This window comes from Lissotriton vulgaris, chromosome 2_1 (genome assembly GCF_964263255.1).
Source record: "Lissotriton vulgaris chromosome 2_1, aLisVul1.2, whole genome shotgun sequence".
Taxonomy (NCBI): domain Eukaryota; kingdom Metazoa; phylum Chordata; class Amphibia; order Caudata; family Salamandridae; genus Lissotriton; species Lissotriton vulgaris.
In genome coordinates this window covers 919,779,903-920,356,618 of record NC_141687.1, presented here as the reverse complement: position 1 = coordinate 920,356,618, position 576,716 = coordinate 919,779,903, and the positions used below count along the sequence as shown (strand labels likewise).

General features: G+C 46.5%; 2 protein-coding genes across 2 annotated transcripts; one reads left to right on the top strand and one right to left on the bottom strand.

The window, feature by feature from the left end:
* Nucleotides 1-69,139: 69,139 nt before the first annotated feature.
* GNL2 (G protein nucleolar 2) lies at nucleotides 69,140-279,703 on the top strand. The gene is made up of 16 exons (XM_086956449.1): nucleotides 69,140-69,373; nucleotides 100,119-100,203; nucleotides 107,161-107,255; nucleotides 108,379-108,518; nucleotides 141,319-141,503; nucleotides 146,613-146,679; nucleotides 147,378-147,536; nucleotides 150,810-150,923; nucleotides 173,154-173,282; nucleotides 196,218-196,322; nucleotides 197,869-198,027; nucleotides 202,115-202,240; nucleotides 215,301-215,776; nucleotides 255,546-255,625; nucleotides 278,565-278,653; nucleotides 279,515-279,703. The coding sequence occupies exons 1-16, from the start codon at nucleotides 69,310-69,312 to the stop codon at nucleotides 279,656-279,658; spliced, it is 2,217 nt and encodes a 738-aa protein (XP_086812575.1). The 5' UTR covers nucleotides 69,140-69,309; the 3' UTR covers nucleotides 279,659-279,703.
* Nucleotides 279,704-333,472: 53,769 nt separating this feature from the next.
* DNALI1 (dynein axonemal light intermediate chain 1) lies at nucleotides 333,473-566,220 on the bottom strand. The gene is made up of 6 exons (XM_086958738.1): nucleotides 566,049-566,220; nucleotides 509,748-509,881; nucleotides 426,227-426,396; nucleotides 423,867-424,045; nucleotides 355,819-355,983; nucleotides 333,473-333,714 (listed from the first exon to the last, which is right to left on the bottom strand). Exons 1-6 carry the CDS (start codon nucleotides 566,127-566,129, stop codon nucleotides 333,679-333,681), a joined length of 765 nt encoding a protein of 254 aa, XP_086814864.1. The 5' UTR covers nucleotides 566,130-566,220; the 3' UTR covers nucleotides 333,473-333,678.
* Nucleotides 566,221-576,716: the final 10,496 nt, after the last annotated feature.

Below are 576,716 nucleotides of genomic sequence, written 5' to 3'. Positions count from 1 at the left end.
TTAATTGCATAAGTATTGCAAACTATTAGTTCACTTACCTGCACCAGGCCTGGCTTGGTTCTAGAAATAAAAATATATATATTTATATATAAACAAATTGGTCTGAGTTCAGTCTTTGAGCGTGTGACAACCTGTCTCGCCTGAGTTTGTACAATAAATGCTTAACACTGCTTTTGCACTTGGCCCTTTTTGCAGGGTCATCCCTGAACTTTTTGCCTTTCTCCTATACTTTTTCTGACCTGCTGTTGGCTATTTTATGACTTTGGGCACTTTAACACTGCTGACCAGTGGTAAAGTGCATATGCTCTTCCTATTGTAAATTGATGTATGGATTAGTGATATCATGATTGGCTGACTTGGTTTGCGTGTTAGATTCTAGTACAGTGCACCAGGAGTGCCCAGGGCTGGTAATCCAAATGCTGCTGGTGGGCTTGCAGCACTGGTTGTGCCACCCACAAAAGCAGCCTGTAAAAGTGTGTCTCAGGTCTGCCATTGCAGAACCTGTGAGCAGTCTAGTGCTGCCATGCTGACTGGGCAAGTGCACCTATTGCCAGTCCCTAAACCTTCCCTTTTCTTCATATTAGACATATGGTAGGCCCAGGGGCAGTGTGCATTGTAAGTATAAGGTAGGACAAGCCCTGATGTTTGTGGCATGTCCTAATAGTGAATTACAGCCATTTTCGTTTTTCACTATTGCAAAGCTACCTATTCCCCTTAGGCCAGAATGGGCAGTCAGATTATTACATTTTATAATCCTAATTGACTCAGGGAACTAGGTAGAAATTTGAGTTTAGTAAGCCTGAACTCAAAATGATAAAATACATCTTTTAGTGAAGTTGGTTTTAACTTTCTGTGTTTGAAAATACCACTTTTAGAAAGTAGGTATTTTCTTGTCTAACTATCCAAGCCTGTCTCTGCTAGGTTGTGTATTACTTGTCTGGATTTTGAGTGACAGGGCTTGGGGATTCCAGGAGACAGGGTGAGTCAGCACAGGGGTTAATAGAGAGATCTGCATCTAGATGGGAGTGAGGAGTAGCACCTGGGACCTGAATAGTGTTGTGCCTTCCCTCCACAATGCTGTCTCCACCTCCTGTGGTACGTCTGATGTCTCTGCCCTGCACTGTGAAAGGAGAGGAGTCATGTCAACAGAGTGCTCCAGGGCTGTGCCTTCCCTCCACAATGCTGGCTCCACCTCCTGTGGTGTGTGTGATGTCTCTGCCCTGCACTGTGAAAGGAAAGAAGGAGTCATGTAAACAGAGTGCTCCAGGACTGACCAGAACTGGTTTGGACTAGGCAAAGGCCCCTCTGCCCTCAGAGGACAAAGGATTTTGGGGTATAAGTATTGGGACCCTGATCTAAGAATTTAGAACACTTTTGGACAAACAAGAAGAAACCTTTGCTGAGGAGTGGAACCAGAGAGAATGAGGAGAGACTATCCCTAAGATGAAGTGCTGCTTGGGGGATTGGCCTGCAGTGGTTGCCTGGCTGCCAAAGGAAGGAGAAAGGAACTTTGTGTACTTTATTTCAACTTGTGAAGGATCTCTAAGGGCTTAGAACAGAGCTTGCCTCCTGCTAAAATCTCAGGGACAACAGACTTCACCCACCAGCTCCTCAAGAGTTCCCTGGAAGTGCCTGCAGTTGTGCTGGAGTTTGTGGGGACTTACCTGTCACAAGGAGCTGGAAGAGCGACTCAAGAACAAGAAGCGTGTCGCCGAACTGCCGCTGCCGCTTCACAACATGAAGCGCCTTGCATCGCCTAAGAAGAGGATCGCCGTCGCAGCAGACGCCGCCGGATCACCAGGGAGCGGTTCGTAAGAGAAGAGGATCGACATCCCATCAGACACCGCCGCACCTCCGAGAAGCCTGTCGCAGGGCCTGCCACGGCTCATCGCTGGAGAAGAGGATCGGCGTCGCAGCAGACGCCGCCACATATCCGGGAAGAGTGTTGCAGGGCCTGTCGTGGCTCGCTTCGTTGTGGAAACAACTTGCATCACCAGGGAAGAGGATCAACATCGCAGCAGATGCCGCAGCATCACTGGGAAGCGTGTCGCAGGGCCTGTCGTGGCTCGCATCTTGTAAAGCATCTTGCATCGCCGGAGAAGAGGATCAACGTCGCAGCAGACGCCGCCGCATCACCAGGAAGCGTGTTGCATCATTGAGAAAGCACCATCTTTATTTCTTTGCACCAGATCTTCGACGCATCACCGTCCTTGCATGTCCGGGACTACCGCATCACCTTTCCTGCAACACTTTCATTGCCCTGTGTGTCGCATCTTAAGGTACATTGACTCAAAGTGTCGCATTTTAAGATCTAAAGAGAACTAAGCTAATTCTACCATTTTAAGTACAGTATTGTGGATTTTTGTCGTTTTTGGTCTTGTGATAAGTCTATATAAAGAATACTTACTTTTTATATAAAACCTGTGTGGTGTCCATCTGTAGTGTTTTCACTTGATTACTGTATGTGTTCACAAATGCTTTACACACTGCCTCTGAGCTAAGCCTGTCTGCTCATGCCAACCTACCAAGGGGGTGAGCAGGGGTTATTTTAGGACTGTACTCCCTTACCCTGACTACCTGTGCCAACTCGAGACCCCCAAATCTTACAACTACCCTCTGATAACGCCTTACTGCTCGCCCACACTACTACAAATGGAGAGTAAGGTGCTATCTATGTTTACCTCTGCCTACCTTTGAGGTTCCACTGGACTCTGTGCACACTATATCTCATTTTGGTACAGTATATACAGACAATAGCAAAAAGGAGTCAAGAGGGATATGGAACGGTATAGGGGATCGCCCTCCACTCTAACCAGTAAATCAACAACAAGATCCCTATACCTGGGGCGCTAATAACTTAGCAAAGACATGAGTACACATCACTCGAGTTGCATTCATCTTTTACATATCGAGCTAAACCCCTGCTATCTATCGCAGTGTGGTATTGCTCCTCTAATGTCTAGTTGTCCCCACTCATTCTATGGTTCCGAAAAAATTAAATACTGTGGTCTCAATTCAAAAAGTGTCCAGCGTGATGTCCTATAGATGTCTGCCGTATAGACTAACAGTGCATCTATCCACACTTCACCACATGTGTACACTCCTTAATAGGAAAAAATGTGTGGTGGAGAGGAAGGCACCTCACGGGCGAACACCCTCGGGGATGTTGGCAGATGTTACCAACTCAATGCCCTTTTCTCATCATCGGTTGCCTTCCAATCCGAACAGAAAACAGAAAAAATTACAACACACAAACTGAAATGCGTGTAAAGGTGCAACATAAAGAGTCCAACAACATTAACTCATAACAGACAGAGTGACATAAAATCAACAGCCACACCCACTCAATTACTTTATTCTTCGTATCAGTGTGAGCTTGAGAATTAAAAATGAGGTTGGTAGCTTAATATCGCCTACCAGTACCTGATGCCGACATGTTTCACTGCCCCTAATTTCGGCAGATTCATCAGGGTATAGAACACTCGGTCAATGCACCAATCTGTTGAACATCCGTTTTGGACACTATTGAATTGAGACACAAATAAAAACCAGAGACGTGCCATATAGTCAAAATAGGTTCATAGGTTTCCACATCAGTGTAATGGTGTGTAGGCATATATTTATTTATACAATTCTCATAATAATTACCCATAGTCAGCATGTGTAACTCATACCGGCTGACCGAATCACGCTTTGACTCGATTAAAAACGATTGAAGTAGCAATCTATAGAGGGTACAAAAGGAGGAAGGAGGATGAGCACTGACATATTCCAAGCTCAAAACATTATCAAGCATGCCAAGCCTTGTATAGCACATTGATGACCTGCCACCACCTATAAATAGACAAGTAGGGGCGCGCTCCAACACCCGTAATGCCAGGTTTCCCAGTATCAGTAACCGGGGCGTCCGATACCCAATCCATTCTGTGCGTCAATGTTTCAATATTCTTCAAGTGGCCCCCAGCTAAGTCTCAGCGCGTTGTTAAAAAAGACTGCTCGTTGTTAATTTTAGCTAGATGCAGCTGTCTGCTCGCCCCCACTCTTCACCGTACGGTTTGGAAACCGGGACCGTATCTCATCCCAGGAACACCGCGCACCCGCCGGCGTTTGTTTTTAAGCAACCCGGCAGGGTCCGGTCACCTGATAACCCGCGCATGCGCATACGCCGGCGCTCCGGTAGGAAACGCGGGCGCCATCTTAGAGCGGCACAAGCCTGATGCTTAAGTTCAATTGCCCTGATATTAGCGACTTCATCAGAAGGCTGAAAACCGCTTGGACACTGTCCCAGTGCGAACTATTTATACATGTATGCAAAGAGTATTATTAAGTTTTGTACATCTTTTATTATTTTTCAATTTTTTGTTTGCCAAAGGTGATATGGGGCAAAGCCATAGAGTCAATGCAAGTATCATAATGCATTATATGTGTATCCTAACCCGTAGATAAAACTATTCGGATGGGAGGTATGGATGCCAAGCGGGGCAAAGTCTAGATGGTGTTCCATTGTCTCTCCGTCTCCGACCTCATAGTCAAATCTGATCAGATACCATTAAAGTACATCCATGACAGAGCACACTCGGCATATTTCTAGGGCAACATCAACGCCCTCACGGGTGGCAAATGATCAGCAAGGAGCACCTAGCAAACAAATGGGGATCAATAACAGGTAACCCACCCTAAAGAGGTTATTTCACTCGGTTCCACTCCAGGATTTCATTAAGGCCTACAATGTCGCTGCGTTCACTGTGTATCCATCTGGCTTCTTTACTGAGCAGCACTGTTTCTATGTTCTGTGGATTTCCTTTTATTACTTCCAACACAGTCCATGTGAAGTCATGCTTTTCTTTGTGACAGTGTTGTACCAACCTTGTGGTCAGTTTGCCCGCCTTAATAGTACTGAGGTGTTCTTGGATGCGTACCTGGATTTTCCTTGTGGTCAAGCCAAAGTATTGGAGACCACAGCAGCATAGCAGTCTATATACCACATGAGTGGTGTTGCAGTTACTAAAGTGGTTGAAAAACCATACTCTCCCTGTACTTAAGGTCACACTGTTGCTTTTTTTGGTAAGGGGGCAAACCGAACATGTCCCACAGGGATAATGTCCCTTGGGCAAAGTGGACAGATCTCTTTTGTTTGGTACTGGGGTGCGAGTATGGACTAGTTTGTCTTTAAGGTTAGTTGCTCTCTTAAAGGCAAACCTTGGTGGAGGCATATGGAAATCTTTAGTAGAAAGTAAGTCCCAGTGTTTCCTGATAGATTGCCTAATTTTTGACGCCATGGGGTCAAATGTCATAACCACCGGGAGGCAGTCTCTTTTTTCTTGCATTGTGTGTTCCAGGAGGGCACACCTGGGTGTATTCAGTGCACGTTTTCTGGCATTCTTCACAACTTTACTGGGATAACTGCGCTGCACGAGTTTCTTAGACAGATCCTGTGATTGCTCCAAGAAACTGCTTGTACTGGAGCAGTTCCTTCTGTACCTCAAGAACTGGCCCACCGGGAGGTTGTCACGGAGGGCTCTGGGGTGATACGAATTGTACAAGAGGAGTGAATTCCTATCAGTAGGCTTTTGGTGTACCTTGGTGTTCAGGCCACCCTCCTGTCCTGTCTCAATGTCAAGGTCCAAATAGACCGCATTGGTGCGGCTGTAGGTCCATGTGAATTTCAAGCTCTCATCTTGCAAATTGAGCCAACTCAGGAATTCTCCTAGGGATTCTTCCGTGCCCGCCCAAATGCAGAGCACATCGTCTATATATCGCTTCCAGAGGCAAATGTGCCGCTGGAAGGGGTTGGTATCAGAATAGACGATGTGCTCTTCGAATCTACCCACATAAATGCATGCCAGACTGGGGGCCATTGTGGCCCCCATGGATGTACCAGAGGTTTGTAGGTAGATCTGGTCCTTGTATGCAAAATAATTCCTTGTGAGCGCGAGCTCGACGCATTCCATGACGAATGATTGGGGCGCATCATATGGCCACTCGAGGTCCCCCAGTGCGCGTGCTGCTGCCACCAGCGTTGCGTCCTGGGGGATACTCGTGTACAAAGATTCAATATCGATAGTGACAAGGAACTGGGTACTTGAGTCATAAGGGGTATTCTCCAGAATATTCAACACGTCGGTGGTGTCCTTAACAAAGGATCGTTGGTTGATCACCGACTCCCGAAGGAAATAGTCCGCAAATTGTGATAGCGGCTCCAACACAGATTGAATCCCCGACACGATAGGCCTACCGGGCGGGGGACGGGTCGGCTTGTGAATCTTTGGTAAGATGTAGAAGGCTGGAGTCCTGGGGGTGTTGTTCACCAGGAACTCAGCTTCTTTTACCGAGATCCATTTGTTGGTTTTGGCTTTATTGACCATTTCTTTTATGGTATCAAGCAATTGATCTACTGGGTCTTTACTAAGGGGTTTATAATTGGTGCGGACACTTAACAGGCGGAGCACCTCTGTCTCGTAGTCCTGGGTATTAAGTACCACCACCGCACCCCCTTTATCAGCTGACTTAATTGTCAACGCGAGATTTTTTTCTAGACCTCTTATTGCATCCCAGTCCACCTTGGTCATATTAGAATGTCGAGAATGTTCCTGGGATTTCTCAAAATTCTCAATGTCCCTAAGGACTCTTTCCTCGAAGACAGATACTTCGGGTCCCACAGCTGATCCTGCCGGACAGAAAGTGGACGGTCTTTTCAGATTGGTACCTCGAAACGAGGTGATGTCTTGTTCGTTCTCCTTGTGTGCGAAGAATTTCTTGAGCTTGATCTTTCTCAATGTCTCATGAAATTCCACGCGACATTTAAACGAATCAGGTTTAGGGGTGGGCTCTCATCTTGCAAATTGAGCCAACTCAGGAATTCTCCTAGGGATTCTTCCGTGCCCGCCCAAATGCAGAGCACATCGTCTATATATCGCTTCCAGAGGCAAATGTGCCGCTGGAAGGGGTTGGTATCAGAATAGACGATGTGCTCTTCGAATCTACCCAAGAAGAGCACATCGTCTATTCTGATACCAACCCCTTCCAGCGGCACATTTGCCTCTGGAAGCGATATATAGACGATGTGCTCTGCATTTGGGCGGGCACGAAAGAATCCCTAGGAGAATTCCTGAGTTGGCTCAATTTGCAAGATGAGAGCTTGAAATTCACATGGACCTACAGCCGCACCAATGCGGTCTATTTGGACCTTGACATTGAGACAGGACAGGAGGGTGGCCTGAACACCAAGGTACACCAAAAGCCTACTGATAGGAATTCACTCCTCTTGTACAATTCGTATCACCCCAGAGCCCTCCGTGACAACCTCCCGGTGGGCCAGTTCTTGAGGTACAGAAGGAACTGCTCCAGTACGAGCAGTTTCTTGGAGCAATCACAGGATCTGTCTAAGAAACTCGTGCAGCGCAGTTATCCCAGTAAAGTTGTGAAGAATGCCAGAAAACGTGCACTGAATACACCCAGGTGTGCCCTCCTGGAACACACAATGCAAGAAAAAAGAGACTGCCTCCCGGTGGTTATGACATTTGACCCCATGGCGTCAAAAATTAGGCAATCTATCAGGAAACACTGGGACTTACTTTCTACTAAAGATTTCCATATGCCTCCACCAAGGTTTGCCTTTAAGAGAGCAACTAACCTTAAAGACAAACTAGTCCATACTTGCACCCCAGTACCAAACAAAAGAGATCTGTCCACTTTGCCCAAGGGACATTATCCCTGTGGGACATGTTCGGTTTGCCCCCTTACCAAAAAAAGCAACAGTGTGACCTTAAGTACAGGGAGAGTATGGTTTTTCAACCACTTTAGTAACTGCAACACCACTCATGTGGTATATAGACTGCTATGCTGCTGTGGTCTCCAATACTTTGGCTTGACCACAAGGAAAATCAAGGTACGCATCCAAGAACACCTCAGTACTATTAAGGCGGGCAAACTGACCACAAGGTTGGTACAACACTGTCACAAAGAAAAGCATGACTTCACATGGACTGTGTTGGAAGTAATAAAAGGAAATCCACAGAACATAGAAACAGTGCTGCTCAGTAAAGAAGCCAGATGGATACACAGTGAACGCAGCGACATTGTAGGCCTTAATGAAATCCTGGAGTGGAACCGAGTGAAATAACCTCTTTAGGGTGGGTTACCTGTTATTGATCCCCATTTGTTTGCTAGGTGCTCCTTGCTGATCATTTGCCACCCGTGAGGGCGTTGATGTTGGCCTAGAAATATGCCGAGTGTGCTCTGTCATGGATGTACTTTAATGGTATCTGATCAGATTTGACTATGAGGTCGGAGACGGAGAGACAATGGAACACCATCTAGACTTTGCCCCACTTGGCATCCATACCTCCCATCCGAATAGTTTTATCTACGGGTTAGGATACACATATAATGCATTATGATACTTGCATTGACTCTATGGCTTTGCCCCATATCACCTTTGGCAAACAAAAAATTGAAAAATAATAAAAGATGTACAAAACTTAATAATACTCTTTGCGTACATGTATAAATAGTTCGCACTGGGACAGTGTCCAAGCGGTTTTCAGCCTTCGGATGAAGTCGCTAATATCAGGGCAATTGAACTTAAGCATCAGGCTTGTGCCGCTCTAAGATGGCGCCCGCGTTTCCTACCGGAGCGCCGGCGTATGCGCATGCGCGGGTTATCAGGTGACCGGACCCTGCCGGGTTGCTTAAAAACAAACGCCGGCGGGTGCGCGGTGTTCCTGGGATGAGATACGGTCCCGGTTTCCAAACCGTACGGAAAGGAGTGGGGGCGAGCAGACAGCTGCATCTAGCTAAAATTAACAACGAGCAGTCTTTTTTAACAACGCGCTGAGACTTAGCTGGGGGCCACTTGAAGAATATTGAAACATTGACGCACAGAATGGATTGGGTATCGGACGCCCCGGTTACTGATACTGGGAAACCTGGCATTACGGGTGTTGGAGCGCGCCCCTACTTGTCTATTTATAGGTGGTGGCAGGTCATCAATGTGCTATACAAGGCTAGGCATGCTTGATAATGTTTTGAGCTTGGAATATGTCAGTGCTCATCCTCCTTCCTCCTTTTGTACCCTCTATAGATTGCTACTTCAATCGTTTTTAATCGAGTCAAAGCGTGATTCGGTCAGCCGGTATGAGTTACACATGCTGACTAGGGGTAATTATTATGAGAATTGTATAAATAAATATATGCCTACACACCATTACACTGATGTGGAAACCTATGAACCTATTTTGACTATATGGCACGTCTCTGGTTTTTATTTGTGTCTCAATTCAATAGTGTCCAAAACGGATGTTCAACAGATTGGTGCATTGACCGAGTGTTCTATACCCTGATGAATCTGCCGAAATTTACGGGGCAGTGAAACATGTCGGTATCAGGTACTGGTAGGCGATATTAAGCTACCAACCTCATTTTTAATTCTTCAGCTCACACTGATACGAAGAATAAAGTAATTGAGTGGGTGTGGCTGTTGATTTTATGTCACTCTGTCTGTTATGAGTTAATGTTGTTGGACTCTTTATGTTGCACCTTTACACGCATTTCAGTTTGTGTGTTGTAATTTTTTCTGTTTTCTGTTCGGATTGGAAGGCAACCGATGATGAGAAAGGGGCATTGAGTTGGTAACATCTGCCAACATCCCCGAGGGTGTTCGCCCGTGAGGTGCCTTCCTCTCCACCACACATTTTTTCCTATTAAGGAGTGTACACATGTGGTGAAGTGTGGATAGATGCACTGTTAGTCTATACGGCAGACATCTATAGGACATCACGCTGGACACTTTTTGAATTGAGACCGCAGTATTTAATTTTTTCGGAACCATAGAATGAGTGGGGACAACTAGACATTAGAGGAGCAATACCACACTGCGATAGATAGCAGGGGTTTAGCTCGATATGTAAAAGATGAATGCAACTCGAGTGATGTGTACTCATGTTTTTGCTAAGTTATTAGTGCCCCAGGTATAGGGATCTTATAGTATATACAGAGCCAGCTTCCTACAATGGGATATAGGCACCCATGCATCAAGCCATTTAGTGTGCGCAAAATTTGCGATTTGCTAAAAAAGGCCCTTTGCCAACGCATAATAGGCCTTAGCAATGCATCATCCCAATTCTGAGACTATAGAAGAAATTCACAGACATAAAAATTCGAAAATTTGCTAATTCTGAAATTGCGTTTCTTTAATTGCAACTCGCAATTTGAGATTCGCTGAGCAATGCATGTGAACTCACAAATTGCGAATTTTGGAAAATTCGCAAATTTGCAAACGCTAATTACCGAATTTTACAGGCAGGTGGTAGACAGGGGAATACACTTGAAAGAGATGGAAAACATTTGCAAAGTAGGCTACGAGCAGCAGTACAGAGAAGAAGGATAGAGGGGCGCATTTTTAGAGTATGTATTACATCTCCGCTACGACCACAACACAGATCCCCGACCCCAACCACCTAAAATGCATCCTTCTCAACACCCGCTCGGTCCACAGGCACGCCATTGACCTTTGGAACCTACTAGACACCATCTCTCCAGACGTCGCCTTCCTAACGGAAACATGGATGAACGCTTCCTCCGCCCCTGACATCGCCATCGCTATCCCTGATGACTATAAGATCACACGCAAGGACCGCACCGACCATACAGGAGGTGGAATCGCTATCGTCCATAAGAAATCAATCCGCATCTCAACCAGCTCTGACGCCAACCTCGCCAACTCCGAACATCTTCACTTCCAGATCCACATCGACCCCAAGACCACACTCAGAGGCACCCTCCTCTACAGACCACCAGGACCACGCGCAAAATTCAGTGAAGACATCACGGACTTCATCACCCCACACGCGCTCCCCTCCAAAGACTACATCCTTCTGGGAGACCTCAACTTCCACCTTGAAAAGATCAACGACCGCAACACCGCCACCCTCTTGGACAACCTCGCCAACCTCGGACTTAAACAACTGGTCACTTCCCCCACCCACATCGCAGGTCACACTCTCGACCCCATCTTCACCTCCAGCAACCATATCTCCTTCAGCCACACTACGGATCTCCTCTGGACTGACCACAGCTGCGTTCACTTCACCTACAACAAGCCGAAACCCATCATCCACCTCCAACCAACTCTACAAAGAAACTGGAACAAAATCACCACGGAGCAGATCTCCACATCGCTCCTTCAAACCTCCCCAGCCCTCTCTTCTAACGCCAACGAAGCCGCCTCCAACCTCACCCTTTGGTTATCCAAAACCGCCGACACCTTAGCACCACTGAAAAAACGTCAACACAAACTTGGCATCAAGAAGGCCTCATGGTTCAACGATGACCTCAAGAAGTCCAAGAAACTGTGCCGCTCCCTTGAAAAGGACTGGAAAAAAGACCCATCCACCAGCAACAAGGACGCCTTCAAAAGCGCCATCCGTACTCACCACCAACTGATCCGAAAAGCCAAGAAAACAGCATTCAAGGATCGACTTGACAACAACGCCCACAACAGCAAGGAACTTTTCAACATCGTCAAGGAATTTTCCAACCCCTCGGCCAACTCCAACGACATCACCCCCTCTCAAACCCTCTGCGATTCCCTAGCCTCTTTTTTCCACAACAAGATTGCAGACATCCACAACAGCTTTGACAACCAACCCGGAAGCCAACCCACCCTACCATCAGCTGACCATCTTCCCCCCGTTAACACCCTTAACGCCTGGAACCTAATCTCCACTGAGGACACCATCCGCCTGATGAATTCCATCCACTCTGGATCCCCCACAGACCCATGCCCTCACCACATCTTCAACAAAGCAGACTCCGTCATAGCTCCGCACCTCCGAGACGTCATCAACTGCTCCTTCAACTCCGCTACCTTCCCAGAAGACTGGAAACACGCTGAACTCACCGCCCTTCTGAAAAAACCAACAGCAGACCCCACCGAACTCAAAAACTACCGCCCCATCTCGCTCCTTCCATTCCCGGCCAAAGTCATCGAGAAAGCTGTTAACAACCAGCTCGCCGCCTTCCTCGAAGCCAACAAATCACTCGACCCCTCACAATCTGGCTTCTGAGCCAAACACAGCACTGAGACCGCCCTCATCGCAGCAACAGACGACATTCGAACTCTACTGGACAATGGAGACACAGTCGCCCTCATCCTCCTCGACCTCTCTGCAGCCTTCGACACAGTCTGCCACAAAACCCTTTTACAACGCCTCAGAAACATCGGAATCCAAGAAAAGGCACTGGAATGGATCACCTCGTTCCTCACCGGAAGAACCCAGAGAGTCCGCCTCCCACCATTCAAGTCCGAGGCCTCTGAAATCATCTGCGGCGTACCACAAGGATCCTCACTCAGTCCCACCCTCTTCAACATATACATGAGCCCCCTCGCGGCCATCGCCCGCCAACACAACCTCAACATCATCTCTTACGCGGATGACACTCAACTGATCCTATCTCTCACCAAGGACCCCAGCACCGCCAAAACTAACCTACACGAAGGAATGAAAGAAGTCGCCGAATGGATGAAACAAAGCCGTCTGAAACTGAACTCAGACAAAACAGAAGTCCTCATCTTAGGTAAATCCCCCTCTGCATGGGACGACTCCTGGTGGCCGGAAGCCCTTGGAAAAGCACCCATCCCGACAGACCACGCACGGAACCTGGGCGTCATCCTGGATTCTTCACTCTCAATGAACAGACAAGTCAGCGCCGTATCCTCCTCCTGCTTTAACATTCTTCGCATGCTCAGAAAAACATTTCGCTGGATCCCCTCCGAAACAAGGAAAACAGTCACCCACGCTCTAGTCACGAGCCGACTGGACTACGGAAACACCCTCTACGCAGGTACCACCGCTAAACTCCAGAAGAAACTACAACGAATCCAAAACGCCTCAGCCAGGCTCATATTAGACATCCCACGCAACGAACACATCTCTGGTCACCTTAAAGACCTCCACTGGCTACCCGTCAATAAGAGAATCACTTTCCGACTGCTTACCCACGCACACAAATCACTCTACGACATCGGACCAGATTGCCTCAACTCTCGACTGTCCTTCTACACCCCCCCCCCCCCCACCAACTTCGCTCTTCCAGCCAAGCCTACGCCACTGTACCTCGCATCAACAAGACCACCATGGGAGGCAGATCCTTCTCATACCTGGCTGCCAAAACATGGAACTCACTCCCCGCTTACCTTCGCCTCACCCAGAATCACCTAGCGTTCAGAAAGCAGCTTAAAACGTGGATATTTGACAAATAATCCTCCTCCCCTTCCTAAGCGCCTTGAAACCCTCTGGGTATGTAGTGCGCTATATAAATGTTATGACTTGACTTGACTTGACATTGTTGGAGCAGACAGTGGAAGAGATCTATGACAAGTATAGGTTAAATGCAGACATGATCTGTGATCTGATTGCTGCATTGTATCCCCTACTGCAGCGTCAGACTCGTAGGACACATGCCATACCCATTCATGTGCAGGTGCTATGTTCCCTGCACCTACTAGGGTCAGGTAGCTTTCAGGGTGTAGTAGTTGTAGCTGGAGGGGAGTCACTATGTTCCCTATCGCGCTTTTTCAATTACTTCATTAACGCCATGTTGACCAGAATACACCACCACATTAGCGTCCCCTCAACCTCACAAGAATTGCATCAGACTAAACTAGACTTCTATCAGGTAGCCCGGTTTCCCCATGTAATAGGTTGCATTTATGGAACGCATGTAACCATTTTTCCACCATCAGTTAATGAGTACATTTATAGGAACGGAAAATCTTACCATTCACGGAATATCCAAATAGTCTGCAATTCAAAAAACATCATTACTGACATAGTGGCACAATTCCCTGGCAGCACAAATGACTCCTACATATTCCGTCACAGTGGCATACATACTAGTCTACTTGGGGGTGAATTTGGAGAAGGATGTCTGCTTGGTAAACGTATGTTACAATGTCTTTCATACTATGGCCAAATGGAAATGCCTATCAGTCACTAAACCTTTGCTTACTACCCTGTAGGTGATAGTGCATATGCCATGTGCTCCTACATCCTGACCCCATACCTCAACCCAAGTACCCCAAGTGAGCAGTGTTACAATGTAGTGCACATTGCCACAAGAAACGTAATAGAGCACACATTTGACCTACTGACAAGTAGGTTCCTCATTCTCCACAAGAATGGCGGGAGTTGCAGTACTGACCAGAGACCTATTGTAGAATTGTGGCCCCTTGTGCCATGTTGCACAACCTCGCTACTAGGAGAGTCATACCCCTAGAACTGTCTGACAGCGAGCCTGAGGATGACAACCTGCCAGGGCAACCACTACAAGCAGCAGCTGGGGCATGCTTGGCAGAAGGGAGAAGGAGACGTGCAGAAATTACACAGCATTATTTTTAAGATGGGTAATGATGAGAAAAGACACTACAGGGTTCAACTATTTAAAAATGTGGTAGTGTTAATTCACACATACCAGGTGCTAACTAGCACAGTGAGTGTAAACAAGCTAAATTACAAGACATTATCATTGGTCTTAAATGTCAGTCACAACTTTTGCCATGATTATGGTTACATCACCATATTGGAGTTAGCCTTCCAACATCACCCTATTTTTTGCGGCCACGCACTCCCAGACACCTTTCTGTGGCCTCATTCACGTCCCTCGTGGAGCCTTCTGTAGCAGGGGTACTCCTTGTAGTGCACCTCCTGTATGTAGTCACTGGCACCAAGAGACTATTGAGGCTGGAAGCCTCCTCACTCTCCACTCTTACCAATACATTACTGCCCCAGAAGTAGCAGTCTGAAATTGCTCAACTACATTTGTGACCTGGATGAGCCCCCTGGCCACATCCCCACTGCAATGGCTCATTTCAACCTGCATGGCCACAGAACGACAGGACAGCAGAGCTGTGTTGGTGCTCAGCCAGGTTATGGCTCTGGTGTAGCCATTTATGTGCCCTATGAATTGGTGATGCCTTCTTTGTTGGGACACCTGGTCCTCCTGCATCATCTTGCATAGCTCCTGTATGTCTTCATTTGACGGTCTATGTCCTTCCCTCACTGCTGTAGTCAGCTCCTTCAAACAGTCCCTCATGTCTGCCATGTTGTTTGACATTGTGCAAAGTTATGCCTGCATTAATTGGATTTTATTTGCTTGCAGGTGCAGCAACCTCAGCATTTGGCTCTCCAGCCTACCCCAGACATTTGGACTGTCATCCTCTGGTGTTCCCATCCGTGGTCTTGACCTGTGCCTCTGGGTTTGGACATCACTACACCGAACCTTTGACTGGGGTCTTGACGTGAGTGTACATCCAGGCTGGGATGTCTGGAGATCATGTTGGCTCTCCTCCACAACCGTGGCAGGTAGTGGTGGGACTCTGGACCTACGTCTTGTGGGTGCAGGGTTTGTGGTTTGTGGGGCCACATATGTCTCAACATCTGAGTCTCCTGGGAGTCTCCACATTCACTTTCCTTAGACTCCTGTGCAGCTGTATCTGTGATGTTAAACGTGTAACACATAGTGCAATTTGGTGTTCCATTGAATTACTTTCTGACACACTGTGTCTATATGTTTCACTTTCTTGTTGTACTTGTAAGCGACAATGTTGTTTTCCTCCCTACTTGCCTTCCCTTTAGGATTAGCAGCCTGTATCTCCCATAATGCACTTGGGTGTAGCAAGTAAAACGTGGACTGGAGTATGAATCTGAACAATACACCTGATCTGACTTGAGGTTTTTTCCTTAAGATTCAGCTTTAAATGGACATTTGCATGGTTCTTACCTTGTAAAGTACTGACCGGTGCAGAGGTGTCAAACCCCGTCACTCCAACTACAGCTTCAGGCTGAAGTGTGGACTCCACTAGGTCCGACAGGGGTGTATTCCCAGTCTGTGTTGCAGGTCCAGCTCCAGTCTTCTTTGCCTACACAAGCCTAGCAGCAACCCTCACCTTAGCACTGCTGCACAGGTCATTCCAGCATTTGCGCAGGTCTTCTATTGTGCGGTGGGTGACCTCCACTGGGTTCACTTTGGACTGTATTCTGAGCCAAATTTTGCACTTCTCTGGCTCAGGGACCTGGAGTGGCAGCTTTCCAAACACCTTGTCATGGCTCATCACAACCTCCTCTATGAGGATTTCAATCTCTTTTTCACTGAATTTCAGCTTCCTCTTGTGATTTTCAGCCTTCTTCCCAGTTGCTCCTGAAGCCATGCTGTTGCCCCTGAACAGGTTTCCCAAATCCAAAATGGTCCCTTCAGCTGTGCTCCTGCAGTCTGCCACCTCCTCTGACTCTCTCAGTGCACTGGAATCAGCATGGGGTGCATCACTTCCTAGTTGTGATGTCATCAAGCTGCACCAGAAACAAATTCGCAATTTGCAACCTGCAAATAGCGAGTTTGCAAATAGCGAGGTTGCATATATCAAGGTCACAAATAGCGGAACAGTAATAAGCAATTGCGATTTTTACCGATTCGCTACTATTTAGCGATTTTCTTGATGCATTGGTTTTTGTGATTCCTTATTTGTGAATTCTTATTTTTCGCAAATAAGGAATCGCAATTGCAATTTTTGATGCATGTGCCCAATTGTGGCTTAGGGATGTAAGTCCTGCAATGGGGTTACTTACCTATACATTATACAGTGTATGGGGGCATGGCACATAGAGCTGCTTGCTATCAATTAATCAATTTCGAATTGTAAGCGCGCTACTCACCCGTGAGGGTCTCAAGGCGCTGGGGAGGGGGGTCCGTAGATCTCTCTAGCCGAAGAGCCAGGTTTTGAGGTTCTTCCTGAAGGTGTTCAGTGAGGGGGCTCGTCTGATGTCTGCCGGTAGCTCGTTCCAGGTCTTGGCTGCAATGTGGGGGAAGGATCTGCCGCCTGCTCTGGCTCAGTTTGCATGATCTTGGTGAGGGGAACTGCTTGCTTTAATCTGGAGCTTTCAGTGTGGGTGCTGAGTACATTGCTTCCTTCAGGGTGGCAAAAGCCTTTTGGCACCTCACTGTTCAGTTACCCTTTTGGGGCATTTTCTTGGAGGTCAATTCTGTGAGGGGGCCACAATGGACCCATATTCCCTTACAAACCTCTGTAATACCCAGTGAAGCCAAGTAATGCCCTGACTTGAGTCTGGGTGGTTGGAGCTACCTAGTCCAGAATATTCTGGATCTTGGGTTGTAGGGGTTGAAAGTGGCAACCACTTATAAAATCACCCAAGTATACAACTGTGCCCTACCCTATCTGGCACTTCCTTGCCTTGACAGTGAGGCCTGCAGTCTGCCATTTGTCTGCATATGGTATGGGGTAGTGAACTTATAAGCCACACCACATATGTTTTATGTATGCAGACATTACGTTTATACCTCTGTCACCTACTACCTCCTTTGGGAACCCAACTCCAGGAAAATACCCAGGAGGGCCTTTGTCACTGCAGGAGCAGTGGTAGTCATCAGGGGAATTGCCTCAGGATACCTAGTGGCATGATCCACTACCACTAGTATAAACTGGTTTCCTGATGCTGCTTGAGGGTCAAGGGGGCCAATAATGTCAATCCCAGCCCTCTCAAAGGGTACCACAACCACTGGAAGTGGCATTAAGGGCCCTGTCGGTGTCTACATTCCTGCCAATGGCTTGACATGTGGTACAGAAATCAGGAAGCTCCTACACCTTCTGGGACATTCCTGGCCAGTAGAAGTGGTTCACCAACCGACTTCAAATTGTGGTCTGGCCAAGATGCCCAGCTAGGGGAATGTCATGGGCCAATGTTAGCAGAAACTCTCTAAACTGCTGAGGCACTACTAATCACCTGGTGGGACCAGGTTTGGCGTTTTTGGCCTCAATGTAAAGGAGTATCTTATCCCAATAGGTCTTGTAGGAAATACTGATACTTCCTGTTTCTTCATCAGCAGCTTGCTGTCTCAGGCTGTGCGGTGTAAGGCCCAAGCTCCTGTGGCTCAGGTCCCTCTGGGGCTGACAAGTCTCTTTCTGAGGAGAGGGTACTTGATCTGGTGTCTGAATAGAAGTTACTTTCCCAGACTTCAAAGTCGTAGATCCCACCACTGCCACCATTGTAAGGCGCTGGCTTTCTATATAGTGCACTAAAATGAAGTAGACTCTGAAGCGAGTCCAGGGAGACCCAGATTGGTAAACAGAGGCAAAGGTAGATAATACTAACGGTCTATTTGTGGTAGTGTGGGTGAGCAGTTAGGCTTATCAGAAGGTAGTGTTAAGCATTTGTTGTACTTGCAGAGGCAATAAATGAGACGCACACTGAAGAGTAAATCCGAGGCCAGTTTATAAAAATAACACTGATTTTTAGGTAATTTGACAATCCAAGAACTTCGTTCTCGAGTAAATACTTTTTAAGTTATGAATTTTTCAAGTTTGCAAAATTAATTACTTTTGTGCACAGTTACACGCCATTGAAGTCAATGGGGGAAAAGGGAAAATGGATACAAAATCACAGAGTGGGATTTCAAGGTTCAGCTTCGGAATTTAAGTAGGTAGCAAGGCCAAGCTCAATGTTCCAACAGTGAATTCTTGGGAGCGTCCCGGAATCGGCCGGGAGCAGGATGCTGAGGTTGTTGGTAGTGGGTACGCTACGAAGAAGGTGGCCACTTGAAAACACACTACACAAATGGACTTAAAGGTAAGTCCGGAGGGTCCCACTCGAGGAAGCAAGTTACAAGGGCCTCAGGACCACAGGAGCACACCTAGATTGTCATCACTAAGGCCGGTGGGCCTGGGGCAGATGAGATAGGTGAGCCGGGTAAATAGTCAAGATGTCCTCCCGGTCCAGGGCAGGCAGACTGAAGAGATGTTTTTGGATAAGCTGGACAACTCACAAAGTGGATCTCTGGGGTCTCGATGTCCCTGGATGGGTGCTTGCTTCCTGGGCAGTTGGAGTGCTGAATGGACTCTTCGTCTTGATGTATGCTGTATGGGGTCTGGTGCGATGTGTATTGGTGGGGCACAGCTCGGGTAGATCCTGTTAACTCCAAACTTGGTGGGGAGACAGATCTGATTCTCTGAAGATGATGTACCACTTTTTGTGCTAGTGCTGCGTCTGACTCACCAGGGAGTACCAAGTTGACAAACGGGACTTTGCCGGTTCGGTGCCTGCAGACTGAAGGCGAGCAGTACCTCCACTCCAAGGGAGTTCTTTGGCGATTTTTAGAAGGCTGGCAGAATTCCTGGGTTCTTGGAAGCCTCACAGTTGCAGGATGAGACCACACACCATGATTGTCGAGTCCTTAAGGCAGCAGGCAGAGTTTGCCACCAATTTTCTGCAGCAGGGCTTTCGCCCTCGAGTCAGCAGCTATTCTTTGTCCTTTTCTTCTGTGTATCAGTCGAATCTGAGCTCAGGATCCGGGAAAGCCTCCTAAATAATACATTTAGAGACATTAAAGGGGGGGCAGGCATTAGCCAATGAGCTACCTACCTTTAGGGTGTCTACACCTACTAAGTGACCACTTCCTATGGGAAGGGGCACTACACTGACCCTAATTATCTCATTCCCTCACAAACCAAGATGGAGGGAAATAAAAAGTGGGCTCCACATCACCTGCCCCACCTTAGGGGTGGTCCTGGCTGAATGGGGATTGACCTACTGTCTGTCCTCCCCCAAATGTGGAGAAGGTAGTGGCGGCTCCCACATTGGGGTGTGGGGGCATCGCCTCACTGCTTTTTCGCAGTGAGAGAAGGCAGAAACATAAACGGTCAAAAATACCATTTATGTTTCTGCCTTCTCACATTGCGAGAACGCAGAAGTGCCTCTGTGCCTGGTTGGGGGCAGGCGGGTGGACAGTCCTGCTCTGCCCTCGAGCAGGACCGCCCACTCTCCCGTTTTCTCTATGCAGAGAAATTATCCCAGCTGGGGCTCTCTCCTGCTGTGCCTACAATCACAACAATTGGCTTGCGTAGGGAAGGGAAGCTGCCTGCTGGCTGCTTCCAGTTCCTGCAGCAGGAACATGCGGACCCAACTGCCGCTGCACCAGTACAGCATGACCAGCCAGGAGCGGAGGCGTTGCGGTACCACGCACTCAGTTACGTTTTACTGTCTTTAACTGTTTTATTCCCCACCCGCGACCCCCCCCTCCTTCGAGCATGCAGGCCGCCGCTGCATTCCTGGTTCCCTAGGATTAGTGGGATTAGGCAGGTTAGATTTCCCTTGCTTCTCGTCTGTGCAATGCCTCCTCCTGAAATCTGAATTAACTCCTGAGCCTGTCTGTCCTCAGAGATCCGAGAAGCAGACGAGTGGCACCTGCGTTTCCCTCTCTCTATCCCTTCCGCAATTCCCCCCAATAATCTTCGACTGTTGTGTGTGTGGACTCTGACTAGTTTTAACCAGTGTGTGTGTTTGAGGGTCAACAGAGAGTGGGCGGAGGGGGCGTGGCTTGGACACCGAAGGGAATGGCGGCATGAGCTCGGAGCTCCGCGCCCGATCCCAACAATTATCGTGACAACAGTGCGGCAACACCCGTGACAACCCTACTTTACACACTGAAAGGAGGGGGAAACAAAGCGGCACCCCTGTGACCGCCGGCAGAGTCGACCTAGAGAACTGTGGCCGACAAAGAAAGCCGAGAAGACAGCGCACGGAGACGCCCAAAATGGCGGCCGCCAACAATACCGGAGACTGCTGAATGGTGAACTCGTCGATGCGAGTCCTCGCTCAGAGCTCTACGAATTAAGGAGCGTATCGAGCCACCGAGATACGCTGAATAAGCATACGGTGAGCCCCGGGACCACGGGTTGAGTAGATAGCAGCCTGCTGGGACATGACGCGCAGAGACGCCCTGCTCAAGATGGCGGCGTGACCGGCGGCGATGTCCCGGGGGCCGCCGCCCTGTTGAAACCTCCGCTTACCGAAGAGGCACCAAACCGTGCAAGATGAGCCCTACCTTGGCGGGCTGAGATCGGCAGAGCTCCGTCTGCAACAGGAATATCGGCGAGCAGGGGGGAGTCCACCCCCAGCACAGTGGAGACGGATGGCTGCACTCCTGCCTATCGCGGAGCGCGCGATGGGTGCTGCCTAAGCGCTTGAGGGACATGCTGGCCGACCGCCGCTGCTGCATGCCACGGGGACGCTTGTGACGGCCCACTCGCCCTAGACAATCGGAGAATTCCCTCGGAGAAGAAAACAGAGGCGGGAGACTCGATGGGGCTGATGTGGAGTGGGTCCCGGTAAGGACGACGGCTCAGCTGTGACTCTTGCGGCTGCTTTATCTGACATAGGGTGCTCTGTTGGAGGAGACGGGAGTAGCAAGTGCGGAAGTCTGCCTGCAGTGGGGCCGCTGGCTAAACCTGTGAACTGGATGGTGGAATCTAAAAAAAGATTGGCCCTAACGGACTTAATCCCCGCACCACAACGCGGCCTGTGAGTGGCCTAGAGAAGATGTTGGGCACATCGGAAGAGCAAAGTGGTTAGCAGACATAAGGCAGGCGAGCGGGGAAATCGGTGGAACTGCTCCACAGATAAAGCCTGGGAGTAGCGAGGCCCTGCCTTGCACAAGACGGATATCAAACTCCAAGATCCCTCGCCAGCTTCAGCGAACATAGGATGAACCCCTCAGGTTCTGCGATTGAGAACGGGGAGCTGGGGCAAGAAGAGAAGGAAGCCTGGAGAAACGCCTTATGCCCGAAACGGCGCGAGGACGTGTTAAGTAGAGCGCAGACTGCGAGTTGTCGCCGTGGGGGCCCGCCTGTGGACGGATCCTAGGCTATCATCATCCATAGCCAAGCCAGGGGAGAGTGGCGGGCCTGACGAGAATAGCCACGCCCCACGGCCTAGGGAGGACCGCAACAGCGTTCCGAGAGCTGGAAAGTTCGATTCAAACCTCCAGTAAGAAGAGTGAGCTGGAACCATGGTTAAAAACAAGGGGAAGACGGAGGGGGCGGCGATTTCGGAGTCACCTGATGGAGCTACCGCGGGGCCGTCAGACCTACAACAGTTACAGGATCGCATACTGGAGGCTATTGCGGCGACAAGGGACACTCTGCAACAGGATATTGCACAAGTGGCATCAGGTTTGGGTCTCCTGAGGGCCGACCATGACAAACTTAAAGACAGGGTCAAGGATGCAGAGGACGCCTTACGAGACTTGACCCCAGCCCACAAAACAATGGAGGGAAAGCTGGCAGACGCCTTAGACCGAATCCAAACACTGGAAAGGAGGGCCGAGGATGCGGAAAATAGAAGTGGACGCAGCAACATACGCATAGTGGGTATTCCGGAAAAGTCAGAAGGGGACAATATGATCGAGTTCCTGGACAACTGGCTCAGAACGGTGGAGGCGCCAGAAGGCCTAACACCGTTCTTCACGTTAGAACGCGCCCATCGTGTCCCGACCGGGATGCCCAGACCTGGACGGCCCACAAGACCAATCATAGCCAAACTGCTACACTACAAGGACAGGGACTTGCTGCATCAACAAGCTTGTGTGACGGGGACGTATCAGATAGCGAACAGCAAAGTGACACTATTCCCCGATTTCACCGTTGAGACGCAGCGGATGCAAGCCTCCTTCTTGACCATCAAGCGAGAACTCCGAACGGAGGGTATTCCATACTCTCTGCTCTTCCCAGCTAAGCTCCGGGTGGTACTGGATGATAAGACGCACTTCTTCCTCACATCGGCGGATGCCTGGGAGTGGTGGGAGACATATAAGGCGGGCACAGACGGTGCCAGACTCCGAGAGGAGAAGGAGCGCGCGCCAACACAGGTGCGGAAATCTCAAAGACTACGGAAACTTCGACAAGGTTCTCGGAAACCATCTGCATCCCAGACGGAGGTGGAGAGAAAGGCTGCACTGAAAGCAGCAGAGTCCCTTTCGAGGTCTGAGGCCTCCCCCTCAAAGCATGGCACGGAATCGGAAGACACAGCTACAGGCTCAGAGTCAGACCACTCAGACCTGCACGGCGCAAAAGGCCCACTGGTAACACCGCAAATGTCGGAGGAGATCCTGAACATTTGACGCGGGGGGAAAAGATAGTGGACATTGTTGTTGATGGACGGAGGTACAAACTGAAAGGTAAAACGAATGGAGATCATGGACCGGGATGTCAGGCCGCTGCTAATCACGGGGGATCATGTGGAGGGTGCGGGGGGAGGGGGAGCTTGCGCGGCTGCCTTCTGGCCTAGGCCACACTCCACTTGCCCTTAAGGCACACACGCTTGCGGCCGTAGTTTAGAGGGGAAATTGAAAGTGTTGATTGAGTTTGGATGGTAACTAATAGCTTGATATTGGGGCCTGTTCTGGGGAGGGCGGGAGGGGGAACTGTTGGGGTTGCCGGTTTGAGCATTTGTTTGGGGGGTACCACCACTTACGATGAAGCAGGATTATGTTTGATGATGCAACAGTTACTATGGGACAATGGCTAATACAAATCTTCTGCGATGTATAACCTGGAATGTGCGAGAGCTACACACAATGACTAGACGACACAAAGTACACGCCTATCTGGTCCGTAGGGGGATACATATAGCGCTACTGCAAGAAACACACCTCACAAAACCGGAGGGTATAGCTCTACAAAGAAGATGGAGAGGTCAGATCTTTAACACTACCTACTCAGCATTTGCTAAGGGCGCTTTAATTTGGATACGGGCGGGCACCCCTTTTCCGGCAACAAGGCACATTATAGACCCTGAGGACAGATACGTGGCAGTGGAGGGCAGGCTTCTGAGCAGGGACATAGTACTTTGTAGTATATACGCACCAAACACTGATCAACTGTCCTTCTTGACAAGATTATCTGGAACACCTGCACACTACTTAGCGGGCCCTGTCTTGGTTGGGGGGGACTTCAATTCGGTAGAAGACACGACTCTAGATAGATCGCACCCGCCGCTAAGGGACTCCCCTGTACACCGCCTCACGAAGGGGAGATTAGAATGGCAAGGGGGATGGGACTTAACAAATGTCTGGCGTGCACAGCACCCGAATGAGCGGGACTAGTCATATTTCTCTAGTCTCCATGACCTCCACGTCCGGATCGATGCGATACTGTGCCCTCCGGCCCTGATGCCGACTGTAGTGCGGTCCGAATACCTAACCAAGACGATCTCGGATCATAACCCCATGATGGTCAGCCTGAACTGGACCACTGAGATCTCACGCGTCCCGACTTGGAAGCTGCGACCCGAAACTCTAGACGACCTGCTGTTTCACGCAGCATTGGAAGAGGGGATCACCCAATACTTTGCCTTAAACGCGGTATCCACCGCTACTAGTGCGACGGAATGGGATGCCTTCAAGGTGGTGATAAGGGGTCAATGCATCGGGAAACATGTCAGTATACGGAAGTTATTGCTGGAGGACTTGAGTAGGTCAGACTCTAAGCTGCGAGAGGCAGAGAGGGCGCGACCAGGTCACCCCGAGCTTCAGAATGAAGTCCACCTGGCTAGGGAGGCTGTAGCGGTGGAGGTAGAGCGCCTCCGCAGCTTTGATTATAGAGCTTACGTGCTGAGAACCAATGTTGAGGGAGACAAAGCTGGGACATTGCTAGCATGGTTAGCTAAACCCACTAAGCGCAGTTCCCCGATACTGGCCATTGAAGAGGAAGGGGGTCATATACATTATACCCAGACGGGGATACTAGATAGCTTTCAGAAATACTATGAGGTCCTTTACAGGAGTGCACTTGTGGGGCAGGTAAGCGACATTGACGCTTTCTTGGGGGACCTGCAACTGCCTCAACTGGAGCAAGAGCAGGCGGACGAATTGGGTAGGGACATCGAAATAGGGGAGATCAGGGGAGCGATTAAACAAATGGCCCATAACAAAACGCCGGGGTTAGACGGGCTACCTGTTGAGTTTTATAGTAAGTACCTGGACCTGTTGGCACAGCGACTCCAGGTGATATATAATGAAGCCAGAGAAGCGGGTTGTCTGCCCCAATCTATGCGTGAAGCGCTAGTGATCCCTTTGCTAAAATCTGGGAGGGAAAGCAGTAGCCCGACCTCTTATAGACCACTCTCCATGCTGACCAGGGACTATAAAATATTGAGTGCCATACTAGCAGCTAGGCTCCTACAACACATTCCTGACCTGGTCCACAAAGACCAGTCGGGGTTTATCCTGGCGCGTAATACAACAATAAATATTAGGAGGCGCATGAGACTGTTGGAAAACACCTACACAGAAGATCAGTCGCCCCTAGTCCTATCGATAGACATTGAAAGAGCGTTCGATAGTTTAGAATGTGAGTACTTATACAGGACCATGGAACACTTCGGTCTAGGAGAAGGCTACATTAGATGGCCACGAGTCTTGTATACAGCAGTGGTGGCACGAGTGAAGGTAGGATCTCTAATTTCGCGGGTTGTCTGCCCCAATCTATGCGTGAAGTGCTAGTGATCCCTTTGCTAAAATCTGGGAGGGAAAGCAGTAGCCCGACCTCTTATAGACCATTCTCCATGCTGACCACGGACTATAAAATATTGAGTGCCATACTAGCAGCTAGGCTCCTACAACACATGCCTGACCTGGTCCACAAAGACCAGTCGGGGTTTATCCCGGCGCGTAATACAACAATAAATATTAGGAGGCTCATGAGACTATTGGAGAACACCTACACAGAAGATCAGTCGCCCCTAGTCCTATCGATAGACATTGAAAGAGCGTTCGATAGTTTAGAATGGGAGTACTTATACAGGACCATGGAACACTTCGGTCTAGGAGAAGGCTACATTAGATGGACACGAGTCTTGTATACAGCAGCGGTGGCACGAGTGAAGGTAGGATCTCTCATTTCGCATCAATATCCAGTGGAGAGAGGCACCCGGCAAGGATGCTCCCTTTCGCCCTGGCGATTGAGCCCCTAGCAGTTGAGGCCCGAACGGGGAAACACTTTAGGGGTATTGGCAGCAGAGCGGGTCAACAGTTTATCTCCTTATATGCTGATGACCTACTGTTATTTCTAGAGGATGGAGCAAAAGCATTAGAAGGGGCCGAGGGTCTGTTCGAGCGATTGGGAGAACTTTCGGGATTAAAAGTCAATTGGGCTAAGTCATGCTTGTTTCCTCTGAGACAAGGAGTAGCACGGCCTGCCCATTGTCCCTTGCTCAAGTGGGAACCCGACTGCCTGAAATACTTAGGGGTATACATCTATCATGCTGCGGCAGACATGCTCGACGGTAATGTGGGCCGGTGTGTTAGAGCGCTGAAAGGAAGTATGACCTTCTGGGCCACGCTCCCGCTTTCGGTACCTGGCCGCATATCCTTACTGAAGATGATCGCATTACCGCGTCTATTATACTATTCTCGCACCCTCCCTATCTGGATACCCGGTTCCTTTTTTCGCCAGCTGAAGTCGCAACTGACCTCGTTCCTGTGGGGTTCGGGCAGATGTAGAATAGCCTTAGCAACGCCCATCCACCCGAAAGACGAGGGTGGTCTGGCGGTCCCGGACTTCGAATTATATTATCTTGCAGCACAACTACAGATCTTCACGCAAGAGGTGGCAAGGGTGTACCGAGGCCCGGAGCATGAGAGGGATGGGGGCACTAGCTTATATCACTTTACAGCGGCAGATTTGTCTTCGAGATCTGGCACTCGAAGAACGAACGTTTAGGCTCTGCTGGAACCGGTCCCAACGACGTGCGAGAGTTCGACACCCGTATGCGCCGGAGATACCCCTAGGGATGATAACTGCACTACCACATGGCGGCGACTGGTCGCAGTTGCAGGTCTGGGATGACGCGGGAATACAGGTACTCGGTGACCTCTACGAGGACGGGGTGCTTCTCCAATATCAGGAACTGCAAGACCGGTTCGACCTACCCCAGGGAGGATACCTACTGCATGCTGCGGTAACTGGGGCCATGCAGGCGCATTGGAAAGGGGGACTGACAGAGCCGACCACGACCATGGCCTGCCAGTACACCATGATGTCGGCCGGTACATACAAGGCTGTAACGTGCCTGTATTCGAGAATGCTTCGGGAAATTTGCCGCCCGTAGAGGCGCTGAAAACCAAATGGGAAACGGACCTCGGCAAGGAAATCCCTGACACGACTTGGGCCGGATTAGTGCGAAGGGCGCTGAATAGTACGAGAAACGCGCGATTTCAATTAATCCACTTTTACGTACTCCACAGAGTGTATATGACCCCCGGCAAAATTAAGAAATACTTCGGGGTTGCCGAGGCAGCGTGCCCACACTGCACTTCGGAAGGAGCGGAGTTAGAACACATGCTGAGGTCCCGCCCTGCCCTCCGCGACTAATTGAGGTCGATTGGTGACACACTGACCGAAGTAACGGACCGAACGTTACAGTTTGATATGGCGGTATGCATATTGCACTGGTTCCCACATACACCCAAAAACAAGACCACAAGCAAGTTCATAGCTATTGGCCTGGTGATAGCTAAGAGGGAAATCACAAGACAATGGAAGGCGAGAGTGGGTCCTACACACAGGCCATGGCACACTGAATTCCTGCGATGGGCCACATGCGAAAGCACACATAGATACCAAGTGGCTCGCCAGAGAACTGACGTCAGAGCACTGGACACGGCAGCGGCATGGGAGACACTAGTACAAGCCCTAAGGGATAGCATACTGACGGAAGACGACGGGGCACTAGATCTGAGTGTGGACAACTCCCAAGACACACCGGGTACATCACACATCTAGGAAACCAAGGACTTCTGATTGCACCCATTGATTAGAGCATAGCGCAATTATATGAGTGGGTGGTGGACCCTGGGGAGGGAGGGAGGGGGGAGCGGGTGGGTTAGCTTAAAGTTCTTAAAGGGTTAAAACTGGGAAATAAGCGAAAAGCAGACATGCACCTTCTTAAGTTGTGAGAGAAACTAAACAACAAGCTCAGCTATATGTCATTTTATTTCTTACCGCCGCCCATCCTCCGGGATGTGGGCCTAAAGGCTGTGTACAGAACTATATGGAGAACAGCGTGCTAAAAGGCGGAATGAGCTACATATGTTGTAATATGTTCTACACTGTATGCCTGCAATAAAAATTTCTTTACAAAAAAAAAACAGAGAGTGGGCGGAAGGTCTGGGATTCTCGAGGGCATTGACAGAGTGCCAACAGACTCTCAGCCCCCCGACCCATTGCAACACACTAAAACAGAATATAGATGGGGAGTTGGTAAAGAGCCCTGTCCCATAGAGAAAGCGATAACTCCTGAGTTTTGATAGGGACAACGTCATTGGTGTGAGATAACATGAACTGCCCTGTTATCATCCACTTTCGCTTGCTGCCCCTTTCTGTCTCCCTTTACCGTCACTCACTCCAGCTTGGAAATGCCCGCTGCGTTTTGCAACTTCTGTTCACTGTCTCTTGGCGTCATGCTCATCACTGTCATCCCACTACATCTTGCCAACAAGCGCCTGTCCCTCATCACCTTCTGCACTCTGCTGCACTTCCCTCTCTGTTTTCCACCCCTCACTTTTACTGTCTTCTTCATGTTTTGCTAGCCAGGCTGTCTCATTCTTAACACCACACTGCACCCCAATGTACTTAAACTGCCCGTTTGTTTCATTCCACTTGTCCCATCTGTTGCCCTCACTGCCCTCCACTTCAGTCACTGATAACCACTGCTTTACATTCCATTCACTGGGAGCATTGCCACAAAGCACTACTCGTTATTGTCCTAATCTGCCCAGTGCCGTCATCCGTGGCTTCTTGATCCGCTCTGTCATGTCTTGTACCTCGCTCTCAACCTGGTGTCTGGTAGATCAAAAGATGATTATTTACTAATTTGTGTGGTAGAGAAAAATGTAATACAGTATAAAGGTAGAGAGAGGTGAAGTAAAGAAAGGTGAGACAGAAGATTGGGGAAAAGTAGAGCATAGGCAGTGGAAGACAGCAGGAGGTAAGAGTAAGCTGCAGCGAGGTAGAAAAGGTGTGCAATGTAAAGAAGGTGAGCAATGTAGGGAGACTAAGATGATAAAACAAGTGATACGTGATGTTTAAAAAGGGAGTAGACAGCGTTGTTGACAGAGAAAGGGGGTTGGCATCCTTCACAAGCTGGAACTGCCTGAGTCACATTTCAAAGGCAGCATCGCCTTTGAAGGTTCCTGTCTCGGATGGTCATCCTATCCTGGGGAAGGTGTAAAGCACCTCTGCCCAGAGCAGGCTTTGTTCATGTACTCTGAGAATGCTGGCCCTCACCCCATGAGATCAGAAACATGTCAGGTGGTGGCCAGCTGGTTAAAACTAGTCAGAGTCGACCCCAGTGCTTGGTAGGTTTTCAGGGGACCCTCTAAAGAGTCTCTTGTGTGCATTTATTAACAAATCCAAGACTGGCATCAGAGACGATTTATTAAGACAAGATGTTTGGAACAAAGCATCCTAGGGTACAGTGAAGCCATCATGATGCACATGGTATCCAGCCCATGTGCTCTCTATGGCTTCCCTGGGAACTTACAATATCCAAGAATTTACTTTATTTTTTGAGTTTTATACAAAGTGAACTCGACCCGAAGATATCAGGTATCGGAGCGCTTTACATCAGCACCAGTTTAGTTGCAGATGGACAAATTCATTTTTGTTAGGCGCAGGGAGATTAAGTGATTTGCCCAGAATCATAGGATGTTGAGCGTCCCTGCTGAGACTCAAACCCGGTTCCCCAGCTTCGAGGGCAACTGCTCCAGCTGTAAGGCTACATCCTCTCTCTTGATATTGTAGGGTCATATCAGCTCATGCAGATATGTCCACACAGGGGAAATAGTGCACCCTGCCTAGGGCTCTGAGGCCTGCAGTAGTGTTGACTTATCTTTACCTCATGCAGTGTATGGGGGCATGAGATCCAGGACTGTGCACCATGTCGACTCTTCAGTTTTCTCCCCACCAAGAAATACAACCTGCAGTGGTAGTTTGCATGGTCTTGCTGAGAGGTCTTTGGGGTGGCACAATTTGTGCTGCAGCCCCAGTTGATGTTCTTCAGTATCAATGGCCTAGGTACCAGGGGAACTATTTACTAGGTAATTTCAGAGGTTTCTGAAGGTGTGCCAATCATAGTACAGTTTTGATAAAGAGATCTGGCACTGAGAACCTATTTGGCAGGGACCCAGTGCCCACAAATCACATCAGGCATCAGGCAAAAAGTGGTGGACTAACCATGTCAAAAGAGGCACTTTCCCACATTATAGAGGTAGAGTATTTACACTTTTGGGGGTATCTTTTAGTATTTCCAAACGTACTAAGACCAATTCCCGCTGTGTTAGCTATCTCATAGCATTCCCGCTAATCAGAAATTGTCTGTGCTGAATTTCCTTAAGGCTTATGAAAACTGTACCCATGAAGTTCACACAGACCAATCAGGACAATTGCTTATCTCTCTTCAAAAACCTTTTCAGCCAGTCACAGCTGCAACTCTAGCACTTTGGGCCAAATGGTTGTTGGCTGAAGCGGGAATTGATGTGTCCCACTTTAGGGCGCATTTGGTGCATGGAACCATGTCCTCTAAAACCTTCTCTAAGGGATCTGGGCTGGAGGATATCATGGAAGCTTCAGGCTGGTCTTCTGATTCCAATTTATAAATGTTTAATCTCAAATCTATTGTGGATGTGTTGTCGATGGCAGTGGCGGCTGCTGGCTGGGGAAATCGGTGAAGCAGCGCGGGTGTGGAGGAGAATAAGAAAAATAAAATTGTACCTGCATCCTGACATCCACCGCCTCATCGCCTCTTCAGAAGATGGTCACACAGACTCCCAGAGTCCGCTGCGCCAATCCAGTTGCTACTCTCATGCTGGTATTACCCAGCATGAGAAAAGCATAGAGATTGGGCAGAACAGACTAATTCAAAATTCCAGCAGGGACTGGGAGCCTGTACTCCTGGGCCCTGAGGATATCTCCAAGCAATAGCCTGGCGATAGCCCAGTGCGTATGTCAGTTTGGCCGTCCTAAGACGGCAGTTAAACCAACATGCGCACTGGCAGTGCCCTGAGCCCACCACTCCTCATGCTCCTGATGGTCCCTCAAGACTTGGCAGGGGTTTTGGAGTAAAATTAGATGATAATAAAGCAGTTTTATTAACTGCTTTATTATCCTTTTATTTTATAGGCGTCTGCTGGCTCCAGCAGTAGGGCGACGCTCCTCTGCCATAACAAAGGAGCCACCCCTGGTTGATGGTAGTGGCACAGCTTTAAACTAGCATAATCTGAAGCCTCAGGTCCTGACATAGAATAAAAAACATTCTGGCTAGCACATCAAGAATTTGCAATTCTATTAAGGACATTGAGGTGAGCATTTTCCCACAATAGAGGTTTGATTATGTATAACGAATTATTAATTGTTGATGGTGTATTTGATGATTATCAATCTGATTCTGTTCTACTTTGTCCCACCCTATGATTTGTTTGTCTATGACTAAGATGAGATGTTACGATTACATTTTTTCTTCCTGACAAGTATGGATAACAAGCAGGCACAGACAACATCTGGGTTCTGGATATTGCAGAGGAAAGACTGGAGCTGAGGTCTAAGTGTCTGGAAGCTGAGTTCAGGCTTGTCAGTTGGTCGATGGTTGGTGTTGGATCCTGTCCCACGTTGGAGACAGGTCGTTCATGCATGGTTGAAACTGTTGTGGCTTCACAAAGAAAGAGAAAGGACTGAGGTCACATGATGTCTTATATGGTCGGATGAATCTTTATTGGTGGAGCAATGTGGATGATGGTCAAGAGATTCACAGGAAATGCAGTTATACTATTTTGTTTAATGTTGATTGGCTGCTCTGTTTAAGGAATAAAGAGATTTTGACGCGCTAGCTAGTCAAGTCAAGTCAAGGCAAGCTTTATTCGATTAATTAAAATCATAAAAGCAATTCCATCACATATATACAAAGACAATTCAAGTATTAAAACAATTCATGTGTTAAAAAACAGTTATTACATTTAAAAAGAACATTTAAAGAGAACAATTTCACATATTTACATAGGATAGAGCATTTCATCTTTGGAACTAATGGATAGCAATTATTAACACATATCAAGGAACATTTAGCATCAGTTCTTTAGACTTAATACGCGTAGCAGCAACCAAGAAACTTGCAACCTCGAATATTACTCTGATGCTGCTCAAGAGCTGTAGGTAACGGAGTGCGGGCCGAACTTGAGTAAACCCTGCTTCTCTCAAAATAGGTAACAAAAACTGTTTCCTACATTCTTCATAATGGCCACAGAACATAATAAAGTGCATCAGTGTCTGTTCGGAGAAATTGTCACAGCTGCAGGGGATAGATGGATCTGATTTTCCCCAAACTGGGTAGTTCCCCAAGGAATACTGGATGATATTAAGTCTAAATCTCACAAGGAGGTTACGATGGAAGGGTCGGGTCACAATATTCAGATAGGGTTCTAATTTAGGGGTAGTCTGTAATATGTCATTAGCTCTGACTCCCGGTTTTTGGACTTCTACTTCCTCCCGTTCCATCTCCACACGTCCCAAAAAATTATTCTTAATCCATAGGACGTCACCCTTCTTGATGGTACTCGGGGAAAAGTATAGTTCTGGCCTCCCCAGTTTACAAAGAGTGTTTTTAATATAAACCAACCAGGGGATTTTATTTACTTTGTCCAGTGCCATACAGTCTTTAAGGATAGAATGGTTTAGACTAATTTCAGGATTCAGCCAGATCTTAGCCCAGCAGGTCAGAGGTGCCAGCTGTAACTGATCACTGATGAAACTAAGACCCAGCTCTGTGTGCACTGAAAGTACTGGGGTTGATTGGGGGACCACTAACAGGGATCTAAGGAATTTATTTTCCGCCACCGGGAGTTTGCCTTGTGGTAAATAACTCCATAGGGAAGCACCATACTTTGCTATTGAAAGGCTTCTTGACTTGTAAACTGTCAACAGGGCTTCTACTGGGCGCAATCCCAATCGTTTTGCAAAGCTCAGTAAAGCAGAAGTTGATCTGGTGACAGCTAAGCCTTTGGCATTTAGTTGTGGCCTCCAAGTACCCTTTCGTCAAATATGACGCCCAAGTAAGTAAGAACCGGGATCCTGGAGATCTCTTCGCCGTTGCATAGAAACTTTCTTATCTTTACAGTTTTTGGGCGTTTCCCTGCAACCATAACGTGCGATTTTTTATTTATCTGTAGATCCAAGGAGGACATAAATACCCCAAAATCGTCCAAGAGTCTCTGCAGCCCTACCCCGGTGCGGGCCAGCAGTACTGCGTCATCCGCGTAGAGGAGTACTGGCACCACATACTCCCCCATGCGTGGGACATCAGGTGTGGACCCCTTCAAGGTAGATTCAAGGGAATTTATATATAAGGTGAATAGGAGGGGTGCCAAAATGCACCCCTGCCTTACGCCTCGTTTCGATCTAAAAAAGCTAGTAGTTTCCTCCCTCGCTATTGGTTCTAATAGAGGCACGCAGATCTTGATGCAGTGCCGCTAAATAGTTTACCGACTTTTTTTATTCTACCTAATAGAAAGTGCTCTTACAAAGTCCTTTTTATTTTCCACTTTGGACACGTTCTGCTACATTGCTTTTGTGAAGCATGGGCTTGCTTTTGTGAGAATATTGAATATTGTATATTATTCTCATACAAGGCAATAGAACCGCTTCAGGCAGGAGACTCACGATTTTGAAGCCAAAATGGCCTTATTTTGCTTGTCTCCCACCTGAAATTGTCTCTTCTTCAGTAGAAGTCAATGGGGAACTAAATTCTCCAAATATTTTTTTCATCTCCCACTAAGCTATTCTAAAATATTGGTATGTATGTATTCGATTCATTTCTAATATGTTTAGATCCATTGTTATGTAATTTCACTGAAGTCACAGTCAATTTACCTTGTCATTAAATGCTTCTGTGACATCACTTCCTCAGCCCTGCAAAGCGACATGCATCGCAGGTTAGGCTAACGCATTTTAATGCCTATTCCTACATCACTGCACTGGCATTAAAAGTCACCCAATATTGCCCTTAATTGGTCAAGATGCTGCAGTACTTGTGTCCATGCAGCTTTAGCGCCCCACACCGGATAGCTCTTCTGTATGTTGTGCTGATAGCCAGAACGGGAGCCAGGCCCAGGATCAAAGAAGGGACTGTGGTTGTCATGGATACACAGTCATTTCTGCCTGGGCCTATCCCTCAGAAAGCATGCTGACCCTCTTTTCTGGAGTTCAGACTGCCTAGCGCGTTGTTTTTTAAAGCAAAATGAAGTGATGGGTACATGGATGCAAAACAGGGAGCAGTAGGGTTGCTTGAAGAGATGTTTATTGTATCATCAAGTAAAGAGACCTCATCCTTCAGCATACAAATTCAACTGCCCAGCAGTTCAAATAGTAGCATTGTAAGGTAAGGATATTCCAATAAGGAACACTGTGAGAGAAGCAAGTCCATAGCAACAAGGGAGACAGGGAAGAATGACATAAGCAAGGTAAGAACACTACATCACCTCCCTTTTTTCATCAACAAGGAAAACTAAACAAAATGTAATAACAGACAGAGGGAAGTACTAGTAAAAACTAAACATAATCTTGAAGTCTAAGAGGAGGCTTTTTTAACCTGCACGATCTCCTTTCCTCAGACCGAGAAGGGGAGAACTATCTACTTTCCTTGGAATGAGAAGGAGAGGCAGGAAGACTAGAAGAATTCATATCAATACATTTTGAAGGACATTCTGCAATTGTGTTGAGGTTCCACACTCTATAGTCTTGAGTTCTGACAGCATTTCCCAATAGTTTAATCACTTTGATTGGTTGACCAAATTTAGACTTACCAAATCTTCTTTTAGGGAGCTTTACCCTGTCCCAATCACCAACCTGAAAAAATAGTTTCTTTTACCGCTTTTCTAGCATCAAAAAATATTTTCCTTTTCACCATTTTCTCCAACTCACGATCTTTCCATCCCACTGTTTGATCAACAACACCACCTACTTTCAACATTCTTGAGGTCACCCAAAGAGGATTAACTTGCGTGCTGGGTACCCTTCCTTTAAACAAAATGAAAGGTGCGACACCTATAGAGGAATGAGGCGTGAACCTGTATTCACATACCTTTTTCTTAACGGCCTCTTCCCAGTTGCAACTGGACACTAGGGCTAGTTGCATAGCCTCTTTGAGAACTCTTACAAACCTCTCAATCACACCATTGCATTCTGAGTGATACAAAGATACACGCTTGGGTGTGATACCTCTTTCATTTAAGAATTCTTCAACCATATCAGAAGTAAATTGTACCCCATTGTCTGTCAAAATAGAATTAGGTAAACCCTCATTTGCAAAAAGATTGTCAAGAAAATTGAACATAGAAGAAGAATCTATAAAATTGACAATTTTTATGGCAGACCACCTAGAAAACATGTCAACACAAACCAAAACATATCTATCTAGAGATCTGACCTTAACTGGACCCAGGATATCTAGGGCAATATCTCCCCAAGGACCAGTGGATTGCATCCTTAAAATCATTGGTTGTATTCTGCATTTAAGACCTTTTTCACTATTAGAACAAAGAGAACAAGATAGCACTATTCTTTCAATCTGTGTGTCCATCGCTGGCCACCAATAGGCTCTAAAATGAAACATGTTGAAATAGATCTGCAAAAGTGTTATTGTAATGTTAGCACAGCTGTGCAGATCAGCGAGTGAGTAGAAAATGTGAAGAATGCTGATCTGCAGGCGAACGAGTATTATGGGGCAAAGCTGTGCAGATCAGCATCCATAGAACGAAAAGAGTGAAACAGTACCTTGTCAGCAAAAGGTCCAACCAAGAAAATCATGAAGAAGGCTTCCTCACAGGGATCGGGGCAAAACAACCTGATCCAAAATGTCCGAAGCGTCAAATAACGTAGCGACGCTAGCATCCCATCCTCGCCGCCAAAATTAAGTGATTGGTACATGGATGCAAAACAGGGAGCAGTAGGGTTGCTTGAAGAAATGTTTATTGTATCATCAAGTGAAGAAACCTCATCCTTCAGCATACAAATTCAACTGCCCAGTAGTTCAAATAGTAATATTCTAAGGTAAGGATATTCCAATAAGGAACACTGTGAGAGAAGCATTTTCATAGCAACAAGGGAGAACAGGGAAGAATGACATAAGCAAGGTAAGAACACTACACATGGTCATTTCCTTCCTGTAGTGCCCGGGAAAAGGTGCTCCACACGCTGTTTCAATACTGGCACCACCCGACCTGCTGGATGACCCAACCATCAGTGCCACACAAAACGGACCCGTCCTGCGATTCCCCAAGCCTCACGGACCAACCCTCTACCTGGTTAAATAAACTCTCTAAGGGGTCGGCGAGTGCTATAAAACAAAGCTGTTTATGTAATCTGTATTTGTTTTAAAGCTCTCTTTTCTAACTAGGCAAGGTTTTTACTATTTAAACGGCTGAAGAATAAATGTGTAAAGATTACAATTATATTTTTTAACTGGTTAAATAGCAAAAACCTTGTATAGTGAAAGGTTAAAAAAAGCACCTTTTTCCCTGTGCAAAGTTTGCGGTCTTTAAACTGCTGAAAATAAACGTGCAATTGTTGCACATCTAGTTTTCACAGGAACCCAAGCCGAGGTGTAGCCAGAGATTTCTAGTGCATATCTGCGCCTGGTTAACATCATTATTTGTCTGTCTGATACTCATGTCTTCGCTCTTGGGTGATGCCCCTTGAATGCCTAATTTATAAATCCATTAGTCTCCATGAGATGTGCAAAATGTGCATTCCGGTTAACAAAGGTTCACAGCCACTAGTTGTTTTCAGATGGCAGTGATAGTAACTGTTAAAGAAAGCGGCCCACCTAAAAAGGTAGGAAGAGAATCTTCAATATGAAGATGTGTGCAGTTCTTAACTTTGAGGGCCTAGCCCTCATCTGTGCTCCACGTCTGCAGTCACTTTGACCAGTGATCTGCATTTCACATCCACAGTACCTCTTTGTTCAAGTCTTCCATTGATGTGAGGAAATATAAATGTTCCCTAACGTGTACCCCACCGTCTCCATGTACGAGTTTAAAGTGCATGTAACTTCCCTCCTGTGCCAGCTATGAAGACGCAAATACATTTGCGTCCAACGTTAACATGTCCTCTTTCAGACCCGCCATGAACGGGTTGAATATTCAGTTCCTAAGTATGCTATGCCAACGTCTTTTTGTGGTGTACTTTACACGTTTTTCAGCTCTGGCGAAGTAGGCCCCGAATTCTGCCATCGAGCCTTTTTCTGCCTTCTGACTCTGAACGCCTCAGCCTGGGCTGCCTCTGTATCCGTGACCTCTGCCTTACTCCCTGCGCGGCCCACGGCGCTTAGCTCAGCCTGCTGCCTGCCAAGACCGAATTCAACCTTCGCATTATCTGTTCCGCTCCTCGAAAATACATTCCTACCTACTAGTTTAAGTAAACATCCCCCCAGCTGCAGAGCAAAGGGCCCGGCCTCACTGTCTCCGTACAAGTAATTCATAGCCATGTTACCATGGTAGGCCCATGCCCCCCTCGCATCTCATGCAGACACTTAGACGCTTATACACGCACGCACAGTCAGTATAGAATAGCTTCTGCCCCAGAGACCTTTCCCTTCTATATAATATGGTTCCTAAACATCACGTATCAGATATGATAGTGGTACGAGTTGATCTGACATGCCAGACTTCTGTCTCTTTCCGCTGGTGTAAATGTCAAGTCCCCTGCACCCTCCAGCTACACGTCAGTCACACGTCATACAGCTGCGCGCGCATCCAGGCCTCAGATTTCTGCTGACATTGCAATATTCTGCTTTGTACCCACCCACTTATGACACTTACATATGACGTTTCTAGCACACGCCTCTATGATCACGCCTAGTTCACGCCTTCTAATTACGTATCACTACCACGTGTGTGCTCTTATCTTGTTTCTCTCAGCTGTTACGCCTACTGTATTGGTTTCTATAATATGATTTAAGTATATAAGCTATGTATTGTCAATAAAATATTGCTCTATCCCTTCCTGCACCCCAGTGGTGGCAGGAACCCGATATCCGATCTGGTCCGATCTGGTACCATGACCATTCCTTTTTAAGGAATAAAACCCCTAAGAACTCTAACACCACGGACTCTGCCTCTTTCTTTCCGATTGAGTTATTTTTGTTTAAGTACTTACCTGCATAGAAATTAAGACGGTAAATCAAATATTTACCACAGATGGGAGAGGATTGGGGTGCTATACCACTCATCATAACTTTCATTGTGGCAGGATTCGTGGCTCATTCGATCAAGTCTATTCTTTTGCACTTTCCTCTCTAAGGCAGAATATTTTCTCTCATTGGGTGTTGAACTACCCTTTGCAGGGGCGGACTGGACTATATCTCAATCAGGCAGTTCCTGATGGGCTTGTACGACGTGTCAGTGAGTCGGATGGTTTTTTGGGCTTTTTGTTGATGTGTTTTATGGTCTGCTGGGACGTTTTTCATTGTTGAATCTTCTCTGACATCCTGTTTCAGTTTGGGTACATTCGGGTTCCTCATGGAGAACCTAGACAGACTCCCGCTTGTGGCCTTCCATTTCTGGTGCTTTGCAGCAGTATTAAGATCTTCTTAGAGTTTCTTGTTGCTCAAATGGGTGTAATTTCTTATGTTTATGTGTTTGCCCTGTCTTTATTGCTTGATTTTTGTTCGTGAGAAAGCTTCAGTGATAGTCGTTAAAAGTCACTCGTAATTACAGTGAAAATTATGAAAATGAAACCCTGTCAAGCGTCACACATATCACTAACGTATTTTAAGTCACTGAACCACATTACCGCAAGTAAAAATGTTGTAACCTATGGTATCTTCCCCCTTTATTCCCCACTCCTGCTCCTGCCTTTTTGGTATCTTCCTCCCTTTGTCCCAACATTCTATCTCTGCTTTCCTGGTTCCTGGTGAGTGCTCTGAGGGACTGGGATTTGAGTTGGACTGTATGGTGATGTACCAATAAAGTGTTGAATCCTTACCTGTTTTTGGAGTTTGTTACAAAAAAGATTGTCACACAAATCAGCTTACCTCTATTCATTGTAAAGTCCTCTGTTTTTAGCGATGCTGAAGTGACACAGGGGAGGCAGGTGTGAAGAAAGTGACCCAATTAGGGTCACCCAGGTCACTCGCGACCACCTCCCAGCTTTACTCACAAATGAAGAGTCGTTCAGACAATAGAGAATACAAACCAAACATATTTATTGAAAGTACACTTGAGTGGTGTCTGGTATGACCAGCCTCCTTATATTGCTGCAGAGGGACTGACTTCTACCAACAGGACAATGCATAATGTACATTTTCAGGATCACTAAAGGCACGCCCACACTGGAAATTTCCAGTTGGTAGCTAGTGAACAATGAAGGTACAGAAGGATGAGTAACAATCCCAGGACCGGGTATTTTATCTCAGAGCCAAGGTTACTCGGCCTGCACCCGCCGCTGTAAAGGTGGGAGTAGGCCAATGAGGTAATTGAAATTTTTATGGTCAGGTATGTCCCCTAACGAGTACCCCATCGTCTCCATGTACGAGATTAAGGTGCATGTAACTTCCCTCCGCAACCGAATTTGAAGACGCAAATACATTTGCGTCCAACGTTAACATGTCCTCTATCAGATCCACCATGAATGGATCGATAATTCAGTTCCTAAGTATGCCGTGCCACCGTCTTTACATGGTGCACTTTCACGTTTTCCTGGCTCTGCAGAGCTAGGCCCCGATTCCTGCCCTCGAACCACTTTTTGTCTCTGTCTCCGAAAGCTGCAGCGTGAAGATGCATCCCTGACCTCTGCCTTACTTCCTGCCAAGCGAAGCGGTGCCTGGCTCGACCTGGCCTGCCTGCCAAACAGTATTTTGCCTTCAAGTTATCAGTGTAGCCGGCTCAGCCTCCTCGAAAACACATTCCTGTCTAGTGAAATAGGTAAACAGCTCCCCGGCTGCAGAGCAAAGGGCCAAGCCTCCCTGTCTCCCTCATGTAATTCATAGCTCCCGTTACCATGGTAGGCCCATGGCCCCGCGCATTGCACTTAGACACATATGCATCCCGTATAGAATAGCCTCTGCCCGAGAGACCTTTTACTTCAGATTACGCCTACCCCAAATACCAAGATATCAGACATGTTATAGGAACAGGTCGGTCTGACATGCCAGACTTCTGTCTCTTCTACTAGTGCTAAAAGTCAGACCCTTAGCTTTCTCCAGATACACGTCAATCACACGTCATACCAGCTGCGCGCGCACCCAAGTTACAGTTTTCAGCTGACTCTGCAGAATTCTCTATGTATCCACCCACTTATGACACTTTTCTGTGACGTTTCCAGCACACACCTTCGTGCACGCCTTTGTACACGCCTTTTTGCTACGCACATTCACATGTCACGCCTACTGTATTCACTGCTATTGCATCGTTATACTATATATGTCATGTACTGGTAATAAATCGTTGACATCTTTTTGCCATCATTGCATATACCCCCGAACCCTTGTATTGATGGAATTGATTTCCATGACTCGAGTCATTCTGAATTAAAGCCCTTAAGACTCAGACACCCCGGACTCTGCCTCTCATTTGATTGAGCTATTCTTTTACTTGTCATTATACGGAAAAATAGTATACGGTAAATTATATTTACCACATAATTTGGCGCCCGAACAGGGACCCCTCCCCCACCCCACGCGCCGGCGATGCGTCGCAGGCCTTGCCCCCTGCCACAGCCGTGACGGACATCTATGCGCATCTGCAGGATTTCCTGTATCTCCCTCAGGCCTACGGAGGTGACGGAGACTGCGATCGACATCCAGACGAGGCGGTGAGGAGTGCGGAGGATCCTGACCAGAGCCCAGCCGAGAGAACAGTGTCCGAGGTGTCCAGAGGCCCACCTGTAGTGTCGAGGCGCATGCGTAGTGCGCGGCAGCAGTGACGTCGTAGTGGTCCAGTCCAGTCGAGTTTCCGAGACCTTCCGTTCCGTGCTTCCCGGTGAGTACCGTTGCTGGGGACGCATCAAGACGGGTGCATTAATTTGTATCCGGTCAAGACGGGTTTGGGTACACAGATCCGGTCTGCACTGTTTTAGCAGTGTATCTGTGCTGTTTAGCAGTACATCTAGTTATTCTAGTATTCAACAATTCAGTTTTGTTTTTGTTATAGAACTTATGGGTAGTCAATATCTGTTCGAAATGTTTCAATGTGTTTAATGTCATGGTATGAGTGATTGTTTGCATAAATTACTGTGTTCATTGTGTTTGCGTCCAATTTAGTGGTAGCAATGCCTTTGTTCTCGAAGTTACGACAGATAGGAACTAGGAAAGGGATACTTGAAGAAGCAGTTCCCATCCCACCTAGGGACACTCCTGGACATTTTATGTACCACAAACATGGCTTAGATGCCATACTGTACTTAGACTTATGGGTAGATTATACTAAAGACCTGGCAGAGAATCAGAGATGGCCCGTTACAGGGACATGGGATGCCGAGTGCATCATGAGAGTAGAAGAAGCGTTATGGAAAAAGAAAGCCAGACAATCACAGAAGGACGCCATTGAATTGTGGCGCAAAGAATCACATAGACGGACACAGAAAGCCCTCAGAAAAGCAGAGAAGAGTAGAGAAGATTCAGAAAAAGCTAAAGAAAAAGACCTCCTAGAAGAAGGACAACGAGTCAAAATCGAACAACATGAAAGACAAAGTAATGCTCTTATAACAGGACTGTATCCAGTTCTGGCCGAGGGCCGAGGGCCCAAAGCAACTCCGGCAATACCGAATGATCTGCCCCCTCCACTGGTTCTGACCAAAGCACGTCATAAACAGACCGCAGCAGATAGTTTCCTTTCTTCCTATTTAGATGGTGAAGCTCCCGCATACGCCAATGTACCCCGCCAATTGCCACTGCTGGTTCCTGCTGATCAATCCACTACCTCTCCGCGTCATCAACTTCCCACACCTGTTGTCACTTCCCCTACTGGTCCCCTTACTCTTGGTCCTAATAATCCTTTTGGTACAGATGCGACTCGGAGTCAGTCGTCCCCGATAAACATACCTCATCCACAGCCACTGACATCAAGTCACGCTCATGGTTCTGCCTCAGGAGGTGCTTCAGGAAGTTCCTTTCATACCCCGCCCCCCTTACACCGAGTGACAATGAGAGAAATAGCCATGTCGCGTACACCTAAAGCAAGCCCAGCCGAAAAGCTTAAAGAGTACCTGACAGATTGCAGATACGATCCAGTACCTGGCAAGACAAAACCCATGATGTTAGCATCACTACGTCTACGCCGTGTTACAGACTATCTACTATTGTTACCAGACATGCCAGAGCATCTAGACAACATATATCATTTCGTTAGAACAGGGGAAGGGCCAAAATGTGTTCGCGAAGCTATGGCACACGAGAAAGTTGAGACAAAGGGTATGATAATGCGGTTTCTGATTAATAGTCTGATAAGGGTAATGGACAAGCCCGGCTTTTCGCAGGAAGAGATGGAGGGTTTGTCGAGGTGGAGTCAGAATATTGCCGAATGTAAGCATGATAAAGAGAAATGTATAGTGGCCATGACTAGAAAGATCCGTAAGGAAATCGTGGCAATACATGCCAGACGAGAGTCTGACAAGCCTCTCGAGTCAGACGATAAAGACTCCTCAGAGGAGGAAGAACCAGAAGATTCAGCAGCGATCCAAGTGCCTCCAGGCACGATAGCTTACGTAGGTAGGGCGAAACTCCCTAAACAGTATTCTCTTGATAGGCCCTTTGACATACCCATCCGTCATCTTTCCCCGATTTCGGAGAAATGTTCTCTTGAACATGTTTTCCAAGTTACTGATAGAATCCTGAAAGAAAGAGTAGGTTATCATTAACTCACTACCTTGCGTGATCAGGAACTAGCCCGGTCCGCAGTTCAATGGGCTGGGGATGACAGTATATATAAAGATGATTTAGTAGTACAAACGTTTTTAAGTCTAACCCCAGAAGAACAGAGACTAGCTGGTATATACATGACCCAACATCTTATCATACAGTACGAAAACCAACAATGTGATCCAGGCCCATTGTATAATCTATTACAAGACTTACTCCTGCATAGAAGGAGAGGCCTAGGTACTGACTTGATTAATGTAATTCTCGAACAACGCCATAAATACAGAACGTTCTTGACCCCACGTTTTGTGCCTGTTCCACCTCCAGTAAACAATCCTTTTCACCTAGACAGACAAAACCCTTTACGAGAAGTACACCCCATCCGGAAAACAGATAATACATTCGAACGCGTGTATGTATATACGCCCATAACTAAAATGGAATTATTGGAGATGAAGAAAATAGTGCCTAGTCATGATAAAGATCCAGCAGGTTTTCACCGTGAAATAAAGGACATGCTACTCATGGGAGATTACACATATCCCGACATTATGAAAATATTGAAAGTATTATTGCCTGCCGGTATTTACGAGAAACTCAAAGAAAAAGAATGGGAGGTGGGAGACAAAAAGATTAATTGGACTGAATTAGAAAACGAAGAAACTGGTCGAACCCCAGGTTTAGGTCTTGGGGAGAAAACTAAAGCGTTACCAGGATTATTAGTACAGATTTTGCCAAGATTGTTGACAACTAAAAAGGAGGACTGGGATGCAATCTCAGCCTGTAAACAGAAACACGATGAAGACACTAGTGACTTTTATTCCAGATTCGAGAAATGTTTTATCATTAACAGTGGCCTGAAAACAAGTAGCGAGTCATACCCACACCTATTTGTAACCAAATTGGTTGAGAATTCATTGCCCCAGGTTAAGAACCGTGTATTGAAAGTCGAGAGCACATGGCAAGCAAATACGCCATCCCAAATGTTACAAATGTTACAGTACCACCAGAACAGAATTAGGGAGGAACATGATCACGAACAAAGACGAATGAAAGACACGAAAATGAAAATGCTAGTTGCTCAGTCAGTTCCAGCTGATGGTCAGAAAAAGGGTACGACACAGTCCAATAATTCAGCAGCTCCTGTTAAAGGGACATGCAACTATTGTAAACAGCCAGGCCACTATGTAAACGAGTGTACGGTTCTGAAACACAATATCGCCACAGGTAAAACTAAAGAGAGACCACGTCCGCCCAGACAGGACCAGGTCCAACACCAGGTCCAACAAAATGTTCCACAAAATGTACAACCTATGCATGTTCCACAACAGACCGTAGTGGTACCACAGCCCCAACCCATTGCCGCAACACAGCATGTCACACAACAGATGTACCAGTATGCACAATCCGATTACCCCGATTATCAGCAATATACATGAAACAGCCTAGAGAGGGAGGTTGGCTTGCCTCTTATTGAAATTCCTGTAGATCAAGAGGGTCCTTATGTACATAGTCAGGTATTAGGGAAGGATAGAAAGTTTTTGATTGACACAGGGGCAAGCAGAAATACCATCAGTCATGACGAGGTCCCAGGGGCACCCCTCTCAGGCTCACAGAATGTTTCCCTTGGATTTTCGGGAAAGCCCATTGTTAACGAAGTATCGAAACCTGTTCCCCTTGCAGTTGGTCCTTTATCCCGTACTACTGATTTATTGCTTACGAAATCATGTCCAGAAAACTTGCTTGGTATAAAAACTCTGAAAGCTCTAGGAGCTGTAATTTGTTGTTCTCCGGAAGGAGTAAGGCTGTTTCTTCGTGATTTCAAGGGCCATTATGTGTTGAGAGATTTTGATCCCAGGTTACAGAATGTTCCTGCACATTTATGGGCACAAGGCCCCACTGATGTAGGTTGTATGCACATTACACCATACCGTGTCACACTCAAGCCAGGAGTAGTACTGCCCCGAATCCGACAATACAAGTTACCACCTGATGCTGTAGTGGCTTTACTGAAAATCATTGACGAGCTCATTGCACAAGGAGTGGTTGTAGAAACCGACTCCAATGTTTGTAATTCCCCTATCATTCCAATTCTTAAACGCACCGATCCGAATGCACCTCCAGTTTATCGATTAGTGATCGATTTACGAGAATTAAATAAATGCATTATACCACAGTATCCAGTGGTCCCAGACATTTCGTCACTATTGACAGCTATTGATTCTGAAGCAACGTTCTTTACTGTAATCGATCTCAAGAACGCCTTCTTTAGTGTCCCCATTGATCCGGAAAGCCAGTATCTTTTCGGATTCTGTTTAAATGGCCGAAGCTTCAAATTTGCACGCGCCCCTCAAGGATTCACAGAAAGCCCCAGCATCTACAGCCAAGCATTGAAACGACAACTTGACAATATTCACATGCCTCCTAATACTGCCCTGCTTCAATACGTTGATGATCTATTGATCACCGCCCGAAGTGAACCAGAATGTGAACAAGCAACACTGACAGTTTTGTTTTTCCTGGCGGACAAGGGACACAAGGTGTCTCCTTCGAAGCTACAATTCTGTGCCCAGCAAGTGGTGTACCTTGGGCACTTGCTATCCAAGGAAGGAAGACAGTTGACACCAGATCGTATACAGTTAATAGCACATCTTACACAACCCAAGACACAGAAAGAAGTACGAGCCTTTATTGGACTCACTTCCTATTGCAGACAATGGATTCCCCAATATGCATTTCTAGCTAAACCACTTATACAGTTGACAACACAAGAGGCAGCGTCTTCGGCTGTCCTCCCATGGACTCAGGAACATACACATGCTTTTGACGAATTAAAGAAAGCCTTATGTCAAGCACCTGTTTTAGCGACACCATGTTACAGCAAACCTTTTACACTTTTTGTCACAGAACGTGATGGCACAGCATTGTCGGTTCTCACTCAGGTTCAAGCAGACAAATACAGACCGTGTGCTTACTTTTCAAGCACATTAGATCCAGTAGCCCAGGCCTTGCCTGCGTGCTTAAAATCAGTTGCAGCAACAGCTCTAGCAATCAGACAAAGTGATTCCATTGTATTGGGACATCAATTGACAGTGCAGGTTCCACACTCTGTGGAAGTCCTCCTAAACAGAACACAGACCCAGCACTTGACTATAGCACGACTGACAGGTTATGAATTGACATTATTCCAACCACACATAGAAATCAGACGTTGCAATACACTGAATCCTGCTACACTTTTACCATCGAGCAGTACAGATCCTACTCCACATGACTGCGTGGAGGTCATTGATACTATCACGAAGCCCAGACAAGACTTGACAGATGTGGCCTTACCCGATCCAGACCTGACACTTTATGTGGATGGTTCATGTATGAGAACAAGTACAGGAGAACTAGTGGCCGCATATGCAGTGACCACTGAAACTGAAGTCTTAGAAACACACCGCATTGACACCCTGTCAGCTCAAGCAGCAGAGCTCATTGCTCTGACCCAAGCCTGTATACGAGCCAAGAACCGTAAAGTAAACATATACACAGATTCACGTTATGCATTTGGAGTCGTACACGACTTCGGTGTCCTCTGGCAAGAAAGAGGTTTTCTGACCTCTCATGGAGCCAAAATCCAGCATGGTCCCCTCATTCAAGCTCTATTAGAAGCAATACATTTGCCTACAGCCATAGCCATCATGAAGTGCAAGGCACATACAAAGGTCACAGACACAATTTCCCAGGGTAACGACTTTGCAGATCGAACAGCGAAACATACAGCACAGACCCATACTCATACGACTGATATGACAAAGACTGACGTATCGTCACTGACACATTGCATGACAGTCAGGGACCCCACACAAGATGTCATCGACATACAGACACATGCTACTCCAGACGAAATCAAGAAATGGGCTGAACAAGGAGGGGTCCAGACTGAACAGGGATGGATGACGAAGGGAAAGACCACATGGTTTCTCCCCGACTCTATGGTCCAAGTAATTATCAACACTGCACACAGTCCAGCACATTTAGGTGAAAAAGCCATGTTAGACAGTTTACAGAACCTCTGGTTTAACAAACATTTACGAGCAGCAGCAAAACAGAAAGTGCGTACCTGCATGATCTGTTGTCAGTTCAATCCAGGCAAAGGTATTCCCGTGGAACGAGGTGGATTTCATCCTCCCGACCATCCTTTTGAAGTCCTCCAGATGGATTATATCCAGATGGACAGATGCAGAGGTTTTAAATATGTCCTTGTAGTTGTATGTGCCCTGTCCCGATGGACAGAAGCATATCCCGTCCCAGATTACACTGCTCCGACCACTGCCAAGCAGTTGGTTCGTGAATTCTTCCCGCGGTACGGTTTGCCCCGAGTCGTGTACTCGGACAATGCCATTCTCGTCCGAACTCATGAAGCAGGTCTCCTTTCTTTTGGGATATCAGTGGAAATTCCACTGTGTCCGACATCCCGAGGCAGCAGGTCTCGTGGAGCGTCATAATCAGACTCTGAAGACACGTCTTGCTAAAGTGTGTAAAGAGAAGGGCGTAGATTGGTTAGTAGCTTTACCTGTTGCTCTTTTTTATATGCGAATTGTAGCCCATTCTAGGACAGGGCTATCCCCGTATGAGGTGGTCTTCGGTAGACCTCCTAATATGTGGGGGACGCCTCTGCCGCGCAAAATCACTGATGTTGACAGTAATATGCTGACAGATTACCTTGCTTCCTTGATGTCTGCACTACAATCATGTCGTTCACAGGTTGCGGCAGCCTTCCCAGACAACACCGAGGTGAAACCACATGAACTGGTCCCGAGGGACGTTGTTGTAGTCCGGAATTTCGACAGGTCAAGCCCTCTGGAGCCCCGCTGGAAGGAGCCGAAGATCGTTTTGTTAACAACCAGGACTGCAGTTAAATTGGAGGGGAGGAAGGGCTGGGTCCACTCCAGCCACGTGAAACGCTTTCATGGACTTCCGCCAAAGACTGATTCCAAGCCCTGCCACATTCCAGAGACTGATACTAAACTCCCCCTGGTAGAGAAAACTCCTCAGCAGGAGTTCCGCATGAAGTTGAGGTCTAGTAAGTCAGACAGTTTAATTGTTTAAGTCCCCTCCTGGGTGAAGCGGTTAGGCAGTTTCTGACAATGTACAAGTTAGACCCAAATAGAGAGAGAGATAGACAGGAGATCCTGAAAAGAAATCATTATTGTAAAAATCTCTGTAGTCGGTGCATCTGCACCCTGATTATTATGTTTTTTCTGAGTCTTACGTTAACTTGCATCAGTTGGATGTTATATATGTATTTTCCGATTGTACATTCTTCTAATGACACTGCAGAGCACACGTTTAGTGAACTACCCCCACACGAATTGTCTTATCGACTTGCGCTGCGCAACAATACATTCATTCGTATGTTACACCATTCACACCAAATCAACAATGCTACTAACTGTTGGATATGCGGCCGACTCCCTCCCTATCAGAATTACAAGGGAGCTCTGCACCTCTTTCCTTACCCGTTTACACATAATGGTTCCTGTGGTGCATGGTTTAGTTTAATATCCTCTTTAGACACTGAATCAAGGGTTTCCCAAGGCAAATGGATATGGGGGAACCTGAACACAGTTATGAACAAAGCATGTTTCCCAGATGAAGAAGGTCTTCCCCAAATGACAGGGACCGATCTAGAAAATGAAGTGTATGGATTAGGCAACTTTACACTCAACCTCATGATTCTAAATGTTCAGTCAGAAACTAGTCCAGACTTGCCATCTATATCAGTTTTACCAGCAAAAGGTGTATTATGCGTCAGAAAGAATGGTTCAGTACATCTAGGCCATAGTGACTGTACTACTGTTGAAGGACTGGGCTATTTAAGACCCAGCGGTGCCAGGGAACAACACCTGAAACCTTCGTGGGTAACCTGCTCCGGCGTACAAATGACAGAGACACGGGACACTTCCTTCGGCGTCAAAGATTCGAGCTTTATTTACTGCAGGGAACACAGAAATCACGGCAAGTACAACGCGTGCTACTTGTGGAGACTGCTTCAAATTGATTCTGTGGATCGCTCCTTTTATACATAATTCACCCATAGGTTTACATGGTACACAAAGGTTTATGGCTTGGTTCACATAGTTATCCCCCAGAGGGGTCGCTTTGGTCTCTTTGATACATTCAAGGTCCAAAACATAAGTGCGGAAACATTTGGCGGTTCCCAACTGTAAAAACCCATCTTCCCACCATTAGTGCATTCCAATCAGCAGTAAAACAGATCGAAGAAGGAACAAGGACAGGTGCGGAGGAAGATGGAGACAGTGGGGATTTGGAAAGGGTGTAAAAGGGGAGGTATCGAGAAACACGAGCTCCTGGCATCAAAGGGACGTGCCTAATGAGATGCACGGCTGAGACAATAAACCGGCACGGCAAGCTGAGCCTCGAGCGGGGCCGTTTGCCTTACAGTATCATCCCCATCGTCATAAAGACATTTTCAAAAGACATGTGTCTTCTGTACATATCTTGGAAATCCCAGGGTCGCGAAACGGACAGCGTCCGTTCGCTGGCTACTTGAGGGCAAGAGACAAAATGGATGCCATATCTAAGATGGAACCCGTGGGTACAGATAGAATAACCCACGTAACAGACGAACGGTTTAGGTTAGCACAGCGAAACTGCATACACCCACTAAACTCGTCATTTGCGGTTCATAGATACCAGACTCGACCATATTCGTGCGAGTCAAAAAAACATCACTTACAGTTGTCACGGAACCTCAGACGCTCCTTTTGCCCTCATGTAGGCAAGCACTAGTCGGAATCATATTCAATATTCATCAGGCCATCTAGATGTTGCTGTAACATAGCTCTGTCCAATCGAGCTTCTTTGGTAACAGGCGGCTGTCTTATACACGTCGTAGCACAGAGGCCACATAAGGCAGGACCACACTGCACGCAAAGGCAGCACGTGAACAGGAACGCCACAACAACTCCGATAATCATCAGAATCTTCCAACCCCAAGTCGACATCAGGCCCCAAAACCACCCAAGTAGCGTCCAACCCCCTACGTCCACGTGTATGGACGCAGAGATTTTATGCAACTTTGAGATGGCTTGATAAACAGTCGGAACGTTATCAGGAATGAAAATACAGCAGCTCGAATGGATCACCTTGCATACCCCACCTCGATCTGCTAAGATCACGTCTAAAACCATACGGTTTTGTAACGTCATAAGTCTATCCGCCTGAAGTTCTGTGGTGATATTACCAAGGGCACTGGCAGTAATATTAGCTGTCGATTCCACCACTCGAGTCAACTGTCTCAGGTTCCTACTATTAATCATAGGCCCCCAAAACGGGAGGAAACCCTTGAAAAAGTCTCCTGCCTCTTGACCGGCAGTGTCCTCTTCGCTAATTACGCCCCTCACAACTCTAGTCTTGTGATAGTCTGCATCTACAGTGAACGTCGGAGGCAACAAATTTGCGATAAAACATGAGCCCACAAAGTCGAAGGGCAACCATGCATACGCACGATCATGGCAGATAAAGTATGTACCCTTGGCAGCCAGAAACACAGGGGACGAGACCATCGGCAAAATGTAATTTTCAGTGCAAGCACTCTCTCCAAGTCGGGCTTTCGATCTTCGGCCACGACCTATTAGACAAAAATTACCAATGTGGGGTACGACCCATATCGGGGGCGAGCTTTTAAGCTGTTTTTCACTAGTGAACACACTATACTCACCTCTACTCAGGACCCTATAGGCTTGTACCTCTTCTTCGGGAATAAGCGATGGTTCATAGATATCTCTATCTAGATCCTCTATCGCTATAGACAAAGGCTTTTGATACGAGCCAGGGCCAGAGTAGGGGGATCGTGGCTCTCGATTGGGGTGGGAACCTAGTGCGCTTCGAAACATTGTTTGAAATGCTCGAGCGGAACCCTGGGAACTGTACGGCAAAACCAAATATGGAATTCCCTTATCTGTGGTATGTGGCATCAACCCACACACCCAACAATTAGTAGTGTTAACCACTAACTGGTGCTGGTGAAGGAGCTGAATAAAGGAGTTATTGCGAAATTCTGCACGTCTAGCCTGCTCGTGTTCGGGTAAGATATGGAAGGAATGAGGAGATGCAGTAGAGGTGAATTTAGAGTCAGAAGTAGGAATAGGTGTAGGTATGGCAGAAGGTAAGAAGTACGACATCATATAGTACACCCCACCCGCTAGTAATGAAGAAACAATCAAAAGCAATACAAATATCTGAAACATAAAGCATTTCGTACGACTAAGTTGCTGTAGCTCGAATCTTTGTGCCTGTGCTCTTTCCACATCCATCAGCTTTGAAAACGCCATCCCCTATGACCGTCCGCAACGTTTCTTGACGCACTTCGTTCTGTGTAGCAGTAGTCAATTCCTAGGAGTTCCCAGGAACCGACGGTCTTTAACCTAACGTCAAGACCTACTAACCAGAAAGAAGTACGCGCGCGGCCCTACGGCCTTTATTCGCAATTATGTATATGCAAAAATGTTTTTCAGCTGTGGAAGCAAAAATATGAGGAACAAAACTCAATGTATATATACAAGAATAATTACAATGATACGAGTGTTCAAACTGATCATGGAAAACGGGATAATGCAGTTGTCAAGGGACAGAACAGGATCTTTTATTAGTCTTTAGTGCTGGATCGCAAAAAGTATCGAGTTTTCCCAGGACGTGTCTGTTCGTCAAACAAAGGATCCGTTGAAGAGACAGCGTTCTGTTGATCAGTTGAATGTTCTGGTCTTGAGTCTTTTGATGACAAATGTTCAACAGTGTCTTTCTGCTGCACTGAGGATTCTCCGACAGGTTGTGCGTCGCTGAAAGGTATAAACGCCGGCAATCCTTCGGTTTCAGTTGATGCAATGCCTCTCCTCACCCACGAGTCTGCCGGCAACGGAATAGGGACTTTCTTCGTATGGGTGGCGTGCACCCAGTTTTTCCGACCCTCTAGACGAACAGCAGTTCTCGTGGCAAGGAGGACCTGGTAGGGTCCGGTGAACCTGGGCTCCAAGTTCTTCTTCCGAGAAAAGTTTCTGGTAACCACCCAGTCTCCAGGCTGGAGCTGGTGGCCTGGACCCTCCGTCTGTGTCGGCAATGCTTCGTAAACCTGTTGGTGAATTAACCTCAGTTTAGCAGTCAGATCATGAAGATAATCGATCAACATTGGGTACTCAAGATCACAGAACACACCCGGTCTAGGGACCCCCCAAACATTTGCAGGACGACCGAACACTATTTCATAGGGACTGAGCCCTACTCGGGAGTGTACGGTTGCCCTTGTTGACAGTAAGGCTAAGGGTAAAGCGTCAGGCCACGAAAGACCAGTCGTAGCCTGAATCTTCGCTAGTTTTAGTTTAAGGGTGCCGTTATACCCTTCAACCAAACCAGCTGACTGGGGATGATTGGCGCTGTGGAATTTTTGATTAATTCCAAGGTCTTTGCACACACTCTTCATCACACTCCCCACAAACTCACTTCCGTTATCAGACCACACAACCCGAGGCATTCCGTACCGAGGAAAATATTCCTTCAGTAGGATTTTTGCCGTTGACAAAGCAGTGTTGTCCTTGAGAGGATAGGCTTCAATCCATCGGGAGAACGCACAAACCACAACTAAAACGTATTTCAGGTTATTGCATCGCTCCATATGGATGAAGTCTAATTGAATCACCTCAAAGGGACACGAAGGGGGAGCAAAACTACCAGGAGGAGTTGGGGTTCCCTTACCAGGATTGTACAACATACATACCATACAGTTCTTAACCAAGCGTTCAGCACATTTCGTGATACCATCATTCTTCCACACAGGAGACAACAATTTGCAGATACCTTTCACGCTAATATGTGCTAACCCATGTGCCATTGTCACAACAGCCAGCACATACGCGTCCGGCAACATCCATCTTTTCTGTTCCGACAAATCAATCCAAAAACCATTCGCATCCAACTTTCCCGTACTTTCTTTCCACTTCGTCTTTTCAGTTTCGGTGGCTTCATTCTGAATTGCTTTCACACTCTCGATAGTGTCTTCACACATACTCGACTCTGTAGGCCACCTAACCGAACTCGTCACATACATTCGAGTGCTAAGGTTCCGGGCAGTCTCCTTAGCAGTCTCATCCGCAAACGCATTACCACGACCAACATCATCCGTCACCTTACGATGTGCACTACATTTAATAATCGCTACCTGCTTAGGTAACGCAAGTGCATCCAAGAGATCATTCACAAGCTGGCCATGCTGAATCTTCGTACCATGCGATGTCAGAAAACCTCTCTCTCTCCACAACCGTCCAAAGCTATGCGCAACACCAAATGCATACTGACTGTCAGTATACACATTCACACGTTTATCTTTCGCTAACATACACGCTCTAGTTAAGGCAATCAGCTCTGCAGCCTGGGAAGAATTCTGATTCAATCTCGCAGCTTCCACAACAGTCCTCAAAGTTACAACAGCATATGCAGTGGTCACATCACCATTCGGCAATTTAAAACACGAGCCATCTACATACAATGTTCCATCTGGATCTTCTGAAGGAGTGTTTTTAAGGTCCACTCGACCTTTTGTTTCCTCTTCTGTTCGCAAATAGCAGTCATGGGCTGCTATTTCATCTGACTCTGTACTAATGGGTAACAAAGTTGCCGGATTCAGAACATTGCAACGTTTTATCTGAATATGACTTGCCAGCAGCGTCAACTCGTATCCGGACAACCTCGCACTTGTCAAGTGCTGAGTTTTCGTACGATTTAAAAGAGTGTCAACTGCGTGCGGAACCATCACCGTAAGCATATTATCCATGACCAATCCTGCTTATTGTCGGATGGACACCGCAGCTGCCGCTGTTGCTCTCAAACAACTCGGCAATGCTCTAGCTACCGGGTCCAAGGTCGAGGAAAAATATGCACATGGACGTTGCTTACCACCAAAAGGTTGCGTTAAGACACTCAAAGCACAACCTTCCCTCTCGTGAACATATAGTGTAAACGGCTTACTGTAATCAGGAGTACCTAACACAGGGGCCGAACACAATGAGTCACGCAATTCAGAAAAACTTTTCTGACATTCTTCCGTCCATGGTAAAGGAGTTGAAACATCCTTGCACGTAAGAGCCACCAATGGTTTCGCTAGCAATGAAAAATTTGGAATCCATTGCCTGCAGTACGACGTGATACCTAGAAAGGCACGCACATCTCTTTGTGTTGTTGGCACAGCCATTCGTGCAATTGCTGCAATTCTCTCTGGGGTCAACCGCCTTCCCTCCTTTGACAATAAGTGACCTAGATAGGTTACTTCTTGACAACAATATTGGAGTTTAGAAGGTGACACCTTGTGATGTAGGTCACAGAGATGTTGCAGCAACGACACCGTAGCAATTTTGCAAATGTCCTGAGAATCCGCAGCTACCAATAAGTCATCAACATATTGGATTAAGGCCGCACCAGCCGGCAATGTAAACGCATCCAGTTGACCCTTCAAGGCTTGACTGTAAATCGATGGACTTTCACAGTAGCCCTGAGGAGCATGTTTAAACCGGAAGCTGCGCCCACCAAGAGAGAAACCGAAAAGGTCTCTGCTCTCTTCTGCGATCGGGATGCTGAAGAACGCATTCTTCAAATCAATTACTGAAAACCAAGATGCAGAAGCTGGAATCAGAGTCAGTAGTGCCGTGATGTCAGGCACAACGGGGAACTGAGGAATCACAATTTTATTTACCTCCCGTAAATCGATAACAAAACGATAAACAGGTGGTTTTGAAGGATCAGTACGTTTTAAAATAGGCAGCACAGGGCTGTTGCACACGTTTCCCCGAGTCTCTTCAATAACGTCTTTGTCGATCAAATCATAGATGATCGCTAACAGTGCTCGTTCACCATCAAGAGATATACGATACTGGGGAATACGTGGCAATCGCACATTAGATTTCAACTGAACGACATAAGGGGAGATGTCAAGCAGGCCCACATCATTGGGACCTGTTGCCCATAGAGATGCAGGAAGAGAACTCAATTCCGGTGGAAGCTTATCGAGAGACAAGTACATGGGAGAGACAACCCTCTCTCCTAACGTAAGCTTTACACCCGCAGGAGAACAATACAGAGTTGCGTACAAACGTTTTAGCAAATCCAGGCCCAAGAGATTTTCACCACAACCAGTAGTCAAAATCAACGGAGCTTGCAGCTCACGAGGCCCAATTGTAAGAGGCAAAGGGCGCGAGACTGGATTGCTAACGGGGGCGCCAGAGAATCCAACGGAAACATTTGTTAAGCCAGACAAAGGTGCGCCAGGGAGTTTCGAATGCATAATAGAACTTTTCGCTGCACCAGTGTCCAACAGAAAAGGCTCAACGACGCCCGATGTAGCAACTGCGACGTAAGGCCCTCTCTGATCAACCGGAACTGATACCACTCCCTCTCCTTGTCTATGGCTGTCCTAGTAATTACTGTCGTCAGTTCCCTGATCGACGTAATAATCGTCTACGTTGTACTGCGCAGATCGTCCTTGCGATGATCCACGTTGATCGAAACAATTATTAGAATTTGATGGGTTATCTGATCGATCGTTTTGAGCACCACGACCTCTACCACGTGATGCCTGCTGGGAACCACCACGACCTCCTCTAGATGAGTTACCGCTATTACGATCGTTTAGAACAGGACAATTGAATTTGATATGACCCTCCTGTCTACAATAGGCACATTGATTGTACCCTAACGAAGATCTTTGGGAAGAGGAGTCATTTCGAGATTGTGATCGGTTCGATTGCGACTGCGATCTATTCTGTTGCGAAGCATTCTGATTCGATCGTGGAGGATACGCTTGCTGTAACAACACCTTTGTTTTAAGTTCTTTCGTCTTTTTATCAGCACGGTCGTTCTCTTCTTTCTCTCTGTTCTCATAATATTGTGCTGTGGCCAATATCTGAGCCGAAGTAGAAACGGCCCACGCACTTTCCGAATTCTTCAATTTATTGCTCAAATCGGGCAATAAATTTGTAACAAATTTATCCACGAACAACCGTTGACCACCCTCAGTACCCATATCCTGACCACTATGGTCGATGAATGCCTCCTCAAATCTCGTAAAGAAGTCGGAGACACTCTCGTCCTTCTTCTGTCTACAGGCTGACAATTTGTCCCAATTCACCCTCATAGCTGGCATAAGAGTTTTCATTAGCGTGATTATTCTTTGAGGAAGAGCAGCAATCAACTGCTCGGGTTTAGCACCACCAGTTTGTCGACCATCCGCCGCTATAATAGCAGCCCAATCACCACCTAATTAATTCGGATGATTTTCCTGCCGAATCTTAGCCCATACCGGTTGCGGTACAACATTGCCAAACAGCATGTCAATATCGGCAAGATTCATTACCGTAGCATCTACGAGCTGCGATAATTCCTTGTAATACCCTGTAGGATTTTTGCGAGGGTCAGGCAAAGATTGCTTCACCTGTAAAACTTCCGAGCGTTTCCATGGGAGATGTATCCATACTCTCTGAAAGAACGGCAAGATCGGAGGAGCGGCATTAGGATTACCTGGCATCCACACTGGTGGAACTTCACGCATAGGAAATTGGCCAGACTCATCTGACTGTCTTTCAACATCCTCAACAAACAGGGCTTGAGGTATAGGAGTGGGACGGAAAGATAGCAACCGCTCAACAGCACGTCGAACGTTGGTATCCACTATCAGTCCGTTCGAGAACTGAAGTTGTAGATCAGACAAAGCGGTCAACACCTCGTCAGGTGCATCGGCCGATATCTGATCGCGCAAAACTTTACACATTTCTTCGAAAACAAATCTTTGTGTTGGTATATTGAATTGACAGAACGTGTCAAGTACAATACGTGGAGGATTTCAAAGAGGATGCGTCATCCAACCCATCGCCATGTTATATAGCGAAGCGCGTTCCCTACCACCGGGAAGCTGACTACGTCTCTGAGGACCATCTGAACCAGCGGACCCAAGAACAGGTCCGAGAGAATGAAAGAAGCTAGCCGCAAGAGGAGAAGCACGACTACGAGTAGAGGGAGAAGTATAGGACACAGGACTAACAAGCGAAGGAGTAGAGACAGAGGCAACAGCAGGAGTTAACAGAGCAGGAGCAGTAGCGGGAGCAGGAGTATGTGGAAGCGGAGGAGCAGTAGGGATAGCAACAGGCAAAGGAGCAGGAACAGCCGGAAGAACGGGTGCAGGTTGAGGAACAGGCGGAGGAAGAATAGGTGGAAGTACAGGTACAGGGGGAACCACAGGAGCTGCGGCACCCTGTACATACGGAGGTGGCGACTTCATAAGATAGGACATTAAAGGATCCTCAACTATTTCTTCCTTCTTTTCCGACTCCGTAGGCAAAGCAGGATAGCATTTATCTATAGTCATACGCTGTAGCCTATCAAACACTTCCTTTTCCTTAACCTCCTTATCACGCTGAAATTGCTCTGCTTTCTTTACAATGGCAGCAACACCATCTCTCTGATTTCGTTTAGTCTGTCTGATTTCTTTCTGTCGGTCTTCTTTACGCCACAACCGAAAGGCATCAAACATGGCCGGCCTTGACTTTTTCGCAAATAATTTAGCCTCTAGATTATCTAAGATTGGAGTCTCGAAGCTACCATGAGGTGGCCAACTAAGGACACCATCCTTCTTAGTATACCGAATCCAATAATCATTAAAAGTAATCGGGCCTAGCCCGTGCTTACTGTAGAGCTCATAAGTGGGAGTTCCAACCGGAGGTATCGGACACGAGTCCTCCAGTCGGGAATCCGTACCACAACGTCTGAAACAACTAAACAAAGTACAGCGAACAGGCATCTTGCACACTAGCCGTGTTTCACAAACTTCAAGGGTTATGGGATTTACCAAGTCCCAGCAAAGAGCAAAAACCCTCGGTTTTTGGCGTCTGCAGTCGTCAAATATCACAACAAAGTACCAAGGACCACAAATGCAATGGAACCATGCAACAACTAAGTAACCACAACCAAGAACTCTGGGAGCGACCCACAAATACTTAACTCAAAGATCGATGGCGTCACCAGGAAGGCCCGTCAATCGTCTCGCTATACCAAGGTCTACGCCAGGCGCCAAAACAGGTCTACAGTCAGGGCAGCAGTCCGTCGCAGCCGTCAGGAGGCGGGAATCTTCGCGGGAAAAGTCTTCGGGCCACTTATTTCGACAACAGGATCGATGAAGCGGAGTGCACCTTCCCTCGGAGATTTCACACGAAGTTCCTCACGATCGTCGGGCTTGGACCGGTACCACTGATGCAGCCCCACGTTGGGCGCCAACTGAAGGACTGGGCTATTTAAGACCCAGCGGTGCCAGGGAACAACACCTGAAACCTTCGTGGGTAACCTGCTCCGGCGTACAAATGACAGAGACACGGGACACTTCCTTCGGCGTCAAAGATTCGAGCTTTATTTACTGCAGGGAACACAGAAATCACGGCAAGTACAACGCGTGCTACTTGTGGAGACTGCTTCAAATTGATTCTGTGGATCGCTCCTTTTATACATAATTCACCCATAGGTTTACATGGTACACAAAGGTTTATGGCTTGGTTCCCATAGTTATCCCCCAGAGGGGTCGCTTTGGTCTCTTTGATACATTCAAGGTCCGAAACATAAGTGCGGAAACATTTGGCGGTTCCCAACTGTAAAAACCCATCTTCCCACCATTAGTGCATTCCAATCAGCAGTAAAACAGATCGAAGAAGGAACAAGGACAGGTGCGGAGGAAGATGGAGACAGTGGGGATTTGGAAAGGGTGTAAAAGGGGAGGTATCGAGAAACACGAGCTCCTGGCATCAAAGGGACGTGCCTAATGAGATGCACGGCTGAGACAATAAACCGGCACGGCAAGCTGAGCCTCGAGCGGGGCCGTTTGCCTTACAGTATCATCCCCCTCGTCATAAAGACATTTTCAAAAGACATGTGTCTTCTGTACATATCTTGGAAATCCCAGGGTCGCGAAACGGACAACGTCCGTTCGCTGGCTACTTGAGGGCAAGAGACAAAATGGATGCCATATCTAAGATGGAACCCGTGGGTACAGATAGAATAACCCACGTAACAGACGAACGGTTTAGGTTAGCACAGCGAAACTGCATACACCCACTAAACTCGTCATTTGCGGTTCATAGATACCAGACTCGACCATATTCGTGCGAGTCAAAAAAACATCACTTACAGTTGTCACGGAACCTCACTGTGGTCGAATTTAGTGATGAAGGCAAGTCTACATTCAAAGCTACCCGACATTCCTATTTCATTTGTGGCCATACAGCTTATGTACGTTTACCTCTAGACTGGGATGGTACTTGTTTCATTGTATTCCTATTGCCACCAGTTTTTCTAGCCCCATCTGACTATCACAGGAATTCCCGCCTCAATCTTGTTAGGCACAAGAGGGATCTTCCATTAGTTGATCAGACTGAAACCGCATGGGAACAATATACAGATTTCAATAAAGGATTCTTTCCCTATCTAGGCACTGTCTCCAATAGTAAACTGATACGCAAATTAACCAGAATTCTCGAAGCAGTAGTGAATGAGACTACTTCAGCTTTGGGCAACTTAACAGAGGAGCAGTCTGCTATGAGACTTGTTGTTCTTCAGAACCGACTTGTCCTTGACGTCATCCTGGCCGATAGGGGCGGAGCTTGTAGAGTCATCGGATCCAGTTGTTGCGTGTTTATTCCTAATAACGCGCCATCAGTCTATAAGGCCATCACCAGACTTCACGAAATTGCCCATCAGATACACCAGAATCCAGGCTCCTGGACATGGTCCGGTTGGCTCTGGAGTGTAATAACAGCCTGGGGATGGAAGCTATTGTCATTCCTAGGGATTATATTGGCCATAGTATTCAGTTGTTGTCTATGTCTCCAATGTGGGCCAGCGATTTGCGGCTTGTGCGCCACAGCTTGTATTCCCCGCTCAAGTTCACGTTCCCACTCCCGATTAAAGAAAGAAGAACAGATGATGTTATATGAACAGATAGATGGTCTCATGAAAATAGATATATCCTAATGGGTCCGTAGGGGACAAGGAGGGAATGAGGTAATTGAAATTTTTATGGTCAGGTATGTCCCCTAACGAGTACCCCATCGTCTCCATGTACGAGATTAAGGTGCATGTAACTTCCCTCCGCAACCGAATTTGAAGACGCAAATACATTTGCGTCCAACGTTAACATGTCCTCTATCAGATCCACCATGAATGGATCGATAATTCAGTTCCTAAGTATGCCGTGCCACCGTCTTTACATGGTGCACTTTCACGTTTTCCTGGCTCTGCAGAGCTAGGCCCCGATTCCTGCCCTCGAACCACTTTTTGTCTCTGTCTCCGAAAGCTGCAGCGTGAAGATGCATCCCTGACCTCTGCCTTACTTCCTGCCAAGCGAAGCGGTGCCTGGCTCGACCTGGCCTGCCTGCCAAACAGTATTTTGCCTTCAAGTTATCAGTGTAGCCGGCTCAGCCTCCTCGAAAACACATTCCTGTCTAGTGAAATAGGTAAACAGCTCCCCGGCTGCAGAGCAAAGGGCCAAGCCTCCCTGTCTCCCTCATGTAATTCATAGCTCCCGTTACCATGGTAGGCCCATGGCCCCGCGCATTGCACTTAGACACATATGCATCCCGTATAGAATAGCCTCTGCCCGAGAGACCTTTTACTTCAGATTACGCCTACCCCAAATACCAGATATCAGACATGTTATAGGAACAGGTCGGTCTGACATGCCAGACTTCTGTCTCTTCTACTAGTGCTAAAAGTCAGACCCTTAGCTTTCTCCAGATACACGTCAATCACACGTCATACCAGCTGCGCGCGCACCCAAGTTACAGTTTTCAGCTGACTCTGCAGAATTCTCTATGTATCCACCCACTTATGACACTTTTCTGTGACGTTTCCAGCACACACCTTCGTGCACGCCTTTGTACGCGCCTTTTTGCTACGCACATTCACATGTCACGCCTACTGTATTCACTGCTATTGCATCGTTATACTATATATGTCATGTACTGTTAATAAATCGTTGACATCTTTTTGCCATCATTGCATATACCCCCGAACCCTTGTATTGATGGAATTGATTTCCATGACTCGAGTCATTCTGAATTAAAGCCCTTAAGACTCAGACACCCCGGACTCTGCCTCTTATTTGATTGAGCTATTCTTTTACTTGTCATTATACGGAAAAATAGTATACGGTAAATTATATTTACCACACCTATATAGCGAGAAAGGTATGCGATGACAAAAACAGTCTATTCATTAGCACAGCAAAGCTCAACATTGGAGGAAGACAGGAAAAAAGAATATTGTAGCTGGTTTCTGTTGAAGCAGACAAAGTGAGACTAAACTAAAATTAGTTTCGATCATGGCTCAAAATGGCGGCTCACCTTAAAATGTTGCCGCAAATGCTAACTTTACAGAGAGCAATGCATAGAAGAATGAATGCATGCTATTTACATTTCAACAGACCCTCCTTTTAGCATAAGTTAACAATTTTAAGGTGAGGGAATATAGAATGCAGCATAAACTTCAAAGTTCAGAGCATTCCATGTACTCAGTATCAAAGGAAAAGGAGTCTTCAAATATACCCTTGTCTATCTGCATGAAGCTATCTAACTCTTTCTCTGTCATAATCACAACATTAGTATCATGTATGGGCGCCTTCTGCTTTGGGGTGAGGAGTATGATACAATAAGAGAAACAGGCTGGGAGACATTTGATATAGAGGCAACAAGTGAGGAAAATACCAGCGACTATCACTAGGAAAGCAAGGATCTTCCAACCCAAGGATGCAAATATTCCCCAGACCCACCCAGAGAGTATCCACGTACCATTCTCTTGGTGTATGTCAGATAAAAAAGCCTATGAAACTTCTGTACGGCAGCATATACATTGGTGGCGTGCCAATGATGCAACAGGCCCCTTCCGATCAGCAAGGATGACTTCTAACACCATCCTGTTTTGTAAAGCAACAAGCATCATAGCCTGGAACCCAGCTGTGATATTCAACTTAATCCCTGCTGTCGTATTACTGACCCACTCTACAACTCTTGTGAGCAGACGAACGTTAAGGCTTTTGGACATAGGTCCCCGAAAGGGTACGATACCTTTTATGGTGTCTGTGAACTGTTGCAAAGTGGTGTCTGTCTGATCTATGTCCTCTGCATTAAAACCAAGATACCCCTAACACAAATGTCAATGCAATAGCAACTATGGTTGCGAAAACTATTTTACTTTTTGTGGCCCACCCTGCTCTGGGTGCGGAGGTGAAAATGGCTGTCCTTCCTCAGTAATGGGCCGAACAAATGGATACACTGTGGAACCAAAGGAAAAAGGTTCCCAGTGTCCGTTAGAGCCTCACTGGTAGACTCGTATTGTTCATCAAAGTTGGCGCTTTTGAGCTTCGACGGTGGAGCTGTTCGATAGCTCTTGAAGAAATCCCACGTCGTCCAGGACACTGCACCTCCCTCCGGGGCAGCACGTTCAATCGATCCTGTCCAATGCCCGAATAATGCACCAATTTCACCTCTCCCTAATCTACTGTTGGCACCATAGGCAAGGTACACCCTGACTGGCGGAATCCATCCTTACTAATCTGACTTCTCCTTTGGTGCACTGTTCCCTCGTCGAAGGCGCAAATTGTACCTAGCTACTCCAGGCACAGAGGGGTCAGTAAAGAAAGGTTCAGACTCAGAGGGGCCAATAGAAGGGGGGGTCTGGAATTGCCTTACTCTCCGGGGTCACTGTTGCATTTAGCACCTCATTGTTCTCAGCTTCTGCTTGGGTCCACGTGACCATGGCATCGGAAAAGGGAACAAATCGGGGACTCGCTTGCTCTCCAATTCCCTGATTCCCCCGCGGACCCTCTGATCTTAGGGTAAAGGAAAAGCTTCTCTGCTGCAATGCTGGCAGTGTATCCAGTTCTTTCGGCCGGCGACCCTGATAGAAGTGCGATTGGCAATGAGCTTCTGGACCGGCTCCTTCCACCTCTGCTCCAGACTCGTCTTTCTCTGAAAATTTCAGACTAATATGAAGTCCCCAGGCTGGATGTCATGGCCTGGCCCCTCGGGTATTGGTGGGAGGCAGTCCTGCATCTGTTGGTAAAGAGAAGGCAGACTTTTAGTTAACTCATACAAATAGTCCACCAACAGAGGATATTCCATTTCTGAGAATCAATGAGGTCGCAGAATGCCCCAAATATTTGCCGAGCACCAAAACACAACCTCGTAGGGTGACAGTCCTGTTCTAGAACGGTTTGTCATTCTTGTGGACAAAAGGGCTAATGGTAAAGCATCTGGCCACTGCAACCCTGTGCTCTCCTGAATCTTTGCTAGTTTCAGTTTGACAGTTCCGTTGTACTTTTCAACCAATCCCGCAGACTGGGGGTGAATCGCAGCATGAAACTTTTGTCTGATATGCAGTCCCTCACAGATTAACTGGATAACTTTTGCGTTGAAATGACTTCCATTAACACTCCAAATCAAAGGGGCAAGCCGAAACGTGGAAAGAACTTCTTCAGGAGTGCTTTTGCAGTCACTATGGCTGTGTTCTCTTTGGTGGGGTAAGCCTAAACCCATTTACTGAATGCACAGACAACCAGTAACACATACTTCAAATTGTTGACTGTCCATTTCTAAATAATCGAGCCGGAGGACCTCAACAGGGAAGGTGGAAGGTGCAGAATGTCCTGGTGGGGTAGGGGTACCATTTCCTGAATTGTGCATCATACACACCATACAATATTTAACAAAATGAGCAGTTGTCTCCGGGATGTCATCATTTTGCCACATAGAGTCTAACAGCCTGCAAATACCTTTAGCACAAATATGAGCTGGCCCGTACGCCATGGTGACTGTGGGGAGGAAATATGCATCTGGTAACATCCACCTCTGTTTCCCTCACTTATCAGTCCAACACTCATCCTCATCTAAACGTGCTGTGCTTTCCTGCCATATTGTTAATTCCTCACTAGTTGCCTCACTCTGTATCTCCTTGACATTTTCCAAACATGGTGACCTCAGGCACCCACTTAGCGGGACCTGCTACAAACATCCTTTTCATCTTCATTAGGGCTGTCTCCTTAGCTGTCTGGTCTGCAAAGGCGTCCCCCTTACCTACATCATCAGTAATTTTCCTGTGTGAGCTACATTTTATTATCGCTAACCTCTTGGGGAGTGTCAAAGCCGACAAGAGCCTATGTATGAGGGGGCCTTGCTGGATCCTCATCCCATGGGAAGTGAGAAGCCCTCTTTCTGCCCAGAGCCATGCAAAATTATGTGTGACTCCGAAGTCATACTGACTGTCAGTAAATATATTGTCAGCCAGTCCCTCACTCAACTCACAGGCTCAAATAAGGGCAACTAGCTCTTCAGCTTGGGAAGACTGATAGGGAACTCGTGACGTCTCAACTACCGTGTACAGTATTGTGATTGAGTATGCAGCTGCTGTAGTGCCATTTGGTAACTTGAAACAAGAGCCATTGACATATAGTTCCCCTTGGGGGTCAAATGAGGGAACATAAGTCAGGTCTACCCGTTCTTTTGTCTCTTCCTCTGTCCGGAAGATACAATCATGTATATCAATTTCCTCTCTGTCGGAAGAGAGGGGTAGCAACGTGGCTGGGTTCAGAGTGGCACATCTTTTGATCATGACATGTGGGGTGAAAAGAGTTAACTCATAATCGGTCAGACGTGCACTGGTGTGGTGCGTCTTGGTTTACTTCAAAAGGGTATCCACAGCATGGGGCACCATGACTGTGAGGTCAGTATCAAGTGCGAACCCAGCTGATTGTCTTATAGAGACGGCCACAGCAGCGACCGCTGTTAGACAGCTTGGCAGGGCTCTTGCGATAGGGTGAAGAAGCGCTGAAAAATAAGTACACGGCTGTTGCTTACCTCTAAAAGCCTGTGTTAAAACAGAAAGCGCACAACCACACGACTTGTGTACGTACAGCACGAACAGCTTTGCGTAGTCAGGCGTACCAAGCGCAGGTGAAGAGCAAAGCGCAACTTTTAATTTCTCAAAAGACTGCTGACATTCAGGCGTCCAATGCAAGGGTTCATGCACATCTTTAGTGGTTAAGGCTAGCAAAGGCTTAGTTGGTAACGAATAGTCAGGGATCCAGTGTCAACAATAGGAAGTAATGCCAATAAAAGCACGCACATCCTGTTGAGTTTCAGAGATAGGGATTTTAACAATGGTAATGATGCGCTCAGGAGTCAAGCTCCTACCCTCCTGCGACAGTAGGGTGACCAACTGGCATGGGTGCAAATTCAGGACGGTGAGTGTAAAAATTCAGGTCAAAGATTCAGGACAGGAGGTCAAAATTCAGGACAAAACTTCTGGACAAAAGGTAAGCTTTACAGACCCATCAGAGGAGGTTGCGCAATAGTATGTAAGTAAGTAAATAGACAACCATTAAGGCACTAGTTGAATTAAATTTATATTAGGTTGATACAATTGTGTACTTCACGGTTTTTCAGTATGCATGCAGCTTTGATCAACTGTGCAGGTCTTTTTGTGGTATTTCCTATGATAATAATCTATAAATATGGTTACAGCACTGGGTTGTCCAGTCTGATATTTTGTTTACAATTCATGGTCCTGAGCAGGCATGTTTGGTGAGAGAAATGGTTGGGAAGATCTGCTTGGATAGACATTGTGAGATGCAGTAGCAGCTCCTGGAGGGAGTGGTGCAGGGCGGTGGGGTGGGGTGGGTCAGGGGAGGGGCAGGGTGGTGGGTAGTAAACTACGGCATAGGCCGCACAGAGAAAAGTAACTAAATAAATAAATAAATAAAACAAATGACATTGCGTGCGCTGAAATTCTGCCCGTCAATGGCCACTGCAACTTGGGATTGTCCCTCGTATATTTGTGCCATAATGTACTAAACATAATAGGGCCAAGGCCATGTTTTACATACATATCAAAATTTGGGGTGCCTTCCGGAGGTGTTGGCTGACTTTCTTCCAATTGAGTATCAGCAGAACAACAACGACATCCCAAACAAAACAATTTGCGAAGGCACGCCATTTTTTCAAAAGAAAACAAGTTCACTATCTATGCCGAGCAGATATTTGCAAATATCATTACCCAAAATTGGTTCTCAGACCTCATCAAATACAAGTCAAAGTGGTACCATGTTCATAAAGAACTCAAACAAATTCAAGTGCTTGTCCAAAGGCGGTCCTCGGACCGTGCCGGATACAAATTAAAATGGCGCCATAGCCACAAAGAACCAAAACAAACTCACCTGGTGCACACAGGTCAAATGAATTTACTCTACACTGCCGACTCTTCGGACCAAACGGTCAGCTCCAAGGGTTTCGCTATTATGGATGACAACTGGACGAGGCAATACCTGGTCAGACCGACGTGGCAGCTGTGAGTACAAGACTCTCTTGTGCAGGGATCCCTGGTCCACCCATCCGACCCGACGTGGCCCCGACATCCTCACCTAGGATGGGCCACCCGATGGAGTTCCTGTTCGGGTGCCAACTGAAGGAAGTGACCCAATTAGGGTCACCTGGGTCACTCGCGACCACCTCACAGCCTTCTTCACACATTAGGAGTTGGTCAGACAGTAGAGAATACAAACCAAAGATATTTATTGAAAGTACACTCGAGTGGAGCCCGGTCTGACCAGCCTCCTTAGATTGCTGCATAGGGACTGACTTCTACCACAGGACAATGCATAATGTACATTTTCAGGATCACTAAAGGCATGCCAAGACTGGAAATTTCCAGTTGGTAGCTAGTGAACAATGAAGGTAAATAAGGATGAGTTACAATCTCAGGACCGCGTACATGTTAACTCAGAGCCAAGATTACTCGGCCTGCACACGCCGCTGTAAGGGTGGGAGTAGGCCTATCTAGCGAGAAAGGTATGCGATGACAAAAACAGTCTATTAATTAGCACAGCAAAGGTCAACGTTGGAGGAATACAGGAAAAAAGAATATTGCAACTGCTTTCTGTTGAGGCAGACAAAGTGAGACAAAAATTAGTTTCGATCATGGCTCAAAATGGCGGCTCACCTTAAAATGGTGCTGTGAATACTAACTTTACACAGAGCAATGCACTATCAGATTGAATGCATAACATTTACATTTCAACCGGTGGCACACAGTAGCCAATGGATGTTCTAATATACTTTGAAGGGATCGACTGGTTCACCCTGATTGGACAGTGTTATGTAGCGCAGTCTGACTTGCCTACCTACCCGAAACAATAATTGGTCAGCATTAGTAGTATGCTTGTGGATGCAGTCATAAGGCCTGCTGCCCACTACCGCGAGATTTACAGCTTTGAGGCAGCAAGTGTGGTGTTAGTGCTCATTCACTACTGTATTCTCATGGCAGCGCGCTTTATGGCCTTGCACCGCTCTCACTGCTGAGGCTGTGTGCTTGTGCCAATGTGCTCCCTCAATTTGCGCAGCACGTTGTTGTACAATTACTAACACTGCTTCATCAAAGTTACTATTTCGTATAATCTCTCTCCATGCAGTACTAATAACGTTGTGAATGCCGTAGTTCCAGTTGTTTGGCTCGGCCAATCTCCGAAATGCAGATAAGACTGTTATATCCATTCATGCTTAAGTTTGCCTTCACTGTAGCTGGATGGCAGGTGCTTGTTGTCAAACTGAAGTGAAATACATGGCACTTCTTAAGTATTTGTAAGTTTTGTTTCAGTCCAACTACATTGGTTCAGCAGTCACCTCATTTGTTGAGCTATCGTGACTAATTGGCTCAGGTCGGTGCAGGCAGGATCAGATTTTTTATATCAAATTGCTACCTCCCAGCAAGAATTGCTGCTGCCGGAACTAAATGAAAGGGCAATAAGTGTCATCCCTGGCCTACTCAACACGTGCTGCCGTGCCTTGCTTGTGGGAGTCGCGGGGGCTGGGTCGAGTGTCTAAAGATGCAGGGCATGGCATTGAAAACAGCGAAACACACAAGATGATGGACGGAATGTTGCACAATGGCGTGCCCCACACCATGTCCTCTTCACGGTCAGCTGCAGATTAGGTGTGAAGCGCTGTCTCCATTGGTAAGTCAAAAAGAATTACTACAAGTATCTGTAACATGTGACTCCTACATCTAGTAATCCTCATTGTGTTATGTAACATTTCCTAGCTTGATTTGTATAAGTTTGATTCATTGTCTCTGTGTGTTATGTCTGTGATGTAAAGCGTTCTAACACCCTGTACTGGTGACAAGCGTTATACAAGTGAAATGCTTGCGACAGAGGGACTAGGAAGAGATGACAGGCACTGTTGAGCAGTGGTTGTGAGGGAAGCCGTGGAGAAGATGATCATGGGGTGCCAAAAAAGATTGTTGCACAATCTGCTGGTCCTTAGAAAATCAAAAAAGTAAACTCTGTTACTGTGCTGTTTGAGATTGATAGCTTAGTTCAGTTGGGATGGTGTTTTATTTGATCTTAACTGTATATATGTATGGACTAATACTACATTGCTTATTTTATAATAAAGTGAGAATCTGTGGCACTTTTTTTTTTTAACTGCATGTGTGCTTTCGTATGTGGACAATAACGTAATAAATTACTAATTCTGAAAGACGTGTTTATTGCTTAATATCACAGATACACAAGTGTTTTACTGTAAAATAACCTTACAAGGCACCTTCAATTTTAGGTGCTTTGCAGTAGCTTCAAGATCTGCTTAGTTTCTCGTTGCTCATATGGGTGTAATATCTGATATTTATCCGTTTCAATGGACTTCATTGCTTGATCACGAGAAAGTGTCACTCAAAGTCATTGAAATGTGCCTCATAAATTACACTGAAGTTAGGAAAATGTGACATATTAGCAATCTAAACATTGGCAGCTATGAAACGTCACACATAAGCAGTCTGAAACCTTGGTAACTATGTCTTCCTTTATGTGTACTTGTATCCTATTTAGTTATGTGTCCTAAGAATTTTCTAAACTCGAGAGGTCTACACTACAGAAACGCACTCCCAGTCGGAAGAGCTAAAAGAACGGCGTTTAAGTACAATGAAACGAAAGCGTGAAAACAACAAGAAACCCATGAAATAGTCGAGGGACTTTATGATGTCGTTTCGGGGAGGTGCGCTTTGTCTGCTTGTACCTCGATTTTCAGCAACGCACTAAGTACCAGTAAATCATCATTAGTGTTCTCCTTCAGAATCACAGAGTGCGCGCTTCACTTCACACGTGCACTAACTACTATACTACTATGTCCGAGGTGAGCGAGAAGTGGACTAAACACATTATAGTATTGCCTACAACTAATATGGCAGCTAGTGAGTTATTCATACGTAACACTTCCGTTCTAGTGTTTTAAAGTGTTGGTGTCGGACCTGTAGTCACGTGTCTCGTGACGCTCTTTTAGCCTGGCACGCGGAGGACGGAGTTCTAATACACCAGAGCTCGCGCTGTTTTGGGGACTGCCAGCTTTGTGGTGCCCCAGACTCGTAACATCGAAACGTCCCGGCGCGTCCCCCATTCTCCTAAACTCGTCTGCCATACAGCTGCAGGATGGTGAAGCCAAGGTTCAAAGGGAGGAGTACTATCAATACCTCCACGTCCAGCAGCAACCCGGGTAAGCAAGTAGCCATGAAAATAGGACTTTGTGTATCTAAGACTGAGAGAGAGGAAGGACTTATCAAAACAAGTAGTGCACAGCTTGTAGACATAAAAGACAGAATGTACAGATGGTGTTAAAAAACACAAGAACCACAGACACCCCGTAGATAGGGCATACATTTTTATTGCATTCAATGGATTTTAGACTAGAGGTATCGAAGGAAATAACCTACAGATAGGACAAGTATTAATTTATATTTTAAAGTCTGTGAATCGCAAGTTCACAAATGTCTGTCTTTTAGCGCTTTAACCATGAAGGAAATCGTACCTAGACATATGGGACCAAATAAACATTCTCTTAATGTATCGGTAGGCTGCCACCTTATCATTCATACGATTAAATGTGTATGGTCAAAATACGTAGTTGCCTATTGCTCCCATATGCCATACGCTGCCTCCAAAACTCTCCCAATTCACCCCATAGCTAGCCACCATCCCCGAAAAGAAGCCTCTTACTCTATCGCCTTACTCCCAATATTAATGCATGAGTGTGCACTTACTAATAAGCCCACATATAGTGGATGTATTATGTCCAGCACCCCAGTGTCTCTCTGGGCTACGTACCCACTTCATAACTACGTCTTGTAAAATAAAATACATATACGTTATATATGACTATCTCAGTGAGTAGACATGAATGAGTGTACCGCCACTGTAACTCACCTGCTGACACAGCCTAATTTGTACAAAAAGTGACCATTGCAGCCTATAATAGCCCGAAAAGGCTATATATATATATATATATATATATATATATATATATATATATATATATATATATATATATATATATATATATATATATATATATATATAATCAATCTCTGAATGAAGCCATAGACTTCGATGGTAGGTTCAAACCACACATAGTATATACTAACTTGCCAACCCCTCTATCTGAATACTCTGCCCAGTGTGCCCAACATTTGCAATCAGAGCTACTTCCTGGCAAACGTTTTCAATTTATGAATACTCTTCCCAAAATACTTATTTTGGATAACCTCTGTAGCTCACTAGAGGCACTATGGGGAACCTTTTGCATTACATACCTCTTTTGCACAGTGTCACTTTTGTCCGGTGGACAATGCCATCATGTCCTCTCATTGTGTTTGCACTTAGTAAAAACCGTATTTGATCTACTTTTTGTTCTGCAAAAGGAAACAAAATATAAACTGTTTTGGAAAAACACCACCATATAGAAAGCTAAAGATGTTGGTTGTGATGGTGCACATCAGCACAAACCTTTCCGTCGTACCAATCTCTTCTAGAGTGACCTAATTTCCACTAGTTGTTCATTAAAGAATTATTCATAATTCTGTTTTATAAATCAACACTTTTTAAAAAATCAGCATTAATCTTTATAGATATTAAGATATTGGAATTATATTTTAAATTAATATAAAGCCAAATCCTCTGTGAAATCCAACATTTAATTTGCAGAATTTTTAGTTTAGATTTTTTTTTCTTTAAAAGTTACGGACGTTTGAATCAATACAATAATTTGACCTGACTTTCAAGCTAGATCCAGGCTCTCCCTTAATAGGATTTACAATTTCGTAGATACAGAAAAGCTATAGAAAGGCCAAACATAAATTAACTTTGTCTGGAAAAGGGAAGAACGTTGAAAACATAAATAGTAGGAATAAAGGCAATATTTTAAATAAAAACTGAATTTTATGTGGTTTCCGTGAAAGGTCATTCCCCCACAGCAATTTTTATGTTCCTTTGAAAAAGTAATTACATTAATTAGGCAATTGTTCAACAGGGGTGTGGGATTTAATAAAATACCTCCTTGTCCATGGGGGCAGGTTGCTTCATAAATCAACTTGTCCTGTAACAAAATCCACTTGTCCTTTTGGTGCCATGTAGTGCGGCTACAAATTGTGGCAGCAATCTCGTTACATTAGAGTTCCGATATAGCTTTTCTGATTATGACAGGGCTAATACCCTAGTAGTGTTTGAATACTTGCTATTCCCCTATGTTGCAGCGATTCCGCAGATCTACATAATGGGGCTAAAGGTAGTGGTAAGCAGTAGTTCCAGGGTTATAATGCCCTTTTAAGAGACTGTGCAAACCTATTAACTTGCATGTTTTAAGGGTTTTCAACAACTCTTCTCTAATTTTTCCCATACGGAGAAATGTTAGAAATGTACTACTAACAATGGCAGACGTAAACCTTCTTTCACAGTTGGGGGAAAAAGGTGGTTTTCGCATGAGCAAATGTTGGTGCACTTTTGAGACTTTCTTTAATATTTAGACCCCTAATTCGCTCTGGCATTGACAATGACCTTTTGCGTTTATTAAAATTCTGTCTCTCTGTATTGGCTGGCTTTGCTGTGAGTGACAGCATTCTGCTCTTTCACAAGGAGCATTTTGGCACTCAAAGTAGTTTTGTTCAGTGCCAGTAACTACTGTGGCAGTGTGTGCTTTTTGAGACCAGAGACAATTTGTTGCTTTTACCAATGTTTGTTATAATGGTGACGGCCCAGCAGCTCCCACACCAATAAGGTTTTTAAAAAAACATGCCAAAACAAGTCACACGTTGACAAAACTAAAAAGATGACCACTAATTTTAGACCTACTGGCTTTACCAATGCTTGTTTATTTGTGTTTCTCATAATCCTATTGAAACTGGTTACACTGATTTTCCATTATGAATATCTTTGAAAAATACTAGCATGCATCAACACATGTTACTATTTGATGCTGCAAAGAAATGGTACCTAAAATGTTACAGTAGTTTAGCAATTTATTTTTTTCTTGCTTTAATTTTTTTATGAACATTTTATTTTAAAAGCAAAGAATCATCAATGTTACTTTCAAGCTTCTGCAAATATATGCATCAAATCGAAGAGCATGCTTATCATGCTAAACTTTGAAAACGTGTGTACACATTTTTATACTGGAACCATTGTCAGTAGTGCAGAGCTTACAACATTTACTTAGAGCCCTCAATCTAATAATGAAGGCTTTCATTAATGAACCATATGAACAGCATTAACATGGGGACAAAAATATTACCCTAACTGCAGACAGTGCCCTTCCCTGATCCATAATGTGGTACTGCAAACTGGCAGCCAAATGGTTTGTGCTGCATGGGGTTGGGCCTACTTGTCCCAAGGACAAAATACACAGGAAAACTTGTTGCCCTGGACCCCAAACGATATGTCCTGGGCATCGGGCTATATGAATTCCACATCCCTGGTTCAGAAGAATTTTTGTGACCTGTAATTGTGTTCTGTACTGTTGTTAAAAGTTTCCCATGGTCTGCTGTCTGACCTCTTGGACTATTCTTTCTACAGTATAATTTAATTTACACATTCTGTTCCCGAAGTTTCATATCTGAACATGGAGTCTGTCTGATTTCTACATGTTTGTATTATTGTAACTTAATTTGATGTAGACATCTTTCTGCAACAGCATGCTTCAAAATAAGTCTTTTACTATCTTTCCATCTGCATGCTGTTTAAATTGGTCTGTGTATCCCAGCACTTCTTGCAGGAGATAAGGGGGTACAGGATAGCATCACCAAGGTTTCTCGAGGGACAAACTTGTTTATAACAAGACCGGTCTTAACAGCCTGCTCAACTTGTGGCATGGCAAGCAAGCCAATATGAGTTAATATCTCTGTTGCAGTCTTCTCTCTATTGTATTCCACATATTTTGTTTAGTAGTCATTCCATATCATCTTTGGCCCTGTGTTTCATATACTTTTAAAGGCAAACCAGAAAGTTATAGCTTACTTAGATGCCTCCTCTCAGACATCAGGCAACATCATGTCCTGTTGCATATTTTAAAAAAAATGGAGACATTATTTTCAACATGTATATCACAGCAGTTTTTGCCTAACCTCGCTTCCTTACAACTGATTGAGGCATGGATGACCCAACGCTTCAACAAAGTTAGTGGATGTTAAACAAAGTTCTACTTTCAAGGCCATAACCACACAGCCAAGGATTTATACTAAACAACTGTCCGTATGTATGCAGTGAATATCACTCTAGAAATCCAAGCAAGAAACCTGGGCATCCTGTTCGGTGACACCCTCCCCTTCAATCTCACCAGACTGACAACATAGTAAATAGTTGCTGTGTTAGGTAAATTTCCGAAAAAGCACTGTCACGCAATTTAGTCCAAAACACAAGCAAAGAAAAGTGTATTTGGAGCACCAATGGTTGCTGGACTACTAAAATCCATTGTTAATCTGTTAAGCAAAATCCAGTTGTATACTTTATATTTTATTATTGGTCAAATGTTTCAAGTAGAGGATAAAAAAATAGGTTTACTCTTTTTTTTTTTCTCTAATACCGTGGGACATTTTTATTTCAAAAAGTGGGCAAACTAGGAATTCACTGGTATGTGTCGCTAATACATTTTTAAAATACAAATATTTTAAAGCAAATTTCTTAACAAAGATGCAGGTTCAATTGCAGAGAGATGTGAGAAAGAGTGATCTCATATAAAATAAGGCTAAAAACATGAACTTATTTGGGAATAGTTTTACATAATCCTTTAATTATTGGATGGAGAACTTGGAAACGAGGGCAGAAGATTCAGCAGAGAGGTTTACTCAGGCCTCGAAAAAATCATGAAAATGTTGCTAGACCTGCAGATCTAGTGACATAAATAATCTACTCGACCTATTTATAATGCTCTTCACCCATGAACTGGTTTCAAATGATGTGATCATGGGCAGATAATTTAATTAATTGATCTGCCATTTTCTTCATTATGACTAGGGCACCCGGTTTTACTTTTAAACAGATTTTTACATATAAATACAGACGGAAAACAAGTTTTCCTTTATCTGAATTTATATATAAAAACGGGAAAATACTATAATACATCAATAGAATTACACCCCCAACCATCTGGTGTTTTCCCCCTCCTTAGAGGGTTAAGAGGTGTCGGCCCGGGCTGAGTCAACCGGGCACACACACAGCCGAGTACTTCACAGGTCTTTGACAGACCGTTTCCTTGTTAATGAGGCTTTGTTGTGCTTTGAACCCTTAGCCCCTGCCTCGTCACTCTGCTGATTGCACCAGCACCTGTCTTTTCCTCGCAGACTGAGGTTTACTTCTGGAAACTAAGGACAAACATCAAACTTAAAGAAAAAACGGCACCCGAAATCGTGTCAACGAGAGTATAAAAAAAGTGTGTAAACATTTATATTTAGAATCCTTTGAAAACATTACATGTTATTCGCCACCTTTTTTCCCTTGCCGACAACGTTGTTGGTGCAACACATCACGAGATGCACTCCAGGTGGGATGGGATTTCATCCAGTAGGTCGTGCACACAACTATTGCTGTCCATGAAGCGCTACATAAATACCATTCTAATACAGTATCTATGTCCCTTTGAAAGAGCTTTCGGTGAAATGAAAACCAGCAGCTCTGGCGAGTGGTATATAGGGACGGGTACTGTAAGGGTCGGACCAAATTGCAAGGCTCTGAGACAAATGGCTTGTGATAGCACTTTTAAGCATATTTGTGACATTCTGCAAATTGCTAAGTTTTCAGATGAATGTACAGTGTTGACCAATAACAACTGAGCGCATGTTTGCTTTTAAAACATTTTTAAAAATATATTTTTATTAGGTATTTCCCCCCCCCCCCCCCCCCCCAAACCCCCCTGGCTGCATGACACTTTAATAGCAAAAAGAACACCATTATTGTTTTACGTATACAAATTCAGTACTTATATTGATAAGAATCAATGAACACAGGAAGAAGAAACAAGCACTGGCGTTGCCAATAGGTCTCGCAGTAGGAAAGTTTGAGCTATTACAATTGCAAAAAACAATGCCTTTTATTTTTGTTTTCATTTTAAAAACATAAAGGCCTTTGTCATTTACAAAACCAATAGCTCCAACTTTCCTACTGTGAGACCTATTGGCAACGCCAGTGCTTGTTTTACCTTTTACTGTTTACTTTTTATTGTACTTTCCTTTGTGGATATTTTTCATGGGAAGTCTCAAGAACTCATACCCTGTCCTTCCCTATAATACTGTTCTCCACCTATTCTATCATAGTCATCACACTTCGCCTACATTATTTTAAGATGGCCACAATCTCTGCACAGCAGCCCCGACATACTTATACCAACGAGAGTGGTAGGTGCCTGCTGCATGAACTGGCAGCTCAAGCACCCCAACCTCCCTTTGGCTCATACAATTCTACAGACTAAAATTATGTTTTCCACAGTGCTGCATGCTCCCAATATGCTGGCAGGCTTAGTTTCTAGAGGTCAATAATTATGAAGTTGTGCATGAGTGCAACGCCACTCCTGATTTTGTGTGTGTGTGTTTTTAAATGGGGTGGTGTGTGTTGTGTGTGCAAATGGGGTTGTGTGTTTTGTGTGTGTGTGTGTAAATGGATTGGTGTGTTTTGTGTGTAAATGGGGTGGTGTGTGTGTTGTGTGTGTGTGTGTGTAAATGGGGTGGTGTGTGTTGTGTTTGTAAATGGGGTGTTGTGTGTGTGTGTGTGTGTAAATGGGGTGGTGTGTGTTCTGTGTAAAAGGGGTGGTGTGTGTTGTGTGTGTAAATGGGGTGGTGTGTGATGTGCGTGCATGTGTGTGTCAGTCAATGGGGAAGCCTAAATTTACCAGTATCTTAGTTGGAAGAATGGGGAGGCGACCTGTAAACCATAGTGCAATTGTCAAACTATTCGGCTTGTTTTTATAGTGCAGCTATATGTCATGTGGAGAGCATGTGTATGGCGCAGTCTGCCATTAGAAAGGTACTGTAGCACTTTCTTATTATGGGGCGCTTGCCGTCTATTGGCACAGTAATTTGTGTGGGCATGTAATGTGTGTGAATCACTTGCTGGGTTTGCTGCAGAGGAGAAGGCTTGAGGTTGGCTTGCCCAGCCCCTTCTTCTTCCCCTTTTTAAGTCATGCAAATTGAATACACTTTCCTCCCATAAAGAAGTCCACAAGCGGACGATCGGGAGGAGAGGGCCTAGAAGACCAGCAGAATTCTGTGAAGCGCTATATTTCAGTTAGGCGGGAATACAAAGAAAGTGATGTTGTTAATCTTGCTCTTCATGATCATTACGTATCCAAGGATGTTAGTGTACTTTAATTACCCCCTGTTACGGGATAAAATGCTAACATGTTAAGAGCTGTGTGCACTGTCCTTTAGTAAATGAATTTATGCTTGTTGGCGTCCTCCTCTTCAAATTATTTATGCACCTTGATGGATAATAAACGAGGGGGACATGAATAGATCAAACTTTCAAAAGCGATTCCCCTCACTCTGCATGTGAGTGGCCTAATCTCTGTCATCCGAGGTCTATGTAAATCAATGCTGTAAAAACGACACTCAGGAATGTCAACTCGTGCCCTAGCCACCGCCTCACCTCTGTTTGGAAACCGGTGTATTTTACAGCGCATCACAAAACAGAAAATGACTGGTATTTTTCGTTTAAATATGCAGTGCTTCTGCATCTTTGTAGTGCACAGTTTATTTGCCTGCAGTGGTCACTATTCTAAAAAAAAAAAGGGTTTCGTTTATTGAGGTTACAGCAACCGAGCGGTGAAATGTAGCATTTTGGAAAACATTTTCACTCAAAACATTTTTTTTTTTTCAACAAATACGAAAGGAAAATCTCCCTGGCAACATTTGCACGCGGAAAGATGCTAATAATTATAAAGAATTGTGGAGGCAGCTGGGAAAATAATAAGCACATAAATTGCGTTTTAGATGGCGAGCCCTCGCTCCACATGCTCGGTTGGTGCCCAGACAGTGGATGTCAGGAATGTCTGGCTGCCGAGCCTGCCTACGGGCGAGAGTGCTAGTTTCATTCAAGACTGAGGGAAGGCAAGGCAGAGAAGGGGAGGGGGGAGGAGAAATGCGACACGGCGGGCATGGGAGGGGGCCGAGCGGCAATGAGGGTGTGAAGCAGCAGGGGCCTGGGGGGAAGCTGGCTGGGGAGGAGGAGGAGAAATGAACAGATGTCCGTGAGGTGGGGGAGGAGTGCCTGATGCCGGATGGGGGCGGGAGAGCCTGGGAATGCGAGAGGCTGGGCTTGCATGCGATGTGCGTGCTTGTTTGTTCACGTGATTCACGTGAACTTCAAGAAAACCGCGGATGAAAGCCCTTGGTTTGACTTGTATTTTGCCGACATGAATTATCGCTCCGCTCAATGCGCTTGCGCGCATTGATAAGTCTCAAGACCTAAAAAACAAACCGATAAAGAAGAAAAAAAATGACAGAGATGAAGTTATCAATAAGGCAGAGAGTGGGAGAATTTCAGGAAAACAATTACGTGAGGTTATCCCAGGGAGGAGATTACAAGTATAAAAAAGCAGAAACAACAAATGGGGAAAAAAGCCCCCATCTAAAACAGCTAATAATAAATCGAGCCCTTAAAACAAAAGGAAAGGATTAACCATGCCTTCTTGCCCTCATTCTATCCTTTCTTCCAGATTTCCACAGGTTCCCATATTTCTAAACCTAGCTTCCTCCCTCTTTTTCCTTTCCTTGCATATATCTCCCTCTCCAAGTTGTATATAGAGAGTAGCCTTGCCAGCCATTGATGAAAAGTGGGTAATGCCGGGTCTTTCCAAGCTGATGTCACACAGTCTCAACACCGCCATAGCTACAAACAAACATGTATTGGCTACACCCTGCCCATCCACTCCCAAGACCAGCCTGGCAGGTGCCAGCTCTGCGGTAACACCCATAGCGTTCTCCAAAAACTTTTCTATTTCTTTGTGTAATGGTAGCAATGTTGGACAGGTAGCAAACATGTGCACCATCCGGCTTCCGAGCTATTACAGCGCAGACATGTAATTCCGGAGGTGCCACCCCATTGCGCAATTTTTGCTGGCGTATAGTAGAGTGAGAAGATGGGTTTTGTAGTGTTGCGCCTGCAGGGCTGCACAGCATAGCGTATTCCTGCCTAATTCCAATGATAGCTGGAAATTTTCCTGCCCTGCCCCCAACCTCTCTATCCATTTGTCTCCTTGTGTCCCTAAATCATCCTCTCTACTTTCTATTCGTTCAAAATAAATTCTTTTAATCGTGCAACCCCCCTGTTTATCCACATACTCCATAACCGCATTTTCGCTGAACCCAGCTTGGCCCCCCGTTTTCATAGCAAAAAAGCTCCTCACTTGTAGGTATTTATAAAAACTTCTTGTATCCACCCGTAGTGCTGTTGTATTTCCGCGAATTGGTACATCCCGTGTTCCCCCATCAGGTCCTTAATGCTCACAATGCCCTTCTGACCCCACTCTCTAAATACTGAATCGGCAAATATCTCTGGCGGTAGCATTTTGTTGGCTAATAATCGTGTGTATGCATTGTATCTTCCTAATCCGTACTTCTTTTTAAATGCAGCCCATATCTTATATGCTGCTAACAGGGTTTTAAATTTCGTCCTTTTGTAGTAGCTTAACTCGTGTACTTTAAAAAAACATTTTTTATATTTTCCGCCCCCATCAGTAGTGCATATACCGAGTTGCCCACATCTACTTGCTCTGGTGCTCCCCCGATTAATTCCACCATGTATTGAAAAACTGCCGCCCAGTGATACATTTTAAAGTCTGGAACTGCCCATCCGCCCTTCTCTTTAGGGAGTGCCATATATCTTTTTGCCTGCCTTGTTTTCCCATGCGCCCATAGGAACCTGTTTACCATCTGCTCCAAAGTGACATACCATTTTTGATCGAATGTTAGTGGGAATGCCCGAAAGATGTATAGCAATTTTGGCAACAGCATCATTTTAACTACATTTGCTCGCCCTACTAATGTAAAATGTAGGTTATGCCATCTGTCTAGATCCCCTTTGGCCTTTTTAATTATTGGTCCAATGTTTCTTTCCACCACGCTATCTAGATTCGCTGTTATTTCAATCCCCAAATATATGCCCTAGTCTACCACTTGACTATCTATGCACTGCACCTTGTTGTTTATTATAATCTGTGTTTTTGCTTTATTCAAAGAGTATCCGGCTATTCTGTTAAACAACGCAGCTTCTCCCTCTATTTCCCTTATTGCTTCCATAGGATCTGATGAGATAACCGCAACATTGTCGGCATATGCCAACACTTTGTCTTCACCCCCCATAGACTTTACTGGTGCAATTCTCCTATTCCCTATTAACCTACGCAGCAGCAGGTCCAGATATACGGCAAAGAGCAGCAGGGAGCATGGGCACCCCTGCCTGGTGCCCAGCTTTATTTCTAGCATGTTCGTGTATTCCCCATTAATCCTCACGGTTAATGGGGAATGCGTGCGGTTGGAGCTTGGTAAAGCACCTGAACGGCCCGTATAAAATTATTCCCTATGCCAGCCCAACACAAAGATGACCACAGATAGTCCCAGGAGACTCGGTCAACCGCTTTCTCCGCGTCTAGAAGCATAATCGTCATTGGGTCCCCTGCAGCTTCTGTGGCATCAAAAAGTGTAATTACTCTCCGTGTGTGTTCCGTCGTCCCCCCTCCCTGGAATAAAACTATGCTGCGCCTGGGTCACTATAGCATCTATCACCCTTGAAAGTCTAGTGGCCAGAACCTTAGAGTAAACTTTTGCATCTGCATTTAAGAGTGTAATTGGCCTATAAGAACCTGCCTCTGTAGGTGCCTTGCCTTTTTTAAGATTAATTACAATTTCTGCCCCTGCCCACAACTTTGATATTGACTTACCCTCCTGTGCCTGCTGAACTGTTTCCAACATGTGCTTTAAAATTCCTGTCTGAAAGGTTCCACTGGCAGCTGGTACGGTCCTTTCAGCTTTCCCTGCTGTTAGGCTTGCCAGCGCATGCCTCACCTCTTCTTCCCGTATTGGTGAGTCCAGGTCATCCCTGTCTTCCTGAGTAAGATATGGAGCTACTATATTTGCCAAGTATTCATGTGTTAAATCCTCATCCGTTTCCTGATCCTCATTATAAAGCCTGGTATAGTACTGCCTGAACACTTCTCTAATTACAGACACTTCAGTGATCAAACTCCCATTGCTATCTATAATCTCCTTAATCTCCCCCCTTGCCTCATTCTGCCTAGTCCTGACCGCCAGGGTATGTCCCACTCTCTCACTGTACTCATGGCAGTGCTCCTTTCTTGCCACACAAATCTCTGCTGCCTTCGCTGCTATACTTTCCCCTGCTTCTGCTTTTGCTCTAGCTAATTCTATTCAGGGTCTGCTCTACGGGGGCCCCTGCCTGAATTAGCGCCACCAGTCTGCCTCCACTTCTGCAACCTTCTGGTATAACCTGGTCACCTTGGCCTTCTTTTTTTTTTTTTTTTTTTTGTCTTGTTAGGCTATAACTGAGAGTTTCTCTGCGTACCCCCGCCTTAAAGGCGTCCCAGGTAAAGCCTGTGGTGGTACTATGCCAATTCGTCTCCCAGTAATTTTCTATCCACTTTTCCAGGTGCTCAATGTAATGCTTGTCTTTTAATAATCTTCGTTCGAATGTCCATTTTCGTGAAGGCCCGGCTCTTACTATATTCTCTAGTATGAGTATCAGCGGGTTGTGATCCAACACAATAAGGGGGTGCCCTTTCCATCTTTGCTTTCCCTATCAACCTATTAGATATCATAAAGTAGTCTAGCCTTGAGAAAACTCTGTGAGGTGCAGAATAGTACGTGGGGCCATCATCCAGTGGTTTGATTGTATTCCAAACATCTACAAATGAGTTATTTCTTGCCATCTCAATAATTGCCCTGCATACCCTTTTCTTCCATCCCTGTTATTTCCCTGCCCCCCCCCCCCGAATCCTACCCCTCCTATACCATTGATGTTAAAATCGCCCCCCCAAAATTACTGTCGGGGCCCATGCCGGTAATTCAGTATCTAAAAACGAAAAGATCTCTGGGACATCCTCTGTTGATCCATAGATCGATCCTAACGTGATCCAGTCCCCATTTACTTAGTATTCCACTAACACCCACCTGCCCCATACATCCTCTATTTTCTTCCTGACTGTGACTTGTTATTTGTAGCCAGTATTGCCACTCCTCTTGTCTTTGCACCTTGTTTGGAGCATGCTAGGACCTGAAAACCTAACTGATCCAAAAGATACCCCTTGCTGCCTTCTATATGTGTTTCCTGTATGCACATAAAGTCCGCTCATGATGCTCTGCGATAGGCTGCCACACGCTGTCTTTTCACGCGATCGTTCAACCCGCATACATTAATAGTAAGTATTCTAGTGCTCATCTTTATTTCCCTTTTTTTATCCCTCTGCGTCTTGCCCAACCATTTACTACTTACATCCTCTCTTCTTCCTTGTGCCCCTAGTTCACCACTTAGCATCCTCCTGATAAGCTTCTCACCTGTGTCATGTTTAAACCCTAACTGAGCGCATGTTTGCATTGTCAATTTAAATAAATGTGGAAAAATACTAGCTGTAGCGTCATCTTTTGCTTGTGGCAAAAATAAATGTGGATAAATACAGATAAAACGCCCAAAAAATAAATATGGATTAATACAGATGGAAATGGCAAAAAATAAATACCATAAAACCGGGAGCCCTAATTTTGACATAAAGAGAGCACCTACAAATGTGCAAGTTCAGTATGTCTGCTGTACAAAAACCCCTCTTTTGTTTGATTTAATAGACTAAACTTAATTTCCATCCATCCATATCCATATCCATACTAATATAATAAAGAGAGACCCCAAACCTTTGAGGCGGGTAATCTCAGGAACCACAGCACCAATCACAACACCCAATACAGCGTTGGAAAGGGCAGTTGCAGCAGAAGGACATAGGCTATGCAGACGCCCACCATATACATTTAAAAGGTAAAAGAACCGTGCCAGCAAAGTAGTCCCTTATGGGCGTGTCTGCGTGTGCTGGGGGCGTGCAAACGCTGGGGGGCATGTGGTATGTTCTGCCCTTCATGCCATGTCTCATATTGTGTGCGCTAATCCCACCCTGCTCCCTTTAAATACCCCTGCACCCCATAATCTTAATCCACCCTTACTCCTTAAAATACCCCAACACCCTTAAATACTAACCCATCTTAACCCTATAAATATACTCTGTATCCCTAAACCCAAACCTATCCCTAAACCCTAAAAATACCCCTGTACCCCAAAACACAAACCTACCCCTGAACCCTAAAATACCCCTATACCCCAAAACCTAAACCTATCCCTGAACCCTAAAAATACCCCTGTACCCCCAAACATACACCTGAACCCTAAAAATACCTCTATCCCCCAAAACCCATACCTATCCCTAAACCCTAAAAATACCCCTATACATCAAAACCCAAACCTAGCCCTGAACCCCAAAAATACCCCTGTACCCCACAACCCATACCTATCCCTAAACCCTAAAACTACCCCTGTACCCCATAACCCAATACTATATCTGAACACTTAAAATACCCAAACACCCCAAAACATATACCTCAGTACCCCAAAACATATACCCCTATACCCATACTTACCTTATCCAAACATTAAAAAAATACATGCTTTTACCATTCATGCAAGAGAGTTGCAGAATAATGGGTGTTTACCCTCCCCGGTAAGTACATTTGTGGCACGGGGGCCCACATCTCCAGCAACATACTCCATATTTTTTCACCACCCATTTGAAATGCACAAGTCTCTCTCATTGATGGCCAGCACTGACATACACTTTTAGACACACCTGCCACCACAAGTTCTAGAATTGCGAACTTTAGAGCTGGGGAGCTACGTTCGAATCTCGGCATCAGCTCAACATCCTGTGATTCCAGGCAAATCGCTTTGTCTCCCCGTGCCTACCACAAATGAATGTGTTCTTCTGTAATGTAAATTGTGCTCATGCCATGTTGTCGAGTTCACGCTATATAATATTGCAAGGAAAAATAAAGTAGGGAAAGTCGAGTTCACACACTACTGAACGTGCACTCTTAAGTGCATCAGCAGTACACTGTGAATCGGAGCGTTTCACAGGCCTGTCACAGATAAGAAATGCTATCAGAAACGAAATCCTACAAAACAATATACTACTGGCCGGCTGCAATTCATACCCGTACAACGTCAGGACGGGCTGCTAGTATATAATACAAATCTAGCCCCATATAGAATACACATGACCCCTGACTTGCCTCTTAGTTCATTAACAGCCTTTTTATCAGGGCGGGGGCAGGAATGTTTCTCAAATCATATTTGAGAATTATCACTTTTAATACATACATAATGAAAGCAAAAAGTGGTAGCACACTGTCATTTGCAATCAGCAGATTTTACATTGAAATGGCAACAAACATTCCAACTGATATGCAGATTTACTGATAAAACTATGGCATTATGGAGGCTGCGCAGAGATAAGTTCCTGGTACTGGGGGATCTTAACTTACATCTGAATAACCTCACGGACAACGCTGCCAGGGACTTCTGCCAGGTGCTGGGAGCCCTCCAGCTGAATCAGATAGTAAGTGGTCCCACTCACCAGCTGGGTCACTTGCTAGACCCCATATTTGTCAACTGGGGGGAAGTAGAAGCCATGACTCCCATCCCTATCCCATGGTCGGATCACCATCTGGTACCATTCTCCATATACATTCCAGGGGCAAGATCGCCGAAGCCAGCACCACTGTACCACCCTAGGCGGAGATGGTCCACCTTCTCCCAGGCGGAATTTTGTGCGGCGTTAACCAGAGGAGGGAGCCCTGGGGGGGGATGATGCGGATTCTGCTAACTCCAACCTTTGTAAACGCATCACCGAGGCGCTCGATTGCAAGGCCCCACTCTCCCGCGCTAAATCGGGTGGCCGCACTCAAAAAACAGCCCCGTGGTATAGTGATGAGCTTCGAGTTGCGAAAGCAGCACTGAAGCGAGCTGAAAGGCCGTGGCGAGGGGATTTTTCCTCGGATACTAGGGAGATTTACCTAACTGAGAGGCAAACCTATCATGGGCTAATTAGGAAGTCCAAAGCAGCATACTATATCACCAGGATCAATGAAGCTGAGAATTCCACGAAGGAGCTGTTTTTACTCTTTAAGACTCTCTCAGGCGGGAAACCAGCCATTGCCCCAGATGATTGTTCGGTGGAATCCTGTGATAGTATCGCAGACTTTTTTGCAGAGAAAGTAGCTAAAATTTACTCGGCATTTCCTAGTCACCCCATCGCAGGGACGGAGTTTGTGGAAAGCCCGAGGGAATGGGGGGATAGACATACACTGACCAACTTGGTCACCCCATCCCCGGAAGCACTCCTAAAGATCTGTAGATCCATCAAGTCAGGCTCCCCACGGGACCCCACCACACCGAAACGGCTAGTTGACAGCTTGCCAGTGCTGGAACCGTACATAAGATATCTGCTGGACGTGTCATTTAGGACTAAGATCGTGCCCAGAGATTGGAAACAGGCGGTGGTTCTACCTCTTAGGAAGAAACCTAACATCAGCTTTGAGAAGATGGAGAACCTCCGACCTATCTCCCTTCTGCCATACCTGGCCAAAGTGGCGGAAAAGACGGTAAACATACAACTGATGGATTTCGTGGAAAAGGCTGCCCTCTTGCACGATACCCAGTTTGGTTTCTGTCCCCGCCACTCAACTGAATCAGCGCTTCTGATGGCTGTGGAGACCCTACGTCAGGGGGTGGATGAGGGGCAGACCATGGCCCTCATCCTATTGGACCTGAGTGCAGCATTCAACACTGTGCGGCACTCGAATGGATCCAGTCCTTCCCAACAGGGAGAGGTTTTCAGGTCCGCCAGGGAGCATACTATTCTAGGGAAATCGATTTTGGGCAGGGCGTGCCCCAGGGCTCATCCCAGAGCCCCACCCTATGTAATCTTTGTCTCCCCGGTGGCACCGATCGTTGAGAGCCATGGCCTGCGCATGGTGCCCTACGCTGACGACACGCAGTTGGTTATCTCCCTCTCACGCGCACCCGATCTAGCGGTGGACAGATTCAGAGCTTGCATGCTAGAACTAGCAACCTGGATGGCCACCAACTGCCTTAAATTAAATGGCAGTAAGACCGAGGTGCTCGTGGTGGGGGGGGGAACCCATCTGTCTGGTCGTCGGCGTGGTGGCCTTCATGCTTGGGCGAGGTTCTAACACCATGTCAGGAAGCCAGGAACCTTGGGGTTTGGCTTGACGCAGACCTATCCTTTGGACCTCAGAAAGACCGCGTGGTGGGTGTTTGCTTCAGCGTCCTAAAGTCTGCGGAAGGTTTTAGATCTCCTTCCTATGTCAGCCCTTAGGACGCTGGTGCATGCCCCCGTCACATCGCGCCTAGACTACGGTAATCTGCTGTATCTGGGAGCGACCAGTAAGTCAATAAACTGCCTCAAGGTGTTGCAAAATGCGGCAGCCTGCCTGATTCTTAAATTTCCCAAAAGATCTGCTTCTAAAGCAGCTCTTCAGACCCTTCACTGGCTCCGAGTAAGTAGTAGGGTCGAGTTTAAGGCCCTTTGCACTTGCCATCGAATCCGTACGGGAAAGGCACCAGTGCCACTTCAAAGTCTGGTTACCAGATACCCGCCCATGCGCGCCCTGCGCTCTTCCTGTGGAGGACTATTAAAGGTCCCCAGGATAAGAAAGACACGCATGGGAGGCAGATCCTTCCGCTACCTGGCGGCGAAAAGTTGGAACGCCCTACCTATGGACCTGCGCCTGGAGCCATCTGAACTTGGCTTCAGAAAGAAGTTAAAAACTCACCTCTACACACGGTAATTCCGAGCAGACCATGTAGACCAGCCGGTAGATTCCATCTGTCTTAGCGCGGGGACACGCTATTTGAGCGTAACCAGGCGCTTTACAAAACTCCCTTAGTAATAATAATATATAGTGTACAAACAATAGTATTTGGAAATAAAGTTTCTTCGAATATGTGTCACTTGCACATCACCAAGTAAAGTGTTCTGGTTTGTTTTTCTCCTATTTAACGCTGTTTGCGTCACACTTGTTAATTACAAAAAAAAAGTGCTTTTGTAATTTACAGGCTATTTTTAAATGTTATGTGTTACAGAAAAATAACTGACATCTTCAGACAGCTCACTTGACAAGAACCAACAACTCTAGTAAGAGAGAGAAAGATCAACCTCATTTTATCGAGCAGCACTTAGTTAAAAGACAAACTGACATTTTACCTCTTTCCTTGAACAGACAGCAAATGTGTCAAGATAAAAACAAGATTTAATGGCATCTTTATTAACGAAATTTCCAAATGGCACCCAGTTTTGACTACCTCCTTGCAGTCTTATTGCACACATAAGAATCCGTTAGCACAAAAGCTTCTCAAGGTATACTTGAAAGCCAATAATGGTGTCACTGTGCAAGCAGTAACAAGGAGCCAGTCGTGGTATTGCTCAAACCCAACAATGCCTACTCGTTTGCATATTGTGGAAGGTAATTGTTAAATCTGGATACAAATGTTTTTAGGCAGGGGCACAATACAAGAAGTTTGAAACAAAATGTCAGAGTTGTATGGGGAAGAGGATTGGCACTAGAGTAGCCTCATGCATTTTATTGGATGAGAATACTTTATCAAGAAACATGAACATCGGCAAGAATAAAGTCAAAATGGGTAGAATTATGTTAGAGAACTGGAAACCAAATAGAGGTACTGGACACAGACATGGCCTATCACTTGTGCTATTTGAATTGCAATGATCTGGTCTGTAGGGAATAAAGTTTGTACAGCATAAATCTATACTTTCTTTACACACTGATTTATCTATATGAGCAGCTTGCAGAACTTTATCCTACTGCTAATGAAAGCAGTTGAAAGATTTGGAATGGAGCAAGTGATAAAGGTAACTTGGGATAAATCCTTTATATTTTTGATGGTAGATCGAAAAACAAGCGAATGTTATTTATTGCGAATGCTGATTAAGTGAAATAATAGGTACCTAGGAAACACATTTACCACAATAAATGTGTTTAAAACCGCATTCTTCGTTGACTAGTCTGTTGCGTCATTCACATTTTTCTTCCGTCCACTATAGCAAAGGGCAGTAGATCAGTCTACTTCAGCCATTGGTTAACTTTGATGTCAGTGACGGCATTCTACTTTTTCAAAAGGAGCACATCCGCACACAATGTACTTTCCTGTAGTGCTAGGGCCTGATATGACAAAGTGTGCTGTTCGAGACCTAAACTATTATCTTAGGTCTTTGTTATATTGGTGAGGGCGTCTGGGCAACGTCCCCAACAATAAAGTTTGTTAAAAACCATGTCAAAACAAAACACACATTGACAAAGCCAAAAGGCTAGCAACCTATGCCAAACCTATTGGCTTTGACAATGCTTTTTCATTTTCATGTATCTCATTATCTTGCCAAAATTAGTTTTACACTGATTCACCATTATTAATATATTTTGGGAAGCACTTGCATGCAGCAAACATGTTTTAGTAAATGATGCTTCAGAAAGAGCACATTAGTTTAGCAAAAGATTTTTCTTTCAAGTTACATATTTGTATGTAGATATTTTTATTTGAAAGCAGTCCTCAATCGTGCTTCCAAGCTTTCCTTTAGGAGGAATATATTCCTAAGTCGATTCTGAAATGGGCACCAAAATAGATCTGATCCTTTAAGGTGTAAGGTGACATTTTGAGCAGACCATGCATGGATTGACAATATATCATTATTTTAGATCCCTTTATCACTGCCTCTTTTGAGGGTGCTGCCAGCAGCTACTCCTCGAGATATGGAAAAACTACCAGGCCTTGAAGATCTAGAACAGGCACCACTATTTTTGTGAAAAAGCCTGTGGCAGATCTGATTCCAGATGGCAAGAACTGGTTTTGCTAATGTTTGCCTAAGATGCCAAATGTCAGAAACATCTGATTAGAGGGTGCATCAGAATATGAAAATATGTGTACATCAGATCCAGAGTAGGTAGTCATCGGGTATCATGGGAACAATCTTCTGCAAGGTCTCCATCTTTAAGTGGATTGTTTTTATTCACTTTTTTGAGATTCTTAGGTTTCTTACCAATCTGATTTCTCCGATCGCCTCTGCAACAAGGAATATCCTTGAATAAGTTCCCTCATTCTGGTGATTCTTGGGGACCCAAATTATAGCTTCTTTCATGATTTCATACCTTTCATCTTGACATGATCTTGAGGGATTTGAGTAAGATTGGTCCTAGTTGCAGCTGGAGCAGTCAAGAATTCAACCCAGTAGCCTTCTTTTATGCATGCTAGTACTCGGGAGTCTAAAGAAGATTTTTACCATTCCTGAAGAAAATGTTGTATCCTCTCCCTCAACCAGCAACAGTAGGCCAGTTTCGGCATAGTCTGAAACACTGGAAGTCCTTAGGAGTGACTTATTCTTTTTAACCAAATGATTCTTGAAACTCTTTCCTTTTTGCTTCCAGGAAAAGGAATTGGCTTGTCTTCTCAAGAGTTGTCTGAATGATGATTTTGGCATATTTTGACTGGTTGAACAAGTAGTGTGGATCTCTGAAAATGGAAGAATGGTTGTTTCTTCTCTTTAACAATTTTATGACGTTCTTCTTCTAATTCGGCACCAAGGAGCTTGGTACCTTCAAACAGGAGGCATAAGGCAACGTTCTTTTGTGCAGAGTTAGTATGCTAATCGCTGAGAAAAATGTCTAATTTGGCCGCTATAATTGCTCCCTCACATAGTGCGGCCACTCTAATAACATTAAGATCAATCAATCAAATTTGTAGAGCGCCCTACTCACCCGAACGGGTCTCGAGGTGCTGGGAGAGGGGGATGACTTGTGCAGAGGCGTTCTGTATGCGCTGGAGTCTTTTCTGGAGTTTGGCTGTGGTACCAGCGTAGAGGGTGTTCCCCTAGTCCAGTCGGCTGGTGACGAGGGCCTGGGTGACCGTCTTCCTGGTGTCGGTGGGGATCCACCGGAAGATCTTTCGGAGCATACGCAGGGTGTTGAAACAGGATGACGAGACGGCGTTGACTTGCTTGGTCATCGTGAGGGAGGAGTCCAGGATGAAGCCCAGGTTGCGTGCATGGTCCGTTGGCTTGGGGGCGGTGCCCGGGGCAAGGGGCCACCAGGAGTCGTCCCAGGCAGAGGGGGAAGGTCCCAGGATGAGGACTTCCTTCTTGTCTGAGTTCAGTTTCAGGCGGCTGAGCTTCATCCATTCCAAGAGTCTGTAGAAGTTTTGTACATTCTATAGGTTTGAATAGCTTTGAAAAGTTCTGCAAACTCAGAAATCAAGATCTGGCTAGTATACATTCCATTGAGTCCTAACTACAAAACGAGATTGGATCCAGCATAAGCATTCTTTAGAGCATAGTCTAACCACTTTTTCATAGGTCTTCCAACATGTTTTTTCTGCAATAGAGGCTATCCCAATCAAGCTTGCCACCAGGGAATCAATAGTTATTGATTTCTTGAACTTTGTTATCCATCTCCTCAGATGAATATAATTTTGACATGAAGCTAGAAACCACAGTCTCGTCTGGATGCTTTCATTCTTGAAGACTAACTAAAACATGTTGATGAAGAGGGGAAACAAAGGAGCACTACCCTTCAGCAACTGGAGCAAAACTGGTTCAGCGTATGTGAAAGGGTTTTCTTTCAATAGAATAGGTTAAAAAACCCACGCACAAAGCAGGACATACGTTGGATGGATTTTTCACCAACAACCCTGAAATCTCCATCACCGAGGTCATTCCTTTAATCTGGACAGATCATTCTGCAATATGCTTCTCTATTCCCACTAAACCCACTTCCCCTCTCTTGACTCTTCCCCCTCCTACTAATTTCAGAGACTGGAAAAACTTAAATCTCGAACGTCTCACTCAGATGATACAGGACAGCCCATTACCTAATGAGCATGATCCCATAGCAGCCTCAGATACTTATATGGAGAATCTGATCGAAGCCTGCAACAAATTAGCACCGTCCAAAACTTCCCATCGGAGTAGAAAACTCCCTTCAGCCCCTTGGTTCTCTGAGCCGCTTAGACTTTAGCGCCAGCACTGCAGAAACCTAGAACGGCAGTGGCGCTGTAACTTTAATACTCCTGACAAGATTATTTACAAAAGCGCTCTCTCTAACTATAAAAACTCATAAAAACAGAGAAAACCACGTACTACACAAATCAAATTAATCAGGCTAAAAACTCCTCAGGGAAATTATTTCAAGTAGTAACATACCTGTCTAACCCAATTGCTCCCCAGTCAGAAGGATCTCAAGCCCTCTCTGATGCATTGGCCAATTTTTTCGAGGACAAGGTCAGAGCCATTTTTAACACGTTCACACCCGACGTAGCGCTCACTCCCTCTCACTCAATCGCCGATGGTGGCCCCATATTCGCAGCTTTCGAACCTACCACCTGTGAATTCATCCAACCCCTGATCGCTCGGACCAAATCTGGTTCACCTCTAGATCCTTGCCCTCCAAGCATCCTCAACCTCATCCCGGAAGTTATTGCCCCTCCTCTAACCACCATCTGCAATGCAATGTTTGCATCTGGTGTTTACCCCCCGATATGGAAAAAAGCAATAATCAAACCGCTACTGAAAAAACCCAGCCTAGACCCTCTCCTTCCTGCTTGTTACAGGCCCATTGCCTGCCTCCCATTCCCCGCAATGATCTTTGAAAAGATCATGAATACCCAGCTGTCAAACTACATTCACCAGAACAATCTACTGGATGACACCCAATTTGGGTTTCGACAGGGCCACGGAACAGAGACGGCACTGCTAAAAGCAGCAGATGAGATTAGGTCCACGATGGATAACGGAGGAGCCGCAGTCCTGATACTCCTGGGTCTATCTGCGGCCTTCGACACGGTCGACCATGCCATCTTGATCGACCGTGTCGAGGCCATAGGAATTACAGACAAAGCAAAAAACCTCCTGGCCTCATTTCTGTCAAACCGTCCGCAAACTGTGAAACTAGGCAATTTCACATCCCAGACTTTCTCCCTGCCATGTGGAGTACCGCAGGGATCCTCGCTAAGTCTGACACTATTCAACATCTATGTGTCGGACCTGGCGAGGGTCATAAAATCCTGCGGAATCTCCCTCACTACCTATGCTGACGACACCCAACTGGTGCTGTCGATATACAACGATGGAATCTCGGTGGCAGCCAATTTCCAAACGGGAATGAAGGCAATAAGCTCCTGGATGTCATCCAACTGTCTTAAACTCAATTCTGATAAGACAGAAGTGATGACATTCGGGAGGCTACAACCCACCTGGTCCCCACAATGGTGGCACCACCAGATGGGACAACCCCCAGAACCTGTGACGAAGGTACTCAACCTGGGTGTTATCTTTGATAACAAGCTGTCATTCCAGCAACATGCCAATGCGGTGGTTTCCTCTTCCTTCCACATACTAAAAAGGATAAAAAAATTAATTCCATACCTTCCTCCACATGCAGGCAAAACACTGGTCAGTACATTAGTATTCTCCAAAACTGACTACTGCAACGCATTGCTACTCAACGCACAACAAAAGGTCCTCACTAAACTGCAAACAGTGCAGAATGCAGCAGCCAGGACACTGCTATCCATCCCTAAATTTGTATCGGTCTCCCCCTACATCCGACAGCTACATTGGCTACCGGTGAGGAGCCGTATCAAATTCAAAGCTTTATGCAAAGCATATAAGGCTATTCACGATCACGGACCTCTATTCCTAAGAAAAGCCTTTCGACCGCTTGAGCACACAAGAGCCCTACGTTCATCCTCAGCGCATTTACTCATGGTCCCCCGTACAAGAAGGGCCAACTGGGGTGACAAACGCTTCTCCGTGGCCACAGCCAAACTGTGGAACACACTTCCTCTATACATCAAGTGTGCTCCGACCCTTCTCAACTTTAGAAAAAAACTAAAGACATGGCTGTTCCCTGCCTAAACCTCCCTTCCTCCTGAGAGTTCTGCAACTACAGCGCCGAGACACCCTAGGGTATTTGCGCGCTCTAAAAATCGCCAAATAAATTAACCCGTATCCTTATTTAAATTTCAGGCAGAATTTCTGGATTGAATTTTACTGAGGTCAAAGTTTCTCATAAAACTATTCGAACTTTGTTCTCGAAGTCTTCATCCATCTGCTCCATAGTATGTCTCTTGGACATTTTCTAGGAGGGACTAATGCACATGTGCAGAGATCGCCACAGTTCTCTCACTCAAGCACTAAATTAACCAAGAAAAACCAGTATTTCTTACCTCTCATGGGCTTACCAAAAGATACATTTTGCAGGAAGAAAAGAGGTTCCTTCAGACCAACAGTTAAAGAAACATACTCACCTTGCCTGCTATAAGGTGGCAGCCCGAGTTAGCAGACCACCTCTCCAGAGCATTCTGGGATATCAACAGCTTCCATCAGTCTCCAATACACGCTGTGCTGCATAATTTCCCTGTGCCAAGCACCATCAAATTCTTATACTGCAAGGCCATTAGAGATGCAAGCCCGGCAGGGACTTCCTCGTAGTCTCTGTCATGAGACGGGGGAAAAAAATCAGTAGTTGTGGATCGCCAAGCCTTTTATTGATGTCCATATGGGTGAGCAAGTTCTGTGATTAGTCATTCCTGATTTTTATTTTCTTTAATAGGTTTTTGCCCCCGTCATGAGGTTAGAGCCACTTCAATGGTATGGGCTGGGACGAGCATGAAGGAAGCATGAGAAATATATATTGAGCGTCTGGTAGTCTAATGGGTGGCCGAAATGGTTCTAACCAAGTTTTAGCTCCAGCAGTGCCAAGTATGTTTTCATAAAGTGACGTTCCCTCTAAAATTAGAAAAAATCTGATTTCGCCATTAAACTAGAGTTTAAGCGATAATTGAAAAGTAAATTTGACTATATTTCTAGTATTTTTCCAGGAAAAGCTATAAATCAAGGATTTTAATTATACCAAGGCGTTTTCTCTGCAAATTTAACATAAACCTACACAGGGAAACAGCACTTCAACATGTAGTCACCGTGCAGGCACACTATTTCAATGTTGTAGTGTGCAACTTTTTGAAATATTTTAAAGGCATGCCCTGTAGTATTACAAGCCATACTTCGTAGGTGACTTTTGAATATATCAAAATCAGTTTTCTTGCATAGCAAGGCACCTTTCTTTGCATGCGTCACTGAAATGCTTTAAAAATGTAGCCCAGCTAGAGCACAGTAGAGCTTCTGGCAGCTATGTATTTTTTTGCATGTATTTCAAGTAAATGCAAGTTGCAGACCACTTGTGACATTTAACTCTAATGATGTCCCACACGCAATTTGGCACTGAATATCTGTGTCAAGATTCACAGAATTCAATATCACAATGCATTAAAGTCTACCAACATGGTACTGCTCCTATCGCTCGTTGACTTTATGCTTGCTATTCAGCTATGATCGTGCTGTAGAAATACACTATACATAGAGTCCAAATAGCAAAAATACTGTCCAAATAAAATTGAAAAATCAGGCATGTCCATGGAGAAAAGGTAGATATCTTACAAGCACACACTTTGAAAATATATATTTACAACTACAGCCCCCAATGACCTGGGAAACGATTTGCAGATGTGCTAAGGATACAGATGTAAAAGTGTAAAAAAATAGTGGCTACACAGATGTTGGGGGAGGGTGGAAGGACAAAGTAGAAATTTTCCACGTTTGAGGTGATTGCCAATTGATGTTGACATCTCTGAAAGTAAATATTTGAACATGCAAGGATCATGAAAGCTACAATGTAATGATGGGCAATGTGTGTTCCTGAAAGAGCTTCCACACTCTGCCAACATTGAACCAAAGAGTGCTTTTGTGCCCAAAGAGAAGATTTGCTACTGCCTTTTCCAGCTAAAGTCTTTCAGAAAGTTTCAGGGCCACCTAGAACTCTTGTCAACTTCTATACCGCTCTCAAACATACTTTAGCACAAACCAAAGTACAGAAACTGGCCTCATTGCGGCCACTCCTGACATCAGGAGCATCTTCAACCGAGGAGAAACTGCTGCGCTCATCCTCCTCGACCTCTCTGCAGCTTTCGATATGGTCTCCCACAAGACACTCATCAGAAAGCTTCAGCTCTTGGGTATATGCGGACCTGCCCTCTCAGGTGAATATCCTCTTTCCTCTTGGACAGAACTCAACGAGTTAGACTTCCCTCTGCCCCCCACATCTCCGAACCCAAGAAACTCATCTGCGGAGTCCCACAAAGATCGCCTCTCTGCCCAGCACTGTTCAAGGTTTGCAGGATGTCCCTTGCATGTATCATTAGAGCCCACAGCATCAACATAATATTCTACACCAATGACACACTCCTCATCCTCTCCGTTACCGATTCAGTCAGACCCGCCAAATCAATCTTTGTCAACTGCATGGGAAACATCGCTGCTTGGATGAAAAACAACAGCCTTTACCTCAACACATGCAAAACCGAAGACCTGATCTTCGGCAACAACCACTCCACCTGGGATTCCTCTTGGTGGCCCTTGGAACTTGGCCCCCTACCCTTACGGACCATGCCAAGAACTTCGGGATCATCCTTGACAGCAACCTCTCTGTGAGTAGAAAGATCAGTTGTCATCTCCACATCATGCTTCCACATACTGTGACTGCTACACAAGATTTTCAAGTGGAACCCACTGAGCACCAGACAAACGGTCAAACAGGCTCTTATCACAAGTAAACTTGATTATGGAAAGGTCTCTACCTCAAAATCCTAGCCCGTGTCCTATATCGACTCCAAGCCACGCAGAATGCCATCGCCAGACTCACCTTGAACATGCAGTGAAATAACCACATCTCTACACACCTCAACAATCTCCACTGGCTGCCAGTACAGGAAAGATGTAAGTTCAAGCTACTCACCCACACCTACAAAGATCTCCACAACACCGGCCTAGCTTACCTCCGCCACGGCCTCCATTTCTACCAACCCACCAGATGCCTTTTGATCTGTGTCCCAGGTAAAAGCACGCATCCCTTTCATCAAGAAGACCAGAAGCAGAGGACGCTTCTACTCATACTTTGCAGCCAAGACCTGGAACGACCTCCTGAAACCCCTCAGAACCTCCCCCTTATAGGAAAGTGCTCCTTTGTGCATGGTTGCCCCCCACCTTTTGCCTGTTGTTGATGCTCTTTGACTAAGTGTGCCCTGGGTTCCTGCCAACCAGGTACCCAGGGCCTATGTTCTTTCCCTAAAACCATACTGTTGCAAATGCAATTGGCAACTCTCTGGCCACATGTAGTTCCCTTGTAAAAGGTATTGTGAGTACCCAGGGCACTGTGACCAGGGAAGGCCTCTTAGGACTGCCGCACATATTGTTCCACCCTTAGAGGCTCTGTACCTTAACACACGCACTGCCCTTTCAGGCTGTGTGTTTTCGTTTAGAGCAAAGTGAAGAGTCGACGTGCCATGCCTACAATCCACTGCCTATGGGATAGGTAAGCTACCCCTCTAGATGGGTGCACTATACCATTGGTGAGGGTACAGGTGCATGAGCCCTGTACCCCTACAGTGTCTAAGTCCATTCTTAGACATTGCAAGTGCAGTAAAGCCATAAAGAGTATATGGTCTGGGACTTTGTAATTACAAACTCCACAGCACCATAATGGCTTTACTGAAATCTGGAAAGTTTGATATCATACTTCTCAGCACATTAAACACACACTAATGCCAGTGTGGGATTTAATGCCAAATGCACTCGGAGGGCATCTTAGAGATGCTCCTTGAAAAAGTGTCCTGGCTGCTTGCTAGCTGCCACCACCAGGCATGTTTCTGGACCCCTGGGTCGAGAGCCTACCGCTCTCTGGGTCCTGAAACAAAGCCTATCCTGGGTCGAGGGACAAAGCAGCAACTGTACCCCACTGGTTCTGACCCCCAATTTGGGCAGGAGAATCAGCGGAAAAATCAAGATTGGAGGAGGGTTGTGCCCTCTTTTGCCAACCCCACCCCTCAGGTGGGGGAGGTGAGGTTAAGCACAACTCTCAGTCCCCGCCATCTTGAAGATGGGGCGACCCAGCCACCAGAGTGAGCCTTTTGCCACCCTCTCACTGGTGAGTGGCACAATAGGGGATGTACCCACCCCAAGGAAGGGACCCATTGGTCCCAACTTGTACACACCTGAACCGCCCCTAAATTAAGTATTTAGGGGCAACCCTAATCCTTCCCTCCTTAGACAAGAAAAAGAAGGACGGAAGAGCCGTGCTGAAGGAAGAAGAGGAGGACACCAACTGATTTGGCCCAAGCCCTACCTGGTTGTCCCGACCTTGACCTGTCCCAGCGGAATCCCGGTGTGTCCAGCAGCCCCCACACCTGCCCTGCCTTCCCCAACAAGATTTTGTCTCCTGTGAGCACTGGATGTGCTCACCAAGAGTTTGGCTCCGGCCAAATCCGCCAGTATGCATCACTCTGCACCCTATGCCCATGGCCCGAGTTTGAGTCGCCCAACACCACGAGGAGGTCTCCCTTGTGATCCAGACCTGGGATTCAGACCTGGAATCTGGTGACTCTCGACTTCGCCTGCAGCCCCATTCTGGAGTATCCCCAACCACGAGCAGAACCGGTAAGGGAAACCGACGCCAAAAGACACCCCTGCACCAGATGCCCCACTGCCTTGGGAGGTCCAAACAATGGTGTCCCAGCATCCCACAACATCACAATTTACCTCTCCAACTGGTGGTCGTCTCCAGTAGATCTTCGTCCCAGAGCCTGCAGTGTTTGTTGAAACCGGAGAAACCTCATTGAAAACAGGGCACCCAACTCCAAAACAGAAGCCTGCGGCCCCTGTGCCGCTGTGGGTGCAATTTGTGTGAAATCGTGATCCTCCCCCTTTGCCCTGAGCTTAACTCCAGGAGCTTGGCTCCCTCAACCTTGCGCCCTGCTCGTGAGCAGCCACCAACCGGAGATCCCCGATCCCACCATTGGATAACATTGGGCCTCAGCACCCTGCACCCAGCCGCACTGGTGCCACTGACGGTGCTCTTGGGGTGCATCCTTGACCCTGGGGGAACCTTGGTTCTAACCCCAGAAACCCAACTCCTAAAACCAAGTATTTACCTGTAAGCTGATAACTTAATTTCCTCCCCTAGGATTGCATTGAGTGTGGAGTTGGAAATTCTATGAAAATTCATACAAGTGTGTTTTGATGATAAATTGCATTACTTACCTTTATCCAGGATATGTCCCAGTGTGGTATCTAGGTATACCACACTGAGTAAGAAAAGTAATCTGAAAAGTAACTTAAAAAGTAATTTCAATAGTAACTGAAGAGTAATTTCAACTGTTTATGAAAAAGCGACTTACCTGTAACCCAACTGATTGAATTCAACTGCATTCAATTGTATTCAACTGCAATATTCTTTCAAAGTACTATTACTCTTACCTGCACCAGGCCTGGCTTGGTTCTAGAAATAAAATACAACTAAATAATATTTTTATTTAAAACAAATTGGTCAGAGTTCAGTCTTTGAGTTTGTGAATCCATTAATTGCCTGAGTGTATGCAATGAATGCCTAACACTCTCCACTAATAAAGCCTTACTGCTTGCCCACACTACCACAAATAGAGTAAGGTATTATCTACTTTTACTTCTGCCTACCTTTGGGGATCCTCTGGATTCTGTGCACACTATACTTTACTTTGGTATAGTATATACAGAGCCAGCTTCCTAAACTGAACATCGTAGCACCCTCCTGACAAAAGTAGTTTTATTGATGGCATCCTTGAGGGTAACACTGATTACACCCACGGAACACTTCTCAGATCCATCCTATTGGAAGTAAACCTAACACACAGTAAGGGTTCTGCCCTGATGCTGATGTTCATAAAAGACCACATATAACTCTAAGAAAATAGTCCTCATCACCTCTAATTTGAAAAGATCCAGTAAATAATTTGAAACATTTGGAGGATGTGAGAAAACCACACACCTATATACTCACATTCTTATTGTCCACCCAAACCCGTGCATTCTGCTATCAACCCGCAACCAAGCAATAATTCATCCAGCTATGCAACCTCACCTAACCACCCTCTAATACAGTGATATTCAAAGTACGGCCATTTTCGAACAAGCAGCCAATAAAATGAGCGTAGAAGAAGAGAGGAAGCAGCCCCAACTGGCTGGTTACAGATGAGCGGTACAAAAGGGGGTGGTGATGGACGGCATATAGCCGTTGTCTGACCTAGGGTGGTGTGGAGTGCAAAAAAACTACGGATTTAGGCCCAGATCTTTGTACTGGGGTGAATGTAGGACATTGTTCTGCATTCTGTCCATCAACTGTGTTTTTTACAATTTTCACCCCGAGTGGGCTGGATATGCTCAGACGTGAGTCCCAGGCACTCCACATCACTGGAGTCAAGCTATCCAGGCTGAAGAAGGCTGATAGCAAGAAACCGGTCCTTGGATGCTTGATTCCGGTCTAGGAAAGACATGGCTTGGTATTTCGGGCTGGACTGTTCCCATGAAGCACAGGGTCAAGGCTGATTTGCATATAGCCATTGTCTGACCTAGGGTGGTGTGGAGTGCAAATAAACGATGGATTTAGGCCCAGATCTTTGTACTGGGGTGAATGTAAGACATTGTTCTGCATTCTGTCCATCAACTGTGTTTTTTGCAATGGTTACAGATGAGGCAGGCCGCTGTTTTCTGAACAACCTGCAACTTTCAGAGCAATGTTTCATTAGCCAAAGCCAATTAGGCATTGCCGTAATCCATGCAGCTAATAACAAGGACCTGCACCTATGTTTTCCTCGCAGAGAGCTGGAAAAAAGGAAAGACTCATCATATCAAAAAAGGTGCCTGTAATAGCCAGAACCTGTTCTTTCATAGTAAGAGATTGATCTAGGCGGACTCCCAAGTTAATAACTAACTACCTGTTTAGGATTCAGAGCCATGCCTAGTTCAGGAGGCCACCAATTAGGGGCCCAAATCTATTGGGCCTTACCAAACAACATATTCTCAGTGGTGTCAGTGTTCAACTTCAAGCAGTTCTCCGACATCCAGGCTGCAATAGTTGTAATTGTCTTGTTCTAGCCTTACTGATTTCAGGACTTAAAATGAGTACAGTCTGAAGGTCTGCTGAACCCCCTTTAGTTTCTCACAAAAAGCTGTAAGAACCCTCATCTTATGTCAACCAGTAAGAGTGTATCCTCCAAAATTACAAGGATTCTTTGAACTAGGTAAATTACGATCAGAATTAAAGTATACCCAAAATCTTCAAGATTTTCACACTAAATTGTTTTATTTTTTCTGCTTGTTTGTAAAAATAAAGACACCTTTTATTTAGCATGAATATTTTAGTCGAAACAAAGGTGGAGTTTTTGATATTAAAGTATTGTTACAAACTATGCTTTGTTTATGATGAAAAGAATGAATTGAAAATTCCCAGCACATGTTTCACCCTTTTTTGGGCATTCATGCCAAGGGCCTTTCTAAGGCTGTTCTTCTAGCTTGTTTGAAGGAAAACTTCAATGTTTGTAAATGAGGAATTTTGGTCACTCGTTGGTATTAATACTACAATTAGGAATCCAGTTTCAAATTAGACTGCCCTGTGGTCCACGATGCCAAAGCTGCTTTGCTTGACATTTGAATTAAAAGGAGCTGTTGTTGGCCCAACCTTTTACATGAGTGGAACCTTTCCTCCTCAGTTCAAATCGAAGACTAATAAGGGCATTAACCAGCGGGCCCGAGCGTGTCAGGCCTTTAAACAGACCTTATCAAGAACCCTATCTTATGCCTTCTTGGTATTCCCACTGTTGACCGTGAGAGAAATGTTTAGGTTGTAGTCAAAATGTGCACTGTTAAGGTTTTCAAGCTGAATAATCTTTATTTAGAATTTTGTGTTTTTTGTATATTTATACAGATCGCCTCAAAGGTGAAGGAGGTTCCAACATGAGGGATCGTGGTACCATCAAGCGGCTTAATATGTACCGTCAAAAGGAGCGACGGTAAGTGTAGGACCTGATGTTTGTAATGAGATGCTTAATTTTTCAACTCCTCTCCATCCTGTCCCTTGTCACTGTTTTGTTTTAAAAGGCATTTTGCTATGTTTCTCATGGCATATTTACCCTATTAAGATAGGTTGTGGCTGAGGTCTGGGGACTGTCAGCTTGACTTGTTATTTATATATTTTGGCTTTATTTTTTTGGCAACTTGTACAACACCTTGTGGCTTAAAAAAATTCTTGGGACCCATTACCTGGTCATCTAGTGTTTTATTTTGTGTTGTAGTTGCAATTATATTATGATTTATACTCCTGATAATTCACTAAAGAGCACTTGAATACGTAGCTGCATAAAAGCCTGTTTGCAGGAGAAAAGCGTGAGAATAGCTCATGTGACTGTGGATGCCTGTCATCTTGGAATGGTCTAGGTTATGTTTAAACCATATTAATTGTGGAACAGAGAAAAACTACCTAGCTTTGGGGTCAGTCTTCCATCAGCTCTAGTATACACTCTCTGTAATACACTCCGACACAGCAATTAATGTGAAAGGGCAATATTTAGCCTACAGTGATGTATGTTCTGAAGAATAATCAAAGAGTAGCAAAGTTGGTATATGTTCTGAAGGATAATCAAAGGGCAGCAATGAGCATCCCATCAGAATGGACATTATTCAACGAAATTCTGATATCTGACACTGTAACGTTGACAAATCCTCGATCTAGTGGTGGTCTCCACAACTCCCTGTACAGTTTGATGTTGGAGACCTGTCTGTGTGTACCATGCTCGACCCTTCCATCGCATTAAAGTTCATCAACAAGAAGTCCAGGTACCACTGTTTATTCATTTGCATCACATAATTGTCAACAGTAAGGGGTCCAATTCCGGGCCTGTTCTACGTTGCAGCATTTGGAGATGGTAAATATTGTACTAATCTAATGATCTCTGTGAAGGAGCTTTGGATGAACTGTGATTGTTCCTTTCAATCTAGAAAGGACACAAAAGTTTATGCATTTGGCCATTGTGTTCCAGCACTCTCGTTTACATTACAATTCGAACTCAGAAAAGCCTGTGTGTTTTTGAAGTTTTGTTTTCACTTTAGCTCACATTAGCTGATAAGTATGGCTTAAAAACATGTCAGCTTGTACCTGTATCACTCCTCTCTCCTCTCTGATAGTTCTGTATGATGGCCAGAACTTCCAGTTTTGATTGACTAAACTCGGTCTGTTCATTTTTAAACCTTTTCAGTTTGTAAGGGCAGTCATATTCACAATCCTAAATTCAGATTTCCCTTTCACATTCTGTTGCAAGAAGGGGAAAAAGGAATATTTTTAGTTCCTTGAGACATTTAGTGGTTAAAATCATGATGGTTAGCATTCAGGTCTTCCGAATCTTGTTATGGGTTTCACCATAATGCAGTTGCTGGCGATTTGACTCGGGGTGGGGGTGGGATTGGAGGGTCCCGCAGTGGGGGGGGGGGTTAATTTAAAAAAAAAAGAAACCTTACCTTTGCCTGCCTGGTCTGGTACCGCGTCACGCCCCTCAGAGTCCTAGGAAGCAGGAAACCTCGCTCTCTTCCCCATAGCCAATCCCAACGCTACAATGGCACGATTGTGATTGGCTGGGACACCGACCACACAGGCGTTTATGGGGAGGTCGTTTACGCCTTTTAGGCTGCATGCAGCCTACATGAAGAAAATGGAGAGTGCATATAATTGGTTTGGTCGGCCCTGGGGCTGACCAAACAGTCAGCACCCACAACAGTGGGCAAGCCACTCCTGCCCTGCAGCTGGAGCACCCACCCCCAACCAAACCCTTCTGCTTTATCAGACTGCAAGAAAGCAGTGGGGCGATGCTCCTCCGCCCACATGGAGGAGCATAATGTCAGTGCCCTCAGTGACAAAGGGCATGAAACCAGCAAGAAATCATGGCACAAGAGATAATTGAGCGCTGCCCACGTTTTTTCAAATATGACTGTCTTTTAGGCCAGATGTCAACATCTCGAGTGCTGGCATAGACCTTATACAATTAGACTATTCTGTTATGTTATTTGGAAGGAGAACTGTCCTCTAATTAACTGCCATCGTTTGTGTAGCAGCCAATTACCTGTGACTAAAGGCCGGTCATTATTTGCTACCTTTTGCATAATTACAGTTGCAGGTATTGTAAATGTTCCCTTAGAGAAATAAATCTCTCAGCCTATGGTAGTCCTTCTCCCTACAATTCATAAAGTGGTCTCCCATCAGAGCCAGTGTAAAGGTTGATAGGCATTTGATTATCTTGGTGTTCTTAGACAGGGTATCCCTTGCCTTCAGAAGGGTGTTTAGTCATGTCAATACAAGCCACAGCAGGTCTACTGTTTCTTGCCAACCATATTCGATCTCTGAGTGGTAATCCCATAACAACATTCTCAATAGGTACTCAATGCTTTTCGGTTTCACTTGCACAAGTCAGAAGAGTGTGGACATCCTTAATTTTGCAACAAAGCTCAAGGTTCCTGAATTGTCTACTAAGCACTCTGCACATTGGACATGGCCGATTTCAGCTTCAACTGAAGCAATTCCTTTCTGACTGTTCCTTAGACCTGACACGGGTATCTACCTTGACTTTTGTTTCAAGACTGGGACGTTCAGTACATTATAATATGAACACTGGTTTAAAATGCATAGACTGCAACACAGGGCGGCTTCCAATATAAGTGCATATATAAAATGCAATCCTTGCCATAGGAAAGATAAAGACAACGCAGTCGATACAGGTGAAGCATGTGTTGGTTGAGTTACATTAATGCTTCGAATTATTGTACAGAAGACACGCTTTAACGAATGAAGTGAGAACAATATAAAGGAAATAATATTTTATTTGAGCCGTCTTACTAATGTTACTGTCAATATAGAGAAACAAACGCACATTATTTCAGCATCTGTAAATAATTTTGATATCACACACTCCTATATATTTTGTACATTTGGATTATAAATAAATAATATGGGAATAGAAGGCCTTAACATTCAGTGAGCGCGTAGAGTACGACACAATAAGAGTTTAACAAAAAAGACAATATGTGTAGAGCTGGGTTTGTCTGGACCCAGTGCATTGGACTTTTCAGTTTTGTGTTTAAAAGTCTACTCTCAGTTGATGTACTTAATGTTAATTTTTAAAGTTGGTTAGGTCCATACTACAATTAATTTCTACTACCTGCATCGCTTTTCTATAAAGCCTAGATTTCTTACCTCCTGGTACAAAAGAATCACATGCTGCTTGCAGCGATTGTATATCTTATCTTTTAAAAACCTGATTAGAGTATGGAAGAGATTAAAAGAATGCTGAATTATAATCATTTGAAGTATATCAACTCTGCCTCGTCAGCATATGAATAGAGGGATTCAGAGTTTTAAGTCCTGCTTAATGTCTGCCAGTAGGGGAGGATAATTAGCTTCATACAGTTCTTATACCTTGGAGGTTATGTAGATCCATAAGTTTTTAGCTTTATTTTTTGTTCCATCAAAATGGTGCTATCTAGGGCAATTCATCTCTTATTGTGTGATTATTTCAGTGCCCATGAATAACTAGATTCCGCTTAGCCCCACTATGTCCCCATAGCCCAATATTCAACATGAGTATTAAATTGCCTGCATATAAATGGATTTTGTGTTGTAATATTTCAAATTTAATCCCTTCCACTCCTGCAATATTTTAGGATAATTAATTTAATTAAGTGGTTCCGCTGTCTGGTTTAGGTAATAAAATGGAGCCTGACCTCTTGAGGGCATGGTGTAGCTAGCCAATATATATATTTTTTCTTATTTGAGTCCAGACCAAATCTGCTGAGTACATAGCATGCGAAAAGCCTGATGCCCATAGTATGACCATGGGAAATTTCCATCTATTTGACTTTCCCAGCAATCGGGGAACCGGACAAATGTTGTTGAATCTTTGACTATTTTGTGCACCTTGAACGGTCTGGTACAATCTCGAAAGGCATCTAGTTTTCAATCTGCGTTGCTAGGATCTATTGTATACAATGTGGGGCTTGATGCCCACTCATTGCTTACCATTCGTTCACTTCATTGTCACACTGATTTTCTGCCTTATTATTGGTCCGCGCATGCTGGCTACTTTTCTCTTCTTTGGGTTGAAGCAAGGAGGAAGTACTGACTGTTTCAGATTAATTTCTGTCCTTCCACTGATCGTGCTGTGATTGAGATACTATTTTTAGGTTGCAGCCTACCAGACAGCGCAGCTGTCTGGTTTGCTAAACACATCTTGGGGACTTTCAGAAAGTTAACCTAGGAATGCAGTCTGCCCGATTACTATTGGCTTTGTGCTAAGTCACATTTTTTGGCTTTCTGTTTGCTGGTTTTATTTGCTTTAGGTTTTCCAGGTCCAAATCATCCCTCCCGTTGCCTCAACTGTACTTACTGTATTCTTCCACAAACTCTTTTTCTGAAAAACTGGCCTTCTTTTGTCACATATGCTATGCATTCAAAGACAGAGGTCAAATGTCAAGCTGTAACTTCCAGGTAGCTTGGTGTTTATTTTTCTTTCTCTGACTTCAAAGTGGGAGGATTTATGTAACAATCATGCTGGCTTTGGAGAAGTGCCTGAGGAAGGCTTTACAATGTTGTTTTTTTATTTTTTTTTAGCATGCATCAACATTTTAATGTCTGTTAATGAACTGTCGGACAATGAGATCAAAACACTAGGTTAAGACCTCTCCACACATTGTTTGTGCACAGTATAAGTTTTATCAGTAAAACTGTATGTGAGTGAAAATGTAATGGTCATTTCACACCACTTTACGCCACTCGATACCACTCCAATCTCCTCTACTCCACTTTTCGACACTCTACTCAACGCCACTCTCCTTTACCCCACTAACCTTTAGCCATGCTGAACAGTAGCCATTCTGGTGTACAGCATTGCTGAAACCTTTTGACAATGTCAATAGCTCTTGCGTAGGTGAGACCTATTGGCTTTTCCAATGCTTGATGTTCTTTTCTTTTGCTTCTTCCCATCCCATATCCTATGTCTTTATTGCTACTTACCCCTCTCATCCCCCGTTGTCTGTGTGGCTTTTTCCCCTCCTAGTTCCACCTCCTTTTGTCTTTGTTGCTTCATCCCCTCCACCCACACCCCCCCTTTGACTATAATGCTTCTTCCCTCCTCGCCTGTGTTGCTTCTTCCCCCTCTCACCCGTGTTGCTTCTTCCCCCTCTCACCCCATCTTGTCCGTGTTTCCTCTTCCCCTCTCACACTCCTCATTCCATTGCCTGTTACCTACCCCACACTAAGAAAAAAAGCAATATGAATCAACCAGCGCTGGCTGCTGCATCACAGTGCCTATTTGTTTTTAATATAACATGTATTTAGCCTTGCTACACAAACAACGGACCTCTACACCAGTGTCTAAAATATATTGGTAAAGCCAATAGCTATTGCATAGGCAAGATCTGTTGGCTTTGCCAGTGCTTGCTTCATCGCCTGTCTTTTGTGAGTGCCCACATCCTGTGTTGCACTGCCTTGGAGGCAATACTTTTCCCCCTCATCACCGCTTAGTTTGAAAGCGCCCACAAGTTGCTCCATATATTCTTCACCATCGCCATTCATGTTAAAATATTCCTGTGTTTATCTTTTCTAAGGGTAAGCTGATGATACCGCATCAAATCCCCACTTGCCGCTCTTTTAGATATGAAGCACATACTCCTTTGAACAATTTAAAACCGCCCCTCTATTTAAAATGCCCAACGCCCCAGGAACAAAACAGATCAATACAAATGTAACCAAGATAATGTGATCTCCAGTCTAGGACAGGGAGTAGAAACACCCTAAATGTAATAGGAATATCACACCCACAGTTGTTTGCTCCCCACATGGCTCATCAGTATAGCACACCAAATAATATGGAGCTTCAGAAACACAAAGTAAAGTAGTTCTGCATTATGACATACATAGACGTCTTCATCTGTCTGTAGCCTCATATACTCCAGGTGCCATTTGTCTTGGTTGAGTTCTTGGCATTTCTTTTCTGATCTCCTCTGGATGAGCACCATCGAACCCTGTGGTCTGTGTAAGTCACCCTTTTAATTTTTATCTTACATTGTCCAACATTATCTGTTAGCCCTAGAATAACCAGGCCCTCCTCTGGGAGGCTTATGACGTGAGAGTTTGAGTGTTGCTGGGCTATAAAGCAAAGGAGTATCCCCACGGGTATTTAATTTGCCTGTCAAAGTTATTTTGTGCCCAAAATTTAATCAGATTAAGTGAGTTTCTGGAACAGGTGTTTTTTGCAGTTCTTGACGGTGAAACTCCTGGCCTACTTAAAGTTTATCTTTCATGCTAGAGGACAAACGTTTGCAACTATGTCCTTGGGCCACACTCCCTGTACTACACTGAGAGTCCCACTCTGTGTGCGCAGATTATACCAATGTCTTGGTATCTGGCTAGGTGCAGAAGATGGCTAAAATGGTTCACGTTCTCTAGTATTTATAACTCTGATGTTGTCCCTCCTAGAACGATCCTCCTTATCATTCTTGTGTCTTTTCCCAGTTTTGTGGAAGCGGAGAAGCCTGTTTGACAGACCCTACCATTGGACCTTCCAGTAGCTGCATTTTCATCTTTGTATCTTGCTTTAATTAGACTAGGCGATGTGGTACAAATGACACGTGAGAAAGGAAGTCCAGGGCAGCACTAGATTGCTATGAATGAGGTCGGTCCAGGTCTTTATTTCAACATACACATTCACAGTGCAGTGCCTTGTCTTTTCCTATCATGAATCGAACAGCCAGACACTGTAATGAAACCTATAAAATAATGGTGCTGGAGTTATGAATACATTTTTTGAATTTTTAAAGCTTTTTCGATCTCTTATTTCTAAAGAAATACTTTTCTGTGATGCTAGAAGTGACTCTGTGAGCCATAATGTTTTTAGCTTATGACTAATTCAAATATTATTCACATTCAGAAATAATCGTGGGAAAGTGATCAGGCCTCTGCAGTATCAATCAACTGTTGCTCCTGGCACCGTGGCCAGAGTGGAGCCAAATATTAAATGGTTTGGTAAGTTGTGTTCTTTCCTTTCTTTATTATGGTCTGTTACGTAACTTGATATTTGCTCACTGATAATCATGTAGAATTTAATAAATAGTGATCAACAGATTGCACTATTAGCTTTAAGGAATTTATGGGTTGTGCGCCACTGGTATAAGTTTGGTCTTTGATGCACTCTTAATTTTTGTGTTGAAAATTGCTACCTCTTTAGAGAGAGTCCCTAAGAATTTAGCATTGAACTTCTAATACATACATACACAAGTTGAACCAAAATCTGTGGTACAGTCGATACCCTGCATGGAAAGGAAACTAAACAAAACAGATTCCGGAAGAAAGGGGGGAGTGGAAGTAGTGACTAACAATAAATACATGGGTGCCGAAAGAAAACGAGCAGTGTTAACTCAAGTCCAGCATATACCATTGAGTGTTACTATGTAAGAGAGATGACTATTTCTCTTTAAAAATAATCACAATTCTGTGACAAAGCAGCATAGAGAGCAGGTGGCCAGTTGAGTTGCAGTCTCGAGAGCTGCATGCATTTGAGTAAAGCTTGCGGTACTATTGTAGAAATATTTCTCAGGGCTCACTTATTTATTGCTTTGGCTTCACCAGAAGGCCATGTCATGGAAATCATCAGTAGTGGGGCCACCAAGATAATACAATTTCTGCACCTGAAGACATGAAGGAACGGGCTCAAAGGATCAAAAAGTATTGCATGAAAAATTGAGAGGCAAGATATTATAGGCTTTGAAAGGCTGCTGGTATGTTTGTACACTAAAGAGCAGGAGCTATTGGGGTTTAGTTCCAGACACTGGGTTCGCATCTTTAGAGCAACAAAAGAGAACATTTGTTCCCATGCAGCAAGGCTGATGTGGAAATGACTAACGTGTTTTCAGGTCCGTGCGAGTGAACCTCTTATCAGTTATTGAATATTGTGCATCCGTACAGAATTGTTGCATGCATCAGTTCTTCAAGGTATTGTTGAGGTAGTCCTTATAATAATTTGCTTAATTTTTCAAATGGGAAAGAGGATGTTCCGATTGTGGTCAATGTGGACCAAGCGGTATGCAAGTGCTAATTGTTTCTGTGGAATATTCAATCATTATTGATATAACTATCGCTTGTTGAACAGGCAATACTCGTGTCATCAGGCAGTCCTCCCTACAAAAATTCCAAGATGAGATGGATGTAGTAATGAAAGACCCATATCGAGTTGTTATGAAGCAAACCAAGTTGCCAATGTCTCTCCTTCATGACCGAATTAAACCACACGTAAGTAGTTGTGTGCTGTTCATGTCTAAACACCACATTGCACAGACACCATTTGTTGAAGTTCTATGCAGCTATTTCAAATAATGCATGCCTAGTGTAAGAGTGCCCTGTTTTCCATAGTTCCCCCACATTTTTTTTTGTTTAAATTTTTTTTATTGGGTTTTAATATTTCACAAACATGTTTACATTTTTTTATTGGGTTTTAATATTTCACATACAGTTTGGCACATTTCTGATACAGAGTACAAGGGTGCATTTGTGAACAACTGTAGGTTTTCAAATTTGTACGTACGTAATCAGCATTTGCCGTCCTTACATTTCAGTCACCGTGTCAGTATGCTTTCAGTAACATGACTGGGTTAGCATTCCCTTGGTTATGGAGTCGTGTTTGCCTGCACATGTTTATAGGTACAGTGCAATACTTCGTGGAGTGGGTGCGTTCCTTTTTAACTAACACCGACTACGGAACTACCGGCTTATAACGTTAAATGCTAAGTTTGTAAGTAAACTGGGATCATTATTAGGGTTCGGCGGGGATAGGTGCCGGTCGGTCATCCATGTGGATGTTCATATAGTGACCACAGTGCATAGTTGCGTTCGTGTGGGGGGTCATATCGGGTATCTTTAGATTATAGTGTGGTCCTCCCGATTGGGACTACTGCATTATTCCCTCCTCTGTGTGCCTGTTTTGTCTCATTGTGTTCGTCTAATGATTCAGCCAGGGACAGATGTGGTGCCCAGGCCTATGTTCTATCCCTAAAACTGCATTAAAAACAAATCCCAATTGACACTCTCTGGTCACAGGTCAGCCCCTAGTAAATGGTACCACAGGTACCCGGAACACTGTGATCAGAGAAGGTCTCTAAGGGCTGCAGTACTTATTGTTCCACCCTTAGAGGCCCTGTACCTTTACATACACTGCCTTTGCAGGCTGCGTGTTTTGGTGTAGAACAAAGTAAAGAGTCGACATGGCACACATCCCTGTATGCCATCCCTACAACCCACTGCCCTGGCTTAGTGCACCCAGCTAGGGGATGGCTGATCTATACCATTGGTGAGAGTACAGGTGCATTAGCCTTGTACCCCTACAGTGTTTAAACCAATTCTTAGACATTGTAAGAGCAGTAATGCCTTTAACAGTATATGGTGCTAGGAGTTTGTCATTACGAACTCCATAGTACCATAATGGCTTAGCTGAAAAGTTTGCTATCAAACTTCTCAGCACAATAAAACCACACTGATGCCAGTGTGGGATTTAATGAAAAATGCACACAGAGGGCATCTTAGGAATGCCACCTGTGAAATTACCTAATACTAGTGTCTGGGCTGTGTGGCTGTTCCCCAGCTGCAAGTAACATCTTTATCAACCTAAAATGAGGGAGACCATGTCGCACAGAAACCTTAGCAACTGAATGAGGCTGTCCAAGGAGTACAGAAAACTGGGGCTTTATATATGCTTAGGGTTACATAGTCAGCATAAGATCAAGGGGCAGTCCTGGCACATGTATGCATGCAAAATGACTATTATGGGCATACAAGATCTGCTTGCTCAACAAAGTGGGAGGAGCTAACTGTTACTAATTCTGGTGAAGCTATCCTGACATTTACAGACCAGGAACAGTTGCAAGGACAGCTGCAAGCTCAATTGAGCATGCGCGAAGGTGGAAGATGCTAAATATAGTTTGTTTCTAGGCAGATTACAAGAGCAGTCAACGCTGAGGGAGGACCGAGCACGTGGCAGCACATGGCAAACGAGATGGCTGCCAGAAATACAAAATGGCTTTCAGCTCATGCTAACAAATCCCTGCAATATTTAACAGATGGTCCTTTTAGCATGAGCTAAAGACATTCCTATGATCCAATAGGAACATAGAAAATATTTGCACATTAATTTTCATAATTTTATCAATTTCCTAATTCATTGCTAGGTGGGCATTTTCCATTCTAAACATTTCATTCATTAAGCAGGTATATGTGAAGTATAAGCAGGAATACAAAGGGAACGGAGCATCGGGTCATCATTAACCTACAGATAGCAGGAGAAAGTAACAACCACTATTACAAACAGAATTATCATCTTTCTAGTCCTAAGCAAAAGCAAATCCTAAAATCATCTACTAAACATTTTCAGGGCTCCCTTGCATTTCAGTGACTATTCATTTCAGTTTCAGAGTAGCTAACAGGACATCTCTAATAAAAACATTTTCAAATTGACTGTTGCATTTTCTTTTTATGAGGGCTAGAACATCAATTTAATACATTCAAGGAAAGGGCAAAGTCAAATTTTTCAATTGCTCAGAATTTTTTTTCCGTGCAGAATACATAGAACTAATGCAAATATTAAAGCTACTAAACAGATTATTACAAAAACAATCCTGGCTCCAAGGGACCAGGAGGACCACACAGGGCCATAGGAATTAGGATGAAGAGCTGCAAAGTGCTACTCCTCCTTAAAAATGGGACATCCAAAGGGGTATATTATTGACAAAAATGAAGTCCTTGGGGAAATTGAAGCAGCTGTACAACCAAGCCTGAGGGGAGTCTTCTCCCTGTGTCCGTTTGAGCCTCACAGGCAGGCTCTTGTTGTTTCCACAGTGGAGCTGCACAACTAGCAACTCTAGAATCACAGCCCAGTTTCAAGGAAAAAAGTCTCTTCTTTCAGGATAGGGCAGTCACCCACCAGGGCAAATGCTCTTAGCGATCCTGTCCAGTGTCTCAAGCAGTGCACCTTTTTTCTTCGCTTCAATCTAACAGGCACCAGAGACACAGCACCTGTACCCTAAACTCAAGTCCTTCCCTAACTCCTATATTGCTCTGCTGGAACACTGCTTATTCGTTGGGGCCACACATTGCATCCAGTGTACCCAGGAGCAAACTTGCATTCACTTTGGGACCCAGGATTCAGAGGCCTGATGCTAGGATCTCTGAAGCAACCCTTGTTTCAAAAGGGGTCACCTCAAGCAAAGCCTCCTCTCCGTTCTGGTCAGTCTGTGACTCTCAGCTGGGCATCAACTGGTTTGTGACCCCGTCTTTTGCCCAAGACAGTGGCAGGGGTACACAATCACAGGGCTTCCGCCTCCACTGAGGTCCTAGTTGCCAGCAATGCCTGTGCTGGTTACCTTCACTTTGGCTTCAAGCTGGACTGGTGCTGACTCTGACTCTCCAGGCTGAATCTGATGTCCGTGCCCCTCTGGCAATGGTTATAAGGCAGCAAATATCTATTGGTGGACAGAACAAAAGGTCTTTAGACAACATGTATACTAATTAATTTTGTTAATGCTAACCATGTTTAAAACAGTATTACTGAATAGCCAATTAAACGTCTCATTGCTATTTCACAGACAGCTTAGACAGGCTAAAAGAAAATTGAGAAAAAGAGAGCGTAACACACATATTACCTATCCTTAATTTGTAGAGGAGCTAGCCTCCTTCCCCCATTTTGACAGTAGGAAACTTGAAACAGGGTTTCACTTCTGTCGACACTATCAACCCCTATTTGTAGCAACTGGGCATAAACAAACTCTGAGGGGGTAAATAGTACGTTGAAGCTAAAAACATGAATACCCAACCTCAAATCCCTTTAGTAAGTATACTAGTTGTAATATAAGGGCAAATGAAGTCAAACTAAATCCCATTAGCTCAGCCCTAGTAAGCGCCAAACTAAAAGTATTAGTGCGGTATATATGGCCAAGCGTATCTGTTAATCAAAGTTCACATATACCATTATATCGTTTTCTATCATATGAGTACATAAAGTGCTTGCTTTTGCCAAAAAAGTAAAACTTCTCCTTTTCTCCCCTGTCATCTTTCAAAATGTTTGAGAGGTCACAATGTCAAAGCAGACCTTCTCTGGGAGCCCTGCCAGGCTTCTAAATATAGCACTGACATTTAACTCTTCCCAGCTGTTCTATTCTGTGTGCGAATGCGGCCCCATTCCCCTGTTCGTCATTTTAGAGTTAAGAAAATAATTTCTGCTCATTTTTGATACATATTTTCAATTATAAGCATTGTGCAGTATACTTGTCTAACAATATAGAAATCAGCTGTTTGTATTATACCTAAATGTATGCATTTACTGAAGTCTAAGGCACTTTAAAAGCTGCTCTGAATGCAGAATTTGTTTTTAAATTAGTGAATTTTGCCCAATTTCGACTTTGATATTTGGGGCACTTAAAAATGAATATCCTAGAATTTTTTTGCATAAGTCATCCTCAGAATGTTCTCTACATAGCCCAGGATTGAGAAATTAAAAATAATCATATACACCCTTATAAAAATGAGTTTTTTACGCCTGCGCGGAGTTATATTCCATATGCAAATTACCTCATTATGTGGTACAACACAACTTACATTTTAATGCTAGGATGTCACAGTATGAGTATTAAGCTTTATAAATATTAAAAAACGAAATTAAAAGCACTTATTTTTTAATAATTTTGTCATAATTTTTTTTTGTTTTGTAATAAAACCAATCATTTTGATAATTCCACATAGGAAAAGAAAGCTTCAATCCTTGCCTATCATATTTAGACACATTCATTTATAAGCCTAAGCACAGAAGCCTAACGTGAAACATGAAACATTTTGCGTCACTTTTTAAAAGGACAATTATTTAACAGCAGAACCAAGAATATCCTTATGTAAAAAGGCCTTAAGAAAGGAAATCCTTACTTTAAATGTTTTCCTGTTATCCAAAATAATGAACCTGATTTTTGTAACTTTTTAAAACAGCAGTCTGAAATGCAGGATTTTACCCAGTGTTTAACTGACAAAATCCTGGCTGAGTAAACATTCCTGTCTCTCCGTGGCCTACCATCAAAACAACTGCTGCAAAGCAGCAGTTAAAACACAGCTGTTGTAAAGCTTTATTAGTGTTGTAATGGAAGCACGGTGATTGTCTATTTAAAACTGAAGCATTTTTAAATGCATGTTCTATAATATGTGTTTTAGTTCAACAACATCCAATTTTACTCAGATGATGTGTTTGCCTGTTTATATCTAACACAATGGGCCCGATGTAGGTAAATGGCATTTACTGATTCGTAAATACCGAATTTTACCGATTCGGTATTTACAAATCGGTAAATGCTATGTAGGTATTTTTACCGAATTATTTATTTATTTATTTATTTATTTATTTATTTATTTATATTTTTTTACTGAATCTGTAACATTCGGTAATTACCGAATCAGTATTTACCGATTCAGTAATTGCCATTGATTCCTTTGGACCTTGAGGCCCATAGGAACCAATGTCAATTACCGAATCTTCGGTAAAATTACCAAATTTACAAGGGGGACAGGGTGTCACTTTGACACCCTGTTGCACCCCTGATTCAGGCTTGTGTGCCATGTGACACACATACATGCCCTCAGGGCACAGGTGTACATGCACAGATGTGCATGTACACAGGAATTCGTTATTTACCATGCAATAGTATTACATGGTAAATAACGAATTCTTAGGGGCCTGTGGCACTGTTTGCAGTGCCACCTACGTCTGGATTTACAGAATCAGTAAATTTACTGATTCTGTATTTTACCGAATCGGTAAATTTACCGATTCTGTAAAATAAAGGCCGAAATAGGCCGTTACCGACCGGTATTCGGTCTCCTACATCTGGCCTAATGTATCTAAGGAAAATGTTGTAACATTTTATAATTATTTATTTATTGCAAAAACACGCAATTTCTTTTTTTTTTTTTTAAGGCCTATTTTATTTCTATTCAATCTGAATTCTAATTTTATCTTTTAAGCATTGGCAGTTTGTACATGTGCATAGTTGCTTACGCTTATCAATCTAATATTAACATGTAGTTATTTAGCATATCATATGGTTCATTTCTGGATTTTTATTTAATTTTTATTTAATATTAATTAAATTACATTTTGCATAACAGACTGATGACAGCAAGAAAACACAAACAAACACATTGAGCTCATTCCAGACATATATAGAAGGGGTAAACACTCAGGACACATAATACAGCGCGCTTAAGAGCCATTATTTCACAAATAGCGCAATCACTATTTACTTGCAGAAGTATCACTAATGTGAAACCACGAACCACATAGACATTTAAACACATGATTAACCCACAGATCAACACTTGGGACAGAAACAAAGAACTGCCCACAGACTGTACTTAAACCAAACCATTTGTAAATACTAGTTGTAAGTCCTATTTACAAGAAGCGCTTCTCAATAGTATTCCAAAAGACTGCGAAAAAAACAGCCCAACAAACTGTTTTATTTCCAAGAAGCCAAAATACACTCCATTCACTAGCTTTGTCTGGCAGAACACCAGAAAATCGCTCTGCATTTCTCTATTTATAAATTTGCGTAGAAAAGGATCCTTATTTGTATTATTGTCATATTTTAATTCCCTGGGGATACTGAATCGCCAAGGAAGAAATATGTTTTTATACCTAAACCCATTTAGGTATTCCCTCAGGGAAGCCGGCTAATTTAATTCTCATCTCACTATGGTCCCTCCAAAAAGCAACACATTCTCCGATGTGTGCTTGAAACAGGCATGCCAAAAATAGTGCAGAATATGCAGTATTATAATCAAAGTAGCGCTTAAGGTACTCTTTGTACGTTGCGCCGTTCAAACAAATTGAAACAGAGAAAAATCTCCTCATTACCTGCCAACATAAATTGCAATATACATATTACATACATACAAATACAAATATTGGCCAATCGTACTAATCCAAAGCCACAGTAAGCGTTACTAAACTACCTTACCAATCAAAGGCATCAAAAACCAACAGCAAGCGCCGCAGAACGACCTTTACCAAACAAATGGTTGTCCAAATTCTAACTGCCAAGTTCTGAATGACCTAACGGTCGTTTTTTAGAATACTCACGCCAAAAAGGATCTCAGTCAGGAGTGACATCATGTGGAGGATCAAAATCAGTAAGATCCGAAATATGCTGGGCTGCAGAGACAGAGAATCCCCAGAATCTCTGTGCACAGAGTACCTCCTTAGTAGAGTCCTGTCCTCCACATTAGATTTCTATCTCCTGATAAGATCACTCCCTTAGATAGCCACTTCTCTGATGAGGTCCACGTTGGAGCGCCATTTGTAGAACATAGAAACCTTCTCAGGGGTCTCACTGATACTTGGTCCTTTTAAACCAACAAAGAAGAAATTGGCACAGAAGCTGAAATATAAAAGAAACATTAATTTATTAACCTAAAATGAGGGAGACTACATCTTTATGAACCTAAAATGAGGGAGACTACGTCACACAGAAACCTTAGCCACTGAATGAGGCAGTCCAAGGAGTACAGAAAACTGGGGCCTTATATATGGAAGATGCTAAATATAGTTTGTTTCTAGGCAGATTACAAGAGTAGTCAACACTGAGGGAGGACTGAGCACATGGCAAAGAAGATGGCTGCCAGAAATACAAAATGGCTTTCAGCTCATGCTAACAAATCCCTGCAATATTGAACACCTGGGTCAAGAGCATGTTGCTCTCTGGGGTCTGAAACAATGCACATGCTGGAAAGAGGTGCCGAGCCTCCTCCCCGGGATGGGCAGGGTCCACAAAGGCAAAGCTTAATGATTGCCGTCTTTGTGATCTTCCCCAGACCTTTTGCCTCTTCCAGCAACTGGTCCCCACCTGTTCCGACTCCCAATTTGGGCCAGTGAACCAGCGGGAAAACCAAGGGAGGTGTGCCCAACTTTGCCAATCCCACCTCTCAGGTGGGGGAGGCGAGGTGAAGCACAACTCTCGGTCTCACCATCTTGTAGATGGAGGGACCCAGCCAACCAGAGTGAGGCATATGCCTCCCTCCCACAGGAGGATGGCATAATGGGGGGTGTACCCACCCCAAGAAAGGAACCCATTGGTTACAACCTTTACTTGCCTGTAATGCCCCTACATCTAGTATTTTAGGGACACACCTGAACCGTGCTTCCCCAGACAAATCACAACCAAGAAGAAAAGAAGAACGACTGAACAGCCGTGCCGAAGCTAAGAGGAGGACGCCCACTGACTTGACCCCAGCCCTACCCGCCTGTCCCCACCTTGTACCTGCAGAATCGAAACTCCGGTGTGACCTGCAACCTCAAGAACCCTGAGCACCTGCCCTGCCTGCAACGAAAAGACTTTGTGTCCCGTGAACACTGGATTTGTTTACCCACAGACTCCAGCTCCAGCAAAAACTACGAGCCTGCACCCGTCACCCACGGCCCGAGTTCAAGTGGCCACGAGGAGGTCTCCCCAGCAATTCTGATCCGAGATCTTGTGATCTCTGACCTACCTCCGCATTTCCCAGCGAAGCCTGCAGCCTCTTTCTGGAGACTTCCCCCCAGGCCGAAGCTGGTAAGAGAAACCCAACGCCTAAAGACAACCCTGCACCCGAAGCCCCACAGCCTTGGGTGGCCCAACCGATGTTGTCCCAGCATCCCCAACTTACCTCTCCAACTGTTGGTCCCAACCAGAAAATTTTCGGCCCGAGCCTGCAGTCTTTGTTGAAACTGGAAAATCCCCATTGCAATCAACATACCAGCACCCAGCCGCCCCCTGCGCCACTGCGGGTGCACTTTCTGTGCTAAACAGGATCCCCCTTTGCCTTGAGCCTAACAACAGGAGCTTTGCTCTCACAACCCAGTGGCCTGCTCCTTAGCAGCCACCAACTAGAGGCCTCTTATCCCCCATTGGATAACATTGGGCCACAGCACTCAACACCCGGCCGCCCTAGTGCAGCTGAGTGTGTAACAAGAGAGCATCTTTGACCCTGGGGGAACCCTTGTTCTAACCCTAGAAACTCAACCCAAAGACAGAGTACTTGCACGGTATACAATAACTTAATTTCTCTCCATAGGAATCCATTGACTGTTTATCTCTGAAAAATGTTCTAAGTGTGTGTGTATGTATGGAAGCCTGAAAAATAACAATTGGGCAAAACTGATTTTACTTACCTTTTTCTCTAGGAAATTTCCCAGTGTGATGTCTACAAAAAACAACAGTTGATGGACATAATGCAGAACAATGTCATACATTTACCCCAGTACAGAGACCTGGGCCTAAATCCATTGGTTTTTGCTCACCATGCCATTCCAGTTTGAACCATCCATATGCAAATCAGTCTTGACCCTGTGCCTCATGGGATATAGTCCAGCCCGAACTGCCAAGCCAGGTCACCCTTCTTCAGCCAGGGAGGACCTGTCCTGGCAGTTGAATGTATGACATTGTTCTGCATTCTGTCCATCAATAGTTCTTTTTGCATTAGTCATCCCGAGTGGGACGGCTTCAGCATCCTTTCGCCCTCTTCTGAGTTTCTTGCTTCCCCCCTTCCTCCCCCTCCCCCACTTGCATTAAAGCAACAAACAAAAATGCTTTTGCATATTTTATTTTCTGTCTAGTTACAGCTCAAATTCTGCACCGTTGCTATGAACTATTGGTAAAGCCAAAAGGTCACAAAGGTGCAAGGCATTGGCTTTGCCAATGTTTATGTCTGGTCCATAATGCCCCACCCCCTTTTTAGGTCTCACCTAGGCAACGTTTGCGCTTTCTCTTCGAGACATGCTGTATTCAGATATGGAGATGAAGCTCCGCCCATATTTTTAATTGGCTCCTGTTAGTGTTCATTCTAATGGTTGCTTTTGATTAGTGAATAGGCTTATTAGTGCTTCCTTAGTACCGACTTTTGTGCTTTTGTAACCTTCCATGAGGACTGGTCCTTTTACTTGTGTTGTTCCTTAATATGTTTCATTTACAGTCTTTTGAGCATTATTTTCTTAAATGAGTTTCTCCTACCTGCTGTTGCAGGCACACCTTTCGCTTCCCAGCTAAGAAACTCTGCATTTGTTTCCTACTCTTCATCAGAGGCGCCTGTTTTGTTTTGTGCACTTTACTCCTGCCCCCACCCTGCTTGTTTTTCAATAATTAAAATTGTGAACATGCTGTATCAGCGCTGTGCCCGTTGCACGAGCGCTGCGCTGGTTTAGCTTATTTTTTTTTTTTATTTCCCAGCTCCTCCTTTCCACTCTCTCTACTCTCCCTCCCAATCAGTCAGTAGGCTCCAGCCTGGCCTGCCTCACAGCAGGGCAGAGGAGCCAGGCGAATGGAGATAGAGGGTTATGCTACAGCCCACCTCTGAGCAGGGGGCATTGCTGTTGGTACCTGCTCCTCGCAGCACAACCATCCCTCTCTGTGGGTATGTGCTCTTGCTATCAGCGTGGCACCTGTTTTACAAGCGCCGCACTGGTTTTGCTTTCATTGTTCTGTTTTTTTCCCCCGCCTACCCACCCCACACTCTCTGCTCTCATGCAATCAGTCGCGGGGATCCAGCCTCACAGCAGAGCCTGGGAAACAGAGATGGAGGACTGAGCTGTAGTTAATCTAGAGTTGCCAATGTTTGCTTAGTACACTGTTGTGGCAAAACTCATCCAGTTGTAGTGTTTTATTTTTGCTTGTATGGTGCTTTGCTTAATTCGAGCAGCATTACTACTTATACCAACTCATTTATTATGTTCTACTGTTTTATTACTTTTTATTTTACAAATTAGATTTTCTTTCACCAACTATTGAGTTGTATGATTCTCCTGTAGGTAGGTTGCGCGGCGTGATATTTGCATTTTCTTTACCACTAGTTAGCGTTCTTCGAATGTGGATGTTCTGAGATTGCTGTGAAATGCAACAAAACTATCCTGGAATGGTTATACTCTGCATTTAAATGCTCGCTTACTCGCAAACTAATTTGTATTCAGAATGTATACTCGTGCAACGGCCTGGCAGGATACTAACCTTTTCCAGTTAATATGTTCTGCCTGTAGATGTTTCCATCCTGGAAATGAGAGCCGAGTGGAGCAGAAAAGCTTTTGCATACTGAATATTGGTGCCAGGTTTCACAATTTGGACTCTGCGGTACTGATCAGCTCTACTAGTGTTTCTACGTCAATTGCTACTACCACCAAATTTTTGTCTTCACTAAAGCATTTCCTCCCTTTTAGACTTTTACGTAATCCATGTTTCTTCCAAAGCCTTTTGGCTGAAGTGCGATAGGAATCAGCATATTACTGACAAAATATCAGTCACTGTATGAGGTGTTTTGGCCTCAATGCCAGTGCCCTGCCTTGTGGTGTCTGTTGAAGCCTGTTAGCCAAACAGTGAGAGAATGGGCATAGATGCACTTCATTCCCCCTTCTGGTTTGAAGGCACTGGAAGTTGGTATGAACCTCTCTAATTACATTTCTCTCCAGAGCCTGTGACCTTTTGTTATGTCTCACCCAACGGACAGGTCAAGATGTCTTTTTGCAAAAAGATCGATTTTCAGCTTAGAGTGGGCTAAGCAACTGCCCATTGCTTGCCATTGGTTTTATTTATTGTCACTCTCCTTTACTTGTTTCTTATTCATAAGCTTATGTGGGCTTTATTTTTTCTTCTTGTGTTTTGTCACTTCTCTGGAGCATAGTCACATTACTTGTTACCTTCCAATGCTAACTTTTCAGGCACTACCTTTTTTTCCTTTTGGTTAAGTACTCCACAAACATACACATGGTTTCCAGCTCTCTCCCTCTTGTACTTGTCTTCTCGCCTCCACCATGCTCTGTGCTGCTATCTCTTACATGTGTGCTCCTCCCAAGCCCCATCCATGGAGTGTTTGCCCTTGTGTACCTGTCCCCCATTTTACTTTCTCAGCCGTGTGCTTCCCCCACCATAGGCTCCACATTGTTGTCTGGCTCACCAGCTTGCTTTTCTCCCCCCACATTACTATCCTCTCTCTGTGTTGTTTGATTCCTCCCACCTGCGCCCTCCATGTTGCCTCTCTCCACCTGCTTTAAAAAAAAAACTTTAGCATTTTTTTTATTTTTATTTACAGATATAACTCAAATTAGTAAACAAGCATTTGCAATGCAAAAGATCTCACATTTGCGATAGTTTGAGCTATTGGCATTGTAAATGACTATGCCTTTTATTTGTGTGTTTTGAAAACCTGCAAGCGGTGCGTAAACATGCACTTTGTACTTGCTTACGAGAAGCAAGGCTGGTAGTAAAGAGGTGTTGTTGACTTAAGTAAAGCTCAACCTTCCCATTAAAATGTAGATTTCTTATGTGTTTGTGAATTAAATAAAATATTTCATTGTTTTATTTATTTTGATGAATGCTTTTATTTTGTATTTTTAATTTATTGTTTTGCAGTTCAAATTATCGAAAAAGCTTAGGTCAAGGTCCATGGATTCCAGTGATGAATTCATAGGGGGTCCCAGTAATGATTACTTCTGGGTCCATACAAGTCAAAAGGTTAAAAACCATGGCAAAACCCTCTGTAGTGATTTGGCCACCAAAAAGGCTGGCGAAGCGCTATCACCCTCCTATGTGCACTATGTCGCAGAGCATGGGCTGACAACAATCTGATTTTAACAGTCCCTGTGCAAGTGAAATCTCTGCTCTCTGTCACACGAGCAGAGTTGTTCATCACCAGATGGAAAAACCTGCTGCAAGTAGCAGGTGTTGGTAGTGAAGACTCTGCAATGCTTGAAGCCATTTCTGTGCAATCGAATCTGTTCTGCAAATTAAATGGTTTTAAATAATTACATGTTTTCAGTTAGTCTCTCTTACACCATTTTATGAACTCTTGCGTAAAACATGTCTTGCACAACAAAATAGCATGTAAAAATATTAAACTTAATAGTTAAATGGGATGAAATATATTGTCCCACTGAAATCATAAAGTGTTTTGACACATATTGTCTACTTTTAAAATGTGGAATTTTAGGCTGCCTCTCTTCTGAGCTACCTATTTCATAAGAGATTGATGGAGTAGAGTTTGTTTCTTGACCTGACTTCTTGAGAGAACATTGGGCATGTCCATCTGTTGGTGCACTATCAGCTTTCATGTGAGTTCAAAACTTCCAGGTCTTGTTAGGAATCTAACGCACGCCACCTTCTAACTCCACGTACAGGTTTCACATCTGCTATTTCATATGGTATTTTTTCAACTGAAGGTTTTTTTGTGGGTTGTCAGCCAGATGTTTTTCATGAAAAGGATATTTCTTCCATGTGTGTTCAATAGGAATGTTACCTAAATTGGGGAAAAAGTTATCAGGATATGAAAGGCATTTACACAATATACTGATGCCCTAGGCATGCAGAGGAAACTACAGCCAGGAAAAGCACACAGATAACAAACACATCCTCTAACTATAGCACCGTAGCTCTTCATCAAACTCCTCGAATTTGGCACAGTTCAGCATTTCGTTTAGGAAAGTGTTAGAAATGGGGGTCTCTAGTTGGCAATGGCTGGCCACTGTCCAAGTAGGGACCCTTCTTCCTAAGTCAGAGTAAGGGGGCTACACCCTTTGATAACCCCTGTTCAACCCTGTGGTAACGTAGCACGAGCAGCTAGGCTTATCTCCGAGGCAGTGTGTAAAGCATTTATGATCATACACAGTAACACAGTGAAGGACACTACAAAGGGACACCACACAAGTAGTTATAAAAAAATAAGTATCTTTAGATATAAAAGAAACACAAGACCAATAACGGTAAAAAGCCACAATACTGAAAAAGGGGGGTACTCTTGAGAAGCTGGAAAAAGAGTTCAAAGTGGTCAAATAGGGGTTCAGTTCAAAGCAGGGGCCTCTGCGACCCTTTTACTTACAAAGTACCTGGATTTCGTAGCGAAACAAGCAAAATGTCGCAAATGAGCTGTAGCGATGATTTTCCCCACCCTAGGCCGGCGATGTGTTGAATCCTTGCCGCAAGGGAGGATGATGCGCCGGTCTACGAGTGCGATGCGAGGAAAATGGCTGACGCGCGGTGCCCGCTCTGCGATGTCATGATGAGATGATCTCTATGCGATGATCCGGGGTTAGCGAGCCACCGAAAAGCCCGCAAACATGTGATGCGATGATCTCTGGGGTTAGCGAGCACTTTGTGGTCTGCAAGCATGCGATGTGGTGATCTTTGGTTTGCGGCAGCAGCGCAATGATTTTTCTTATGCTTTTCAGCTGCGGCGGCTTGCAAACGGGCATTACTGACGATTTCAGCACTCTCTTCTCTGTAGTAGAACTAGAAGCCCTGTAACTCACAAGGGCCTCACCTGCAGATAGAAATCCTCGCTGGGAGGAATCGGGAGGCTTGTGGGGGAGTCAGATGTGCCTCTGACTCCAGCAGGAGGCTAGCTCTCTTCTAGCCCTTGGGTGATTGCTTAGCAAAATAAAATTCTCTCAACCGTTCTTTTCCCTCTCCTTCCAAATCCGAGGGGAACTACTGTAGGCCAATCCAAGAAATAGCACACAGGCACAAGGACAGTCCTCTCCTGCATATTTCTTCAGTGAAACGGACAGAGTTCCTTCTTGACATCCAGGGGCAATACAAAAATCAGGGGTTTGGGCACAGTTATTATACCCCAAAAGTCTTTGTTCTCAAAAGTCTCTAGTCACTGAACTCAGCCAGAACCAGCTCTGCTCAGGCCTGGAGCACTTTGTTTACCAGGCTGCATCCTTCCTTTCAGAAAGAGGGGGTCTGCCATCAGACGCACAGTAGGAGTTGGAGCCAGCATTCACCTTGCCAGGCACAACCCTATTCAGGTCAAGGAGCTACCCCTCCCCAGTACTCCATGCAGATCTCTCTATTCAACCCAGGTCTGACTCAGCCTGCCTTGCCCCTCTAAACCCAGACAGCCAATACACTTGCCAGCAGAGCACACCGGGAGCTTAGGCAAGAAAATACCTACTTTCCAAAAGTGGTATTTTATTTTTAAACACAGAATATTAAAACCAACTTTGCTAAAATATGTATTTTATTATTCTGAGCTCAGGCATACTAAACTCTAATTTCTACCATGTTCCCTGGGACAGTTAGGACTATAAGATGTAATAGCCAAATTGCTCAGTCTAACCTATGGAGAACAGGTAGCCTTACAGCAGTGAAAAACAAAATGGAGGGTAATTCACTACTGGACATGCTACACATATCAAGCCATGTCCTGCCTTACACATACAGTGCACTACCATAGGGGTGACTGACATGATGCTACGGGAAGGGGCTGGGAAGTGTGGGCACTTCACAGCCAAGATAGCAGTTCTGGACTGCATACAGACACTGCAGTGGCAGGTCTGAGGTACCGTTTACAAGCTGCTTCTGTGGGTGGCGCAAACCAGCGCTGCAGGCCCACCAGCAGCATTTGGGTTACCAGCCCTGGGCACACATAGGCCACACTACTAGGGACTAACAGGTAACCCAAATAAGCCAATCAGGGATATACCAATTCACAGTTACATTTACACAGGGAGCATTCGCGCTGTGGCACTGAATGGCAGTGACACAGCGCCCAGAGCATCTAATACCAGCAAACACAGAGGAGGCAACAGCGAAATATGGAAGGGAGACCCACGCCAATGGTGCTTGGTCTAACACTTGTGTACCCCCCCCTCCCCCCCCCCACCCCCCCAGCTGAAATGTGGGGAGAACTACCCATCTCCTTAGGGGTTCTCTTCACTAAGACGGAAAAATCTGGACAGACCATCAGCATTGGCGTGTTCTGTACCAGGGTGGTGTTCCACTGTGAAATCCATACCCTGTAGGGAAATGGACCACCTCAACAACTTGGGATTCTCACCCCTCATCTGCATCAGCCATCTGAGGGGCCTGTGGTCTGTCCAGGGCCGGACTGAGAACCAACACCGGCCCTGGCAAAGTGCTCGGCCGGCCCCCTGGGGGTGCGACCGAGCCCTTTGGCGGGGCCGTTTTTCGGCCGATTTTGTTATTGGGCCACTTTTGCAGCTATGCTGCAAAAACGGCCCTGTAACAAAAACGGCCCCCAGGGCCCAAAACCGGCCTTCACCCTTGCGGCGCATCGGGGGATTGCCCGGTGCCCACAATGGCCAGTCCGGGTTTGGGTCTGTCCGAACCCTGAAGTTAGTCCCAAACATTTATGATCTCAGCTTCTTCAGTGCCCAGACCACAGCGAATGCCTCGCGCGCAATTGCACTCCACCTCTGTTCCCTACTGATGAAGGCTACAGGTTGGTCTAGTCCATCCTCATTGATCTGTGACAGAACAGCCCCCACCCCATGCTCTGAAGCGTCTGTCTGGACAAGAAATTCCTTAGCAAAATCGGGCGCCTGGAGGACTATGCTGTACACATGGCAGTCATGAGGGCGTCAAAAGCTTTCTGACAAGTGTCAGTCCAATTCATAATTTTTGGCTGCTTCTTGGAAGTCAGCTCAGTCAAGGGGGCAACAAAGTTGCCATACCCCTTGAAAACCCTTCTGTAATAATCTGTGAGACCGAGGAAGGCTCTCACCTGGGTCTGGGTCATGGGGGGCTCCCATGCCAGGATGGTTTCAATCTTGGGCTGTAGGGGTGCCACCTTGCCACTCCCAACCTGGTGTCCCAAATACACCACAGAAACCTGTCCAATCTAGCACTTACTGGCCTTGATTGTGAGGCCTGCTCTGCACAGCGCCATCAACACTTTCCAGAGGTGGAGCAAGTGTTCCTCCCAGGAGGAACTAAACTCTGCAATGTCAACCAGGTAGACAGCAATGAAATCTTCCAGCCCAGCCAACAACTGGCTGATCAAACTTGCTGAGGTACAGGGCAGCCCCCAACCGATCTATGAGCTCATCAGCTAGGGGGATGGGGTGCGCATCGGTCTTCGTGACCGAATTGAGACCTCAGTAGTCCACACAGAATCTGAATCCCGGGGTGGCACCAGGCGCTGCAGCTTTTGGTACCAAGACCACAGGGCTGGACCATGGGAGGCTAAAAGACATTTTGGAGACCTCCTCCTTAATGTAGGCCCTGACCCGGTCAGTCACTCGGTAAGCCTTGTGCTCGACAGGAGGACTGTCCCCGGTGTCCACATCATGGACGCACCACTCAAACACCAGGCACTAGGGAAAACAAATCAGAAAATTCCCCCAACAGCTGGTGACAATCTCTCTGCTGCTCAGGGGTCAGTGTGGTGGAGAGGACCACACCCTCCACAGACCCATCCTTCTCTTCGGCACACATCAGGTCAGGAAGAGGCTCACTTTCCTCTTCCATTCCAGCATCTGTGGCAAGAAGCATGCCCACTTCAGACCTCGTATAGTGGGGCTTCAGGCGGTTCACATGCAGGACCCTCAAGGGGTTCCTGGGAGACTGAGAGTCCACCAAGTGGGTAACTGGACTTTTGCGTTCCACCACTTCCAAGGGACCGGTCCAATTATCTTGGAGCGCACCAGGCTCCACTGTGGCCAGTACCCAAACCTTCTATCAAGGTTGAAACTTGACCAGAGTCGTGTTCTGGTCGTGCCAGCGTTTCATTTCCTCCTGGCTGGCTTCCAGATTTGCATCAGCAATTTTTCTGAAATGCTAATTCTGGTTCCTGAAAGCCTAGATGTAGTTGAATACATCTTGGAGAGGTTTCCTGGGAGATTGCTCCCAGCCTTCTTTGATCAGACTCAGAGGCCCTCTTACCGAATGGCCCTAGAACAGTTCAAAGGGACTGAACTCTAAGGACTGATGTGGCACCTCGCAGTAGGCAAACAACATGCATGGCAAGAGGACGTCCCACTTACGCTTTAGGAGCTCTTCTAGGCCCATAATCATGCCCTCTAAGGTCCGGTTGAACCTTTCAACCAGACCATTACTTTGGGGGTGGTAAGGAGTGGTGAACTTATAAGTTACCCCACACTCCTTCCACAGGGACGTCATGTACTGGGAGATGAAATTGGTCCCTCTGTCAGACACCACCTCTCTGGGGAACTCCAGACGGGAAAAAATCCCCATCAGTGCCCGTCCCACCACGGGGGCCGTCACCGTCCTGAGTGGGATGGCTTCAGGGTACCGGATGGCATGGTCTACCAGGACCAGGATAAACCTGTTGCCCATGGCTGTCCTGGGATCCAGAGGCCCCACAATGTCAATGTCCACTCGCTCGGATGGGGTACTAACAAATGGAAAGGGTTGGAGTCGGGCCTTGATCTCCCCCCCCCCCCCCCCCCCCCCCCACTCTTCCCACTTGCCAGGCAAGTCTCACATGTCCTGCAATGAGTGTTTGAACTCTTGCGCATCTGGGGCCAATAAAAGTGGGTGATCAGCCTTTCAAATGTCTTGGTCTGCCCCAGATGTCCTGCCAATGGAATGTCATGAGCCAACCCCAGTAGGAAGGCTCTGCAGCATGCGGGAACCTCCAGCACGCGGGCTGACCCCAGCTCAGCAGCCTTAGGCTCACTATACAGGAGACCGTTCTCCCAATAAATCAGATGTGAGCCAGACTGATCACCTGCTACCTGGGCTGCAGCCTGTTGCCGCATACCCTCAAGAGAAGGGCAAACTCTTTGCTGCTCACAAAACTCCTCCCTGGTGGGTCCTCCTTCCTGCTGCCAATGGGTCAGCTCAGGCAGGTCCCCCAGGTTGGCACTCTGCTCCCCGGTAGGTTCCAGGGCATCCCCCTCGGGGTCTGCTCCCTCCTGGGAACCAAGGGGGCCGGCTTCCTGTGCCCCCCGCCCCTTCTCTCTAAGGCAGGGATCTGGGCCATACTCTCAGGTCCCAGATCCTTCTCAACACCCTCCTTGGCGGAGCTCTCCTCTCCACCGTAACCCATGGGGAGTTCTCTAAATCATGGCCCAACAGACCGTCTACAGGCATGGCGGGCCTCACAGCTACCTAAAGAGTTCCTAAGACTCCCCTCCCCCCCCCCCCCCCCCCCCCCCCCCACACACACACACACTCAAAGGGAAACTCAGCCAACTCACATTGGCTCTGAGTTGTCTGCTGACACTACAGGATAGAATGCATGAGGGACAACCTGCTCTTTGGACACCAACCGGGAGCTGACAGCAGTTACACTGGCTCCTGTGTCCCTTAGAGCCTCCACTCTATGGCCATTAATGGTCACCCACTGCCTGCACTTCTTAGTGTTTTCAGGCTGTGCAGGTTTTGCAGCGTGAATCTTTCTGGATTCACTATGCTGTGCATTATTCCGCGGTCTAGTGGTTGGGTCCGGAATCGTAGTCTTTTCTTTCTTTCTTTCTTTTTTCGTAGCACAGGTGGGCGCAGACGTCCCACCTTTTGGTGTACTTCCTGTGACGTCGGCACGCTTCCTACGGAAGCTCCCACCTTTTGGGCGCCATCTTCAGATTCTTTTTTCCGCCGTTCGGTTTGGATTGTCACCGAGAGGCTACAGAGTTTTTGGAGAAAAGAATAAAAAGGCAAAATTTTCACAGAAAAGATTGGAGGAGATACCAAGGAATAAGATCACCAAGCCGGGACGACGAAGAAGGAGGAGAACTTCGAGATCTTCGACGTCCAACAGAGAATGCACACACAGGGGGCCCCCTGAGCGCAGGAATGGACAAAACACCCTTTAAATTCTGCCATAACTGCCACCACAAATACGTGCAGAAGGACCAGCACCCGGTCTGCAACCTCTGCTTACCGGTCGACCACGAGAGCAAGGATTGCAACGCCTGCTCCGCCTTCACCCCGAAGACGCTCAGTGTTAGAGAGAGACAGAGGAGAGCCAACTACACCATGCAAGGCAAGGGCCAACCTCCGTCGCTTCGGGACCTAGGTCTCTCCAGCGACGGAGAGGACAACCTTGCCGAGGGACCAGATGACTACACGGTCATAGAGACCGATAAGAAGGCATCTTAAGAGGTAGGAGAGACTTCGACCCCAAAACCCTCGACAGACTCTCGAAAACCCGATCAGGACTCTCGAAAAACAGAGTCTAAGTCCTCGAATGGAGCACTGGCGCCGAAAACCTCGACGGCCGCAGCTGCATCCAAGGACAGACAGCCCAACGGATCCTTAGAAAAGGACTCCCAGGTGGCGAAGCCCGGCGAAAAGCCACGGTCATCTAAGCCCCGACGACTAAGTCGAAGAGATCGGCCAAAACGCTCGATGCTGAGCATGCCGCCGAGATGGAGAGGTAAAAGAGAAGGCTCGAGGTGGAAATGGAGAACATCCTGCAAAGAAAGAGTTCGACGAGAAAATGGAAAATTTCATGATTCCGTCGAAACCGCCGACGACTATCTATAAATAAAAGAAGAAAAGGAGTTCGACGCCGAAGGGCTGCCGAAAACTCCTGAGCCCCAGGAACACCTTGAGGAAGAGAGCCTATACTATGAGGCAGAAGGCGATGATGACCAGCGAATGACTTTCGGCTCAGCATCCTCGATGACACATTACCTGGAATGGCAGGACATCGACTCCGAAAATCCGGAAGAGCCCGTGGAGACTTTTCCTTCGAGGCCTTCGCCGCCAGATGACATTGGGACCTATAACATGGTCATCAAGAACGCAGCAGCGGCCTATGGAGTCAAATTGGAGGAGAAAAAACCAAAGGCATGTTTCTTTTTAGAGACCCTGCTCCCCACTCAAACAAAGAGTCAGTTCCTCCCCATGCTTCAGAGTGTCATAGACCAAGGGAAGGAGGCGTTCAAATATCCAGCAACCTGCAGATCTGTCACACCCAGGACCGAGAAAAAATACAAACACTCCACTCAGGATCCTACCTACATCCAGGCATCCGTCACGGCGGACTCCATTATTGCGGCAACAGCCAGAAAGAGGGCAAACGTCCCAACAACGTCAGGCCCACCACCAGACAAAGAAAGTAGGAGAATGGACCTGACTGGGAGAAAAATAGAGAGAAGTACAGCAGTACACTGGCGCATGGCGAACTCCAACGCCCTACTGAACAAACACCAGTAACCAACATTGGGACGAGATGGGGCAACTGCTCAAGCACCCTTTTTTTTTTTTTTTTTTTTTTTAGATTTTATAAAGCGCGTAGTCACCCGTAAGTACCCCAGCACTAAGATCCATACATCTGAGGGTCAATGGGGCCAAGGGGGGGAATACCAGCAAAGGGCATCACACCTGGTGGAAGAGGGGAACAATATAGCAAATGCTTGCCTGAAAACGGCCTTGGATGGGGCTTACACATCCATCAGACTTATTGTGATAGGAATCACAGAAAGAAGGCAAGACTGGCTTAGGATCTCTGGCTTCAAGCCGGAAGTGCAGAACCACATTCTAAGCACTCCCTTCAATGGAGAGACCGTGTTCGGGGCACCGGTGGATGAGAAACTCACCCAGCTCAAGAAAGAAAATGAAACTGCAAGGTCCATGGGTGCATTACAATTCGGAAGGATGAGAAGGGGTACCCCGACAGAGACCATACGGAAGGGGAGGATACCAGCCGGGAACGTCACACCAGACATTCCAGCAGGCGCACCAGGGCCACAACCAATCCCAACGGGGGCAGCAAAAGCAAACCTGGTAGTACCAGCCTTGGGGCCAGTCCTTTCACAGGAGGGCAAATGGACGAGGACAGACAAGAAGAGGGGGCCAACAACCCACCTGAAAGTGACTTTGTCACGCCAAGCGTGCCCACCCGCACGACCCCTCCGAGGGCGGAGCACAACATGGACAAGAGGGAGTTACATGGACCAAACATCGACTAACATGTAACACCAGTAGGAGGCAGGCTAAGACACTCCTTCCAGGAGTGGAAGAAACCTACAGACAAATTGGTACTCAACATCATACAGTTCGGATACTGCGTAAAACTGGAAAAGAAACCACCAAACAGAAAAGCGAAAAGGAAGGCGCATTCAGGAAAAGAACTAGCGCTACTCCTAGAGGAATCACAAGAACTCCTCCGAAAGGAGGCCATCGAACCAGTTCCATTCAGAGAAAGGAACAAGGGAGTGTACTCAAACTATTTCCTAGTTCCAAAAGTGGACGAAACGCTAAGACCCATTCTGGATCTAAGGTTCCTAAACAAATACATAAAGACACAAAAGTTCAAAATGACATCCCTCCAAGAGGTCATTCCTCAGATAAGGGACGGGGACTTCATGTCCACCATAGACCTCAAAGAAGCCTACCTGCACATTCCCATGAACAGGCAGCACAAACATCCACTAAGATTTACCACCAACAAAGAACACTACTAGTTCACAGCCCTAGCCTTCGAACTAAAGTCCGCACCAAGGGTGTTCACCAAATGTCTCGCAGCCGTGGCAGCGTACCTGCGCAGGGAAGGGATTCATGTATACCCTTACCTCGACGACTGGCTAATAAAAGCAAGTTCACACAGGACATGCAAGGAACACGCACAGAGACACTGACAGACCTGGGATTCTCCATACACTGGGGAAAATCCTCCATGGAACCAGAGCAAGTGAAGATCTTCCTGGGGGCACAGATCAACACCATACAGCGCAAGGTGTTCCCCAGCGACAAGTTAACACTGGCCCTGCTGAAGGAGACCCGCCGCTGCCAGAAGGGGCGAGCTCTGACTGAGAGGACAGCGAGCAAGATCATGGGGATGATGGCGTCTTGCATACACCTGGTCCCCAATATACGGCTCCACATGAGACCATTCCAGGAATGGCTGCAATAGCAATGGTCACAGGCTACAGGAAGTTGGGAAGATCTAATGGTTGAAACGCACGCAGTGCAGGAGGAGATTACATGGTGGAACAGGGAGAACATAACAAGGGGGAAGCCCTTATCACCACCAACCACAACGGTGACCATCACCAAATATGCATCCCAGAAGAGATGGGGAGCACACATGAACAAACTCAAAGTGAGGGGTCTGTGGACTCCAGCAGATGCATTCAGACACATCAACTACCTGGAATTGAAGACAGTGTTCCTCGCCCTGAAGGCATTCCAGAAACAACTGTACAACCAAAGAGTGTTGATACAAACAGACAACACAACAACGATGTTCTACATCAACAAACTGGGAGGAACACAATCAGTCGCACTGTCCTACCTAGCGCAGGAAATATGGAGATGGGCCATCCTAGTCAAAATAGACCTGCTAGCCATACACCTACCAGGAAAGGACAATGTGGAAGCAGACTGACTTAGCAGACAGATTTCAACTTCCCTTGAGTGGGAGCTCAATGCACAAGAAACGCAAAGGCTATTCAGGAGGTGGGGAACACAGACAATAGACCTATTTGCAACACACCAGAATGCAAAATGTCGACACTTCGTATCCAGGCAACCAGAGGAGCGATCCCAGGGGAATGCCCTATGGATAAGCTGGTCGAAGACATTTGCCTACGCTTTTCTCCTGATACCGCTGATACACAGAGTACTCAACAAGTGCAGAACCAGCAACATGACACTGATCCTGGTGGCACCCCAGTAGGCCAGGCAGACCTGGTACTCACAGATTATGGAAATGGCACAGGGTGCACCCTACAAGTTCGGGAAAAGGAAAGACTTACTCTCCATGCAAAACGGAGAAGTACTACACTCCGAGCCAGAGAGCCTCAGCCTAGCGTCATGGCTCCTGAAGACATAGTTTGCACACCTAAGGTTACCTGAGAGCACCCTGAGGGTGCTACGGGATGCAAGGGGACCTAGCACACGAAGGTGCTATGTGGCAAAATGGAAGAGGTTCACACAATGGTGCAGCAAGAAGAAGCTACACAAGAAGATGACAAGGGAATCAGCGATTCTAAGATATCTCAGGCACCTGCTGAAAGCAACACTAAGTTCATCCTCGCTAAGAGTACACCTAGCAGCGATAGTAGCCTACACAAGAGGAGAGACAGGAAGGAGCTTCTTTACATCACAGATAGTAAAGAGATTCCTGGAAGGGGAAAAAAGGATCGCACCACCTAAGAGGATGCCGCCACCGGCATGGAACCTTAATTTAGCCCTAACAGAGCTCATGAAAGCGCCCTATGAACCCATCCATAAGGCCTCCCTACAAATGCTGACAATGAAGACAACCGTTCTGGTGGCAATCTCCTCACTGCGCAGGGTAAGCGAACTACAAGCGTTAACACTACAAGAACCCTACATTCAAATACACAATGATATGGTGGTAATGAGAACTGACCCACACTTTATGCCAGAGGTAGTGTCAAGGTTCCACATGAACCAAACAGTACAAATACCAAACTTCTTTCAGAAACCGTCCATAAGCGCAGAGAGGGCACTGTACACCCTGGACGCTAGAAGAGCGGTAATGCACAACATAGAAAGAATTAAAGAGCACAGGAAAACAAAGCAGTTCTTTGTGTCCTTCGGAAGCAGTTTCCAGGGTAGACCAGTAACAAAGGGAACCATCGCACGATGGATCGCACAAACTATACAGTTCTGCCACAAACAGGCAGGCCAAGAACTAGCAGAAGGGGCACGAGCCCATTCTTACCGGAAGAAAGGAGCAACAATAGCCTTCCTGGCTAACACACCCATTCAAGACATATGCCTGGCGGCAACATGGGCTTCAGTGCACACGTTCACTAAGCACTACTGTGTGGATTTACAAATGAACAAGGAAGCACAAGTAGGACAGAAGGTGCTTCAACATATATTCAACAACCAACGCTCCTCTTCCACCCAGCCGCCACAAACATAACAAACTGCTACAAAGTCTATGCACAGCATAGTGAATCCAGAAAGATTCAGGCTGCAAAACGAATAGTTTCTTACCGTCGGTGTAGTTTTGCAGCTTGAAGATCTTTCTGGATTCACTAGCGAACCCACCCACCTCCGCCAGAAAGATGAAGCAGGAGAACAAGGTGGTAATACAAGGTCAATATAGAAAGAGACACCTTAAAATGACAAAGCGGAAAAATCACTTACTGGAGGAAGAAATAGAAAACATTGCCATCTCAAAGTCTCCTAATGAAACAAGAGTCAATTCTACGGAGTCTCACCCCTCTGGAGGACCTATCTCTTCCTCCCCCAAGGCTACACTAGCAAGCTGGCGGGGTGGTGCACGGGTTTGTGCAGGGTGGGCCCTCAGGGGACACTGGGGATCAAAATACCGGTGGCCCACTTAGCCACACTAATAGCAAGTAAGGGGCCCCCTCTGAACAGGCATTGACCTCTGCTCTTGGGGAGGCTGGGACACCACTGCTTGGTTCCCTTGGGAATTTTTTTGGGACCTGTTGGACCCGGCCCTTTAGGCAGGTTCACCCCGAGACTTTTTGCTTTTTTCTAGCCTGTTTCTAGAACCTGGTGGTGGTGATTTTAGGCCTCTGCACACTTTTTCACTGTGGTACAGTGTAAAGTGCTTGAGCTCTCTGTGTATGTGTGGTGAGTGACCTGCCCTCCCATAGGAATGAATGGAGAATATGTATGCACATGGTAGTTCCTGATGTGTGGGGAGTGCAGGGTCGAGTTTGATATGTACGAACTCATGAGATTGAATGCTGGGAAATGATATATGCGGCATGACTGTGTCTAGTGTAGAAGTGCCACTTTTAGAGGTTGGCATATTTGTGTAATTTGTGTCTGGCGTGTGATTGGCTGGTGAGCCTGGTCCAAGAGTACCTGGGCCTGCTTGTGGATTGACTGTCTGGTTTGAGGGTGGCAGGGGCTCGGGAGCCCCAGGAGGTTGTCTGAGTCAGCCCATGGATGAAAGGCAGCATCTGCTGCCAGGGAAGTGGGAGGAGATGGCACCTGGGAGTGACTAGGGCTGTGCCTGCCTGACCACAATGCTGGCTCCACCTCCCGCTGGGCGACTGTCACCTCTGTCCCTGACACTGAAGAGAGTTCCCTAAAACCAGTTCTAGCTGGTTCTCACACTGCCTGCACAAAGACTTTTCTCTGTATAAGAAGGGGCTGTGTCCCCTTCCAATTTGCTCTTGTTTCTAACTTGAATCTTGCCAGGGGCGTGCTGCTGCTTGGGCCCAGGGGAATCCCTGGGCCCTGCCCAGCCCCTGGATGCCTGAAGGACTTCTGGGCGACCCCTCTGCCTTGCTTGGGCTGATAGGGGGACTTTGCTTTGCCCTGCCCAGCCCCTGGACCCCTGAAAGGACTTTGTTGCTGGACTTTCTGCTCCCCTAAGCACCTGGAAGTGCTTTTTCTTGGCTATAGCGCTTGGGAGCGCTTGATGTGTCTTTCCTAGCGCTTGGGAGCGCTTTTTGCTTTATGGGAGCGTTTCTCCGCCCCGTATTTTGCGTGAGGAGTTGCAGGTGCCACCCTGTTTTATGCCCGATATCGCTATATTTTTATTTATGGGTGACACCCCATTTATTTTATTGCCTAACAGGTGCTCACCTCGTTTCTACTCCTATTTGTGATACCGAGGGTGCCCACCCCTCATTTTAGCCCTTGTTGTCACCGCCACGGCCCTCTTGCGCCGCCATCAGGAAGTCAGGCATCGTAGGGCCTGACGCGGGGCGGGACTTCCGGTTTTCGGAGGAAGTCCCCGCCACCGCGCACTGATTGGCCGGTACCCCGGCCCAAAGGAGGAAGATGAATGGCGGCGCCGGTGTGAGCAGGGCTCCCATGTTCTGGGGAGAGCCCTGCTGGTGCCATGGACGGTGTTGCCGGTCTCCCGTGATTCAGAGGGAGACCGGAGAAGAGGAGAGCCCCGCGATTGCTGCCGGATAGAGAAGTCCCCGAAGCCTGGTAAGTGAGGGCTGTGCAGGGGGCAGGGCAGCATCCTATTCAGAGCCGCCCCCGCCTGCTAGGGGGCGCTCCATAGTCGGGGGCAGGTTGTGTGATTGAGCGGCCCCACTTGATAGCGGGCCGCTCCGACGAAAGATGGCATTGGTGAGGAGCCCTGAGAGGCACTTGGGGTCATAGATTACTTTGAGTCCCCCGAGAGGGACTCCAACGAAGGGGGCATTCTTTCTACAGAGCCCCCAAGGTTCAGAGGGCGCAGTTTGTATTTCGAGCCCGAGAGGCTCCACCGGTGTAGGGGCATATTGTTTTAAGGAGCTGAGTTGGCTCCCCCCGCCCCCCTTATTTTTGAGAGGAGTCAAGGTGCTCCAAGGCCACAGTGACTTTAGCGTCCCCACGAGGGACTTGGGGGACATCTTTGTGTTACAGAGCCCTGTGTGGCTACAGCCTGCGCAGATGTGACTTGGAGGGGACCTGTTAATTTACAGAGCCAGAGGGCTCCAACAGTGGGCACAGTTTTGTTTCCTAAGGGCTAGTGAGAGCCCTGTCGCAGTTTTGTTCTCCAGCTGCCCAGCAATTAGTGGGCAGCTGCACCGTTTAGGCGCAATTGGAGAGAGAGTCTCTGTGTGGGACAGAGGTGGCACAGTGGTGCCAAGCCTGCTACAGCTGCGCAGCACTTAGTGCCAGCTGCAACGTTTAGGCCCTTGTGATTGTTTCCAGGTGCCCAGCAAGTAGTGGGCACCTGCACCGTTTAGGTTTTGCGCCAGCGGCGCACCCTTGACTGGCGCTACCTGGCAGCGCACCCTGACATTCTGAACACAGGGCGTCTTAGCCCCAACAAGGCCAGTTGGCCTAGGGACTGCCACAGGTGGTGGCTTATGTAAGTTTTGCGCAATTGTATGGTTATTGCACCTCTGAATGTGTTTTCTTGCATCATGTGTTATTCCTGCACCTCTGAATGTTTTTGGGCATCATGTGATTTTTGTGCTATTGTATTGTTCTGGCACCTCTGAATGTTTTTAGGCATCATGTGTCTTCCTTTTCCCTGCGCTGCACCTCTGAATGTTTTAGGCATCATGTGTCTTCTTGCGCTGCACCTCTGAATGTATTTTATTGCATCATGTGCTTTGTTCTGAACACCGCTGAATGTGTAGGTTTATGCATCATGTGTTTCCCTTGTCTTACACCTCTGAATGTTTTTAGGCATCATGTGTTTTTCCTTTACCACTCCTCTGAATGTGTTTCATGCATCATGGGTAATGTGTTCTTGTTTATACCCCTAAATGTATTTTATTCTTAGGTGGTTGTTCTTTTAGTACAGGTGGTCCTAGTGAGGTCCTGGTTCCTGTTACCAGTGGTTACTGGTTGTGTGCCATAGTTGTTAATTTGTACTACTATGATTTTTATTGTTTATTATTCTTTATTCTAGAAGTGCTATTTCTGATTCTGACAGTGGCCCACGTGGCCCTGTCTCCTGTAAATAATCCCTTGTGAATATTGCCCGTGCCAGTTGACACCATGTATTTTGTGTGATACTATCTGATGTGTTTTTACAATACAAAAGTTATTTTATAATAACCTTGTGTGGAGTTCCTTTTGTGGTGTGCCTAGTATGATGTTGCTGTTGTGTGCTGGCGCAAATGCTTTACACATTGCCTCCGAGTTTAGCCTTACTGCTCGTGCCAAGCTACCAGGGGGTGAGCAGGGGTTATCTTGGCGTGTGACTCCCTTGCCCTGACTAGAATGGTGGTTTCTGCCTAGCTTTGGCGTCCGCCTTAGCCAACCAGAAATAGCCAGTTCTAATAGGACCCTCTTGGAAACTCCCTTGGTTTACCCCTGTTCGACCCCCCTCACTTCTCTGCTGGGGACCCTGCCCACCTTTGGCGAAGTCTCCCAGCGGACCCTTGCGAACCCGGGTGCTCACCCAGCGGTCCGCCTCCTCAGCAAGCTTTCTAGGGATAGTTAGCTTGCAATCAATCAGTTGCTGGCGTAGCTCAGGAAAACAGTTACTAGATAAATGCTCCCATGCAATCAAATCATACAGTTGCTCAAAGTTTCTACTTTGCTACCTTTTACCCAGCGCTCCATTGCTCTGCAAAAAAAGGACACATATTCAACCCACGTGGTACCTTCTAACAGGTCCTAAACCTCTACCTATACATCTCAGGGGTCAAACCATAGCGGGTCATCAAAGCTTCCTTCATGTGGGAATAAACCATTCTACTTTCCTGGGGCAGGTCCAACAAGGTATCCCTCCCCTCACTAACAAAGCGCCCCCACAACCCCGCTCCCCAGTCCGTCTCAGGGACCCGGTGGGACACCATGGCTAAGTCGTATGCTGCAAACCGCTGTCCAATATCTTCACTTTTGTGGAAATCCTTAACTTCTTTGGGTATATACACTCTACTCTCAGTATGCACTACAGGTATGCTGCCACCAGAGGGGGAGATCGCTACACTCTTTGCCTTAATCTCCAACTCCATCAATACTCTCTCATGTTCAAATTTCATCTTCATTATCTCAACCTCTAACTTCTTGTTCTCTAGGTTCCTCTGACCCTTCATCTTGAGCTTAGCCATCTCCATATTATGCCGCCTCTCTCTCTCCCTGTCCTCCATCTCTTCTGGAGACAGACCCCTTGAGTACACACTAGTGCCCAGGCTGGAAAGCGCTTTGCTACCTACCCAATCTACAACTTCCACCTGCTGCTGTCCTGTATTCTCTCCCTCCTCCCCAGGCTGTCCCACATTCTTAGGGGCATCCCTGGCTTCTAGCCAGGCCTTCAGTGCTTTGTAAAACGCCTCCCTCTTAGTGAGGCCTGTGATAGGGACTGTGAATCTTTTTCAAAAATACTTGAGCTGCTTGGCATAGTAGGTATCTAATCTCTCTTCTTCCCAGGAGAGATCCTCCGATGCATTGGATACGGGCTTGCCCATTGTAGAAATAACTAGCGATATTAATCGGAAATATAATCAAAAAACCTCAAAAATGTATGTGGTCGCGCTATGGTCTGCACTCACTAGTAGTGTACACTATAATTACTGTATGCGATCACAAATGCAAGCCCAGATCCTCACCGCTGACCACCAATGTTAGAAATGGGGTTCTCTAGTTGCCAATGGCTGGCCACTGTCCAAGTAGGTACCCTTCTTCCTAAGTCTGAGTAAGGAGGCTACACCCTTTGATAACCCCTGCTCAACCCTTTGGTAACGTAGCACGAGCAGCTAGGCTTATCTCCGAGGCAGTGTTTAAAGCATTTATGATCATACACAGTAACACAGTGCAGGACACTACAAAAGGACACCACGCAGGTAGTTATAAAAAAAATAAGTATCTTTATACATAGACGTAACACAAGACCAATAACGGTAAAAAGCCACAATACTGAAAAAAAGGGGTTCTCTTAAAAAGCTGGAAAAAGAGTTCAAAGTGGTCAAATAGGGTTTCAGTTCAAAGCAGGGGCCTCTGCGACCCTTTTGCTTACAAAGTACCTGTATTTCGTATTAAAACAAGCAAAATGTCGTAAACGAGCGGTAGCGATGATTTTCCCCACGCTAGGCCGGCGATGCTTTGAATCCTTGCCGCAAGGGAGGATGATGCGCCGGTCTGCGGGTGCGTGCGGGACACAGCGACCGACTTCTTCACGCTAGGCCAGCGATGCGTTGAATCCTTGCCGCAAGGGAGGATGATGCACTGATCCTGTTGCGTGTGCGATCTTGTTGCGATGAAAGAAAATGGCGCCCGCGAGGGAAACAACGATCCGGGTGCGGTTCAACGAAAATGGCGGACGCGCGGCGCCAGCTCTGTGATGTCGTGATGCGATTATCTCAATGCGATGATCCAGGGTTAGCGAGCCTCTGAAAATCCCGCAAACGTGTGATGCGATGATCTCTGGGGTTAGCGAGCACTTTGTGGCCCACAAGCGTGCGATGCGATGATCTTTGATTTGCGAGCGCGCAGCAGTGCAATGATTTTTCTTACTCTCTTCAGCTGCGGCGGCTCGCAAACGGACGTTAGCCACTATTTCAGCACTCTCTTCTCTGTAGTAGAACTAAATCCAGTATTTGTAAAGCGCACAACTACCCGGAGGCATCCCGGCGCTGGGGGCTGTTGGGAAGATTAAGCTAGCTATTGCCCAGAGTCACATCGTGCTGGGCAGACCCCTGCTGCCGGAGCCGGAGATTGAACCGTGAGCCCCAGCATCCGGTGTCAGTCGCCCTGGCCGCGGCGCCACACCTCTTCCCTATAGGCCCTGGAACTCCCAGGGGCCTCACCTGCAGATAGAAATCCTCGCTGGGAGGAGTCAGGAGGCTGGTGGGGAGTCAATGTGCCTGTGACTCCAGCAGGAGGCTAGCTCTCGTCTAGCCCTTGGGTGATTGCTTAGCAAAATAATTCTCTCATCAGTCCTTTTCCCTCTTCTTCCAAGTCCAAGGGGAACTACTGCAGGCCAATCCAAGAAATAGCACACAAGCACAAGGACAGTCCTCTACTGCAGATTCCTTCAGTGAAACGGACAGAGGTTCTTCTTGACATCCAGGAGCAATACAAAAATCGGGGGTTTGGGCACAGATATTTATACCCCAAAAGTCTTTGTTCTCAAAAGTCCCTAGTCACTGTACCCAGCCAGAACCAGTTCTGCTCAGGCCTGGAGCACTTTGTTTATCAGGCTGCATCCTTCCTTTCAGAAAGAGGGGGTCTGCCATCAGACGCACAGTAGGAGGTGGAGCCAGCATTCACCTTGCCAGGCACAGCCCTATTCAGGTCAAGGAGTTACCCCTCCCCAGTACTCAACGCAGACCTCTCTATTCAAACCAGGTCTGACTCAGCCTGCCTTGCCCCTCCAAACCCAGACAGCCAATACACATAACAGCAGAGCACACTGGAAGGCTTAGGCAATAAAATAACTACTTTCTAAAAGTGATATTTTCAAACACCGAATATTAAAACCAACTTTGCTAAAAGATGTATTTTATTATTTTGAGCTCAGTAATACTAAACTCGAATTTCTACCATGTTCCCTGGGACAGTTAGAACTATAAGATGGAGTAGCCAGACTTCCTATTCTAGCCTATGGAGAACAGGTAGCATTACAGCAGTGATAAATAAAATGGAGGGTAATTCGCTTCCAGGACACGTTACACATATCAAGCCATGTCCTGCCTTACACATACAATGCACCTACCATAGGGGTAACTGACATTATGCTAATGGAAGGTTCAGGGGCTGGGAAGAGTGGGCACTTCACAGGCAAGATGGCAGTTCTGGACTGCATACAGACACTGCAGTGGCAGGTCTGAGGTACCATTTACAAGCTGCTTCTGTGGGTGGCGCAAACCTCCGCTGCAGGCCCACCGGCAGCATTTGGGTTACCAGTCCTGGGGACACATAGGCCACACTACTAGGGACTAACAAGTAACCCAAATAAACCAATCAGTGATATACCAATTCACAGTTACATTTACACAGGGAGCATTCGCGCTGTGGCACTAAATGGCAGTGGCACAGTGCCCAGAGCATCTAATACCAGCAAAAGCAGAGGAGACAACAGCGAAATATGGAAGGGAGACCCACGCCAATGGTGCCAGGTTTAACCGAAAGTGTTTGCAAAGATGAAATAACTTTTTCTGTCATATTTTTCTTTTTAGAATGTATCTGTGTCCCCTCCGGATGCTGGCAAAAAGAAGGCCACTACGTTTTTCATGTTTTTTCTTTTTTTGTAAATCCCTGCTGTCCTTTTGTATTTTTTGGTTGGTTGTGTCCCCAGACAGGATAAGTTTTTTTTCTTATGTTCTTTAAAATTAAATTGTATACTTGTCAACTAGTTAGGCAGTGTTGCTGGCACTGTTGTCTGATGAGGAACAAACCAACACACATGGACTCTTTGCTCCTGTTAAGCAGGTTGTGTTCATGCTTCTGTTTGGGACAACATAGCATGTTATCAGTTTAAAGAAACATGTGTAATAAACAGCCAAGTGTACATTTATTAAAACCTGTAAAAAAATAAAGCTAACATACATGACTTGCCAGCGTTTTTCACCACAGAAATAATGGGTCAAACGTTCATCAAACTTTAAGTGTTGTTCTATGGAGGAGTTTGAACATTTTTGTATGCACTACTGTTGTGTACTAAACTAGAAGGAAAAGCCACAGAGATGTCCATTGGTCAGAACGAGAAGGAAATGCTTGAAAAAAAATTAGATTGGCATCTGCCCCATACAGCAACACCTGAAGCACAAATCTACTGCAATCGTCATGTTTTTCAGCTGGAAGAGATGATAATCATGCCCCTGAACTTTGTTTTTCTACTTTCTATTCTAATTTGGTGTACAATCATTTCCAACTTTCCTAAGTTGGGGATAAAATAATTTTTTTCTTTCTGAACTAAAATGAAATTCAGCCATTAACTTTATATTCACTCCGCCTCCTTTGGTTATTTTTAGAACTCTAAAGTGCACATACTGGACACCGAAACATTTGAAACAACGTTCGGCCCAAAAGCTCAAAGAAAGCGCCCCAGCCTCTCTGTGTGTGATGTTCAAGAGCTTCTAAAGACAGCCGAAACGTCAGCGGATAACTACAGTCAAGAAAAAGATCGCGATCTAATTGTAGAAGATGATGGTGTCAGGTAAAAAGATGGGTTTCTCCAGCATGACCTGATATTTTTCCAGTTTTTAACCCCTTAGACCAATTCCTATGTAGAGTGAAAAATGGCTATGGAGGATACCTAAGTATTTCTGAAATGGGCACACGATATAAAGTTTAGGGGGAGTGGTTATTTGTTCATCTTTGAATTTGTGGGTACCCATACTGGCATATGATTTAGAACGTATTTTTCAAAATGTCTTCTTTCTTACACACTGGCGTACATTTGGACGGCACAAACTCAGCAAAATCCAATTGGTTATAACAAATGTTCTGCTATTCTATGCTCCCACATGACTGCTGATATAAAGTTCATTGCTTGTGTGGGCAGACCTACTATCAGTAATGGATAACTGCCCAAAATGCAACATGCACGCAGCACTTTTTTTGACTCAAAACTGATCCTTTTTGTGCAAAGTGGGTAGCTGTGAATTTTTGGCACTAGCTTAGCCCGTACCTAGGGAATCCTAGCAAACTTGCAATTTTTTTCAAAAAGAGACACCTGGGGAAATCCAGAGTAGGGTGGCTTGTATGGCTCTCACCGGGTTTCGTTTTTACCCAGAATCCCATGCTAACCTCAACCTTCGGAAAAAACACTTTTTCTTCACATTTCTGTGATGGAGATTTCTGGAATCTGCAGGGAGCGACAAACGTCCTTCCACCAAGCATTTCCCCAAGTCTTTCAATAAAAATGGTACCCCACTTGTGAGGGTAGGCCTACAGCCCAGCATAGGAAACGGCCCAAAACGCAATGGATACATTACATTTTTCCACTCAAAACGGACACTTTTTTTTACAAAGTGGGTATCTGTGGATTTTGGGCACTAGCTCAGCCAGCACTTAGGGAAAACTAGCGAGCTTGCACATCTTTGAAAACTCAACACTTTGGGTAATCCAAGGTGGAGTGACTTGCGTGTCTCTCGGCAACTTCACCAAGAATCCCTTGCAAATGTCCAACTTTGGTAGAAAATACATTTTCCTCACGTTTCTGTGACAGACAATTCTGGAATCCGCAGGGAGCTACATATTTCTTATCACTCATCCCCTGACTAGAACGGTACCCCATTTGTGTGGGTGAGCCACGAGACCACAACACAAAAAGGTCCTAAAGCGCTACATTGAGAAATAAGCAGTCAGAAAGCTGCAGTATTTGGGGCTGTGCTGTCGTGCCACCCATGCATACCTACGTACTACTGATATTTTTGAAAACTAGACAACCAGGGGATTCCAGGGTGGTGAGACTTTCATGGATCCCATGAGGTGTTCTTAACCCAAAATGCCATGCAAGCCTCAAAGCCTGAAATCACATTTTTCTTACATTTCTTTGATGGAAAATGAATCCGCAGGAATCCACAATAATTCTGCCACAAAGTATTACCCTACTTGTACCAATAAAAACACATTAAGCCAAGGTCAATGGGAACCCTTACGAGGGGGACGCCTTTGATCCGTTCCGGACGTGGGCTTTAGTCCCAGCCACACAAATTGTGCAGTGTTTTTATTGGCAAGTTGGGGTAGACTTTACAAGGTGGCAGCCTACCCATAACACGTTTAGTCATTCGTCATTACAAGTCGGACGATATTGGGAGTTAGCCACATTCTCCTGGCCCATATGTGAAAAAAACACCCTAAGGAATCAAATATCCTCTTCTTTTCCATTGGGATGTGATTTCTTAGTCTGCAGGGGAGCAGAAAGACTGTTGAGGCTTTAGAGGTGAGGGTAGGGTGGTTGTTAGGATGGCCCGAGCCACCCCGTTATTTTATTAAAATAAAATATATAGTGTTGCCATACAGTGGGCTTTCTGGCCACCAGGGGCAAATTGGGGCACACCTCCTGTCTGCCTTGGGTGGGGCAAAAATACTGGTTTGTTCCTTTTTTTGGGATGAGTGTTGCCAATTCCAGAGTGCAACACCCATATTACTTTCTTTTGCCACAAAGGCAAAATCCTTGGTGTCAGGTGGACTCACCCCTCTTCCACCCCCCCCAACCCCCCCCCCAAAGCGGATATTTGTGGCAATCTCCCAGAGTGGGACAACAAACCCCCTACTTGGGACAGAAAGAGACTATAGCCAGACTGCCCAGATATCACTAAATGTTGAACATTCATTTTAAAAAAAAATGCAAAATAGATTTACACCAAATCCCTAAAAGCACACTTTCTGCCAAATTTGATGTAATTCTGTTCAGCTGTTTTTTCTTAGACACTGTCTAAAATTCCTGTAGGAAATTGCATGGAGAAACACATTTTCGGATCTTCCTTTTCCTCTGCCCCTGTAAATCCCAAAACTTTCCGGGAAGTTGCTGAGGTGGATGAAATGTTTTCTAGAATGTTATATGAAGATTGGTCAAACAGCACCAAGTTAATAGTGAGAACAAAAACGCTCTATTGTGGAAAGTCTCACCTAACACTAATTACAAAGTGGCGACGCCACTGAGCGTGTGTGTGTATAACATTTTAACTGTATCATGTTTAGAATTTGGTTGCGTAGGCATCCTAATTTGGTCTGCTGGCCAGCTGTGTTAAATAAGACTGCCTTTTTGTTTGCAGTTCTTACAGTATTGGCAGTGATTACAACGTGTTTGACTACCAGACAGTGGGTTGAATATAAGCAAGGTATTCTACAGGCAAAAACTTCATACTTTTCCCAAAATAATTGTAGACTCGGCCTCTACGGCATAAGACATCTTCTCTATTGTGGAAGAACTGTCGCACCCAGACAGGGTGACCATTAAACCCCTCCCCCTCTCAGGCTCTCTGTGATTTCCTTAACTCCTTTTTTGTTGACAAAATAGTAAAAATTAAAAATAGTATTTCCTGCCGTACTCCCTCAGCCTTATCTATTACGATCACTACCCCTGTCTCCTCCAACCCCCACTCAGTTAAACAGATACCCCCGATCTCTGAGGAGGAATTCTCGGCCCTGTTAAAAAAGGTGGCCCCTTGCTCTCCCACTGATTGCTGCCCCCCTCATGTCCTGCGAGAGGCTTTCACTGCCTGTCCTACGCCCCCTCTGACACTTCTTAATGACTCACTTAAAATGGGCTCCATCACCATTGTCACCATTTTTTTGAGCTCCTTCATCGAACGCACCCAATTTCTCTTAACTTAATCGGTCATACCCTCAGTGATGGAGGATCTGCGGAGTGGGGCGGACCTTAAGATCAGCCAGATCCTGGTGCTCCTGGATTTTTGGCCGCATTTGACACGGTCGACCATGATATCCTGGTCAGCCGTGCCAGTGATGCCGGCATCCAGGGGCTGGCCCTTGAGTGGATTCGCTCTTTCTTAAGCGACCGTCGCCCAGCTGTCCGTCTCTCCCACTCTTCTGCTGATAAAGTTAGGTTGACGTGTGGCGTCCCTCAGGGCTCTTCCCTTTCTCCCCTCCTTTTTAACCTGTACCTCACCCCCCTTATTTGTTTCTTACGAGGCTGTAATGTCACTGCATTTAATTACGCAGATGATATCCAGCTGGTCTTTGACATTGACTCCTCGGTCCAATCTATCCACAATTTTCAATCCACCCTGGGTTTTATTAGCGATTGGATGGGGGTAAACCATTTGAAGCTCAACCCTGACAAGACCGAGTTGGCCTTGATCGGGTGTGTCTCCAACCCTTGGAGCTCCAACTTTTGGCCCCCATGCCTGGGCCCTTCTCCCCGCCCTGTTGACTCTGCTAAAAGCCTCGGAGTCACTATCTGCAAAGACCTCTCGATGAAGCCCCATATTAATGCCGTGGTCTCCTCCAGTTTCTTCCATCTACGTAAGGTCCGGAAGATCTATCGCTTCCTGACTACAGAGGCCCTCACCTTGGCACTCCTGGCTCTCGTAATCTCCAGGATAGATTATGCCAATTCCCTCTATGTTGGTATCCCTGCCTACCAGTTGAACCGTCTGCAGCTGGTACAGAACCAGGCTGCAAGACTGATCTTCCATCAGCCCAGGCACCACCATGTCCGTCCCCTTCTTAAAACCCTTCACTGGCTCCCGGTAGCCAAGCGCTGTGAATTTAAACTAGGCTGTATCATTTTCAAAGCCCTGGCCGGCCTTGGCCCAGCCTTCATCTCCTCTCTTCTCCATCACTACTCCCCATCGCGCAACCACCGGTCCACCCATCTCGCCTTGCTCACAATTCCCATTTTTAAGCGCAAGTATGGAGGTCTTCGATTTTCGTTCCTTGATCCCTCCTTCTGGAATGTGCTCCCTCTAGAGTTCAGACTTACTACTTCTTTCGCCCATTTCCGATCTCTTCTGAAAACCTATTTGTTCCATAAAGCACATGATTAGGTATTCTCTTCCCCCTTCTCCTCTCTTCTCTCCTGTTGCCTGCACTTCTCTCTGTTCGTCTCATTCTGCCACTAGCGCCATGAAACCGTTGGGTGTAAGTGCGCTCTACAAGAACTTTTAACATAACATAACAAGTCCATACCATGAAAACAGAGAATCTGAGAGCAAAGCGTACTTACTTCCGAATTAGCTTCCTCATTTTCATGCCTAATGAGACCAAGCATTGTTATGAAACCATTATGCATCAGATTCATTTTTTTTGTGGGCTGTTTCAAGAGGTCACTTACTGACTAAGCCTTATCCGTCTAATATATTTTTGTGGTACGATATGCACACTGGAAAGCATTGCAGGTAAAGATGCATGACTGTGTAGAGCTTTAAATTGCGTTGCTCAGAGTACCGGCCCGTGTTATAGCACACAGCTTGCTTTAAAGCTATCTAAATTACAAGGTAATTGTATCACAAATTTGTGGAAATTCAGAATATTGGTATGCTAAATTGTGTGATAAATACCATGTTTTGTGCACTCGAATACTTTGGTTAGGTCAATATTTAATAATTGTCCCACTTTGGAGAGATCTGGAGGATGTAGTGAATGGGGATCTAAAACTCTGTACATCCTTAGATTGGCTGTGCCAGGCTTCCTTTTGAAGGAAAACCTAGTGTTCCATAGGATGAATGCCACGCTGCTTTGTATTCTAGTTGGGGGTTCGGAAAAACATACTTTTGTCGTAAGAGGACCCCTGTAAGCTGAATGTTTTGTATTATTAGTTTCATGTTCAACACAAATTATCTTTCTTTTACAGAGATGAAGTACGAGAGGAGATATTTAAAAAGGGGCAGTCGAAAAGAATCTGGGGGGAGCTGTACAAGGTATTGCACGCACATTGGATCTTCAATTTTATGAGGAAACGGGGCCAAAATCGAGGCATCTTTCTTACTCTGGGTTTGTCGGTTTTGCAAAGAATCCAAAGTGTAATAGTGACAATGCCTTTGTAAATTCCATTGTGCTGGCATTACTTATGATAAGATCGTGTTATGTTACTCGTTTTATGTATACACTATGTAATAAACTGTCTCAGAATACAACACTTACTTCTATACCCTGAGAACAGAGGGGCTGGTTAGAAGAGAAACCGGGGTTTACTGTGAGATATACGCACAGACTGTTTATGAAAAAAGGTTTTAACTAAATAGGGGCTCAGAGTAGTCGGGATTTTCTTGTCCTCACTGTAAAACAGATTTCAAGCTTTTTGAATAGAATGATTTTGTTCTGAAAGTATTTTGCAAGAATTTCATTGTAGCATGTGTTAGATATATTTGATAATTTTATGGCACAATAGTTTACAACATCATTACGTTTTCATAATCATATTTTACTATAAATAAAAACAGTGCTTTGAACATGATTTCACATAGTCTGTAATTGATGCAGAAAATGTATCCTGGTATTTCGAAACATTTTGTTATTGTGCCACCAGAAATTACACTGGCCATCAAGAATTCATCTTTTGATAGTCTTTAGAACCTGCACATTGACCTTCCCTGAATATTACCTTTTTTGCCAACAGGTCATTGATTCATCCGATGTAATAATCCAGGTTCTGGATGCCAGAGACCCACAAGGCACACGTTCTCCACACATTGAGGCCTACCTCAAAAAAGAGAAGTCATGGAAACATCTCATTTTCGTACTAAACAAATGTGATCTAATCCCAGCATGGGCCACTGTAAGTGCTCATCTGCTCTCTTGATTGCCTTTATTTGTTGGTTTTTTTTCTCTTCGATAAGTCCATGACTTTAGTTATTTTTCGATATTACACGCTATAAACGTCTATATATAGGGAGAAGACAAGAGAAATTGATAAAAATAAAAAAAACAGGGTTGAATATGGTGCTTAAGACAAAGAAGGACTAATAGCCTGTAGCCTGTAATCTGTCATCCTTATCTGCTAACAGTCTCAATGTAACTGTAAACGGTCTATGGGAAGAACAAGGGTATAATTACCCTAGAACATAGACAACAAGCATATGTTGGAAAGTTGTCCTGATTGAAGAAGTGTTTCCTCATATGGTAACCCTGAATTTCTGTTGACTTTTGCTTTGTAATCATTTAAACATTATATTGTACCTTTCATTGAAATTGTTGTAAAACGCTTTAGTTAGAAACATTATAAAAAATACCAATACATATGTAAAGAAGACTTCCAAGTAAGGCATTACAAAAGTGTAGCCAATTGACATTGTATACCTTAAACCACTTCTTAATTACTACAGCATGCACTTGCAATCAAACGTCGCAGCCTTACCCTTGTGATGTGGTGTGCTCCTTGCAGCCATTCAAGGCCCCATAGCTATGGAACTGCTTGCCAGTTTTTGCTTCTTCTACTCACTCATCAAGTTTAGAGGTGCTTATAATGAAGTTATCTGCGTATATGAATCTGATTTGCTGAATCTAGAGTGGCGTTTCATCCCCTGAACATTTAGTTCTCGATCTGTGATTCTGCAATCTATGTCTCCTCCAGACGTTGTGGTGGAGGCATCCTCCCTGTCCTGCATGGGGCGCACAGCACAGCCGTTGTCAGAACCCACAGCCATCAACATTCGTCTGTTTTGCATTTTGTTGAATGTCAGCCCTTGCAATAAAAAAAAGTTAACTTGTATTGTTCTAGCATTAAGGGAAGTAATGGACAAAACATGTATAGAATTTGAGAATCCACAGCCTGTTTAAGGGTTTCACTTCAAAACGAGTTTTCACTTTAAAGCAGGAATTTGATTTTCACGTATTTAAACTGTTGCAGTTTTGCATTTTATTGAATTACACGTTGCTTATTAAAAGACACCATTTCATGCTGTTCAGTAACCAGGACACATATAAGAATTGTAAGTAAACCAAACAAGATTTTTTGTTTTTCTAGCTTTGATGTCTGCCTTTCCTCTTTTTATTTATTTTCTGGGATTTCTGTAGTGCTAACATGCTGCTCTTCTGCGTCAGTAAGCATTGTATGCGTATGTAAAGTTAATATAGACCATAATCGTTTAAATTAGTTGCAACAAAAGAGTGAGACTGAATTGGCGATATCTTTGCAGAACAACCAGATCTTCACCCTTTAAAGAAACTGTGATAAATTGGTTTTATAACACCACAACAAATAAAGTTTAATGTAGTGGGTTTCACGTTTTGGTTCTTAGCACTGGAATTGAACATGCACTGAAACCTTATATTGAATGTCAACATAATTGTTACTAATCACTAAATTCGTGTGGGCTGGTATGCTTTCCTGTCTACGCCAAGATTAGGAGGGGCTTGTCCAATAATTAATCTGTTGCCTTAAAATCCTGTTGGTGAGCCACTAGAGAAACTTGATGACCGGCCTGTTGGTAATGTTGAATGTGGAGCCATATTATCATTGTTCTTGTCGAAGAAGGTCAAGTTTTGAGTCTGATGGTTAAGTCACATGTAGATTCCGTTCTTGCTTTATGGTCTTTCGTTGATAAAGGAGCAGGAAAGTCCATTTTTGCGAGCCAGACAAAATTCATGCCTTTGCTGGCAAATTGGTTTGTTTTAGAGAATCCTTTAGTCTGTGAGGATGCAGTTCTAGAGTAGGCATTGGCCTGGTTCTTAGTGCTTAAGCCTTGCTTTGGCTGGACCAGTTGACCGCTGTCTGGAGTACTATCTGGGGTGACATCTGGTGCAGAGAGGTGTAATGAACTGTTCTGGAGGTTTTTCAGGTTATTGGTTAGGCCAATGATTGAGCAAACAGCTATCCCTTGCCACATACTCTGAGACTATCCTAGTGATTTCTCTGGTCAGTATTTACGCAGAGAGTGTGAAATCTCTTCTGATTGGCAGTGATGGAGAGCATAGGTTTAGGGTATCTCTTGCTTTGTGATATGATGGTTGGACGGTTGTCTGTCTCTTGGGGGATAGCTCTTATTTAAGGCAGTATGGCAGCAGAGTCCCTGCGTTAGTGCAAGGTCTTAACTGGCTAGTCGAGGTGTGGCACTGATTTGATAGCATGAGGATGGTTAGGAGAGGGTGGGGGAAAAGTAGATGCAGGTTAGTCCATCTGTAGAGATACTTTCGGATTAAAAACCACAATAGAGTCATGAATTTGATAGAAAAAAACCCTTGCGGAGTATGCTCGGTCCTAGTGTGAAATTGACACTACTGTTGTGGGCCTACAATAAGGGTGCATAGGTGAAATCTCTATCTGGTTATGGTTCATCACAGGTGTTAAGAATTTGGCTTGGCTGTAGTCGTTCTAATGCAGCCCAGGGAACCCACAGACCACCTCTAGTGGATTCAACTAGAATCGCAGAGGGAACACTCACTATGATAAACCAGACCCCTTAGTAGGGGGCCTTTGGCAGATGGTTGTAACATGGTCAGACCTGGAGCGGAGATGGAGCAATCCAGGATTAATATCTGACCACACTATTGAGTTGGATGACATCAGTCAGGTGTGATGTTACAAAAATACCCTTTACTTTCTCTCTAGCAATCTCCTTGGTACTCTTTCTCTGACCCTATCTCTAAGGATGTCTCTTTCCCTTCCTCACACTGTCCGTCCCTGTTTTGCTATGTTATTTTCTCACTGCCTCATTCTTTCTTGTTGTTTATCTCTCTGGCTCTCCTTTTTACACTCCTACACACACGCCTACCTTTTAAATGACAAAAATATTTCTATTACATACTAAATATAGAATGACAATTTTTGCCCATGACACTGATCTCGTTGAATTCTGAATCATGGAATCTTTCCTTTTCATTTTGAGTTTTGCTTATGTCAAGTAGGAACACTGATTCTTAAATCCTCTGCTTGTAAAATGTTCTCTTTGATTCAACCTTTAAAAAGCTCCGACTACTTTGTAAAATGTCACTAGGTGGTATGCATTTCAAGGTGCACTGTATGCATACCTTTCGCTTTTTAAGCTGGAGTTGTTCACATTCAGCAAACGATTTTAAGTATATTTATGATTCCCACTTTTTTTTTTTCTAGAAACGTTGGGTGGCAGTCCTCTCCCAGGAGTACCCGACACTTGCTTTTCATGCAAGTCTCACAAATCCATTTGGCAAAGGAGCGTTCATTCAACTGCTGCGGCAATTTGGCAAGGTAGGTAGCAGAGCACAACATTCCTCCTCCTCTTTTTTTTATCTATGGATGATGCACTTTTGATTGCTACTTCGGTCATTCATCATAATTTGGGTACAAAAGTGATTTGCAAAATTAGGTTGAAATTGATCTTTGCCAAAGAACAAGTTTCATTCTGCAGATGTGGTTATCTCGTAGAGATAGAAATGTTTCTAGATGTTACTTGTTGCCAAACTGATACTCCTCAGTACGTTAATTGCACAATTGTATCAAAGATTTGTTGCCAATTGATCATGTATTGGTCCTTGATTGTTAAAGAGGCTGCTGTCGCTGTGGAACTTTGTGATTATGTTGGGCGACCACAAGTGGGGGAGGGGGTTGGGGAAGCATGCTGTTGACCCCTATTAAAATGATATGAGCTGAACCTGGTCCTTTGAAATTAGGAATGTAGAAATAGGGATGAAGGCCAGCTGTCACTTGCAAGCCACTGTCCCTGTATTAGCAGTCAACCAAAGGAGGTCGCAAATGCTGACCGGCCTAATTACTCCTCAAGCAGGCCATTTTGTGGCTCTCTGCGTATGGACAGTTTACAATACGACCTTTTGTAAATAGTTTGCATCCCAAAGTTGCATCAATTTTTGCAAATTGGTCGGTGTGAATGTCTAGAATTGCCATTGCCGCTCCCACAGCCACGTGGCCTGCTAGCCAGCAGCCCCCAACTGAGGAGGCCCCCCATTGGATAATATTGGGCCTCACTACCTCTGCACCCGGCTGTCCCTGTGCCGCTGAGGGTGAACCGACTGTACCTACCTGACCCTGAGGGACCCCCAATCTATGCCCTGAACCTTAACTTCACCAGCCGAGTACCCACCTGGAAACCGATAACTCACTTACCTGCCACTGGATAACATTGACTGGTTTGACTCTAAAAATCTTCGAAGTGCCTACCTTTGAAAACTTAAAATATTCCTATAAAATCAGCCGAGTAACGAATTTGGAAGTACTCACCTGTGATCAGGAGATAAGCCAGTACTGTACCTTGTAGCCCAGTATTGAACTACAAAAGTAATCCGGACCGGGTTTACCCTTAACCTGTATTTTCTCCATAGGAATCCATTGTCTGCTTTTCTATGACATTTCTTCTGTCTACTTTTGAAAACTTGAAATATTCTTTAAAAATCATACGAAATACTGAAACGTAATTACCTACCTGTTTTAAGTTGAGACCCCAGTGCTGGACCTAGGAGCCCAGTACTGGATTGCAAAAGTAACGAAATCGTACTGTTCCTGCAACCTGAATTTTCTCCCATTGAATAACACTGCAAGATTTCTGCTGAAAAGTTTCTAAGTGTGAACTTTTAAAATCGCTTTATATTCCTGAAAAATCACTGCAATAACTAAAACGTTTTTACTGAATTGTTTTCAGCTTAGACCCCAGGACTGAATCTAGGATCCAGTCCTGGAACTAGCAAAGTAATCTACAAAGTAATCAACTGTGTTTATATGGACAAACCCAATGAGCTCAATGCTAAAATGTGTGTAGAATTGTGTTGCCTACTGCAACCCCTGTACCTATTGTGTTTACAAAGTTTATTGCCTTTCTGCAAAGTACTCATCTGAGACCTCTCATATTGAGAGCAGTATATTTTGATACCTGTTGGTTATAAAAATAAAACCACTATATCTTTGATATAAAAACAATTGGCCTGGAGTTCAGTCTTTGAGTGTGTGAAACCTTTTTGCTGACCGAGTGTGTACAACAAATGCTTTACACTGTCCTCTGGTACTGCCTTACTGCTCGACCAAGCTACCACTTTAGAGAGTAAGTTCACACTTGGCTTTAACCTCTGTTATACCTCTGGGGTGTGTGGACTCTATACACACTGTACCTTAATCTGGTCCAGTATATACAGAGCCACTTTCTCATATTGGTGGATCAGCGGTGGTATCCAAACTTGCATTTGTTGGACTACTTGGTTACCATCTGATCACACGACAGAACTCATAAATTACCTTTAGAGTTCTGAAATTGTTTTTTTTCCAAAATACTAAAAGTCTGGTAGGGCCTTGCTTAAATCCTATTAGAATTTTTGGAAATTAAAAGTCACTATAGTTAGGGTAGAGAATTAGAACTGTCAGGCTAGAAGGTCTCAACAGAACCCAGCTATTAGTGGAGATAACATGGACCTGGTTGAGGAGCTCGACCTCACACCTTACTTACATTTGAATTTCAAGGAATCGAGGTCCCTATGCAAACTTAAAAATATAGTCATGGGCCTGCATCCAACCAAACAAGGGCTCCAGGAGCTCCTGGCTGAGTATGCAAAAGGCCACCCCTCTGAACAGGGTAACACCAGGTCAGAGGAAGAAGAGGAGGAGGAGGGGGATAACACCAACCCCCCATCTCTAGGGAGGTAAGGATCTCTGTACCCTTATCTCCAAGAGTCCGCTTCTGGGAGCCTAGGAACCACACAGGTGGACTAGGCCCCAGAGAACACATTGGGGAGAGCCCCAAAGAAGAAGACAACTTCTTTTTTGCAAAGTTGGCTAAGAGATTAGACCTAGAGTCCAGACTCCTGGCTCTGGAGAAAGTAAGGATAGAGATGGGCTTAGCCCCCATCTCTGGTGGCAGCAATACCAATAATAAGGATAAAGAGCAATCTTATGATCCTAAAATCCCCAAAGGGATTGTCCCTAATTTTAAGGAAGGGGGTGATATCACCAAGTGGTTCACAGCCTTTGAGAGGGCTTGTGATATCAGAAGACTAACAAAACCTCTCTGAGGGCACTCCTGTGGGAGCTGTTCTCGGGTAACTGCAGAGACAGGATTCTGACCCTCTCTGGGCCATATGCAGTGTCCTGTGACCTCATGAAGAAAACTCTGAGTGATTTGGACTCACTACTGAGGAGTTCAGAATTAGGTTGAGGCGGCTCACAAAACCCAGACCCAATCCTGGATAGATTTTGTAGACTACTCAGTAAAGACACTGGATGGTTGGTTAACTGGACACAATGTGCATGATTTTACTGGACTTTATAATTTGTTTATGAAGGAACACATTTTGAGTAATCGCACAAATGAAAAGTTGAATCAGCATTTGGTAGACCTATGTCTAATTTCTCCCCAAGAATTGGGAAAGAAGGCAGACCATTGGGTCAAGACTAGGGTGACCAGGACAGCCACTGGGGGTGACCAAAAGAAGGTGGTTACAAAACCTCCCCAGAGGAAAGGTGGTGAAAATCCCCAAGATAAAAAGTCTGAGTCTTCCATAGGACCCCAAAAACCTGTACAGGTGGGTGGGTACCAAACTACTCCCTATGTGCCTCAGCCCTAGAGGGGAAGGAACTTTGATCCTAACAAGGCCTATTGTAACAACTGTAAAAAGTTGGGACATTTAACTGTAGACAAAAACTGCCCCTACAATAAAGCCCCTAAGGCACCCAATACAGCTACTCCAGGGACAGTGAATCTACAGATGGGATCAGAGAAGTGCCCAGAGCAAATCTGGGAATACACTCCAGCTAGTCTAGTCTCCTTGGGGAAAGTGGAGCTTGCCACTGAAGCTGGCTGGTCACCCATCTGTAAAAAGTATTTGCAATACCCCTCCATTAATGGAACTAGAGTAGAAGCCCTGAGGGATACAGGTGCCAGTATCACTATGATGAAGGTAATGCTGGTTTCCCCAGAGCAATACTTGATTAGGAAAACTTACCCAGTCACCTATGCTGACAACATTACCACCCAACGCCCTATGGCTATGGTGACATTTGGTTGGGGGAGGTTACTGGCCTGAAACTGGTAGTGGTCTCTCCACAGATGCCAGCTGACTGTCTGCTCGGAAATGACCTGGAAACCTCAGCCTGGGCTGAGGTTGAGCGAGTAACCCAGGCAGCCATGCTGGGTATCCCTAGACTGGTGTGTGTGCAAACCAGAGCACAGAGCAAAAAGAAGGGTGAACAAGTAGGTTTGGAGCCTGAAAGCATGGCCCAACCAACCAAGAGAAAAAGCAAGACTGGGGGACCAGCTTCTACACAGCAAACCTCTCAGGGCCCCTCTCCTCAGGGAGAGGACTTGGAAACCCTAGAGGGAACTGAGCCTGTGGAGCTTGAACCTTAGCAGGTTGGACTCCTGGGCCCAGGGGGACCCACTAGGGAAGAGCTGTGCTAGGGTCAGTGAGATTGCCCCACTCTTGAAAGCCTGAGGCACCAAGCTGTTTCAGAAGCCCAGGGAGATGTTATTGCTACCCACAGAGCTTATTGGGAAGAGGGATTACTGTATGCTGAGGCAAGAAAACCCACTCCTGGAGCTACCAGGAGGGTGGTAGTGCCACAGAAGTACAGGGAGTTCCTCCTAACTTTAGCTCATGACATCCCCCTAGCTGGACATCTGGGGCAGAACAAAACTTGGGAAAGGCTAGTTAGCTACTTCTACTGGCCCCAGATGAACCAAAAGGTGAAGGAGTTTGTGAGCTCCTGTGTTACCTGTCAGGCCAGTGGCAAGACGGGTGACAAACCAACGCTCCCCCTGATACCACTGCCAGTGGTGGGGGTACCCTTTGAGAGGGTAGGTGTGGACATTGTGGGTCCACTTGAACCTCCCACAGCCTCGGGAACAAATTCATTCTGTTAGTAGTGGATCATGCTACTAGGTACCCTGAAGCAATTCCCCTTAGGGTTACTACATCTCCTGCAGTAGCCAAGGCCCTCCTGGGTGTCTACACTTAGGTAGGGTTTCCTAAGGAGGTGGTTTCAGACAGAGGTTCCAACTTTATGTCTGCTTACCTGAAACACATGTGGAAGGAGTGTGGTGTGCAGTACAAGTTTACTACCCCATACCACCCACAAACCAATGGTCTTGTTGAACGATTCAACAAGACATTGAAAGGTATGATCATGTGACTCCCTGAAAAACTCAAAAGGAGGTGGGATGCCCTTTTGCAATGGGGGTTTCACCCTTTGAGCTTCTATTTTGGTCATCCTGTAAGGGGACCACTTTGTCTTATGAAAGAAGGATGGGAGAGGCCTCTCCAAGAACCCAAACAAGACATTTGGACTATGTGCTAGGTTAAGGGCCAGAATGGCTGAGTACATGGATAAGGCATCCAAGAATCTTGAGGCCAGCCAGGTGCTGCAGAAGCACTGGTATGACCAAAAAGCTGCCATGGTTGAATTTCAACCTGGACAACAGGTGTGGATTTTGGAGCCAGTGGCGCCAAGGGCTCTCCAAGACAGATGGAGTGGCCCTTCCCCTATCCTGGAGAAAAAGAGTGAGGTCACTTACTTAGTGGACGTAGGCACCAGCAGGACATCCAAAAGGGTTATCCATGTGAACCGCCTTAAACTCTACCATGACAGGGCTGACCTCGCCATGCTGATGGTGACTGATGAGGAACAGGAAGCAGAGAGTGAACCTCTCCCTGATCTTCTCTCTTCCAGCCCAAAAGATGAGTCAGTGGATGGAGTGGTCTTTTCAGACACCGTCTCTCCCCAACAGCAGATTAACTGCAAGCAAGTCTTGCAACAGTTTGCTAGTCTCTTTTCCTTGACCCCTGGTCTGACCAGCTGGTGTACCCATGATGTGGACACTGGTGACAGTAACCCTGTCAAAAACAAAATCTATCGACAATCAGACCAAGTCAAGGAAAGCATCAAAGCTGAAGTCAGCAAGATGCTGGAGCTAGGGGTGATTGAACCCTCTGAGAGCCCCTGGGCTAGCCCAGTGGTTCTGGTCCCAGTCCCCAAGCCTCATCAGCAGGGTGGAAAGAGAGAGATGAGGTTCTGTGTGGACTATAGAGGACTCAACTCTGTCACCAAGACAGATGCTCACCCCGTTCCAAGAGCAGATGAGTTGATAGACAAGCTAGGGGCAGCCAAATTCCTCAGTACCTTTGACTTAACTGCAGGGTACTGGCAGATTGGCATGGCCCCAGGAGCCAAAGAGAAAACAGCACTCTCCACCCCTGATGGGCACTATCAGTTTACTGTAATGTCCTTTGGGTTAAAGAATGCCCCTGCCACCTTCCAGGGGTTAGTGAACCAAGTCCTGACTGGATTGGAGTCCTTTAGTGCAGCTTATCTGGATGATATTGCGGTCTTTAGTTCCACCTGGTAGGATCACCTGATCCACCTTGGGAAGGTTCTACAAGCCCTGCAATCTGCAGGACTGACTATCAAGGCATCCAAATGCCAGATAGGGCAGGGCACTGTGGTGTACTTGGGCCACCTTGTTGGTGGAGGCCAGGTCCAACCCTTACAGCCCAAGATCCAGAGTATCATGGACTGGGCAGCTCCAACAACCCAGACCCAAGTCAGGGCATTCCCTGGCTTGACTGGATACTACAGGAGGTTTGTGAAGGGTTATGGGTCCATTTTGACTTCCCTCACAGAACTCGCATCCAATAAAATGCCCAAGAAAGTAAACTGGACTGTTAGCTGCCAAAAGGCTTTTGACACCCTGAAAGAAGCAATGTGCTCAGCACCCATTCTAAAAGCACCAGACTACTCCAAGCAGTTCATAGTGCAGACTTATGCCTCAGAGCTGGGTATAGGAGCAGTCCTCCCCCAGATCAATGAGGAAGGCCAAGACCAACCTATTGCTTTTAGAAGCAGGAGACTACTCCCCAGAGAGCAGGGTTGGAGTGCCATTGAGAGGGAGGCCTTTGCTGTGGTTTGGTCCCTGAAGAAGTCGAGGCCCTACTTGTTTGGAACTCACTTCCTGGTTCAAACTGACCACAGACCTCTCAGATGGCTAATGCAAATGAAAGGGGAACATCCTAAACTATTGAGTTGGTCCATCTCCCTACAGGGTATGGACTTTGAAGTGGAACACCGGCCAGGGACTGTGAAGACTCCCGTTTGGGGGAGGGGGGGCGGGGGGGGGGGGGGGGGGTGAGAAAGTGCCATCTTTCTTGCATTGGTATGCCCCCACTTTTTTCTGAACTGCTGATGTGCTTTGACTGAGTGTGCCCTGGGCTCCTGCCAACCAAGTGCCCAGGACGTGTTCCTTCCCTAAAACTGTGTTGAAACTAAAACCCAATTGGCATCTCTGGCCACCTGTCACCCCCTAGTAAATGGTACCCAGGGCATGGTGGCCAGAGAAGACCCCTGAGGGCTGCAGCACTTAATGTGCCACCTTCAGGGGCCCTGTACCCTGACGCCCACACACAGCCTTTGCAGGCTGAGTGTCTAAGTGCAGAACTAAACAAAGAGTCAACATGGCACACATCCTTGTGTGCCATGCCCACAGAACCCTCTGCCCTGGCATACTTCAGTCACCCTTCTAACTGGGTGCCCTATGACAGAGGTTTTGGCACAGGTGCATGAGACCTGTGTCCCTACAGTACCCAGGGCCATTCCTGGGCACTGTGAGTGTCTAAGCGCAAAACTTAACAAAGTCGACATGGCACATATCCCTGTGTTATTCAAATCTCTTGTGCACTCGAAATGTAAGCACTAATGCTACAAGAACCTTACCTCCAAATACGCAATGACAGGGTGGTGATGAGAATGGACCCACACTTTATGCCAAAGGTGGTGTCAAGGTTTCACATGAACCAGACAATACAAATACCAAGCTTCTTTCAGAAACCATCCACAAGTGCAGAGAGGGCACTGCACACTCTGGGCGCTTGAAGGGCAGCAATGCATTAAATGGAAAGAACTAAAGAGCACAGGAAAACAAGGCAGTTCTTTGTGTCCTTCGCAAGCAGTTTCCTGGGTAGACCAGTAACTAAGGCCACCATCGCACGGTGGATCGCACAACTGATATAATTCTGCCACAAACCAGCAGGTCAAGAACTAACAGAGGGGCACTAGCCCACTCTACCAGAAAAAAAGGAGCAACAATAGCCTTCCTGGCTAACACACCCATTCAGGACATATGCCTGGCGGCAACATGGTCTTCAGTGCACACGTTCACTAAGCACTACTGCATGGATATTCAAATGAACAAGGAAGCACAAGTAGGACAGAAAGTGCTTTAAAATATATTCAACAACCAACGCTCCTCTTCCACCCAGCCGCCACAAACATAACAAACCGCTACATAGTCTATGCACAGCATAGTGAATCCAGAAAGATTCACGTTGCAAAACGAATAGTTTCTTACCGGTCGGTGTCGTTTTGCAGCTTGATGATCTTTCTGGATTCACTAGCGAACTGACCAACCTCCGCCAGAAAGATGAGGCAGGAGAGGAAGGTGGAAATACAAGGAATAAAAGACAAACAGCCACTTCAAGAGACAAAGTGAAAATTCATTTACTTTAAGGAAACATTGTCAAGGATTCACGAACAAAACACAAAAACAAGAAAAAAAGAATCCGAAGATGGCGCCTTAAGGTGGGAGCTTCCGCAGGAAGCGTGCCGACATCAAAGGAAGTACACCAGAAGGTGGGACGTCGACGCCCACCTGGGCTACGAAAAAAAGAAAAGACTACGATTCCGGACCCAACCACTAGACCGCGGAATAATGCACAGCATAGTGAATCCAGAAAGATCTTCAAGCTGATGACGGCTGATAGCCAGAAACCGGTCCTTGGATGCTTGTTTCCGGTCCAGAGAAGACATGGCTGGGCAGTTCGGGCTGGACTGTTCCCATGAGGCACAGGGTCAGACTGATTTGCATATAGCCATGTCTGAACTGGGGTGGCAGAGTGGGCTAAAGAACGATGATGGATTAAACCCAGATCTTTTGACTGGGTGCGAGTGTTTGATTGATTCAGATGCTCCGTTCATCACCACCCCCTTTTGTACAGCAAACAGATCATGGCATTTCTAATGGTACCTATGTCTCCATCCTCCTCACTTCAGTGGCTGGCTTTTCTCTCTCTGTTCACAGGAATACAGGCAGTACACTTCCACTGTATGGGAGAACAGTCCTTATCCTCTATCATGGATTATGCCTGGTCATGGGCATGGCAAAGTGAATCCCACTGGCCTCACTCTTACATACAACCACTACCCATGTGTTACTCTGACTACCGAGGTATATGCATTTGACACACTCAGAATGCAAGTGCAGGATTCTGGGTATACACATAATAGTGCAACTTTACTCAGAGGAGGCCAGTAATCCTGACTCTCAATGTCACACATAACATTCTGGTCACACTATTTATCTGTCACCTTGTGTTTATGCATTCTACCGAGAACGGGGACAGTAGTCTTCTGCTTATAATAAGGGCATGCTTGGCGTTCCCCTCCATGTCTCAGGGCAGGTCCAGGACCTTTCAGTGTTCTTTATACAAGTATACTGTGGAGAAACTGACGGTCCACTACCCCGATCATAGCGATTCTCCGATCCTGGACTTCGCTTTCATTTGCCGCTTCCACTACAAGCACTGGTACCTGCTCCCCTCTGGGGCCTCCTCGTATTTGGGGCAGTTCTAATGACTCTCGGGTACAGCCCTATGAGTATCATTAATTTATTTGTGCACCTTCGTGTAATTTGATCTACTTGCAGTGTTTTATTACTAGAGCACCTGCTCTTTAACAATGCTCTTTGCACTCCTCGTCACTTCCCTTTGGAGTATAATGTTCCTATTGCGGCAAACAGGGACCTGTTTCCTGACTATTCTTCGCAGTTAAACATTCCCCAGGTCCTCCTCAGTCCTGATGAGACCCCTTCATTCAGAATCGAAACACCACCGACGTCTCTACAGACAGACTGTTGTTAAAAATAAACACTACTGGAATTTTTTCTCGTGTTAGTGTATTTTCTTGAATTATACTTTTGATATAGCGCTGTCTGTTAAAACCAATGTACCTATAGCACGCCTACTCTGTCATGATTTTACTTCTGGTCATGGTTTTTTTCACTTGGGGTATTGCTCACTTGTTACGAATTTTCACAACTCTGCTAATTTAATTGCATTTTTCTGTTCAAAATAAATTCAGTTTGGCAGTATTGTTAATATCTTAATTCTGGTTTTCATTGTATTTCTTCACAGATTAAATCCTAACAGTTATTTTACTGTGTCGTGTATATTTATTTTCATAGGAGTTCCATTTGAAGACTTGTTTAAATGTGCTTGTATAGCCCGGTACAGGCCTCTTGCACCTACTTAGATTAGCGTGGTGCTAGACCCAATTAAGTGTGGAAACAGATATTCAAACTGTTAGGCATTCAGAGTAAAGGAAGACACCCATATACAATGCAGGGCACATTTCCATTACCACATATGTTCAGCTTTCTTTCCATATTTGTTTATTATAACATTCAATTATCTTAACTTATCAACATAAAATGTGTACTAAACCTATAAATCACAAAGTAAAAGTGATCTTATATGGGTTAATGTGAGCAGGTCACAAGCAACAACAATGCCATCCTACGTATGGGTCCTGTTTTGGGTGCAGACACCGGTGCTACTACTGCAGTGTTTCGTTAATGGATTGCCAAAATAGAACTCTTCTAGATTTTGTCTTTTCTCAAAGGTGAGTGTAATGAGGTTTAAAATAGGAAGCTAGCAACACATTAATTACTCAAAATTAGAGTATAGAAAATGTTTGCCTCAGATCTAGTTCAAGTACACAGTAAAGAAACCTCAAAATACACTTGCTTATTCTACATATTTCAGTTGAACCATTCTTTTTGATGGTGCAGCCCTGGAATTTAAACGGTCTATATCCGAGACAAAATCTTCTTGTGCTTCACTCCTTATAAAGTTTGGTTGTGACTTCCAGTATAGGCAAGAGACATGAGGTATGCATGAAAGATGTCTTTATTTTCATTTGGGCTACATTGTTTTCATACACTCAAAAACGGAAGATAAGAATGATGGTGTTCATTGATCAGCAGAATAATTTGTTAGTATTTGGCCCAACCGTGCCATTGAATGCCATCTATTTGATCTTTACGAAGAGGGAGATTAATAGCCCTGCTGCTTGATTAAACCTGCTTTCCTGACAATCTCTGCAGCTCAAAGGTTTTGCCTCATGTCCTGTTCGTGCCCTGTTGCTCTTCTCTTTGCAGGACAATTTGTTCTGACTACCAACAAGGTGGGTGCCTTTTCAGTTTCTAGGCATCATGCTTTCAGCATTACAGTCTTCATTCTGCTACTTTTCTGTGAGTTAAATTCGCAAAGCACCGTTCCCCAACAAGCACAGTTTAATAGTACCTTGGGGTCTTATTTAGAGTTTGGCAGATGCAATACTCTGTCACAAATGTGACGGATGCAAGGTCTGCCATATTACAACTGCATTATAGCCTACTGCATTTGTAATAATAGAAACAGGATATTTGTCACTTTTTGATGGAGTATCCTAACCTCAACTCTAAATAAAGCACTTGGATGCCTCAAAGTCTTTATAAAATGTGTGTGCTGTGGGTGAGGGCTGCCTGAATATCTGTCATTTATCTGGCTGTTGGAATGAACAGCCTCTGAGTGGCTTGTCTTTGTATGTTTCTGAGCCTTTTTACATTTTTTGACAGTGTGAGGTAGCCGAGCAGGGTTCGGATACCAAAAGGGCATTTTGTGGGGGTCAGTACCATCATCTCTCCCTTTCCTGTGTTTCATATGGGTATGGTTGCATTCTATCCGAGCTCGGTGGCGACGGGTAGGTCTCCAGACAGGAACGCAGGCTGATGGAGCTACATCCCAAGGCTCTCCCCTGACGTTTACTTACCGCCGAGTACTCATGTAGTACATAATCCCTGACCCTTAGGCATAGGACATTACTACAGAGGTAATTAAAAACCTATATTGCTTGCATTTCACACATGACACCAGCATGTTGCTGAATGACTGCATATTCCATAATTTCTACACTTTTAAGGTCCTGATGAATCGCGGATAATTACTTAGGCGAGAAACATGTTGACCAGTTTTCTATCCATCTTCATCTAGTACCATCATACCTAACTAGGTGGCACCCAGTGAGTTGGATTCACGTTTTTAACCGTAGCGGGAGACCCTCAGAATAAAGTAGTACTTTTTGGTACTCCCTACTACATTTTATTCACACTACAGACTATCGACTCCATTTTCCCACATACCCGCACTTCACCATGAGGCAGTTGGATTAAAAGATCTCCGATAAAGAGCCCCTCTTTGAGGTGAGCCCGTCGGGGATTGCACCGCCTCCCCGACGAGGAGCAACGCCAATGATGAAGCATGACACCCATTCGGGTGTGTGAGGCAAATACATCCAACAAAAGGGATGCCCTAGGGTGCCACATGTACACCCCCGGTCACGCCAAACACACAACTCTTTTTCAGGAACGGTTTAGCTACCCACTTTGTTTACATTGTCTATTTGGGGGCACTGGCTGATACTGGACCTTCCACTTGGCTAAGTGGTAAAGAATGCCCCGCTGATCGATTGATCACCCTCCCCTCTTTTGATAACTGCATTCTGATTTAGTCATGAGTATAGGCCTATTATCTTGTACAACCCCCCCCCCCCCACCCCCCCTACCCCCCCCTGGATAGATTGCATGCTAACTCCTTGCTCACCTTGCTTGGAAGCACCTACAAACAATATTTTCAGGCTAGGAATTTCATTTTTTGCTTCATGGGTCTTTTGGGCATTTTTAAGGGTTGTGGCAGGTGTAGAGGTTACATTGCTGAGCATATTCTTTAAGATGTCTGGTTTTGTAAAATACTATCCCAAATACATCCAAAGAGACCAGAGTTAAAAAAAATAGTCCATCTCATAGGATAACAATTGCTGCATAACTCTGTTGCCCAACTCTGTTGCCCATTATGCCGGCTGGCAAGTAAGGGAGAAACAAAGGACCTCCTCTTATGTTTGTCTTGAGCAGGTTTCTGTTCGGGGGCCCATCTGTGACTCCGGCCCTTAATTTCTGTTTTCGCAGTTCGCCTCCAGGTGTTCTGTGGCCTGTCTTTCTTCTGTTTTTTTCCGTTTGCCTTATTGGGTGCAGTGGTTAGCTGTTTAGGTCTCGCCTGAGCCAATGCGCTTGCGAATTGCTCCGGCGAGATTATAGTAAGGGGAAAAGAACAGTCTACCAAAACGGCGGATTAGACACAGTTCATGTGATCTATGCGCGTGCACAAACCAGCCACGTCACACACCACCATTTGTCTGTGCCTCGCATCAGACTTCAAAGGCTGCCGCCCCACCCCCAATCAGACTTCAAAGGAATGCGCTCCCGCTCCCCCGTCCCCCGCCACTGCAATGCCGAGAGCTTGTTTTGCTTGTGTGCTTGTGTCTTCCTTCCTTGGCCCTGGGTGCTTTCCGTGTTCTCCCATTCAGTGCCTTCTCGATCCAGTACTTGATTGCTGTCCAAGACCCAGCACTCAATGCCTCTATCATTATACACTCTCCCTGTGTTTTCCTGTTTCCACTTGCTTTTTCCCGGCTCCATCATTCTGTGCTTTGATAAACTGAACGCGCTTTGTAGCACTCAACCCTGCGTGTTCTTGGCTTCAGTCTCTGTGCTGCTGCACCACGTCACTCAGGGGCACCGCCACGTCACTCAGGGGCACCGCCAAGTCACTCAGGGGCACCACCACGTCACTCAGGGGCACCGCCACATCACTCAGGGAGCCCCCCCCATGACTCCCGAACACCACCACATGACTCCGGGGCACCACTCAAGGGAACCACCACATCACTCGGGGGCACCACCACATCACATCACTCGGCGACACCACCACATCACTCGGGGACACCACCACATCACTCGGGGATACCACCAAATCACTCTGGGATACCACCAAATCACTCGGAGACACCACCACATCCCTCGGGTACACCACCACATCCCTCGGGGACACCACCATATCACTCGGGGACACCACCACATCCCTCGGGTACACCACCACATCACTCGGGGACACCACCACATCACACGGGGACACCACCACATCACTCGGGGACACCACCACATCACTGAGGAGCACCACCACATCACTGAGGGGCACCACCACATCACTGAGGGGCACCACCACATCACTGAGGAGCACCACCACATCACTGAGGGGCGCCACCACATCACTGAGGGGCGCCACCACATCACTGAGGGGCGCCACCGCATCACTGAGGGGCGCCACCGCATCACTGAGGGGCGCCACCGCATCACTGAGGGGCGCCACCGCATCACTGAGGGGCGCCACCGCATCACTGAGGGGCGCCACCGCATCACTGAGGGGCGCCACCGCATCACTCTGGGACACCACCGCATCACTCTGGGGCACCACCGCATCACTCTGGGGCACCACCGCATCACTCTGGGGCACCACCACGTCACTCATGGGCACCATTCAGGGGCACCACCACGTCACTCATGGGCACCACCACTTCACTCATGGGCACCACCACGTCACTCATGGGCACCACCACGTCACTCATGGGCACCACCACGTCACTCATGGGCACCACCACGTCACTTGGGGACACCACCACGTCACTCGGGGACACCACCACGTCACTTGGGGACACCACCACGTCACTCAGGGGCACCACAACAGCACAGTGGAGAAGTGTGGCTCAATGGTTAGAGCGGCAGACCCTGATGCAGAGGGCTAGCTCGGACCAGGGTTCAATTCCCCGCCTCGGCGGGTCTTGAGCTCAGAATTCCACGGACTCGATAATTCTCGCCTCGCTGCCTATTCCAATCATGGAGTCCCACTCTGCGACTCTGGGCAATAGCTTGCTTAATCTCCACAACGGCCCCCACAACGCTAAGGATGCCTGGCCCCCACCTTGGGGGTGCCCCGGAGTGGACGCCTCACAGGGAAAGCCAGGATGGGTTCCACAGCGGTATTCGTACAAGCGCCTTGAGACCCTTGCGGGTGAGTAGTGCGCTATACAAGTATCAATTTACAATTTACTCTGGGACACCACCTCATCACTCTGGGACACCACCACATCACTCAGCCCAACCACATCATTACTCAGCACCACAACAGCACTGTCCTTGCTTGCTACCAATAAGCATTGCCATAGCCAATAGGACTTGCATTAGGAAAGTGTAAGCTATTGGCTTTGTGAATAACAATGCTATTTATTTATGTTTTCAAAGCCAACACATATTTAAAAAAATTGTCATTTACAATACCAATAGCTCACACTTTCCTAATGCGAGACCTATTGCATTGCAAATGCTTGTTTTGTGATGGAGTTGTCTTCTTTCTGATGGTGTGTCCTATCTATCTCCATCGTCTTCTCATAATGGTGGTGTCCATGCTTGCTTGCTCGCATCCGTTGAGTATTTACTAGTTGGAGATGGTTTGCAGCCAGAAAATTTGCAACATTCTTTTCAGGTTACTGGTTTAGAAGATTACAGTTTGGTGATGCTGCTTTTTGTCATCTGCCTGCATTCTGATCCATGCAAGAATGTGGACAGAATGAAGCTATGGTAAAGGCTCAGCTTGGTGTTAGTGCCCTCCACTCATTGTTCAGCACCCTGAAGCTGTTCCTCGCCTTTTCATTTTGCTCTTGATGTCAGTACCTTTCTCTCCATCCTGTCTGATAGTATGGCCTGAGTAGGTGAACTCTTCAGTGATACCTATATCCTCTCCATCCACATTGATTGGTGAACGTTTTAGGATGTTGAGTGTTCTGACTTCTGATTTCTTCATTTTGATCTTCAGGCCCACTTGCTGTGCATCAGATTTTGAAGAGCGAGGTCTTTTCCTGCATATGCTGATGTGTGTGAGCGCACAAGGGTAGGTCATCCGCATAGTCATGGTCCAAAGAACAAGGCTTTATGTTAAGAATGATGTCTCTGGCTTGGTCTTCTGTTGTGCGTCCCATTACCCAGTTGTTAACTAGGTTGAAGAGCAACACTGACAACAGGTTTCTCTGTCTTGCACTGCTCTTGCTTTAGCATCTATACTCCCTATTTCCCACCTTGCAAATAAAATTATTGTATAAACTATTGATAAGGAGAGTCATCTGCTGTGGTATGCCATAGGCTCTCAATATATGCCAAATGCTAAGGATACTGTCAAAGGCTTTATCAAAATCAATGAAATTGAGGCATTGTTGTCTCTGCCACTCTGAGCACCGATCTATCATATTGTGTAGAGTAAGAATTTGATCTACACAACCTCTACCCTTGCGGACCCCAGCCTGTTTTGTACTGCTAGCCCAGGGAATCAGAAATGCGCTGTCAAATGATTTTTTTGCCTGGATTATACTCTGAATTGACAGACTGGTGATTTCATGCCGGTTGTTACAGTTGGTTAATACTCCCATCTTTGGAATCTTGACAATGATGCCTTCGTTTCAGTTGCCTGATACCTTCTTTCCCTCCGAAAATGATGTGCACTGTGGTTGGAGAATCTTCACTGATGTTTCAATCAGTCTTCAATATTTCTGCATTCAGATTGACTTGGCCAGAAGCTTTTCCTTTTCCTTTCTTGAGAGATCACATGGCATTGATAATTTCCTCACTCTGTGGTGAGGCAGTGTTCACACCCAAGTCTGTCTCTGCTTCTTGGATGCTCGACTTGCTTGCTGGTACTGGTCTGTTCAAGACTTCTTTAAAGTGAATGGCCCAGCATGCTTCCTGCTCTTTCTCTGTGAGTAGTCTGCCCTCTTAATCCATGATGGGGGTGTTGTTTATTGCACGAAATTTACAGCAGACTATCCTAATGGTATTGAAGGCCTTACCCTGTTTTCCTCTTCTGGCTCCTTCCTTTGCTTGGCTTGCAAGTATGCCCGCTTGTCTGCTCTTATCATTCTTGTGTGCTCTATTTTCCTCTATGTACTGTTGCTGTTATTTCTCCTGTAGCCTCTTAGATTTCACCTTCATAAGGTTCTTTTCTTGATGCCCTTCTGTCTTCAATATCTTGCCTTTTGTCTTTTGTTACCCTGTCTATCTTCTTCATTGTCTATGTTCCCAAGCAGGTTTCACTGCTCTTCACATATATTAAAAAGACCTGTTCCCATTTCTTTTTGATTGCATCTGCAGCTGGCTCATGTGGATCTTCTTTCCCTGCCAGGAGTTGGAATCTGTTTTTGATTTATACCACGAATGCCTTCCAGATCTATGGGTCTGGTAATTTTGCCACATCGAAGTGCTGCCATCCTGATGTTTTGCCCTCCTTTTTTTCTGAGCTTCACCTTCACAAGAACATTCACTAGATGGTGATCACTGCCAATTTCCTCTTCCCCTCCTCACTCCGACATCTTGCAATGAGGATCTGTAGGTGCCACTTATCATTAGGTGGTCAATCTGATTTATGTCTCTGCCACTGGGTGAGCACCAAGTTAGTTTATGGAAATCATGGTGAGGGAAGAGATGCCCTCTAATGACAAGATCATTTATAGCTACCGGACACTAGTGGTATACAGGAATAACCCTAACAGTTCTTGCCAGTAACCTCAGACTATGCTAGGTACCTAGTTGGTATTTATAAATTATCTGTATGGTGCTGACCGATGCACCAGCATATACATAATTTACCAACAGAATGTGCTCTTTAGGAACCAAGAAAGAGACCTCCACCTTTCCCTTTTAAAAGCTTCTTCGTTCCTGTTTATGGCCGTTAGGGGTTTACTTAATTGCATTCTATCAGATATTTCTTAAAGGTTAGTAGTTAAACATATATGATATGATTTATCTTTCTAATCACTGAAGGATGTTCAATATTACACATTGAAGAAGGTTCATGCTGTATTTCCCTTCCCTTAGATTGCTCCCCTGGATGTATATTGTTATATTTGTTCTGCAGAATTAAAAAAAAAAGCTTGCCTCTTCATGTACCTCTTAAAATTGTCTGTTTTACCTGTTTTAGGCAATTCTTTTTCTGAAATTTTATTTACTTTTTACCGAAACAGCATTGCTGAATTCTGCATATTTGTTCATTGCTTTGAGCGTTTAACTTGGTGTGTGATAAAATGTAGATTAAAGTGAGTCTTTTGGCAAGTACTGTTGGCTGTTCTGTGCTGCAGCCTCTAGATGGCAGCTGTCGACATCAAACCGCTTCGGGGGACATGGAGCAGCAGCGACTCCTACTGACTGCTAAATGTTCTAACATTGGCTGCTCACCAAAGGAATTATGTAATGTGCTCCTCCAGCCTTAGAAGTACCTTTTGAGTACACATCTTCTTGTGGTAACGGAGAAATAGTTGTGCAGAGTTCACAGTGGTGAGATCAGCAGCGGCTGCTGCCAATAAAGACCTGTGGGGGTAAATCATTTTAAAAAAGGACTTCCCTTCCACTCCCGGCTGCAGCTTTATGCACCTTCACAGCTTCTTGGTTTCTGCACAAGCTCCCCACCAAATCCAGATGCTGCTCTCATACTATACCAACCATGACTGAAGCGCCGAGATTGGCTTTAGCGGGCTGGTTTGACACTCGCTCAGGCACAGAGAACCTATGCCTTTTCTCCACCCTGCAATGCAACACAGTTGAGTTGGAGAAATAGAAGTGCTCATGTCAGTTTGGCCGTCCTAAGATAGCCGCCAAACTGGCATGCTCACTAACAGTGCCAACCACTCCTCCTTCCTTTGCGAACCATTGAGGATGGCCCACCCTAACCTCGGCGGACTCGGCTCACACTGAAAACTAAAATGATAATAACATTGTTTTATTATCATTTTATTTTTCATAAGCTATCTCTGACCAGTGGAGTGACACTCCGCTGCCATTAAGTAGGAGCTGCTGATGGGCGGCATGCTAACCAATGTTGAGGCGAGGATTCCCAATTTTTTTTAAAGTATACAATTTTTTCATTAAATCTGTCTCCTGCCTAAAATTGCATCTGATTGAATAGAAGTCAATAGGGAAATTACATTCCTCTGATTTTATTTAAATTTTTCTTTAACAAATCTCTCATGTTACAACTTTTGTTGATCGGTTTTGTTTAACCTAGAGATTTTGGTTTCTGAAAGTAGCCAAAATCTCTAGATAAAGTCACTAGATAAAAGGCTTTGGATAGTTAGCCAATAATAATAGCATTATTGCCAAAAATGGGTGTGCATTGTGCTATGCATGTCTATCCTATCTCGGTTCTAACACCAGTCTTGCACATATAAACTTGGAATTCCCGAAATTAGTCTCAGGATGCTTCTTACTGCTCCAGAGAAGACCTGATCTGGCAGTTCGGCTGCACTGTTCCCACGGGGAGCAGGGTCCAGACTGATTTGCTTATGGCGGGATTAAACTGAAATGGCATGGGGAGCACAAAAACGATGGATTTAGGCCCATATCTCTGCACTGGGAGGAATGTTTGACATTGTTCAGAATTCTTTCCATCAATTGTGGTTTTTGCATAGTACCTTCATATAGGTGGGATATTTTCTGGCTTGTTCAGCATTCAGTCCATTAATTGTTCTTTTTGAATTGTATCTTCATATAGGTGGGATGTTATCTGGTTTGTGAAGAAAGCACATATGAATACTTCTCTTCCTTTTTTCTTGTACCAAGATTAGTCAGTCCGCAAACCTTTCTTACTCCTTTAATACCCTTTTCATTAGGGCCTCCTTTATCCATGTAGATATTGTGTGTTCCTGAGTATTGAATATGCCATTTGCTAGAACAGAATTCTGATGATTTCTTCTCTGGTTATTTTCATAAGTGAGGGGATATGGTGTGGTAGCCTCGTATATTCGTCCATTTCACTGTTTTGGCTGTCAATTGATATGTACTGCGGAGTGAATGCTATTTTATTTGTTGCTACTTCCGCTCACGAGCTCCTTGTTTGCTAGCTGGGTGGGATGGAGCTATAGGTATGTGCCCATAATGCCCCTGTTAGCTTATTCTCTTGTGCTACAGCTTGCACACTTGTTTCTGCAATATGTCCCTTACGGCACTCTTTTCATGATAAAGAACATCCGTGCCCTGGTTCCTTGGGACAGTCTGAAGCAGTGTCTCTGGAACTTGATTGCACGCTGTCCCGGACTACTTATTGAGCTTGTGCGAGAGTCTGGCCAATTGAGTTTAACGATGTGGCTGATTTTTTGGGGTCTACTGATTCCTGTTCCTTAGTTAAGATAATATTTGTAGAAAATATGGGCTAAATATTGTTGTTTGGATTGACTTCATCCTTCCGTGGTGGTGAGCTGCTGTGATGTGATGAAACATGAGGCGACTGTCCCCAGCTCCTTCTTAATTGGGCATCTTTTTGCAGCATTTACTGTTTCTTTAGACTTTTTTTAGCCCGCCTGTGATGTATCCTAACATTCTAACATTCTCCTTGGAAGTTCTTGTTACCAAGGGAGATAGAACTTGGGGAATCGGGGCAGTTGGAGGGTGGGACTTGAGGCAGATGCTGTGTACTCTTCCTGTCACCCATACCTCAATAAAGGACTCTCTCATTACCTGCGTCCTTGTAGTGGTTTGATGCCCAGGCTCTCTACCTCGGCTCCATTTCATGTGGGCTATTCAACCTCTTTCCGACATACGATGCATACCAATTAGGTAAATCGATCTTACCAAAAGTATGTAGTCGATGCCTTTAAAAGTTGTTAATCTTCTTTCTTAAGCCTTATTTTTATCTAGGTGGGTTAAATTAAACTCAACTGCCAAATTAAAAAATATAGATCAAAATATTTGCTCGATCCCATCCTCGTCGCCATATTTATGTTGTATTTAGTGATATAAGACAACATTAAAAGGCAGGAGTTATGTTAAGTTGATTTATTAAGAATAAATCAGGAAGAATAAAACCCACAAGAAAAGGCTATGAAGAGCGATGCTGTCGTGTCCAGGTAACGGAACAGAATGACACAACAGCAAAACTCAATCATAGAACACAGAACATTGTACATGTCATTAAAGAACACAATACATGTCATTGAGGAATAAATTAAAGGTACAGATACAACACAATGTACTTTACTGAGTGCTTTTCAAACAAAAAAGTCAGTAATTCTGATATAGCAACTATGCAACCATTTAAAATTTTTGATTGTTTTCAGACTCTTCTCAAAGTATTTAATCTGGATACACAAGTGAAGATCGTATAATGTAATTGTTTTCCTGAGGTTAGGCTCCATGACATTGTGCAGATAACTAGATTTTCATTGTTTACATTGAGTCTTCACCTAGACCTCTGGCTACAGAGAGTCATCTGATGAGCCTCCTTATGGAACATTCCTCACTTGAATTGCCACATCAGCCACGGTTACATAAAAAGGTCCTTCACAGAGGTGATTGCATCTAAAAAGACTTGTTAATTCAACATTGTGTTGTGGGCGCCATGAGCTACTTTGTTGGAGTACCACGATATTCCTACAGAACCATCCTTTATTCCAAAGGATCTATAAAGAATTCAGCTCAACTATGACCTCATCCTCTCAGTCTTGTTCCTAAGGCTTCAGTCCAGCAGAACTAACAGACTGCCTACAGGCTTGATGTTAGGACTTGAGATGTTCTCCATGTCTATTACTTAAGCCCTTATTTTGTCATTTACGGGTATAGCCCAGGAAAACAAGCATACCTTAATCAGTGAGTGTCCAGGCCATGGTGTTGTGCTTCTCCTAAGATGAGGTCCAGCATTGCTTGAAGTTCAGGAGCTGGCAGCTGACAACATCATCTGGTCTTACTTCGCTCAACACAGGGTCTCATAGGATTTCCCAAAGACAAGCGGATGAGGAATTGCAGGGATTCCTGCTTAGCCGCCTCAGAATTTCAAACCTCTTCCAAAGGCTTTTTGTGCATGCTTATTAGGAATCCGTGAGTTTCTATAATACTTCCTGGAGCCTTATGCCACGTAGTGGTAAGCCATAATGATGCCTCTGGTCTCCACTGGTTCTTGAAGACCTTTCTCAATAACCATGTGAAAACTGTCTTATTACCTGCTACTACCATCATGTCGAAATATGCATGTTCACAGGGTATTTATGGAAAGTGCTAAGTCCATAATATGGACTGAGATGAGATGCCTATACTGACTTTTCTTTTTAATAAACCACCTTTAAACAAACTAAGTGTATCAGAATTAATATCAAGGTAACCTGTTTCATGGTTATACATGTTGTCCTAATTTCTGTTAGTAGCTGTCTTGTATTTAAGTGAAACGGGTATATATGCCATTCCACTTTCATTGTTGTATAGATTTATGCGGGTGAAGGTGTAAACCATAAATGTGCTGTCCACCAAACGTTTTTGTTTAACCTTAAAAGGGAAACTGCAACCCAAATGATTTCTGTATGCTGCTAATAGGTAATCTAATGTGCACCTCATAAATATGTTTTACAGTATTTATAGTGGGATTTTGAGCAGTGTTGGCTTTTTCCTTTGCCGCATTGTAAAGTAGTAATTCTTTTCAAATACATGCTTGCCTCTCAGCCTGCGTTTCTAAATGCATCCATGCGTGTTTTCCCCCTAAACAGTTGCACACAGACAAAAAGCAGATCAGCGTGGGATTCATCGGCTATCCGAATGTTGGCAAAAGCTCTGTGATCAACACTTTGCGATCTAAGAAAGTCTGCAATGTGGCTCCCCTTGCCGGTGAAACCAAGGTAGGGCAGGCATGGAGTAATGTGTTCAAAGGAAACTATAGCTCTGATTGTGTGTGTTTTTTTTTTTATTATTTTGTTAGAGCAATGCATATATTTCCCATAGGATTGCATTAATAGCAAAAGTTATTGTGTTTTAGATACTAGAATCTGCTTTGTGACTCATTTAAATTAATAACAGTTTAGCTTATGCTAACCTACTGGCCACAAACGGTTGTATTACAGGAAAAGATAACATCACTGAATCCCTGTGGCAGTGGCTTTGTCATGCTTGTTTTTCCATCTTCTTCGATCATGGTTAATTCCTGTATGCTTTAATTTAGAATTCAATAAAATAACACGTTTTCTGATAGTTACAGCCTAAGTATTTGCACTTCCTTCTTTGAGGTTCTGTCGATGTTTCAGACTAGTTCTTTAGAGTGGAAGATTTGGGGTGAGACAACCAGCATATATTTCATTCTTGTGGCATATCAACTAGTGTCTACAGTGCTGAGTTGCACTCAAGCAGATGGAGGTAACTAAATTGAAGTACATGGACATGTTCATGTCGCGAAATACATGACATAATTGGTAGGTCCAGTTGAAGAAACGTATTCTTTGTAGTTGTGGATACAACAAACTTAAGATAATCAGCGTAACGACAGAGCTCATCAAGTCCGATAACTGAAGACTAGGTTGCTGGTCAGTACCACATTCCAGACACTCATAATCTAATGACCACAACAGTAACATCTCAAAGAATTAGACTAACACCACATGCATATGAAAGGCCAACTAGCATACAATTCTAACTCCGAAACAACAGTGTCACTGTTACAAATTATTCCATCCCCAAATAACCATATTTCTTTTTTTCCATCTGTTGGACTTGGCCCTTTTTGTAGGTCATCCCTGAGCTTTTTGCCTTCCTCCTGTATTTTTCCTGACCTGTTGTTGGCTGTTTTATGACTCTGGGCACTTTACCACTGCTGATCAGTGCTAAAGTGCATATGTTCTTCCTATTGTAAATTGATGTATGGATTAGTGACTCCGTGATTGGCTGATTTGGTTTACTTGTCAGACTCTAGTACAGTGCACAGAGTGTGCCCAGGGCTTGTAAACCAAATGCTGCTAGTGGGCTTTCAGCACTGGTTGTACCACCCGCAGAAGCAGCCTGTAAAAGTGTGCCTAAGGCTTGCCATTGCAGAGCCTGTGTGCAGTCTGGTATAGCCATGTTGACTGGGCACGTGCACCCACTTGCCATCCCTAAGCCTTCCCTTTTCTTCATATCAGACATGCCTATGGTAGGCCCAAGGGAAGGGTGCATTGTAAATATAAGGTAGGACATGCCCTGGTGTGCGTGGCATATCCTAATAGTGAATTATAGCCATTTTCGTTTTTCACTATTGCATGGCTACCTGTTCTCTATAGGCCAGAACGGGCAGTTAGATTATTACATTTTATAATCCTAACTGAATCAGGGAATATGGTAGAAATTCGAGTTTAGTATGCTTGAACTCAGAATAATAAAATACATCTTTTAGTGAAGTTGGCTTTAATGTTCTGTGTTTGAAAATACCACTTTTAGAAAGTAGATATTTTCTTGTCTAACTATCCAAGCCTGCCTCTGCTAGGTTGTGTATTCCTTGTCTGGAGTTTTAGTGACAGGGCTGGGGGATTCCAGGAGACAGAATGAGTCAGCCTAGTGGTGAATAGAGAGATCTGCATCTAGATGGGTGGGAGGAGTTGCACCTGGGACCTGAATAGGGCTGTGCCTTCCCTCCACAATGCTGGCTCCACCTCCTGTGGTGCGGCTGATGTCTCTGCCCTACACTATGAAAGGAGAGAAGGAATCATGTCAACAACGTGCTCCAGGGCTGTGATTTCCCTCCACAATGCTGGCTCCACCTCCTGTGGGGTGTGTGATGTTTCTGCCCTGCACTGTGAAAGTAAAGGAGTCATGTAAACCGAGTGCTCCAGAACTGGTTTGGACTAGGCAAAGGCCCCTCTGCCTTCAAATGAAAAAGGATTTAAGAAATTAAATCACTTTGGGACAAGAAGAAACCTTTGCTGAGGAGAGGAACGTAAAGAAACTGAGAGACTATCCCTAAGCTGAAGTGCTGCTTGGGGGATTGGACTGCAGTGGTTGCCTGACTGCCAAAGGAAGGAGAAAGGAACTTTGTGTACTTTATTTCAACTTGTAAGGATCTCCAAGGGTTTGGAACAGAGCTTGTCTCCTGCTGAAGTCTCAGGGACAACATACTTCAACCACCAGCTCCCCTTCTTTGGAAGTGCCTGCTGCTGTTTTAGGCCTTCTGAGGGATTGCGTGTCACAAGGAGCTGGAAGCGCGACTCCAGAGGAAGAAGCGTGTTGCAGTCGCTGCCGTTGCATCTCTGAACAAGGGTGTCGCCGCTGTAGCTGACTCATTGCACTGCATTGAGAGAAGCGTCTCGCACCGAAGAAGAAGCGTGTCGCCGTCGCAGGCGCTGCCATCACATCTCTGAACAAGGATGACGCTGCTGAGGCTGACTCATTGCTCCGCATCCAGAGAAGTGTCTTGCACCGTAGAAAAAGCATGTAGCCGTTGCATTTCTGAGCAAGGATGTCGCGACTGTAGCTAACACATTGCACCGCATCAAGGAAAGCACTTTGCATCCACGTAAAAGCGTGCCGCCGCCGTCGGAGCCGCTGTCGTCGCATCTCTGAACAAGGGTATCGCCGCTGCAGTTGTCTCATCGAGTGGAAGTGTCTTGCATCAAGGGAGAAGAGTGTCGCTGCCAAAGCCGCTGTCGTCTCATTTCTGAACAAGCATGTTGCCGCTGCAGCTGACTCATCGAGCCAAGACTTCTCACAACATCGGAGAAGCGTGCCGCATCTGGAAGATCTTCACATCTTTATTTCTTTGCACCGGAACTTTCCCGCATTTCCATCGCTACAACACTTTTGTTGTGGAAGCGTCATGCATCGTAAGGTACATCGACTTAAAGTGTCGCATTTTAAGCTAAAACTACCTTTCTAAATACAGTATTGTGGATTTTTGTCGTTTGTGGTCTTGTGTAAAGTCTATATAAAGAATATTTATTTTTGATATAAAACCCGTGTGGTGTCCATCACTTATTACTGTATATGATCACAAATGCTTTTCACACTGCCTCTGAGATAAGTCTGTCTGCTCGTGCCTAGCTACCAAGGGGGTGAGCAGGGGTTATTTTAGGAGTGTATCCCTTTACCCTGACTAGAAGCAAGGGTCCCTATTTGTCACAAGTACTTACCTGTGCCAACTAGAGACCCCCAAATCTAACACCATCCTTCTCCCACTCATCTGAAACGAAAGAACCCTTCCAAGCAACTGGGGATGGCCAAATACGTAAGAGACTTGCTTCCATTGATGCAGTTCCACAGGGGTCATGAGCTTTAAATATATGGAGTCAAAAAGACAGAAGGATTGCAACCTCTTCTGGATTTTTTAGATCTGCATGGTAGGTTGAAATAGAGGGGTCTGTGGTCCTCTAGGCTTCTGTCTGGTTTACTGCTGTGTTGTTGGAAATATACCACAGGCCTCCCATGCACTATGGGAGACTCCAAAAAGTTGAGAGGATGGGTTTGTTGTGGTAAGAGGCAATAATCCTACTTTGGGGTGATAGCTCAGGGTTTCACTTTAGCCTTTCCTTGCTGTTCAAAGCCTTTCATGACATCAAGGAGAAAAATGTTACTTCAATGCCCGTTGATTAAGGTCATATGTGTGCAACAGTTGCACACACTTTACATATGTGCCGTCAAGATAACTGCAGATGTTTGATACTATTCCCATAGCTCAGTCTTAGTTTAGCGTGGAGGGAGTTCCTCTATAAAGAGTTGTGATTCTAGTATTCAGTCAGACTTGGGGGTATAAATATTGGGGCCCTGATCCCAAGAAATTAAATCACTTTGGGACAAGAAGAAACCTTTGCTGAGGAGAGGAACATAAAGAAACACCTTGTTATTTCATTGTAAGGCCTTTTTACTAATATCTTAGTCCACAATTGTAAGAAACTGGCTCTATACATACCACACCAAAATGAGGTATAGTGTGTATAGAGTACAAGTGTCCCCAGAGGTAAGCAGAGGTTAAAGTTAGATAGAACCTTACTCTCTAATAGTGGTAGCTTGGTCGAGAATTAATGATTCAGAAAATTGGGTGGTGATGAACAGAGTGTCTGAATTAAGCAGACCACTCTTACCCAAGCATTAAGGCAGTCTCAGAGGACAGTGTTAAGCATGTGATGTACACACTCAGTCAGCAAATGAATTCACACACTCGAGCTGAACTCTAGGCCAATTGTTTTTGTATAAAAAATAAGCTGTTGTTTGTTTTGAGAACCAAGCAGGCCTGGTACAGGTAAGCATTAAATACTTTTCGCAAATAGGTCGTATTGAGTAGCTGGGCATAGGTTACTACAGGCCCCTCCACAGAAACAGACCATGAGGTGTATTATTGCCACTAAATAAATACGTGTTCAAAATCAACCAACCTATGTAACTCCGTTAATCCAGCATGCCCCAAGCAGTAGATGTTTGGGATGGCCCCAATGATGAAGCATGTCACCTTGGGGGAACCCTGGGTCAGTGAGGCGACTCAAGAAAAGAGAGGTTTTTCTTTCTACTAGCAGATGCGGTTCACATCAAATTGGTGAACCCCTCGTTTCCATTGGCTAGGTTCTTGCAATCCGTCATCTACGGATCTTTTTGGTGTGCTCAATCCTCCTTGTCCCTCTGTTTTTGATTGATACAACAAAACAGAAGTACTCATCATGGGCCCAAACCTCGACACATGGAATGACACCTGGTGGCACCCCGTCCTCGGAAGCCCGCCCACCCCCACGGACCATGCACGTAACCTGGGAATCATCCTGACTCAAAATGGACCTCCAGATCAACTCTGTCTCGTCCTCCTGCTTCCACACCCTCCGCCTCCTACGTAAGACCTTCAAATGAATCCCCCTCGAACACAGAAAGACCGGGGACTCACGCCCTGGTGGCCAGCAGACTCTACTACGGCAAAGCACTCTATGTCGCAATAAACAAAAACCTCACCCGCAAACTACAGAACATCCAGAACACCGCCGCAAGACTGGTTCTCGACCTGCCAAGACACTGCCACAATCTCCCAGCACCTGTGCACACTCCACTGGCTCCCCATCGAAGCTAGAGTCAACTTCAAGATGCTTAACCACGCCCACAAGGCCGTCTGACACCGGACCAGCATACCTGAACAACAGACTCAAATTCCACGCACCCCAGAGGACCCTACGATCTGCCTGGCTCTCCTACGCTGCAGTCCCCCGCACCAGAAAGACCAGATCGGGAGGCCGCTCCGGTTGAGGCATGTAGGCTGCTGAATTCATATCTGTGCATAGATCGCCGCCTAGTGTTGGGTCCGGATGATCGCACATTGTTGTCCTGGAAGAGTCATCGAAGTATCACGAGATAGGTGGCTCCTCCCCTGGACTACAGTGCGCATGGGCATCGACTCCATCCTCAGATTGTTTTTTTCCGCCATTGGGTTCGGATGTATATTGGTCCACTCTAGTCGGGATCGATATAAAACTTTCTTACGGCCAAAAGGCCTTTAGGTTTTCGTCGGTATAGTCTTGCGTTCGGTGCCCGATTCTTCCAGCTCTGTTCTGCGCCGGATTTCCAGAAGAGCCACGTGCTTTTCGACGCTGAAGGCCCAGTCGAAGCCAGAGGCCTTATCGACGAACCATCATGGAACGGAGTCCGTTCAAGAGATGTCCCGTGTGCAACTCAAAGTATCCACACATCGACGTCCACCCGGTGTGCAACAAGTGTCTGTCGCCGGATCATGATGAAGCCAGCTGCATGGCTTGTTCCCGTTTTCGATCCAAGAAGACTCTTCTGCATCGTCCCGCTGCGCGCCAGGAGGCCCAGCAGACTGCACCTGCGCCTGTGGAGATATTAGATGCCGGGGATGGTGACGGAGCTGACCGGGAGGGGAGGTTCGTGAGAACCTGTCTAATCCCGCGTCGGAGTTCGACTCCAACTACGACGCGGATGCTGAAATGCTCGACGCGGAAGAAGTCGTCGACAAGGTAGGGGACGACGACGGGGCCTTTGGGGCCATGGAAGATAGCTCGAGCGAGGAGCTAACTCAAGCAGACTTTGGGGCCGAAACGCTTCAGAAGGCTCAGGTCGAGGGATCGCCAGTAGGCCTTACCTAAGATCTTCCAATAAGTTCTACGGCCCCGCTTTCGTGCTCGGCTTCGGACATTGCTATGGAGCCGCACCCTGCAAAATCAAAACTGAAAGTGAAAACACCGGTCTCGACGCAAGTGAAAGCACTGATGCCTTCATCGAAATCGAAAGTGCGCATTGCTTTGGTCGGCTCAAAGTCCTCGGACCTGTCGGCACCGACGATGCAGAAGGGAGTTATCGACCCGAAGAAACAGCTCAGGGGCGTCGAGACGAAGTCCAGCACGCCGAAGACAAAGGTCAAGGCGGTCGAGCCGAACAAATCGTCGCCGAGGGCGGTCGACACCGGCAAGGGGCTCAGTGATCCGAAGGTTCTCGAGACTCCGTGTCGACAAGACAAGGCCAAGAGCGGACCGACCCACGAGTCCACGTCTAGTGGTGCCTCGAAGGATTCCGTCGAGTCGGCGCAGCCATCCGCCGCGTTCTCCAAGCAAGTGGCGGACTCCCTGAAGCGCATCAAGGACAGGGCCTCGAGTGTCGGGCCTAGAGATCCTCCACCTTCGAAGCCTGTCGATAAACCTCAGAAGGCGTCGACGCCCATTCACTTCACGCTACCGCCGAAAGTGGCGCCAAAGGCTTTCACCACTAAAATGGCCACCAACGTGCCCGAGAAGGTGTCCTCCGTGCCGAAGTCGACAACAGTGTTCCCGGTCTTAAAGCATCGACAATCCTCGTTGGAAGAGCAACAGGAACAATTTATCGATGCCGAAACAGGCAGACTTTCCCTTTATAAGCGGGAAATCGCCCCGGAACAGCCAATGAGTCCTACAAAATTCCACTGAATACGAAAAAGGATTCTACTTCGACACCTGTTCTTGTGGAACCTGTTTCTCCACGTGGCCATGATGTCTCGCCCACTTATTCAGATGTGGACACTGGGAAAGGTGATGATGAATACAGCTATCCTGTGTACACTAAGCCAGATGATACCAATGAACCCTGGGCAGCTGCTGCTGACCCAGGTGATCCTCACGCTACCCCAGACACTCAGATGTATGCTGTAAAAACGTCGCCTACCGAGGATTCGGCAGCGTTTAATGCCCTCATTGAATGGGCAGAAAAGAATCATGACGTCCAGCTCCATGCTGACCCCATTGAAGTGGACTTTCTTTTTGACACCTTTTCCGTCTCAGAGAGGACTGTCAAGACTCTGCCTATGTTGAAGGGTGTCTTGAAGCATGCTGGGGAAATCTTTAAGGAGGCTACAAGAGCAAGGGTGATAAACCCCAGAATTGAAAAGAAGTATAAACCGGCGCCTGGTGACCCTACTTACATCAAGGGACAGTTGCCGTTGGACTCTCTTGTTGTTTCTAATGCCCGGAAGAGGGCTAATTCACAAACAACGGGTGATTCTCCTCCCCCAGATAAGGAATCTAAGGTGTTTAAGGCATCAGGTAAAAGGGTGGCAGCTCAAGCGTCCAATATCTGGCGCATTCAAACACAGGCACTTCTGGTCAGGTATGACAGGGCACATTACGACACACTTGAAACCCTGTTGCAGCACCTGCCAGATGAATACAAAAAGGCAGCTGAGATGCTCATCCAAGAGGGGAAGCTCATATCAAATGCTTCTATTAAATGTGCACTGGACGCGGTAGACATGGCGGCCAGGGCTATTAACACTAGTGTAATGCTGAGACGACATGCCTGGCTCAGAATCTCAGGGTTCAAGCCAGAGATACAGACCACCATTATCAATCAGACAGTAAACCCTGATCATCTATTTGGCCCAGAGGTGGACACCACATTGGACAAAATCAAAAAGGACACTGAAACTGCTAAGTCCATGGGGGCTCTACAGTCCCAGTGGTTCCGGGGTGGTTCTTTTCGTCGCTCAAGCACTAGAGGTGTTTCCAGAGGCCAGCTCTCCCAAACCACACAGTACTATAAAGGCGGCACGCAGACCACATACACCAAACAGAGTCGAGGTGGATGTTGTGGAAACGGCGCCAAAGGCAGAGGTCGTGGAAACAACAACTCCAGATCCTCCGCCACTAACAAACAGTGACGCCTTGTCACTGCCCCCCGACCATGCAACACCTGTCGGGGGGAGACTTCAACAGTTCCTGCCAGTCTGGAAGTCCATCACCACAGACAGGTGGGTCACACAGCTTATACAGTACGGTTATTGTCTGGAGTTACTATCCACTCCACCCAACATACCCCCAAGACACCGTCCTATGTCCGCCGAGCATTTGCACTTATTGCAGCAGGAGGTCCTCGTCATGCTGCAAAAAGGGGCAATAGAGCTCGTGCCTGTGGAAGAAAGAGGCACAGGAGTTTACTCACTGTACTTCTTGATACCAAAAAAGGACTGGTCCCTCAGACCCATACTGGACCTCAGACCCCTCAATCAGTACATTCTCTCGGAGCTTTTTCACATGCTGACCCTGCAGCAAGTCCTACCGTTGCTCAGTCAGGGGGATTTTCTCGCAACTTTAGATCTGAAGGATGCATATTTTCACATACCACTGCATCCGTCACACAAAAAATACCTCCGGTTCACCATCCAAAACCAACATTACCAGTTCAAGGTTCTACCTTTCGGGGTCACCACGGCACCCAGGGTGTTTACAAAGTGCCTGGCGACGGTGGCGGCACACCTAAGGAGACAAAACATTCACGTCTACCCTTATCTGGACGACTGGCTCATCCAGGCAAAGTCAGCCCAGCAGTGTGCTGCCCACATGTCCCACACCATTCACCTTCTTCACGATCTGGGATTCTCACTGAATTACCCAAAGTCCCACCTGCAACCCGCCCACATACAGCAGTATCTGGGTGCGACGATAAACACTCTGGCAGCCACAGCACAGCCAAATTCAGTGAGGGTCAGCAGCATTCAGTCGCTGATACAAAAATTCAGACCTCAATACTCGCTTCCAGCGCGAGTGTTCATGCAGTTGATAGGCATGATGGCCTCCTGCATCTCCTTAGTCCCGCACGCGAGACTACATATGCGTCCGCTTCAGGTGTGCTTAGCACGTCAGTGGACTCAGGCTCACGGACAGTTGAAAGACCTAGTGTTGGTGACCGGTCGTGCATACAACTCTCTGCATTGGTGGAATCCACAAAACCTTTGCAAGGGACAACCGTTCCAGGACCCTGTGCCACAGATCATTCTGACGACGGACGCTTCTCTCCAGGGTTGGGGAGCTCATGTACTCCAGTACACTGTGCAGGGGCTATGGACACCACAGCAAAGGAAGATGCACATCAATGTTCTAGATCTGATGGCTATCTTCATGGCAATGAAAGCTTTCAAGGTACATCTGTGCAACAAGGTCGTGTTGATCCGGACTGACAACATGACGGCCATGTACAACATTCAGAAACAGGGAGGAACACACTCTCCACAGTTGTCTCATCTGGCTCAGAGCATGTGAAAGTGGGCCATTCAAAGGAACATCTTCCTCATGGCGGAACACCTCCCAGGCAAGGACAATCAGATGGCGGACCTGCTCAGCAGGTACAGCCACCAGATGCACGAGTGGGAGATACATCCATCAGTACTCCACCCGTACTTCCTAAGGTGGGGTCATCCAGAGATAGACCTGTTCGCCACAAAGGAAAACGTCAAATGCCCAAACTTTGCCGCCAGGTTCTCACACCCACAGTCGCAGGGCAATGCGATCTGGATGAACTGGTCAGGCAAATTTGCGTACACTTTTCCCCCAGCACCTCTAATACCGCTGGTGGCACGCAAGCTGAAGCAGCACTCGATGACTCTCATCCTGGTTGCTCCAACGTGGGCTCACCAACCATGGTACACCACGTTTCTGGAACTGTCCGTGGTACCGCATCAAAGGCTGCGCCTCACACCCAGGCTTTTGACGCAGAGCCATGGCGACATTCAGCATCCAGATCCGCAACAGCTCAACCTGGCGATCTGGCTCCTGAGGTCCTAGAGTTTGGCTACCTCAACTTACCTCCTGACTGTATGGACATAATCCGGGAGGCAAGAAAGCCCACCACCAGAGCATGCTATGCGGCGAAATGGAAGCGGTTTGTCATTTATTGTGCAGATCACAACATTAACCCGCTGGATGCATCCATTCAATACATCATTCGTTATCTCTTACATCTGTACAAATGCAATCTGGCCTATGCTTCCATTCATATACATCTATCCGCAATGGCTGCTTATCACAACAGCTCCACAAGTCTTCCCAAATGTCTAGCTACAGTGGCGGCACATCTCAGAAGGCAACACATCCATGTGTACCCATATCTGGACGATTGGCTAATACACGCGCCATCAGCCCAGCAGTGTACCAACCACATGTCAAAAACCATCCATCTCCTGCACAGTTTAGGCTTCTCGCCTAACTACCCAAAATCACATCTGCAACCCTCCCATGTACAACAATACCTGGGAGCAACTAAAGATACACTGGCAGCATAAGCATATCCCAACGCAGCACGGATCAACTGCATGCAAGCATTGATCCAAAAATTCAGGCCCCAACACTTAGTACCAGCTCAAGTCTTTATGCAACTAATAGGCATGATGGCCTCATGCATATTCATAGTCCCTCATGCCAGACTACACATGCGTCCGCTCCAAGAGTGCCTAGCAAGGCAGTGGAATCAGGCTCAAGGGCAATTACACGACCTAGTGTTGGTGACCAGTCGGGCATACAACTCTCTGCATTGGTGGAATCCACGAAACCTTTGCAAAGAACGACTGTTCCAAGAGCCTGTCCCACAATTAGTGTTGACCGCGGACGCATCCCTACTAGGATGGGGATCCTACACACTACACAGTACAGGGACTCTGGAATGTAAAACAAAAGAAGATGCACATCAACCTTCTAGAGCTGATGGCTATCTTTCTAGCTCTAAAAGCGTTCAAGACACACTTATGCACCCATCACACAGCTCCACCGACACACCCATCACACAGCTCCACCGATGCACCCACCACACAACTCCACCGACACAGCTCCACCGATGCACCCACCACACAGCTCCACCGAGGCACCCACCATACAGCTCCACCAAGGCACCCACCACACAGCTCCACCGATGCACCCACCACACAGCTCCACCGATGCACCCACCACACAGCTCCACCGATGCACCCAGCTCCACGGAGGCACCCAGCACACAGCTCCACGGAGGCACCCAGCTCCACGGAGGCACACAGCTCCACAGATGCACCCACCACACAGCTCCACAGATGCACCCACCACACATCTCCACAGATGCACCCACCACACAGCTCCACAGATGCACCCACCACACAGCTCCACCGATGCACCCACCACACAGCTCCACCGAGGCACCCACCATACAGCTCCACCGATGCACCCACCACACAGCTCCACCGAGGCACCCACCATACAGCTCTACCTACACAGCTCCACCGATGCACCCACCACACAGCTCCACAGAGGCACCCGCCACACAGCTCCACAGAGGCACCCACCACACAGCTCCACCGATGCACCCACCACACCGCTCCACCGATGCACCCACCACACCGCTCCACCGCTGCACCCACCACACAGCTCCACCGCTGCACCCACCACACAGCTCCACCGCTGCACCCACCACACAGCTCCACCTACACAGCTCCACCGATGCACCCACCACACAGCTCCACAGAGGCACACACCACACAGCTCCACCGAGGCACCCACCACACAGCTCCACCAATGCAGCCACCACACAGCTCCACCGATGCAGCCACCACACAGCTCCACCGACACAGCTCCACCGATGCACCCACCACACAGCTCCACCGATGCACCCACCACACAGCTCCACCGATGCACCCTCCACACAGCTCCACCGATGCACCCACCACACAGCTCCACCTACACAGCTCCACAGAGGCCCCCACCACACAGCTCCACAGGGGCCCCCACCACACAGCTCCACAGTGGCACCCACCACACAGCTCCACCAATGCACCCACCACACAGCTCCACCAATGCACCCACCACACAGCTCCACCAATGCACCCACCACACAGCTCCACCGAGGCACCCACCATACAGCTCCACAGATGCACACAGCTCCACGGAGGCACCCACCACACAGCTCCACAGATGCTCCCACCACACAGCTCCACAGATGCACCCCCACACAGCTCCGCAGATGCACCCCCACACAGCTCCACAGATGCACCCACCACACAGCTCCGCCGATGCACCCACCACACAGCTCCGCCGATGCACCCACCACACAGCTCCGCCGATGCACCCACCACACAGCCCCGCCTATGCACCCACCACACAGCCCCGCCGATGCACCCACCACACAGCTCCGCCGAGGCACCCAGCACACAGCTCCACCGAGGCACCCAGCACACAGCTCCACCGAGGCACCCAGCACACAGCTCCACCGAGGCACACAGCTCCACCGAGGCACCCAGCACACAGCTCCACCGAGGCATCCAGCACACAGCTCCACCGAGGCACCCAGCACACAGCTCCACCGAGGCACCCACCACACAGCTCCACCGAGGCACCCACCACACAGCTCCACAGATGCACCCACCACACAGCTCCACAGATGCACCCACCACACAGCTCCACAGATGCACCCACCACACAGCTCCACAGATGCCCCCACCACACAGCTCCGCCGATGCACCCACCACACAGCTCCGCCGAAGCACCCACCACACAGCTCCGCCGATGCACCCACCACACAGCTCTGCCGATGCACCCACCACACAGCTCTGCCGATGCACCCACCACACAGCTCTGCCGATGCACCCACCACACAGCTCTGCCGATGCACCCACCACACAGCTCTGCCGATGCACCCACCACACAGCTCTGCTGATGCACCCACCACACAGCTCTGCTGATGCACCCACCACACAGCTCCACAGATGCACCCACCACACAGCTCCGCAGATGCACCCACCACACAGCTCCGCAGATGCACCCACCACACAGCTCCACAGATGCACCCACCACACAGCTCCACAGATGCACCCACCACACAGCTCCACAGATGCACCCACCACGCAGCTCCACCGATGCACCCACCACACAGCTCCACAGATGCACCCACCACACAGCTCCACAGATGCACCCACCACACAGCTCCACAGATGCACCCACCACACAGCTCCACAGATGCACCCACCACGCAGCTCCACCGATGCACCCACCACACCGCTCCACCGATGCACCCACCACACCACTCCACCGCTGCACCCACCACACCACTCCACCGCTGCACCCACCACACAGCTCCACCGCTGCACCCACCACACAGCTCCACCGCTGCACCCACCACACAGCTCCACCTACACAGCTCCACCAATGCACCCACCACACAGCTCCACAGATGCACCCACCACACAGCTCCACAGATGCACCCACCACACAGCTCCACAGATGCACCCACCACACAGCTCCACAGATGCACCCACCACACAGCTCCACAGATGCCCCCACCACACAGCTCCGCCAATGCACCCACCACACAGCTCCGCCGAAGCACCCACCACACAGCTCCGCCGATGCACCCACCACACAGCTCTGCCGATGCACCCACCACACAGCTCTGCCGATGCACCCACCACACAGCTCTGCCGATGCACCCACCACACAGCTCTGCCGATGCACCCACCACACAGCTCTGCCGATGCACCCACCACACAGCTCTGCCGATGCACCCACCACACAGCTCTGCCGATGCACCCACCACACAGCTCTGCTGATGCACCCACCACACAGCTCTGCTGATGCACCCACCACACAGCTCCACAGATGCACCCACCACACAGCTCCACAGATGCACCCACCACACAGCTCCACAGATGCACCCACCACACAGCTCCACAGATGCACCCACCACACAGCTCCACAGATGCACCCACCACACAGCTCTGCCGATGCACCCACCACACAGCTCTGCCGATGCACCCACCACACAGCTCTGCTGATGCACCCACCACACAGCTCTGCTGATGCACCCACCACACAGCTCCACAGATGCACCCACCACACAGCTCCACAGATGCACCCACCACACAGCTCCACAGATGCACCCACCACACAGCTCCACAGATGCACCCACCACACAGCTCCACAGATGCACCCACCACACAGCTCCACAGATGCACCCACCACGCAGCTCCACCGATGCACCCACCACACAGCTCCACAGATGCACCCACCACACAGCTCCACAGATGCACCCACCACACAGCTCCACAGATGCACCCACCACACAGCTCCACAGATGCACCCACCACGCAGCTCCACCGATGCACCCACCACACCGCTCCACCGATGCACCCACCACACCACTCCACCGCTGCACCCACCACACCACTCCACCGCTGCACCCACCACACAGCTCCACCGCTGCACCCACCACACAGCTCCACCGCTGCACCCACCACACAGCTCCACCTACACAGCTCCACCAATGCACCCACCACACAGCTCCACAGAGGCACCCACCACACAGCTCCACAGAGGCACCCACCACACAGCTCCACCGATGCAGCCACCACACAGCTCCACCGATGCAGCCACCACACAGCTCCACCGACACAGCTCCACCGACACAGCTCCACCGATGCACCCACCACACAGCTCCACCGATGCACCCACCACACAGCTCCACCGATGCACCCACCACACAGCTCCACCGAGGCACCCACCATACAGCTCCACCGATGCACCCACCACACAGCTCCACCGAGGCACCCACCATACAGCTCCACCTACACAGCTCCACCGATGCACCCACCACACAGCTCCACAGAGGCACCCACCACACAGCTCCACTGATGCAGCCACCACACAGCTCCACTGATGCAGCCACCACACAGCTCCACCGATGCAGCCACCACACAGCTCCACCGACACAGCTCCACACAGCTCTACCGACACAGCTCCACTGATGCACCCAACACCCAGCTCCACCGATGCACCCACCACACAGCTCCACCGATGCACCAACCACACAGCTCCACGAGGCACCCACCATACAGCTCCAGCAAGGCACCCACCACACAGTTCCACAGACGCACCCAACGCCCAGCTCCACGGAGGCACCCACCACACAGCTCCACAGATGCACCCACCACATAGCTCCACAGATGCACCCAGCACACAGCTCCACAGATGGATTGGTGTCACTACAACGCATGCTTTTACATCGCATGCCTTTACAACGCGGTTTTTACCACGCAGTCCATTACAACGCATAATGCTTTTAGGCGCTGGATAGTGAATTATTTAATTTACTATTCCAACTCCAGTCCCCGTGGATAGCAGGGAAGGTGTTGGATAGTAAATTAAATATATTCCCTATCCTAGAGCGCCCCCCAGCGCAATGCGTTGTAATGGTATGCGTTGTAATGGTTGCGATGTAATGGTAGTGCGTTGTAAAAAATGCGTTGTAAGTGATGTTCCCCCCCACAGATGCACCAACCACACAGCTCCACAGATGCACCCACCACATAGCTCCACCGATGCACCCACCACACAGCTCCACCGATGCACCCACCACACAGCTCCACCGATGCACCCACCACACAGCTCCACCGATGCACCCACCACACAGCTCCACCGATGCACCCTCCACACAGCTCCACCGATGCACCCACCACACAGCTCCACCTACACAGCTCCACAGAGGCCCCCACCACACAGCTCCACAGAGGCCCCCACCACACAGCTCCACAGAGGCACCCACCACACAGCTCCACCAATGCACCCACCACACAGCTCCACCAATGCACCCACCACACAGCTCCACCAATGCACCCACCACACAGCTCCACCGAGGCACCCACCATACAGCTCCACAGATGCACACAGCTCCACGGAGGCACCCACCACACAGCTCCACAGATGCTCCCACCACACAGCTCCACAGATGCACCCCCACACAGCTCCACAGATGCACCCACCACACAGCTCCACAGATGCACCCACCACACAGCTCCACAGATGCACCCACCACACAGCTCCACAGATGCACCCACCACGCAGCTCCACCGATGCACCCACCACACAGCTCCACAGATGCACCCACCACACAGCTCCACAGATGCACCCACCACACAGCTCCACAGATGCACCCACCACACAGCTCCACAGATGCACCCACCACGCAGCTCCACCGATGCACCCACCACACCGCTCCACCGATGCACCCACCACACCACTCCACCGCTGCACCCACCACACCACTCCACCGCTGCACCCACCACACAGCTCCACCGCTGCACCCACCACACAGCTCCACCGCTGCACCCACCACACAGCTCCACCTACACAGCTCCACCAATGCACCCACCACACAGCTCCACAGAGGCACCCACCACACAGCTCCACAGAGGCACCCACCACACAGCTCCACCGATGCAGCCACCACACAGCTCCACCGATGCAGCCACCACACAGCTCCACCGACACAGCTCCACCGACACAGCTCCACCGATGCACCCACCACACAGCTCCACCGATGCACCCACCACACAGCTCCACCGATGCACCCACCACACAGCTCCACCGAGGCACCCACCATACAGCTCCACCGATGCACCCACCACACAGCTCCACCGAGGCACCCACCATACAGCTCCACCTACACAGCTCCACCGATGCACCCACCACACAGCTCCACAGAGGCACCCACCACACAGCTCCACTGATGCAGCCACCACACAGCTCCACTGATGCAGCCACCACACAGCTCCACCGATGCAGCCACCACACAGCTCCACCGACACAGCTCCACACAGCTCTACCGACACAGCTCCACTGATGCACCCAACACCCAGCTCCACCGATGCACCCACCACACAGCTCCACCGATGCACCAACCACACAGCTCCACGAGGCACCCACCATACAGCTCCAGCAAGGCACCCACCACACAGTTCCACAGACGCACCCAACGCCCAGCTCCACGGAGGCACCCACCACACAGCTCCACAGATGCACCCACCACATAGCTCCACAGATGCACCCAGCACACAGCTCCACAGATGGATTGGTGTCACTACAACGCATGCTTTTACATCGCATGCCTTTACAACGCGGTTTTTACCACGCAGTCCATTACAACGCATAATGCTTTTAGGCGCTGGATAGTGAATTATTTAATTTACTATTCCAACTCCAGTCCCCGTGGATAGCAGGGAAGGTGTTGGATAGTAAATTAAATATATTCCCTATCCTAGAGCGCCCCCCAGCGCAATGCGTTGTAATGGTATGCGTTGTAATGGTTGCGATGTAATGGTAGTGCGTTGTAAAAAATGCGTTGTAAGTGATGTTCCCCCCCACAGATGCACCAACCACACAGCTCCACAGATGCACCCACCACATAGCTCCACCGATGCACCCACCACACAGCTCCACCGATGCACCCACCACACAGCTCCACCGATGCACCCACCACACAGCTCCACCGATGCACCCACCACACAGCTCCACCGATGCACCCTCCACACAGCTCCACCGATGCACCCACCACACAGCTCCACCTACACAGCTCCACAGAGGCCCCCACCACACAGCTCCACAGAGGCCCCCACCACACAGCTCCACAGAGGCACCCACCACACAGCTCCACCAATGCACCCACCACACAGCTCCACCAATGCACCCACCACACAGCTCCACCAATGCACCCACCACACAGCTCCACCGAGGCACCCACCATACAGCTCCACAGATGCACACAGCTCCACGGAGGCACCCACCACACAGCTCCACAGATGCTCCCACCACACAGCTCCACAGATGCACCCCCACACAGCTCCGCAGATGCACCCCCACACAGCTCCACAGATGCACCCACCACACAGCTCCGCCGATGCACCCACCACACAGCTCCGCCGATGCACCCACCACACAGCTCCACCGAGGCACCCAGCACACAGCTCCACCGAGGCACCCAGCACACAGCTCCACCGAGGCACCCAGCACACAGCTCCACCGAGGCACCCAGCACACAGCTCCACCGAGGCACCCAGCACACAGCTCCACCGAGGCACCCAGCACACAGCTCCACCGAGGCACCCAGCACACAGCTCCACCGAGGCACCCAGCACACAGCTCCACAGATGCACCCACCACACAGCTCCACAGATGCACCCACCACGCAGCTCCACAGATGCCCCCACCACACAGCTCCGCCGATGCCCCCACCACACAGCTCCGCCGAAGCACCCACCACACAGCTCCGCCGATGCACCCACCACACAGCTCTGCCGATGCACCCACCACACAGCTCTGCCAATGCACCCACCACACAGCTCTGCCGATGCACCCACCACACAGCTCTGCCGATGCACCCACCACACAGCTCTGCCGATGCACCCACCACACAGCTCTGCCGATGCACCCACCACACAGCTCTGCCGATGCACCCACCACACAGCTCTGCCGATGCACCCACCACACAGCTCTGCCGATGCACCCACCACACAGCTCTGCCGATGCACCCACCACACAGCTCTGCCGATGCACCCCCCACACAGCTCTGCCGATGCACCCACCACACAGCTCTGCCGATGCACCCACCACACAGCTCTGCTGATGCACCCACCACACAGCTCTGCTGATGCACCCACCACACAGCTCTGCTGATGCACCCACCACACAGCTCTGCTGATGCACCCACCACACAGCTCTGCTGATGCACCCACCACACAGCTCTGCTGATGCACCCACCACACAGCTCTGCCGAGGCACCCACCACACAGCTCTGCCGAGGCACCCACCACACAGCTCTGCTGATGCACCCACCACACAGCTCCACAGATGCACCCACCACACAGCTCCGCAGATGCACCCACCACACAGCTCCACAGATGCACCCACCACACAGCTCCACAGATGCACCCACCACACAGCTCCACAGAGGCACCCACCACACAGCTCCACAGAGGCACCCACCACACAGCTCCACCAATGCAGCCACCACACAGCTCCACCGATGCAGCCACCACACAGCTCCACCGAGGCACCCACCATACAGCTCCACCGATGCACCCACCACACAGCTCCACCGAGGCACCCACCATACAGCTCCACCTACACAGCTCCACCGATGCACCCACCACACAGCTCCACAGAGGCACCCACCACACAGCTCCACTGATGCAGCCACCACACAGCTCCACTGATGCAGCCACCACACAGCTCCACCGATGCAGCCACCACACAGCTCCACCGACACAGCTCCACACAGCTCTACCGACACAGCTCCACTGATGCACCCAACACCCAGCTCCACCGATGCACCCACCACACAGCTCCACCGATGCACCAACCACACAGCTCCACGAGGCACCCACCATACAGCTCCAGCAAGGCACCCACCACACAGTTCCACAGACGCACCCAACGCCCAGCTCCACGGAGGCACCCACCACACAGCTCCACAGATGCACCCACCACATAGCTCCACAGATGCACCCAGCACACAGCTCCACAGATGGATTGGTGTCACTACAACGCATGCTTTTACATCGCATGCCTTTACAACGCGGTTTTTACCACGCAGTCCATTACAACGCATAATGCTTTTAGGCGCTGGATAGTGAATTATTTAATTTACTATTCCAACTCCAGTCCCCGTGGATAGCAGGGAAGGTGTTGGATAGTAAATTAAATATATTCCCTATCCTAGAGCGCCCCCCAGCGCAATGCGTTGTAATGGTATGCGTTGTAATGGTTGCGATGTAATGGTAGTGCGTTGTAAAAAATGCGTTGTAAGTGATGTTCCCCCCCACAGATGCACCAACCACACAGCTCCACAGATGCACCCACCACATAGCTCCACCGATGCACCCACCACACAGCTCCACCGATGCACCCACCACACAGCTCCACCGATGCACCCACCACACAGCTCCACCGATGCACCCACCACACAGCTCCACCGATGCACCCTCCACACAGCTCCACCGATGCACCCACCACACAGCTCCACCTACACAGCTCCACAGAGGCCCCCACCACACAGCTCCACAGAGGCCCCCACCACACAGCTCCACAGAGGCACCCACCACACAGCTCCACCAATGCACCCACCACACAGCTCCACCAATGCACCCACCACACAGCTCCACCAATGCACCCACCACACAGCTCCACCGAGGCACCCACCATACAGCTCCACAGATGCACACAGCTCCACGGAGGCACCCACCACACAGCTCCACAGATGCTCCCACCACACAGCTCCACAGATGCACCCCCACACAGCTCCGCAGATGCACCCCCACACAGCTCCACAGATGCACCCACCACACAGCTCCGCCGATGCACCCACCACACAGCTCCGCCGATGCACCCACCACACAGCTCCACCGAGGCACCCAGCACACAGCTCCACCGAGGCACCCAGCACACAGCTCCACCGAGGCACCCAGCACACAGCTCCACCGAGGCACCCAGCACACAGCTCCACCGAGGCACCCAGCACACAGCTCCACCGAGGCACCCAGCACACAGCTCCACCGAGGCACCCAGCACACAGCTCCACAGATGCACCCACCACACAGCTCCACAGATGCACCCACCACGCAGCTCCACAGATGCCCCCACCACACAGCTCCGCCGATGCCCCCACCACACAGCTCCGCCGAAGCACCCACCACACAGCTCCGCCGATGCACCCACCACACAGCTCTGCCGATGCACCCACCACACAGCTCTGCCGATGCACCCACCACACAGCTCTGCCGATGCACCCACCACACAGCTCTGCCGATGCACCCACCACACAGCTCTGCCGATGCACCCACCACACAGCTCTGCCGATGCACCCACCACACAGCTCTGCCGATGCACCCACCACACAGCTCTGCCGATGCACCCACCACACAGCTCTGCCGATGCACCCACCACACAGCTCTGCCGATGCACCCACCACACAGCTCTGCCGATGCACCCACCACACAGCTCTGCCGATGCACCCACCACACAGCTCTGCTGATGCACCCACCACACAGCTCTGCTGATGCACCCACCACACAGCTCTGCTGATGCACCCACCACACAGCTCTGCTGATGCACCCACCACACAGCTCTGCTGATGCACCCACCACACAGCTCTGCTGATGCACCCACCACACAGCTCTGCTGATGCACCCACCACACAGCTCTGCCGAGGCACCCACCACACAGCTCTGCCGAGGCACCCACCACACAGCTCTGCCGAGGCACCCACCACACAGCTCCGCCGAGGCACCCACCACACAGCTCCACCGATGCTCCAACTAAGCTCCACCAATGTACCCACCAAACAGCTCCACCAATGCACCCACTAAGCTCCACCAATGCACACACCACGCAGCGCAACCACAGCCTCACTCAGCACCACCACAGCCTCACTCAGCACCACCACAGCCTCACTCAGCACCACCACAGCCTCACTCAGCACCACCACAGCGTCACTCAGCACCACCACAGCGTCACTCAGCACCACCACAGCCTCACTCAGCACCACCACAGCCTCACTCAGCACCACCACAGCCTCACTCAGCGCAACCACAGCCTCACTCAGCGCAACCACAGCCTCACTCAGCGCAACCACAGCCTCACTCAGCGCAACCACAGCCTCACTCAGCGCAACCACAGCCTCACTCAGCGCAACCACAGCCTCACTCAGCGCAACCACAGCCTCACTCAGCGCAACCACAGCCTCACTCAGCGCAACCACAGCCTCACTCAGCGCAACCACAGCCTCACTCAGCGCAACCACAGCCTCACTCAGCGCAACCACAGCCTTACTCAGCGCAACCACAGCTTTACTCAGCGCAACCACAGCCTCACTCAGCGTAACCACAGCCTCACTCAGCGCAACCACAGCCTCACTCAGCGCAACCACAGCCTCACTCAGCGCAACCACAGCCTCACTCAGCGCAACCACAGCCTCACTCAGCGCAACCACAGCCTCACTCAGCGCAACCACAGCATCACTCAGAGAAACCACAGCATCACTGGTTCAAATATGTTCTTTCAATGTTTCAAGCTGTTTTCAAGCTTTCACGCTTTATTACAAATCACAAAAAGATGTTAATATTTCACTTCTGTTCTTGGATTTTCGTCACAATAAAAAACACTGAACATATTCTTCAGAAAAGTTATTTACAAAAGTTTAAGCTATTGCCATTACAAATTAAATACATTATTTAAGTATTAATTATTTAAAAAAATTAAAAGCCATTGTTATTTGTAATATCAATACATCTAAGTCACGTAAATACAAAACATGTTGCATTACAAATGCTAAAGGTGTCACATTTGTGCAAGTTATAACTATTGGCATTGTAAATGACAAAGCTATTAATTTAGCTATTTAAAAAAAACTCATAAATAAAAGAAAATCATTTATAAGACCAATAGCTCAAACTTTCCTAATGCGAGCCCTATTGCATTTCCAATGCTTGTTCAAACTAATCTCATAATACAAGCGTTTTTTTATTGCCATAATTTTGAGGTAAATTATCATGTGTAGTTGGTGATTATTAGTCAGCATGAAGCCTGTCTTGCACACATAAATTCTGTGAGTTTTCATGAAAGTTTTGTTTGTCTGTTGCTCAGGTTGTTTAAGCTTCTGGTAAAGGTGTGAGCTCCAACTTTGGGTTCTGTGGTAATTCAGCTTGATGGCACTTTTATTAGCAGTGAAATGCTCTGACAGTTCAAGAACTAAGTTTAGTCATGCTATTTCTTCTTTAAACCTTTGTACATTGTTTTACGCAGGTCTGGCAGTATATCACACTGATGCGCCGGATATTTCTCATAGATTGTCCTGGTGTTGTGTATCCATCTGGAGACAGTGAGACTGACATCGTATTGAAAGGCGTTGTGAGTATTTTGTGCTTCTGCAAATTCAACTTTGTTTTTATTTTAATCCTCTAAGCCATCATACCTTTCATTCAATGCTAGCATGCACCCGTTTCTGCAGGTGTCACATCATGGAATGATTAAATTATTCTAGAAGCAAAGTGGATGCATGTGACCTGTAATTGCCCACATTTATTAAGGGCTAATGTACCCTTTAAATTAAGAGTAAACCTCTGTGAAATTAATAATATAACATGTATTTGTAAAGCGCACATTCACCCAAGGTTATCTTGGGGCTGGATAACAGATGTTTGTTACCCCACTTAATGGTACTCATATTATCGATATCAGAAGGATAAAAAGCCGAGTGGACCCGCTGGGATTTGAACCTGTGACCATGAGGTCGAGCACAGGCCACTACAGTGGACGCATTAGTCCACTAATCCACCAGATTCAGCTTTACTTTGTTAGGACATTCACATACAACAAGCTTAAGTCTGCACATCCAACTGTTTATTGTTAAGACCATTTCAGTTGTTGTTGTGTAATGTTCGACTATAAGTCTTAATGCTTATTATCTCCGCGTGGGGTGAGGCGTTTTATGGTTCTATGTGGGTTATTTTTTCCTGCCTTTACTCTTTACTTTTTGTTTGTACTCCAAACTTTTGGGTGTGCAGCATTGAGGTTATGATGATGATCTGACGTTTTACCCATTTGAACATCTCTGTCAGCACTTACTTCTCACTACCACCATTCTGAGTTGGAATAGCCCTCCCTTGCATAATCCCTTCTTATTTTGTCCAAGGCCTCACATCTCCTCATCTGTGTTTCATCAGTCTTTCGTAATCACTTTTTGAGTTTGAACCTTCTCAGTGCCCCTGCTGTTATTTACTGGCCTGCATCCACTCTCTTCCCAGATGCCTAACTCATAAAGCCTGTCAGCTGCTGGGTGGAGGTCATGTGCAGGTCCTCCTAATTTAATATGAAGTACCCTTCTAGCTAATCTCCGCTGCGCTTCCATGCAATATAGCCCTGCAGCTGAGCCACAGTAGAATACTGGGCAGTGCTTTAGGTTGGAATCAGCCCGCAATGGTGTCTCAGCATTGAATTTACTTATGGCATGTACTGAATCGTGGCCTTACCTGTTACCACATTTGAGATGTAAGATAATCCATACATTTAGTTAATTTCCTTCAGGTGATGCTGGTGTAACCATTGTTTGCCTTAACCTATTTCACACATTCATTAACATGTGTTGACAAATAACTGGTGTGGTTATAAAAACTGAATTAATACCCATATACATTTCACTGCAATACCTTGCATATTCTGTTTTCTACTGTAAACTTTTGTTTAGTTCACAAAGGGAAGAATGTGGCTATATTTTCAAGCAGGCCCCTTAATCAGTCATGTGAAGTAACTCATGGATTTTCTTTGCCTTGTTATAAAATAATACACTAAAGCATACTTTATTCTTTTGTGGCGGAACTGGGCTTGTATAATGTTTCTGATTTCATATGAAGACCCATTTAAGCATTTTCTTGTGTTGTTTTTAATATGTATTCAGGTTCAAGTTGAAAAGATCAAATGCCCAGAGGACCATATCAGTGCTGTACTTGAGAGAGCCAAAACCGAATATATCAGCAAAACATACCGTATTGACTCCTGGCAGAGCCCAGAGGACTTCCTTGAGAAGCTTGCCATGCGGATGGGGAAACTGCTAAAGGTTTGTTTCATTTACAGATAAGAGTGTAGTGATCTAGCGCTCAGCCCACTTTTGTTCAAGTGCATGCTTTCCAAACTTAGTGAGACTCTATCAAGTACATTCGTCAGTGCTTCCCTTGTTGGGATCAGCCTATTTTGGAGAAATCAATATAGTGTGGAGCTAAACAATAATCAATGTGCAAACTATTTTATTTACCTTTTAGTCATGTGATACTGTAGGAAACTGCCCCTTTTTGCATGGTTGTCCCCTCACTTTTTGCCTGATGCCAACTTGACGGAGTGTGTGCTGGGATCCTTCTAACCAGGCCCCAGCACCTGTGTTTTTTCCCAAGACTGTACCTTAACCACAGTTGGCACACATATGGGCCACCTTTAAGTCCCTTGAAAAAGGTACCCCTGGTACCAAGGGCCTTGTGACCAGAGAGGGCCCTTGAGGGCTGCAGCATGTATTATGCCACCTTAGGAGTCCCTCGCCTGAACAACCACACCATGCCAGAGCAGACTGCGTGTTTTGGTGCAGACCAAACTGAAGAGTCTACATGGCACACATCCCTGTGTGCCATGCCCTCAAACACTGCCTGTGTCATAGGTAAGTCACCACTATAGCAAGCCTTACAGCCCTAAAGGCAGGGTGCACACTACCACAGGTGATGGCATAGCTCCCTGAGCTATATGCCCCTATAGTGCCTGTGCCATTCACAGGCATTGTAAGTGCAGTGGAGCCATTTTGAGTACCTGGGCTGGAAGTTTGTCAACCCGAACTCCACAACTCCCTGGTTTTACTGAAGCCTTGGAAGTTTGGTATCAAACATCCCAGCACATTAAACCCATACTGATGCCAGTTTTGGAATTAATGAGAAATGCACATGGAGGGCATCTCAAAGATGCCCCTACAAAAAGACCAACTCTAGTGTGGTTCTGACTGGCTTCCAGCCATCTGCCACATCCAGACAGGTTTCCAAACCACTTGGGAGAGAGCCCGCTGCTCTCTGGGCATGGAAACAAAGCACTTCCTGGTCCCCGAAGAGGGAGTTTCAAGGGCATGCCACCTTGGTTAGCTATCCCCAGCCTTTTGCTGCTATCAGCAACTGGCTCCCACTGGTTCTGACCCCTATTTTGGGTGTGTGAGAACCGGTAGGAAAACCTAGCTAGGAATGGAGATGTGCCCACATTTGTCAACCCCACCCTGAGGTGGGGAAGGCGAGGTGAATCCCACATCTCAGTACCTCCAGATGGAGGAACCACTCCAATCACGAAGAGGCTTATACCCCCTCCCACTGGAGGCGTGGCATAATAGGGGTTGTAGACCCCCCAGGAAAGGGGCCCATTAGTCCCAACCTGCACAACTCTGTAATGCCCTTAAGTTTAGTATTTAGGGGTGCCTCTGAACCTTGCCTCTTCAGATTCGATGTTGACAGAAGACGACGGACCGAAGAGCCATGCAGCAGAAGAGTAGGACGATGACGACTGCTTTTGTCCCCGCCTTACCGGCCTGTCTCCTGCTCTGAAACCTCTGCAGGCTAAAACCGGTGTGTCCTGCAGCCAGCAGCCTCCAAGAACACCTCCCTTCTTAAAGAACTCTGATCTCCCTTGGACACCGAATTTGTTCAACACCACCCAAGCCAGTACTCCAGAATCCAGTTGGAACTGCGACGCCTCTCCACTCTGCACCTGAAGCCCATGGCCTGAGTTCGAGTGGCCCAGCATCGCAGTGAGGTTCCCCTCTGCAATCCTGACCTGTGTTCCAGCATTGAACGACATCCACTGACCTTCTCCTCGATAACTGCAGCCTCATCCTGACGGGACTCCCCCCCCCCCCCTGCCCCCCCCCCAACTGCCAACTGCGACTGGAACAGGTGAGAGGAACCCGATAAAAACAGACACCTCTACATCCGCAGGTACTTAGGTGCCTGACCGATTGTGTCCTTGTGTCCAGCAACTCTTAAGCTTCATCCTCCAGTCATTGGTTCCCTTTGTCAGTCTTCTGGCTCCAGCCTGCAGTCCTTTTCCGTGACCAAAATCCTCCATAGGAAAGCATTGGGCTCCCGACACCACCTGAGCTCCCTGCACCCGCCGACCTTGTGCTGCTGGTGGTGTGGACTTGGTGCTAAACTAGGACATGCTTTACCCTGACCTTAACCCTAGGAGCTTGGCTCCCAAGACCAAGTAGCCTGCCCGTGCCCGTGAGCAGCCCCCAACCAAGGTGCCCCCAAGTCCCTTTGGCTATCATTGGTACCCTGCATTCTGCACCCAGCCGCTCTAGTGCTGCTGGTGGTGCCCCTTGAGTGACAACCTGAACTTTGGGGAACCTTGGTTCTACCCTCCAACCCCAAAACAGGTGCAAACCTAACACTTCGTTTTGTTGAACTGTCTTGTACTTCAACAAAAAGCAACTTGGTGCCTTCACCACAGTTAACCTGTTTACCAATGTCCTGTGCTGCTTAAACAGGGTTAGGAGTGTGTTTCATGCCAAACTAGGAAAGTAATCTCGAAGTAATTCAAACATACTCTAAATGTAATGTTCGAGGCATGTGAGCTGCAGATAGTACACTGTGCATTAGATTGCCACCTGGTGTTGGGCTCGGATGATTGCAGGTTGTTGTCTTCTTGGAAGAAGTCTTTGTTAGTCCCGATAGGTGACTCCTCCCTTGGACAGTATTGCGCGTGGGCATCGGCTCCATCCTCAGATTGTTTTTTTCCGCCACTGTGTTCGGATGAAAGTTTCTCCGCTCCGGCCACAAACCGTTTTTTTGCAACTTCGACGCGCAGAACTTCATAAAACAAATACGACCTGCCTTCGACATCGACGGCGGCACCTTTCGACGCCAAAGTTTCCATTCCGGTCATCCAAGTGAGCCTTTGGGCCTATCGACGCAGTGCAGCCTACACCATATGGAAAGGACTCCGTTCCGCAAATGCCCGAAATGTCAAGCAAAGTTCCCACATAGCGACCACCACGAGGTTTGTAACCTCTGTCTGTCGCCCGACCACAACAAGTCGACCTGCACAGCCCGTGCTTCCTTCCGCTTGAAGAAAACCATCCGAGACCGGAGGGCCCGTCGACACGAGATGAGGAGATCAGCTACAGCACCAGGAGACATTTTCGACGACTAAGTTCCACTCGTTCCAGAGGAAGACTCACCGGATCTCCTGATCGTCTCCGAGGCAGATGACTCTGACGACTCCCTTCCATCGGGTCAGCTCGTGAGTACTACTGCCCCTGCCAGACATACGCCCAAATAGACGGCAAAGTTTTAACGGGATAGACCCTTAAAACCGACCGACCTGGGTCATATCAATGGTACGTCAAAGAAATGGTTGATGTGGTTATATGTATTATAATATGAACAGTAGGCCACAAAGTAATTTGAATTAATTTCATCAGAAACACATATTTAATTTTTCAGTCACGTATTCAATACATATTCTTACATTTCATGTGGTATCTACATATTCTTATTGTGTACAATATAATACAGTGCTCTTAGTGCAGGAAAGAAGGGAGTGGTTGGGTATGGGAAGAACAGGGTAAAGGTGATGTGACATAGGCACACTTCAAGTTATATACAGTGGAACCTTTACAGCCTATTGTAGGTCTATAGTTCACTTAGTAGCACATTACACATAGGGTCAAATGTACTGCACTGAGAGCACTGTATTATATTGTACACAATAAGAATATGTAGATACCACATGAAATGTAAGAACATGTATTGAATACGTGACTGAAAAATTAGATGTTTAAGGCCTCTAACATTGTATCTACAAAGTGATATTTGTCGTTGCACTCTCATGTTAATCCTTTGCCAGCCAAGGAGAGAAGATCCCGATGAGTGTGGCCCTGCTTTTGGAGCGCTACTACCAGGACTGATTAAAAGATCTGCTTTCCTGATTTGCCTGGTGGTTAATGCATTTTGTTGATCTCCTGTTCTCCTTAAGTCATCCTGTATGTCTGCCTATTCTGAAGAGTGTCAAATATTCTTCTGCTTGTCACGCAGGGGGCATGAGACCATCTCCATTCTATTTGGATGGAGAGCACGCCTCACATCTTGCTTGGCAATGCCCCTAATATTCTTTTGTTTTTTCAGGGTGGAGAACCAGACCTACCTACTGTCTCCAAGATGGTACTCAATGATTGGCAGAGGGGCCGGATACCTTTCTTCGTAAAACCCCCAAATGCAGAGACCGTTCCACAGACACAAGTACATCCAGAGGTAGAGTACATTTAATTTCTCTATTTATTTTCTACTATATCATATTACGTGATAATGAGACTGTTGTGTGAGCTTATCAGATCGTATTTTCTATGAAATTCATTTCTTTCATTTAATGCAACCTTAAAGCCACTAAAGTCTCCAACAACTTATCATTTTTTTTTATGGTAAAAAGTAAATGAGGGAAAGCAGTCTTTGAAGTTGCCTGCCTTTACATCAGACTAAACCATTTTAAAACTGAATAAGTCTTTCATATTGAATACAATAATATGTTACACACAATGAAACAAATGATCTCTTTTTACACTGTTCTAAAAGCTCTCTTTGGCTGCCTACCAAATATACTTTCATTGCACACTAAAGTTTTGTCTACAATCTGTGAGTAGATTAGTACAAAACAAATTAAGGTGGAAAGAGTTTGCATTACTGAATGTGGACATAGATAGCAGTATTGGGAGCGAGTGACAATTTATTTTTAGAAAGGTGTGCTTCTAGGTTTTTTACAGATATGGTACTAGTTGATTATTAGATAATAATTCTTGTTTGAATCGCTTTAAAATTATTAGCATTATTGCATATTAAACATGAAATAAACTTTGAGAACCACCATGCTTTTACCTTATGTCTCAAATTGAGCATTTCCGTCCCCAGAAGGGTACTGCCTACCTATTTTCAATGGACCATTTTGTTTGTTTTGGTTTCATTTTGTGAAGCTAGCACCATATCACATCACTTCTGACAAGCAGGAGGCCTTGACCCTAGCTAAACTATTCCTAGCCCCATACACACCTGGGCTGTCATCTGCTCAGAAATTGCTACTTTTTCTTGCAGATTCCTCACCTCTGAATGTCTGGAGCACCAGACTGGATCAGGAAACCTCTTACATAGATCTCCTGTGCTGATAGAGGGTGCTGGCTATGTGACACTGAAAGTGGAGTCCTGGTGACATCACTGAAGCCATATTAGACCCATCGTGGCAGCCTAACTCCAGCTTTGTTTTTTGCCATCTTTTGACGCTGGGCCAGAACTTTTCCCCTCTGTTTCGGAGGGCATTTTTCTGCTCTCTTACCCATTTGCCAAACTGTGCTTTAGAGATGCACTCCCACCAAAGAAAACTTAGATTTAAACCCTGCCAGAGTTGCAAAGTTCAAGTGTCCATCACAGTCCCATATGCTGACTATATGCAGTGTCTTGTCACAGGACAATAAGTAATGTCTGGAACCAATTGCCAACAGGTGGCCCTGCAGACAATAAAGATAAAAGGAGGCCAAAACATATATGGTCTGGTCTAGGGATGACCACCATAGTAGGCACCAGTCCAGATCGAGAACCAGATCCTGGTATGTCTCCCGCTGCTTCTCCTCTTCATCCAGATCCTCCAGGTACAACAGGTACAAATATTGGCAGGGTAAATAGGTCTCATCTTTGAGACCTATTGGCTTGGCCCGTGGTTTTTAGCCATGCTCCACAGCATCCCTGAAAAAAGGTGTTTTTTTCAATTGTGGGGGAGAAACCTAGAGTGTGCCGGTGGGAGGAAGCATCACTAAGGACACGGATGAGATGAGGCCGCACAAAGGATGTATTGGGGAATCATCACAAAGGCTGCTGGTGAGGGCACTGTCGGGGGAACAATATGGAGTGCGTGGGTTGGGGAACAACACAGAGGATGTGGCTGATGGAAAGCATCATGACGTCGGGGAACGAAAACAATGTAGTGGTGTGAGCTGAAGCAACGTGGAGCGGGTGATTGAGATGCACACAGGTGAGCAGGCAAGGTAGGGGAGAAGTACATGAAAGCGAGTGCAACACGGAAGGGGCAGGAGAGAAGCAGACAGGTTACTGAACAACATGGAGTTCAGCCTAGGAGAGAGAAGTACATGAGGGGGAAATAGCTGGAGAACACAGGCACTCTGATAGAGTGAATAGCCAAAAAGAAAAAGCTGTGCTTCATAAGCAAGCAGTGGAAGGACACAAGTAATGGGTCGATGCTCCAGGTAAGGGACAAACACAAGAAGGGGAAGCAAAGCGCTCACAATGTGACAAATAAAAGCATGTAAAATAGTGACATTAAAGACAACCAATGGTAAGCTGTGGATGGGCTCGAAGCCCACTGTAAACTGTCATTAGGTCTTTTCATTAACAAACAGCTTGCACTGTCTGGTAGGTGAGACCTTAAAAAGCACAAGAAGAAGCTCATAAGATGTGTTTCTTCCATGATATTTTCAAGATCCAATTGAAGGCCCCATCCACACGCTTCTTATCCTCCTCAGAACCAGAACTTGTGAAGATTGAGCAACAAGGTGTTCCGCCAGCATTATCAAGACTGGTTCTGACAAATACTTTCAGTGGTGCTGAGTCTCCCACACAAATTGGGGTGAGAACCGGTGGGGGACAGTTCCTGGGAGCAGCAAATGGCTGGGGCAGCTTACAAAGGCGGCAAGCCTTTGAAACTTTCCCTTCATGGACCCTGCCCATCTTGGGGAAGGAGGCTTGGCACCTCAACCCAGGATGTGCTTTGTTTCAGGACCCTGAGAGCGGCAGGCCCCGACTCAGGGGTCCAGGAACATGTCTGGTGGTGGCAGCTGGTGAGAAGCAACTCACCCAGGACACTAGAGTTAGGGCGTTTTTCAGGGGACATCTCTGAATGCATTTTTTATTAAATCCCACACTGGCATCAGTGTGGGTTTAATTTACTGAGAAGTTTGATATTAAACATCTCAGATTTCAGTAAAGCCATTATGGTGCTGTGGAGTGCGTAATGAAAACTCCCAGACCATATACTATTTATGGCTTTACTACACTTACAATGTCTAAGAATGGACTTAGACACTGTAGGGGTACAGGGCGCTAGCCCCTGTACCCTCACCACCGGTATAGTGCACCCTACTAGAGGGGTGGATTACTTATGCCAGGGCAGTGGTTTATTTTGAAAGTTTTATAGAGCGCGAACAAGATCCTGGTGGATATCAGAGAGCTATACAATCAGTAAATGTTACTTATACAGTAAATAAGAGCAAATCCAAACCTATGTACAAAGCATATTGTAAAAACAGCATAGTAAGATGCAACATCAAGTCTGTCTTGTGGTTGGGAGCGCGTGTGCATCTCGTCACGGGGTTTCAATAGACCATACTCATGTGAATTTGGCCATGATGATTGATTTTACTTCCTTTTTAAAAGAGATAGTGGACGGGTTAAGTCTGGTGTCTGGGGGTAAGGCATTCCAAATTCTGGGTCCATCCCAGAGAAGGTTCTGTTATAAGTTTTTTCCTATTGTATTTTTGTGGTTTCAGTAGAAATTTTTGTGCATTTCTTGAAGATCTGATCCTACCCGAGGTCGTCAGTTTCTGTGCCAAGTAGCTGGGTGTCTTGTGATGCATGAGCTACGTTTAGACCCAGTTATGAGTCATGCTGCTGCGTTGATTTAAGCTCTTAGTGGTACAGTTGATGCTTTGGGTAGGCCGCAGAGAGAGACACATCCGTATTCCACTCTGGGTATAACCAGAGCCTGTACTGCTTGCTTGAAGTCATTGTGTGGTAGGAAGGGTTTCAGTTTCCTCAGTGTATTTATCTGGAAGTTTGCTCCCTTTGTAGCACTGCTGATATGTTTTTGCATGTTGAGGTTACTGTCTTAAAGTTATTCCTAGTGACTTCGCTGAGTCCACGATGGTAGGTTGAACGTTGAACGCCGTAATATGTTTGATCCATTCTTGCATTTTGTGGATTTGGGCCGGTGGAGCTATTATAAGGAATTCAGTCTTTAGGGCTTTCAGTTTGAGATGATTTTCTGCCAGCCAAGTTTGGGTATTCCTAAGCGATGTATTAAGTAGTTTGACGTCCTCTAGGGTGTGGATCTTGAGGTATAGTTGTATGTCGTCTGCATACATGTGATATTGCACGTTAGAGGTTTGAAAAATTTTGGTGAGTGGTTCCAAGAAGAGATTAAACAATGTTGGGGATAGTGCAGACCCTTGCGGGACTCCCAAAGATACTAGGACAGGCTTGGACAGAGTGTTATTGACTTTGAATTGTTATGTCCGGTTTTGGAGAAATTAAGTAAGCCAACTTAGCACTGCCCCAGATATACCCATTCTGTGTTTCGGGAGGTCTAACAGGTTTTCAAGCTTGACCGTATCAAAGGCCGAGGAGAGGTCTAGTAGGATGAGTAAACCGGATCCATTTTGATCAAGTATTTGCAGCGCATCGTCAATTATGAATGTCATGGCTGATTCCGTGCTATGGCCCGCACGGAAACGTGATTGGTGTTTGTTAAGGAAATCAAAGTGATCAATAGGCTTCGTCAGCTGTAGATGCACACATTTTTCCAGAAGCTTGGCTAAGATAGGAATATTGGAGATAGAGCGAGCGATAGTTGTTTAGGTCCGTGGGGTCTGTTGTGGGCTTCTTTAGAATGGGTGATACCTGGCCTACTTTGAGGGTATCTGGGATGCAACCTTGTTGAAGTGAACTGTTTATGATCTTGGACCAGAGAGGTAGAAGCAGTGGAGGAAGGTCTTTGACTGCTTTTGCCGGAAGCGGGGCAGAGAAGTGGATGGCGGGGTTCAGTGCACTGAGTATTTTGCCTATGGCATCTTCGGAGTAGAAGGTAAATGATGACCAGTCTGCATCGTTTTTTAGGTTGGGCTTTGATGTGAGTTGGCATGGCGCAGTTAGGAGTGCTGGAGGGGTTTGTGTATGCGGTCTCGCGTATAAGGTTAGATCATTTAAGAGGTCGTTCTTGATGGTATCTGTCTTCAAGGTGAAGAAGGTGGAGAATTCTTCAGTTTGGCTGCAGGCATTCTATATCTTGTGGACGTTGAGGTGCCTCCTTAGATTGGGTTTTGATCAGTTCAAAGAGTTTTTGGGGACTATTTCTTGCCTGGTCAAGTTGGTGGCTGAAAAAGTCGGCTTTGGTGCGCTTAATCTTTCGGTAATAAGCGTTTCTCTTTGTCCTGAGAATCTTGAGGTGGTTGGCAAATGGTATTGATCTCCAGGCACGTTCCAAAGTTCTGAACGAACGCCTGTCCTCGTTGAGTATGCCCTTGTACCAAGGTTTAGAATCTTTTATAGAGACTGTTTTTAGTTGAAGAGGTGCTACCTCATTTATTATCGATGTCATGGTCGAGAGGTAGTGGTTGGTGAGATCATGTACTTTGGAAGATCCTGCGGGGGGCAACAGTAGGTTGTAACAGGAGGAAGGCAAGGTGTTGGGGTTGAGTTTTTTCAGGTCTCTTTTCCACACTTTTGGTCTTGTGGATTGAGCTGAGTTCAGCTTCACCGTTTCCTTAATGGTGAAGGTGATGATGTGATGGTCTGACCAATCGCAGGGTTGGATCGACTCTAGCTGAATGGAGTCTGTTTTAGAGATTATTAAGTCCAAGATCGAATCTTAGTCGTGTGTTGGGATGTTGCAGAATTGCGTTAGGTCTAGGTCAACTAGGAAATTCTTGAGACTGTTAACTGTTGTATCGTTAAGATCATCCCAATGGAGATTGAAGTCTCCGAGTAATATTTGGGTATTTTGTCGCCCCATGTTTGAAGATACCATGGTGGGTGATAGATGATGTGCAGAGAACAGACAGGTTTTGCCCTTGCTATTGATGTCAAGGCGCATGTATTCGCATGACAGGAATGTTGGGGAAATGGCTCTGTTTACTGAGATATTACAACGATGTATGCAGGCGATACCTCCCTCTGTCTAGTCTGCTGATGTTGTAATTGGGTGGTACTAAAATGTCAATGATTGGTGTGGAGGATTCCTTTAGCCAGATGTCAGTTAGCATTATCAGGTTCGAGGCATGTGGGCTGCTAAATTCACATCTAGTGCATAGATCGCCGCCTAGTGTTGGGTCCGGATGATTGCACCTTGTTGTCCTGGAAGAGTCTTCGAAGTATCACGAGATAGGTGGCTCCTCCCCTGGACTACAGTGCGCATGGGCATCGACTCCATCCCCAGATTGTTTTTTTCCGCCATTGGGTTCGGATGTGATTTCGACGTCTCCTGTTCGGAATCGATAAAACAACTTTATTAAGGCCAAAAGGCTTTACTCACTCGTCGGTATTGTTCGCGTTCGGTCTCGTGTTCATTCCTACTCTTCGAGTGGGATTTCGTGTGAGTCGGTGACTCCTCGATCATCGAGGCCCTGTCGACGCAGCAAGACCCTGGCGTTGATAAGATGGAACGGAGTCCGTTCAAGTACTGCCCCGTGTGTGGTTCTAAGTACCCACACATCGACGTGCACCCAGTGTGCAACAAGTGCCTGTCGCCGGACCATGACGAGGCCAACTGTATGGCCTGTTCGAGATTCCGGTCGAAGAAGACCATCAAGCTTCGGCGCGTGGCGCGCCTTGAGGCCCAGCGATCGGCTCCGGCGCCAGCGGACATCTTCGGCGACCCCGCGGCAGATGAGCAGGAGCTTCGCCTGCAGATTTCGCCGGCATCAGCGGAGGTCGAGACCGACTACGGAGAAGCGGTCGAGGACCACGACCTCGAGGAAGACATCGAGGAGGTAGGGGACGACGGAGAACCTTTTGGGGCCATGGAAGATAGCTCGGAGGATGAGCTATGCCCTGTCCCAACTTTTAAAACGGCTCAGGTCACGGGATCGCCATAAGGCCTTACCCACGACCATACGCCTCGATCCTCCGCCCCGCCTATCGGCCCGGCTATGGACACCTCTGCGGAGCCGCATTACCAAAAACGAAACCGAAAGTGAAACCTTCGGGTTCGAGCAAAACCAAGATGGACGCCACTCCATCGACACCGAAGACGTCTGCTACGTTATCGACGCCGTCATCCTCGAAGGCGTCTGCTACGTCATCGACGCCATCTTCTTCGGATACCTCAAGGCCAAAAAAGACTGATGCGGCTAAGGTACCAAAAGTGGTTGAGCAGCCAAGCTCAAAGAAGGCCTCGATGCCGCCTAAAGTCAAGCCCACAGCGTCGGCCGACAAACCGGTCGGCGAGGCCAAGAGGGGCGCCGTGCCGAAGCCAGGTGTCCCGGCACCAAAAGGAAAGTCGGTCGATCAGAAGACATCGACAGCGACGCATGGAGCCGTAGGCGGTGGCGAGAGCTCGGCCGACGGCGCATCGATAGCTCCAACCGCAAAAAAGGTGTCATCCACGCTCCAGTCTTCCCCAGGGGGTGGATCAAAGTCGACAATTGGATTGACGAAGCAGTCCGCTTCTTTTACGAAGCAGGTACAAGACTCCCTCAAACGGATTCGGGACAAAGAATCCACGTCGGGCCCGAAGACGCCCTCGGAGACTACTCCGGTTGTACCGAAGAAGCAAGCCTCGATGCCGCTTCACTTTACCTTGCCACCAAAGGTGGTGCCAAAGGCTTTTGCGCCTCGATCGGTGCCCAAGGACTCGGTCGAAGGGAGGCATACTCAACCAAGTGGCGGTTCTGATCGTCAGCCCTTGTTGGATGACGAGTCGGAACACTTTATCGATGCTGACACTGGGAAACTGACCCTCAAGAAGAGAAAGATTACTTCACAGCCTCTGGAGCCGTTTGTAATCCCTCTAAAGAAGAAGAAGCCACTCCCGGGGTCCCCTCAACTGGTGGAGCCTATTTACCAACCAACCAGAAGTCCAACACCATCACCCACTTGTTCAGATGGTGGCGAGGACGACCAGGAGGAACAGTATACCTTCCCTGAGAACACTGACCCTGATGAACAACAGGACTCATGGTTGCCCTCAGGGGATCAGGGGGACCACCAGCCTATATCTGACCCGCAAGCCTATGGGCCTAAAACTTCTCCAACAGAAGATTCAACAGCATTCAATGCCTTAATCGAAAGGGCAGCTGTGAACCACAATGTAGAGATGCATGCTGACCCGGTAGAGGTGGACTTTCTATTCGACACTTTCTCTACTGCCGAAAAGACTGTAAAAACACTTCCTATGCTTAAAGGAATGATGAAACATGCCACTGACATTTTCAAAGACACTACTAGGGCGTGAGTGGTGAACCCTAGAATTGAGAAAAAGTACAGACCGGCACCTGGGGACCCAACTTTCATTCGGGGCCAGTTGCCTCTGGACTCTTTGGTGGTCTCTAATGCACGCAAAAGGGCGAACTCTCAGTCAACGGGTGAAGCTCCTCCCCTGGACAAAGAGTCTAAAGTGCTGGAGGCGTCGGGGAAAAGGGTGGCAGCGCAGGCAGCCAACATATGGCGCATCTCGAACACACAAGCTCTGTTGGCCAGATACGACAAGGCACACTACGATACATTAGAGCAGCTTCTACAACACCTCCCTGATGAGTTTAAAGGGGGTGCGGAGATGCTCATCCAAGAGGGCAAGCTCATCTCCAACGCTGCTATTAAGTGCGCGCTGGACGTTGCGGATACGGCAGCAAGAGCCATCAACACTAGTGTGATGTTGAGACGCCAAGCATGGCTCCGCATCTCCGGGTTTAAGCCAGAGATACAAACGACTATTCTCAATCAGCCTGTTAATCCAGACAGACTATTTGGCCCAGAGGTGGACACCACACTTGAAAAGATTAAGAAAGACACTGAGACTGCGAAATCAATGGGTGCACTTCAGTCTCAGCAGTTTAGGGGAAGCACTTTTCGTCGCTCAGGCAATCGAGGTGTTACCAGAGGACACGTGGCACAGCAGGCGCAATTTACTAAGGGTGGTGCGCAATCCTCATACACTAAACAGAGTAGGGGTGGTTACAGAGGAAACAACACCAAGGGCAGAGGCAGAGGCAACAACAATTCCTGCTCCTCTGCCGCCAACAAACAGTGACTCCCTGTCACTGCCCCCCGACCATCTAACACCTGTCGGGGGGGAGACTCCAACGGTTCCTGCCTGTCTGGAAATCCATCACCACGGACAGGTGGGTAAGGAAACTTATCCAGTTCGGTTATTGTCTGGAGCTAACGTCCACTCCACCCACCATTCCCCCAAGGCACCGTCCTATGTCAGCAGAGCACTTGCACTTATTGCAGCAGGAAGTTCTTGCGATGCTGCAAAAAGGCGCCATAGAGCTCGTGCCAGTAGAAGAACAGGGCACAGGTGTTTATTCCCTGTACTTCTTAATACCAAAAAAGGACGGCTCACTCAGACCCATCTTGGACCTACGCCCGCTCAACATGTATATTCTTTCAGAACACTTCCACATGTTGACGTTGCAGCAAGTCCTTCCACTGTTGAAAGAGGGAGACTTCCTCGCAACCTTGGATCATAAAGACGCTTACTTTCACATACCACTCCATCCATCCCACAGAAAGTACCTCAGGTTCACCATTCAAAACAGGCATTACCAGTTCAAGGTACTACCTTTTGGAGTGACCACTGCCCCCAGAGTGTTCACGAAGTGTCTGGCGACCGTGGCGGTGCACCTCAGGAGACAGAACATACATGTCTACCCCTACCTAGACGACTGGCTGGTTCAGGCCAAGTCAGCTCGGCAGTGCACCGCGGACATGTCCAGCACTATTCACACTCTTCACAGTCTGGGGTTTTCGCTCAACTATCCGAAGTCGCACCTTCAACCTGCCCATGTGAGGCAGTACTTGGGCGCAACAATCAATACTCTAACTGCTACAGCTCAGCCAAATCCAGCGAGGATCACCAGTATCCAGTCGCTCATTCAAAAGTTCAGGCCGCAACACTCACTCCCAGCGAGAGTGTTTATGCAGTTGATAGGCATGATGGCCTCCTGCATCTTCATAGTCCCGCACGCAAGGTTACATATGCGTCCTCTCCAGGAGTGCTTGGCACACCAGTGGACTCAGGCTCAAGGACAGTTGAAAGACCTAGTGTTGGTAACCGGTCGGGCATACAACTCTCTGCATTGGTGGACTCCACACAACCTTTGTAAGGGCCGACCGTTCCAAGAGCCTGTGCCACAGATTATCCTGACGACGGACGCGTCTCTCCAGGGATGGGGAGCGCATGTACTCCATTACACAGTGCAGGGACTATGGTCGACACAACAGAAGAGGATGCACATCAACTACTTGGAGCTGATGGCGATCTTCATGGCACTGAAGTCATTCAAAGTACATCTGTGCAACAAGGTCGTGTTGATCCGGACGGACAACATGACGGCAATGTACTATATCCAGAAGCAAGGAGGAACACACTCTCCACAGCTGTCTCATCTGGCTCAGAGCATGTGGAAGTGGGCCATTCAGAGGAACATCTTCCTCATGGCGGAACACCTCCCAGGCAAGGACAATCAGATGGCCGATCTGCTCAGCAGGTACAGCCACCAACTGCACGAGTGGGAGATACATCCATCAGTACTCCACCCGTACTTCCAGCAGTGGGGTCATCCAGAGATAGACCTGTTTGCCACAAGGGAGAACGCAAAATGCCCAAGCTTCGCCGCCAGGTTCCCACACCCTCAATCGCAGGGCAATGCGATATGGATGAACTGGTCAGGCAAATTTGCGTACGCTTTTCCCCCAGCACCTCTCATACCGCTGGTGGCAAGGAAGCTGCTGCAACACTCGATGACACTCATCTTGGTTGCTCCAACGTGGGCACGCCAACCATGGTACACCGCATTCCTGGAGCTCTCTGTGGTACTGCATCAAAGACTACGCCTTACACCCAGGCTCTTGACGCAGAACCATGGCAACATTCAGCACCCGGATCCGCAACAGCTCAACCTGGCGATCTGGCTCCTGAAGTCCTAGAGTTTGGCTACCTTGATTTGCCCCCGGAATGCATGGACATTATCCGGGAGGCAAGAAGGCCCACTACCAGAGCTTGCTATGCAGCTAAATGGAAGAGGTTTGTCATTTACTGTACAAAACATCATATCAACCCGCTAGATGCATCCATTCCTAATATCATCTGCTATTTGTTACATCTTTACAAATGTAATCTGGCTTATGCTTCCATTCGGATATACTTATCCGCCATAGCGGCTTATCTCCAGAACAGGCGGCACCTCTCTGTTTTTAGGGTGCCTGCCATTAAAGCTTTCCTTGAAGGGCTGAAACGAGTCATCCCCCCCAGGACCCCACCAGCTCCTGTGTGGAACCTCAATGTGGTCCTCACCAGATTAATGGGACCACCGTTTGAGCCCCTACATTCCCGTGAGATTCAATTCCTCACGTGGAAAGTAGCCTTTCTCATTGCCATCACGTCTCTACGGCGCGTCAGTGAGCTACAGGCGCTCACAGTACAAGAGCCATTCATTCAGATTCATCCTAATAGGGTGGTGCTGCGCACTAACCCTAAGTTTCTCCCTAAAGTGGTGTCACGGTTTCATGTTAATCAGACCATTGAACTGCCCACATTCTTTCAGAACCCCGAAACAGTGGCAGAGAGAATGCTTCACACGCTTGATGTCAAACGAGCGTTAATGTACTACATTGACAGGACCAAACACTTTAGGAAAACACAACAATTGTTTGTTGCCTTTTCAGCCCAGCACAAAGGCAACCCCATTTCCAAAGCTGGAATAGCCAGGTGGATCGTTAAGTGTATCCAGATTTGCTACCATAAGGCTAAGCGCACCTTAACGGTCCCCCCCAGGGCCCACTCAACACGCAAGTTGGGGGCCTCCATGGCTTTCCTGGGTAATATTCCTTTGGAGGATATTTGTAGAGCAGCCACATGGATTACACCACACACGTTTACTAAACATTATTGCGTGGATGTGCATTCTAAACAGCAGGCAGCTGTAGGACAGGCTGTTCTTAAATCTCTTTTTCAAACTTCTGCAGCCGGCACGGGCGGCCGCCGTTAATGGAGGAACTGCTATGTATTCTATACACTAGATGTGAATTTAGCAGCCCACATGCCTCGAACTGAATATGCTACTTACCAGTATGCATCTGTTCTTGGCATGTAGGGCTGCTAACATTCACATCGCCCGCCCTCCTCCCCGGCACCCGTAGCGGCTGCAGACCATTCTTGCATTCATTCATTAGCATGGACATCATTTACGCTATTTCACTCCATCTCTAACACAATGGCTAAAAACAATCTGGGGATGGAGTCGATGCCCATGCGCGCTGTAGTCCAGGGGAGGAGCCATCTATCTCGTGATACTTCGAAGACTCTTCCAGGACAACAAGGTGCAATCATCCGGACCCAACACTAGGCGGCGATCTATGCACTAGATGTGAATGTTAGCAGCCCTACATGCCAAGAACAGATGCATACTGGTAAGTAGCATATTCAATCTGGTTCATGTGTGAGGATGAGTTTAGCTATGTCCGCTGCATGTCTAGCGGCCGATTGGGCGTATACATTTGCGTTTGGGCGTGCTGATGGTTGAGGAGGGTTCCTGAGTGATAGGGATTCTACTAAGGTTGTTGTTTGTGACGCCTCTAGTGTTTGGTTTAATAGTCCTATGAGGGTTGGTGGGGATAGTAGGAATCAATGATGATGCAGGAGTGGGTGGCTTCATGGGAGCGGGGTCATATGAGCTCACTAGGGAGAGTAAATCGCTCTGAGAGCGGATTGGTGCTTCTAATTGGCCGGGATGAGTTATTGTAGGAGGGGACTGAGGACCAGCTGGCACCATAGAGATTCGTGTTAGTTGTTAGTCTTGCGTGCATTTGCTCTAGGAAGCCTTCACTGCAACATGACCATGAAGAACAGAAGAGACATGTTTAATGCCCCACTTTCTGCTCGGGGTTGGTGATCAATCATGCGTGACCTGATTAGTGAAAAGTAGTTCGTTTGTTACTGTCCTTCAGTGCAGCAGCATAACTAAAGCCATAAAAGTCTAGTAGATAATTAACAAGGACTCAATTCTGAGTTGGAAGTAAATCCTGATAAGCTAGTAACAATAGTTAACCACTTGATTTGGGATCACACCTCCCTTCTAGATATTTCGCTAGTGTGAACCTAGTAACATCTGCAGATGGAGAACAGGTTGAAAATGGAGGATTTATTTTGAAATCTTGTGCACTAATACCAATTCCTATTGTACATCCCCATTTCTGCAAGGACCACTCAGGGTACAGCTTGAAATATCACAGTGGAACCTGTTCAGAATTATTACTCTACTCAGAATGGATCCCTAAATAATGAATCAGTCTGACATTGTCGTTTTCTTCTCTTTTACAGCCTTCAAAACCTGCACCCCCTATAAAGGTTGCTCAAGAAACCATTACCGGTAGCACAAAAGAGCAAAAGATGGAGCCTGTCAACATAGCTCCAGAAACAGTGGGGCCAGAAGAGGCCCAAGCAAACACAGAAATAAAACAGATCTTGACCCATGTCAGACAGAATTTTGGAAAAATACATGTGGCACCTGAATTCACTGGTGAAGACCTTGTACCCGTAGAAGCGCCTGATCTATCAGACCTGTCAGACATTGGTTCAGATGAGGAGGAGGAAGAGGCAGAAAAAGATGACGAGGTGGAAGCGAGCCAGAAAAATGAATCTGAAAAGAGCCAGGATGCAGAAAGCACGGATGCCAAACAAATGCCTCCGGCAAAAGCCCAAAACCCCAAAGCTGTCATTAGGGCTCTGGATGACAAGATTGCGAAATACAAAAAGTTCCTTGACAAGGCCAAAGCAAAACGGTTTTCTGCCATAAGGTATTGTAATGTTTGTGACAAAAAAAATCAGTTAACTTTCTTTTGTTTATTATATAGGGCAATTGCTTGAACTAACAGAATATAAATCTAAAGTTCATTTTGACTCTGCCTATCCGGGTGGGAACCGAGCAGACTATGTTGGCCTGATGGTTATTATGTGCTATCAAGTTCTGTATATGTGTGGGTGGTATGTCAGTCTGTTCATCCTGATAAAGATGAAGTCTGTTTAAAACTATAAATTGTGGTGTACACACAAGTGCGCACACACACATATGTGGGCGTTTCTTCCTTGGGACCTGCATAGTTCCCAAGAAGCCATAGCAACTGTATTTAATTTTTCTTTCGTGCAATCGAATATTTACCTCATTTACATAGCCATTCTCTAAATAGGAGTTGCAGCTCCACTTAAGCATGTTTTAATGAAACCGCTAGAAGATAACCCAGAATTGAACCTACTACCCTGGCTAATTTCATGCCTCCTCTTTTCTTTTAATGGGGCACTTAGTCAATGGCAAACTTTTCCAACATTTTGTGGGATAAAAACCAAATAGGCTTTGCTCCCTGGCATGAAGTTTGAAACTGCCTGTAGGAAGCTTGCTCTGTATATGGTATAGCCAGTAGGTAGTTATACTGTGCACAGAGTCCAGGGGTTCCCCAAAAGTGTACATGACTCAATGTAAAACCAGTGCTCTTTTAGTGGTAGTGTGGGCGAGCAGCCTTAGGCCTAACACAGAGGAGTGCAAGCCATTTATTTGCACAACATTAACCAATAATGGACACAAGACTCACAAGTAGATCCACACAAATGTTAGAAAAATATACTATGTATGTTATTATAAGACCAAGATTGTCGCATTAAGGTAAGAATGTTTTTAAATAAATATGCTTTTCAATTTGAAAAATCAAAGCTTCGAAACTTTCCAGAACTGTTCAAGGTTATCCTATGGGGAAATCAGTATCATGGTTAAAATTGTAAGTAATACAATTAGTCTTTGGGACCAAAGGTCACCAAGGGTCAGGTGAGTATCAAAACTGCAGCACAGGGGCGGCTGGGTGCAGAGGGTAAAGTTGCAGTTAGGCCCAATGGTTTTCAATGGAGACTGGCTTTGCCAGGAGCCACAATGCTTGCAGATGGGTAAATCGGTTGCAGGGGGCCAAGCTTTAGGGGTTAGGACTAGCATGGGGGGACACAAAGCCGCACCAAACATACACCACCAGAGTCACAGTGGCAGCTGGGTGCAAAAAACAGAATCAGGGGTGTCTTCTTTTGGGAGACGGGCTGCAGGCGTGGCATCGTAGGTTGCAGGAGGGAGACCAATCACAGCAAAGGTAAGTTGAGATGTAGTGGGACGTAGGGGCACCGTTGGTTCAGCTCACCCAGACCCAGGAGCTTTGAGTGGTGCCTTTCAACGTCAGAGTCTTTTACCGGAGTCGGTCGTGGTCAGGGGCGAACCTCTGGATTCACATAGCAGGCGAGGTCAGCCAATGTTAGACACAAGGTCAGGGTTGCTGGAGAGACTTCTCTGCTCAGGTGAGCCACTCAGACCGTGGTCGTGGGGTGCAGTGAGCAGGAGATGCGGATCTGCCTTGATCTAGGGTCCTTGGAGTTAGTTTCTTCTTGGACAGGTCTGCTGTCCACGGGAGGAGTCTTTTTCGAAGGCAGCAGCCCCCAGGGGTTTCCGAGCTCGCTGGCAGCAAGAAGGATCTCAGTTGTGCAGAAGCTGGAGACAGGCCACTAGGGCTGTAGAAAATGCAGAAGTTGTCTTCAGTCTTCTCTTCAGGGATGTCTTCATTCTTAGGTCATCGCAAATCTAGTTTCTAGGTCTGGGGGAGCCTCCTAAATACTAAATTTAGGGGGCAGGTATTTTATGGGAGTAGTAGGTAGGGCTAATGGGCACCTTACCTGGGGTTACTACACCCACTACTATATGACCCTCCTGTGGGCATAGCCTTAGCCCTGATCGGAGGAGTCCCCTCATCTTCAGAGGGACTAAAAAGTGCGCTTAACCTTGCCTCCTCCACCTGATGGTGAGCACACCTTCTAGTTTTATAAGCTTTCCCACCCAAAGTGGCAGTGTAAAGCAGGGGCTGCCTCCTGCTGCTATCATCAGAGGCTGGGGGTCAAATGACAAAGGTGGCAGGCCTTTGAAGCTTCCCCTTTGAGCACTGGCCCATCCTGGTGGGACGAGGTGCGACGCATCTGCCCAGGATGTGCAATGTGCATTGCGTCTGGTCCCAGAGAGCAGAGACACTCCACCAGGGGTCCAGAAACATGTTTGTGTGTGGCAGGCTGCCTAAAGCCAGTCAGTGCCCACACCATGGTTTGCAGGTTTTCAGGGGGCACCCCTGAGGTGCCTTCTGGGTACATTATTCAATAAACCCCACACTGTGTGGGTTTATTGAAAGAAGTAGTTTGGTACCAAACACTCCTGGGTTCAGTGAAGCCATCATGGAGCTGTGGCACTCAAGTTTGCCGAGGTCCCAGTCTATGTACTCTCTATGACTTCCCTGGCACTTACAATATTAAGGAACAGATCCTGATTCTGTCTGGGCATATCGGCCCATCCAGCTATGCCCACATCTGGGATATAGTGCACCCTGCCTTAGGGCTGGTAATGCCTGCTAGAGGGGTGACTTCCCTATATCATAGGCGGTTCTACCTGGCATGGCACACAGGCAGTGTGCCATGTCAACTTGGTCCTTTTTGTTCACCCTAGAGGGACATGCCAGCTGCAGGGGCAGTGGCATGGTCCTAGTGAAGGGTTCCCCAGGGGCCCTCTGCAGCCTTCAGGCCCAAGGTACCACTTACGAGGGACTTACAGAGAGCAGAAGTACCAACTGTAGAGATGTTTTTTATGTAAAGAATACTGGTGCAGGGAACCTGGACAGCAGGCACCCAGTACTCTACCATCAAAGTTGCATCAAAAGCCAGGCAAAAAGGAAGGAGGGGGAAATGTAACAGAACCCCATGTTCGAGGCATATGAGCTGCAGAATTCACACTTAGATTGCCATCTGGTGTTGGGCTCGAATGCGTGCACCTTGTTGTTGTTTTGGAAGAAGTATTTTGTAGTCTTGAGATAGGTGACTCCTCCCTTGGACGCTTGGGCATCGACTCCATCCTTAGATTGTTTTTTTCCGCCATCGGGTTCAGATATAACTTCAACGCTCCGGTTCGGTACCATATTATCCAAACCTTTTCAACGCGCAAACCATCGTAAACCCGACAGTCTTGTTTTCGTTCGCATGCTCTAAAACTCGCTTCTCAAATACTCTATTCCAGTCGTCAACCGGGCCGCTGGGCCTATCGACGCTGTTCGGGCCTACGGGTAATGGAAAGGACTCCATTTAAAAAATGCCCCCAGTGTGGAGCTAAATTCCCACACAGCGACCTTCACAAGGTCTGTATCCTCAGTCTCTCGCCTGAGCAAGAGGAGAAAAATTGCCAGGCCTGCGCCTCCTTACGATCCAAAAAGACTGTCCTTGATCGCCGGGCCCGACAACACATTATGGCGCAACAAGCTGTTCCGGTGCCGGAAGACATCTTCGACCAAGGCCTGATGCCCTGGAGGAGGATTCAGAGGATCTGGAAATAGTTTCCGAGGCAGATGACTCCAACTCAGACTACCACATCACTTCCGGTCAACGAGTGAGTACAACTGCCCCTGCCCGCACCGTACCCCAGAAGAAGAAGGCTCCGGTCAAGACTTCGCCTGCAGGCCCCAGTCACGACCGAAACAAAGCTTCAGAAACCCCGTCCCTGGGCCTGCTCCGAAGACAAAGGAACGGCCTTCCGGCAGCTCAGGACCGAGCAAGCCACATAGCAGTGCCCCGCAGACACGGTCTGCACCGAAGACGGGAGCTCATCCTACTCCCACAGTCCCCAAAAAGACCTCATCACCGAACACCTCGGCACCGAAGGAACAAAGGGTCTCGGATCCGAAACCAAAGTATTCGGAACCGAAAAAGATTTCCGACTCCACGTCCAAGCCAAAGGATCCAAAAACCACTTTGAACGCTCCAGAGCAGAAATCTATACCACGCTCGGAGCCCAAACAATTGGCGTCAAGAGACTACCAAAGAGGAAGAACTTTTTCGACCGGATCCCAAAATAGGACACGTGGTCAATGTTCAACACAAGAAAAGGGAATTGGACAACCCACACACTCCTGAGGTACCTGTAAAGAAAAAAGGCTGTGCCACTTCACCTTTAAGACCCTCTTCTCCTGTTCTCCCTACTAAGCCTTTCTCTCTTCCACATTCTCCCATACTTCCACAATACTCATCACCACCACAAGATGATGATGATTTAGAGGGTGGGGGAGGAATCAATGACCCTTTCCATGACCCTGATAATGACACAAATATACCACAGGACACATGGGACGATTATGATGACCCATTCCTAGTTGACACCTTTGACACCGTAACAAAAGACTGTACAAACTTTACCAAATGTTAAAGGCGTCATTAAACACACCCCAGACATTTAAAGACCATGTAAGGGCTATAATTCTCAACCCTAGAATTGACAAAAAATATAAACCCGCTCCCTATGATCCCACCTACATCAAGGGTCAACTCCCTTTAGATTTTCTAGTGGTGACCAATGCTAGAAAACGTGCCAACTCTCAGACCATAGGGGATGCTCCACCTCTGGACAAAGAGTCCAAATTATTAGATGCTTTGGGCAAATAAGTTGCGGCCCAAGCAGCCAATCATTGGAGGATAGCAAATGCGAAGCGTTACTTGCCAGGTACGATAGGGCTCATTACGACCAACTAGAAACCCTATTGCCGCATTTACCTGATCAATAAATAAAAGACCAAGGCCAATGATTTAATTCAGGAGGGCATATTAATAACTAATGCATCAATCAAGTGTGCCGTCTATGCAGCAGACATGCATCTAGATCCATTAACACTAGTGTGTTACTAAGAAGACATGCCTGGTTGCGCATTTCTGGCTTTAAACAAGAGGTACAGACAACCATCCTCAATCAGCCGTTCAATCAAGAACAACTTTTTGGCCCGGCTGTGGATACAACTTTAGAAAAAATAAAAAAGGACATGGAGACTGCTAAATCCATGGGAGCATTACAGTCTCCATCCGCAGAGGGTCCTTTCAACGTTCCTTCTATAGAGGTGCGTCTAAAAACATCAGTGCAGACACTGCTTCTTCCTCCTACAAAAACCCCACACACACATCCCCCAACAAAGGATATTTTAGAGGTGGATACAGAGGAAATAACAACAAAGAAAGAGGCTGAGGTAACAACAACACTCGCGCCTCTCCCACTAAATTAAGAGTGACTTCCTTCCAAACCATTCCAATCCGGTCGGAGGGAGACTCTCACAGTTCCTACCTCTCTGGAATTACATCACTACAGATAAGTGGGTAAGACAAATTATCTAGTATGGTTACTGCCTGGAACTTACTGCAACTCCACCCAACATACCACCCAAGCAGCTTCCAATGTCAATCAATCAATCAAGAGTATTTGTAAAGCGCGCTACTCACCCGCTAGGGTCTCAAGGCGCTGGGGGGGGTGGGCGGGGGTGGGCGCTGCTACTGCTCGAAAAGCCAGGTCTTGAGTTGCTTCCTGAAGGAGGGATGTCCTGGGTGAGTCGTAGGTGGGTGGGGAGGGTGTCCAGGTCTTGGCTGCCAGGTAGGTGAAGGATCTTCCTCCGGTGGTGGTTCTGCGGATCCGTGGGGCGAGGGCGAGGCTGGCGGAGCGGACCTGGCGTGTAGAACCTGAGGAGGTTGTTGAGGTATTGGGGGCCCAAGTCGCAGAGAGCCTTGTGTGCGTGGGTGAGGAGTCTGAACGTGATCCTTTTGCTGACGGGGAACCAGTGCAGGTCCCTCAGGTGGGCGGAGATGTGGCTGTGTCGGGGGATGTCCAAGACAAGTCGTGCTGAGGCGTTCTGGATGCGCTGGAGTCTTTTCTGTAGTTTGGCGGTGGTCCCAGCGTAGAGGGCGTTCCTGTAGTCCAGACGGCTGGTGACGAGGGCCTGTGTGACAGTTTTCCTGGTTCCAGTGGGTATCCAGCGGAAGCTCTTACGGAGCATGCGGAGTGTGTTGAAGCAGGAGGTGGTAACGGCGTTAACTTGCCTGGCCACCGTGAGGGAGGAGTCGAGGATGAAGCCCAGGTTGCGTGCGTGGTCCATGGGCTTGGGTGGGGGGGCCCAGAGCAGGGAGCCACCAGGAGTCGTCCCATGCGGAGATGGATGGGCCGAGGATGAGGACTTCCGTCTTGTCTGAGTTCAGTTTCAGACGGCTGAGCTTCATCCAGTCTGCGATGTCTTTTATTCCGTCCTGGAAGCTGGCTCTGGCGGAGGTGGGGTCGTTGGTGAGAGAGAGGATCAGTTGGGTATCGTCGGCGTAGGAGATGTTGTTGAGGTTGTGCTTGCGTGCGAGGAGGCTCATGTAGTCGTTGAAGAGGGTGGGGCTGAGCGAGGAGCCTTGATGTCCACGGAACATCTAACACTTCTCAAACAGGACGTTCTCTCACGGATTCAAAAGCATGCAATAGAATCAGTCCCCATACAACATCAAGGAATAGGAGTTTACTCCCTGTACTTCCTAATCCTCAAAAAAGACGGAACCCTAAGGCCAATACTGGACCTTCAAGACCTCTCAATCTCTGCATACAGTCAGATCATTTTCATATGATCACTCTTCAACAGGTCCTTCCACTACTTCAACAAGGCGACTTCCTTGCCACACTATATCTCAAGGACGCCTACTTCCATATTCCCATACACCCTGCTCACAGGAAATACCTAAGGTTCACCGTTGACTGCCAACACTATCAGTTCAAAGTCCTTCCGTTCGGAGTGACCACAGCACCCAGAGTGTTCACCAAGTGCCTTGCAGTAGTAGCAGCAGCACACTTGAGAAGACAACAAGTCCATGTATTTCCATTCCTCGACGACTGGCTGATAAAAGCCATTTTGTACAACCAGTGTGTTCACCACACTTACCAAACCATCCAGCTGCTACACAACTTGGGGTTCACAGTAAACTACACCAAGTCACACCTTGAACCCTCCTATATATCAGTATATAGGAGCCACAATAGCCATTTCCGAAGCTCTAGCATACCCCAATCCAGTCAGGATAGCCACTATGCAAACCCTCATCGCCAAGTTTCAGCCCCAACAGTCTCCCAGCAAGAGTGTTGATGCAGCTCATAGGAATGTTGTTCTCTTGCATTTCCATTGTACCTCATGCAAGACTTCAGACGCGCCCTTTCCAAGAATGCTTATCACGTCAGTGGAACCGGGCTCAAGGGTCAGCTTACAGATCTGGTGTTGGTAGACACAAAACCTTTCCAGAGGGCGGCCATTCTTAGAGCCAGTTCCTCAGATGGTGCTAACAGCAGACGCATCACTCACCGGCTGGGGAGGCCATCTCCTAAACCACACAATTCAGGGCAGGTGGACCACTCAACAAAAACTGATCTACATCAATTACCTAGAATTACTGGCAATTTTTCTAGTGCTAAAATCTTTCTAGGCACACCTCCTCAACAACACTGTCCTAGTCCGCACGGGCAATATGACAGCAATGTATTACATACAGAAACAAGGAGGAACACATTCTTTGCAGCTGTCTCACCTAGCGCAAAGTATATGGAGATGGGCCATTCCACAAAACCTATATCTGCTAGCAGAACATCTTCTAGGGGTGAACAATCAGATAGCGGATCTGTTAAGTCGACAGACTCAACAAATACACGAATGAGAACTTCATCCACAGGTTCTTAAAACTTTCTTCCAGATGTGGGGCCAACCAGACATAGATCTGTTCACCGCAAATGCAAAATGCCCAATCTTCACCGCCAGGTTGCCACACCCGCTGTCCAAGGGCAATGCGATATGGATGAACTGGTCCAGCCAGATTTGTGTAAGCTTTTCCGCCACTCCCACTCATTCCACTAGTAGTACGCAAGCTCAAAACAACAGTCTCTCGAAATAATTCTATTTGCTCCCACATGGGCATGCAACCATGGTTCACAACACTACTCGAACTCTCAGTAGTTCCACACCAAAAATTACATCTCTCTTCAAAGCTGCTAACACAGAACCATTGAGAGATAAGGCACCCAGATCCAGCACAACTGAATCTAGCGATCTGGCTCCTGAAATCCTAGAGTTCGGTTAACTCAACCTCCCACCGGACTGTATGAACATTATTAAGAAGCCAGCCGCCCCAATACTAGAGCTTGCTATGCAGCGAAATGGAAAAGATTTGTCATTTACTGCAATAACACAATTAACCCATTAAATGCTTTAATTTTGAACATTATTTGCTACATCTACAAAGATGCAATCTGGCTTACTCATAAATAAGATTAAATCTAGCTGCCCTTGCCGCCTACCTACAAAACAGACAACATTTGTCATTGTTATCTGCTATCAAAGCCTTTATGGAAGGCCTTAAAAGGATAATTCCACCTAGGTTGCCACCCTCGCCAGTGTGGAACCTAAACATACTCATGGGCCCCCCATTTGAGCCTTTACACAAATGCGAACTACAGTTCCTTACATGGAAAGTAGCTTTCCTTGTTGCAGTCACTTCTCTCTGGAGAGTAAGTGAGATCCAGGCTTTAACCATACAAGAACCATTCTTACAAATGCATCGTAACAAGGTGGTCCTTAGGACAAATCCAACATTTCTTCCCAAAGTAATCTCTGCTTTCCACCTTAATCAATCAGTAGAGTTGCCAGTATTTTTCAAAAACCCTGATTCTGTAGCAGAAAGAGCTCTTCACATGCTTGATGTCAAAAGAGCAGTACTTTATTACATAGACAGGACTAAAGCCTTTAGAAAAACAACTGTTTGTAGCTTCCTCTCCACATCATAAAGGCAATCCTATTTCCAAAGCTGGAATTGCCCGGCTGATAGTAAAATGTATTCAAATATGCTATCAAAAACCAAAACGTACGTTAACAATTACCACTAGAGCGCATTCAACACGTAAACTAGAGGCTTCCATGGCATTCTTAGGGATTATTCCCCTAGAAGACATTTGTAAGGCAGCAACATGGTCTACTACACACACCTTCACCAAACACTATTGTGTAGATGTGCAGGCAAAGCAACAAGCTTCTGTAGGCCAGGCTGTTTTTTTAAAACGCTTTTTCAAACCACTGCAACAGATACAGGCGGTCACCGCTAGGAGAGACACTGCTGTACAGACTATGCACAAAGTGGGAATTCTGCAGCTCATTTGCCTTGAATGGAAAATGCTACTTACCAGTAGGCATCTGTCGTTGGACTGTAGAGCTGCAGAGATTTACACGCCCACCCATCCTCCCCGGAACCTGTATCTGTTCCAGTGTTATGTTAATTAGATACATTCTCATGGACATCTTTCTGTTTCTTACAAACTACATAATTTCCCTTCACGGTGAAAAACAATCGAAGGATGGAGTTGATGCCTATGCGCACTATCGTCCAAGGAAGGAGTCACCTATCTTGTGACTACAAAAGACTTCTTCCAAGACAACAACAAGATGCAAGCATCCAAGCCCAAACACCCGATGGCGATCTATGCACAAAGTGAATCTCTGCAGCTCTACATGCCAAGAAAAGATGCATACTGGTAAGTAGCATTTTCGTTTCTCACATAAGCTGCCCCCTCTTCCCCCTACCCACCCTTAACCCCCTCCCTTACCCAGCCAACAGGCCAGGATGCCCAGCCACCATCAGGAAAAGCCTACCTAGTGTCAGGTAAGGATAATTAGGGAAAATGGCTGGGTTCTTGCAGGGCCAACTCCTCCTTGCATCCTTCTGCCCAGGGGTCAGTTCCTTTGGTGAGCTGGCCTACCTCAACAGTTTCATGACCTAACTTCCAATGCTCCTTTCCTAACACTTTAGTGTTTTCACCCAATCTTTTTTTAGTTTGGGACCAGAGGTGTCCTCCTCTGCAAATTCTATCTTAGCCAGGGCAACACCCAGCTTACCTAAAGAGGATACACACAGCTTGAGTAACCCCACCATGATCAACCGGGTCAGGGGGCCTAACTTGCTATTTAGACACATTCCAGATGTGTTGCACCAGTCAAGGGTAGCCTGTATCTCCCGTTGCACACATTTAACTGCTCTTTACACCCATCATGCTTGTTTTGTCCCAACACTTTACATTAAATAATCTTACTCCTGGTTCCATTTGTCCTTCAATCCACTTATTGAATGATGAAAAGTTTTTAGTTATCGTGTGTGGACCCATGTGACCTAGCACATTTTTAGGAGAACCTTTCATCAAAAGGCTATTTTTAGCACATAGTGGTCCTTGGTACGAAGAACTGGCACCGGCCAATCTAAAAGGAACAGAGTAATGCAGCAAGACATTGTATGATATATGGTCAGATTGAAAGCTGAATCTCATTAAAAAGCCTATAAAGTATAGAGGGTTTCTGACATGCTAGATCACCACTGAGTCAACTTAATTATCAAATTATGACTTTACATGAGGACTTCCCAGGGTGTGTTGAGGGGGCGGCAGACAGGCAGTTTGTTCGTGGCACGATCTTATCGTTCGAGACTAACTTTTCTCAGGCGCTCCAATTGTGCACTTACAGGGTGTGGCTAGGTGTCCTGTGGGGGAGGGGGGGGGGGAGGGGGGGGGGATCGGTCCACACGGGTGAAACGGTTGGCCAGGCAGGGAGTCCCGAATTTAGTGGCAGATGGCCGTGTCCTGGGGTTTTTGACCGTAGGGGTCGGGTTGAGCAGTGAAGCGTGGGGTCCTTTTTGCTATGGGGAGGTAGCCTTGGTGCTAGATTGTTAGTTTGTTTTGAGTGGACAATGTGGATCCTCGGTCAGCCCGTACAGGCGCTACACCATATTGGTGCCTATTGATGCCTCTGCCCCTCCATTATGTGGCATCACGGGTGCGACTGCATGCCTGCAGATGCGGGGTTGGAGCAGCGGCAATGAGTCGTGTGTACATTACTGCGACAAAGTTTACATACCCACTCCGTTTCGAGGAGGCTGTCGGTAGGAAGCGTTACTTGCCACAATTTGGGTTGTGCCCGAGTGGCATAAGTAACGTAGTGGACGATTTTGGTCCGGCAACGTAGGGTAACGGCTTCCTGTGTGGGGGGGCCACGAGCGGGGATCGCGTCACTGTATGCCGGTTGTATGCGTTTGCATACACGCACGTACCTCGATCAAAGGCTGGCTCACGATTCTGGGCCGGAGGCTCTGCAGTGGTTGTGATAGGATGCCCCCGCCCGTGGCCGTTTTGGAACGTTTACGACCCTGTGGTGGGGGTGAATTCAGTTGTGGCAGGCCGATCCCACCAGTTCGGGTACCCCTATTAGGTGGAGTGGGGGTCCAGGACGTGGTGTCCGCCACTAGATGCCTGTTGTTCTTTCCATGTGTTTGAGCCCTGCATATTGCCGCTCTGTTTTTTATATTGTACCGTTCTGTGGGCGAAGTATATACACACCAGGGAAGACAGCCCGGCCTGGTCCTGCATGGTGGGGGTCATTGTCTGGCGAATGGGGGTATTGGTGGCTGTGTGCGGACATAGGCTCGGGCAGCATGTTTCGCAATGTATGGCGCACGTGGTGTTTGGCGTCGGGGTGCGGCCATTTTCTTTGACAACACATTCTCTTAGTCCGGCGCATGTGTGTTGGCGTGCGAACGCTTACTTCCAAATGTGTTCGACATACCTGCAACGAGGTAGCCTCGCGTAGCCGCCTCTTGCCGCTAATGGTATGTGGGCCACTTTATGGGGGGCCGCCATCATCAAATTTTCATTGTCGTCTTGGGAGAAGTGTGGGAGGGAAGCCGGATGGGGCGGGAGAGCCTGGGAATGCGAGCAAGGGGAGGAGTGCAGAGGGTGCAGAGGCTGTCTTGGGAGAAGTGTGGGAGGGAAGCCGGATGGGGGCGGGAGAGCCTGGGAATGCGAGTGAGGGGAGGAGTGCAGAGGGTGAAGAGGCTGGGCTTGCATGCGACCCGTCGGGCAGGGGAGGGGGCAGAGCGGCGATGAGATGCAGAAATGTGGGAGGGAAGCCGGATAGGGGCGGGAGAGCCTGGGAATGGGAGCGAGGGGATGAGTGCAGAGGGTGCAGAGGCTGGGCTTGCATGCGATGCGCGTGCTTGTTTGTTCACGTGAACTTCAAGAAAACCGCGGCTGAAAGCCCTTGGTTTGACGAGGATTTTGCCGACATGAATTCTCGCTCCGCTCAATGCGCTTGCGCGCATTGATAGGTCGCGAGACCTAAAAACCACAGTTCATGGACAGAATGCAGAACAATGTCATACATTCACCTCAGTACAGAGATCTGGGCCCAAATCCATCATTTTTTTGCACTCCACACCACCCCAGTTCAGACATGGCCATATGCAAATCAGTCTGACCCCACCATGATCAACAGGGTCAGGGGGCCTAACTTGCTATTTAGCATGGAGTCAGACCACCGTGCCAAGGACTGTGCAGCCATAAAGGGCAACACCAAGCAGAGCCCACTGACCGCTGTAAGTATAGGGGTTAATATACAGGCTTCTCTGGGTTCAGGTTGTCTGTCTGCCATTTTAGAGTGAGGGTGGGGGGGGGTCACCACTTCTGGTAGTGAGCACCCTATTGCAACAGAGCTCCATTATCTCACACCGCCTTGCTTAAATTGCAAAAGTGATTATCACCGGGCCGGGAGGAGCATCAGCCCTCATTGTTAATTTGTTGGTTGCTTTTGATGCTCTAGACTGCAGTGTTGTACTGAAGCAGCGCCCAGGCTTTCTGTATATTCCATTCTTGCCTTTTCGTATGCAACAAAACGAATTTAATGAAGTTGCATTGTATTTTGCTTTCTTAATATCTTCCATGTTTGTGACCTCTGCTGAGAAACTTGATGCAAAAACCACAGTTAATGGACAGAATGCAGAACAATGCCATACATTCACCCCAGTACAGAGATCTGGGCCCAAATCCATCGTTTTTTTGCACTCCACACCACCCCAATTCAGACATGGCCATATGCAAATCAGTCTGACCCTGTGCCTCATGGGAACAGTCCAGCCCTAACTGCCAAGCCATGCCTTCCCTAGACCGGAAACAAGCTTCCAAGGAACGGTTTCTGGCATTCCAGCCGTCTTCAGCCTGGCTTGCTTGAATCCAGTGGTGTGGAGTGCATGGGACTCACGTCTGACAAACCCATCCCACTCTGGGTGACAAATGCAAAAACCACAGTTGATGGACAGAATGCAGAACAATGTCATACATTCACGCCAGTACAGAGATCTGGGCCCAAATCCATGGGGTTTTTTGCACTCCACACCACCCCAGTTCAGATATGACAATATGCAAATCAGTCTGACCCTGTGCCTCATGGGAACAGTCCAGCCCGAACTGCCAAGCCATGCCTTCCCTGGACCGGAAACAAGCTTCCGAGGACCGGTTTCTGGCATTCCAGTGGTGTGGAGTGCATGGGACTCACGTCTGAGCATACCCAACCCACTCGGGGTGACAAATGCAAAAACCACAGTTGATGGACAGAATGCAGAACAATGTCATACATTCACCCCAGTACAGAGATCTGGGCCTAAATCCATGTTTTTTTTTTGCACTACACACCACCCCAGTTCAGACATGGCCATATGCAAATCAGTCTGACCCTTTGCCTCATGGGAACAGTCCAGCCCGAACTGCCAAGCCATGCCTTCCCTGGACCGGAAACAAGCTTCTGAGGACCGGTTTCTGGCATTCCAGCCGTCTTCAGCCCGGCTTGCTTGAATCCAGTGGTGTGGAGTGCATGGGCCTCACGTCTGAGCATAACCATCCGACTCGGGGTGACAAATGCAACAAGCACTGGCGTTGCCAGTAGGTCTCGCAGTAGGAAAGTTGGAGCTATTGGTTTTGTAAATGACAATGCCAATAACTATATATAAATATAAAATGTCATTTACCAAACAAATAGCTCCAACTTTCCTACTGCGAGACCTATTGGCAACGGCAGTGCTTGTTTCTTTTGCAAGCAGATGCTATATAGAGCAGCTTACTGTGTTAGTGTGAAGCCGACAGGTGGTGTATGCATAATTATCCACGACCTAACACACCGTACTTGCATTTTTTTATGCATATTAGCATAAACTTGTACTAAGCAAATATGAGTCTGCAATCCTTTCTATCAACAAAGATGTGGCTTCGACCTTCCTCTCGCATTCATGTAACAGTAATGCTGTACTCCTCCATCAGCGAATCACATTGAAGAACAGATGAGCAGAAACTCATGTGTATTCAAAGATAGCGGCATTTACTGAACTCCAGATATTGCCGCCAAGCAATGTGGTACCTGACTTACAGCATAATAGGCACAAGTGACACAAACCACCTTGCCAGTAAACGACATCCAATTACAGTCCATTCCACCTGTGAGAAAGTAAATATATGGAAAGCAAAGAAAGCATGATATATGCAAAGCTGGCTAAGACATTTTCCAAATATTGTCTGCAGCCCAAATTATGCTTCTGGCCTTATTAAAAAACGGCAGCAAAGCACCAACCTCGACGAACAGGCAAAAATGACAACCAGTTCAAACGTGGTGCTTCACAGACCATGGTTTGTTAATTCCAAATGGAAAAGATGAACTGCTGCTCATTAGTGAACATGTCTCCGGTCTGTAAAGCATGCAAGTAATGGAGTCCTCTCTACTTGCAAACTCCAACTTTTTTGAAATTCAATTCCGTTTAGTGTGCAATAAGGATATGGTCTATCTATCCAGTCTGTAGCCACCAGCAAGTGATGTGTTGCACCAGTCAAGGGTAGCCTGTATCTCCCGTTGCACACATTTAACTGCTCTTTACACCCATCATGCTTGTTTTGTCCCAACACTTTACATTAAATAATCTTACTCCTGGTTCCATTTGTCCTTCAATCCACTTATTGAATGATGAAAAGTTTTTAGTTATCGTGTGTGGACCCATGTGACCTAGCACATTTTTAGGAGAACCTTTCATCAAAAGGCTATTTTTAGCACATAGTGGTCCTTGGTACGAAGAACTGGCACCGGCCAATCTAAAAGGAACAGAGTAATGCAGCAAGACATTGTATGATATATGGTCAGATTGAAAGCTGAATCTCATTAAAAAGCCTATAAAGTATAGAGGGTTTCTGACATGCTAGATCACCACTGAGTCAACTTAATTATCAAATTATGACTTTACATGAGGACTTCCCAGGGTGTGTTGAGGGGGCGGCAGACAGGCAGTTTGTTCGTGGCACGATCTTATCGTTCGAGACTAACTTTTCTCAGGCTCTCCAATTGTGCACTTACAGGGTGTGGCTAGGTGTCCTGTGGGGGAGGGGGGGGGAGGGGGGGGATCGGTCCACACGGGTGAAACGGTTGGCCAGGCAGGGAGTCCCGAATTTAGTGGCAGATGGCCGTGTCCTGGGGTTTTTGACCGTAGGGGTCGGGTTGAGCAGTGAAGCGTGGGGTCCTTTTTGCTATGGGGAGGTAGCCTTGGTGCTAGATTGTTAGTTTGTTTTGAGTGGACAATGTGGATCCTCGGTCAGCCCGTACAGGCGCTACACCATATTGGTGCCTATTGATGCCTCTGCCCCTCCATTATGTGGCATCACGGGTGCGACTGCATGCCTGCAGATGCGGGGTTGGAGCAGCGGCAATGAGTCGTGTGTACATTACTGCGACAAAGTTTACATACCCACTCCGTTTCGAGGAGGCTGTCGGTAGGAAGCGTTACTTGCCACAATTTGGGTTGTGCCCGAGTGGCATAAGTAACGTAGTGGACGATTTTGGTCCGGCAACGTAGGGTAACGGCTTCCTGTGTGGGGGGGCCACGAGCGGGGATCGCGTCACTGTATGCCGGTTGTATGCGTTTGCATACACGCACGTACCTCGATCAAAGGCTGGCTCACGATTCTGGGCCGGAGGCTCTGCAGTGGTTGTGATAGGATGCCTCCCCCCCCCCGCCCGTGGCCGTTTTGGAACGTTTACGACCCTGTGGTGGGGGTGAATTCAGTTGTGGCAGGCCGATCCCACCAGTTCGGGTACCCCTATTAGGTGGAGTGGGGGTCCAGGACGTGGTGTCCGCCACTAGATGCCTGTTGTTCTTTCCATGTGTTTGAGCCCTGCATATTGCCGCTCTGTTTTTTATATTGTACCGTTCTGTGGGCGAAGTATATACACACCAGGGAAGACAGCCCGGCCTGGTCCTGCATGGTGGGGGTCATTGTCTGGCGAATGGGGGTATTGGTGGCTGTGTGCGGACATAGGCTCGGGCAGCATGTTTCGCAATGTATGGCGCACGTGGTGTTTGGCGTCGGGGTGCGGCCATTTTCTTTGACAACACATTCTCTTAGTCCGGCGCATGTGTGTTGGCGTGCGAACGCTTACTTCCAAATGTGTTCGACATACCTGCAACGAGGTAGCCTCGCGTAGCCGCCTCTTGCCGCTAATGGTATGTGGGCCACTTTATGGGGGGCCGCCATCATCAAATTTTCATTGTCGTCTTGGGAGAAGTGTGGGAGGGAAGCCGGATGGGGCGGGAGAGCCTGGGAATGCGAGCAAGGGGAGGAGTGCAGAGGGTGCAGAGGCTGTCTTGGGAGAAGTGTGGGAGGGAAGCCGGATGGGGGCGGGAGAGCCTGGGAATGCGAGTGAGGGGAGGAGTGCAGAGGGTGAAGAGGCTGGGCTTGCATGCGACCCGTCGGGCAGGGGAGGGGGCAGAGCGGCGATGAGATGCAGAAATGTGGGAGGGAAGCCGGATGGGGGCGGGAGAGCCTGGGAATGGGAGCGAGGGGATGAGTGCAGAGGGTGCAGAGGCTGGGCTTGCATGCGATGCGCGTGCTTGTTTGTTCACGTGAACTTCAAGAAAACCGCGGCTGAAAGCCCTTGGTTTGACGAGGATTTTGCCGACATGAATTCTCGCTCCGCTCAATGCGCTTGCGCGCATTGATAGGTCGCGAGACCTAAAAACCACAGTTCATGGACAGAATGCAGAACAATGTCATACATTCACCTCAGTACAGAGATCTGGGCCCAAATCCATCATTTTTTTGCACTCCACACCACCCCAGTTCAGACATGGCCATATGCAAATCAGTCTGACCCTGTGCCTCATGGGAACAGTCCAGCCCGAACTGCCAAGCCATGCCTTCCCTGGACCGGAAACAAGCTTCCGAGGACCGGTTTCTGGCATTCCAGCCATCTTCAGCCCGGCTTGCTTGAATCCAGTGGTGTGGAGTGCATGGGACTCTTGTCTGAGCATACCCATCCCACTCAGGGTGACAAATGCAAAAACCACAGTTGATGGACAGAATGCAGAACAATGTCATACATTCACCCCAGTACAGAGATCTGGGCCCAAATCCATCGTTTTTTTGCACTCCACACCACCCCAGTTCAGACATGACCATATGCAAATCAGTCTGACCCTGTGCCTCATGGGAACAGTCCAGCCCGAACTGCCAAGCCATGCCTTCCCTGGACCGGAAACAAGCTTCCGAGGACCGGTTTCTGGCATTCCAGCCGTCTTCAGCCCGGCTTGCTTGAACCCAGTGGTGTGGAGTGCATGGGACTCACGTCTGAGCATACCCATCCCACTCGGGGAGTGACAAATGCAAAAACCACAGTTGATGGACAGAATGCTGAACAATGTCACTTGATGCTGCATGAGAATGGAGCATCTGAAGGGGAACTCCGCAAAGCTCCTGGGCAGTTTCCAGCTGTCTTTAGAATGGCAGCGAAAGAATGCAAACTAATTAATTTGCCATGAACATGTACCTCATGCTGCTTTGTAAGATCCTGTTTGACTATTTCTGTATGCATTTGAAAGGTTCAATTGTAGACATGTTATATAATATGAATAAATGAAAAAGGCTGAGAAGACCAACGAGTCGGGAGCTATTTAAGAAAAATTGTCTGTCCACAAATTGAGGAACCCGAGGCTTTCCCTACCTGTAGGGATCAATATACTCTTACAAAACACTAACATTTGAACGTAACATCGGGTACTTGTGAGTATTATACTAAACGGTAAATAAAAGGGCTTTTGCAATAAGGGTGTAGTGGTCCATCCATTCTGTATAAGAAGAGGGTACTTGCAAGACCAGCAAATCATTTTGGTCGAAGAAGATGCATGATTAATGAGCTTAACCCCTCATGATGTCCCGCCACAGTGCTGAAGATACACCAGATCTCTAAGGACCCAAAGACCTTCAAGAGGAGGCACAGGTCCAAGTGTTGGCCGCTGATGACGTCACCTTCTCCCCAGAGAACAGCTCCTGTTCTGAAATGGAGATGCAGAATTTCACTCCAGGTCAACCCATTAGTACTGCCTGTGCCCGCTTTTCCTCCACCCGACCCCAGTAGACACCACAAAGGGTTGCCTACCTGCCCCAGACCAGCCAAAGACTATTGTTGGACCACCACTGCCTTCAGGCCATGGTCTGCACCGACCGGCTGATCGGACATGTCCATCTTGGCGCCGAAAAAACAGCACAGGCCACATGCTCCTGAACCGACTCTTCATCCATCAAGAGTCAAGCCGACCTTTGGAGCTGAAACCTTCAGCGTCAAAACTCTGCATCAAAAATTCCAGTTTTGGATCCGAAACCCTACCCATCAAAAATGAAGCATCGAAGGCTTCAATATCGGAGCCTAAACCATTCACCTTGTGCAGACAGGTCCGAGCCTGTTGAACCTCTGTAATGAACATGACAGCACTTTCAGTACAAAGTGCCCCCTTTCAGGGTTACAACAACTCCAAGGGTTTTAACCAAATTTCTCCCAGTATTAACTGCATACCTGTCCAGGCAAAACATACACGTTTTCCCATATTTACATGAATGGCTCATAAAAAGTGCAGCTCATCAAAAGTACTTCCAATACACTCAGGCAACCACAAACCTACTCTATCAACTAGGACTTGACATCAATGCAGTAAAATCCCACATCCAATCCCTTCAACTGCAACCCTGCCTGGAAACCATCCTCGTCTCATAGCAATATCGCAAATTAAACAGATAAGTAGACTCCCAGGGGTGGGGGTGGCTTACCCCAGTACCGCCAGGATTCAATCCTTCCAGGTGCTCATTCCCCATTTCCAGCCTTATCAGATGGTAACCATGAGCACAGTCCTGTGTCTATGATGGCTTCATGCGTAGAAATAGTACCTCATGTCAGACTCAACATGCGTCTGCTGCAAGCGTGGTTAGCGTACCAATGGATTCAAGTGGAGGGTCAATGGGAAGATCTAGTATTGGCCAGCCATCGAGCTTGCTGCTGCCTGCAGTGGTGGAACATCAACAATCTCCTAAAAGGACGGCCTTTCCTAGACCCAGTTCTGCAGAGATTCAGAACAGACACCTCCCTCACAGTTTGGGGAGAGCATTTACAAGATTTTAATTTCAAAGGACACTTAACACTCAAACACATCTCCATGTCAATCATTGGCAAGGTAGTGCTGATCAAAAGAGACCTCATGACTGCATTTATTATCCACAAAAGTGGTGGGGGAAGGGGTACCAGGTCTCCTCAGCCCTCTTATCTAGCCCTGACCATTTGGAGGTTGGCTCTCCGATATTACATTCACCTGTTAATGGAGTGCCTCCAAGGAGTTGACAACGATTTTGCAGATCTCTTCAGCAGGAGGCATCAACGCAAGTCTATGAGTGGGATGCGCAAACCTCACCTCCAGGTTCCCACAGTCAAGGGGCAATGCACTATAGATGAGTTGGTCCTGGATAGCTACTTATGCTTTCCCCCCTCCCTTACTGCTTCCGGTTGTGGTTCTCAAACTTCGGCAGACATCTCTTACCCTTATCTTAATGCCACCCACATGGGTGCACCAACCATGGTTCACTGCACTCATTTAACTCTCAGTAGTTCCTCATGAGGTACTACCGTACAGGCAGGACCTTCTCACTCAGAGCCATGGAGAAATCATAAACCCAGACCCCAGGTCCCTCAACCTTGCGATCTGGCTCCTGAAGTCCTAGAATTTGGTTATTTAAATCTACCACAACCTTGTATGGACCTTCTCAAAGAAGCATGCAGGCCCACTACTCATGCCTGTTATGCTGCGAAGTGGAAAATATTAATTCACTAGTTTCATTCCAAACACATTGGTCCTATAGGAACCATGGTTCAAGACATATTCTATTACTTATTAAATTCAGTTTAGCTTTTACAGCTATAAGGGTGCACCTAGCTTCAGTTCCCAATTCAGGATTCCAATCATTAAAGCCTTCTTGAAAGTTCTTAAAGGAGTTAATCCTCCTAGGTTGCCACCAGCTCCCACTTGGAGTCTCAATATTGTATAAACAAGATTAACGGGCCCTCCATTCGAGCCCTCCCACTCCTGCCCCATTCGGTTTCTATCCTAGAAGATAACATTCCTAGTTGCTATCACTTCACGTAGACGTGTCTGTGAGCTTCAGGCATTAACTTTAGAAGAACCCTTCTTCCAACTACATAGAGAGACCTACATTTCTTACAAAGGTGGTGTCTCAATTCCATCTTAAGCGAATTCCCAGTATTTTTCCCCAACCTGACTCAGTTACGGAAAGGGCTCTACACACCTTTTATGTAAAATGAGCCCTCAAGTATTATATTAATAGAATCAAATCATTTATGAAAGCACAACAAGTCTATGTTGCCTTTTCAAAACCAAACAAAGGAAGGGCCATTTCAAAATCCGGCATTGCACATTGGATTCTCGAATGTATACAAGCATGCCATGCTAAAGCTAAAAGAACTTTACCTGTCCCTCCTAGAGCGCACTCTAATTGTAAAAAAGTTGCTTCAAAGGATTTCCTAGGTAATATACCATCCCTGACCTATGTAGAGCAGCTACATGGTCTACACCACATACATTTGTGCTGGCTCCTCAACAAGCCAATGTAGGCCAAGCAGTTCTGTGTACATTGTTTCAAACAACTGCAACCCCCACGGGTTAGCCACTGTTTATGGAGAAGGACTGATTTACAGCCTGTGCTAAGTGTGTATATCTACAACAACACATACCTCAAACAAATTTTTTTATTTACCAAGTAATCATCTGTTTGTGGCATGTAGTGCTGTAGATTCACATGTGCCCACCCTACTCCCAGTACACCTGTGTTTGTTGCAGTTACTTTCATCAAATATCACAAATCCTTTTGGATGGGCATCTCAATAGACTACGCTATACTTCACATTCCATCCTCACCGTCTTGCGGGAAAATAATCTAACATTGGAGTCGATGACCATGCGCATTACCAGCAAGAGGAGGATTCGCTCTCCCTCGCGATTCAAAAGACTTTCTTCAAAGAACAGCAACTTGCACACATCCCAGCCCAACACTAGATGGCATGATTGGGAATCTACAACACTTCATATCTGAAAGAAACAGGTTAGTGTTAGATTCCTTACCTTAGAATATCCCCAGGCGTCAGATTGGATCCGGAAAGTTTTCGTCAGCAGTACCCCTGTGCGTCGGTAGGCGTAGTCTGCGGCTCCGCGTCCGTCGTCTGGGTCGTGATCGCCGGGATGATGTCGTCGGAGTACTTAGACGCCGCCCTCGCGCGCTGACGTCAGTTCTTCTCTTTTCTGAGTCAGCAAGCGCAGATCTGGGAAGAGCAGCACTTCTAGTCATTTTTTGACTAACTTTTTTTATCTGTTTTGGATCTCTTTTTGAGTCGACTTCGACTCCTGGTGCCGTTGGGATGCCTGGCATTTCAAGCCGTGTGACGCCTGTCACCGCCAGATGTCGGTGACCGACCCCCACCGTCGGTGTCTCTACTGCCTTGGGGCCGACCTCGACGACAAGTCGTGCCCCGACTGCGGGCCTTGACCCCGAAAGCTAGGCGGGAGCGGTCCCGTAAGCTTCTTGAGATCCGACATTCAGCTCTGTGCCGCTCCAGGTCCCGGTCGAGGAGGAAGTCGAGGGACCAGTCGCGGAGCCTCAGTCGTCGACGTTCGTCGAGCCATCACCGCTCGTCAGGCTCCAAGTCCTCCGGTAAGTGGAGGCACTCTAAAGAGAAGTCGAAGAGGCGACATCGATCTTCCGACTCCCCTTGCCGCTGGCGCGACGCGGCTGAGGGTCCGGCGTCACCGCAGGCATCGCATCCGGCCCCATACCCTCCGGTCCCTGGGATGCAAGCGACGCCGGAGGAGATTTGTGATTTCCTCGTGGCCATGAGGACTCTCTTCCCTCTGTCGAGGCCTGTTGGAGCACCTTGGGGCCCCGCGGACCCGACTAGGGGCCCTGGCGGGCCGGGGGCTCCGGCGCCATCGTCGACTTCAGTCCCGACGCCGCAGGGCCTCGAGGGATTTAGGCCTGGATCCTGGTCGACGCCAGTTGACCTCACGACTCCTCCGCTGGCACCAACCCCGATGGTGTCGCTCCTGGCGCCGTCTTCAGACGACGCCGTCACCAGTTTTCAGTCCGGGTCTGGCGTCGGTGGGTGAGGCCTTCACCTACGACTCTGCTCCCTTATTCCTGCCTGTTTATCAGGACACAGATGAGGGGGAGGACTGGGAGGACCCTCTGGCGCAACAGTGCCAGTTGAGCCAGGACTGGGCAGATGAGCTGGGGGAAGCCTGTGGTCTGGATACATCGCCTGACACTGGATTCATCTCTCCTCCCTCTGTGGCTACGGAGGAGGGTGCTACCTATGGTGTGGTGTTGCGCAGGGTGGCCAAGGCCTTGGCTCTTGAGCTCCCTGTCGCGGCCGTGAGGACTGACCTCCTCACTGAGGTGCTTCAGCCGCAAGTAAGCTCTTCGGAGCCTCTGCTGCCATTTAATGAGGCCCTCACGGACGTTCTGGTGGGCACTTGGTCTAAGCCCTCCAGAGTGTCCCCTGTGGATCAGAACGTGGCCCGACGCCACCGCCCGGCAACCCCGGCTTTGTCTGTGCACCCCACTCCTGAGAGCCTGGTGATCCAGGCCTCTACGTCCCAGACCGCATTCCTGACCGCTCCCCCGGATTGGGAATCCAAAAGGTTTGACCAGCCCTGGCTGAGGTCTGCCAATTTTTCAAGGGATGTCGAGGCCACGCTCCTGGACATGCCCTTCGATGGCCGTCGCCTTTTTGGTGACAAAGCAGACCGTGCACTTAAGCGTTTCAAGAAGTCCTTGGGCCTGTCGGGCCAGCTCCAGCAGACTTCTGATTTTCGCCCCTTTCGTGGTCAATGAAGGGGCGCCCCCACACGTCCAGCCACAGGCCGCAGAACCAACCTCAACGCGGTCGCGGACGTTGCAACCGCCGTGTCGGTGCTGCGGGACAACGGCAAGGTCAGTCCACATCCACTCCTGCAGCATCTGCCTCAAAGCCTTCCTAGTCTGACCTTTCAGGCCCATTCAACGCCAGTCGGGGGCAGGTCCGCCATCACCTCCTCCACTGGCGTACCATCACGTTGGACAGGTGGGTGCTGCAAATCGTTCGAAGGGGCTACTCCCTCCCCTTCAAGGCGACCCCCTCCAGTCATGCCACCACAGTACCACCGCGTGTCGGGGGGGATCACTTGCAACTTCTGCCAGAGGAGGTTACGTCCCTCTTGGCCAAGGGGGACATTGAGCGCATTCCTGGGCCGGTAGTAGGACGTGGTTGCTTCTTCCTCTACTTTCTGGTACCCAAGAAGGGGCAAAAGAGGCCTACGCCCTATCTTGGACCTCCAGAGCATCAACGGCTTCCTCCGGAAGGAGAAGTTCAAGATGCTAACTTTGGCTCAGGTCCTGGCTGTCCTAGACCCTGGAGGTTGGACTTGCAGGACGCATATTTCCACATCCCCGTCATGCCCCCCACCAGCGCTACCAGCGGTTCACGGTAGGCCACAAGCACTTTTAGTTTACCATGCTGCCCGTCGGCCTCACCAGTGCCTCGCGGGTGTTCACAAAAGTGATGGCGGTGGTCGCAGCTCATCTGCGCAGATCGGGGGTTTCAGTCTTCCCCTATCTCGACGACTGGTTGTTGAAGGCGGGCTCGCCCCAGACAGTCGTCTTCCACCTCCAGTCTATGGGCGACCTCCTGCACTTGCTGGGGTTCTCCATCAAATGTCAGAAGTCACACCTGTGCTACTCTCAAAAGCTCCTTTTCATCGGAGCGGTTCTGGACTCGGCGCAGTTTCGGGGTTATCCTCCCAAACAGCGGGTTCGGGATGTTCAGGCTCTGGTTCCGATCTTTCAGCCTGCATCCCGAGTTTCATTCAGGTTGACGCTGCGGCTCCTGAGGCTGATGGCCTCCTGCATTCTACTGGTGCATCACGCCAGGTGGCAGATGCGGGCTCTGCAGTGGGACCTGAAGTTTCAGTGAGCACTGCATCAGGGCAACCTGTCCGACTTCGTCTTGATCTCGGAGGGCACTGCGAGTCAGTTGCAGTGGTGGCTCACGAACTGCGTTTGGGTCACCGGCAGATCCCTATCCCTACCCCAATCGGAGCACGTAGTAGTGACGGATGCGGCCCTCCTGGGATGGGGGGCCACATGGGAGAGGCGGAGATCAGAGGTCTCTGGTCTCCGGCGGAGTCCCGGCTCCACATCAACCTTCTGGAGCTGCGAGCGATCCGACTTGCACTGAAGGCATTCCTTCACTCTGTACCGGGAAGTGTAGTGCAGGTGTTCACGGACAACACCACCGCCATGTGGTACTGCAACAAACAGGGCGAGGTGGGGTCGTGGACCCTTTGTCAGGAGGCTCTGCACCTCTGGACATGGCTGGAAAACCAGGGCATCACCCTGGTGGTTCAACACCTGGCAGGTTCCCTGAACGCCAGGGCGGACAAACTCAGCCGCAGGTGCATGATGGATCACGAATGGCGTCTGAACTCTGAAGTGGCGAAACGTCTCTTTCAGCAGTGGGGAAAGCCTTGGTTAGATCTATTCGCCATCGAAGAGAACGCGTTGGAATTTCCAAGGCGGCACTCGCTCGGAGACGCCTTTTGTCGCGAGTGGCGCTGCAGTCTGTTTTACGCCTTTCCGCCTATACCACTTCTTCCCAGAGTGCTGAAGAAGATCAGGCGAGACCGGGCCCAAGTCATCCTTGTGGCTCCAGACTGGGCACGAAGATACAGGTATCCCGAGCTACTCAGCATGTCAGTCGATCCTCCAATTCGTCTGCCTCTTCAGGAGGACCTTCTGTCACAGCAGCAGGGGACGGTCCTCCACCCAAACCTGTCCAGTCTCCACCTACATGCGTGGAGCTTGAGCGGGGACAGTTGAGTCCATTTGACTTGCCTCCTGAAGTCACTGATGTGATTCTAGCAGCCAAGGATCCCTCCACAAAATCGGTATACGCCTGCAGGTGGAACAAATTTGTGGCATAGTGCACAGCAAAGTCTGTGGATCCACTTTCTGCCCCCCTTTCAGAGGTTCTCCTCTTCCCTCTTTCTCTTTCCCAGCAGGGCACTGCTCTGGGCACTATTAAAGGCTATCTTTCAGCCATTTCATCCTTCTTAAGGCTTCCTGATCAGCCTTCTCCTTTCAAGTCCCCTGTTGTAAATAGATTCTTGAAAGGCATAACACACATGTGTTCGAGACATATGAGCTGCAGATCGTACACTTTTGCAATAGATCGCCACCTGGTGTTGGACTCGGATGATTGCAGGTTGTTGTCTTCTTGGAAGAAGTCTTTGTAGTCACGAGATAGGTGACTCCTCCCTTGGACAATACTGCGCATGGTCATCAACTCCACCCTCAGATTGTTTTTTTCCACCACTGGGTTCGGATGAACGTTTTCCGCTCCAGCTAGAAAAGACTTTTTTCAGCAACTTCGAAGCGTGAAACTTTATACAAACATTTTCGACATCGAATAGACTTTTCGACATCACCAGATACATTTCGGTGCGTCGACGCAGGCCGTTGGGCCTATCTGAGCCGTACGGCCTACGCCTCATGGACAGAACTCCATTCAAGAGATGCCCGGTATGTCGAGCAAAATTCCCTCATAGCGACCATCACGAGGTCTGCAACCTCTGTCTATCGCCGGAACACGGCGAGTCGACCTGCACAGCTTGTGCATCCTTCTGATTGAAGAAGACCATTCGGGATCGGAGGGCACGTCGACATGAGATGAGGAGATCAGCACCGGAGGCCATCTTCAAGGAGGAGATCGCCGAAAAGGACGTCTCCGAGGACGTGGCTCCACTCGTCGCCGAGGAAGACTCCCCTGATCTCCAGATCATATCGGGGGCAGAGGACTCAGACGACTTAATTCCATCTCGGCAACCCGTGAGTACTCTTGCCCCTGCACAACGGTCTCCAGTCCAAAAATCTCCAACCTCGGTACCAAAGACTCCAAGGCCTGATACAGAGACACCTAAACCCTCTAACAAGCCTACCAAGCCGAAACCACCTTCGCCACTGAAAAATTTGCCACAGGACTCTATAACGCCTCCTACAGCAAAAACAAAACCACCACTATCGGCACCGAAAAAAAACGACGCCAAAGAAGATTGTAGAGGAGGAAGAACTGTTTAGACCAGATCCTAAACAAAGAAAAGTCCATATCAATCCAAAAACTAGACATGTGGAAGCAATTCCTTACAAGAAGAGACCAGCAGACACACCACTTCTACCTGTGGTTCCTGCCAAAAAGGATTGTGCAACTTCTCCAATGCACCCTTCCTCTCCTTCACCTTCTTCCTCTCCTATCCCTCCTTACATTGAACCTTCAGTTTCTCCTGTTCAATCTCCTGCATCATCACACCACACTGATGAAGAGTATGATCTAGGTGGGGGAATGACGTACCAGAGCCACATGCATACCCTTTAGATGAAGATGTCAATCAAGAATATCCTAAAGATGACGATATATATGGTTTCCCACCACACAATGTGCCCGACATTCCTGATCCTCAGTACTACCAAACAAAACCTTCCCCTCCAGAAGATAGTATTTGGTTTAATCATCTATTAAATAGAGCTGCCCTTTACCACAGGGTCTCAATGCACTCTGATGCCATTGATGAGGATTTTTTACTGGATACATTTGAGCAGTCTCAAAGGTCTACGCAAATACTACCCATGATCAAAGGAATCATTAATCATGCTCCAGAAATATTTAAAGACCCGGTACGATGTAGGGTATTAAATCCAAGAATACAAAAGAAGTATAGACTAGCACCATCTGATCCAGTCTATATTAAGGGACATCTGCCACTAGACTCTTCAGTAGTGTCTAATGCACAGAAAAGAGCCAATTCCCAGACTTCTGGTGACACGCCCCCGCCTGACAAAGAATCTAAAGTTATTGATGCGTCAGGGAAACGGATTGCTGCGCAGGCAACAAACATATGGCGCATAGCAAATACACAAGCCCTACTCTCACGTTATGACAGGGGTCACTACAACCAAATAGGGAAACTAATGGAGCACCTCTCAGATCAATACAAAGATCAGGCAGCAGAGCTCATACAAGAAGGCAAATTAATATCCAATGCCTCAATTAAATGTGCTCTAGATGTAGCTGACACAGCATCCAGAGCAGTCAATACTAGTGTTATACTCAGACGAAATGCGTGGTTACGCATTTCAGGTTTTAAAACAGAGGTACAGACTACCATCTTGAACCAGCCCTTCAATCAAAACCAATTGTTCGGGCCGGAAATAGACAACACACTAGAAAAGATTAAAAAAGACAGACACAGCTAAGTCTGTGGGTGCATTACAATCCACACAGACTAGAAGTTCTTTTCGCCGCTCCTTTTATAGAGGAGGCTCTAATCAAACCGGCGCAGATACAACATCATCTTTTAAAACGTACACACAGACCTCCTCTAACAAAGGCTACTTTAGAGAAGGATACAGAGGCAATAATAACAAGGGAAGGGGTAGAGGTAATAACAACAACCGCTCCTCTTCCACTCCCAAACAGTGACTTCCCTCTGCGTCCCCTACAGTATTCCACTCCTGTGGGGGGCAGATTATCACAGTTCCTACCTGTCTGGAATTCCATCACAACAGACAGATTATCCAACATGGCTACTGCCTAAAACTCACAGCAATTCCCCCCCGCCCCCCAAACATACCACCCAGGCAGCGTCCAATGTCCACAGAACATATGACTCTGCTTCAACAGGAAGTTCTAGCACTTCTACAAAAGGTTGCTATTCAAGTAGTTCCTTTAGAGGAACGGGGTTCAGGAGTTTACTCCCTGTACTTCCTAATTCCCAAGAAGGACGGGACACTAAGACCAATTCTCGACCTCAGGCCCCTCAATCATTACATACAAACAGATCATTTTCACATGATCACTCTACAACAAGTACTCCCACTACTACAACAGGGAGATTTTCTTTCAACACTAGACCTAAAGGACACCTACTTTCATGTTCCTATACATCCTACTCACAGGAAGTATCTAAGGTTTGTCATATAAGGACAGCACTATCAGTTCAAAGTCCTTCCATTCGGGGTCACAACAGCACCGCGAGTGTTCACAAAGTGCTTAGCAGTAGTAGCAGCACATCTCAGAAGTCAACAGATAAATGTCTTCCCTTACCTCGACGATTGGCTCTTAAAAGCAAAATCGTTCAACCAGTGTGTCCAACACACAAAACAAACAATTCAGACATTGCACGACTTAGGGTTTACAATAAACTACAACAAGTCGCACCTAGAGCCTTCGCACGTTCATCAGTATCTAGGAGCTACCATAGACACATCTACAGCTCTAGCGTATCCCAGTCCAGCCAGGATACAAAGCATTCAGACCTTAGTCTCCATTTTTCAACACCAGCAGTCTCTCCAAGCCAGAGTGTTCATGAGACTGATAGGCATGATGGCTTCTTGCATCTTCATAGTTCCACATGCAAGACTGCAAATGCGCCCATTACAAGAATGTCTAGCACAGCAGTGGAATTAGGCTCAAGGTCAGCTCACAGACCTGGTGTTGGTAGACAGCTGTACATATCGCTCTCTGCAATGGTGGAACCCCAAAAACTTGAAAAAGGGACGGCCGTTCCTAGAACCTGTTCCACAGATAGTGCTCACGACAGACTCATCCCTCACAAGATGGGGAGCCCATCTCTTACACTATACCACACAAGGCCAATGGAACAACCAACAAAAACCGTTCCATATCAACCATCTAGAGCTGCTAGCAATTTTCCTAGCACTCAAAACGTTTCAAGCACAAGTACAAAACAAAGCTGTCTTAATCCGGACGGACAAAATGACAGCCATGTATTACATACAAATACAGGGGGCGGGGGGGACACACTCTCTGCAACTGTCCCAGCTTGCACAGAACATTTGGAGATGGGCCATTCTTTAAAAAAATACACCTGACTGTAGAACACCTTCCAGGAATTCACAATCAGATAGCAGATCTGTTGAGTGGACAGTCACAACATTCACGAATGGGAGATAGATCCACAAGTTCTTCAAACATTCTTACAAATGTGAGGGCATCCAAAGATAGATCTGTTTGCCACCCACGAAAATGCAAAATGCCCAACCTTCGCCGCCAGGTTTCCACACCCACGGTCGGAGGGAAATGCGAAATGGATGAACTGGTGAGGCAGATTTGCGTACGCTTTTCCGCCTCTCCCACTCATTCCACTAGTAGTGCGCAAACTCAGACAACAGTCTCTCAAACTAATACTAGTAGCTCCCACATGGGCACGTCAGCCGTGGTTCACCACACTACTAGATCTGCCACTGGTTCCACATCAAAAATTAACACAGAACCATGGAGAAATAAGACACCCAGAACCAAGCCAACTGAATTTGGCGATCTGGCTCCTGAAGTCTTAGAGTTTGGTTACTTAAACCTACCACCAGACTGTATGAACACAATTCAAGAAGCTAGAAGACCCACTACCAGAGCATGTTATGCCGCTAAGTGGAAACGATTTGCAATATATTGTAACAATAATCACATTGATCCACTGGATGTTTCCATCCAAAATATTATTTGCTACCTTCTACACCTACAAAGGTCCAATTTAGCTTATTCTTCCATACGCCTGCATCTGGCAGCAATTGCAGCCTATTTACAGAATAGACAACATCTATCTCTCTTCAGAGTACCCGCAATCAAAGCATTTATGGAAGGATTAAAACGAATAATCCCACCTAGGTTACCACCTGCTCCAGTATGGAACCTAAACGTGGTTCTTACAAGACTTATGGGACCCCCTTTCGAGCCTTTACACAAGTGTGAATTGCAATTCCTAACATGGAAAACTGCTTTCCTTGTTGCTATCACCTCTCTCAGAAGAGTTAGTGAAATACAAGCATTCACAATGCACGAACCATTTTTTCAGATACATCCTAACAAAGTGGTCCTTAGGCCTAATCCAAAATTCCTGCCAAAAGTTATTACTCTTTTTCACCTTAACCAATCAGTAGAGCTACCTGTGTATTTCCAAAACCCGGACTCTGTTGCAGAAAGGGCTTTACACACCTTAGATGTTAGAAGAGCCGTGTTATACTACACAGACAGGACTAAATCCTTCAGAAAGACAAAACAACTATTTGTATCTTTCTCTCCCCCACACAAAGGCAACCCCATCTCTAAGGGAGGAATTGCCAGATAGATTGTAAAGTGTATACAAATATGCTATCAAAAAGCTAAACGTACACTAACGGTTCCTCCTAGAGCGCACTCCACTCGCAAACTAGGAGCCTCTATGGCTTTCTTAGGAAATATACCACTAGAGGACATATGCAAGGCAGCAACATGGTCTACAATACACACCTTCACTAAACACTATTGTGTTGATGTGCAAGCCAAGCAGCAAGCTGCAGTAGGCCAAGCTGTCCCTGGAACACTGTTTCAGAATACTGCAACGGATACAAGCGACCACTGCTAGAGGAGACACTACTGCACAATCGTTGCAAAAGTGTACGATTTGCAGCTCATATGCCTCGAACGGAAAATGCTACTTACCAGTATGCATCTGTTCTTGGCATGTAGAGCTGCAGATTCGTACATGCCCTTCCGCCTCCCCGGGACTTGTATCCGTTCCAGTACTCATCTTACTTAGATGCACATGCATGGACATCCTTTCTCTTTACTTCTACTAACTCCATCATTTCCCATCATGGCGAAAAACAATCTGAGGGTGGAGTCGATGACCATGCGCAGTATTGTCCAAGGGAGGAGTCACCTATCTTGTGACTACAAAGACTTCTTCCAAGAAGACAACAACCTGCAATCATCCGAGCCCAACACCAGGTGGCGATCTATTGCAAAAGTGTACGAATCTGCAGCTCTACATGCCAAGAACCGATGCATACTGGTAAGTAGCATTTTCCTTCCTCCTGTTCCCTTTGTGATGCCTCAGTGGGACTTGAACCTTGTACTGACTTATCTGATGCGCGCTCCCTTTGAGCCACTTCATAACTGTCCTCTTCGTCTTCTGACTCTTAAAACTGCATTCCTGGTTGCCATCACCTCTGCCAGGAGAGTGAGTGAGCTCCAGGCTCTGTCTTCTTCTTCTCTTTTTTTTAAATTTTTTTTTTTAAATTTTTTATTTGGCAAGCAGGTCAAAAAAATATACAATACATATTCTTAAACGTACACTTTTGAGTGATAGCAGGGATAAATCGTAAATTCAACATATACATCAAATAATAAAACATAGGCCCATATTCGGAGATGAAAAAAAGAAAAGAAACAAAAGAGTACAAGAGAAAAAAAAACAATCCAGGTTTGATCCGCATAAGTTATAAATATGGTGAAAGCAAGAGATACAACTTATATCCTTTAGAAGTTATACAAAATTAATCCATATCTTTTCCATTTTAGCTACAGACTTTCGGCTTCTGCCCTTAGCAAGGGCCTTTTCCATAGAATATATTTCATGTAGTAAATTCAACCACTCTATCATGCAAGGTGGATTCCGTGAAATCCAAGCTCTAGCTACCACCAATCTTACACAGGACAAGGCTATGTTTAGCCAGCTTGAGTTGTTATTCCCGTCGTATGTAGAGAGAGTAGTACCATAGGTGCAGTGAGTGAAGTATCAATCAGTTGTTTTTGAAGTAGAGTATTTTCTATTTCTTGCCAGTACTTTGCAAGCATAGGGCATGAATAAATCATGTGTATGAGATCTGCTGCCACCAGATCGCATTTAGGGCATTTAGTACGGTCACTGTTTAAGTTGTTCTGTGACCATTTGGATATTTTTAATGGAGTGTAGTATATTTGGCTGACCGTCCTGTATAGCTGTAACTTTAAGCTAGAGGAATGGACTAATTTATTGATATTAACAAAAGCATTTGAGATATTCTGTGGTGTCACATTAATTCCTAATTCCGAAGTCCACTTTTGTGACAATCTTGGGCAATCATCCGCTTTATACTTACTAAGACATTTATAGCCCATGCTAATTAGAGACTTCTTTTTCATACTATACAAACAGCCCCAGATGTCCGAGCTGTTTACTTTTTTCAGCTTCATTTTCCGTATTAAGTAATCCTTAATTTGCATATATTTATATGTCATTGCTCCTGGCAGATTATAAAGCAATTGTAAAGTTGGAAACTGAAGGAAGCCATCTGAGCCATATAGGTCGCCTAATATCTTAATTCCATAAATAGCCCAGTCCCTCCCCATCTTGTCGCTGAAAATAGCGGGTAGCCCAGGATTGTCCCAAAGTGGTAGGTCTGTATGAAAAAAAGAAGAATCGCAATGTTTCAAAATCAAATTCAAAATACCTACGGCATCTCTTGCTGTCTAAATTTAACCCGTTTGAAAAAGTTAGGATCTTGTACTCTTGCTAAGAATTGGTTTGAGTTTGTACCTAGCATAAACTGGTAGAAAAATAAAAATTGTTTTTTGTCTAGTAAGCTCTTAAGCCGACCTAAAAATGATGCAAAAAAGTAAGACTTAAAATCCTGAAAATCCAATCCCCCTATTACTAGTGGTTAATTTTAGTATGGCCATGGACCTTCTAGATTTTTTGTAGCTCCAAATTTAACTGCTACAGATTCCATCTAATTTCCTAAAAAATAAATTGTTAACTCGGAGAGGGATAGAACGGAAAGGATATAGAAATTTAGGCAAAATGTTAATTTTAATCAAATTGATTCAGCTCAAGACATTAAGTGGGATTTTATGCAATTTTTTAAGCAACATAGTCACTTCTTTTATTAAGGGGTCGTAGTTTAATCTGTTTATTTCATTGATTTTGGAAGAGATTTTCACCCCCAAATACACGGCCGACTTACAGATTCCCGTAACTGCCTGATTAGTTTGGTAATTCATAATAGTTTGCGTTTTATTAAGGTTTAACTTGTAACCTGAAATGTCGCCAACGTTTTTTGCTTCTTCTGTTATTCCAATTAGTGTATCAGTTACATTTGTGGTGTAGATAGCTAGGTCGTCTGCGTATGCAGTTATTTTAAGAGTTTTATTTTCATGTTTTACCGGTATTTTATCTTGATTTTGCAAGGCATTGATAAAGGGTTTCATTGAGAGAGCGAAAAGCAGGGGTGAGAGTGGGCACCCCTGCCTAATCCCCCTGGAAATTGCAAACTTAGGTGAAAGTAACCCAGCATAACTAATTTTAGCATTGGGATCCCTATAAATGGCCTGTATGCTTCTAAGAAACCGCTCTTTAATACCAAACTGAATTAGCACTTTCCACAAATAATCCCACCCCACTCGATCAAACGCTTTTTCTGCGTCCAAAAGTATCATGCCGAGTGGGGTGAGATTAGTTGCTGCTACATCAAATGCCATGATCGCCATGTTGACATGGGTTGTGGTGTCCCTACCAACTACGAAACCATGTTGTTGTTCATTAACTAAGTATGGCATGAGAGGTGCCAATCGCATTGATAGTAGCTTGGAGTAAGCCTTAGCATCAGTGTTTATTAAAGAAATTGGTCTATATGACCCGCATTCAGTCTGGTTTTTTTTTCCAAGAAAAACATGATTTTAGCCGTTTTCCAGGATTCCAGAGCCTTTCCTCTTGTATTAATAGAGTTCACGACTAAACGGAAGAGGGGTAGCATTTCTTCTGCACACATTTTATAAATTTCTACTGGAAGTGTATCCTCCCCCGCCGCCTTGTTAGATGGGAGGGAAAACACTGCTGAACGTAGTTCTTCTATAGTGTAATTCTCTTCCAATTTTTCAAGGTTATCCTGATCTAAATATTGTTTTTCCGGGAGTTTATCATTTAAATAGAATTGGATCTGATCTTCTATACTGCCAGTCTCTGGGGTATATAATTTTTCATAGTATGAAGCAAATTGTTCCATTATTTGTATAGGCTGCGAATATAGAATATCATTAGGACCTTTTATAGATTTAATTAGTGTTGAAGCTCGATCATCGGCCACCTTGTACGCCAAAAGCTTTCCTACTCGATCCCCACAATCGTATTGAGAGAGTTTATATTTAAGTATCTTACAGCTGTTTTTTTCTCTGAGAGCTTTTAATATTTGAATGTAGAATCATAAGTTTATTTTCCAATAGCACGATATCTGACCTGCTCAGTACCTCGGCACTAAGATTGTCAGCTAGCTGTTTCTCAATATGTAAGATATTGTCCGTCACTGTCTTTGTCTCCTTCTTTCTTATTGCGTTTTGTTTGAAAATATATTGTTGTGCTACTCCTCTAATAGAGGCCTTGCAGGCATCCCATACTGATAGAATATTAGCAGTATCCATATTATATGTGATAAACTCCTTTATGTGTTTTTTAAGGGAAGTTACAAAAACCTCGTCCGAAAGTAGATATCTTGGGAAAGTAAAAGGGCGCACCTCTTTTACCCTTGAGGCTAACCCAAATGTGAAAATAATAGGATTATGATCAGAGGAGATTTTTGGCATAATCTGAATATGTCCTAAACTCATTAATTCATCTGAAGCCCACGCCAAATCTATCCTGGAACATAGTTTATGAGGAGACAAGTAATATGTATATCCTGGTACACCTGGATATAGACTGCGCCATATGTCTTTTATATTATGTATTTTTGCTAATTCCAGTATTGCTGCTCTTGTTTTGCGCATATGTGAGGATAACCCTTTCTTCGTGGCATCCTGTTGGTAGTTTAATACACAATTAAAGTCTCCCATCAAAATAAGCTCGCCCTCCCATGATAGTAGTTCGATGTTCAGCCAATCAAATAAGCGTGGCTCATCTTTATTTGGCCCGTATATAGCACAAAAAACATAAATACAATCTCCTATCCGCATTTGCATGATTGCCCATCGCCCCCCCTTATCTGCCGCAGTTTTAATGACCTCTCCCCGCAATTGTCTATTCTTTAATATTGCAACCCCTCTTATTGGTGCATTTAATGTAGTGCAAACCACTAGTTCATATCCCAATTGATTCAGAAGTTTTTTGTCTTTAAAGCAAATATGTGTTTGTTAGCATAACCAAATGTGCATCATACATTTTCAATTCTTCATAAACTAAATTTCTTTTAGTCTTATTATTCAGGCCTGAAACATTCCAAGCAAGACAGCTACAGTACGTCGTTTTTGAATATTAATGATATCAAAAATCACTGCCCCTTTCTTATCACTCTTGTTAATTTTACGTCTTGCTTTTAGCAATTTATCTTCGTTTTGTCTTGTCATGCCATTTTTAGTTTTTTCTCCCCTCTCCCGCTCCCTCCCTCCCCAAATCTGGTCTGCCCCCCCCCCCCCCCCCTCCCTACCAAAGGAAAACACCCCCCCTTTATACCTGCTGCCGTTGGTTGGGCAGCCATTTGAGGGTGCAGCCATCCGCATGCCCCTCCCCTACTTCATTGTGTATGTCATTCCATATCCCCTTCAAATGTAAACCATTTGTTAGTTTAGTCAGACCTTTTGAAATAAGATTCACTTGGAATCAGCTCTCGTAATTCTAGTGTCTTATGCATTAGTAATGCATCTCTGCCTCCTTAACCTGGTTAAGAAAGTACGTATGCCCAGCTTTAGTAACTTTTAAGCAAGCAGGTTCTTGTAGGAAAACCTGAGCCCCTGCTGCTTTAAAGGAGACAATTAATTGACGTAAGTTCCATCGTCTCTCCATGGTAGTCTTGCAGAGGTCTGACCTAACAAAGAAAGTCACATCTTCTGTGACAATGGGGGAGTTAGGTTTTGCTTTTAGAGAAACCGCCTGCCTCAATAGGAAATTTCCAAAATAAATCTAAAACGAGGAAATTTGCTTCCTTTGTTTCTGTTAACTAGTAGTAATCTGTGAACTCTTTGTAGCTGAGAGTCCCAATCCCAGTCCGCGAGATCCGGGAATGCACGTTGGAAAAGCTTGACTATGTATGCCCGGGGGTCTGCCCCTTCCGCTCCTTCTGCAACCCCAAAAAGTCTACGGTTTTGTCTTATTTGTCTATTTTCCATGTCCTTGATTTTAAATTGTAGGGCCCGAATCTCTTCATCATGGCGAGAATTTTTCTGCTCAGTTTTGACCGAGGTTTCTTCTATCTGCCCAACTCTATGTTGTAGGTCTTCTACTTCTTGAGTTATAGTATTCATTTTGCTATTAACTTCAAGTAGATAGTTTTTTGTCTTTGTATTGTCCTCTTTCAATTGCAAAAAATATTGCTGTGCTTCTTGCCGCTGTTCGGTCAGCATATTTAAGATTAAGGCCAAAGAGGGGATCTCCGCCAATGGTGTGTCTGGTGGTAAAGCCTCCTGAGAAGTTGCTTTCGCAGAGTGGCCTGTTCCTTTAGCAATGTCAGCCATACAGCGAGATCATTAGGATTGAGAGCCTTTTCGGTAGTTCCTTCTCTGACATTGATATCTTCGTGGGGGCTCTTTGTTCCCATGGAATTATCCAAAATTGGTTGAATTAGAGGATTAGACGGAGTTGCATTATCTTAATCTTGGTCGACTTGTGATGGAGTTGGCGGACCCGTGGAGCTGTTTCCTGATAATCGTAAAGTCCTTGATTTTACCCCTCCTTTGACTTGAATCCACTTGCGTAGAGGGCTGTCGTCTATAATTGGTTTGCCTCTAGTATTTGCATAGGTTATAGCCGAGGAGAGAGTAGAAGGATTGATATTTTTCTTGTTCTTTAGTTTATTTTTAGCCTTCCCTCTTCCTTTTTTTCGTGACACTGTTTTCCACTCATCCTGTGATGAGCCCACCCCAGCGTTCTCTTCTTCATCAATCAATTCCTCATATTCATCATTAGACTCAACTTGTTTCTCGTTATTTCCCTCTGTGTAGTCTCCAGAGAGTCCCTTTGCTTCGTGACCTTGAACTATATTAAGCACTTCTATTTCCTGGGCATCCAGAGTTTCATGATTCGTGTGATTAGACATATTGCTGAGTTCAGCGCCACTTAAATCTGTCTCCGTGTCCATAATCGGTATTAAATCCGTACCCTCTGAGTCTGGAGCATGTATCTGTGACTGTGCTTTGTCTTTTTCTTTATTATTATCATCTTTATCTGCTTAAGACCGTTCTTCTGTCAATTCTAAAGTCTCTGCATCAGTATCAGCGCCTGTGGCAGTATCAACATATCCATTGCTCTCCGTATCATTCATCTTTTCCTTATTGGTTCCCTTGTTTGTTTGCGCTATAGCAGCATTGTTTATGTAGTTTACAGAAGCAGCAGAATCTATAGTTACACTGGCTCCCTTCAGTTTTGTTAAACTATTTTTTTCGCCAGCAGTAAACATAGGAGGTCGCGTTATCTGTTGCGTACCAGCTGTTGTTGCAGCCTTGTCTTGTTTCCCTGTAGCGGGTAGGCTCTGCGAGCCTTTTTCAACTCCTTCCTTCCAGAGGGACTTGGCTGGCGTCTTTTGCTTTTCAGCCGCCAATCTTTTCTCCTGCGGCATTGCTGACAGCTGTGGCTCCCTGGCCACCATTTTCTTCAGCGTTTAATGCACCCTTGGTGGTCCTGGTGCTACGCGGTTGATTTTTTGGAGCCATCGCCTTTGTCAACACCGCTCTGCAATCCGAGCTACCTGGCAGCGATGAAGGTTCCCCACGGGTGTCGGAGCCGGAGACACACGGCGCACTCCCCGCGCGAAGTAGGAAGCCACGGCCCGGACCTGAAGGGCGGAGCCAAGACAGCAACGTCCAGCGAGCACAGCCGGCCTCCGCCCACAATTCGCAGCCGCCGTAACCTCCAGCAAACAGAACCCGCATCCGTTTCTCCACGAACAGCAGCCGCAGCCTCCGCTTTCAAAGGTGATTCAAAGGTGATGCAGTATCAGCGTACCAGCGTTTTATGTTGTTTGAAGTGAGGCATCGGTCCATATTATCTCGGTTGTGCGTTTTAAGGCATTTCTCTATCCGCCATTGTGAAGTAGTGGGAGCTGCGAATTTTGGCTGCACTGGGCGGCGTCCTCAATCCGCCATCTTCGTTTTCCATCAGGTGGTCACCCTTGTCAAGCCGCCGACCCAGGCTCTGTCTTCTAAACCTCCTTTCCTCTCTGTCCATCTGAACCAGGTTGTTCTGAGGACTCGTCCTTTCCTGCCCAAGGTGGTTACAGACTTTCATATTGGGCAGTTCATCACTTTGCCGACCTTCTTTCCGCCTCCGCATCCCTCGAAAGAGAGGCTCCACCGTTTGGAAACCAAAACGTGTGCTCTCCTTCTATCTAGACCGCACATGCCAGTCCCGGTGGACCACAAGCTCTATGTTGGTTACGTGGGCGCTAAGAAGGGACGGGTGGTGCAAAAGCGGACCATCCCTCGGTGGGTCGTTTTGTGCATCAACGTCTGTTACTCCTTGGCAAAAAAGGAGCCTCCTGTGGGGCTGCGCACCCATTCCACTCTGGCCACGGCGGCTACTACTGCCCTGGGTCGGGGAGTCCCCTTGCTGGTCATCTGTCAGGCAGCTATGTGGGCCTCGCTGCACATGTGTGCTTAGCACTACTGCCTGGACAGCCAAGTCCGGAGAGATGGCTTTTTCGGCCGTTCCTTTCTCCAAGACTTTCTGGTGTGATCTTGTTTTGCAGACCCACCACCGGGGTTGGTATTGCTGGGGTATCAATTCTAAGGTAAGGAATCTAAAACTAACCTGTTTCTTTCAGATGCACAAGTTACTACCTTTGGTAACGATATATCTATAAGAAACAGTAGTTGGTGGTAGATTCCTTACCGCCCCACCCATCCTCCCAATTCTGCAAACCGATATCTAGGGTTAAGGTATCTCCCTTTGAGGGCCCTAGTTTCTTGGCAGCAGTGTTGGTTTCTTGCATGGCTCTGCGTTCCTGGCGCGGAAAGCTATGTACAGAACTGACGTCCGCACGCGAGGGCGTCGTTTAAGTACTCAGACTACGTCATCCCGGCGATCACGACGCCAACGACGGATGCGGAGCCAAAGACGACGCCTACCGGCGTTCAGGGGTACTGCTGACGAAAACTTTCCGGATCCAGTCTGACGCCTGGAGGTAAGGAATCTAACATTAACTACTGTTTCTTACAGATATATCGTTACCGAAGGTAAGTAACTTGTGCGCCATGAACAGATGCTTACTGGCTAAATTAATCAATCAATCCATTTGTATAGCGCGCTACCCACCCATGAGGGTCTCAAGGTGCTGAGGGGGGTGGGGTAAGGTGGAAGCAGCTACTGCTCGAACAGCCAGGTCTTGAGATGTCTTCTGAAGGTCAGTAGGTCCTGGGTCTGAGGCTGATGGGTTACATTTTCTTTTTCTTTCAATTCCATAGGTTTTAGCAATAAATGTGTCACCAATGCATGTTAATAAAATCTCTTTTTAAAATATTGTTCTTAATATGTATTCATCAGTCTTAGCGTTATGATGGAGGTCAGTTTTTTAAGGTCAGTCATGTTCAACTGATGCTCATAAAACATCTGCCAGTTTCAGTTTATGTTGGCCTAATTATGTAGAATTTCTTGAGCATGTACTAATGTTTTCTTTTTTGTTTGCTGCAGGATTCCAAAAGGACTAAGTGAAAAGGTGTTTACAAAAACTGAACAGATGTCTCAGGGGTCAGAAGAGCTTCACACCCATGGTAATATAAAGTGCTAAATAAACAGTCAAATTAACTTATTATAATTATTTTGTTATTTGAAAGCTGATTGTTTGCTCTGGGCACCAAATTGCGCTATTTATTCATATTTTCCACATAGCAGCACGTCTGTTCAAGAAAGAGAGAGAGAAAGGCAAAAAACATCAACACAGACTGACACAGCTGGGTCAAAGTCTTAGTGGCAGCATTTTCCTCCAGTTATGCTTGCTGTTAATCAGCTGTGCACTAACCCAACTATCAAAAACGAGACCCTTCCCAAAATATTATTTTTCTTTTCTTTTTTACAATCCAAAATTAAACTAGTAATATTTCTCATGTTTTCACTGTATACTGTGCCTCTGAGATTCCCGTTTTCTTCTCAGCAGTAGTGACGCTATTTTTTTCTACGGTTAGATTTCTGTGATAATTATATAGGGGCATCGTTCTCAAATGCATTATGCATTCTTATAAAACGGGCTTTAGCTGAAAGTGTCAGTGTTGTATACATATAAATAGGTGAACGTTAACGTCCTCATAATTACCTGGAACAATCGATCAAATAAGAGAACCAAATGAACTGTAGGCAAGAAGAACAAGTTCAGAAGGGCAAGGATGAAGTGAAGCATAAAATATAGAAGTGTGAAACCGGGGATTCAAGGACATTTTGGTGAGAAGAATAGATGGGACATCTTGTTAACTTGGACTTTCAGTAACTATCCTTTAGTAGCATCATAGCAAAATGCAGGATTAATGTCATGGAATATAATTCCAGGAAAGGTGATGTCTTCACAAACATCTTTAATTGCAGTGTCTTCTAAATCAGCACAAGACTTAAGCTGTCGCAGGCCTGTGTGTAATTAGAAGTTTCTCTCCTTGCTTATAAATTATTCTTGTGTGTCACTATTTAAAATCAATTTCTATTTCTTCTGTGTTGAATAATATTACGTTCTATATGTAATATAACTTATTTCTTTATAAATTGTAGACTTTTCAATACCATTAATAATACAATTTAGAAATCTGTTTCTTTCAAAATATGTTTATGGTGCAAATCTCAGTCATGTGCAGCAGAGCATTGTCCAACAGTTTCATGATACAAAAGGACACACAGCACGTGCAAAATACTTAAAATATTCCTAATACCACACCATAGTAAAATAAGCAGCAACAGGAAATTCAATTTGGAATAAACCCTTTAAATGTAATCACTTAACAGAAAAGGAGGCTATTCCCAACTGAATTGTTTTGTGGGATGGATATCAGAATAAAGGGGTTAAGAGAGGCAATAAAGATGCAATCTTTGGTACTCTAGCAGTACATGTTAGGGTCAGCTTTTTTCGCAGTATCACAAGGAATGCTTAGCATATGGTCATTATTACAAGAAGCCGTTTAAAATCCCTGTTCTTTCCATATCCAGGAATTACCATTACTTGGATTCCCTATAATTTCAGATGTAGGGAAATGACAGATATTACAATTTTGGGGACTACGAGGAGGGAATTGATGTTTCTGTTCAAATTGCCATATGTTTTTCACCTGTTTCTAGCAACACAAAAAGATAATGGACGGAATGTCATTCACCCCAGATCTGGGTTAAATCCATTGTTTTTTTGCTCACCATGCCCCCCTAGTTTCACCTCAGCTATATGCAAATCCGTTTTTAACCTGCTCCCCATGGGAATAGTCCAGTCTGAACTGCCAGGCCAAGTCCTCCCAGGACCGGAAAACAACCATCCTAGGACCGGGTTTGGGGTATCGCCCCTCATCAGCCTGGCTAGCTTGACTCCAATGGCCGTGAGGATGAGACCCACGTCTGGGCATACTCTTCCCACTTCAGGGCGACTAAACCAACAGAAAAAGATGATGCCTGGAATGCTGAATAGTAACAAACTTTCACCCCAGTCACAGATCTGGATTAAATCCATTGTTTTTTTGCTCGCCACGCCACCTAGTTTCTCACAGACATTTTGGTTGTTCTAAGCAGCTAAAATCTCTGTGGGAAAAATTAAAACATAATTTTGATCGCCCAGTAATGCCCGCTACCTGCCCATCTTAATTTACAGGCCACTCCTAATGATGGCTTGTTGCATGGATTCTGCATATATATTTATTTTTGATATTTCTAAAGCGCAAACAAAGGCCCGTGGGCGACTCAGCGCTATACAGAACTATGCACAAGAAACCAGGACCTCGGTGTACCAACCTCCCACCTTAGTGTCCGGAACCCCAATTCGACTAGCTATTGTCTCATTCGTTCAATGTACTACAGCAAAGCTACCATTGTTTAGACATCCTAGAACATGTAACTCTCTCAGTAATCGCGGGAGCAAGAATACTCTTTCGCCAACTCACTTATACTTGTCCACAACATAAGTAATCAGAGACATAGGATAGTTTAAAATGTTTATTTTAAGTAACGTGCTCTATAATGCAGTACAGGAGCCAATACTAGCAGCAAAATGCATTAACTCAGTATAGTGAGCATTGTTACAATTCCATAAAATATGAACGGGCGATCATTTTTATAAAGCTAGTGGGAAAAAAAGGCCCAATGTGCCTTGCCACCCTCCCCGTGCTAGGGACTAGTTTATTATTTTATATTTATTTATTTTCAAAGTTTTATATAGCGCGAACAAGATCTTTGCAGATATCAGAGCGCTTAACAATCTTTTGGGTACAAAATAGTAGTAGGTAGTGTGTGAGTAGCATAGTAGGATAACAATCAGATGAAAACATAAGTACAATTAGACATTCATATAACACAAAAAATGCAAAGTTGGTGCAATGTTCTGGACATCTCCAAAGAAAAAAGTTCAAGTGAATTGGGCCATAAGGATGGCTTTTACTTCTTTCTTAAAAAATGCAGTGGAGGAGATCAGCCTTGTTTCGGGAGGGAGTGAATTCCAGATCCTGGGAGCCATTCCGGAGAAAGATAGTTTATAGGTTTTTTCCTTCCGGAATCTTCGCGGTTTCAAGAGGAGATTTTTTGTGCTTCTGGTGGATCTCAAGCCCCCAGACATAGTCAGCTTTTGAGTGAGGTAGTTGGGTGACTTGTGGTGTACAGCCATGTGAGTCATACAAGCGATTTTCAACTGTATCTAACTATACAAGATCTCTGGGCTTTGTCAGGGGGACCCCATACCTCCAAGTTCAGATGCAAGGGATTACATCTCCAGAAAAACACAGGTCTTCTCTTCTGAAAGTTTTTCCTTCAAGTGCCGTAACCTGCTTACACGAAATATTAAAAGAACCCGATTTTCAGTAGTGCACCTGTGGCAGTATTATGTCTAACATGCGTGGGACTGACCACCTCAAATGAACGGAGCACATTGTTTTTCAACCTTGAACACGGTGTGCAGACAGAGCCTCAGAGTACAGCAAGAAAAGTGAAAGGCAGTCGGTTGTCATATAAACAAGCGCAAGCACAGGATTTGTGAAAACAAATTCATGTAGAAACGTGTGCAAAAAGCGTCAACAAGGCAGCCAAGCTTATAGTAACTTAGCAATGTACGCAGTGAATCCATAACCTCACTGTAGGCTTTTAAGGCTTTGATCTAATAGAGACTACAAGTTGCAGATTCATTAACGTAGAATTATCCCCAGGCGTGAGACTGGATTTGGAAAACGTTTTGCCACAGCATCCCTGCGCGCCCATGTCAGTTTTTTCTTTTTTCCTCATGCAAATCGGATCCGGATTGTGTCCTGGCCTGTTTTCAGGCCTTCTCTTCTTTTTCATGCTTGGCGTTCTTGGAACAGTGTGCGAATGCCTTCGAGCTTCAAGATGTGTACCTCCTGTGCACGTCTCGTGTTGGCGACGGACCCTCACCCGATTTGCATGTGGTGCCTAGGTGAGCATCAGAACTCTGAGAGCTGCGACGCCTGCCAGCACCTTAAGCCTAAATCGAGGCGGGAGCGCCGGATGAAGTAGCTGTCGGCACGCTTGTCCAGGTCAGGGCAACGTCCGTCCCCTACCTTGGAGGTGAGGAGCCGCCGGTTTCGTCTGCGACATAGTCTCTCACCGTGGCTCCAGGAGCGTAGCTCACCGGCTGGTAGGTCCTTCAGTTTGTCTCCGAGGCCCTGTCCTCCTTCCGCTGGGGGCGCCCGCTCCCCCTGGGACATGCGCCCCCGCTCATCGCCTTCCTACCTGCTGTTTCCCGGCAAGGAGGCGACTAGGGCCCAAATGACAGCCTACGCTGCGGCTCTGCAGGCTTCTTTGGCCCTCCTTCCACCTCTTGAGGCATCCGCGTAGACCTTGCCTCGCGTTGGGCCTTCCGCGGTGTCGCCGGCGGCTCCTGCCCCGGCAACGAAGGTTTCAGCTTCAGGTAGAAGGAGGGTGGTGTCGTCGAGGGGTGGTCCTTCGGGGTTTCCCTCTACGGCGCCTGGCGTCCCTGCCTCACTGCAAATCCCTACTGGGCTCCCTGTGGCGTGGCAGGAGATCACCGGGTCTCCGAGCTTCTGAGCAGGCGGCTGTCTCACCAGAGGTCAAGCCGGTGTCGTTTTGGCGCCGGTAGTCTTCCTCCCGGTTCCGGTGGAGTTGCGGGTGGAGGCCAGGACTGGGTGCGGTTTCCAGAGTCCCTCTCGGTCCTCGACGCGGGTGGCTGCCCTATCTGAGGCTGAGCCTGCTCCTTATCGGCTCCGCTCCTTAACCGTTCCAGCATCGACCCCGCCCCATTCTCCCAGAGAGCACGTGGTGCCAGAAGTCGACCCGGCGCCACATGACGTTGATCAGGCGCCGATGGCGGACTCCACGGAGCCGCGCCGGTGTCTGGTTCTTGATTTGCCTCCTGAGGTCCCTTCTTTTTCAGAGGTCTATCATCTATTGGTGTGTTCCTCCCCGGAGACTGGGTGCCGTATTGTTGCCTTTTCACCGGCATCTTCCAAGGAGAGCTCCTCGCCGTCCCCACAGTCTGAATCCTCGAACCCTTCTTTCCATGGCTCGCGGCTGGCTTTTCCACTGGCCTCTCCTCCTTCCCCTGAGGCCCCTCTGGTTCCCTGTTCATCTGTGGACCCTTCCCTATTCAGAGGCTGGCCGCTCCTCCCTGGACATGGGGATGGACGGCTCAGTCTGCAGCCATCGCCCACGGAGGAATTGCTTTCTCCTCCGCGACGCCTTACTGAGGCCAGTGTTGCCTTTGTTCGGGCTATTTCCACAGCTGCTGGTATTCTGAAGATGGGTGAACCTGTCACTCCTTTTCCTACAGAAAACCTCTTGGAGGTTCTCCACCAGGGCTCTGGTGGACAGGAGTTGTTCCTTCCTTTTGAGGCGTCACTCCATAATTCTCTTATGGGGGCGTGGGGGCGCTCTGCAACGGGCGATCCGGTGCCTCAGGCGCTTCTGCATCGCCACCGTCCTGCTCCACATGACCCTGTCTGTCTTTCATTCCACCCCTCTACTCAAGGCTCTCTTCTGCGGAATGCCTTTCCGTGCTTGCCTGTAGTATTGTTTCCTCCATCCCGGGAGGCCCGGTAGTTGGATTCATATGGGCATAATGTCTTCGCTTCTTCCAGCGCTGCCTTGTGGGCGCTTAATACTTTCGCGCTTAATACTTTGTGTGTGTGTTGACCAGGTCTTCTTCCAGCCTGTGAGACTCTGTGGAGTCTCTTCTTTCTCATGTCTCCCATGAGGGTGCCCGTGCTGATCTGCGGGCCATGTGTTGGATGGTAGGGAGTTTTCCGCGTTTATTCTTCAAATATTAGAGCGCGTCTGGTTGACCTGCCTTTTGACGGGGTCCTTCTGTTCAATACTCATGCAGACTCCGCCATTCAGCGTCTTCTTGCGGGGCTCCGCCGTCCTCCTCCTCCTCCTCCTCCTCCTTCTCCTCCTCCTCCTGCTCAGTAGGTTGGTTTGTTGAGCCTCCGGGTCTTGGTCTTGGGCGTTATCCCACTTTGCTCCTGGTAATTTGTTTTTTGGAGTGGCTGTTACACTTTCTGTGTGGGGGGTTACTGTGCCCTTGGGGTTCCTTTGGTTGTCCCCTCTCTTTAGTTGGCTGCTGGTTCAGCCCCTTTTTGGCTGATTACTAAGCCTTCTGTGGTTTCTGCTGCAGGTTTATGATTTTGTTTTCTGATGCGGGATTGTCTTCCCTAAGAGTGGTTCCCCTGTTTTCTTCGGGACGTGTCCTACCCTATGTGGGGTACTTGTAGCTATTGTATAGCCCTGTCTTATGCTGGGAGGGTGTGGACCTTGCGGGTTCCTCGCCTTTCCTGGTGTTGCTGTATTACGCTGCTGCATCCCTTGGTCTTTACTTGGGCGTGGCTTGGCCATTTATGGCGTTGTGCTGCAGGGTTTTTTGCCCTTTGTCTACCATTTGGTCTGGTCCTCTGTCTGGTGTTTCTGAGGGGATAATTCCCTGTGTTGACAGCCTGGTCCGTCCTACTTGTTTCTCCTCTTAACTTCTAGCTGATCGCACTTCTTCGTGATTCGGTTCTGTCCGGAGCGGTCCCCTTTTAGGGATCATTCGGGATTTCTTCTGGCCTTGCCCTTGTTCCAAGCCCGACGTGCTCTGGGCGTTTAGTTCGTGGCGCTTGTCAGCGGCTGGCTGCACCCGCCTGCTCTTCTGTTCGGTGGTCGGGGGCCTTGGCGTGGGCCCTGGCGCTCCTGCTTGTTCTGCAGGAATCTGGTGAGATTACGTTCTTCTTTTCCTGCCTGCCTTTATTGCTGTGGCGCCTTTCTGCCTTGTCTGTTGACTTCAAGCTGCGATAGGCTCGGCTGCCCTCTTCACTGGGTGTATTTCCCGGTGGAGGGCTTTGCCTGCGTTTCTACCTCTTCTCCTTGGAGTCTGTGGGTGGCACTTCTTCCGCAGTACTCCTCTGCGTTGCCTGTACCTCTGGGGCTTCTGGTGCAGATCCCTGGTTCCTTGTCTGGGCTTGGGGTGCACTAGCCTCCTTTCGCATTGTCCTTGCTTCCTCTTGCTTGATGAGGGTTGGACCGCCTCTTTTTGTCGTCATCACGCACCACCTCTCGGGCCTGTGTTCTTCAGAGATGACTAGGTTCTCTTCTGCCTGGGAGCACTGGGCTATTCTCCCTGTCCCTGTGCCTCATCCCCTATTGGGCCCCTGTGTTCGTCCAGGCTGGAGAGGTCCTCTCCTCGCAGACCCTCCTCCCCCTTGGGTATGGCTAGGGTATCTTATTATATAGGGTATGTTATTGGATATTGGCGCAAGATGGCCGCTGGGTAGGAGCCCTCGGTGAGAGCTCCAGTGCTGGGGATCCCATTTTTTGGACTTTATTCCCGTTAGCCCCGAGCTGCAACGTCTTGAGCAAAGCTGCAAAAAAGTAACTGGAACGAGTAACTGGATTTGCTACCTTACCTGAAGAAAGCTGTAGATGATCCCCGACCTGAGGCTGAGACTCGCAGGAGAAGACCGAGTCACTCCCGCTTCCTCCTCGGACCCTGGGCTCCCCGCTGACAAGTTTGCGGAACCCGATAAGGATACGGCTGCCTAGAGACCGCTACGGATGACTGGGTGGATTGGTGCTGCCCGCTCGTGATTCCTGCCGGTACCCCTGGTGTCCCGTGCGCGCTGGGAACTGTGCATCCTGTCCTGCCCGCTGAGCTCTATGCCGGGCTGGCTGCTCCGGGACTGATTCCTGCGCACGACATCAGAGGGAGCAGGCGCCCCGTGGGCTTGGAGGCAGAGGAGGAAATGAGAGGCATGGCGGTCTAGCCGAGCCGGATGACTGGTTGGAATGGTGCTGCCCGCCTGTGATTGCTGTCGGGACCCCCGGTGTCCCGCTCGCGCTGGGACCTGTGCACCCGGTCCCGCCCGCTGAGCTCTATGTCGGGCTGGCAGCTCCGGGGCTGAATCCTGCACACAACATCAGAGGGAGCAGGCGCCCCGTGGGCTTGGAGGCAGAGGAGGAGGTGAGAGGCATGGCGGTCTAGCCGAGCGCGGAAGAGTGAGGACGCCCCAGCGCTTGGCTGGCAGTGGGCGCGTGTGGCTAGGGTGAGCACGGTGCCCCCCCACGGCATCGGGATCGGGAGCCTAGCAGATGAGAGGCGTAAAAAGGGATCAAAAAAACTGGCGTCCTATGTATGCTCTCGGATGTGTGTTCACCGACGTAACAGGGCTGCCGCTTTGGTTTGCTGTCGGGTAGAGGACATTGATAATCGGATTGGGTGCTCGAGGCTCACAGCCTCTAACAAGCGGGAATCGCTGAAATAGTCCCCCTTTTGTCGACACAGGAAGGTTAAAAGCTGAGTGTGCACTCACTGGTTCTTACTACACCGGAGGCTGGATGTGACCCAAGCTATGGTAAAGATTGTGCTTTCACCATAGGAGCACGAAGTCTAGCCTAAAGATTGTGCTTTCACCATAGGAGCACGAAGTCTAGCCTCAACTGCCCCTCCAGCTGCCAAACCTGCTAGAAGTCGAAGCACACGATAACGGTGTACATTCTGTCTAAAGCCTCGATGTCTGCAAAACTTCTGACTAAAGCCCCGATCTCTGCAAAGCTTCAACAATAATTTTTGCGTACTTTTTGAGCTGAAATCGCAACTAAGGTATTTACTGCACCCTATCAGCTTGTACTCATTTTAAACCTCCTTTGTTCAAAATGGCGGGGGTCTTAAGCTGAAGCAATAAATCCCCCCTGTACATACAGGTGCCCACGAGGCTCCTCAACAACTCCAGATAAGACTCCCTTCCAACAAGCTAGAAATGGGGCTTGCATGAATGGGAATCGAAACTGCTCCTCCCTGCTCTCAAAGCAACAGTAACAAACAGAGGACTACTCTCTCTATCTCACCCATTTGGCGGCCATCTTTGACTAGTCTCTCTCCTGGGCGGCCATCCTGGATTAGTCGTTTTCATTTTCATTATCTGAACATACATTAAGAACGTATCTTTTTAGATTAATCTCAAATACCGAGTACTTTGCGCAGCTCTGTATCTACACCTTCATGTGCCAGAATGTCTGCCTTTTATTGCAGTATTATATTCCTACTGGCATTTTGTGCCAGAATGTTTGCCTTTTACTGCAGTATTATTCTCCTACTTGTATTTTGTACATTCGTGTAAGCTATACTCAGTTCACTTTACTGCACAGATTGCTACCTCTTATATTTTGAGTTGCTCACTAATGTCACTTTTTGATTGTTGAGTCATGTAGCTGATGGTTTGCATTGGTATTCAGCAAGCCAGGAACAGGGCCGGCTCGAATAGAAACTGAACTGTACTCCCCTGTTCTCAAACCACCACAACTCCACTATATAAACTGACACTAAGACCTCACCACTTTAGACTAAGCTCAACTACTGTACTCTGACACACACCCATCTGTGTCTTGTAACCGACTGTTTGCAGGTGTATTCTGATGTTTATTTTTATATTTTTATATTTTATCTATAGAATTATATTTTATTAGAACTATTCCTCCAATTGTACTCTGCACTACTCTACACATTTCTGCAACCTGCACCCATTTCTCACTTTTATGCACAATGCTGCAACCTGCACCCACTTATCACTTTTATCTCATGTAATTTACGGACTGCTAACTCATAAGTGCCTGCCTATTTTTGCAGTCTTCTACTTCTACCTCTACTTGTATCTTGTACCTTGCTACTTACAATTAGTTTGTGTATTTAAACACTCGTGTGACCAAGTGCCTGCATTGTAGTGCAACATTATACCTCTATATGTATTGTGTATATTTTCGTTTTCGTAAACTTGCACATTTCTCACTTTTCTTCACTGTCAATGTACCGAGCGCTACCTCAAATTGTTCTGGCGAATAACTTGTATTGATATTGCTCGATATGCACCGTTTGACGCCATTTATATTTTTATATTTTTGTATATTTCGGTACATTGTGTAAGCTGTACCGACTGCTACCTCAGATTTCTTCTTTCATTAGTGTACACTGTTTAAGCTACCCATTCACACTGTTTATTTTTGGTTGGCACAGATTGCTACCTCCTTATCTTGATTATTTTGACTATCTTGTTACTCACTAGTGGCATTCGTGTACCACGTAATTTACTGTCGGCATAGTGCTTTTCTCAGATTGCTACCCCTATATGTTGGCTATTTTTGTTACTCACTAAGGTCACTTGTGTACCATGTAACCTACTGTCTGCATTGTTCTTTGCGCACGTGTCACACTATCATCTACCCTCCCACACCTTTACCGCCACACTCACCTACACACATACCGCCATCCCAGCATGGAGCCCATCGGCAAGCACACATATAAAATCAACTACCCATCCGCACTCACCAAAAAAGCCGCTAAACGCTTTAAACACAACTTCCTGAGGTCTCACCCTGAAATCCCCTTTGTCGACACCTACTTCTCACCAGTCAATGGATCCCTTAACATCGATATCATCTTCCACACCTCTCGCAGGGCTCAATGGAGAGAAACGTTCCTCACCCTACTCACTGTCACCACCACCAGGAAATCCGCTCACTGCTTAACTCTCTCCATCACACCTTCCCAACTCTTCCTAGGCAGAACCACCATTACTATCTACAATAACGGGATTGTCCTAATTCAATCCACAGACAGGAACCTGGAACTACTAGACAACCTGTTCCCCACTTTCAAAGAGAACCTCTCCAACCATCGGACCTCCACTCACATCCCCTCCAGTATTATCACCCCAGACCTCACAGCCCCCACCGACAACTCTTCTTACCTGGCTCAGCACCAGAACGACATGCACCTCACCTCCTCCCCCAACACACCAGTCACTCACCCACCTGCTGCAACCACCCCACACTCCGCAATCACAGACATAAATAACCTCCCATCACACACCAACCGACCCCACACTCCCACCCCGGTGACCCCCTCTCATAATACCCCCACCCATCCTCTCCCCCCTGACACCATAGACCCCGCCCACAACCCCTCTAACCTACTTCAGCACCAGATCGACACACATAGCGACAATTCCCAAACCCTGTCCCCCCCCTCTCTCAGCCCCCACTTTCACACGCTAACTAAGCATGCAGAGCACACCACATCTACTATCTTAACTCCCCAGTCCCACGACAGGACCACCTCCCACCTCAACTCCCCCCCCACTCTCAGCCCTCACTTCCCTTCAGGCTCCCCTTTCACCACCATCATACACTCCACTTCCACCCCGCCCTCTCCCCCTGCCATGAATCCCCGTCTCCACGCCTCCAACCTCCTCCATACTTCATCCACTCCCATCGCCCCCTTACCCTCTCTCCCTAACACGTCCACCCCCAACACCAATACTCACCCCACGCTAGACAAGATTATGTCCTTCCTCCTACAACTCAAAGAAGAAATTCACACCATCAGGGAAGACATGCACACCATCAAAGAGCTGCTCACCACACCCCCTAGACTCGCCTCTCTCACCACCACCCCCCCTCTCAACCTGCTACCCTCCCGTCCCGACGACGCTCCTAAGCCACGTCCCTCACACCGGACCGCGATCCATGCCCACAATCGCAACAAGCACAACCGCTGCACTCACTGGACCGCAATCCCCGCCCACAATCGCAACAACCGCCCCCTTCGTACATGCAACCCTCTCTCGGACCTCGACACCCTCTCCCTCCTCCGCTCCTACGACCAAGCTCCCCTAAACATCACAACTGCCTCGCACCTCCCCATCCCCACAATACACTCAAATCCCAGTAGATCCTCCACTCTTAACAACAGAATATCCGTCCCAAATAACCTTAGAAAAGTCCCCCTCTCTCTAGTACCCTCTTCCTCTCCAGACACACCCCGTCTCAAATGCACTCTCCTAAACTGCAGATCGGCTTCTAAACACTCCTCCACCATCGCTGATCTCATCCTTAGATTGGACCTTGACCTAATCATCCTGACTGAAACCTGGTTTACCGAATCCTCTACACCTATAATGGACATTCTGGTCCCCCCTAACTACCACATCATTAGGCTTGACAGGTCTGGCAAGATAGGTGGCGGAATCGCATGCATATACAGGAACAGCCTTTCTGTACTGACAGTTTCCGTGCCGTCCCTACCCTCCCCAACTTCCTACGAATACATCTGCCTCGATATCATCAGTGATGGCAAACCGATATGCTCTCTCCATGGCATTTACCACCCTCCCAGAGACCACCTCATCTTCGCCCAACAAATGATGGACCTGATTTCAACCAACGCAGGACGACAGCTCACCCAAATATACCTGGGTGACTTCAACCTCCATTGGAACGACCTTAACGATGCGGTGGTAAATGGTCTTAAAAGCTTCCTCAGCGCACTGGACCTCACACAATTATGCAACAGCCCGACCCACAAGAAAGGCTCTATCCTCGACCTTATCATCGCCAAAGAGGGCGCTACTCAACTTGAGACTATTCAACCCCGTGACTGGTCAGACCATCATATTGTTACATTTCACATCAATGAAAAAGTCAAACTCAACTCGGTTCAACCCACCAGACCTAAAGTCTGGAAAAGAGACCTGAAAAAACTCAACCCATTATCCTTACCCCCGAACAGTCGAGACCTCCTACTCCCCCCTGCTGGCGTTACAGATGTCCAATCCCTGACTGACCACTATCTGAGCGCCGTGACCTCAATAATTAATGAGGCTGCTCCCATGCAGCTAAAAAGAGTCTCCGCTAAAATCTCCAACCCATGGTACGACGGGAGTCTCAATGAAGATAGACGAGCGATGAGATTGGCAGAGCGCACCTGGAGGTCAGCTCCCTCTGCACTACACCTGAAAACCCTGAAGAAAAAGAGAAACGCCTACTTCAGGAAAATAAAGCGCTCAAAAGCAAACTTCTTCAGCCTCCAGCTCGACCAAGCAAAAAATCGCCCTAGAAAACTCTTTGAGTTAATCAGAACACAAGCCAAGGAACAGCCCCAACCTCTCAGTACCTTGCACGAAGCACCCTCCTGTGAAGACTTCGCCTCCTTCTTTACCCAAAAAACTGACAACATAAAGAATGATCTCCGCGCTGATGCAATACTCCACAACACACTCAACTGCATAACACCCACCGAACCTAAAAACAATGCAACATGGTCAACCTTTGAAACCTACTCCGAAGAAGAAATAGGCAAACTGCTCAACACCTTGAAACCTTCCAATCACCTCACGGATCCCCTCCCTGCTAACGCTGTCAAAGATTTCATCCCACTGCTCCTTCCTCTCTGGACTAAAATCATCAACAGCTCGCTCCAAGAAGGAACCATCCCTGACTCCCTCAAAGTTGGACAAGTCACACCTTTGCTAAAGAAACCTACTGCCGACCCATCCGACCTAAACAACTACCGTCCCATTACCAATATTCCCACTCTCGCCAAATTATTGGAAAAATGCGTTCAACTACAACTGACTAAACATATCGACCTGTTTGATCTCCTCAACCCGCATCAATCAGGCTTCCGAGCAGGACACAGCACTGAAACTGCTATGACTCACATAATTGACGACGCCCTTCAAATCCTAGATCAAGGTGATACCTGCCTCCTCATCCTGCTTGATCTCTCTTCGGCATTCGACACCGTCAAACATGAGAAGTTACTCGATCTTCTGAGCACAAGAATGGGTTTTTCTGGGACTGTTCTCAAGTGGTTCACCTCCTTTTTACACAACAGGTCGCAGAAATTCAAGAGTAACAACCTGATGTCCTCTCCAATACCTGTGTCGTTAGGCGTCCCCCAAGGATCTTCCCTATCACCAACCCTGTTCAACCTAGTTATGGAACCTCTCACCACCTTGCTTCAAGCATCCAATGTACTTTTTCACATGTACGCAGATGACACCCAACTATATCTCAAATTACAATCCCCCAACGACATTTTACTACTGAACTCTACGATTAGAAGCACACAATCCTGGCTTGCTGATAATCACCTCAAACTCAATGCTCTGAAAACAGAATTCCTGCTGATCACACCTCCCGCGAAGATCCCCATCACGCAAACCTGGCTTAAACAGTTAACGGCACTCAATGTCCAACCCATCATAGTGGACTCAGCGAAATCTTTAGGCATAACCCTCGACTCCAACCTTAACATGCAGCATCATATCAGCAAGGCTACTAAGGGAGCGAACTTCCAAATCAATACACTGAGGAAACTTAAACCCTTGCTACCAGCCAAAGACTTCCAAACTGCAGTACAAGCTCTAGTAATCCCACGAATTGAATACGGCAGCACCGCCCTCTGCGGTCTCCCGTTAACCAGCACTGCACCACTAAGAGCCTCTCTAAACGCTGCAGCCAGACTCATCACTGGATCAAAAAAACACTCGCACATCACCCCTGATTTGAAATCACTGGACTGGCTGCCTTTTGAAGCCAGAATACATTTGAAAATCGCCTGCATGACACACAAGGCTCTACATCTGAGCTCTCCCGGATATCTCACTCAAGCTGTCAATCTCTGGCGGCTCTAGAAACACTAGAGGCACAGACAATCTTCTGCTAAAACCTCGAAGATTCCGGAAGGCAAAAACATATAAACGCTCTTTCTCAGGAATGGCACCCAGGATCTGGAACTCACTCCCTCCTGAAACCAGACTCCTCTCCTCCTTCACACTTTTTAAGAAAGAAGTAAAAGCAATTTTTATGGCCAAATACACTTGACCTATTAGCGTGGATTTGGAAAGACCCTACTCCGACCTGTATTACTCTGTTCGAACTCTATGACTATGTATTTCACCTGAATTATTGTCGCTACTAACTATCTACTGTATTATTGATGCTACTGACTATCTATGCACACATTTAACTGTTATATTTGTATTATTGATGTGCTGTACTACCTATGTGTATCCCACCTGTATTATTGATGCTACTGACTATCTATGCACACATTTAACTGTTATATTTGTATTATTGATGTGCTGTACTACCTATGTGTATCCCACCTGTATTATTGATGCTACTGACTATCTATGCACACATTTAACTGTTATATTTGTATTATTGATGTGCTGTACTACTTATGTGTAACCCCACTCTCTTGCTGGCATTCCCAGCCGTGTAAAGCGCTCTGATATCTGCAAAGATCCTGTTCGCGCTATATAAAACTTTCAAAATAAATAAAATAAAATATTCTGCGTTAAGGAATCTGCAGCTAGTAGTCTCCATCAGATGTCAGAGTTACTTACATTTGGTAACGATGTATCTGGTAGAGACAATTCTATGTGCAGATTCCTTCACAACCCGCCCTTCCTCCCCGTTCTGCGAGGACTCTTCTTGGTCTGCTGCACTCGCCTGCCTCCGGGTGGTGGTCTAATGAGAGTGCCTTTTTCTTACTCCCTCCCTAGGGAGATGCTCGTCTGGTTGTTTGCTCCATTCCTTCCTTTCTGGTGCTTGCTTGACGTTTCATGGGTGCTTCTGCACCCCTGCACCCTGGTCTCCAGTGTAGGGGTTGCTTGTGCTCTTTTTCCTTTTGTTGCTTGCACTTCTGACTCCTTTACAGTCCTTGGGGTTGAGGTCCCTTGACTGGATCTTAACCCTTAGCTCTTTCAGGAGATGTCTCTCCCTGCTGATGTTGTCTGGGGTGAATTGTCGTTCCTCTTCCGTTCTGGCCTTGGTGCCCTTCTCTGTTCTGGGCTGTGGTTGCAGACTTCTTCGTCTGCTGTGCACTTTTTCACATGCTTTCTGCCCCCAAGGAGGCTGTTGTATTTGTTTGCGGGCTTGCCTTGCAGTAGCTGTGCTCTGTTCTTTCCCTCCTTGACTTTTGTCCCATAGTGCCTGGCACTATTCTGAATGGTGCTGTTCCTCCCCATTCATTTCTTTCCTTTCTGGTTAGCTAATTTTTTCGCACACTGTTCCAGTATTCTCACAGTTTTTGTTGTGATGGCTCCGCATTGTGGCGCAGAAAAGTTCCCCGAAGAAAACTGACGTAGGCCTGCCGGGGTGGGACTTCTGTATCCTCGCTTATGTCACAGACGCGGACGACGTCGGGGCAGAGTCACATGGTGCCGTCCCCCCGGCGCGCAGGGATGCTGTGGCAAAAGTTTTTCTGGATCCAGTCTAACGCCTGGGGATAATTCTACGTTAAGGAATCTGCGGCTAGAACCGTCTACCAGATACATCCTTACCGAAGGTAAGTAACACGTACATTCGATCCTGTTGTAGATAGTGACATTGTAACTGAAACACAGTTATTCACCAGAAATACTCTGAAATACCTGGCAAACTCTTTAAGCATTGCATTAACAAATAGTCTTGTACGCAATTGAGAACATGACTAATATATTTACAGTTGTAGGCAAAGTATTACAATTTCTGATGGATACTTCTGCTTGCAGATTCCTCACTTGTTGAATATCCCCGTCCACCAGACTAGAAACAAAATGTTTTCATTGTTCTTCTTCTATCCTGAGGAGAACGCTGGTTCCATCTCAGCACCAGAAGCCACCCCAGAGTGACATCACCAGAGCCATTTAGCACCAGCCCAGCACACTGACATCTATTTCCCTTTTTTCTCACCTTAGGATGAGGATCTGAATGTGCTGTATGTGATTTTTTAAAAATGTTTTTCTGTGTTTTTCACGAGGATTTTTCTCAAATTCTTTAATGCGGTGGGTAGAGATCATCCTAGAAGCCTCCCCATTGAAGGCACATAATCCACACATTCATGGGCCCTTTTCTGGGCCTTCCACTGCCCCTACCATTTGCGATGCCAACTATGATGCCAGTTTCCGGTCCTTGGAGCAGTTCCAACTTATGTCCTCAGTCCTATGATGACACTGTTCATGTTGACTTCCATCCCCTCTTGTGCGCCATTGGGCCCCATGGATCCATTTGGAGCTCTGTATATGTTGCCACTGACTGGTCTCACCTATTCACCATCCCACAACAGGGTTCCCCTTAGGGATGCCCCTGGCACCAATCGGATTCACTCTTGATGCCAAGCCTTTCACCAGTGACAAACTCTACAGTTGGGTCGGCCTGTCCTGGTTCCATCGTTGAATCCTGTCCCAGTTCCATTGTCGACTTTTGTTCCAGCACCCACAGCACTGACTCAGACACTGCCTTCAACACTAGCGGAAACATTAAAGAACCAAGGCAATCAATGCTTCAGAAGGGGTGCAGAAGAGGCCAGGCACAGAGGAGTTCCTGAGCCATTTAACCACCAACAATTTTCACAAACCAGGAAGGACATATTTAGATTGAACTCAGACTCTGCCCAGATGCTGGACCCAGTCATGCAGTAATGAGGCTGCAACTTTACTGCCCGCAGTCTTTGGAAACAGAGTACGGCTGTTTTTTTCAGAATGTCCGTGGGATCAATACAATCCAGAGCTTAAGATGGAATACCTTATAGGCCCTGCTCCTCCAGAAGTGACATCCTTCCATGCAGTTCTTAGGAAGTCAGGAGAAGTATTTGCCCACTATAGTAGCCAGGTTCACAACCTGCCTCATCAATATCAGACCTTCTATTGCTTTTCAGGGATGACCTGCTGGAGCAAATTAAAGCTGCATGGGATAAGCCTACCTCAGTCCCGGCTGATAATTAGCTTATTGCCTGGAGAGTCAGTCCTGCTTTAGGGGATCTAGCCTTGCAAACCTCCTACCCCTTAACAGAAAGTCTGTTGGTGCAGGCAACATCTTGCATGAAGCAGAATCAGTATGCATTTCCTACAGCCTGACCCGACAGAGTCCAAAAGCTGGAGGTGGTTGATAAAAAGGTTCTCTCAGCTGGCAGCTTGGCTTTGATGTCATGAACACAACCGGTCTTCTCACCAGATACATACATGCATTATGAGGGATGGTTATCATGGTGGTTCTGTGTCTCCCGGACTGCCTTAATGACCACTTTGATGAGATGGTGAAGGGCTGCGAAGGTGCCTTCCATCAAAACATCTGGGAAGGCCAGGAAATTGTTAATTCTGTGGCCGGAGCCTTGGGGTCGTCCATGGACCTGAGGTGGCACATTGTGCTTCGTTCCACCAAAGTTTTGGTGATGTACCAGCAAGCCTCAAAGATATGCCATTCGACTGGTCTCACCGGTTTAGGGACAAGGATATTGTGGTCTTAGAGAGTTCAATGTAAAAAGGGCTATTGCACACACTTGATTTCCTACCCCAGGCTCTGGCCAGATGTTTTGTGGCTTTTCAAAAGTCTTTCAGTAGAGTAAGACCTTCCAGCCCGTCTAACAGCGCAACTAGTTACTGCACCAGTCCAGGGGCAGAGGCAAAGAAAGTAGTCGTAAAATCCAACAGCTTTCCTCATCCTCTCCCTCAGCGCCTGGAAAGCCACTTTAGTTTCCCTTTGAAGGAGCACATGAAGCCAGATGGGGGACAGGTATCCTCCTTTCTTCAAGCATGGCAGGCCATTACATCAGACCAGTGAGTCCTGCAATGGGAAGAAAATAGGTATGCTATACCATAACAGACTCCTCCCCAGACCCCACCTACAAGTCTCTTCATTCAGAGGATCATCTTAGGCTCCTCCAGCAGGAGGTGGCAGCCCTGCTGCATTAGGGAGCTGCTGAATTGGTTCCAACTAAGGAAATTGGACAGGGGTGCTACTTCTAATACTTCTGGTTTTAAAAAAAGACAGAGGTGTTAGATCCTAGACCTCAGAATCCTCGACTTGTTCCTCGCCAGGAAAAATTCAAGATGCTGTTCCTCATGCAGGTTCTTCTGGCACTCAAAGAAGAAGACTAGACTGGATGTGTCCCTAGACTTCAGGATGTGTACTTCCACATACCTATCCTGCAGCCTTACAGAAGGTACTTTAGTGTCATAGTAGGCTCCACTCCATACCAATTTGCTTTCTTCTTGTTTGTGACTGACATTGACACCTCAAACCTTCACCAAATTGATGGCGGTGGTACCTAGGTGACTGTCTGCTTAAGACCGGCTCATCACAGATGGTCTTGGATCTCCTGCAGGAGTGTCCCTGCTGTTCGACTTGGGCTTTTCCATCAACGAGTTCAAGTCTCACCTAAAGCCCTATGTGCACCTTCTGTTCATAGGTACTCGACCCAACATTCTTGAGAGCCTTCCCTCCTCCAGGACATTCAGGATATGATTCTGATGTTTCTGAAGGGGTCTGTCGTTCCATTTGTGACGGTTGTTCTCTTCGTAGGTCTGCTGGCTTCCTGCATCCTCCTGGTCACATACTCATGCTAGCACATGAGGGCTCTCCAGAAGTGTCTTCTTTGGCAGTAGTTCTACATGACTGTGTCGGATACCACCATAATCCCCGTGACACAGCTGCGCTCTGGCCTTGTGATTGATAAGTGGCGGAGCACCGATGCTTGTGACCTAGTCCATAAGTGACTACAGTAGCAACAAGCCATGCATCCACCCTTGGCTTGGGTGCTCCTTTAGAAAAACTGGAGCTCATAGGCCTCAGCAGGTGTTTCACATCAACCTGATCAAACTGTTATGCAGCTAGCACTCACCCCAGTCCTCCTGTCCCTTTGTAGCTTGTCTGCCCAGATCTTGAAAGCTGGTAATCTTTCTGTTGAATAATCTACCTGCTGATTCCTCACCCATCCAGGCAACCTCCCCATTCTAAAGGACGGTCAAAGGCCATTAAAAGATCCAATTTAGTTCTTGCATTGAATTGCCACGTAATTGGTTTGCTGCTTTCTCGTCTCTGCCTCTAAAGGTATGGAACAAATGGACGCTGAACTGACCTGTTTGTGTCGGAGAAGGAGCTATATGGCTCTGGTGACGTCACTCTAGTGTTGCTCCTGAGGTTAGGCCAGTATCACTTACAAGCTTAGGAGAGCCACAAACAAGATAAATACTAGGTGGGCCTGTTTTTTAGGTGGAAGGCATTCCAAGAAAAAAGCTCAGATGGGCCAATATTATTCAAAATTACTGTGCCTTCACTATCTCTATTCTGTTAAACATTAACTTATGTAAGTGCTAACGATGCCACACCATTAAATGGCAAAGACATTTAACACTGCAGAGCAAGGAATACTAATTGATTATTGGTCTGGGGCTGTTAATTGTGGCAAACCCTTCCATTCACTCTACAAACTTTAATGGTGTATACTGCTATTAGGGAGCCCCTGTTTGTGTCTCTCTTTAGAGCAGACTTTGAATGCCACAAAGACTTCTAGTGAAATGGTTTTTAGGACAGGAGTTGAAACGTAAGATTTCATTTTGTTCTGTTTGTATCCAATAAATGCTCAGTTCAATCCAACTCAGTGTTGAATTTTTAGGGCCTGATTTAGAGTTTGGTGGATGTATACTCAGTCACACACCTGACTGATATCCCGTTGGCCTTACTTTGAATGCTTTGAGATATTATGCACTTGTAATAAGGTAGACATGATATCAGTCAGGTTTGTGATCGAATACCTGTCCGCGAAACTCTAAATGATCGCTGACATCCACGACAGCTTCAACACCACGACCTCCCCGACTACGCCAGACTCCACCTCCCCTGTGAACACCACCAGCACCAACCGCCTGACCTCCTGGTCCAACGACGACGAGACACGCAAGGTCATAAACTCCATTCACTCAGGATCTCCGTCTGACGCATGCCCACACCATGTATTCAACAAAGCAGACGCAGCAATCACACCTCAACTACAGAAGGTCATCAACATCTCCTTCGAAACAGAGACATTCCTGGAAAGCTGGAAGCACGCCGATATCAACGCCCTCCTCAAGAAGCCCAAAGCGGACCCCAAGGACCTCAAGAACTTCCAGCCCATCTCCCTGCTCCCGTTCCCGGCAAAGGTCATTGTGAAAATCGTCAACATGCAACCGGCCCGCCACTTCGAAGACAACAACATCTTGGACCCGTCCCAGTCCAGATTCAGACGAAACCACAGCACCGAGACAACCCTCATCGCCGCCTCAGAAGACATCAGGCGCCAACTAGACAACGGCGAAACATCAGCCCTCATCCTCCTGGACCTGTCAGCCGCCTTCGACGCGGTCTGCCATCGCACTCTAAAGACACGCCTCCTAGAAGCCGGAATCCAAGAGAAGGCTCTTGACTGGACCACCTCCTTCCTCACCAGCAGAACCCAGAGCGTCCTCCTCCCACCCTTCCGATCCAAAGCTACTGACATCATCTGCGGCGTCCCCCAGGGCTCATCCCTCAGCCCAACGCTGTTCAACGTCTACATTGCCCCCGTCGCACAAGTGGCCCGCCATCACGACCTCCACATCATCTCCTATGCTGATGACACCCAGCTCATCCTCTCCCTCACTAAGGACACACACACCGCCAAAACCAACCTCCACGAGGGAATGAAGGTCGTCGCCGATTGGATGAGGAGCAGCCGTCTGAAGCTGAACTCTGACAAGACAGAGGTCCTCATCCTTAGACCCACGCCCTCCGCCTGGGACGACTCCTGGTGGCCGACCACACTGGGAACAGCACCAACACCCACCGACCATGCACGCAATCTAGGATTCATCCTCGACTCCTTAGTCTCCATGTCTAAGCAGGTCAACGCCGTCTCCTCCTCCTGCTACAACACCCTCCGCATGCTCCGCAGGATCTACAAGTGGATCCCGACCGAAAGAAGAAGAACGGTGACACAGGCCCTCGTCAGCAGCAAACTGGACTACGGCAACGCACTCTACGCAGAAATCCCAGCCAAACACCTACGACAACAACAATGCATCCAAAACGCCTCCGCCCGATTGATGTCAACGTTCCCCGCCGCAGCCACATCATCCCCCACATGAGACCTACACTGGCTCCCCGTTGACCAGAGGATAACCTTCAAGCTCCTCACCCACAAAGCACTCCACAACGCCGGACCAGCCTACCTAAACAGCAGACTCCGCTTCCACACCCCCACCCGCCAGCTTCGCTCCACCAGCCTCGCCCTCGCCACTGTCCCCTGTATCCAACGAACGACCTCCGGCGGCAGATCCTTCTCCTAGCTCGCCGCCAAAACCTGGAACACCCTCCCTACCCACATACAGCAGACCCAAGGCCTACTCGCCTTCAGAAGACTCCTCAAGACCTGGCTCTTCTAGCAATAGCAGCACCCTCCACTCCCCTCAGCGCCTTGGTACCCTCACGGGTAAGCAGCGCACTTTACAAGTACTCTGGTTGATTGATTGATTAATCTCTTGACTGCGGCACATGTCACATGCAGATATTTGATTGTAAATGTTGTTACCTGTCATCTGGTCCTTTACTTCTAATCCACCCAGAAATAAAGTAAGATAAATAAATGGCTTACTGCTTATTGAAAGATGATAATATGCCTTAGTCATTCCTTTCATATAGCACCCATTCTACCTAAGAAATGGGCTTTGTGCTGTTGTAAAGAACATTAATAAAGATTGGAATCTCTTTACTATGAAACCAAGATAAGATTTTAAGAAAAAAGGCCCAATAGATCTCCTCGTCAAAAATTAGTTGGTGGTAGCACTAATGTATTGCAGACTTCAGGTGGGAAGATTTAGGGGAGGAAGAAAAAGCATAAGCGGAATTAGAAGGGTCAGATGAATGCTTATGTAAAGGGTCTCTGAATTGTGGACCGAACATGGGAGGCAGGTAGTAGGGGAATAGAGTGGGAGGGAATATGGCAGTGAAGAAGAGGAGGGATTACAGGCATAGATATTGGTTAAGCAGATGTGTTTTTAACTTTATTGTAATTGTATGTTGTCTTCTTGCCATCTTAGTTTTTCAGGTAATGGGTTTCAAAGAAAGTGAGCTTTATCTGAAAAGGGCTAGGTTGCAGCCAATTGGGATTTTAATACTTTGTCAGTCTTGGGACATCATTAACATTTATGTTTTTGTTGCCTCTGGATATTTTATGGCAGATTTAATATAGATGGGTTGTCGGTTATATACATGAGACTAGAACCCTTTTATGTTGTTTTACAGTACAGACGTAACCTGTGATGATCTTGCAGCACTTGTTCCGTGTTGCAATGCAAACCGCAGTGTCGGTGTCTTTTCATTTGTTAGATTTCTTTTACTGTTTTTTATGTTCTTTTTTTTCAGCGAAAGCACAGTTACAACAGGTTTGATTTTCATTCACAGTAAATTGCCTTTGTGTTTCAGGGGACAGACCAAGAGGCAAGAAAAGAAAAATGCAGCAGGAGTGCGATGATGACGATGCAAAGCCACACAAGAAGCTTACATCAAAGGAGGTTCGATTAACCTTGAGTCTGCACAAAACACATAACACTAAGCACAGCACTGCACTTTTGAGTGTAGCACTTAAATTGTCTGTTCTCTTCAGAACATTAAAAACAATAGTTACGTTTTTCCTTGATTTCTCCAAATTCCCTGTTGTATTATTTAAGCTGACCTTCCATAAAATTAATGGGTCATGTTAGACCTGCCAAATCTAGGGTCTGCCCTGTGGCTTACCCTATATATTGCACTCATGGTATCAAACTTCAATCGGTTTCACGCTAGGAGCTGGCGCAGTTGAGGAACAGTTCCTGCCAGAGCCTCTATTTTATGTATATAGTGGGAGTGGTATGAGATAATATGGACATCAGTGTAATATGAATGACCGCTAACAAACTAGTGAAAACTCTAACTGTATGGCATGGACTTGAAAGTTGCCATTCAGCTACCAAGTGTGGCTTCTGTTTGATGATTAATGAAGCAACCACAGTCCAAAGTGACCTAAAAGTAAAAACTGCTTTGCAGCATGGTCCACAAGTGGCATTGACTAGAGATTCTGAGGGAACATCCTCAACCAGTATTCCTGCTAGCTGGGTTGTACTGTGGATCACTTTGTAAATACTTGCTGAAAATCAGTGTACACAGTAGGCAGACAAATGGATTCATCTGACGCGCATACTTTGCTTTGGCCAATAATCTAATATACTACCCTTTGCATCATGACCGTGGGTGGCTCACTTGCTAGTTGAAACATTCAAAAAGACACGTCTGATTCAACCTATCATGTGGACATACTAAGAACAACAAGTTGGTCTTTTTTTTCCCTTGTGATTCTCTTTACGTTTACATTGTTTTTGTTTTTAATGTGTTTGCAGAGAAGGCGACTGGACAGGCAACAACAAACTAAGAAAGTTGGCGTTCGGTATTATGATACGCATAACGTGAAGAACAAGAACAGAAATAAGAAGAGAAAAGACCCAGAGGGACAGAGATCCAAACAAAAAAAGTTCAAATCATAATTGTAAATTAAATATTTTTCTGGAATAAAATTATTTTAAAAGCAATATGATCTTGTTTTTTCACTAACGGCTTAAATAAAATGGTTCTCGTGAGATCCAAAATGAAGCTAACTACATTTCCTGGTAGATCCCGCTGACTGCAGATTTGTCCGTTTCAGTGTATCCTGAGGAACTGAACTGGATCCTGGGTGAAGATGTGGCAAAATATGTCATTAGGTCTAACCTGGATGCTAGTGATTGCTTGTGCCAGGCAATATGCACCACTGTGGTTCTCTGTCGCCATGCTTGGATGAGATATACAGGCTTCCCTGGAGATATCCAGGCGTACCTTGGGGATATACCTTTTGACTGGTCTCGCCTATTTGATGAGAGGGCAGACTTAACCGTGAAATGCTTTAAGGAGAACTGAGTTACAGCGTGTTCCTTGAGCCTTTCAATACCTTCCAGGCAGTTTCATCAGCAATCTTTACTGTTTTGAGGATACTCCAGAAGGTTAGCGAACAAGCACTGCCAAGTCTCATCATGTCCCGCAAGCCCCCACCCCTCCACTCCTTAAGCAGGCACCGCCATCCATTCGGGATTGGGAAAGGAGCACAGGTAGACCATGTACAGGTCCCCTGGGGCAGCAATCATCCCAGTCCCCCAGCCATGTAACCTCAGCCTCCAGGCTGCTTTAGTTTACCCGTAGCGGCAAACTACAACCTTGTAGGAGGCCAGAACCAACAATTCCTCCAAGAGTGGCAAAAGATCATGACTGACAGATGGATCCTCTGGAATGTTCAGTGGAGCTGTGCCCTTCCATTCCTTTCCACCCGCCACATGTTCTACCCACTTTAGAGCGTTTTTCAGACAAGCACCTGGTCTTTTTGTTGCAGGAGGTGCAGGCTTTCTTGACAAAAGATTCCATAGAGAGGTTACTGGTATTGGAAAGATGAACTGGTTGTTACTCTTGCTATTTTCTAATGCTGAAGAAGGACTGGGCTGTTCAGCCTATTTTAGTTTTCCACCTTCTGAAGACCTTCTTGCGGGTAGGCAGATTCAAGATGCTCACCCTGGGCATGGATGTGTCTGCCCTCAGTCGAAGCGACTGGATAGTATCCCTGGACCTGCAGAATGTGTATTTTCATATACCTGCCCTGCAATCCCACAGGCTTTTCCTGCGGTTCTAGGTAGGCCAGGATCATTTGCCTTTTGCATGCTCCCCTTCTGCCTCAACAGTGCCTCTTGGGTATTCACAAAAGTGACTATGATGGTGTGACGGTGATGGTTGCAACACACCTTTGGAAGTTTTCTCCTACCTTGACGACTAGCTGAAGGTGGGCTCTTCTCGGTCAGTCGTAAGCCACCTCCTGATGACAGTAAACCTTCTTACTTCACTACGGTTCACAATCAATGTGCTAAAGTCGCACACGATTTCGAGAGGCTTCCTTTCGTCTGAGCCATCTTCGATACTTTGCATTTCAGAGCCTTGCCTCTGGCACATTGAGTTCAGGACGTTTTGGAAATGTGGCCGCCTTGGTTCTGGTTCTCAATGATAATGGCTTTGAGGCACTTGCCTCCTGCATCCTGCTCATCGGCTATGCCTGGTGGTATATGCAGGATCTACAGTAGAACCTGAAGTTGGACCAGCACCAAGGTAATCTGTGGAATTCTATCCAGGTTTTGGAGCTCACTGCACAAGATCTGCAGTGGCAGCTGGTTGACCACAGTGTGAGCAGTGGCAGGCCCCCCTTCCTTTCTTACCCAGAGCTAGCTGACGGTGGTGACTAATGCATTGCTGCTGCATTGGGGAGGCCATCTGTGAGAGGTGGAGATAAGCAGAGTCTGGTCTCTGGTGGAAACCCAACTATACATTAAACTGTTGTAACCAGTTTCAGGCTGTTTGCAAGGCGCTGATGGCCTTCCTACTGTCCATTAATACTGATTCCTGGATCCAAGCTAAATTGGTCATCACAAGTTTTTAACTACACGAGTCTACAACAAGGCTGTGTCCATGCTACTATTTTATTTAATCTGTTTATTTCAGATATTATAGACCGAACCTGCCTGTTTTAGGCAAGGGTTTAGTTGTGGTGTTTGTTACCCCTATGATAAACCATGGCAGTAGAAGATTTGAACTATGATAATCCTTATTGTTGTATACTGTTTTTCCAACAGACATTTTGTACCTATTTGTATTTTTATGCCTGGTTGCCTGATGGTTTCCTTGTATTAAAGCTTATGTTCAATAAAGTAGGTCTGAGTCTGGTATGATGACAAGCCAGTGATAAAAGCTACAGGCCTGAGTGATTCATTGGAAACTATAATTTCTCATCTGCTTTTTATGGAAGGATGCACCAAAGGAAGTAGGCCTGACCTATTTTTGTGAAAAGCAAATGTTAAAGCCAGTAGCTTTTTTAAGGGTGGGTTGTTAATATACTGTTTTAAAGCCTGTTGACATATTTTATTACATAGAAGCTCACAGAGTACAGTAGTAGGCAACAATTGTGGTGTTGGTTAACTCCTCTGACAAACTTTAAGGACACAAGCTTTGCAATAAGAATCCTCATTTACCCCCATATGAGGCCCCATGTAGCATTTTGCCAACTGTAATTTATTACATATTTGTAATTTAATGACTCTTTGCCTCATTGTTGGAAAGCCTGTGCTCAATATAGGAGGCATGATTTGGTTATGGTGACACGCAGTGAAAAAGGCTAAATGCCTGACTATTTTTCTGATCAAAATATGGCATATGCTAATTATTTATTTTAAGAGCTTATATCGTGCCCAGCTACCCCTGACGTGGGTGTCCCGGCGCTTGGACGGGTGAAGGATGGGAGTGGGAGTACACTCGGTGGTTTAAGCGCTCGAGAAGAGCCAAGTCTTAAGGTCACGATGGAAGATAGGTTCAGAATTGGCCAGTCACAGCGGCAGAGGCAAGCTGTTCCAGGTTTTGGTGGAGAACACCGCAAAAGCTCTGCCGCCCATTCTAGCGCGGCGAACGCAGGGGGTGGCGAGGAGGCGCAGGTGGTTGGATCTAAGAGCGCAGCTAGACTGCATGTTTAAGCCGAGCCCATACTCTGTAGTGATCGAAAGATCATAATCATTGATTTAAATTGGATGCATTTAGCCACTGGAAGCCAGTGAAGCTTCTTAAGGTATGGGGAGATCGAGTGGCGATAAGGAATATTCTATATCATCCTAGCAGCCGCATTCTGGACAGTCTGTAAACGTCTGATCAGGTACGCAGGAGCCCCTGCGTACAGACTGTTTGTGTAGTCCAGATGTGAGGTGATTAGTGCGTGAACAACGGTCCTGCAAGAGTCTTGTGGGAGAAAGGGGAACATTTTTCAGATCATGTGGAGTTTTCCAAAGAAGGCTGCAGAAACTTGGTCGATTTTGATTTTTACATGAAAGTTCGTTACTGAACCTGAAACCTAGGTTCCTGACTGATGTCACAGGTTCCCGAGGGGGGTTCATTTCTGATGGCCACAAGAGGGGGAGGAGGGGAGGGCTAGTTTGCTATAGGTCTTGCATGTGTATTCTAAGAAAGTGCCCCTTTTTGACATGGTCATCTCCCACTTTTTGCCTGGTAATTTTGACAGAAGTGCACTAAGTTCCTGCTATCCAGTTCCCCAGTGCCAGATCTCTTTTCCTAAAACTGTATGATTGTTCCCCCGATTGGTAAAAGCTTTAGCACCCCTTGTAAATCCCTAGTCAATGGTACCCCTGGTACCTAGGGTAAGGAGACTAAAGAAGGCCCTTAAGGGATGCAGCATGTAATGTGCAACCCTAAGGGATCCCTCAGCACCAACATGCACACTGTCATTGCAGACTGCATGCCATGGTGCAGAGAAGACACGACATGGCACAACTCCTGTGTGCCATGCCTGCAGACTAGGTAAGTCACCCCTACGGCAGGCATTAGAGCCCTAAGGCAGGGTGCACTATACTACATGTGTGGACATATCTACATGGGCAGATATGCCCCTGTGATGTCTAAGTCGATTCCTAGTTATGCTTAGATATTTCAAGTGAACAGGGAAGCCATTTTGAGTACATGTGCTGGACACTAGAGTTAATGACTTCCCAACTGCATGATGGCTTCACTGAAACTAGAAGTGTTTGGTATCAAACATCTTGTATTAATAAGCCCAGATGGATTCCAGTGATGGACTTTATTGATACATGCACCCAGAGGGCACCTTAGAATTTCCTCCTGAAAACGTACGACCTACCTGTGTAAAGGCTGACTTCGCGCAGACCAGCTTGCCACCATAGAAGGATTTCTGACCCCCTGAAGGTGAGAGACCACGCAATTTGCTGGTTATTTTTTTTCACATATTTACTTAAATTCCATCCTTGAACCTTTTTTACAGTAACATGCTTTATCTTTTTTCCTTTGTCTTTTCTTTCTTCTCCCTCATTTGAGTGTCACTATGGCAAGAATAGGTCACAGACACTTACGAATTGAAAAACTGCATTAAAGTAGCCTTGCCTTTTCACTTCTTATACTATTGACATGTCACGTGACTTGAAAATGGCTTAAATATAATCTTACAAGAATAATACTACACACATGAGGGGGTTTGCAGGCTTTGATCTTTCCCCAAGGTCTAGGAGCATGCGGATGCACTTGCATGGACACTTTGACACTTTCAGGTGGCAGGTGGTATGTCTAGTATAATGTATGAGTAGTCTACATTAGGAACATGTTACAGCCTTGAGAAAGTCGATGGCGAATACTCCATTAGACAAAACACGTGTTGGTTGTTCTCTTCTTGACTACATGTGCCTTATGTCTATAATTGACGACCACGAGATGAATAAAGAGAAATTGAACCTTCATACTTCAACACCAATGATTGACTTTGTGCGTGCTCATGACTTTATTCTTATGTTCCTTAATAAAAAAATCATGCACCTTTTTGGTGGCTTCTAATTGTTAACTTTCGTCTGCTAGCCATAGTGTCATTAAACAACAGCGGTCCTTACAGATAGAATTATGGTGTCAAATAATTATAGGCCACAATATGCACTATAATGAAAAGAGAAGTCCAGCCGGACCTCAAATTTAATTGATAAGAAAATGAAAATTATGTCAAACAAACATAAATACAGTGGGACACAATCCTGTATCCAACAAGGCTAGACAAACAATAAAACAATGTACAAGGGTGAGGAGTTTCTCAGGCAATTAACATATTGTGAGCAGCTACAGAATTGGGAAAATTGATTTAGCTTGACTCATGTAGAAAAAACACAAAATAATGCCACATAATAGTGAACTCCTGTAAACTACGTATACTGTCGACGGCGTTTCGATCCTATCTAAATCAAGGATCATCATCAGGACAACCAGTGTATTGCCTGCATAAAAAGCCTAGAGAGCACTGTGGTGATAAACACAGATGCTGACTGAAGCCGGTCGCGTTAGGGATCCAGATCGGGGACACCAATTTGGCAAGATGGGGGGGATAGAATTTTGAGGAGGACTGCAGTGTGGCACTCGTGGTTAGAGGTCTTGATTCGAGGCACCGGTACAATTTCAATTAATAAATAAAGGAAACGTCCGGAGGTCCATTCCGTTCACTGGAGCAAGTGAGGGGAAGGGGAAGCCTACAGTGAAGAACCGGTAATGCCACAATTCCAGTTAGAGAATTTGGGCGACGTCCGGAGGGCACAACCGATATCTGGAGCGAGTAATAGGGGAAGCCTACAATGAGGCACCAGGAGGATCACTGGAGAATCCCACAACCGTCTGCAGGGCCGAATCTCACCGGTCCTTACCTACCCCTTGTTTTTTCAATAGCCATAGTGTCATGTCCGATTTTCCAGCTCCCAAAATAGGTCTCATAAGCAACTTTGGGCCTTTCCATAACCCTCCCGAGGCCATTAGGAGGGAGGATTTGTGAGGTGGCGGTGTTCAACTGATTGTTGATTTGAGTTCTCCCTTTCCGTCTCAAATGAAAGGGTCAGATTGGGACAGGTGAATTTACAGTGACCGAGCCAATGCCTCCATGTTGCTGCCTGCTTTAGCAATGACACACAGCCACTCAATATGAACAATATTTCCTCTTTTTACTAGCGTCTGTTCAAGAAAGAAACTATTCTGCCTTTGCTGGCTGTGCACCTGCCAAATTCCAGAGGCTATTTTTGAAGATTGCAAATGCTCCACTGTGGTCTGTCTGTGTTTAAACTGAAAAAGGCCCTTGGACACGGGGATTGCCAAAAGCAGATTAGGTAAAGCTGAATGCCTATTAAAACGGAGACAAAACAATAGCGCAGCGTGTGGGATAGATTTACCTGTCCCAGTTCCACCCACGAGTTATCTGGCAAAAGTGGTTTTAATTACCAAAGTAAATCTCGAAGGAACACAAAAACAACTATATTAGTAGTTTTGGGTTGAGAACAAATAACGCAGAGTTGCAGCCCCCGAGCATCCAAAGAATTTAGAGCAGTAGCTAATGCGAGCTGACATTTTATTCTGCAAACAATAACTGCTTGCTGGTTGTTTGTATTGAATTAAAACATGAAGTAATATTTTTCTTTGGGAGAACAGCTAGTTTTACTGTTCTGCTGGAAATGTAAGCAACAATGCCTTTATAATTGGGCTAGCAGCAGGGGAAGAACAAACGCGTGTTTCTAAAATGGCTACTTAAAAAAGCCTCTTGCAGAAGCATTTTTCAGAGGCAGAGGGAGAACGTGACTCCAACTATTCCCATTAGTGGTATCTGTCAGAGCATAAGAAAAAGGCAAAACTGATACATAAAGCACAATGCTAAAAGGCAAATGTCGACTACGGAAAAAAGACACTGGCCTTATAAGTGGCCCTATAATTCTGTAGCGGCAGGTAACCGGAGATAGCAGAGGACAAACATTTGGATTTACTGATTGATTTCCCCATGTTATGCCCCCAAAACTCACAATTACCGTTCTTTAGTGGGAAATGACAGGAAACTTGTAATGAAAGCAGTATCGGAGGTCATATTGGGCACGCAGGAGCACAGTTGTTTTCAATATTATCCTCTTCCAATAGTGTCTGTTTTTCCTTCCCCAAAAGTTGTATTGATATTTTATCACAAAAAAAGAAAAGAGCTCTCTAAGCACATTACAGTAAGACAAAATGCTTTTTTATTTTTTATTTACTTATTTTAAATATTTATAGAGCGCACAACTACCAAGCGGTTTCTTGGCGCTAGGGATGCAGACCCGTGATCAGAGCAGGAAGTGGCCGCTAATGGGGGAAGGCTTGAGAGAAAAGGAAGGTTTTAAGCGCTTTTCGGAACTCTAGATAATGAGGGGAAAGACCTAAGGGAGAGAGGAAGAATATTCCAGAATACAGGGGCAAGGGTGGAAAATTTCATACCTAAATGTTATCTGGTGTTCATGCACTCAGATACGACGGTACCACATTGTGATTAGATAAGCAACAATATGATGAATACATATCTTTCAGTAACTTTTTAAAATAACCCATAGGATTCAGCTAAGTTAAAAGGCTGTATGCATCGGTTACCAGTCTTCTACTAGTCGAGAATCAGGTGAGCATTCATAAATCATCAAACTGAATGGAGATAAAGACATGTTAAACGAGATTTGGGCGGTGTCAGGAATAAAGAGAGTAGATTAGCATAAGAAAGAGAGTTGGAAAAGGGAATCAAAGAGGTAGTACAGGAAAGGGGAAAGAGCCAAGCAGTAGGTCATTAGGGCCACGATCAGAACATTGTCTGACCAGGATAACTCGCACTGAGCGTAGAGTGAGGCATAAGGGTTGCTACTATATCTCATTTATAAAGGAATCTAAGGTTCCCATAGGCGCCTAGAAGAGAATAAGTTTCTACTTTGGTGACATTGGGCAATGTGTGTGCTTCTAAGGTATATTACCCACGCCCACCAAGTGTGAAAGAGACATGTTTGTAATTTTTCCAGTCAAGTACGTGTTCAGCAAGTCAATGAGAATGCTGTCTGTAAGCAAAAGTGCCTTCCCAGTTGCAGTGCGATAGTTGGAAAATCCAACAAGATTATTGTGTTGAATACTTTACTTAATTGGGCGCGATTCCATTCCAATACGGGATGAGGTAAGGGCATGAAAAGAACATGTGTTCCAGGTCACCACTCATTGTTCTGCACGGCCAACAGCTATTCGCATCCTTCAGTTTCAGTTTAAAGACTTTATTAGGGGTCCATTAGAGCGAGTGCACTACAAAGAATTTAGTTTGTTGCAACGAGGGGCTAAGTTTACCATGAAGCAGGAGCGACCTGATGTTACCACAGGCGTCTTCCGAGGTGGGAGTTACATCTGTATCACTGAAGTAACTGAACTATCTATTGCACAGGGTGAATTTGGAGTGGAGAGAACCTTCATGTAGTATTTATAAATCTTGGAGGCTACACGTCCACCTGATTGGACAGGATTGAGTGCAGAGAAAATGGAGTGGCATCTAGAGGACCCGGTTTAGAGATTCTAGCCTTGAGCTTCAGAAACTCCTAATAATCCAAGTTGGATAATGCGTATTTCCCCTGTAAAGTAGCACATGACAGGGGCTTTCTATCCTTATATAGATCCGAGTTAAGGACAATGCCTTTTTTGGCCCATTCCGTGCCCAAAACTGAAAGGTTCGACGTCAGAAGCCTCTTATTATTCCATAAAGAATGGAAATTGATTTATTAATGTTGGAGGCTAGAAGTTTATCTAGTACTAATAGGGCTTTAATTGTGTCTTTTAGAATGGCGTGGGAGTGGGCAAAACAGTGGTGAGACATAGTCAAATTCGCTGTTAATGGGAATGGGTAGCTAATGTTTTTTTCAATCCTAAATCAGGGAGGGACCGCAATGGGGTTCAGTTCAAACCAATGTATACCCTGAGCCGCTAGAAACTCCAATTGATAGTTGAACCAATCGGGGAGATTATAGCCACCTGTACTTACGGGGGACCTAAGTTTCTTGAAACTCATTCTGACCCTTGTGTTACTCCAAAGGTATTTGGAGCAAAGTATGGCTATCGTGGAGAACAAAGTGGAAAGGCACATAGGGACATACCGGATAGGAAGTTAACTAAGGATGCCACCATCACCTTCAGTTTCCAACCTACTCCACCATGATATAAATTTTGAGGACCAAGGAAACAGAAGGTCTTTAATCATATTAACTGTCTTGCTCTCGTTCTGGGATATAGATTTGGACAAGTTCCCTAGACAGGAGGGGATACAATGGACATTGAGATGCATAACCTCCATTTTGTACCTATAGATTATCCTGAGAAAAAAGATAACTTAATAATTATATCCAGTATGGTAGATATGGCCATGTCTGTTTTTCCAAGAAAATTGAAATATCCGCATAAGCAGTTGTTTTATAAACAAGATCACCAAATGTATCCCCTCAATGTCTGGTGATACATTCAACATCGGTATCAAATGGTTAATGGTTAGTAAAAAGAGCAATGGGGAGAGTGGGCAGCCTTGAAAGGTGCCCTGTTGAGGGACCGGGGAGGATAGTTCGTATTTGACCCTGATTCTTGCAGTAGGCTTGGCATACAGGGCCATGACCATTTTGATATGTCATCCCCAGAGCTGCATCTAGTTTGAACCCCCTCGTGGAAGAGCCAAGACACCTTGTCAAAGTTTTTCACAGCTATGCGTGCTGCAGCTGGGGCTTGTGAAAGAACTGCTTTTTCGGATAATTGACAGAACAGCTTCATATTTTTACTTGCTAGCCTGTCTTTGATTATGAATTACGATTTTAGTGTGCATCTTTATCCACTTACATATTTTTCTCTTAATAAATTTGTTTTGGAGGGGTGGGAGGGGAGGCCATTTGCAACATTGCAAGTGGCTTGCAATGTTGCAAGCCACTTGCAACATTGGCCCCTTTTGAGGGTACCTCCATCACAGTACACTTCCTGGAGCAGCACAGATGCTTTGGGGAAAAGGGAAAGCCATTTAAACAGGTCTAGTTTGAGATCCAATGTGTCAGTAGCAGTGGTCCACTTGGGAATTGACCCTACAACAGGGAAGACCTATGCCTGACACTAGAATCAGCATAACACACAAGATGATGGATGGAATGTTGCACATTGGCAAAACATTCACCCCCAGTCACAGATCTGGGTTTAATCCATCGTTATTTTGCTCACCACGCCACCCCAGTTCAGAAATGGCCATATGCAAATCAGTCTTGGCCCTGTGCCTCATGGGAACAGTCCAGCCCGAACTGCCAAGCCATGTCTTCCCTGGACCGGAATCAAGCATCCTTAAACCGGTTTCTGGCTATCAGCCGTCATCAGCCAGGATAGCTTGACTCCAGTGGCGTAGTGAGCACAGGACCCACGTCTGTGCATACCCTTCCCACATAGGGCGAACAGCAAAACACACAAGATGATGGACGGAATGTTGCACATTAGCAAAACATTCACCCCCAGTCACAGATTTGGGTTTAATCCATTGTTATTTTGCGCACAACGCCACCCCAGTTCAGACATGGCCACATGCAAATCAGTCTTGGCCCTGTGCCTCATGGGAACAGTCCAGCCCGAACTGCCAAGCCATGTCTTCCCTGGACCGGAATAAAGTATCCTAGGACCAGTTTCTGGCTATAGGCCGTCTTCAGCCAGGATAGCTCGACTCCAGTGGTGTGGTGAGCACGGGACCCACGTCTGGGCATACCCTTCCTGAAAGCCCAAAACCGGTTCTAGGATGCTTGTTTCCAGTCCAGGGAGGACCTGGCTTGGCAGTTTGGGCTGGACTGTTCCCATGGGGCATATGGTCAAGACTGATTTGTATATGGTTGGGTTCAAACTGGAATGGCATGGTGAGCAATAAAGCAATGGATTTAGGCCCAGATCTCTGTACTGGGGTGAATGTATGATATTGTTTTGCATTCTGTCCATCAACTGTTGTTTTTGCATTTGACACTAGAATCAAGCTCTATTGCCCCTCCACTGACTGCAGGTAAGAGCATCCAGATGGCAACAGTGCCAAAATGAGAGACGGGATGTTTTGGTGCAATATACAATAAAAGGAAATGGCAGACCTGAATTCCCTGACAGACTCTGTGACGTGAGAGGTATTGGACCTGCATTGTCATTGTACCTTCAAGAAGTACAGAGGAGGTCGTCAAATTAGAGGAATTGCTGGTGTAGCACTCATGGAATGAGTTCCTCGCATAACCGTGTGAAGACCAGCATTGTAAAGTATGACCTCTGAAGGAAGGAGAGAACAGCCACAAACATAAAAATTCTAAAGTAGAGTGGCGTATAGGGGAGTGGTGTATGGTTGAGTGGCATACAGTAGAATACGTAGAGTGGAATACAATGGAGTGGCGGAGAGTGAAATAGAGTGGAGTGGACTGACTTAAAGTGAAGTTGCTTAGGAGTGGCGTACAGTGGAATACCATAGAGTAAAGCGGCATAGAGTGGAGTGGCCTAGAGTGGAATACCGTACAGTGGATTTGCGCAGAGCAGATTAGGATACAGTGGAGTGGCGTAGAGTAGAATAGGATACAGTGGAGGGGGGTGAAGCCAAATAGTGCAGAGTGGTGTAGAGTTGAATATCATAGTGTAGTGGTGTAGAGTGGCATAAAGTGGAAAAGCGCACAGTGGAGTAGTGTGGAGTAGAATAGAGTGGGGTGGCATAGTCAATTAGCATGGAGTGGCATACAGTAGAGTGGTGTGAAGTGGAGTAGCATAGGCTGGATAGTGTAGAATGGAGTGGTGTAGAGTTGTATGCTATAGAATGGAGTGGTGTAGAGCGGAATAGCATAGAGTGGAGTGACAGTGTGTGGTGGTGTAGAGTGGAATATTGTGGAGTGGCGTAGAGTGGAATAGCATATAGTGCAGTGGTGTAGAGTGGAGTTGCATAGACTGTTATGGCATAGAGTGGAGTGGTGTAAAGTTAAGTGTCGTACAGTGGAATGGCATAGGGTGGCGTGTTGTAGAAGGCAGTGTCATACAGTGGAGTGGAGTGGAGTACAGTAGAGTGGTCTAGTGGAGTGGCTTAGAGAGGAGTGAGGTAGAATGGAGTGGTGCAGAGTGAAATAGCATATAGTGTGTTGAAGTGGCATAGAGTGAAATAGTGTAGAATGGAGTGCCAGCCAGTGGAGTTGCGTACAGTGGATTGGTATAGAGTGGAGCGTGGTGGAGTTGTGTAGAGCAGAATTGCATGCAGTGTTGTGGCATGGATTGGCATATGATCCATTTTTGGTTGATATTTTCGACTGTACATACAATGTATATCAACTACATATTTGTGTCTTAGATATGTTTTTGGCAATATTTTGTCAGCAACATTGCATGAGTTAACTGTTCACAGGGTAGGAGTAACGGGGTTCTGCAAGGAAGCCCAATCTTTGATTGTTGGGTGCTACAGACCACATGTTTTCAGACCCAAGCGGACAGTCCAAAGAAAACAAGAATTGTAAAGCATTATAAAAGAAATTATTACACACAGATTGCAGTGGCATTTGGCTTACGTTTGGGGCGTGCTATGCTGGTGTTGGTCCGGTGCTTTTTTCCCCTCCTTTTATTTTGAGGTGAAACTTTATCTGAGTTGATTGTACAAAGATGTTGGATATTTGCCACAAATTTCTTTTATGAAATGGGTTCACTTCCTGCTTTTCACCCTTTCCACATCCAACCCACATATTGAGAATGGCATTTTATAGTGTGATTGCAAAAAGGTCATTTTGAATGAAATGGTGCTCATGTCAATAAGATTGGATGACAGCTGTACCTGTGTATTTGTTGGTAAGGAGAATCGTATTGGTCAGGAATTTTTTAAGCACTTACGGATCCTAAAAAGAAAATGTTGGGGGTGCGTGACTGGGCGTGAAACATGGCAGACAACTGATCCTGTTGATCTGGTCCAGGGGTCCCATCACCCCCCTTTTCAATACACAGCCCGGGGCACGTCCAACATTGCATCCGCACTCATGTAGCCGCAAGACAACTCAGCAACAGTGCAGAGGCAGTCTGGTCGGCCTTGAGAGACTGCACAGGATCCCAAACTCTGATAGTTGCTGACCTCGTCCTCTAATCTGGAGGAGAAGGGGTGGGGCATGAGCATGACCTGAGTCCCGAGGGCACTGCTGATGGTGTGCTGCCTGGACATCGCAGGTCTGCAGTGAGGAACCTGCCACGAGGACGATGTAGCAGCATTCACAGGCCCACCTGCATTGGTGGATACTGCGTCAGTCTGGCGTTGACCGACCAGAGGCACCACTTGGGTTTAGCCAGTGAGGGCAGGGAGAGCCAGGGGCCCCACTAATTGCAACACTGGTGGGAGCCACAGTGCTGGCCACCGGGGACCAAAGGAGACCTGAATAGACTCAGGGGGCCTGCGGGCTCCATAGTTTGTGGTCTTGTTGGGAGTGCACTGTGCCTGCCCAGTGACCTCATAGGAGGGGCCCATGTGCCAGGGACCGGAGCCTTCATTAGGGCATAGGACACTCCTTGGCCCGGGACTTCTTTTAGCAGAGTGGCTTTCCACCTCTCAGCTTGTGAGCAATAGCAGCATGTGGGGCCCTGACTGCCCGCAGTCACCACTGGGCACATTGCGCAGCCACCACACACTTGGAAAGCATTTCTAGCCCTGAGGGGGACCTCTGGATTGTGAGGGGGGCCCAGTCAGCACAAAAGAGGGGTAATTTTCCATAGGAGCATTCCTCTGGCAAGGCCCCTGAGTCGCCAATCAGAATGCGCCCGGGCATGGTGGCCGGCTAGTAGACTCTTACCGAGTGAAGGACCACCCTCTGGCCCAGGATCTCTCACAGCAGAGTGACTTTCTCTTCTTAGTTTGCGAGCCTCACCTATCCTAACCGTGCAGACTGCACAATCCCTGGGACGCCTTGCTCAGCTTGGAGAGGGGATCCTGCGAACAGGGGGCTTTCGCCAGTACCAGTATAGATCACTGATCTTGGGAGAGGAGCCATGTATATAACCCAGGTAATAACACATTACACTTGTCGGTCCCCTTTGTGACTTTTAAACTAGGGTTCAAGGCCCACGTTTTGTGGCCCACCTGAGTGATTCCTCCAGTGCAATGAGTGGAGGACCTGCAGAGGGAAACCATGACTTGGTGCAAGGGAAGGAAGTAGAGCACTACAAACACCATGCTGCAGCAGGCCTCCACATGCTGACCCGTGTCAGACTTCTTGAAACACGCAGAGACCCTGACTTGGGGACAGCAACCTGGACTCCACATCAGTAGACTCTAGCATCACTAAAGACTTATCTTAGTAGCATTTCAGGTTCTTAAAGACGAGATACTTACTCTCATATCGGATCTCTGGAGCAACATTAATTAGGTATTTGGGGAGGTCTCTGACTTGGGCAACAGGTTTGAGGAAGCGGGGAAAGGCCTGCACAAACAGGTTGACAACTGTGAAAAACTTCAACAGCAGATGCTACTCCACTGGCAACACGACGAACTCCTCCAAGATAAGTGTGAAGCTCTGGAGTACAGATTCTGCTGGAATAAAATCTGAATATGGAGGGGTTTCCCTAGAGGTGGGTACCACGGATCCCCCCTTAATGTTCAGGATCTACTTGAGACCATCTTGGAGGTCGTGAAGAATTCACACATCTGCCTTGACTGAAAGCAGAGTGGCTTTGGGGCGGCAGGCTAGAGGGCCTCCCCTCGACGTACTGACACAGGTCCATCTCTTTGAGGACAAAGGTACACTTACGGCAAAGCCGCAGTAAGGGCGAAAGATCTCCTTCAATGAAGTCTTGCTGTTCCTATTCCAAGATCTCTCACCAATCACTGTGGCCAGATGCAGGACCTTCAAGCAAGTCACAGACTTACTGAGGTCAAAGACAATCCGCTACCGGTAAGGCCACCTGTTTCGACTCCTCTTCCAGTAGGAGGACAGGGTTCTTTCCTTCAACTCCTTAGAGGCAGCCGGGGAACTCCTGAGCATTCTCCAGCAAGGAGAGACTCCTCATTCACTTGAGACAAGCTACTGGAGAAAGTCCTGAACCCCAGGAGAAGGGGAACAACGTGACCCTGGTGCAGCACGCCTTTGAGGCGCCTTGAGGCATGTGTTGCCATGTCCCAGATAAGGACACCAGTTGTCCTGATTCATTTGCCCATGGAGGATGGATGCCGGGGGCATGGGGTGAGTTGTTTGGACGCTCACATAGTGCTGATACTCCCCTTTGACTATATACACACCGCCAACCTGCGGCGGGTAGGTTGAGTGGAGACCTAAACCTTAGGGTGGGATACCAGCTGCTATTCCTGCTCACCCTTGGTTCTTTGATATTGACGTTTATTGTTATGTTAGAACATTGAGGTATATTGAGGAGCACAGCACCACATGGCACTAAACACGTACACATGGCAGCCTTCACGCATAGCACGTTGGGAGTCTCTTTTCACAGAAGCTTATGTGATTGTCAAAATGGCTCAGTATTCTTAAGGTACTGAGGAGATCTGGGAAGATGTATGCCTGCTTCAGGAGACGCACTTAATTTGGGGTGACAAACACCGGCTCCGCTCTAGAGCCTTTCCTTTTCAATATCATGCCTCTGCCACGACGAAGACTTCAGGGGTAGCAATATTATTTTGGACGCCATGAAATTCTACTAACGACAGGTCCTGACTGATGACCAGGGTGGATGGCTAATAGTGGGAGGAGGCTGGGCGGTACCCCCATAGCGAAGGGTAACATATACTACCTGAAAGGGACCCCATAACAGGAAAAGACCATAATACGCACCCTTCCAAGAAACTGTTGAGAAAACCTACATCAAACCGGCGGCAGATTAGAGCCTTGAAATATTACAAAGTCAATTATAACTTAGCCCGCTCCGGAATCCGCTACTTCGAGGGCAGAAATAAAGCCAGCTTGCTTCTCACGAATAAACTATGAGCCCAGCGAACCAAGGGGTATATCTGGGAAATCAAAAACTCTGCCAGAGCCCTCTGCTCCTCAGGGGAGGAGAAAACAGAGGCATTCTGAAAATGTTATAGTACTTTCTACGTGGCTGATAACCTGGATGTTGAGTCTCAACGCACGTACTTCCAGTCCTTCCCCTCCCTTCCCCAATCCAGTTGGAGAGGGATGTTTTAATGGCCATCAAACATCTGAAAAGGGGAAAGACCCTGGAGCTGACAACGTTACAGCTTTGCTTAATAAACACCACAGGCACCAGATAGCCCCTCTGCTGACGAAAGTCTATAAAAAACTATCCCAGTCCTGTAGCCTGACATCAGCGATGGTGGAGGTGACAATAACTCTCATAGCTAAACCAGATAAAGACCTAACCCTATGATAGTCCTAGCACCCTATCTCCCCCCTAAAAATATTTGCCAAAGTTCTAGCAACCCGCCTCAAAGGGCATCTCCCCAATTTGATACTCGCAGCTCAAACCGAATATGTTTTTTCCCGATCTACCAATAACAACACCTAACAGTGCCCTCCATATCATAGCCCTACAGCGAAAGCGCCATGGGGAGGCGATTCTGCTTTCCTTAGATGCGAGAAGCCTTTGACCTATTTAATTGGTCTATGCTGAAGGGCACTCTGCACAGGGCTGGGTTTAGGGCCCGCTTCTGCAGATGGAACGAGGCACCTGGACCAAGATTAACGTCAATGGCCTCAAATCACCAGAGCTCCAGAACCATGGGGGAACCCAACAGGGATGCTCCCTCTCCCCCATGAAGTTTGTGCTGTATTTAGAGCCCCTGCTTGAGAAGATTTGGGATCGGGAGGGGATGTGGGGAGTTCCTTTTCATGAAGATACTTGCAAGGTCTCAGCCTTCGCAGATGATATCCTGCGGGCCTTTAGATCAATTGGGGGAAATAGTCTGATCTGGTGGTTTCCAGGAGAGTGGATACTTTTCCACAAGATTCAGTTGGTTACCCCCTTCAAGTGGTCAATTGACCCCCTACCAAATCCCGAGGTGACACTAACTCCGGATATATACACATGCATCAAAAGCAACTTCAAGCAGCAGGTATGATTGCTGAAATCAATGATCTCTTCCTGGCGTCTACATGCTCTATGATGGAGAGAATAGCCTCCTTCAAAATGACCGCCCTTCTAAAGGTTTTCTATATGTTTGAGGCTCTCCTGCTTCAAAAATCTGAACTGGCGTAGCTGATGGACCACTCCAAATTATTTGTATAAATTAACAACTGACCCAGACTCAAGTATCAGATTACCACGGGAGACTGGGTATCCCCACTATTCATCTCTATTACCAGACGACTCAGGTAAATTACGTGGTGAAGTGGCTCCAGGGAGAGACAGAAAAATCCTGGTACTTCATTGAACAGAACATGACAGCCAAACCACTCAACGAGGTTCTCTGGCACTCCAGGGGGCAAAGATGCTGCCATCTGTATACCTAACCTGTCACTAGGACCTCACTTCTACATTTCCATTCCCCCTGACTCCAATACATAGGACTAGGGACTTTTACACTGGCTTGGAGAGGTCCCAGTTTCAGAGGTGGATCTCAAATGGCTGCTTTAGCCTTGGAGATCTTTTCTATAAGAACTCTATTCTCAAAGACATCAAACAGACATACCATATACTGAAGGAGAGGGAGACATTCTGAAGGCAGCGGCTACGAGACCCTTGTATCTAGAGAAATTCTTGTAGAACCTTAAGACAACTCGTCACTTAGTCTCACAAATTAGCAATAACCTGCAGGTCGGTAATCCTAGGCCGCATGCTCCTTACAAGAGGGCTAGGTAAAAAGATCTGGGTGTAGCACTAGAGCATAAACAATGGGAATCCATCCACATGTGCATTCCTCGATCTAAATTCCTGCTGCTGTAGTCATTGCTCTGGTTTGTTCACTCAGATTGTGCCAAGACACCTTATGTTATGAAGTTTTATACAGCACTCGAATACCAATAACATAACTCAACCAACTTTGTTAAGCATGCACAAGGGAAGGAAGCACTATACCCTATGGCAGCTTCACATAATAGACAGTGGGGATTGCTGGAGGGAATATGGACGGACATGGACCAGCTTACATATCATGTGGACATGCCTGAATATAAACGTTCTGGAGGGAGGTCCTACTCCTAAGCCATTGATACCATTGAAGGGGAAAACCATTTTAGGGATCCTCCATCAATCCTATTGGGGCTACCGTAAGACCTCACCCAAACACCAATATGCGGATGTGCCGGAAATGGCAATTACAAGCTTATGAAGGAATTGTACACAGGACGCATCTGATATGTTCTTGAGAATGTGGGATCCCATTATTGGAGTAACTTGGCAAGGATAACAGGAGCCTTACATGCTCCAATAGGCTATGTGCACTGCGCCTTTTGTCTGATAGTAAATCGCTAACCAAAGCCGATTTATGATCCCCTTAAAGCACATAGGCCACACCTGTACTTGATTCCGCCTTTATTTTTGCCCAGCTAATTATTGTATGTATCTTATAAATAGCGATTGAAACTAAAAGAAAATGTTATTAACTGTTGGAAGTGGAGGTCCTTATCGCTTTCCGCCGTCACCAAATGCTGAAGACGGCTGTAATGCCAGAAACCGGTCCTAGGATGCTTAATTCCGGTCCAGGAAAGACATGGCTTGGCAGTTCGTGCTGGACTGTTCCCATGAGGCACAGGGTCAGACTGATTTGCATATGGCCATGTCTGAACTGGGGTGGTGTGGAGTGCAAAAAAACAATGGATTTAGGCCCAGATCACTGTACTGGGGTGAATATATGACATTGTTCTGCATTCTTTCCATCAACTGTTGTTTTTGCATTTGTCCCCCAGTGCATTCCGAGATGTGGCTTACTCCTGTGTGCCCACAATCACACGGAACAACTTCTGAGGATCTCTCAAGCTGCAAAAGCATGTGCACACCGCGTTGCTTGGGGCTTCTCTGGAAACTTTTATGATCCTCTATTTCCAAACAGGGAGGCAGCTCACCTCAGTCCCTGGGGGTTACTAGACACAGCACAAAGCACAGTCTTCTTCAAGCCGGGGGACCCAGTGCTTCCAAGCACAGTCCCAACAGCCTCTCCCTTAGAACAACAAACTGCAGACCAGCCCTAGATCACAAAGCAAGGATTTGTCTTTTCACTGCAGTCTCTTCAGTTACTCCTTCTTTAGCAGAGGTTCCTCTTGACCACAGAATGGGTCTAAGCCTTTACTGTCCCAATACATATCTATTTCATTCCCATCTCTGCACGCCCTTGCATTACTAGCCCTTGCACACACAGTGCACATCACTAGGAACTTTACTAGTAAGGCAACCATACCAATCGTGGCCAACCAATCACCATTACATTTTAAACAGGGAACTCTTGTACTATGAAACTAATCAGCAATGGCAAAGTACCCAAAGCATCTAAAAGCAAAGGAGGCAGATGCAAAAAGTCAGGGGTAATCACGGCAAGATATGCTAGGTCTAACACGCGTCCCCTCCAGCCAAAAAGTGGAGGAAACTACCCACCCTCATGGGAGTTCTAATCACGAAGGCGGAAAAATCTGGACAGACCATCAGCATTGGTGTGTTCTGTTCCCGGACGGTGTTTCACCGTAAAGTTCATCCCCTATAGGGAGATGGACCACCTCAACAGCTTTGGTTTCTCACCCCTCATCTGCATCAACCATCTGAGGGGCCTTTGGTCGGTCTGAACCAAGAAGTGGGTCCAAAACAAGTAGGGCCTCAGCTTCTTCAGCGCCCAGACCACAGCAAAAGCTTCCCTTTCAATTGCACTCCAGCTCTGTTCCCTGGGAAGTTGCCTTCTGCTAATGAAAGCTACCGGTTGGTCCAAGCCCTCATTGTTCAATTGTGAGAGCACAACTCCTACCCCATGCTCTAAAGCATCTGTCTGCACTATAAACTCCTTGGAGAAATCTAGCGCACGTAACACGGGTGTTAGAAATGGCGATTTCCGGAACGGATAAAGCTTGTGCCAAAACCAGGCAGAACCCACCACTCTAGTCAGGGCAAGGGAGTCACACGCCAAGATAACCCCTGCTCACACCCTTGGTAGATTGGCATGAGCAGACAGGCTTATCCTGGAGGCGATGTGTAAAGCGTTTGCGGGCGCACCCAGCAACAACACCCAAGGCCCACCACAAAGGAAACTCCACACAAGGTTATATATAAAAATAGCCTTTGTATTATACCAAACACATTAGATAATAAACACACACTTTACAATGCGCCATAGGCACGGGCAGAATTTACAGGGGATTATGTACATGGGACAGGGCCACATGGACCACTGTCGGGAATAAGCACTTGGTAGAACTAGCACTTAGCACATAGAACATATAATAACTGTAGCACCAAATAACAAATGTAGCACACAACCAGTAACCACTGGTAAAAGGTTAGTACCACCTACGCAACCCTAAACACCTTAGGCAATATCACGCAGGGCACCATGCCCTCACTAGCATCACTCTTCTAGGGCAACCAACCTCCTAGACATAAAAACACATTTCTAGATGTATGGGCCAAAGCATTGCAGAAACCACGTTAGGCAGGTAAAACATTTGCGCCAGGTAAAACATTTGCGCCAAAGCATTATTATTATTATTATTTAATTTAATTTTATAGAGCGCGTAGTCACCCGTAAGTATCCCAGCAATAAGATCAGTACAACTACGGGTCAGCGGGGGCAGGGAGGGGGACAGGATTAAGGAAAGAGGTGGGTTTTCAATCGCTTCCTGAACCGTAGGTAGTTGGGTTCAGTTCTCAGGTCGCGAGGTAGGGCGTTCCAGAGGCGTGCGGTGTGGACCGAGAAGCGCCTTCCACCTGTTCGGGCCTTCTTGACTCTGGGAATGACGATGAGATGTTCCTGATCGGATCGGAGGGATCTAGGGGCTTTATATGGTTTAATAAATTTTTTTAGGCTTGGGGGGGCCATTGTTTTGAAGCAGTCTGTGTGCCAGGCAGAGGGCCTTGAACTTCACACGTTCTCTTACCGGGAGCCAATGGAGACGCTTCAGAGCTGGTTTGGCCGAGGCTCTGGCAGGGGTGTTAGTGAGGATCCGGGCAGCTGCATTTTGGACCCTTTGTAATTTGTTCAGGGTTGCCTCCGGATCCCCTAAGTAGATGGAATTACTGAAGTCGAGCCTAGAGAGTATCAGGCCTTGGATCAGCAGTTTTTGAGAGTTGGAGGGGAGTAGGGGCAGGATCTTTCGAATTGACCTGAGGAGCCCAAAGCACGTCCCGGCCAACCTGGCCTCTCGGGGACTCACACGCCCTCTGTCCAGTAAAGTCAGGGCAGGCTGCGTAGGCAGCCAAAGGAGAACTGCTCCATAGTTCCCAGCCTAAACGTAGCAGCTGCCCACTAAGTGCTGGGTAGATGAATCACCAATGGGCCAAAACACACGTGGGAGCCACGTGGGCTCGAAACACACAATGGGGCGAGAACCAGCGTAGGAGCCTCCTGGGCTCGGGATAACCAAAATGCCCCCTGAGCCTCGTGGGCTCTAGATACAAATGGCGCCTTCGGTGGAGTTCCCTCTCAGGGGACTCGAAACCTACAAATGCCCACAGAGCCCTCGTGGCTGTAGATACAAACAGCCCCGTTCGTCGGAGTCCCTCTCGGGGACTCTGAATATACAAAAATGCCCCCGGAGCCCTCGTGGCTCAAAAGAAGATGGCCCCTTTCGTTGGAGTCCCTCGTGGACTCGAAACAAGCAAACTGCCCCACTCTCAACGACAATCTGCCCCGATATGCCCCCTCTCCCTCTCAGCACTAGGGAGATTCGTGGGAGCGGCCGACTACCAGTCGGGGCCGCTCGGGCTCGGTGCGAAGAGCCCGCACCTTTCAGCAACCACCCGCCCGGGTCTCCTCTCACTGGGTCTCGGCTTGCGAGGAGAGCAGCGCGTCTCCTCTCTCCGCGGAGGGGGCAAGCACCGCAATGTGCCTCAGGCCCCCTCCGCCTCGTCTCCTCCGCTGTCACCAGGCTCCCCTGTTTTGCCGGCACTTCTCTCCTCACACCGGAGCGCAGGGTGGCCTCCCGTTGGCTTCCGGTTCAGACTGCAGCACTTGCGGATCGCCGCGGGCAGTGCAGCGGCCCTCCAGGCACTCGCAAAACGGCAATACGGGCCGACCGAAGAGTAGGCTCCCTCGGGAGGCGCACAACCACGGCCAAATCGTGGGTCAAATGCAGGGTGCAAAAAGGCTATATGGGTGAATGCACAGCTACTTTTATTCAATGTTCGTTGTTTTTAGGTTCTCCGCAGGTGGCGTTGTAGCCCCTAATAACGCCCTATGAACATAAATGAAAGTGGTACCAGTGGATCACTGGGACCATCCCTGAGGGAACTCCTTTTTTCCTCTTAATGAAATAAGAGGATTCCACAAATTTTCTTCGTAGTGTAAACACAAGTAGTTTATTCTTATTGTTATTCCTCAATACAGTTCATATTGTAATATTCAATATTGTTCAATTAGTAAGGCATCATTGTTTTGCCATAATATCCAATGCATTTCGGGCCGTTATATGGCCCTTCATCAGGGAAAACACTGTGAAGGAACAGAATAATAAATCATAAGTCATGGTATCATTTAAAGTGATCTTACTCAAGTGCTTTTCATAGTATGTGTTGGCTCACAACATAGTATTACCGTTTAACTAAGGTATGGTCAACATTCAGTACAACATTGATGATAAACGGTCTTGACAGAAAGAAAATATCCTAAACAGCGAGATAACGCTCTAACGCGTACAACTTACATATCAGCCTTTGGTCGTGGTTGTCTGTATGCTGTGGGTAAAGATAAGGAACATGTCAGTGGTGACCGTTCAGGTTTTGAGTATAGTATCGGTCGGAGTTCGGTATTAAACTGACCTGTTTGCGAATGTTGGTGTGTCTCGCTCGTAGTCTCAAACGTTCCTCATCGTTTGTGGACGCCGCTTGTTAAAGCATTCGCCATTACTTGTACTCGATCAGTGTTATTCGCGATCACGTGGTACATAGCCACTGTGAAAAGACTATGTTGTCGGAATTCGCGTAAATTAGGTTCAGACTTTAATATGTATTATGCGAATCTTTACAACTGGCTTATAGTCCTATTTGTGCAGTAAGTTGGGTGGAATAAACAGATTCGTATAATGTATTAAAAAAAAATATTTTGTGGTGTAAAGGGTCAGCGCGAACCCCGTGTTTGGAGTAATACGATAGACTCGGTGTGAGTGTCTGAGTGTGGTGAGCCATTGGGTCAGTGAATGTTGGGATGACAATGTTAGATAAGTACAGAACATACGCTGAGATCATGCTAAAATCATCATAACTTTTAAATAATCACAGTCATACCAAGTTGCATCAAGGGAGCAAGACGGAAAGACGGAACGTCGCATCAAAGTAAGAATAACGGAACATAAGTCTAACATCCGGCTAAAAAATACTAAATCCATGCTAGCATTACATTTCGCTGAAGAAAAACATAATATTGCACAACTAAAATATCTGGTTCTGGAAAATGTGAATAAAATGGAGGGAAGAGACAACACCAAACATCTCCTGCAAAGAGAGAACTTTTGGATCTATAAACTTTGCACCCAGAGACCGAATGGCCTCAATGATAGAATAGAACTTTCTTGTTACTTATGAACTTGCTCCCTTGATGCAACTTGGTATGACTGTGATTATTTAAAACTTATGATGATTTTAGCATGATCTCAGTGTATGTTCTGTACTTATCTAACATTGTCATCCCAACATTCACTGACCCAATGGCTCACCACACTCAGACACTCACACCGAGTCTATCGTATTACTCCAAACACGGGGTTCGCGCTGACCCTTTACACCACAAAATATTTTTTTTAATACATTATTCCACCCAACTTACTGCACAAATAGAACTATAAGCCAGTTGTAAAGATTCGCATAATACATATTAAAGTCTGAACTTAATTTACGCGAATTCCGACAACATAGTCTTTTCACAGTGGCTATGTACCACGTGATCGCGAATAACACTGATCGAGTACAAGTAATGGCGAACGCTTTAACAAGCGGCATCCACAAACGATGAGGAACGTTTGAGACTACGAGCGAGACACACCAACATTCGCAAACAGGTCAGTTTAATACCGAACTCCGACCGATACTATACTCAAAACCTGAACGGTCACCACTGACATGTTCCTTATCTTTACCCACAGCATACAGACAACCACGACCAAAGGCTGATATGTAAGTTGTACGCGGTAGAGCGTTATCTCGCTGTTTAGGATATTTTCTTTCTGTCAAGACCGTTTATCATCAATGTTGTACTGAATGTTGACCATACCTTAGTTAAACGGTAATACTATGTTGTGAGCCAACACATACTATGAAAAGCACTTGAGTAAGATCACTTTAAATGATACCATGACTTATGATTTATTATTCTGTTCCTTCACAGTGTTTTCCCTTATGAAGGGCCATATAACGGCCCGAAATACATTGGATATTATGACAAAACAATGATGCCTTACTAATTAAATAATATTGAATATTACAATATGAACTTTATTGAGGAATAACAATAAGAATAAACTACTTGTGTTTACACTACGAAGAGAATTTGTGGAATCCTCTTATTTCATTAAGAGGAAAAAAGGAGTTCCCTCAGGGATGGTCCCAGTGATCCACTGGTACCACTTTCATTCAAATGCAGGGTGGGCACCTGCTTTAGAAATCAATGAAAGTGGCAGCAAACACGGGGTAATTAAATAGAAAGTCCCTGGCACACAATCAAATCGCAGGGTGGGCACCTGCGCAAATATATCCCCCTAACTGGCAAGGAGACAGTCAGACAGTGCTCCTGGGGAAGTAGGTACAAAGCGCCTCCAGGCACCTGGCAGGCCACAGCAGTCCCCCAAGAAAAGCAAAAGTCCTTCAGGAGGGGGGCAAAGGCTGGGCCCAGGATCCAGCTCACAGGACCCTCCAGGTAGGGAGGCAGTCCCTAGCGGCAGTATCCTCCTGGTGCCCAGCAGCAACAGGCCCCCCTCTTCCGTTCAGGTACAAGAAAAAAATTTGCAAGGGGACAAAGCCCCTTTTTATACAGAGAAATCCTTTGTCTGAGGCTGCAGGGTGAAGGTAAAACCAGATGCAACTGTTTTTGGAGCACTTTGTTGTGCTCAGCCACCCTTTCCATTCACTGGCCAGGCTAGGGACATTAGACGCACCACAGGGGGCGGAGCCAGCATTGTGGAGGGAAAGCCCAGCCCTATTCAGGTCCCAGGTGTACTCCTCCCCGGCCATCAACATGCAGATCTCCCATTCACCACCGGGGTAGACCCATCATGACTCATGGAGCCAGGCTCATCAGCCAGCTCCAGCCAATCACAAGCCAGCCAGTCATTCCACCTAAATTACACAAACATGCCAACTTCTAGAAGTGGCACTTCCACAGTAGACACATTCACGCCGCACACATCATCGCGCAGCATTTAATTACACGAGTCCGCATATACCAAACACGAGCTTGCACTCCCCACGCATCAGGAACTAACATTGAACCATACATTCCCCATGCATTCCTATGGGAGGGCAGGACAACTTCACTACACGCACGCACTTTACCCTGGGACACAGTGGTAAAGTGCGCAGAAACAAAAAAATCACTAATACCAAGTCTCAAATAAAAAGCAAAAAGTTTAGGGATGAACCTGTCAGAAGGGCCAAGTCCAACACAGGGTATGGTGCACATGGCAGTCTTCAGGGAATCAAAGGCGGTCTGGCAGGCATCGGTCCAGACCACCTTCTTGGGCTCTTTCTTGGACGTCAGTTCCATCAAGGGGGCAACAAGGGTGCCATACCCCTTCGCAAACCGTCTGTAATACCCAGTGAGTCCTAGAAAGGCCCTCACTCCTGTCTGGGTCCTTGGAGGTTCCCATGCCAGGATGGTATCAATCTTTGCCTGTAGGGGCGCCACATGCCTACTCCCCACCAGGTGTCCCAAGTACACCACTGACCCCTGCCCTATCTGGCACTTGCTTGCCTTGATAGTTAGGCCCGCCCTCTGCAAGGCCTTCAATACTTCACAGAGGTGTTGCAAATGTTCCTCCCACCTGGAGCTGAACACTGCAATGAGGTCCAGGTAAGCGGCGCTGAATTCCTATTGCCTGCTCAGCACCTGGTTAACCAGTCTCTGGAAGGTAGCAGAGTCGTTCTTCAACCCAAAGGGTATAACCCTGAACTGGTAGTGCCCCTCTGGAAATGAGAACGCTGACCTCTCTTTAGCCCCCTCGGTCAAGGCTATCTGCCAGTACCCAGATGTCAAATCAAATGTACTGAGGTACCGGGCAGCACCTAGCCGATCCATGAGCTCATCAGCTTTGGGCATGGGGTGCGCATCAGTCTTCATAACCGCATTGAGTCCACGGTAGTCCGCACAGAACCGGAGTTCAGGAGTGGCACCTGGCGCAGCAGCCTTTGGTACCAGAACTACTGGGCTGGCCCAGGGGCTGCTGGATGGCTCAATCACCGCTAACACCAGCATCTTGAAAACCTCGTCCTTGATGCTGGCACTGACCCTATCAGCTACCCTGTAAAATTTTTGTTTCACAGGCAGACTGTCTCCAGTGTCCACATCATGGACACACCACTGGGTGACTCCTGGGGTCAGGGAGAACAGGGAGGCGAACAGACCCAATACCTGGCGACAGTCCCTCCACTGTTCCAGGGTCAGGGTAGGCAAGAGGTACACCCCATCCACTGACCCATCTTTCTCCTTGGCTGACAGGAGGTCAGGAAGAGGTTCACTCTCTTCTTTCGCCCCGTCATCTGTAGCCAAGAGCATGGTCACTTCAGACCTCTCAAAGTGTGGTTTGAGGCGGTTCACATAGAGGACCCGCAAAGGATTCCTAGGAGACTGGAAGGCCACCAGGTAGGTCAGTTCGCTCCCGCACTCCACCAACTCTTAAGGCCACATCCACTTGTCCTGGAGCGCACATGGCTCCACTGGCGCCATCACCCACACTTTCTGACCAGGTTGAAACGCGACTAGAGTGGCATTCTGGTCGTACCACCATTTCATATCCTCCTGCCTTCTAGGTTCGCTTGAGCAAGCTGCCTGAAACCCCTAGTTTGGTTCCTGAAGAACAGCATGTAGCTGTATACATCCTGGGGGGGTTTACTAGGAGCCTTCTCCCAGCCCTCCTTCACCAAACTCAAGGGTCATCTGACCGGGTGCCCATATAGAAGCTAAAAGGGACTGAACCCCAATGACCTCTGTGGCGCCTCCCTATAGGCAAACAGCAGGGAAAGCATGAGGACGTCCCACCTATGCCTCATGGGTTCCTCCAGACCCATAATCATGCCCTTCAAGGTACGACTAAAACTCTCAATCAGACTATTACCCTGGGGGTGATAGGGTGTGGTGAACTTATAAGTTACACCGCGCTCCTTCCACAGAGATTTCATATACCTTGATATGAAATTAGTACCCCTGTTGGACACCACCTTTATGGGGAACGCCACATGGGAGAAAATCCCCATCAATGGACCGCCCACTACGGGGGCCGTCCCGGTCCGGAGAGGGATGGCTTCCGGGTACTGGGTGGCATGGTCCACCAAGACCAGGATAAACCTGTTGCCAATGGCCGTCTTGGGATACAGAGGCCCCACAATGTCAATGCCCAGCCTCTCAAAGGGTGTGCTGACCACAGGGAGAGGTAGGTCTAACATTAACTCTTAAAATACTCTTAGGAAAATTGACAACATGTGGTTTGAATCTTGATATTTTGATGCCTTAGATGGACGGTTTGTGCTTGAAAGCGCAAGGTCGCACAATCGAAGTAACCAGGTGTAAGCTCCATGGGCGTGGTCATATTGATATCAAATGTTCCCTAAATACTAGTTGTAAGAAACTGGCTCTATATATACTACACCAAAATGAGGTATAGTGTGTATAGAGTCCAAGTATCCCCAGAGGAAGGCAGAGGTTCAAGTTAGATAGAACTTTACTCTCTCATAGTGATAGCTTGGTCGAGCAATAAGGCAGTATCAGAGGACAGTGCTAAGCGTTTGGTGTACACACTCAGTCAGCAAATGAATTTCACACACTCAAGAACTGAACTCTAGGCCAATTGTTTTTGTATAAAAATATACTGTTTATTTTTAGAACCAAGAAAGCCTGGCACAGGTAAGTATTAAAACCTTTTCAGTAATAAGTTACTGAATCTAGAACTGTTTGAAAATGCAATAGAAATTGTACTTTATTTGATTTACAGGGGAGCAGTAGTATGCAACACTTAGCAAATACAGTACATTGGAATGAATAGGCTTTTTCAATAAATTGCAGGTAAGTTACTTTTATGTTACTTTTTCTAACTCAGTGCTGGATGACTAGATTCAGCAATGGGACATTTCCTGTAAACAGGTGAATAAATGCGTTTTTGTTATTCGTGCGATTTTTTAAGAATATTTTCAGATTTCAAAACTCCACATTTAGAAACTTTTTGAAGCTGTACATTGAAATGAATAGGCTTTGTCAACAAATTGCAGGTAAATTACATTTACGCTACTTTTTCTAACTCAGTGCTGGATGCCTAGATTCAGCACTGGGATATGTCATGCAAACAGGTGAGAAAACACGTTTTGGTTATTTGTACGATTTTGAAAGAATATCTTTAGTTTTAAAAAATCCACACTTGGGGCTAGATGTAGGTAATCGTGAAATACCGCTTCCTTAATACCGAATTTTACCCATTCGGTATTAAGGAATTGGTATCTCCAATGTACGTAAAGATTTGCTAAAAATTACCGAATCGGTATTAATCGGTAAAAAATAGCGATTCGGAATGGATCAGTAAAAAAAATACCGAAACCCCAATACCGAATCGTTAATACCGAATCCCAATACTGAATCGGTAAATACCGATTCGGTAATTTAAAAATTCGGAAAATGTGGAATCAGCCAATCCTGTGCATCCCAATTACCTCCCAAACAGGAAGTGGCCACACCCAGGCAGCTGCACTGAACCTGGGGCTGACTGTGAGGCAGGGAGCTGAGCAGAGAAGCCAGGAGCAACACAGCCTCTACTTGCAAACAAACCCAAGCAAAATGGCAAACCAGGAGAGGGAGAAGGAGGGAGCAGAAAGGAAGAGAAAGCAGAAATTTAGCGAGAGGGAGCTGGAGGTGCTAATTGAAGATATCACAAAGGACCATGACAAGTTGTTAGGCAAGCAGTCCCTGCATGTGCCAGAATCGCAAAAAAGACACATCTGGCTTGCCATCCTGAACAAGATCAATGACATCGGAGTCACCCAGCGCTCCATTGAGGATTTAAAAAAAAGATGGTATGACCTGAGGAAGACTGGTAAGGCGAGGATGGCAGACTGGCAGAAGCAGGCCAGCAAAACTGGTGGAGGGAGGAGCAGAGCACCTGCACCAACAGCCCTGGAGCTCATGGTGGAGTCCATCAGAGTGTGAGTGGCGTTGGCGACGCAGACAGCTCGGCCAGAACTGCCAACAAACAAGGTAAGCTTCATGCACAGCATGCTGTGCACCCCCCTGCTGACCCCCAATCCCCAGAGAGGCATAGGGACTCCCACTCCAGTCAGTAGTAACACATGTTCAGAACAGTCAGTCTAGCAAACCCAAAGGCATGTGACAGCAATTAGCAAGCAGAGGACAGTCGCTGTGATTGGCAGGCATAATGTTTATTACAATGCAAATGCTGCCAGATAATTGAGCATATCTACATTCTGTCTTCACAGGCGAGACATCTCGCAGCACAGCAGAAGGAAGGCACCCAGACCAGAGGGGAGACAAGAGGAGGAGTACCAGCTGCCTGCAGGGCACACAACCCCACCATCACCACAGCTCTAAACAACGACACCATCACCACCGCCACAATCTACGCCACCACCACCGTCAGGCAGGAGGCATGCATTGGCCACCCTCCAGCAGATGGAGGTGTCCGAGGAGGACAGCACAGGGGGCCAAAAGTTGACAGTGGCTGGGTACGGCAACAGGGCAAGATCACAGTCCCCAACAGAGCGTGCCCACACATCTTCCTGACGCCACAGGGCAAGGGCAGCCAGTCCTCACATACAGGGCAAAGATGACAGTGTGTTTGCTGGGCTTGAAAGCAACATGCTGAAGGTCCAGCACCTGCAAGGGAGAGAGAACAGGTCAGTGCAGCGGGAGATGGCACACATGAATGCTCACATGCATCGCATCGAAAAGGGCATCAGTGCCATTAACACCACCATGGCTGAGGGAATGAGTGACGTTGCGTCGGCTGTGAGGCAGCTCTACAGCAAGTTGGAGGAGGACCGCCTGTCTAGGCGCAGGGAGAGGCAGAAGATGGACAATTACACCAAGGCGTTGAACTGCCTGTCTACTGCAACCTCTCTTATGTTCAGACACTCAATAACCATGCAGGAGGAGATGGCACACTGTAGTCGGAATTTGGCTAGGGGGATGGTCATAATGACCAATGCTCTTGAATTGCTGCAAACAGACAAGGTGGCCACTACAGCTGATGGGGGTGATAGTGAAGAAGCTACTAGCCGTAGTAGCATTACGCCCTCTCCCACCGAGACCAGGAGGTGCAGCGAATGCCACAGCGCTGGCCCTGGACAAACTGGCAGTGCAGCGCGTGGGTGCAAGAAATAGAGCCAGCCATGATATGGTTGTACTGAAATGGGTGATGTAACCCATGGGTGTATGGACAATACTTCTAATCTTGGTGGTGTGCACTGTTCAATAAACACCATCACTCAAATACACTAACAGGCTATGTCTCCTTACTCAATCAGAAATAGTTGCGTGTTATCTCGGCCTGTCTGTGTCTTCCATCCGGTGCTGCCGCCACTCCACCTGCGCCGTGCTCCGGCTGTGGATAGTCCTCACCCTCGTCCTCAGAGTCAGTTAGTTCCACTGCTGTTCCTTTATTTGTGGCAAGGTTATGCAGCATTGCACATGTTGCTATTATTTTGCAGCAGATGATGGGGCGGTACTGACGTGCACCTCCACTTTTGTGGAGGCCACGAAACCTGCTTTTTAGTACCAAAGGTGCGCTCCACAATGTTGTGCGTGCTTTTATGTGCCACATTGTATCTCCTCTCCCTTGGGTTGGATGGGTTGAGGTATGGAGTTAGTATAAATGACCGGACGGCATATGCGCTGTCACCTAAATGGGAAAGAAAGTGCCATTAATTTGGGTCACTAATACGTTCATCAAAGGTATACATCAGGGTGTGTCGCATTGATTTACCTAGTAAGTATCCTTCTCCGAATTCACCAGCAGCCAGACGTGTATAGATCCCACTGTTCCTGAATATGTAGGAGTCATGAGTACTCCCTGGGAATTTGGCCACAATGTCAGTAATGAGTCTGCATCACATATCACCTGCACGTTGATGGAGTGAGTGGATTTGCAGTTGCGGTATTTGTATTCTGTAGCTGCAGGTGGGCAGATTCGTATGTGGGTTCCATCGATGCAGCCTATTACATGTGGAAACTGTGCCTTTTGGTAGAAATCCAGCTTTGTCTTCTGCAGCTCTGCCTGTGTGCTGGGGAAGCGTATGTAGTGATGCATTCTCTGCATCATGGCGTCCAGAAAGGAGTTAAAGAAATGGGACAGGCAGCTCTGTGACACACCACCTGCTGTGGCTATCACACCCTGGTAACTTCCTGATGCCAGGAGGTGCAGGCAACAGAGTACTTGTACATGAGTGGGTATTGCGTGCACCCTTGGTGTCTGATGCTCCAGGTATGGTTCCAGGTCCCGTATCAGGTCTAGGATGGTGTGTGGGTGTAGCCTGTACCTGTCATGTATTTCTGGCTCAGTCATTTGGAACAGTGTGACACGCAGTCTGTACACACGCTCTTCCCGTCTCCAAACCCTCTGTCCTGATGCTCGCAAACGTAGCCACCTTGCTGTGACGTAGAGGGCCGCCATTGTGTTCATACTGTTGCATTTACTGCCTGTTTTTATGCACTGCACCCGATTACCACCTTGCTCTGGGTCAGTGGTAATTACCGATTCTTAAATACCGAATTTGTACAAATTCGGTATTATAGAATTTTGGTACATCGCATTACCGAATTTTTACCGATTCGGTATTTTGGGGTTTTGGTGTCGGCCGATCGGTAAATAAGGAATCGGTAACTGATTTCCCTTAAATTTAACAAATCGTTATTACCGATGGCATTCGGTAATACCTACATCGCACAGGGCTAAATACCGGTCGGTAACGCTGACATTTACAGAATTTTGGCTTTACTGACCGGTATTTAGCCACCTACATCTAGCCATTAGTCGTTTTTTTGGAAGGAAAATTGCCAATGTTATCCTATGGAGGAAAAACAGGTTATCGGTTTGCAGGTAGGTAAACAACTGTGGGAGTTACGGTTCTGGGGTTAGACTCAGGGGTTTCCCAGGGTCAGTGATGCACTGGAGTTACACCCTCAGCTGCACTAGGGCAGCCTGGTGCAGAGTGTTATCCTATGGAGGATAGGGGGTCTCCGGTTAGTGGCTGCTGTCAAGCAGGCCACAAGGTTGTGGGAGCAAAACTCCTAGAATTTAGCTCAGGGTAAGTTGGGGACAAAGTAGCACCAAAGGTGCACCCTCAGCGACACAACGGCGGCCGGGTGCAGGGTGCTGTTTTGAGGCAGGATGCCAAGTTGTTTCCAATGGAGAGCCTCCGGGACAAAGAAACGCTGCAGGCTCGGAACGAGGATCTTCCGGGTGCGACCACCACCTCGAGGGGTAAGTTGGAATGTCGTGGGTTGGTTAGGCACCGTTGCTTTGGGCACACAAGGCCGCGGGGCGCCGGGTGCAGGGGTGCCTTGGGACGTCAGATTTTCTTACCTGCTGTGGTCGCGGTAGGGTGGTCCTCTCGTTTGAGGCTGCTGGCGTCGTCTGGAGGCTTGAGGCAGGTCAGGGGTCAGGGGTCGCCAGTGGGGACCTCCTCGTGGTGTTTTTCCACTCGAGCTCAGCCCAGGTTTGGAGGGTGCAGAGTGGGCTGGATTCTCGGTCTCTGGCTGGCACCAGAAGCTGCAGTTTGAACAAATCAGGTGTTCACAGGAGATTCAGTCTTTGAAGTGAAGACAGGCAGGTCATCCGGGGTTTTTTAGGTTGCTGACTGCAGAACACACCGGGATTTCGCAGGAGCTGGTTCGAGGGGAGACAGGCCTGTAGGGCTGGGGCCAAGTCAGTGGGCGTTGTCCTCTTATTAGCTCTACACAACAGCGGATCCAAATACCTCAATGAGCGTCTCCTTCCACCTACCCAAGAGGAACCTCTGCTCCGCCGACCTTGCCCTCGCCGAGCTTTGTCCTACCTTGCAGGCAAGGCCTGGACGAGCTCCCAGTCAACATCACTCAACCACACTGCAAGCCTTCAGGAGGAACCTCAAGACCTAGCTCTTCCCCTAAATCGGAGCTGCACAACCCTCCCACCCCCAACGCCTTGAGACCCTCATGGGTGAGTAGCGCACTTTATAAACCTCTGATTGATTGATTGATTGCTGGACTTGTTGGCCGCCTTTGACACGGTCGATCATGCCATCTTGATCGACCGTGTCAATAACGCGGGTATTCAGGGCATGGCTCTAACGTGGATCAGATCTTTTCTGCATCAGCGGTCTCAGGCAGTTCACCTGTCTACATACTCCGCCCCTTATTCCCCCCTTTCCTGTGGAGTCCCACAGGGCTCTGCCCTGTCGCCACTTTTATTTAACCTCTATATGCAACCTCTTATAGCTTCCCTCCGTCACACCCCGGTTACCATTTTTAATTACGCTGATGATTTACAGTTGATTTTCCCTGTTGATTCCACCCCTTCCTCTTGCGCCAACTTCCAATCCACCATGCTTGCCATCTCTGAGTGGATGCATTATAGCCAGCTGAAGCTCAATCCCAACAAGACGGAGTTAGTGCTGATGGGTGGGTTGGGTAACCCTTGGAACTCCAGCTTTTGGCCCTCTTCCCTTGGGTCTCCGCCCAGCCCTGTCAATTCGGTAAAGAGCCTAGGCATAATTATATGCAGTGACCTGTCCATGAGGCCTCAAATTAATGCAGTTACATCATCCTGTTTCTTTCATCTGCGCAGGATTCGCAAAATTTGTAGGTTTCTTACCACCGAGGCACTCATTCTCGTCATTATGGCTCTTGTCACCTCCCGTATTGACTACGCTAACACCCTCTATGTTGGGATACCTGCCTACCATCTCAACCGGCTGCAGCTGATGCAAAACCAGGCAGCAAGACTGGTCTTTCATCAGCCTAAACACCAACACGTCTCGCCCCTGTTGAGGAGACTGCATTGGCTCCCAGTGGCTTATCTCTGCATGTTTAAACTTGGCTGTACTGTCTTCAAGGCTCTCGCCGATCAAGCTCCTGTTTTCATCACGTCTAGCCTTCAGCGTTATGCTCCTTCGAGAGAACTCCGATCCACTTCCCACAACCTGCTGATTGTCCCAAGGTATAAACGCAAAAAGCATGGTGGCCTGTGCTTTTCTCTCCTGGCCCCCACACTGTGGAATTCCCTCCCGATTTCCCACAGACTTTGCCCCAGCTATGTTTGCTTTCGTAAATTGCTCAAAACTCACTCCTTCCAATTAGCCTACGAGTAATTTCGGTGTACTGTTCCCCCGCAATGGTTTTGAGCGCCATGAAACCGTCTGGTGACCGAGCGCGGTATAAATATTTTTAACATAACATAACCGGACAGTTGTTAAGTCAAGCAGTTGTCTTTTTTGATAGATCTAAAAAACTGCAAGGGTGCCCATGAGCATGGCTCACAGCCACATTGATTAAAGTATGTGCCTTTTAAAACTGCAATTTAATTAGTGTTCTTACTAAAATAAGTACATTCAAATAACGTGTACAATGCACTTCCTCACGGTTTACATCCTACTGGAAATGTAACTTTAGATTGTGCTTTTTAGGTTTCGCCTGGGGCACGGAGCGTAAGCTCCGCCCCCAGAGAAATCTTATGTCTCTTACAGTGTACTCTTAGTCCCGCCCTCTGTTCCATTGGCTAGCTCCATAAATGGAGGCTAGCCATTGGAACAGAGATCTGTCCGTCATGGCCGGACCAGATCCGTGGGCGTTCCCGTGATTTTTTTGCCTCTCCACCCTTTTTGCATCGTCATCAAGGCCGTGGGCGGGGTTTATTTTTTTTTTTTATTCCGTTTTGTTTGGTCATTGTGTGGCCGATCTCCGCCAGAGGTAGTCCATGCTGGCCGTTCCCGCCCCCCCTCCCGCTGTCCGTGTGCCTCCCCGCCCCCGCCTCCCGCTGTGCTGTCCGTGTGCTCGTTAGTTGCTTGTGCTTGTTTATTTTGCCTGAAATAGTGAATGCTCTGTCACTTGCTGAGATCTGTTTATTTGAAACATGTTTCCCGCCTCCCGAGCCGCAGCCGGTCCCGATGCCGATGTAGCACGGCCTCCGCTCTCCCCGCCTCCCTCTCCCCTCCCACAGCAGATCCCCGCCTCCCCTCCCACAGTAGATCCCCGCCTCCCTCGTCTCTGGTCGGGCTCCCGGCAGCTGTTCTTTGCTAAAGCATCTCCCCGCCTCCCTCTCCCCTCCCACAGCAGATCCCCGCCTCCCCTCCTCCCCTCCCACAGCAGATCTCCGCCTCCCGAGCCGCAGCCGGTCCCGATGCCGATGTAGCACGGCCTCCGCTCTCCCCGCCTCCCTCTCCCCTCCCACAGCAGATCCCCGCCTCCCCTCCCACAGCAGATCCCCGCCTCCCTCGTCTCTGGTCGGGCTCCCGTCAGCTGTTCTTTGCTAAAGCATCTCCCCGCCTCCCTCTCCCCTCCCACAGCAGATCCCCACCTCCCCTCCCACAGCAGATCCCCGCCTCCCTCATCTCTGGCCGGGCTCCCGGCTGCTGTTCTTTGCTAAAGCATCTCCCCGCCTCCCTCTCCCCTCCCACAGCAGATCCCCGCCTCCCCTCCCACAGCAGATCCCCGCCTCCCTCGTCTCTGGCCGGGCTCCCGGCTGTTCTTTGCTGAAGCACTAACAGTTGAACTACTTATGCTTCACTGAAGACAGATGCAGTCCCGTGATAAGTTGATGTGCCAGAATAAATCTTTATTGGAACTTACTTGAAGACGTCTCTTCTTTTCTTGAATATTGTACCTTGGCACACCTTGCAAAGTCATATTTCGATCATGTCTCTTCCAATGTGCTTTTGATTTGGCAACCTAAACTGTTTGGTGTCTTTAGACAACACCAGCCCCAAAGGAACAGGTGGCTTGACAAGCTTACTCTTCGACCCCAGTGGCCCCCTCTCTCCCATCCGCCCAGCCTCTGCCTCCTCTCCGTGTGCCACGTTTCGTTGCCCGCGTGTTCATATTAAGGAGCTCACCCATATGAATTTGCCTGTATTCGTTTGTCCGCTCTATTTATTTTAAGACTTTTTCAGTGGTGCTGCCAAGGCACTTTCTAGCGCTTAGCAATGGGACTCAATGAGCTTGTCCAAGAGAAACTTGCTGAATCGAAGTAGCCAGGACTGATCCAGGGCGTTGGAACCGGCCGCGATGTCAGGATGTCTGGGGGCGTAGCTGGCAGAAGAGGTGGCTTTTCGCCCTCGGTGGAATTTTGTGTGGTTCTCCTCACGTCTGAGGTATCTTTGGAACGGGCTCCAGAGTGTAGCGCCTTGAAGCTAAAAGGAGCGCCTGTCAGATGTTCTGCACCTCGCAGGACGAATTGCCAGCGAGTTCAGTGAGGCATTGCCGGCCTCGGGTGCCCATTTGGCTGCTAGGGGCTAACACCTTGGATATTGACCCACGTGTGATGCTGTGTAGTGCTCTGGGGCAAGCACTCGAGCCATCGCAGAAACTTCAAAGTGCGCGAGATGTGGTTGTGGCACTGATTGACAAGCAGTGACTTGGGCCCCATGTCTCTCTCCCCTCATAAAGGGTTGGTGAAATAAAAGGGTATCAGCCGGGGGGAGAGGGGACGGGCACGATTGGCACTTTTTTTCTGCCCCCGGCCGTGAATGCAAACTTCTCACTGGAAGACATTACAGTGATTTAGTGTAGAAAACAATCGGCCGCGAGCTGCTCTGTAATGGACCATCAGTAACTCGCGTTTGCAGTGTCCAAAATGTTAATGTATTCGGAGCTGCTAAGTAGCCTAATGTGTCCTGCAACAGCTCAGCATGGCTTGTTAATTCAGCCAGCAGTGCATTGTATTTTGGGACCTATAGTCCGGGTCATTGGAATTATGCAATTTTGTGACCATGGCCTTTTCTGCATAATTATGGCTTTGTGGCATTTTCACACCTAATCCACAATCTGCTGTATAATCTTCACATTTCAATAAAAAAAGGATTGTACCCAACAGGATCAAAAGAGACTGCATGTGCAGCAGCACCTGTTGCCGCGCACTGCAGGGTCCCCCACAAAAGTTACTGGTCACCTTTTTGTTGCCTATTTCTGCATTCGGGAGTCAAAGTGGCTCTGATAGCGTTACCATATCAACAAAATTCAAAATTATGAGGTAATACTAACATCAAATGTGTCACACCATTCTTAAAATGTCTTTTCTTGCTGCATAATTTAGGCACTGTGCCACATAATTTGATCCTAATTTACCACAAAATTTCAGTGGCCCAGCCCAGAGTTGGCTCTAAAACATTTTTAAACATATGCTCAAAATATCCCAGAATGCCAAATGCTTTTGACTACAATGCCGGAGGAGCATTCAGGTATAGTACATGATATGGGAACATTTGATACCTAGGTACGATGTGAAAAAAGAAACATTAATTTTTTATCAAAACTTCTTGGCCTTCTAATTCGACCTGATTTTCTACCTCTTTTTGTGCACTGCAGAAAAAAACAGTGAACCACTTTTTCCTGCATTCCCTTTCTTTTTTTCTGATTCACGTGTTTCTTGGTGACTTGCTTGTTCGCGTTGGGCTAGGAAGGGTAGAGAGCCTTTTCAACCATGCAAAATTGAGTAACATCTGCACTGGGCAGACCATTTGCACAAAAAAGGTGATTTCTTCCGTAGGCTGATAATTTTTTTCCATCCCACATTTTTAACAGTTTTGTATGCCCACTACTGCAGCTCACGTCCCTCATTCGTTTTTGCTCATTTGCTACAGTATACTTTTCCTGTCAAATATGGGATACATTCTGAGAAAAAAATGAAGCACAACATGGCTATTGGGCTATTCTTTTAAAATGCCCCACTATCCCGCAATCACATACGTGAAATGTTTGGCTAAATTGCTAAACATACTTTTATTTAATGTCATAAATTGTAGAACATTGTGGCTCAGTTTCTTTTAATTGTTAAAGGCTGTGCCCCCAAGACCTACCAACCAAACGCTATAGCTTAATTGCAATATTTAACATTTTATATATTAATTGTTTTATTCATGATGCCATTTTATTTGGATTTGAGACTAATGTAGTTATTTTACACGGGGTGGGGGTCTTCAGAATTAAAAGTTTGAGTACCATTGGTCTATGCCATGGGTACTCGCAAACATTTGCCCAGGGGCCACAAAGTACGGTCTGTGGTGTGACCGAGGGCCGCCCTGATGCCAGCAGGGTGGCAGTAGGGGATCTGGGTGGGTCAGGGATTGTGTGTAAGGTCTAAAAAAAAAAAATACATGAGAAAGCATTTATTTGCAGGTTAACTAAAGGTAAGTGGACACCCCGTAGTTACTTCATGACTTAATTTAACCTGTAAATAAATGCGCGCATCATTAAAAAAAATCTGAATATTAATGCTGAGCAAGGAAACAGCAGCTCCTGCTGCTGTTCACCAGGGCAAAGGTTTTTGAAACAGTGGTCACTTCTACTGCAGACCGGGAATCCAACACAGTCCTCTTGATTTGCAGTCCTTTTCAGGCTTGTCAGGTAGCCAAGATGAACTTAAAGAACCACTGGAAGGAGCTGCTAACTACAAGACCACCTCAGGAGCGGCTGCAAATGTAAAAACATCTTCCCATGCCATTATCTCACCTGTGTCTGTTGTGAAATATTATATAGCGTGCAGTTGTCTATTTTGTGCTATTCAAATATATACTTCTCTTTTCAGATTGAGGATCATTATTGTAAAGTTGGCAGTAAGAGCAATGAGTAAGGGAGAGACTGGCAAATCGATGGTTACAATGGGGTTCATTTACAAAGCTTTTATCTTGTTTAAGTTGCTTTTACGCCTGGATCAAAGCAGAGCAAGTGATTGTGATTCATTAAGGTGTCATGTACTTGCACAAGTTCGTTTTATGTATTGTTTTGTAACTGTATTTATATAGTGCTTACTACCCCTGACAAGCTGTGGTTGGGTGGATGGAGTCAGTTGATGAATGGAGTTAAGTGGTGGCTAGGTGGATGGACTTAGTGGGTGGATGAAGTGTGTGTGGATGAAGTGTGTGTGGCTGTGTGTGTGTGTGTGTGTGTGTGTGTGTGTGTGTGTGTGTGTGTGTGTGTCTGTGTATGTGGCTCTGTGTGTGTGTGTGCGGCTCTGTGTGTGTGTGTGCGGCTCTGTAGGTATGTATGTGTGTGGGACTCTGTGTGGGTCTGTGTGTTTGTGTGTGGCATTTGCGAGAGATTAAGCTATTGGCATTGTAAATGACAGTGCCATTTATTTATCTATTTTCAAAACCAACACATAAATAAAAATTTAGTCATTTACAATGCCAATAGTTCAAACTTTTTCAAAGGCGAAACCGTTGCATTTAAAATGCTTGTTAAAAGTTTCCCTTTAAGTCTGCAGCAAAGTATCAGGAGGGAGCGTTGTTTGTAGTGGACAGATTGGGCGATGTGATGAGGGCAGAAAAAGTATATGGGAGGAGGACGAAGAGGTATATGTTCGAAGGTCATTCTTGCTGCTGATTAACACATGGTGTAGCAGTTCACATTCTCGCTCGTCTGCATATTATATATGTATTTAAACTTTTTAAGACTGCTACATTCACCTTCTATTTACTTTGGAGCACGAGACTAAGAACAGAAAGGGGAGCTACATTCATCACTACCTATTCCTTCCTGGAGTGTGAAGTTTAGTTCGCTCAAAGTTGCTAATCCTCTCCCACTCACCTGGAATGATCACTTTGCTTTCTCTCTCTCCTGGTCTTCTTCTCAGGAAATACTCATTGGTGGACAGAACACACTTTTCAAAAGGAACTGGAAAAGGCTCAGTGAAGAAACCCTATCCCAGGACTTGAAATATTGCAAATTGACAGTTCACGAGGATGCTGAATCAGCGGCCCCTCTTTAACAGGGACATTTTAAGTATTTTGGAGGTCCCTGTTCGAAAGAGATTCGATCCTATGATCCAGTTTCAGCTCGTTCATACCCTCTTTGGCCAGGTCACTGACAGTGCACAGGTGCACTCGTATTGTATTTGCAGTATATATGCAGCACAGATCTAGCCATGTAAAACAGTGGAGTGCACAGCACAGTGAACATGCAATATCATGGTGTGGGCGTTAAAAAATAATGATCAAATGTTTTTATTTGAACACTTATTTTCAACATTTTGATGTGCCACCATCCTGCTTAAAAGCGTTTCTTGGCAGTGCTGCCTACCATTAGCACAAGAGCAGAGTGCGCTTAAGAAGTTGCCTTAATTGCAAGACCACGTCACACACACATGGACCTTTTTGTAGTCTTCAGCTTTCCCGAACTTTCTCCATTTCTCTTTGTACCTGCCTGCAAAATTCTCATTGTCTCTGCCCTTGTCTCTCCTTCCACTTCTTATTCCGTGCGTATCTCAGTCTCTCCTTGCATTTCAGTCTCTCTTAATCTCAGTGACAGTTTCTTTCTCTCCCTTGCTTTCATTCATTTTTCATCTATTTATCTTTATTCAACCTGTTTCTCCCTTTCTGTGCCAATGTCTGTTTCTTTCTTTGTCAGTCTTTTTGCTGTGTCTCGCCTACTCTTTCTGTATTTTTCAGTCTTTGGACATTTTTGCTTTCTTTACTTCTCTTTTTCATCATTCTATCTTTATTCTGCCGTTTCATTTTCCCCTCTATTTTCTTTAACCCCTGTTGCCCACTTTCCTCAAATTCATTCCATCTCTGTTTAATTTTCCTCCTTTCTCTTGAAAACTTTGTTTCCATTGTATTTCCTCTTTCATTCCTTTAGTAGGTAAAAGACTTTGGGCCATATGAATCATAGTTCCGTTTTGCGATTCCTAAATAGCGAATTTTAAGGAATCGCTATTTAGGAATCGCAAAATGGTATGTATGAAGAAATTCGCTTTTTTTTAGCGATTCCTTAATCTTCCTTAATTGCGAATTCGCAATTAAGGAATAATTTCCAATGCATTCATATGGGCCACGAGGACCATAGGAATGATTGCGAAATAATTATTAAATTGCGAATTCGCAATTTGCTAATCGCAATTTGAGAATTATTGCAAGGGTGCAGGGGTTTCTTAAGGACACCCTGCTGCACCCCTGTAAATTACACGTGTGTGCATATGGCGCACATACATGCCCAATGGGCATGTATGTGCGCCATATGCTACCCTCACAAATGCACAATTGTGCATATTTACAAGAAATTGCAAATTACCACCAACTACAAGTTGGTGGTAATTTGCGATTTCTAAACCTGAAATTGCAAGTCTGAAAAGTTTCATACTTAGCATTTAAGGAATCACAAAATTGCGATTCCTTAAATGCTTAGGCAAAATAAGGAATCGCAATTTTTTGCGATTCCTTATTTTGCTAATGTTTCTTACATTTCAAAATCGGTAAAAAGGCCGTTTGCGATTTTAATGAATCGCAAAAGGCTTGATACATATGGCCCTTGCTTTTTAAGATAAAATTTTATCGAAATAAAGCCTTCTACAAACATATGGCCCTTAGTTATTTACAACGCCAATACCTCTAACTCTCACAAATGCGAGACCAATTTGCATTGCAAATGCTTGTTTTGTTTGGCTTTAAAAGGGGCTCACTGTTGTCTTCAGGTGACTCACACCTTTGCTTGAAGACTACAAATGATCTGCCATTTGACTCCTTCGATCCTTGACTCCTCAGTGTTTTTCATCATTATCTTTGATCTCTAGTCCAGCTTTATACATCTTTTTGATCATACGTTTTTTTTCTGGCTTCGACATTTTTTGCTCTCGAATAAACCAGATACTTTATCTTGTTCCTGTTTCTCTACCACTTCCTTTGTGGAAGTGAAAACCAATTCCAGCTCTTGATTGTACCCCACCCCCTTCACAAGGACAATTCCCTCTTAAGTAAGGGACGTTAGATGTGTTCAGTGAGAGCAAGTTAATAATATTATTGTGCATGACAGCTATATTTCATTGAATTGTAACCACTGTGTGCCATAGAATAAACTGAACTGGGAAGTTAGCCCTGTTTTTTTTTAAGAGGATTCTAAGAATGTACGATAATGTAAGTTGCTTTTTGTACTTATTTTTGTTTGTCTGTGTTATGATTAACACTCATTTGCCTTAAAAATATTTGTCCAACATAAGTATTCTCCACAAATTAATAGTCCTACTAATTCTGATTGGTCTGAAAGATTCTTCATCACAATGACATAATGGAATCAAACTATGTTCTGGAACATAGCAGGACCAACTACTCAGGACCCTTAGCAGCTATCTGGCAGTGGATTTTGTGATGGGGTGTAGGCATCTCCTCACCTTGGCCATCAACCCATTTGTCACCAAATAGCTAATTTCATCTTGTTCCTCCCAGTAACAATCAGCTGTTCACGAAAAGGGAAGCACTTTGTAAAATACAGAAATATTAGGGGATAAAACGCTTGTCAATTTGAGCTTGCTACCTCCTGTAAGGAGAGACACAGCAAAATCAAGTTAGGTTGGATGGAAGCTCATTAATCTATACTTTATTTTTATCGGGCTAATTGGCTGGAAAACACTTACTTGAAATACTGTAGAATCAGCAAATTCATTTGTGTAGCCTTTTGTAACGAAGAGACCAAACAAAGGATGGGCCATTGCTGGAGTGGCGGTGGGTACACGCAGGCAAAAACAGATAATAGATGGCTAGTTGGGGAAAAATGGGGCTGATTGTTCTCTTAGATTTTGGACCTTAGCTCAGCCACCACCCAAGAAAACCTAACCAACCTAGGGCTATCCAGTGTGGGCTGACTTGTGTGGCTCTCACCACGTTTTATTACCCAGAATCCCTTGCAAACCTCAAACTTTCACTATCCAAAACATATTTTCCTCACATTTCTGTCTTTGCACGTTCTGGAATCTGCAAGGAGCCACAAACTTACTTCCACCCGGCATTCCCCTAGGTCTCCTGATGCAAATGGCAGGTGAAGCTCTTCCCCTGCTTCCGAAGCTGGAAAAAAAATGAAATTCCCCTGCTGTAAACAGAAGAGGGATTTACTGGACGTGTGCAGAGGATGTAATGGTTACGTCCTCTGTACACGGCCACTATGGCGGAAGACGTAACCATTACATCCTTTGCACAGAAAGGGTTAAAGAGTGCTAGAAAGTAAAAAATGCTCGAGAATATCAAGATTGCGAAGCATGATTTGCTTTTTCTTGCCACATAATTAGTTCTTTGGTGCAGCATAATTTAGTCAACTCTACTTCATAAGTTGGTCCTCCACTGCTGCATAATTTCAGTGGCCCTTTTCAACAGTACACATTGCTCAACTTCTGATAGAGGTCTCTAACTGCAGATTCCTCACCTTCGATTTCTCCAGGTGTCGGACTGGATCCGGAAAATCTTAAGCAGTACCTGTCTGCGAAAGTATATGGTGCCAAGTGGGTCCACGTCATCATCAAAGTATATGGTGCCAAGTGGGTCCACGTCATCATCAGAAGTGACGTGCGGGGTACCTTTAAAGGCGCCCTCCTGGCACGCTGACATCAGCTCCTTTTTTCTGCACCAACAGTGCATACCCGGAGACCTAACTCAGTCAATTTTTTGGCCACTCTCTTTGACCTTTTGTCGACTCTTTTTTTAGCTTTGCCCCCAAAGTACTAGAGACATGAATGCCAACAAACCCACGTGCTTTAAAACGTGTGAAGAATGTCCCATACAGATGTCTTTCTCTGACACACACTTGGTTTGCCTGGGTTTGGGCAATGCCCCAAGGCCTGCACCAACTGCAAGTCCATGAATGCGAAATTGATGATTCGAGAGCAGGCTATGAAGCACCGGGTGATGAGTCAGAAGGCGGCTTTGCACCACTCCAGAAGGAGATCTCTGGCCTGTTCTCAGAGGCATTCTTGTGGACAATCGTCATCCCAATTCACTGCCATCAAAGTCAGGTAAATCCAGAAACAAGTCAAAGCATTCTTCGACTTCTAGTAAGCACCTTGCTTCTAGGTCGCGATCTTGAACTCCACATGCAGAGTAGTTGCCCAGGTCTGCACCATGCCTCCCTGTGTTTCCCGGTACTGAAGCAACTCCTGCCCAACACAAGGAGTTCTACAACGCCATGCACTCCATCTTTGGGCCAACAGCTTCCTGTGGAGCACCTTCATTCACCACATAGCTGAGAGGTGCCCCATCTGTATTACCCTCGATGCAAGCCGGGCCCTCTGGGTCCACCTTCGGATCCAAGCTGTTGCTGACATCAGTGCCTCCATTTCTGGTCCCAGTCGACCCTGCACTATCACCGGTGCCTTCGGCGTATATTGAAGAGGAACCAATTCTCCTCTCCAACTCAGAGGCAGTGCTGCTCAATGCCAAGCACTATGCCGACCATTTCAACCCTCCATTGATCCATCTTTTCCAGAGGGAGCAGATGGTTTAGAGGGTTATGGCCTCCTTGAAGACAACACCTACCTGAAGCAAAACTGGTACGAGGAGCTGGGTGATGCCAGTAATGCACAAGTTACTACTTGTGTAACGATATATCTGTAAGAGACATTAGTTAGTGATAGATTCCTTACCTTAGAATATCCCCAGGCGTCAGACTGGATCCGGAAACTTTTGCATAGCAGTACCCTTGCGCGTCGGTAGGCGTCGTCTGCGGCTCCGCGTCCGTCGTCCGCGTCGTGGGCGCCGTGATGACGTCGTCGGAGTACTTAGACGCCGCCTCCGCGTGCTGATGTCAGTTCTTAGACACAGCTTTTCCGCGCCAGAAGCGCAGAGCCATGCCAAAAACCAACACTGGTGCCATGAAACTAGGGCCCTGAAAGGGGATGACCTTATATCCTTATATCCCTAGATATCGGTTCGCAGAACGGGGAGGATGGGTGGGTCGGTAAGGAATCTATCACTAACTAATGTCTCTTACAGATATATCGTTACACAAGTAGTAACTTGTGCATCTGAAAGAGACACGTTAGTGATAGATTCCTTACCTTAGAATAGATACCCCAGCAATACCATCCTGGTGGGGGTGGGTCTGCGAACCAATAATCACACCAGAAAGTCCTGGAGGACGGAACAGCCAAAGTAGCCGTGCCTCCGGACTTGACTGTCCAGGCAATAGAGTCTTGCAAACGTGTGCAGCGAGGCCCACGTAGCCGCCTGGCAAATGTCCTGCAAGGGCACACCTCGGCCCAAGGCAGTTGTAGTGGCCGTCGCTCGAGTGGAATGAGCCCTCAGCCCAACAGGGGGTTCCTTCTTAGCCAAGGAGTAACATGCCTGGATGCACAAGATAATACACCGGGAGATGGTCCGCTTGTGCACCGCTTTCCCTTTCTTAGCGCCCGCGTATCCCACAAAGAGTTGATCATCCACCCGGAACTGTTGTGTGCGATTCAGATAAAATGAGAGCGCACGTTTTGGGTCCAGACAGTGGAGCCTCTCCTCCTCTTTCGAGGGGTGCGGAGGCGGAAAGAAGGTGGGCAACGTGATGGATTGCCCAATGTGGAAGGCCGTGACTACCTTGGGTAGGAAGGAGGGCCTTGTCCGTAACACAACCTTGTCCGGATGGACTGAAAGGAAAGGAGGCTTACAAGATAGAGCCTGGAGCGCACTCACTCTCCTGGCAGAGGTGATGGCTACCAGGAAGGCAGTCTTCAAAGAAAGAAGGCGAAGAGGACAGTTGTGAAGTGGCTCAAAGGGAGCGCACATCAGAAACGTAAGAACCAGGTTCAAGTCCCACTGAGGCATCACGAAGGGAACAGGAGGAAAGGTATGAGTGATGCCCTTCAGGAATCGATTAACGATAGGGGACTTGAACAAAGAAGGTTGGTCAGGCAGCCTCAGAAAGGCTGAAAGAGCTGAATAGCCCTTGACAGTGCCCAGAGCAGAGCCCTGCTGAGCAAGAGAGAGAAGAAAGAGGAGAACCTCCGAAAGAGAACCTCAGAAAAGTTTCGATCGAGTCCGTTTTGATCCGATTGATAAAATTTCCCGAATCACAAAACGTAACCACGGGTGCGTGTGTTACGAAATCGTTCGGCACAATCGCCCTCGCCCTAATGGCGTCCAAAACCTGGAGCGAGGGCGATTGTGCCGAAGGATCAAAACTTTTGAGCTACAGATTGGATATTGACATTTCAGATTGAGGATCAGAGACAAGCGGTGGCGACTGATTTCGCGATTTTACAACTTAAAGGTTACCCTTCCGGGTTGGAAAGATCACCGGAATTGGGCCTAGGTATTGACATTTCAGCAATCAAGCCCTGAAGAGTTGTAGTCTCTGTGCATGTACAGTCCTAAAACGAAACACGTGTCGGTTGGCTGTATATAAATTGTCCTATCTGATGACCTAATAAAACGGAGACACATGAACCTCCAATGAAAACGACGCTGGACAAGAATTTCTTTTTGTGCGAATTCGAATTTATTGTCACATTGGTGTTGGGACTTCTTTTGGGTGCGCAGGATTTTGTGCTTATGTTGTAAGGGTGTATTTGTTACGCTCTAATTGAGGGTTTTTTAAGGGTCTCCCCTCCCTGCTTGCACCATTACTCTTGAGAAATACGGATTACGTTTACTTTGCTTGAGCGCCTATAGAACATGAACACTTAAAACCCTCTTCTCTGATATCAACCTCCAACAAGTGAGTGCTTCAAATTGTGCAGAGGGGTTATGCCCTTCCATTCCTGGAAACCCAGCCATTGCCTCCATCCCCATAACGGCTGACGGAGGACCATCTCTCCTTGTTCCGTCAGGAAGTGCAGACTCTGATGCCTAAAGGAGCCATTGAGAGGGTGCCAACATCAGAAGTAGCATGGAGTTGTTATTCCCACTACTTTCTGATGCCGTAAAAAGACAGAGGCCTCCATCCTATCCTAGATTTGCGCCCTCTCAATGCCTTTCGTATGGAAAGGGAAATTCAAGATGCTCACCTTGGCTCAGATTCTATCTTCCCTGGACCTCGGATTCTGGATGTTAACCAGGATGCATATTTCCACATCCAGGTCCTGTAGGTTCACAGGTCTTACCTGAGGTTCATGTAGGCCAGGAGCATTTCCAGTTCGCTGTGCTCCTATTTAGCCTCACCAATGCCCCTTAGGTGTTCACGGAAGTGATGTCAGTGGTTGCAGCACATCTGCAGAGGTCAAGGTCCCCGTCGGTCCCCGTCTCCCCAAACTCGATGACTGGCTGTTAAAGGTGGGCTATCCCCAGGCAGTCATCACCCACCTCCAGAATAAGTTGAACTTTGTGCACTTCCTGGGGTTCAATATCCACATCCTGAATTCACACCTGGCTCCTTCACAGATGCTCACTTTCATCTGACTCATTCTGGACACAGTGCAGTTTGGTGCCTACACCTTCGGAGCGGAGAGTCCAGGACATTCGAGCTATGTCCTGATGTTTCTACCTCAGTCCTGTATTTCGGTGAGACTGCCTCTGAGGCTGCTGGTTCTGATGGCCTCCTGCATCCTGCTGGTAAAGCACGCTTGATGGCAAATGCGGACTCTGCAGTGGGATCTGAGTCCCTGTGGCCACAGCACCAGGGCAATCTCTCCAACCAACTCCAGATTTTGGAGAAGACTTCAAAAAAATCTGCAGTGGTGGCTGAGAAACTGTGATAGGATCAGCTGCAGACTTCTCTTCCTTCCCCACCCGAAGCTCAAACTAGTGACTAATGCATCACTTCTGGTTGGACCTGGGGAAGGTGGAGTTCAGAAGACTGGCCATTGATGGGATCTCTGCTTCATATCAATCTTCTGGAACTTAGGGCTATCTGCTTGGCACAGAATGCCTTCCTACCGTACATCGAAGGGAGGCTGGTTCAAGTGTTCATGGACAACACCACCACCATGTGGTAATGCAACAAGCAGGGCGGGTATGGTCTTGTACCCTGTGCCGGGAGGCCTTGTGCCTCTTGACTTGCCTGGAGTGGCAGGACATTTTCCTGGCCAAGCAGCGCCTGGTGGGATCTCTGAACACCAAGGCAGGCAAACTCAGCTGTCGATGCCTTTTGGATCAAGCGGCATCCAGATCTGGAGGTGGTGCAAGGTCTCTTCCAAGGATGGAGAGAACATTGGTGGATCTATTTGCCATCGCTGAGAACATGCAATGTCCGCACTTCTGCGTGTTGGAGTTTCCAAACTGCTCTCTTTCTGAGATGATCTCCAATTAGACTGGAACCCGGAACTCCTGCACGCCATTCCAGTGATCAAGAAGATCAGGACTGATTGGGCCCAAGTCATTTTGGTGGCTCTGGACTGGGCAAGGAGGGTTTGGTATCCTGAACGTCTGAGCATAAGCGTCTGTCCTCTGATCAGGCTGCCCTTTCGGGAGAACCTCCTGTTGCAGCAACAGAGCAGGTTTCTGCACCCAAACCTATGCATGCTCCACCTTCATGCGTGGAGATTAAGGAGTGACAGTTGAATGTTTTTGATCATCCTCCCAAGATCTGTGATGTCATCCTGGCAGCCAAGTGTCTCTTAACAAAATCTGTATATGCCTGCCGCTGGGACAAATTTGTGGCTTGGTGTAACTCCTGGAAAGTTGAGCCATATTTTGCTTCTTTGTTGGAGGTGCTATTTGTGCTGTTGTTAGCCTGGCCAGGCTGTGACTCCAGATATGTAAAAAATAATATCTTTCCACCATCTAGACATTTTTTTGCAATTACCAGATTAGCCCTCACTGTTCAAGTCACCTGTTGTGAAACGTTTCCTTAAGGACTAGCAACAGTTATTGCCTCCTACCCTTTGGGTCACGCCCTAACAGAACTTCAATCTGGTTCTGATGTTCCCTATGTGTTCCCCATTCGAGGCTTCTTTTACAGGTTCCCGCCTAGTGGTTCACTAGTAGTTGCCACCTCCTGAGTGCCAGTGTAGATATTGCAAATAGTTTGAGACTGTCGGATTAGGAGACAGTTAAATGTAGGGATGTTTAGATGCTATGTGTACTTGTACTAAAAGCATGGTGAAACCTTCTGAGGTCCTTACACATAAGGAGATTCACACAGACATTACTGGAGTTTGTTTAGTACAATCGAGAAACCCAGATCACCACCAGACTCTCCTCGAGGCTCTTCACTCCTCGCTTTTCACATGTTTTCCCCAAGGGTGCAAGGGAGGATGTATGCTATTTTCACTGTCCTCACAGAATAGCACCTAGATAATTTGGAACCCTACCTGGAGGTTCTTTCTTCAGATCTTCTGTTTTTTCCCTCGGTCTTGCACCCCTTTACTCTTCCCAGTTTTCCTTTACTCCACTGGCTCCATTTTTTAAACAAAGCACTATGCCCTCTGTTGTTCACGTCTGCCATCACTATATTAACACAAACCATCACTTGTCTTGTCTACAGACCTTAGGCTACTTTTTTTAGGCACTTGTTATACAGTAGTTTATAACAGGTCACGCTTCTCCAGCCAATTTGGCCCCTGAATCTTAAGGGATACTAATGAAAATAAATGGGTCTGACTAACAGTTATGCTGCTAGTTGCTGTGCTGCACTGTTCTATTCCAGTGGCTTTCTCTAGCTGACTGTCACCAATTATGCAGACACCATATCAAAGGCAGATCAGTCCCATACAAAATATGAAGTTAATAAGTAAATATGACACCCATAGCAAGAGGGTGTGCAAACATGACAGATTGAGGTGAGCAAAAATGCGTTGAGTGTCCAGATTTCCCACAATGTGATAAATGATCACCACATTCTGTTTAGGACACCTTTTCCCCACTGAGCCCCTTACCCTTTTCCTCCTTCCCCACTTTAAGGTAAGTAAGGTAAGTAAAAGCCGGGAGAAAACAGTACCTTTTAGCCGAGCTGTACCGGCACACCACAAGTTGGTGCCAGTATCTGCAAAACACCTATGTTCTTGGAGACAATGGCCCACATGCATCATTGTTTCATTTTGCACTTCCTAATTTGCGATTTTTAGGGAATCGCAAATTAGGAAATGCAAAATGGGATGCATGTACATTTTCGCAAAATATTTGAGAATCGGTAAAAATCGCAATTTTTACCGATTCTCAAATATTATGCGATTAGCAAAGTGCGAATTCGCATTTCCCATTCATTCCTATGGCCTAAAATGCCCATAGGAATGAATGGGAATTGCGAATTCGCAATTTGAAATCGCAACTCAGCAATGCATTTCAAGGGTGGAGAGGGGGGTCCAAATGACCCCCCCCTTCACCCATGAAATGTACTTTTGAGTATAAGTTACATACACACATGTCCAAAGGACATGTGTGTCTGTAACTTTACAGCTTAAAAAATGCATGTTTGTGCTTTTTTTTTTTTTTTTTGTTTTTATTGTTGCAGCACATAGTAACAATCACAGCCATATTCCTTCGTCGGCTGCAGCGTCAAGATTCTGCTGCAGTCAACCAATAGTGCAACTTTTTTCTTTTTTAATAAACAACTCTTAACTGTAAGGTCATTGATTGGATAGTAGGTACATTTTAGATAAATTCAGTAAAGCATTCAGATCAACCTCTACAATGGGCACAGCCGTTAATATCACAATTTGCAGATCTATTATGCTAATCCTACTAGTCCGGCATACCCTGGGATTACCCTGTCAGCACCCTTCTCCACATTCCATTCCCCCCTACTCAGTTTCCTCCTCATCCCCTGAGCTTTCCATATCTTCCTCTTCTGGCAACGGCTCACACAGCTCCCCCCTATATGTGTTCCAAGGTGTCCATATTTTGTTCCATTTACGTGGGTTGGCTCTCTGTTGATACACTGCCCGTTCCACCACCATAAGCATGTCCATATTCCGGCACCACTGCGCCAGGGTCGGTGTCTCGGATGATCCCCATTTCTGCTCTATATCTCGCTTGGCTAACATTGTTCCGATGACCACCCATTGCCTTCCATATGATGTTAAGTCGTTTGGGCCCCATACATTCAACAGACAAACTCGGGGGTCAGGTGTTAACAGGATTTGTAAGGTTTGGGCCATCGTACGTGTTACTCTCCGCCAATAGTCCACCACACTGGGACAGGACCATAGGGTGTGATATAATGTGCCCTCCTCTCCGCAATTTCTCAGGCAGTAGGGGTGATCTGCTCTGTGGATTTTGTGCAGAGTGGTGCATGTATAGTATACTCGGTGCAATATTTTAAATTGCACCAATCTAAATCTTGATGAGATGCCAGCTTCTTTAGGTGACGCCAGCGCTGCATTCCAGTCCGTCTCATCAAGGTCTCCTACTTCCCCCTCCCACTTTTCCTTCAATTTCTGCAACGGGTCAGGTAGGTTGTTTATGAGTTTACGGTAAGTGAGGGAGGTAGCACTGGCCTCCATGTAGTCTGTTAGTAGTCAGTCCTCCAATGGGGCTGATTCTGGGACATTAGTGCCTGGTTCTATTGCTGACAGTAGTGCGTGACGAATCTGTATGTATCGGTATGTTTCAGTAATGCCCAATTCGTACTGTTCCCTCAGGGTCTCAAACGAAACCACCCCATCCTTCGTCCACATATCACCCACCGTGGATATCCCGATATTGTCCCATTGTTCGAAGCCTTTACTGTGTCTCAGATTCCCCAAAATTCTGGAGTCCCATAGGGGTGTGAGTCGTGTGACTACTCCCTCCCATTTTAGTCAGGTTTGGGCTTTGTGCCATAGCGTCACAGTATGTTTAGTCGGGCCGCTGAGCTTTGTCATCAATCCTTTATTGTAGAGCGGGGCCAGAAGCGTGTTTGTCCCTAGCTGCCTCCTATCCGCCATATAAGCCGGATCGTCCTGTGGCCTGTGTATCCACTGGTTAATCACTTTGAGGTGGGCTGCCCAGTAGTATAGTTCCAAATTTGGGAGCGCTATCCCCCCACTATACCAGTCTCGAATCAATTTCACATGTGCCACCCTGGCTGGTCTGTTCCCCCACAATAAGCTGGACAGTTGAGTCGACAGTTGTTGAAAGAACGATGATGGGACCAACACTGGCGTATTTTCCAGGACATATAGGAAACGGGGTAGCGCCATCATTTTGAAAAGTGCGGCTCTGCCCAACTGTGTTAATGGGAGGGTCTTCCAGTGACGCACGTCTGATTTAAGTCTATCAAGCAGCGGCCTGAGATTTAAGTCCTGAAAGGTCGCATGCTCTCGTGTAATTTGGATCCCTAGATACTTAAAGGAGATGTTTGTGCTTTTTTAAACAATTTCGCAAATTACCACGAGGTTCAACTTCGTGGTAATTTGCACTTGCAATTTCAAATTTCGCAATTTAAAATCAAATGATGCATAGCATTTTAGAAATCGCTAAATTGCGATTTCTGAAATGCTATCACAATTTTAGAAATCGCAAAAAAGTTGCGATTTCTAAAAAAGCATGATTCATCTCAAAAAGCATTTTTGGAATCGCAAACGGACGATTTTAAGGAATCGCACCGTTTGCGACTCCAAAAATGCTTGATGCATGTGGGCCATAGCTCCTCATGGACAGGAGTCAGTGTGGTTCTTCATGATAGAATGGGGCATGAGTCTTGCAGTGTACTGCTGGCAACACTGCACCACTGTTGCAGCAGGAGGGAGGGAGGGCAGCAAATGCACCATGTGCCTGACCACTACAATGAGTATGCCCTCTTCCACTACTCCCATCCAACGCATGGTCACATTTTATAGCAACAAAATGATAAACATTCTGTTTACCAACCTACCACTGAAGGAAAATCAAGTTCCACCACCGAAATAAATATTTTCCTTCCTCTTAGAACTAGGATTGCCGACGTCCTATAGTATATTCAGAGCCAAGACTTCAAAGACTATATCTAAAAATTGAGGGCCTCATTTTTGGCATTTTGGAGTAGGACGGCCCAGCAAGACAACTTTCTGCGCAGCCCTAATCCTAAGTGGAAAGGCAGAATGCATCGTATTTAAGCAGTACAGGGCATTCCTGTCCTTTCTGCCAGACCAGGTGCCGTTTTGGCAGCCCAGCACCAACGTAGGCACCCTTGCACCATGGTTCAATGGTGACTCCGTTGAGGGCAGGAATATTTTTGTGCAGAAAGGGGCACCTTCCTGCACAAAACAATCCTACGAGGCATTTTCCTTTTTCTATGTGTGCAGCACACATGGAAAGAGGAAAAAAAGGAGAAATTAACATAATCTTATTACGCCTCAACTTGGGAGGCATACGGATTTGATGTTTCCCCAGGTTTACATCACTTTGTAAATCTGGAGCAGCGTCAAATTCCATGGGAATTTTTGGGAAAACGCACTGCGACGCCCACTGAACGCCTCACGGGCACTGCGTCGCCTTGCTCATGATTTAGAAGGCCACTGAAAGCCACGCAGGGTGGCTCTGCGTGGCTTCAGACAACTTTAAGAGAGTCCTGCATGTATCACTTTAAGTGGTGCGAAGCGACGCAGGGCTCTCATAAATAAGCCCCGGAGTATTCTCCCAAGATTTCTATTCAAACATCGTGGTGCCTAGAAGCAATAATGATTAGCACGCAATATAAATTAATTTAACACCCTCCGTCTGCAGAGAATAAAATCACCAGCAGCGCTTTTCCTGTTGCCAAATGCACAATCCATCCCACACGCCCGCACATACGCACCTGTGATTGGTCTGGAAACCAATTTTCAGACCTGCTGCGAAGATTTTACAACATATGAATCAAAAGCATTGCATCGGAAAAACACATTTATTGAGGTGTTTCATAACTGAATATATTCAACCTTCTAACATCAGAGGCGTCTTAACTTTTGGTATTTACAATTTCAGAATCTTGTAACACTGGGAGGAAGGCGGCCACGATGAACCGCACGGAGCTGTAACTTGGCCTTCATGCGGCATTGTGAGAGCATCAGGAACGCGCAGCCCAGAGGTCACACTTTTACTTCTTAGGTGCAATAATGCCTTCCAGTTGAGCCTGAAAAATATAACATTTCTTGATTACTGGGTGCAAACTGACAGAAACATACGCAAGAGGTGATGGAGCGCGCGGTGTTTCCTCGGCGAGGAAACTGGAAGACGCAAGCAAATTCTTAAGGGGAGAACTCGTTCCAAATGTCTGGGGGGGGGATCATGCCTCGCGCCATGTGTTTTTTAATCAGCTGCTCCAGGCTTGGCAGACTGACTTACTGCATTATGAGAAGCTGGAGAGCTGGCCCCGTTTCCATACAATGAAAGCTCAATTTTCTAATGTAAAGCAAAAGAAAAGGAAATTGAACGGAACTTATTGAAACAGTGGTTTGGGCTTTGCCTCTTGTCCAGGAGACGTTTACAAGTTGGAACGTTTGGCTCGTGAAAGATTGGTCATGCCTTCCTGGAGCAAAGTATTCTGGAACAACACTGAGCTAATCACTGAGATGACGTGACTTTAACTCTCAAATGAGTACAAATGGAGGATAGAGGGGGGGGGGGGGGGGGGCTAATTTGTACTGCCATTTGGACGCATTTCTAATGAAACTGAAAACAAAAGGAAGGAGTGGGTTCCAGGGAAAACTAATGTTCCGTAAATACAGTCAAGGAAACTCACGGTTTATGGACGGGGATTGGGCAAAAGTAATGGCAGTAAATGAATACTCCTAAATTATACTATTAAAGGATATTTAACGAGGCACACCCATAGACAGAAAATAGGTACTGCCAATTGTAGCAGGAGATAATGTGGAAGTAGCATAACTAAAAGCAGAAATTAGACATCCCCATTTAATAGATGGCCAGTTATTAGGCTAAACCAAAAACAGAATACCAAGGTCCCCTAATATTCTTATCAATAGGCCTAAGAAATTGATACTTACCTTTAACTCCAGTTCTCTAACATATGCATGTTTCATATACTCATATTCTCATACATTCCCCGTCGCACAAGTTACTATTTGTGTAACGATATATCTGTAAGAGACATTAGTTAGTGATAGATTCCTTACCTTAGAATATCCCCAGGAGTCAGACTGGATCCAAGAAGTTTTGTTTAGCAGTACCCCTGCGCGTCAGTAGGTGGCGTTGTGCGGTTCCACGTCCGTCGCTGGCGTCGTATGTGCCGAGATGACGTCACAGAGACTACTTAGGCGCCACCCATGCGCGCTGACGTTAGTTCTGTACACGACTTTCCGTGCCGAAACGTAGAGGCATGCAAGCTACCGACCATTAGTGCATAAAACTAGGGCCTAAAAGGGGATGACCTTAACCCTAGTAATCATTTCGCAGAACGGGGAGGATGGGTGGGGCGGTAAGGAATCTATCACTAACTAATGTCTCTTACAGATATATCGTTACACAAGTAGTAACTTGTGCATCTGAAAGAGACATGTTAGTGATAGATTCCTTACCTTAGAATAGATTCCCCAGCAATACCAACCCTGGTGGTGGGTCTGCGAACAGGATTACACCAGAAAGTCATGGAGCACAGAACGGCCAAAGAAGCAGTCTCTCCGGACCAAACTGTCAAGGCAGTAGTGCTTGGTAAACGTGTGCAGCGAGGCCCACGTAGCTGCCTGACAAATGTCCTGCAAGGGAACGCTGCGTCCCAAGGCAGTAGTGGCTGCAGTTGCCCTGGTCGAATGGGCACGCAGTCCCACAGGAGGCTCCTTCTTGACCAAGGAGTAACATGTTTGATGCACAGAACGACCCACCGGGAGATGGTCCGTTTGTGCACAGCCGACCTTTTTTGGCGCCCATGTAGCTAACTAAAAGCTGATCATTCAACCCGGAACTGCTATATACGCTGCAGATATAATGCGAGCGCATGTTAAGGGTCCAGACGGTGGAGCCTCGCCTCTTCCTTGAAGGACGCGGAGGCGGAAACAAGGTGGGCAAAGTCAAATCAAATCAAATAAGAGCATTTGTTTAGCGCTCATATCACCTGAAAGTCTCATGACGCTCACAGGCAGCTCTGACTAAAAAAAACAGCTATTGAAACAAGGGGGTCAGTTGTCAAAGACCATGTTTTTAAGTCCCTATGAAAACGGTAGTGATCGGCATAGTACGTAGGTGTAATGGCAGTTTATTCCAGAGAGTAGTAGCCAGGAAAGAGAAAGATCTTCCACCATTTCTAGTTGTACGAATTTTGATAGAGGTAAGAAGGTACCTATTGCTGGATCTGAGGGTCCTGCCTGGCTGGTACCAGCTGAGCTTCTTTGTTTAATAGCAAGGGCAAAGTGATGGTCTGCCCAATGTGGAAGGGCGTGACAACCATCGGCAGAAAAGAAGGACGGGTCCTTTAAACCACCTTGTCCGGATAAACAGAGAGGAAAGGAGGTTTAGAAGAGAGAGCCTGGAGCTCACTCACTCTTCTGGCAGAAGTGATAGCAACTAGGAAAGCCGTCTTTAGAGTGAGAAGACGTAAGGGACAGTTATGAAGGGGCTCAAAGGAAGCGCACATCAGAAAAGTCAAGACAAGATTCAAGTCCCACAGAGGCATTATGAAGGGCACAGGTGGAAACGTGTGCATAATGCCCTTAAGGAAACAGTTACCAACTGGGGACTTAAAAAGAGAAGGCTGATCTGGAAGCAGCAGAAAGGCGGAGATGGCCGAAAGATAACCTTTGCTAGTGCCCAGAGCAGAACCTTGCTGGGCAGAAAGAGGATCCACAGCCCTTGCTGTGCACCATGCCACAAACCTGTTCCACCTTCAGGCGTATACCGTTTTGGTGGTGGGCCGCCTGGCCGCCAGAATTACTTCGGGAGGAAGATCAAAGGTGGTCAAATGTCGCCCCTCAATCTCCATGCATGGAGGTGGAGGCTGGACAGGTTTGGGTGGAGGACTGTCCCCTGTTGCTGTGACAGAAGATCCTCCCGAAGAGGCAGACTGATTGGGGGATCGATGCTCATACTGAGTAGCTCGGGATACCAAACTCCCCAAGCCCAGTCCGGAGCCAGAAGAATGACTTGGGCCCGGTTGCGCCTGATCGTCTTCAGCACTCTGGGCAGAAGTGGTATAGGCGTCCAACAGACTGTAGCTCCACTCGAGATGAAAAGCGTCTCTGAGCGAGTGCCGCCTTGGAAATTCCAAAGCACAGAACTGATGACATTTCGCGTTCTCTTTGGTGGCGAATAGATCTAACCAGGGCTCTCCCCACTGCAGAAAGAGACCTTGCACCACATCCGAGTTCAGACGCCATTCGTGATCCATCATGCACCGACGGCTGAGTTTGTCCGCCCTGGCGTTCAGAGAACCTGCCAGGGGTTGAACCACCAAGGTAATGCCTTGATGTTCCAGACATGTCCAGACGCGCAGAGCCTCCTGGCATAGGGTCCAGGACCCCAATCCGCCCTGTTTGTTGCAATACCACATGGCGGTGGTGCAAGTCGGATCGCCCGAAGCTCCAAAAGGTTGATATGGAGCCGGGACTCCGCCGGAGACCAGAGGCCTCTGATCTCTGCCTCTCCCAAGTGGCCTCCCCATCGCAGGAGGAACACATCCGTCACTACTGTGTGCTCCGGTTGGGGAAGGGAGAGGGATCTGCCATTTACCCAATCGTGATTCATGAGCCACCACTGCAAGTGTCGTGCAGTGACCTCCAAGATCTGGACATGATTGGACAGGTGGCCCTGATGCTGTGCCCACTGGAACTTCAGGTGACACTGCAGAGCCCTCATATGCCATCTGGCAAACCTAAAATGCTGAACCGCAGGTAGCGCCGGTGGGTCGGCAGGAAGGGGATGTGAAAATATGCGTCCTGCAAGTCCAAAGCAACCATCCAGTCTCCAGGGTCCAGGCAGCCAGGACCTGAGCCAGAGTCAGCATTTTGAATTTTTCCTTCCGGAGGAAGCAATTGACGTTCCAGAGGTCCAAGATGGGGCACAGGCCCCACTTGTCCTTTTTGGGGACCAGAAAGTAGTGGGCATAACAACCACTCCCTACTTCTGGTCCGGTAACACACCCAATGGCCCCCTTTGGCCAGGAGGGCCATGACTTCCTGGCGGAGAAGAGTCAAATGATCCCCCGACATGCGGTGGTATGGAGGTGGCATGGCTGAAGGGGAAGACTGAAAGGGGAGTGAGTTACCTTGGCAGATTATCGGCAGCACCCACTTGTCTGACGTAATGTCACACCAGTAGTGGAGGTGGTGGCGGACCCTGCCACCCACCGGTGTGAGGTGCTCCATGAAGCTCAGATTAGGAAGGCTTAGAGGCGGAAGCAGCGGGGGTAGAGGTAGACTGACCCACACGCTGGTTACCAGACCCGCCCCTGGGGAATCCACGGCTGCGTCCGCGCTGAGGCTGGTTCTGCACAGGCTTGGTAGAGGAGCGCACCTGGCTGCCCTTGCCCTGGCCACGAAAGGAACGAAATCCAGGCGTGGCAGGGTTCTTTGTGGAAAGATCCAAAGACTTGGCTGTGGCTCGAGAGTCTTTAAAGCGCTCCAGGGCATTGTTGGCTTTATCGCCAAAAAGGCGGGAGCCATCAAAGGGCATGTTCATGAGCGAGCCCTGGACATCGGGTGAGAACCCAGTGGAACGTAACCAGGTGTGGCGCCACAACGGCACAGTCGTGGAAAGCGCCCTGCCCAATGAATCAGCAGTGTCCAAACCACACCTGATGGAAAACTTTGCCGCATTCTTGCCTTCCGCAATTGCTTGGGAAAGGACAGCCTGGACCTCCTCGGAACACTGAGGCAAGACCTCAGCCACCGAATCCCACACCGCATGGGAATTCCGGCCCAATAAGCAGGCGGTGTTAACCGACCGCAACCCATAGCTGGCTGAGGAGAACCTCTTGCCAAATTGGTCTAGCCTTTTAGAGTCCTTATCCGGCGGAGCCGTGGGAAAGGCACTCTGAGACGTAGAGGCCTGAATGACCAGGCTCTCAGGCGTGGGGTGAGTGGTCAAGAAGGCGGGGTCACCAGGTGCTGGACGATGACACCTGGCGACGTTTTACCCCACCGTCGCCCCCGAGGCTGGCCGCAACCAAGAACCCTAGAGGACGTGGGTGAGAGGCTCATTGAAAGGGAGCAGCGGCTCCGACAACGTAGACGACGTCTGGAGCACCTCCGTAAGGAGGTTGCTCTTAAGGGCCACCGTAGGGAGGTCGAGATGGAGAGCCTCCACAGCCTGACGCAGCACAGCCCGACGCAGCACCACAGTGTATGAAGCGCCCTCCTCTATAGTAGGTGGAGGAGAGGCAAACCCTGGGTCTGAAAACACATCAAGCTTGCCCGCATCTTGAAGGTCGTCCACCCAATCCTGCTCGGAGTCACACTGCTGGGCAAGAGGGTCCTCGGAGCCGTCCCAGTCCTCGTCCGGCTCTGAAGTAGAGGGAGCCGGCTGAGCCAGAGAGGGGGCAAGCGGCGTCTGAAATCGCGCCAAAAACTGCGCCGGCTGGGGCAGAGCCGGAACCATATCCCAATGCGGATCCCAGGTCAGAACGAAATGGTCCGAGAACCGGGTCAGATAAACGGCACCCAGTGCGGCACCTGTGGCAGAGCCAGGGGCGGTGCCGGGGCCGAAGGAAAGGGCGGTGCCGGGGCCGAAGGAAAGGGCGGCGTTGCACCTTGTGGCACCGGGGTCAGAGCCGGCAGCGGTGGATCCTGTGGCGCAGGGGCTGGCGCCGGTGGCGGTGCCGCTGGGCCAACAGGATCTGGACACAGGGCCGCGGGGCCTGCAGGCGCGCCGGCGGGAGCCCGAGGCCTAAAAAGACGGTCCATGGCAGCAAGAAACTCTTGCATCTGTTCGGGAGTCGCCGACGGACCCTAGTATGGTGGGTAGGCCAGAGGACTCCCCAAGTCCAGAGGAGCCACAGGGGTGAAGCCCCTGTCCCCCTCAGCCGCTTCCGAGGAGTGACGGGGGGTCGTCGGAGAGTGAACACGCTTCTTCAACTACTTTTTATGGCGTCGCTAACCGGAATCTGAAGGCGAAGACTTAGACCCCGAGGAGCGACGGCTCCGGTCCTGTGAGCGGTCCCGCGAACGGCCCCTAGACCCGGAGCGGGTGTGAAAGGAGTGCCAGACCTCCAGCAACTTCTGGCGCCATTCCCGCAAGGTCTTCGGGCCATGGCTCGACAGTCTCGGTAGTCCCGGGAGTCATGGTCGGTCTCCAGGCAGTAGAGGCACATATCACGGGGGTCTACCACAGACATGTTACGGCAGCATGACCCACAAGACTTAAAGCCGGGCATACCTACTTGCACCAGGAGACAAAAGAAGGAGACAAAAGTCTCAAAAAGTAGTCAAAAAATGACTGAAGAACGTTCTCAATCCGGATCTGCACTTTTGGCGCGAAAAAAGAAAGAATTGACGTCAGCGCGCCCGGGTGTCGCCTAGGTAGTCTCCTTGACGTCATCTTGGCGCATACGTCACCAGCGACGGACGCTGAACCGCACAACGCCACCTACTGACGCGCAGGGGTACTGCTAAGCAAAATTTTCCGGATCCAGTCTGACGCCTGGGGATATTCTAAGGTAAGGAATCTATCATTAACATGTCTCTTTCAGATATCAAGTCCAGGAACCCTTTGTAGTCAATGTTAACAAAGCAGCGTCCATACATTCAAATAACATTGAAAACAGCCATAGACTACATATAAATCATTTACCTCACTGTGAGCCCGAACCCTGGCCAATCAGGTGACTGGAACTTGGAGCTCCCAACTCCCCACAAAAGGTGAGCTGCTCTGACTTTTGCAGCAAGTCAAATGTAGCTTATCAGAAAAAGGTCTTTTTACTGGGGAGGTGGGGGAGACATTAATATTATTATTTAGAAGTTTTGTATAGCGCTAGCTGGACCCAAGGGTATCAGAGCGCTTCACAGCAGGTACAGTTATGAGCAATTTTTGGCAAAGATAAACATCTGCAGATTACCAACTTAAGCTCATTCAAAAACAAAGTTACAATACAGATCTTCAGGCTGAGGGGTATCAGGAAGAGGAGTTAGTTGTCTTTCCTAGAGTCAATTGTGGAATTCACGTTGCGGTCAAGAGCGCTCACGGAAGAGGGCTTTGAGAAGGATCTTGAATTTCGGGAAGGAGGTGGTCGTTCTGATGTGGGGGGGTGGAGTTCCAGATCTTAGGTGCATTTCCCACAAAGGGTTTGTTTGCGGTTTTGAGTTTCCATGATTTCAGTGGGATGAGTAGAAGCTTGTTGGAGCTTCTGAGGTTCCTGGACTGGCCAGCCCTTTTGAGTTTGGCGGCCCGGTATTCTGGTTTACCAGTGTGTAGGGCTTTGTGGGTGAGACAGGCTGTACGGAAGCAGGCTCGTTGGTCAATGGGGAGCCACTTCAGTTCCTTGAGTGCCGGAGAAATGTGTTCGAATTTCTTAGTTCCTGTGACCATTCCTGCTGCGGCATTGAGGGTGGTGGTTAGGGGACTTAGTTGGGATTTTGCTGTCCCGATCAGGGCTGCGATTCCGTAATCAATTCTGGAGCGCACAAGTGCCTGACATGTGAATCTATTAACACTTTCCATGCTCATGACAAGCTCAGCTCGTCATGAGGCATGGTTGAGCTGTGCTCATGACATGCTGAGCTCGTCATGACCGTTGGAACGTTCCCACGCGGGTATAATTTACCTGCTGTGCTGAACGTTCCAAAACGGGTGAGGTCGTGACAAGCTCCGCTCGTCATGAGTGCAGCTCCACTGTGCCTCATGACGAGCCGAGCTCGTCACAAGCGGCCCCCTGACCCCCGCACAGCAGGTGAAAACTCCCCGCAGCGAAGGGGATAAATATGTTGGAGAACTGCAGTTACATATTACCATTTCTTCAAGCGATGCTAGTCCTACTGCCATCCTTTGTACTTCAAAGCAGTAATGCTTCGCAAAGGTATATGTCGAGAACCAAGTTGCTGCTTTACAGATGACAGTAATAGACACTCCAGCAAAGGGGGGCAAGACTTTTCTCTTTAAATTTGACTTAAACAAGGACAATGAGTTGCATACCTGTAGCATAAAGCAGTGCATACTGAAATCCAGCAGGCACACTGGAAGCATTTGTTGCAGGATTTCATGTCCTGCTTAGCTCCTAGACATCAAAGGCACACACTGTAGGGATTCGTAACAGACATCTGCCCCTTCAGTCGCTGCATGTATTGAAGCCTGTGTATTTCAGGGGAGTTATTTCCCTAGCACACTGTCTAGAAAAGTGAGTTTGGAGTTGGTGAAACAATGACAAAAGTTTCGGAAAGGAATTCCAGATCCACATCAAAAGGGTTTCAAAAAAAGGAAATTTCATCAGCTCGCAAGGGTGGCTCTGTGTTGTCACTTCCAGTTGTGAGGCTGCAGTGGAACACACATATAGGCACATGAGAAAATGTTATAGAGCCAAGTCTCATGCCTGGGGTGATTCAAAAGGTAAAGAATCTGCAGTTAAAATTATCCATCAGAAAATAAGATTTGTAGTCCATGAAAAATTTCAGATAAGGTGGGTGAATTTTTAATGTTCGAATTTCTCAAACTTTTCTTGCCGATCTGATGACTAATAAAGGAGATGTCTTCTAAGACAGCATCTGCAGAGTAGACTTGTGAATCTGTTCGAAAGGACTTCTCATTAGAGCTGCAGCATTGTGTTTATTTCCCATGTTGGACATGGTTTAGGTATTGGTGAAAAAGTTCGAAAAAGACCTTTTATAAATTCTTTTACCACTCTGGTGGAAAACAGGCATGACATCATTTGTATTCTTAGGTATCTTGATACCGTTGCCAAAAAGACTCAAATGGAGGACTATTTCTAATTGAGCAACACATAGGGCAGGAAAAATCTCTTGTGGGAGCATAGTTAATAGTGTCAGATTGTTATCTGCTGATCAAATCCAAAACCTCTTCCATTTTAAGAATTACATTTTGGTTGAATAAGCTCTGCTGCTTCCAATATGGTTTGACAGTCAGGTGATATGTTCAACACTGAAAACTGTAGGCAGTAAGGTGGAGTGACCAGATTGAGGAGCAGAACATTCTGTGACTTTTGATCCGTACATATGGGTTCACCCTGATTGAAATGGGGTGTCCAATAACGGACTCCACAGCACTCTGAAAAAAAACTGCCTACCCCAAGCAGGGTTATCAGGAACAAGTTGCACATCTCTCTCTTGAGTACCTAGGAATGAAAGGGACTGGAGGGAAGGCATATGCAGAAACCTGTGACCAGGAAATCTAAAGAGTTTCTCCTTGGGTCCTTGAATACCACCATCTTCTTGAGAAAACTATGCATTTGGCATTTTTCAGGCTGGTGAACAGATAAGCTTGGGAGGGGGGGTGCAGTTATTTAAGTCTAGATGAAGCTGTCACATGTCTGTCTTGCTTTTGGAAACCCTGGGACATGCTACACTGTTAGTTCGATGTTGTGGCCCAGAACCCAATGCCAGAGAGTTTGAGCATCCTGGGAAAGAGTTTTTGAACTTGATCCCCCTGGCTTTTTAATGAAATACAGGGTGGTTGTCATGTCTATCCTTATAAGCACCCTTTGGTTGGTAATCAGAGGTAGAAAAAGTTTTAGAGCCAACCTGACTTCTCTCAATTCCAGAAGATTTTTATGCAGGCAATAATCTTCCGGAGTCCATTGGCCACTGGTGGAGAGATTTTGTAGATGAGCTCCCCAACCCTGAAGGGATGCTTCCGTGGTAAGAGGAAGCTGAGCATCCTCAGAGTGCAGATATTGTCCTACAAAGATGCTGGGTGGATAGACACACCGCTCTAGAGCCTGCATGGCTTCGACTCTCATTGAAAATATGTTATCCCAGTGTTCTATTTCCAGTTTCTATTGTCAATCTGATTGCTCTTACAGTGGGCACATGTGGAGAAGGCAATGGATAAGTAGTGGGATGTAGGATGACATCATATCGAGTAATTGTTTTGTACTTTCTCACTGTTACGTTGGGTTAAACTTTGAGCACTGAGTCAATGACCGGAGCTTCTCACCATGTTCCTTTGATGGGTAGGCCTTGAGGGTGATAGTGCAGACACGTGAACCCCAAAAAATGATCAGTTGGTTTGGCATTTGACCTTTTTCTGTTTAGTCTTAGTCCTAGTTTGTTTAACAAATGGATTGTGGATTTTATTGCCAGTTTCATGTGTATAGATAATGGACCTTTGATAAGCCAGTTGGCTAGATAAGGAAATATCCACTCTCACTGCCCTCACAGATAAGCTGTTTACTAGAGCCAGCCATTGCGTAGAGTCTCTGGGGGCTAAACACAGAGCAAAGCCCTGAACTAGTAGTGTTGGCCATCTCATCAACCTTCTGTGCTTGGAATGTACTGAAATGTGAAAGTGAGCATTAAGCGGGTCAAGTGATGCTGAAAATTCTCCTTTTTTTTAATATTTAGAAAAAGGTTCATCTCACCAAATGCCTTTAGACACACCCTCAGTGTTGTTTCAAAGATTAACAGCAAAAAACATTTAAACAAGCTTATAACACGTACATATACTATATCACAAATATCATAAACAAATATTTACACATAAACTTCTGTATCAACATCAGATACAATTATGATGATACATTCGGTTCACATTGAACTGTACTTTTCAACTATACTTTTTTATATATAATGTCCTACTCCTTTTGATATTGGAAACTTTTTTTCTTTTATCATCAATGGTGTCTACTCTCACTGTCCTGGAGAGGTCAGAGACTATTCTCAAACTCTATTCTCGAGCATAGATACTCTGACTCAAGACGTCTAATGTTTGGCGTATTATTGTCTTTGTTTGCTCTGGACCTCTTATTGGTAAGAGCCAACGCATTTTGACCTTCTTTAAGAGGTGGACTAGTAAGCTGTGTTTATGAGATGGTCTTCATGAGGGCAGGGCTGTATTATGGTAGGACTTCCATAACCTGTGTAAATGAAAATTGCAAGCGTGTAAGTCTGTGCTGTCTGCAAAAAAATACTTTAAGGAATTCTTCTTGGCTCCTTACGTACCCAATGAACAAGTTACTTACCTTCGGTAATGCTTTTTCTGGTAGATACAGTATCTGCCTGTGGATTCCTCACCTTGTGAATATACCCCTGCGTCAGCAGCATTCGGAAATTCTTTTTGTACCTTTGCGCCGACGTGGACCGACGTCACAGAGGCACGGCATCGCGCGAGACTCCGCTGACGTCACTGACACCATATTAGGCCCACGCCGGCGTGAGGTCATCAGTTCTGCCCTTTTTTCCATGCCTTCAAAGCACACGGACGGACCAATGACAGTAGAGATATACACAGTATACACAATACACAAATATCAAGATAACACACACAGTGTGAAACAAATGCAATCAAACATTTGAAATAAACAATTCCTTGACAACAAAGTAAATACATTATAGTTACTCAGGTATAGAAGAGTGGACAATGGGGAGGCGGGTGGGTCAGTGAGGAATCCACAGGCAGATACTGTATCTACCAGAAAAAGCGTTACCGAAGGTAAGTAACTTGTTCTTCTGATAGATACATCTGCCAGTGGATTCCTCACCTTGTGAATAGAGTCCCACAGCAGTCCCCACTCCCGGAGGAGGGTGTCCACTCTCCTATACCAGAAAATCCTGGAGGAGAGCACGCGCAAAGTGGCCCTCCCTCCTCACTTCGGCATTTAAGCAGTTATGCTTCGCGAAAGTATTGAGGGAGGCCCAAGTCGCCACTTTACAAATGTCCTCAACTGGAACACCCCTAGACAAAGCAGATGTTGATGACTTTGCTCTAGTAGAGTGAGCTCTTATACCCTCTGGAGGGTCCTTACCCGCAAGGGCGTAGCAAATCTTAATGCAGAGGATGATCCACCTCGAGAGCGTGCGCTTGTGCACCGCGTTCCCCTTCTTGCAGCCAGCAAAGCCTACGAACAGCTGGTCATCCAACCTGAACTCCTGTGTCCTGTCCAGGTAAAAGCTCACTGCCCTCTTAGGGCCCAAGCGGTGAAGTCTCTCCTCCTCCTTGGAAGGGTGAGGATAAAAGGTAGGTAGGGTAACAGACTGCCCCAGATGGAAAGGAGTAACCACTTTAGGCAGAAAAGCAGCCTGGGTCCTTAGAACCATTCTTTCAGCATGAATGGATAAAAACGGGGGCTTAGAACTAAGAGCTTGAAGCTCACTTACCCTCCTTGCCGAGGTAATTGCCACCAGAAAAACAGTTTTAAAAGACAAAAGTCTCAAGGGACATGTGTGTAAAGGCTCAAAAGGTGAACCCATTAAAACGTAAGAACAAGGTTCAAGTCCTATTGAGGTACAATAAATGGTGTAGGAGGAAATTTATTTGTTAGGCCCTTAATGAAACGCAAAACAATAGGAGATTTAAACAAAGAGGGCTGGTCTGGCAAACAAAGGAAAGCCGACAAGGCAGACAAATAACCTTTGATAGTTGCCACTGCAAAACCCTGCTGGGCCAAAGAAAGTGTGAATTGAAGTATATTGGACAAACGAGCCCTTAAAGGGTCAACGGAATTCTCCCTGCACCAAGCAACAAACTTAGACCATCTATAAGAATATATGGACTTGGTAGAGTCACGCCTGGCCGACAAGATGACATCTACCACATCGTGCGGAAGAGAAAAGGAAATCAGATTGCCCATTCAATCTCCAGGCATGAAGGTGTAAGGTCTGGAGGTGGTGGTGTAGAACCTGCCCCTCCATCTGGGAGAGGAGATCTGCCCTGAGACGGAGTGGAGGGCATGAGGAGAGGTGGAGAAGATCTGTATACCACACCCTTCTTGGCCAATCCGGGGCGATCAATATGACTTGGGCCCGGTCTTGGCGAATCTTCCTCAGAGCTCGAGGAATCAAGATGGTGTGGGAGGAAACGCGTAAAGGAGCTGCGAGTCCCAACTCAACTGAAACGCGTCCCCCAAGGCTCCCTGCAACGGAAACTGGAGGCTGCAGAATGACGGGCAGTGATTATTCTCGTGAGTGGAGAACAGGTCCACCCGAGGAGTTCCCCACGTCTGGAAGACGTGACGAACTACCTCCGGGTGAAGCCTCCACTCGTGGTCGGCGGAGAACTGCCGACTGAGACTATCTGCACGTATGTTCAGAACTCCGGCCAGATGATTTGCCATCAGACAAATCTGATGGTCCTGAACCCAGGACCAGAGACGCAGAGCCTCTCTGCAGAGACACTGCGACCCTACTACTCCCTGCTTGTTGACATACCACATCGCGGTTGTGTTGTCCTTCAGGACTTGGACTGACTGACCGCGAAGGGAAGGGAGAAAGGCCTTGAGTGCCAGACGTATCACCCGCAACTCTAGAAGGTTGATGTGAAGCAACCTTTCCTCTGGAGACCAAAGACCTTTTATCTACAGATCCCCCAGATGAGCACCCCACCCTAGAGAGGATGCATCCGTTATCACTGTGGCCACTGATGGAGGTAGATGAAAAGGCTTTCCTTGTGACAGGTTGCCTTCCACGCCCCACCAAGTCAGATTCACTGCAGTTTCTCTGGAGATCCTCACTGACTCCCTGAGATCTCCGTTGTGTTGATACCACTGCCTGCGGAGGCACCACTAGAGAACCCTCATTTGCCAGCGTGCATGGTAGACCAACAGAATGCAAGAAGCCATCAGACCGAGCAAGCGAAGGACCTTCAGGACTGGAACGACCGCTCCATTGAAAAACAAAGAAATCATTTCCTGTATGTCGCGAATCCTTTGAGGAGGAGGGAATGCACAACACACAGTTGTATCCAGTACCGCACCTATGAACAGGTTGCGCTGGGAGGGCACCAGGTGAAATTTGGGTACATTTATCGAAAAACCCAACCTGTGCAACAACTGAGTTGTTAACACGTGGAAGGAAACAAAAATTAAAGACCAAAAGACAAGAAAGAAGTATATCTATACACAAAGTCGCGAGTACACCATGACAACCTGAACTGGTAGGTCGAGAGCTCTTTATTCGAAATACCCAAACAGAAGTGAGTAAGAAGCAAAGCCCCAATATTACAACATCATTTTTTATCCACACAAGCTGGGAACAACTGCATTATAGCGTGACATAAGAATTAGGTACGTAAGGAGCCAAGAAGAATTCCTTAAAGTATTTTTTAGCAGACAGCATAGACTTACACTATTGCAATATTCATTCATAAAAGTTATGGAAGTCCTACCGGAATACAGTCCTGCCCTGATGAAGACCTTCTCATAAATACAGCTTGTTGGTCCCCCTCTTAAAGAAGGTCGAAACGAGTTGGCTCTTACCATTAAGAGGTCCAGAGCAAACAAAGACAATAATACACCAAACATTAGAAGTCTTGAGCCAGAGTATCTATGCTTGAGAATAGAATTTGAGAACAGTTTCTGACCTCTACAGAACCGTGAGAGTAGTCACCATTGAGGATAAAAGAAAAAAAGGTCCCAATATCAAAAGGAGTAGGAGACTATATATAAAAAAGTATAGTTGAAAAGTACAGCTCAAATTGAACCGAATGTATCATCAGAATTGTGTCTGATGTTGATACAGAGGTTTATGTGTAAATATTTGTTTGTGATATATTATATGTACGTGTTTTGGCACTGTTAACTGTATTTTGCTATCTTTGAAACAACACTGAGGGTTTGTCTAAAGGGATTTAAAGAGATGAACCTTTTTCTAAATATAAAAAAAAGAAACAAAATATTTGGAGCCCAGAGTTAATAAAAAGAACTACTGTGGCTTAAGTGAAGTCCAATTTATGGTTTCAGAGTTACTATTATGTGTTATTTAGATTGAGGGTGGGTCACCACTCTCTTTTTTTTCACCAAATAGATTATGAAGTAAAAACCCTGATTGCATGTGACTTTGGTACAATTTATATCACTATTTTCTGTAGACGTTTTAGTTTTTATGCCTCTAAATGTTTATGGTGCTGTTTTCTTGGTGGCGTCAAATGTTGTCTGGATGTGAATTCTATGGTAGGCCCATGCTGTATAAAATCAAACACACAAAAGGTGATTGGAGGAATCTTGCAAATAATCTAACCACTGTCAATCGCTCCCAGTAGCATTCTAACTCATTATTTATTTAGTCCACTGTGCTACTTCAGACTGAACCCAGCCATATACAAATCAGTCTTGGTCCCGCACCAATGTTAACAGTCCAGCCCAAACGGCAAAGTCAGCCCCTCTGTAAAAAAGAACACAAGCAACCAATGACCAGTTTTAGCTTAGTTGCCCCTCTTCAGTTTGATGAAGCTTAGTTCCAGTGGCACAGTGAGCACAGGACACACATCTGGACATACCCTTGCCACTTGGAGCATTACATCAAACACACACAAAAGGTGATGGGAGGAATACTTGTAAATAGTTGAACAACTGGCAATTGCTTTATGTAACATTCCAACTCAATATTTTTTTGCCGCTCTGGCATCTCAGATTAGACCCAGCCATATGCAAATCAGCATTGGTGCTGCTCCTATGGTAACTCTCCTGTTGCAGAATATCGGAGCAAGCCTCAGTGGGGAGTTGGGAGCACTGAGTTCCATCCACCTAATTGGCCACAGTTTGGATAACACATACAGAGGTAACTGGATTACAAGTAGTCTATAGCAGTTTTCATTTCAATATCAGTGTATGGACACAGTTATGTTAACAATAAGGGTTTCGGACCTGACCACAGGAGATATTCAAGGATGTGAATCTATGAAAGATTCAATGTTTTGGAGTAATTATAATAAGTGTCTGCTAGACAACGATAATACAGCAGCTACAACTGGTAATGCCTTTGTTATACTGGGAAATTGCATTTCGAATTATTTCCTTTTGCACCAAGAGTCTGGATCCAGGAAGCCTCTCCTGAGATGGTTTGACAGGACATGTCAGGAGGCGAATAAGTCCCTACCAATGGCCCTAAATACCTTCCCTAGAAATGAGAAGGATATAGTTATGCATTTGGCAACCTATAAGATTGTCCTCAACAATAGAAAATGTTCTCTTAGGGAGTAATTCTGGAAATCTTTAATCTCCTCTGCGTCATAAGAACACTAGATCCGTTAGGCAAACTGTCAACAAGGATCGAACGTATAGGACTAGTATTCTGTGTCTTGCTAAGCATTTTCGAGAAGATTAATGAGTGACTAATTTTAGCTTAGTTTATTTTATTGACACAGCTCGTTGTTCTATATCAGATGAGCAAGAGGATGTCTACACACTAGGTTTAAGGTCAGGAGGTTGTTACAGCCATTGAGCAGTGCCCTAAGGGTAAGACCCTGGTCCAGATGGGGTGCCATTTGACCTGTACAAGACTAACAAAGACTTCTGAGCCCCTCTAATTCCAAACATCCTGAATTCTGCATGCAGGTCTAAATTGCCTAGGTATTGGCACAGCACTACACTCACTCAGACTGTTAAAAAATTAAACAGGCTGGATGCCCTTTGTTATAGACCTATATTGTAACTGGATTCCACAGTAAAAGTTGGTTGGGTACTGCTCAACAGGATCCAGTCATAGTGGGCAGGGAATATTGTGCCTGAGGTCCAACATGGGTTTAGATCAGGGCTAAAAAACAAGAGAATAGTGCCTTAACCTCCACATGGTCATGACTGAATACACAGTTGTTAAAAAGGGGCCTCCTTATGTGTCATTTACACAATAACACCTAGCTCATCCTCTTCCTCACAGAACACAAGCACACCACCGGGACCAACTTCGCAACCAGCATGTTAAACATAGTAAACAGGATGAAACAGAACTGCCTTAAACTCCACAGAGATAAAACAGAGGCCCCGATCTTTGGCAACAAGAGCTCTCCATAAGACTTCCCCTGGTGGCCTACAGACCTGGGAGCCATGCCCACCCCCATGGACCACGCCCCAAAACTCGGCATCATCAAGCACCAAGGTTCAGAATATTCTTACATTTCTACCCCGAAAGGTTGACATTGGGGACACTCCCAACATGTATGTGGATTTGGTTCCACATTTAACTGAACACCTATTGGAGTTTTTCCCTCTTTATCCCAGGAATCACTTCTTACTCTGCTGTCCTCTGTAAAAGTGGATCACCTAGGGACACTGCACCACTAAATATCCTGAAACGGGTAGCTCCAATAGTCACCCCCAACATAAAGGACTTGACTAATTCCTCACTATTCACAGGAATAGTCCACACCAACTGGAAAAGGGCTATGGTGAAAACATTAATTTAAAAAAACAATTTGGATCCTGCGGACTTGGGCAACTATCGCCCTATCTCCCTTCTGCCAGGAATAGGCAAGATCACAGAGAAAGACGTTAATCATACTCTCTCCTGTTTCCTTGAGTCTTACAATCTGCTTCACCCCTTTCAAACAGGATTCCGCCCGCGAAAGAGCACTGAAACTGCCCTGTTAGCCATGGTGGAAGAAATCAGAAAGATCCTAGACTCAGGTGGCTCGTCAGCCATAATACTCCTTGACCTGAGCGCAGCATTTGACGCAGTGAACCATTGTACCTTGGTTCACAGTCTCAGGAGCATAGGAGTAACAGGCACTGTACTGCAATGGCTGTGTTTCTTTTTGGAAGGAAGATTTTTTCAGGTATTTGAGGATGCCATTGTGTCTAAAACCCACCTCAGGGCTCGGCAATCAGCCCTATTTTGTTTAATCTTTATTTAAAACCGTTGGTCTCCCTGATTAATTCCTATAAGATCAATACGATTATTTATGCGGATGACACCCAACTGATCCTCTCCTTTGAGGGGAGGATTCAATATCGGTTGAGGTTTTCCATGAGTGTTTGAGGGATGTTGCTGGCTGGCTACAGGTTAACTCCCTGCAATTAAACGCAGGTAAAACTGAATTGCTCTTCTATGCGGGGAGCAAGATTTCACACTCTCTTCCTGATAATCTCTGGCCCCTAGAAATTGCCATTAGGGTTTCTCCTGTTAAAACAGTGCGTAACCTAGGTGTTATGCTGGACAACAAGCTGTCTATGGAGGCTCAGGTTGCAAAAACGGTATCCTCCTGCTTTGTCCTGATTAGGTCCCTTCGCAAGATCATGCCACTTTTACCTTCCTCTGCTCGGGCCATGGTGGCCAGATGTACAATTCTGAGTAGACTCGACTATTGCAATGCACTTCTGCTCGAGTCTCCCAGTTTTTTGCTTGATAGGCTTCAAAGAATTCAATCAGCGGCGGCCAGAATGGCCTTGGGGTGGCCTAGTGGTGTACATCAGCATACGCGGTCCTGGCCGAACTCCATTGGCTTCCCCTTAGGCAGAGAATACGATTTAAGTCTCTCTGCCTTGTTTTTAAGGCCCTCCATGGGCTTGGACCCAGAATGCTGGAAGCTAAATTTGCATGGTATACCCCTGCCAGGGCACTGCGCTCCTCGTCAGCACGCCTGGTGAGAGTCCCTCGATTTAAAAAAGTCAGGGCAGGGGGAAGATCTTTTGGGGCGGCTGCGGCCAAACTTTGGAACAGTCTACCTTGGGAGATTAGGCAACTGGATAAACTTCTCCCGTTCAGAAAATCCGTGACGACTTGGCTGTTCCCTATGGTTTGAGTTGGCTGATTTACTGTTTCCCTCCGTTCATGTCTTATGGAGCACCAGCGCCAGGATGCCTGCAAGGCGACAGTGCGCTTTATACGTTTTATAAATAAATAAATAATAAATTTGCTGTGCGGAGTCCCTCAGGGCTCATCGTTTAGCCCAACTCTTTTTAATGTGTATATGGCCCCATTGGCGGATATTGTAGCCTCCTCTGGGATCCGTATGGTGACCTACGTCAATGATACTCAATTGGTGGTGGCGTTATCCCAAGCAGATCAAAGGTCTACCAGCCTCTATTCTTGTCTTGAGGAAGTATCGAACTGGATGGATGCGTCTCACCTTAAGCTTAATGGTGGAAAAACTGAGCTCATGATACTGGCAACCCCCTAAGCTTTAAATCCAGCACCATGTGGCCAGCCTGTATGGGTCCATACCGGTCCCTAAGTTCCAGATCAAGAGCCTGGGTATTTGGGTGGATCAGGATCTGACCTTCAGGGTACAGGCCAGGAAGACAGCAGCTATCTGTTATGGCCTGCTCAGAATGGCAGGTAAGGTACTCCCTCTCCTCCCTTTCCAAGCCAAAAAAATATTGGTCCAATCGCTCATACTCTCTAGAATAGCCTATGGAAACACCTTATATCTGGGTGCACCCACTGCAGTAGTCACTAAACTCCAGACTGTTCAAATCTGTGCAGCCAGACTGTTGACTGGAGTTTCTAATCAACATTCGGCAAAACCTGCACTTCACTCCCTCCACTGGCTTCAGGTGCAGGAACTAATCAGCTTTTAGGCCTTGTGCTTAGTTCATAAATCCCTGCACAGGAATGGGCCTCCTATTAACTCTGCTATGATCCGACCCCATAAGGCAAATAGGAAATTACGTTGGGATGAGCTGCATTTGGCTGAAGTTCCCAGGATTAAGAAGGCTAAAAGCGACGGACGGTTTTCTCATATAACGCGGCTAAACTCTGCAACTCCCTGCTGCTTTGTCATTGCAGGGAACCCTGCCATCTTGTCTTTTGGAAACAACTGAAGACACTTTTGTTCCCCTAACTCTTCTGCCTCTCTCGTGTTCGGCCCAGCGCTGGGATGCTACCGGATAGCCATGCGCTTTATAAATGTTTCTTTCATTTCATCTTCGACAAAAGACTCACAAGAACCAAACAAGTAAATGCAATCACCTCCTCCTGCTTCTTCATCCCGTGCATGCTCCGCAATATATTTTGAAAGCTCCCCACGGACACCAGACGCACAGTCGGCCAGTCCCTCATCACCAGCAGACAGGATTATGCCAATGCATTCTATGCCAGCATTACAAATAAACTTGTAGAAAGACTCCATACCACCCAGAACGCCACCGGACTCATTCTCAACATCCCCTACAGCACACACATCACACCCCGCCTCTTAGAGCTAAACTGGCTACCTATTCAGGAGCAAAGCCAATTCAAACTGCTCACCCACGCATGCAAAGCCCTACACAACGTCGGACCTGCCTAGCTCAACCACTACCTCAACTTCCGTCAACCCACCAGGGAACTGCCCTAAGTCACACTCCACCTCACACAAATACCCCCATCCACAAAAGCAACTCAGGAGGTCGCTCCTTCTCCTATAGCCCCGCCTGATCCTGGAATTACATTCCGCAACACATCAAGACCGCCATATCCCTACTCGAGTTCCACAACAAGCTGAAGACCTGGCTATTCAACCAGGAGCCCAATCCGTTTACTCATCTGCTTCTGTGCTTGGATACCCCTTGGATGATAAACGATTTATACAAATCCTCATAACATGATCCTCATAACATAACCTCAGCTCAGCATTTGACCGGCGAATAGGGCTAAATTATGAGAGCTGCTCTTACAAATGGAGATGGACTCCTCACTTGTTGGGTTCCTCCATGCTTTTCTCTCTGAAACTTCAGTTTCTGTAACATTCGAGGGCATGCACTCAGCTCTTCCTGGTGAGCAGAGGGTTCAGACAGGGGTGTGTTATGGTCCTGATTGTGTTCCTATTGAATACCAACAGCCTCAACTCTTTTTTAATTACACATGGCCAAGATATGCCTAGGCAGTTAAGCCTTTGTTAGAAATCTATAAACGCAGTTGTATTCCAATTCTGACTTAAGGGGCAATTATTAGTGTTACCACCAAATAGCACCAGGTTTTTCGTGCATGAGGAACTAAGACTAGAGTATGTCGCTGACAATATAGCGCTAACTCCCATGTTGTGCTGACTGTCACTCTGATGTAAAGCTAACACTTCCCTAAACCAAAGGATTATACTAGATTGTCAATTTTGTGATAGAGGAACACAATCCTTATGGAGAGAAATTTCAAGCACATTGCTTCTTTCCTTGGAAGGTCAGAGCTGCTCACCCGGCCCTTATCATAACTAAACAAAAGATACCCTGGGTAAAAAAAAGTTCAGGGAATGTACAGCCTTGATTTGAGAAGGAGATGAATTATACAAACTGAGTATATGGGACTACTTAATAATCCAGACTACTGAGGGAACTGAACCCTATCTGTACTGGATTTCAAACCAGAGGGAGTGATCCCATCTGACGAGTTTCGCCTTGGGTTTATTCGCTGCATCCCCAACTTTCCACTGCGACAATCTAACACAGCACAAATATTATAATTGTTTTACGGGTCGTTTTTTAAAGCCGTTCTTGAGAAGTTTAAATTTGCTACATGTAGAGTTGCACTTTATTTCTTATGTTCTCTTTGTAATCTGCTGGTATGCTATGCTATGCCGTGGGTGGCCTTTTAAAGTTAGCTGTGGATAATTGAGAAATCTTTATTGTGATGTTTTTATCTGTTTTTACTTGTGCTAGTGATGTTTAAGACTAACTGAATTGTTCTTTGTATTGCTCTTTATGATTATTTATTATAATCAAATTAAGAATGTATGTTTATGTCAGAGTCATTATAATTAAATACAGAAAATATATGCCCCAAATGTTACAGTCAATGGGCAGTATATAAATATAAGCAAGAGCAGAAAATAGATACTGCGAAAAGGATACAATAGATGGTCAGTAAGTACACATAACTAATGACGGTAGTTACAGAGGACCACAGTGATACAAATACTGGTAAGAATGGTGCTCACATTTCTAAATAAAAAAAAAGGCAAGAATGTAGATGCAGTGGCTAAAACAAACTACAGTATTCCTTGCTAAAAAGAGGTCAAAGTTTCAGTAATAGTAAATGTGGTGTGATCCACAAAATAAACCAACTCAATATGTTAGCATAAACAGAATGTTGGCCTTTTTTTTATTGTTGGTAGATGGCCTTTTTCTTGGCCTACACCGGGATTTCTTATTTAGCCCCTGGGAGGAGATGAGGTAGTCTGATCCTGGATCTCTTTGGTGTAATCTTCATCAGTACTCGTGTAGGTCGTACAGTAAGTCCTGCTTTAAAGATGGCAATGAGCAGTGTAAAGCACAATGAACCTATTTACTCATAAGAGGTATACAAACACAAACTAACACCATTATTTATGAAGAATATTATTCTTAAGATTGTATGTCCAGTAGAGTGAAATTTGAAAAATTGTGAAATCAAGTGCGCACCTAACGCAGTGGCACAACAAAGCACTTCTGGCTTGAAGCCCAGAGTGAAGAACACTCATGCTGTAGATATTTCTGAGCGTAGGAACAGTACAAATCACTCACCTTCAGCTGCTGGTTAGTTCGTTTCAAGAACTGGATCTCTTCGGCGTGTTTCTTCTCCTCCACCTGCCGCCTTTCTGCTTCCCGCCTTTCGATTGCTTCACATTTGGCTTTCTGCTCATTTACTTGTCTTTCAAGGTCTCTTTTCTCGTTTTCCAACTCTTCAATCTGGGAGGAGAGAGGCAAGATAAAATAAACAAAAGGCAGGAACACAAAATTATTTTCTACACCAGGAGGGAAGGAGGCATTAGCATGCTCATGCCTCTCACAACAATATGACAATGCACATCAAGGTAGAAGAACAGCGGCCATCTCATTTCTGCCCAAGCTATCATGTGCTACGTTCTTGAGTCAGTTTAATACTGACATTTTAAAGAATTGTCAAATGTGTTTTGTGTAGAGAGATCAGTGTGGGAATGACCAAAAGCAACTTTCGAAAGTGCTGACCAGAGAAGTCTTTTGATTTCTTAATAAGCAATCAACTTCTAGACCGAGAAATACTGCTTGATTATGGACCTACCTTACATTTGTGTCCACGACATATAGACTATCTTCCATTCTGTAATCAATATTCAACTACTGTGCCCCTCCTAATCATTGGTCATCTTTGCCAGAACGATGTGGCTTCTGTGAAAAGTTGGTATTGTAGTGTTCACCAGTATACCAACTGGACGACACTAACAAGCGGGTGGAGGGGACTGCTAGGTGGAACTCCGGATCTGGCCCAGATGAGGGCATCTTTGTATCACATGAGCTCCCTCAATAAATAAGTGAAAGTGTGGCTAGGTGGGATGGTCCCTGCTGTGCGGCATAGACCCCTGGGCCGGTGGCCATACACTGGAGAGGAAGGTTGGAGGGGTCCACCGATAAGCGACACCTTTCACCTCCACCCAGCAGGAATGACCGCACCACCTGCAATTACCCATCAGTGCGCCATGTACACAGTGGCCGCCCAGCTCCAGACAGTGCCACCAGTGCACATGATGCACAGTGAGTGTGAGACAAACCTCTCAATGGCACACGACCTCACTTGAAAAAAAGAAAGCAGGGAGACATATACAGATGCATAATCAGTACCTCGAGAAGTAAGACAAGCAAATCGAGCACTCCCAAGAGGAAAAGTGCCATCCTCCCACGGCGGGAGAAGCATCCGAGGCCCAATACAAGTGGGCATAGGAAAGAGGCATATCACACATTGCAATGGTGGACATACCTATCCTTGAGCCACTTGTCATTGAAGTGGCCCTATCGACACAGGTGCCCAAAACTCCATTTTGAGGCTACAGAGATCAAAGCAGATAGGAAAAGAGCACTACTACTTTATCTTCGAGGCAAGGGATTACACAAAATTGTCAAAACCATCACAGAAGCCTCCCTCAAAACATACACCACATTGGTGGCTGCCCTCACAGCCCATTTCGAACCAATGACCAACCAAGACAGTGAGTGCTTCATATACAGGCAGACCAGGCAAGGGCCTGAGGAGTCACTGGACAACTTCTATGCCCAACTTACAGAATTGCCAATCACATGCGCATTTGTGGATGACCAGGAAGAAATATGAGGACAGATTTTGCAGAGATATGCCTCCCCAAAAGTAGGAGAGAACATCTTGCAGGAGTCAGGGGAGTTAGTAAGAGACAGTCTAACCTTGGGGTGCTCCTAAAATTATCCAAAGCCCGGGCCTCTCATATGGAGGTAGTGTTAAAACAGTCAAAGAACACACCTGTGACCACACGAACCTGCAGCTACTGTGGAGAAGCAGCCCACCGAGCTAGTGACTACCACGGCAAAGGGAAGAAGTGTGCTTCATGCTGCAAATACAACCACTTTGTGCAAGCCTGCCGGTCTTCCAAGAACAGAAAACCAAACCCTACAGTTAGGACCATACCCGAAATGATGGAAGCCACCAAAGACATGGATTACAACAATGTAGCGGAGTACACGGTACACTCTGTGTTCACCATAGGTAACGCTGCCACCTCCAACTGCCCACTGCTACAGTGGAAAGGGAAAATAGGGTCTGCACTCTCACAGCTATCATTGATACAGGTGCCTCCATTGACATTATGTCGGCTGGTGCCTACCAAGCAATGACAGCAACCCCAACCCTGCAGAAGGCCAAAGTTCGAGTATTTGCCTAAGGCCTAGCTAGGCCTCTATCAATGCCAGGTGTTTTTGAGACAAAAGTAACTCTTGGGGAGGTAACCGTAGATTCCCAAGTATATATGGCCAGAGGAGGCCAAGGCATGCTTCTTAGCTGCCATACTGCGGAAGCACTCGGAATCATCCATTTTGTACTCTGGGTGCACACGGAAGAGTTGTCCCACATTCTTGCAGAATTCAATGACTTGTTCATTGGCATCGGCTGTAGGAGAAAGTGGTCAAATTCCATACCAACAAAACCTTACAGACGGTAACCCTTTGGCATTACATGAGACTGAAGGTGGAGAGAGAGCTAGAGAAACTCGAGAAAGCTGGCATTATCAAGAAAGTCACCGGCCCAACTCCATGAGTATCTCCCATTGTGGTCACCAGGAAACCAAGGCAACCTGGTGAGGTTTCAATATGTATGGACATGATACTCCTGAACGTATCAATCCGAAAAGAGCAACACTTGACCCCCTCCTCATTGACAATTTGATTGTTTTCCAAGGTAGACCTCTGGTCAGGATACCACCAACTGGTTGAAGAATCGAGGTACATAACTACATTTTCTACTCGAGCACTGCAGAAGTATTTCAGAACACCATTTAGGAGTTGCTGGCTGGGCTGCCCAGAATCATCAACATCAGCGATAACAGTTCAGGCTATCCCCCAATAGTCAAAGTACATCCAAAAGGTTGAGGGGTGCACAACAATTAATAAAACAGGCCAGGCTCACTTTACACAAAGACAAGTGTGAGTTCATGAAGCAGAAGATCCGCTTCTTTGGGTACTACTTCTCCACAGAAGGGTAGCCTCACACCCTGAAATAGTGCCTGACAGCAAAGAAGTACCCCCCCAACCATCTAATGTTTTGGAAGTCAGAGGCTTTTAATGGGATGGTTAACTACTGTGGCCAATTTATAAAAGAACTAACTTCACTCATGAGGCCTCTGCAATTCCTCACAAAATACTCGGCTACCTGCACATGCGGTTAACAGCAGGAGCGGTCGTTTCAAGCAACCAAAGATGCACTCTCAGCCAACAACACTTTGGTGAATTCAACCCCTCCAGATGGACTACCCTGGCAGTGGACACCAGTCCAAAAGGGCTGATGGCAGTGCTGACAACAGCAAGAGTGCGGTGAGTGAGCACCAGTAGTGTATGCCAGATGATCATGGACACCAACGGAGCGCTATTCGCAGATTGAAAAAGAGGGAATTGCCATATACTGGGGGTGCCACTACTTTCACCTCTACGAATACGGGCATTCCTTTGTGGTGAGAACCAACCACAAGTCACTGATCCCCCTGTTTCAAAGCATTTCTTCAAAACCACCACCACACATCGAGAAGTGGATGTTACAACTACAGGAAGCTGACTGGAAAGTAGAATACCATCCTGGAACCAATAACCCGGGCAACTACTTGCCACAACATGCTCAGAGTGTTGACAAAGCTGAAGAAACAGAGGAGTACGTTTCGTAGGTCACTGGCCGGTCCCAACCATTACCAGTGTCCTTGGAAACCATACATCAGGCCACTGACACAGATGAGTGCATACAACTAGCCCTAGCTGCTGTCCAGTCTGGGCAGTGGGAAGAACTAAGAAACCATTCAGGTCAGCGGACACCTAAGGCCCAGAGAATTCTCAATTCTCTCTATCAAGTACACCACAATCTGGCCGCAGACCCGGATAGATCCCTATTCCGAGGACACAGGATTGTGATCTCAGTAAGCCTGGCCACCCAGGTTGTCCAATTGGCACATGCTGGCCATCAAGGTATGGTCAGGACAAAGAGATGGCTCTGCAGCAAGGTCTGGTTTTCCCTCATAGATGAGCTTGTGGAACTAAAAGTACGGTCCTGCCCCTGGTGCCAAGTGGCTGGGGCCCCTGACACCCGGACCTCCCAGCACCAGTCATCACTGAACATGGACCACAGCAACAGAGGGTCTGCGTAAGCCTAGATTTCAGATGCCTCCATGATGGGCAATACACTCTTGTCCTCATAGACGACTACTCAAAGTATTCGGAAGTAGAGCTCGATAACATCCATGCAGCCAGCAAGGTCCTTCCCAAGTTTGAAAAAATGATGGTCATCCATGGACTCCTGATGGAACTGTTGACAGATAAAAGTCCGCCATTTCAGGGGCAAGTGATGGCTGCGTATCATCGATCTCTAAACATCTGGCAAAAGATTGTCACCCCAAGGTGGCCTTAAGCCAACAGGGAGTACGAACAATTTATGAGAACTTTGAACAAAGTTATTCGGATAGCCCATTTCAACGAACAGCCATTAGAGTGGGCCATCTGTTCATTCTTTAGAGTGTAAAAGCAGACCCCGCACGCTACAACAGGGTGAGCTCCTGGCCGCCTTAGCATGGGACACATGGCCAATCCCTCAATCCCCCACCATCCGCCATGGAGGCCTCCAGCGATGAACAACCAGCAAACCCTCCAAAGGTGAAAGGCATCCAATGACAAGGCAAGCGCAAGGCTGGGTGTGAAGGTCTGTGTCTCCAAGTGGGAAACCATGTACTAGTCAAAGACCTATTCCCAGGAAGCACGTTTCAGCTTCCATTTCAACGAAACCGCTGGACAGTTGTATAGCGGTGCAGAACAATGATAGCTGCCAGAAGAGGGTACAACGAGGTCACCCGGAACATCTCACACTTAGCCGTCTCACATGCAGTCATACGCCAAAGTAGGGACCGAAGATACAGGCGCAGAGGAAAGTGAAGAAGGAGGAGGAGGGGTGTCAAGGTCTTCCTATACAACTCCCCAGACGGCAGGGTCACCCAGGGCCAAGGAAGAACATGGCCAAGTGGGAGAAGACTTCACAACACATCAGGAGAGAAGGCTATCAGACACCCCGAACCCCCAGGTGGAACGCGATGGCCAGACCCAGTACCATCCCTTGAGAAACCCATCACCCTCCACAAGACTCAGGGACTTTATGGTGTAACGACGCTCCACCCAGAATTCAAAGTAAAAAACCTGGACTGGAACAGCACATCAATTATGGCCCTGGGAAACTTGACAGATTTGAGTGTACTCTGCTGAGCCCAAGAGACAAAGATGTATCCTTTACCGTTCATTCATCTGATCAGACTCAAAGGGCTTTAGCGTCTCCCCCCACCCCCCAAACACACACAGCCATACCCGAGTACTTCACAGGTCTTTAAAAGACCATTTGCATATTAATGAGGCATCGTTGTTGTTTCGCCCCTTCTAAGAGCCCCTGCGGCTCCACTCTGACTATTGCTTAAAGATTCAGCCCCCCCCCCCCCCCCCCACCAAATTTGGCTATAGTTGCGCGGGGCCTCTGCTAACAAGAGAGTGGGAACTGCTACGTGGTCCCCCTAATCTGGCACAAATGAGTGCATCCTTATATCACGCGAGTTCTCAATAAACATCCGCGCGCGTGGTGGGTGGGGTAGTCCCTGCGGCTCCGGTCCTTAAGCATCATAAGTGCCCCATGTGGTTAATGCTGCACGCAGCGCACCGCACCCACCAAGCAGGCCAGACTGATGGACGTGCGGCCTAGACTCCCGGACCAGCGGCAATAACATCATATTTTGAAGGACACTTCATAGTTGGAAAGAGGCCGTAGGCTGAGCTGGAGCCCTTCCTACACCGTACTAGCTGCAGGGGCCTCCCTGGCATGTGTACCGTACTAGCTGCAGGGGCCTGCCTGGCATGTGTACCGTACTAGCTGCAGGGGCCTGCCTGGCATGTGTACCTCCCGCACTGCTACCTCAAGAATAGAGACAGCGGGGAGACGAACTCTTGCCATAAAAAACACCTGTCTGTGCTGATTCTGCTTTGAACTTTTTCTCCCGCAAGTGTGTGGACTCCCCTATACAATGTAAATACCTATGGATAGCAAAGAGTTCGGAAGTGGCAGCAAGTTACATATTTAGCACCAAATGAAATACATGAACAAGAATCGTAGGTGCTCTTTAACGTTTTTAAATAACTTCTCTTTGATCCCGTGATTTCACTGAAAAGGAAGGTACTTGTGTCTCGATTCCAGGATGAAAGAAGCGGTTGGTAAAGGGCCAGATGCTCTTTGTAGATAGTCTTGGAATGCATCTTTTCTCCTTCCAACCAAGTGCGGGCAATGAATGTTTCCAGCCGAAAAAATGCATTTTGTAACTGGTTTGGACTTTACGATCTTTGTCGCCACCCTGTGGAGGCAGGGCTAATCGCACTCATTTTTATTTTTCGTATTGCCGGGATTTTAACCCACTACAACAAACACCAGAGTAAACACCAGCCTCCCCCCCCCCCCCCCTCAAATTTCGTTACGCCAGTGCGTCTATGTAATGTCCACATTTCAGAGTAACACAATTGCATGGATATGTTTTTATACTTCAACATCAGTACAAAAAATCTAATTGGTGAGAGCACCCTAGTTTATAAACTGCAAATTATCAAGGGTCGTCTAACCCAAAAACAATACAGTGCTATGGAAATCTCGGATATCATGATAAAATATAATATGACATAACATAACACATATTCTTCACTTACAATTAGGGCTACCGGTTGTATGGTATTTATTTTTTTGACCTTTTCTTCTGTATTTATCCATATTTATTTTTTACTAAATTTATCTGTATTTATCCATATTTATTTTGGCTTTTGTGAAAAAATGAAGCTGAAATTAGTATATTTCCACTTTATTTAACCGGTAAATATGCACTCATGCTTGAACCCCTAGTAGGTTTCAATGCTGTTAACACACCCACAGAAAATACATCAAAGCACTTAAAAGAAAATATGCAAATTTCAGTATTAACCTTGTACATATCTACTGCTGTTAAAGCCTCTTTACCAAAAGTCCTTTCTTTTTTAGCACCCTTACCTATTAATCCACACAGCTATTGGCCTGGCAGTCATGGCAGACAGTATTTTTATCCACATTTAAAAATAAATACAGACAAGAAAAGAAATGTTTTTTGTCTGTATTTATCTGTAAAAATCAGCAACATCGGAAAGCAGGGATCCTTACTTACAATACAGCATGGCCATTGCAGACTTTGGCTTTGATTTGTAGACATGCTGTATAGCAGCATGGCTAAATACAATAATACACAAGCATTTGCAATGCAATAGGTCTCGCAGCATTAAAGTTTGAGTTATTGGCATTGTATATGACAATGTGTTGCATTACATTTTTAACAAAGTCTGTATTGGTGTATAAAGGTGATTTGCAAGATGATAGCGATGGAGTGGGGATGGATGGATGGATGGGTGGATTGATGGATGGATGGAGTGGAGGGGATGGATGGATGGATGGAGTGGGGGGATGGATGGATGGATGGAGTGGAGTGGAGTGGAGTGGAGTGGAGGGGATGGATGGATGGAGAGGATAGGTCTCGTATTTACACTAGTTTATGCTATTGGCATTATAAATGACAATGCTTTTTATTTATGTTTTGGTTTTAAAACATAAAAGGCATTGTCATTTACAATGCCAATGGCTTAAACTTGCGTAAACGCGAGATCTATTGCATTGCAAATGCTTCTTTAATATGAGTGATTTAAAAGTCTGTGGAGGACGTTGCCTCAGTTTAATGCATGACTCACTTAAACTTCTGTGGAAGGGATGCCTGTCAAGAGTCTGGGGAGGAGCTAGAGCTGAAATTATTGTTAAATGGAAAGAATGCTGTAAAAGGACGGAAATCCTGATATTGATAATTTCAAGAAAAAGAATGAAGAGAAAATGGCATGAATAAAGATTTTTAACGTTAACTTTTGGAGCGCTAATAAGAGTTGCTTTTTTCTGGTTGTGCGAGGGACTTTTCATCCAACAGTTGCTCGACAGAGTGGACTTTATACTTTGAGAGGCCCCAGCCACCCTGCACGCAGGGGCTAACACAGGGCCCCGCAGGCCCCGCAGTGCGGGGTGCCCCGGCCCCCCACGCTCCTCCAGGGGCCCCCTCACTGTCAGCTGAGGGAGACAGCTGCAGTGCAAGCAAGCCTCAATCTTCGCAAATAAAATGGTGCTCAAGTTAACTGCACGCACTGCCTGAGGCCTCCACAAGTCCCCATAAATTAAACTGTACACGCACACCACGGTGACGGTCTCTAACTATTTAATTAATAAATGAATTAAATAGTGCGCAGTCCGTACGCCCGTACTCATAATTAAATGGTGCATCTGCGTGCGCGGTGCCGCGTCTACGGGGTGGGGGCGGGGCTGGTGCCATAGTCATGCGCATTGTAATTAAAAGTGCGCGTGATTTGTACCAGTACTGACTCCTGAGAAGGGTGCAGCCGCGCTGTGCCAGGATAATTATACTAGAGTACTACTAGTACCAGCCCCTGCCTGGTGGCTACGCTCGTCCTGTCTTCTGCTGCAGGTGAGTGTCCTGTTGTGTCGTGAGACGTGAGTATGTCCGAAGCAGGGCAGGAGTAGTGGTCCGAAACGCAAGCTACTTCCCTGGTGGTGTGGTGCCGCTCACCGTCCCGAGGTCGGAGTGGAGAGACTCAGAGAGGTGGGTGGTGGCAATGGAATCCTGGTATGGGCCCCTGCCACTCCACTCCACTGCAGATTTCTCCTGTTCGTTACACTTTTCGCAGCGCACTTTTAAAGCGCTGCATTGCAAAAAAGTATAACGAACAGAAGAAATATGCAGTGACTGGAATCTGAGCTGAGGCCGGAGGCGGGCAACCAGGCCACTCAGCCAGCCTCCAAGGTAATTAATTACCCACTGCCGCAGCAGCTCACGGCCCGCCTGCAAAGCTGAGAGGCAGCATTCAGAGAGTGCAGACCGGACCTGCTTGGCTCAGACGCATGCAGGCCGGGGCCCCACTTTCCGGCCGGCCCAGCTCAGCTCACCCCTAGCCTGGCATTAATCAACAGTCCAGCGAAGTACATACTGTGATAGGCACACTATTCATAAAGGTGAGCTGTGTGTACTGCAGGACGTTTCAAAACTACAGTTTACCTTGTATTTCCTTTATTAGAAATAACTTTTTCGTTTTATATAGCCTACAAATAACTACATCATGGCACTAATGGGTAATTCCTTCCGAACTGAAAACATGCCTATTAACGGCTTATTCAGAACCGGGAGCTTGGAATCCAGTTAAGGCACAGCATGGAAAAAATATTTTATTTAAGCCCCAAGCAATGCGCCTTCAGCCTTTCACCCCTCCAAGGTCGACACACAATGACTGTTGAGTAAAGTAGTCATAACATCTGATAGGAAAAAGATACAATTCTTGGACAGGTAGCCCTAGAAGACAAAAGCTATCCAGCTACCAATTCTTACCTACCATTTTTCCTAGGTCCACAGGCGATTTGTTAGTATGGTCCCGGGTTTTCCTTAGAATTTTAGGACTTGTAGGCCTATTTTTATTTTGGGTTAAATAAGATTACAAGTCTAAGAAGAAAAAAAGGAACTTACCGAACTAGCCACAAATGAACTTGGGACACTTGGCACCTATATAGCTGTTAAATGTAACCTATTCCATTTGTGACATGTTCAACCTGCCCTTGTTTCCATTTCAACTTTATGTTCTGGTGTTTATAGTTTCGGTATTCTTTTAAAAATATGGGTCCTTTCTAATCTTACATACAAAGTATGTTTGATAAAAAAAAACAGACCTGACTGAAGCTGTGGCATGTAGCTCCCAATTACTTGAAAGCTATGGTAGGGAATCTGCAATGAGGGCATTTGTAAATTGCGCCGTTTTAGGGGAGGTAGCAAATATTGCATCAGAGTGCTGAAGTTCCCCCAGTCCACAAGTGACTAGCTTACCCAGTCTTTTATTTTACATTCTGGGACTTCCAGTGTTGATTGTATAATGGAATAAAGAGGACAACAGGCCTCCGAAGGCAAAGAGTATACCTAGACTGTATGAGTCCAGACTGTATGAGTTACTTGCACACTGACCTAGGGATAATGAGCGCTCCATCACTTCCTTTGGCTTAGGGTGATGTACATCCCTTGACTGGCCATATATTACACTTGTTTTGTACACTGTATATAGGTGGCATTAATTAGCGACTATTGGGTATTTTTCAGATACAAACTGACAGCAAGAAACTAAGGGATGTACAATAAGTCAATTGTCAGATATTTCCATTTGTTTGACACCAGATGTCACTACCAAAGCCATTTGCGTAACTAAGATTAATTTTGCCGCTCCACAGGTTGCATGTAGTGTTTACAAAAGTCGTGAATTTTCACTTGCTACTTGATTTAATCATGATGTAATTTTATGGTAGAGCAAACATCTCAGTGGTGTGGAGTGGGCATTCGAGTGTGGGGGAGGTGCCTTGAAAAATAGTGGAAAACCTGCAGTGTGCAGTTATTTGCAAAGTTTGGAACGCATTCCCAACCTTGATCTAGTAGAGAGTTTAGACATGTTAAGGGTAGTAATAAATAGCTATCCAGTGTGGGGATGGGCAGGGAGCAACCGTTGATGTATTTGGAGAACATACATTTGACATGGGTTTAAATTATCTATATCCAAATTGGTAATGTGGAAGGAAAACCTACATTTATGGGGCTGGGGGGGAGTTTCTATTTGCTACCAAGGAAAGTTACACACTTTGTTCACTTGCCTTTAGTGTTCTAGTTATGTACTTGTTTTATAATTTTTGTAATTCCCTAACCTATTGCTAAGTAAACTTTGCACTTCGAGTAGGAGAGGGATGGAATTCACAATATAAACATTTGGCTTAAAGACTGACGTGGGCAACTGTTAGGGGTGAATATTTGAGATGGATATTGGTGGGAGTTACACTGTGAGACAACGGACCGTGAGGAGCGCTATGATAAAAAGGGTGATGGGTGGTCCTGAATAGTGTCTGCTCATGGTCATAGGTTTCTGTGAATGACTTTTTTTTCAGTACCTTGTTGAGGATGAAAGTTTGGCGATGACTTCAAGGATGTGGTGCAAGGAATTCCAAAAAGCATCCCCTGAGCTCTCACTGTTTTCCGTAATTCTGCTTTAATCTGCCTGTGGGTCTATTGGAGGACTAGTGCTGCTTGACCTCAGGTTGTTTCCTGATTTACATTTGAGGTCAAGTTACCGAGATAGAAAGGACCATATACTTGAAATGATTTGTATACATTACCTTACATTGGGGTCAAGTAACCGAGATAGAAAGGACCATATACTTGAAATGATTTGTATACATTACCTTTGAATGTAATTCTTAGTTTAATGGAAAGCCAGTGCAGTTCCTTCAAAGCAGGAGGTATTAGACTATAATGATTAAATGATGCTTCTTGGAGACTTGTGTGGATGTCATTGTAGCTCATTGACATCCTGCATTCATCATTAGGTAGCGCTGCCTTTTTGCCTGGCTCTTCATCAAGCAGTTTAGAGTCATATTTCTTTAAATTGCAGTGGATTTTTGTCAGGGATGTGTCTTACACCTGTCTTTACTTACTGTCTTAAATTCTCTTTTGTTATAAATTGACGTGAGCCACATAGCCAGTCTGACAAGTGGCATCAATAAATGAGTTAACTGAGATGTTAGGGTTTATTAAGCAAGTTAATATTAAAATATTAATTGCGTTGTTAGTTACATGTGAGACCAGAACAAAACATTGCTAAATGATTTATGATAATCCTTAGTGGGTGTCTGCTGCACTTCAGATGAAGCTGGGCCAGACATACAACTACGTAACAAGAGTCGGAGCAAAAAAGAGGGGTGGGGGTGCTTAAAGACAGAAAGGGGGAAAGGAGAGAGCGGAATGGAAGGAAGGACAGGTGGGGAGACAACCGTTAGGAGAGTAGAAGGGAGGGAGGAAGAAAGGAAAAGGGAGTGGTGGAGAGAAGAAAGGAGGGTGGAAGGTAAGTATGGAAGAATAGCTAGAAGAAAGATAGAGATGTGGTAAAGCAGAAATGAAGGAAGGAGAGACGGAAGGAAGCTTGCAAGGAGATGGGGAGAGAGTGATAGGGCAAAGGAAGAAGACTGCAAGGGAGAAAGAGAAGGAACAAAGAAGGAAAAGAAGAATGGAGCTACAGAAAGGGTTGAGGGAGAAGGAAGAGAGGGGAAGAAATGGAAAGAGTGGAGAGTGAGAAGGGAAGGAAGGGAAGTAGGAAAGAAGTGAATAAGAAAGGAAATAAAAGAAAGGTTGGAAAGAATGAGCAAAGGTCGGAGGGAGTGAATGTCGCCCGTTTTCAGTTGCCCATTGTGTAGCCTTAGTGTGGTAAGGGGTGATCCAAGGGCTCAGCGAGCGTACTTGCATTTTATAATGCGTATAAAGGCAGATTGAGGGTCCTATCGCCACAATATGGTGCTCAGCAGGAAGCTGATGGTGGGCCGCGCCGCCAGGGTGGGGGGGCCCCATCCATGTGCTTTGCAGGGGGGCCCCCTCAAGTTTTGTTACGCCACTGGTAGTAAGGTGCGCATTGTAGAGGGGTGGGCATTGTAGGAAATTTGCACTATAAAGTGGTGCACACTGTCTAGAGGTGCACGCTGTGAGGGCGCATGCTGTAGTAAGATGCGCGCACACTGTAAAGGAATGTGCAATGTAGATTAGTTATAGAACAGTGTATACGTAATAAGTATTAATAACGTGTAAATGAATTGTACTTTTCTAACAATATGGCATATTATTTTGAGCATTAGTTGGTTTGTAAGACTGTTTGTGATTTAAAAACTGCGTGGTCATAGACTGCAATACAGAATAATAATGAGAATGTGAAGTTACTTTGTTTAAGTGAGATTGCAAAAGCACTTAATGAATAGGATGGAATTGCTAATATACCTTTTAGTTGTTTGAGCTTTTATTTTGTGTTTCTTTATGTATTTTGCAGCTGTGAAAGCGTAAACTGCAACACATAAAGAGAATGATAACTTAACATTTTTTGTTCAGAAGAATTGTAGTTATTTTTAAAGGCTATTTAAAACACACCTAATGTTCTAAGTCCTTTTAAAGAAAAATTAATAATGTCTGAGTTACATGAGTTTAAAAACGCTTTGTTTGTGCTAAAATGGCTTTTATGTTATAAGAAAGTTTCTACGAATATATAGCATCTAAATGGATAAATGTTGTCGTTTGAAACAGTTGCGTGTGTCCAAATTGAAGCCAGCTGTCCATGCATGACTGAAAATGAAACTGAATGTGTAAGCACGGCTAAGAACGAAACTAAATGTCTAAGCAAAAACATATTTCGCAACAACAGGGAAGTGCCATCTCGATGTAAATAGCTGTATGCCTTACAATTGGTTAAGCATTTGCCCTTCATTGAAGCTATATGTGCCTTACTTAACAAACGTATTGTTGTTTTAGAAAGCTTTTTTATTGTCTCAAGGATTAGCTTGTAGTATGGTGTATGCTGTAATAGAATGGTATGTGTTGTAGTGGATGTCTGCTGTTGAGTTGTATGTAATAGAGCGATATGTATTGTTAAGGGCAAAGTACATAGTAGTGTAAACTGCAGACTGGTATTGAATGCAAAATGCACATTGTTGTTAAGTGCAGAGTGTCTATTGTTAAGTGCAGAGAGCAGTTTGCTGCTAAGTGCAGGGCGCAGATTGTTTCTGAGTGCAAAGTGCAAATTGTTAATGAGTGCAGGGTGCAGATCGCTATTAAGTGTACAATGTTAAATGCACAGTGCATATTGTTGTTAAGCGCAGACAGCAGATTGTTACTGAATGCAAGGTGCAAATGGCCACTGAACACAAAGTGCAGATTGTTGCTGAGTGCAGAGTGCTACAGCGCAACGCTCCACTCTACAGCGCAGCGCTCCACTCTACAGCGCAGCGCTCCACTCTACAGCGCAACACTACACAACGCAGCATTCTGCTCTACAGCGCAGCGCTCCACTCTACAGCGCAGCATTCACTCTACAGTGCAGCATTCACTCTACAGCGCAGCGCTCCACTTTACAGCGCAGCGCTCCACTTTACAGCGCAGCGCTCCACTCTCAGCACAGTGCTCCACTCTCAGCACAGTGCTCCACTCTACAGCGCTCCACTTCACAGCGCAGCGCTCCACTCTACAACGCAGCAGTCCACTCTACAGCGCAGAACTTCCCAGTATAGCACTCCACTCTACAGCGCAACGCTCCACTCTACAGAGCAGCGCACCACTCTACAGCGCAGCGCTCCACTCTACAGCGCAGCGCTCCACTCTACAGCGCAACACTACACAACGCAGCATTCTGCTGTACAGCGCAGCGCTCCACTCTACAGCGCAGCATTCACTCTACAGTGCAGCATTCACTCTACAGCGCAGCGCTCCACTCTACAGCGCAGCATTCACTCTACAGTGCAACGCTCCACTCTACAGCGCAGCATTACAAAACGCAGCACCCCAGTCTACAGTGTAGCACTTCATAGCCCAGCACTCCACTCTACAGCGCAGCACTATACAATGCAGCACTCCACTCTACAGTACAGTGCTCCACTCTACAGAGAACTGCTCCACTCTACATTGCAGTGCTCCATTCTACAGCGCAGTGCTCCATTCTACAGCGCAGTGCTCCACTCTACAGCGCAGCACTACACAACACTCCACTTTACAGCGCAGACATTCCCAATTTAGCACACCACTGTACAGCGCAGCATTCCAGTCCGCAGCACAGCGCGCCACTCTACAGCGCAGCACACCACAGCGCAGTGCTCCACTCTACAGCGCAGCACTACACAACACAACACTCCACTTTACAGCGCAGACCTTCCCAATTTAGCACACCACTGTACAGCGCAGCATTCCACTCTACAGAGCAGCACTCACTATACAGCGCAGCACTCCACTCTACAGCACAACACTCCACTCTACAGCGCAACACTCCACTCTACAGCGCAACACTCCACTCTACAGCGCAACACTCCACTCTACAGCGCAACACTCCACTCTACAACGCAACACTCCACTCTACAGCACAGAACTTCCCAGTATAGCACTCCACTCTACAGCGCAGCGTTCCACTCTACAGCGCAGCGCTCCACTCTACAGCGCAGCGCTCCACTCTACAGCGCAGCGCTCCACTCTACAGCGCAGCACTACACAACGCAGCACTCCATTCTACAGCACTCCACTCTACAGCGCAGCGCTCCACTCTACAGCGCTCCACTCTACAGCGCAGCGCTCCACTCTACAGCGCAGCGCTCCACTCTACAGCGCAGCGCTCCACTCTACAGCGCAGCGCTCCACTCTACAGCGCAGCGCTCCACTCTACAGCGCAGCGCTCCACTCTACAGCGCAGCGCTTCACTCTACAGCGCAGCGCTCCACTCTACAGCGCAGCACTACACAACACAACACTCCACTTCACAGCGCAGACCTTCCCAATTTAGCACATCACTGTACTGCGCAGCATTCCACTCTACAGAGCAGCACTCACTATACAGCGCAGCGCTCCACTCTACAGCGCAGCGCGCCACTCTACAGCGCAGCGCGCCACTCTACAGCGCAGCGCTCCACTCTACAGCGCAGCGCTCCACTCTACAGCGCAGCGCTCCACTCTACAGCGCAGCGCTCCACTCTACAGCGCAGCGCTCCACTCTACAGCGCAGCGCTCCACTCTGCAGCGCTCCACTCTACAGCGCTACACTACACAACGCAGCATTCTGCTCTACAGCGCAGCGCTCCACTCTACAGTGCAGCATTCACTCTACAGTGCAGCATTCACTCTGCAGCATTCACTCTACAGCACAGCGCTCCACTCTACAGCGCAGCGCTCCACTCTACAGCGCAGCGCTCTACTCTACAGCGCAGCGCTCCACTCTACAGCGCAGCGCTCCACTCTACAGCGCAGCGCTCCACTCTACAGCGCAGCGCTCCACTCTACAGTGCAGCACTACACAACGCAGCACTCCACTCTACAGCACAACACTACACAAAGCAGCATTCTGCTCTACAGCGCAGCGCTCCACTCTACAGCGCAGCGCTCCACTCTACAGCGCAGCGCTCCACTCTACAGCGCAGCGCTCCACTCTACAGCACAGCGCTCCACTCTACAGCGCTCTACTCTACAGCGCAGCGCTCCACTCTACAACGCAACACTCCACTCTACAGTGCAACACTCCACTCTACAGCGCAACACTCCACTCTACAGCGCAACACTCCACTCTACAACGCAACACTCCACTCTACAACGCAACACTCCACTCTACAATGCAGCAGTCCACTCTACAGCACAGAACTTCCCAGTATAGCACTCCACAGCGCAGCGCTCCACTCTACAGCGCAGCGCTCCACTCTACAGCGCAGCGCTCCACTCTACAGTGCAGCACTGCACAACGCATCACTCCACTCTACAGCACAGAACTCCCCAGTATAGCACTCCACTCTACAGCGCAGCGCTCCACTCTACAGCGCAGCGCTCCACTCTACAGCGCAACACTAGACAACGCAGCATTCTGCTGTACAGCGCACCGCTCCACTCTACAGTGCAGCATTCACTCTACAGTGCAGCATTCACTCTACAGTGCAGCATTCACTCTACAGTGCAGCATTCACTCTACAGCGCAGCGCTCCACTGCGCAACGCTCCACTCTACAGCGCAGCGCTCCACTCTACAGCGCAGCGCTCCACTCTACAGCGCAGCGCTCCACTCTACAGCGCAGCGCTCCACTCTACAGCGCAGCGCTCCACTCTACAGCGCAGCGCTCCGCTCTACAGCGCAGCGCTCCGCTCTACAGCGCAGCGCTCTACAGCGCAGCGCTCCACTCTACAGCGCAGCGCTCCACTCTACAGCGCAGCGCGCCACTCTACAGCGCAGCGCGCCACTCTACAGCGCAGCGCGCCACTCTACAGCGCAACACTCCACTCTACAGCGCAACACTCCACTCTACAGCGCAACACTCCACTCTACAGCGCAACACTCCACTCTACAGCGCAACACTCCACTCTACAGCGCAGCATAACACAACACTCCACTTTACAGCGCAGACCTTCCCAATTTAGCACACCACTGTACAGCGCAGCATTCCACTCTACAAAGCAGCACTCACTCTACAGCGCAGCGGTCCAGTCTGCAGTGCAGCGCGCCACTCTACAGCGCGCCACTCTCCAGCGCAACACTTCCCTCTACAGCGCAACACTCCACTCTACAGCGCAGCGCTCCACTCTACAGCGCAACACTACACAACGCAGCATTCTGCTCTACAGCGCAGCGCTCCACTCTACAGCGCAGCATTCACTCTACAGCGCAGCATCCACTCTTCAGTGCCGGATTCACTCTACAGCGCAGCGCTCCACTCTACAGTGCTCCACTCTACAGGGCAGCGCTCCACTCTACAGGGCAGCGCTCCACTCTACAGCGCAGCGCTCCACTCTACAGCGCAGCGCTCCACTCTACAGCGCAGCGCTCTACTCTACAGCGCAGTGCTCCACTCTACAATGCACTACTCCACAAAGCACACTAGTCCACTCTACAACACACCCCCCCACTATACAGCGCTGCACTCTACAACGCTGCACTCCACTGTACAGCACAAACACTTCCTAACATGCTCATTGTATTGAAAACACACACATTATTATTGTAGTTAAACGCAAACACTTTTTTACGGTCTAATTATCAAAAACACCCACTTTTCAACACACTTGTATTAAAACACGCACATTATATTAAAAAAAAACATTTAAAAAAATTGTATGCAGAAGCTGTTTGCACACAGTTGGCAAGGGGAAACTGAAACTGACATGTTCTTCACAAACCAGCCTTTAAAACTGCAACAAAGTAACAAAATGTAGAACTGCTCTTGTAAAACTGAAACTGACATGCTCTTCACAGTTGACGCGCGCGACCTAATCCAAGTCGAAGATCTGCGCGTTCACATCTCTTGTCTCTTGTCTGTTCCCCTTGAGTCCTTGAAAACTGAAATGATCACAATAAGTCTCGCAGCGACGGATCGCTTTCGCGATCCGGTTCGCAGGTGCGAGACCTAAAAAAGGACTGTAATGCATACAGCGCTAATGCACCTTTAAAAAATCACACACATTAGTCCTGGCTGCATCATACCGCTTTTTTAAAATTCCTTTTAGCCCACACTGCAAAGCACACGTGCTGCTGTACAGAATTGCGTCAACATATTGCCAAAGCAAACATCTCTCATAGGCGAGACCTGCTGTAACAATACTCACTCCAGAAGATTCATTAGGTGAGCAAGATTCCTTTCTCGTAGCAAAAAAGAAAGTAGCACAGCTCTCTCAAACCAAGAACTTTCCCTCTCAAAAGAAACAATGCAGTGCTTTTTAGCAAAGGAATGAGCTGAGATTAAGTTTTGAAGGGAGGGGGTTGGACAGGACACACACATGCACACATACACATACACATAACACTCACATCCATGTATTTATATGCGCGCACACAAACACACAAACGCATCCATTAACAACACTCTTTACCAAAAATTCATACACACACACACGCACCCACCAAACATTAATTTAAAAGAAAACACATACTTACCTAGAGTCAGGTCTGCCTCGGAGGTTCCCGGAGGCTTGGGACTGCTGCCTTCCCAAAGGTCTTCCAATGAAGGAAGGCAGCAGTCCCAACGTCATCACAGAGTGGGATGGGGTCAGTGAGACTGCTGACCCCACCCCACTCTGTGATGAATTATCACTGATTGACTCTCAACCCTGGGCGCTTCAGGGCTTAAAATTGAAGCGCCCAGGTGTGAGGCAATCAGTGACGCTACCCCTAGTCACTGAGGGCAGGGCCTCAGAGAACCTTGCTGAGCTGAGGAGGTCACGCCCACAGGAGCTGTGACTTCCTCAGCCCAGCAAAATTCAGCTCAGGCAGTCAGGAGCATGCACATTTAGCGCATGTCTGGCTCCTGGCTGCATGACTTGAAATGAACAGTGTCTGTCAGGCTGATCTTTGCTCAACCTGACAGACACTGCTCGTGAGGGGCAAAAGGTGTATAAAAAAGCTGAGAAACTGTCAGGCACTGTTTTACCAACCAGTTCATAAGAAAGATAAAATTTGATTTCGGATGTCTTTACGCAACTGCGCACTAGAAAGGATTGAAAACTGATAAACGTCTGAAAAAACGTAGTATCAAGGTCCTAGAAGGATCAAGATGGTGCAAGTGCTCTTCTTTCAAAGGGCAAACAGGAAACTTTATGTCAAAAAGATACAGTTTTGGGTCATGTGATGCTACCTTAGGCAAGAAAGAAGGCTTAACCCTTCTGAAAAAGACAGAAAAGGTAAGGAAGCTGACTAAACTTGAAGCTCACTGACATGCCTAGCTGAAGTTATCACCAATAAAAAAAAATAGTGTTCCAAGAAAGAAAGTTCCCACAGACGTCATCCCTAGTTTAAGATCCACTTATAAACAATGAAAGGAGAAGAAGGAAATGTGTGCATCTCCTTCTTGAAGAATTTGCGTGAGAGCTAGAGATCCTGAATTAATCTTCCCACCCACCTTCTTGGACATGACATAATGAGGAAATATCAGGAGTAACATTCCTAATCCCTTGGATTGGAAGGAACGATCTCCACTATACTCTTGGTTAGCAGGAGAGAACCTTCATCCTCAAGATGTGTATCTGAGGGCAGAGATGAAAAAGAACATTGCATTGTTTGCTTTTTTGGGCTGCCTTTCCAGATGCTAACATTTTTCTGCCAATCTGGTCCAAACGTGTAGACTCCCTGTCTGGTGGTATAGATAAATGGCTCATGGTGGGTGTTCCTGCAAATAGCAGGTAATACCCACACTGAATATAAGCAGGAAAACGCACTGATCTGACTTTTTTCCCCCTGACATTTGGGAAGAACGCTGGATAATCTGCTGCCGGCTGATGTCATGTGATGCAGGACATAAGAGTCAAATCTGCTCATTTGTACAGGAGAAAGAGAAGAAGCTGAGTTATTTGACTCTTTATCTCTGGGAGGCCCTGAAACTCTATTCAGCTGTTGTTGCACACTGTTTGCATTTTCTGACAGCCAAAAGGGTGGCTCTGAATTTTCTATATTGATGACAGAGCATTATGAAATTTGAAATTTAACCTAAAGCAAAGGCAGTAGCTTTACTTTGTTTAACTGTTTCCAGGGAATTCTCAACCCTCTCACCAATCAAACTCGATCTGTCAAAAGGCACATCAAGAATCCTTGCCTAGAGGACATCACCACCAGATCAATCAGGTGTCCTCATCAATGAATATATTCTAATTACAACTGCCTAGACCACAGACCAAAAGACAGCATCAATAGAATCCATACCAGCTTGCATGGCACCCAACCCATCCTGACATAGGGTCAGATGTTGTATATACTCCGATTCAGCGTTTGTGACAGTTAAAATGCTTTTTGAATATAGAAATCCAATTCTTGGACTTCATAAATGTTTGCCAACTCCTAAAATGGGACTGAGACCCCTATGCAAATTGGTATTTGGAAGGGGCAAGTTGACTTCCTTTCTCTATACTGAGTTTGAACGATATGAATCAATGTTTGTATGTAACTGAAATCAGGTCGCAAAACAATGAACATTTACTGACTCTCATCCTGAGGTGGTACTGCATTTGCAAAAGAGAAGGGGCTCACTTGGAACCTGTTGCTCTTTGATAACAACAAAAAAAGTTTGTTGATGAGTAGGCGGTGGTCCAGTGGATCACTGTCAACTCTAACAAACTTTATGAAAAGTAAGTACATGTTTTGTGTTTTTTTTAAAGCTGCCACATTTAAAAAGATCAAACGCAGCCCTATTTCCTCTAAGGTTATTACAAAAGTGATCACAGATGATGGTCTACTGGCTTTATCTAGCCACTGTCCCTTTGATGGCCTCTAATCACAGTCGTAAATTATAACATACCGCATTAATATTCAAGCAGCACGTCAGATTATGACCTACTATGATTCCGAATTTTATGAACTGACCTATTAGTACATAGTCAATTTATGAAATTCTTTACTGGTTGCAAATGTACTGGTCACAAATTTCAACCATTGTTTTGTAACCAGTTCTTTGTACATTCGGTCCATAATGGATTCCTCGTGTCTTCTGGCAGGTGACTAGCAACTGCCGATGCCTTCTTCTGCAACACATGAGAAAAAAGGTCCAACAAAAACGCTGCATTGTTTGCTTTTTTGGCCTGCCTTTCCAGATGCTAACATTTTTCTGCCAATCTGGTCCAAACGTGTAGACTCTCTGTCTGGTGGTATGGATAAAACACCAGCTGCCTTTGAAGTAGACGAACATGATTGCACTACATAAGGCCCTGTATTAATATGGGCACTGAGTTGGGTGGATTCCATTGAGAAGTTTATGTTTCTCAAAAGGTTTTTCGAAAATGCAGGTGTAGATTGAGGTTGTCCTTAAGCTTGGGACACGTGGTGCAGTATGGCTTCATTAAATGGCAACAATGCTTGACTGGCTTGTTCACCTAACTATGCTTCTGTACAGAGCGAAACCTCAGCTCTGTCATATGTATTGGAATAGACACCATCTTAGCTGTCTTATGGATAACTGTGGTAAATTGCACATGATCCACCCTGCAAAGGTTATCTAGAGCCTGCAAGTCATTAGTAGACTTAGATGGCTAAGGTTCTTGAAGAGCAAGGAGTAGTTGCAAATTAGTATCCAATGTAGGAAAGTAGCTATCTTCTTCACTGTTTTTGTCCTATGTCTGTGAAACTGCCAGACGCATTTAAATAAAGTCTGAAACTGAACATAATAACTCCTCGATTGGTTGAAAAGTTTGCTTCCACATAGTAGGTGAAATATTTAGAAACTCAGTTGTACATTGACTTACCTTTAGCTGACTCCAAATGTGCAATTGGAATCAATGCTGGTGCCAAATACTGACATCTTATCTGCTCTATCAGCATCTTAGTCAACATCAAGGAGGGCATCGAGGAAAGTTTCCGAGGTATTACTGTCAAGACTAGCTCCAAATGAAGTTCCTAAAATCAGCAGCCAAAGCCGTAAACGAAGATGATGGCACTGCTTTGCATCTGACCAGAGTTGAAGCCAATGACAAATCAGCAACAATTACTGTTCTTTTTATGATTTTTTACAGTAACAAAATAGGGATGTGGATCAAGTTCTGGTTTGAGATATCACGCTCAATCTGGAGTCAGCCAGGAGTAAATCCTGATCCAACCTTTTAGCGATGCCATCATCGTCTGTAAATCAAACGCGGGGAGCTCATCTGTATCTCTTTTTGTTCAACATATATGTAAAACCCTGGCACGGGTTATATTGCATTACAAGTTGTGGCTTTTCCTCAGGGACCTGTGGGCGGCATCATGCCACCTGTGAGCCCTCACAGTGGCCCTGCTAGCAATGAAGGGCAGCCTGCTGGTCACTGGCAGATTGCATGAAAATACGATCATGCAAAAATTATCCTGCTTTCTTTATTTATCAAGCAGCTGATGTACATTGCAAACCAGTACAAATGTACATGTTGTCATACAATAGTCAAGCAAAGAGATACATTGCATTATCTTCATGCCCTCATATATAAACTGGGTAGTTGTTCTAGGAATGTGTCATGCCCTGAATGTTTTGTGTTTATTGTGATAGAGCCACAGGTTCTCCAGAGCTTCATGTATTGTCTTCCAGACTTGTGATAGCATTTTCCAGGTGTGTTTAAAGGGGCCCACTTATGTCTTCGATCGGGAAGTCTTCGGTAATAATTCATTGTATGTTTCAGCATGTGGGAGGTATGTTACCATGTCTGTAATCAAGTTGGCTGTCGGTGCGTCTTACCTTACCGGGCCCGCGCACACAATTCAGCGAAATCATCGCCGACTTCGTCAGCCCGCACGCACTAACCTCACCAGAATACATTCTCATAGGGGACCTGAACTTCCACCTAGAGAACAACGACAGCAACACTACCACCCTGCTCGACAACCTCGGACTCAAGCAACTGGTGAACACCCCCACCCACTACGCCGGCCACACGCTGGACCCCATCTCCGCCAGCAACCACGTCTCCTTCAGCCAATCCACCAGATTACACTGGACCGACCACAGCTGCATCCATTTTACCTACAAGAAGACCACAACACACCACCGCACGCTACAGATCCCCCGCAGATGCTGGAGCAAAGTCACAACAGACCAGCTCACCACATCACTGAGCCAGAACCCACCAGCCGACACCTCCGACACCAACGACGCAACTCACAATCGCGCACAGTGGAGCACCAACTGCGCCGACAACCTTGCTCCGCTGAAGAACCCCCCAGGCAAGACCAGCAACAGAAAAACTACATGGTTCACAGACGCCCTCAAAGACTCAAAGAAATCATGCTGCACGCTCGAAAAAACCTGGCGCCACGAACGTACGACAGCAAACATGACAGCCCTCAAGAACGCCACTCGCAAACACCACCAGCTGATCCACACCACCAAAAGGACATCATTCAAAGAGCGGCAGGACAACAACACCCACAACAGCAAGGAACTCTTCAGCATCGTAAAAGAGCTCTCCAACCCCAACGCCAGCAACAACGACATCACACCATCACAAGACCTCTGCAACTCCCTCGCCACGTTCTTCTACCGCAAGATCGCAGACATACACAACAGCTTTGACACCCAGACTCCGCCTCCAGTCTCCAAACCTACGACCCCCACCAACACCCTAAGCGACTGGACCCCCATCAGCACAGAAGACACCTCCCACGTCATGAACACCATCCACTCTGGCTCTCCCTCCGACCCATGCCCTCACCACATCTACAACAAAGCAAACGCCATCATCGCACACCACTTCCGGAACGTCATAAACAACTCCTTCGCAGCAGCCACCTACCCAGAGAGCTGGAAGCATGCAGAGATCAACGCCCTTTTGAAAAAACCCACGGAGGACCCTAAAGACCTCAAGAACTCCCACCCCATCTCTCTTCTTCCCTTCCTGGCTAAAGTAATCGAAAAGACCGTCAATAAACAGCTGACTGCATTCCTCGAGGCAAACAACTCGCTCGACCCATCGCAGTCCGGATTTCGAGCCAACCACAGCACCGAGACAGCCCTCATCGCAGCCACCGACGACATCAGGACCCTGATGGACAACAGGGAGACAACCGCCCTTATCCTCTTAGACCTATCAGCCGCCTTTGATACCGTCTGCCACCGGACCCTATCAACCCGCCTCTACAACACTGAGATCCAATAAAAAACACTGGACTGGATCACCTCGTTCCTCTCCAACAGAACCCAGAGAGTCCGCCTCCTGCCGTTCCGCTCCGCGGCCACCAAGATCATCTGCGGCGTACCCCAAGGCTCCTCGCTCAGCCCAACCCTCTTCAATATCTACATGAGCCCCCTTGCCGCCATCGCACGCAAACAGAACCTCAACATCATTTCCTACGCCGACGACACCTAGCTGATACTCTCCCTCACCAAAGACCCAACCACCGCCAAAACCAACTTCCAGGAAGGAATGAAGGAAGTCGCAGAATGGATGAAGCTCAGTCGGTTGAAACTGAACTCAGACATAATGGAGGTCCTCATCCTCGGACAATCCCCATCCGCCTGGGACGACTCCTGGTGGCCCACTGCACTGGGCACTGCACCGTCACCCACGGACCACGCACGCAACCTCGGATTCATCCTGGACTCCTCGCTCACGATGACCAAACAAGTCAATGCCATCTCATCCTCCTGCTTCAACACTCTGCGCATGCTCCGAAAGATCTTCCGGTGGATCCCCACAGAAACCAGAAAGACGGTCACGCAGGCCCTCGTCACCAGCCGACTGGACTATAGGAACGCCCTTTATGCAGGAACCACAGCCAAACTTCAGAAACGACTGCAGCAAATACAGAACTCCTCCGCACGACTCATCCTCGACGTCCCTCGCGGATGTATAATTAAACAACGACTGTCTTAACAACTAATTCCTTAACTACGAAGGCGAAACAACGAGCAATCCCAAAACTCTACTTATTTAACGAGTTCCTTAACCACGAAAAATCTATAAATTGCTCATTTCCATTTTGCGTCACTATGTTCTTTGAAATACACATTATTTGACATTTAATAAAAAACGTAATACTACATTAATTTTTGTAGTGAATAATCCTTTAATTAACGTATTTTCGGGGGAGGAGCTACGACACCAACCAAGATGGCCGCATAGTCTCCCGGCTCCGCCGTCCTCCGTCTTTCGGCCTATTATCCTGTTGAATATCCTGGTTACTCGCACCGGATCCGTGTGTGTGACTTGACCTGCTTTCCAGTGGTGCAATCCCGGAGTTTCTCCGCCGTTGTGGAGCGGAGATACATCGATGGTCGTCCGAGGCCTAACCCAGCGGGGAAGCCGGGGTCTCGAGTGCGGGCTCTGCTGGGTCCGGGTTGAACAACAACGGACTGCTGAACGTGGTCGGGTCCGCTCTCTGGAGCATTCGGACTTTTGATTGGTCTGCTACCACCAACTGCCTGGTGCTCTACAATAGGTGAGGCGACGAGTGACGCACGGCGATGTGTCGCGGGGGTCCCTGGCCGGGGGTACGACATTCGCATCGTCGATCCCCCCGGGTCGGTACCTCGCTGCGTATTATTGCTTGTTACACATCAGTCCCTCATGGCTTACTCCTGCTCCGTCTAATTTTGCCCCGGAGAAGGCGCCACTCCGTGGGTACTACCATGTTGGAGGAAGAAAAACAGCTAGCGGAGCAGGCTCGAACTGGCCAGTCACTGCGAACGGTGCTGGAGGCACTTATGGCACTCAAGGGAACCATTGCAGCCCGGACTTGCAGCTTGCTGTCTGAGACGGATGGACTCATAGACCTGAGAGCGGATCCTGACTCGACACCCGCGCCCCGGCCACCAGCTTGCATTTCAATTTATGCCTCGGAGACTTGTATTGACCCGGCGCTGGAAGCAGGGTTTGCTTCTACTATATTTGACCTATCCGACTGTACTGTGCCCGATTACCCTGTGGAGCCGTTGGAACCCCCGATTGTGTATCCTGTGGGACACTTGCAAGATATCCCCATTCTGGAACTTTCCATTCCTTATCCTTTGTTGTTTTGGATTTTGTCGACTCCCCTCCCCTATCGGGCTTTCAAGATGGCGGATGGGGTAATGCTTGGCTTCGGAGGCGGGGAGGGGCATCTTTGGCACCGACTTTCCACATCGAGAACTGCCGCACTTTTCTTCTCTGTTTGCCCCTGTTCTTTGGACTCTTGCAGTGCTTCGTGGAAAAGTCTTTCTTTAATTAATGATTTCTGTGCATTTGATAGGCGGGGCCAGGGTTGATACTGTTATCTGGGTCTCTCATTGTCGTATAGGTTTACCGGGATTGTTTATCTGATCTAACGGAGTCCGGGGCGGGGTTGGTCATGACGGAGGAAGGAGACCGGGAGTCCGTACAACATGCCCTCCTCCGATTTCCCTCACTGGGTGGGGTTCTTTGTCTTTTCTTTCTTTCTCATCTTCTATATTTCGGGTTCTCTTAATGGGCGACAGGCACGCTGCGAGGGGGGTGGCCGTAGTCATCAGCAGGGGTGCAGGGTGGGGGGGTGTGGGGATGGGTGTTCGTTTTTATTTTTGTTCTATGGCCTCTTTCTTCCTTCTCTTCCCCTTGTTTTCCTCTCTTTTCTTCTCCCGGGTTAGTATAGTGGGTTCGGTTTCACACATCCTGATCTCTATATTTGTACCTTGATTGTTCGAGGTTTTGGCGTTCTGGGGCGGACATTACTGATGGAGTCGACGATCACAATGCACTAGTTTATCCTGATGACTTACGTCTTACCTCCGTTGACTTAGTTGATAGCGACTTTCTCTTGGATATGTTGTTTTTTTGCTCGCCCCCACTTTGTGATCCGAGACGCTGTGCCATACCTGACTCTCTCTACTTATTATTTTAAAATGAAAACCTCTTATCCTGTGTCTAACTTGAATTACCTTTGAAACCGATGCGCATTGTGAATTAAGATCCTATGATTAGCGGCCAGCCCTGGGGGTTGTAGGCCCTTGTTTGTACTTGATTGCAAATGTTAAATAAAGGTTTTCAAAAATAAAAAAAATTAACGTATTTTCCAATTAAAACTTTTGGCCACAAGATGGTAGTGTTGCATCACAATAACCTGTTCAGGCCAGTTCCACACAGGTTGCGTAGAAACCAACACGTTAAAGTTACATAAAGATAGTTTTGAATAAGGCTGGATGTTCTTTGGATCTTTAAACAGACCGCCTTTTCTTTTGGCTGCACTTAAGAAATGTATTATTCAAGAAATGATCTTTATACCACAAGGGAAGTAAGCGTAATTTCTATTCAGGCTACCTTGATATTTTTCTCTTCAAAACCAACATAAACACAACATTCTAAACAATTCCCACGTTTTGCTTCGCTATTGAATGCCTGCTGATGCTCTAAAGAGTTAATGGCAACCTTTGTTCTTTTTGATTTTCTGGGGTTGTTTATTGTCAGTGTCCCACTGCCGACCTTTTAATCTTCTGCATATCCAGTTTCCGCTTTCCTTGTCCCGAGTGAGTAATAGGGGGCCATGACTGTGTCTAGTCGGGGGGTGAGGGGGGCGTAGAAGAGAGACTCGTGATTTTTGTTGCCCACAACATTTTACCATCCTAGCAGGATGAAGGCTGTCTGCTATTCTGCTCTCATCAGTGCCCGCTTTCCAGGTGCCAAGTAAGTCATGGGGGACATTAGCGTGTATGGTCGGGGGGGAGTGGCCTGGAGGAGAGAGACTCTGCTTCTCACCTCTCCTGGTGCCGAGTAGAGATTCGTGGTTTATGCAAGTCGCTGTTTTAGAAGTCGTGGTTTAGGTAGTCGTGGTTTAGAATTTGTTGTTGTTTAGAATTCGTTGTTTAGGTAACTCGTTATAAAAACATCGTTGTTTAGGATGTTTCCCGTCCCTCGCCACAGCCACATATCAGCTCACCTGAAAAACCTGCACTGGCTCCTCACCCACGCACACAAAGCACTCCACGGCATGGGCCCCGAATACCTCAACAACCGCCTCTCGTTCTACTCTCCCACCCGCCAGCTCCGCTCCACCAGCCTTGCCCTCGCAACCGTCCCACGGATCCGCAGAGCCACCACCGGAGGACGATCGTTCTCCTACCTGACCGCCAAGACATGGAACTCCCTCCCCGCTCACCTACGACAGACCCAGGCCCATCTCACCTTCAGAAAATACCTCAAGACCTGGCTATTCGAGCAGTAGCGCCCCCGCCCCCCCTCTCCCTCAGTGCCTTGAGACCCTCGCGTGTGAGTAGCGCGCTCTATAAGTGTATTGATTGATTGATTGATTGATTACCTCTGCCCAGTATATGGCCACCCTGCGTTTGCCCATCAGTGGCACCCGTCTCACAAATGTCCGTTCTCCTTTTGGGAACTTTTTGACATAGCCCAGCTACGCCATTAACGGATCTGCACCTAGTTTCAGGCTCGTCATTTCATTAAGTGGCTGAAACAGTTGGTCCCAGTAAACCCCAATCGGTGGACATTCCCATGCTGGTTGCAGGAAGTCAGCTTCAGGAGTGTGGCACCTTTAGCATTGTGTATCATTACTACCAGTAAACGTCGCCTGTGATGCAAGTATGTGATAGGGCCTATGTAAAAATGCATACTGAGTCATTCTGTGTCTCCTGTTTATAGAAACTTCTTTAGTGTGCATCAAGCATTATGTCTGCTGTTCATCAGTTATATTGGTTTCTAATTCTCAGGTCAAGGTGCTCTCAATCTGTTATATGTGGCTGGTATGTCCCCATGACTGCCATGTAAATTAGAGAAATCAATCTTCTGGGTGCAGGGCCTGCCACCACCAGTGAGAGTGGTCCTCAGTTTTTGGGCTCCTGGGGGTATCCTGGGTATAACTGCCTCACCATCTCTCTCAGTCAGTGATAAATGAATACTTCTAGAGGGAATCCCCGCCCAGATTTGTATAATCTGTAAGTGTGATAAAGGTGTTTTTGTAGAGGTCTCCATCACTCTGATTTCCTTTTAGTAGACAACAGTTCAAACGAGATTTTAAACTTATGGTTCCCGGCCAATGATATATGTTGGGAATATATAGTGTTCTTACCTTCATTAGTCTATGTCGGGCCCACACTGTGCAGTTAACCGCGCGCATTTCATTTCTAGGTCATTTAAGGTCTCTCAGTATTACCGTACTGAGGTTGTCATGACTTGAGAGGGCTCCCTCCAATCCTCAATGTGGGACTTGGCAGTAGTGATGAAACCAACTGGATGCAAACTGGACCTGCGCTATCAGGTAGTATACCTCAAAATTTGGCACCACAAATCCCCCTTGTCTAAACAGTCATTGTATCACATTACAGCTTAGGCGGGGTTGTTGTCCTCCCCATGTAAGGTTGATCATTAAGGGTCGAACTTGGTCAAACAAGGCCTTATTAAGAGGTGAGGGGATGTTCTGGAGTAGGTGTAATAGTTGTGGTAAGTATAGCAATTATGCCTGCCATACGTAGTGGCAGTTTTATCCATTTCTCAATATTGGTCGTGATTTAATCTATCGTTTTGCAATTGTTCTCTCGTATTACGACCGCTAGGTTCCGATAGAATAGCACCCCTATGGAGCCAATCGGCATTACTTGCCAAGGTAACGATTGCTCAGTATTGGTTGTGTGATGTGATCTGCCAGAAGCATCATGGTAGATTTCGACCTATTAATTGTCATGCCACCATTCCCTGAATCCTATGATTTCTTCTGTTATTGGTTGCAGTTTAGCTCTGGGTTGTTGACTCTCAAGAGAATATCATTAACACCTTGGCTGCTAATGGTTTTCCCCTCCTGTGCTGATCCTCCCTGAAACCCATTATTCATGACGAGCTCAGCTCCACTGTGCCTCATGACGAGCTGAGCTCGTCATGAGCAGCGAAGGGGTTAAGCATATAGTGATTTCAATAATCGCGGTTTGCCAAATTGTATGCCTCTATGGCTGTGGACTTCTTGTAGTATACACGGTAATGGCTGAATCACCAGTGCAACAAGCATTTGCAGTGCAATAGGTCTCGCATTAGGAAAGTGTGAGCTATTGGTATTGTAAATGACAATTTTTTTAAATATGTGTTGGCTTTAAAAATATATAAATTAATAGCATTGTTATTCACAAAGCCAATAGCTTACACTTTCCTAATGCGAGTCCTATTGGCTATGGCAATGCTTGTTGGTAGCAAGCAAGGACAGTGCAGTTGTGGTGCTGAGTGATGATGTGGTTGGGCTGGGTGATGTGGTGGTGTATTAGAGGGATGTGGTGGTGTCCCAGAGTGATGTGGTGGTGTACCAGAGTGATGTGGTGGTGTACCCGAGTGATGTGGTGGTGTCCCCGAGTGATGTGGTGGTGTCCCCGAGTGATGTGGTGGTATCCCTGAGTGATGTGGAGAGGCAGCCTTTGAAGTCTGATGCCAAGGCACAGACAAATTGTGGTGCGCGATGTGCACGCGGGGTGCGGGGGGCGGCAGCCTTTGAAGTCTGATGCCGAGGCACAGACAAATGGTGATGTGTTATGTGGCTGGCTCTGTGCACGCGCATATATCACATGAACTGTATGCGATCCGCAGCTGTTGTGGTGGACTTTTCTATTCCGCTTACTATAATCTCGCTGGAGCAATGCACAAGCGCATTGGCTCAGGCGAGACTTAATCAGGGGTGACAAGGGTCATACCTGCTGCATTCTATATTGTGTGGCTATAGGGCAGAGTTCTATAAACTGTGGGGCGCGCTCCCCTGGGGGGGGGCGCAACACCATCCTAGGGGGGGCGCGTACTCCACTCTAATTTTACCTTTGTTCCCTGTTGCAAGTCTTCTTAGAGAACTCCGGAATGGTTGGGGGGAGGAGGGAGGAGGGAGGAGGGAGGGGAAATCGACGGGGCACGTCCCGTGCCTATGCTTTTATTATGTTCACCGTCCCAGGAGGGGGTTAATTCATTCAGCTTCAGCTGCAGTGGGGAGACAGGAAGTCTCCTCTACTAAAACTGAAGGTACAGGAACCGAAGACAGCCTTCGCATACAATAGTATTATAGAGATGACTCCTAGCCAAGCACTGCAGCTGAAATGCCTGTCTGTTCCTTTTATTTCAGTTTAAGGAGAAGAGACATTCTGCCTCTAACTGCATCTGAAGCATTTCAGCTATATGAATTAACTCCCTCATTAGAGGGTAAGCGCTGCCCAGAAAGGAGACAGTTTCTTTTAAAACTACACAGGCAGGCCCGCAAAATGCCAGCCTCCATGTGTTCTTTTGCAGACTGCATGTTCCCTTTTATTATCACCAGTATACCGGAAGCACAGCTAAAAAATACTGTATGTTATCTTCACATTGGTAATCAGCAACAGATCACAATATCTTCTGTTAGTTTAAACATTGTTTGTAAAATCATTGCATTACTCGCAATTCATGTAATGATTTTCATGTTGCCAGTTCTTTGACTTGAAAAATACAAGAAAAACGATTTTGGTACATTATAAAAAATATTGTTTAAACTAACAGAATATATTATGATCTTTTGCTGATTACTAATGTGAAGATAACATACTGTATTTTTTAGCTGTGCATCTGGTATACTGGTGGTTTTCCACCATAAGTATTGTGGTAGCTCAATAGGTTGGCTACCTTCTAACTGGGTTGCACGGCATTCACTAAGTGAAACTAGATTATTCTTTGTTTACTGTGCTCAAATACGGTGTGCACAGACTTTCCACAAAAACCCTTTTATTATCAGCCATAGATTATTCAGGCAGCTCTAGAACACAAATAAAAGTTATTTCTATTTGCTGTTCAAATTATGCATGGACAAATACTGACAAAACAGCTTTTAGGTGACTGCTTATTTTTGTACCCCCCGGGACATCAAAATAATAAGCTGGCAACCCTAATCACAAGACTGGGAGTTTGTTGCAGGATCACCACATTATTTATTCCCTCCACCTGGATCCCTTGTTACTGCCATATTAGCAATAGTTTAACACATTTGAAACCCTATGCTGCCCTCAATAACATTCCGAGTTACTTCAAGTGTCTGGGAATGCACCTTGCATTCAGACAACTCGCTTCTCATTGTTGCCCTTCACTTACAAGTTCACCCTGCACTCACACTGATCCCCATGCACTCACACCATTCACCCACTTACCTGCACTCACAGTGATCACTCTGCACTCACAATGCACTTGCACTGTTCACCCTGTACCTCACTCTGCAATCACACAAAAAACTAGTTACTTACCTGTACACTATGGTTCTCCAGTATTATCTTTCATAGATTCACATGCTTGTATCTTCCCCGTCGTCATGGTGTGAGTCTCACGGTAACAGAATGACTATAGCAGTATCATAGAGTAAAACACTGCATAGAAAGTCCCATAGGGGACCATTATATTTGGTTGCAAAACCTCCTCATTATTTTGACCAAATCTCAGCCAATCAGCTGCCAGCCCTGACATCACACTCCCCAGTAGAACCATCATACCTCAGATTTCCGACCCCGAGTCAGATCCAAGGATATATCCAGAGACAAGAGGTCTACCTGAGTAACGGGGAGGTGGGAGGGTCGCATGTGAATCTATGAAAGACAATAAAGAAGGACCATAGTGTACAGGTAAGTAACTAGTTTTTCCTCCAGTATTGAATCTTTCATAGATTCACATGCTTGTATCAGACTAGCAAGCAGTACTTATAGAAGATGCGTTGCTCAGGATAGAACCTCACAGACTGTGGGCTCTGCTCCTTTTTTTTTTTTTCTTACATATAAATTTACAGAATTGTAGAATAGTCTTTAATATTGTACGCATCATATCTGTTGAACAAACAGAATACCAATAAAGCAAAGGCATAACCTTGAAAGAAAAGCAAATATCGACACATAGATATTTAATGGTAAATATAACTATATATATATGTATATATATATATGTATATATGTATATATATATATATATATATATATATATATATATATATATATATATATATATATATCTCAGTATAAAACTTTGGACAATACCTCAATGATATAGATGGTGAAGGACCGCTTGTCCCTCTGCTGCATTATTTCGCCATGCTGTATCTAGACAATAGTGTCTAGTAAAAGTGTGCACATTCTTCCACCTTGCTGCTCGGCAGATGTCTGGCAGGGAAACACCGGCAAATAGGGCTGTAGAAGTTGCCATTTTTCTGGTGGAATGTGCATGTACTCTGGATCAAAGAGGATTACCGGTTTTGTCATGGCACAGAGAGATAGCCGAAGAAATCCATCTAGAAATACTGGCTCTTGAAAGTGCCAACCCTTTTCTTGAACCAGAAAATGCTACAAACAGCTGGTTTGTTTTTCTGAATGACTTCCTCCTGTCAATGTAGAAATTAAGACATCTTTTGACATCTAGGGAGTGTAAAGATTGCTCCTGCAAGTGATGAAGGATCCTTAAAAAATGTAGGCAATACCACAGGTTAGTTGAGATGAAATATGGACGGAACTTTAGGGATGAATTTAGGATTTGTCCTCAAGACCACCTTGTCAGGACGAAATTGGAGAAAAGTCTCAGAAATCGAGAAAGCCTAAATTTCGCTTACTCTCCTCGCTGAAGTGAGGGCTAAAAGCAAGGCTGTTTTCCATGAGAGAAATTGCAAATCCGTATTATGTATCGGGCCAAAAGGAGACTTCATGAGTTGTGCTAGAACCGTGTTAAGCTGCCACAAGACTGTTGCACGGTGGACTGGAGGAAATGACCTGAAAAGTCCGTTGAGAAATTCTTTTATTACTCTCTGTGACCAGAGAGATGGACGGTCAAGATGTCTTCTATATCTTGATATAGCTGCCAGATGCACCTTTATAGAAGCATGAGATAGTTTTGCTTTGGCCAGATGCAAAAGATAAGGCATGATTTGTTCTGGAGAAATATTAAAAGGATGAAGATTTTGAGAAGCGCACCATTGACAAAACCTCCTCCATTTTGCTGTATAGGTTTTGTTCGTAGAGATCGCCCGGGATTTGGAAAGAATCTCTCTGCATTCCTGAGAAAAATTCATAGATTGAAACTCATGTTCATGAGGTTCCATGCCGATAAATTGAGTGATTTCAAATTAGGATAAAGAATTTGGCCTTTGTTCATGGAGATCAGATTCTGGGAGAGCGGGAACTGAATCCTGGGTGCCACTGAAAGCTTGAGGAGATCGGAGAACCACGCTTGTCTCGGCCAAGCTGGAGCTATGAGAATCAAGTGGCATGGCTCTGATTTCATTTTCTGGATCACTTTTGAAATTAGAGGGAATGGGGGAAATGCATATGCGAACATTCCTGTCCAGCACATTTGGAGGACATTGCCCCACGATCCCTTCTGATGGAATCTGCTTGCGAAGTGTTTGCATCTTCAGTTGCGGACTGTCGCGAAAAGTTCTCGCAATGGGGTTCTCCATAGACGGAAGACCTGGAGAAGGTGACCCTGATGTAACTCCCATTCGTGAGAGACACTTGGAGATCTGCTGAGAGCCTCTGCTCTCGAGTTGTTCACTCCCGGAATGTGCTGCACTTGTAGCGAGATGTTGTGGAGAAGCAACCATCTCCAAATCTCCTGCGTTTGTTTTGAGAGAAGTTCTGATCTTGTTTTAGCAGGTAAAACATGGTAGTCGTGCTGTCGGTCCTGACTAGGACCGTAGAACCTCTGATCCTGGGCAGAAAAGCTTGTAATTCCAAGAATACTGCCTTTAACTCCAGCAGGTTGATGTGAAGATGCAAACCCGTTTCTGACCAATGACCTTGAATCTCCAAGTCTTGAAGATGAGCTCCCCAACCTTGCAGAGATGCGTCACTCATCATTACATAACTGTGATGTTGAGGCTCGTATATCAGACCCTTTGTTACGTTTTTTCAGATTGCCCATTATGACAGGGCCCTTTTTATTTGAGGAGAGATGGACACTCGATCTTCGAAAGATCATAGAGATTGGATCCACTGTTTGTCAAGAAGCTCTTGAAGAGGCCTCATGTGTAGCCTGCAATTGGGAAGCAAAGGGATACAAGAAGACATCATTCCCAACAATGACTTGTAGATCCACACTGAAGTGAACTGCTTTTTTCGCAGAAGGGATGCCAGATTTAGAATCTTTTGAACTCTTTCTTCGGAAGGGTAAGCTTTCGCTTCTTTTGTGCGAAGCATAGCTCTTAGAAACTGAAGAGACTAAGATGGGCGAAGACATGACTTTTCGATGTTGACTCTCAAACCGAGATGACTGAAGAGATCCATGCAGCGCCGCAGAGAGCGCTGTGTTTCCTTAAATGAAGCACCTTTTACAAGCCAGTCGTCCAGGTACGGGAAGACCTGAAGACCTTGAAGTCTTAAGTGAGCTGCCACTGGTGCCATACATTTTGTGAAAACCCCTGGGGCCGACTTCAGACCGAACGGCAATACTTTGAATAGGTAGTGGCGCCCGCCACCATAAAGCGAAGAAATTGCCTGTGTTTTATGTGTATTGGAATATGAAAATAAGCATCTAAGAGGTCCAGGGATGCTAGATAGTCTCCTGAAGGAATAACATTCGAAATGACATCTTTTTGATGAATTTGTTCAAACTTCTTAGGTCCATTACCTGTCTCCACTTCCCTGTAAGCTTTTTCTTTATTAGAAAGAAATGCGAATTAAAGCCTCTCCCTTGTTGATGACGTGGCACTTCCTCTATTGCCCCCTTTTGTAAGAGGGATAATATTTCCATTTTGAGAGTGGACAGGTGTCATTGCTTTCGGTGGATAGGGGGTTGATGTGGAGGCTTCTGTATAAATTCCAGGGTATGGCCCTGATGGATTATGTCCAAGATCCATTTGGCCTTTGTAATGGACTTCCATGTGTGGTAGAATAGAGCCAGATAATGGTCGTTGACGTTTGGACAGGTGGTGGGCGCATTGTTGCAGTCACTGTCTTCTATGAGACTGTTGAGCCTTGCCTCTTGTCGATTATTTTCCTCTTGTCTGTTGCTGGTGTGAGGAACCTGAGGAACGAAATTGCTGACCACTTGAAAACTGGCGATATCCCTGCTGATTGTAAGGTTGATATCTGCCAGACTGGAATGCCGGTCTCTGGGTATATTGTCCTCTTGACCCTCTCCTACGAAAGGAAGAAAACTTTCCCTGTTGCAAAGATCCTAGTGCTCTTTCCGTGTCCGTGTCAGCTTTGATGCCCTGAAGGGCCTCATTGATATGTTTACCAAACAGATTTTCTCCGTCAAACGGAATGTCAATTATCTTAGTTTGCACTTCAGGTCTGAATGAAGTAGCCTTAAGCCATCCCTGTCTTCGCAGCGCTATAGCCGCTGCCATCTGACGAAATGCAAGCGATGACATATCCATGGCTATATCGATTGACTCTGAAGCCGCTCTGGAGCCATCCTGAAAGGTTGTGGATGCCTCATCTTTCTTATCTTCTGGCAAGTCATACAATAAAGGAGCTATGTCAGACCACATCTGGCGATTGTATCTACTAAGTAGAGCTACGGCATTCGTCGCTTTAATTGCTGCTGCCGCCAGCACAGCAAAGCGTTTTCCTGCTCCATCCATGCGTCTTCCTTCCTTGTCCGGAGGCGCTACCATTGTTGACACCGGATCCTTAGAGTTGCGCTGTGCCGCCTGCATAACCACAGATTCCGGCCGTGGATGCCCAATTAAACACGCCGGAGAAGGCTCAGGTGCTCTATACTTTTTTACAATCCTCTGAATCGAGGCTGCAACGGAGGCAGTGTTTTTCATCAATTTCAACCCCTCTTCCCAAAGAAAGTCAATAATCGGTATTGATCGGACAGATTTACGTGAATCCTCTTTAATGTCGTAAAGGAAACATTCTGCCTCCTTGACTGGAAGCGGAAGCTCAAAGCGCTGTGAAGCCTTTTCCATTATATCATGGAATCCTCCAACATCTTGAGGAGGAGAAGTGGCTAGCAACGGCGATGGAGAGGGCGTTGTAGGAAGAACATATTCATCCCATTCAGTCCCAACTGGGCTATCCTGAATAAGTTCACCTTCCTCTGGCTGATCTCCGTCACTTTCAATCAGGTCATCTCTGATTGTAACAACAGGAGGAGAGCGTATTTGCATGGGAGGCGTAGGAAGAGGTGGAGGCAGTCTTCTGAACCTGAGCAGGACTTGAAACAGATTTAGAGGTGACAGTATTCGCTTCAGGAAAGCGGCGATAGTAGTCATTTATCATATGGCGAAGGTCTGTTACTAGAGAGATTGGCATAGAGACAGTCTCCTCTCTCACTTCTTGCTGAACCTCCTCTTCTACTTCATAGTCGTAAGACTGCTGGAAAGATTCATATCTTTTTTCTGGCACTGGACGATCCTGGAAAGAAAAGTCCTCTTGTACCTCCTCGTACTCCTCATCAGTGTCCTGACTGTTTATTATTTGTAGCTGGGATGGGCTATAAGCTACTCCAGACTCCTCATCCTCTGACTGCATTTCCAACAGAGATGATGGTGGCAACAGTGAAACCTTGGTCCAACTGGTAAAGTCAGAAGATTTTTTTCAGATGTATCTATCAGAAGACGGGTGACATGATTTTAAAGTAATGGAGGATTTTGATTTCGGAGACTTGAAATGTGTCGTCGACGAGTCTCCTGTTGACGAAGAACCTCTCGTCGTCGAGATTTTGATTATCGTCGATGATGGCGTCGTCGACGGACGGCGCAGTCATCGACGGCGTGGAAGCAGATCTTCCCGTCGACGAGATAGACGTCAATCCTTTCGTCGACGGTGTTGTCCTAGTCGTCGATGTCGACGAAGCTGTCGTCGTCGAAATCGGCGTGGTCGATGAAGTTGTCGTCAACGGTGTTGTCGTCATTTTGACAGGAATTACAGATGTAGATTCTCCTACCTTGGATGAGGGAGCAGATGATACCTCCCTTGAAACAGCCGATTTTTTCAACGGTGTTTGAAGCAAAGAAGATGAAGAAGCCTCTTTTTCTTTGTTTTTTTGCTTTTTAGCAACCAATTTCTCCTCAGGGGCAGAAGACTTTCTTGGGGGTCTGAGGATCAACTTCTTCTTCAGAGTCAGTCTCAGTAGTGGACTTTTTCTTTTGAAGCCACAAGAGCAAACATGCCTCCCTGTCTCTCAAGGTTTTAGCAGAGAAGGTCCCAGAATGCTTGCAGTCTTTAGGGACATGTTTAGGGTGAAGACAGTATAAGCGGTCCTCATGTGGATCCTCAGAGTAAAGTCTAGGTTTTCCACAGGATCTGCAGGGCCTGAAAAGCCTCTTTTTAGAGCTTTCAGCCATTGTAGTTGAAGGAAAAAGCAGTACCTCAATCCAGAAATAAGAAATTCTTTCAGTTGAGCAGGGTGAACAGTTCACAGGAAATAAACTGAGCAGAGCTCAGGGAGACTCCTTTTCACACAAAGGCAGTTGGAAATCTGAGGTATGATGGTTCTACTGGGGAGTGTGATGTCAGGGCTGGCAGCTAATTGGCTGAGTTTTGGTCCAAATAATGAAAAGGTTTGGCAACCAAATATAATGGTCCCCTATAGGACTTTCTATGCAGTGTTTTACTCTATGATACTGCTATAGTCATTCTGTTACCGTGAGACTCCCACCATGACGACGGGGAAGATACAAGCATGTGAATCTATGAAAGATTCAATACTGGAGAAGCACACTACTCAACCTGCGCTCAAGTGACACTTCATTCACCTGTCCCCCTCACTGCTCAATCTGCAATCTCACTCAAATAAGCCCACCACTAATTATACATTAATTCGTCGCACTCTGCACTTATATCTGCAGCCAAATTCATATGGTCACCTCGCTCACCTTGCAGTGACTCCTCTTACCTTACTCGCAAACTGTTGCATGGCTCACCGCGCACTCACATGAGCACTCCTGCCACCCACACAGCACAGAGGGTTAATGTGCCTGCTCCATAGAATGTGCACCATGCAGATCACAGAACTGAGTGTGAGTAAACAATGAGTAGCGCTATAACAAAATAAAGGGAGATAAGGTGCATCGTTGGTGAGTGGTAGTGAGGGAATTCATGGAGAAGGAGGACATGTGGGAGGGGGCATGACTGCAGTTTGTGCGCCAGCGCAGGGGGTAGCACAGAGATGTGTCATATTCTTGTAAATATGTCACATCCCTGTGCTTCGGAAATGCTGCAGCTTGGCGCAGCCAAAGGGCTTGCGGTGCCACGCTGTGGCACTTCCTTGTAAATCTGCCCCTGAATGTGGAGCACTACCTGAGGATAGCAGTAGCAAAAATCCACCCACAGATTAACCGTCTGTGGCGAAAAACAGGCCCACCCGTCAAATTTATGTTGGTGGTGTTATCAATCAATGTCATGTGTAAAACAAGCATTTACAATGCAACGGTTTCGCCTTCGGAAAAGTTAGAGCTATTGGCATTGTAAATGACAAACTTTTTATTTATGTGTTGGTTTTGAAAACAGATAAATATATGGCATTGTCATTTACAATGCCAATAGCTTACTCTGTCGCAAATGCGAGACGTATTGCATTTGCACACACACACACCCACACAAGAGCCCCACACACACACAAGAGCCCCCCACACACACACGAGGCCCACACACACACCACACAAGAGCCCCCTACACAGACCACACAAGAGCCCCCCCACACACCACGCAAGAGCCCCCCCACACACACGCAAGAGCCCCCCCCACACACACACGCAAGAGCCCCCCCCACACACACACGCAAGAGCCCCCCACACACGCACGCAAGAGCCCCCCACACATGCAATAGACCCCCACACACGCAAAAGCCCCCACACACGCAAGAGCCCCCCACAGACACAAGAGCCCCCCACGCACACGCAAGATTCCCCCACACGCAAGAGCCCCCCACACACACGCAAGAGCCCCCCACACACACAAGAGCCCCCCACACACAAGAGCCCCCCACACACAAGAGCCCCCCACACACACGCAAAGAGCTCCCCAAACACACGCACAGAGCCCTCCGCTCCATTTGCATCAGGTGTGAGGCTCCTGACTGCTGACAGCCAGGAGACTCCAACAAAAGGAGGCTTATGACCCCTAAGACTCGGCCTTTGTTATGGCCAGTATAGAAATAAGAGAGCCCTGTCCCCTCCTGCACTTTGTTGTGATCGGAAGCAGACAACAACGTGCAGGCGCTGCTGAGAGTGTCCCGGTGTTTGGAAATTACACCGGGACGAATTCAGTATCTTTTTCTGTGGGGACCAACTTCTTGGCAGGGTGGACGGCAGCCACCCTGTGAAAATAAATGGGGGGAATCCGTCCACCCGCGTGGACCCCTGACTCGTGCCCTGGTTGCAGCCACCCCTTCTGCACATTGCACCCACACAAAATCTGTGTTGCTCCTTCCGCGCCCCCCCCCAAATGTTTAACTAGCGCTATGAGGTGGCCAGCGCCAACTGCATAATAGCACTTTTATCTCAGTGCCTCATTGCCTGTTAACTCCCACCCCCTTGTTGTTCCTTCCCTCCCATTGTCCCTGTTGACACAGCCACCCTCCTTTTAAAACAAACGATGTGTCCCATCATTGTGCCTTTTTACTACCTTTACTTTTAGCATGCTGCACAGTCCCACTGCTCTACAATTTAGCTTAAAGATATTGTCAAACAGGCAAAGTCAATATCTTTCGCAAAAGCGTGGCCAATTGCCTTTTCCAATGCTTGTTATCCCTCAAGTTTCTTTTTCCTGTAAATCACGGCTTTCCATGAAATGAAGGGGATCCCAGGGCAGGGCAGGCAGAAAGTGAAAGCCTCTTCGGAGCCGCCCCTTCTCTGATCGGATGAAGGGGTCTCATAACTGCCCCGCTTTCATCCGCCAATCAGCGGAAGGCACGAACTTAGGTTTATTCCAAGTTTAGAGCTATAAAAAGAGGTGCTGCGGGCTTTAATCTGGGACACTCGAGAGAAACCCAAGGCAGCAACGAAGAGGACACAAAACGAGCGAAGGACGAGATTCCTGTGTTGCTCCTTCCGCGCTCCCCCCCCCCAAATGTTTAACTAGCGCTATGAGGTGGCCAGCGCCAACTGCATAATAGCACTTTTCTCTCACTGCCTCATTGCCTGTTAACTCCCACCCCCTTGTTGTTCCTTCCCTCCCATTGTCCCTGTTGACACAGCCACCCTCCTTTTAAAACAAACGATGTGTCCCATCATTGTGCCTTTTTACTACCTTTACTTTTAGCATGCTGCACAGTCCCACTGCTCTACAATTTAGCTTAAAGATATTGTCAAACAGGCAAAGTCAATATCTTTCGCAAAAGCGTGGCCAATTGCCTTTTCCAGGGCACCTGGGTGGAGCGCACAGCACCGGTTCAAAAACACCCCTGCTGTTCCGGGCTCACCTCCGACACCACAGACCCGGGCGTCGACTTTAAAGACGCGTTTCAAGCTCTGCGCTTGGAGCGCGAGAAGAAAGCGCAGAGGCAGGGAGGGAGGCTGGGAGGGAGAGAGGAAGGAGGGAGGGAGAGAGAGGGGGAGACGAAGGGAGGGAAGAAAAGAGTTAGGGAGGGAGAGGAAGGGATGGAGAGAGAGTAAGAAAAAGAAAGAAGGAGAAATAGCAATGAAGTGAGAGGGGAGATAAAGTGAGAACGAAAAAAAGAACAAGAGCTAAAGAGAAAGGAGAAAAAGCAGAATGGAAAGGGGTGAGAGTAAGAGAGAGAGAGACACACATCTAGAGCAGGAGCGAGACAATGTGAAAGAGAGACCGAAAGAGAGGGAGCACGAGAGCGAGCGAGCAGGAAACAGGCAGAATAAGAGAGATGAAGAGCTAGAGAGGGAGAGAAGAGACGCAGAGAGAGGGGAGTAGACTCTGTGTACCTTGTGAGAGAGAGGGGCAAGTAGACGTCACCAACAGCAGAGCTGACGCTCCCCCCTGGGTCGGTAGGTACTCACACGGGTCAGCGTGAGAGGCACAGCCTTGCAAGCGCTATGTTACACAGTCTAACTAACTACAAAACAAAGCGCTATGTTACAAAGTCCAACTAAATACAAAACAAAGCGCTATGTTACATGGTCTAACTAAATAGAAAAGTAAGCGCTATGTTACACAATCTAATTAAATAGAAAACAAAGCGTTATGTTACACAGTCTAGCCAAATAAGAAACAAAGCGCTATGTTACAAAGTTCAACTACATACACAACAAAGCGCTATGTTACACACTCTAGCCAAAGTCAAAACAAATTGTTTATGGAAAACGAATCTGACATTAAAATCACCCGTCAAAAAGAGAAAGGAATGCTAAGAAAGGGTCCGACCAGAAATGCAGTTTAAGCTAGACCCCCCACGAAGCACTGACATTTCACAATAGCACTGACTGTGTGCCGTGTTAGCATCCAAACAAACGGACGAGTTGAAGCATCGAGGCGGGGGGGGGGGGGGGGGGGGGCAGGGGGGCATGACTGGTGATGGAATGTGGGTGCCGCATGATTCACAAGGTCAACAACACACCCACTGAAGCCCACTGACCCAGCTGTGGAATGTAAAGTCTCTTTAATTTTAGGAAGAAGAACGATATCTCCAATGGAACGAAAAATAAACATTTGATTTAAAAAAAAAAATACTGACATGAAGTTATCAATACTACAATAGGGAGGCGAGTTATCAGAAGGGCAGCGGGGCAGTTGATGTTAAATCGACATGGCAGCGCCTTTCTGTACCGCCGCATCTTCACTCACAGTCATAAACGTTAGATTAGTTGCCGGATGAAAGCCTGGCGGTGGTAACAGGGCACCTGGGTGGAGCGCACAGCACCGGTTCAAAAACACCCCTGCTGTTCCGGGCTCACCTCCGACATCACAGACCCGGGCGTCGACTTTAAAGACGCGTTTCAAGCTCTGCGCTTGGAGCGCGAGAAGAAAGCGCTCTCCGGCGGCACCAGCACTGGGCACTTTTTTGTTTAGAAGAAAAACATAAAAAAAATTCTCATCAATGGCATGGAGGAATAATTGGCAAAACAAGAGAGGGCAGGCTATCAGAAGCGGCCGGCGGGGTCCCTTCCACGTCCAATTGACAGTGGGTGCGTTTACTCACGAACACGAACACGAACGGCGGGAGGGAGGCCTACGAGGACAGGGGGGGGGGCGGGAGAGGAACGGACGGCGGGAGGGGGCGGGAGAGGACACAGGGGGCGTAACAAGAGAGGGCAGGCTATCAGAAGCGGCCGGCGGGGTCCCTTCCACGTCCAATTGACAGTGGGTGCGTTTACTCACGAACACGAACACGAACGGCGGGAGGGAGGCCTACGAGGACAGGGGGGGGGGCGGGAGAGGAACGGACGGCGGGAGGGGGCGGGAGAGGACACAGGGGGCGTGAGGGGGGAGGGGGGCGGGAGGGAACACGAACGGCGGGAGGGAGGCGGGAAACGTGCCGGGGAAAAACATGCCCAGGACAGCAGCAATCACGGCCGGGCCGGACCAGACTCGGGGGCGTTCCCGGCGTCGCGTGACGTCGGCAAAAGCCAAAGAATCTCGGGAACGCCCCCGTGTCTGGTCCGACATTGATGGACAGGCCCCTCGTCCAATGGCTAGGCTCCATTTATGGAGCTAGCCAATGGGACGGGGGGCGTGTTCCATAGTGCCTTACTGTACTCAATAGATTTCTCTGGAGGAGGAGCCTACGGCTCCGCCCCCCAGCGAAACCTAAAAAGGATCCTAGTAAAACCAATTTGCGCAAATTTTATCTAGGAAAATGGTGGTTTGAGATCTGTAATAATCTGTCATTTCAGCACACCCACTCACAAACCTGCACTTTATTAAACACTCTTATGTTGAACATTCTTTGCTGGATATGGTCCAGGATATGCGCGCCCCGGTCAATTATGTAGTGTACCAGATTCCAGAAATTTCTGTCAGGTGTTGGGGGGGCCCTACAGCTAAAAGTATTGAGCTGGGGGCTCAACCTACAAAAGTTTGAAGACCTCTGCTATAGGGTGAGACAATTTTGTATTAATCCGTATATGTATCATCGGGTGTGAATACAAATGAGTTATCCAGGGCATTACCGCAATTTCCCAGTCTCGTTCTATGAAGGAATAGAGCGCCTTGGCCGCATCTAGGAAGACATATGCCACGCTCAGCTCAAGCTGATACGCTGCAGGAAATAGGGTTCTCAAATCGTCTGCCTTTGATCGGTCTGGTATAAACCATGTGTTATACAGTTAATTTCAAATATGTCGTAAGGATTATTGTAAAATAATCTCAATCCTTTCCTTTCAAATGGAACACCCCCCCCCCCCTTTTCTTTCCCTCATTCCATGTTCATTGCTCCAAGTGGCAGTTAATAATATTGAAGTTCTAGGCACTAATGTGTCTGAGGAGAGTGAGTGACTTGAAATAAAATAAGGTTTTTCCCACTTTTAGTGTCGGCTTCAAATTATTGTAACACCATGATTGGTCCGGTAGAACCAGGCCATGTAACAGTGGTATCAATCTGGCTGCTAGTATTTTGGCCAGTATCTCATTATGTAGGTTTATGAGCGACAGTGGCTGCAAGACCAGTACTCTTGCACAGGTTTTCCTGGTTTCAGCAGTTTGATTACTATTGCCCTCCGTACTGTTTGGGGGCAGCTAACCTTTCAGGATAGCCTCTACATACATTTCTAACAAGTGTGGGGTCTAGCAGGTCAGACCCTTATAGAACTCACTCACTTTACAGTCTGTCACTACCAGGTGCCAAAACAGCTTTCAAAGCTTGTGATTACTTTTTTAAAGTCGTACTTTATGAGGGGGGAACATAGTATCTCCCTTTCGTCCACCTCCACCCAGGCTAGTGTCACCGTATCCATCGGCCTCCTGCGTGAGGAGATATATAGTCTAGTATAGTACTCAGCAAACGTTCACAGGATATTGGTTGTGCGGTGAGCTGTGTGCCTGTCCCCTGGGTTAACAGTTGCAATGTGCTCAGCTGTCCATTTAGGTTTTAGAAGGCTGGCCAGTGTGCATCCAGGGTGTTCTCCCTCTCTGTATGCTCTGCGTATTTGCCCAGATAATGTTTTCCCCTCTAGGCCTCTTCCCTGTATTCCAACAGAGTGTGCTGCAAGGTCGTCAGTAATAAGAGGCCTGTGTCTATATTATGCCTCCTTTCTTTTTTTGTGTTCAAAGGTTTTTTATTAGGAGCTGCAAAGAGATACCACAGTACAAGAAGACCAGTTTCATTAATATTAAATACAATGCTGTAATAAAATCATAAAAAAAGAAGTATAAAATTTGGTACTAGTATCGTAAATTGCATTCAGTAAAACAGGCAAGTCCATAGAAAACAAATAAGGATCCACATATATTGTCTAACAGGCAGATATAGAAGAGTTGCGTCCAAAGTTACACGGTGACTTGTATAACATGACCTTTCGAACATGACCTGAGGAGAAAAGAACACCACCACACAAGAGCAGAGGCATCATGAGTTATGCATTTGCGTAGATCAACCCTGTATACATAGGAAAGATGTGCGTGACAGCTATGTTGTGAAACGCTCCGATTACCATGTGACCAAATTCATGGAGGTTTGAATGAGTCAAAGTGGTCGTCTAGTGAGGACCAGAGTTTCCTGAGCGGCGGTCTCCATGGGGTAGAAGTTAAGGATATGTTGTCTGCACCTCTTAGGTGGGAGACCCAATTCAACCAGTGGGGAAAAGAAGCTTTGTTCGTGCTTTTCCAGTTATTAAGTATGATTTTGACCCCAGCCGTCAGTAACAGGTCTAGTAGGGCTTTGTCATCATCATTGAGTGTGACGGCTTTGGCAAAACCTAGAACAAGCGTTGAAAATTCCCTTGGTAAGGTGATATGGAGCACTGTATTTATGAAACCAAAGATTCTGTCCCAATAGGAGGTAACACAGGGGCATTTGAAGATTAGATGTTCCAGATCTCCTCCCTCACTCGTACAATTCCAACATGTGTCGTCGGGCTTGATTTTATGTAGAAACAACCTCCTAGGCGTCCAGAAGGCCTTGTGAAGGAGCCAGAACTTGGTCTGTGAAAGTGTAGGGCTAACTTTGTGGCGAGTGGTGGATTCCCAAGTGCTGGCCCAGATTGTGTCTGAGTTAGGTGTGGAGGAGAATGAGTCCCAGTACCTTTGGAGAGGTGCATTTAGGGAGGACGATTGTGGCCGCATTAGTTTGTACAGTCTAGAGACTTGGTGCCCCAATTTGTTAAGTGAGGTGAATAAACCTGGGAGGGAGGGAGTGACAGCCTTCAGGTTAGCCTTCGCTAGTGCTACTTTAATGTGTAAGAAGTTATAGAATTCGACGTTATGGAGTTGGAACTTACCCTGAATTTCCTTGAAGGTTAGTGGAAGCGAGTGTTCGACGAGTTGGTGTGGGAATATTATACCATTGTCTATCCAGGCAGGGTAGTTTAGAGGTTTCCCTTTGTATTTAATGGCGGGATTATGCCATACAGACTCCCAATAAGAGTGACGGAATTGATGCGGGAGGCAATTACTGACTTTTAGAAGAGCCAATTTAGTATTTTTGAAGATAGGGCCCGGACCTAGGCTGGGACGGGGTTTGACGGTGAGTAGGGCGCAGGGGCTGAGACCCTCCAGAATAGACTTCTCCACGGAGAGCCACACTGGGGTATAGTCAGGTTGGGAGGATATCCAATGTGACCCTTGTTTCGCTAAGAAGGCGATTTGGTAAATTTTGTAATCCGCCAGATTGACCCCTCCTAGTTTTTTATCTAGTCGAAGTTTTTTAAAACTGATTCTGGCTTTTTTGCCCTGCCAGAAAAATGGCGAGATGATTTTATCCAATTTGGTGTGGAATTCCTTGGAAAGGAAGAGTGGGAGCATCGTGACAAGGTAGTTAACCAGGGGGGATATCATCATTTTTATAGTTTCAACACGGCCCCAGCAGGTGATGAAGCGGGGTGACCATCCGTCCAGCAGACTTTTGATTTTGTCTAGGGTTTTGTTCTCGTTATGTTTAAGGGTACTCAATAGCTCATCAGTGAACTCAATCCCCAAATATTTAATCACTCATGTTTGCCAGAATAGGCCGGAATTGCCCAGCACTTCTCTCGAAGTGTGGATATTAAGAGGTTTTACTTCGGACTTATCTCTGTTTAATTTGTACCCGGAGAGGGAGGAGTATTTGTCTATTGAGGTCATTAGCGCAGCAATGGAGTTGGCAGGGTTTTCCGTCGCTATCAGAATGTCGTCCGCATATGCTGCTAACTTGATGCGCGAGTCCCCAAAGGAGATACCCTCAATGTCCCTGTTATTTTTGATATCTGTAAGGAGGGGTTCAAGGGCTAATAGAAAGAGAGCTGGTGAGAGAGGGCAACCCTGTCTGGTGCCTTGGAATAGGCGGAAAGGATCCGAGAGGGTGCCGTTTATAGCTATCCTGGCAGTAGGGGCAGAGTAGAGGGCCATCACCATCTTGATAAAGGGGTCGCCAAGGTTGAATGAGTGCATGCACTGGCGTAGAAAAGACCACGAGACCTTGTCAAAAGCCTTTTCTGCATCTAAGGTTATCGCCACCATTGGTACAGGAGTGGATTTTGCCTTTTCTAGAATATGACACAATAATCTCGTGTTGTCATTAGACATCCGGTTTTTTAGGAAGCCAACCTGCAAGGGGCTAATTAATTTGTGAAGGATGGAATTTAGTCTGGTCGCCAAGATTTTGGCATATATCTTACAATCTAGATTTATCAGGGATATGGGACGGTAATTTTTAGTGAGTAATGGGCCCTTCCCTTCTTTGGGCAATACGATAATTGTGGCCTCACTCATTGAAGGGGAAACTCCGCCACAGACTGCAGTAGAATTATAAAGCTTAAGGAGCGGAGGGCTAATTTGGTCTGCAAAGGCCTTATAGAAGGGTGCAGTGAAGCCGTCTGGGCCTGGGGCCTTATTATTCTTCAGGGTGTTGATTGCTGCTTTGATTTCTGAACTAGAGATTTGGGAGCCCAGATGAGATCTGTCAGCTTCGGAAAGTTTTGGAAGGTGGAGTGAATTGAGGTAGCCCGCGCAGGCGGATTCGTCTAATATCTTGTCATTTTTGTAAAGGTCTTCGTAGAATGCTTTGAAAGTGTCGAGGATGTTTGACTGTTTAGTGTGTGTGACGTTGCATGAATTTTTAATGGACGATATGGTAGACAATTTCTGTTTGTGTTTGAGGTAGGAGGCCAACAGTTTCCCGGCTCTGTTGCCTTCGCATAGTTTCAGGGCCTTAAAGCGATTAATCCAAACCCCCGCCCGTTTGCTGGTGATGGTGTTGTATTCGTATTTTTTCTTGCTTAACTTATCTAAAACTCTTGAATCAAGCGGGTTGGATTTGTGCTGAGCTTCTAGTGTGCCAATCTGGTGTTCTAGAGACTCAAGTTCTTTATTAAGCGCTTTGGGCTGAGCCCGGAGCGAGGGTCGCGCGGATGCCTTAAGGCCAGCAAAGTCCCCAAAAATCGCCCTCAGACAGAACTCAGGGCATCGATGGGCACAGTGAAGGTCCCGGCGCAGGTACCATTGATTTGAGACGGATTGCGCCGTTGGAAGCAGTGGAATCACGGAGCTCTTTCTCCCTCTCCCTCTCCGCGGAGCACTCGGTTTAGGCGGCCATTCCTCCTGCCGTCCAAACCACGCCCCCATATTATGCCTCCTTTCTAATTCTTGGTGTTTCCACTATAATGTGGCCAATCTACCCCTGATGGATTTAAGGATGCCATGCATGCACAGTTAGTGCAGCGGGTTAAGAGTTAGGACCACTGGTCAATTGTCAGAATAGGTGTGTGGGAGGTGTTCCTGCGTTGCTGTCCATCCCACTACATTCCTAGATCCAACCCAGTAGTCCAACCTGGATAATGGCTGATGCACCGCTGAATGGAATGTGTATATTAATTGATCGTGATATACAGCTCTCCATAGGTCCAGGAAAGCATTGTGCTCCTCATGCCTGCCTGCTGTCTATCCCTAATGTTAGTGCTGTCTAATGTGCTGTTGATAATGACATTATGGTGCTCTCCTAATATGATAGTTTGGGGGTTCAATTTGCAGCATTGGGCCTCCACTTGGGAGAAGAACTGGGGGTTGTCATGATTTGGGCCATAAACATTTACTATGGTGAAGGGAGTATGATTTAGCACCCCTGGATGATCAGGTATCTACTCTCTGAGTCCACTATGTCAGCGATATGCTGGTATAGAATGCCTCTGAGGAATAACATCACCACCCCTCTCAAATAGGCAGAGTAACCTCCAAAGTATCGAAGTATATCCCAGTTTCGTGCCACCCAATCTGATTTCATTGGAACAAGGTGGGTCTCTTGTAATAGCAATACATCCACATGGTGTTTCCTAGCAAAGACTAAAATATGGTGCTCTTTCTTTCTATCATTTAACCACCACACATTCCATGCCATTAGTCTGATACAGACTTTTCTATTCTCATCCATAATATGGTAGTGCAGAGTTTAAATGTGTGTGAGGAATTCTTGATATTTTCTGCCCTGAACAGTGTCATCATATTCTATTTTCCATCTTCCCCTCCCTCTTCCCCATCCAATGCTGAGACTCAAATTCCCAGCTAAAATACCCGCCCCTTTTCCCCAACTTACTACCCCCACCCCCTTTAGTCATCTGAAACAAAGCAATATCCACCATGGGGGCGGGCAGAGTCAGAATCACTCGGAGCCTCAGGACTGGCAATTATGGGAAGTCAGCGTGACCTGGCCTGGGTGGCACCACAGCTTGTCGTGCCTGGCTCTTCCCGCTGGTGTTCAGCGCAGGCTCCTCATCACCAGGGGCCTCACAGTGGCAGCTGTAGTCAGCATGGAATGGACAAAAAACCTTCAAAACAGGAATCTGAATAAATATGAAGATGAGGTACTACATAAAGGTCTAGGGTACGTACCCACCCCACGGGAAGACACATTTTGATCAATGAGTGAACTTCACCAATTTATTTTTACAAAATCCACCTTCAAGCGTTTTTCCAGGATAAGACCATCCCGGACTGTGATAACTCAGGACTACACAACCTGTCCAAATTCACACCTACAACAGTCATAACACCCTGTGGAAAAGCCTAACTGAAGGAGACAGCACAGATACAGGCCCCCAGACATTTTGACATGCCATCCAGACAACGTAAAGCAGTGAGGGCCCTCACTGAGGACCCTACCATCACGATAAAACCAGCGCATAAGGGTGGATCCATAGTTGCGATGAACACTAACAACTATGACCAGGAATGCCTGAGCCAACTTGCGGATGGAAGATACTACCTCTGCCTGGACTTTGACCCCTACAAAATACTCACTGATCAAGTCATTGGTAACAACTGGAGAGGCCCAAGAATGGATTACCAAATATGAAGCAGCCTTCTTGATTAACTCCTCGCTCAGGATCCACTACTTCTACATATTACCCAAAATACACAAAGGGACCATCACTCCACCTGAGAGACCATTTGTCTCCAGTATTGGATCATTATTGGAACCACTGAGTAAGTTCTATAATCACTATCTCCAAACATTGGTCTCAAAGAACCCTTCCTTCTTGAAAGACACTAGAGATGTGCTGAATCTGATTGCAGAAACCGACCACCAGAAAGACATGACCTCCTAGTCATCTTGGATGTAGAGGCATTGTATAACAACCTCCCCAGGACGCAACCATTGAGGTTGTTGAAACTAGCCTTCAAGAACAGACCTGGACATCAATGACTCCCATAGACTTCATTATTGAATACACCACCACTGCACAGAAGTATAACTTTTTCAAGTTCAAAACCCAGATCTACCATCAGCTACAAGGGACATCAATGGGGAGCCCATTTGCCCCCAGCCTGGCAGTCTGGTCTACAGATGGCCAACTTTGAAGAACAATATATCTTTGCTGAAGTCAACCCCTTTAAAGGAAACATCCTTTCATGGTGATGGTACATAGATGATATTCTTAGCTTCTGGAAAGGCGAGACAACTAAGTTCTAGGAATTTTGTCTTTGGATCAATTCGCTCAACCCATTCCTCAGATTCACCCAATCCATCTCAGAAAAGGAGATACCATTTCAAGACCTATAAGAAACCTCTGACTGCAACAGACTGCTCCTGTTTGATAGCCACCATCCCAAAGCCCTACAGGAACATCTAATATATGGACAATTTTGCTACCTTCGAAGAAACTGCAGAACATTGAAAGACTATGATGTTGAAGCTAAAACACTCAGCAGTAATCTCTCTGCCTGCAACTATCCTCCCAGAATCATCAAACAGGCCCAAAAGAGAGCATGGAACAGCCACCAGGAAGCTCTCCTTGAGACCAACACCCAACCCACTGAAGATGTCCTAATCTGTGTGACCACTTTCACTCTGAAATCCAATCAGATCCAATGCATTTTCATGAGACATTGGGGTATGCTATATTCAAGGTCCCTGGAGATTTCCAGGTCAAGCTTTGCTTTCAAACACACCCAGAACCTGAAGGATCTCCTGGTGCATACCAGACCTCATAGTAAGCAGACAACAAAAAAGAACATCCTCTGGACCTTACCACCTGTCATGGGACACTATCTCTGTGGGGTCTGCCATTTAACCAAAACACAAAAGAGGTCTCATTGAGTCCGGAGATTATTTGGATACAAAAGATTCACACAAATTGCAATACAAAGAACTGGGTCTACCTCATTACCTGCACCTGTGGTCTTCATTACGTGGGAATGACCACGAGATCCGCAAAAACTAGGATAATGAATAAACAGGCATTTGTAAAGCATGTACATACTCCAAAGAATGTCCTGGCACTAGAGAGTAGAGTTGTCTGCCAACCAGTGTTGCTCATCATATCCAGCTTTTTGAAAGAGCCAGGTTTTTAGCTACTTCCTGAAGGCAGGTAGCTCAGGAATGGAAAGGTTCCGTGGGAGTTTGCCCCAGACCATCGAGCCAAGGTAGGAATAGGCATTTCCTCCGGTTCTAGCCCGGCGTATTTTAGTGTTTCTGTCTAAATAGCCTTGAATTGGCAGTAGATCCATGGGAGAGGCGTACACTCAAATCCTCCTCCTCAGGTACGCTACTCCGTTCTCATGAAGGGCTTTATGAGCTAGGACCAGTGTCTTGAAAAGAAGCCTCTTTTAAATAGGGAGCAAGTGCAGCACTATCAAGTGCGGGGTCATGTGGGTTCTTGGAGCAAGGTTAAGGATTGTTCTAGCCGTTACATTCTGGACCAGTTTCAGTCAACTAAGATGATATTCAGGAAGACCCAAGTAAGGTGCATTTCCATAATAAAGTCTGGAAGTAATCAAAGCCTGGATCACTGTTTTCTTGGTTTCAACAGATAAGAGAGGTAAAAAGCTTTTCAAAGACCATAGCAGCCCAAACAAAACAGAAGAGCCTGAATTTGAGGTTGGAAAGATAGGGCACTGTCAAATTTGACTCTTATGTTTTTTCACCATGCTCTGGTGTGGGCCGGGGTGTAGGAGGGTGAGGGGGGGGGGGGGCGTGGGGAACACACTGAGCCCAACAAATCCTCCAAACAGGTGAGGTGGAACCAAAAAATACAATCTCGGTTTTGTCTGGATTACATTTTAATTGGTCAATAGTCAACCAATTGAACATATTGTCAAGGCAAAATTTAATAGCTCCTCCATCAAACTCTGCCCCTTTTTTACATGTAAAAAGCAACTGTGTGTCATCGGCGTATGATATTACTTTCACCCCCAATGTCTCAGCTAACACAGTCAGAGGTGTAAGAAAGGCATTGAATAAGGTGGGGCATAATGCCAAACCTTTAGGTACTTCAACTACCAACTTTCAAATTGGGGATGAGAACGGGGGAATCCACACTTCTTGGCTTCTGTTGTTCAAAAAGGAAGTCATACACTTCAAGGCCATGCCTCCAATGCCAATGTCTTGTAGACGCTGCCAACAGTCCTTCATGGGGAACCGTGTCAAAAGCTGCAGATCAGTCCAACATTATCAGGATGGCCTTGCCCCCATTATCTAGCGTTCTTTTAATGTAATCAACTACTTCTAGCAGAGCTGTTTCCGTACAACAATTAGTTCTGAAATCTGACTCACTAGAATACGGAAGATTGTTACTTGCGAGATAAACTTTCAGCTCCTTCTAGTTCCTCCAAGGAGATAGGAACACATTCATACTCACTAATAATGGAACACCGCAGCAGTACCACTCAAATTTGTAACCACTTTTGCGATTCTAACCACTCACCAGATGACCTGAGGTGGACCATTTTGGAGGCTAACAACCTGTGCAATAACATGACACTGTTTAGGAAAGAACAACAGTGGATCTTCCACCTCTACACCAATACAAAAGGTCTGAACAATTAAATTTTGTGGTGCGAGGTGTGATTATCCACCTAAACCCCATTCATGTCAAACATCTGTTACAACTGATGCAACAGCTTGGCTTTACCAAACCCCTTCTTGAAACCATACTCTGATCCAGGGTTAACCAAATATCCCTAGAGGAATATGTGCTCAGCAGATTCGCATTTTGGACATATCACCATGAGATCACACTCTTAAAAATTCTGAACGGCCTATTTTTCTATAAGTTTGATTATTATCAAACATCAGATTACTGTGCTCGGAATCACTCCATACAAGGGCACTGAGACAGCAACAATAGTCAATAATAGTGGTCACGGCTGTTGCATCGACCACTAACACATGCTCTCACATGCAACATAATTTCAATTAACTCTGTGCTTGGTCTCTGTACACATTCATTTAATTCAGGCATCGACTTTGAACATAGTGCCAATACCAATTCTCCAATTGACATAGCACTTTATGGAGGGCCTCCACATGCCCCACATTGATACTTAATCCCTTTACCGCGGCAATAATTTCGCTGCAATGCAGGGGTTCTATTGTGTGAGCGGGGCCGCGTCGGCCAACGGATGTGCGCCGCACTGCCAAGGTAGTGCTCACGACAGCCGTTGGCCGACGGCAGCAATGAACGGGTTAACGATAGCTGCCACGGTAACACGGACACAGACATACACAGACACTCTCACACTCAATCACAACTAACCTCAGTAACGACCGCTCCAGCATGCTATTCCATGCGATGCAATCTTTATTTACGTGCTTGGTCTTCGGACCACAACTCTATTTATTTCATGCAGGTATTGACTCAAAATATGTGCCACTACAGAGGCACCAATTGACACAGCACACTTTCTAGGGTCAAGATGGCTGTCTCTAGTACCTTGACACATGCAAACGAATGCCCACAAGTGATCCATCTCATTTGGCCCAATAAACCTCCATGGCGCTCGCAACTCTGCCAATTGGTCGCCGTGTACCCATGCCTTGACCCCACCATCCAATCGCACAGCTGTAACGTTAACACCTGGCTCCAATTTCATTAACCACCAGTACAACATATACCACTTGCTCCCCTCTGCTCACTCCCGATACAGTTCAGCAGAGGAGGGTAGGTCTCTGGTATTCCCTTCGCAGGACCAGGCAAGTACCATTGTGACTTTGAGCCTTACTTTGCAATCATCTTTCTCTGCCTCCCGGAGGTCTCTCCCTGGTCTCCATGATTTATTATACCTTTATTGGTATTATTGTCATTTTTTAACAGGTTAGAAGCTGTGCGCTCCCCTTTGCTTTTGACCTAAGGGGAACTACTGATTGAGCCAAACGGTAAAATCTTTTGATCTCACCTGAGGACACCTCACCATCCATTATATTCTATATGTTTTAATACAAGGCTGACTTTTGTTGGTGCCATGTGTGTCCACTTGCCTCACCTGTTTCGTGTGTGTATGTGTGTACACCTCTTTGTGTCGCGGTGACTTGTCAGTGCAAATACCACCATGAGTATGTCTACCATCAGGACACAAAATAATATTTTGTGCGAAACTTGAGAAGTACCTGAAGTAATATGACAACTGGTTTACCTAATGTCTTCTTACGTTATTTTATTTAGGTTGCATGATCATTCTATTAAGGCATTTTACTATACTGGAGTACCCAACACTATATATCACTTCCTAGGTGTGGGGTAGGGCTCTTGAGGAAGCACTGTGGATCCGGCTGAAAACATGTTGACCTGACCACACCCACTCATTTAGGCTATTTTGGGTACATTGAGTCCTTTCAATATAATCCCTTCATCTATTGTAACCATGCCAAGGGAACCGCCACATTAAACCCTAATTTCATACCCCCTAAGAGAGTTTTAGCTTCTCTTTGCCTTATTTCACACACTGCCCTCTTGGGACTGAATGATTAAGAAGCGCTATACAAAAATGGAAAACATTTACACACAGATATGTTTGTCTGTGTGTAAATGTTTTCCATTTTTGTATAGCGCTTCTTAATTATCCCTTTCCATAAGTAATCAAGTCCACCTAAGAAGCGTTTTGTAATTACCCCTTTTGAGTTTGTCCACACGTTTACATTCAGTCCCAAGAGGGCCGTCTCCATTAACCAAGTGTGGCGGCCATCTTGTGAAGGTTTCTGCTCTAGTCTTCATAGCACGTCTGAGCGGAAACACTTCCTTCTTAAACTGGCACCTGGGAGAGACTCGCCAATATGTGGTCTTGAGGGACACAAACAGGTGAATAAGCCCGAGAGGAGTTTCCCACAAGAAAGTCTTTTATTTGTCGGAGCAGCCCTGAAAAACGGGCAGCCTGCGGAACCTTCCACAGCTCACCTGTTTTTTTCCTTTAGCAACTAGGCAATTAACTTAGCTTTGTCCTGCTTTTTCTAGCGTTCCAGAACGTACCTCTCAGTCCCTCAAAGACCATGGAGCACAGTGTTGCTTTGTAACGTGTATGTTCTTTCTCCTTAAATGTATTGTTCGTTATGTTTTTTTCGTCATGTTTTGAGAAGCCACCAGTTGTTTTTCTAAAATAACGCGCACGGTTTCTTATTGTTATGTGACTCAATAGAGGCATAACTAACAGGCAGTGTTTTTTGTCTACAAAATCAGCATGGCTAAACACAAGAATGCAACGTGTAGACACACTCTCAAATGAATAGTATTTCTTCATATACTGTTCGTCATGTTTAGCGGTATGTCACAAGGTGTACTGTGTTTTTAAAAAAATACCACGCACTGGTTAACAGCGTCATGTTCCATCAATTGTGGCAGAAAAAGCAGTGTGTTTGTCTACTAACTCAGCATGGCAAAGCGCAAGAATGCTACCAGTAGACACACCTCAAAGAATGAGTAAACTTATGTGTTGCGGTTTGAAACTTACCTACCCCACACGGGGTAGGGTGTCTCTGATAATACTGTTTTTCATTCCTTTATTCACAGATACTACATGATTATTACATTATATGTATTAACCACGCATGCTTATTATTTACAGCGCAATTCACTTTACCTCACTTTAGGTCACTTTAGAACTGGTACACACAGGGCTGGACCCTGTGTTTGTCCTGAAGAAGAGCATTGGGGAAGCTCGAAACATGTTGACGTCCACTAGGGACCCCTTACTCCTTAAAGCTAGGCAACCTAGAGACCCACCCCGTTTTTAACATATCTACTAGGAGCCAGAATAAAGTTATTTCGCCCACTAGTTAGATATTTTTAACTCACTCCACTCCATAAACACCACTGCACCACACATAGTTCCTCACAATACAGTGCTCCTACATAGTTTCGCAAGTCGTAGCACGCATCAATCCGCAGCGGGTTGAGATGGCCCCTATGAAGATGCATGTCACCGTGGGGTAACCCTGGTGAGAGAGGGGAAATAAGAAAGGACATTTTTCCTTTCAGATCAGATTTTCCGTCTCTGACTGAGTGAAATTCATTTTTTCCTGGTAGGTTCCTCATCAGAGATTTCAGATTTTGTAGGTCTACAACTGGAACAGGCGGGTGGACCTAGCATATCCCTCTTCCTCCCCCCGTTTTGTGATCTCAATGGCAACCATTGGCATGCCGAGGTATTGCTCAAGATTTACCATGATCCAATTTGATGCCTGAGAAATAATCTACGGTGAGGAACCTGAGGTTAAAAAGAGTCACTACCAGAAAAAGAGTTAGTCAAGGTAAGTGACTTGTTCATTTGGGGTATTTGTCTGAAAAACTCACTATTTTATAATTATTCTTTCAAAGTTTTCTTGTTGAGGATGAGTTCAAAACCTTTGAGAAAGGTAAGACTTGTCTGGAAAATCACAAATATATTATAATATTTCTTTTAGTGCTTATTGATTTCTAGTCAGTTTATGTGTCTATTTAGCTGTAAAATAAAGCATTTGGGTTCTGTTTTTTTCAGTCTTTTCTCAGGAGAGAAAGCTCCCTTCCAGAAATAAGCCTCACTTGCTTTGCTTGTTCAATAATTCCTGACCCATGCACGTTGCTACACCGCACCATTTTTAAAGTTCACTAGCCGCCACTGCACAATAACACTCAAGCTCAGATGCACATAGATGATATACAATTGTATATCTGAGTAGGAAGTCAGAAAGGAACACTGCAAAAATGTCATCATCTTCCTAAGAAGCCTCCTTCTTCCTCGTAGCAGGAGGTGCCTACCCTCCTGTGCCTGCCGCTGAGAGCTCCTGTTCCTGCTGCTGAGAGAGCCCAAATACCCCTCTTCCATGACCAGACTTCGCTGGCTAGGCAGACCAGACCGGACTGGACACTGTTGGTCAGCAGCTCCGAATGCAGGGCCAGCTGCCAGTTTCACTTTCGCGCCTCCCGGTGCAGCATAAGAGTCGCCTGTGGCTCCTGCATTGTGGGACATGCACAAGAGGCGCCCAGGCAAAGCCTGGGCCAAAGGCAGGTCTGTCCACACCTGTCAAAGCCCGGGGGAGACTGGGATGAGCCACCCTTCTTGTCCTGACCTCTAGCTGAAGGTACTATACCCCCTTGTCCTTGTCCCTCGACGCCTGATGACGCTGCGTGGCCTACCATCCCCACCCCTGCGTTTCCTGCTGCCCATTCGCTGCCTACTGCCCATGCGCTGCCTACTGCCCATGCGCTGCCTGATGCCCATGCGCTGCCTGCTATCCCTGTTGACTACTGTCCCTGTGCTGCCTGCTTCCTCTGTGCTGCCTGCTTCCTCTGTGCTGCCTGCTTCCTCTGTGTTGCCTGCTGCCCATGCATTGCATGCTGTCCCTGCATTTTCTACTGTCCCTTCGCAACCTGCGCTACCTGCACTTGGACCATCCACCAGTAACACTGATGAAGGCCGCCACACGACCATGCAGCGGACGTGTGTAACAAACGTGTTGCTTTTGCAACGCCAGATGGACAACGCCCTGCAGCAGGACCCCTAGCCTTCCTGCCATCTGCTGATACACTGCCAAGGAACTCCAGGACCTAGACACCGTATGCCGAAACAAGTGCGTCTCCTCCTCCCCACAATCCACCAAAGGACCCTTCACCTGCCAACACTGCCACTTCTGCAACACAACCTACAAAAGATCCCGCACCACTCCTGCCCACAAGACCAAGAACACCCTGCAACCACTCAATTATATCCTACTCAATGCCCGCTCACTCTGCAAACAGGCCATGGAAATCTGGGACACCATCACCACCATGGACATTGACTTCATTACCGAAACGTGGCTCTACCCCTCCTTGAACCCCAACATCACCACAGCCACTTCCGATGGGCACAGATGATACATCGTGACAATCAAGGCAGAGGCATCGCCATCATCTTCAAGGAAACCATCAGATGCACCATCACCAACGACGACCGCACACCTCTCATGGAACACCTCAACTTCCTACTACAAACTGACACGAAGACCACGATAAGAGGCACCCTCACCTACAGACCCGAGGGACCCCGAGCAATATTCGGCAACACCTTCCCCAACCTCATCGCACCCCTAGCAATCAACTCTCACCACTACGTCCTACTTGGAGACCTCAACTTCCACGTAGATAACGCCAACTCTATCACCCCCTTGAAGAACCTGAGCAACACCAGTGTTAGCAATGGGGGTCTCTAGTTGGCAATGGTTTGCACCTTTGTCCAAATAGGGACCGTTGCTTCTAGTAAGGGAAAGGGGGATACAGCCCTAAAATAACCCCTGCTCACCCCCTTGGTAGCTTGGCACGAGCAGACAGGCTTATCTCAAAGGCAGTGTGTAAAGCATTTGTGAACACATACAGTAATACAGTGAAAGCACTATAAATGGACACCACACTAGTTTAAAAAAATAAGTAATCTTTATCTAGACTTAACACAAGACCAAACGACAAAAAATCCACAATACAGTATTCAAAAATATGACTTTCAAATGGTAGAAATAGCTTACTTCAATGTAGATGGTAAATGCAACACTTTACTCTCAAAGTACTTTGGATGCGTTACGCCAAATGAACAAAAGGGTCGCAGGGAAGGTGATGCGTCAGTTCCTTGCTTCAGGGGAGGTGATGCGTCGGTTCCCTTCTGCAGTGCTGGGGAAGTGATGCATCTGTTCCTTACCGGGGAGGAGGGGATGCGTCTGTTTCTTACTGTGTTCCGGTTAGGATGTGACAATCTGGAGCCTCGATGCGACGATCCGGTGCGATGTGACAAGATGGCGTCTTTGATGCGATGTGACAACATGGATGCGATGCATGCATGCCTGACGGCCATGCGGCAAACTCTATGGATTCTTGAGCCGTGACAGGCCCTGCCACACGCTTCTCAGGTGATGCGACTGTAACCTTGTCAGCAGTGATACGCTTCGACAGCAATGCAACGGCAAACAGCTGAGGCGGCGGCACGCTTCTTAGACGATGTGACGGCAACAGCGGTGATACGCTTCTTTCTCATTGCCTTGGGTTCCCAGCGACATGCAGACTCTAGAGGCCCAAAAACAAGTAGCAGTCACCTCTCTGCAGGTAGAATTCCCAGCAAGGAAATTCAGGGGAGCTGGTGGTGAAGTCTTTGTGTACCTGAGACTTCGGAACAGGAGGCAAGCTCAGCTTTAAGCCCCTGAGATCTTCCTCAAGATGATAAAGTACACACAAAGTTCCTTTTCTCCTTTCCTTGGCAGTAAGTAACCACTGCAGGCCAACCCCAAACAGCAAACAGCACAGGGGCAGTCTCCTCTTTCAGCTTTCTTGGTTTCTCTCCTTGGCAAAGGTTTGTCTTGATTCTCAGAAGTGATCTAAAGTTCTGGGGTGTGGGCCCCAATACTTATACTACTAAATCCTTTGTTCTCTGAAGGCAGTCTAAACCAGTTATGTCCTCCCTGGTGCAGCATCCTGGCAGGAGGTGGAGACAGCATTGTTGAAAGCAGACCTGGCATAGGTAGCTGAAAGGAAATCTCCCCCCCTACTCTCTATTCAATGTAGGCTCAGGCAAGTGAAACACATCCCCTCTCCCTATTCTCTATTCAACCCAGGTCTATTCAGCCCAGGCCTGACCCATCAGACTGCTGGAGCCACAGCCCTCTCCAGCCCCCTGTCACTCAAAAACCAGACATGCAATACACAAACCTAGCAGAAGCATACTGGATGGTTAGGCAAGAAAATACCTACTTTCTAAAAGTGGTATTTTCAAACACAGAATGTTAAAATCACCCACACGAGAAGATGCACTTTAACATTCTAAGTTCAGGCATACTAAACTTTATTTTCCTATCTTTTTCTCTGGGTCAGTTATGTTTATACGATGTTATAATCAAACTGTCCATTCTGGCCTATGGGAACAGATAGCCTTGCAATAGTGAAAAATTAAATTGGCTGTAATTCACTATCAGGATAAGCCACACACATCAGGGCATGTACTACCTTTCACATACAATGCACCCTGCCCACAGGCGTACCTTCTACCTACCTTTGGGGTGACTAACATGTAGAACAGGGAAGGTTTAGGGACTGACAAGTGTGTGCACTTGCCAAGTCGACCTGGCAGTCCTAGACTGCACACAGGCTCTGCAATGGCAGGCCTGAGCCACATTTTACAAGCTGCTCCTGTGGGTGGCACAATCAGTGCTGCAAGCCCACCAGCAGCATTTGATTTACATGCCCTGGGTACACATGGTGCACTGTAATAGGGACTGACAAATAACCAATCATGAAATCTCTAATCCATACAACTATTTACAATAGGGAGCTCTTGCACTTTGGCACTGAAAAGCAGTTGCAAAGTGCCCAAAGCATCTAGACCAGCAAAGACATAGCAGAAACACAGGCGGCAACAGCAAAAAGTGGAAGCGAGAACCACGCCAATGGTGTCAGGTCTAACAACCAGGCTCACCCAACTGGTTACCGAACTCATGCACAAAGCCAGGCACCCCATCTTCACCTCCAGAGACCGAATCAAATTCAGTCATATCACAGAACTTGCCTGGACTGACCACACAATCGTACACTTCTCCGTCAGCAATGCCCAGAACACCATCACCAGATCTCCTGCCACCTCAGCTGGAGCTAAGTCACTGAAACTCATTAGTCACAGGCCCTTACCACCTCCCAACCCAAGGCCTTAGCAGACCTCTACCAGGCCGTCCAGAACTTTGCCACCTGGATCATCGACAGCACAGACAGTCTCACCACTGAAACCTAAAAAATCCAACAGGATCCCCAAACATGCCAGCTGGTACACCGCCGAACTCAGGACCACCAAGCCCAACTGTCACTAACTGGAGAAACAATGGTGCGCCATCAAGAACCCAGCCGACAGAGCAGCTCAGAAAACAGCCTTCAGCATCCATCACCAGCACACCAAAGAAGCTAATAAAGCAGCCATCACCACCAGCATTGACTCTGCAGCCACCATACAAAGGAACTCTTAAAAATAGTCAAACAATTATCCAACCTTACAGCCATAGCAAACACCATCCACCCCTCCCAAGAATTCTGCAACACCCTCTCAGACTACTTCCACAGCAAGATCACCAACACCTACAACAATTTCAACATCCAATCCACCACCCTTGACCCCTACAACCTCAACCAACCGGCGAACTCCAGACAAGCCATCACCACGTGGTCATCTCTCACTACCACCCTGACCACCTCAGCCATCGTGTCTTCCATCCACTCCGGAGCGCCCACCAACCCCTGCCTCCACCGACTCTACAATTTCGCAACTAACCCAATCAGCACCAAACGCGCCAGCATCCTCAACACCTCTATCTGCACAGCAACGTTCCGGGACAGTTGGAAACACACAGACGTCAGACCTCTCCTTAAGTAGGCCTCCGCTGTCCCCAATAACCTCAAAAATCACCCTCCAATCTCCCTTCTCCCCTACCAGGCCAAAGTTCTTCTCACCGGATTCCTGGAACAAAACCGCCTACTGGGCGCTTCTCAATCATGATTCCGTGCCAACCTTCCCTTCCTTTACCTCTACCAACATCTAACATAACAAGCACTGGCGTTGCCAATAGGTCTCGCAGTAGGAAAGTTGGAGCTATTGCAATTGCAAATAACAATGCCTTTTATTTTTATTTTGCATGTTAAAAACATAAAGGGCTTTGTCTTTTACAAAACCAATATCTCCAACTTTCCTACTGCGAGACCTATTGTGCACTGCACAGTGTGTGTGAAAGTGGCACTGCGTTGGTGTGAGTGGCTTTGAGTGAGTGTCGTTGCGTGGGTGAGTGGCGTTGCATGTGAGAGTGTTGTTGCATGGGTGAGTGGCGTTGCGTGTGTGAGTGGCGTTGCATGTGTGAGTGTTATTGCATGGGTGAGTGGCGTTGCGTGTGTGAGTGGCGTTGCGTGTGTGAGTGGCGTTGCGTGTGTGATTTGCGTTGCGTGTGTGATTGGCATTGCATGGGTGAGTGTGGCGTTGCGTGTGTGAGAGTGGGCTTGCATGGGTGTGAGTGGCGTGTGTCTGAAAGTGGTGCTGTGTGGGTAAAAGTGGCACTGCGTGGGTGTGAGTGGCGTTGCGTGTGTGAGTGGCGTTGCGTGTGCGAGTGGCGTTGCGTGTGCGAGTGGCGCTGCGTGTGTGAGTGGCGCTGCGTGTGTGAGTGGCGTTGCGTGTGTGAGTGGCGTTGCGTGTGTGAGTTGCGTGTGTGAGTGGGGTTGCATGTGTGAGTGGCGTTGCGTGGTTGAGTGGAGTTGCATGTGTGAGTTGCGTTGCATGGTTGAGTGGCGTTGCATGTGTGAGTGGCGTTGCATGTGTGAGTGGCGTTGCATGTGTGAGTGGCGTTGCATGTGTGAGTGGCGTTGCATGTGTGAGTGGCGTTGTGTGGTTGAGTGGCGTTGCATGTGTGAGTGGCGTTGCATGTGTGAGTGGCGTTGCATGTGTGAGTGGTGTTGCATGTGTGAGTGGCGTTGCATGTGTGAGTGGCGTTGCATGGTTGAGTGGCGTTGCATGGTTGAGTGGCGTTGCATGGTTGAGTGGCGTTGCGTTGTTGCGTGGCGTTGCGTGGTTGAGTGGCGTTGCATGTGTCAGAGGCTAAATGTAGCACAGGGAGACCTCCAGCGGTAAGACAATCAAAAACAACTTAGAAAACATTTCACAGTATGAAAAGATCAAACTCATGAACAAGCGTGATACACCTCAGCTAAAAATCATGATAAATAACAACACACATTGGAAGTGAAACTGCAAGTACAGAAGGACCAGCTTTGCTTGTTTAAAACTCAGAGGCAAAAGAAGAGGACATATGTACTTATGACATATGCTCTCCCACTTCAGGCAGATGAGTGTAATGTGTAAAGCGTCTTGTGGAGCAACCATGTCACATGAGCAGATCGTGGAGTCTGAGAATGGCAGCCGAAGCAAATACAAACAAGAGGAATGACTGTGAGGCGCATTGGTGTGAAGCACATCAAAGGGCTTCTCCTCCCCTAATTAGGTGAGGAGAAGCCGTTTCGGGAAACTGAAAGTACGGCCGGCCTGCGGCCGGCTATGAATAATTAGGGGAGGAGAAGCCCTTTGATGTGCTGGGCTGGCTGGCCCTGAATGCGCGTGCATGTTATCACGTGGTTCACGTGAACAGCATGAAAACCGCGGGGCTGAAAGCCCTTTGGTTTGAAGATGTTTTCGCCACTTGAATTCTCGCTCCGCTCGATGCGCTTGCGCACATCGATAGGTCGCGAGACCTAAAAATGACCCATACCTCCCTTTACCTCTACCCACCCCTAAAACCATAATTCATCCTTACCTTTTTTACCTCTACCGTCCAAAAACCCTAAAATCACCCTCATGTCCCTTTATCACTATGTACCTCTTAACCCTAAAATAACCATTACCTTCCCCTTTACCACTACCCGCAACTTAACCCATTTTTTTAAAAACATAAAAAAAATGTCAATTAAAAAATTACTTGTGGAGTAAAATACTGTATGGTAAATTATGCGTGATAAAGGTAACACCCATAGAAATTACTTACCTGCGTGGTACTTACCTGTGTGGTGATGCCATGCATGGCAAAATCTGCTTGGTAAATGTAGTATACCTTTGGAATATATGTACTCCCGACCCCCAAATATGGACAGCAGCACTGCCATCGCTTTCGTGAACACCTGAGGGGGCAAAGTAAGTCAAAGGAGAGTTTGGTAAATTGAAAGTGGTCCTGGCCTACCTTGACAAGCAGGTCTATGGTTAAACGGAACATGTATATGGAAATATGCTGGTCCACGGAAACCATTCAATCTCCTAGGTCAATCTTCTAGGTCTTGAGCTGACAGGATGTGAACAAGTGTGAGCATTTTGAACCAGTCCTTCCTCAGAAAGGCATTCAGTGGGTGGAGTGTGAAGGTTCTTCATTCTCCAAGTCCAGTGCCTGCTCAATGGCACCCATGTGCAACAGAAGGTTGACCTCCTGCTTCTAGATTGTGATCCTCTGAAAGCCACACTGGTGTAGGAGGAAGACGGGGTGGGTAGGCGATGAACGACAAGATGTAGTCCCTTTCAACAAGATCCACAAGTTTGAAGTGATGGATCTCCATCTGGGGAGGAAATATTGTATTCTACTTTCTACAGGCCAGGCATGAACTTTAAAGGTCATTCGAAGGTAGCTTGGTAGTCGCTTGGTAGTTGCTGCTGCGGGGATAGAAGAACTGGAGGACTACTGTTTTTGCTAGTTTGAAAAGTTTCTACTGTTGCACATCTTTGGCCTCAAAAGGACTGGGTTGGTTGCCTCTGAGTTTTTTTGTTAATGGGGAAAAATTGCTTAACTTGTGTCAACAGCCTCAAAGATCATACTGTGGCCCGAATATTCTTGAATCATTCTAGCGTTAAATCGCCTTTTCTCTGAATAGCCCGAAACCATCAAAGAACTTGTCCTGAAAGGACACTTGCACAGCTCCAGATATTTTAGATGAGTACATCCAGGTATGCTTTCTGAGACTGACACTGGTATCAACAGCTCTGCTGATGCAGTCCATAGTGTCCAGGTCAGCTTGGAATACTGCCATAGACTACAATGGCAAATGGCTGTGTCCTGACCATCAGGCCTACTGCGTTCAATCCCCCTTTCTCTTGCAGGGCCTGCGTGCCTCTACTCCCCTACTTTATTTATTATTCACACTGTGGTCTTTTGGTGTGTTGTGGGGAGTGAGGAGGTGAGTTTTGCTCCATTTGCTGCATGAGCTTCCCTCACTTTTGGGGGAAATTTACTGTGTACTATTTAGCTCTACTGTGCGGTTGGAGCTGCAGCTCAGTTTGCTAATGCTGGCAGTATTTTGGAAATGAATTGTCTGTTGTGATGTGCATGGGAGAGATAACTACTCACAGGCAAGCTTAAAAAATGGGAGAATAAATGCCTTGACTGTTGTCACCAGTTTCTGTGTCAGCCTGCTTGTGGACAGAGAACACAGAGCCAGGTAGTTGCACTAAATGATCTTTTATTATGAATATTTTTCTCGCTGCTTATCTCCTCATTATGAATCTTTCTTTTACATCTGAGAAGCTTATCGCCACCAGTGTCGGCCGGTGACATTTGAAAGCGGTGAGGCATAAACGTTTGGGTTTTTCTTTTATGTAGTGAGCAACACGGCAAGCTTAATGGACAAACATGGGGTCCAGGCTGGATGCTCCTCCAGAGAAAAAAAAATGAAAAAAAGATCTGCACATCTTCAACCACCTCTCTTTCCTCTTCAGCACTCTCTTTTCACTCTTCCCCGAATGCACTTCCTTGCATCTCTCTCACTTCCCCACATCCAAACATACACTTCACTCACTCACATTTAAGCAACTCATTTGCTTTTACCCTGTAAATATTTTGCCTTCTGTGTACCCCCTTCATGCACATTTTCAAAAAATTGAATTTACAACTGGAATACATGACCATTGTTCAGTGTGCTCTGCAGGAAGGCCAACCCACTGACAGGCCCTTTGCTTTGGCTTTAGCGTTAGAGCTCTCAATCAAAGTCCCTCATAAACACCTGCACAGCTCAAAGCATTCATGGCAAAAAATACTGGATCCTCCTCCAGAGAAAAAAAATTAAAAAAAGATCTGCTCATCTTTAACCACCTCTCTTTCCTCTTCAGCACTCTCTTTTCACTCTTCCCCGAATGCACTTCCTTGCATCTCTCTCACTTTCCCACATCCAAACATACACTTCATTCAGTCACATTTAAGCAACTTATTTGCTTTTACCCTGTACACATTTTGTCTTCTGTGTACCCCCTAGCACACACATTTTCACAAAATTGCATTTACAACTGGAATAAATGACCATTGTTCAGTGTGCTCTGCAGAGAGCCAATCCACTGACAGGCACTTTGCTTTGGCTTTAGCGTCAGAGCTCTCAGTCAAAGCCCCTCATAAACCCCTGCACAGCTCAAAGTATTCTTGGCAAAAAATACAGGAAAAAACACAAAATTATTAAATAGCTAACTCTTGAGGAAGGCAAGATTAAGGAAAACTTGAAATAAGAGAGGAACTAAATCGCTGACATGCATTGCCTTAAAATTTTTTAACACTCATTGTTCGTAAATCAATCCATGTTTTTGGCATTAATGTTGTTAAGGGCATGAAGATAGGGCCGCTTTTAATGTCATATAGCAGATAACTGTCTACTGAAAGCACTCTCGGTTTGCACAGGACTCAGATATTTGGATTAACTTCACAAGGGAATAAGAACCCTGGCCTATTCGTCTATTGGATCCATTTCGCGGGGAAACAAATGCAGCAGCTCCCCTTCTAATGGAGCCAGCGATGTGCAGCCAGGGCCTGGGGTGTCAGTTTTAGGGTTGCAAGGGGTCTCAGAACAATACACAGAACAGAAGATTAGCCTTCTAACAATTACCATTACCACAGTCAAGGCACCGTGACCAATGGGAAAGGGTGGGTTCTATCCCTGTGAATGATGGACGGCTGCTCTCATGCAGGGGGGTGACTCCAGCACCCAAAACAATGATGTTGAAAGCACCACTGGCCTATAGTGGATACTGCCATGGACTACAATGGCATTGATTCCTTATGAAGGGCTCTAGAACAGTGAGCGCTGCATCATGCGTCACAGTTCAGAAAGTTAATTTACTGCCTGATTCCATCTCCTACTTCAGAGCGGGCATGCAGCCTGGGACTTACAGCCCAGACTTAAATACATTGATTTGTTTAGAGATACAATTATATTTCTAAATAAATAAATCTATTTAATATTTGTACAGGAATGTGAAGGAAACACTTTCAGGGGGGGCACATCCCTGGAGCCCTAATAGAGAATTTGCCCCTGATCTCCTCCCATACTTTCCCTACACCATACCCTACTGGAATGCCCTATTACTCCCCTCACTGCCTGTCCAGTAGGCATGTTGCCCAGTATCCTGGCTGTGGACCACAGAGGGTTTCGTTCTGCAGACCACTGCGTTCTTTTGATGGCATGACACTGAGTGATAATAAACAGTTAAAGGAATTATGAAACTGAGGAAGAGGCTGGAGATATTCAGTAAAGAAGCAGAGTAATGGGAGAGGAGAGAAAGTGTATAGCTATCATTAGTGAAGCAAGTACAGTAGCACTGGGGCCCTAGAGCCCACCACAGCCCAGGTACAACTGTTTTTGATGTTGTTTTTTGCTAGCTGGAACGGGGAAAGCCAATTTTCCATTCTAGGATTAAGACCACTAGTACCCTTACTATGCCACTATTAACAAGGGAGATTATTTCAGCTCCTTTAAGTAGGATTGTATGCAATTCCCAAACCCTCAGGTAGAGACACACTGGACCACATGAAACATGCTGTCAGAAGCCTCACTCACCTGCTTCTCCATATCAGATTTGCCCTGTTCAGCCTGCAAGGCTTTTCTCATGCCAAAAGCCACACTGCTCTCATATAGGGTCTGGTAGGCAGCAATGGTCATTCGAATCTCATCACGTACTCTGAGGAGCAGGACGCCCCGCTCAGCACAGTTAATAGTTATCTGCCTGATGAGTTCATCTGCGAAGAAATAAGTACAACTTAGACCTCTGACGAAGATGATTAGCCCAGAGTACTTGCCTTGTGCACAGTTATTCTCACTTTGAAGCAAATGATGTGTCTCAGTATGCACTGCACATAAAAAGTAAAAGCACAACAGTCTACATGTAGCCATAGGTTTTAGATTCTTGTGTTTTTAACATTGTCTATAAACTGTGAAATATATGGTTAAATCAGGTGAATTCTGAACCAAACAGAACACTGATTACATGTTTATAATAGTGTGAAGAAGTAGTGGAATTTTACCAAAACCATAGGGTTTGTAAGAAGCTTGAGATAGGGTGGAGAGTCAATGCAAACCCTCTTATAGGAGAGAGGTGGAAGAAGGCCTGAGGAACCTGTTTTCTGAACATTTATTACGGGTGTCAAGGTGAAGAGTACGGTCAAAGTTGCCCACAGAATGCCTGCTATCTATTTGTGGCTGGTTCACATAAGAGTCAGATCGCAAACAACATATCCTTTTTCTCTGTCATAGATCTTGAAGTTTCCTTGTTTGAACGCAATGTGCGTCAGGTGCAGCGAAAGAGTCTACAATGCATTGCCCTATGTGGCTTCTTTTACACAGTTCTTGTTCATTATAGCAAATGTTGCTGAACCTAAGCTACCAACCGTGGCTGTGTCTTCGTGACACGAGATATTTGGTACGCTCACATGGATCTACAAGTATTTTTTGGTCTTCGCCACGTGGCATAGTTTTTCCATTTTGCCTTCTGAAGCCAATATCAGTTTCCACACATCTCTTGGAATATTCCTTCGATTTTCCACGCTATGTTCCACAGGCAACTTGCTTCAGATTTAATTCAATTTTGCTATTTTCTACTTCTCATTTTAATGATTTTTGATTATGTCGGATTTTCAGTTTTAGGACACTAAACGTTCCCTCTTTCCTGGGGCATCTCCATCCATCCATAGATTATCCAACTTTTACCAAGATGTGAGTCAAGCAAGTCTAACTAGATGCCAATTTCTGACCTTTTTTCCGTTTCTGTGTGATGTGACACCTCCCAATGTGCCTTAACGAGTCATACATGTATATCATCGGTCTGGCAATTTGCTGTACTTGATGTTCCTGTGTGCCATCTGTTACAGAATACAAAATGAGTGGATGTGTTCTACACCAAGTTCTATGTCCAAAGTGCAGTCTGGAGTCATCGGAACAGGACACCTATCTGTTATGGTCTCTTCTTGCATGGAATTGCGGTCTGCTCACTCTTGTCCAATGAATACTCTAAGTTTTACTTAATGGTAGCTGGCTGCATGCCTACTGGAGAACTGATCCATTAACGCCTGTACTGGATTCACAATCTGCTCTTCGCACTCGCATTATATTACAATCTGCTTACCATTATGTGTTTCATTGCTTATTGTGACCATCTTTGTTCTACTGCTCCCTGCATTGGCCTTCTTAGTCTCTTTCCCAAAGATACTCATTTTAACTGTTGCAGGAACCAGCCATTTCAACACCACTTTCAGAAATACGCCAGGCAGACACCGCCCACAGAGAGATGTGGTCCAAATTATACAAATCCATAGACTCTTTCAAACCACCATCGATAAAGTACTCTAATCGAAGCCACTTGATGCTCTATGTCTTATGCTCTTACTTTCAGTCAATCACTGGAGAGAATTAAATGTTAAAAGGGGTCCATACCAGACAAATTCACAGACTCCTTCAAACCACCACACCACAGGCTAAGCCCAACCCAACCTCTAATCAGTAGTATATTTCCTTCAAAACAACCACCACTACTTGATGTTTTATATTTTATGTCTCAGGAAACTAATGGCGTGAAGCAATCATACCAACACAAATCTGTATGTTTTGTTACTATATGTAATCTGTAAATACCAATAAAAATATTATAAAAAAATTTAAAAAAGGAATTTAAGGAGGGAATACTATAATAAAGGGTGGAATTCCCGTGAATGGCCAAAAAAATAATAGTGCAGCTCATTGGAAAACAACTTTGCATTGAAGACTCTCCAGCGTGCTTTGATCTGGTTTCAGCAGTAGCCATGTTTAGAGGAGGGACATTCTGCCTGAGAAGGTGAAAGCACTCGAGCAGGGGCACGGTACCTGATCACCCAGCATTCACCAGAGTTGCCACTTAATGAAATAGTCAATTTTATAAAATGCCTAACCAAAGCACTGTGAGTAGAGCTCTCTGCGGACTGGACAGATCCCCGTCTCTCGAGCCTGCCGCTGCTGCAACTTAATGTCCAGCTGCTCTTGCAGGTGGACCACATCCATTCGAGTGCTGGGCGTGCTGGACACCTGCTGGATCCACAGCTGCGTATGTTCCATCCATTCTCTAGAGAGGAAAACAACAATTCACGTATTTTTCATGAACAGTGTACATTCATATTCACAGACAAATGGCTTGCCGTGTGCTGCACAAATGCTATTCATATAACTTTGAACAATTTTAAAAAAAGCCAAAAGACCCCCTCACAAACTTGCCAGGAAAGATATGGAGTCAATATCAATTTGCTGAACTTTATTGGCCAGTGTGAAAATGTTGGCAAACGTTTTTAAAATAATTTAAAAAAAGAAAATCTGCCTATCCTTTGTTAACATTCACATTTAGAGCTTATCGGATCTGGTTTGATCTTTGGATGCAGGCCCCTGTCCTACGTGGATGACATGCAGCATGTGAAACTGTATAGACATACTCTCAGTTCTGCAATAAGGTTGAACGAGAGCATGGCGACAATTCACTGGTGAATTGGCAACCTTATGAAACTCATTGCTGTTAAAACAAAGCTGCTCGTCCATTCCTGGAGATGCCTCTCGTTCTGGATCAAACACTTAGGTTTTAGGGAGTGTATTCCAGCTATTGCTTGTACAAGGGCTTGCTGAATTTATTTACTGCTAATCCTTCAATGAATGCTGATCCTTGCAGTCAGGAGTATATTTTCTTCAGTCACAGAAAGAGTTAACGACATTGGTTGGTGGCAGACCACGTGACCCATTTGGCACTCTATGGGCGTAAAAATATGAAATTCCAAGAACAACGAGGATCTAGAGGTCATCGAGATATCGCTGGAATTTTACGCAGGGGAGACTGACGATATGAGCCAACGGGGTATGTGCCCATTCAACAGAAGGGGATAAAGGAAGGAGCAGTGAGGGCTTCCACGTGAGAAATATCTGTTTTCTGGCTGGCTTTGACTCTATATACCCGTTGCCTTAGTTCAGGAGAAAGGACTTAGTCCAGTCCAAGAAAATGTAGATTTTCCACAGCTATGGTGGGCTGAAAATCTAGATTTTATTAAAGACAGGGAGGCTAATATGTAGTAGATCCCTTTATTGCCACCGCTCAGCAACATCTTTAAAGCTTTTAGAACTTAGAATCTTTAAACATTCTAAAACATAATAAATACCCCTAGCAACTAATCTTCTTCCTTCTTTTGTTGCTGCTGCTTACCCAGATAAGTTCATATGTGCTGTGTGCTCAATTGTGTTTGAGTGTGTGTGTTAAATGAATATAAGTATATATGTGGTATGCTGCATTCAAGTGGTAATGTGATTTAGGTGTATTTTAATTCGTTAAATGAATTTACAACAGATTATGTTGTGACAAACTGTTCAAACTCCTAAAAGCTTTTCTGTCCAAGATCCAATCGATTGAGTCATGGAAATTCCTTGAGAACCAATCTGCCACATGATTTGCCACCCTGGGATGTACTCCGCCTGAACACTCAGGCTACTTTCCATGCAATACTCCCAAAAGATTTGTCAAATCTGTCAGTCCCTTTGAACGTGGACCTCCCAGACTGTTGACATACCTCACCACTGACATATTGTCCATTCTCAATACTACTGAACACTTGACAGTCTGATCTGCAAAACACTTGATTTCAAAAGAAACTGCCAATAACTCTAAACAGTTTATATGTAAACTGATTTCCTGCAGTGTCCAGCGACTACCTGTCCTTGACAATCAACAACTTGCACCCCATCCTTCCAAGCTTGCATCCGATTCAACAACCAATCCAGATTCTCCAACACTGCACACCTATTCCACGCCTCCATATTTCTCAACGACCATGTCAATTTCTGCCTTGCTTCCTGTGAAAGACAAACTGTCTCTAAGTACCTCAATCCATCCCTTAAGTGTCTCACTTTCAATCTCTGTAAGGCCTGATATTGCAAGGGTCCTGAGAAAACTGCCTGAATAGTAGAAGATAAAAGACATACAATGTGGGCTATCATTCTTAATGAAAGACTATCCAACTTTAGAGTATTCATTAGAACTTTTCTTACTCTCTTTAACTTCTCTTTTGGTAATTTGAACACCACTTCCACTGTGCCAATTATAAAACAAAGAAATTGTGTTTGCTGTCCTGGGACTAACTCAGACTTTGTCATGGACACCAGAAATCCCAAATTCTCCAACAGCCTCACTGTCAGTCTCGTATGCGAAATCACCTGATCCCTGTCCTGATCCATAATCAAGATATCGTCCTAATGAATAAATAAGCAGCTACTAGCCGAAGGACTTTCGTAGAGCGCCACGGTACTGACGAGAGTCCTACAGGAAGACACACAAACTTCCACAACCTCCTCTTCTGTAGGAGCCTGAGAAATCTCTGATGTTCTTCCCAAATTGGAACTGTCAGATAAGCATCTTTCAGATCTAACCGGGTCAGCCAATGACCTTTATGCAAAACATCCTTTAACAAGTGTATTTCCTCCATCTTGAAATGGTAGTAAATCATACAATGATTTAACTCTCTCAAATGTATAACTGGATGCATTCCATTGTCCTTCTTTTCGACTCGGAATATATTGCTTACAAATCTGCCCACCTGATCATCTTCTAACACAACTGCTCCTTTTGCAATCAACTCCTGTAACTCCAAATCTATCAACTTCCTCTGATCTAATGGTAAAACGAATTTCCTTGATAAATATCTTTCACTGATCTTGTCACAAATTATCCGAAAATCACAAACTGTATCTAGAACCCAGGGATCCCTTGAAATCTGAAACCAGCTCTGATTCAACTGAGCAAGTCTGCCGCCCAATTTTGAAGGGGTAACATAAAGTCCGGATCTTACCTGTTGATCCTCTGTTTCGTCTTTCACCTCAGGTTTTTCTACCCCAAGTTATTTGCCTCTGTGGATAAAATCTGCCACTGCTGTCCTTGGTTATTTCTGAAGCCTCGGGTAAAGGAGCCTCTGGTGATACCCTGGAAACGGCTGGGGAACCGACCCCTTGTTCTCCTGGCCATCCCAAAAACATGCTCCTGAAACACCTTTTTAATATCCTTCTGAGATTTTTGTAGGGAACTAAAAGCACCCACATATCTTGAAAGATCCGTTATAAAGGCATCACCACATAATAAGCCATTATCAGAAGGCCCTCTTCCTTACAGGCTAGATCCACCAGCTTTGGAACTATTTTTAATTAAAAAAAACTCATTCTTCTTTCATTTGATAGGGCTTGACTTTGCCTAACAGGCATATTGCCCTCTGAATACATTGGTGTAATTCATCTACTTCAATCCTATTCTTATACACATAAGACTCCTCAGTCATGTTGAATATCTTTGTAAGTGGACCCACTACATCCAAAAGCCTATCTTGGCAGGATCTTAGACCCTTGTCAATGCCCTTCCTTGGATCATGCCCACCTTTACCAATGAACGCAATAATCTTAGAGTCTAATTCTGGTGTCACTAACACTCTCTTGTCTACAGAGGGTCTAGGGCACTAAGACATCAGTCTTACCCGAACATCCTTAGGGGTTTCCCTTCTTATCCAGTATTGGATATACTGAGCTACATGATCAGAGGGTGAACACTCAGGGAGAGCAGATGCTTTTTAAGAAAGAGGTCGAACATGTCTTGACCAAAAAGATCAACAAGTGACCCACTCTACGTCGGCTACCTGCCATCCACAAGGAACTTCCCTTTCAAAGAAACCTCATCCAAATCCTCAGACTCAAAATCCGAGGAGCAAATAAGCTCCACCTCTGCGCTTCCGGAGGACTTATCACAAATGAGAACCTTATGTTTGCGCCCCTTGGATCTTTTTCCACTTTTCTTCTCTGGACCTTTTCCTTGCTTATCTTGAATGCCCTGTAGATCTCCTTTTTTTGCCAATCCCTTGCTGGACATCACATGCTTCCTCTTACGGGAAGCTTTGCCTCCAGTTTTGAAATTTGCTTCTGCTACCAGTAGCAGATCAAAATTGTTCTTCCTTAAAACTGCGGCTCTTTGTCATCAACATTTCCTACTTTTTTCCATCCTATTTGAGACCTCCAAAGTTATTTTCTCAGTAGCCATATTGAGCCTCTCCTCTCCTTTAGACTCACAGAAGGTGATACATGCTACATGCTACAGAATTTCACTAAGTACACTCTACCAGAATCTTTAAGCATTTTTTTCCTACAAAAATGACAAGCTTTTTGTTGAAAAAACATCTTTCCCCTTAAACGATTTACAATGCTGTGAAAATGTCTAAACTATCTGGAGTTTCAAAAAGCGTTACTTTCCCCTCAGGTTTATTTCCAAAGAACAAGCGTTCTGTCATACTCTTTAACGTGAGGAAACCGACATCTATAGCAAGTCAGAACAGCCAACAGGGGCCGTAGCTCGCTTGCTCTAAGACTTGTGAATCGGGGTAACGGTCTAGACTAAAATGGATAACAATATGCAAACACGCGATAACGCAACAGCTATACAAGACAGTTACAACGTGTATAGCTGTGCGGCTCAGGGGCAGGTGGGGAAAATTTTAAAACTACTCTTTTCCTGATAAAACTTTGGTCAAATCTCCCAAAACCCAACATTTCCTATCTCAGACGAAAAATCGGCATTATTTGAACACAGACAACACTGAAGATGGGAGGTGGCCTAAAACAAACAAAGCCTGTAAACTTTCAATCAATAACAATCGAAACATGTATAAATCCTCCCACACACTACAAAAAAATCAATTATTAGCTGCTTATGGTTAACAAAAGTCATAAAACTGCATAATAATACTCATCTACGCAAACAAAACAACATAATCTGTTGTAAATTCATTTAATGAATTAAAATACACCTAACTCACATTCCCACTTGAACACAGCATACTGCATATATACTTATTTATATATATATATATATAAATACTTATACTCATATAACTTACATACTCAAACACAAATGAGAACACCACACATATGAACTTATCCGAGTGAGGGGTAGCAATAAAAGAAGGAAGAGGACAGACTGCTGGATAGGTTTATTATGTTTTGGAATGTTTAAAGAATCTAAGGGCTCAATTATGATGTCCGGCGGACTGCCACCAAGAGACTGCCATTGGCAGTCCGCATGACATCCAGAGTATCAGTCCACCGCCGGATTAGAATGCTGGCAGTTTGACCGATTTGGGCAGGGGGGAAGACTGCCACCTCAGATAGGCTCAAGGACCACCATGTAGAGGCAGATAAAGGGACTTTGGGGTCCCCTAGAAGGGCCCCGTCTCTGGCGACCCTCCGCTATGGGGCAAAGGAGGCACATGTGGTCTACCCCTAAACAACCAGATGGTGCCTGGCACAGGGTGCACGGATGTCCAAAAAACATCTTTTTTTCCATTGCTGCTTGTGCTGCAACCCTTTTCTGGGCCGCAACACGAGCGCAATGGAAAAAGAGATGTTTACGACAGCCTTCATGGTGGCTATTTCATAATTGGGCTGTTGGGACCATCGACTCCTTGTCGGACGGTCCTGAGCCCGAAACAATGCCATCGTAATGAGGGCGTTAAGTTCTAAACATTTTAAGATGCTCTTGAGTGGTGGCAATAAAGGGATTTACTTCATAATATTGGCCTCCTGGTCTTGACATAAAATCCCTGACATGAATAGTAAGACAAGCTTTACGGTCAAAGTTGTCATTTCGGCAGCCTCAATTTGGCCTGCTTAAACATTTGCCAAATTATATTATGTCAAATACAGAATACATCATTAGCTTGAGCAGGAAAACCACGTTTTCAAACAGAATGCAGAGTGTGAATGGAGCTTAGGCAGGAATTTCTCCTTTATTTATTTGTGTTTTATAGAGCGCAAACTTGACCCGTTAGGGTATCAGAGCACTTTATAGTATTAACAGGTTGAAAACAAGAGACTTGGAAGGGGAGTTGGAAAACATATTGGATGTAAAAACATTTTACGAGAAAATAAAGGACCTAGATCCTTGGGAGGGATGTCCGTTGGTGCCGGTGGATAGCATCCGGATCGTCCAAGGTGTGGCAGTAAAAGAAAGAAGATCAACACTGAGGTGATTGCAACGCAAGCGATTAGGAGAGAAAGTTGCCCATTTGCTTATTCTTGTTCTGGATATCTAGATACCTTGTCGATGTCTGTCAAATGTCACCCACACATAATGGTAAGGAGACACTCTCTCAAAACGGAAAAGTACCTTAAATGCCTCTAGGCTGGTGAAGGTGTGTTTGGCACCACCATACATCCTTATAAACAAGTACACAGTAAAAATACCAGCAGAGTGGAAACTATGTGCTGAACGCTAGAAGCGTGTAAATGGTATCTTATGTTCCATTTGTAAAAATGCACCATATTATCAAAGAAAGTCTTAACTTACGAGTGATGTTCATTCCCTTCATCACATGCATGCAACCCCCTCCCCCAAAAGTTGTGGACACTATCCTTTGAAACTAAAATGTACAGAGAATCCCGAAAGAAAGACAGAGATGACAAATACTGATTACAAGAATGCGAACATATATCTAAGGGCAGTTTCCAGAAAGTCACAATTCTAAAATTAACAAACTGAGTACATTAAATTATAAATTAAGGAGAATATTTTTGCCTTTGCTAGAAAATACAATTAATACATTAGTATCACCATTAATAGCAGATTAAAAGACTGGGTCCTTATGCCTAAGGCCATTTTCCAGGTCATAATGCTAACATTAACAAATTAAGTAAGCACATTAAAATATAATTTAGGAGAATATATTTTTGTCATTAATGAGAATATAATGAATTCGATAATATTATTTATATATTAGTCTTTGTAATGCCGCCAAAGGCATCAAACCAATGGGAAAATTGGTGCAGAACTCATGAACCTCTTTTGCAAGGTGTAGTCCAAAGCCCATTCACAAATCACAATGAGCACCATATTTCAGGAAAAATAAAGTTTTGTCTCTATATAGTTTTAGTTTTTTAGTTACTTTGTACTGTACTTCAACCTGAAGGAGTCTGATATGGGAATTAAAGCTTCACGTAGCAAACAGAACTCTTCAAAGCAGTGTTAGTATAAAAACAGAATTGCAGACAATTCGGGACATAACTCGTTGAAAAAACAAACAATACAGTGCTTAAATAACGGAGTCAGTTGTCTGAGCCACAAGTAGTTGAGGCGGTTGCACAAACACCCTCCCAGGCTTGCAAGACACAATCCATGCAGTGTTGTTATTGTTGTGGAGAGCCTTATTGCCAGAGGGGTCGCTTTTTTTGTTTTCCCAAAAGGGGGAAATAGTTTACCAATGTTACCACAGTTTACGGGAAACCTCATTTGAAATAATGTGTTCTTTCTGCTCTGTGCAAACACTCATGCTCCATGCACACAGGAGGTACCCATCTTGGAGGTATGGCCATCCCAATCCAAAAGAACAACAAAATGATGTGAGGCAATGCAAAAATCGCAGGTGACCCGTCCTAAAAGGGGTGAGCAAGACTGAGCCAGGTAACAGCTGCCAACTTTTAAGAGAGGCACCTACACCACCACAACACAAGAGGACCAAGTGATCACCATAGGAAGCCACCATATAATGATTTCCACCGGAGCCAATTGTGACTGTGGGGTAACATGCTTACCACTCGAGAAAATTCCTCAATAAATGCTATACTTACGCAGGCAACAGGCCTTGAAGCTTTTGAAAAATATGTAAACTAAATATATAAAAACTCACTTCATCATTCCCAGCGCCATGCACATTCAAGTCTTAGGGAGGAATTTACCACCAGTACTTAATTATACAGAAACAAAGGCTGATTTGTCAGGGATCCCCCATGTCCCCAGTTAGCTAGCAACATACAGCCACACTTAGAGTGCAGACATCGCCTCACACTCCCACCTGCACCCTGGTGCCACTACACCTGCTGTACTATTGATAGCTATGCTTCTGGTCAAGGAAGTGAAAAAGGAAATTAGAAAGTGGACTATTAGTTGAGAAGGATGCGAGTCCACCTCGAATAATAAATCTGCAAACTTCTGTCGACTGGGAACCAAGTACTGCGTTGTAGCACTTGACTCTGTAGGGCAGCGAGGCACAGATGTTCAAGGCCTATACAGAGGAGAGCTGGTGAGGGCAAGTACCCAAGTCCCCAAGAATGGCACAAACTACACCCTATAAATCATTGTCCAGTGACTGCTTTTACTTATAATAAGGAAAATGTCTGTATTATGTACATGATCCCCAATACTACTCATTAATTTGCAAATAAAAATACGAAATGGGAGGTTGAAATACCTGTGGTGACACCTTAATAGATCATGCCCCTAGTGAGCACTGAACCCTATAAACGTAATACCCCTACATATTCTACACACAATATGATGGGGTGTAATGAATCAAACGCAGTCCTGCTGACGTTGTCATGGGAGGTTCACTGCATTTGTAACAGCAGAAATATGTCATATTAACCCTAATACAACATCATTAAAATAACTAAGGATTATACGATCTCACAAAATGGGAGGTTGAAATACCTGTGGTGACACCTTAACAGATCATACCCCTAGTGAGCACTGAACCCTATAAACGTAATACCCCTACATATTCTACACACAATATGATGGGGTGTAATGAATCAAACGCAGCCCTGCTGACGTTGTCATGGGAGGTTCACTGCATTTGTAACAGCAGAAATATGTCATATTAACCCTAATACAACATCATTAAAATAACTAAGGATTATACGATCTCACAATGACGTTGAATAGCATTCATTGGGGCGTGTAATTACTCACTGATAACTTTGTCATTCTCAATAAAGCATTTCAGTGACCTTCATTAATATATATAATGACTCACTGTTAACGTCTTCAATAAACCATTTCCATGACCTTCAATGAGACATGCAATGGTTTACATTTAATTTTGTTAAGTTTGTCATTGTCAATATAGTATTTATATTTTCAATAAAGAATGTGAAGGAATATTTACTACTTTTACACATGCTGCACGGCAGCCTTAGAACGCAGCAACAGGAGGTCTTGTACTTACAAGCCTTTGGCTAAAAGTTCAAGCTCCACAAGTGCTGGTAAAAGAATACCCTTCTGTCAGTGTCACCAATTTTAATTTAAACCCCCCCCCTCCCCCCGGAGACTTAAGGCACCTCTTTCTGGAGACTTTTAATGTGCTTCTGTGGGGGTTGCTGCACCCCTAGCAGCCACGAGAACAACTACTGATTCATGGATGGTGCTCCTGCTCTTCCCGGGGGCACAATGAAATCAAGTAATGTAAAATAAATGTATGTGGCAAACCTTCTCTGCTGTGTTCTTCCACGCTCAATGCATTGCGTTTGATGTGCTGTGGGCCCTTTGCTATGTTTTTGTTATTGTTAAAATGCACTCTTGGCATGACACATTTTCACCGGGAGCCCAGCCTCAGTGGGGGACCAGTGTTGGTATTTGTTGGGGACGCAGTCCATGCTGCCTCCTCACATGTCCAGCTGTTTGCAGCCACGCAAGCTCGCGTATACATGAGAACTAAAATAAATCCAGGTCACAGCTGATTCTCATAATACACTAATGCCAAAACTAAGAAATTCGAGGCTCGTTGTTCTGCACTTCATAAGTGGGACAATCAATGTGGGTTACTGGAACCTGCCACAATGCTCATTACTTTAAAAGCTCCATCAATGGGGAATGGGGCCGAATCCCGACCTCACCGATAGATAGAGAGTTCATATGTAGCTGATAAATCAGCACTGTCCTGGGGACAGCGACCCTAAAACAGGGAGAGAAATCTTAGTCCCCACTTAAACCATACCAGAACGACGAACTAACCCTGACCCAACAATTATCATTTAAAATATCCTTTTACTCTATGTCTCTGCACTCAATAATATTAGGGCATTCTCGATATCTATGAGTCAGCTTCGGGTGTGGTAGGACAGAGGTGCTCATATTGCCGGATACCATTGATGGTACATTGCATGCTGACCCTCAGGAATGCTGGTAACTGTACTGTCCTCACCACTGCTCTCTTACCTCTTTCTATATATATGTGCAGTACATGTTCTTCATATATCTCTGGTGTACCAGTGTGCTCAAATATTCCACAAACACTGTTAGTCTCTATTTGTGGCAGGGCGATATCAGTGTCCTGTTGGATACTGCTTCTTTATAAGTAAGGGAGGCTTGGCGGTGACATCTCTGTGAAAAGTAGAACCATTAGGTAGGTTAGTTGAGGGTTATCTTTAGTTCTGTAAGGAAAAAGATTCTCACCACCTTGGTAGTAAGCCTGGGACATCACACTGAATTATGCATGCACAAAGTAACCGCTTTCCCCTCCATCATCCCTAAACCCTTACCCACCACACACTCACCCTTATTTATAATTGCTCTTTTGCCATACTACCTCTTTTTCCACCAGCTCACCTATGGCTGCATGTTACTGTTGGTAAATCTATTTATAGATAGAAAGGGACAGACCCTTGCCCCCAACCCAACCCTTTCAAGTGGTAGGGGTGTTCCTCTGCTTTAGAGTGGATGTTTCTGAGATTCCCAGAGCAATATGTTCTGGAACATACTTAAGAATAAGGGCCTGGTAACGAGTTTGGTTGTCCATCAGGCAGCTGAAGTCGAGATGGTGGTCCATGGACTGCCAGACTGGTGGTCCAGCCGCCATTTTACGAATACGGTGGTGGGACTGCTACAGGCCTGTTGCAACCGCTCGGGATCATTGATCCCGCGGCAGTAAGAGGGTATAATATGCTGGCAGTGTCCCCCCGTTCTGCAGTCCCACCTTTTCCTGCATGGCATGGACTTTATAGTCCATGCCATGCAGGAAAGAACTTTGGCGTTCCCATCGTGGTGCCCTTTTAATAGGCACCGCCGTGGGAACGCCAAATGACCGCCTGCCAGACCACAAGATTATTTGTAATATGACGGACGGTTGAGTTTAATGGTCCTGGAGTGGGGCGCTGGCTTGACGACACGCTCCAGGACCGCCAAACCGACTGCGCCTTCCTAGACCTGGTCGCCCCCACGCTCCTCTTGCCTCCTGCTACCTGGTTTTGCCGCTGACCTCTTCTACGCCGACTTCATCTTCCTGCAGGCGCCCCAGCCGCCGCTGAGCCGCCCGCCAGCCCGCACTCGATTTTCCCGCCGCTGCCTCCCTGCTGCCCCGCCCCCCCGCCAGCCGATTGGCTCCCACGCTCCCTGCACCCAGCGGACCCTCCCTCCCGGCTCCCTTCTTAAGGGGACCCTGCCACCATCTCGGGAGCGACCACTGCGCCTTCCTAGGCCTGGTCGCCCCCACGCTCCTCTTGCCTCCTGCTACCTGGTTTTGCCGCTGACCTCTTCTACGCCGACTTCATCTTCCTGCAGGCGCCCCAGCCGCCGCTGAGCTGCCCGCCAGCCCGCACTCGATTTTCCCGCCGCTGCCTCCCTGCGGCCCCGCCCCCACGCCAGCCGATTGGCCCCCACGCTCCCGCCACCCAGCGGATCCTCCCTCCCGGCTCCCTTCTTATGACGCCCCCACGCACGCGCAGCGTTGACGCGCAGCGGGCGCGCCGATTGTGCGCCGAAGGCGCGCCAAAGGCCAGGACCCCTGGCCCCCGCCGATGCAAGACTACCCGACGAACCTACGACGCCGCCACCCTCTACGCACTCAACGCCGGCCGGAACCCTGCCTGCTACAGAGCCACCCCGAGACGCACCCACGGACCCTTCACCTGCCACTCCTGCAAGTTCTCCGGCATCCGGACCTGCACTGCACCCGCCAAGCCGACACCCAGCAGCAACCACCTCAAGTGCATCCTGCTCAACACCCGCTCCGCCCACAGACACGCCGTGGAGCTCTGGAACCTCCTCGACTCGACAGCTCCAGACGTCGCCTTCCTCACGGAAACATGGTTGAACGCCTCCTCAGCGCCCGATATCGCCATCGCCATCCCGGACGGGTACAAGATCACCCGGAGGGACCGCGTCAACCAGACGGGAGGAGGCATCGCCATCGCCCACAAGAACACCATCCGCATCACGACCAACACCGACTACACCCTCACAGCCGCCGAACACCTGCACTTCCAGATCCACACCGACCCCAAGACCACCCTCAGAGGCACCCTCATCTACAGACCCCTGGGACCGCGCACACAATTCAGCGAACACATCGCCGACTTCATCAGCCCGCACGCCCTCCCCTCCGCCGACTACATCCTCCTCGGGGACCTCAACTTCCACCTGGAGAACAACAACGACCGCAACACCACCACCCTGCTGGACAACCTCGCCAACCTCGGACTCAAGCAGCTGGTGACCACCCCCACCTACTACGACGGCCACACGCTTGACCCCGTCTTCTCCTCCAGCAAGGACATCTCCTTCAGCCATGCCACCGGACTCCACTGGACGGACCACAGCTGCGTCCACTTCAGCTTCAAAAGGAACACGATCCACCACCACCAGCAACAGGCTGCACGCAGAAGCTGGAACAAGATCACAGCCGACCAGCTCGCAGCATCCCTGAGCCAGAACCCTCCCGCCAGCTCAGCGAACCCCAACCATGCCGCCATCAACCTCTCGAGGTGGATCAACAACTGCGCAGACGACCTCGCCCCACTGAGGACCCCTCCCAGCAGACCCAGCAGCAAGAAAGCATCCTGGTTCACCGACGAACTCAAGAGCTCCAAGAAGTACTGCCGAGCCCTCGAGAAAGCCTGGCGCAGAGACCCGACACCAGACAACATGACCACCCTCAAGCTCGCCACTCGAAAACACCACCACCTGATCCACACCACCAAGAAAACAGCATTCAAGGAACGACTGAACAACAACGCCCACAACAGCAAGGAATTCTTCAACATCGTCAAAGAGCTCTCCAACCCCAGCGCCGGGAACAACAACATCACCCCATCGCAAGACCTCTGCAACTCACTCGCCTCGTACTTCCACAACAAGATCGCAGACATACACAACAGCTTTAGCACAAAGCCGACGCACCCTACGACCGCACCAGCGCCCCCCACCACCACCCTCCGCGCCTGGACCCCGATCAACACCGAAGAGACCATACGCACGATGAACTCCATCCACTCCGGATCTCCAACCGACCCCTGCCCTCATCATGTCTTCAACAAGGCCGACTCCGTCATCTCACCCCATCTCCGGGACATCATCAACGCCTCCTTCGACACCGCAATCTTCCCGGAGAGCTGGAAGCATGCCGAACTCAGCTCCCTCCTAAAGAAACCATCAGCCGACCCCACCGACCTCAAGAACTACCGCCCCATCTCGCTGCTCCCGTTTCCTGCCAAAGTCATCGAGAAGACCGTCAACAGACAGCTGGCCGCCTTCCTCGAGACGAATGGATCCCTCGACCCCTCGCAGTCCGGCTTCCGGGCGAACCACAGTACCGAGACCACCCTCATCGCAGCCACTGACGACATCAGAGCCCTGCTCGACAACGGCGAAACAGCGGCCCTCATCCTCCTGGACCTCTCCGCGGCGTTCAACACTGTCTGCCACCGCACCCTAGTGCAACGCCTCAGCAACGTCGGAATCCAAGAGAATGCACTGGAATGGATCGTCTCCTTCCTCGCCGGAAGGACACAGAGAGTCCGCTTCCCCCCATTCAGATCAGAAGCCACCGAAGTTATCTGCGGCGTACCACAAGGATCCTCACTCAGCCCCACGCTGTTCAACATCTACATGAGCCCCCTTGCGGCCATCGCACGCCAACACAACCTCAACATCATCTCCTACGCCGACGGCGCCCAGTTGATCCTTTCCCTCACCAACGACCCCGCCACCGCCACAACCAACCTTCACGAAGGGATGAAAGACGTAGCCGAGTGGATGAGGAACAGCCGCCTGAAACTGAATTCGGATAAGACGGAAGTCCTCATCCTGGGATTGTCGCCATCCGCCTGGGACGACTCCTGGTGGCCCCCTGCCCTGGGCAGCGCACCCAAACCAACGGACTACGCACGCAACCTGGGCTTCATCCTGGACTCCTCCCTCTCCATGACCAGACAAGTCAACGCCATCTCCTCGTCATGCTTCAACATCCTACGCATGCTACGGAAGATCTTCTGGTGGATCCCCACCGAAACCAGGAAGACAGTCACCCAGGCCCTCGTCACCAGCCGACTGGACTACGGCAACTCCCTCTACGCCGGAACCACTGCCAAACTCCAGAAAAGACTTCAGCGGATTCAGAACGCCTCAGCACGACTCATCCTGGACACAGCCACATCTCCGCACACCTAAGAAACCTGCACTGGCTCCCGTCAACAAAAGAATCACGTTCCAACTCCTCACCCACGCACACAAAGCTCTCCACAACCAAGGACCAAGATACCTCAACGACCACCTCAACTTCTACACTCCCACCCGGCAGCTTCGATCGACCAGCCACGCCCTCGCCGCCGTCCCCCGCATCCGAAGAGCCACAACGGGAGGAAGATCCTTCTCCTACCTGGCCGCCAAGACGTGGAACTCCCTCCCCACCCACCTCCGCCTGACCCAAGACCACCTCGCCTTCAGGAAGCAACTCAAGACCTGGCTGTTCGAGCAGTAGCAGGCCCCCCTTCCACAAGCACCTTGAGACCCTCTGGGTGAGTAGCGCGCTATACAAATGCTGGATTGATTGATTGAAACTCGAAATTAGGGCCTAAGTCTGTGAACATGTAGTATGTTTTATCCACATGTTCGAGTAATGTTGGAAAACGTAAGTTTAGGTTTTTTGGGGAAACAGAACAGAGTAATGGACTCATAGTTTACCATATGTAGACCCTTCATAGGATTATTGAAAGGTCTGTTGAGTTTTAATCTACCTTTGTCCCATACTCAACATGGAATGTATAATGTATACATCTAAAAATTTGTAAATATATTTCTATATTAATAAAACCAAAAGAAAGGCTTTGAAAACCACTGTGAGTTGGCAACTCAAAATGTCATGCTCCTGCGGTACCTGTGGGTTAAATAATCTAGTTTTCAAACTTACAGTTGAAAGTTCTTGTACCAGTGATAAGCTGGTAATGTCCACGACCCTGTCATCCACAGTAACATTACACATGGAATTTAGATGCTCTTATCAGCAACAATCATTATTATTATCCCAAAAAGGGATTTTCTTTTTGGCAATAAAAAAGACTATGACCCCCTTCCTCGCCATTGGAGGTTTCTTCCATGGGGAAAGAGGCATTTAGTACTTTTCGATGCCCCTTCCCGCAAGGTTTTCATGTGGGTGACAGGCACTGAAAAACAGCTATATTTCTGCCCATCAAAATTAGGTAGGTGGACATATAGCCAAGCCTCTGCCGAACTGTCTGAGTAGTTTGACCCCAGTGGAGACTAAGTAGTTTCCGCCACTGTCAAATTATAATCCACCCACATTTAAATCAGGCAGCCAGGAGATAGTCTTGGTGGGGAGGGAACTCCGTTACAACGGAGTTCCCTCTCTGCCAAGATAGAGATCAAGCCCTTAGTAAAGTGGTACTTTCATAGGTTTCATAAGGGGTTCCTGAGGAATTGGATGAAATTGATAACTGTTTTAGAGACTCATGAATGTTTTGAAGCTAAGAGAACCTGTCTACTTAATGCACAGTAAAGGCCACATTGTATGCCTGAACTGTAAACTGTCATCTTCACAGTTTGCACCCGGCCCCACAGGGAAATGTTCAAATGTTGCCATTTGAGAAAGTCCTGTTTGGACCGTGCCTAAAGGGTGTGGAACGTCATTCATTCTCTTCCATCAACTTAAGGCCATTATACACCTGTATGCCAAGGTATCAGAGCCCTTTAAACACTCATTGCATGACCTGGTCACATAGGAATGTAGTAATCCCCGTGGACAGCGGGAGGGCCTTGCTCTTCGTCCAGTTAATGGTGTATCCTGAAAGACCAAAAAGGTGGTCAATAATAGAAATCACAACCATCAACAAAGATTTGGAATGGGAGAAGAGGAGGAGAATGTTGTCAGTGAGAGTATCGCCTTCAGTGTCTCCGATAGTTATTCCACGCACCTCCGCTGAGTGGTGTAGTGCAGTAGACAAAGTCTCTAGTGGTGGATGGTGAAAATAGTAAGTGGTGGGCAAGGACAAACACTCATTGAGAGACACCAATTGCTTTGGCTCAGTGCCAAAGCTCTCACTCATGGCTTTATACAAACACTGCTTACAATGAGCCACAGTGCAAGTTTCTCACAGTGCCTGTCAGTGGATAAAAAAAGTAAATAATAAAAATGTTTCCTTATCCACCTGCCCTTATCCTCAGTGTTCTCATCTGCAGTTCCAACATGAGTCTTGTATCCACAGCCAACTCCTCTGCACCACTCAAGACACTTTTCTCATGTTGCTGATAATGTTAGCATCTTAAGAAAAGTGCCAGAATTGGTTGGAGCGGACTGGCTTAATGCTCCTTCAGACACTGGGGACCAGTGCCTTCTCTCCACCCAGCTGTCCTAGACAGCTGGGGTTGGAGAGGTTAAAAGTGCGCAGGTCAGGCTGGCCGTCGCAAGACAGCTGGCCAAATTGGCATGCACACTTTAAACTGCTGTCACCACTACTCTCTGCTGCCCACCTGCAGCAATGGCCCTGCCCGCCCTCGCAGCTCGGGCTGCCAGAGGTAAATATAAAAAACTCAGTTCATCACCATTTTACTTTTCACTTTGACTGCACCTGCAGTGGGGTCAGGGCAACACTAATTAGCCCATATGCAGCCGCTGCATAAGGGCTCCAGAGCCAGTAGAAACAGCAAAGGGGAGAGTGGGCAGCCTTGTCGAGTGCCCCTGTGTATCTGAAACATGTCAAGACAGAGAGCCCCCTCAGCTAAGCTGACCTTTGCCATTGTGAGGGAGGGGGTACGTGGGAGTCATATAGGAGCTATACCTTGGAGATAACATTGCCTACGAGGTCCATTTTCATCAGCTCTGTAAAGAGGTTGAGTCACTCAACCGAAACAAACGCCTTCTCAGCATCAAGGGAGAGCGCCTATTTCTGCTCCTGGACATATCAGACATGGCAAAGAACATGGGCGAAGGTCCATAAGTGGTTGCGTGAGGTGTGGCTTGGGACAAAATGGACTTGAGACTTATGGATCAGTTGGGAAATAACTTTTGATTTTAGGATTCACTATGCACAAGGAGAATGAGCAGTAACTAGCCCACTCCAGTGGTCTTTGACTTCCTTAGGGATAGCTTTAATGGTAGCCTCATTGGAAATCAACCCCTAGGAACCTGCTCCACTGCTTTCTTATATGCTTGGGTCAGTAGGGGGGATCAGTATTGTTTTACCTCTGATATAAAACTCTTCAGGGAATCTAACCTCTCCCTGAGATTTACAGGTGGGAGGTGCTGGTATGGCATCTGCCACTTCTCCTATATAATTTGGCCCTCCAGAAAAGTCTGTCCCACATCCGTGAAGTGAGGTCTGTCTCTTTAAATCTTTGACATACTATCTAAACCATAATGTCCAATAAACAAGATTGCAAACCAAAATATCTAAAATGGAGCTACTTTTTTGTGGCCCTCAAAATAAAGGTTTAACTATACCCATCTTTCCAGTCTGCCTGCTTGTTTTAGAGATCTTCCTATGCCTGTCGTCGGAATATAGACCACCTTAAAATTTCGTTTTCCAGATTCGGTCCATATGACTGTCTTGCCCCCCCCATTTATATTTTTCTCTTTATTTATCTTTATTTATCTTCTTGTGAAACCTATATGGTTTTCCATTCTCTACTCCATGCCATCGTAATAATAGCTATTAGTAATTGATCCTTTTTAATATTTATCTTTTAGATATTATTTGTGTTAGTTATGCCTTCCAATATTTTGAATCTACAGATCTGCCGTTCTCTCAACATTAATTGGAACACAACACCAAGAGTTTTGGTCAGAGAATTACATAATCGTAGTGAATACATCTGAATTCTAAAACTGTTTGGGATGAAACTGGTCAGGAACATTTCCTCACTTTTTCCAGGGCATTCTGTAAATGCCCTGCATTTATTTAGGCTGACAACCATGATTAACAAGTTTCAGACTACTGCAGTGCAAGTGATCTTTGAAAATGTGACCATATCTTGTTGGTCCATTGACAGCATCCCTGGTTTCCAGAGGAGCGCCATGTACAGTGGAAGGCTCACTGTGTGACTCATAAGGCTTTCTTTCAGATAATACCTTGAGGTCATTGAAAGACTTAGGCCTTCTCTTCCAGGGTAGGTTGTAATCCATCAGTGCTCTCTCTTGGGGATGGTCTAAACTTTATGGAGGAAACAAGCATGGCAGGGCCCATCCATTAAATACATTTTTTGCCCTTAGCCCAATACTTTCTACTAATAATAATCAGCTTTTCTTGAAAGGGTGATAAAACCTGGCTCAACTCCATTCAGTGGATCATCCTCATTATTCTGTTTCTCTCTCTAATGAAGGAAAACAGGTGTTATCAACAAATCAGAAAATACAGATACAAAAACATTAAGCATTAACCCCTTCGCTGCGAGAGTCGGCCAACGGCCGCCTTGAGCACTACTTCGGTAGTGCTTCGCACATCCGTTGGCTGACGCGGCCCCGCCCACTCGTTTAAACTGCTGCACCGGAATTCGAGCCGCAGTTAAGAGGTTAAATGGGCTCAGCACGGAAAAATATTTTCTGAGTTTTATTTAAACCAAATAATAAAATGGAAACTTCAGTAAAGTGGTCTCTCTGGTGCTGGTCTCGCCGCGCCCCGGCCTGGAAATATCTACTCTGCCTCCTGTGGGCTTCTTGCACAGGTGCGACTAGACTGCAGGGATATAGAGACTGCCCTTAGCCTAGTGGCGGACAGGCTGTGTAGGCTGACCAGGGCCCAGTTGTCCCGCCACGCTGCTGCTGAATTCTGATAATGTCCTCAGTTTGATAGTGACTTAAAGAGGAAATGTGTTACAATATGTATAGAATGTTCCTGTGTTCAATGGGTCACTTCTGCCTCTTGATAGTATAGAGGGGTAAAGATGAGTTTGGTTGGTGTGCTTCAGTCATTGATGTTCCTAGTGACTACATCCTTATGTGGGTGCCCTCCAATCAGAGGCTGAGTCTGTGAGGATGAGTGAATGATTATTAAACTTCGCATGAGGGCTATTTGCTGGCAGATTAATGCATATTACACCTGGCGTGGGAACTGAATTTGTTAAATAATCTGGTTGAGTGTTCACCCCAACAGATTGCTCCTGCTGATTGTTAACTACCTGTAAATTTATAAAGTTTTATTTAGCGCAAACAAGATCCAGAGGGATAACAGAGCGCTTTACAATATGATGGGAGGAAGGACAAAAGCAATATCTATAACAATATCAATAACAGGATTGGAGAACAAGAATATACAGAGCAACATGTAACCAGGAGGGTAATACAATAAAACAGGTGTAGGCGGGCAACAAGGGTGAGACACAGTGTACAATAAGGGGGAGCTGTAACAAAAGTAAGAACAAAATTAGGAACAAAGTCAGCAGGTGCATAGTCAACGGGCCTGTGGGTAACACCCTATTAGGGTATGAATTTGTTCATTGGGAATCTGTTGGCTTCCACTTTGAACGCTGCCAATGAGGAGATTCTGCGAACTTCCGGTGGGAGAGAGTTACAGATCTTAGGAGCAGCTACGGAGAAAGTTCGGTGACAACTTCTCTTTTTCTTAAGGATAAGTGGTTTCAGGAGGAGGTTAGAGGCGCTTCTTGAAGCTCTTAAGCCACAGGATAGTTTACGTTTTTGTGCAAGGTACGTAGGAGTATTAAGGTGAAGGGCTTTGTGTGTGAGAACAGCAATCTTTAATTAAATTTGTGCTTTGAAGGGCAACCAATTGAGGGATTTTAGAACTGGGGATATTTGATCTTTTCGCTTGGTATGTGTAACCAGTCTAGCAGCTGAGTTAAGTGCAGCCCTTAGAGGATCCAGAGCGTATTTGGGAAGGCCACTGTGGGTAGCACTACTGTAATCTAACCTCGGCAAGACAAGCGTGCTAGGATCTTAGAATGTTATGTTGTGAAGTGAAGACCAGTACAGAAGAAGCTGGTGACGGAGCTGAAGGTATCTTCATGCATGACTATTAAAGTCAAGATTTTAATTACAATTGAGTATTGGAGTCATCTTTACATTGGCGACGAGGACCAAGAGACTCTGGCAGGGAACAGATGCTTTTACCTCCATCCCTGGATGATACTACTTGGAGCTGGTAGTAAACATTTACTCCTTGAATTGCTTGGTTTCACCTACGCACATTTTTCTTTTGTGCTTCAAGATTCAAGAATTTCAAGAGTGTCTAGACTTCCTGATTTTTATAGTTTTACACGTAAGATTTAACTTTAATCTTTGAAACTGTAACGCTTTCATTGCACTGATTTGGATTTGGATTGTGCACTGTTGATTCCGATGGAACTGCCGATTCCTGAGGAGTGCTATTCGTGGAATTACTTATTTTTTACCTTTTTATTGATTTTCACTAACGATTTCACTTGCGCTACTTATGCGCATTCTTTAAAAACCTAAACGGCCTTACCAGTCTCAGCGTACCGTCCTGGGATTCCAAGCGTCATCAAGGAGTAAAACGCGAGAAGCGAAGATCGGAAGCAAAGAGCGAGTTTGTAACTTCAACTCTCGCGTCATCCTTTGCGAGATTCTCCTCACGTCCGTCACGTACGCAAGGTCAAAAGCGTGATCCGTGCGTGGCGGCCATCTTGGTATTCGCCTTTCACTTCACTTGAAGCCAATATACCGCGATCGGCAAAAGGAACAATCAGTGATCAGTGAGAGAAACATGAAAAGCGATCGGCAAGTAAAGCGATTTTGCATTTATTTGTGAGACACTAATTACTCTTCTACTAAGGAATATTACTTCATTGGGCAATACTAAATCGACTCTTTTGTTGGCTTTTGTATCAATATTTACGAATACTTCCACACATGGCTGATCAAAACCTTGCTGCTCCTCCTTCTTTCCTTCCTACTCCGGGTGAACCATCTGTGCCTTGGAAGGAATGGAAAAAATTATTTTTGACTTATGTTCTTGCAACTGGTTCTGACAAGTATGGACCTATCCGCAAACAAGCGATTTTACTACACCATTTGGGAGTGGAAGGCAGAAGATTATACGAAGACTTACCTTAAATTTCTTTAGGAATGGGGGATGGACAACCTTGTAATGTGTATGAAATGAGTATGCAAATGTTAGAGAAGAGATTTGTCACAAAAATTAACACTGTTTTAGAGAGGCATAAGTTTTTTTGTCGAGTGTAAAAAATTGATGAAGATATTGGGACTTATGTAGCAGCTTTGAGGGGGCTGTCCTTCAATTGTCAATTTGAGAATCTGGTGATTCCCTCATTCGTGATCAAATTGTCAGGTGCACCAACAACAAAAGGGTAAGGGAAAAGTTACGTATTAGAGATTGCACCTTAGAGGAAGCAATACAAATTGCCAAGGGTTTAGAGAATACTGATCTTTGGATAAAAGAGATGGATAAGTGTACCAATTCAATAGCACCCAAGGATATTGCATTAAAAAGTTCTGAGCTCCAAGCTTGTGTGGAAGAAACGAAAGTAGTTAAGGCTGGTGGTAAATTTGATTAAAAAACTTTTACCAAGTCTTTTGGACAAGCACGTTCTGTGCCTGTTGGTCAGCAAACTCAAGTTAATTCCTGTGTAATAAAGTGCTATAGGTGTGGTGCCCCTGGTCATATTGCCTCCAGTACACGGTGTATGGCCAGAAATGCTATATGTAGAGCATGTGGTAGGAGGGGCCATATAGCCAAGGCTTGTAATGCCAAAACTCAATATGTTAACGAAATTGATAATTGTTGCGAAAATGTTCAAGAATTAAGTTATGTGTTGATGGTGAGTCCCTAGTAGAGAATGCTCAGAGTTCATCTTTGGATGTGGAATGTAATAGTATTTCCAAGTCTATTTACCTTATTGATGTAGCTTCTGAGAATTCAGATAAACTTGAGAAACCACATTGTCTTATTAATTTTGATAGTAGAGATCTTAAGTATCCTCGCACGAAAGATGTTAGGATGTTGATTGATTCTGGAAGTCTTTATACACTGTTATCCCAAGAAATGTATATTAAGGTATGGGGTAATGAAAGTGATGTTGGTTCTTGGGATGTCCCTTGTAGGAGAGTAGGGTCTGCAATCCTATGATCACCCGGACTTTTTGCTTCTGTTTCACTGGTTTACGACTTTCTCGGGCTGTGGGCCTGCCAATCAGACCCACAGCCTAGCTGTTCTCTCGCTAAATTGATGCGTGTACCTTAGGTGCATTACCCAATTGGAACTGGGCCACCTTGTCAGACCCTGTAACTCAGGGCATCGGTGTACCCAGGGCCTACCAGGGGCTGAAGCATGTATTATGCCACCCCTGGATGGCCATCTAAATCTGACACAACTGGCTGCGCAACAGCTGGGGCAACGTGGCGTACTCGCCCGTTGCTTTAGGTATAGTATCCCTATATCTAACCCTAAAATGGACACCCGAGTTCCTATCAGTCACTCCTATGGCAGGCCTTGACAATCCTGAAGGCAGAGTGCGTGGAATTGTGTGAATTGGGCTCTGGCACGAGCCGAGCCCGGTTGCAGCTTGCGGAACCAAGACCCAATGGCTGTTCCATGATAACGCGTACCATATTAGTAACTTCGGTATCGCGTTATCAAGACATGTCGAGTAAGGGGATGCTGACCCCTCACCAATACTGGCGACGGGGTTAGCATTCCGCCCTTCTAGAGGGACACGACATGTACGTAACTGTGAACCCCGGATAAAGTTAACTGAAGCCTCAGCTCCACAAAATGGACGCTGCCACCACAGACACGAGTCTGACCTCCTGCTGCTGGGAGTCCTTCCAGCGAGGAGAGCTTGGACAAAGGGTTTCCTGTCCGGGGCAGTGTTCGCACCATCCCAGACAGGGTTTTGTGTATCCTGGGTAGGCAGGGCTTTACAAGAAGGTGACTGCGGAGTGGCACCCCGGTGCTCACTACGCATCTGCCGGCTAGAACCAGTTCCAGGGGCGCGCAGCCCCTGACCTGGGGAAAGTCCGGCAGGGGAGAGGGGTGTAACTACCCCCCTTCCTGGAGTCATCTTTACATAGCGCTTGGACCACTTGCTTGAAATCATTTAGAAGGAGGAAAGGTTTGATATTTCTGAGGGATCTTATCAAGTGGTTAGCTCCTTTGCATACATTGCTGATATGACCTTTCATATTCAGGTGTTTGTCCAGAGACTCGGCTCCATCTACAATGAGAGGCGTACAGTTGAAAGCAGTGAGGTGACTCAGCCAGAGGTCTAGCTAGGGGATGAGATTCGGAGTAGAGATAAGCAGGAATTCCGTTTTAGAGGTGTTGAGCAGTCGATGATTCTCCGTTAGCCAGCTTTGAGTAAACATTAGGTTAGTAATGAGTGATATGATGTTTTCAGAGGATGAGATTTTCAGATATAGTTGCGTATGGTCCGCATACATGTGGAAGAGAATGTCCATGGAATATAGCGAGTGTGCCAGAGGTTCCAAGAAAAGATTGAAGAGGATAGGAGATAGAGCGGATCCTTGGGGGACACCCATGAGTACGGGAGAGGGCAGGGAGAGAGAGTTGTTTGCCTTGACTTCGAGTCATGTGATGAAGGAAAGATGAGAACCATTGTAACATCCGATCAGAAAAATCCCATTCTATTTTGCAGGACGGATAGGAGGTTGTTATGATTAACCGTATCAAATGCGGAGGAAAGGTCGAGGAGGATCAGGAGGCAGTATTCATTTTGGTCGAGCATCATTAAAATGTCATCAAAAACTTGAGTGAGAGCCGATTCAGTGCTGTGCCACTTCCTAAAGCCCGATTGCTGCTGATCTAGGAGTTGGTAGTTCTCTATGTAAGCAAAGAGTTGGGATGGCACACATTTTTCTAGTAGTTTTGCTAAAGTAAGGATGTTGGAAATAGGGCAGAAGTTATTGAGATCAGATTTGTCAGTGTTATTTTTTTTTAGTATGGGTGTTACCTGAGCTGCTTTAAGGCATTCAGGGATCATGCCTTGTACTAGGGAAGCATTAACAATCTTAGTCCATGTTGGGATCAGTGCATTCTTGATTTCTTTGAAGATAGAAGGGGGCAGCGGGTCGCTGAACGGGTTGGAAGGGTTGATATTCTGAAGAATCTTGAAGATATCATATTCACTAAAAGTGGTAAAAGTGCCCCATGATGCATTGTTCTTGGAATTCATGGAGGTCGATTTACGCCTTTCAGAGTCAATAGGTGATGCAGCAATGGAAAAGGGTAGTAGAGCCTTCTTAGAGGCGAGGTCTTGATTTGTCAGTGAAAAAGGCGGCAAGATCATCGCAAGAGGGTGGGTTGCTGCCAGGATCAGATTGGTTGGGCCCAACTACAGATTGTTGTTTGACCAATTTAAAGAGTTTCTTGGGGCGATTTGCAGCTTAATCCAGTTGGTGCCTGAAGTAAGTCACCTTAGCACTCTTGATTTGTTTGTTATATCGGCTCCTGGCGTCTATAAGGAGTTTTAGTTGGTCCGAGGAGGGATTGATTCTCCATGACTGTTTAAATGCCTTAAGGTTGCGGCGTGCAGAGTTTAAGTTTTCATTATACCAAGGTTTGGATATTTTTGTTGGAGCATTTTTTAGTTGGAGTGGAGCAATATTATCCATGATGTTGGAGATGGTTGAGTTGCAGGAGTAGGTGAGTGATTGTACCTCAACTATGTCAGCTTTGAAGGAGAGGGTAGTGGGCAGCTAATTCGTCAGAGTTTATGGCTCTTATGTCCCTTTTCCAAATCTTAGATTTTAGTGGTTGAGCCTTCCTCATGAATACCTCCCTGTTATTATAGAAGAGGATGCAGTGGTGGTCGGACCAGTCACAAGGGGTAATGGAATCTATAGAGAAAGACTGCTCTTTAGAGATAATCAGGTCTAACCTTTCACCTTTGTTATGAGTTGCTTGGACACAGTTTAATTTGTCCAAGATCAGTTCCCCATGACTTATGTTATCTTTTTTTTTGGTTTAAATCGTTTTTATTAACTTTTTTTTTTGTTTTTGCACATTTATCGATAAAGCATACAGTCAAAGCAGCACTCGTGTAACAGGTGGAAATAGGGAGAAAATTAACTGCCTGTGGCAAGGCACACTTTGACTAATAACAACATGACAATGAAAATTCAGGGTGTGGTAAGTAATCAAAGCTCATGGCAATATCTCAAGAAGGACAGAGTGGTGTTGACAAATCACGGCATCAAGTAGCATGCGAGTAGTGCAGAAGCAGTGCAATTCAAACGTAACCGGGGACATAGGGCAAAACAAAATGAGGACAACGAAAGCAAAGGAAGGGTAGGGAAGAGTCGTGCAAGACCTGCCGCCGCATCTAAATTAGCTGGGGAGCATCAAACACCTCAAAAACTCAGTGACAGTGGGCCTCTGAGGCAGAGGGGCAGTGGCAGTTCGGGTGTTGATGTTAGTCTGCATTCACGCCAGTTCGAGATGTAACCTGAGTGGTGATCCTCTGTGATGCAGTTGGGGGCCCCGTGTCCAAGTCTGCGCCCGAGAGTTTGGAGACCATGGCATCCCATTGAGGTGCCAGGGGAACATGTGAATGCCAAGCAGGTCCTCTCGAAGTAGCACCGCACCCTCCGCCCTCGCCCAGTTGAGCAGGAATCAGCTCCAAGCACGAGGGTGGGGCGACAGGGGGGATTTCCACCGTTTGGTGATTAAGTGCCTGGCTGTTATTAGACCTAGGTCTAGAAACCGTGTGGCAGCTCTATAATTCTTGTTTCTGCTGAAGAGGTCCAATATATGGGCTTCCCAGGTTGGGAGAATGGTGCGGGAGGTGCAACTTATGAGGGTAGTTGTCACTGAATTCCAGTAGTCAGTCAGGACCGAGCAACCCCAAAGCATATGAAGCAAGTTGGCATCTAATTGCCGGCAGCGGGGACAAGCCGCTTCCTGCAGAGGAAGTACCTGTTGATTTGGGCTGGGGAAAGGTAGGCCTGATGCAGTATGAAAAATTGTATCTGCCTGAATCGCTGATTCTGAGGGATACGGGTCGGACTGCCACGGGCAGCCATCCACTCCCTATCTGTAAATGCCCTACCCAGGGCCCCTTCCCAATGAAGTCGAAGTCAGGCGAGATCTATTTCCATGTGTTGTCGAAGTGAAGATGGAAACCAGCGCGTGAGATGTCTCCCTCTCCCCATCATGTGAAGGTACTGCAAATTATGGTGAATGGGAGGTTCCTGAGCGAGCACACCCCATTTGGATGCTAACGAAGCTATGAGTGTTCTGTGTAATAGGAACTGCCCAAGATGTAGATTCTCCTCCGCTATGAGTTCCTGGAATGGAATAAGAGAGCCCTCTTTAAAAAGGTCCCCCACATCCTGTATCCCCTCCGAGGCCCAGTGATGTAACTCAGCCGCCAGCGAGTAGGTGTCCCCCGTGCAGTTCCCAACAGCGTGATGGCGGGTGTGTATGGGATGGTGGTTCTAGTGAGGAATAGGCACCTACGGAAGCATTTGTGTGCTACAGTGAGGAGAAAAGTATCTGGGGGTCTAAGTGTGGAGCAAGGATAGAAAATCTGTAGAAGGGTTTTCAGTGGTAGCGGAGCTTGCAGAGAGGCCGTGTCTAGCAGATAACGGGAGGACATCCACCTGGCGATCCTTTGCAGCTGGGAGGCCAGGTAGAAATGTTCAAAATTGGGCGCCCAGCTCAGTAGGCAGATAAAGCTTTCCCATGGATACCCTATGGCGCGAGGTCCCTCATTTGAAATTCCGCACTATCCTTTCCCACTGCTTGAAAAAGGGAGGGGAGATGATGAGGGGTAGAGGGGCAAAGTAATAGAGGAGGCGGGAAAGAACCACCATTTTAACCAGGGCGATTCTACCAGAGATCGCCAATGGGAGAGTTTTCCAGAAGCCCATCTGGGATCGAATCGCAGTGGCAGCTCGGACAACATTCCTGTCAAAGAAGTCAGCTTTGGTGCAATAAACCCGGACTCCCAAATAGCGAAAAGGATCAATGCACCAGGCCACAGGCGTCTCTCCTGGTATACTCCTGGATCAGGAGTATACCCTAGGAACGGAGAAAGTATGGACTTTGTCAGGTCAAGTCGCAGCCCAGAGGCTCACGCAAAGTGGCTAAGGGAAGGGGGAATATCATGAAGGTTCAGAGCGTATAATAACAGGTCATCTGCGTAGAGCGAAATGGTGTGTATGCCATCGTCTAGTTCAATCCCCATATCAATGTGTGCGAGGATATGGGCTGCCAGCGGCCCCACCGCTAGCAGGAATAGTAGCGGGGACAAGGAGCATCCCTGCAGGGTCCCTCGCCGCACCCGAATCTGATCTAAAATATATGGGCCCGTCCGAACCAGAACCGAGGGATTACGATATAACAGTTGCACTAAGCAGAGGAAGTAGGGACCAACCCCAAATCGAACCAGGGCAGCAAAAAGGAAGTTTCAGGCCAGCGAGTCTAAGGCCTTCTCAAGGTCGAATACTATGCAACCGGAGCGCGGCCAGGCAATCGTGCCATATTCCGCCACCCAAAAGTAGGGGCGTAAGCTCAGAGCCGTGTTACGAGGCGGGTCAAAGCCATTCTGGTCAGAGTGTACCAGACCAGGGACTAGCGGGGCTAGTCTTTTGGCCAAGACCTTTGCCAGGATCTTATAATCCGAGTTCAATATGGCAATCGGCCGGTAGGAGCCGGGAGACGTGGGGTCCTTACCAGGTTTCAACAAAGACACCACGTTAGCGGGGCGCATGGTTGGGGGTAGAGTCCCTTCCGAGATTGCCTCCAGAAACATAGAGTGTAGTTGTGGCACCAAATGTTCCACGTAGGTTTTGAAAAACTCTGTTGGGAGTCCTTCCGGGCCTGTAGTTTTACCAGACGGCAAGGCACGTAATGTGTCTCGTATTTCGTCCTTAGCTATAGGAGAGTCCAGCTCCAGGGATTGGTCTATCGTTAGAGTAGGCAACTCCACCATGCCCAGGAAGGATCCCACATCTTGGGCGTTACACATCAGGAGGGTCTCATAAAGGCGAATGTAGTGTTCAGTCATCAGTGCGTGAATGTCTCTCTGGGTACTGCGCTCCATACCAAGGTCGTCAAGCAAGAAATGTATGGGGCGTTGGGGATGTTCCTATCTAATCAAATAGGCCAGTAGTCTCTAGGCTTTGTCTGCCGCCGAATGAGAGAGGATCGAATGCGCCAAATAGTTATGGCAGCGCAGGCGGTCCAGAAGTGTCTCCCGCTAGGTATGGGCAGCATCAAGGCACTGTTGACGCGCCGGGTTGGTGACAACCTGCGTCTTGAGTAAGAGCAGCCGTCCCTCAATATGGGTCAGTGAGGTATCTAACTGTCTGCGAATACTCCAAGTCTGTCCCAGACAATGACCCCTAACCACCACCTTAAAGACCTCCCATTCAATCAATCAATCAATCATTGCATTTCTAAAGCGTGCTACATACCCGTGAGGGTCTCAAGGCGCTGGGGGCGCTACTGATTGAAGAGCCAGGTCTTGAGAAGTCCTCTGAAGGCCAGCAGGTCCTGGGTCTGTCGTATGCTGGTAGGGAGGGCGTTCCAGGTCTTGGTGGCCATGTAGGAGAAGGATTTACCGCCAGCTGTGGTTTTTCGGATACGAGGAACTGTGGCGAGGGCGAGGTTGGCTGAGCGGAGGCTTCGGGTGGGGATGTGGAAGCTGAGACGGTTGTTGAGGTATGTGGGTCCGGTGTTGTGCAGTGCTTTGTGTGCGTGGATGAGGAGTTTGAAGGTGATCCTCTTGTTGACGGGGAGCCAGTGTAGGCCTCTCAGGTGGGGTGTGATGTGGCTGCGTCGGGGGACGTTGAGGATCAGACGTGCCGAGGCGTTCTGGATTCGTTGTAGTCGTCTCAGGAGCTTGGTTGTTGTTCCTGAGTAGAGGGCGTTCCCGTAGTCGAGTCTGCTGGTGGCGAGGGCCTGGGTGACAGTTTTTCTTGTGTCGGGAGGGATCCACTTTAAGATCCTGCGGAGCATTCGGAGGGTGTTGAAGCAGGATGCAGAGACGGCGTTGACTTGCCTGGTCATGGAGAAGGTGGAGTCGAGGATGACCCCCAGGTTGCGAGCGTGGTCTGTGGGTTCCGGGGCTGTGCCAAGCGATGTGGGCCACCAAGAGTCGTCCCAGGCTGATGGGGTGGGTCCGAGAATGATGACCTCCGTCTTGTCTGAATTCAGCTTCAGTCTGCTGTCCTTCATCCAGTCGGCTACGGCCTTCATTCCTCTGTGGAGGTTGGCTTTGGCGGTGTGCGGGTCTTCGGTGAGGGATATGATCAGCTGGGTGTCGTCGGCGTAGGAGATGATGTTGAGGTTATGTTGACGTGCGATGAGGGCAAATGGTGCCATGTAGATATTGAACAGCGTCAGGCTGAGGGAGGATCCCTGTGGGACGCCGCAGATGATCCCGGTGGTTTTTGAGCGAAAGGGTGGGAGGCGGACGCTCTGGGTTCTTCCGGAGTGGAAGGATGTGGTCCAGGCCAGGGCCTTCTCTTGAATTCCGGCGTCATGGAGGCGTGCTGAAAGGGTGCGGTGGCAGACTGTGTCAAAGGCTGCTGACAGGTCCAGGAGGATGAGGGCGGGTGTTTCTCCTTTGTCCATTAGGATCCTGATGTCGTCAGTGGCGGCGATGAGGGCCGTCTCGGTGCTGTGGTTGCTGCGAAAACCAGATTGGGAAGGGTCCAGGATGTTGTTGTCTTCGAGGTAGAGGGTTATCTGTTTGTTGACAATCTTCTCTGTCACTTTCGCCGGGAACAGGAGCAGGGAGATGGGCCGGAAGTTCTTGAGGTCCTTGGGGTCCGCCTTGGGTTTCTTCAGAAGGGCGTTGATCTCGGCGTGCTTCCAGCTTTCCGGGAAGGTTGCTGTATCGAAGGAGCTGTTGATGGTTTTCGGGAGGTGGGGCGCGATGGTTGTGCAGGCTTTTTTGAAGATGTGGTGAGGGCAGGGGTCGGATGGGGATCCGGAGTGGATGGAGTTCATGGTTTTGATGGTGTCTTCATCGCTGGTGGGTGCGGGGGTCTAGGGGTTGAAGCTGTCGTGGATGTCGGTGATCTTGCGGTGAAAGAAGGTGACCAGGGAGTCGCACAGGTCTAGTGATGGTGGTATGTCATTGGTGTTGGAGCTGGGGTTGGAGAGTTCTTTACAATGCTGAAGAGCTCCTTGGAGTTGTGTGTGTTGTTGTCAAGGCGGTCCTTGAAGGCGGTGGTCCTGATGAGTTGGTGGTGTTGGCAGGTGGCGCTCTTGTGGGCTGTGTGGCTAAATGGTGTTCGGTCGTGGAGCCATTTCTTCTCCAGCTTCCGACAGGTGCGCTTGGAGATCCGGAGGTCTTCGGTGAACCAGGCGGCTTTCTTGTTGGTGTGGTTTGTTTCAGAGGTCTTGAGAGGGGAGAGGGTGTTGGCGCAGTCGTTGATCCACTGTTTGAGGTTGGTCACGGCGGTGTTGGGGTCGGTGGGATTGGCGGGTGGTCTCAGGGCGAGGGTGGTAGTCAGTTGGTCCTTGATGACCTTGCCCCAGCAGCGGCGTGGCAGCTATTGGGTGCAGTGGTGTGTGGTGGGTTTCCTGAAGGTGAAGTGGACGCATCCGGCGGCGTGGGTTGGTGTCGTCACGAGCTGTTTGAGTCCGAGGTTGTCTATCAGGGCAGTGGAGTTGGCGTTGTTGTTATTCTCTAGGTAAAAGGTCAGGTCCCCGAGGAGGATGTAGTCCGTGGAAGCGAGGGCGTGGGTGATGACGAGATCGGCGATGGTGTCGCTGAACTGTGGTCTTGGTCCGGGTGGTCTGTAAACGAGTGTTCCTCGGAGGATCGTGTTGGGGTCGGTGTAGATCTGGAAGTGCATGTGCTCGGCAGTGGTGAGGATGTCGTCTGTGTTGGTCGAGACTCTGACGGTGTCCTTGTGGATGATGGCGATTCCCCCTGCAACTCCGTTGGTGCGGTCTCTGCGGGAGATCTTGTAGCCCTGTGGCATGGCTATGGCGTTGTCTGGTGCTGAGGTGGCGTTTAGCCAGGTCTCCGTCAGGAAGGCGACATCGGGGGCGGTGGAGTCTAGGAGGTCCCAGAGTTTGATGGCGTGCTTGCGGGCGGAGCGGGTGTTGAGGAGGATGCAGCGGAGGTGGTTGGGTTCTCTGGTTGGTGGTCTGGCGGGCTGGATGCTGGTGAATCTGCAGTTCCGGCAGGCGAAGGGCCCTTGGGTGCGCTGCGGGGTGGCCCGGTGGTAGGGGTGGTCTCGTCCGGTGTTGGGTGCGTGGAGGGTGTTGGAGTCGTAGTGCAGTCTGGCGTTGCAGGGGGCGTGGGGTCCATGGGTTCTGGCGCTGGGCGCGGTCCAGGCGCGGACGGGCGCAGACGGGCTTGCCTTTGGCGCGCCTTCGGTGCGCCCGCTGCGTGCGTCTGCTGCGCGCGTCCGATGCGCGGTCGCTGCGTGGCCTCCATATGTGAGCAGAGGTAGGGAGGAGCAGCTGGGAGGTGGGAGCGGGGCGGCCAATGGGGGGCAGGGGGGCTGGGCCACAGGGACCCAGCGGCGGGAAATGGCGGGGACACGGGAGGCGGGGGGAAGCGAGGGGGCAGAGGGGCAAGCGGGCACAGGGGGTCAAAAACGGTGGGAAAATGGCGGGGACACGGGAGACGAGGGGAAGCGAGGGGGCACAGGGGCAAGCGCGCACGGGGGTCAGAGAAAGATGGACAGAGGACAAAGCAAAGGATGGGCACAACAGCAGGCACAAGGATGGAGACCAGGACAACAGCTAGAGGAGATGCAGGCGGCGGAGCACGGCCACACAGGGGGCTGCGTGGCGGTGTGGGGAGCGACTTGCCTGGTGAACAGGGTCTGAGGTCGCTCAGTGAGAACCGAGTCAGTGGAACCTGTATTAAGTGCAAAATAGCTATCTATTGCTGACTCCAGCGAGCTTTGGAAGAGGGGGTGCTCCAGGGCTGCGGTCTGCAGGCGCCAGGTCGGAACCAGAGGGGGCGGCGCCTCCCAGGCCAGGTGCATTACCAGGGGGTTATGATAAGATTGTGTCCGACCAAGATAATCAGTTGTTTGTATCAAGGGGATGAGGGCGGCGGACGAGAGTATACGGTTGAGGCACACATGCTTGAAGAACTCTGGCCCCACGCATACTGCTGGTCATTTATTAGACCCAATTTTTTCAAACATTGCTAATATGGACACTTTCCCCGCTTTGCCTATTCCCTGGTCAGACCATTTTCCCATTAAATTCTCATTTCGAGCACAACTGTCAAATAAAAACACCTCGTTGGTTTCAACTTCTGTTGTTAGCAAATGGAAAAGATTAGATATTAACACTCTGAATACTTTTCTAGAAGACACGTCACCTTGCACTAAATCAAGAGTGCAAAATCTTTCGGCTTCTGTCCAAACATGGCTTATGACAGCCATCGACTCATGTCTGCCTAAAACAAAACGAAAGGGTAAAAATCAGCGCCCACCTGCTCCCTGGTTCAATGATTCTTTAAAGCTAGAAAAAACTAAATGTAAAAACGCTGAGCGTCAGTGGAGAAAGTCTTATTCCATAGAAACTAAGAAGGAATATAAAATACAATTAACACACTATCAAAAGATGTGTAGTAAAGCTAAAGCCGAATTTGTTTGCATCAAAATCACTGCAGCCTTAAATCAATCCAAGGCTCTTTTTAAAATAGTTAAAGAGCTGGCTGGCTCAAATACTTCACAAACTCCACCTGACCTTAATAAAACACAATGTGACCAACTAGCTACCTTTTTTGTAAACAAAGTAGATAAAATATACCAGAGCATTGAACAAGAACAGAAAGAACAAAACGAAGCTCACATAGATGCTCGAAACTCCGTCCTTGACAGACCGAGCAATCAAGCTGACATCCCAGATCCCAATGTCTGTGATACTCATACCGTCTTACTAGACAATTTGCCCATGCTTAATATTGACACTGTCATAGACCTAATTAACACAATCAAATCAGGTTCACCAAGAGACCCTCTACCATGTTCCATCTTAAAATTACTTAATAGGAAATCTATGTCCATTATCACCGATCTCTTAAATATATCCTTACAGGAATAACATGTGCCAGATGAATGGAAACATGCAATGATCCATCCACTACTAAAAAAAGCTGATGCTGATCCTAATGTGCCCTCTAACTTCCGGCCAATTTCTCTTCTCCCTATTTTTGCTAAGATTCTGGAGAAACACGTCCACCGTTGTCTCACAGATTTTATAACCACGCACGACTCGTTGCCTTCCCATCAGTCAGGTTTTCGGGCTGGCTTCTCAACTGAGACTACTTTATTAGGTGTGACAGAGAATATTCGCGCTATGATAGACAGAGGAGAAACGGTGGCACTAGTGCTTCTTGACCTCAGTGCCGCATTTGACACTGTGTCACATGCGGTACTAATACGGACTCTCCACTCTATAGGCATTTGTGGCGCTGCCTTAAATTGGATTAAATCATTACTAGAGAATAGAACGTTTCAAGTCTTTTCTCAATCTGCCTGCTCCGAAACCCTTACCTTCAAACACGGAGTTCCACAAGGCTCGATTTTAAGCCAGTTACTTTTTAATTTGTACATGATTCCGCTCGCTAAAATAGTTGAAGAGACCGGTTTGCTGATGTTCTCCTACGCTGACGATTCTCAGCTTCTCTTCTCTCTTTCATCATCACATTAAATCTAGGATTGGGAAAAATTGCAGGGTGGATGCAAAAAAACTTCCTGAAATTAAGCGGTGAAAAAACCGAGTTAATTGTCCTGGGGAAAAACAAAGAACTTTGGGGACCCCAACATTGGCCATCAGAAATGGGTACTCCCCCAACTCCAACTACACAGGCCCGTGATCTAGGTTTTATTGTGGATGACTAGTTGAACATGCACCAGCAAGCGGTTAAAACATCGGCCACTTGCTTCGCTATCCTAAAGTGGCTAAAGAAAATTTGCTGGATGCTACCAGAACACACAAAAAAAACGGTCATCAATGCCTTAATAACATCAAGGCTTCATTACGCCAATGTGTTATATATGGGGGCAAATAAAGCTACAATCCGCCGATTGCAAACTGTGCAGAACGCAGCTGCGAGACTGTTAGGTAAAATTCCTATTTTCTCATCCACTACCAAATGTATCCGTGAGCTGCACTGGCTGAAAATAGAGAACAGGATCAAATTCAAGTCCCTATGCTTCATGCACAAGATCTTTACAAAAAAAGCCCCCAAGTACTTACAAAATCTGGTCCACCGCTACCATCCATCTAGGACTCTAAGATCTGCAACAGCTAACAATTTTGTTATCCCTAAAATAAAACTTTCACGCATGGGTGGCAAATCCTTCGCTTTCCTTGGACCCTCACTGTGGAATGCCATGCCACAGGCTCTGCGCTCTGAGGTGAACTACATGAAATTCAGAAAAGCCTTGAAAACCTGGCTATTCAACATCTAAGTCAGTTGTCCTGTCAGCTACTACTGAATCAAAGCGCCGGGAAACCCTTTGTTGGGTAGCTGTTGCGCTATATAAGCTAAATAAATAAATAAATGTAGCTTATGGACCGGGGAATAGAAGTATACTCTGGAGTGAGGATGACGTTCCCGCCAATCATCTGAAAGAGCCCAATTACGTAGCCAGCCATTTAAAAGGTGAACATTAGAGGAAGCTGTAGTACTAGTGAGAGAGGGAAAGGAGCGGTCAAGGGATACATAGAGCGACTGCAATAAAATCTCTTCCCAGGAGCCACGAGACATCCCTCCATCGGAGAAGTATCTCTGAGAAATCATTCAGAAAGGTGCCCTGGGCAACATTGGAGGCATATAAGAAACCCAGTAAAATCGGTTGCCCGTTCAGTCTGCCATTTATCAGGACGTACCGCCCCAGTGGGTCTGTCAGGACTTCCTTTTCTTCCCATGGGACCCCTGCCTTAACCCATATCATCACTCCTCTAGCCATGGGTGAGTAGTTGGTACTGTATATCTGGCCACACCAACGCCGGCGTAAGTGGGTAGCTTCAACGGTTGCCAGGTGTGTCTCCTGTAAAAACGCAACATTCGTCTTGTGATGCTGCAAATAGGCGTTAATGGCATATCGCTTAGAAGATGTCTGGATGCCCTTGACATTCCAAGTTAAGACGTTAAGGTCAGTCATTGAGACTATTAAGGTCAGTGTGCCCAGCCCGGGTGGTGCTGGCCCCCCAAGTGGCGGGCCCGCACCACCCGGGCAGGAGGGACAGAGAGGCAGCAGGTCTGTAGGGGTGGCGAATCATACAGGGGGAAAAAATAAGAAGGTGCGACAGTAGGTAACCTTGCAACAGGAAGAGAGCGGACCCCCAACATGAGAGACTGCCCAAACAATCGCACCAAATCATGGCTACGGAACTAGTGTTGTTGTATGACTTCGGGGGAAAATTAGACCAGTGAGCAACAGGAGTCCATGTATAGACCGTCCCCTTCAATTACCCCAAGAAAGTAGGAGATAGAGCATCACAAAAGTACAAGAAGAAACAAGGCCTGAAATACTATGATGTTCTAACATGTATATAAGTCACAAGTCAAATAATGCCGTCTGTGGGGTGACACCCCAGAATGGGGGTCAGTCTGCATCCAAGGACCATTCAGGTGTGGACTCGGCGGCTCTGGACCGGGGCAGAGAAGCAGTGAAGACAGCCTGGGACAGGGATCTGGAAGACTGGAGGGTCGTCATCGCCTGCAGAGTCCCTTGGCGCTCAAATCGGATCTGGTCAGGGCTGGGGATGGCCACCGTAGACCCCGCACTCTTGGCTCCTGTACCCTGCGTCTGCCTCCGAGCGGGCGCTCACAGGGTTGTCCCTCAACAGATGATTTGGGCGCTGTTGCCAACCCCTGTTCTTCGAGCCAGTCCCTTGTCTTCGCGGGAGAGTCAAAATACTTTGTGCTGCCATCTTTAATGACCCTCAAGAGGGCTGGGAAAAGTAAGGAGTAGCGGAGATCCGGGTCACAGAGTTGTTTCTTTACTACAGTGAAGGTGGCTCGCCTCCGTTGTACTTGAGCCGTGTAATCTAGAAAGAGAGAAATGGTTACATTCTGTACCTTAGGGCCAGGGTGCTTGCCCAACTCCCGTAGAATAGCATCTCTGTCTCTGAAGTTTATGACTGCGAATAAGAAGGGGCGAGCGTGAGCTCCAGGAGGGGGACTGCGAGCTGGTATTCGATGGGCCCGATTCACCACGAATTGTGGGGAGAGCAATCCGGGGGGCATGATCTCTTTTATTCAGGCTTACGTAAAGGTCTCTGGATCCTGTTCGTCCGTCCCTTCAGGGAGATTGACCCCGCGCACGTTATTCCGGCGGGAACGGCCCTCCATGTAATCCACTTTCTCCTCTAAGGTGCAAACACTGTCTAATACATGGGTACTCACAAACTCTCTCGGGGGGCAAATTTACAGTGTGGTTTGTGGCCGAGGGCCGCACTGGTGGGGGCGGGGTCAGAGGGGGAGAGGGCGGGGCTAAAGCAAAACGAAAACATGTGACCATGAGGTTGCACACAGGTCCCTGCAGCAGATGCCTTCATCCACTGAGCTACCAGACCCAGCATACATACATCTCTCTCCATCCTGCCCTCCCTCTCCATCTCTCTCTCCCTCCCGCCCTCCCTCTCCATCTCTCTCTCACTCCTGCCCTCCATCTCCATCTCTCTCCATCCTGCCCTCCCTCCCTCTCCTGCCCTCCCTTTCCCTCCTGCCCTCCCTCTCCATCCTGCCCTCCCTCTCCATCCTGCCCTCCCTCCCTCTCTCCCTCTCCCTCCTGCCCTCCCTCTCCCTCCTGCACTCCCTCTCCCTTCTGGCCTCTCTCTACCTCTTGCCCTCCCTCTCCCTCCTGCCCTCTCTCTCCCTCTCCATCTCTCTCCATCTCTCTCTCCCTCCTACCCTCCCTCTCCATCTCTCTCTGCCTCCTGCTCTCTCTCTCTCTCTCCTGCCCTCTCTATCCCTCCTGCCCTCCCTCTCCCTTTCCATCTCTCTCTCCCTCCCTCCTGCCCTCCCTCTCCATCTCTCTCTCCCTCCTGCCCTCTCTCCCTCCTGCGCTCCCTCTCCCTCCTGCCCTTACTCTCCCTCCTGCCCTCCCTCTCCCTCCTGCCCTCCCTCCCCCTCCTGCCCTCTCTCTCCCTCCTGCCCTCTCTCTCCCTCCTGCCCTCTCTCTCCCTCTCCATCTCTCTCTCCCTCCTGCCCTCTCTCTCCCTCTCCATCTCTCTCTCCCTCCTGCCCTCCCTCTCCATCTCTCTCCCTCCTGCCCTCTCTCTCCCTCCTGCCCTCCCTCTCCCTCCTGCCCTCCCTCTCCCTCCTGCCCTCTCTCTCCCTCCAGCCCTCTCTCTCCCTCTCCATCTCTCTCTCCCTCCCGCCCTCCCTCTCCATCTCTCTCTCCCTCCTGCCCTCCATCTCCATCTTTCTCCATCCTGCCCTCCCTCTGCATCCTGCCCTCCCTCCCTCTCCCTCCTGCCCTCCCTTTACCTCCTGCCCTCCCTCTCCATCCTGCCCTCCCTCCCTCTCTCCCTCTCCCTCCTGCCCTCCCTCTCCCTCCTGCACTCCCTCTCCCTTCTGGCCTCTCTCTACCTCTTGCCCTCCCTCTCCCTCCTGCCCTCTCTCTCCCTCTCCATCTCTCTCTCCCTCCTACCCTCTCTCTCTGCCTCCTGCTCTCTCTCCTGCCCTCTCTATCCCTCCTGCCCTCCCTCTCCCTCTCCCTCCCTCCTGCCCTCCCTCTCCATCTCTTTCTCCCTCCTGCCCTCTCTCCCTCCTGCCCTCCCTCTCCCTCCTGCCCTCCCTCTCCCTCCTGCCCTCTCTCTCCCTCCTGCCCTCTCTCTCCCTCTCCCTCTCCATCTCTCTCTCCCTCCCGCCCTCCCTCTCCATCTCTCTCTCCCTCCTGCCCTCCATCTCCATCTCTCTCCATCCTGCCCTCCCTCTGCATCCTGCCCTCCCTCCCTCTCCCTCCTGCCCTCCCTTTACCTCCTGCCCTCCCTCTCCATCCTGCCCTCCCTCCCTCTCTCTCTCTCCCTCCTGCCCTCTCTGTCCCTCCTGCCCTCTCTGTCCCTCCTGCCCTCTCTCCCCCTCTCCATCTCTCTCTCCCTCCTGCCCTCCCTCTCCCTCCTGCCCTCCCTCTCCCTCCTGCCCTCTCTCTCCCTCCTGCCCTCTCTCTCCCTCTCCCTCTCTATCTCTCTCTCCCTCCTGCCCTCCCTCTCCATCTCTCTCTCCCTCTTGCCTTCCCTCTCCCTCCTGCCCTCTCTCTCCTCTCCATCTCTCTCTCCCACCTGCCCTCCCTCTGAATCTCTCTCTCCCTCCTGCCCTTTCTCTGAATCTCTCTCTCCCTCCTGCCCTCTCTCTCCCTCCTGCCCTCCCTCTCCATCTCTCTCTCCCCCTGCCCTCCCTCTCAATCTCTCTCCATCCTGCCCTCCCTCTCCATCCTGCCCTCGCTCTCCCTCCTGCCCCCCTCTCGCTCCTGTCCTCCCTCTCCCTCCTGCCCTCTCTCTCCCTCTCCATCTCTCTCTCCCTCCTGCCCTCCCTCTCCATCTCCATCTCTCTCTCCCTCCTACCCTCCCTCTCCCTCCTGCCCCCCTCTCGCCCCTGCCCTCCCTCTCCCTCCTGCCCCCCCTCTCGCCCCTGCCCTCCCTCTCCCTCCTGCCCTCTCTCTCCCTCTCCATCTCTCTCTCCCTCCTGCCCTCCCTCTCCATCTCCATCTCTCTCTCCCTCCTGCCCTCCCTCGCCCTCCTGCCCTCTCTCTCCCTCCTGCCCTCCCTCTCCCTCCTGCCCTTTCTCTCCTCTCCATCTCTCTCTCCCTCCTGCCCTCCCTCTGAATCTCTCTCTCCCTCCTGCCCTTCTCTGAATCTCTCTCTCCCTCCTTCCCTCTCTCTACCTCCTGCCCTCCCTCTCCCTCCTGCCCTCCCTCTCCATCTCTCTCTCCCCCTGCCCTCCCTCTCAATCTCTCTCCATCCTGCCCTCCCTCTCCATCCTGCCCTCGCTCTCCCTCCTGCCCCCCCTTTCGCTCCTGCCCTCCCTCTCCCTCCTGCCCTCTCTCTCCCTCTCCATCTCTCTCTCCCTCCTGCCCTCCATCTCTCTCCCTCCTGCCCTCCCTCTCCCTCCTGCCCTCTCTCTCCCTCTTGCCTTCCCTCTCCCTCCTGCCCTCTCTCTCCTCTCCATCTCTCTCTCCCTCCTGCCCTCCCTCTGAATCTCTCTCTCCCTCCTGCCCTTTCTCTGAATCTCTCTCTCCCTCCTGCCCTCTCTCTCCCTCCTGCCCTCCCTCTCCCTCCTGCCCTCCCTCTCCATCTCTCTCTCCCCTGCCCTCCCTCTCAATCTCTCTCCATCCTGCCCTCCCTCTCCATCCTGCCCTCGCTCTCCCTCCTGCCCCCCTCTCGCTCCTGCCCTCCCTCTCCCTCCTGCCCTCTCTCTCCCTCTCCATCTATCTCTCCCTCCTGCCCTCCCTCTCCATCTCCATCTCTCTCTCCCTCCTGCCCTCCCTCTCCCTCCTGCCCTCTCCATCCCTCCTGCCCTCCCTCTCCCTCCTGCCCTCTCTCTCCCTCTCCACCTCTCTCTCCCTCCTGCCCTCCCTCTCCATCTCTCTCTCCCTCCTACCCTCCCTCTCCCTCCTGCCCTCTCTCTCCCTCCTGCCCTCTCTCTCCCTCCTGCCCTCTCTCTCCCTCCTGCCCTCCCTCTCCATCCTGCCCTCCCTCTCCCTCCTGCCCTCCCTCTCCCTCCTGCCCTCCCTCTCCTGCCATCCCTCTCCCTCCTGCCCTCCCTCTCCATCTCTCTCTCCCTCCTGCCTTTCCTCTCCCTCCTGCCCTCTCTCTCTCCATCTCTCCCTCCCTCTCCATCTCTCTCTCCCTCCTGCCCTCCCTCTCCATCTCTCTCTCCCTCCTGCCCTCCCTCTCCCTCCTGCCCTCCCTCTCCATCTCTCTCTCCCTCCTGCCCTCCCTATCCCTCCTGTCCCCTCTCTCCCTCCTGCCTTCTCGCTCCCTCTCCATCTCTCTCTCCTTCCTGCCCTCCCTCTGCATCTCTTTCCCCCTCCTGCCCTCTCTCTCCCTCCTGCCCTCTCTCTCCCTCCTGACCTCCCTCTCCATCCTGCCCTCTCTCTCCCTCCTGCCCTCCCTGTCCCTCCTGCCCTCCCTCTCCATCTCTCTCTCCCTCCTGTCCTCCCTCTCTCTTACCCTCCCTCTCGATCTCTATCTCCCTCCTGCCCTCCCTCTCCCTCCTGCCCTCCCTCTCCTTCCCCCTCTGTCATCTCACTGTGTGTGTGTCTGTCTGTGTCAGCCTTCAGCCCGGGCTGAGACAGCTTCCTCAGCGCGCACACACAGACAGCCGCACCAAAGTACTTGGCAGGTCTTTAAAAGACATTTACATGTTTTTGAGGCGTTGTTGTAGCGCCCCTGCATGTCCACTCTGACAATCACCGCCCGCTCGGCCGCACAGAGCAGAGGTTTTGTCGTATTTCACCTCTTAGCGCCCCTGCATTTCCACTCTGCTCTGTGGGGGCCGGGGGAGAAGTGATTGTCAGAGTGGAGATGCAGGGGCGCTAAGGTTGTCTGCAAAGTCCGCGGGCCGCCAAGGAAGGCTTGCCGGGCCGATGGCGTCCGGCGGGCCGTACTTATGAGTACCCCATGTCTAGTATATCCTGAAGCGTGGAGGAGCAATTCTGGGATCGGGGCTGAAGGTCTGCTAGCGTGGCCTCTGCATCGCGAACCCGACCCGGCTGTGTTGGTCAGCCCGGAGGAGCGTGAAGTCCGATATGATAGTGTCCATCCGGGTTTCCGAGGATGTGCGGGTCAAGCCCAGGGCGCTACCGATCCGTTCCACCGCTGCCAGCACCGAGTCCAGTTTGGCGGCAATGTCAGGCTGACCCATCGTGTCTGCCGACCCAGGTGGTGGTGTTACGTAGGCGGCCCATGATGATCTGCTGAGCGCTTTTTATAGGGACCGAGACTGGGGTGCCAAACCACTGCGAAGTCCCAATGTGGTGGGCACATCGGTTGTTAAGTTTGATCACTCTGGAAGGCGGTTTCGTTGCAATCAGCGACGTGCCCCACCAAGATTTCCATGGCAACAGGGTTCCACTGGGCAGCCAGACTCCCTCCACAAGGGCCACAGAGGACACAACAGATGAGGAGCATGAGGAAGTACCCCGCACTCGTAGATATGTGGTACCACAGCTCAGATTTTGGCCACGGGAAGAGTCACCGAGAGCTGTCTGCAGATGTTTCAGCAGAGGGACCCCCAAGGTAGGCCCGCACCGGGCATGCGCGGCTGCCAGGTGGTTTCCCGGCCGACAGTCTACAAAGAATGTTTAGGTGAGGCGCCCTAGGCCCGGCCAGACTCCGTGGGCCCCACCTCAGGGTGGGCCCCGCCACCAGCACCACTCCCTGCAAGAGAGACAGCCCGGTCCACCAGCCTGTCTGTTCTAATAGGACACACAGCGTATTCCGGTGGGGAACCTAGGCCCGACCGACCCAGAGGCCCCCACCACAGAAGAAGTAACCTGGCCTTCTTGCTCGTCCAGTCCACCAACTCACGCGTTGCGCTCCGGCAGGGGCCCTAGGCCCGACCGAGGCCCCCCACCACAGAAGAGGCAATCCTTTTGCGACTCGACTACTGCAACAGCCTCCTGGCAGCAGCCAGCAAAAAAACATTAAAAAGACTCCAAGTAGTCCAACATGCAGCAGCACGGCTGGTTTTAAAACTACCTCAAAGGTCTTCTGCATCTGCAGCCCTCAATACCCTTTATTGGCTCCCATTACACAAGAGAATACTTTTTAAGATACTCTTAATCACCTTCAGAGCTTCCCTCAAAATAGGACCAAATTGCCTCTCATCAAGATCTACCCCTTACATTACAAACAGAAGTCTCAGGTCCTCATCAGCCAATCTGTTCAAACCTTCCAATTTTAGATGCAAAACAAAGGGAGGTAAAAAAAATGGCAGTATTAGGTACAAGAGCCGGGAACCTACTGCCTTTGCAACTGAGAATGCTAAAAACTGAAACACAATACAGAAAGGTTCTAAAGACTTGGATCTTCGGAGCTACAGATTAACTTTGCCTCTCTCTCATTTAAGATCCTTAGAGCTTCTTCTCACCTCAGTACCAGCGCCAGGATGCTCCTTTCGGAATGTCAGTTAGCGCTTTACAAATACTGCCTTTCATTTCATTTAATTTAGTCTGCAATCTTTGTAACGTACTACAAAAACTTCAACAAAAAAACTAACTTAACCTTACATTTCATAAATCCAATATTTTTTTCTCCATAATCCATGAGGACCTGCATGGAAAGGCAATCAAGATCTGATTACCCTCGAAGTTTGTGCTTTACAAAAAAAAACATAACTCAATTCAATAGTATGTGATAATATTTTTTTAAGATTGCACCTCCGACTCAAGCTGTGTCTATGTATTCTACATAAAAGGGGTTAGTATTATAGAATGCAATCTTCTTTAATCTGCTACCTTCAGAAAGGGACAGTAATTTTGCTTTCCCCACCTCTGTGACTTTGATTTGTGAAACAAACATTTAGAGTTAAAAAAGAGGCTATTTTCGTAATGCTTAGGAAAAAAGACTTATTTTCCAGGGACGAAACCATAGCTGCCTCGGTTCTGGCAGGGCATTTAAGGGAGACCACTTCATTTTCAATATGAAATTCTTTGTAAGTAACTCGAAGAATATAAGATTAACATGTCTTGGAAATTTGTTTTTGCACTTTCAAAGACCCATGCTATTGTTTGTATGAGCTATTTATTTTGAGCTTTTTTCATTTGATTCAATTTACCAGAGTACATATACAAATACAGGATTTAATGTTGTACCTAAATTTAATCAAGAGACGGCAGCTTCAATCCTCACTGGGTGATTGCCAATAAACTAAGTTGTTGACCTGCAAGCCCATAAATCATAAAACACGAAATTTGCTTAAACCTTAAAACATATGATGGTGGTGAACTGGGATCTAGGGGCTTCAGACGTTGCTCTCCTTGTGACTCGAAACTATTTCATTAAGCAGGTATCTTCCAAATTTGGCAATAATATAGGTCTCCACGTTTCAGACTCCATTACACTAGACAGTGCTGTAGATGACAAGCACATGTTGTGCACTGTGTAAACTGTGGTAATCGAAGAGCATAACTTTCAGCTTTAGTACTTAGGAAAAGATAGGCTTCTAAGTCACACCTCTTAGGAGAGTTGGATCACACCTCTTAGGAGAGTTGGATCGAAGATAGTCCGTTCACCATGAAGAACTCTTTGTATTCCTAAATTACACAAACAGACACATGATGGGGCATAGTGCCCTATTCCTATAAGAACAAAAACGGTTGGTGTAATCCAAAATATTAATCCCAAATTGAACAGAATTCATGTTGATTAAAATCAACTCCAAAGGTAAAATACGGACAACTAAAAAGATGACTACCTAAAGCAACATATCAATAAAAGACGACTTTCAGAGAGCACAATCTAAACAAATAAAGCAGATTTAAGTATGCCAAATCTAGCCAATGTGAAAGGCTTCGTAGTAAGATAAAGTACCTCATCTACTTCTGTTGAAAACTATCTACTGATAACTCACTATGTGGAGCTCTGTCCCCAAAAATTTAAAAAATTTAAAAATAAACCCATTTTGTAATATCTTTGCACCATAAACCCAAAAAATCTAGACAATGAGTAACAACCCGAAAAACCTAAAACCACTAAAAAGACGAGAAAGTCTGCAACTCACTCTCATTGCTATTAGCTATTACTTTTCTTATTATTCCCCATTTGTCAGAGGGTAAAAAGAGTGACAACGTAGTTCTGTTACTACGCAAATGTACTGCATGCTCATTTTTGTCACTTTACCCACCACAAACCCCAACCCTGCGACACGTCAAGCGTAGCTTTTCAAAAGAGAATTGGAAAAGAATGAAAGTCATTACCACAAATGATGCGTTAGGGTGAAGGTACAAACTGCAAAGCAGCATGGTGATTAGTGGACTTCTAGATCAACTGCACTGTATGCAAAATCACAACCAACATCCTTTTACACAGGACAACCATTACAGCATGGCATTACAGCAGGATATTCATGGTCCTGAAACACCTAGTGAAAGAAAACGGTCTGTAGCTGACAATATTCCTAAAACTAAAAGTGTTATTGGCATACTCAACAATAGAACAATGATAATATAAACCTTGAAACAACTTTCAAAGTGTTGGAGCTAGCATTTTAAGTCTTAGGAGAAATTTTAAAAAAAGGACACAAGTAAAAATGTCACAACAGATTCACTTACTGTCATTTAAACACAAGACTAACAAATGCCACAGTCACACAACGATCACTGCTTATGGATTTCTTTAAGCAAAGTAACATGTCCACAGCAAGAACAACAACTCCGTTTTGGCCATTTATTTAAATATACTTCAGTGAATACTAGGATTTATTATATGTTTTACAGCAAGACAATATACATAAAACCAGAATGAAAAAATAGAGTTTCTAATGTTAAAAAAATATAAGAAGCAGACAATAACATTTAGGTGGAATACTTTGAGAGCTAGACATAATCAAATAGGGGGTAGAGAGAAGAGGGGAAGCTATCAGAACATTGGGGCACACTGTAATGTGCCCCCATAGACAGGGTCGGACTGGGACAGAATATAGACCCGGGCACCAAAATTAAAGTGGCCCCCATTAGTCAATTGGAAAACAAAAAAAGTAGCCCATGTTTTCAAACGGGGGCAATTTTGAACTTGTAAAGACACGTATAAGTGTTTTGCAAAGTATGGAAGATGGCATGAATTTGAGCTTGCTGCAGGTAATGTTTGTTTTAATAACAAGAAAATCAACAGTAAAAAAAACCGGCCTGTTGACCATAAAACAGACCCACACACAGCCAAAACATGCCCCACACACTGGCAAGTCAGACCAGCCCATCAGCACGGTCTGATTGCCCGATAGCCAGTCCAACTGCACCAATAGACTACACTCTGCCTGTCTCTAAAGTGGCTAAAGATGAAGACTTGAGATTCAACACAGTTCCTGTTTAGTGACCAATGAGGGAGGGTTTTCAGTCTTACCTTTCTTTATCACCACACACTTGTTGATTGGTTTGAATTGGAGTTCAGAAGTATACTTGAATTTAAGGGACTGTGGCCAAGGTCCTATTAAACGACCAAAGACATCACAAAGTTTTGAGAAATGTACTCACTTCAAAGCAAGCACTGTAACAACATTTAATTGGCTGAACTATGGAATTCCTCACAAGGACATCTGGGAATGATGATGGGTCTAGATCTGGACCAGATGCTGTTTGGATTGGGAGACTTTGATTGCTTACGGGTAGTTAAAAAAAGAACAGCCTGCTGTACGCTTTCACTTGACTTTATTTTTTTATTTTTGTACACAAAGAAGTTAGGTCCTATTGTCGGGACTGAGGGTGGGCTGGACCGTTATACTAGAACAAAAAAATACGAGTGTATGGGCACTTGTGGTTTTTTTGTTCACTTGACTTTAGGCAAAGAACAGCAAAGACCAGGGGTCTGATGCAGTAGTAATCCGTTCGCAAAAGGTGGTCACAAATTCTGCACAGTTTTTAATAATGGAACAGTATTTTGTGAACCAAACGTTAATTATTAGGTCGATTCACAACATACCAAATTGCAGGGGGTCGCAGAACCATATGCCTAATTAATATCAATTCAGCAGTACACAATTTGTGACCCCGGTCATTGGCGGCATTCACAAGAGGTGGCATGTAAGGCACAGCAGATCACAATCCCTATGACTGCATTCTAAAACAAAAAAACACTTCGTTTTCTTAAAAATAGCCTCTATTCTTAATAGGAACCAGTGCTGCTTTTAAATACAACTTGGAATGGAAAACTTCAACGATGCATGCAGTCGCCCCCTGGACCACTGCCCACTCCCCGAGGCTGGCAACATGATTCCTAAAATTAGGTAAAAACCCAACATGGGGGTTAGTTATTAATCCACTACAATTGCGGTGGTTCAGTGATGGATATGTTCCATTCCGAATCGGATATAGGAAGATAACTTTGCTTTTACCTCCCCTCCTATTTGAAATTCGGAAAGAATCATTAGAGTCCTTTTAAATCAGAAGGAATTGTCTGACTCACAAAAAGTATATAAAGAAAATCCTTTTAAAGACCGTAATCCCTGTGAATTTGCAAATCGCTGGATTAGCAATCACAAAAGGGCTTTGCACCCGAGGCCCCACATAAAGTAATGAGCACCTCCTTCAATTTGGCAATTTCATTATATTGTTACTCTAAATATTAATAGGGCTCCAGAGTCCTTACATGTAAATCAAACTCTTGCTTAGTAACCCTTTCTTTATTTTTTTTTAAAAGAGTACAATGGCTAGGTCCTTCTCAGGAAATGCATCAACTGTTTTATTTGGAATGCTTTTCAACAAATAGATAAAGAACATACTAAGTGAAAAACATCTTAACCCATGAGCTCAAGAAAAATACCACCTAACCATCAACATTCATTCCTGCTTTCCTTTTTTTTATTTCTTCTTTCTGTCTGTTTTGCTTTCCTTCTTTCTTTCTTTATTATATTCCTCCCTTACTTCTTTCTTGCTTTCCTTTTTTCTTTAATTCACTCATGCCTTCTTTTCTCTTTCATTCCTTCTTTTCTTTCATCCTGCTTTGCCTTCTTTATTTCCTTCTTTCCATCCATCTATTTTTGGTTTCTTTTCCTCTTGCCTTTTTTCCCCACTCTTTCCTTCCTTCTCACGTATCTTTCTTTCTTGCTTTTTCTCTTTCCTTTTCCTTTCACTTACTCTTTTCTTCCCAAATTTCATTCCTTCTTTCTGAGTTTCTTTCCTTCTTTGTCTGTCTTTCTATCCTTCTGACTTTCTTGCCTTCTTTCTTTCCTTCTTTTTTGCCTTATTTCTTTCCTTCTTCCTAGTTTGCGTTATCTTTCTTACTTTATTAGTTTCATTCTTTCCTCCTTTCGTGCCTCTCTTCTTTCCTACTTCGTTGCCTTCCATATTTCCTGCTTTTTTCCCTTCTTTCTTGATTTCCTTCTTTCTCTCCTCCTTTCTTGCCTTTCTTCTTTCCTTCTTCCTCACCTGCCTTACTTCCTTCCTTTTTTTAATTGAAAGTACAAAAGTCATGATACAAAGATAAAAAACCAATTTGAACAAGTCCCGCCCAATCACCCACCCACCTACCCCCCCCCCCCACCCAATGGCTAAAACAAGCATTTGCAATGCAATAGGTTTCGCAATAATTAAGTTTGAGCTATTGGCATTGCTGAATATTGCAACACCAATTGCAACAAAAGTCTATTAATTGTAGGCCAAAAAAGTGTGTATTTATTTTTGTAGCAATGGAGGCATACTGTGCTTTAGATGAATAGGTTTAAAAGTAAAGTGCGCCATACTGCGATTGCTACAATAGTTAATTGTTGATGCGTTAAAAATTGATGTGTGCACTGATGGCTGGTGGTGTGTTTGCCTGTAGAAATTGTGCACTGCCGGCTGGTGGTGTGTGTGTCTGGTGGAAGCTTGCACTGACAGCTGGTGGTGTGTGTGTCTGGTGAAAGTGTGCACTGACGGCTGGTGGTGTGTGCCTGGTGAAAGTGTGCACTGACGGCTGGTGGTGTGTGTGTGTGCCTGGTGAAAGCGTGTACTGACGGCTGGTGGTGTGTGTGTGCCTGGTGAAAGCACGCACTGACAGCTGGTGGTGTGTGTGTCTGGTGAAAGCGTGCACCGACGGCTGGTGGTGTGTGTTTGTGCCCGGTGACAGCGTGCACTGACGACTGATGGTGACAGTGTGCACTGACTCTGATTGCGTGTGTGATTGTGGTTTTGTGGTTGTATGTGTGGTTGTGGTTTTGTGGTTGTGTGTGAGGTTGTGATTGTGTGTGGGGTTGTGTGTGTTGAGTGTGTGTGTAGTTGTGTGTGTGTGGTTGTGTGTGTGGTTGTGTGTGTTGTGTTTCTGGTTGTGTGTGTGTGTGTGGTTGTGTGTGTGTGTGTGGTTGTGTGTGTGTGGGTGTGTGTGTGTGTGTTTATGGTTGTGTGTGTGTGTGTTTGTGTGTGTGGTTGTGTGTGTTTGGAATGCGGTTGTGTGGTTGTGGTTGTGGTTGTGTATGTGTGTGGCTGTGTGTGTGTGGTTGTGTGTGTGTGTGTGTTTATGTGTGGTTGTGTGTGTGTGGTGTGTGTGTGGTGTGTGTGTGGTGTGTGTGTGTGGTTGTGTGTGTGTGTGGTTGTGGTTGTGTGTGGTTGTGGTTGTGTGTGGTTGTGGTTGTGTGTGGTTGTGTGTTTTGTGTTTCTGGTTGTGGTTGTGTGTGTGGTTGTGTGTGTGTGTTTGTGGTTGGTTGTGTGAGTGTGTGTTTGTGGTTGGTTGTGTGTGTGTGGTGTGTGTGGTTGTGTGTGTGTGTGGTTGTGTATGTGTGTGTGTGTGGTTATGTGTGTGTGTGGTTGTGTGTGTGTGTGGTTGTGTGTGGTTGTGTGTGGTTGTGGTTGTGTGTTTTTTGTTTCTGGTTGTGGTTGTGTGTGTGTGTGTTTGTGGTTGGATGTGTGTGTGGTGGTGTGTGTGGTTGTGTGTGTGGTTGTGTATGTGTGTGTGTGCGGTTGTGTGTGTGTGTGTGGTTGTGTGTGGTTGTGGTTGTGTGTTTTTTGTTTCTGGTTGTGGTTGTGTGTGTGGTTGTGTGTGTGTGTGTTTGTGGTTGGATGTGTGTGTGGTGGTGTGTGTGGTTGTGTGTGTGGTTGTGTATGTGTGTGTGTGCGGTTGTGTGTGTGGTTGTGTATGTGTGTGTGTGCGGTTGTGTGTGTGGATGCCCAACAGACATTTTCAGCTATACCTTCAATTTTGCTTATTCATTCTTCCAACTTTTGAGTTCCAATTTCACAAGATCTGCCTTTCTAAAACTAGCACAGGAAGAAAAGATGGTGGTCCCTCTGGCAAGAAAACAGAGGGCCTTCAAAGGGGATTTGGATGGATATGTTTCCAACCAGGCAATGTTTGGGGAGAGGGGCATGTTGGGCATTTTGATATGCTGAAAAATCCAGAAATACAGCACACACATGAAGTCAAGCACCCACCGGTCCCTTCAAACACAAAAAACCCACACACCTGGTATTCAGTGCTGGCATTATTTGTACTGGTTGCAAACAAGACGAAGGCAAAGGCACACAGTAACCTTGGCATGAGCAGAGCTCAACATGTGCACAGAGTTAAAGATTCACCCTCTACCATTCCTTCTCGACCCTCACATATGCCTCCGGCACATAGGCGACCCTTCAGAGCTGAGGATATGAAGGAAGGGGTCAGGGGCGGTGGCAGACTTTCGGAAGATCTTGCAGTCTGCATTATTCGCACATGTATGCAGACTACGAACTGCACATTCCAACCAACAGCCAGCACCCGAAAGCCGGAGGTATTATACCCTGTGGAATTTCACGTGCGTTTTGGTAAATCAACAGCTACCAAGGCTAAAGATTTTACTGTACTGGGCCTGGTAGAGGTTGAAATAATGTGTCCTGTGTTTATGCAGGTTACAGCGTCAGCAGAGCTAGACAGGACAGCTCCTGTGGGATGGGACCGCGCTGACTCGTCTGTGGGAGAACAGGGGTCCTAAACATTGATTGAAACAGAGGAAAGAACTATTCCAAGTGGCTCATTTCATGAACAGTGCCCACTTTGCTGAAAGGCAGAGCCCCGCCCCAGGCCCCCAGACAGAACTAGGCATGTCAGGTGTCCATGTGTCAAACCTGGAGCTGACCCCGAGGGCACCGACAGCAAATCCTGAAGGGAGTGAGGGCTCCAAAGCTCTTGGCAGCAAGCACTAGCGTTAATACGACCATACGGCGAGAGGGCCGGGGTTTGTGAGAGGAGTAAATACCGAACACGGAGAATAAACCTAGCACAAAAGTAACACATTTCCAGGATTAAGCCCAGAAATGGTAATGCTCCCCTCCTGCAAGACCCGGGAACTGTAATGAACTCCGAGGTTTAGAACAGTCCAAAAGCACAACAATAATACAATAGAGCCCCCCTGCTGGATAAACGAGAAGACCATGCCACTCGTTTGCAGATTATATAAACGCTTTTATTAGAAGCGAAAATGAGAACAAAACATGAGTACTCCGGAGAGTGCACTGCCACGTTACTAATGGAAGAAAGGGCTACCAAGCCCAAATTCCTAGAGAACAGGTAACCCAGACAGAAATAGGCTAGTGGTAAAAGTCATAACATACTAGTCCCTTTTGCACTCGTTTGTGAATATGAAACACACTGTGCAGGCTCAGCTGACTGCTTTCAAAACAAGCAGGAAGTGGGATAAGGGAGGGGGTGCCAAATGGTGAGCACTTTCACGGCCGCTTTGATGTTCTCAGTGGCCGCGCGGCTCACCGAGAACACCAAAGCGGCTACAAAAATGATCAGCAGGTTGACAAATGGTGCGCGCGTCCGGCACACATGCACTGTACCCGATCTGCACTTTGGGAGCATTTTTGAAAGCCCCTACTTGATATCTCGCCAAAGCATGGCTATCGCGATGGCTTAGGCGAGACCTAAACTTCAGAGTAGGCTTGTGGTGGCGAGTGACCTAATACAGCTATACAGTGTCTAACGTTTCAAAAGTTGATAAAACAGTGGTTAAAGGGCAGAGAGAAGGGATAATAAAAGTAGCATTATACCAACATTTGCACTCGTAGAGATTATAGTGTATTATGCGTACACATTTAAATCCTGCTTGTTAAAGAAGGTGTACATAGAATTGTATTGGAGTTCAAAATCCCCTGTAGTTCCACCAACGTGGACTTTGAGACTTGAGTATCGCCTATATTTCTAGATTCATAGGATTTAAATATCCTACCTAAAATAGATAACGTGAGTTATTGCTTTTGTTTCGAAGACCCCGGTATGTCTATCTAACTAAGCCAAGCAGATAAAGATTGCCAGATAACAAGACCCTTCTTTTTTCACTGGCTTCCTTTTCTGGAAAAAATTGCCTTTTCCATATGGCAGGTAGAAATCAATCGAGCTAACCAATGAGAAAATAGTGGAGGGTTTGGATCCCTCCAAGATGAGGCTATATATGGACGTAATATGGTCATAGCAGCAAAAATAAGTGCACCTCCATTCTTTCTACTAATATTATCTTGTGTGCCTAATACAATAGTTGTGGAGCTGAATTTTTTGAGAAAGAACTTTGTTAAAGAAGTCTTGTATCTGACCCAGTAATGGTATAAGTTGGGGACATACATATACATTGAAGATGCACTAAACTTTGAGCATCTGGGGCAGAGCGTTCCTGCCCCCATTCCCCATTTGGCAACCCTGTTAGGTGTGATATATAAAACAAAAAATGCAGCTTTATAAAATTGTGCCTCTAATTTAGCAGAAAGTAAATCACTCTTGGCGGATTGCACAGCCTGGTTAAAGATGTTAAAAGAAATATTCAGTTTCACTTGCCATTTGTTAGCAGTAACAAGCATATCATCAGGCATTAAATTGGCTAATATAGCATATATATGTCCAATCCTGGGTAAGGTGGAACTTCTCAATTTGTCGATAAGATCTACCTTGGAGAAACCAGCAGTCCTCCCGGCCTTATGGGTCATCAAGTCTCTTATAGCCATATATTTAAAAGACTCCTGATCCCCCAGATGGAATTCAGTTTTAAGTGCATAGTATGATTTAATGCCATCAATAGTTATCAGGTCACCCATTTTTATTATTCCTGCTTGATGCCATTCGTGTAGGTAAGAAGTCCCGCAAATTGCTGGTAGATTAGGGTTATTATTGAGAGGGGAGTAGTAATTCAGACTACCCAGCCCAAAAGTTTTACGAATGTTAGAAAAAACTTAACAGGCGCTCATTAAGGTCTTAAATCTTACCAGTTTGTAGTAACCAAAGGAGAGCTGCCTCCAGATACATCCGGGGGTCTCTGACCCTAAAAGCAATTAATAGGCCGATGGTAGGCCTTCGTTTGAATATGTGAACATTCTTGAAGCAAATCCGCTCTATATTGCATGACAGAGGCCCAGTAGTAAAATCTTAAATTTGGTAACGCCCAGCCGCCCCTTTCCAGAGGAAGGGAGAGTAGTTTAAAAGCTCACCTTGGTCGAGAATATGCCCAGATAAATTCGCAGAAAATTTGATCGAATTTCCGTAGTATTATTTTGCCCATCTCTAAAGGGATAGCCCTAAAGAAGTATAGAAGTTTGGAGAAATAGGACATTTTAATTACATTGCATCTCTCTACTAGGGTAGGAAGTAGGTTATTAATTTGTTTAAGCGCCTGTTCAGTCTCTGTGGCCAGCTGGATCATATTTCCCTCTACTATCAGGTTGGTGTTGGCAGTTAAGTTGACCCCCAGATGTTTTGCAGTCTGAACCACCCGGCCATCTGACCAGTCAATTTGGTTGTTAATAATGATCTGGGTTTTATCTTGATTGAGGGCATAGCCTGAGATTCTCCCAAACTTCTTGGCCTCTTGTTCTAGGGCATTGATGACGCTACGGTGGTCAGTAGTCCCTACCGCCAGGTCGTCGGCAGAAGCCATGATTTTAGTATCTAGCCCAAACCTGCTCACCACTCGAATAGGTTGATTATTTTCAATTGCTTTAATGAGAGGATCTATATATAGAGCGAAGAGCAGAGGTGAACATGGACAACCTTGGCGGGTTCCCCGTGAAATTTTTATCTGCTCCGTCAGGATCCCATTAATTGTTACATTAGCTGTGGGATTGATGTAGAGAACTTGTATGGCTAGTATTGCCTTAGGCCCAAAGCGCATTTTCCTCATGACAACTGCGAGAAATGACCAGGAAACCCGATCAACCGCTTTCTCAGCGTCGAGTAAGATAAATGATATTGTGTCTCCTGCTACCTGGGCTGCATCCAACAGGTACTGGCCCTGCGGATAGGTTTCATCGTGCTTTTTTTAGGGATAAACCCATGTTGCCACTGTGAAACAAGGGACTCTAGTCTCAGAAATATTCTCAATGTGAATATTTTTGCATATATCTTAGAGTCAAAATTTATTGGCTGGTACAACACCATTTCGAGAGGAGATTTTTCTTTTTTTGGGAATACTACTATCTTGTCGTTAGAAAAAGAATCTGGTGGAGGTGCGCCATTAAAAATAGAAGCTACTAATAAGTAAAGAAGGTATCTATCTGGGGGTGAATATTTTGTAAAATTCAACCAGTATGTGATCGGGATCAGTCGCTTTCTCGTCCGGAAGGCTTCGCAGGGCTTTAAATATCTCGTCCCATCTGGGAGTTTCCTCAAGCTGATCATGGACTTCTGAGCTAAGCGCCGCTAGAGGGATTTGGTCCAAATATTCTAGACTTTCATCCTCTCTCGATTTTAAGGGCCCTATATTGTCTGCAGAATAGAGATTTTGGTAAAACTAACAGAATGACTTGCGAATCTTAGTTACATCTTTTGTAATCTCACCGGAACTGAGTTGAATTGATAGAATTTCACTGGCTGACACCGGGTGTCTTTTTCTGAGGGCAAGTTGATGGCCAATGTTATTGCCACATTCATATATTTTTTCTCTAACAGAAGCCCATTTCATGGCACTTTTCTCAGCAAAAATTTACCCTATTTCTGCTTTGCTGGCTAATACTTTTAGTTGAGCATTCTCAATTTCAGCCCCCGATCGAACTGCTAAAATTCATTTTTCCTCTGCCTTTTTCATCTTGTCTTGTGCCCTCACTAGCTGTTCTTTAGCTGCTTTGTTCTTCCTTATGGAGTACCGCAGGGTCTCCCCTCGGATACCCACATTCATGGCGTCCCATACGGTTCTGACTGCAGCAGACCCTATTTTAATTTCCAAGAACTCTTTGATCCACCCCTGCATATATAGTCGGTAACCTTCCTCGCACAACAAGGCTTTTTCAAAGCTCCAGCTCGAGATTTCTCCCCTAAGACCCAGCCCACTAATGTTTAAGATGAGGGGACTGTGATCCGACATAAAACGTGGGGCGATTTCAATACAACAGTTTTGGAGAAGTGACGAAGAAAACAAAAATAATCTAGTCTAGCAAGGGAGAGGTGCGGATCAGAGAAGTTAGTATATCCCGGATGAGTTGGTTTTAAAGTGGCCCAGACATCGCTGAGCTTGTGAGTTTGTATTAAATTAAGTAGTGCCTGATAGACTTTAGGCTTTCTACCTGTATAGTGCCATTGATCAGTTGCTTTCCAATTACTAGATAGGTTGATGTTTAGAACCCCAGAAATTACTAGTGGTAGAGGCCTATAGGCGAGTTCTCCCGAGATCCAGTTAATAACCCCGGGGTCGTCAGTATTGCATCCTACATATAGAGCATAGTGCGAAACCAGAGTTAGGGGGAAGGTGGCATTCTGCAATGAGCCACCTACCAAGAGGATCAGATTTCACGCTACTAGAGGTCAGTGGATTTCTATTTTGAGCCAGAACTCCAACCCCTTGTGTCTTTGCCCCCTGTGTGGTACCGCCAATAACCCTAAACCCTAAAGAGTATAGTAAATGCTTCTGGGATCCCTCTACATGTGTTTCCTGGAGGGGAATTACTTCCGCTCCCAATGAGCGTAAACCCTGAGCTACCTTCTGTCTTTTCAGGGCGTCATTTAACCAACAAACGTTAAGACACAATTTTTAAGGAGCATTGATTATTCATATTGTTTAAAATTTGTGTTCTTATCTTGAAAATACATCTTAAATCATCCTACATTTTGTACTTCCCATAGCATACTGAAATTTATTTGTTTGTGCATTTTTCTTTTACCTTTTTTTTTTTTTACTTTACTTAGTTTTTTCCCTTCTTTTTCAGTATTTTAGTTTCACCAGACACTAACACACTTTCCGATAAGGTGACCCTCCCCACCACCAAATCGTGATCCCCTTTCCCACCTTTCTTGCCCACCCCCATAGATAGAGCAATCAGGGGATGCTTGTCAGTTAGGTTTCCTTGCCGCAAGGCTGCGCCTTAGATTAGCAGGTGAAATTATCGGCTTTGGACTCTTGTGCAGCAAAAGTTTAACCCCGTTGAAAGGGGCCACCCAAAACCTAGGAGCCCCGAAGAGCATATTTTATAGGTGACTTCCCCATTGAACAAGTGTGATAAGGGACAGATATGCTGTTAGACGAGAGCTACTTCCCCAGTATATCAGGCTGCAGTTATACTGGTAGATTTCCATTTGGCCTTTATTTGCCACCCTTTTATGCCTTAACCTCCCCCAGATACTCCCCTGCCTTGACCTTGGACATGAAGATCCGCGTGGACCCATTCAAGATAACTTTTAGTCTGGCAAGATTCATTAAAAACACTTGGGGACCTAGTTGTGTAAATGGACTCTACCGTTGTGTGGAAGAAATTGGGTTTGGCAAAAAAACATCACACTGTTAGCCCCATTTAGTGAGTTCAGACGGGCGTGGTCATACACAAATTGTCTGAGGAGGAAGTTCCCAAAAAACATTAAGAAAGCTCTGGGCTTTTCTACGGAAGAGCTACTGAGATTTTGATTCTGCTTAACCCTTTCGATGCTGATGACGAGCTCAGCTCGTCATGATGCACGGTTGAGCTGTGCTGATGACGAGCTGAGCTCGTCATGAAATGAAGCAAAGTCACACTTTCCAGCACAGGAGGGGAAAACACCTAGCAGCCAAGGTGTTAAGATTGAAGGGGAAGCGATGCGCTCACTGGACTTCATAGTCCCAGTTCCAACCAAAAGGAACAGGACAACCTGACCAAGGTTCAGCACAACCAAAACACTAGTCCAGATAGAAGTAATGTTGGTGCAGCACACTTCCCGTGCCCGTTGTCCCTAGGCACAAGTCCGATAAACACATTTTTAAACAAAAAATGGAAGGCGCACTCGTGAAAAAATCTTGAGTTTTCTTTTCTTTATTTTGGTAATCCTACCCAACAGCACATGCACAGCCAACACGTGCATGTGATGACAAAATACAAATTACATTTAGCACTTGAGACAAGACATTATGTACAAGGAATCATTTAAAAACAAATCAAGACGGAAGACATGACAAGTATATATATATTGTGACAGAATTACAATCACATCATACACAAAAGATATCCAACGGTGCTCTAATAAGACTTTAGACTAACCAAAAAACATATAAGTGTATATACAAATCTTTGTGCCTATTCATGATACACCTAAAACTTAGTTAAAAACAGCTGATTTATGTATATACATTTCACAATTTCAGGCCATGCAAAAAAAACTCCAATAACCTTTGGAGGTATACCTGATGAGCACAATAGGGAAAAAGGGGAAGAGGAAGAGGGAGGAAGGAAGGAAAAAGGCAAAAGCAACGACAAATGTGTTACTAATACAGAGGTGGCAGCCTAGTATAAATACAAGAACATGGGTTTGCTTACAATGAACCGCACATCTCAATGTTATGCCAATTATGAAGAGACAATTTGTTTAGTCAAGCAGCATCTATGGCCGGGGTGCTCTAAAGATGTATGACACCTACCCACCAAAGTGTCAATCAGTCCTAGGAATCAACCTAGGTCATACAAGCAAATTCAGAACACCTGAGCAGACCAAATTCATTATTTCCAAAAAGAACCAATATATAAATATTTCTCCAAACAATCCAGTGGAAATACCACAATTCACAAGAAGCACCTCAGCAGGCTGCTGTGGTGCTTCTTGTGAATTGTGAATATTAAATACAGACCTCAACATAAGAAGATCTGATTGGAGCATTTGGATTTTCTTTCTTTTTCTCCTTCTTTGTCTATGACATTGTTGATATATAATACATAAGACGTGGTATTTCCACTGGATTGTTTGGAGAAATATTTATATATTGGTTCTTTTTGGAAATATTGAATTTGGTGTGCTCAGGTGTTCTGAATTTGCGTGGCAGCCTAGTATAGCCATGCAAAAGGCGACCAACAAGACTATATAGATATTACATCGTTTTGGGTAAATAATGCTCTCCACACGGAAGACGTATCCTGGATGCCATATTTACGCGTTTTTTACTGTCTTTCTTCTACAGAAATCTTTTTTTACTAATGAGTAGGCGTGGTAAATACGTTGTAGCCAGATCTTACATACAACCATCTTGCTAAACATCTAAGGGACAATGTAAGATATTGTGGGCCCCTTGTTTTCTATACTGTTTTTACATTTTTTCTACATCTTCTTTGCTATTTCTTAAATGGTGACGCCCTCTCTTCTTCCCCTTGGCTATCTAATCAAGTGGGATTGAGAGGTTTATAGACCTCTTTTATAGGTTACATTTTGACTGACGTTCTATTTATTTAATATGTGTACTTAGAGTGTTTTCAGTCAGTGTTCTTGTTTGTTTCCTTGGAAATCTTGATTTTTGTTTTCCAATAGTATTTTCACCACCGGCGGCATACTTGATCCGTTTCACCTTAAATAAGGCACATTGAGCTCCTTTATAAAGTATGTTATTTGTTAAGTGTTTCCTTATAAGCAAAAGCAACGACAAATGTGTTACTAATACAGAGGTGGCAGCCTAGTATAGCCATGCAAAAGGGGACCAACAAGAAACTGACCAAAGTTTCTGAGTATGAATATTTATATATCTACAACCACTCACCCAAAGCTCTATTGTCTGTATTCAGGCTGCGAGCCAGTTGAAGTGAAAAATTTTGCGTATTTTGAAACGGACGCAATTCCACAGGTCTGGGAAATGCTATTGACCGACAGATAACAAGGAAAAAGAACTATATTTAATATTCAATAGGCATAATGAATACAGATAACCTGCCAGTGCGTAATCAAGTCTAATAACTAGGTATTTTGAAGCAAAGAAAAACAGCAACAAAAAGGATAAATCTCTATCGCTGCCGAGTCATACATATAGATACCCAGACACAGACACAAACCACTCACCCTTATGCTCTCTTGCTGTAATTGTGCCCGAGAGCCGGTCTCCTAGGCGACATAGACACGAACAATGGAATAGACATGTCCACCGGTAATGAAGGGCACTGTAAAGAGGTATTCTGAAAATGTATTCAATAGCATATGTTGATAATAATTTTTTGAGCCCATTATTTTACTAGCTCAGGAGATCAAAAACACTGAACAGTGTGACGCAGGTAAAAGAAACTTATTACCATAGTTCCTTAATAACAATGGAATAAATATGTCCACAGATAATGAAGGACACTAAAAAAAGATATACCGAAAGTTAATTCAATAGCATAAGTTGATGATCATTTTTTGAGCTCATATATACTATTCTACTAGCTCAGAAACGAAACAGCATTGAAACGTGTGACGCAGGTTAAAGAAACATATTTCCATAGTTCCTAAATAACACCAAAAAAGGAACCCAAATATAAGGAAACACTTACCAAATGACATACTTTGTAAAGGAGCTCGATGTGCCTTATTTAAGGTGAAGCGGATCAAATATGCCGCCGGTGGTGAAAATACTATTGGAAAACAAAAATCAAGATTTCCAAGGAAACAAACAAGAACAACACATTAGAGTCATTACAGTCCCTGACCGGCTGCACTACTGACTGAAAACACTCTAAGTACACATATTAAATAAATAGAACGTCAGTCAAAATTTAACCTATAAAAGAGGTCTATAAACCTCTCAATCCCACCTGATTAGAAAGCCAAGGGGAAGAAGAGAGGGCGTCACCATTTAAGAAATATCAAAGAAGATGTAGAAAAAATGTAAAAACAGTATAGAAAACAGTATAGAAAACAAGAGGCCCACAATATCTTACCTTGTACCTTAGATGTTTAGCAAGATGGTTGTATGTAAGATCTGGCTACAACGTATTTAACACGCCTACTCATTAGTAAAAAAGATTTCTGTAGAAGAAAGACAGTAAAAACCACGTACATATGGCATCCAGGATACGTCTTCCGTGTGGAGAGCATTATTTACCCAAAACAATGTAATATCTATATAGTCTTGTTGGTCCCCTTTTGCATGGCTATACTAGGCTGCCACGCAAATTCAGAACACCTGAGCACACCAAATTCATTATTTCCAAAAAGAACCAATATATAAATATTTCTCCAAACAATCCAGTGGAAATACCACCTCTTATGTATTATATATCAACAATGTCATAGACAAAGAAGGAGAAAAAGAAAGAAAATCCAAACGCTCCAATCAGATCTTTTTATGTTGAGGTCTGTATTTAATATTCACAATTCACAAGAAGCACCACAGCAGCCTGCTGAGGTGCTTCTTGTGAATTGTGGTATTTCCACTGGATTGTTTGGAGAAATATTTATATATTAGTTCTTTTTGGAAATAATGAATTTAATGTGCTCAGGTGTTCTGAATTTGCTTGTATGACCTAGGTTGATTCCTAGGACTGATTGACACTTTGGTGGGTAGGTGTCATACATCTTTAGAGAACTAAACAAATTGTCTCTTCATAACTGGCATAACATTGAGATGTGCGGTTCACTGTAAGCAAACCCATGTTCTTGTATTTATACTAGGCTGCCACCTCTGTATTAGTAACACATTTGTCGTTGCTTTTGCCTTTTTCCTTCCTTCCTCCCTCTTCCTCTTCCCCTTCCCCTTTTTCCCTATTGTGCTCATCAGGTATACCTCCAAACGTTATTGGAGTTTTCTTTGCATGGCCTGAAACTGTGAAATGTATATACATAAATCAGCTGTTTTTAACTAAGTTTTAGGTGTATCATGAATAGGCACAAAGATTTGTATATACACTTATATGTTTTTTGGTTGTCTAAAGTCTTATTAGAGCACCGTTGGATATCTTTTGTGTATGATGTGATTGTAATTCTGTCACAATATATATACTTGTCATGTCTTCCGTCTTGATTTGTTTTTAAATGATTCCTTGTACATAATGTCTAGTCTCAAGTGCTAAATGTAATTTGTATTTTGTCATGTTTGTTTTCAGCCCTGACGAAGTTACAACAAGTAACGAAACGCGTTGGCTGTGCATGTGCTGTTGGGTAGAGTTATTAAAATAAAGATAAGAAAACTCAAGATTATAAGTATCTGCGTAATTCCTTCACGAGTGCGCCTTTCATAGTCCCAGTTCCAGTTTGCTTGTGCCGGGAAGGTTTCACGTAGCAGTTTTACAATGCAACGCCTTGGGTCGTCTCCCTCGACTCTTTCCGGAATGCCTAGCATGTGGAGATTATTCCTACGTTGTCGATTTTCTTGCTCCTCCATCTTCATCCTGACATCCACCAAACATGCCTCATGAACAGACCCCTGATTCTTCAAAGTGGTTACCTCAGTTTCTATGCTCTCTGTGCGACCTTCAACCATGCTGACCCGGTCGTTTATGTCAGTACATAGTTTGTTTTGTTTTCGCAAGCCCCCCTGTAGCTTAATAGCTGCCCCCTTAGCGGCTCGATTGTCGAACCAAACCTCTTCTTGAAAGTCATTAATAGAAGCCAAGATTGAGGATAAGGAGGGTTTTGTCATGGGTTCTGTTACAATTCCAGATTTGGCATTTTCCCAGATAGACATCTGTTCACCTTATTCACATGGGGGATAAGAGATTTGCGAATCTGAATAGTCACATTTGAGTTGGCTCCGTCTCTTAGGGGGGTTTCTATTTTTCAACTGGCGCTGTACCGTCCCTGTGTTTTTAGAGAGGTCAATACTAAAGTCTTCGCTAGAACTGGAGCTAGTTTGGTCTCCATCAGAAGTGGACAGAGAGCCATCTGAGACCAAGTAGAAGTCTTCAAAATTAACCTCTGGATTCCAGGGGGCTCGGACGCCAGGATTGGGTTCTGCTCTGAGGATGTAGTCCTTAATACCTTTTGCTCTGTGGTTTAGCCCAGTTTCGCTTTCAGCCATCGTCTTGGTAGGATCTGGGTGTATGGGGCTAGTAGCATCTTCAGAAGGTGGTGCAGTAGTAAGCAAGTCAGCGGGTACATTTTCCGAAGCCACTGGCGCCTCTGTGCTACTTTGGTCTATATGCTGCTCGCCAAGAGATGCCTCCTTTTGTAATAGTGTGCCGCTTTCTTGAGACTCACCCAGGTTTAATCCAGGATTCAGGCGCTCCCGTGCATCTACAAGCCAGTGATCTAGTTCGGGCACTGCAGGGGGTGTGGGGGTTGGTGCGCCACTCAAAGCAGTGTCAGGATTAGTAGGTAATGCCTTGGGTCCAGTAAGCATTTCTACAATTGTTGGTTGAGAGCCCTCCTTAGCTCCCACAGCGCCCCTGGTTTTCCCCGTAGCCCGTTTTAGACAGTTAGCTTCCCTTTTACCTCTTATTGAATTGTCCGGTGCAGCAGCCTCCCCTGGAGTGATGCTGCTTGGCGTGGGCTGGGGGGCCTTTAGCTTGTTGCTTTTCCCAGCTTTGGAGCCCCTGGTCGACATCTGCTGCCTCTGTTGCTGTCTTCTCGTTGTAGAAAAAAATCCCGGAGTGAGCACCGAAGGAGCCAAGTGGCACAGTAACAAGAGGTGGAAGAAGGAATAAAGCGCTCTTCTAGGCACAACACGTCTCCCACATCCATAGTAGATTCTAATACTTCTCGTACTTCCACAGGTTTGAGAGCAGAGCTGTTGCGCTTGCGTCCTGCTCTCACTCTGATTCACTGACAAGAGTCCCAGAAAGAGCGTGAGTATCTGAGAAACAATGTAGCACAGAATTAGGAGGCAGATGGAAGAATGTATCGCTCTTCCAAGAGCAACGTATTTCCCAAAGTCAAAGAAGATTACCAGGCTTCCCTGGGCTGTAAAGCGGAGCGGCCGCACTCGCGTCCTGCTTCCTTTCAACTTCGACATCTTAGATCAGTCCGGATAGCCGATAACCGAGATGGACGGCATGCGCGGCTGAACAACGTGGAATCAGGCTGACACCATCTTGCTCCCCTGTTTCTCACCTTCCATATTTGTTGCTTCCTTTTTTTCTTTTCTGCTGTCCTTCTATCTCAACTTTCTTGCCTTCCTTCTTTCTTATATTATGCGAGGGGTAGTGAATCTATCATTGATTACATTTTTTTGTCTCCAGGGCTCCTCCATTATGTTCGGTTTTATAATGCCATTGAAAGTGGATTTAGTGACCATAACCCGGTTTCTTTAATCATGGATGGGTCGCTTGGACTGCTCAAAGGGGCCTTGTTGGCCACTTCTGTGAAGAATGTAAAGAGCAAAGATCAAGGGAGGAGACTAAAATGGTGTAAAGTTTGCCCTGAGGACTTTTTAAATCTTATTGAACAAGATATGATGGTGGAACTTCAGACTTGTAGGGATAAAGAGATAGTTGCCACCTTTGAGGCTATCTGCTCTAGGGTGGAAAAAGAGCTTACACTTAGCCCAAAGAGGGGACCTGCTCCAGTCTCTGGTTGGTTCGACCATACTTGTTCTAAAGCTCACTCTGCATTGATGGCAGCGCTCAAACATTCTCCCAGAAATAAGTTACTGGTAGCGCAGCTAAGGAAAAAATATGCTGAGGCGGTAAAGACACGTAAAAAAGCCGTTAAGGAAGAAGCCTGGGACGCTTTAATGGACTCGACCACTCTTAAACATAGCTCTAAATTCTGGTCCATAATAAATAACCCCATATTTGCCCAATCACGTAATATAGATCTTGAGGCAAATATACCAGAATCAGAGTGGCTTAATCATTTTTCAGTCATATATGGGAGCAATCAAGATTATGAAATATTCCATATACCCTGCTATTCTGATACACAACCTAATTTAGTTTTTACTGAAAACGAAGTTAAGGTCGCGATAATTGGCTCTACTAAGAGTAAAGCCCCTGGACCTGATGGGGTTCCTCTAGATTTATATAAATCAAACCCGGAGATGTGGGCAACGATATTAATGAATGATTTTAATCATGTACTTGTAGGGGGTTTTCCAAAAACCTGGGCATGCTCAATCATCGTCCTAATCTTTAAAAAAGGACTAAGAAGTGACCCCAAATGCTACCGCCCTATATCTTTGCTGGATTCATCTATGAAGGTCTTGGGTAAAGTACTGTTGGCTAAAATTAATAAATGGACTCTAGAAAATGACATCTTGTCCAATGCCCAGTATGGTTTCCGGTCAGGAAGAGGGACAGAGGACCAATGCCTAAATTTGCACATGATAATTTCAAAATACACTAAGGCAAAAAAGGGGGCAATCTTTGTTGCTTACATGGATTTATCCACAGCATTTGATTTAGTAAACAGAGCAAAGCTGTGGGCCATGTTGCTAAAATTGGGATTGGATCCTCCTTTGGTCCACTTTTTAGCTGAACTCCACAAGGATTTAAAGGCCTCTATTAGAATGGATCAAGAGGGACATCGTACAGCATGGTTTAAATCAGGCAGGGGTGTGCGGCAAGGCTGCATCCTTGCCCCTATGCTGTTCACTTTATACATAAATTCTCTGGAAAAATACCTTTTGGCTGCTTCTGTGGACACACCGCGTGCAGGAGACACTCATATCCCAGTGCTCCTGTACGCGGATGATGCCGCTTTAATAGCTAGGACACATTTAGGCCTCCAGAGACTTTTAAATGCATTTAGTGACTTTATGTCTTCTCTTGACCTAGTGGTTAATAATTCTAAATCGCACGTCATGGTTTTTGGGGCTGCTAAAAATAATATTAAATCTTTTTATTGTAAGGGGGAAGTGATTACTAACGTTAAAGTTTTCACTTACCTCGGTGTCATTTTTGATACCAAGGGCAGTTGGACCCCTCAGAGAACAGCAAAAACCAAAGCAGTGAGGAGTTCTGTAAACGCCATCCTGAGCTTCTCAAGGAGACTTGGGGGGAAACCAAGTGGCGCATTATTAGCTTTGTACAGGGCGAAAACATTGGCTATAGCAAGGTACGGAGCTGGACTGTGGGGCTATGTAAAACTGAAACTATTCAAACAGAGGTTAACAAGTTTTTCTGCTCTATGTTAGGAGTCCCTTCGTCGACAGCCACCTTTTCTGTCCATCGGGAGCTTGGAGTAGGGTACATTACTGATATCCTCTCTATGGCACCTATCCTTTTATGTATAAGGGTCTGGATCAATAACAACTTAGGTCTAAATCACAAAATTCTGATGGATTGTTTAAAACTTGATAAATATAAAGATATTGCTTGGCTGTCATATATTCATAAGTGCTCAGTAGAACTCGGACGTCCGGAGATTTTTTCCTCTCCGCTTGACCTGAAAAAAGCAGACCTAGCCTGGGTCAAGGAAAACTTCTACAAACTTAAGACTTTAGAGAGAGAGCAACATCAGCTAACTAAACCCTCGGTTAGAGCACATTATATGACAATTACCTGCATAGCCATTCAACCGTACCTTGCCTTAGTTAATATTCCGTTTCATAGGTGGCTTCTGGTTAAATTCCGTTTTAACCAGATTTATTTGGTACTCTGTGATAGACAGGGTTGGTTCAAGCCTGAGGACGCTCCTGTATGCAAATGTGATAACTTCTCCATTCAAGACAATATGCACCTCATGTTGTTCTGCCCCTTTTATAATGTTCCAAGACAGAAGTATTTGGTACCTTTGCTGAAAGGGAAAGCTTTCACACAGGTAAAACCAGCTCTCCTGTTCTTACAAATGCTTGAATCGCCCTTGGTGATGTTCAGTGTGGCAAATTACCTCGTTGCTGCTGTTAGGATTAGGAAGAGGAAATTACAAGTCTAACATTGGGGTCTGTGATGAATGTTGGTATACTTCGCCTTTTTGCACACGATGATCTTTTAAACCTGACTTTTTTACTGTTTTTATATTTGATATTGATCTTGTATTGTATGAATTTTTTTTTTTTATATGTACCTGGATTGTCTTTTAATTGTTGTAGCATGCTTTTATGATTTTTAACAAAATCGAATAAAGTGGTTTTTGACTTTTTTTGACTTTCTTTCTTACCTTCCTCCTTTCTTTCCTTCTTTTTCTGTCCTTCCTTCGTTCTTGCTTTCTTTTCTTATTTCCTCCTCAAATGCAAGAGGCTGACAATCAATGGCACAACAATTGGCTTTTTTAGGTCTGTGTTAGCCAAGATATTTTGATATTGCTAAAATTATTTCTATGACATAGTTATGTACAATGTTTTTCAACCACACTTCATCCATTTGTCTTTGGTTGTGTCATTCACAGTTTTCTACAACCGAGTTGAGCATGCATCAAGGGGGAACAAGTCACCCCACACCAGCCATTGATTGACTTAACTATTTAGTCAATGTTTTATTAGATTGACAACCGCAAGCAAATGCCGAAACAATAGAGTTTTGCGAATGTCATGACAAAACAAAAACAGAATTGCCAAAAGGTTGGCAGACTATGGTAGACCTTTTTAATTTTGCGAATGCTTTTTTGTTTTCATCTCACTCCTTATAGTTCAATGTATATAATATTATAGACGCCAAAGCCTGTCAAAAGCTAAAGGGGCTGGGGCTTTGAGCAGCATCAGTGCACGGCCACAACTACAACCTGATGCAGTCTTTGGAGCAGCGATACTCCCCTGGACCTAACCTGCCTGCACCCCTGACGTCCAACCCCACTCCACCCTTCATTGAACATCCTATTGACACATAATTCCCGCTCAGAGCTGGCACAAAATGTGAGCATTGTTTCCTCCCAGAATAAGGAAAACCCACACAGTAAAAGACCCACTATCACTGGGTACATAAGGTTGTTCCAGATTACTGGAAATAAAACTCATAATTGGCAAAGTTTGATGCAAGGCCGGCGGCCAGAATCGTAGACGTTTTATTGATTTTAATACCAAAACAAGAAAACACTTTCGGCAGGAATGATCACAACTCTTTCAAGACACCTCACCACAGTGTTTTCAAATGACCACAAAAAACACAGCGGTAAATATCACAAATATATATGCTATTTCAATCCCCTCCCCAATGCCTTCAGAAAGAAAAACCATGTACACCCAAGCCTTCCTCTCTCCTTAATAAGTTAGCTCATTTGTGGTCAATGTGATTCCTCTCTAGCAGCTCTGGCTGTCCTAATCCTATAATATTCTTTAGGCATCCTCTGACAAATACACTGGTCCCTAGGCTCAAGCATTGGTCTAGCACTCTTTTCCACTACCCGATCATTGAGGGTTCCGAATCCTTCCAATAATGAGCTATACCCCTGCTAGAAATCAGGAGGCCAAGCCACAATAGGGCTAATGTACATATATTAGAATCCAGTTTGAAATTATTATTGAGAATTACTAGCCTTGTGTCTGCAGGCATTGGCCAACCCAGGACAGATCTGAGTGTATTGAGAACACCTTTTTAAAGGGGAACAATTTTAGGACAACCAATATCATCTGCAGGCGGACCCTAACTTCTGTTTCACATCACAAACAGACCAAGGAAGAGATCATTCCATCGTTTCCATAACCTATATCTTGTGAAATATGCTTTATGAAGGTATTTAGGTAAATCAGTCAGTAGAGAAAGGCAATGACTAATTTCATCAGGATGCAAGCACCTCCAGCAAATCCTCTTCAGCGATTGGACTCAGATCCTCCTCCCAAATCTAGTGGAGACTGAAGGCATTCCGAGTATAAATAAAGAGAGAGAGTGATATATCTGTGTTATTTTGTGGTCAGGTAATGGAACCATCAATAATTTTGTTTCAAGGGTATAGAAGTCAGGGTGCATTTCTAGATCAGCTATGTAAAGGGTAATTGGCTGGCAGAGCTAGAAGCATTAGAAGAACAGAGATTTGTGCAGTTCAAATTATTATGAAGCTGTGCAAATGATTTGACAATCTCCCTCCTATTATTATGTCTCCCAAGCAGGATATACGCATTTATTATATCCAATCGTGTAAATCCCTTTACTGCTGGCACATGTCGCAGCATAGCATCCAACTACATGGGTATTTGAATGGTAAGTTTATGTTTCCATCCCAAGTCTCTGGCAATGTTGTTCCATATAAGTGGCCAACGGGAGCATGGGATCAATAATCCCTCCCATACAGCAAATGCAATAGTCGTGCGCCACCCGATACAATGTACCAAGACAAAATGTTGAGTTGTAAATATCGGCAGACACAAATATCAGAAAGAAATATCGTGACACAGAAATATTCTTTTATTACGATAAGTAATGTTGTTTTTAGGAATATCTTTGTTTTTAAAATAGTTTTCAATAATATAGTTGTAACCAAATAGCATTCTAATATCATTGTAATGCACATTAGTTCATATATTAACTTTGTGTGTTACTATTGTTTATGTAATTGTTAATTGTTTCAATAGACTTTGCAATGTTAAGTGATTTAGAATTTTGTATACAATTGTTAATAATCGTAGTGAGTTTTTGGACTTTCTAGGGTGATAGAGTGGGAAGTTAATAAAGTAAAGACTAAATATTACTTAATTAATCATTTTTAATTAATTATGTGATTGGTATAAATTATGTAGTACTGATTTATTTTTGTTATATTGTAGGTGCCTGTTGCTAGGTTTGTAGGGGTGTAGGGTGCAAAGGTAATTAAGTAATAATTAATTAACAATTAATTATTATTTGATTGATAATTATTACTTTGTGCTATACATTTTTATTTGAGGTACATTTTAATTGCGGGATGCTGGGGTTTGTAGGGGTATAATGAAGGAATTTAATTAAGTAATTTCTTAACAATTAATTATCAATTTGTTATTAATTATTTCATGTATTTTAAATATGTATGTTATGGGATAGTTATTTTATTAGTTACATTTTAAATGCAGGCTGCTAAGTTTTTAGGGGTACAGGGTGGAAAGCTAATGAATTAATAATTGAATAACAATTATTTAATTAATTGATCATAATTTTTTAATAGTAATTATGTTATAGGGCGAAACCGGTGCTGAGTTGCTTGTGTTCCGATTCAGGGCGGATCTAGCTTGGCAGTATGGGCTGGACTGTTCCGATTGGAGCAGGGTCAAGAATGATTTGAATATAATTGGGTCTAAACGGAGGGAAATGGTGTGCAAAATAATGGATTGGGATGTGGCCCGAGTAATTACCAGTGGCTGAGATTAATCCAAGCATTCCATCAGCTCTTTTTTATATACTTTAGTGTGTCACACGAAGTGTAATGGTTTTGGCCAGACATGAGCCTAGTGCACACTGTGTCACTGGAACCAAGCTGTACACAGGCTGATGAGCCCATAACTAGGGTTAAACCAGGCCTGGGTTGCTTCTGTTCCAGTTTAGGGAGGACCTGATTTGGCAATTCTGGCTGGACTGTTCTGACTGGAGTAGGGTCAAGACTTGCATATAACTAGGTCCAAACTGAGGTGACATAGTGTGCAAAACAACAATGGATTGGATTGTGGCTCTGAATAATTACCAGCGGCTGAAAATAATTGAAGCATTCCATCCATCACATTTTTATATACTTTAGAGTGGTATGATTAGGCATAAATGATGGCTGATCCCTCCTTAGCAAAGAGTGAATCACTGTTAGTAAATGGTATGCCAGAGCTTTTGCTAGGATGTTAACCTCCAGATTAAGGGGGTCATTAGGAAGGGGGACGGACCAGCGTCCGTTCGCCACCCCCGAGGTAGAGGGACCGTCCGCATGGGCAGCGGCGGTCCCTCCATGCAAATTAGGATGTGACCGCCACCCTGGCAGTCACATCCTGTTCCTTTAACCTTGTGGCGGGTGCTGCTTGAAGCAGCACTCGCCTCAAGGTTAAAAATGCATGTTGCCTGCCGCTTTGTGCATGTAAATATGGTACCCCCCCATGTGCACCCCCCGACACCCTGGGGGCCCGCAACGGGCCCCCAAACACCAAAGACCACATGCTTTTCCATGGCGGAAAACCTGCAGTGGAAAAGCATGTTTCCGCATGAATCCTAATATGGCTGGCGGTGTCTGATAGACACCGCCACCATATTAGAGCTTTTCCGCCGCGGGACCGAGGCGGAAAAGCGGCGGGCGGTCTTCACGTCCGCGGATGACCCCCCTGCCATCCTAATCTGGCGGGGGGTCTTTGCAATCACTGCAGCGGTGAATCCGCATCCTCCGGGCCGGCGGTGGCTTCCGCCGGCCTGGAGGATGCGGATTCACCGCAATCCTAATCGGCCCCTTAGTTGTGAAACTTTGTCTAGAAACATTGATCGGGGTATCTGCCGGGCTTGGTTATGAATGCAATATCTACTGAGAGCCAATCTTCTAAACCCTATTCTAGGAGAAATTTCAAAGAACAGAACACTTCAAAGACCATAATATTCTGGGTGAATGGCAATTAGGGTTCCAACCAAATGGAGAAACTAAAGCAGCTACAGTGGATATGAAAGGAGAACTACTATCTGTTGATGACTCACTAAAATCTTCCCTGCTACTCCTACCCATTTTTTGTTACTTTTGACATTATTGACCACCAAATCCTCCAGATCAAAATCAAAACATCATAAATCGGAGCCTAAGGCCTACTTGTGTTCCATGAACAGATTCTGGCAACTCCTAGTGAGCCCCCCAAACCCTATTATTTTCAAACACAAGAATTCTATAATAACATTAGGTTTTCTAATCAAATAAATATAAAATGGAAAAAACCCCATTATTTAATGGACTAACAACTAACCCTGTGCTCATGAAGCAGAGGGTTACTCAGAAGAAAAAAAAACGTAACATTGCCCCGCCAGGAGTAGTAAGCACCAATCAAATGCAGTTTCAATACCGATTTGTAATCCAATATGCACCCTGCATTTACACATTGTTTTCTAAGTCTGTCATCTCAATTTAATGTAATGCATCCTGATATTGGACACAAATATTAATATATATTCTGTTTTTTTAAAGTATGCTGTACAGGGTTCTGAGGCCTGCAAGCACCAGGTAATCACTTTATAAAATATGTTTATTGAGAATAAAAAATACAAAATTAAACTAGGGCGATTACTTCCTTTGGCATCCATGTGCTCAAGTCGGTCCCTATACTCCTCCAATTTCTTACAAACCTTACTGGTGGCTATTTTGGTGAACTCCTTATTATGAGAGGTGGCTTGAGAAGTGTTAGAAATTATGGCTATGTTAAACCATATTATTGTTACTATTTGATGGCTGTTTTACTTGTTTTGCTTGTATTTTTTAAGAATTAATCATATGATCATGTTCAAAACTTACAAGCATTAGTGTATAAATAGATGCTTTGCCATCACTCTGGGAGCTTGCTCCATTCAACCATGCTAGAGGAAATTAAGGCTGCTTGCCTTTGTGATTTACAAATTAACAACTTCCCCTTTCTTAATAAACCCTTCCAAAGTTTGATTAGCATGTGAGAATATTTTCTTTAACATTCGTTAATACACTTAGGACCAGATGTATAAAGCTTTTTTACATTTAAAAAGGGCCCGATTCTCAGAATCGGCTGTTTGCGAACACAAAAAGGCTTTTTGAAATGTACAAATCCATATTTGGGATTCGGTAACCTATTATCGAATCACAAATTGGGTTTGCAATTCGGTATTAGGAAGGGTAATATTTAGGGTCTACCTTCCTAATGGAGAAGTGTGGCTCAATGATTAGAGCGGCAGACCCTGATGCAGAGGTCTAGCCCGGGACCAGGGTTCAATTCCCCGCCTCGGCGGGTCTTGGGCTCAAAATCCCACGGACCTGATAATTCCCGCCTCGTGCCTATTCCAATCATGGAGTCCCACTCTGCAACTCTGGGCAATAGCTTGCTTAATCTCCACAACGGCCCCCACAATGCTAAGGATGCCTGGCCTCCACCTTGGGGGTGCCCAGGAGTGGACGCCTCACAGGGAAAGTCAGGATGGGTTCCACAGCGGTATTCGTACAAGCGCCTTGAGACCCTTGCGGGTGAGTAGTGCGCTATACAAGTATCAATTTACAATTTTCATTTAATACCGAATTGCAGTGGTATGTGTGAATGTTTTGCGACTGAAATGCGGTTGCAAAATATTTGCATTTTACCGCCTACTTCAAGTAGGTACCAGCTAATTCGCAAATGGGAAGAGGTCCTCAAGGGAATGTTAGTGTAAACATTTTTGAGTGCAGGCAGTGGTCCCACAGACTACTCTTCTCTTAAAAAATGAAAAGGAAACTTTTCATTTTTATTTTTGAAATGTATCCTGTTTTCCTTTAAGGAACACAGGTTGCATTTTTAAAAAAAAAGGATGCTTTATTTAAAAACAATCACAGACATGGTGATCTGTTGAGCCCAGCAGGCCACAGACCCTGTGATTTTGGGGAATCCCATTGGGTTGCAAACCGAAACCTACCTCATAAATAATAATTAATATATATTCAAGTCTATTTGCGAACCACTGGGAATCACTAAAAGTGTAAGGCACACATTAGTACATGGGTCTTTGTGATTACCAAATAGCCAAGTCGCAAAAATTCACTATTTAGTAATCGCAAATAATTTAACTGCATACATCTGGGCCAAACATATTTACATCAGTGTTGTAATATGTTAAAGTATTTACACTAGAGAACAGAGATGCATATAGCACAAAGGACTTGTGTTAGGATTAAGCCCCATAGACCATCAGCTTAAAAAGGTGAGTCTTGAATCCTGAATGTATACAGTGAAGAGACACAGCTCAGTTTTGCCAGGACGAGTTACAGTGAGGCTGAGCCCAGTAGTTTGTATGGGACATGACAATTTAGGTTTACCAATAAAAGCTTACAAGGTGGAGAGTATATATTAAAAGGTTTCTGGTATGTAGTTGAGGGAGATTTCTATTACAAAAAACAATTTGATGGACAGAATGTAGATCAATGTCTTACATTCACCCCAGTACAAGGATCTGGGCCTAAATCCATCGTTTTTTGCACTCCACACCACCCTGGGTCAGATAATGGCTTTATGCAAATCAGCTCTGACCCTGTGCCCCATGGGAACAGTCCAGTCCGAACTACAACAGCCATATCTTTCCCAGACCGGAATCAAGCATCCGAGGACCGGACCGGTTTCGAGGTAACACCTCTCATCAGCCCGGCTAGCTTGACTCCAGTGGTGTGGAGGCTCTGGGACCCACGTCTGAGCTACCCCAGTACACTCAGGGAGAAAATTACAAAAAACAATTTGATGGACAGAATGTAGATCAATGTCTTACATTCACCCCAGTACAAGGATCTGGGCCTAAATCCATCGTTTTTTGCACTCCACACCACCCTGGGTCAGATAATGGCTTTATGCAAATCAGCTCTGACCCTGTGGAGATTTCTATGAAGTTAAGAAAACGAAGATTAACTTGGCAGCCACCCACCATAAACTGATTATCCTGGGGGATTTCAATTTGTGGTTTAATGGTCTTTTTAACCTGCTTCACTCATGCGAAGGTCTTGGCCTTTTTCAGCAGGTCACTAAGGCCACCCATAAGGCTGGCCACCTCCTTGACCTAATTATCCCTGAACCCCACTGGTGAGATCCTACCTATGGAGTGGACGGATCACTTTTTGGTGAAATTCCTAGTTAAATTTAAGATTCCTCAAACCTCGGTCCTGTGTCCGACACCTGAATACACCAGCAGAAACTGGAAGCCTCTCGCACGCTTGAGGAGCGGTAGCTCTGTTTTTAAAGTTACCGAAAGCTTCTCCCCTGATAAATCTGCTGAGGAGAACTATGCCTCACTATGCCTTAGGATCACCTTGATCCTGGATGAGTGCGCCCCTCTCAAAAAATACAGAGGCAAAGGTAAAGCTTCTGGCCCATGGTTCGATACTGTACAAAAATATTTGAAACTTGGGTGTAAACAGGCTGAGAAGAGATGGAGGCATGGGTACAAGGAGACAGACAAGCTGCTGTGGAAACAACAAATTGTAGAATATAAAAATGAGATTAAAAGGACAAAAGCTGACTATTTCACCTCAGTTATTTGTAATGCCTCTAATGGTTCTAGAAGCATTTTCAATATTCTGAATAGCCTCATTAGCCCCAATTGCTCCAGGAGTGAAATAGCTCCTTCCCAAGAACTTTGTGAGAATCTGGCTAGTTTCTATCAGGAAAAAATCCAGCTGATCATCGATGATCTTACGGGGGGGGGGGGGTCAGCTGACAGCTGGGAACACCGCATCTGAGGCTAGGTGCACTGGTGTCCCTGAGAGGGAGGAGTCGGAGGGTGCGGACGATGGCCGGGAGTGGCAGGATCCGGAAATTCTATCTGAGTTTAGACCGTTTCTGGTTGAGGATTTTAATCGCTTGGTTCAGGGTATCACCTCCGGCTCACCCCTGGACCCAGTACCTCATGAGATCTGGAAGGAGTATGGGGATGAACTCTTCCCCACCCTTCGTCTGATTTGTAATCAGTCGTTAGGGAGCGGCGTAGTGCCCAGACAATGGAAACAATCCCCTTTATTGAAAAAAACTCTCCCTAGATCCGGAATGATCTAAAAACTACAGACCTATTTCCTTACTACCGTTCCCATCTAAAATTGTGGAACGTGCTGTTGCCACCACACTGTCCACGCACCTTGAACAGCACAATTGGTTAGAAGAGGCTCAATTTGGTTTTCGACCAGCACATGGGACAGAGACTGCCCTGGTGAGCGTCATGGACGAGCTTCAGAGGTGGGCAGACAGGGGTCAGGCAGCTGCCCTTATCCTGCTCGATCTTTCTGCCGCCTTTGATACGGTAAATCACGGAATCCTGCTGGAAAGACTCAGTGAGGCCGGGGTGAGAGGCTGCGCCTTACGCTGGTTCCATTCTTTTCTGCAGGATAGACAGCAGTGTCCCTCCCTCCTTTCCAATCCACCTTTTACAATGTGCTGCATGGTGTACCTCAGGGATCGGCAATCAGTCCCATTTTATTTAATATTTACTTAAAACCTCTGATTGCGGTCATTAAGTCTCACGATATCGATATTGTGAACTGTGCAGACGATACTCAGATGATTCTCTCCTTTGATGCAGAGGACTCAACGTCTGTGGAAGTATTCCACAATTGTCTGCAGGACACGGCCCGCTGGCTAAAAGCCAACTCCCTACAACTTAACGCTAGCAAGACAGAGGTGATCGTATGTGCAGCAAACAGGAAACCTCGTCCTCTCCCTAACAACTTCTGGCCCCCAGGCGTTTCTAACACAGTCCAGTATATAAACACTGTACGTAACTTGGGCATTATGTTTGACAACAAGCTTTCTTTGGAAGACAAGGTTACAAAAACAACAGCCTGTTGTTTTGCAATTATTAGGTCGCTTCGCAAAATGTTTCCGCTCCTTCCTGCTCATGCGCGTGCCTTAGTGGCTAGGTGTACCATCCTCAGTAGGCTAGATTATTGTAAAGCCCTCTTGCTGGACTTTCCCAACTTTCTGCTGGACAGACTACAGAGGATCCAGTCAGCAGCAGCCAGACTAGTCTTAGGGCTGCCTAGAAGTTCCTCCGCTTCTGCAGCTTTGGCAAAACTTCACTGGCTTCCTTTGAGACAGAGAGTGCACTTTAAGTCGCTCTGCTTGGTTTTTAAAGCCCTTCACGGGGTAGGACCTATGCTTCTGTGCAAAACATTTGATTGGTACACCCCTTCAAGAATGCTTCGTTATTCTTTGGCCCGACTAGTGAAGGTGCCAAGATTTAGGAAAGTCAGGTCAGGGGGTAGATCCTTTGGAGTGGCAGCAGCAAGACTGTGGAACCAACTTCCCTGGGAGATAAGGCAAATCAGGGAACTTCTCCCCTTTAGGAGACGTGTAAAAATCTGGCTGTTCCCTACGAACTAGCTGGTCGACTCCTGCTTCTGACTCACCTCCACTTTTGAGCTGCTTAGCGCCAGGATGCCTGCAAGGTGATAGTGCACTCTACAAATTACATAAATAAATAAATAACAGTTTGAATAGAACTCGGTTTCTGGGAAAACAAGGAAGTGAAAAGAGGGAGGCCCATTAGTAGACTGTTGTTTTAGCCTAATTTCTTAAAACAATGTCGAGATCAGAGTTTTTGGAGATCGGAAGGGAATGTAAGGGGAAAGTTTGTGAATGATATGTAACTGGTATCTGACAGTAGCAGCTATAACGTTTATCAAGGATTACAAACACAATAGTGGTGTTGAACTATACACCAAGATATCCAGAGGATAGTGTTGGAATAAACGAGTAAGGGGAGAACAAATGTGTGGGATTTAGAAGAAATGTAGGTGCTAAATAACTTATTTGGGTCTTAGATTAATGCACAGTGAGGCAAAAGTTGAGCAGTAAAAGTTGGAAAGTAAATAAGGACTTAGCAACAGCAAGCAATGATGAGAGATACAAGAGGATGAGAAAAATGTCTCTTTATGACATTGTGCATAGGAAGAAGTCCCAGAACAGAGTCAATAGATAGTAACTTGCTTCAGAGTAGGGCGAGCAGCATCAAATGGAAAAGGATTCATCAAAGACTTAGGAAGAGACCAAGTCAAGTGGTTTGTTAGAGTGGCTAACATAGTGAAAAAAGCATTCGCAATGTACAGAGTACAGAGGCCAAATACTTTAAGAATAATGACACTTTGCCCTGCTTATTTAAATAGACATGGGTCCCACCCCTGACAAAAACACTGCATTGAACACAAACAACTGAAGAGACTACACGACATTCACTTAAATTACATTCTGTGAAATTTCAGGAAACACCTTTAAGGAGGGCTACTTACTATCTGTTGATGACTAACTAGAAATGTCCTTACCAGTCCTAACCACTCTTTTTGCCATTTTCAAAACTATCGCCCACCAAATCGTACAGTCCAAAACCAAATAATTAATAAAAACAGAGAAATTACAAAATAGTTTATCACCAACAACCAGAATCAACACATAATGGGAGAATTTAGCTCGCCCAAAACGAACTTGACATGTGGGGGTGCTTCAAAGTTCGGCCTTATCCGCAGCACTCTTCAACACCTAGATGAACAGCCTACATGATGGCTTTTCCAAACTCTATGTGACTTTCGAAGACCTCCCAACTCACACAGTGCCACTATGTGTCACACAGTCACCCAGGTGGAGTGGATATCACACAGTGTGCACACAATTAACTGCAAACTCATGCAGAAGGCAGGTTTCCAACTAATTGTTTGGTGGATCTGCACAGCCGAAGTTCATTACAAGATCTGAAGCCTCCCCAGGACATTGGTGGCATCCTCAGAAGCTTCGTTTTTTTTTTTTTTTGGGCATGGGGGAGATGGTGAGTTAAAGTGCCTCAGGCTGTGCTCGGCCAAAGGTCTGCCCTTCTAAAACCCCATTATCTCCTAACACTGAAAGTTTATCACAAAATGGTTTCAGGTTTCCATTTAAATTCCAGAGCTTTGATGCATTGGAAAATGGTAACACAAACAATGATAATTTCCCACCTCTATTAATGTTGTTGTTGGGAGTAAGGCTGGGAAATATATTAATTTCTCCAGACGAGCCTAATGCAGGCCCGTTTTCCTCCTTTTCTTTGAAGCCGATTGAGCACGTTTCTTCACTGGATTTCAAGAAGTCTTTAACCAGCCATAATGCTAGCTCCGAGTCTTGAAATAAAATATTGATTCTATATGAGTGGTACATGAAAAACATTTAGCTCATGGAGGCAAACATTATTGCACATTTTACACTTAAGGCACACAAGTAATCTGTTTTCGGAAATGAAAAAATTAAAGGGAAGAAAGAAAGTTGTTGAGGTGAGCACTGAGTAGAGTATCTATATATATAAACCCCCACATGCATCAAACTCCCGTTTTGCGATTCCAAATTTGCGATTTTTAGCGAATCGCAAATATGGAATCGCAAAACGGGATGCATCATTGAAAGTGGATAATATTTGCGATTCGGTAAAAATCGCAATTTTTACCGAATCGCAAATATTATGCTAATTCAAATGTGCGATTTCGCAATTCCCATTGATTCCTATGGGCCAAAAGGCCCATAGGAATCAATGGGAATTGCGAATTCGCAAATTGGAATTCGCAAAATGTTGATGCATTTCATGGGTGCAGGGGGGGGGGTCCAAAGGACCCCCCCTTGCACCCCTGAAATGTTTTTTTGAATGGATGTTTCACACACACATGGCCTAAGGACATGTGTGTCTGTAACATGAAAGTGTTTAAAATGCTAATTTGAGCATTTTAAACATTTTTCGCAAATTACCGCGAGGTTCCCCCTCGTGGTAATTTGCACTTCAAGATCGCAATTTTTTAAACAAATGATGCATTGCATTTAAGGAATCGCAAAATTGCGATTCCTTAAATGCAATCGCATTTTCCAAAATCGCAAAATTAGCGATTTTAGACAAAAAACAATTTGCCCACATGCATCAAGCATTTTTGGAATCGCAAACGGTGCGATTCCTTAAAATCGGCCGTTTGCGATTCCAAAAATGCTTTTTGGGATGCATCATTGTTTTTTGTCTAAAATCGCTAATTTTGCGATTTTGGAAAATGCGATTGCATTTAAGGAATCGCAATTTTGCGATTCCTTAAATGCAATGCATCATTTGTTTAAAAAATTGCGATCTTGAAGATTGCAAGTGCAAATTACCACGAGGGGGAATCTCGCGGTAATTTGCGAAAAAATTTTAAAATGCTCAAATTAGCATTTTAAACACTTTCATGTTACAGACACACATGTCCTTAGGACATGTGTGTGTGAAACATCCATTCAAAAAAACATTTCAGGGGTGCAAGGGGGGGTCCTTTGGACCCCCCCCTGCACCCATGAAATGCATCAACATTTTGCGAATTCCAATTTGCGAATTCGCAATTCCCATTGATTCCTATGGGCCTTTTGGCCCATAGGAATCAATGGGAATTGCGAAATCGCACATTTGAATTCGCATAATATTTGCGATTCGGTAAAAATTGCGATTTTTACCGAATCGCAAATATTATCCACTTTCAATGATGCATCCCGTTTTGCGATTCCATATTTGCGATTCGCTAAAAATCGCAAATTTGGAATCGCAAAACGGGAGTTTGATGCATGTGGGGGTTTGATGCATCCCAAAAAGCATTTTTGGAATCGCAAACGGCCGATTTTAAGGAATCGCACCGTTTGCGATTCCAAAAATGCTTGATGCATGTGGGCAATAGTCGCTAGTAGGTAGTTATAGTTAGGGCCTATTATCCATTGAGAAAGCTGTTTGTATCTTTGGCGCCGTTTGACGAAGCTTCATGACATTTTCCAAATAACAGAGTTGGACCGCTCAGTCTTAGTGTTGAAAGTTTCGGGTGATCCGGCCAAGAAAAAAGGGGGGTCCCAAAGGACGTTTTTACCATGTTCATTTCCATATTATTATTATTATTATTATTATTACAGATTTGTAGAGTGCATGGCTGCCCGTAAGCGTCACAGCGCTAGTGAAGTTTTAAGGAAACAGCCATGTTTTGAGAAGTTTACGGAAGGGAAGGATGTCAGATTGGGCCCGAATGTCCAGTGGGAGAGAATTCCACAGTTTGGAGGCGTTGTAGGCGAAACGACGGCCACCTGAACGAGCTTTCTTGATCCTGGGTGTGGAGGTGAGGTGGAGGCGGGATGAACGGAGTGCTCTGTTGGTTGTGTGAGGAGTGATGAGATCCTTCAATATGGGAGGGGCCTTCTTGTGCAGGATTTTGTGAGTGTTGCAGAGGGCCTTGAAATGCACTCTTTCTTGGATCGGCAACCAATGTAGGGACTTGACGGAGGACTTGGCCGAGCAGCGATTGCTCGTGCCCATGAGGAGGCGTGCAGCCGTGTTTTGTACAACTTGGAGTTGTGAGATCACCTTTTTAGGAGCACCGAGGTACAGGGCGTTACCATAATCCAGACGGGATAGTATTAATCCCTGTATCAGGAGTTTTTGGGACTGAGGGGGCAGCAGCAGAAGAATTTTCCTGGAGGTCCGTAGGAGGCCATAGCAGATGCCAGCTGTTTTCCGGGATTGGGTGGAGAAGGTAAGCACTTCGTCCAGCCATATCCCCAGGCTTTTGATTGCGCACTTGGGAATTGGAGGGGGACCCATGCATGGGGGCCAGAGAGACTACGGGCGAAAATGAGATTGATTGCCCAGAACCATGATCTCAGTTTTCCCACTGTTCAACTTCAGGTGGGATCCATCCATCCACCTGGTTATCTCTCCGAGACAAGTGTAGAGATCAGGAGAGGGGTGGTTAAGCTGGTTGAGAGACACTACCATCTGGGTGTCATCAGCGTAGGTGAGTAGCTTGATCCCGAATGGAGCGACGATCTTCTCCAGGGGGGACATATATACGTTAAATAGGGTCGGGCTAAGCGACGAGCCCTGGGGGACCTCACAGTGTATCGGTGTGCTATTGGAGACCAAGTCCCCGTCCACCACCTGGAAAGATCGATCGCTCAGAAAGGAGTCTAGCCAGGACAGGGCAACTCCTGAGATACCCAGGTCCCTGAGCCTACGGATCAGTATGGAGTGGTTGACTGTGTTGAATGCCGCGCTAAGGTCCAGGAGGATCACTGCCACTGACCCTCCTTCATCCATGATCTTTCTGGCTTCATCGACCACCGCCACCATAGCAGTCTCCGTACTTTGGCCTGGCCTAAAGCCTGTCTGGGAGGGTCTAAGTAGGCCATTCGTCTCTAAGTAGTTAGAGATCTGTTGATTGATTATCTTTTCTGCAATTTTGCTAACACCAGGCAGGAGGGAAATCGGGCGGTAGTTATTTAATTCAAGGGGAGTCCAGCTACGGCTTTTTAATCAGAGCTTTAACAATTGCCCTTTTCCAACTGGGTGGGACCATTCCATGGGAGAGTGAAATGTTGATCAGGTTGACCAGCTAAGGCATAATGGTCAGGTAAACTAATTTTAGGATATTTAGAGGGGCAGGGTCCAGTGGGGAACCACTTTTGATTGACTGTAGGACAGGTAGTTTGTCTGCTGTTGTCGGGACAAACCAGTCTAATTTAGGTTTTTGTGCTTGGGGTAAGACTTCAACCTGTTCAAGCGGTTCAGTAGTCTCTGGGGGGAGCGATGGGAGAGAGGTCAGAATATTTTTGATCTTGGTGTCAAAAAATTCAGCCAGTTCGTTACATCCGCTGACCGAAAGCTCCACGGGGGCCGCTGGGTCGGGGATTTTTAAAAGGGATTTCGCAATATTGAATGTCTCCCTGGAGGAGTTCGCGGATGACCTGATTTTATCGTCGAAGTACGTGGACTGTGCAGATTTAAGGGATTTTTTTATAATTGAGCATCAGGCGCTTTTATTCCATAGAAACTTTATTACAGGCTACAGCCTGAACTGCTGAACGTATTACACCAAATTTGGCAAAAAGGTAGGTCTTGGTTTAGACTGCACCCTTTTTGTTAAATGGTGTAAATCCGTTCAGTAGTTCCTGTAACTCAGTAACAGAGTCACAAGAAAAAGGGGAAAAAAGATTTAAAAACAACAAAACAGAAAAAGGGGAAAAAAAGATTGAAAAACAACGAAACAGGGCAGGGTACAAACACCCTGACCCTCTAGGCCTGCTCAGGGGGTCCCAAAAGGACCCCCAGACCCAAAAAAGCATACTTTTTTAAACAGCAGAATTCGCACTGGGTGCGTAAATCTACCAGAGAAAAAAAACCAAAAACCAAAGCACTGGCTCCCGCGCTTCATTTTCAAAAAGCCCCCGGGTGGGCCAGGTCCCGGGGGCAATCAGTTATTTATTTGTGGGGACCCACGGCGGCCCCAGCAGCCCCGGGGACTGGCACCTCCCCAGGGCTTACTAAATTGAATGCGGGGGCATGCGGCCCCTCCGCAGCCCCGGGGACGGCCACCTCCCCAGGGCTTCTTTTATAAATGCGTTGCCCCTGGGAACGCCACCTCCCTGGGGCATTCATGCAAATGTGCAGGGGGCTCCTTTGGGGGATGGGGTCCCCGGGGCCAGAAGTGGCCTGGGACGGGGGCCATACGGCTCCCCCTCCCCTGAAATTATAATTTAAAAAAAAAGAAAGTTGGTCAGGCCCCGGGGGATGTGTTCCCCAGGGCCATAATTGGCCTCTGGAGAAGGGCCACTTGGTCCCCTCGACAAACTTAAAAAAAAAAAAAAAAAAAGAAAGAAGAAGGCTGCCAGGCCCTGGGGGATGAGGTACCCGGGGCCAAATGTGGCCCAGGGAAGGGGGACCATGCAGCCCCATCCCATAACAAAATTAATTAAAAAAAGCTGCCATCACGTCGGAGGTCCTGCCCCCTCCCTGCACCACAGTGCAAACGCGGCGCCTGGTGCGTTGCACATTGGGGGATTAAATCCCCTTCAGTCCTGAGGGTTGCTGGGGGCCAACTAGCCCACCAGGTACCTCCAGTAAGCGTCACAGAGCTGAGTTGTAGAGAGGTGGTGCAAGGCCATGCCTCTTTTTACACCTCTCTGAAACGCAGCTCTGCGGCGATGTAAAAAAAGAGGTATATTTGTTTACCTACATATTACACAGTCAAAGGCTACAAAGATAGAGAGAGAAAAGTTGGGCTTCTCAATGTTATTCTACATGGTTTTAGCACCATTGCCAACACATGTTATTTGACTAGTTGACAGTAAACCTGGGTAAGTGGTTACACAAAACTGTATAAATGCTTCTTTTAGTGATAAATAATACACCATTAGTTGCAATTGTTTGTTCACAACAAGGAGGAGATTAAGGGATTTTTTATAAAGTCCATTAATGCCATGAGCACTAGGAAGACTCCTAGTATGGATGCATTCAAGATGTTATTAGAGTGGCTCTTGGAAGTTAGTGAGAAAGCATATGTGGAAGCATTGTTTCCACAAACCAAGAGGTAGGTACTGAATCCAGAAAAAACACATGATGCTTGTATGTTTTTGATATATGCTAGGAAGGGAAAGATGGCCCAATTGATGTCGGTTGGATTTTTATCAAAGTCCTCTAAATCAAGCAGAGGAATGAGCAAGTAAGCAATATTCATTTTGCACTCAGCCTTACAGGAGGATTGTCCATTGCACCCACTCGCAGTTAGGATAAAATGGGATGTAGATTGCAATACAAAACTGACAGATGTGCAGTGGAATACTACAGTAATGCATGTCAAAGCACTTTCAGAAACATTTTTAGTCATTGTCGGGCGATTGCTTTGGCATTCCCGTGGCGGTGCCTATAAAATAGGCACCGCAATGGAAACGTCTGAAACAGTTCCAGCCGGCATGGACTGAAAAGTGTGCTGGAACTTCTAGGCATGAACACAGGGGGGCACATGTTAAAATCCTGAGTGCTTCCATAGGGTGTGAGGCTTTGTTTTCTCTCCGCCAGGGTTTTCATGGAGGAGGAACTGCCAGGAAAACCCTGGTGGAGAGGAAATTTGTAATATGTTTGGCGAGGCCACAACGGTCCCGCCAAGCATACGGATGTGTCTGGACCGCCGCACCACTGCCAGGGAATGGCGGTTCCCTGGAGGTGTCGGTGGTCCCAGGCTGTCACCATCCACTAGGGTTCGCCACTCCCATACGAGTCTGGTGGTCTAAGGATCGCCAGACTTGAAATCGGCGCCATAGTGTGCTCTATATTTCACTTTGTGTGTTTATATAAATGCTATTTTTTCATAAAAACGAGTATAAGTCTAGACCAGTGATACTCAATGTACAGTCTGGGGCTGCATGCGGCCCACCTGACCTTTACATGCAGCCCTCCTGACCTTTACATGCGGCCCCCGGTTGAAAAGTAGCACTGGGCTGCTGTTTAATTTACAAAGTACATCTGTGCCCGATTGAGGCCGGGCTGGGCCCACTTCCTTCGTTTCAGTAAGAACACATAACCTAACTCACAGAAGAACTTTTGCTCCTCGAGTATTGAACTCCCTGTATCTTGGATATTGCCAAAATTGGAAACAGTAATAATATACGCTATATATGTGAAAATAGCCTTGATAAAGCCCCGGCGCAATTCACCAAGAGGGGGCGAAACACATGTATCGGCTGTCCATGTTCTACTAAAAAACAATAAAGATGTTACACTGCAACCTGAAATAGTTTTGTCCTCTGTATGACGACTTGAAAGAGCGGATATTAATCCTGACAAGCATATTTGTGATCCCTCATGGAGTACACACTCTCCACTTTTCAGACAATGCCAATAGTGAACTATAAGGCAAGTCAGTTATTATGTGCACCCTCTGGCTAGCCTGGGTTGCTATTCTACATGGACATTATAGTTTATAAACCAAACACAAGAGAAGGTTTTTTACAGGGCACTTCCTGAGGTCATGTATTTTATGGTTCCCCTATATGTGCGGATTAAGATAAAGGAAGCCAAGTAAAAAAAAAAAATGCCTAGGATTACACCATTTTTTTCCAGTGGGGGCGTCGAGATTGATTCTAGGGCAATTAAACCACTAGATGTGCATAGGTCGCTTTCCCTATGCACCCCTCACACCTACCCTGCACCTGACCGTCACCCTGCTGGCATCAATGCGGCCCTCAGACACATCATAGACCAAACTTTCTGGCCCTGGGAAAATGTTTGCGAGTACCCATGGTCTAGACATTCAGTTATCGTGGATGCTGAATGTAAGTTGAGTTGTGAGCCTCTGTTCACCATACACCTACCTCCTACCCAAGAAGCACTGGACTACTCGACTCGCTCTACCACTGAAAGTCTGGTTTCTTGAGTACAGTAACACTCGCAGATTGCAACATTAATTATCATTTCCTACCTGGGAGGCAAGATAGCATTCAAAATCTCTTCTGGCTGCTTGCTTGTGTCAACAGGAGGGGACTTTGGCTTGGTTGGAGGCGGGACAGGACCAGTTACAACCGGCGGCTGAGGACTAACTTTCAAAGGGCGTGACTGAAAAGAAAATGTATAATAGTATCATGAAAAACTGTAAATGTTTAAAGACTACTGTTTGGCTCAGAAACATACAGGGCCCCAATGTCATTATGGAAAGGACTGTGCAATTATTCCACATGATCAAATAGTGCCCAATACAAAACGAAAAAAAACATATTAGCTGTTTGTAAAATCCACTTAATTAGTTTTTCACTGGTGCTAAAATCATCTGCACTGAGGAATATGATGATGCCATTAATCTCAGTTACAGAAGACGATAACACTATCCCACTGATAAACATACTCTGTCAGATTTATATTGTGCATTAGCATGTATGTTATATTCCATGCTGGTTTGTTCATGAGATGCAAAGTATAAATCGAAGTATGTGGCCATACCTAGAAGCTAAGTGGGTTAAATGTGTACAGTGAAACAGAATCACAATATGGAAGATTGGTGTTTATGGCTTCAATTACTTTCTTCGTCAACTGATTCTGGAATGGAATCTGTGAAACAAAAAGTTCTCTCAAGTCAGTCGAACTGCAGTGTTGTAATAATAAAGAAAATGACTGTTGCACAGTAGTAATCAATGAGTGGAAGTGTGTTATAGCCTTATAGCCCGCCGTAGAGGGCTATACCAGCCATTAAAGGCCCTCTCTAGCGTTAAAGGCCCCGAGCCGAAGGCGAAGGCCTTTAACAAGGGAGAGGGACTTTAATAGCGGTATAGCCCATCTACGAAGGGCTATAAGGCTATTAGAACATTCTGTCACTAGAGGACAGAATGTTCTAACAAAACAACAAAGCCTTTTGGGAGTGTGAGGGGATTGGAATCCCCTCAGGCTGCCTGAACCCTTTGTTCACAGCCAGAGCTGTGAACAAAGAAACATTGGAATGTTGGAGCTCCAGGCTTATACCAGCCATTATAAGCCCAGAGCACTCAATTGCTTTCAATGGAGCTCCCAACATTCCAATGTTCTAATATACATTTGTTTCAAATAGTGCTTTTTTTTGGCCACATTTATTTTCACTGGCATGGCAAAAAATGTATATATTTTTGTATTGACTCACCCTAATGTGACAGATGCAATTACAAATGTCATAAATAATCTTACAGATGAGATTATATGTCACATTATCATAAACAACATAAATTATTACAATAAGTATATATCATTATTTTGAGTATATGTGGAAATGTAAATATGTTAGGGCTTTCAAGTGTGTTCTTCAGTTTTGGTTTATAACCATAATTGGAGAGAGAGCGAGAGGGAGAGAGAGAAAGAGAGAGAGAGAGAGAGAGAGAGTTCAGAGTAGAATACGATTCTGAAGTTCTTCAGTTGTGGAATGAAATGAGTCTATGTTCAAGGGATCAGGTGAATGGCAATTGGTCTATGGCCTCTCTTCTAAAAGACATGACCTCGATTTTGGCTGTAGTGACGCATATGTGTACTGACCAAAATGAAGTATTTTATTTATATTTATCATGATAAAATGCATGATCCGTTCCCTTTACATGAAGCGGATACTGAGCAGCAACCTAACCCGTAACCAAGGATTGCCGAAACGTGTTGGGGGATTATCTGTTGTCAGTGTCGAAATAAATGCGCAGTTACAACTACTGAGTGGCGGTACTGTGGTGCTTTGGCCAGTGAATTTTTACTGTGCTGGGATTGTAGATATTGGATGCAATATATATATATATATATATATATATATATATATATATATATATATATATATATATATATAAAAATAAAAAATAAAACACAGAGGCCCGTTTCTGGAAGCATGGCACTCTGCTTCCAGAAACGGGCCTCTGTGTTTTTTCCTGTCTTGACGACGATTGATGGGCTGCTCCATGCCTGTTGTTGTAAAGAGGCCGCTGGAGCGTGATCAAGCCACATCGGCGAAACGCGTCGCACTTTTTCTGCTGCCATTAAAACATTTTGCAACGAACTCCGGGTGTCCTGGCTTTCTTCAAGACTTTGGAGGGAATTGGTGTATATTACAGGCCTGTCGGTGGCCTAACCGGGACCGCGCCGTGACAGCCCCACATGCACATACCGGCACTGGAGGAGAGAGAAAAATATATATATATATATATATATATCCAAGCTACAGACATCCCAGGAACATTGATCCATCAAGAAAGTAGCACACGCAGGGGGTAGTTCCACAAAAGGTTTATTGCGGGAACTTAACAGCAACGACGCGTTTCGCCTTAGGGCTTTGTCAAATTGTGCAGAGAGCCGAGGCGCCCGTCTGCTTAAAAGGACGTCATTCAATGTAAACAAAAGCAAAGTAGGACTGTGAAAAGATTTCATACATGGCCGCCATCTTAAGACGATATGATATAAGAGCCATAAATGCAACAATGTTAAATAACATAATCGAGTTAGCATAGCGAAGTTATAATTGTACATACGATAACAATTGTGTTAAAATGTAGAATACAAAACTCAATGTGAGCAACCACAGTCGGAACAATGCGATGAGAACTGATCGAGCCCATGATGGGCATTGCAATTATTATAAAAAATGGAGTGTGGAAACAATAACATTTGGTATACAGAAGATCGTATTGTAGAGTAGTAGGATCTAAGCGGGAATACCGCCACATGTATGTACCCAATGCATACAACAATTAAAGTGCGTTGTGCATGTATAGAGAGCTCAAATGCTCAAAGTTCAATAAAAGTGACCACACTCAAACAATATCTTGCCCAGGATGGGCACAATGAAAATATCAGCTTCAAATTAGACATAAATTCATCAGAATGACGTCAATGCATATAAAATTCAATGTTCATACTAGCTAATCATGATATCATCATTACATGGACGGATAGAACAGGGAAAAGACTCAGGGTACAGTCAAATTATGGATATCACAGTAAGCCGGTGCCTTACTCATCAGCCCAAATGTACTGATAATTCTTCATGCATGTTAAGGCCATTAGGATGTTTACTCTGTAGGTCAATTATGTACCTAGATTCAAGCCTTCTCACTTTTAGAAGACGGTCACCCCCTCTGATACTTGCCGGTACACTATCGAGGCAGACATAAGATAACAGATCCCTATTACTTTTATGCATTCTATCGAAATGCCTAGCAACAGCATAGGCTTCATCCTTCTTGGCAATGGCGCGCATATGCTCTAAAATTCTAAGCTTCACTGCGTTGGTGGTACTGCCGATATAATTCAAGCCACAAGGGCATGTGAGGCAGTAAATAGCATAGGGCGTGGAACATGTCAAGAATTTCATGATCCTTTTAGAAGTTGCAAGGCCGGGTATCTTATAAGTAAGCGTCCGCTTACTGTATTTGCAGGCCTTGCAACGGCCACAAGGGTAGAAACCACTGAGTACAGGCAATTGAGGGGTCCTTTCTGGGGCAGAGTAATGGCTGGAGACTAAATGGTCCCTGAGTGATCTGGCCTTTCTGAAGGTGACAAGGGGATTAGGGGGCAAGTCCGACTTGATGGTATTATCAGACAGTAAGATGTTCCAGTTCTTTTTTAATATTTTCTTGACTTGCCCAGCATTATGAGAGAAAGTGGCGATGAGACGGAAAGTTCCGTTGTTAGATTTAGCAGTCTTGTTAGATTTAAGCAGCTCATTTCTTCTCATCTTTTTAGCTCTCTCATAGGCCCGTGTTAATACACTGTCACTATAACCCCTTATTCTAAATCTCTGCATGCTGGCATCGGCCGCTTTCTGAAAGTCACCATCGTTAGAGTTGTTTCTTCTTAACCTTAATAGTTCTCCATAAGGGATACTATCTATTAATTGGCGAGGGTGACTACTAGTGGCAAAGAACGTGGAATTACCTGCCGTCTATTTTCTGAATAGTTTAGTCTGCATTTTACCATCCTTGTCAATATATACTGTAAGATCTAAGTAATTTACTGAGGTCTTGCTGATGTGCCCAGAAAATTTAAGGTTCACCTCATTATCATTTAGAGCTTCCACAAAAGTACTGGCTGTTTCTATAGGGCTTTCTAAAATAATGAAAAGTTCGTCGATATAACGATACCACCCTATAATCCGGCTGTCCCATTCTTGATATTTGTTACTCCAGGCCACCTGCTCCTCCCACCAACCTACGAAAAGATTCGTAAAGCTGGGGGCGGAGCAGGCACCCATCGCAACTCCAGACATCTGCTTATACAGCTGCTTGCCGAATAAAAATATGTTGTTGTTCAAACTGAACACCATAAATTCCATTAACATTTTGTTATACTCATAAAAACGTACTGGACGTTTTTCCAAAAAACTAGCCATGGCTTTAAGACCATCACCATGAACTATACACGTGTATAGACTGGTGATGTCAAGCACCATCATACAGTATGTATCTTTCCAGATGACTTCATCAATGCAGTTCAAAAAGTGCTTCGTGTCTCTTAGATAAGATTTCAAAGACATAACCAAGGGTGAAAGAAACGAGTCCACATAAATGGAAAGATTTTCTGTAAGACTTCCATTGGAGGCTACAATGGGCCTACTCGGAGGATTCAATAAGTCTTTATGAACTTTGGGGAGGTAGTAAAAAGTGGGGATCACAGGACTCAAACAACGCAAAAATAGATATTCATCAGTACTTAACATGTTGGCATTGTACCACTTTAATATCATATTGTGGTACTCAATCACGCTCTGATTGTACACTCTTTCGCTCACAGTCATATAAGTGTTGATATCTCCCAACAGGCGTAAAGCCTCCGTCTCATATTGGGCAGCAGTGAGTAGAACGATGTTACCCCCCTTGTCAGAGGGCTTACATACCAGGCATGAATCTTCGCACAAAGTTTTCAATGCTATCTGCTGTTGTTTGGTAAAGTTGTCTTTACACAGTACATATTTTCTCGTGTTTCTTAGTCTGGCGAGGTCCCTCACGACCACATCAGAGAAAGTATCAATGGCATCCAAGCCCATCATTGGCATGAATGTAGAAGCCGGTTTAAAGTCACTGGCCACCCCTTTTTGTTGCACATCCCAGTTTTCAAGTATTTGGGTGTTGGTTACCTCACCATCACCTCCTATGTTAACTTCTTGATGTAGGCCTTCTATTGCTCTAAGGCCCCCCAGATCTCCACACCTAAGTTCTGTACCTCCAGTATCTTTACTTGCCATGGTGTTATCACAATGTGGTTTGAGTTTGAAAAATGTGTGTAATTTAAGTTTTCTGGTGAATTTGAAAACGTCAATTCTTGTCTGCGCAAATTCAAAATTTCTGCGCGGACAAAATGATAAACCCAATTTGAGTGTCAAATTTTCTTAATTCGTTAACACCTTATTTGTCAAATTGATGATGGTAAGATTATCAGTGATATCTTGGTCCAGTCTCAGTTCTTCTTTTTGTAGAAGTTTTTCCTGCTGCGAGTAACCGGTGGGGAACCTAGTGGATTTCTTCCCACAGCCCCCCCGTCGCGTCTTCCGCTTGCCACTTGATTGTCCGGAGGCTTTCCCCTGCCTCCCTCTAATTGTTGGTTGCGCATGACTTTGTACTCTACGTGAAAAGAAGATGCATCTTCACTGCCGTTCTCGCTGATAACATCATCAGCATTCGCATCAGATTCCGATGTTGCCGGTTCGGCAGTTGCTGGCCCACTTGTCTTTTTTCTCTTTTTTCTCAATTGCCTCCTAGTGTTCTCATACTTTTTGGCAAAAGTCAGCACTCTTCCCATTTGATAATCATTTTCATCCCTTTCAAATTTTTCTTCTTTTCGCGGTTTAATTTTTTGTTTGTATTTCTTTAGACGTTTTTTAATCTGTTCTCATTTTTCTCCCAGGGTCACCTGGTCTTCCTCCTTTGATAATTCATCCTCGAGTTCTTTGATCTGTACCAAAGCCTTGTCCCTGTCACTCCAGGCAAAGCGTACTAGTATTTGTAAACTCCCTTTACATGATGCTGCCGTGTGTTCTGCCCATGCATCCAGCAGCTTAGGATCGGGGTTCTCGTACGCTGGGATGGTATATATCCTCAAGCCTCTGGGGACGCGGTCGACATCAATATAATTTTGTAATGATGTTGCCTCCCACCATTTTCTAATCTCTCGTTCATACAAACGTTCCAATGAGACCAGTTTGGTTTGTAGAGACATGCTGCCCCCATTTGCTTGGCTAGTACCTGCCTTTTGTGTACCATCCGATTTTTTCTTATTCTTGAACATTCCTTGTTCGGCTTCTCTTCTCTCTGCCTCGCAAAACATGTTGAGACGGTAGTGCAGCCGCAACTACCTCCAATAGTACGCTGTATTCCCCCTTCGCTCTGAGTTAAATGCCCACAACAAAATCTTGAACAAACTTGATAAGTCTTTAATGCGCTCACCGCGCCTTACCCGGACAAATAGAACTGCCTTTTACAGATGTTGTGACTGGTTACGTCAATAACTCCGGGTGTGCGGCGATGCGTGATTCTTCAGGGCAAACTCGGTGCAGCTGGTAAATAATCCAAGAGCTTCCAAACACCAGCCGGCTGCACACGTGAGCGGGTGCACACACAACGGGGGTGTACCCGTTTACTTAATCCAAGCTACAGACATCCCAGGAACATTGGTCCATCAAGAAAGTAGCACACGCAGGGGGTAGTTCCACAAAAGGTTTATTGCGGGAACTTAACAGCAACGACGCGTTTCGCCTTAGGGCTTTGTCAAATTGTGCAGAGAGCCGAGTCGCCCGTCTGCTTAAAAGGACGTCATTCAATGTAAACAAAAGCAAAGTAGGACTGTGAAAAGATCTCATACATGGCCGCTATCTTAAGACGATATGATATAAGAGCCATAAATGCAACAATGTTAAATAACATAATCGAGTTTGCATAGCGAAGTTATAATTGTACATACGATAACAATTGTGTTAAAATGTAGAATACAAAACTCAATGTGAGCAACCACAGTCGGAACAATGCGATGAGAACTGATCGATTCCCACTTAGATCCTACTACTCTACAATACGATCTTCTCTATACCAAATGTTATTGTTTCCACACTCCATTTTTTATAATAATTGCAATGCCCATCATGGGCTCGATCAGTTCTCATCGCATTGTTCCGACTGTGGTTGCTCACATTGAGTTTTGTATTCTACATTTTAACACAATTGTTATCGTATGTACAATTATAACTTCGCTATGCAAACTCGATTATGTTATTTAACATTGTTGCATTTATGGCTCTTATATCATATCGTCTTAAGATGGCGGCCATGTATGAGATCTTTTCACAGTCCTACTTTGCTTTTGTTTACATTGAATGACGTCCTTTTAAGCAGACGGGCGCCTCGGCTCTCTGCACAATTTGACAAAGCCCTAAGGCGAAACGCGTCGTTGCTGTTAAGTTCCCGCAATAAACCTTTTGTGGAACTACCCCCTGCGTGTGCTACTTTCTTGATGGATCAATGTTCCTCGGATGTCTGTAGCTTGGATTAAGTAAACGGGTACACCCCCGTTGTGTGTGCACCCGCTCACGTGTGCAGCCGGCTGGTGTTTGGAAGCTCTTGGATTATTTACCAGCTGCACCGAGTTTGCCCTGAAGAATCACGCATCGCCGCACACCCGAAGTTATTGCCGTAACCAGTCACAACATCTGTAAAAGGCAGTTCTATTTGTCCGGGTAAGGCTTCGGTGGGCGCATTAAAGACTTATCAAGTTTGTTCAAGATTTTGTTGTGGGCATTTAACTCAGAGCGAAGGGGGAATACAGCGTACTATTGGAGGTAGTTGCGGCTGCACTACCGTCTCAACATGTTTTGCGAGGCAGAGAGAAGAGAAGCCGAACAAGGAATGTTCAAGAATAAGAAAAAATCGGATGGTACACAAAAGGCAAGTACTAGCCGAGCATATGGGGGCAGCATGTCTCTACAAACCAAACTGGTCTCATTGGAACGTTTGTATGAACGAGAGATTAGAAAATGGTGGGAGGCAACATCATTACAAAATTATATTGATGTCGACCGCGTCCCCAGAGGCTTGAGGATATATACCATCCCAGCGTACGAGAACCCCGATCCTAAGCTGCTGGATGCATGGGCAGAACACACGGCAGCATCATGTAAAGGGAGTTTACAAATACTAGTACGCTTTGCCTGGAGTGACAGGGACAAGGCTTTGGTACAGATCAAAGAATTTGAGGATGAATTATCAAAGGAGGAAGACCAGGTGACCCTGGGAGAAAAACGAGAACAGATTAAAAAACGTCTAAAGAAATACGAACAAAAAATTAAACAGTGAAAAGAAGAAAAATTTGAAAGGGATGACAATGATTATCAAATGGGAAGAGTGCTGACTTTTGCCAAAAAGTATGAGAACACTAGGAGGCAATTGAGAGAAAAGAGAAAAAAGACAAGTGGGCCAGCAACTGCCGAACCGGCAACATCGGAATCTGATGCAAATGCTGATGATGTTATCAGCGTGAACGCCAGTGAAGATGCATCTTCTTTTCACGTAGAGTACAAAGTCATGCGCAACCAACAATTAGAGGGAGGCAGGGGAAAGCCTCCGGACAATCAAGTGGCAAGAGGAAGACGCAGCGGGGGGCTGTGGGAAGAAATCCACTAGGTTCCCCACCGGTTACTCGCAGCAGGAAAAACTTCTACAAAAAGAAGAACTGAGACTGGACCAAGATACCACTGATAATCTTACCATCATCAATTTGACAAATAAGGTGTTAACGAATGAAGAAAATTCGACACTCAAATTGGGTTTATCCTTTTGTCCGCGCAGAAATTTTGAATTTGCGCAGACAAGAATTGACGTTTTCAAATTCACCAGAAAACTTAAATTACACAAATTTTTCAAACTCAAACCACATTGTGATAACACCATGGCAAGTAAAGATACTGGAGGTACAGAACTTAGGTGTGGAGATCTGGGGGGCCTTAGAGCAATAGAAGGCCTACATCAAGAAGTTAACATAGGAGGTGATGGTGAGGTAACCAACACCCAAATACTTGAAAACTGGGATGTGCAACAAAAAGGGGGGGCCAGTGACTTTAAACCGGCTTCTACATTCATGCCAATGATGGGCTTGGATGCCATTGATACTTTCTCTGATGCGGTCGTGAGGGACCTCGCCAGACTAAGAAACACGAGAAAATATGTACCGTGTAAAGACAACTTTACCAAACAACAGCAGATAGCATTGAAAACTTTGTGCGAAGATTCATGCCTGGTATGTAAGCCCTCTGACAAGGGGGGTAACATCGTTCTACTCACAGCTGCCCAATATGAGACGGAGGCTTTACGCCTGTTGGGAGATATCAACACTTATATGACTGTGAGCGAAAGAGTGTATAATCAGAGCGTGATTGAGTACCACGATATGATATTAAAGTGGTACAATGCCAACATGTTAAGTACTGATGAATATCTATTTTTGCGTTGTTTGAGTCCTGTGATCCCCACTTTTTACTACCTCCCCAAAGTTCATAAAGACTTATTGAATCCTCCGGGTAGGCCAATTGTAGCCTCCAATGGAAGTCTTACAGAAAATCTTTCCATTTATGTGGACTCGTTTCTTTCACCCTTGGTTATGTCTTTGAAATCTTATCTAAGAGACACAAAGCACTTTTTGAACTGCATTGATGAAGTCATCTGGAAAGATACATACTGTATGATGGTGCTTGACATCACCAGTCTATACACGTGTATAGTTCATGGTGATGGTCTTAAAGCCATGGCTAGTTTTTTGGAAAAACGTCCAATACGTTTTTATGAGCATAACAAAATGTTAATGGAATTTATGATGTTCAGTTTGAACAACAACATATTTTTATTCGGCAAGCAGCTGTATAAGCAGATGTCCGGAGTTGCGATGGGTGCCTGCTCCGCCCCCAGCTTTGCGAATCTTTTCGTAGGTTGGTGGGAGGAGCAGGTGGCCTGGAGTAACAAATATCAAGAATGGGACAGCCGGATTATAGGGTGGTATCGTTATATCGACGACCTTTTCATTATTTTAGAAAGCCCTATAGAAACAGCCAGTACTTTTGTGGAAGCTCTAAATGATAATGAGGTGAGCCTTAAATTTTCTGGGCACATCAGCAAGACCTCGGTAAATTACTTAGATCTTACAGTATATATTGACAAGGATGGTAAAATGCAGACTAAACTATTCAGAAAAGAGACGGCAGGTAATTCCACGCTCTTTGCCACTAGTAGTCACCCTCGCCAATTAATAGATAGTATCCCTTATGGAGAACTATTAAGGTTAAGAAGAAACAACTCTAACGATGGTGACTTTCAGAAAGCTGCCGATGCCAGCATGCAGAGATTTAGAATAAGGGGTTATAGTGACAGTGTATTAACACGGGCCTATGAGAGAGCTAAAAAGATGAGAAGAAATGAGCTGCTTAAATCTAACAAGACTGCTAAATCTAACAACGGAACTTTCCGTCTCATCACCACTTTCTCTCATAATGCTGGGCAAGTCAAGAAAATATTAAAAAAGAACTGGAATATCTTACTGTCTGATAATACCATCAAGTCGGACTTGCCCCCTAATCCCCTTGTCACCTTCAGAGAGGCCAGATCACTCAGGGACCATTTAGTCTCCAGCCATTACTCTGCCCCAGAAAGGACCCCTCAATTGCCTGAACTCAGTCGTTTCTACCCTTGTGGCCGTTGTAAGGCCTGCAAATACAGTAAGCGGACGCTTACTTATAAGATACCTGGCCTTGCAACTTCTAAAAGGATCATGAAATTCTTGACATGTTCCACGCCCTATGCTATTTACTGCCTCACATGCCCTTGTGGCTTGAATTATATTGGCAGTACCACCAACGCAGTGAAGCTTAGAATTTTAGAGCATATGCGCGCCATTGCCAAGAAGGATGAAGCCTATCCTGTAGCTAGCCATTTCGATAGAATGCATAAAAGTAACAGGGATCTGTTATCTTATGTCTGCCTCGATAGTGTACCGGCAAGTATCAGAGGGGGTGACCGTCTTCTAAAACTGAGAAGGCTTGAATCTAGGTACATAATTGACCTACAGAGTAAACATCCTAATGGCCTTAACATGCATGAAGAATTATCAGTACATTTGGGCTGATGAGTAAGGCACCGGCTTACTGTGATATCCATAATTTGACTGTACCCTGAGTCTTTTCCCTGTTCTATCCGTCCATGTAATGATGATATCATGATTAGCTAGTATGAATATTGAATTTTATATGCATTGACGTCATTCTGATGAATTTATGTCTAATTTGAAGCTGATATTTTCATTGTGCCCATCCTGGGCAAGATATTGTTTGAGTGTGGTCACTTTTATTGAACTTTGAGCATTTGAGCTCTCTATACATGCACAACGCACTTTAATTGTTGTATGCATTGGGTACATACATGTGGCGGTATTCCCGCTTAGATCCTACTACTCTACAATACGATCTTCTGTATACCAAATGTTATTGTTTCCACACTCCATTTTTTATAATAATTGCAATGCCCATCATGGGCTCGATCAGTTCTCATCGCATTGTTCCGACTGTGGTTGCTCACATTGAGTTTTGTATTCTACATTTTAACACAATTGTTATCGTATGTACAATTATAACGTCGCTATGCAAACTCGATTATGTTATTTAACATTGTTGCATTTATGGCTCTTATATCATATCGTCTTAAGATGGCGGCCATGTACGAGATCTTTTCACAGTCCTACTTTGCTTTTGTTTACATTGAATGACGTCCTTTTAAGCAGACGGGCGCCTCGGCTCTCTGCACAATTTGACAAAGCCCTAAGGCGAAACGCGTCGTTGCTGTTAAGTTCCCGCAATAAACCTTTTGTGGAACTACCCCCTGCGTGTGCTACTTTCTTGATGGATCAATGTTCCTGGGATGTCTGTAGCTTGGATTAAGTAAACGGGTACACCCCCGTTGTGTGTGCACCCGCTCACGTGTGCAGCCGGCTGGTGTTTGGAAGCTCTTATATATATATATATATATATATATATATATATATATATATATATATATATATATATATATCCAACAACACTGCTGCTAGAGCGATCCTCAGCCTGACAACGCTGGCGCTGTCGGTGGCAGCAGCTGCCACACTAATATAGAACCTGCTTCCCATCCACCTCCATTAGCTGGACACAGAAAACGGCACACCAGGAAAATCCAGCACAAAACCTTTATTGAGCCCTTAAGGAACAAGGACGACACATGTTTTGGCGTTTGCCTTTATCAATTTGATAATGGCAAACGCCGAAACGCGTAGTCCTTGTTCCTTAAGTGCACAATAAAGGTTTTGTGCTGGATTTTCCTGGTGTGCCGTTTTCTGTGTCCAGCTAAATATATATATGATAAACATACCCAAAGATCAAAAATGAACCCTCCAGTCATAGGGATGGGGATACTTTAGGCACCAGGGGGGCTTCAAAACTCTAGTCCCCATCAATGGCGTAGCACAAGCCCCGACGGTGCGGGGGACCCCCAAGCTTCCATGGGCCCCTCTCTGCACAATACTCTAGCTGGAGAGCTCCGGATGGGGCCTCTCCACATGCCTTGCTGGGGGGCCCCATCAAGTTTTGGTAATGCCAGTGTTCCCCATTCTGGGGATGGAGTATTGACTTGATACCAGAGTTAGGCCACACAAGGTGGGGCAAAAAGACTGATGCACCTATTCTAGGATGGGAGCACGGCATCATGCTGGGCTCCCACCCCAAAAGAGAGGCATACCCTCAATCTACCTGGGGTAGATACCCCTGAGGTACAGGAAACACCCCTGGACACCATAGGAATAATATTCCCAAAAAATAAAAAAAGAGGTCAGATGAGACTCACCTACATCACCCCTTGCCCCTATTCCAGAATCGGCACAGCTGTGTTTCTGGCCACCCCCTGCCACAGACTGTGGGTAAGCACCTTCCGACCCTTTTCCTATAAGCAAAATAAAAACTCCCTAGTGTCTAGCGGGCATTCGGGGATGGGCAGAAAGACTTTGGTAGATGGGGAGAGTACTAGCCCATTGCCCCCCAATAATAGTTGCCAGTGTCTAGTAGGTGGATCCCTGCCTGGGTATCGCTCACCACTAGGGACAGGGGAGATTCTTCACTTTCAAATGATAGCTTCACCATCTTAATTGGTGCTAGAGAGGCTGAGATGTGCCCCGAGGACTGATGCAGTGTAAGTGATGTAAGCCAATTGTCTTATTTAATTTTTATTTTCATTGAAATTACCTTAGCGCGCCATGCATGCAGATGGTCATTACAACTTTTTATTTGTATTACATCAGCCTGCTGGGGAACTACTAAAGCCCAAAGTGAAACTAATAAAAAGAAAAAAGAAAACCCTCTCCAAGCACCAGTGGGATGTCGATTTAAATGCATGCTCTTTAGTTTTGAGACAATTTGGGTGGCCAAGTGAGACTAAAAAATTGGACTCCGTTTGTAAAAAAAACCTCAAGACTGGTATAAAAACACACTAGAGCAGGGGTCTTCAAACTGTGGGGCGCGACCCCCAGGGGGGCCGTGGAGCGATGCAAAGGGGGTCGCGCCTTCACAGTTTCACTTCTGCCCTGGCCTCCAGGGCTTCAGCCCCCCTCCTCCCCATCCTGTGTCTCAGCTCGCGCTCCTGGGGCCTCGGCTGGGCAGTGTCTGGAGTCTTATCTCCGGCCATAGTTTTTCACAGGTCTTTAAAGACCATTAGCATATTTACATGCCTTTGTTAACTAATTACCAAAGCTTAGTTTTTATATGGTTCCAGTACCCCCTGAGCCCCCACTCTGCCTATTCCTTACATTTGTATTTTTACACTTACTGCTGTGGTGTGAGAATTCGTTTAATGAAAAGAAATATAAAGTTGGGCTGCCACAAGAAACATGCCTGCTATGTGTTGTTTAAAGATCCTGCAGAGACCTGCTCAACACTAAATTGAGTTATAAATAAAAAAGTATGTATTAATTAGTTATGTGACTTTTCTGTCTTTATTCTCTTTAATTATTAGTCATGGATCATTGAGGCTTCCCTAGAACACAATTAAAAGTGCTTTCTATGTATAATTGCTGTTCTAAGTATTCACAGATAAGTGCAAAAAATACAGCTGTAGGTGACTGCTTATTTCTGGGCCATCAAAATAATGAGCTGGTAACCCTAATCATTAGTCTGGACGTTTGTTGCAGGATCAGCACATTATTTATTTCCTCCACCCTCGAAACCTGATTAATGCCATTATAGCAATAGTTTAACTTATATCTGAAACCCTACGCTTCAAGTTTCTGGGAATGCACCCTGTTTTCAGACTACTCACTTCTCATTCTCGCCTTCACTTTCACGTTCACCCTGCACTCCCAACGATCACTATGCACTCACAGCGATCACCATGCACTCCCAGCGATCACCATGCACTCCCAGCGATCACCATGCACTCACAGCGATCACCATGCACTCACACTGATCACCATGCACTCACACTGATCACCATGCACTCACACTGATCACCATGCACTCACACCATTCACCCCCTCACCCTGCACTCAGTGATCACAATGCACTCAGTGATCACAATGCACTCACACTGATCACCATGCACTCACACTGATTACCACGCACTCACACTGATCACCATGCACTCACACTGATCACCATGCACTCACACTGATCACCATGCACTCACAACATTCACCCGCTCACCCTGCTCTCACAGTGATCACTCTGCCCTAAAGATTTGCTTGCATTGTTCACTCTGTACCTCACCCTGCAGTCACACGAGCACACTTCTCACCCTGCACTCACGTGACACTTCACTCACCTGTCCCCCCTTACTGCTCAATCTGTAGCTCACTCAAACAAGGCCATCACTAACCATGCACTAATTCGTCCCACTCTGCACTTACAGCCGAACTCAAATTCATATGGTCACCTCACTCACCCTGCAGTCACTCCTTTTACCCTACTCTCACACTGTTGCATTGCTCACCGTGCAGTCACATGGGCACTTGTGTCACCCACACAGTGCAGAAGGTTAAAGTGCCTGGTACAAAGAAGATGTACCATGCACATCACAGAACTGAGTGAGAGTAAACTATGAGTAGCGCTATAAAAAAATTAAATGTTAGTCAGACAGGTGCTATAGAGAGATGAGGTGTATTGTTTGTGAGTGGTAGTGAGGGAATTCATGGAGAAGGTGGAAAGACTGTTGCACCGTGCGCGACCAGTGCTTGGACAAGCCCTGGCTGGGAGTGTTAACCCCCCCCCCTAAGTTCGGGTCTGTGGATCCCCTGCTTCTGCCTATTATTTATATTTGTAGTGCGCTACTGTTACCAAAAGGAGTCCTGGGGCTAATAACCATCAGCCTGCAATGTGAGAGAGGGATCCGGGGCTGGGAGAGGAGAGAAGAGAGGGATGGAAGGAAGGGGGTGAGAGGAAAGGGGCATGGGTAAACTGCTTAACTCTGAACAAGACCGCCACGGTTTGAATGCACCCTTGCTGCTCCCGGCCATGGCCAGGTGGGCTTCTAATGTGGCAGCGTGTATTCCCGTGGATTGGGAGGCCCTTCACAGAGGTTGACTAGAAATCTTTCTGATGTTAATTGCTGTATTTTGGTTATAAACTGGTACTGATGGGGTGAAATCTTTCCTCAGTATTACTGTGTTTAAAAAAATTCTAAATAATAAAGCAATGCTACCCCAGAATACGCAGCATCACAGAACATTATTTACATTTTCTACTCACACAATTTAGTCAAGCCTGTCGCATAATTTGGTCCTCACCTTCCTCATAACCTAGAGGTTTAGAAATTTTTGTCAGGAGGGGTCCTTACGCTTGAAAATGTTGACAGGGGGGTCTCGACATCCAAAAGTTTGAAGACCTCTGCACTAGAGTGTATAGGTTCATTCTTTATTGAACTGTGCAACTGATAAACTACTATTTTGATGTATTCGAATAATATATATGTGTAGTGTTAATTTAATATAAATATTCATGGGAACCAAAGAATTGTCACTTTTCTACTTGATGGATTGTCACGTTTATATCTTTGTTTGTTCAGTAAAGGCTATACAGCTCACAGAACTTTTGGGTTATGTAATCAACTGTTTATGATACAAGAAATGGTTATTGAATGAAAAAATGAGTTCTCAAAATAGCAAGGTTATAAATAAACAAGACCAAGGAAATTTAATTCCTTGACCAAAGGAACAACTAACTTTTCTAAAATCATTACTGGCCACGGTATTTTGTTGATATTTTTTCCAAGTGTGGTCTAAGCTTGGCTGGAATAACAGACCCAACCGTGTAGTTTAAAAGACTTAAGCTTGACTCAAGATTATGCTAAAGAAAGACCTCTGACAGTAACGCCCCATCCATTAAAATGTACAGTGCACCAGCCAAGATAAGTAACCCCCTGGATGCCCTCCCCTCGAAAGGGGGGGGCAAGTCAATGCTAATACTAGTACTCTGCTAAGGCCTGAAGTACCAACAATCACCACTGCAGGAAGTGAAATACCAAAAGACAACAACTCAACTCTTGTCTGCAATGATGGCTCCATTTCGTTAGGAGGCATGAAGCACTCTGTGGCAAAAGAAGAACTCTCTGGCAAAGCTGAAAATTTAACACCATACTGAAAACACGGCTCAGGAGGAAGATAGCTTGAAAGATAGCCTGAAAGGTATTACAAATATGATGGTCACAGTGACAAACCAAAATCCAATACAACCTTCAACAGTTTCGCCTGCAAAAATGTCTTCAACGCACAATGATCTACGACCAGGGGATTACACCCATAGGCCCTCTGGGTGTAGCAGACCTAAGTGTGAATACACACATCTTAGTTTCAAATGCAAATTTCAATTCAAACCTGGATGTTTCCTCAGCCCACAATTCATGTGCCAGCATCCTACGAGAAAATAAGATGTTACTTTAACCGGATCACGCCTCAAGAGTACTGCATGAACTATTAAACAGGGGTCATATAGTGAAGCTTTTAAAGAGCCATGCACCAGTATTGCACTTAACTAGTGCAAATATATAAATTATTGAGTTTCTGCCTCCTCGATACACACAACTAAATTACCCTACACTAAGAATATGGTCTTCGGCTGACCAGGCCCACCAAATGTGTTACGAAAAATAATCTTAAAGGAACGATTAGGGCATACAACTAACAAGATTTCCATTAAAAGCATACCCAGTACAGCTTGGAGAGGAATTCATGGAAGACAAAAACAAAAGCCTTCCCAAATGAAGTGCACAATCCTTAGAAATGCAATAGACAGCTTTAATCTCTCTAGAACCCCTGCATCAAGTCACCAAGACACCGCATGGAAGCAAATTATAACCAACCAGTATAGCAGCAACTGGGAAATTGACTACTGGCTAAACAAACAGCTAACTCCGCCGGTTTAAAGGTGTCTTTGTGGAACATGAAAGCTCTTCATAACATAGCTAGTGATGCAGAATTGATTCCTTATAGGCAACAATTCAATATAATAATCCTGCAGGAAACGTGGAGCATGATATCAATACCACTGATTGGGCACTTCGCTTACCAAACTGCAGCACAAACAACGAAGTGAAAGGGCAGGCCCAAATTTGGATGTTAAAACAAAATAAATTGTCCTTCAAGAAACCTGGATCTTTGCTGTCTTACTTGTTAATTGGGCTTGTGAACTCAAAGAACCGTTCATAGTAATGAACATCTACACCCATCCATGTTATCATGTAAAACAAGAGATCATACCGCAAATGTAAACAATAATAACAGATCAATGGCATGCTGGAGCTCACATGCACCTAACATGCGGTTTTAATTCGAACCCTTTACATAACAGCCTTTTTTGTGAACGTATCTAGGACCCTAATTAAATATTCCCGATTTATGCCCTCATGTGGTTATAACAAATCATATCCTTATAAAGGCATAAGAATCATATCCATATTTAGTCATAGCCAATGCAGTCCAAATACGGCAAGGCTACTTCCTTAGACTCCTAGAAAGTACAACGAGTTCTTTCAACAAACCAAACCTCCAGCAACCTGGGAATTCCCCATGCTTTTGTTTTGATTTGTCCTAGAACTCCTGCGAGCACTAAAAGAACGGCCAGTTCTTAGTGACATCTTTTATTGACGTCTTATGTCCAACCTTACGTCAAACACGGCACATTCCAGGTATAAATAAACCAGTTTGCCTTAAGCAACACACAGTGGTTTGGAGCAGAGAGAAAGACGCTGTCTTTTTCTCCTGCCGAGAAAATCTAGCTCCAGTGTTTCCAGTCACCCTTGCGGGTTACTGGGAGATCGAGTCCTGAGAGCGAGATACAAGACCTCCTTCATTCTAAAACCAAGGTATGGAGCTGATTAGATCCTTAGAGAATTCTTGAGTCAGATTCTTGGCAAAACTAACTTAACTTAAAAACTCCTTTACTCCTTCCCACGTACTAGGCTTAGGTTAGGTACACTGGGGTAGGCGTATTTAGAAACATCAGTTGAGTACGTTTAGTCAACTTTTATCATTGTATGTAATTGTATATATTTTATACATTTTAAGTAACATATGTCTCAGAAACCATATCAATGCTTTTACAGTATTATTTCATAATACTCCTTTTACTGTACGCACTTTACTTTATGACAAGTATTGCAATTATAGCAATTCACTTCTCTTGCATGAGAAAGAAGACTGCTCAATAAATAACACCTTTTATTGAAAACGTCCGTCTCTCTATTTCTCTGCACTCTGTTGAAACTAAGTATGCACGATTGACTGAGTGAAATAGCTATCTATTGTTTTCACACAACTCTGGAGATAAACTCCTTATTCTGGGGGAGCAAAGTTGTCATGTTTATGCGGTTGTCAGAAGCTAATCCCTTCTTGTCTAATCAGGGAAGTTAACTCCTCCCTGTTCATTCGAGAAAGTTTCTAGTGACCTCTGAGCTAGCTAGCAAACCTAATTAAGTCTAACATATTCAATAGAGACCTAGTCGACCTCAGTCCTACGTCTAAACTATTATTTATGTTATTCCAATGCGCAGAGCCTATTGGGAAAATAGGAACTACACTACACCTTGAAGATGATCTGGTGCTTTTTCATGACAAACTTTGGAATATATCCCATCAAACTGAATCACCTCATAAAAGGCACAACCACCTTGGAGAGCAGTTTATGGGTATATGTTAATGTGCGGGTATTCGATCAGTGAACGGAAAGACAAGAGAGGACCAGTCACCGGCGACCATGCATACTTCTTCTAAATCCGACTCCATCCCAGACTATACTTTTATGACCCTTGCCCGGCTTAGATATTTGGAGTCATGTAGATGTCTGTACAGAAAGTGATCGCAACCCACAGATCCTGCAGTTATACAACAAAAGTCCCATACAGGTTAAAAGTCTAGACACAGACACAGTATCAGCAAACATAAACTTAATGAGGTTAATTTTGGAACAGAGTATCAGCGAAGGAGATGAAGGGGCATTGCCACCTGGTAATGGAATCTTTTGTCAAAATGGAACTGGGCCCTTCCAAGACATGTCAAATGGGAACCAAGAAATGAATTGACGAGTTCTCCTCAAAAACACAAAGAGCCCACGTCCTGATGCCAAATAGAATGCCATGTTTCAAGCTTTCTCCATCTATAAGGACCATAAAAAAGAGCTCTACAAACAGCTTTGAACTTTTAGACAAAATCTGACAGAGGCCGGTCTCACGCATAAAACTTGCAGCCTTACGGAACACATATAAAAAAGAATTATCGGCTGCTAGACTTGAAGAGCATAATTTCTGGGCGTGCCTGCTTTACGCCAGTAAGTTAGGAAGCGTCAAAAAATTCTGGGAGATGGTAAACAAATGGCTCAGGTTGCCCCGTGGTCAACAACACAAACATTGCTATGCATCAATGGGTTGCCTATGTCAGCACATCCCATCGTGCTCATACAATAGCACAAACGACACTCAATGAGAACAAAATGGGAAAATGGGAAGCAGGAACCAGATTCTCACAAATAATGCCCCGGTTACTTACCGGTAATCTTCATTACTCCGAGTCCATGTCTTCCTCGCCACAGTAATTACACATGAGCCTCCGGCTCCACACAGAACTCCAAGTATAAAATAAAAAAACGCTCTAGTCTCCCTCCCCCTCCTCTAAGATGGCCCTCAGTGGCTTCAGCCAATCCCATAAAGGGATACAGAAATACCAACACGACGGAAGAACCAAGCCGCAGACATGAAGCCACCAACAGGGCCGGGAGGGAAGGGAAACTATACTGTGGCGAGGAAGACATGGACTCAGAGTAATGAAGATTACCGGTAAGTAACCGGGGCATTACCTCCTCGTCCTATCTTCCTCGCCACAGTAATTACTCATGAGCCGATACCAAAGCAATCAGCTTCATGCAAGGAAAACACTCCACAGAAATCATGCAGAGAAACATATTTTAATCACAAGAGGTACAAATATTCCACAGAAACATACACCTCAAGGAATCCCAGCCGACAGTACAGAAGAGGCAAAGGAAACAGAACACCCACTCCCAATCCGAAGTCGATAATGGGACCTGAAATTATGCGGGGACGACCAAGTGGCAGCCCGGCAAACATCCTCCATGGACACCCCCTTAAAAGCGGCCCATGAGACAGAAACAGATCCGGTGGACCGACCCTGAACAGTAAGAGGGGGCAGATCAGAAACAGAACCATAAGCCAACAGTATGGCCTCCCTAATCCAACAACTGACAGTGGACAGGGAGGGCTTCAGGCCCTGACGAGACAAACCAAAATTGACAAACAAATTGTCAACTTTACAAAAGGAAGAAGTGCGTGATAAATAAACCAACAATGCACGACGCACATCCAACAGGCGGAGAAGGCAATCCTCAGCCGAGGAAGGATCAGGACAAAGAATCGGAAGAACCACTTCAGCAGAACGGTGAAAATAAGAATCCACCCCAGGAATAAACGTAGGATGAGGGCGCAAGACTACACGATCAGACAAAATGACCAAAAATGGAGCAGACCGCAGGAAGGCACCCAGCTCACCAATACGCCTGGCAGATGCAATAGCCACAAGAAACACCACTTTGAGTGTCAATAACTTCAGGCCCACCGACTCCAAAGGCTCGAAAGGAGCTGACTGCAAGGAACGCAATACCAGAGTAAGGTCCCAAGGAGGAGAACAGAAGACAAGACAGGACGGGGACGTGGCAAAGAAAGCGACTTAAAAAGCTGAGCCACCAAAGGAGAAATTTGAACCAAAGGCAGGACATGAAATGCCCGAATGGCGGCCCATTGAGCCCTGAGAGTGGAAATGGCCAAACCCAAAAGGAAACCATCAAGTAAAAAATCCAGAATCCGAGCAGGGTCCAAAGAAGCCAACGACAGCCTGAGACATACACATCAAGAGGCAAAGTTATCCCAATGCTTAGCGTAGGACTTAAGAGTAGAAGGCCTCCGAGATTGCTGAATGACGCCAGCAACCGCAAAGAACAACCAGCACACAACAGCGATCCCCTCTCAAGAGCCAGGCCCGCAGAGCCAGGGACCGGAGAATAGGCAGAGGCAGAAGAGGACCCAACAGAGGATAAGGCACGAACTGTAACGTCCAGCCCGGAGATACAGCCAATTCCAGCAATAGGGGATACCAAGGACGACGGCACCACCCCGGAGCAACCAGAAGGACAAACGACCCCTCCCTCTTGCTCTCCCGCAATACCTTCGGAATCAGGGGAACAGGAGGAAAGGCATACAACAGGCCCCTCGGTCAAAGGAACGACAGAGCGACCCCACTCCAAGCATCCAGACAAGGCATAAACGTGTAAAAACAGCGGAATGCGGCAGAGGTACGGGAAGCAAAGAGGTCTACAATCGGAGACCCAAACATCCACCGCAACCATCTGAACATCAAGGATGGCAGGGACAAAGACCCCATGGATGGAAACACACGGCTCAGACAATCCGTTACAAAGCACTCCCGACCAGTCAGAAAAAGCTCAGACAGGGACGCCAGGCACATCTCCGCCCAACAACAAACCGACGGCCGAGGCAACTGAGGGAACATGACAGTCCGTCCCGACCCACACACGGTGACCCTGCGGAGATCCGAAAAGGTCAACAGACCCAACAGGAAGGACCTAGACTCTTGTAGTCGGAAGAACAAGACAACACCGCCTGAGGCCAAACCCCCGATTCATAGAAACCCCCAGAGAAGTACCCTACCTCAGCAGGCCGGAATCGGCAGTGATAACCTGTGAGGGAACAACCAGAAACGGTCAGCCCCTGGACAGACGACATTCGGCCAACCAGGACCACCCGAACCCCCGGGGACACAGGGAACAAAACACTCATATCTAGGGAACAGGGGTTCCAAATGCAACAAAAGTGCGGGACACCCACAGATATATGTGAAGGCGAGCCCATGGCATGGTCAACAAAGATGCAGACATCAGACCCCGAACCCGCAATAACAGGCTCACAGGATGAGAAGGCATCGACAACAGGGACCGCACAACAGACACCAGGGACAGAATCCGAGCAGGGGTCAGGAACACCATCCCCAACCGAGTCCCGAACAGAGCCCCAACGAAAGTCGACACCAGCGCCGGAACCAGGGAGGATATTGAAACAATCACCAGGAACCCGTGAGGCACCAGTCCAAGGCACACCTACCGGACATGCAACTCCGCCTCCGAAGAGAAGAAGCAGAGATCGAAATATTGGCGATAAAGGGAAAAACACCAATGCCCTGCCCTTGCAAATGGCTAATAAGAGGAGCCAGAACCATAGTAAAAATCCTGGGCGAAGGTACCCGGAACCGAAAGTGACAACCCAGGATGCAGAAACAGAGAAACCTCTGAGAATCCGGGTGAACAGGCACATGCAGATAAGCATCCCTCAAGGCCATGGAGGCCAGGAAATCCCCATGAGATATCAGAGGGAGGAGCACCTGGAGGGAAACAAAAAACGAATGTCAAACAACGAACGAGAGAATGCACCCATTACAGATCCATCACAGGTCTGAGATCCCATGTGCGTCTTGACACCAGAAAGAGGATGGAACAAACCCCCAACCCCAATTGATCGTCAGGCAAGGGAACGACGGCCCCCTACAGAACAAGGAACTCGACACCTCCCAAAAGAGCCACTCGCATCAAAGCGTTTCTGGAACAAGGAGTGGACATGAAACCGTCTGAGGGAGCCAGGGAAAATCCAAGATGAACACCTCCTGGCACCACCTGTAGCACCCACTGATCTGACACAGACCAGCGCCAAGATACCACAAAGAAAGTGACGCGACCCCTAACCGGAACCACACCAGTAGAGAACCAGCCAGGACTTGGAAGCGGGAGCGGAGGATGAGGATGAGGAAGCACCCCTGAACCGGGAGCAACCAAAAGAAGGCGCACCCCGGACACGCCCCCTCCCACGAAAGAAGACAGAAGACCCCGCCGCAGAAGCTGCCACCTCCAAGTAATCAAAGAGACATCAGAAATTAGGCGAACCTGCAGCTCCAACATAGCCAGAGTAGAAGAGACATCGTCCCCCTGGCCCAACAATTCAGCCAAAGACTGAAAACCCCTAATCAAGGAAAGCAGCGCGCAAGGGGAATAGGCCACAGCCCGGATATAAAATCCAGCAGCTGCAAAAGTGTGACAAATCGCCCCATCCCCCATACGAACCACAGGATCCGCAGGAGAGGAAGCCTCAGAAACAACAGCCCCCTGAGAGGACATACAGGCCAACAATGAATCAACCCCAACCGAGGACGTGAAAATATCAGCAAAGTCCAACAGAGGATAGCGTCTTCAAAAAAAACGCGCACCCCGGACACGCCCCCTCCCACGAAAGGGCCGACCAGCACGACCCCACCCGGGAGGACCAAAAGCCCTCCGAGAACAAACGGAACGGAATTGACCAGCCCATTCAGGAGCAAGGACTGCACGGTCCTGCGGCATCATCATCACCATCTTCAAAGGTGAACCAAAAAGCCAAACCTCAGAAAAAAGGGATCGTCATCAGGAGACACTGCAGCGCAGCATCCGCCTTCCAGGAGCGAAGCCACAACGGACGCCTCACAGCGACAGAAGACCCCGCCGCAGAAGTCGCCACCTCCAAGTAATCAAAGAGACATCAGAAATTAGGCGGACCTGCAGCTCCAGCATAGCCAGAGTAGAAGAGACATCGTCCCCCTGGCCCAACAATTCAGCCAAAGACTGAAAACCCCTAATCAAGGAAAGGAGCGCGCAAGAGGAATAGGCCGCAGCCCGGATATAAAATCCAGCAGCAGCAAAAGTGCGACAAATCGCCCCATCCACCATAAGAACCACAGGATCCGCAGGATCCGCAGGATCCGCAGGAGAGGAATCCTCAGAAACAACAGCCCCCTGAGAGGACATACAGGCCAACAATGAATCAACCCCAACCGAGGACGTGAAAATATCAGCAAAGTCCAACAGAGGATAGCGTCTTCAAAAAATAAAACGCGAAAAAGAGCCCATGCCCAAAAACCTTCAATACAGAAGAATGCAGAGGCAAAGAATCAGGCTCAGGATGCTGATACTGTGGAAAAGTCATCCCCAGAGGCACGATCGACCCAGGAAAAACCCAGTACAAGTCGCGAAAGTGACACAGCACCTCCTTAAGGTTGGCACCCTGGACAAAGCGACCCTGGACATCATTGCCAGACTCAACCTAAGTAGCGTCAACAATCCTCGCCCATTAGACAGGAGGAACTGGCAATCAATCCCGCAAAGCAGGAACCACAGCAGAATTGCCCATATGCTGCAACCTTCCCATATAAGGAAAAGTCACACCAGAACCAGAATCCCCCAAGGGTGCAGGATCAGTAAAACACGAAGAACCACGCACCACGATGTCCCAATACATTTTTAGTCCAAGAGCCGCTGAGGCGGGAATTGAACCCTGGTCCCAGGCCAGACCTCTAATCATTGAGCCACACTTCTCCACTGAGTGAAACCATGCACAGAAACCCCTTCACCGGTCAAAAAAGGCTGGATGTTGCCAGGCAACCAAAGGAAAACACCCATGGCACACCCCCAATTAGGACAAACATCGAGGAAGCCACGCGCGCCTCCCTAACGAGGCTCCAGACCCCCAATAGGCACAATCCAGCAGCGCGACATCAGCGCGCCTACCCCAGCCGTCCACAACCATCACGGCCAGCAGGTAAGCCCAAAAACAAGAAACCGGCAAAGATTTCAGCCGACTGCGTTAATCCCAGCGTACAGGACGCGCGGTCGGCAAGGGGCAAATCACAACATAACCTCCCGCTCAGCAGGAAGCGCAGGAGCGGCCCCAAGAAGCGAGCCCACCATGCGAACTCGCAGAATAAAAAGCACCATAAGTCCGCTGAAGCAGGACAAGGCCCCTGGCAATAGAAAAGGGGAACAAACACAATTTTAAACATCAACTTTTAACATCACGAAGGAAATAAATATCGAAAACTAACTTCCCCCCATCCAAATACCCAAGGGCACAAGGGGTTGCTCAAGCAAGACCCCAGCCCCACACACCTGACCAGAAGGGAACACAGCACTCGGAGTAGTGCAGAAAAAAAGAACAGGTTGTGTTGGTATTTCTGTATCCCTTTATGGGATTGGCTGGAGCCACTGGGGGCCATCTTAGAGGAGGGAGAGGAAGACTAGAGCGTTTTATTGTTTTATACTTGGAGTTCTGTGTGGAGCCGGAGGCTCATGGGTAATTACTGTGGCGAGGAAGACAGGACGAGGAGGTAATGCATGACATAGAGCAATCAATCTCACAAAGCTCTGAATTGTATGTCCCACCAAGCACAGAGACATTAGGTTTCACTACAAAACAAGTCTTTGTAGTGATCAGTAGGGGTCGGGAAGATGGGGCACTGGGCCCAAATGGCCTACCCAGCAACTTTTTAAAGCTAATCCTGAATTTTAGGCAAAATTCCAAACCCAGAAAAACAACCACTGTATATCCAGTGAGCAGATTCCGGATTGCTGGAGAGGTGCAATAGTCCACCTAATATACAAAGGTGGCACAACAATTCATTTGGGCAACTGTGTGGTAGTGGGTGTCTATGGAAGGGGTCTGTCACTTTAATGAACACAGACGTCACTTCAAAAGCCTTTGGAGAATTTGATATAGACATGTTAGGTTATTTCATGTCCAGGGTGGAATGTTTGGGTAGATCTCTCCGCACAAAGGTTTATGTTGCCATCAAACGACGCAACACAATTGGCTGGCAATATCTAGCCAAAATGGGTTTATATCATATTCCAGGTTCAGACAATCCCACTGTGTTAGGGGAGCCACTTAAATGTTATGTTGATATTGAATGATGATACAGATCAAGTAAATTGTTTGGGACTCGGAGAGTGAAATACGGATGCTAAGAGAGTGTTGGACTGTTTTCCCAGTTTCCAACACCAGATTAAACTCAAAGTTGACACTCAACCTATAGTACATAAGGTATGTCCGCTTCCTCTAAGTACCAGGAGTGAACTTAAGACATTTCTTAAGTCTTTCTTGTGACGAAGGCGTCATCGCACCATATGACTCTTCGGAGTGGGCTTCTCCCATTGTAGTCGTTTGGAAAATGTCAGCTTATGCGCTGACTTGTGCTTGCTTAATAAGAACAAGAAACAACTACGGGCTGGCTCCAATCAGTAAGGCTGAGCCTAATAATTATAAAACAAACAGAATTTCCAATACTGATATGAATGATTTAAAATAAACCAATAATCATCCAAATCTAGAAAAGAAATTCAAGAGTGGGAATTGCTAGTTGATAGCTTTTTATTTTAGCCAATTTTTTTAAGGATAGATTTCAAAAATTTTAATGCATCATACAAAAAAGAAATTTCTTAAAAGGCACATGGGACATTAGAATATAACTGTACATCAATCATTCATTCAAAATTACACGCATATCACAAGCAACCATATCACAATCAAACAGTCAAAAAAAGACAAAGAATATAATACAATATATATACAGAAAAATAAGAAAAAACAGCCAAGGTCTGCAAATATTTTCCAGTGGTATTGACATAACCAATTTTTTACATGGTACATTCCTATATATCTAACAAACTAATTGGAATTCATTGGGATTATTGCTACAAGGTAATGTACGACATGGAGCTGCTGGGTCGATTAATTAGATACCCGGCTGCTCTCGCAGACCAATGTATGGCAGGGCCTACGCATTTTGAATCCCACCGAGGTCGTTGGGGATTCTCTTCAGGGCCTAATGGGATATCTGTGAAAGAATGAAACAATAAAAGAAAATGTAAGTGACACAAATTGAACAGCTATTTAATTCAACTCAGGACAAAACAACAGGAGGAGTTGCCAAACGACTCAAGTGCCCCTACAGCGGCTTACCAATTTTTGAGGATCATGGACGTGTAATACGGACAGAAGTTTTTAGAAGTTGATCTGGACCTGGAAATGAACGACATAAGGGTAAGCTTGAATGTTCCAAAAGGTGTTCATGAAGTCTGGTGGACTGGGACAAAGGTTAAATCGTGCCGACTTATTAGGGCCTAGTTCTACTCACCTCTTCCACAATGTGATAAAAGATATCTCTTCGAATGTGCCCGTAGAGTGAAGCTTGAACGATGCAGAGCAGGAAATGAATGCCTGCTTGAAGAATAAGAAACTCTATTTAGAATGGAGTATAGGGGTAACCTGGCATAGATGAATTAAGAATGCTGTAAGGTCTCTCACCCCTAGAGTTACTAGTCTTCGTATCGGGGCCGGGAGGAATTAAAAATGGTACCGCACACCACTCTGTGGTACAAGAAAAAAACGTCGCGAATTAATAAACTGGCAAGAAGACTTATTTGTTATGTTTATGTGGCCAAATGAACAGTTCTTACCGGTCTTCGAGGCTTGAAGACCCTCGAGAACTATGAGTGAAAAGGGTCCGCCGAACACAAGGCGAATCGGTACTGTAATGGAAAGTGAGAGAAAATGACCGTTACCTATTTACATAATTGGTAATTATAATCGGTAGTTGCTCAATGGGGTTCATTTAGCAAAAACATTAGGCAGAGCTTACCAAGAGGGATTCAAAATTCAATCGGGGCTCGGACTTGTTTGACAGTAACCATCCAAGAAGTCTCAAAGAAAACCTTCCCTACGGACAGTTTCTGCGTGTACGCAGAAATTGTACGTATAATGAGGATTACCACCATCATGCAGAGAACCTGGTGTCTAAACTGTGTGACAGGGGTTACCCTAAAAAACTAGTAAAAAAACTGTATGAGGAGGGCCAAATGGACGCCTAGAGAGGCACTCTTGGAACGGAAAAAGAAGTCTGACTTGAAACGACAAGTGTGTGTCACCACTTTTTGCCCAAATGCCAACCAGCTCAAACGGGTCATTGGACAAAACTGGCACCTGGTAAAGAACTTGGATGCCAGTTTAAAAGAACTCCCTCTATTTGATTTCAAGAAAGAAAGTAGTGTAGCCAATCATGTAGTAAGAGCAGCCATGCCAGCCCCGATAAAACCCACGCTACGCCAAATGATGGACATGCCCCCAGTGACAGGACACCACAAATGTGGCACCTGTCTTTGCTGCGAATCAACACTAGAAGGATCATTATTCCAGCACAATGGAATTTCATGGAAGCATGATGCCTTTAGTAACTGCAAATCAAAGTTTGTAGTATACGGTATAAAATGCCCCTGCGAACGCCTCTACATAGGAAAAACAAATCAAGAGATGCGCCAACGCATTTCCCAACATAAATCAAGACTAAAAAGAAAAGTGGAAAATGCCCCATTGGTCCACCATTGGACAAGAATGCAACATCAAATCAGTGACCTGACGTGGACAGTCATATCTAAGGTTGAAAAAGATCCCCGAGGAGGCGACTGGAACCTCAAACTGTCTAAAAGAGAGGCATTCCTTATAGCCAAATTCGATACGGCAACATCAGGCCTCAACGAACTGAGCGAAATCTATAAACTCTATTAGGGTTCGACTACAACTGATTCAGTCTATGCCTCGTAACTGTCCGTGCCTATGGATGCCTATGACCCTATAGGCGTATGTATATGCTAAACTACTCACCTAATTTTTCGGCACTTTCCCCTTTCTACACATTTTGGACCCGCCCACACCATCGCCGGGCTAACAGTTGATCCGTTTCTACCCTCGAATATGCCTTACTTTCGATTGTGTCTTTTGACACTTTTTATAGTCTGTGGATTTTAATAAGTTAAACTTTCAAGCCAGCTGCTCCTTTACGCTTGCCACAGCCGGTCTTTCTCTTCATCGGACTGTCAACCTTTCCGCCACTCCCCGTTTGAAGGCGGCACCGAAAAGCTTTTGCTTTAAAAAGGAACACTTCTTCGCCCGCTTTGTAGGACGCATGCGCGAATGTTAAGTGCTGACTAGAACGCCACCGGTTCGTGCGGATGCTTTATCCAGAAGTAAGTGTACCCATCCACACCCTCTGGCGACTTTGCACCCCCGTGTTCGCTCTGGTAGTGATATGTGCCCTGTTCTTTTGTAGATTATTCCTAGACTGCCGCCACACGGGTGCTGATTGTTCTCCCCGCCCAAGACAAGTCCGAGCCCCAATTGAATTTTGAACCCCTCTTGGTAAGCTCTGGCTATACTAGGGACATTTCTTTTATTTTAAATTTCATAAGGACCTCGTATTTGATAGTTCCCCTTTGTGTTGGTTTTTTTAGTGATCCTGCCAAAACGCCCTCCAAGCGCTGCTAGTAACTGGCCCTCCGTACTTGCGGACACTATGATTGATTGATTTCTGTAATATGCCTAATGTTTTTGCTAAATGAACCCCATTGAGCAACTACCGATTGTAATTACCAATTATGTAAATAGGTAACGGTCATTTTCTCCCACTTTCCATTACAGTACCGATTCGCCTTGTGTTCGGCGGACCCTTTTCACTCATAGTTCTCGAGGGTCTTCAAGCCTCGAAGACCGGTAAGAACTGTTCATTTGGCCACATAAACATAGCAAAAAAGTCATCTTGCCAGTTTATTAATTCGCTACGTTTTTTTCTTGTACCACAGAGTGGTGTGCGATACCATTTTTAATTCCTCCCAGCCCCGATACGAAGACTAGTAACTCTAGGGGTGAGAGACCTTACAGCATTCTTAATTCATCTATGCCAGGTTACCCCTATACTCCATTCTGAATAGAGTTTCTTATTCTTCAAGCAGGCATTCATTTCCTGCTCTGCATCATTCAAGCTTCACTCTACGGGCATATTCGAAGAGATATCTTTTATCACATTGTGGAAGAGGTGAGTAGAACTAGGCACCTAATAAGTCGGCACGATTTAACCTTTGTCCCAGTCCACGAGACTTCATGAACACCTTTTGGAACATTCAAGCTTACCCTTAAGTCGTTCATTTCCAGGTCCAGATCAACTTCTAAAAACTTCTGTCCGTATTACACGTCCATGATCCTCAAAAATTGGTAAGCCGCTGTAGGGGCACTTGAGTCGTTTGGCAACTCCTCCTGTTGTTTTGTCCTGAGTTGAATTAAATAGCTGTTCAATTTGTGTCACTTACATTTTCTTTTATTGTTTCATTCTTTCACAGATATCCCATTAGGCCCTGAAGAGAATCCCCAACGACCTCGGTGGGATTCGAAACGCGTAGGCCCCGCCATACATTGGTCTGCGAGAGCAGCCGGGTATCTAAATAATCGACCCTGCAGCTCCATGTCGTACATTACCTTGTAGCAATAATCCCAATGAATTCCAATTAGTTTGTTAGATATATAGGAATGTACCATGTAAAAAATTGGTTATCTCAATACCACTGGAAAATATTTGCAGACCTTGGCTATTTTTTCTTATTTTTCTGTATATATATTGTATTATATTCTTTGTCTTTTTTTGACTGTTTGATTGTGATATGGTTGCTTGTGATATGCGTGTAATTTTGAATGAATGATTGATGCACAGTTATATTCTAATGTCCCATGTGTCTTTTAAGAAATTTCTTTTTTGTATGATGCATTAAAAATTTTGAAATATATCCTTAAAACTTTTGCTAAAATAAAAAGCTATCAACTAGCAATTCCCACTCTTGAATTTCTTTTCTAGATTTGGATGATTATTGGTTGATTTTAAATCATTCATATCAGTATTGGCAATTCTGTTTGTTTTATGCTTAATAAGAACATCCTCACCAGTTCAGGCAACGAATGTAAGTAAAGGATCTGCTCTACTTAGTAAAAGGGGTTGGTGAAATTAAAGGTCATTGGTCCGACTCTTTAATACACTAGCTTGCTCCTTAATGAAACTCAACAAAAGAGTGTTAGATACATGTGACTGGTCTAGTTGGTGGCACAATTGAACTTCAGTTACTATTCAGCCTCTGATTGATAGTAGCAACAAAATTTTCAGTAAATTCTCAGCGTGATACATCTCATGTGCAACTTGATCCTTTGCCTGTTGTTGAGGGAACTTGTTAAGATATTTCCACAGATTCCAGAAGAGTAACCTCAGATAATGCAGTTATGGGAAGTCGCATAAAGAAAATTCCTTCAAAGTTCAATGATTATATTTTAAGTTAAAATATGTAACTTTTCAGTCATTCATGTTTTTCTTTGTTCTATCATATTGTTATTTGTATCTTTCACTTTGTTAAGGAGGGAGAAGTTGTGGTAGTGGGTGTCTCACTGTGGTAAATTCTAATTACCTATACGGAATTTATGTGGTAAAGTTCAATAAGAATAACTCAGTCAAAATGAAGAGGCAGAATCCGTGGTATCTGAGGTTTAAAAGGGGGTTTTATTCCTTAAAAAGGAATTGGTTCGAACCAATGGAAGCATGACCCATCGCCACGAGGGTTCAGGGTGGGAATTGCAATGGACATGTACAATGAATTATTAACAAGAAATCGTATATATAGTCATTTCATACAGTAACATTGAATGCAGAAGGCGTAACAGCTGAGAGAAACGAGATAAGAGCAGAAATACGTAACAGGAGGCGTGCACTAGGGCGTACACGGAGGTGTGTGCTAGAAACGTCACAGAAAGGTGTCATAAGTGGGTGGATCCCTAGAAGGATCCTGCAGAGTCAGCAAGAACATGTGGCAGAGATGCGCGCGCAGCAGCATGACGTGTGATTGACGTGTAACTGGAGGGTGAAGGGGACTTGACATTTAGCCCTACATGTGGAGACAGAAGTCTGGAGTGTCAGAACAACCTAATCCCAAATCATATCTGATATCTTGTGTTTGAGGAACGGTATTATCTAGAAGGAAAGGTCTCTTGGGCAGAGGCTATTCTATACTGACTGTTAACACGTGTATATGCAACTGCGTGTCTACGTGTAAAGCAGGGGGCCATGGGCCTACCATGGTAACGGAAGCTATGAATTACTTGCATGGAGACAGAAAGGCCGGGCCCTTTGCTCTGCAGATGGGAAGGATGTTTACCTAAACTACTAGACAGGAATGTATTTTTCGAGGAGCGGAGCAGATAACTCGAAGGTTGAATACAGTCTTGGCAGGCCGGCAGGCTGAGCCAGGCACCGCTAGCCGCGCAGGGAGTGAGTGAAAGGTCATGGATACAGATGCAGGTTCAGGCTGCAGCTTCCAGAGGCAGAAGGCAGGAGAAAGCTTGAATGGCAGAAAACAAGGCCCAACTCGCCAGGGACAGGAAAACATGAAAGTGCACCATGTAAAGACGTTGGCAAGGCACACTTAGGAACGGAATATCGGACCCATTCACGGTGGATCAGAAAGAGGACATATTAACGTTGGACGCAAATGTATTTGCGTCTTCATAGCTGGTTGTGGAGGGAACTTACATGTACTAGAAGCAGGTACATGGAGCCGTTGGGGTCTACGATAGGGGACACAATTGATCATAAAAATTCATATTACCTCATTCCCTCCTTGTCCCCTACGGACCCTTCATGATATATCAATCCTCATTAATCTATCAATCTGTTCATGTAACATCATTTGCTCTTCTTTCTTCTTATGGCGGTTTGAATGAGGACTTGAATGAGGAATACAGGATGTGGCGCACAAGCCACAAATCGCTGGCCCACATTGCAGACATAGGCAACAACTGAATACTATGAGAAGGCCAATACCTAGGAAGGATAGGACTTTCCATCCCCAGGCTGACAACGTTGTCCAGAACCACCCGGACCAAGTCCAGGTGCCTGGATTCTGGTGTATCAGACTTGCAATCTTATGAAGACGGGTAATGGCTCTATATACTGATGGCGCGTTTTCTGGAATGAAAACACAGCAGCTTGACCCGATGACCTTACAGGCCCCGCCCCTATCGGCCAGGATGACGTCAAGGACGAGACGATTTTGAAGAACAACAATCCGCATAGCAGACTGCTCCTCTGTTAAGTTGCCCAGAGCGGAAGTAGTTTCATTCACTACAGCTTCAAGGGTTCTAGTTAATTTTCGTATCAGTTTACTATTAAAGACAGCACCTAGGTAGGGAAAGAAACCTTTATTGAAATCTGTATATTGTTCCCATGCCGTTTCAGTATAGTCGACAATCGGGAGATCTCTCTGTGGTCTATTATGTACTAGATGGGTGTTTCTATGATAATCAGGAGGAGCTAGGAAAACAGGTGGCAGAAGGAATGCGATGTAACAGGTGCCATCCCAATCTAGAGGTAAGCGTATATATGCGGTATGACCACAAATGAAGTAGGAATGACGTGAAGCTTTAAAGGTAGACTTGCCCTTATCACTGAATTCGATCACAGTAGTACATCTACTATGACCCAGGTGTACTGAACCATTCTTTCTGACACATAATTCACCTTTGACTGGAAGTACGGACATGGCGGGCAAGACAGATTCTGTTTCGGATTCAACACTGAGAATCATGAGGTTAAGTGTAAAGTTACCGAATCCATATACTTCATTTTCTAGATCAGTTCCTGTCCTTTTGGGGAGACCCTCCTTGTCAGGGAAACAGACTTTATGCAAAACGATGTTCAGGTTTCCCCATACCCAGTTACCCTGGTAGACTACGGAATCGGAATCTAGAGAGTTTATTAAACGAAACCATGCGCCACAGGACCCATTATGTGTGAACGGGTACGGAAAAAGAGGCAGAACTCCTTTGTATTTCTGATAGGGAGGGAGTCAGCCACATATCCAACAATTAGTAGCATTGCTGGTCTGATGGGAATGATGTAACATACTAATGAATGTATTGTTGCGCAGCGCAAGTCTGTAAGACAGCTCATGTGGGGGTAGTTCACTAAAAGAATGCTCGGCAGTGACGTTGAAGGGAGAATTTGCACGCTTGAATATAGGGTAGTATATGTGTAGAAGCACACTTGCAGCAATAATCATAAGGCTCAGAAAAAACATAATCAATAAAGTCACAATACAGTGGCTGCGAAGAGATTTGCAATATTCACGTTTCTTGAGCTGTTTCTGTCTATCTCTCTCTCTGTTGGGGTCTAGGGGATACATGTCAGAAAACACGTCTAACCGATTCACCTAGGGGAGGACTTAAACAATTAAACTGTCTGACTTGCTAGACCTCAATTTTTCTTTATACTCCTGCTGTGGAGTTTTCTCTATCAGGGGAAGTTTAGAGTCACTAGAATCTGGACAGTCCTTAGAGGGGGAGGGTGAGTCAGTCTCTGGCAATGCACAAAATTTCTTCACGTGACTTGAGTGCAGCCACCCTTTGCGGCCCTCGACCTTGATTGCAGTCCTCGTGGTGAGAAGTACCATCTTCGGCGCCTGCCACCTGGGCTCCAGCGGACTTTTCCTGTCGAAATTTCTTACAAGGACGATATCCCCTGGAACAACGTCATGCGGTTTCACCTCGGTGTTGTCGGGAAAGGCTGCAGCGACCTGTGAACGACATGATTGTAGTGCAGACATCAAGGAGGCAAGGTAATCTGTCAACATATTACAATCGACATCAGTAATTTTTCTTGGCAAAGGCGTCCCCCACATATTCGGTGGTCTACCAAAGACCACCTCATACAGGGATAGCCCTGTTCTGGAATGTGCGACCATTCTCATATAAAAAAGGGCGACTGGCAAAGCTACGATCCAGTCGACACCCTTCTCCTTACAGATTTTTGCTAGACGAGTTTTCAGGGTCTGATTGTGTCTCTCTACGAGACCTGCTGCTTCAGGATGTCGGACACAGTGGAACTTCCACTGGTAGCCTAGCAGGAGTGATACCTGCTTCATAAGCTCGGACGAGAATGGCTGACCGTTGTCTGAGTATACAACACGGGGCAAACCATATCGAGGGAAGAATTCACGAACCAGCTGCTTGGCAGTGGTCGGAGCAGTGTAATCTGGGACTGGATATGCTTCGGTCCAACGGGAAAGTGCACATACAACTACGAGGACATATTTGAAACCTCGACAACGTTCCATCTGAATATAATCCATCTGGAGGACTTCAAAAGGGTGATCGGGAGGATGAAAACCACCTTGCTCTACGGGAACGCCTTTACCTGGGTTAAACTGACAACAAATCATGCAAGTACGCACTTTCTGTTTGGCTGCTGCTCGTAAGTGTTTATTGAACCAGAGATGTTGAATACTGTCTAACATGGCTTTTTCTCCTAAATATGCTGGACTGTGTACGGTATTAATGATAACTTGAACCATAGAGTCGGGGAGAAACCATGTGGATTTTCCCTTCGTCATCCATCCTTGATCTGTCTGAGTCCCTCCTAGTTCAATCCATTTCTTGATTTCATCTGGGGTAGCATGTGTCTGTATGTCAATTACATCTAGGGCGGGATCCCTAACTGTCATGCAATGTGTCGGTGTCGCGACTATTGTCTTTGTCAGGTCAGTGGTGTGAATCTGATTCTGAGCGGTATGTTTTGCGGTTCGATCTGCCAGGTCATTACCCTGGGAAATAGTATCTGTAACTTTTGTATGTGCCTTGCACTTCATGATGGATATCGCTGTAGGCAGATGTATTGCATCTAATAGAGTTTGAATGAGGGGACCGTGTTGAATTTTGGCACCGTGAGAAGTCAAAAAACCTCTCTCTCGCCAGAGGACACCGAAGTCGTGAACAACTCCGAATGCATAACGGGAATCTGTGTATATGTTAACTCTCTTGTTCTTGGCTTGAATACAGGCTTGTGTCAGAGCGATGAGCTCTGCTACTTGTGCTGACAAGATGTCAATACAATTTGTTTCTATGACTTCAGTTTCTGTTGTGACTGCGTAGGCGGCCACTAATTCTCCTGTACTTGTTCTCATGCATGAACCATCCACGTAAAGTGTCAGGTCTGGATCTGGTAATGGAGTGTCTGTCAAGTCTTGTCTGGGTTTCGTCGTGATAGTAATGACTTCAATGCAATCATGTGCCAATGGGTCTGTTTCAGTTAATGGCAAAAGTGTAGCAGGATTCAATGTATTACAACGTCTAATCTCTATGTGTGGCTGAAATAGTGTCAATTCATAACCTGTCAATCTTGCTATAGTCAAGTGTTGAGTCTGTGTTCGATTTAAAAGAACTTCCACGGAATGTGGAACTTGTACTGTCAATGGATGTCCTAACACTATTGAATCACTTTGTCTGATTGCTAGAGCTGTTGCTGCAACTGATTTCAAGCACGCAGGCAGAGCCTGGGCTACTGGATCCAATGTACTAGAGAAGTAAGCACACGGTTTGTGTGAACCTGCTTGATCCTGCGTGAGTACCGACAATGCAGTACCTTCACGTTCTGTGACAAAAAGTGTAAAAGGCTTACTGTAGCATGGTGTTGCTAAAACTGGTGCTTGACATAAGGCTTTCTTTAAGTCGTCAAAAGCTTGTGTATGTTCCTGAGTCCAAGGGAGGACAGTCGAAGACGCTGCCTCCTGAGTTGTTAACTGAATGAGTGGCTTTGCTAGAAATGCATACTGAGGGATCCATTGTCTGCAGTAAGAAGTGAGGCCTATAAAAGCCCGCACCTCCTTTTGTGTCCTGGGTGATAACATACCTGCAATTAACTGGATGCGATCGGGCGTTAGCTGTCTCCCCCATTTGGACAGCAAGTGACCTAAGTAAACAACTTGCTGAACACAGAATTGCAGCTTCGAAGGGGATACCTTGTGCCCCTTGTCAGCCAGGAAATGTAAAACCGTCAATGACGCTAGTTCACATTCAGGTTCGCTTCGGGCGGTGATCAGCAGATCATCGACATACTGGAGTAGGGCAGTACTTTCAGGCATGTGTATACTGTCGAGTTGTCTTTTCAGTGCTTGGCTATAGATGCTGGGGCTTTCTGTGAATCCTTGAGGTGCGCGTGCAAATTTGAAGCTTCGTCCATTTAAACAGAATCCGAAAAGGTATTGGCTTTCCGGATCAATTGGGACACTAAAGAAGGCATTCTTAAGATCAATAACAGTAAAGAACGTTGCTTCAGAATCAATAGCCGTCAATAGAGATGAGATATCTGGGACCACAGGGTACTGCGGTACAATACATTTATTCAATTCGCGCAAGTCAATAACTAATCGGTAAACTGGTGGTGCATTGGGATCTGTACGTTTAAGAATTGGAATGATAGGAGAATTACATAAATTCGAGTTCGTTTCTACAACCACTCCTTGTGCAATGAGCTCTTCAATGATTTTCAGTAAAGCCACTACAGCATCGGGGGGTAACTTGTATTGTCGAATTCGTGGTAAAACAACACCTGGCTTGAGTGTGACTCGATACGGTGTAATGTGCATACAACCTACATCAGTGGGGCCTTGCGCCCATAAATGTGCAGGTACATTCTGTAATCGGGGATCAATATCTCTCAACACATAGTGACCTTTAAAGTCACGTAGAAACAACCGTACTCCTTCCGGAGAACAGCAAATAACAGCTCCTAGAGCTTTCAGAGTCTTGATACCTAACAAGTTTTCTGGACATGACTTTGTGAGCAGTAAATCTGTAGTACGTGTCAATGGACCGACTGCAAGGGGAAGTGGTTGTGATACTTCATTAATAATAGGCTTGCCTGAAAAACCAAGGGAAACATTCTGTGAGCCTGAGAGGGGTGCCCCTGGGACCTCGTCATGACTTATTGTTGTTCGGCTTGCCCCTGTGTCAATTAAAAACTTTCTGTCTTTCCCTAATACTTGACTGTGTACATAAGGACCCTCTTGATCTACAGGAACCTCAATAAGAGGCAAGCCAACTTCCCTCTCTAGGCTGTTTCATGTGTATCGCTGATAATCAGGATAATCAGTCTGGGCATACTGGTACATCTGCTGTGATGCATGTTGAGTTGCAGCAATCGGTTGGGGTTGTGGTACCGCTACTGTCTGTACTGTCTGTTGTGAGGCTTGCATAGGCTGAATATTCTGTGGTACTTGTTGTTGGACCTGGTCCTGTCTAGGGGGACGCGGTCTCTCTTTAGTTTTTCCCGTAAGTATATTATGTTTCAAAACTGCACAATCGTTTATATAGTGACCTGGCTGTTTGCAATAGTTGCATGTCCCTTTAACAGGAGCTGTTGAATTATTTGACCGTGTCGTGCCTTTTTTCTGACCGTCAGCTGGAACTGACTGAGCAACTAACATTTTCATTTTCGTGTCTTTCATGCGTCTCTGTTCGTGTTCATGTTCCTCTCTAATTCTGTTCTGGTGATACTGTAACATTTGTAACATTTGTGAAGGTGTATTTGCTTGCCATGTGCTCTCGACTTTCTGTACACGATTCTTAACTTGGGGCAGGGAATTTTCGACTAGCTTTGTTACGAAAAGATGTGGATATGACTCGCTACTTGCTTTCAGGCCACTATTAATACCAAAACATTTCTCAAATCGGGAATAAAAATCGCTAGTGTCTTCATCGGGTTTCTGTTTACAGGCTGAGATAGCATCCCAGTCCTCCTTTTTAGTTGCTAATAAACGTGGCAATACTTGCACTAACAATCCTGGTAATGCTTTAGATTTATCCCCAAGCCCTGTTCCTGGGGTACGAGTTTTTTCTTCGTCTTCTAATGCAGCCCAATCTATCTTTTGGTCTCCTACCTCCCAATCCTTTTCTTTGAGTTTCTCGTAAATACCGGAAGGCATTAATACTTTCAATATTTTCATAATGTCGGGGTAGGTGTAATCCCCCATGAGTAACATGTCTTTGATTTCGCGATGGAAACCTGCTGGGTCTTTATCGTGACAGGGCACTAATTTCTTCATTTCTAACAGTTCCATTTTCGTTATGGGCGTGTACACAAACACGCGTCTAAGGGTATTATCAGCATTCTGGACTGGATGCACTTCTCGCAAGGGGTTCTGTCTGTCTATGTAATACGTTTTTCTGTCTACGGGTGGAGCTGGAACAAACCGTGTATTCAGGAAAGTATTATACCTCTCCATTGTGGCGAGAGTAGTTCTATTAAAATATCAGGTAAGGGACCTGGATCAGAATGTTGGCCCTTGAATAATGTAATGAGATGCTGAACCATATATATGCCAGCTAATTTCTGTTCATCAGGGGAAAGGTTTAAAAAAGTCTGCACTAAACCATCATCACTATATTTATCAGGATCGTCAGTCCATTGTACGGCTGACGTGGCCAGTTCTTGTTCATCCATGGAATTTAGTACATGGTACCCCATGCGTTCTTGAAGTATTCTATCAGTAGCCTGGAATAGATGTTCGGGGGTCTTTGGATTTGACATGGCAGCTTGAAAAATTCTTTTACTTTCCGGACGTACCGGACGCATTGAGTTATTATAGGGCCTTCCCTTACCTACATATGCTATCATTTCTCTAACTGGTAATTGTGATTGTCCTGTTGCCGTTTCTGGTGTTTCCTCTTCCCCTGAGGATTCGACCTTGTCTGAATCTATTTCTGGTTCTGGCTGTCTTCTTTCATGTATTTTTATTACTGCATTTCTGATCCTTCGGTACATGTTTTCTATACAACTCTGTTTATCATGGTTCCCGTCTGCTATATTCTGACCCCATCTATTAAGTGCTTTCATTTCTTCCGGGTTTACACCCGGCCTATCTTGTTCTCTTATTAGGCAGTTTATGAAAAACCGTAATATCTTGGCTTGAGTGTCAACTTTCTGGTAAGCCATGGCCTCGCCAATACTTTCAGGGCCTTCCCCTGTTTGAACAAAATGATATATTCTGTCTAGATGTTCAACCATTCCTGGTAGTAACAGTAAAAAGTTTGTAACCCGTCTTAGTCGTACTGATGACATCATTCTGTCGTCATTTTTACCGGGTACTGGATCATATCTACAGTCTGAGAGACGTTCTCTGAATATGTCATAATCGGCTGCTTGAGGTGTACGTTGTTGCGCTAGATCCCTATAAGTCAATCGGTGTGCTGGTGGCGGTGTTTGAAAACCTATCGCACCTCCCGAGGTACCAGGACCAAAAGGATTGAATGGGTTAGTGATCGGAAGAATAGGTGCAGGATGGGTCGGGGGAACAGGTGCAGGGGGTGGAACGGGAGAAGGAGTTCGTTGCGGAGGTGGGAGTAGATGATTTCGGGGTGGAGTACCATCAGCGGGTGGTGGTTGAGCATGTGGATTTGTATATGCGGGAGCTACGTCATCTAGATAGGAAGAAAGGAATATGTCCTTTGTGGTCTTGTGATGTACTTTAGTCGGGAGCAAGGGAGGGGGCAGATCCTTCGGTATCTCCGGAGTGGCCTTAGGTAAACCCTCAGCCAGCAAAGGATACATACCATTCATAAGAGTGTTTCGTTGTCGGTCTACTTGTTCTGCTTTTACTCGTATCCCCTCCTCAACTAATACGTTTTCTTGGGCTTTGTCTGAATCCTCTTTATGTTTCTCTGCTTTTCTGAGTGCTTTCTCTGTGCGTCTGTGCAATTCTTTACGCCATAGTTCAATGGCGTCTTTCTGTGACTGTCTGGCTTTCTTTTTCCATAACGCTTCCTCTACTCTCATGATGCACTCGGCATCCCATGTCCCTGCGGCGGGCCATCTTTGATTCTCTGCTAAATCTTTAGTATAGTCTACCCACAAATCGAGATATAATACAGCGTCTAGGCCGTGCTTGTGGTACATGAAGTGCCCTGGAGTGTCCCTAGGTGGAACAGGCACTGCTTCTTCTAGAATCCCTTTTCTAGTTCCTATCTGTCTTAGCTTGGAGAACAGCGGCATGTTTAAGTCGTGCTACTCTGGGCTTGATACTTACTCGAATTTGGACACAACTAATACAGTAAACACAATAATGCAGATCGAACAATCACTCATACCACAACATTAAAACATACTAAAGCATTTCAGAGCGAACAATAACGATTAGGATAAAACTAGACAATTTCATACTAGATATACTGCTAAACAGTACAGATACACCGCTAAACAGTGCAGACCGGGTCTGCGTACCCAAACCCGTCTTGACCGGCACAATTTAATGCGCTCGTCTAGATGCGTCCCCAGCAACGGTACTCACCGGGAAGCACAGAACAGAAGGCCTCGGAAACTCGACACTGGACTGGACTCGACTCGTGACGTAAGCACTTCGGAACTTCGGAACTGGTGGGCCTCCGGATACCTCGGACTTTGCTCTCTCAGCTAGGCTCTGGTCGGGATCCTCCGCACTCCTCACCGCCTCGTCTGGGTGTCGATCGCAGCCTCAGTCACCTCCGTTGGCCTGAGTGAGATACAGGAAATCCTGCGGGTATGCGTAGTTGTCCGTCAGCGCTGTGGCAGGGGACCGGGCCTGCAACGCACCGCCGGCGCGTGGGGTGGGGGAGGGGTCCCTATTCGGGCGCCAAATTATGTGGTAAATTCTAATTACCTATACGGAATTTATGTGGTAAAGTTCAATAAGAATAACTCAGTCAAAATGAAGAGGCAGAATCCGTGGTATCTGAGGTTTAAAAGGGGGTTTTATTCCTTAAAAAGGAATTGGTTCGAACCAATGGTAGCATGACCCATCGCCACGAGGGTTCAGGGTGGGAATTGCAATGGACATGTACAATGAATTATTAACAAGAAATCGTATATATAGTCATTTCATACAGTAACATTGAATGCAGAAGGCGTAACAGCTGAGAGAAACGAGATAAGAGCAGAAATACGTAACAGGAGGCGTGCACTAGGGCGTACACGGAGGTGTGTGCTAGAAACGTCACAGAAAGGTGTCATAAGTGGGTGGATCCCTAGAAGGATCCTGCAGAGTCAGCAAGAACATGTGGCAGAGATGCGCGCGCAGCAGCATGACGTGTGATTGACGTGTAACTGGAGGGTGAAGGGGACTTGACATTTAGCCCTACATGTGGAGACAGAAGTCTGGAGTGTCAGAACAACCTAATCCCAAATCATATCTGATATCTTGTGTTTGAGGAACGGTATTATCTAGAAGGAAAGGTCTCTTGGGCAGAGGCTATTCTATACTGACTGTTAACACGTGTATATGCAACTGCGTGTCTACGTGTAAAGCAGGGGGCCATGGGCCTACCATGGTAACGGAAGCTATGAATTACTTGCATGGAGACAGAAAGGCCGGGCCCTTTGCTCTGCAGATGGGAAGGATGTTTACCTAAACTACTAGACAGGAATGTATTTTTCGAGGAGCGGAGCAGATAACTCGAAGGTTGAATACAGTCTTGGCAGGCCGGCAGGCTGAGCCAGGCACCGCTAGCCGCGCAGGGAGTGAGTGAAAGGTCATGGATACAGATGCAGGTTCAGGCTGCAGCTTCCAGAGGCAGAAGGCAGGAGAAAGCTTGAATGGCAGAAAACAAGGCCCAACTCGCCAGGGACAGGAAAACATGAAAGTGCACCATGTAAAGACGTTGGCAAGGCACACTTAGGAACGGAATATCGGACCCATTCACGGTGGATCAGAAAGAGGACATATTAACGTTGGACGCAAATGTATTTGCGTCTTCATAGCTGGTTGTGGAGGGAACTTACATGTACTAGAAGCAGGTACATGGAGCCGTTGGGGTCTACGATAGGGGACACAATTGATCATAAAAATTCATATTACCTCATCACGCTCGCCATGTGTGTGGAGATTCTCTGCCACGAGCTGCCCACATGTTTCTCAATGCTGGAACTATGTTCACTGGGAACTCTGGAAACGTCACTTCAGTTTCCCGAGGTCTACATGAGCATTGAAACCTCGATCGTGGGTGCACATCTTGCAAAAAACTTCCTTTAAGCTTACCTGTTTCGTCTGGATTTTCATTTACCATAACCTGCCAACAAATCTTCTTGCCAGATACTGAGGCCAAATATCATGCAAGCCTTCTTGTAAAAGAGCTGGAGTGCTGGGCAAATGAGCACTCCATTGTTCCTCCTGTATCAAACGGGGTTTAGAGAAAGGATTGGAACTACTACAAACCTCCTGGCCTTGGCTATAGGGACTGATGAAGTGATTACAAAAAAATCTGTGGTATACCTACGTTTTGTAGATTTCAAAGCTGCCGATCCAACATAGCATCTTATGCCAGAATTTAGCAGTAAGAAACATCCAGCTCCTCTTATTGAAGAGTATTACCACACTGTACTCAAATACTTGGCTCCAAGTCAAAATAGAAGATGGCAGTACCTTAACCCGTAAAATAAAAACTTGGACAGGTGTGACACAAAGCTTTGTTTTAACCTCGTTGCTTTTTAACAGCTTTCTGTTTGATCTCATGACTGATTTAGGAGAAGTAAACGCACACCCCCACCGACTCTGAGGCAAACCAATCATCTACTATCCCTATGCTGATGATGCCCTCCTAATATCAAAAACCAGAGTGAAGCTCCAACAAATTCTGGACAGACTCAATGACTAAACTAAGTGCAATGGGCATACCATCAATCTAGCGAAAACCAGAATAATGATAATGGACAGAAAAATAAGGTAATCAGGTCAGTGGCATCAATAGTCTTTGAATTAAAACATCAGTCTAATATAAGTAATTGGGAGTGGTTGTGGACAAACGCTAAACCTTCCTGCCCCACAAGGAGTCCATAAAATCAAAAGCAGTTTCTCTAATTCATACGTCCTTGAAGCTCTCAAAAAAAATCCTGGGCTCCTCCCTCAACCTCAAATGAAAGTTAAAATTTTTAAACTACTCCCTACCTTAGATTTTGGATCAGATGCTATGTTTGAAAGAGTTTCCAATTTACTGGACAAACTTCTAGTTGGCATCTACGGGAGTCTTCTCCCTTCAAAAAGCATGGTTCCCCAGCACAAATGCGACTGGAGTTTGGCCTAACGAACCAACACTGGATAGACAAGGGACCTTTCTGAAAACTTTTTTTAAGCAACAGTCTGCAAGGGAAGACACCCTGTGTGGCTAGAAATCGCAAGCACAGTAAGCAAGTCAGCAGACCTTTTTTATCTAGACCAATCACTACAGAACTTACAGACAACACTGCTGTAGTGAGCTTCTGTCACCTTCACAACCCTCAAAAGTTTAATCTCCAAAGTTATGCAGCAGAAATCGCACCTTGAAGACAAACAAACGTTAGCACATCTCAGAAATGCCTGGCTGATGTTAACAACTATGAGATCCTGGGTCCACAACCAATTTTAAGTGATCTTATGTGTAAACAGGTCGAATGGAAACTCATCAAATACAGATTAGGCAGCCTGCCGACTTCTGGCTCTATACTTAATGGAAAAAGGAAAAGCGCAAACACACTCTGCAGGGTCAGCCGTTTTTTATAATGGACCAATTTTGCATATTGTCTGCATTTGCCCAATTTTACTACTGGAAAGGCATGTCTTACTTATTAAAACCCCAATTTCAGCTATTAGGTATACACTCCTGAAGACCTGCTGTAATGGTTTACCTAAAAGCAAAGTACATCATCCTGGCCGGGAAATTCATGAAATACATGTAGCTTCCTGAAAAACTATTGAATACCGCCACCACTTACAAAAGATCATACTATTAGAGATTTTATTGAGCGCATGCAGGGCAATTTCTTTTGCAGTAACCAATTAATTATTCTGTAATGTCAGCGCTCTAGCTGACGCACGTCGCGTGATGACGCGACGCGCCCCCCCGGCTATTTTGTGGATGTGCGCGCATCCACATCAGAGAAGCGCGAGTGCCGGAGCCTCGGGTAAATCAGCTCGGCGCTCTCTGTGATATATAGATAGATAAACACTCTCAAACCCCAAGGCGGTGTCGTGTCGTTATTTAGGCAAAGAAGGAACTTTACAATGGCGACGAGGTCGAGATAAAAGGGAAAAAAAATGACGAAAAAAAACGGGTAAAAATCGAACAGCGGACCCAAGCAAGGCAAACAGCAGACCAGCACAAGGTGAATGAAGCACCCACAGCCAAGCCACAGTAGAGGGCCAGAGGCAGGACAACGACAGCACAGACAAGCCAAAGGGTGCCAGGGACAGCAGAGAGCGCGGCAGAGCTTACTACACCCCACTCCACGAAGGGGCCATAAGGAACCAGATACGGTGAGCCCTCCTATGCAAACACCCACTGAGGGAGCCACATAGGGCACACAGAAGTACAGAGAGGGCACGCAGCAGTGAAGGAACGCAAGGAGCACCCCCACAGCAAATACACACCCGTGGGGCAGGAGCACTGGCGACTTCAGGGAAGAGCGAAGGAGAAAAGACAAAGAGTCCTCAACTTCAGCCAAAGAAGCAGGGAGAAGACAGCGCACCAGGCAGTCCCAAGGGCCAAAGTGGGAGCGCACTGCCGGAAAGGCGCGAAACCATGTGTGCGCAGGCGTATTCTGCGACGGCGCCCGTACCGTTCCTGCCCAAGCCAGCGACCACTGTGCCCTCGGCCTGGTTGCCCCCACGCTCCCCGCCTGCTGCCTGCCTCGTACCTGCCTGCCTGCTGACGCCGATCCAGTCCGGAGCCCCAGCCGCCGCAGGGCCGCCCGCCTGGTTTTTCGCGCCGGTTTTGCCGCGACCCCACCCCCACGCCTGCCGATTGGACCACGCGCTCCCCGCCTCCCTGCTGACCCGCCCTCCCGGCTCCCTTCTTATGACGCCCCCTCAGCGACCGCGCAGCGGACGCGCGCAGCGGGAGCGCCGACTGAGCGCCGAAGGTGCGCCAAAGGTAAGCCCGTCTGCGCCCGTCCGTGCCTGGACCGCGCCCAGTGCCAGGACCCCTGGCCCCCGCAGATCTCAGCCCACCCGCCGGACGTACGCCGCCGCCACCCTCAACGCACTCAACGACGGACGAGTCCCGGGATGCTACCGTGCCACCCCGAGACGCTCCCACGGACCCTTCTGCTGCACCGCCTGCAAGTTCACCTGCATCCGGACCTGCCTCGCACCTGCACCCGCCAAGCCGACCAACAGCAGCAACCACCTCAAGTGCATCCTGCTCAACACCCGCTCCGTCCACAGACACGCCATCGAACTCTGGAACCTCCTCGACACCACATCTCCAGATGTCGCCTTCCTCACGGAAACCTGGATGAACGCCTCCTCAGCGCCCGACATCGCCATCGCCATCCCAGAGGGCTACAAGATCACCCGGAGGGACCGCACCGCTAACCAGATAGGAGGAGGCATCGCCATCATCCACAGGGACACCATCCGCATCACGACCAGCACAGACGACATCCTGACCACCGCCGAACACCTACACTTCCAGATCCACATCGACCCGAAGACCACCCTCAGAGGCACCCTGATCTACCGACCCCCGGGACCACGCACACGATTCAGCGAGGACATAGCCGACTTCGTCAGCCCGCATGCCCTCCCCTCCGCTGACTACATCCTCCTGGGGGACATCAACTTCCACCTGGAGAACAACAACGACCGCAACACCACCACCCTGCTCGACAACCTCGGACTCAAGCAGCTGGTGACCACCCCCACCCACCTCGCCGGACACACACTCGACGCCGTCTTCTCATCCAGCAAAAACATCGCCTTCAGCCACGCCACTGGACGCCACTGGACGGACCACAGCTGCGTCCACTTCACCTTCAGAAGAACGACGATCCACCACCACCAGCAACAGGTTGCCCACAGAAGCTGGAGCAAGATCACAGCCGACCAGCTCGCCGCTTCCCTGAGCCAGCACCCTCCCGCCAGCTCAGCGAACCCCAGCCAGGCCGCCGACAACCTCACGAAGTGGATCAGCAACTGCGCGGACGAACTAGCCCCACTGAAGACCCCGCCCAGCAGACCCGGCAGCAAGAAGGCCCCATGGTTCACCGACGAACTCAAGAGCTCCAAGAAGAACTGCCGAGCCCTCGAGAAAGCCTGGAGAAGGGAGCCAACACCGGACAACATAACCACCCTCAAGCTTGCCACCCGGAAGCACCACCAACTGATCCGCGCCACCAAGAAAACTGCATTCAAGGACCGGCTGGACAACAACGCACACAACAGCAAGGAACTCTTCAACATTGTGAAAGAGCTCTCCAACCCCAACGCCGGAAACAACGACATCACCCCATTGCAAGAACTCTGCAACTCCCTCGCCTCCTACTTCCACAACAAGATCGCGGACATACACAATAGCTTCAACACCCAACCGACGAACGCCACGTCCAACTCGACCGAACCACCGCCCCCCACCACCACCCTCCACGCCTGGACTCCGATCTGCACCGAAGAAACCGTCCGCATGATGAACTCCATCCACTCCGGATCTCCGACCGACCCCTGCCCTCACCACGTCTTCAACAAGGCCGACGCCGTCATCGCACCCCACCTGCGGGACATCATCAACACCTCCTTCACCACCGCCACCTTCCCTGAGAGCTGGAAGCATGCCGAACTCAGCGCTCTACTCAAGAAACCAACAGCGGACCCCACCGAACTCAAGAATTACCGCCCCATCTCGCTGCTCCCGTTCCCAGCCAAAGTCATCGAGAAGACCGTCAACAAGCAGCTGGCCGCCTTCCTCGAGATGAACGGATCCCTCGACCCCTCACAGTCTGGCTTCCGAGCCAACCACAGCACCGAGACCGCCCTCATCGCTGCCACCGATGACATCCGAACCCTGATGGACAACGGAGAAACAGCGGCCCTCATCCTCCTAGACCTCTCCGCGGCCTTCGACACCGTCTGCCACCGCACCCTAGTGCAGCGCCTCTACAACGTCGGAGTCCAGGAGAAGGCACTGGAATGGATCGTCTCCTTCCTCGACGGAAGGACCCAGAGAGTCCGCCTACCACCGTACAAATCAAAGGCCACCGAAGTCATCTGCGGAGTACCCCAAGGATCCTCGCTGAGCCCAACCCTCTTCAACGTCTACATGAGCCCCCTCGCGGCCATCGCACGCCAACACAACCTGAACATCATCTCCTACACCGACGATACCCAGCTGATCCTCTCCCTGACCAACGACCCCGCCGCCGCCAGAGCCAACCTTCACGAAGGAATGAAAGAGGTAGCCGAGTGGATGTCGACCAGCCGCCTGAAGCTGAACTCGGACAAGACGGAAGTCCTCATCCTGGGATCCTCGCCCTTCGCTTGGGACGACTCCTGGTGGCCCCCCGCCCTGGGAACCGCACTCAAACCGACAGACCACGCACGCAACCTGGGCTTCATCCTGGACTCCTCCCTCTCCATGACCAGGCAAGTCAACGCCGTCTCCTCGTCGTGCTTCAACATCCTGCGCATGCTACGGAAGATCTTCCGGTGGATCCCCACCGAGACCAGGAAGACTGTCACCCAGGCACTCGTCACCAGCCGACTGGACTACGGCAACGCCCTCTACGCCGGAACCACCGCCAAGCTCCAGAAGAGACTCCAACGGATCCAGAACGCTTCAGCCAGACTCATCCTCGACGTCCCACGACACAGCCACATCTCCGGACACCTAAGAGACCTGCACTGGCTCCCGGTCAACAAGAGAATCACCTTCCGTCTCCTCACCCACGCACACAAAGCCCTTCACGATCAAGGCCCGAGCTACCTCAACAACCGCAACAACTTCTACGCTCCCAAACGACACCTCCGATCAGCCAGTCACGCCCTCGCCGCCGTCCCCCGCATCCGAAGAGCGACAACAGGAGGAAGGTCCTTCTCCTACCTGGCCGCCAAGACCTGGAACTCCCTCCCGACCGACCTGCGCCTGACCTAAGACCACCTCGCATTCAGGAAGAAGCTCAAGACCTGGCTGTTCGGGCAGTAGCAGCACCCCCCCGCCCCCCTAGCGCCTTGAGACCCTCCGGGTAAGTAGAGCGCTCTATAAATGTTTATGATTGATTGATTGAGAACCCCTCATGAAGTGGGAAGACTGGAGAGATTACATAGATAACTTTATTGAGGTACTAGAGGATGGAAACGAGGAGAAATTTACAAGTAAAAGGAAGAAACGGATACTGTTACACAACCTGGGTCCCGAGGGACTCAGAGTATTCAAAAACCTGGTACCTAAACAACGTGACGATACCGACGACGATGTATATGCCCACGTAATTGAGGAATTAAATGAGCACTACAGACCAGCAGTATGTGTCTCAATTGACCGATACAATTTTCAACAGAGAAAGCAGGAAGCCGGGGAATCAGTTGAAGAGTATGTAGCGGCATTAAGGAAACTAGCATCCACGTGCAGATACGCCGCATTCCAAGAAGAGTTCATAAAAGACCAAATAGTGATGCACACCACAAGTAAGGCCGTGCAGGATGAATTATGGGCAAGTGGGGATGCCACGCTGAAGGAAGTCATGGCAATAGTTAAGAAAGCGGAGTTGGCACGACGATGCGCGAAGGCGGCGAAGAAAGAGACGTTGGCCAGACCGATGGTGAACAGAATAGACAGACCCTCCAGGATATCGCGATTTCGCGATTTGCCGCGAAATCGGCACTTTTTAAAAAATGCCGCGATTTTTACAAAAATGCCCGCGAAATTGGCATTTTTATAGAAATCGCTGCATTTTTCGCTGTATCCTGGGGGGTCTGCTTTATCCAAAGACATGCACCGGTTGCCCCACACCTGTAGATGATCTACAGACACTGGGGTCAGAGGGTTAAAGCAGCTCGGCTGCAGCTGGCAGTGTGAAGGTCTAGGCTCTTTGTCATTCAGAGCTGCCCGGGACTGCGCTCGTTCGCACCTCTTCCTGGCCCACAAGAATGACAATGGGAGCCCTCACCTTGCACATCAACAGGAGGGGAGGGGGGGATGGGTTGTTGTCACAGAGGATGGAGCAGGAATTGGACAGAGCAGTTCTCCTTCGAGTGTAATGTGAAAGGGTTTGCAGTGACAGGAATAGGAACTTCGAGTCTTAGGCCTGTGAGAAGGCTCATTTACTGACCTGGCAAATTTAAACACAGTCAGCAAGTCAATTTGGGAAAGAAACGGAGAACAATTTAAATTGAAAACAAAAGACACGCTACCTTAAATCTGTTAATATATTTTTTTTTTAACTCGAATCTTGCATTGCTGAGAGATTATCTGCAGCATGCACACCCGGAACTGTCTATGTGCTTGCACTTCTACTCTAATGTGAATTGTATTAGCAAAATGTCTGACCTTGCTTTAAAGATGTTGCACTAAGTGCTCCATCCATGTACGATTTTTAGCATTGGATCGTAGCAAGCTTCTCCTTAAAGCTGAAGTTTAGTGCAAAAACGCTGGGCTCTCTATGAGCATACTATGAAATCATGGTTTTATTCTATAGATTAAAGAATTAGCAGAGTATCAATTTTCCGATTTAAAAAAAGGACTACAGGCCATAGAAGGCAAACAAGCAATGGCACCTTTCTGTACTCCAGGATATGGGTTGAATGGATGAATGAAAGATTGAATAAATGGATAATGAGAGAGGATGGATGGATTGATGAGAGGGGAAGGATGGAGAGAAAATTTAAATAGCTGGATGTATGGGTGGAAGGGTAGCTGGATGATGGATGAGGGGAAAGATGGATGAGGGGAAGGATGGATGATGGATGAAAGGAAGGATGGATGAGGGGAAGGATGGATGGATGAAGGGAAGGATGGATGAGAGGAAGGATGGATGGATGAGGGGATGGATAGAGGGGAAGGATGGATGGATGGGTGGTTGAAAGGATGGATGGATGATGAGGGGAAGGATGGATGATGAGGGGAAGGATGGATGGATGGATGATGAGGGGGTGGGTGAAAGGATGGATGATGAGGGGAAGGGTGGATGGATGGATGGATGGATGATGAGGGAATGGATGGATGATGAGGGGGTGGGTGAAAGGATGGATGGATGATGAGGGGAAGGATGGATGGATGGATTATGAGGGGAAGGATGGATGGATGAAGAGTGGGTGGGTAGATGGATGGAACGGGCATCCGGTGGGATATCAGGTTGTGTTCAAAATACACTGTACTATTTAACGTGCTTACTAATAAAAGGGGCGATAGGTATAGCCATCATTAGTGTAGCAGGTACAGTGGCACCAAGCGCACAAAAGCAGCGCAAGGGGCTTGTAAATCTGCCCCAAAGTGTCTACATTGTAAAGAAACCAAATATACATAGCTTCACGTTGTTAAATAACTAAAAAAACTAAGATATCTGTGTTTGTTGTAGGAAAAATGGCCACATAAAATGCCGTAAAATTGCCGCTAAATTTCCATATTTGTGCCGCTAAATTTCCATTTTTGTGCCGCTAAATTTGCTATTCCATGCCGCTATATCCTGGGGGGTCTGAATAGAAGAGGAAGAGCCCCGAAGAGACAGCAAGAACAAGGGAACCCCACAGAAAGGCCCGAACAGGTGGCGGGGAAGTCCAGGCCCACCGGGAAAACAAGCAGGAAGCGGCAAGAATGCCTCTTACCGATGTGGAAGCACGGCACACGAGGCCTATGACAGGAAATGTCTGGCGTTTCGCGCAAAATGCATGTTCTGCGGGATTGTAGGGCATTACGAGAAGGTGGGCCGTAGGAAGACAGCCAGGAGTGTGGTGAAATATGTCGACCAAGGACAAGAAGACCCAGAGGAGAGCAACCACGAGGAAGAAGACACGGTACTCTGCATTTACGACCAGGTGCTATGCGTGGATACCAAGAAATCGAGCAAGCCGGTGCTGGACATGACGATCGGTGGAGTGCCGATAAACATTGTGGCAGATACGGGTTCGCCCTACACGATAGTCCAGAGGGCGGTGTGGAACAAAACATTTAAACCACATTTGGGCTCAGAGCTAGAGAAGCTGGACATTAAGCCTGTCTCATACAATGGAGACCGCATACCCATGGTGGGGTACAGACTATTAAAATTTGAATTTAAAGGACGCAGTGCGAACTGCAAGCTGTACGTCTCAGAAAAAGGACCATCGGTGCTGGGGTGGATGGACCAGGGTGACCTGGGCATCAAATTGGACCCGGGAGGAGAGGTTCAGGTTTTGCTCACTGAACCAGAACGATGGCCGGACCTGGACAAATGGAAAAGGGAATACCCGAAGGTTTTCGGAGGCAAGGTGGGAAAACTAGAGAAGTTTGCGCACAAGATTATACTCAAAGAAGGAGCGGAACCAGTGTCCCACAGGGCAAGGAATGTGCCCCTCGCGGTGAGAGACGCGGTGCAGGTAGAACTGCAGGAGTTGGAGAAAAAGGGCATATTCAAACCAATCACATGTGCCGAATGGTTGGCACCACTGGTGGTGGTGATGAAACCAAGTGGGAAGGTCAGGCGTAGACCTGCGTGAGTTAAATAAGAACATTGTAGTGGAGAAGTTCCCCTTGCCAGGGATTGAAGAGATGTTGGCAAAAACAAGAGGAATCAAGTGGTACTCCACCACTGACCTAACCTCAGCATACCACCAGATCGCGTTGCCCCTGGAGAGTAGGAGGCTAACGTCATTCATCACCCCCTTCGGATGCTACCAGTTCCGCCGTATGCCGTTTGGGCTGGCGTCAGCGGTGTCTCAAAAACTGATGCACCAATTGTTTAAGAACGTGGACGGCATCCAGTACTTCCAGGATGACATCTTAGTGATGGGACGAGACAAGATAGACCACGATGTGAAACTTGCTAAAGTGCTGAGGGTGCTGGAGAAAAAAGGCCTAACTGCAGAGTGGGAGAAGTGCCGCCTAGGTATGGAGTCAGTGACCTACTTGGGACACGAAATTGGGGTGCAAGGAATCACGCCCAAGACTGAAAACGTGAAAGCAATTTGCAATGCGCCACCCTCCACCAGCAAGGAGGACGTCACACCCTTTTTAGGCATGGCCGAATACTATAGTAAATTTGTTCAACATTTCGCAACGAAAACTCACCACATGAGACAATTAACGAGAGAAAAGTCAATCTTCAATTGGACGGAAGAGGCACAAAGGGAGTTTGAAAGCATAAAGATGGACGTGGTAAGTGCCGTACCCCTGCAAGGTTACGACCCCTAAGGAAGAACAGTGCTCACGACAGATGCCAGTGACAAAGGGCTAGGGGCCGTGATGATGCAGGACAGAGGACAGGGAGTAGTTGAAACATTGAGCTTTGCATCCCGCACACTGAGTGACACAGAGAAAAAATTCTGCGTCATAGAAAAAGAAAAGTTGGCTGTTGTGTGGGCAATGACAAGGTTCCGACAATTTCTATGGGGAACACGATTCCAGTTGAAGACGGATCACAAACCATTGGTGAAGGTACTCACCTCAAGAGGGCATGCCAGTGCCACACCCAGAATTTCGAAGATGACTCTGAAGCTCTTGGAGTACAGATATGATGTGGAGTATATCCCCGGCAGTCAGAATAAAGTGGCAGAATACTTGAGTAGAGCGGCAGCCATGGAGACGGAGGAAGAGGACAAGGAAGCCGGGGAGGAGATGGTAGCCTTGACGGATGACCAGGAGAGGGTCATTAGCAACCAAGAGTGGGACGAAGCCTATAAGGAAGATCAGGACATACAGGAGGTGAAAGAGTGCATAGTGAATGGTTGGCCAGAAAAGAAACACCTTAGCGAGAATCTAAGGAAGTACTACGAGATCAAGGAGGAACTGTCCGTGGATGATAAGGGAGTGTTCGTATACAGGGGAGACAAGGTCATCCCCCCGGCAGGAATCGTTCCGAGACTCCTAGCGATACTCCGTGAAGGACATCTGGAAAACAAAACTACGGACCAAACAGGGATACTGGCGGCCAGGCATGGATCTGCAAGCTGAACGATATGTCAGGGAATGCATCCAGTGCCAAGGAGCGGATAAAACGCTCAAGCCTATGAGGCCTGCATTAGGTAAATTCGACTCACCAAAGAACCTGTGGGAAGACCTGTCTATTGATATCTTGGGCCCGATCTTGGATGGACAAGGAACCCAGAAATATGTGTGCTTCCTCATAGACAGGTACTCCAAGTGGCCAGAAGTGAAGGTGGAGGAAGTAATGGACACAGAGACAATTCTGAGATTTCTGAATGACACGTTCGTGAGAGAAGGAATTCCCAAATTCATACTGAGCGACAACGGTCCTCAATTTACCTCAGAAAAATTGACTAAATTCATGGAGAGGAATGGCATCCTATCCAAGCACACCTCCATATATCACCCGGCTGGTAACGGACTAGTAGAACGTTTCAACCAAGTGGTGATGGGATCTGTACAGGCGGCCATAATGAGTGACAAGGACTAAGAGAAATAAATATGGCAGATGATCTGGGCGTACCGAATCACCCCCACGGGAACCGGGTACAGCCCCTTCCAAATTCTGAGGGGCCGAGATCCTTTCACGAAGGACAACCAAGTGTGGAAGGAGAAGACAGTAACCAGCAAATGGTCCCCGGCAGTGGTTCAGGCAAACTTGGAGAGAGCACAAACTGTCTATGCCAAATACTATAACTTACGAAGGAACGTGAGAGACACTGGATTAGAGGAAGGCGAATGGGTGAGAGTCAAGTTGGCAGTAATGCAAAGGAAGGGGGACAGCAAATACAGTAGACCCCTTCAGGTCAAGGAAGTGTACGACAGAGCTGCCCTGTTGAGTGATGGCAATGTATGGTCACAAGACCGCATGGCGAGATGCAATAAAATATTACAGTGGAACTCTGCGCACAGGAGCTGGAAGGGGCAGTGGAGGCCAATGAAGGAAATGAACTCTCCAACTTGGAGATGGACATGGAAATTGGAGACTCAAATGAGGAGCAGAGCATCAGAGGTACCCCCAGAACGGAGAGGGAGAAGAGTAAAAGGAGGTCGACGGGGAGCCCAGCTGATCCGAGCCGCGGAGAAGGTTGCGGAGAGACTCAGGAGAGAGAAGCTGCTGCCACCTCGGTAAGGCACACCCGAGGGAGGAGAGCAGTGGTGAGACCATCCAGGTTCCAGGGCTATGATATGAGCGGTGGACTGTAATCTTTCATGTTTGATTCAGTTGTGGGAAAAAGGGGAGATATGTAATGTCAGCGCTCTAGCTGACGCACATCGTGTGATGACGCAACGCGCCCCCCGGCCATTTTATGGATGCGCGCGCATCCACATCAGAGAAGCGCGAGTGCCGGAGCCTCGGGTAAATCGGCTCGGCGCTCTCTGTGATATATAGATAAATAAACACCCTCAAACCCCAAGGCGGTGTTGTGTCGTTTTTTAGGCAAAGAAGGAACTTTACATATTCTCGTGCCAAATGAACTACTCTCCTGCCACTTTGCACATTAGGTCTACTTTCTCTCCCCCAAATAACCTATTTGTGAAAGCAGTGGTCTCACCGTCTGACAAAGTGATCTTGAGGTACTTTGCACTTTAAGTCTTTTATACTTCCCAATAACCCATTGATGATATTAGTGCCCCTACTGACCTTACAGTCCAAAGGAATTTTAGATTGCAAGGAAACTTTGAGATGGTTGTTCTATTCTCTTTCAGTACTGTTTTAATGCAATCATAGCAGCCTGTACCCCCTACACGGGTACCAAGAGTCCTTTTTACGCCAACTGACGATTGTGATCTTTTTATCTCCTTTTGGTAACTGAAACATGAATACATTTATACTCTTATTATACTCTTATATGCTAAATAGAACACCTGGAAGACAAAATTAGTGCCTTCGAGTTGTTGGGAGGATTCTTGAAAACCGATGCAAAAATGTAAATCATGTTTCTAAAAAGGGTCATATTGTTTGTCCTAGTTCATTACATTGCATTAAACTGAAAAAAAAACACCGACCCCGTTGGGAACATGTTAATACGAATTTACCATTTACAATTATCTGCATGAGGATAATGAGATATTTTGCTGACTCTTCACTTAATTTTGTCACCGAAAATACGAATCGCGAATTTTGTATTTACGATGAAGTGCGAAGAAAACATCTCTGGTGTAGTTTTGACTTATAACTAAGAATGTTGTCTTGTACGGAGTCCCACAAGAGGTGCCAGAAATTAGCTGGAAAATATGGTCCCCGTGCAGGAAACTTTCGAAAGTCTCGGGGCTTGAGCGGCCTGCGATCTCACCTTGGGGGACTTCCTCTCCGTGTTTCTGCTCACCAACACCGGGTTGTCATACCGTAGAAGGGAGTCTGCCGGGGGTATCATTTTGGCAACTCTCACAGGGAGTCGAGGCACCTAACTCTCTCTGGCTCTCGAAAATACTGCTGCCACGGAGACCTGGAGAAGCCGAAGACAGTCACTATGGTAACCAGACGCCATAAAGGGAAACTAAGGAAACAGAAGCAGGACTCGGAAGGGGAGAAGGGTGACACGCCTTGCCAGGCGAACATAGTAGGTTGGGAAGAGGACCGATATAAAGCTTTCATTCAGTCTGGGTGTGATAAATTGACGCTCCGTTAAAAAAATGGCCCCCGTAAATGATATAATACGATAAAACGTACTACGTATTATTTGTATAAAATATCTAGTTAGGGAAGCGGGCCGATATAAAGCCTCTCTTTGAAACTGGATAGTTGACGGTCCGTTCAAAGATGGCCGCCATCAAAGATATAATACGATAAACGTATTACCAGTACAAACGGTGTCACGAATCACTCGCGCTACGCGCATAACACAACCACCGCCTATCTCCACAGACGTCTACCACATTTGTTCTCTTGTTTTATTGGTCAAGTTGGAAACTCGTTGCGACAGCCAATTGGCAAAGTAGCGCACGTGATGCTTGTGGCGTCAGAGCGTTGAGCGGAGTCGGCGGTATTTTGAATTTGAATTGCAAGCAGATTTTGGCGTAGTTGTACTTGTGGTAAGTGAAGTGGCTGAAATCTCGGGGTGTATTATAAAAAAAAAGCAGAAAGAAAATCGCTATTAGCTCCCAAAAGGGGAGGGTAGGAGATTACATAAAATTGTGGCGTTGCGAGAGGTTCCTCAGAATGTAATTTAATTCTATCTCCAACACCCGGCAAAGGGTGCCGGTTTATGACGGAGACTTCCGCGTCTAGTTACGAGTTTTCCAAGTACTACAGACGAGTAACCAATAATAACAAAAGCAATCTCTCTATTCATTCTATATACCCTTCGTATGTAAATCTAAATGTAGGCACGTTTTCCACAGCCGTCCCTTCTTCCCGACAAAACCCTTTTTTTTTCTTCTTCTGGTATTCACAGTGAGCTAATGCAAACTGGCTATCCATTTTGGAATGCGAATTTGACACCAGCGTGTGCAGTTTTACTGTGTGACCTGTGTTGTGCGAGCCTGGGCTAAGAATAATTGCTTGTTCTGTTTATGCAGTTTGACCTACTGCAAAATATATTTTTCTCGTTTCTGTATGCATTAGATGAGATAAAATCAAAACGCTTCGATGCCTTGTCATGGTTGGAAAGCGCTATATAAATGCTATTACAATTACATCACCTGCTAAGCAAAGCCACTCGCCCGCCTCCCCCATCCAGATGTGGGTGTTGTATTGTCTTGCAAAATTTATGTAGCGATTACTACCTCTCTGTGGGAAGCGCTTGCCTACATGGAATTTGTGTTACTTGTTTTCCCTTTTGATTCATATTTCTTTTTATTGTCAACTTTTCGATCACTGACTTTGCACACGCGTGAGTTATCCTTCTCTGGGTGTTGCAATTCCGTTGCACATCATCCAGACATTTCTGCTTTCCGCACTATATTAACTACCTCTTCTAGAGGTGAATCACCATTAATCCACAAACGATCCTGAATGGTATAATTATTGCTAGGCATCACTAGTTGGTCTCTTATAAATTCAACATGGTTAGCACCAAATTTGCAATCTATAGCAAGCTTTTTAAGTCAGGAACATAATCTACTGCTTTATCTTTGAGTTGCTAACATTGTAGCTAGTGATACCGATGCAAACTTTAGGAGTGAAATATTTGTCTAAATCTTGTAAAGCGACTAAAAATACATTTGCGTCACCACCAAAACTTTTAGGCGTTCTGTTATACGTCTTTAAACCTATTGGGCCTAAAGAAAGTTAGGCCCAAAAGAATTATTTTCTTTTGTTCATCTGACATTTTTCATTTTCATCTATTGCTGCAATCTAGTGTTCAAAATATTCCTTCCACTCTGACCATTTCATTGTAGGTTCACAACCACTTACCCAAAAATGTTGAGGATTGATCGTAAAGTTCTGTTAAGCCATTATATTTGTGGTACAAAAGGGGGTGGTGATGGACGGAGCATCTGAATCAATCAAACACTCGCACCCAGTCAAAAGATCTGGGTTTAATCCATCACCGTTCTTTAGCCCACTCTGCCACCCCAGTTCAGACATGGCTATATGCAAATCAGTCTGACCCTGTGCCTCATGGGAACAGTCCAGCCCGAACTGCCAAGCCATGTCTTCCCTGGACCGGAAACAAGCTTCCGAGGACCGGTTTCTGGCATTCCAGCCGTCTTCATCCCGGCTTGCTTGAATCCAGTGGCAAAGTGAGCACGGGACTCACGCCTGAGCATACCCTGCTCAGATGGAATGGAATGGAATGAAAATTTGTAGAGCGCGATGACTACCCAAAGGCGTCCCAGCGCTGTAGAAAACTGATGGGTTGAGCTGAAGGGGTGGGAGTGCGGGAAGCAGAGGAACAGGTTAAGTGTGGGATTTATTAAAAAGCCAAGTTTTTAAAAGTTTTCGAAAGGTAAGCAGGTTGGGTTCAGACCTAATTAAGAGGGGAAGAGAGTTCCAGATCCTATCCAGGTTGTAGGAAAGCGAGCGGCCTCCGCATCTGGCTCTTCTTATGCGTGGTACGGAGGTTAGGTAGGAGGTAGCGGATCTGAGGGCCCGAGAGGGACGGTAGGCTTCCACCAAGAGGTGATTTATGACGGGGCCTGTTCCCCTGTAGGAGCGGTGCGCGACGCACATGCTCTTAAATTCTATTCTAGCTTTCACAGGGAGCCAGTGAAGGTCCTTCAATCTGGCTTTGACTGGGGATCGACGAGGGAGGTTCAAGAGGATTCTTGCCGTGCAGTTTTGGATAACTTGTAGTTTGGAGAGTGTGGACTGTGGGGCGCCAAGATATAGGACGTTACCGCAGTCGAGACGCGACAGGATTAGTCCCTGAACCATGATCCGTCTAGAGTGAAACGGGAGAAGGAGGAGAATCTTGCGGAGCAATCTCATCAACCCAAAGCAAATAGCGGCTAGTTTGGTGGCTTGGTAGTTGAAGGTGAGATTGTGATCGAGCCAGATCCCTAGGCTCTTAATTTGATCCTTAGATTGAGGGGGGCTGCCTAAACAGAGGGGCCAGATGGTATCAATGGATTTCGAGATGTTATTTCCAAGGAGCATTACCTCTGTTTTGTCCCCGTTAAGTTTTAGATAGGAGTCCGACATCCAGAACGCAACAGCTTTCAGGCATTTATGTAGACTGTGGTGAGAATTGAGAGGGGGGTCCAGTGCTACCACCAGGGGTCCAGTGCTACCACCAGCTGAGTGTCGTCCGCGTAGGTGACAATTTTCACCCCAAAAGGTCGGAAGACATCAGCTAGGGGACTAATTAAACATTAAAAAGGGTCGGACTCAGGGAGGAGCCCTGAGGCACTCCACAGTTAAGAGGTTTGCTAGAGGAGGTGAACTCCTTTTCGAATACCTGGAAGGATCTGTCTGTGAAGAATAATTCCATCCAGGTAAGTGCTGTTCCTGACACTCCAATCATACCAAGGCGATGGAGTAAGATGCTGTGATTTACAGTGTCGAAGGCGGCACTCAGGTCAAGTAGGACGATGGCCGTAGAGCCGCCACCGTCCAGGATCCTTCTTGCCTCCTCCGTCACTGCAATCAGGGCAGTCTCAGTTCCATGGCAAGGCCTAAAACCAGTCTGGGTTGGGTCCAGGCTGTTGTTGGATTCTAGAAAGTCTGTCAGAACAGAGTTAACATGCTTCTCCAGAATTTTACTGAGCCATCGTAGAAGGGAGATGGGTCGGTAGTTGGAAGGGTTGGACTGGTCGAGGCTGGGTTTCTTTAATAGCCCTTTGACCATAGCTCTCTTCCATAGGGGTGGGACAATGCCAGTGTCGAGGGAGGAATTGAGCAGGTCTTGGATGGTGGGTGATATCTGGCTAATTATTTGAGTGAGAACCCTAGGAGGAGCTGGGTCAATTGGAGATCCAGATTTGACCATTCTCATGTACTTTTCTAGATTGGTTTTGTCAAGAACTGGGAAGTTGTTGAGAACACTGAGTAGGGCTGCCATAGGGTCAGTGTTGGTGGAGTCTCTGGGCGGGGTGGCGGAATGGGGGAAGGAGGAATTGATCAATTCTACTTTATGATGGAAAAATTCCGCTATTTCCTCGCAATGGATCTGGGTGTTATTGTGGATTTTAGGAGTCTCACGGAGTCGCAGGAGAGATTTGGCTATACGGTAAATCTCCTTGGGTTTGGACACAGCATTATCTATTTTTTGTTCATAGAATGTGGCCTGAGCTCGTTTGATATCTGCTTTATAATTTTTAATAGCTGCTCTGTAACTGACTTTATCTGCTGGGCAGTAGTCGAGGCGCCATTTTCTTTCCATTTGCTTGCAGGCACGTTTGGCCTTCCGTAGGTCATCTGTGTACCATTGGGCTGTTGGATTGCCCCGCTTGGGATGAAAACTTTTCATAGGGAGTACAAGGTTTAAAGAATTAGTGATCCACCTATTGTAATTATCGTTCCCCTGGATAGGATTCGATGAGTTAGAGGATTTTGTACATTGTAAGGAGGTTTGCCATTCGTGTAGAGGGAATTTCTGCCAGTTCCGTGACAGCAATGTCGTCCGGGGTTTTGGAGGGGGGAGATGGGGGGGGGGGGGGGTCCAAGTGAATGGGATAAGAAAATGGTCAGACCAGGGCAGTGGGGAGGGGTTTTTGGCAAAAAGGTTGGGGCAGTTACTGAAAATGGGGTCTAGGAGATGCCCTTTTTGATGTGTGGGCCCGAGGATAAGTTGATGTAGATCCAGGGCTTGTAAACTCGATTATAAGTTCTCTGGCGGAGGGGTCGGTCAAATCATCCAGATGGATGTTGATGTCGCCCAAAATTGTGTAGTTAGCAGAACTGAGTGCCAGGTTTGCAGCTGTCAGTGCAAGGTTTGAAAGAAATAGACCCTGGGATCCTGGCGGGCGGTATATAAGTATACCAGAGAAGGTATGAATAGGGCTGAATTTTATAGAGAAAGAAAGACATTCACTGTCTGGGAGGTGCACAGGGGTGCTAGCAACTTCATAAATTGCTTTATGGATTACTGCTAGGCCACCTCCAGTTCCCTTTTTGCGGTCAAGGCGACATATTTGATATTCAGGCGGAAGAGCTTGTACCAGATCAGGTTCCGAGTGTTCCTGCAGCCACTCTCTGTGGCAAAGAGGATATCTGGGTTAATTTCCTCTAGCATTAGTTAGATTTCCATGGAGTGTTTAGGAAGTGACCGGCAATTGAGCAGAAGCATGGAAAATGTTTTTGGTTTCATAGGGGGTTGAGGGGAAAAACGAAAGCCGCAGTTACTGCATGCAGGATGTTTTATTGACGGATCCCATGCGTGTAGACAGGATGGCTCAGATGGCTGGTATAGTTGCCGAAGGGAGTGCAAGCTGTAGGTGATGGTCTGGCTCGATAAATGGGCAGGGGGATGGCCTCTGGCCTCGTGCGGTCGCGGACGGGTGCAGGCGGGCTTACCTTTGGCGCGCCTTCGGCCGCAAACGTCGCGCCCGCTGCGCTCGTCCGCTGCGCGTCCGGAATATGCACATAATTTATGCAGTTTCAGGTAGGGCCCGTGGGGGTGTGGCCTCGGAAGGGGGCGTGGCCTCCAGTCTTAGCGCGATGGCGCCAAGGAGTGTTATGGATAGCGGTGTCGCAACAGCAATGAATCAGCTGCTTAGGACATCTATTTCCCCAAAGAGTGAGTATTTAAAACACAAATTATTTCAGTGACACCAATTTTAAAAGCAGTGACTCGCTCCCGGCTTCCGCCTCAAGAGCACAACAACCAATGAGTTACCCGGCGCCCTGAATCGGCGTCTTAAGTAGAGGTTGGCAGGGGTGTGTGGCCTCAGAAGGGGGCGTGGCCTCCGGTCTTAGCCCGATGGCGCCAAGGAGTGTTATGGATAGCGGTGTCGCAACAGCAATGACTCGGCTGCTTAGGACATCTATTTCCCCAAAGAGTGAGTATTTAAAACACAAATTATTTCAGTGACACAAATTTTAAAAGCAGTGACTCGCTCCCGGCTTCCGCCTCAAGAGCACAACCAATGAGTGGGTGCAATGAACTCAGAAAAAGTGGAAACCCAGGGACCTGGGTTCCCCAGAGGGCGATAGATTAGAATGCCAGACAGGGTCAGCTGAGGGGATACAGAAAGTTTGAACAAGGCAGCTTCACAATCTGTATTGAAAGGACTTCAAATTTACAGAAATAGATAGATTTAAAAATTATAGCACTCCCCCCGCCTTTGCCTGTGTCCCGATCTTTCCTAACGATGACATATCTAGGTGGAAGGGCTGTGGCGATATCTGGGCCTTAGCTTGCATGGAGCCAGGTTTCAGTTAGGAATAATGTGTCTGGAAGTTCCGTGCTAAGAAGATCAGAAATATGATGTTTGTTTATGGCCAAGGAGTGACAATTGAGGCTCTGAAAATGAAAATTCTGGCTACAGGCCGTCTTGGCAGGTACAGGGCTGCGACAGACATGAAGACCAGTTCTGGTCATAGTTTTTATAGAACGAATGGGACCCAATGTAAAGTTACATTGGGAGCAAATAAAACCAATGTATGGGGAAATACATACAGTGCATTCCGAAAAGGTGGATTTATTATATTTATAAAGTTGCACAGCTGTGTATGTAATTCTCTTCTTTAATTTATTCGAGTTTTGGCCATAGTTTCTTGCCGCTGGGCACGTCAGGTCGCGGTTGGGCGCAGTCGGGCTTGCCTCTGCTGCGCCTCCGGAGTGCGATCGGCGGGCGCACTATGCGCGCACGCTGCGCGCTTGCATCTGGCCACTGAAATAGAGCCAGGGACCAGAGAGAGCGGCTAGAGTGTCGCTCTGGGTGACATCTACCTACCAACGAGAGGCGTTAGTGCAGCTAGAGAGGCTGGGAGTTAGAAGCTGCCATACCACAAAGTGCAGAATTGAAGGAAACCAGGCAAAAGACCAACACAGGTGACTATGGCCAATTATGGATGCAAAGGGAGTTTCTGACTTCTTCGGGTACTCCTATTAAAAATGGTCATTATGTAAAAGATTTGCTTGAAGCAATCCAATTGCCAAAAGAAGTGGCTGTGGTCAAGTGTGCTGCTCACCAATCTGGAAATGACAAAGTGACAGCTGGTAACCGATATGCTGACCAGTTAGCCCAACATTGCACAAAATTTAAAATGGCTGTAAATAAGAAAATTGGAGTGGGTGGAAACGGCTGCCAACTTATGTTGCTTGAAGGTGTGAGAATGTGGGAAGAAGTGAGAGACTTGCAAAACGAAGCAGAACCAAAAGAAAAGGTAGAGTGGAGAAAGATAGGTTGTCAGAGAAGGGTTGAAGATGGTGTCATTGTTTACCTTGATGGTAGGCCTGTGTTACAAGACTGTTTACTTGCTCCTATGGCTAGAATGTTCCACAGAGATTCCCATTTGGGAAGAGATGCCATGATACGTCTGTTCAGACAGTCGTGGTTCAATGCAAAATTCAGGAACATAGCAGAAGAACTTTGACATAGATATTTAATTTGTCAACAAATTAATCCTGGAAAGAAAATTGTAGTGTTACCAGGAAAGATTGGGAAGGCAGAGGGTCCATTCATACGATTGCAGATTGATTTCATTCAGTTTCCCCCTGGTCGAGGACTAAAATACATTCTTGTCATTGTCTGCCTATTTTCAAAATGGGTGGAAGCTTACCCCACACGTAGGAATGATAGTATCACTGTAGCCAAACTCCTACTCAGAGAACTCATACCACGTTTCAGTTTTCCAGTAACGATTGAATCAGACCGAGGCTGCCATTTTAATAATGTAATAATTGGCCTAATCTGTGAAGCATATTAAACAAAAGCTACACTGTGGATACCGCCCAGAGGCTTCTGGAGTGGTAGAACAATTGAATGGCACAATCAAGTCAAGATTGGGAAAGATGTATGAATCTTTTGTTCTGATGGGACTCAGAAGTATTCCAGAGCGGAACACAGGCTTGAGTCCTCATGAAATACTAATGGGAAAAGCAATGAGGCAAGCATGGGTGCCAGGACACAAGCTGATAAATATATCTGATGATTTAGTACTGGAGTACTGCAAAGAACTGGCTCACCAAGGGTGTTGTATCGTTAGGAAAGATCGGGACACAGGCAAAGGCGGGGGGAGTGCTATAATTTTTAAATCTATCTATTTCTGTAAATCTGAAGTCCTTTCAATACAGATTGTGAAGCTGCCTTGTTCAAACTTTCTGTATCCCCTCAGCTTACCCTGTCTGGCATTCTAATCTATCGCCCTCCGGGGAACCCAGGTCCCTGGGTTTCCACTTTTTCTGAGTTCATTGCACCCTCCATCTGAGCAGGGTATGCTCAGACGTGAGTCCCTTGCTCACTTTGCCACTGGATTCAAGCAAGCCGGGCTGAAGACGGCTGGAATGCCAGAAACCGGTCCTCGGAAGCTTGTTTCCGGTCCAGGGAAGACATGGCTTGGCAGTTCGGGCTGACTGTTCCCATGAGGCACATGGTCAGACTGATTTGCATATAGCCATGTCTGAACTGGGGTGGCAGAGTGGGCTAAAGAACGGTGATGGATTAAACCCAGATCTTTTGACTGGGTGTGAGTGTTTGATTGATTCAAATGCTCCGTCCATCATCGCCCCCTTTTGTACCGCCATTATATTTGTAACACTAAAATTGATGAAATAATTTGCAGTAACAAAAATTAGAGTTCCTCACTTCAAATTGATCTTGCCCTATAAAACGACAGATATCGAAATTTAAAATAATTTGTAATCAATTATAATAATTTCCTCAGTTTCCTGTGTTAATGGTAGTTGTTTCTGTTTTAATTTCCTTTTCCCCATAAGCAGCAGGCATCGATAATATGAAACGTAGCCTTTTCCTTCTAAACTGACACGAAAAGACTAAACAAAATGGCATCTTTCTCAGGTCACTTTGCTTGACCTCGCTGTCACTTACGTTGCATGCGCACGTAATTAGAACACGCCAGTGTTCAGCGCACAGTCAAGACAACTTTATTTTGCAGGTATTCTGAAAACTATTTCCGTATAGTTTCCTCTTGTTTGAAATTAAGCACAGAGCTCAAGGTTCATTCCTCCAGCTCGTGGCCACAATTTGTAGTATAAATCCAGACCAGGATAAAAGGAAATAAACTTTTATTCCCGCACACAGGAAACAGGTGTACCTTGTCCAGCAGCAGTAACAGTACTTGCTGGAACACAAGTATCACCTGGAATATTACAAATACATTCCATTACCTCAATCAATTCTAATACTGAATGTAGACATAACATAATGCTACGATGTGCAGGATGCATGGTTGGAAGGATGTTGTCTTTGTTTGATCCTATGTGAGAAGTGTTTCCGTGCTGTGCATGAGGACCACTGAACTACGGTTATTGTGTTATGTGGTGCAATGCTTAGCAGTGTGATGGATCAAGAAGGGTTGGAACCTAGCTCCAGAAGTTGTGCTGTGCCCTTTCACATACCACTATGTTGTAGCATGTAAATAGTGTATCGTATAGCAGTCGAGGCAGCAAAGAGATCCAATTCCCTTTCTGGAGTGCATAGTTGATCAAATGTAGCCTTGTAGGCCTCATTGGGAGGTGCTATATGAATCAGCTAGTAGACCTGCTGTAAGCTTTGTGTGGCAAACCAGTAGTAGCTCATCAACATGCAGTTGAACAAGCTTTTGTGTGTTTAAATCAAAATGTGCAATAATAATAGTTTGCAGAGCAATGAAGTTGCACTTCAGTTCACATGTGTATACTAGAATGCAGCTAATACAGTGGAAACTGCATAATTTGGAAGTGTTCAAGTTTGTTTTTCTGGCTTATGATAGCTAGGCCTCAGTCCTCTACTCCATTTTAATTCAGATGGATGCTATATCGATATGTTATGTTTATATTTTTGCCTGGCACTACATGTGGTAGGATGTGTACTGTTTATTTTGTATAACAATATTGATCCCAAAAAGACTCATTAGCAGAGATCCTTTTGACACATTTTCCAAGGACCTTCGCTTGCATGTGGTAATCTAGTTACATAAACAGTGAACCATTGCAAATGAATAGTTTTTTTTCCTTCTTTTTACTCCCGGTGACGATTATCCCTTCTGGTGATTAATATTCATCTTGTGGGTTCGTGCTAAGGTGAGGGGTCTGTTACATTTTCAAATTTAAAACTGATTTGTGTAATGATTATACCATGTTGACTTGGCAGAGTTTGTACTTTACTATGCAAAAAAACTGTACATAAATACTTGTATTTGTGGGTGAGCGAGAAGACTTTTCCGGAACCCCTAGGGATGCTACAAGATTTTTTTTTTTTTACTGATTTTGCTGCACATTTGAGGCTTCGTCTGTGTCTGATTTGCCTATTATTCTGTATTGTTCTTATTACTGAGAGCCTTAATGCCCAGGGGCCTTATTTATGAAGGCCTTGCGCCACCGGTGCGTGTCTTTTTCCCATTTTAAAAGTCACGTAAAAGTTGCGCAAGACCTTCATAAATAAGGCCCCATGAGTTTAGCAATCAAATTACA

Excerpts from the sequence above, each read along its gene's own strand:
- DNALI1 (XM_086958738.1), bottom strand. The coding sequence starts at position 566,129 with ATGATACCCCCGGCAGACTCCCTTCTACGGTATGACAACCCGGTGTTG. Across the intron at positions 509,882-566,048 it reads CGGAGAGGAAGTCCCCCAAG|TCACGCCCTTTGAAAGTTAG; the intron begins GTGAGATCGCAG and ends TTTTCTTTTCAG. Across the intron at positions 426,397-509,747 it reads AATGCTATCTTGCCTCCCAG|AGAATGGATGGAACATACGC; the intron begins GTAGGAAATGAT and ends TTTCCTCTCTAG.
- GNL2 (XM_086956449.1), top strand. The coding sequence starts at position 69,310 with ATGGTGAAGCCAAGGTTCAAAGGGAGGAGTACTATCAATACCTCCACG. Across the intron at positions 108,519-141,318 it reads ATGACCGAATTAAACCACAC|AACTCTAAAGTGCACATACT; the intron begins GTAAGTAGTTGT and ends GGTTATTTTTAG. Across the intron at positions 198,028-202,114 it reads GGATGGGGAAACTGCTAAAG|GGTGGAGAACCAGACCTACC; the intron begins GTTTGTTTCATT and ends TTGTTTTTTCAG.